Source organism: Opisthocomus hoazin, chromosome 5, assembly GCF_030867145.1.
Source record: "Opisthocomus hoazin isolate bOpiHoa1 chromosome 5, bOpiHoa1.hap1, whole genome shotgun sequence".
Taxonomy (NCBI): domain Eukaryota; kingdom Metazoa; phylum Chordata; class Aves; order Opisthocomiformes; family Opisthocomidae; genus Opisthocomus; species Opisthocomus hoazin.
Window position 1 is genome coordinate 55,769,859 of NC_134418.1, and position 423,554 is coordinate 56,193,412.

The 423,554-nt window shown below is 40.3% G+C and overlaps 2 protein-coding genes and 3 long non-coding RNA genes across 14 annotated transcripts; 2 read left to right on the forward strand and 3 right to left on the reverse strand.

The window, feature by feature from the left end:
* Window positions 1–529: 529 nt before the first annotated feature.
* On the reverse strand, window positions 530–1,146 carry LOC142361481 (uncharacterized). Its single transcript, XR_012764132.1, has 3 exons — window positions 1,066–1,146; window positions 908–961; window positions 530–600 (listed from the first exon to the last, which is right to left on the reverse strand). It is a non-coding gene; the product is annotated as an uncharacterized LOC142361481 (long non-coding RNA).
* A 33,675-nt stretch (window positions 1,147–34,821) lies between these two features.
* On the forward strand, window positions 34,822–370,643 carry COL25A1 (collagen type XXV alpha 1 chain). 9 transcript variants are annotated; one of them, XM_075421352.1, is made up of 37 exons: window positions 34,822–34,848; window positions 35,960–36,029; window positions 204,468–204,512; window positions 236,936–236,953; window positions 260,141–260,167; window positions 260,333–260,359; window positions 272,354–272,425; window positions 273,296–273,403; window positions 277,304–277,339; window positions 288,711–288,737; window positions 291,458–291,502; window positions 300,374–300,427; window positions 301,980–302,006; window positions 304,360–304,404; window positions 309,320–309,352; window positions 309,517–309,552; window positions 313,515–313,559; window positions 326,377–326,439; window positions 327,290–327,358; window positions 328,262–328,306; window positions 330,302–330,346; window positions 330,897–330,974; window positions 334,040–334,063; window positions 335,519–335,563; window positions 338,173–338,217; window positions 338,525–338,605; window positions 339,358–339,420; window positions 341,251–341,301; window positions 341,662–341,688; window positions 343,808–343,888; window positions 346,731–346,784; window positions 351,286–351,339; window positions 352,577–352,603; window positions 353,336–353,389; window positions 361,628–361,705; window positions 364,003–364,041; window positions 364,789–370,643. In XM_075421352.1, the coding sequence occupies exons 2-37, from the start codon at window positions 35,967–35,969 to the stop codon at window positions 364,789–364,791; spliced, it is 1,734 nt and encodes a 577-aa protein (XP_075277467.1). In that variant the 5' UTR covers window positions 34,822–34,848; window positions 35,960–35,966; the 3' UTR covers window positions 364,792–370,643. The 9 variants fall into 9 exon arrangements, with proteins under 9 accessions (XP_075277467.1, XP_075277475.1, XP_075277466.1 ...); XM_075421360.1 differs by lacking the exons at window positions 34,822–34,848; window positions 343,808–343,888 and adding exons at window positions 35,075–35,790; window positions 206,596–206,603; XM_075421351.1 differs by lacking the exon at window positions 34,822–34,848 and adding an exon at window positions 35,705–35,790.
* A 5,964-nt stretch (window positions 370,644–376,607) lies between these two features.
* On the forward strand, window positions 376,608–390,912 carry ETNPPL (ethanolamine-phosphate phospho-lyase). Its single transcript, XM_075421361.1, has 13 exons — window positions 376,608–376,752; window positions 378,608–378,726; window positions 378,888–379,047; window positions 379,734–379,808; window positions 381,544–381,637; window positions 382,623–382,739; window positions 384,493–384,575; window positions 385,089–385,314; window positions 386,178–386,332; window positions 387,086–387,175; window positions 387,381–387,511; window positions 388,383–388,450; window positions 389,313–390,912. The coding sequence occupies exons 1-13, from the start codon at window positions 376,697–376,699 to the stop codon at window positions 389,442–389,444; spliced, it is 1,506 nt and encodes a 501-aa protein (XP_075277476.1). The 5' UTR covers window positions 376,608–376,696; the 3' UTR covers window positions 389,445–390,912.
* A 3,507-nt stretch (window positions 390,913–394,419) lies between these two features.
* LOC142361428 (uncharacterized) lies at window positions 394,420–398,045 on the reverse strand. Of its 2 annotated transcripts, none has more exons than XR_012764040.1 (3): window positions 397,836–398,045; window positions 396,147–396,230; window positions 394,420–394,752 (listed from the first exon to the last, which is right to left on the reverse strand). It is a non-coding gene; the product is annotated as an uncharacterized LOC142361428 (long non-coding RNA). The 2 variants fall into 2 exon arrangements; XR_012764041.1 differs by lacking the exon at window positions 394,420–394,752 and adding an exon at window positions 394,772–394,836.
* Window positions 398,046–400,438: 2,393 nt separating this feature from the next.
* Window positions 400,439–407,919, reverse strand: LOC142361341 (uncharacterized). Its single transcript, XR_012763927.1, has 4 exons — window positions 407,815–407,919; window positions 403,387–403,495; window positions 402,036–402,155; window positions 400,439–400,828 (listed from the first exon to the last, which is right to left on the reverse strand). It is a non-coding gene; the product is annotated as an uncharacterized LOC142361341 (long non-coding RNA).
* Window positions 407,920–423,554: the final 15,635 nt, after the last annotated feature.

Genomic DNA, 423,554 nt, shown 5'->3' on the forward strand with positions numbered 1-423,554 from the left:
CTGCCCTGGCAGCCGGGCAGCAGCCGGGCTGCGCCACAGAGCAAAGGGCCAGGGCAGCCCCCTCCTCCTGCTGCTGCTGCTGCTGCTGCCTCGTGCTGCAAAGGAAAAGGGAGCAAGAGCCCGTCAATGGAGATGGCCAGGCCAGCCCTCCCGCAGCCTGCCCTGCCCTGCCCTGTCCTGCCCTGGCCTGGCCTGGCTGCAGCGCGGTGCTGAGCGGGGCGGCAGGACGGGCAGGGAGCCGGCAGCTGGAAGCACGGCTCTGGCTCAGAGGCTCTGGCTCAGAGGCTCCTGAGAGCGGTCGTGCCAGCGGGACGGCCTGTGCCAGCCCTCTCCCTGCCCTTCACCGAGCTGTGGGCAGCAGCAGAGGCTCCGTGTCCCTGCAGAACCACGTCTGGTGGCCGCTGCTCAGCACGGATCCTTGCTCGTCCAGGTGATGTCCTCCCTGGGGGTGTCACACCTGCATGGTGACACTCAGGGGACAAGTGAGCACGGCTGAAGCAGTTGCAGGAGGTTGCCTTTCTTGCAAAACTCACCTGTGGAGCGGCAGAGTCCCGCTCTGTTTCCAGATGGGGCCGTTGGAGGCCCTTGCTTGGGATCAGCCTGCAAGAACCAGGCTGCGCTTAGAGAGCAGCCCCGCAGCAGAAAGGGCCACCGGCGAGCTGCCAGGCGGCAGCAGCAGCCCGAGCGTGGCAGAGCTGGGACCCTCTGCCCTCCCGGGCTCTCTGCCCCACGCAGCAGGTTTCCTCCCAGCACCACCAGCAAGGATGTGCCGGCGTTCCTAGTGGCTCCGTAACCTCTCTGCTCCCCGAGTGGCACCGCGGGACCCTCCCTCCCTCGCTCCCACCCTTCCGCACAAGCTCACGCCACTCGGCAGAGCCAGAGGCAGGGGAAAGGCAGCCGTTCTCACCTCGGCCTGGCCCTCCAGCAGCCTCTCCACGCTCCTGGCGCTGAGTGTCCTCCACTGGGCAAGAGAGAAGCAGGGCAAGCAGGTGAGCAGCGATGCCTGTGCTGCTCGGCTGCAGGAGCAGTGCTCGGGGACAGAGGTCAGACCACAGAGACACTCACGGCATGGCGGCGGCTCAGCTCCTTCTGCAGGAGCTTGATCGATGGCAGCCGGGTGACTCGAGCTCTGTTTGGTCCTTCTGGTGTCCTGTGGCCCGGGAAGGGAGAGGGAGAGAGCTGTCTGAGCCCCACGCTGCCTCTTCTCTCTTGTGGGGCAGCTGTGCCCAAGAGCTGCCCGCAGGCACGGGCGCACCTCTCCCCATCTGGGGAGCTGTGTTCCCCCGTCCGGCTGCGCCAGGAGCATGGCCCCGTCTTACCCCAGCAGTGTGTGCAGCCAGAGCTCCCTTCAGCGCCCGGGAGCTGCAGAAAGAGAGGAGAAGCAGCGTCAGGCTCTGCTGACTCTCCAGCCCATGGTGAGGAGTGGGCGCCTGCAGAGCCCTGCCCCATGGGGAAGGACACAGGGGCAGGACGAAGCCCCATGGGGCAGGACAGAGGTGCAGCCCAAGGCCTGGCACCCTCCGCTCTGGCAGAGCAGCTGCTTCTGCCCTTCTCTTTCCCTTCTGGGGAGCAAAAGGAGACCAGGGGTGGCAGGAGGTGGCAGTGCCCCCAGCCCTCCCTGCCGCCGTGCTGCCTGCTCCCTGCCCAGGCGCTGCATGCAGGGCAGAGGCCATTGCCAGGATGGCATGGCCATGCTTAGGAACCTCTCCTGCCCCGCCATGGGACATGGCACCATGACAAACTTCCTTACTGAAAGAGTGGTCAAGCATTGGAACAGGCTGGCCGGGGAAGTGGTGGAGTCACCATCCCTGGAGGTGTCCAAAAAAGGTGTAGATGTGGCACTTGGGGTCATGGTTTAGCAGGCATGGTGGTGTTGGGTTGACATTTGGTCTTGATGGTCTTAGAGGTCTCTTCCAACCTTAAGGATTCTAGGACTCACTGGAAAGTGGCAACACAGGAGCCAGAGGGCCAGGCAAGGATGATGGAGGCCCCGTCCTCATCGTTGCCTTCCTCTTTGTCATCGTCCTGGTGTCCCTCGGCCGGCGCCTCCTTCCCGCCGCTCAGCACCCAGAGCTGGTGCAGGGCCAGGCGGAGCTGTGGGCACAGGGTGGTGCCCCACCTGCAGAGAGGAGAGGCAGGCCGGGAGCTGGAGGTGGGCTGGTGGGGGTCCCCGTGGCCAGAGGCGTGTCCCCCGCCTGCCCTTGGGCCGGGCACTGGTGCCTCCAGCAGCAAGGTGTCGGGGCCTGGGGCTGGTGCCCGGCTGTCCCTGGGCTGGTGGTGGGGCCAGGGCTGGGGGAAAGGCAGCCGCGCTCAGAGGCTCTTTCTGCAGCTTGGCGACGGGCAGTTCCTGCGGGAGGAGGAGAAGGCGCCTCTCGCTCCTCCTGCGGCCCCGGCTCAGCCGCACGTCCGTGCTCAGCACGGCCTCGGCGTCACTGAGAGCCTCCCTGCAGAGCAGAGCAGAGCAGAGAGCGGCGGGCATGAGCAAGGCGGGTGCTGGTGCGGGTGGCGGCCGTGGCCGCGTGTCCCCGAGCCCCAGGGAGAGCCCACCTGGAGCTGCAGCAGCAGCTGGCCTGGCCCATCCTGCCCGGGCCAGGAAGGCCCTCGGCGGGCAGCGAGGACGTGAGGCAGGCGGCGAGAGCGAGGACGGGCAGCGGGGTGCTGGTGCCGGTGCCGGGGCAGCGCTGCTGGGCCAGAGGCTGCCTCCTGCGCGCTGCTGCGTGGCCGCAGAGCTGGGTGCTGCTGGCTCGGGGGGCTGCTGGCTGCAACTGCCAGCAGTGGGACCCCAATGGACAGTGGGCGGGGCCCGGCGGAGGGGCGGGGCCAAGAGCCGTCCCGAGGTGGGGCCGTGGGGGGAGGCCTGGTGGCCCTGGGCTTTTTGGCCGGCGCTTTTGTGGGGAAGCAGTGGTGTCCGGGGTTTGCGATCGGCACAGTTGGCAGGGTTGCCATCTGCCTGGGCAGGCGGTCCCTGAGCCACTGTGCCGGGGTCGGGGGCTGAGTGGCTTTCGCCGTGCGTGGGGCATCCCCGGTCAGTCCCCCCCTCCGTGTGCAGCTCTCTCTGGGCCGCTGCGATGAGGAGGCCAAGTGCATCTCTGCTCTTTCCAAAATGGGAAGGCTGCCTCTTGTTAGGGGAGAGGGAGAAACAGGACGAACCTTGATGGCAGAGTCCAGAGATGGAGTTTCCCCAGAAGTCCATCTTTATTTTCTCAGTGCCACTGTTCTGTGTGGCCATTTCAGCAAAGCCACCGAGGCGAAGGGCTCCGGAGTGGACAACCGCGCCGGTGAACCCTTTCCCAAAGCGGCAGTATCATGAAGGCAAAAGCGCAGGGAGAGAGAAGGCACCCCAGCCCCCCCCCCTTCAGAGCAGGCAGGAGTCAGCTGCTAAGGAGCGGGCAGCTCTGACTCGGCGGGGCAGAGTCAGCAGTGACGGAGGCATGACCCTCCTGTGTACAAGAGCAGACCCTAGGCAGTGTGTTTGCTGTCACCTTTAGCATGGCCTGAAGTGGGAGCAGGTCCTCAGTGGCTGGGCTCACCAGAACTACCACCAGGACTGCAAAGCCACCATCAACTGGAAGAGCTTCCTGGAGGTCTGCACGTCGTACCTGTACCTCAGTGTGTCATACTATTTTGTACGGGATGATGTGGCTCTGAAAAACTTTTCCAACTAATTCCTGCATCAGTCCCATGCGGAATGCGAGCATGCTGATAAACTGATGAATCTATGTTGATGGCACAGTTCCGGGGCAGCCTTGTTAATAAGTGAACTGTAATTCTGTGGGGCTTTGCAGAGAGAAGACAAGGAGATAAATGTACATTGAAAGCATAAAGGCACTTTTAAAATTTAATTGGGTGAGCTGAAAAACTTGTTCATGATCATAAAGCCTGTATTGATAAGCCCTAAGATCCAGGAAGAGTATGTCTTGCAGAACACGGAGCATAATGAGAAATAGTTTAAGTTTTGCTATTTCTATTCTACAAGGCTTGCAAATATTTCTTGTGTGAGAAGTGTACTTGTGAGGGTTCCAAGAACTCTTGTGTTCAATAGAAATATTTCCTTTTTTTCTTTCTGTAGAAACTAGTTGGAATATTTCGCTGTTGTCTTCAGCCTTTCCACTAGCAGGATCCAGCCAGAGGATCTGCCATGAAAACATGATCCTGGGTTATATTAGTTTCTGGTTGCTTTTTGGTTCCTTGTAAGGAAGGAAGGGGACATTCTTAAGATACATATAAGCTTTGCAAACAGATGGAAGGCTAGGCCCAGCTACAGGCAGCACAAAGTCTACTTTAGGCACAAGTCACTGATATTACTTTACCATAAAGTGGGTGCAGATGTTATCGGTGAGCCGAGGAACATTGGAAGCCTTTCAAAGGAAGAACATTTAAGGAGGGATTTGAAGGAGGAAGTAGCGGGAGCTTTGCACGTGAGAGGTTATGATGAAATGTTTAGACTTGATCCGTAAATGACAAGACAACATTCAGAACAGTCTCACCAAGGAAATCATAGGATATTTGATCTGGAAGTGTCAAGCCTGAAAAGTCCCTTGGCTGCTTGTGAGCATTTCACAGTAAATTCTTACAAAAGTTAATCTTAAATGTGTGCTCTCCTTTGGAAGTAGGATTAACAGTGCTCCTAGGAGTATCAAAATGAGAGACATACTCAGTTGGACAAGAATCTTGATTAACCAGTCTAGAGTCACAGAGGGTGAGAAAGAAACTAAAGATAGTGGTTGATGCCAATGCTGCTCTTCATGAAGACAGGCCCATTATTACATGAAGCTTTTTGTATGAAATAAATTTCAAAGCTAGCACTGGGGAAATGGAAACCCCTTTAATGTGCAGATTATGGTGTTTTCAGTGCTCATAAGAGCAATCGGGAGCATCTTGGAGCTTAGTTTGAATACTTTGCCTGCTAGGAGAATGCCAGCACTACTTTAACCTTTGTAAAAAGTATGTTTTTCCCGAGTGATTAACTTGCAGAAGAAAAATGCACAGACTGATTGAAGGAATGAAATAAAATGTAAGAGGAAGGAAGGAATTAGAACAGTTCACTGGAGGCTCCGGTCAAATGCATTCTTCCCATCTCTCCCATTCTCCACTGTTTACTTTAACTGCACCCCCACCACAAAGTTCAGCTCAGTGTGTATGAATTTACAGGGGTTCTCTTCTCCATTTTTGATACACATTCTTACAGGAAAAGGGGGAATCTGGTTTTACAAATACTTTTACATTAATGGAAGTCCTCCTTCTCTGTCCTGTAATTGCCTCGAGACTCTCCAGACAGGGGTCAGATCCTCATCTCCTATCAGTTTTCTACTGACCACTCACCCAAGTAAGTTAGTGCAGGCTCATGCAAACAGGACAGCTGCAGAACTGGACCTTTTGGTTTCCTACATCTACCCTGCAGTGTTGATTATTAGTCTTTTTAAAATCAAGCACGATGAGATAAAAGCAGTAAGCACTGTTAACATGGCCAAACTGCGTATGGACTTTCGGTGATCCACTCTTAAATCACTGTCTGACTCCTTTTATTACTCAAAAGCCAAACCCAGAAACTAATCTATCTATGGCTAAGTATTTCTGTTCCTAAAAAAGCCAGACCATGAGCTCCATATGCAGATTTGGGGCACTTTTTGCTGTTATTTTAAGGTGATGTCTTCTGAGCAGCTGCCATTTCTCATTGCTGTCAAAGCAGACTAGTAGTTCAGACTGTTGCTGCTGGTACTGTGCCTTGTTGCAGAAATAGTTTATTTGTATAGGTTTCTGATTCTTCATATGTAGGAGACCTACTGCATTTTATTCATTCTTCTTCTGGCTGAAGGTGGCTGGTTCTCACTCTCCATTTATACTCTGCATGTAGTTAAGAGCTACCAACTGCTCAAGTGGAACGAGAATGAGGGTTTGTAGTAATTCTCTCCTCTATTACTGCAAACAGCTCGTTGGGTCTATGCCAGCTTCTTCAGTGCCACCCCACTGTGATCCCGCCACTTGTGTTTCGGATACCTCGCTCTCTCCTTCGCTATCTAATTCCATGAACTTGCTTCCTGGCAAGGTCCCTCCAGGCTAGGGTTTTTTAGGAAGAGTTGAAAAAGGCACTTGCATCTTGACAGGCCTGCATCGAAAAAGTGGGAATGTTGGCAGCTTGCTCTTGGATTGGCCATTCTGGTGAAACTCACTTCACCTCACTCTTCATTTTTATGTCTTTTACAGTCTCATGTGTACAGAATTCTACTTCTTTTCTTGGTGGAATAGATTAAGAACTGTTGATTAGACAGAGACTTCATTGCAGCTGGTTGAAAATCACAGGTTAAGATTTTCAAAATATTTACGAAGATGAATAAGCAGCATGCTTCCTTCATAATTAAACCAGTGGCTGAGCTGCTGGAGCACAGAGGGTATGTAATTTGGGCCATTCATCCACATTCGCAAGTATGGCCTTTTAAGCTAACTTTAGGTACTTCTGAAAAAAATCTTGGCCAACCATCAACAACATAATCAACAAGCAGAGAAGTTAGTTTTAAGTAGACCACTCTGAAATAGTTCTGCTTTTGCTGGCAATTCATACCATTCCCCCCTGGATCTCTAGTTTGAGCGGAATACCCTGTTGATTTATTGTGGCTTCACCACAAATATGGTAGCAAAGTCCCCTCTAAATTTTCTCATGAGGAAGGATTCCAGCTCAAACAAGGAATTAAGGTGTTGCTGGTAGCATACAGCTTGTTTATAACCTTTTTCTTGAAAGTAAATATCTTCCACCATCTTTGAGCCCTGCTTCTTGGATTCTTTATCCTGCAGAACAGGCAAAGCTCTGCTAGGCAAAACTATTAATTATAAATCAATAACATATATTTTGGACCTGTACAGAGAAGTGGGAAGGCAGAATCCCAGTTGCAGTGGAAAGAAAAATATGCTTTTAGTGGATATGTAGACTTCTGTGTTCCAGCTGAGAGCTACTCACCTTCTCTTGTGGAAGACAGAGGAGCCCTGAGTTCACCTAGAAAACCCACAAGGTGACTTTTAGTACAGATGTTTCTGATGCTTTAGAGCAGGGGTACTCAGATGGGGCACTCTGGCATGGGTAAGAATTTTAAGGACAGTTTGACCAGACCTCACCAAGGTCTCAGGCCGACATGTGGGAGATGTGTATTTATTGCCAGACCCTGCAGGTCTCCCAGGGGGCAGCTGTAGTTTGCTGCCTCAGTCCCCAGCTGTGGGGGTGACGTGTGCTACTTTTCCAGGAACCAAACCCCAGTAAAACCAACTAGCTGGCCTTGACCTTCTATGTTTTGGTACTCTTCTTGTCGATCAGTGTTGGGAATATACCGATACTAGTTTCCCAGGGGCCATGAAGAGTTTTACCATTTTGTTAAATGGTGCTAGGTTTAGTAGATTATATCTTGATTTGCAAATGTAAACTTGGCCTTCCACCAGGTTTAAAACAGCAGTGGACTACTTGCTTTTTTGTGAGTACCATGCAGAAGCATTAGCATTAAGTGTTGGTGGGATTACGTGGCCTTTCCTTTATTGCTGGATGGGAAATCTGCGTTAAAGGAGTCCTGTGATGGAAAGGTCTGAGAGTCAGACAACTGGCATATGGTGCTGACACTAAAGTCATAGCTAAAGAGAACAAGCAGGTATACAAAGAAACCTATAGTAAGTCCCGTAATAATGGAGTTTAGCACTAGTATGGTGCATATTTATACTTTAGACCCCATGAGGCTCTAGTGCTGACACAACCACTCACAGTCAGAAAAAAATTCACTAGTGTGATGTGAGGAATTAGTTTCACTACTGATAGAAATAGCACCTCAAGTGCAAAACGCTTAAAAAGTAGATGTATGTGGGAAAGCAGTGTTATTTGCACTAAATATTTTTACAGTGATGCATGTGAAAAAATAATAACTTTGTGCTGTAAAGACAGATGAATTTAACAGGAAAATCACAGAAGACATTTTCTTCAAATAAATTAGTCTTCCAGACCCATGTACAACTTCTTTTGTTACTTGCTTTTTTACCTTTCTTCTAACCTCTGATCAAGTAAGAATCCATTTTGGTGTCTTTTGCATCCACAAAATATTTAACCTAAATTTACTTCACCATTTTCATCTTTGTTTTTCTACTGATTTACACCTTAGTTGTAAGTATCAAACCCATTTTTGTCACTGTGTATCTCAGTTCAGACATTGTGCTGCATGTTGCAGGTTCCCACCACTCTTGATGCTCCAAACAGACAATGCAGCAGGGCACATCCCAGTGTCAAATATTTCTGCTAATGTGACTCAGGTGCATACGTCCATAAGACATCAGTGTAAAAGGAAGTGAAGGCATTCTGCTGGGTAATAGTTTTTGCTGGCTTGGTCAGTCTGTGGTGGTCTCCTACTTTGTCAAATTGTTAGATGATGTCTGAGCAGAATGCAAACTCCTCATTCCAGAAGTTACGTGAGAATAAGAGGAAGCTGTATTGGCTCGTAATGAAGAGTGGTGCAAACAGCAGGGTGAACTATCAAGGCACAAAGACTTGTCAAGACAGCAGTCATGCTGGGCTGAGGCAGTATCTTAAATTAACAGTTGGCTACAGCTTGTTGGAGAGCCTTGCTCCAAAGACTGAAAATACCAAAAGTCCCTTGAATAACGTGCATCCGGAAAAGAAGCAGCATTCAGAGTACCAGTCACTGTTGGATTCAAGGACACATTATTAGTAGGTTATTGCTTCATTTTCTGATGTAGGCAGTTGCTCTTTTCAAGGCATTTCTATTCATATTCCCTTTAGGACCACAATTTCCCCTTAAAGAACAGTTACTGTCTTCCCAGTTTTCAATTTAAGCAAGAGCAAAATTAATTGAAATTGTAGGACTGTTAGAAGTAGTTACCTATTTCTTATTTTCAGGGAGTTGGGCTCACTTAGGGCATGTCTACGTTTGTTTTGTGAAGCTAGGAAGGACATGGGGTTAGAGATACTGTGTTTTGCTTCATTTCTTTCTAAGAGATGACTTTTACCATCTTTATATACAAATTTGGATGGAATAAATTTAATTCCTATAAAAATTAGTTTAGGTTTCAATTTGTTAGCTCATTCTTGCCTTGAGAGTAAATCAGGGAAAATCAGTGTTAATTTTCTGTTTCCTGACACTGTAGGTAGCTGTAACACCATAGTGGGACAATGACTGGTTATTTCCCTGAAGTTTCTTGAAATCACAGGGCTGCACTGTAATCTTCTCAAGGTTTAACATGCATTTACTAACAGCATAAGTTCTAGCCACAAAGCATATGATTAAAAAGTGCTGAAAGAAATGTTGATATTTAATTTCCTGTACATTAGCAGTGGCATTCCAAAAAGAAATAAAACTTAAGAGTTCAGAAACTGAACAAGTGAAAGGGAGACTTGGGGGGAAGCTTTAGTTTTCTACTGTGCATTTGAGTTTACTTAAGGAAATGTGATTTACTTACGCATGTGGAGCAGGGAGGCAGCAGTACTTCTCTCTGCAGCATCCTGGACTACTTGGGCCGTGTTCCTGGGTATGTCATTACCAGACGAGTTAGTGACAAACTCCTTGCGTTACTTTTCTCCGAATTCTCTTCAGTTGCGGTCTGAAGCAGGCTTGGCTAAGCAATAGGCAACATGATATCCACATATGTTAGCCAAAGCAGTAAAAAGCGAGAGGAATGAGTTAATACAGTGTGAGTGAATAATGCAGGTGAAATTGAGGGCTCTGGTTTGTGATCCCTTTTCAGATTTGGTAGTGGCTGCTAAATCCTAGCTGCCCCAGATGGCTGCTCTGCCCATTTTTTAAGGTTACTGCTTCTGTAGGAGAAGTGACAGAGCGGGAGATGTACCTGCTCCTCAGCAGCAGTGCCCTGTTCAGTATTTTAACATAAACTAGAAACAGTGGTGCTTTAAGTTGATATATTGGATTGTGTGCTGTGGCATCAGTGGAGCTGACATGTTGCCTGCCATGCTGTCTCTGCCATCAGGGTAGAAACTTTTGACAAAGGGACAGAGAAGATCCAAAGGGCAACAAACTTTTTGGATGGCATTGCTACACATTCTGGGAATGGTGCACTGTATTACTAAACTGGAAAGCTGCAAACTGGTGAGAAGAGGAGCAATATGATTGGACAGACTCCCTATTAGTGAAATATTGTAGCAGCCTTAGGTTTCCCTAGGTTTCCTACTGTCTTCATCAGCTTTGAAAGTAGTGTAACAGGTTACAATCCAATAGCAGAATTCTACTTGAATTACCTTGAATTTTGGTTTCCAGAGGCAATTGACTAGGCTATTATTTCTTGCCTTTTGCCTGACTTCATCACAAGTGTTCACAGCATTTTGTAAGGAAACCAAAAGCAGGTCCTAGCTCCAATGGGTTTGTAATCCAACAGTGAGACCATGACACAGAATTAAATCAAGGGAAAGATGCAACTCTTTTTCATCAGCATGGTAGATGGCTTGCCACAACCACATTATCAGAAAGAGAATTTCTACGTCTGCAGAGGAGCCCAGGAGCGCTCAGGAGGGAATGAGTTGCTCCTTCCACATTACAGACGTTCAGCAATGCATTAAGCATTTTGAGATATCCATCTGAAGACATGTTGTCTGAGAGCTGCAGGAAAAAGAGAGAGCCTCAGAGCCATAGCAGAGACAAAATACATCAAAAAGTGTTGCTCACACTTCTTGTACCCAGCCTGGAAGCTGAAGACATTCTTCCACAAGAGAATGAGCACTGTTCTGCCTTCAGCCTCAGTAACTAGGACAGAAAGTACATCCTCCTTGCAATCCTTCCCTTGAGAGTGAGTCTCCACTTATGTCTGGTGGAGACACAGATGGACAAGCAAATATAGTTACGTAGCAGAGGGAGGGTGAAACTCACAACTGTAAATAATCATAATGTTCTGAACAGCCATCTTAGTGCGGAATTTCTTTCACATTCCTTGGAGGTGTACAGAGCTTTTAGCAGTGCTCTTTTCTGCCTTGGAAATTGAGCAAAACTAAACTAAATGAAGAATCTGCGAGATCAATCTGCGAGATCAAGTCCGACGTGCAGACTGAATGGGGTTAGTGTGGGAAAGCTAAATATAGACAGTGTCTTGAGTTGGAAGGCCAGGAATGGAGAAGCATGGCACACAAGATGCAGCAAGATATTCAATTAACTTTAATTCAAGTTCCATGTTTCAGTCTATGCTGCTCTGTTTGCTGAGCGTGTGCATCAAAGTACCCATGATATTTTGGTGAGGGCATTGCGATCTGCTGAGATTTTCACATCCCACATCTAAAAACTATTTTTAGACTTCAGCTCTTAAAGAAAAAAAAAAAAGAAAAAAAGGCAAACTAAGGCAATTTTCTAACAAAGTCTTAGAATAATATTCATTGCTGGGCTGACAACCTAATGGCCAGTTACGGATGAGCTACAAACTCCGGAAAATGAGGCTTATGATGGAAACTGCACTTCAACCTTGGAACGATATCATTGCAGATGGGATATGGTAACACAGAAACATTCCCTGCCTGAGTCAGCTGGCTGCCTTGGAGTTCTGAGGAATTCTCCCTCTCCGTACCCATCTTCTCTGAGCTGGAAAGGAAGCAGCAGACATCTCCTTAGATGCTAAGCATCAGAAATATCAGCATATCGAGTAGTATCATGGCTAATTTCAGGCCGGGAAATAAGAGAAAGACATTTAGAGTAGACTGTAAATGGTTGGCAAACTGTAGAATAGGCCACTAGGCGAGAGGGAAAAGGAAAGAGTAAAGAATCAGCATTTCAGCAGCTTAAACCATGCCCATAAATAAGGGACAGATGTTTCCTATTGGAGCATACACTTATAAAACAGCTCCATCCCTGTAAAGCAGCACACTGCAGCTTCTTTATGTAACTGCAGTGTAACACAACACAGTTGAGTGTTTATGGAAACTTGTTTGTTTGTAAAACATTAAGGGTAAAATCAGAGTTAAGAGCAGGTGGGATGTGTCTTGACAAGTACACAATATTTCCATGTTGAGCAGCACGCTTTTTTATTTGTCTTCACAGAAGATGCTGCTGCATTCCTGTAACCAGTGCTGGCTGTCCGTTCTGAATGCTGCTTTTTGCATTTGTACAAGAGATGAAAGCATCCAGAAGGTTGAGATTTAGGCCATTCAAGGCCAGATAATTGAGGGCTAATGTACTCTCCGTATCTTTAAGTCTGTTTCCACGCACAAGTGCATTATGGTGTTTCATTACCAGATCATATAACAGTGTGCTGTGACAATGTGACATACTATTCAGCGAAACAGGAAATGTTCTGTGTTATTCACATCAGCAGCTTTCAATAATAAAAGTGACTTGCCCTCCGTGACGGAATGAGTGTGGATGCGCCAGTATTCTTCATAGAGCATCTCTCCTGCCATTATGGTAATGACAGACTGCATGCTTAACCTATCACTTATAAAAAGAGTATATTTGTTTCTATAGAACCAGATTGTTCTCCCCCCACAAGTACTCAAGTAAGCGAGACAATTCCAGGATTAAGGGTCTCAGCAACACCAGTAGGATTAAAGCGAACATTTTTTCAGAAATGACTAGGATTTGTTCAAAGCCTCTTTCTTTAAAGCGTTATTTTTGATGCATTCCAGCAAGCACGTTTTTCACTAGGTTCATCATATAGTACAGTGCCTCAGCTACAAAATCTGGATCCAGATTCATAGCTGGGCCAAAGTCTTGGCTCTTTCTTCCCTTCACAGAGACAATAAAATGTGATTTATGACAGCCAGACTCCTTAAGAGCAGGGCTTAGTATCAGGAGATTAGGGGTCCCTTTCCAGATGTGATCTTAGGTACATCACTTCACTTGCATTTCAGTTTCACCATTTCCAACAAAGAGGTAAATAAACTGTATCTGGTGAAAGGCTGTCATACCTATAGGTCACATAGAGCATATTAGCATGCATATATTCAAAGGGTTATTTAATAATATAAAATGGTTCTGGGACACCTCAGAGAAAAAGCTTTTCCTTGGGGAAACCCTCCCAACCTTATAAAAAATCCAGACCTATTTGTTTCACAAGAATCCCTGCTCAATCCTTGTTAACGATTTCTGTCCATGGGGTTACACTGAACATTTCCATTTGGAAATGCTTTCCCTGACTGCATGTTGCTTGAAGTGCCCCTTGCTGAAAAAGCGCTCCTGTGTAATCAGCAGGGCAGGCAGGGTGGTGTTTGCTGGGGTGTGAATTTGCAGCGCATTAGCTGCTCTACATTAACTTCTGCAGTAAAAGTGTCATTATGCTCACAAAAGCATTCTTAGTACAGATTAAGGCTATCCACACAGGAAGCTAGTGCAGAGTAGCTAGGGCTATATAAATTCACACCTTAGCTTAGTCAGGACTGAATTTCCCCTGTAGACAAGCCCACCGTCTATCCACCTACTTAGCTTGTGTGTCTTGTAATGCTGCTTTTCCTCAAGTGCCTAATTTCTGAATACGCTTGCCAATGCATCTTCTTTTTTGCCTTTGAGAGTCATTCGTTACACACTACCTGTCGGGCAAACCTTTAGCTCCTGCAGCTGCTCTTATGTGCAATACCAACAGCCTCTGAGCTCTCAGCACTAGATTCTACTGCTGGAAAACATGGATGCCGTAGGCTGACACCTCAGCTTACATCCACTGCCATATTTTCAGCTGCTGCTGGTATTCCCTCTATGGCCATCCTCCTCAGTACTCCACAACATACTTTATCTTCCCTGCCTCCTCTGCAGCTCTTTGTAGCTGGCTTGGATTAAGGTTGTGCGAGAAAAGCAAAGTCTTCACGCTACCTGAGTGTGAACTTCCTGACTTACCCCATATTCAGAGATCAGCATGCTGAGGGGAACGTGTGGAACTGTGCCTGAGCAGAGCTGTTATCATTTAATTACTCATTTTTACAATGAGCTCAACACTTCTAAATTGTTTAGACACTTTTGGCTGGGTATAAAGCTATCCATTGTAACCCAGAAATGCTATAAACTTCCCTTTAGCATCTCCTCCACCTCACTGCTTGCTTTTATGTTGCTCAGGCTTGTTGCCTGTTGGTTTGATGGTAAGCTGTTTGGGACGGGATCGATGTCTTTTATACTTCATCAAGGTCTAGCAGAATGGGGGACCCCTATCCTGTTACACGGGGGCATAGCCACGGCACGAGTGATGGTGATTGTGATCACAGCTGACAAGTGAAATAAATAGTGCTTTGCAAACCTCTGCCACTTCAGCTACATTAATGTGAAGGGCAGAGAACAACCATGATCCCGATGTTGAAAGCTAGGATCAAACTGGTAGTATTACAGTTGTGTTTTCCCTCCCCTTTTCACGACTGGATTACACTCTTTATCAAGAATATTTTCCTGCATGCTTTGTGTTATTCCTTTGCCCTCGACAGTGAAGGAATGCAAAAGCAAGCCTAGCTTTTCTAAGCTTTCTCTCTTTTTCCCTTGCTAAAGTATGTGAGACTTGATGTCTAATCCATACGGTTTGTAGGGCAGGCTACTCAAAGAGAATACACCATTATAAATAGAGGACATCACCAAGATGCTTGAACAATGCCCCATTGTGAGAATGGAGAAAGATTGTTGGTGGTTCAGCTACAAGCCTTGAATTCCCGCTGCTAACCCCACAGCTGACCCACGGGAACCTCTTCTCCTTGCCTGCTACCCCTCTCTTTTCCTGAAGAATGTTTGTTGCCTTTCTGTTAATAAGGGTCCTCGATGTACTCATTTGCACCGCGATTTGCACTTCCAACTTAGAGATAATCCATAGCCAGGATGTCGCTTGAGTTCTAGAAATAAACAGAAAGGCTCCAGCGACCTTACTTACTGTATTCAAGGGTGTGCTTTGCAGAGGAGAAAACAGACTGTTCCCTCTCTGCTCGCAGCTTATGCACTGTACCTCTTTCAAACACAGGGCTATTAATGCAGTAAGTGGGATATTCTTTTCAAAGTCCTCCCTGAAAGCTTGATGAGGTGTATGCCCACTTCTCTGTAACTCCAACAGGAGACTAACTTTTTATCACAAGGCCATCATAAATAACAGATTTTAGGGGAAGTTGGAACCATTGCTGGGAAGTCTTACTGCTCCATAACCACAGATGGAAAGCTCTTTAGGATGGACACCTTGTACTTATTTCCCTGCTGAAAATCTACACAAATGCAGATTTTGGCTTCCTACCCAGAGCTCTGAAGAAATTGCTCTAATAAAATCTATCCTCCTCACCGAAAGAGTTTTTTTTTCCCCTCAGAGCTACCAGTGTCTCAATGCAAGTGAGTGTAGCCAGGGTATTTAGCAGAGCAGGTATTTGGAAGACAGTGAACCTAATTCTCACTTTTGAGCCTGCAGGCCTGCACTTAGGCACTAAAATTACAAGCTGCCTTAGACAAACACAGCTTTTAAACAGCCAAGTGAAAAGTGTGTGTGTGACGATGATTCCTAGTTTCTGGTCAGGTCAAAGTAAGTAAGATTTATGATGATCTTAACTTTTAATTCCCACGTCCAAATAAACAGTTGATACTAGTTTTGTAAATTATGTGATAAATATGTTTCTGACCTTCAGAAACGTTAACTTCTTTGATAATCTTGGGTTTTTTTTTTTTTTTTTAATAAGTATAAGCAGATTAACTACTGCCAATGCGAATGTTTGGATTTACTGATTTGACAGGTTAATATTGACCTCTTGTCTTGGCCAATATTTGCCTAGGAAGATAGTAAATCTTAAAGTCTGTTACAAAAGTCAGTACATAGATTGTAAATGGAACAGAAGAAAATTGTAACGCTGGAAGGTTTATTAACCAATAACAAAAGTTTGGTAGAACTCATTATTTTCAGGTTAAAATCAAATTAATCAAACCATTGGACTTTTTAAGAGTGGTCAAGCACCTTGACCTGCAATTTGAAGATGCTTATTTTCAATTTACTCATGTTTAATAAAGGAAAGGGGGTAGGGAACAGCCCAGATATTTGATTTATAGTTAAATAAAGCATTTTATTTAACCAGAGATTAGTATGGAATAACATATTTATTTTCATGTGGGAAAAAAGCCCACCGACAGACAAACAGAAAACCAGAATCCTTTTCCTCTCAATTCAGCTAACAAATAGAAGAAGTGATGCTTTGAGCAGTTCTTGTTATTGCATTTGTTATACGTGCTTTCACTGGAAGTATCAGGAAGTTTCTCCACACTATGGCAGTCTAATTTAGATTTTAAGGGAACGGGGGAAAAAAAGACAGACAAACATTTATCTCCAGGGAGGAAACAACTGATTCAGCTGCAGCTGGCTGTTTCCATACATTTACCAGAGTACATTCCTCCAGGGCTCCCACACTGCTGACCTATAAAAGGTGAGCACTAGGAACTTCTCCAAGTGTTATCTTTCCAGGCTAGACACAAGACTGCTAACAACAGGAAAATAGTTTCCCCTGTTGTCATTGCTGGAGGAGCCATTTTGCTCCTTCTAACGGGTTTCTCACAGATCCTCCACTTCATAAAAGAAGGAGATGACACTGATCCCCATCACACATTCTTCCCATTTCTCTGGGCATAGGTATTTAACAAAAAGGTATGTTCCTCTAAACTTTTGCCTAACTCTTCTCTGAATTACTGTGGAATAGCTCATGCCATTCCACAGCTGTTGTCTTGTTTACATAGCACGGTTTAAAAGGACATTCCCATCATGGGACATATGGAGCATGGATGTTACATATTGCATTCTAGAATAAGTCTAGTTAAATCCCACTTTTATGGCTTGAGTTTTTATGTCCCTGTGAGACTTTGCTGCAGGAGACTGACAGGAGGGACAGGTGTATCGTGGCTTCAGCCTGGTGACAGGTTTTCACATTCAGCTGCATTCTTCCAGCAGCAAAGGGCTGAGCAGCTGGCAGCCCCCAAGCCTCCCTGCCTTTGCGGGAATGCCTGTGGCAGGGAGAAGAATGTGCTGTGTCCCTCGCCTCGCTGTGCAGCCACATTGCCACCCCGGCACGGCTGCTGCTCCCGCTCATCAGGTGAGGCCTCCCTCTGACGAAGCCTCAGCCACCCATATTTACGCTGAACGTGGTCCTGAGCTCCTCACCCCGAGAGATGCTAAGCGCTATTGGGCGGTGAGCAGATCTCATAGACAAGCATATGCAAAGAATAAGGCTTGCTGAATTCAGATCTCTTTGTGAACAGAAAAATTATCCAGTTTTGAAATTGAGTGGAAACTAGACACAGCTCTTTATACCCCCTTGCTTGCTTAAACATAAATTTTAACAGGAAAAAATCACATCAGTTTTTGCAGGACACAGTTTTAAAAGGGTCCTTCTGAAGCTCATTCAGGATGCGAGCAAGGTAACTCCATTAAGTGAGCACTCCTAGATGCAGACTCCCTTTGTGTGCCTAGTTAGGAAACTCTTTTGAGGAATAGGTATGTAACGTAACTGAGAAATCTGAAAAGCAAATAAAGACTAGGCTTCTTTTGGCTGCATCGCAGCTAAGGGAAACTAGGTATGAAGCAAAAGACTAAATTACGCTTTGCCCTACATGGATGTGTTAGGGAGAAGAGTACATCCTCCCCGCTCCCTCTCTTTCCCCTTGTGTCGCATCCCTCACAGTCTGCAGGTCTGCAGAAATGTTTCTTCATAGCTCAAGGGGAGGAGCTGGCACTGCTGGCCGGGGCTAGGCATTTCTATGTAAGAGTAAAGCAGGGATCAGCAGGCTGGGTATAAATATTGGCTATACCAACAGAGTGGGCATAGCGAGCACTCCCTGCCCTGCCTTTCCACCAGCTTTCACCTGGGCAGTCCCTCTTCCTTCTCGTGTGCATAATTGCAGTGCTATAGCAGTGAGCAGGATGAAGTGCTGCACCAAATTCCTATCCTAACTGTTCAGGCTACAAATCCAGCCGGAGGAAAAACAGCTAAGGAAAAGCAGAAACCAGTCACCTTCTTTGGTTGTAAAAGAGGAATGGTGTGAGAATCCAGGGTGAAGTCCCAGCCCCCATTCCCTCACAAGCAGCATAGCCAGCAGGCAAGCGCTCTTCAGAGTTTTTTCTTGCAAGATGTGTTATAGGTATTTCTGCACACAAGCTATTTCCTCTTTTTTATTTTTTTTCTCCTTTGAAGGTCACTAAGGGTGAGCTGCATCATTACACAACTCTGCAAAGGCAGGTGCTGCAATTACCTAGTCTAAAAAATCATGCAAGAGCATTTGCTCTTTTGCAAGGAGACCAAGCATCTGGAATTTTTCCTCTTCCACAGTAATCTCATTTGCTGTGAAATGAATGAATTCAGATCCCCGAATTTTCCTCGAAGACTATCTCTAAGTACCAGCCAGCCGATCTGCAGCAATCTAGAGGGTGGGTGATATATAGATCTCCTTCGTTTACAGCCACCTTCCCCCACCCTCCCTCAAAATCATATTCTCTCCCTCCTGATAGCAGCAGCTGTGACTGATGCATCGATCCGGTGGCAGAGAGGACAACGTGGGTCTGAAGCTGCAATGTTGCTTGGTAACCACCTGCCGAGAGCACCGAGGAGCCAGGCACTGGAGCCCTCGGTGTCGCATCTCTCAGACAAACGGGTGCCTCACAGTTGGCCTGAGGATCAGCAGTGCTCAATGTGGACCCCTCCTGCGCGGCAGCCGCGGCGTTATGCGCCGGGCCACCTGGTTGTAGCATTTGAGAAGTTTGGCTCTTTTTCTTATCTGTGCAATTGATGTTGTGCTCTTCACATGTGGCTTCAGAGCCCTCCATGTCCATAAACACGATGGAAACCCGTAACGCACAAATGAACAAGGAACTGACGCTGCATCCTCAACACCACGGCAGAAGGACTCAATGGCACAAGAATTTATTTAAGAAAGCATTCCTATTCAGATATATTTATCATATAATTTTTTATGATGTTCTGGGACTCTGTCATGTGGTAAACTTAAAATATATTTTGGGATTCTGACTTATTTGGAGCTGGGTCGGATGTGGAGCTTGGCTCCAGATCAGAATGTCACTTACATGAAGTCTAGCTGTGGTGTGAAACCCTAGACTAGGGTTTATATTCAAATTAAACAACCCTAGAATCCTGCAAGCTGTGCTTCAAGAGCTCAGCTAAATTTGGTGGCTACCTGAGCAGCTGAGGCTTTAGATAAAGTCCGTAACACTTGCTTGAATTTTTACCAGCATGATCAGGAGTCTTGTTAAAAAGAGAAAAAATCAGTTTTTTTTTTAAATATAACTGGAATATACGCTTCCCCCCCAAAAAAAAAACCAATTTAGCCACAGGTTTGGGTTCATATCAGGAAATTAAATGAATTTTTCTTTCTAAGATTTTCTTTTCTCTATATTTTTCTTAGCAACGAATGAGCCAACAACTTAATGAGGGGAAAAAGACAGATAACCAAATCAACACAGCCATGAAGTATCATGTATCTGATGGTGTTGAACACTGATATCAAATTTGTCATTGTGCACATTACTGGCTTGAAACTCAGAAGCAAAATCCAAACCAGAATCAGAATGTAGCAGAACATTTATTTTGGCACATTAAACGTGGAGGCACATATTTAGAACAGCTTGCGGAGGAAGAGTCACACCTTTGAAAACAAAATGAAGCCTGTGTTCACACCTCACGTGTGAAAACTGGACCTAAAAATAATGTAATGATTTCGCTACATTAAGCACACTACAGCACATGGAACCATCAAGAACTTCCTTAGTTCCTGGGTCCTCCCACCCATTTAATACCTGTTCCTTGCCATGATCTCTGCCGTGTCATTTTCCCCTTGCATAAATACACATCGTCCCATCTTAGTCTTACCAGGAGGTGCACAGAGGCTGTGGCATCCTGGCAAGCAGTGCAGGCAAGAGGAAGAAAGCTGAAGAGCAGAACCATGGGTGCTCCTGACACAGCACCGATGCTGCGCAGGCTTCAGGGGCTTTGTCCCCAACCACATCATCCCATTTTGTTCCAGCAGGGAGGCCTCCAGCCTCATGTGCCCAGACTGCCAACCTGAACATGGCAATGGGGGGTAACCTGGCAATTCACTTGAAAAGCACGCTCCTGGTCTGAGCTACAGCATTAATGTATGCCCAGCCCGATGCGGCAGCAGCTGCTAAGCACCTCTTGCTGTTGCTGTAGGCAGGGGCATTGCCCAGAGGTGCCCCTCTCCCTTTCTGTCTCTCTGTGGGTGATCTGGTAAGACAGAAAAACCTTAATTTATTCATGTCTTCCCTCCATATACCATGCTGTCAGTGCCACCATACATACTGATGGCGTGTTAGTGAAGCTCTGCGTGTGCTTATGAAGCACAGCGGGCAGTACAGAAATGCTCCGTGCTTTTTTTGACAATTATGCCATTTCATCTAATAGTGCACTAACTAAAGGTTCTCCTGGATGCTGTAGATAATCCCTCCATATCGCAGCCTGGTAAATGATGAGGAGTCATCTTGTTTCTTCCCGGCGCTGCTCCCATGGAAGTGTGCTGCCTGTGCAGATGCACAGAAGAAATGGTCCACGTGCTCTCCCCTCGGAGCTGCTGTGAGGGGCCCTGCGCCTGCTGGGCCAGGGGGGATTCTCCTCCCGGCACCGAGCTCCTCACGCCAGTCAACAGGTCAGCCGTGACACAGCTCTGCATAACTTTCAGACAAACCCAGCCCCTCTGCCTCCTGACGTGCAAGAGGAGTCTGCCTGTGCTGTTAGGAAATGTGCTTGACATACCAGCAGTGGTGAGAATGAACCAAAAGGTAAATCACCCGTTCCACCAAAGGGAAGGACTCAAGAAGCGTGAATCTGGCAGGTCTTCATAAAAAAGTCATGAGACTGGCTGGGAATCCTCAAAGTACACAAAAGCAATTTCTTTTCAAGTTCACTTATGGTCTGAGCCTTTAGTATTCACATTTTCAAACTCTTCTAAGGTCTGGAGAGCAAGAACTTATCTCTCTTTCTTTTCGCTGCTTAAACAGGTTCTCATGTCATCCTGACCCTGGGCACGGGGCTGCAAAGGAGTGGTTGCCCCCTGCCACCCCGCCGCAGGCAGCTTCACCAACACCAGAGCTGCCACCTGCGGCGCTGCCTTGCAGAGAAGAACTGAGGGAACCTGTTTCATTCTGAGACGTTCCCAGATGGCTGGCTACACAGCCCTGCTCAACAGCTAAAGAAGACACCAGTGACCCAGAAAGAAAGTAAAGACACGAACGAAGCCCAGAGAGGAAGACCGTGGCATCGATGACTGGGTTATCTTTGACTGCTGGAGGAATAGCAGAGGCCAGGGACAAGCCAGCATGCTGGCACGCCGGTGATGGCTCAGAAAGTTACTTCCACCATCACCTGTCTGTGGCCTGCAGCGCTGCGGGTGCGAGCGGCTGAGGTGCAAGGGTGCTGCTGTGCCCCCTTTGCTGCGGAGGAGCCGCCTCCGGCAGAGCAACCAGCCAGCGGCCGTCCTGCAGCAAACAGCTGTGGTGGCTTCAAAGCCAATGCAAGCCAAAGCTCTTGCTTTGTGGTGATCACAAGGCCACTGTCAACAGGAGGTGGCGGGGAGAGTAAAAAGCAAACAGCAATGTGGTAACTTTCCCCTTAACACAGGAGCTATTACTGGAGTCCCAGTGTACGGCTCACACAGCCCCTTTATTACGCCCACTTTTTAAGAGCTACCTTGCATGATAGGGTCCTTGTTCTCTCTCACCCTTTCCTGCTGTAAGTTTTCCAGATGAAATGATACTTTCTTTAAGAGCTCCTTCATTACACTCTCAGGTACCTTGCTCACCTGGAAAATACAGGTTGATCGGCCCTGTGTGATTACAGATTCAGATCACAGAAGTTTGAGATAGGCACGGTTAACTAACAATCATTGCAAAAATGGTAATAATAAAATCAGAGACACTTTGAAATTGTCACCCAAAGCTAAAAATTGTGACCAACATACTACCCAGGTAACTGTAAACTATGAAGCTGTACAGACATTTCTGGAGGTTATTTACAGGCAATTAAAACAGAATTCTTCTGTGATAATTTGCAACATCCTCAAAAATCTTCAGGTGTTAGGTGCGTTTATTCTAAGATTTCTAAGCCATGGCTAATATATCCCAAGATCATTTTTTTTTTAAACTAGATTGCATGCAAGTGACCTTCTGTCCTCCTCCATCTCAATATTCTGTTTCACGTTGTTAGCAATTAGTACTACAGAAAAGACATCTTTAGCTCAGAACAGATTTTCAACTCATTTAGCAGTTCATTGTTGGATGATGGAAAAACAATTGAAGAAGAGACTGAAGCTAAATGGTTCATCTGAGTTACAGAAATGTTGTTTACTCTATAAAAAGTACACTTAAGTGTAGAAATGGCACATTCTATCTCAGGCCATCATTTTGAGAAGGAAATAACATATGAAGCTGTGTATTAACTCGCAGTTCTGTCCACTGTAATGGTTGCCACAAGTCAGTAGTACTGTCTATGTGCAGAGACTCAACCTTATGTGAAAGCATCTCCTTTCTAAAACGGACCCATATGAAGCCATCTACTCCAGCAGGACTGCCCAACTCCTCCGGCAGTGCTGGGATGGTAACTTGTGAAGTACTTAAGGACGAAAGACACTATCGAAAAAAGGTTTTGTATTTTTAAAGAGCTCAAAGAAGGCTAGTGGCTCAATGAGTCTTTATGTTGGTTTTGGCTTCAGGCAAGTAGTACATGTTTCTTCTCAGGGCAAAACAGAGGAAAGGTAGTTTTGGCCACTGAATGGAAATGGTCTTAGCGAGGAAGCAAACTGTGTCTCTTAAATGGAAGTGAAAAAGAAAACAGTGCAAAGAGACGTGTGCCTGACTTTCTTGAGAATCTTCAACAGGGGAAGAGAGGGAGTCTTGTCAGAAGGGCGAGATGTGGTCTATGCTTGTATAGACAGGGAAGTAAGAAAATAGCTTCAAAAGGTGAGAAACGCCAAAGAAATAAAACAGGTATGGTTAAAGAGGTGTTTAAGAGGCTTATTCTTCCTCAACATATTCCCTTAAATCCTATTTAATATTAATGGCACTTGAATACACAGCTCATGGGGAAAGAACAGTGACCTTTGTGGACTTAAGTAGGATTCTACAAAATTAGGAGCAGCACAAGAGGTAGCCAGAACTAGTTGCTTAAGTTCTAAAAAATGCAGAGTACAGATGCACAGAGTGAGCCATTGGGAAAACAAAATACGACCAATAAAACAGAGGACATAAAGAGACAGTTGATTTGAGAGCTGTACTCTAAACCCAGGTAGCTTCCTTGCCACCAGTAGATCTCATTGACTTGTAGTGATGGCATTAGATATGTAGACCATAATAAAGAGCTACTGCTCACTCCAGCCAGCAGATAACTGCAAAGATATACACATTTCTGGCAGCACATCACTGTAGTGTTCCTTCCCCTTTTCGCTATGCCATGTGATAAATCCTATGATGAAATAAAACTCCTTGCATGATTTTTCATACAGCGACAAACAAAGTAAGTGAAGAGGCAGCATTGCAAATATTTGTATGGAGTTTTGATTCTGCTGGAAGCGTTCAGGGAGATGTAGCAGGTCTGTCCCCCGTGCATGTTTGGGCAGTAGAGCTCCGCGGAGACCTACAGAGCTAGGGTGGTGTGGCAATGCAGCTGCAGTCAGAAAGGGGACAAACTCTGCTGGAAAGAAGGATGCTGTCTCTGAACTAAGGGGAAGATGAGACAGGCCTTTACCCGGGGCGGGGGGGAGTGGGGCGGACCACAGGAGCACAGGAAGAAACAACAAAGGTGCAATGTAAACACAGAGGGTGATTAATCTTGATGGGTCCCATCTCCTGACTGCAATAAATCAATACATGTTAGCCTCAAATCTGGATGAAGCGACATTCTGGCAGATGCCTCTGAAAAGCTGATTGCTCCAGCCCGCCCTGATTCGCAAGGGTATGAACAGCAGCAATGGGAGGCTGGCAGCAGTAAAACTGCCCACAGCTTATCTGCGTCTCTTTGTCAATCTATCTTTTCAAATCAGCATCTAGAGAAAAAAACCAGAACCCAAACAAACCAGCCTCCAGATGAAATTGGTAAGGCAACATGCAGCTCTGCCAAGAAACAGAGCAGGAGTTTGGTCGTGGCGAGTGCTGAGGAGCGACTAGCCTGCAGTGCAGCTACCTAACCAAGAGGCTGCAAAGACCCTCAGACTCTCACATCGGTCCAGGAAGCTTTACATCACAGCTGTAGTTCATGAAGTTTTACAGCTGATTTATGGTATTGGTTTCAGAACTCTCTACTCTTTTATAAGTGTACGGGACTTTTCCTATAAACACGGATTGAGGAGAAGGCTTTGGAGTATTTTTTACACATTGTAATCATATACAGGCATGCTATCACTTGCAAAAAAAAAATATATTCCCTCTCTCTAGATATGTATATATATATATCTCTTATTTTATTTTAAGCATATGGGCTGGTGTTCCTGTGGGTAAACCACCTAAAAATGAGTTCCAGAACAGACACGTTAATGGAGACTCAAATAACTAAAACATATAGTACAGCTGATGAAACCTTGGCAGCAAAATATTTGAGCATTGCCAGAAAAAAGTAGATTCCCATCCTATGGCCAAATTTTGTTACTCTTTTGATAACCAATGCTACCATTTTGCTTTGCTCTTGGTAACTTTTAAGTATTCCTTATGTTCTTGAGATTAACATATTGTTGCCTGCAGTCACAACACCCAGGACTGCAACGCTGTCGGATATCCTTGGTGAAGCTGGAGTCAGCCGAGCCCAGTGCCCGAATGGGGCATTTCTTGGGCACCCATGGGAGGTTGGGATGAGCCCCTTCCCAAGCAGCACAGCACACCAGCCTGGCAGCAACATTTCTGAGTGCCCCGCCGGTACTGCCTTTTCCCATGTGGCAGAAAGCTGACAGGCACTTGCTAACACCCATTAAAGATTCCAGGAGGCATTTTATAGATGAGTGAGTTATAGATGGCTATTTACTGGCTTCCTGAGAGGAGCTGCTCTGATGACGGATTTTATATTCATCGCAAAGTTCATTGGAAAAGGGATCTTCACTTCCTTTTGGATCTGTTTTGTGAAGCATCTGCTATGTTTCATACAGGCTACAGTTGATTTCTGTGGAAGGGAGCGATTCCTATGTAGGATTTACACACGACAGCAGCAGGCAGAGCGTTGAGGGGCAGGCTTAATCCTCAGCTGTGCTCCAGCTGATATCAAAGAGCTTTTATATTTAATAAGTCTCAAACACTTACAGTCAGAGAGGACAGAAAAGTACAGAGAAGTACAGCAGAACCAAACTATCCTCCAGGGCAAGATGAAACAGAAAATTAAGAGCACAATATTTCTTAAATGAGTAAGAACTCCACATTCAATAATAGTGAAGAATTATAACAAATCATCCTGCTGTTTCACGAGGATAGTTTATCTAAAATGATGTCAGGCAAAACCCACTGGAGCGCTGAAGTTGAGTAGGTATGTGTCAGACAGCAGACGTACGAGTATGTACCTTGGGAGAGGACTTCTTCCCAAACCTTTTTTCCTCTCTGATTCATTCAGGAGAGCAAACTCCACATCTCTGCTCACCCACCTGGCCTTCCACGTCAAGCAGAAAATACTTTAGCTGCAGCGATCAAACACATTCCCTTTCCTGCCCCACTGGGGGAATGCTGCTCCCAAAGCCCGCTGGGGTCTGTTTCTGTCCCTCTAATGTGGGGACTCTCATAATTTTAGAGCCAAGCTGTCCTTAACTGGAATCATCAGAAAGACATGTTTTTAGAGGTTTTAACTAAGCCAGAACAAAACTCTCAGCTGTAAAACAGCCTTCCGTAAGTCCGTTGCACACTTCCTTGCTACAAGATGTTCCAAGTGCCGTGCACAGGGCAGGCTCTCCACATGCAAGAGGCCACCTTCGTGATCTTGAGATCTGTCAAGCCCAGATAATATGGCTTCATCCTGTCCCTCAGCTAGCTGGTAAAACACAGGCTTGAAAGTTACTGTATCTTCTCCCAGTCCCCGTATATATAAATAAAAAGTGATTTGTGTCCTCAGCACAAGAAGGACATGGAACTGTTGGAGCGGGTCCAAAGGAGGGCTACAAAAATGATCTGAGGGCTGGAGCACCTCTCCTTTGAGGACAGGCTGAGAGAGTTGGGCTTGTTCAGCCTGGAGAAGAGAAGACTGTGGGGAGACCTGATTGCAGCCTTTCAGTACTTAAAGGGAGCCTATAGGAAAGATGGGGACAATCTTTTTAGTAGAGACAGCAGTGACAGGACGAGGGGTAATGGTTTTAAACTAAAACAGGGTAGGTTTAGGCTGGATAGAAGGAAGAAATTCTTTACAATGAGGGTGGTGAAACACTGGAACGGGTTGCCCAGAGAGGTAGTGGAGGCCCCATCCCTGGAAACATTCAAGACCAGGTTGGACAGAGCTCTGAGCAACCTGATCTAGTTAGCGGTGTCCCTGCTCGCTGCGGGGGGGTTGGACTAGATGACCTCTAGGGGTCCCTTCCAACCCAAAACCTTCTATGATTCTATGATTCTATGATAGAGCTTATCTGCCCTTCTGCTTTTTCATCCATAGCGCTATTATCCCTCACCATCCAAGCCTGTCCGTTGTCTTCTCTCAGTCCTACTTCTGCTCTGTCAAGAAAGAGCCTTTAGGAGCATCACCCTCAACTATAAAAGGCCATAACAAATTCCCTTTCCCTCCAAGCATTACTGCTTTCTGCAGTCTTAACACAGGGGTACCCTTCTGCCCCAGCTTCCTCCTCCATCAATCAGCCCCCACCATTCCCGACACTTGCTGTCGATCCTGTGTGACTGGTTGCTGATACATTCCTGTTCACCTATAAAGACAGCATCTCTCCCAACTCCCTGAGAGAGCGAGACAGGGAGAGCACTTAACACACATGTAACTTTCAGCTGACTGTTTTTGACAATATAATCTTGGAAATATAAAGGAACAGGAAAGCTTGTGTTGACGTCTAAGCAGACATCTATAACGCAGCAGTGCAATTTTCTGGAAAGTGAACATGCGGAGGGCTCTGGGTGAGGAAGAGGCATAGCAGGGCTGTGGAAGATGGAAGCCCTGCAAAAGAGATCCAGGACGAAGCAGCATGACTGATACCAAGGATGGTAAATTTAGAGGTTACCTAGTGGTCCCCTTCTACCGTAAGTCAGTACTCACTGGGTTGGACCTCCACAGCCAGAATTATCCTCAAAGACTTAAATTTTCTTACAGGCATGGCAAATAGGGAAAACAAAATCCCTTGACTTTACCTTTAGCATAAAAATCACACAATTAGTGTAAAGAATATGACAGCTACAAGAAGTCTATGACAGTAATTTGAAGAATCTGTGCCCCTGAAAGGTGCAGTAAAGTCTCTGGCAGCTGGAGGCCTGATGGAGTTGAGATGATGCAGACACAAGGCTGTGACCTGTAATCCCAAGCAGCCGCACTATTTTATTATGCTTATTCACGTGAATACTTGTGAAATCTACAGGACATCTATGGATTCTTTAGCTGATAATATCTTGTGACTGGTCTCCTTTATCTCACTCCTCGTGGCAAGAAAAAATGTCCTAAATGTTCATGACTGGGTTTCAGATACTTTTCTGACTGCTAGCTTACTTTTTTAGCTCTATGAGTCTCCAGAGGCTGTGCTCAGTGACACTAGAGTTCCATAATTTTTATGGTAACCACTTAATTTTTGCCCAGATATCACAGGTATCTTACCCCAATCTCCTTCCCTGAGAATTTCACACAGAAGAGGTTACAGTGCTGTTCATAGTTGGAGAGATGTGAAAGAGACCTTTAACATTGATTTTTGGCTTTTGGAATCAGGCTCAATGGCTGACCATCCCATACCCTATAAACCACCCTTTCAAAGCTTTTACAATTGTGCAGCCTTCAAGGAGGTGGGCTTTTTTCCTCCCTTCCATCTACAGAGAGAGAAAGAGAAGCCTAGAGAGTGATGAGGCCAGGAGCTCTGGAAAGCCCACTGGCCGTCTTCATGCGCTCCCTCTCTGCAGCGCATGCAGCAGATCCAAGCCCCTTGCAAGCAGAAGGAAAGTGGGTGATCTGACAGCTGCCAGTTTGGTGAGGATAAAAGCTCTGAGAAAACCAGCGTGTCTTCTCAAAACTTCTGAGAAAAAGAAAAATGCATAGTACACATTTCTTTCACACCTGATAGTAACCCTGTTTGGTAGGTTCTTTCGTGTACTTACAGGCAGCTTACAGGCAGCTTAAAACTTACTTTGTTCTGATCCAGAGAAGCTAAGCCGTTATTCTGCAGATTCAGATAAGCCTTCTAGAGTAGGGTTTTCTGTTTTTTTTTTTTTTTTTTTTTTCTTCCTGCCTGGGGTGTGATGTAGTTGGGCATTTTTCATCTTCCCAGTAAAGGAATTGCTATACATACCTGATCTGAGCATGATCAGGAAGAAAAGATTTTTCTTTGGAAAATTTGTATGAGCAAGCAACGATTCCCAGAAAACTTTATTCATGTACTTCAAAAATAGGTAAAAGTCTTCAGCTGCTAACAGCATAGCATTTTGAAAGTGTACTTGAATAATTGGGGAAGCGACTGACACTGATAGACGTAGTCAAATTAGGGATTAGCACAGAAAAAATACAAGAAGTAGTAACATTGGGATTTCTGTTGAATCCAAGTTTGATCTGTTCAAGTTTTTGTATTTTATCCTGAATCTATCTTCAGCAGTGGCTCAATTCTGGTTGTGTCCAGAAGAGTAGGATAAATTTGCCTGAGATCTATTCTCCTTTATTAAAAAAAGAGACACTTTTAATTTATATCAACATCTCATTTAATTCTCTAACATAGGAAACCAAATCTGAAATTAAATTAGGTCTCAGATTTTCCTTTCAAGTTACAACAGCTTGGAGAGTTATGACAGAGCACTCGTGCTTGGAGTAATGACTTTTTCATAATTTGTTGAATGATGTGACACTATTTTCCTGTGATGTGGCTGGCTGGGGCGGTAGTAGTGAGCACATAGACATCTGTGCCTAGTCCTCACTGAATTAATGAGAGATTCAACAACTGATTGGAAAAGACAAATCTTCAGAGCCCACCACTGCCTTCTTCAGACCTAGCAACATCAAATAGAAACCTTGAGAGGACTGAGGAATCACTAATAGCATCAAGAAGGTAATCTGAAGATAACTGAGGGTATTGGACATTCTGATAAGGATTTTCACTTGATATCATCACAGTAATTTGGTTAAACAGAGACAAGAACATGGCCTTGAGCAGAGTTGTGGGAGTCAGTTTGAAATGAAGCACTGACACTCAAATATGCAGTGAGTGTAAGAAGATATTTTATTCCAGATAAATTACTTGGAATATACTCATTCTAAATTGGGGGAAAAAAAAATCACCAGACTTTATCTCTCTTTAAGTCACTTGGAGGACACCATCTACTGAGCCAAGGGAAGAATTCCTGCTGCAACTAACTCCCTCACCCTCTTAAAATCCATACAGTGATTTTTCTTCTGCTTGCTTCCCAGATCCTTCCTTTTAATTTGGTAATCAAATCATCTTCCTTCCATCTTCTGCCTTTTCTGATTCCTAATTGTTTGACCCACGATAATCTTTTCCACCTTTGAACTACCATGTCTGTAGGTTTCAGAACGTTCAGTCCGTTTTAAGGATGTAAATCACTGACAGTGCTTATAGAAAGGTTAGTTTATCTGCACTATAATGATTCTATGATTCTACGATTGGCAACGTCTCATGCTCTTCACCTTTATATGCCTGGTAAATTTTGTCTTGATGTTGGGGCATAAAAATATCCTCGGAGTTACTGTTGCCTTTTTCAGAGGTGGTTTCTTTCTCTCAGGAGTATACTCTTTATTGTAATAATTTCTCTGAGAAATAAAATCACCTCTTAAAAGTAACTGCTTCTGCATACAGAAATTAGTTAGTAATGACCTCACATGAAAAAGACAGGAAAAAGCAACCAGGAATTTGGAATTAGGAAGATGTAGAAAAATTCCCTGCTATGTAATTAGCTTGCTGTGCTGGATCCTACATCTTGACTCTCATCTTGGCATTTTTATATCCTCCAAATACTCCAGCACACGTGAAGGTTTACTTCCATGACTAATCCTATTGATTTGGATCAGACTACTCACGTGAGTGAAGTTACTTGTTAATACAGGACTTTGCAGGCTCAGAAACTCTTCATCCAAACCTTGTCCTCCCAGCCTTTCACCACGACCCATGAATTCCAGTGGTGTTCATTCATATACAAATAAACAAACTAGGGAACCAAGGATATTAATTGGCCTGGAGCCAGGGCAAGGATGCATTTTTTTCAGTCTGAGGTTCTCAATTCCGTCTCCCATTTCTGATTACGGTTCTCCATTCAGTAAAATCCTTGCCAGGGCTTCCCAAGCGTCAACTGCTTTTTAAAGCAAACATTTGTAGCTACAATGAAACTAAAATAGTTGGTTTATCTGTTATGAAGTGTTTTGTAATACATTCATATGAAAAATGCTCATGAATTTTAGTAAAGAATGACATACAGGGTCTGAATTTTGTCTTGAATCAGTCAGTTTGTAGGTTTAGGAAAGCTCGCTTCATCATGTTGAAAACGGAAATCCTGTGAAATATATTAAAATCCAGATGCAAGGGGGGGGGTATTTTTTTTTTTATTATCAGGTTTGCCAAAATACCAGTAAGGTTATGGAACTAATAAACTAAATCCTGTGCTCATGTGACTCAATTGCCTCTAGTCTGAAGATAAGTCTGACTTAAAGATTCAAATATATGAAGTGTTTGTACAGTAGAAGTGAAATGAGTATATCTAAGTATTAAATCATGAGCAAGGGTTATCCATCTGTTAAGTATATTAATGTACTGCATCATGTATACTGTACTTTAATGTGCTTATATTAAATTTAAAGTGACAGAAGGCAATCAATTTGGATATTTGAAAGTGAAAGGCTTTTCCAGCTTTTTTTCCCCAAACAGTGAAGTAGGCAATTTACTGGGGAGCATGCATGACCATTATTAACCATTCAAGCTTTTACCCTTGGTGTGTGTCACCTCAGTTCCAACACAGAGTCCCAGACTCCAATTTCTACTTATATTTATTCTCTGCCTTTTGCGTTTCTCGGCCGTGTATGCAAAATATTTTCCAAACTGAACGCAGCTTGTTGTTTCAGCAGATGAGTGCTTATTTTTCACTGATCTGTTTTTGCGTAATTCTAATCACAAGTTTATGTTGTATCTGGTAAAGAAATCCAGTAGTGGATTGTGGATTGGTCAGCCAGAATGCAGCACGCTGTAGACATAAAAATATGGAAAGAACTCCAGACACTAGTCCTGTCTGGTGGAAAATTGTTATCTGCAAACACCATCCACATCTTCAAACACAGACCCATGAAATGCAAACAGCAGCATCTTGTGTCAATACCCTTGGCCTGGTCATGCACGAGATCTGCTGAAACGTGGCGTTTAGAGATTCGGATCTTCAAAGTGAGAGCACTCCCCTCCTGGGCAGGAAGCGTGGCCGCCTCGGGTCTGCGAGCACGAGCACCTCAGCAGGCCTCATTAAAAATTCTCCTCCTTTTTCGCTACTGTTTGAGTCGGAGTGCTGCAGATCTGCCATTTCTTGTACTCCACCTGCACATGTTAATGGCCAGCTCAATATATCTGGGCTACAGTTCTCATAGCAAGCTGCTTTATTCTAGCTTCTAGATACAAAACAGGCTTTTTAAGCATTCTGAGTGTTTTGTAACCTGAACTTGCATGGTGTATCACCTTAAGTGTGACCAGCAACGTCTGAAAGACTGTTCCTGACCATAAGCAGTAAAATTACTGCTTACCCATGTGAACAGCCACCTGGTTTACTCCTGGAGTAGGAGTTTGACTCCTTAGACCAAATTATGCTCTCTAATTCAAAACCTATAAATCTTCACCAATAAAAAAAGTAAATAACAATGCCTTTTTTTTAAGAGAGAGAAAAAAAAAGAAAACCAGTTCTTCCATTGCATGGATAGCATTCTCAAAAGTGCTACAGCAATCTGGTTTCAATCTTAGCTACGATCCTAAGTAGATGCCTTCTTGACTCTGGCATCATCATGGCTGCAAAATAAGAAGCAGGCTCACTGGCATCGAACATACGCATATCCTGGGTTCGCTCTGCTTCCCGCTTGTGGAAAGCCAGAAAAAGCAGCAAGGCTGAGTCTTACGTGGTTATTCTCCAGTTTATTGTGTTTAGATGGGGTAAGCGTACTGCAAAGCTGCCGGTTGTCCACTTGATGGTATCAAGTAACTGAACACGGGAGGGTACAGCTGCTTCACGCTCTCTATTTGGGCAGATGTGACCAGATCATTTTCACAGGATCATAGAATGCTTCGGGTCGGGGGGGACCTTTAGAGGGCATCTAGCCCAACCCGCCTGCTGTGAGCAGGGACATTTATAACAGGTAAACCAGCTGCATTATGTTCTTCACCTACACGAACAACACCCATGCTAGATCCAATCAGGCTGTGCTTAACTTAGCTCGCTGCTCAGTTTCTGTAGTCCAGTCTAGTCTATTCCGGACGAGCCTTGCCGTGAGGTGGATAAATGTGCCTCCACCAGGAAAATCACCATGGTTTTTCTGTCAGAAGTGTGCACTGCTGATTTGCATCTTCAAAGACTCTCTGGTATCTATTTCTATGTGAAAACACATTAGGGAAAAAAAGCTATTGGAAATAATTTATTCTCAAATTTTGTCATTATTGAATAATTTCTAAGCATTTTAACAATCTTTTAGATGGCATTTTTCCCAGAAGCAAGCTTTGGCAAAAAGAAGAATGTAACTTTAAGCTGGAGCGAGGAGGAAGGTTTGGCACTGGTCTTTCTCCTCTCGCTCTTCTTCATCACGTTTCCCTTTGTCTGAGGATAGGTGTGAGCAGACACACACACCAGGAATGGATGAGCCTCGTCTCTTTTCAGAGGTGAGACCAGGCAGGGCTGACACTTCTCCCAGGTGTGTGGTGGTACAGCTACCCATTGCAAAAAAAAAGCACTAAAGCAATTTCTTGGATATTTTGAGGTTGTTCTTGCCTGATTTGGAATGTGATTCTAGTATGGCAGAGTTTTCTATTTGCCCCAGAAAAATAAAGGTTTCTCATCACACCTCTTCAGAATAAGAGGCATCCAGCACGAGAGTTGTTATCCAGCAGGAAAGTGGCTTTGCATCGTGTCCCACAGACACACGGTGATCTGGCTCATTTTGTGAGCTTTACCACAGCAAGTATGTGTAAATCTAGCGCAACAAGAGACTTTCTGTCTCAGGCTATTTAATTTGTAATGTGGAATATGCCGTGTCCAAAACAAACGTACGGCATGACGCTGGGACAGAAAGATGCTTGGACAGACAGACTGCATCTTTCGGCCAAGCAAAACACTGAGCCAGGTCACACTGATGTGTGGGCCCGTGGTTGTCTGCGCACCGCGTGGGGCACTGAAGCAGCGGGAGGATGCCCACATCTGCACTGAAATAAGAAGCGCTGACCTCGGGAGGACATTGCACCCTGGCCTGGACGAGGCAGCACCCCCTCGAGCGTGGCGCAGCAGCAGCGGGGTGCGGGCGGTCGTCCTCCCCCAGCAGCACCTCCACAACCCCCGGCACCGACCGGAGGGGGTAACTGCATCGTGGGGGTTGGCGGCTTTGCTTTGCTGGATGTCATCGCGAGCCGGGGTGAGTGATGGCGCTGGCACCTAGCAGCAGGGGGTAACATTCAGCGATGGAGCTGGCGCCTGTGGCTCCCAGCGTCTCGCAGACCCGCCAGCAGCCCGGGTGCTGCTCATACCACGCTTGAGGAGCCCATGCTGTGCACCAAATAAGAGCATGTGGGTATTGCTCGTTTCCTTCTGTCAGATTATTCATTCCAAATACCATTTTGTCTGCTTATTGCCAACAGATAGGCCACGAGCAAGTCCTCGTTTTGAAAAGAGCAGTTGGTATTCACGAGCCCTGATCGTAAGGTATGCACCGCTTGGGAGAATTTGTTTGCAAACTGTCCGTTGCAACTATCAACTGTTTACCGTGAAGAAATTATCACCTCGGGCTCTGCCATCGTGGCTTCTTCTCCCTGACTAGAGTCCACGAAACTGTTTTTTTAGAAAGGAGAAAGGCAAATGACGAAGAATAAATGCCTAGCTGTGGACTTCTGGTACGCTTTATTCAAAGTCTAAGCAATTACACTGAAACCCACAAAGCTTTTTGGACCCCCATCTTCATGGTGGTTGTGGTTGCTCGAACACTTGGGAAACAACAGGCAACAAAACTGCAGAAATATGACTCCGTGAGGAAACTTGTAGGACAAACCAGCACTCTTAGTCTTATCTGAGAAGTGCAACAGCCGGACAAGTCTCCTCCTCAGCCCGCGAGCCTTTATAGCTGATGAGCAGCCGGTGTCCACGTTGAGTGAACGCCAGCCAGGGCGACCTGTGTGCTCCTGCAGAGTCTCCTGGTCCTGCTCTGCGAAGTTCCTCTGGTTTGAGCAGTTCGAGGACCAGGCGAGGACCGAGCTGCCAGAGGTAAACGCAGCCGCATTCGGAAGGCGAGAGGCAGAGGGGAAAGGTGCGGACAGGAGCCAGCCGCTGAGTTACACGCGTTTGCCCCCCCCCCGCGCTATAAAAGGACCGGGACCCCGCAGAGCTCCCCGGGTTTTGTGCCCGCACCGCGGGCTCGGCAGCGCGGCCCTAACCCACGGACCTCTCCGCATCAGCACCGCGGTGCTCAGAGCTCCCCCGGCCGGGCCCGGGGCGGGGCGGGGGGGGGACGCACGCCAGGCCGCCCCCCGCAGCCCCCTCCCCGCCCCTCATTTGTTAGTCTAATGTCCCGCGCGCCGCGCCGGCGTTACGCGGAGAGAGCCCCGCGCCGAGGTGAACGCGTTATGCTAATGAGCGCGGGGAGGGGGGGCGGCCGGTGCGCGGGCGGGGGCGGTGGCACCGCAGCGCGGGCGTGGGGGGTTTCCCCGCCTGGCGCGGCGCGCGCGGCTGCTGGGCGCCGGCGGGCAGGTGCGGGGGGAGCAACAAGTCCGGGGGGGGGCGGGGGAGGGGGGCGCTTCCCGCCCCGCTCCTGAAAAGCGCTCTGACAAGTGGCGAACGCTGGCAGAGCGCGCTGCTCCCTGCGAAGGGCGGGTGGAAGCCGCGGGGGCTCGCCCCGCACCCGGCCCCGCCGCCGCTGACGGATTTTGGCTCCTCGCTTCCCTCTCCCACCCCCCCCCGGTGCGGGGCTGAGCGGCGACCCGCTCTCGGGCGGCGTGTGGTGCGCGCCGCCGCTTCGCCTTGAAAGTCCGTGAGCCGGGTGAGGGCTCGTCCTCCGCTCAGCGCACCTCTTTTTTATTTTCTCTCTTTTTTTTTTTTTTTTAAATACTATCATTTCGCCTTTTCGTGATTAATCTTCCCGTACTTGACGGCTGTTCTTCTTTGTTGCCGCTGTTCTGCAAACTGCTGGCCTCCATGGGGGGCGGCGGGAAGGAAACGAAGGCGGCCGCGGCCGGAGGGTGCAGGAGCGCGCTGGGGACGAGCCGCGGAGCCGCAGGGCGGGAGGGCAGCGCGGAGCCCGGCTGCGGCGGGGCCGGCTGCCGGCGGCGGGCCGGGCCGTGGGGCTCGGCGCTGCCCGCGCTCCTCTCAGCGCTGGCGGCCGCCTCCTGCCTCTACCTGGGGGTGCGGACCAGCGACCTCCAGGCCAGGGTCGCGGCCATCGAGGGCGCCCGAGGGGGCTTCTCCTCCGCTGCCGCCCCGCTCCCGCCGCTGCCCGGCTACTCCCTGGAGCAGCTGAACGCGATGATGCAGGAGAAAGTGGAGCGGCTTCTCGCCCAGGTGTGCGGGGCGGTGGGGGAGGGGGGGGCAGCACGGCGGCGGGAGGTGCGGGAGCGGCGGGGAGAGCCAGCCCGCATCCCCCGTCCCCGGGGGGCGGCGGGGACCCCCGGTTTGCGGGCGGCGGAGCGGGGTCGCCCGGTGCCCTGACGCCGCTCGCTCTCGCCCGCAGAGATCCTATGAGCACTTGGCGAGAATACGAGTGGCGAGAGAAGCGACCCCGGAGTGCAGCTGCCCGCCAGGTAACGGCCGCGGCGCGGAAGCCGCCTCTCTGAGGCTCGGAACTCGGGGGGAGCAGGGGGCTGGGTCTGGGGCCCCGTGCTTTTCAGAGACACCCAGGTGGGAGCCGGGGGATGGCCTCCAATCGACAGCCGTACCTTGGGTGGGAGAGGTGTAAAGCTCAGAATCAGCTGTTCCCACCGTGGTGCTGGGTCGGAATTAACGCTGGTTAAAAACCCCCGTTAGGCTGGGTGGTGGGTGCCAAACGATAACACTGAGGAATAGGTTAATGATCTCCACTCGCAAGAAGAAATGTGTTCTGTCTTAAGCGGGGTGGTACTGAATCGAGGCACTGTGTGCTCAGCTTGGGAAGCAGAACAGAAGTTCCTGGCAAAAATATTGAACAATCTATAACAAGGATTGAAATAGGTGGAAAGTCCATTGCAAGTTACCGGTAATATATACGAAGGCTTTTCAGTCTTATTTTTCTGTAGTCGTGGGTGAAAGCAGTTCTGCTAGGAAGGGTCTGCAGTTTTCATACCGAGGGTTCAGAACTGCCTGTTTCAGCATGCAGCGATATTGCTGGACTTTGGAATTGGGGCCCCTTAATACTGGGGTCGGTTGTTTGTACACACAGACTGCAATGTTTCCTGTGTTTTTCATGCTGCTTTTTGACAGCCCGATAACTGTCAATATTGTTTTAGCTTTATAAACTTCTGCTAACAAGTACCCAAGATCAAACGGCGTCTTAAAAAGTTAAGAAAATAGTGCTAGTGTTTCACGGGGTGATGTAGGAGTTCTGGCATCCTCTGTGTGATGAAGCCCACCAGATGCACAGTGTGCGTTAGTGTCCTGCCACTCTCAATGAAAAAGCATCTCCTTTACCGGTGGAATACCTACTGTCAACAAGACTTAAAGCTGATGATGTTTGCCAGTAGGATGTGTGGTGGTACTGTGTATGTAAGGAAGGAGCTCTTGTAGTTCAGGATTTAATGCCTGCCAACCTCATCAGTCTCAAAGGACTACCGAATCTCGGTCTTAAAACTGACTACGGTGGTTGGTGCGGTATTTTGCTGATGATACAACTGAGAGCAGAGTATCTACCGGTTGGCATAGGGGCTACCACGGCTGGCATGAAAAGGACAATGTATGTGACTAGGACTGTTTTAAAAGAGTACGTAGAATTACTCAACTCCCACCTAGTTTTGGTGAGAAACATTGGTTTTCTGCTGTACCGCAACTAATTTTTTTCCTTTTTTTCAGTTGCTTAACTGCAATAAATTACAAGCTTCAAGTTTGTGCACTAAAAATGAGGGTTGTTTGTCATGTTGTATGAAAATATGTATTCTCTGAATCTGAAACATTGTTGGATTTGATGCCAAGCTCTCTCCCTTTTTTCCCTTGTTTAAACGAATCTGTTTCAATATTTTTGCTTACTCTTGCCACATTAAAGGTCAGTATCTACTTTTTCACAGCTGGTGCTAAGCGCTGCTTTACTTCCCCACTACCACTAGAGCTCCACATTATACCAATTTTTATCTGACCTTTTTTCTTAAGAAGTATGTTTTATCGAACAGGTAATGAGCAACAGAGTATTTCTCAAATGCGTTGTAAAAATCCTTGCTAGATGACAGTCAAAATAAAGTGATCTGGGAAACATTTTCAAGGGAACAAGATTCATAAGATCAGGGAAACTTACACGAATCATTATAAAATTAAAAAAAAAAGACTTGCAGAGAGGATGAGCTGGTACGGGGATTAGAAATGCGATACGGAGATTTTCACCCCTGGGTAGCTATTTCAGTTTGGAAGCAAGTTTTGTAGTGGCTGAAAGATGTTGCCATGTGATAGCCTCATTGTGGACAGCTTAAAATGAGTTGATGCTCTCATGCTCGTTGCCAGTGGACAGGTGTCTACCTCAAAATGGCATCGTCTTGGGAGCCTTGTCTGAGAGAGCAAGGGCTGAGTGGCACCGGCACCAGAGCGCTGCGTCTTCCTAACAGCGGGTGTTAGGCAGAGCGGAAGGGGACAGAGCGAATAAATTGCCATTTCTTCATTTGGTTCACTTTGTTTGTTAGCATTCCTTTTCGGCTGAACAGGATGGGCTTTTATTTTCGTCCCTAATGCTGCTGTTACAAATTTGGACTACTGTGTTCAGAAAGGCAGTTGGTTTAATAGGAAGAGTATCGTGGAAAAGCAGTGTTTTTTCTGTCGCCCGCTATTTGTGAAGCCAAAGAGCAAATTGCCTCTTTGCTTCTCCACATGGTTCCCTTTTGCTGCTTGGTTCTGCTCGGCTCCTGCATTTCTTCCCTAGGATTCTGTAGTAATGAAATACGTCTCTGTTAGAGATGACTTTGGAAAGCCTTCATGGTACAGAGGTGATTTTTTTTGAAAGATCCCTATGCTGTAAGAAAAGGCTGCTGCCAAATGGCCACCAAGGCAGTTTCCATCATCCTGCTCTGTAAAGAGAAATAAAGATTATTTAAAAATAGGTTACATTGTTCTCCACCAAAAGAAGAGAGGGAAATTCATTCTGCAGACAGGAGGGTGAGAATGTGGCCTCTGATTTAGGATTAAAGTTATGCAACTGGTGTAAGATCTGATTAGCTGGAGATATTCATCCCCTCGTGGCTCTCCATGGTAGGAACTTGCACGTTCAAAGGAAACTGGGTTCAAATGGCTTGGATACCAAAGGCAGCCAGACTGACAACTGCTCATAGCTTGCAGAGCTGTCCACATGTGGCTCCTTTCAATTCAACAGTGGCCTGGATCTTTGTCTAGAGTGCAGAGCAGTCATGTTTCACTTCAAAAACTTTATTTTCACTAAATGTGGTTTTTCTCATTAATATTTTCTCGTTTCTTAAAAAAGAAATGCAGAGTGAGGAGACATTGGTGTTTTGATTTTAATTTTGCAGGACTAAAACCAGATACCAAAGATTCTGTAAATATTTTTAAAATTACAATAGCAGGCATTCTTTCTCTTCTTAAAGCAGAGTAATAAAGTTTGAAAAGTAAATGCATGCTGACATTCCTGTTAAATTACCTCAGTTCTAACAAGAGTGCCAGCTTAAATCCCATACTTGCGACTAGTGCTGCAGTCGGGACTGGCAGTTAGCCTTCTGCACGTAGGACTGGTGGGCAAGCTGAGTGGCAAGAATTATTTTAAGTGTAATAAATTAATTCTCCTTTGTCAGATTTATTATTTATTGTAAATTAATGTTTCTCTGCTGTAAAAGATGAACAAAAAAACCAGTAGGTGCACAGGTAATTATTTTGTATGTTTCAGTCTTCCTTTAAATGGCTGCGGGAGCACAATCGGCTTTTATGAGGAACAGTCAAGCACAGTGCTGGATACTTCCTACCAAGTGCCAAGAATTATACTGTTGTGGAAAGAGTAACACGTACTGAAAGCACCGGGCCACTCCCAGTTCAGTAGAGTTTAAGAAATTCTTAGGGTTTTTGTAGAATCTTCAGGCTCTCCTCTTCCAGAAAGCATTCATGCTTATGCCTAGGACCTGTAGGCTCCACCAGAAATTAAGATATGCTTGCATGTTTTAGTGAATTGATCCGTTACGTGTTATAAGTGTCAAGTTCTGACACTTGTGGTCATGTGCCGTGATGTCTCATTCTGCAAGTGGTCCTCAGAGCCCGCTCCTGGAGCCAGGTGATGTTGGCAGGAGTACGAATCAAGTCTGTTAGTACAGAAGTTTCAAACTTGGTGAGCAGGAAGGCGAGCAGGTGGTTACGTATGGTTCTGCATGTCCCTTTTGGCTAGCTCTGGAAAGCAATTACTTCTGCATTTTTCTTCCTCTTGTGTTCAGATACCCGTGGCTTCAAACCCTTTCCAGGCATGGACACTGTCATCGTTATGCTCTCTTAGCCCGCTATTTTGTGCTGGTTTTGTAATCGTGTTGTCTTGATTCTCTGTTCCAGTCTTAGAGCTTTATGGTTTGGCATTTGAAGTATATTTTATTTCACTGTGCAATTTGCTGCAATCAGGTTATGTGTATGTGTGTATATAAACCTGTTCATTCAGGAGATAAAAATGCCATAAGCCAAGGATTTTTGGGGGGGATAGAGAATACCAGTTGGTCTTATTCTGGTTATAGTAATGCCAGTGGGAAGACTGTTCTACAGGTACAGTTCTTCAGTAAGATGATGAGTCTGCTATATGTGTTTTGGTAGCAGCATGGATGGCAAAAATCAATGTATTTTCTTACCATCCCAATACTGGTTTTGTCGTCTTAAACACCCAATGTTTGTTTTGACATGCAGTGGAAGTAAAATTTAGGCACTCTTTCTGACTTCCACATGTTCCATAAGGACTGTTTCCTGGAGCATTTCGATTAGTGAGGCTGAAAGAATGGAGGCAAAATCAGTTTTGGGATTAAAAGAATCCTGAAATAGGTATCAGCAGGGTGCTACTTTTTTTAAGAAAATTATGATTACAGTGAAGCAGTTCTATAAAGACTGAAGAGGTAAAGAAAAGAGGAGCTGACTTAAGTGTTTACCGGTAGAGAGACCCAAAAGAAAATACAGATAGATACAGACAGTATCCAAAGTGTTTTTCCCTGTTACATAGAATTCCAGAGCGTGCCATCTGAACCTAGCTCCCAGCACTACTTACTTCTGTCATGTCTGTATCATCTATTTGCTGAATGCAGTGCTCAGCTCTAATTTTGTAATTTTTCTGACAGGGCTTGGAGTTCCCTTTTCATACCTTCACTGGTTTGATATTTTTCATCTCAGTTCCTAGATAAAGATGTTTATTGATGCGCAGCAGCATACAACCTTCTGGGTAGCCAGTTGTCTTGTTTGGATGACTGATTAGAGATACTGTTTTCTTCCCTCAGAATAGCTAAATATATTTTTACTGGCTAAGATGTGACCTTTTAATTCCCTTCCCTCTGGATAAGGAGGTAGGGGTGCAGCATGATGAAAGAAACATGATGTGGCTCAAAGGAGAACTGATTGACAGCAGACTGCCGCAGATTTCTGTCTTTTGTAATACTACTGATGTCAGCGGTGTTGTAACAAAGGTTGATTTGACCACAAAAGTGTTATTAACAAGAGGTTTTACTATGGCTTGAATTAAAATTTATTGAAGTTGCACAGTTTTGTCAAACAAGGCATAGTAAAAAAAAGGTTTGACTATCTGCATTAACTGTTCTTATATTACATGAGATTAATACTAATATAAAAACATATGTTGTATGTTCTTATATGCGTTCTTAGATTTCCTTCCATGTGGCAGCTGTCCATCTTGAACTGCTGAAGTGTCAAGCCAGCTCAAGTACAGTGAATCTTGCAGTGTGAGAAGTGGCCATTAAGCCCACCTCTGGAGCTATAGTTTTAGTGTGTGTGTGTGTAGTTTTTTTTTTTCTTTTTTATTTCTTTCTTAAATCGTTAAATATGTATGCTTATTTCCTTAAAAGCTTGGATAACTGAGTTCTGTTCGGCAATACTGCCCCTTTGCTTGAAGGTTAGTGGGTTCTTGGGAATGTATTGCCAGACGAACAGCACCGCTGCACCTGCATTACAGCACTCCTCCTCCTCCTCCTCCTCCTCCTCCTCCTCCTCCTCACCGCCTACTGAATTTACTGGCTGCAGCTTACCTGTCTATTTTTTGTATACTTAGCGCAGTAAAAATCAACTAGCTTTGAAAACAGCATGACTGACAGAAGCTGTCTTTATAGGGCCTTTTAGGTTACCAGATAAAATCGTAGAATTAACATGGTGAAGTTACCAGCCCTGTGAGACCATCCGTCTTTAATGCACATGGACCTTGAGTCACATTGCTAACTACAGCCTCTTCAGGAAGGCTCGTCTACACAGAACGCTTTTCCCCTTTATTGTTTCAGTTGATTTCCTAAGTCAGCCACAAAAACGAGATTTGACTGCTTACTTAGGACTATTAAGAAGGTGTAAGAAGGCATAGAATCGTAGAGGCTGGAAGAAACAGTTTTCACCCAGTACGATTAAAGCTGCAGCTTGTAATTAGATAATACACACAGTAGTGAACACGATGCTGCAGGCTTGCTTTTTGCAAGCTTGTAGACTGTCAGGTTTTTACTAGTTAGACTTACAGTAGAGTAGTGCCTGCTTAAATTCATCTGCTTGGGTCTTTTCATGAGATGAAGTTAAGCAGAAGCAGCTGTTTGAGAGCTTAATAAATGTCAGGACAGATTTGAAGAACTGAGTGCCAAATTTGAAAGTTCAAGGTTCATATGTACCTTTAATGCAAATACAGCTATTTTTTCTCTATATAGACTCGAACAACTTTAGAAATACATGTCGGGTTGATACCCCAGGAGACCATCTTATTCATGCTTCTGTTCTCTGAAGCAACTGTATCTAGGCCATTGTTGTCAGGTATTTTCTTCCATGTGGTTCTCAACTGCAGTGTCTAGTCAGTCACGGCTCAACAAGTTGCTGAATCTGTCTGAATTCTGTGGTTAAGTGCAGCAGCCTCATGTAAATGGTCTCCCCAGTTAAAAATGTGCTGCACTGTAAATAGGTAAATATGTAGTGCAAGAAATTGCAGATGCATAGATGTGCCTCAGCTAAAATAATCTACTATTTACGTATTTCCATAAGTTGCCTAGCTTATAGCAGGCAAGCTATGATTTCCTTATTTGTGAAATAAACCACTTGTCCCATCCTTCATGTTCATGAAGAAAACCTGGTCGTTGTGCTTTTCTTAAAACAGCTTTTCAAGCATGTTGGAAGACAGTCTTGTCTGTGATGCACACTAGAAATCTTATCCTTCCTGCTCCTCCCCTGCTCTTCTGTCTCTTTTTTCTTTTTTTTGGGGGTGGGGTGGGGATTAAAATGTATTCTTGTTTATATATGCAGGTGTATGTTTATAGGACCAGGCATTTACGTGCAGTAGTAAATCACAGAATCACAGAATGATAGGGGTTGGAAGGGACCTCTGTGGGTCATCTAGTCCAAACCCCGCTGCCGAAGCAGGGCCACCTACAGCAGGCTGCACAGGACCTTGTCCAGGCGGGTCTGGAATACCTCCAGAGAAGGAGACTCCACAACCTCCCTGGGCAGCCTGTTCCAGTGCTCCGTCACCCTCAGAGGGAAGAAATTCTTCCTCATGTTCAGACGGAACTTCCTGTGCTTCAGTTTGTGCCCGTTGCCCCTTGTCCTGTCGCTGGGCACTACTGAAAAGAGCTTGGCCCCATCCTCCTGACACCCACCCTTCAGATATTTGTAAGCATATATTAGGTCCCCTTGCAGCCATCTCTTCTTCAGGCTGAACAACCCCAGCTCCCTCAGCCTCTCCTCGTAGGAGAGATGCTCCAGTCCCCTCACCATCCTCATAGCCCTCTGCTGGACTCTCTCCAGTAGCTCCTCATCTTTCTTGAAGTGGGGAGCCCAGAACTGGACAGAGTACTCCAGATGAGGCCTCACCAGGGCAGTGTAGAGGGGAAGGAGAACCTCCCTCGACCTACTGGCCACACTCCTCCTAATGCACCCCAGGATGCCATTGGCCTTCTTGGCAGCCAGGGCACACTGCTGGCTCATGGTTAACCTGTCGTCCACCAGCACTCCCAGGTCTCTCTCCACAGAGCTGCTCTCCAGCAGGTCCTCCGTATTGGGGGACAATTCTTTCTTCTTCTGTTTGGAAAGCTTTGAAACAGATGAAGGTGCCTAGCAACCTTTTTGAAGAAATATGAAGTTGTTATACAGCCATGTAAATCTTTTTACTAGAAATATGTGTTCTTATAATTATTAAAGATATGATGACAGCCCTTTGTAGGGCAAAGAAACAATAAATGGAATGAAGAAAGAGTGTAATAACAGAGGTGATAAAACTGGCATGTTTCTCTTTCTTTTAGAATGTTCTGAAAATTAATCCAATGATTTCAGAGACTGCTGCTTAGACTCACTCAACCAAGTAGTAGTGTGGCTTTTAAGCAAGCATGGTTTGTCCTACACTGTCTTAAATTGAGTAGGAAGTTGTCTTGTGAATAGTTTTCTTTAGAATATGTACAGATGAATTACACGAGGAGATGGATGAAGGCCTATTAGACTCAGTACTTTTCATTTAGCCTGTGTTAGGCATTAAAATTATTATCTTAGTTTTGGTTGTGCAAGGAACTTACTTAGCAACTATTGTGTGTTGGGCAAGTATATTAGAAAATTTCTTTAATGATTTGTGTATTTTTTTAAGTGCTTAGGAATTTAATTTGGGGTCTTTAGGAACATGACTTACAGATTTTTTGTTTTCATAGATGCTTACCTTTGCTAGTATGTCTTGTTTGGGCTCACAGTGGAGAGTGGATCACAAATTCACAAATTCTTGGGGAGGCTGTACAGGAAATAATGATGGATGTGAGTTCCTTTAAGGAGCTTCCCCTACCCTTCTGTGGCTCTTCTGCAAGTTCAGCTGAAGAGAGGAAGAAGGGTATCAAATGATCTTTCTCTTTGATCTTTTATCCTCTTTGTAATGCAATACACTGTACTGTATAACAGCAGTGTGATGTTTTTGGTAGTCTCTCACACTGTGCCGTAACTTGGACACACAGTAGGCTGCCTGCCGAGTCACAGTGACATAGTGTAGAAGATAGCTCACTATAGCAGGAAAGCCTGCATAAAGCCGTGTGGCTGATCCACTGCTTTCTGCTGACTGAAATAGCTGGCTTGTGCTGTTTCCCGGTGTTACTTCAGTCTGTCGGTGCCCGGGAGGTGCCTTCTCTAAGCAGCAAAGAGTTGTGGGAGGGAAATTTCTATTCTTTTTTAAGAAAAGAAGCAGAATCAATTAGCTCATGAACTTGGCTCTTCCTACCCTTGAGTTTTAGTACTTTTAGGAATATGGGGCTATAGTGTAAGAGCTGTAAATATCACGGGAGAAAGGCTGTAGAAAATAAATAGTATTAAGGCCTTTGCTGTTCTGCCATTTGCAATTTATGCTGTCTTAAGAAAAATCCAGTTATTTTACCTTCCATATGAGTATTTTCAATATCCCCTTCTCTGAATACAATAGCACAGAAAAAAATCGTACCACAAATCTACGTTAAAGGTTTAGCTTATGAATGAGGTTCCTTCCATAAGTATAAACTCAGCACACTGTGCTTAAGATTATCTTTTAAATAGCAGTATTTCAGCATATTTTCTAAAATTGTGTTTCTGTGTGGGGGATGGGTTACACAGAACGTGTTTTGAAACTAGGAAAATGTATTGAAAATCACAGACCAAAATCTTTTCTCAGATGTGTGGCTGCCATTGCAGTGACAGATTTGTGCATGCATATCTGAAAGCAGAACAGCACCCTGTAGTTTGAAGGACACTAAATAAACTCTCTACAAAGATATTTATGCGATTAAGATCATGTACAGTCTATAAGAGCAGGAGTATAGCTGGCTACAGACTAAGGCCTAGCTTGTGCTGGTAGTACTAGTTGTGTTGTAGGAAATGATGTAAGGTTTCTTATATATCAATGCTTCAGCTGGATGATAGTGGGGTTTTCATGGAGGACTGCAGTGCTGAAAGTCAAAGTGTATGCATCTTAAGTTGAGGAGGTATTTCCTTTAGCTGGCGCCTCTGATAATCTCTTAAGAATATGAGAACCAGCTGCTTGAAGGCACCCCTCCTCTTCCTCCCCACCCTGTCTCCATACCTCTGAGTAAGCTCCTGTTCTGATTCCCGTGATGTTCTTGGGGTAAGTCTTCATACCTGAGCATAGGGGTATGGCTGCAGGGGCTTAAAGGGATAAACTCCACAGTCTGTCTATTAATATCCTCTTCTCCAGTCACAGAGTTTATATCTAGATAATGCCTAGTGGCATCACTGTGAAAAATACTGTTAATTTGGCTGGAGAGTCTCTGTACTGTCTGCTCTTCTGCTGCTTTGTATCAAATGTTCCTTTAATGTTTGCACCTCCACTCCTGTCCTGCTGGGTACTGCCAGTTGAAGGATGACAAATGTTGAGAACTGTCACTTCAGCTTGGCATAGAGGTGATTAATATACTATGGATTTCACACCCCTCACCTCTCAGACAAGATAGTTGTCTCAAACTTCAGTAAAAATACTTGCTGACTCGTAATTTGCTCCTTGTACCAGGAGATGTGCTCTGTGCAGACATGCTCAAGTGTAGACCAAAGTGGGGTCGTTGTTAAGGCAGTCCTAACAGTAGTGCTGAGCTTGAGCTCTGCTTTTCTTTGCTCTCTGTCCTGGTGGATGCTTGATAGTTGTTTGTGTCTGTTAATAATATGCGGCTTGGGGAATGGCTTTACTTAGCACTACAAACGCAGTGGTATCACAGAAATGGGCCGTGGCGTTTGCTGTAGCTATCTGTGCTTGTTGATGAAGAAGAAACAGCTCAGTAAGGATCATCTTGCATATGTTTCCCGAGAGGTTCCTGGGAGCAGGCGCACGGAATACTGATGAACCACAGAGGCTGAAAGATGCAGTGGCACGGCATCAGTTCAAAATGAACCAGTGCTTAGACAGCCATTGTCAATACTTACTTAGAGTTGGTGTCTTTGTAATGATGACAGCCATGTTTGTAGAAGGCTGGAAATGTTTCTGTATGTGAAGATGAAGTGTTTTTCCAATGCAGCAAGCATGTAAAGGCACTGTATTTCTTTAGTGTAGGGAGACTAATCTCAGTGAAGAGAGATTAGTATTTAAGTCTGAAGGTTGTGGATCTCACTTTAGGGCAGCTTTGCATAATTCCTTAGTTTGAATTCCAGGCTGAGCCACATCCTAATGTGTGGTAGAAGGACTTTCTTTTAGCACATTCAATTAAGAGGCAGCACATAAGCCGTTGGAGTGGCCACTAAAAAGAAGCATGAGCCTTGAAAACTGAACCACCAGCAATGAGAGAGAAATACAGCAAGATTGAAAGCCTCACTTTTTTTTTTACTTTCCTCTCTTAAAATTGATTTGCTGCTACAAGGTGGTCTTTTGATGTATTCCAAACAATTCCACTCTGGAAACACTCTGGAAAAAGCTCTCTCATAGCAAGTTTAAAGGAATGCACATTACAGGAAGCATTGTGCTTAATGAATTACAGCAAGAGACAACTAAGTAGCAGTTCTGTATTATGATTGTATTCTTTTACAGGACTGTAAAGGTGGGGTAGAATGTCTTCATATTTGAGTTCTTCCATTTGTAAAACAGATTAACCAAAGCGCGCCGAAGACTTACAAGTACAAAGTATCCATCATTTTGAAGAAAGTTACTGTCTTGAGGAGCAGAAGTTTTTTTCTCTCCAATGCATTCCTCTCCTTTTTAATTTTGGTAATCACCTCTCTGTGCTCCAGTTTGATCATTGCTGGTGGTTGCGTGTTCATTTTCTGAGAACACCGAAATGGGATCTCGTATAGTGCTCTTTCTTCTTCCCTTAGGTTGCTGAATCATTACACGTGAAAGTGGTTCCTAATACATCAATTTGCAATTGAGGTAACCTTTCAGGAACTTTTTTTGAGCATGTTTTTTTTTTTAAAAAAAAACCCCAATCCTGAAGAACCTTCTTAATTGAACAGGTGGACAATGCCAGCTCAGATCATTTGTGCAGAGATAGAGGTAGCTTCTTGTACTACCACAATTTCTGATATGCAAACGTTATTTTACTTTTAACTGATGGTAGGTGAAAGTAGCCTTTAACTGGAATTCTGACTGACAGTAATCAGACCTGATGTATGCAAATACATTACTTTAGGTACATTAATAGTCCCACAGATTTTAGCTGAAATCTGTAGTTACCCTGGAATCTGAGAGCTGAATGTGGCCTTGTGATTTTTTTTGGGTTTTTTTTGTTTTTTTTCCCCCTATGGATCCCTGTGCATACCTGTTTATATGTGCAGCCACTATCATCTATTTTAGCTTTGATATATAATTATTTTCCATCATACAATACTATTTTTTGTTTATTTTCTATTCATTTTATTGTTTGTTCTTGCCAATCCCTGAACAAGAACATTATGTCTATATCTACTTCTAGGAATACAGAATTAGTTTGGCAATATTGTAGGAGTTCTAGCTGCTCTTGGGGACAGTAAAAACTATTAAATGTTATAATAAATAAATAAATGGGAAAGTTACATATTCTCACATCTCAAGTTCACAGACCCAAGGAGTATTGTTCTGAGGATTGTTGATGGCTTAGAAGTCATTAGATAAAGCTACTAAAAATCTTACAGAAGTGTTCAAAACATCAGTTCTGAGGGACAGAAAAAAGGTAGACCCATATATACAGGTGGACCTTGATCTTAATTTCCTTACCAATATAACTGAATTCTGTGTTTGATGTGTTTTTCTACTCAGCTAGGTTTTCATACTGGTGCAGGAGGTGATCCTTCTGTTCAGCTCAGACTGTTGTTTTAAGTCTATGAGCTAGCTCTCCCATTTCCCACTTTCTTGACACTATGCTTGAAAAGTCAGGATTTGCTGGACCCAAATGTTCCCTTCCTTTCTTTATGGAAGCACTAATTAACATTTTTCATACCACTGCACTTTGTAAGTTTTGTTGCGTGCAGTGGTACGAGAAGGTTGAAGATCCTGGTTTGGGCTGTCAAAATCTGGAGTAACCATAGAACTACAGCCTATCTCAACTTGGAAGGGACCCATAAGGATCATCGAGTCCAACTCCACGCTCCTTGCAGGACTACCTAAACCTAAGCCATACGACTAAGACCATCGTCCAGACTCTCCTTGAACTCTGACAGGCTTGGTGTCATGACCACTTCCCTGGGGAGCCTGTTCCAGTGACCAACTAACCTCTCAGTGAAGAATTTCTTCCTAATGTCCAGTCTGAACTTCCCCTGATGCAGCTTCATTGCAGTTCCTCATGTTCTGTTGCTGGTCACCAGAGAGAGGAGACAGCTGCCCCGGTGGCCTCCTTGAGGAAGTTGCAGACTGCAATGGGGCCAACACTCAGCCTTCTGTTCTCCAAGCTGAACAAACCAAGTGACCTCAGCTGTTCCTCTTAAGTCTTCCCCTTGAGACCTTTCACCATCTTGGTCGCCTTCCTCTGGGCACTCTCTAGTAGTCTGATGTCATTCTTACATTGAGGTGCCCAAAACCACGCACAGTAATCGAGGTGGGGCTGCACCAGTGCAGTGTAGAGTGGGACAATCACCTACCTCCCTTGACTGGCTAGCTGTACTGTGCTTGATGCACCCCAGGACATGGTTGGCCCTTTTGGCTTCCAGGGCACACTGTAGACTCATACTCAACTTGCTGTCAACCCAAACCCCCAGATCTTTCTGCAGGGTTGCTTTCCAGCCTCTTGTCCCCCAGTTTGTACGTATAACCAGGATTACCCCATCCCAGGTGGAGAATCTGGGACTTGCTCCTGTTAAATTTCATACCGCAAGTGATTGCCCAGCTTTCTCATCTATCCAGATCTCTCTGTAAGGCCTCCCTACCCTTGAGGGAGTCTACATCTCCTAGGTTAGTATCATTGACAAACTTACTTGATGTACATTGGATTCCTGCATCCAGGTAATTTGTAAAAACATTAAGGAGTACTGGCCCTAAAATTGAGCCTGTTGGTGACTAGCTGCCAGCCTGAGGTAACCACATTTACTATATCTCTTGAAGCCTGACCCGTCAACTAATTGCTCGCCCAACATATTATGGACTTGCCTAGCTAGTATGCTGGACGTTTTGTCCAGAAGGGTACTATGAGAGTCAAAAGCTTTGCTAAAATCCAAAACCACCACATCTACTGGTTTTCCTTGGTCAACTAGATGGGTGACCTTGTCATATAGGGAAATTAAATCAGTTAAGCAAGACTTTCCCCTCATGAACCCATGTTGGCTATGACCAAAGACTGCATTTTCTTTTATGTGTTTTTCAATAACTCATAGAATAATCTTCTCCATAATTTTACCACGCACTGAAGTGAGACTAACAGGCCTGTAATAATCGGGGTCTTCCTTCTTACCCTTCTTGAAAACTGGGACAACATTTGCCAGTTTTCAGTCAACTAGGACCTCTCCAGATTTCCAAGACCATTGAAAAATAATGGAGAGAGGTCCTGTGATAACATTGGCTAGCTCTTTTGGTATCCTGGGACAAGTCACTTTGGGCCCCATAGACTTATGCACGTCCAGCTAGAACAGCAAGTTTCAAACAAGTTCAGAGTTGGCTGCGAGTTTATCATCCGCCCGCTCATGGTCTTCCAACATGGGGCTCCGGGGTCCCAGGGCCCATCATTGGTGTTAAAGGTAGAGGCGAAGAAGGCATTAAATGTTTCTGCTTTGTCTACGTCTTTATTTGTGAGGTGACCGACTTCAAGTAATGGACCAATGTTATCTCTGATCCTGGTTTTGCTGTTAGAATATTTAAAAATGCTCTTTTTGTTGTTCTTCAACAGTGCTAGACAGCCTGAACCCTAATTGAGCTTTGGCCTCATAGATTTTCTCCTTACAGTGGTGAGCAGCATCTGTGTAGTCCTCCTGTGTTGCCTGTCCATGCTTCCAATGCCCATACACTTTCCTTCTAGAATAAGATCCCTGCTCATCCAAGCCAGCCTGCTGCCCTGCTTGTTTGACTTCCAGTGCTTTGAAATTGCCTCCTATTGCTCTCTTAAGAGGTGGCCCTTAAAAAGTGACCAGTGTTCATGGACCCAATACCTTCAAAAACAGATTCCCAGGGGACCTTACTGATGAGTTCCTTCAGTAGCCTGAAGTCCACTCTCCCCATGTCCAGGGTTGAGGTTTTGCTGGCAGGTTTTCTCCTATCGCCAACATTTTGCAACTCAATTACTTTGTGGTCACTGCGACCCACACAGCCACCAATCACCACTTTGCCTACAAGTCCCACTCTGTTTACAAACAACAGATCTAGGAGGGCACCTTTCCTAGTCAGCTTCTATACTACCTGCACCAAGAAGTTGTCTTCAGCGTGCCTCAGGAGTGTGCTAGCAGAGGGGAGAATATCTCAGTCCATGTTGTTAAAAGAAACATCCATACTCAGAAGAAAATCCAGTTGTCAAAGACTGAGATAAGTGAGGAAGAATATTCCGTAGTAAAGACAAGGTGCCTGGTTTGTTCCCAGAGTCTCCCAAGATAGCCTAATGAAGAATTAAGGGTTGACACAGTCTTAAGAGGAAAAATACTAAAATAGTATTTTTAACATTTTTCCTTACAGCTTTTCTCTACAGCATCTGGGAAAGTTTAGCTCAGAGTGGATTTTGATATTCTAGAGGTTATCTCAGATTGTGTTTATTGCTCACTCAGTCTGAGCAGTGGATGACAGCAGGCTATGCTGAAGTGCAAACTGCTAAAAGGGCTTCTTGAAGCTTAGCAAACTCAGTGATTTAAAAAGGACGAAAAGGTGATGTGTCTGTGGGATGCCTTATATTGAAGCACACTTTGTAGACATTGTGTACTCACCTAAGATGTCCAGATTTAGTGTCTTAAGAGATAGGTTGGCTGTGGACTTGAGAAGCATCCCTTATATTTCTGGTCTGTCTCCTAGATGATGTGTATAGGCAAGTAGTCATTGCACACCCTCAGCTTCTCGTGTGAAATGGTGGGCAGGGAGAATGCACAGCCTGAATGTTGCCCTTCTGACAGAGGGTGTTATCCTGCTGTGTGGACATGACAAGGAAGGAGTTTGTAGGAAGATGGAGGCTAGTGTGAACGAGTAGTAAGTTACTTCCTAAGGGAGCGATCATAACTCTTTCTAATTCTACCTCACTCTCACACTACGCACCAGAAGCATGAGAACAGTGCACATGCTGGCTTCCCCTGTGCTGTAGCAGTGTTCTTCAAAGCCCGTAGGAGCTATCACACTCTGCAGGTTATTTATCTCCATTGAAATGTATTAAAATGTCAATACCAGTGGTCTGTGGTAGAAGTTGGTGTTGAAGCCCTAAAGCACAGGCATGGACTTGATTTATTCCAAAAGCTGTTATCACCCCTCCTCGCTTGATCATGTTGCCGTCAATCTGCTATCTCTCTTATTTTCTACTTTGTTTAGAGCAGGAAGGACAACAGCTTGGGCCTGAACTCTGATCGCTCCTATGTTTTGCTAGAACTGGACTTCAGTTATGGTCCCAGATTTCTTTTTTTCCTGAAGCCCATCATTTTCATGTTTGGCTTAGAAGCCTAGGGACAACATATGCCAATCACATGTGTGCTTGTCTTGTAAAGTGTGGGACTTTACAGAAAAAGACTGATGGGGCACAATATTGTTACGTTGCCATTAATCATACTTTGAGATGAACTGTATTTGTTTAACCTAGTTGCTAATAATAGTGCTTGGATAGGGACTAATGCAGCCAAAATTTTTCTGACTCTGGGAAAATTCCTGCTGGTTCTAAAGAACACTTGTTTTCAAATGAAGACGGGTATCTCCACAAATTGTCGTCTTTCTTTCAGATGCCCAAACATTCTCTTTCTTTGACTGCCTTCAGTGTTCTTTAAACTGTGTTGCTGGAGACAGCAAAGAGGGTTACTCGCACCTCTCTGCATTGCATTGTGTTCAGACACACTAATCTTTTTGTTAGGCCGTGACTGGTCACCTCAGTCTAAACCCTGTGAAGCAGCTGAGTAAAAGTGGCTTGAGGAAGTCTTTTTGTGACAGATAGCCATCAGTTTAAAGTCTGGGCGGAAACTATAGTAATCCTTGAGGGGAGGTTCATGGGGGTTCTTTTCATGGCAAATGGACAGATGATTTTCTCCCCTTGAGATCATGCAGAATATACAATGGCACCAGCACTTGCATCCCCACCAAGTGAGGTTGCATGGCTGCTTTATGATGGGATCATACACTTTTCATAGACACAGCAGGGGGACATCTGCTTGTTGCTACTTTCCTTTCAGCTGTTTTGTTGAGAGAGTAAGGCTGCCCTTTTGAGAAGTGAAATAGGGTTCTTAGTAAAACAACAGCTCCATAAAGGATGTCATTATATACATATTTACCTTCTATATAACTGGCTCCCGTTTTCTTTCTGAAATGCAATCAAAAGGAAGGCTACAACCAGTAGCTCCAAATCTGTTGTTTGCGTTTTGGTAAAATATAATTATGTTTTTAAATTGTGCTGTCAAATGATTAAACTGAATAAAATGACAATTTTTTTTCCATAGAGAAAGTTAATTACATGCTATTTGATTAGCAAAGAAGGTACATAACAAATTAATTTTCCTAAACATGCTGCAAATAATGTAACTACTGATGTATTGATCAGCAGCAGGCAGCCCATGTTCATTTGCATTCATTAAATATACTGCATTTTACCATTCAATTAATTTTCTATTTCAGTTGTGTACAAAATATGATATTACATCATTAGCCTTTTTGGAGTCTAAAGATGCCTCTTGGTTTAACTAGGGGGAGAAATAATTGATTTCTTACTCTGCTGTCAGCTAAGAACTGTTATAAAATAATGAGATGGAAGTCGAAAGTCTTATTATCTCTAGATGACATACTTAAAGTTAGTAGGATTTTTTTTTTCTTTTTCTGTTTCCCAAGTGGAACATCTCTTATTGTGGTCAATGATGATATCTTTTAGTGATACTATGTTAATATCACTTTTATTTGCCCGTTCATTGTATGGATTGGGAGTAAAAGTAAATATAAATCTTACTGGTTTACTTGGTTGCCAACACCTGAATATGTTTGATGGAAACAGTGGTTAAAAAATTTTGCCCCAAAAGATGAACTGTAGAGTCAAAGCGGTCTTAGTAGTGTTACAGAATCACAAAATGGTAGGGGTTGGAAGGGACCTCTGGGGATGATCTAGTCCAAACCCCCTGCTGAAGCAGGGTCGCCTACAGCAGGCTGCACAGGACCTTGTCCAGGCGGGTCTGGAATATCTCCAGAGAAGGAGACTCCACAACCCCTCTGGGCAGCCTGTTCCAGTGCTCCGTCACCCTCAGAGGGAAGAAGTTCCTCCTCATGTTCAGACGGAACTTCCTGTGCCTCAGTTTGTGCCCATTGCCCCTTGTCCTGTTGCTGGGCACCACTGAAAAGAGTCTGGGCCCATTCTCTTCACTCCCACCCTTCAGATATTTGTAGGCATTTATTAGGTCCCCTCTCAGTCTTCTCTTCTTCAGGCTGAACAAGCCCAGCTCCCTCAGCCTTTCCTCATAGGAGGAGTGCTCCAGTCCCCTCACCATCCTCATAGCCCTCTGCTGGACTCTCTCCAGCAGCTCCTCATCTTTCTTGAAGCGGGGAGCCCAGAACTGGACGCAGTACTCCAGATGGGGCCTCACTAGGGCAGAGTGGAGGGTGAGGAGAACCTCCCTCGTCCTGCTGGCCACGCTCTTCTTATGAGTCTTCTTGTTGTTAGCAATAAGTTCTCCTTCTAACCTGTTCTCACATTTTGTGTGTTTTTCAGTAATTACTGTTTGAAAACTTGGAATTTCAGCTAGGATATGTGCTTGTGTAGGACAGATAAACCAAATTTTTGCTTAAAAGAAGTGTCACCCAACAGACTATCCGTGGAAATTTTGTTAAACAAAAGGAGTACTAGCAAAAATCTTCTACCCTTGGAATTTATAGTATTCTTACAAAAATTTGGAACTTGAAAAATTTTGGAGCCTTATTTGCTAAGAAATGTGATGGCAAACCACAGAAAATTTGTCTGCAAACAAATACCTCTCTTGATTTTTATAAAGTGAAACTTTTAAAAAAAGCCCAAAGAAATCAAAACCAAAAAAGCCCCCATTTTTATAAGAAAGCTTTTCATTGAAAGTTTGATAAATGACTGAGCAAAACAGGAGATTGGCTGTAGGCAAAGAAGCGTCCCTCAGTGCTGTACAGTGTTGCGAGATGCTTGTGGCCTTACACGATATCAAGGAAATGCAGGAACAGAATTCGCAGTTTACCAGTGTTTTCTTCTAACCTTTTTACAGAAATCCCATTTTCATAGAATCAGAGGTTGGAAAAGATCATCAAGTCCAACCATCCACCCAACACCACCATTCCTACCAAACCATATCCTGAAGTGCCACATCTACATGTTTTTAAAATCCTCTAGGGATGGTGACTCAACCACCTCCCTGGGCAGCCTGTTCCAATGTCTGACCACTCTTTCTGTGAAGAAATTTTTCCTAATATCCAATCTAAACCTTCCCTGACGCAACTTGAGGCCATTGCCTCTCGTTCTGTCGCTGGTTACCTAGGAGAAGAGACCAACACCTGCCTCAATACAGACTTCTCTAGAACTTGGATTTTATTCAAGTGTGTCCCTTTACGGTGAGAGGAGAAACAGCCCCTTGCAGCCAACTTTGTGAAAATTTGTCTTATTTTCATTAATATGGAATCAAAAGTCATTTGCCTCTGGACACTTGATCTCATACAACTTAATTTCATAGAAATATTTTCAATTGACTTCAGTGAGAACTAGATAAAGTTGAAGTGCTTCATATGATGAACGTTTGCAGGATTCTTGAAATACACTACAGTTATTGAAAAATATTGGCCTTTATTCATTGGTGTAATTTGCTTCTTGTTGTTGAATGGACACCTACTAGGTATACAGGAAGTATCCAGCTGATGAACCCAGCCTTTAGGTTTTATGTATTTAATGGCTGGTGGTGGAGTGCCACTCATACTGAAATACATTATTTTCAAGCATCATGAATGTGTTTTGCACAATATACAAGATCTGGGTTGTTACTGGTCTGGATTTCCAATGCATTGCACTTATTCTACACTGAACAGCTTAAAATAGCTCAGTGTGTTCTTCCTGATGGACCTGTGGTACTCCACCACTATGACACTTGTTAGACTACCTTGATTTTGAATTAGAAATTGTATTTGTTTTAGCCAATTATAGTTAAGATATATGAAAAAAAGTGATTGCTGTGTCTTCCATACATGTGTTTTGTTTGCAGATTAGAGAGGTTTTCGCTTTCTATTTGGAAGCATTACAACTAATGGTAATAAGTGAAAAACAAAGCTGTATTCAGTGCAAAGTTCCCTTTTCCCTGCCTCCCACAGGGAATCGCTGTCAATAATAAAGCTTTTGAGGTAGTGCTTCTGATGAATCAGGAGACAGAACATGCCTTTTGCACTTCTGTTGTTTATTTGGTTTCTGGGGACATTTTTCTTTGCATGTAGAGATGGCTGTTGAGATGTAAGGGTATATAGGCCAGAAAGAAAGCCTTGGTTAATAAGGTGAGACATTTCTAAGTTACTTTCTTCTTGCCCATTTAAATAACATTTGGACTGCATTTTCTAGACAGAAGGTGCAAGTTCCCCAAACAGATGTATATTGGTGTTGGCTGGATGTGTTAATAGGGTAGGTATTACATATATATGAGGTGTTAGGTCCTTAGCTACTTATTTGCGTGTGCAGCTATACAGATAGACTGCTGCATTCCTGTCCATGCATATGTGTTTATAGCTCTTCTTTTTCTGAATTTTTGCTTTAAAAATTTAGATTAGCATTTAAATCTCCAGTTGTCACATCCAAATTTACAGATAGTCCCTGCCTTCCATTAGTCTTGAAGCATTTAAAAAAAAAAACATCTTACGTACCAAATGTACCTGGATCATATCTCATTAATTGCTGATTTGTGTCAAAGTTGGCTTTTTCCTTTCTCTGCTTAAGTAAATAAAAATTTGGCAATTTGGATTTGCATGATCCTTTATTGTCCTACTGAATTTCTTAACATCTTCCAAATATCAAGGCTTGTAACTTTATGTTGTATCAAAGTTTATAATGTACTTTTTCTGGAGGTCTGATGGGTTCTCATAGGCAAATAGATGACAAGTGAATAACTTTTTATTTTATGGTGACATTTTAGGTATTTACAGTTGCTCAGAAGTTAATAAAAGAAGTTACTTTAGGATAAAATTTATTCTCTTTAAGTCCATAGTACTTTTAAAACTGCATTTTCCCCACTTGTTTCTTGTTTTCATGAATTCTTGTCTGCCCATGGTATAGTACCAAAAATAAAAGAGCACACCCTGTTCTTAGAGCAAACTCTACTCCCCTGGCTTTACATACCATATTCGCACCAGAATAATTTATGCCATGATTTGCATATTTTGACTGATCTACGCATTCTTTTTAGCTGTCTTGCACTGCTTTGATCGTTGCTTTAGCAGGTGAGCTAGTGAGAAGTGTTTTAATTACATACTTAAGGATTGAAATTGGAAGGTGTTTTGTCTTTTGGTCTTCCTTCCACGGTTGCCTTCTGTGTGTCTTAGTTTCTGGAACAGCAACCTGGGAGGATCTGGAAGCATATTTGAGGAGAGAACTAGGATTCAGGTGTCTCACAATCGAAAGGTTTACAAGAATACTTCAGTGGAGAAATAATCTGAAAAGATATGGTGCAGCTGAGAGGCTGCGTGCAGAACACTTTGGATGTAAATAAGCTTGCTGTACAGACATTGATAAAGTCGCTGTTCTGAAGAAATTTCTGGGGTTTATAGTCAGTCACAAGCAGAGCACAAGTGAAGTGTTATGCTCTTATGAGAAATGTCAAACAGCCTGCAGGTGTATCAAAACAGGCTATCTGTCAGAAATACCTTACCAATTCAGAGTGGAAGAGCGATCCCATGCAGAATTTTGTCCAGTTCTGGGCAGCATTTAAATACAAACATGGCTCAAATGAGGAGAGTCCGGAGCACAGATACAACAGCTATCAGAAGAAAGTCTGTAAATACAAAGCAGGTTGAGAATTGGAGTGGTTTACCTTAGAACAGATACAACTGAGGGGAGGAGTAAGTTTTTGAATAACTAGGAGTCAACTGTGAAAAAACAAAAGGACAAGTAAGCTGTGTGGTTTTTATTTCTTGTCCTGTCTACGGAAGACAAAGTAAGCAGTAGAACAGATCCCACCTGATGGTTATAGCATCTCCATCACAAGATGTTTTTAAGAATAGACTTGTAAATATCTGTCAGGTGTGATATCAATAACTTTTGCCCTTTATGGAAGTAGTCTAGATGATATTTGGAAATTCCTTCCAGTGTTGCTTCTCAGTTGCTCAAATTTTGAATGCCCTGCAAGTTAAATATTGATTCATTGCTTGTGGCAGATATTGCTTCATCAATCCCTTTCATAGATACCACTTTTTAGAATCCCAGGATTTGTTCGCTGCCACCTTTACACTTGAATTCAATTTAAAAGATAGACTGCCTGTAGGTATAACAGGAAGTGTGACATTGGTATCGAAATGTGTATTTTTTTTCGCCCAAGATCAGAAAGGAGATACATAGCTTAAAATCTGAGGCTAAGTAGCAGTGCTCGTGTGTGCATGAGAGAAGGGTCCTGAGGAGGTAAGACACTGGTAGTACTCCCTTTTGCAGTTTACTGTTGTTGCGTGGAATGGTGGTACTGAAATATTGCAGTCAGATTATTTTATTTCAACAAATTCATAGCTTTTAAAGTTGAAGGGTACCTTTCTTAATTGCCAAGATAAAACTTGAAAAATAAGCTCTGTTGCTAACTTGATTTGGAGGAGAGGGGAGTGCTTTTCAGCTGTATATTTGCTTTAGCAGCATAGTGACTGAATTTTTGTAGGTCTGCTTGCCAGTGTTCGATGTCTTTCTATTTGGCGTGTATATGGGGGTTTTTTGGTAAGAATTTTTAACTTTGGTTTCAGTGAGGCTGTGTGAATCTTTGGTGATATTTTTATGTGCAAGTCAAGCAAGTATGGCTCTGGTAAACACTTGGTCAGTAGACTGTCAAGTATAAAAAGTAAACATGCCACAGGAGATGTGGGAGTGAGTTAAGTTTCACAGTGGGTTTTTTTTTCTCTTGTGTGCTGTTGCTGACTGTAGGTTACGGTAGTGTTTGGAGAAGCTGTGAAGTTAGTCTTTTTTCTTTTTTGGGCATGGTGTATACTGAAGTTGTGACCACTGATATGGTAGATGCACTTCTGTTTCTAAAATAAACCATAAATCTTATTAATAAGAGTTAGGATAGAACATACCTCTCTAAATCTCAGTACTTCTGAAATTGTTAGGAAATCTGTTAGGGCAACGCTTGGAACAGCTATCTTTTTAGGTACGTATAGAACCTGGAGTGGATCTGCTTGCTGTATTTCTTTATTCCTCTTTCCCCACAAACCTTCTTTACCTGTCTTGTTCTTCACAGATGAATTTACTTCAGTGAGAAGCCTCCTGCAAGATTTAACAGAATTGGAGTCTGATGTGTTTTTCCTCACTTTTCTCCATGTCTTCCTTAAACCTTTAAGAAGTTGGCATGGCTAGCTAAATGCTGGAATGGTGGATGAATGCTCCTTAGGTTCAGAAAAACGAAGGGCCTCACAGTAGAGGGGTGCTGGTATTTAGTTTGAGTCATAGTTTGATCAAGCTTGGTGCTTTCTGTGCCTTTTATGAAAAAATGTTGCAGTCACAAACATAGTACTGGTGGCATCGTTTATGTATATATGAGGTGGCAGCAGGGGTTAAACAAACATGACTTTAAAGCGTCGTTGAATTCTAAAAATTGACTTGTAAAATTAACACCTTCACTGACTGACTGCTCGTTATGTGTATGAAGACACAAGGTATAATTGACTTAAGTGACAAAAAATATGATTATTCCCAGTCCTGTCAACAGCAGGGTAAGCTGGCTACTATTTCTCCTTAGGCATCATCAGAATTGTTGCATGAGTTACAAGGCTAATCATTCTCACCCATGCTAACACTCATAAGCTCATGTTGCAGAGGTCTTTGCCAGTGAAATGACTGATATGTTTTGACTTGCACAAGCTTTATGGCAACAGCGTGCATGAAAATAAGAATGATTTTGTTTGGTGTTGTGGGTTTTTTAAATAGGTTATAGGCTTATTTTTTTCTTTTGTTTTTTTTTTCTTTCTTAAGAACATCTCTACATTTACTGATATATTTTTTGGCCAGTAGCAGATTTGCAGAAAAACATAGACTGGATACAAATATATCTATGTGTAAATTAGCAACATAAAACTGAAAGTATTGCTGTCAGCTGTGAACACACAGTAATTTTTCACCAAAATGCACTCGCAGCCTCCAGTAACTGCCTTTTTGGAGTGGTGTTCAGGTAGAGATGATGTCTTTTGTGGTGGGCACTTACAGCTTACCAACTAAACTGGTATCAAAATTGTGCTGTAAAATTACTTTTACCTGCAATAAGCAGTTCAGAGGCAGTGGCTGACTGCTGAAACTTGCTGTTTGTCAATCAGCCAGCACATAGGACAATATTTTTGAGAAACTGTACTTACATTGCTGCTGCAAACTCCAGGGATCAGGATATCCCTATAAAGCAAATAAGCACTGTTATGTGCACATATAAAATGAAGCACTAAGACCAGCATCTTAATGACAGTCACGTTTCAAACCTGAGAAATATATTTAGGGATTTCATTGACAATCCGCAATTTGAAAGCTAGATGCCAGTATGTAGATTAGCCTTTCTATTTTGAGAGTCATTATCAGAATGATAGCAAGTTCTTGATGAAGTTTGAGCTTTGTTGCTGCTAATGATTATGCCATTGTTAGGTATGCCTGTAAATGAAGGTTTTCAACATGAAAAGAAATGAAGCTTCAGAGGCAGCTTCTGGGACTCAGAGGAGTAAATCCAAGATGGTGGGTGGGTCCTTCCAGGACCCTGCTGTTTGTCTCATGGGTTTGCTTTGCTTTTCAAAGGAGACAACTGTTTATATTACACTAATTAATATATTTTAATAAGAGGAACTGTATTCCCACTAGTTCCTCTGAATTAAAGCCCTTCATGATATTCTTGGACAAAAGAAATGCTGCAAACATTTTTATTACAAGGGATTTTGTGCAGAGTTTATGGGGTTCTCTTTACCTGTCTCTTTCTCTTAAGAGTGAGATTAACATTTCTGCAAGAGAAGGCCTTCGTTTGGCCTCATTAAGCTTACTTTTTGGCCTTTGCACCCCTGTGGTGATGGGAAACTTGTCTTAGTCTTTGGGGGATTTGTTAGTGTGAAGAGGGAAGAGAGGAAATGTCTTTGTGATCAGGATTCATTCAAATGGGGGTGATGACTATTTCTCTTTTATGAAAGTGCAAAGGTGCATAAAAATTGTGTGAATATGTCATTTAGGGGGCTGTTTCTTATAACCAGTGGATTATAGTCTATCCTTAAGATTTAAGCAATTTAACTTTTTAAATCGCTGATACAAAGGCATATCTTAGAACAGCACTTGTTATTTTATATGACCCTAGAAATGCGAGTGTGAAATAAAAAACATCTTAATTATGTTGTAACAGTGTTGAAAAGGTAAATAATGATTTTCATTATATTAGTTTGAAAGGGTTTTGTCAGCAGTTTTGGTATGGAGTTCTTTTTTTTTTAATTGATTTTGTTCTTGTACAGAGCAGAATACTGATGATATTTAGTGAATTCTAAAGAATACAGCAGCTACATGATCACTGAAAAGTGAAGCAGTTTCCCACATTGTACCTGTACACTGCCAAGGAAACTTTCACGTGTCATCAGTAACTTTTTGGGTTAGGTAATCTTGGTTACTTTAGAAAACATCTTTACCATTTCCCAAGACCTGGACAATTCTATATTTTTGAAAGACCCCTAAAAATGCTATAGTGGTATTGTGTAGCAATTGACAGATGTTAACTGGAAAGTTTGCTCATTTCGATGTATATTCTATCAAAAAACCCCAAAACTCACACAAAAAAACCTACTCCATGCGAAAGCACCATTACAAAACTGAAGACTTGCTTCATTTGTGAGTGTATCATTATGACACTAAATAGTCTTCCAGTCCTGCTGAGTATAATTGACAAGAAGCTGCTAAGAGGACGAGTTTTGAAAGAACAGTGCTAATGTTGCCTGAAATCAAAAATAACTCCTGAAACACATGAAGTGTGCTTAAACAGGAGACATTATTTTATTCTGCGCAGGGTGTAAGGTGGAAGATATCCACAAATCAAGCACACCTCTGAGATTCTTTACCGGACATTTATACACAGAAGTTATGAAGCCCCACCTAACTAACACAATTATTCCACCTATCTAATACATATTCATTGCTGAGCAAGCAAAGGCTTCTACACCTGTGTGGGGGTGTTGGAGGGTCTCTGGTGGTCGTTTGGCTTTTTCATGAGTTAGTAACTATGCTTAAATTATAACCTTATTCTTAACTGTTTGTTCGCCTTATTAAAATGTACATAAATGTTAGCCACCAAGGTAACACTAAGTGCTTGCCAAGGTGGGAATACGGTCTTAGTAGAGAGATGGTGTTTTTCCACATACAGTACTGAATTGTGTTACCATTCCAAATTCAGTTTACGTTGCTAGGAAGTTCTTAAGGTGCTATCTCCTATATAGAACAGATTATAATAGTGATCAACAAGTGATATATAGGTATAGTCTTATATATAATGTCTTTATTTCTTTCAGTATTACCATAGTGCTTGGGAACTCTGCTGCGACCAAGATTTTGTTGCCCCAAGTATTGTGTAAAGACAATGGGGAGGTAGGGGAAGGGGGAGGCAGTCTCTACTCCTGACGGTTTACAATTTAAGTGTGAGGTGTAACAGGAAAAGCTAAGCTTGATACAGGCTCAAGAGGAGGATATATAAACAGTGTGGTAATATTGGTTAGTATAGTAGGCAATCATTTGATCAAATTAGCTATGAAGTTGTTTTATTTGGTTACATTGTCTTGTAGCAGGAGAGGGTTTGTTTTTTTAAGTGGGTCATCAGGGGAGATAATGAGGAAGCTTTTCAGATCTTTGAAGATATCCTACAAAATGAGGAGGGCAGGATGGGGAAAGCTATTTTGAAAGGTACTGCTTTGAAAACTAGAAAAAACAATATTAGAGTATCTGAGCGTTGAGTGGAGAAATAAGAGATAGACAGGCAGATGATAGATGTTATCACTGAACTCTGAAGTGACTTCAGCATGGACTTCTCCATCTTGGTTATACTATTAAGCTGGAAAAGTTGGAGAATACGTAGAGAAGATGCATGGAAGTTGAAATAGTAAGGACCAAAGAAAGAAAACAGAGGCTCCCTCAGCCAGCCTCACTTAAGGTGATACAAATATTTAGGTGTCCTTTGAATTGAACCTTGGTCTTTAGCATTGTCTGCCTGTCACAGATGGGTGCTTTATCCAATTTCATGGCTTTGGATTGTACAAGTTTCATGTTTTCATAACGCTCATGTATTTTAACTGGATACGATAAAGTTACTACTTTCTGTATAGTTCCTAATTCTTCTGAAGTGTTATATGGCCAATAATTTTAATGCAACTAGGTGACCTGGAGTTTTAAATAGTAAGAGAAGGTTGGATTTCTGAAGCTGTTCTGGAATCTGCCTCTCACTGACTTGATTGAAAAGGGCAGTAGGTGCTGAAATCGGTCTAAGTGCACGTCCTTACTATGATGATGTGTGTCACACATCTTGCCTTACGAACACATACAAACATGCACACTTAAATGTTTTGTTAAACTAGTGCCAAGATATAATATGCTAAGAGCCAAGTATCTGTTTTTTCATCAAATATATGATGACTACACACCCAGTTACCCTCAGCAGTCTCATGCACGATTGAAAATTGCTATTCCTTTGGCAAGGATGCTGTGCCTGTAGTGCAGCCCAGTTGTACCAGACTTAAATGATAGAAGCATCAAGCCAAGAGCATTTAGTCTAGACTCCAAGCACTTTGGACTTTTTCACTTCCAAAATATTAGAATTGGTCAATGATCTGTGAAGACAAACAAAAAATAGCTGCACAGATAGAGCATGTTAGGCCTTAAAAAATCTGATAAAGTAGGTACTGGCATGTAACAGGGCTCTACTGAAATGAGTAAATCTCAGACCTCTCCATCTTAGTGACGTTGCTCAAATTGAAAATGTCAGGAATGTCACCATCTGAGCATGATGCATGAACACGAAACTTTAATTATATTTCTAAAAAACTGATTTTACAAACGATCAGATTTGCTTGGAATTTTGATGAAGTCCTGTTGCTGTTCAAAACCATAATGAGTCATCAGTTTGTTTGCTGAATATTCACACATCTTTCATGCAACACAGACAGCGTGATTTGCCCTGAAACAATGAAAGACATTTATTATTTGAAGACAGAATGCACTTCAGGGCCTGAGACACAGTGATGCATAGACACATGACCTCAAACTAGTATTTCAAGGCCTGATTCTGTAGAGGAGTTGCAGAAGAAGAAAGATTTGGTGATTTTTTTTTTTTTTTAGGAGGTTGCAAATGTAGCTGAGCTTAGCAGTGAAACTGCAGTATGCTTACTCATTAAACCTGAGCTGTAGAGTTCTCAGAGTGGGTGGAATAAGAGGATTTGAGAAAAGTATAAAGAGTTATCCACCCCCTGCAGACCTCGTATGCTGCATTGATTGCAAGCAGTATTAAGAGCCCGTGAAAAGCACCTTTTTTGTAGGATGATGAAGCTGCTATAGGACCTTTTGTGAACATGCATGTCAGCATGTTGGTTTTTTCCTGGCTAAGAAACAGTCTGGCAGTTTAAACTCCCAGTCACAGTCTAAATCTGAGTTTAACAAACCTTTTTTGATGAAGAACGTGATTTGATTTCTGAGGTGAGTTTTGCGAGAATCTGAGCAAACTTGTATTTTCGGCAAAATATGGTAGTTGCAGCTGAGATTTTTTTGTTCGTTTGTTTAACCAGAAATTTGAATCCAGACTCTGGGATTGGACCCTGGAAAATTAACTCACCTTAATGTGAAACAAACTGGCACAATTGTAAGAAACCAACATGATTATTAAAAAAATAAAAAAAATCCCCAAACCAACACAGAATTTATAGGGTGGGCTACTAGCATTTCATTACACCTGATGTGTGCAGTAGCTCCTGATTCTATGTTGGTAGAGTTTTTCTGAAGTTGCTTTACAGGAGTATTTCCATCTGCCTGAGCAAAATGTCTCTAAGTTATTTTCATCCAATGAGATGACAAGTTGAGCTTAGCAGTAGGACTGGTAGGAGAGACTGTTGTGAAAACAGTAACAAATGAAGAGAAGCTAAAGGGGAAAGATTGTGACGAAGACTTCTTGCCTTGTGATCTGTGAATGTGCAACTTCATCTGCTTCTTAGTGAAACTTGTGGGTTTGCTTGAAAGCAACTAAATGTACTGTAGGCAAACGGGTTGCCTTTTTAGTTTGCTCTCAAGAAACCGATGAAAGGTACTGTAAAAGTACCTGACTGCAAACAAACAAAACCTCCCTCAGCCAATACAGTTACCTTAAAACAGAAGGATGTACTTGGGGTATTGCTGCACTGAGCCAGACATGTTCTGTGTAGAACTGTTTCATTGATCCCAGTTCTGGAACCATATCTTTAACACATCATACTCTGAAAAAGATTATAAGTCCCCAGATTTTTTTGTTTGTCTGATATGGTTACTAGATTTGATGTTGTTTATAGATAAAAGTGCTTGTTGTGAAGATAAAAAGGAAAACTTGTATTACTGGCTGCAGTTCCACATAAATCTCACAGGTTGTAAAACATATCGACATGCAAGTGTTCTGCACACTTAATCTGGCATCATCACTGCCTGATGCACTAGTTTGTATTCCTCCTAGAATATTAATTACAATAATGACTCAGGTGAATGGAATTTACAGGCATATATTGCTTTTTCAAGTCTCAGGGTTGTTTTTCTGAGAGATGATAAAAAGCAGGTAAGCATGCCTCTGTTCAGCAGAGTTTATTTGTAGTAGTCTTTTGGCTGGAAAAGAAAAATAGTTAAAATTGAACCTTGTACATAACTGTGGGTATGATTGGGTGTAAAATGAGGATGCTAAAAGTTAAGAAGGGGGAGGATACAATCACTGCACCTGCTCAGAAGTAAAAAGAAAATAAAAAGCCAAACTAAATGAAACTTTTTTTTTTTTTTCCCCTTCTGCGTAACAGCTCCTGAGCATTTGGCATAGAACTGCTGCTGACTGATGTGATTGCAGGTCACTAAGTGATCTGATTTTGGAGAAATGCCCAATAATCAAGAGGTGTTATACCTTTCTGTCTGTTTATGTTTCTGTATTGCTTGTTGGTGAAGAATAGTTCTGTTGTTCCTCAGAAGTTATGTGAACTTTAGAGGGGAAAAAAAAGTCCATTACTGGCAGTATTTTTTTGGAACAGCATGTCTGTCCTGTAAGTGGATTTGCTGTGATTCTTACTGCCCAGACTAATACTGTAGCTTTTCTACTGGTTCCAGATGTGTAAAATACCATATGGAGTGGGAGGAGGGAAAAGTATAATGAAAAACTTCTGGATTTCCATATCATAGAGAATTACTGTAATTTTGCAAAGAAACTTTACAGAAGTGCATATGATATTTAATGGGAATCTAGTTGTTTGATTAGATCCCTTCAAGGAATATAGAGTAAAAAAACCTAATTCTGGACCTTCCATATGGACCATACGAGTACTGCTGGACAGTTTGCCCATAAAAGCACTTGCTTCATATATGAAAAGAAAGAGATAGACTGTGGGTCAGAAATTGTTGTACTGTAGCTGGAAATGCACCTGAAAGGATTCCTGAACTATGAAAACATAGAGAAAGCTGATGACAGTTATTCTCCTTCCCTCCACCCCCAGTTCTCTTTGTGAAACTGGAGTTCTCTGGTTGTGCTATCTGTTTGTATCCAAAGGCTTTGATCTTGGATGTTTGTTGGACATGTCTTTAAGTTCAGTAGACGTTGGTAGAATCAGTGGAACCTTTTGGCCTGCCACTAATGAATTTAAACTTCCAAACAATTTGAAAGATGCCTTGATGTCCTCGTATCAGATGCTGAACAACACCTAATCTGTTTAAATGTGCGTGTTCTTGTTTGAGAACTTGTTTCCAGCTTATTGCATTGTATTCAACCTCAGTGAAAGCTGGGTCCTCAAGCTACAAACAAAGCAACTCATCACCCACCCTCCCCCCCCCGAAAAAAAACCAAGCAGAAAAGCAACCTGCAACACCCAACAATAAATCACCACATCACCAAACAGCCCTCGTTCACATGCAGCCTCAAATGCGGAGGGGTACTTACTGAATGGAGGTTATCTTCAGAGCAGCAGACGCAAGGCAGAACATGTTGGTTGTACTGGCAGAGCAAACTGCTCAGGCTCTTGTACTGAGGGCATGTTTGATACATAGCGTTCAGTTTATTTTCTTGCTTTTATGCTTATTTTTGAAGGACAGAGATTGTTCCTTTATGCTAAAGTAAATTGAGAATAACCCCCTGCTAATACAGAGATGATTAGCTTAGTTCTTATCTGTTTGCAGGTAACTGCTGAATGTCCCTGATGCACAGAAAGGTGCAACCATTTCTGCTGTCACTTTGACATCTGTAATTTTGGAATATTGCCATTTGTGTCGACAGCATTAGTCTATTAATTTACCAGAGACTAGAATCGAGCCAAATATACATACTTCAGGAGCACTGCTGATCAGTAGTTTAAATATTTAGACTAACCTGGGCCTGCCTGTAAAACAAGACAAACTCATCAGTTTCCTGACCAGTCAGGCTCAGCATTAAGCAAACTCAAATGTACATTTCACTAAAGAAAAGCTAAATTGAACTGTAGAAGCAGTTATAGTACCCCATCAAACATATAGAGAGCTGGGATAAAACGGCTTTTTAATCTTATGATCCCCGAGAACCATGTGCTTTCTTGTGTAGTCTTTGAAGATAGATCTACGTGGGTTTTGGATTAAGTTTTAATAATAGATGTAGATACACACAGTATCTTGTATGAACTCCCTCAGCTTGTTTATTCATGTAAAACCATAATTGTATAATCCAGTTAGCCACCGCATGCGTGTTTTAAATTGTGAATTAACATTTCATATTATTGCTTGGCAGAGGGCAGAAAGTGTCTTGCTTTTCCTTGTTTAACTGCAGTGCAAGTTAATAGCTTTAAATTGCGAAAATAGAACTTGAAAGTGTTTTAATGGTTAACTGATGTACTTTTTAATTGCATTGCACACAGAGGGCAAAACTTTGTCTATGAATTGAACTGTCAGACAGCTTTCAAGTTAAGTTTGAAAAAAAAGGGGGGTCACTTTTGAAATGACAGGCTACAGGACTGTAATATTTAAGCAGATGAAGCTGGCTTAGGTTACACAACTCTTTATATTGGATTTAAAGGGGATAGTGCAAAAAAACAAGTGATGCTATGAAAAAAATTTTATTAAAGGGTATAAAACTGCAAAAATTGCTTGCTTAGATAAAGATTTGCGTGCAAAGGGGATACTTTTTTCTTGAAATATCTCTGTCCTGAGATGTTTCAACGATCAAACAGACTTTCAAAATACTTTATCCTAGTAGATGAAGGAGCTGGATATAGGGTGCCTTTCAGATCTGTTTGGGTGAGATGTTTCCTACCTTTACTTTGACAAAAGAGGGGCCAGTAGGAGGTAGTGCTTTCATCACTTCAAACACAGATTATTATTCTAAGGATCTCAAGTGGTCCATGTGCTCTTAAAGATGAGTCTTTAGAGATAATACATGGTTTTAATACTCTTTTTAATGATGTGGCATACAGTAAAGTAACCATAGTTTGTCTTCATTAGCATTCTGTGTGTTAAGCATGAATTTCACTGTATTGACTAATGTGACTCCAGGGAATTTCCTTTTATACTTGTTGGTTTTACACTTCAAAAGTGACTCGAGTCCCAAAACTATTTCAGAAAGCAAATTAACTGTCAGCATTCTCCCTGGAGAGGAGAAATGGAGCTCCTTGTTGTAAGAGGTGGTGTAGGGTACAGAGGATAGAGGAGTCAAAAATAAAAAAAATATTAAAAAAATCTCCTAGTATCATGGGTTGAACACTGTATTTGAATGCTTTAGGTACTGCCAAGCAGTCACATTTTTGATGATGACATGCATTATAATAGATTCTGAATTTTCTCTTTGAAAATGTGTGCAAAAATATCATCTGAGTAGAGGGCACATGAAACGCGGTGCTTGTGCTTTGGGAGGAGGCTGTGGCTAGCGGTCAGCTTTGCAAGGGAGCCAGCGGAGCAGGCAGGGTGTTCATTCTGCTGCCGCAGAGCTAAACTGGCAGTGATCAGTTGCTGTTCTGGCGTCTGGCCCAGGTGGGAGAGTAACTGTTTGTTAAGCTGCAAGCAGTTGTGACCTACCAAAGGCCAGTGGGAATGCTCTTATGAAACCACTGGAATTCTGTCATGTCAGGTTTTGTAGGAAGTAGCTTTAGGGATGCGGTTGAACAATATTGAGTTATGTTGGTATGGTCAGGTCCTTCACTGTGACTTTAATTGTAAAATTTCAACCCTGATAATGAAAAGAATATCCATCTACAGAAAAGACATACAATACAGGAATTAACAAACATATGCTTAATTTTTAACATTTTAAGTCCATTTTCTTAACTGTCACTTGTTTTCTTTCGATCTGCTTTGTGGGAGTTTGGGAAGAAGGGTGAATTCTGTAGCTTGTTGCGTAACCTTTTCATGAAAAAGAATTTTCCCAGCAAATTCCTTGCCCTTATAGAAAAATGTACTAGAGAGAAAAACAGAGGCTTCAACTCTTGAAAGGAATGGGGCAGTCTGAACTATGAAGGAATGAAAGTGTTCAAGTCATCAAAGGGTACTTAAAGACAGTCTCCAGATCACTAGCAAAACAAAGTCATTCTTTGGATCTTGGGGGTTGTGGGAGTCTGAATTTCATGTGCCACTGTTCAGGGTCTCACGTGGAAATGTTGTGTGCTTTTAAGAAAGCAGGAAAAAAAAATATATATATATTAAAGTTTATACTGTAGTTAGGCATCAAGGATGGCACTGAATTCCTTTACTAAAAGATCATGTTGTTTCCATGAAAAATCAGTGGCTAAAATGAGTTGTGTGTATTAGGTGATTGCAGAAGCTCAAATATATTTTATATTTTATCATGACCAAATTAATTTGCATTAGTTAAGTGCAGTGATTAGAGCAGTCTAGACACCACTAAATCATATTTATTCTGATATTGGTTAAGAGCACTGAACTGTAATTTTTTTCATAGGAAGGAGGATTGAGGAGAAAATAATTAAGAAGGACAATCATTCTCCAGGCTATCATCTGATAAATGATGCTGAATTATCAGGTGTGTTAATATTTGAGGTCACATCTCCACTTTAAAAAGTAAAAGCATCCAAAAACCGAGCAAGTCAGTAGAATGAATGAGGACAAACTGTTCATCTTGGTTGTTTACTTGGAAATTTTTAGTGGGGGTAATTGCTTAGCAGAATATCAGAAAAAGCTTGAATACTGACTTAGAAAAGCTGGACTGAAAGCTAAATAATTTTCCATTCAAATGTATGTGGAGAAGCAGTTTGTTGCTGAGCACTTCAAGAGTGTTGTTGGGTTGAAGAGACTGAAGAACTCCCGAGGGTATTTGGTATGTTTGCAAGTTTGTGTGTTTATTTCCATGCTCCAGAAGTGCCAGAGATTTACTGTATGCTTGGTGTGGTTGGGTGTAGTCTTTCCCTGACTTCTGTAGCAGGAAGGAATTTGAGATTCTTTGGAACTATGTATGTATGTGTTCTCATAGCAGTCTCTCACCTTGCTTTCTCTTTGCTTGGGCTTTTTCCCTTTCACATTTTGCTGTCTAATCTTCTGCTTACACACCTGGTTTTATGTAATGGAGTTGTAGAAACAGTTGCTACAGAGGCATATTACTTCATGTACTTTTTTTTAGTGATGCCAGAAGAAAATACTGGTAAAGCAGAGTTTAGTTTCAGACTGGCTGATGGACCTTCCTTCTTTGGCTAAGGTAGAATTACACAGCAGGGAAACAAGTTAGGAGAAGAAAGTTTAAGGGAGGGAGTGACAACACATATACAGATTTGTGTGTGAACATGGTATTTTCCCTTCAAGACCTGCTTGATGGGGTTTTTCTTTTGCTCTTTCCAAGTATCCAGGAAAACCAGCTGTTTTACCATTGGTATTTAGGATCGTTTATTAAACCAAGCAAGCTGGTTCCCTTCGGTATACATACTCAGACATCTGCCACGTCTCCCTCGAGAGTGTATTATGGAAAGCATTTTCAAAAGGCAGCTAGATCCTTGGGCCTCCTGAAGCCACTTAATAGTTTCCCTAGCAATGATGAGCAAACCTGTGGCCATCTTCGGCAGGTATGTGAGGGTTTCCCTTGGGATGTATGCAAAGCTGCACTTCATGTTAATTTATGTCATCTTAATGTTAATTAGAGCAATCTGCATACAAGCATTGGGGAAACCTCTGTTGTTAGCTTCAGGATTTGCGATAATGCATTGCATCAGGCAAGGCCTGGATCATAGTGTATTAGATGTGTAAACCCAAAAGAAGGCATAGTCCGTTTTCTAAAGAATTATGTCCTAGTAAAGGGTGTAAATAGAAAATGGGGTGGGAAACAGGACTACTGAAACTTGTAAAGGAAGAGTGATCCTTGGGGGGCGTCGTGTTGCCTTGCTCTCATATAAAATACCTCAAATCAAAAGGTATGAGAGAAAAGTTGCTGGGGGCTGAGCAAATGAGAGTGAGTAGCAGTAAGAGACACTGATAGGCACTAGAGAATGGGAAAATGGAGGAAGTCTAGAAGTAGAAATGTGGGAAGAAGGTAGGACAGTGGCGCAGAGGGGACAATTAGAAGAGACTGGCTGAGGAGGAGGGAAGATAATAAACAGCAGAGAAGGGAAAATCAGATTAATATACAAAAAGAAGATATGTTAATGGTAGTTTTACACACAGTTTTTCACATGTGATCCTTAACTGTGAGAAGCCATTAGGAACAGCTTGTAGTCACTCATTTTCATAAATCGGTCACCTTACTGGAATGAGGATGTGCACAATTGGTTAAACCGCATTGGATTAACCCATGTTTACAGTTTTATCACTCAAATAATGCGCAGCTAAGGGAACTTACTCTTCTGAAACATACTTTTTCTTGATGTGATTCTGTCAAAGAGCAACATCTGGAGATTGAGGCTGAACTGTTAGTGCCAGTCAATTCAACTTGAAACTAAAATTTTTATTTCATGAAGTTTAAAAAGAAATTGGGCGCAATATGTGTTCATTGCCAAGGATTTAGAATTAATTCTGCAAGGATAAAAAAAGAGTTTCTTGGGGAAAATTCTCCATTCAAGAACATATATTGAGCTTTTTCCAAAATTTCTGGTGTGTTAAACAACTGATTTCTCCTTCTTACTGTGCAATATACTTTGTGTATGTTTATGCAGCATGTTAATGAAATATTGTTGATCTGGTGTTCTTCTAGGTAAGTATGTATAATTTTGGTGTAAGGGGGAAATATCATCCAGTCCCACCAGATTTCTTTTATGGCATGTGTGATATTCCATGTCCAATTCATACATAATCTTATGAAACTTTTCCTGTTGCTTTTAGTTTTGGTTGTAAGCTATTAACAAACTTGTGCCCGTGTTTTTGTAACAGTGAAGCACTGCCTTTTGTATAAACCTAGCTAGAAATGAGACTGAAGATCTGCTTTCAGTCCTAGAGAGGTTATTGATTGATTATGCTTTGAATTACTGAGCTGTACACATGGCAGTCTGCTTTGGCTCTTTGTTTACAAGAAAGGCAAACTGATGGGATGCATGAGAATTGTGTTGCAAACATGTATGGTACCCCACTTACGTGCTTTGGAGCAGTGATGTCACTTTTACAAAATGTGATGTGCTTGAGAGAAAAAACATGACTTCTAGTGGTGTTGCAGTTTGCTGTCTTTATACCTTAGTCTCTGTTTGCAGAGCTGAAACAGCTCAAAGGAGGGGGTTGCAAGAATGGAAAGGAATAAATACTTCTTCTTATGTGACGACACATATTTTATGTGAAACTTCTTATTTATTTTTGAGGGGTTAAGGTACAATGGAAGCACAGTACAATTGTTACAGTAAAGAAGACTTATGAGCACAACAGGAATTTAAAGTAGATAAATTAAAGATACTGAAGTACCTGTCTGGGGGTGAGATCTGGGTTATTTGGATTTCACTAACACTACTTCAACAACGGTTTCAAAATGTCTCCTGTGCTGTAAATTAGGAACTACTCTATTTTAATTAAGGCCATCTGGGAGCTCAACAGGGACTGAAAGTTGGGGAAAATACCAAGGTGCAGGCAGTATTTGTAACTGCTTGTTTTCGAGGAAAGAACTTTTCTCTGCAAAGCAGTGTGCTGAATAGAATGAAATCATTAAATGTTACTTTGCAGTTACTATTTTGTTACATTGTATAGTATTAGGCAATTTGAGTTGACTGTATTTGGGGACAATATTGCATATATGTACATATTCCCTTTAGATGATGAGTAATTGACATTTAGATTTCATCCTAAGCAGCACTAAATAAAGTGTACAGGACAGTGCAAAAGGCTGTAGGTATTTTCAACACCTACACTTAAAAAACCATAAAATTACAAAATAAAGTTGGTTCAGATTGAACCAAAGGTAGTGTTTCATTTTTGTGTGTTTCGGGACAGTAAGGTGAAAGTGATACTTCATTTGACGTGAAATGTTTTTTCTGACTAGAGACAGAATACTTAATTTTGGACACTCTGTGGAGAAATGAATGAGAAGGGAGATTTAAACTGCTGAGAAGGTGTCTCCTTTCATCTGATAGCTTGAGTTTTGGTTAGCTGCCCTGGATGTGCCAGGTGGAGCCCCGATTTCCCACATATCCACAGTGCTCTGACTGAGCTACTGGGTAAAGAGGGAACAATTCCAGCCTCCGAGGGAGGTCTTGTGACACTAGCTCTCAGCTTGTTTATCCCCAGATGAAATTAGACAGTGAATTTGACCTGGATTTATTAATCCTTTCAAGTTGGCTGAAACTGCATGTTTATTGAAGAAAACCCTGCCTGTTTGAGCCAAATGCCCTTGTCTTGGTAGCAAATGGAGAAAAAGAGAGAAGAGCTCTATGAAATAGTCACAGCTTTATAAGATCAGGTCCACCACTACTGTGATCCTGTTAGGAGGGGGAATTGGATTGAAGAGCCTCTTATCTAAATTTCTCACACAAATTCTCTAGTGTACCACATAGTAGTGTGTCTGATGCTGAAAGCACTGTACTGTTGAGAGCTAATTTTCTTTATTTAGGTTCAGTAGTTTGCTTATCCTGTTGTATCCTGCTACAGCTGATAACTTCACACAGAAACTTGAGCCTTGATAAGTAGAACAGGAAGTATTTTAAATCCTGTGGATATGAAGGATGGTAGTGTTGCTCTGTTTAATGTTAGTTTAATAATGCAGAATTTGTTTTTAAAGTAAACACTAATAACATGCTGAGTTTGCAGTTGTATTCCATTGAGTTGTGCCTGTGTGTTCATGTGCACATATGCGTGACTTAAATATCATTCCCCCCTTTTTTACAGATTGTATGCTAGGACAGATTCTCAGCTATGAGAAACTGAGATACATCCAACTTTAATGGCGCTATTCTGATTTAAATCAGCTGAACTTTTGCCTCAAATCACTGTCTATTTAGCTCATGTTCCCATAATATGTAGTCTAAATGATTAATCTTATGATTAATGCTCCCACAAAATTTGCCGGTGCACCTGGGTGTTTGCATGTGTCAGTTTGATGGGTAGGTACAAGGTTACAAGAACTGATGTGCAGATGTATGGTCTTTATGAATGCATACAGCATGTATGTGCGTGTCCCTGGAGCCATATAGAAACTATGAGTCCTTCTCTGATAGGAAAAAAAAAGGTAGAGGCTGACCTCTTCATTGCATCACGTAACCAGACACGTTCTTGATGTAATGCCTTGTTCCTTCTAGCACTGTGAAGATTATACATATTTCTGCTCTTCTCCCTTCATCTGCAATTAATTTATGGGCTTTCGAAGCCTTTATATGTAGTCTAGTGCATATTTTTCTCTGCTAGATCAATGAGAGTCCAGGCTAATTCCATGGAAGTCTGTGGCACAACTAGGAGCAGAGAACAAATCTTAATGAACTGTTTTTCTCTGGAGCTGCGATATGCCATCACCCCCTCTAAGAATGGGGGCAGGTACAGATCTTGCAATTTTCAAGAGAACCCTAGAGGAAGAGAAGGGTGGAGCACGAGAAGAATCCTGTAACTGTCACTAGACAGAAGACAGAATTCCCACTGCCTTTCAGTAAGAACAGAATAGGTTTGCTCTTGTGGCAATGCCTGGCTGTATTTTTAGGTGGAAAATTCTGTACTGTTTATGCCTTGTCACAGAGCACTGCTGCCAGTAGTGGTGTGTGCAGGTTCCATTACAACAGTAAGGATGTAGATAAACTTTTCACCTTGAGTACCTAACATGAGGCACGCCACTCTGTAGCTGGACACTTACGTAAGCAGTTGATTTCAAAGCGTTCCTAAAACTTAAAAGGGAAATGTATCTTTTGATGTACGCTTAGATGCCGAACATTTGGCATCCCAAGTTTTTAATGAACTACATTGTCAGTGACATCTATAGCATATATATTTATACATATGTAGGAACAAAGGTCTCTCTTACCTTCCAGAACCTGCTTAAGTAGATGCAAGATGGAAGTCAGAGTAGTTGTGTGTGTAAAGATAAAGGTCCAGATTCTTTTACCAGCAGTGTAATCTTTTATACAGACATGAGTTTTTTAGAAAGTTCTTTTTCAGGGGAGAAGTCAAAAGAGAAGGCATGCATTCTTGATGTTGAAAGCCTGCTTGTGCTTTTTATGTTGACCTTTTTCAGGAGCAGTCTATCAATACATAAAAGTATGCAACGGTGACAAGTTTAATAAAGTTTGTCTGAACTGCTTTAAAAGAGGTGATTGGGGGAAAAAAAACCAGATGCAGGAACTACTTTTTCCTCACAAATAATTTAGAAAATTTTTCTCACATTTTGTTTTCTACCTAACACTGGATGTAACTCAAGGTGATCTTTTTCTTCCCCTCTCCCTCTGTTTTATTTCATTTTACTGTATAACACTCATGCAATAAATTCTGTTGCAGTGAATTCTATTTGACCCAGCCCTGCAAATGCTTGTATGATGCATGCTCCGGAAGGTAGCCCAATTAAATTTAATAAAGCAGTTCATCTGCTATAGCTAAGGTATACAGAAACTGAGACATATGTGGAGCATACTGGCTGAAAGGTCCTTTTGTTTTTCAGTCCTGTTTGATATGGCAGTACAATGTTATTGCAGCTTTTCTCATCTGTTATACTGAGTGTATTTTTATCTGATATATCTTATCTGGTCAGAAAACTGAATGGAAAATGTAAGTGTTGAAGAAAAAAGTGCAGTTGCATTATAGAAGTCTACCACAAAATGCATGTTCTGTAAAACTTAGGTGTAATCACATATTTCATGGAGATACAGTTGAACTCATTTAAAACTTCTTGAACTACTTTTAATGTTTAATTATGGTGAAAGTATTCAGTACTACTAATAATTCAAGATTACTAGTACACTTTACAATTTGGAATGGATTGAAACTACTTTGGAAACATATTCTGATACATTACATATGTATGTGTTTGTGCACTTGTCTTCATTCCTGACATGAAATGGGAAAATTGAGTTGAAGTCACACATAATAAATAACAAAATTAGATATAGTAATGTGTCCACAGAATATTTTGATATTGAATAGAATAGTTCAGTTGGAAGGGAACTATAATGATCATCTAGTCCAACTCCATGACCAATTCAGGACTGACTAAACATTAAAGCGTGTTATTAAGGGCATTGTCCAAATGCCTCTTAAACACTGACGGGCTTGGGGCATTGACCACCTTTCTAGGAAGCCTGTTCCGTGTCTGACCAACCTCTTGGGAAAGAAATGCTTCCTAATGTCAAGTCTAAACCTCCCCTGAGGCTCCTTTGAGCCATTCCCACGTGTCCTGTCACTGGATCCCAGAGAGAAGACCTCAGCACCGCCCTCTCCACGTCCCCTCCTCAGGAAGCTGTAGAGAGCAATGAGGTCACCCCTCAGCCTCCTTTTCTCCACACCAGACAAACCCAAAGCTCCTTGTGGGACATGCCTTCCAGCTCTTCCACCAGCTTTGTTGCCCTTCTCTGGACACATTCAAGGACCTTCACACTCTGGTTAATATGTGGGGCCCAGAACTGCCCGCAATATTCAAGGTGAGACTGCACCAACGCTGAATACAGTGAGATAATCACTGCTTTTGACCCCGAGGTTATGCTGTGTCTGATGCACCCAGGATGAGGTTTGTCCTCTTGGCTGCCAGGGCATGCTGCTGGCTCACGTTGAGCCTGCTGCCAACAGCACCTCCAGATCCCTTTCTGCAGACTGCTCTCCAGCCACTCCTTGCCTATTTTCTACTTGTGCCTGGTGTTACTCCATCCTAGGTGCAGAATCTGACATTTGGTCATGTTAAATTTCATCCCATTGATCATAGCCCAGTGCTCCAATCTATCTAGATGCCTCTGCAAGGCCTGCTGTCTCTTACAAGAGTCAACAGCACCTCCCAGTTTGGTATTGTCAACAAAAATCCTAATGGTGCATTCAACTCCTGCATCCAGATCATTGATAAAAATATTGAACAGAACTGGCCCTGGAATTGAACCCTGAGGAGCACTGCTGGTCACTGGTCACCACCCAGATGTAGCTCCAAATATCAGATACTGACATAACCACACATGTTTAATGAGAAACTGTGTCAAAATAATTTTGATCCATGCAGCTAAATACTTACTCATCTGTCCAGTCAGATATACTCTGTTGTTTGCTAGGAAAGTTTTATAATCTTTTTAGTGGACCTGTTCTAATTTGCACTAATTTACAAGGGCCAGCATTGGTCAAAAGCACAACTAAAAAGCAGCGCTGCACAAAGGTTGTCTGTCAAGTCCTTTTCCTGTTGCTCTTGTGTTTTGTTTCCTGTGCCAGAAGCAGTTATATTCTGATGGAGGCTAGCTGTTACAATGAGGTGATCCTCCTGGGATTGATAGAAACGGCACTTCCCTTATATTGTTGTTAACGGAGCATAGGAAAAATGGCAGGAAAGATGAGGGGGAGCAACGGACTTGAGTACTTTCAAAGAAGGGAGGGAAATATTTTCCTTATTTTTAATGAAAATTGAATTTATTTAGTATGTATAGCCACTTTGGCAGCAGTAATAGTGATGATAATGATAGTAGTAAATATCTGAAGTCTGAATCACAGTATGTTCCAGAATGCTTTATAAATATACATGTATTTCTTCACCTAAATGAATAAGCCAACTTTTTTTCTGTGCTCTTACTGATGTATATAGATAGATGAGCTCACACATACCAGAACTAATTCGAGGCTTCTCAGAGGTAAGTGTGAGGATCGTCTCATCGTAGTGCAGACTGGGCTGTGGGTGAGATGCAGTGGCTGGCTGGAGGAGTTGGGTGAATCCGTGGCAGGTGAGACGGCCTGGAAAAGGCAGAGGGATTTTTGAGTGGGAAAGTGTACGGGACCAGGCTTTACGGAGTTATGGGTATGAGCGTGGGGGCCTTGCACAGTGTATCTGCCTCTCCTCTTGCACTCACTGGGGTATGGACCTCCTTTGCACCATTCCAGGCCCAGAACTACAGGTTCCCTGCTCTGCTCCTAGGCACTGGCCTGCCTCCACCCTGTCCACCTCGACGAAAGCAGCACCCACATCACATGCCTCTTGGGCTGCTGGGGAGGAAAAGAGGAGGGAGGAGAAGGGACTAGAGTCATAGCTGACTTCTTTCCCAGGAATGGGAGGGCATCAGGTGGAACGGGAGGGTCTGAGGCAGGGAGCCATTAAGTCCCGTGGCCAGAGGGGGGGGTTCTGTTCCTGGGGGTGCTGGGAGGAGAGCAAGGAAGAAGACTGCTGCAGCAGTTTTTGCCCCCTTGCACATTGGTTTCAGCCTGGTAGTCTGTCAGTAGGTACAGTGTGACAGTCAATCTTTGTCCCCTCAAGCACAGGCAGAGGAGGCAAAGTGCTGCCTCTTCAGGCTGTTCCCACAGACAGCTGTCTTGCTGTGCTCATGCCTGAAGTCAGCTCTGATATTTGCTGTGGGGGGAAAAAAAAAAGAAAGAAAATAACCTTGAAGCTTTAAAAAAATGTTTTTAAATCTGTAGCTGTGCAGAGTTGAAATGGCACCTAAATTCCTACCTGACAAATGGCAACCTTACTTATCTGCCAGTTTGACTGCAGGCAATGCTGCAGAATGGCTTTAGTATGAACAGCAGATCATCAGTGTTAGCAGTTGTGGCTCTCTGGATACTCTGAAGAAGTAATAACCTAGAGGAACTGTTTGTGAGGTCTGAGGAAATCGCAGCATCTCAATCTACAGCATAGCTCATTCATATAAGGAAAGATTTTTTTCACTGCTACACTGTTAAGAATGATGCGTTCTCTTTCCTAAGATGATGGACTATAATAATCAAGGGACTACCTGAAACCTTGAAATAAAGAACCCAAGAAAAATTTTTCAACGCCTTGTTTTCATAATGTACTGTCAGAAGTTATTTGATCTACTGTTCATCCTTAATTCATAAATGATTTATGACAATGTGTCCTTCCAATTTTTATGCTGTAGTGATGTTGATCTGAATGCTCACCTCCAGCAAAGCAGAGGTCTTATTCTTTCTAAGAAATATATCACATTTAAAGTATTTTTGTGTGCAACTATCTGGTTACCAATTCAAGAAACAGAGGTATTGTTGTTACACTTCCAGGACTGCGATATGAGTTGTAACTAAAACAGAACACAATGTAATTTGTTCTCTTTTCATGACTGGTTTGGATCATACTGATTCAAGTTTGTCAAGGCAGATGTGTTTTCCAGAATGACAAGGGTAGGTCATATGGTAGAACTTCACACAATTTCGTTTATCTGGACCTCAATTTACAAGGATCTGAAACAATGTCAAGTTACTTTTCTGTCTAGTGAAAATGCACATTTATAACAGCATGCAATGGTCTTAGCATTTGTTCACGTCATTGCTGTCTGATAGTCGAATTGGAAAGACAGAAACAAACTATGTGTTTTTAATTCTTTCCTGGAGCTGGGGATGTTAAACAGGAAGGATATTAAATGTCATGAGTCAGATTATCATTAGCACAAATTGGAGTAATGTCACTGAAGTCAAAGCGCTGATTTACAGCTGCTGTATGTGTTTCCATAGCCTCAGTACTGTGCATAAGGGCACCAGTTCCTCCAGCGCTTTGCTTCTAGTTCTTGTAATATTTGATTTGCAGATATTAGCAAGGGGACTTTCTACTTGACAATAAACTAATTTGCATGAGCAGTAACGTATTTTGAACAATGTTTTCCATTCTCAAGACAATTGTGATAGTTTAGGACTAACAGCCTCTAGAGGCTTTCCATATTCGGGTTTTGATGTAAAGTGGTTCATTTGGTGAAAAGTTTTGTAGGATGTCTACAACTTATCAGTGTGCTCTAACTTTCTGAATTTATGAAATGTATAGGTACAGTGGGCAGGGATGAATTTTGGCAGAGGCTTTTAAAAACATCTGGGAAGTTACAGCTGTACTGGGAGTTTTAAATCTCAGTTGAAAGTGCCCTGCCAGCCTCAGTTTTTTTGGCAGTCAGGGGACTACAGATCTCTTTTTGAAAGAAAATCGATTTTAGATGTCTCTTATGTAATTTATTCAAGCATTGCACTAAACCATTTTTTGTCAACAACAAAAGCCGTAGCTGGTTATATATAGGCATCAAGTAGTGCTCTGACAAGACGAAAAGCGGATACCATGCCAACAGTTCGGATTCTTTGAAAAGACTAATCCCATTTTGAGTGAGCATTCAAAGCAGTTACAGGCAATTTTTAACATATTATTCTACAATGACACCGTTTCTTTTGAAATGTGAACTGTTCAAGAACTTACATGGAGAGTAGAGTAATAGTTCTTAGATGACTGAAAAATACCAGGTTGGTAGTTTTACTAACTTGTGTCAAATGGAATACCTTGACGTTTTATTTAGACTTCAAACTCTGGCTGTGGGCTAGAATGTGCTTTTCGCTGTGTGCCTGGGTTGAGGACACAGTGCACAGAGCAAGGTCCAGACACACAATGATATCCCAGAAGCATAATCTGTCTTTGTTGCCCCTTAAAAAGGTGCAGAGTAGTTCTGTAAGTTCAGCTTGATGTGGGTGCCCGTGCTGCAGCTACGCAAGGTAGTACGCTCTTTCTCCATGTACACACACGCACAGCATTTTGCAGCAGCAAGATCTGGAGGGAGGCCCTGCTACAAAATCCTAGTGTTCAGGTAAGTCAGGAAGGTTGACAAGGCACAAAAAGTAGGGGTGAATCAATATTCTACTTTGATGGAATAGCCAAAAGACCAGCTTGGTTTCATAGCAGGAATGCGCCATGCTTTCTCAGAGGCACCAAACACAAGGCTAATTCAGGTTCTAGTGTGTTGTCTAGGTTCTGCTATACACTGCGTATGAGATCCTGCGTCTCCTGAACGAGCCCAGTGTTTCAGTTTGTGCTTATGTAGTACATAGGCTCAATCCTGCGCTCTCACACTGGTGTAGTGAAGGATGGATATTCAGTGTACTTTGAAATAGCGATGGCAGTTGTGTGAAATACCCAGCCTGTCTGGGAGATAATAGTAAAGTGCAGAACAACGCTAGATGATTTCTGTGGACCTTGGGAAGATTTTGCTGCTGATGGCTGTGGTTTCTTTTATTGTCAGTCTAGCCAGTTTCAAAATAGGTTAGGTATATCTACACGTGCTGTAGCTATATTGTGAGAGTGGAATTACACTTGAGTCATTAGTTGTCATATAACTACTGCAGAGTTGGATGAATGTCCAAGTGAAGAATGTAAGATTCTACTTGAGAGGTATTTATTACCCAATCTGGCAGATAATGTGTACTGCAGAGTTTCCATTAGTAACTCCTCTTTTCCCATTCCATGCAAAGTCATAAACTTATTTTTAATCACTATAAAAAAACCCCAAAACTTGCTTTCTATGTTGATGCTGAACAGTCTATCGTACATAACTGATGCATGCATGTGTTCTGTTCAGACTTCATGCAATTCCAGGCATAGCGCATGTTGGATACCTTCCTGCTCTGCTGTGGGGCAAGCAGTATGTTAAGCCCTGAAAAAACAGTTCACAAAGGCTACTGCAGATTTGGAAAGAGCTGAAAAAGAAGTAGGGGGTGTGTTGAGAGAGAAAAGAGTGCTTATTTGGAGAGACTGAAACAACTGATCCCTGCTTCAGCACATCATCTTCATTACTTACCTGAAGCTAGAAGCCTACACCCAAAGATTTGAATGTCTCCCTGTTGTGTATACTATTTTCCCCTCTTTTATCTTGGTACTGACCTTTTCAATCCAAGAACGTATTCTGGAGAACACCCAAGAGAGCTGAGGGTAGGGAATTGTGTCTCGGGAGGCCACAGGACTGAACACTAGCTCTGCACCTGGAGGTTCTATTAAAGCCTGTAGAGCTGCGAGCCTTCAGGTCCATTCTTCCTCTGGACCTCTGTTAGCTGTTAGCGAACCCAAGACATTGGCAGTGCCCGGGAAGCAGAAGGCGTGGCTGGCTCCATTTGGATGGCCCCACATCCTCTCTCATTCCAGCAGTCTGTTACTTCCTCTGTCTCACTTCAGACTGCAATTAGCACTTTTTTATGGCTTTGAAATATTAGAAGAGGGAACCATGATGGGTAGTAATGTAGACGCTTGAACTGTTGGGAAACATTCTTTTCACAGAGTGGTGGTACCAGCTGCTTCTTTGGCTCTGTCTGGTTAATAATCTTTCTCTTGGTGGTTTTTAAAAATGGATGCACACTGAAACCAAGACATCAAGGTTATTTTAAGTGTAACCAGCAGTAGCATATGTGGCTCAATTAAAGTATGTGTGAAGTTAAAGTATGTGTGTTCTTCAGTAAGGGGCAGAAGTTTTAAGGCTTGCCTTTCAGTAGTCATTACCCAACAGGATAACTAAATACCTTATCAAATATATGTTACAATATTTCGTATTTTGTTTCTATTACCTCTTGCATCTAAAATCATTCTAAATGTGAGCAAGTAAGAGGGAGTCCCATATGGTGTTTTCACAAGGGATGCAATTCCCCCAGCTCTGACTTTCAGAGCATTTCTTGACGATCTCTTTAATTGGATTCCTGCCACCTTGGTTCACAATACATAATATACCATCTATACATGTTCTAAGAAAAGCATCAGACTTACTAAAATTATATTTTTCTCCCAGTTAAAATTACCAGTTTAATTCCAATATGTTAAATAAAACTGAACTTTCTGTAAGATAAATTCTTTTTTAACAAATTGGATTTTAAAGTCAGGTTTGCATGTAACAAAAACTAGCTCAAGATACTGGCAATGTAATCAGCTGTAGACTTCTAACTTCAGCTACCTAAGACTTTGATTACATAGTTTTTTACAGTTGAAAATTATACTGTAGGTGCTTGTAGCGCAGAGGTGCTTCTGGCGTTTGAGGAACAGAACTTGGATAATGAGAAGCTGGTATAGAAATAATACAAAATTTTATTTTTCATGAGAAGCAGGGCAGAGAGACATTACAGAGGCTCATGGTGAGGGTGGTGATGAAAAAACTAGCTAGCAGTGTCTTTAGCAGGTTCTTCTGGATGCTGATAATATTGAAAGACACAAAGATATCTGATTAATTGTATTGTACGTTAAAAATAACTGAATATGTTACATTCATCTTTTATTGATTTTTTTGTGAATGTCATGTCTAATTTTTGTTGTATTACCTCAAACAAACCATTTTGAAGTGAATTATAATGTGAGAATGTTGTTTTGGCAAGGGAGATGTGAAAATAAATTTTTGTGGTGAAACAACACTCGCTAAAGTTAGTGCAACATCGTGTCAAGTGCAATGACATTGCAGTATAATAATGCAGGATGTCACATAAAGGTTGGGTCAGGTTCATTCTACTGGTCTGTGGAAATAATAGCCATAGTGATAGAAAAATGCAGTCCTTCAGTCCAATTCCATTAACTATGTGGAAATATTCCTATAGAGTAATAAAGCTTAGATTGACACTGGACTACATCATATGTAGAAAAAGGAGCTGCTGTAAATTTTACTGGGCTTGGGTATCCATGAGACCTGATTACTGTCCTTATAGTGATGCTTGTTGCTGTAATGGTTGAAGAAAGAGGATCTGAAGAGTAGATCTTCATAGCTTAATATTGGTGACATCAGTTATTAAGACCCAAGTTCAGGAAAAAACCAAATCCTTGGCCCAGCCTTCTTTGTGGAACTGAATCATTTTAGTCTCTAAGTCATTGCTCTTGGCAGATCTAAATTTGAACAGTGCCTGAAGGGCAAATAGTAATAATAATAAAAAAAGATAAATGCATTGTTTGAAGGGTATAGGTGTGTTTTTTCCTTTGGTGAAAGCTGTGTTGATAATGAATCCATTTAATTATTGTGGGTTTTTTAAAGCATAGTAAGAGTAGCTGTTAGGCAAGGTAAATATTTTATTAATATAGCCTCTGCTGTATATGTTCTGTAAAATACAGGGTGGTTTCTGTTACTAGCTCTTTCTAATTCTGACTAATAATATGCAACGCTTCTTTTTTTAGAAAAAGAAGAAAATGTCCACGCTGTATCTTAGCACAAAAATAAAAGTATGGTCACGTTCCAGGATGCTTCAGAAAAGATACCAAATTTTAATTCTTAAAGCCCAGTCTGTCTGGTTTGTGGCTGGTTTTTTTGTTGTAGGTCATTTTTTTTGGTTTTTTTTGGCTCCTGTGGGGCACAGTGTTTTGCCCACTGGTTTTGTGTCCCTAGAGGGTATAAATGAACCTTTCATTAGTAGGCCATTACTTTACATGTTGAAAAAAATATCTATATTTATCAACTTCCGTGTTGTTGTTGTAACATTGAGGAATTGTGTGGAAAAGAACAGAGAAAAGAACCTCACAGTATTATGGCATAATTCGTTAGTGCATATGTAGTGCTGGTCCCCATCTCAGAAAGGATGAGGTATAACTAGAAAAGTCATACAAAGGGGTGAAAAGCTGACTGAAGCTATGGAGCTGGTTCTGTGTAAGGAATGATGAAGACCCTTGGTATTGAAAGAGGTGCATATATTGCTGTGTGTAAAATCTCAGTTGCCTCAGAGAAGGTGAGTAGATAACAACAATTCACTTGTCTCTTTAATTCAAGGTCCAGGTGATGATCACACAAAACTGGCTTGCTCACAGTAAGCAGAGTTAAATGACTTCTGTGCAAATATACATGGAGTCTGTGGAAGTCCTTGCCATAGCAGATGGATGCTGATGCTGTACATGGCTTCGGAAAAGATCTATATGAATTTATGAAAGAAATGTTTACGTCTGTTAGGCATAAACCCTTGCTTCACAAAATGCCTGAGCTGCAGTGTTGGTGGGACAGTTTTCTGAGAAAATGTCATCATGTGCTATTGCCCTGTAATGACTATCCCCAAACGTCCACCTTCAGTCTGATAAACAAATACTTGTAATGGCAGGAAACTGGTTAAGTAATTTCAGAATTGTGTGGCACATTTAAATTTGCTCCAGAATTTTAGAAAAGGCATCTATACCACTGAAAAACTTCACAGTCAAATTTGAAAAGCTGTATTCTACAAATAAGTTGATTAATTGTCCTGTGCAGCCTGCTGTAGGTGACCCTGCTTCGGCAGGGGGATTGGACTGGATGACCCACAGAGGTCCCTTCCAACCCCGACCATTCTGTGATTCTGTGATAATTTACACATTATGTGGTGCTTTTTTACTTAGTGTTTAAAGAACATTACAGAAATGGGTAAGAAATGTTACCACAGGTTGCAGGTAGTTCCAAAAGAACAAAGGATCAAACTTTCAGTTTCTGCCCTCCCGTGTATTGACACAAATACAGAAGATTTACACTATAAATACAGCAGTTAAAAATTATGCCCTAGTTTTAGCTGTGTAGGTGTCTTTCTCTGCTAGGGGCTGCTTTGGTCAGAAACAATGCATTAGTGCTATGAGCTGCTGAAGAAAAACAAAATGCATCATTCCTGTTTATGCCTCAAATTTTTTATTTATAAAAGTGGTTGTCACTGAAGAGTAGGACGGGAGTCCTATTTCTCTCCGCTGCAGAGAAGCTATCTAGGTGCCTGTTTTATGCAGATTGGCTACACTTAAAGTGTAAGAGTTGTGTATCTGGAGATGAGTGTCTTAACAGGAGTGAAACCCATGAATCAGTAGTGAATTAGAGAAGCGCTGGATTTGCAAGCTTCACGTGTGAACTTAATCTTGGAAATGGTGTGAACCTGTGTTAAGCAGAAAATTTGTCTGAACACTTACAGTGGTTCCAAATTTGAGCATGTGAATTGGTCTCCATAAACTAAATTCAATGTAACTGACTTCTATTTTATGTATATAAAGGTTTTTTGTACTTGGTGAGCTGCACGGCTTAAAAGATTATAACTTCAGTACAGGTCAATTCTGCTTTAACCAATACAAGTTGCTAGGTTATCTCTCTGGACTATAGGCTTGGGGTGCATACTATAAAACTCAGTGTTTGTTCTCTCTCTCTGTGAGTAAACTAAATATTTGAATTCTGCTTTCAGAAGCAGTGTCTTAAAGGGCTGTAAAAAAGCAAGGATTTTTTTTTTTTAATTTTATTTTTTTTTAAATAGTGTCATTTGCAACATACAGAACTTTTTCCGGGGGGGGGGGGCACTATGTAAAAAAAAAAAACCCCAGAAAGCTAAAACCGCCCCCTTCTTCCCCAACATCTCCTGTACTTCTATGCTTTTGCAAATGACAGTACTAGCTAGTTACTCCCCAGTTAATTTAAAGAAACATCAGTAGTATATTTTAATAGATCAAAAGCAAGTCTATCCTTAAGTATCCCCAAAATATTTTGAAAAATCTTTATCATTGAGGTCTTAAAATGCAATGGAAAGTGAGATAGGATTTTTTTTTAATGAAGGAAGAATTATTGATCATAAAAAGCTAAAAAGCAGTAAATCAAAAAATGTTTCTCTTATTCCTGCACAGCAACATGTACTGTTGAGGAGTTGCATGACTCAAGTTACTAATGTTTAATTTAGGTATCTGTTAGCTGTTAAGTGTGAAAACGACATGGGGCATAAATGTTTCTGCTGGTTACTACTATCAGAATGTCATTGAGCAAAATTACTAACTTTCTCCCCCCCCCCCCCCCCCCCCGATTAATGAATTTTAAAATCTTGGTTAGGTGTTTTAGTTTTGACATGGAAAAAACAATTTGAGCTGTTCTATCACTTTGACTAAGTCTTTTCTTCCTTAGAAATGACACGATATGTTGAGAATTTTTGCTAGTCTTCATTTCTAAATGTTTCTAAATCATTTGGTTTTCTCCTATAGAATGAAAGATTTAAAAGAAAATAATAGTAATTAAGCACCAGAACTTATCTTTTAATTCAGTGGATTTGCCAGCACTTGAAGCACTTCAATCAAGATCAGATGACTTTCTGAAAGATATGCTCTATCTCCAGTAGAAATTGTGGGGCTGTTGAAAGCATCAGTTAGTGAAATTCAAGAGGTCTGATGAGATGGATAATCATAACGCTTTCTTCCAGGCTTCAGTATCTGAATTTATTGAAATTACTGAGTTGTTTGTCAGCCAGTTCAGTCAGATTTCTCGAAAAAAGTTCATGGAATAGACAATAAGCCATCATAACAACCATAGAAACATAGTCCTGGGACAGAACTCCCACTGATGCCCCGATTACAGCCTGAATAAGGATTTGCTTTCTGGAATAAGACCTAACAAAGTGTGAATTGTGTTGCATAAATGCATTTCCAGTGTGGGGTTAGGCAGGAGGTCAAAGGATGAGTGCCATTCACATAAATGAGTGTGAAGTAAAAGAACTAATTTCTATTAACAATGCACAAAGGAATCAATGGAATTATTAATCCCAGTAAGCCATTCATTGCTATTTGCTCTTGTAATAGCTATAATTTTTGTTTTAAAGAAGAAATAATTCCAAGTGATGAAACTCTTGAAATTATGTGTACCTCCTGAATATTTTTTCCAGTACATTTTGGGATCATATTTTCAGAAGTGTTCAACTTTGATTTGGTAACAAACTGAATCTTCTAGTGTTCTGTGGTCAGAAGCTAAGTAGAGGAGATCTTGAAAATAGAATTTGTTTACTTGAATAGGTGAACAGGTGCTGTTAGACATGAGGGAGTTCTGGGAACCTGCTTCACTCTCAACACCATCTATAAAGTTGATGTGTGATTTGAACACATACTGGTGATTCTTTTCGTAACAGCCTAGTGTAAACTAAATGAGTCTTAAAGGACAGCTATATGACATACATATATGGCATACCTCTACTTCTCTGTCACATTTTAGTCGATAGCCAGATCTTTGATTACAGCTGACCTATGTGCGTTCTCTGAAGCACAGGTCTTCCCTGAAGTAGGCTGTTAACAGTGAATTTAAAGTTTAGGGGTTTTGTCTTTTGAATGCTGCCTGGACTTAGGAAGGGATCACTTTAATTAACCCAAGTATGCTAAGGCACCTGAATGAGAGAGTGTGTTAACATTGTGTATTGATGGGTACACACACATCTTGTCTAACAGTAACAGACTGCATAAACAGTTTGGTATTTCAGCTGACCTACAGCTGAAAAAAATAAGCTGGAAATGCGTAGCAACTTGCTGTATTAGCTGAGGAAGCTCAGTCCACAAGGAACTGAACTGTAGGTGTATAATTTTACCTGGAAGGTACCATTATTTCATTATGTGTAGCTTGCTGGAGTTCATTGTTTTGCAGATCATGATGATGCATCATTGGAACTGGACATACTGAAACCTGATGCAATCAGGCCAATAAAGTGTTGAAACAACTCAGGGTTAAAGAATGCTGTGTGCTTGCCCTGCAACAGGGAAAATTGGTTCCATCTGCTCAGATTAAATGTTGATTTAGACTTCATTTTCTGAACTGTAAACCACGCTTTTGAAAACACTGCTTGGTAAATACTTTTGGTTTTATTATATGGATTTAGGAATAAATTGGAGAGAACTTCAGGCCTGTCTTGTCTTCCTTCCTCGGGAAAAGGTTTCATTCAACTGAGCAATGTATTTCAGTGTAAGTGTATACAATACAGCCCCTTTTGCCACACTCAGCACTTTGTATACCTGATTGAGGGCTATTAAACTCAAATTTGATGCACTGGCAGAGTTAGCTGAGTCTTGTTTAACATAATTAAAATTCTGTGGTCAACTTTCTCCCCCCCCTGCATTCTGCAGCCAAAAAAGCCAATGCGTGCTTCGTGAATGGCCTTTGTAGACAATCTGTTTGTCTCTACTGAACTGCTTTTGTTTTTAATAGATGTCTTCTGTATGGTCATTTCTGAATGTCTCTTCAGTGTGAGCTAAACTGCTAATACAAGTACCTAGAGTGATCTGGAGTTCTGTTCAATCTCAAGGAGCCTTAAGGTTCAAACAAGGGTCTACTGAAGAGCAAATCAGTTAATAGTTAAGACAAAATGTAATGAGCCAAATAAAGAAACCACAGTTCACATAGCTGACATCATCCTATAATATCTCCCAGACAACACTGTGCTTTATAATGTGTTTGATGCAATTTTTTTCTTCTGTAGACACAAAGATTTCAATGGACTTGAGTGCTCCAGAGGGCAAATTCTCAAAGGTATTTGGGTACTTAAAGGTACACGTAGAAATTTCTTGGGATTAAAAAATAATGCTGAGGCAATTCTATCCTGTTTGTGATTTTAGGGACGACTGTTTGCATTCCTAGATACTGAAATACTTTAGAAGTCCAATAGGCAAGAAGGTTTTTCATTTTCTGTGAGTTCTGTCAGGCACCCTTTTGCCTGCTACACAGAACATCAGTGTGTAAAGAGGTAAGAAAAGAGTAGAAGCTGAAGAGCTGCTGTTACTGAGCTTGTTTACCACAGTGTGCAATGCATTTGACACGTTTGGTGCCTGTTTATGGTGGTATGATGTACAGGATGAAAAACTGTGACTGTCTGATGTTTAAAACATGACTGAATGCTTGATCTCTGACATTCTTAGTGTTTATGTTGACAGCCAGTGTATAGAGAGAGGTCTCAGACGTTCCCTTCTAGCACAGCCTCCTCTCAGAAACCAGAATCACTTAGGAGGCTTTTACCAGCTCTTTTCTTGGAAGGCAGAGATGACAATTGGCTGCCATCTTTGGAGAAGTACCCTATTCCCTCAAATGCTGGTGAGGTAATTTTCTGTCAGTGTGCTCCCTGCTTTTTATTGTAGGCTGAATTGCACCCTTTGAAGAGAAAATGTTCTGAAAAGGCTATAGGAAGGAAAAAATGTGGGAGGGTTTCTTTCACAGTAGCCTGAATATTTAAAAAAAAAAAAAAAAAAGAGGCAACATCTGTGTTAAAGTCTAAAAAACGCACACGCTTGTCTAGCTATTTCCTCTGTGTTTCCCAGGCTGGATGTTAGTGGTTGCACTTGCGATGGCTGGTTTTCAAACAGCCACTGAAGAAGTTCTTCACAGAAATATGTCAGCCTAGGAGAAACCCATGGTTTGAGAACAGTCCTGCCTGTGTGCCTGAAGAATGCTTACGCGGACACAGATCACCTTAGTTTATATAAGGCAATAATCCTGTTAACTGTAGTGCTATAGGTAGTCAAAACTTTGATTGGCTTTTACATTAGTTTTATTGAGATTTATCATGATGTAGCCTCTCATTTTCCTCCCATCATCATTAGAAGTGGAATGTGATTTTTATGCTGATTACGTAGGCTAATACTGCATCATTGTGATGGTAATGATTAACTCTGTGTCTGGGGAATGCAAAATAAAGTCTTACAGCAGTGATATTACATAGAGCTATCTGGAAAATAGTTTAGCTATCTGCCCTAAATGTTGTAACGGTATTAATATATTTAGAACTGAATCAATATTATTTAGCAATCCATTTTGTTACAATTCTTTCTGACATGGGTCAGATTTTGTAGCTTTAGAGCATTTCTAGAGCCCTGTAAACTTTTTTCCTTGCTTAAGTAATTAATAGCCATGATGGTAATCAACATGTAAGATTTCCGGGTGTAATGGAACCCCTGTCAGAAAGTACAGAGTCTTAAGGAGACAGGAAAAAACATTCAGTGGGAGCCTGTCTCCAGAATTGTCTTGCTTCTCTAGAAATGAGTTGAAATTGTGGTGTTGAAGAGAAAGTGCATTTAGAGAAATACGGCTTTTATTACAAAGGGCTTTGCATATAGGAAATTGGAAGGTGTTTTTTTCAGTGATTTCTCATAGTAAATCTAAATGCTGTGGGGAAAAAAGCAGATGACTGGTCAGTTTGGTATTCCTGTAGCAAATCTGAAGGGAAAGCTCAAGTCACCAACGCAACTGTGGAACTCACCAAAGCCCAGAGGGTGATTAAAGCATTTCAGCAGTATTTTACTCTTAGTCCCACCATGCCTAGGTACGTCTTTCAGCTAGCTATACCAATCACACTCTTGGGGGGGTGGGGGACAGAATCTAGGGAGAAGCAGAAGGATATATCAGGATATTTAATCAACTTAGGTGACTTATTTAGGACTGCTTTGATAATAATAATAATAGTAATAGTAATAAAGTTAATAAATTGATTGGTTTTATCCTCCTAATGAGTGATATAATAATAAATTTCAAGGACCAGCTGCTGCTTTGGTCAATGCAGAGAATTTATGGTTTTGCTTTTAGATCTATCAATCAGATTGAGATTCTGTAGTAACCACTAAGTCTTGTCCAGCAAGAGGCAAGTTGCTCCTTCTTTGAAAATGCAACTCGCTTTCTGTGAATATATATACTGTACATTGCTGCTTTTCTGTTGCCTTGCTGGCTGTGCCCAGATTGCTAAACTTGGTCTGTTTCTTACCTTGTAATAATTACAGACAGTCAAGTATCTCTTCATCTGTCGGTGAAGGTAAAAAGTGCAAGGTATAGATGGACATATAAACAGTCTCCTCAGAATTTATTATCTCATGTCCACAGCCATTACTAGCTCAGATAAAATGCTGTTGTGGAAGCATCATATCAACAGGACTCTACTAGGTATGATGGAGCTTAGTCATAGGGATGTGTATATCTCATTCTTAAAATGGAAATTCTGGCAAGTACAGTTTAGACTCAACAGTAGATGTGATGGTGTGTGGACATCAGCATATATATTGAGAGTTCCCACCCAGTGAATGTGTTGATGTGTTTAATATGTTGGATGAAAATGCTCTTGGATGTAGTTTTAAATAATTATAAGTAGTATTCTGTTTACTTAAGCAGCATAGCATGGGCAATTCCAAATTTAGGATAGAGCCAGACAGTGAGAGTCTCGAGCTTTGTGAAGCCTAGCTTTTGCCTGTTCCCTATGTGGCTGCAGAGTATTGCAGGGGAAGCTATATGGAGAGGTCTGGTCTTTCCTTCATTTACTATTTTCAAACTATAGCAGCTGTGAAATGAGAAGGGTAGGTAGAATTCTGGTTGGTTGAACGACACTTGATTACTTCCTTTAGTAGTGCTGAAAGCTGTATAATTCCAGGTCCAGCTCTGAAATTAGGGAAATGCAAAGGTAACATCTGATGATCAGGTCCCTGTTTTTGGCATCAGCTTCATATGGAAAGCAGTAACATCAAACCTGCAGGCCTCCTGAGGAGAACGTATTAAATAAAGGAACTTACCCCATGGTACACTTTGGAAGGCCTTCATTAGCTAGAAAACCCCAGCATGTCCGAAACATGACAAGAAGAAACATGAGACTACTGTACAGCCTGTGCATACAGAACTGAATTCCTGAATAAGTGGTTCTGTGTATACCTTCACCTAAGTTATGCCAGCATGCTGCTTTTCGAATTTTCTTCCCTTTTGGAACTTTTCCTGATGTTTTCCTAACTATTCAGCAGTCAGAAGCAATAACAATAATGGTGACTAATCATGGAAAAAGGCACAATGGTGCTACAACTCCAATTATTGGTAACATCTCAGTCTTTGAAAGGATGCATATGGCAATTTTGTGGTAAAATGGGATGGAATGGACGGGATATACAGTCTAATTGGGAAAATGAGAGGGAGACACTGTACGTTGGTTGACGGAGTCTTAGAAGCTGTTCACAGGTACTATAGTAGAGCTCAAACATGAGCATGTGTAAGAAAGGGAGTGGCAACTGTTTAATAGTAAGACCTTGAATGTCCCTTTTGCTATTCATGCAGGCACTGATATTATTTACATCTCCATAGCCATACTTTAGGGCTGTGCCAAGATTTTTAAGTCTCTCCCCTCCAGGTAATTGATTATCTGATGTGGGCAGCTTTGACTTGGCAGTATCATGTGTACACAGAATGAGGTACAGGGGCAGCTGGTATGCTCATTTCTAATTTCAATGTTTGGCAGCTTCCGAAATCAGCACGGGGCATACTGAAACACTTGGCACTTTACCCAAAAGTAATGAAGTCTTTCACTTAACCCAGTGTGAGGGTAAACAGGATGTTAGCCAGAGTGGCTTTGGTGTCAGATAAGGATAAAACACACAATAATTTATGAACTGAACTAAAAGTTCCTCTTTTACTGATCCTTTTTTTTGTTTGTATTATTAATAATACATATGTATGTTTTCTTTGTAATGAAGTGGTAAATCGTTTTCTGTATATGACTATAAAACAATAATTGGAATATTTCTTTAATATAAAGCTAATTTCTTCCACTTGACGGATCGAGGAGATGATAAACGGTTTCCCTGGTAGTACACATGCTATGGCTTCAGCATTCTTGCTTAACCTTGTGTTTCTCAACTTTTGCTTATGTGGGCCCTTGCTAAATTTATTTTACATGAAAGGCAAATATGAGACTAAATTCTGAGAGAAAGAATTATGAATCGTATGGGTGCACATAATAGTACAGACCAGAATATGGTTTTATCAACTAATGCAGTATTTACCAGTACTAATAAAGTGATTAATAAAGTACTGGGAGAGATGATACTGAAAATTGCTGTGTAATGTAATTGTCGTGTTAAAAACAGAAGGTATAATTGGTCTAATGCGGACTTCTAAGCATTTGGTAAGGACCTGAGATATTATTATTTTGGTTAGTTCTGGAAAAGTGCCCAGGAAGACAACAAAATTTTACAGGGTTGTGTGGTGTAAACAGGATTCCACAGTTCTGCCCTCAGCACAATTATGTTTGATGTTTTCATGAATAAACTTAGTACAGAAATGCGTAATCCTGCCTATAAGGAGAAAAAAAAGAAATGATCATCAATCCAAAAACAATCAGAAAACCGTGTATATAGAAGAACTGATTGACCTTAATGACTAGAATAATAAAGTAGAGAGAAAACAGTCTAGTTCAAAGTAAAAAGTCATGCATTTGAGGAGTAACAGTCCTCATAATTTCCACTGTAAAATGGGGGGCTGGAGGGGCCAGCAGGTAGAATCCCTGGAAAAGAAGAAATACTTGAGTTTTATTCAGTCAGTGAAGGACTGAGCCTTCAGTGTGGCATATCTGCATTTAAAAAAACCAAACACACACCCCTCTTCCCCCTCCAAGAAATAATAAAAAATATCAGGAGAGAATGCTAATGCTATTGTTCAGGGTGTTGCTAAAGCCCGATCTAAAGTGCTGCATCGCTGTGTTCAAAAAGGTGAGTTCATGCTGGAGCGGGGACATACAAATCCTTGTAGGGAAGAGAGCTTGTCTTATGAGAGTCTGAAGAAGCTGGCTTCTTTGGCCTTGCAGAGTGAAGATGAAGAAAAATGCTTCCTGCCTATAAATGAATTGAATGGAGTTAATCATCAGGGAAGAAAAAGATATTTAAGCTCAGGGATAATGCTGGCACAGGAACAAAGAGGTGTAAACTGTCTGCAAATGAAATGAAGCAGGAAACCAGGAATCTGTCTGTTCAAACTATGAGTTTATGCATGTTCCTTCAGTAGAAATACGAATAGGAACAATAGACTAGCTGGATTTAGGTAGTTAGATCAGCGTATGACAAGGTTCCTTGGAGTCTTGAGAAGTTGCATTTGTTTGTCAAAAAAGCATACTGAGCCAGAGCAGTTCTTTTGAGTCCCATATTTTTACTGTGAAAATTCAAGTCTCTGTGACCAAGCATAGCTTGATTTCTATGATAAATGTAGACAGATAAATCCCAGTCCTTCTGTGTCTAGGATAATCTCTGATAAACAAAGCAAACAAACAAAGACCTCTTAGGTTTCCATCTGTTTCCAATGTCAAATGCTTTCTGCGGCTCTGGCCTTTGTACAGTGTCTACTTTTATGTGGCCTGCAGCCAGATCTCCTTAATCTGTGATTTCGTGATCTTGCAAAGTTAGCTGGGTCATTATGTAGCTGGGAGGTTTCCAGGAAAAAACTAGTTTTCGGTAGGGTATGTTGGCACTTCAGTAGGTGGCACTCTTCACTGCAGGTCTTGCCCGAAAACCTGTTTTTGCTTAGGAATGAGGAGGTTGCAATTTTGCCTGTGGCCTTAGCTAACTTCTGTTTTGGCAAATGTTTGGTCTCCTTGATTTCCCCTCGCTGTGTTGTTTCCATGCTGTAAATTTTACTTCACTGAAATATTTGGAGTAAAATCACCCTAACACTGGAGTTAGATCAGAAATGGACCCAGTAAGTGGGATATAATCTGCTTCCTCTTCCATAAATGTTGATCTTGTAATAACTCAATGGTTCCCATTAAATTGTTCCAGATGGATTTGGGCAGAGCTGAAGTGCAGTCGTTGTTACTCCTTGATACTATTCTGTATACTGTCCAGGCTACTGTGCTTGGTGCCACAGTGTTCAGCCCATGGTACGCCAAAATCTTCATGTTGGTGGTCTGTAAAGGAGGCAGCCCTGTTTATCTGACATTCCCCTTAGGCATAAGGTCTTGGTCTTAATGTAACTTCACAGGAAGGTGAGTTTGCAATTAAGCTGCCTTTAGAGCTCCCAAAACACAATGGCTCAACTACACCACTTCCTAAAGCTCTAATGTTCTGGCCCATGGTTTTTCGGTTCACCTTTTCAGGAAATGTAGTAGCTGAAAAATATGACTTTCAGAAAAACCCAGAGAAATCCAGCAGACTTTTGCTTAAATCTGTTCAAATCTTGTCCTACCAAAAGAAAATTGACATGTACCTCTGTTTCCTCACTGTGTCTTTCTCGGGATTTGGTCTTAAAAGAAGTTCATGATCCCTTTGCTTGATTCTCACCTGAATAATTATATTTATCCATCTTAATCACTGGTGGTCTTCCTCTGTAGTTGGTCCTCTATTAAAAGATCTCTTCTCTAGAAAAGGGGGGGGGGAAATGCTGCTTCTTCTGACTCTTTTGTTGCCTTTGACTTTAAATAACCATTAGTGTCTTAACTGTGTTACCTTCTTTTATGTTTTGATGATATTCTAAATCTCGCTGTCTGACAATATATATAATGAAGTAAGATTTCAGTTTGGGGGCACTTAGTCCCTTTTCTGCCTGTTTTCAGTACAGTGGATAAGGTAAAATCTTTCTTCTGTTTGTCTGATCTGTTCTTCTGGTTACAGTCAATGGCATAGGATCTCCTCAAGCCTTGCATTGCATATTCAGCCGTGAGGCATATAGTTACTAATGTAATAAGCTGGTGCTGATGAAATAGCCATGTTTGCCAAAATGATCGATCCTTATTTTCTCCTCTGTGCTGCTGTTTGGTGGGTTTTTTTTGTGTGTTGCCAAGTAGTTTTCAGAAAGGTGATAGCATGAACTGAGCTGCATTCTGTGAAAGAGAAGACACTATTCTGATGACAGCTGCTGTTACAGTAATATTTCCATTACTTTGTAACTTCTCAAAAGCAGTGTTTAGCTTGTTTAGAAGTTCTTACCTCTGTCCACTATAGGAGGAGAGTAGAACAAGAATATATGGCTTGAAATAGTTGTGCCTGCTGACATGGTTCTAACTGAAGATTTTTGGAGGTCTTTGCCTTGAAAAGCATCTGTCATTGTGTGAGACTTTGTTTGTAAAGCCTTGATGTTCTTTCTTAATGGCTTTGTTTACATCTAACCAGTTATGCTGTCACTTTTTTCATCTCCTTATCGTTCATTGTGTGATAGAGACTGATGGCATGAGAGGTCAAGATTCCACCCTTCCCCTAAGCTTTGACTTTATTTTTAGAAAAGTTTCTCTGATATCTCAGCACTCTTACTATTGACAAAAGCAACACAAAATGTGTTGCTTGGCTGGGGCAATATGGGTACAGATTTTGCTGTGGCAATGGAAGCTTCTCCTTGGTGTGCCTTTTACTGCAAGGCAGTGACAGTGGAGTTTGCAACTGTGTGCTTGCAGTGGTCAACTTCTGTACGGAGATTTTGTATTGCAGCTCTCTTGTGACTGACAGCTTTTGTAGTGTACACTGAAAACACTCTGACCTTTAGCAACTCCCCCTCTGTCAGAACAAAGATGTCTGTTAATTCCAGCCTGCGTAAATTCTGCGTTTGCTTTTAAACTGTTTCTGTATACAAGTGTAGATTTAAAACCTTTAGAACACATTTTTAAGAACTGACAAAAAAAGAATTGAGTTCCTAGGACAAGAATATCTGCAGAACAGTAGAAAAAGTAACCAAGTTGTCTTTCATCTGCGCTTTTTAACCCTTCTGTGGTAGTGTTCATGTAACAATGTGATTACGTGAGCAAGTCCTTTACTGCTGTCAAAACATTTTGACTCTAGGCTTGTGTATTGGAAAGATGTGCTTGCTGAAAAAGTGTGCTTATGCAGTTCCCCTTGCAAATATTTGGCCAGATACTTTTGCAGTAAGCAGACGACTCCCCAGAAGTACAGTGTCAGCTCTGTGGCCATCTTAATTTCATCTTTAGATGACAATTTTATAACTCTTGCATTTCAAAATCCCTCTTGGACCTTATAGAAGTTGCTTCTGTCTTTACTGGATCAAGCAGATCTGGATGGGACACTAGTCTGGTTTGCTTTAATATGACAGATAAGTGAACGATTGGATGAAGTAAATACTTTTTGAATGGAGTGTTTTTGGGTGTTTTTTATGCTGCTTAAAATAGTGAGGCCTGCTGGCAGGGGAAAAAAAGCCAGCGATTTTGCATCTTCTCTCTGTGGTGTAACCTTCTTGGAACACTGTATTATAGCTTGTGTTTCCTTCAAATCCTGCAGAGTCTCGCAGGAATATCTTTTGATGGACTGTGCTTTTCAGTAGATTGACATGTAATCAGGTAGGTTTTGAGGGTTTTAAAACCTATTTTCTTGCAGAACTAAAAGTCTCTTCATAATTGCAATTCACTTGGAAGAGAAGTTAAAATTAAGTCATATTTTTTTCTCACTTGTTTTCTAGATTGACATTTATATGGATACAGTCTAAATTTTCAGCTTGAATTTTGCTTTCATTTAGGGTTATAGATGTCTGAAGTAGCTTGAGTTGCTTCCAAATTGGTTTTAACTGGACATGAGTAAGATTTGGCTGCAAATTAGAAGAAGATCCCTCATCATTAAATCAAAGGTCTGGAACAGTCTTCTGATTAGAGAGTGATTGGGTCAAAAATCCCAAAGTATTTTGAAATTGAGTTTGTTAGGTGCTGTATGATAACAGTACAGCACTGAACTTGATGACCCAGGAGGGCTCTCAAGTTCTTGTGTTCCTAAATGTATCCTGTTGTAGCTGAAAGCACAACTTGACCTAGTTATGGAAGTAAACTATTAAGTGGAAAGGATGGAGTAATTCTATTTCCCAAGATCTAATTGCATTTCTGAGGTGTGGGGAGCTATGCTGGCTTGTTTACTCAACACCCATGCTGGGTGGCTTGTAAGTGATAAGGAGGTTGTGCATACCTTCACAGCTGGAGTAAAATAACTGCAAGCAAACCTAGAAAGGAAGTAGAACTCAACATATGAAACTATGGAATATTCTTTTGAGAATCCTGAATACTTCCAAGCAGCAGAATGTTCTTGCATTAGTCTCATATGGAACCAAAATGTTATTGGAGATAATAACTAAATATTATTGAATGTAGTTACATTTGTAGCACTAATAAACATGCTGTTCCTTGGAGGATTTTAAACATTCAAGGAAGAAGTCTGACAGTAGTGCTTTACAGTTTCTCAGGTCCAGAGACGGGAAACAGTAGAAGTTTCCTTTGCCAAGGGCTAAATGTCTGCATTGTAGCCATACAGGCTTGTTGGTTCACTGGAGGTAAAGTGGCTCTTTGAGCACCTTCTATGTAGTGTGATTTCGGTAGAAATTGTGCTTTCCCAAAATTTCATCACACGACTGGCTGGGTCTCCTTATCTGATTTAGCTGCCTCAAAATTATGTCCCGGAATATTGGCCAGAAACGTGTTTTCAGTAGGTATCAAGTTGCATGCATCTATTGCAACTATCTGTTTTCAAATGTGAATCTGTTCCTGCAAAACGGAAGATTTTTTAGCTGGACTGTAAATATTTTCTACAAGTAACTCGCATGTGCAGATGCATACACAGTTATGTTGACATACTCATTTAGTCTACTTTCAGAGTCACGAGAACTTCACAGTTAATACGCTTGATCTTTAAATTGTGTGTGAATAATGAATATAAATGTGCTAGGCAATAACTGCATGTCAGTGATTGTCAGCTATTAGATTTGTAGCACAAAGCACAAATGTTTGCTAAATAGGGGTGTGAATAATCAGGTGGTATTTAGTGAAGGAATTAGATGAATGATTTATTCTAGCAACACAAAAATAGCCTTGCAATTTTTATGTTTTATTAACTTATTGATATTTTGAGTAGCAGCTCATATACTAGACAGAGAAATCAAATCTAGTAACAAAATCTGTCTTCAAACTTTGGCGGTGAAGTGTAGGCTTTGAAAGGTGATACAGATTAATTAGATTTGTGCATTCGTTTAGTACTAAAAATAAAAAAAATCACAGGTTTATTAATCTTTAGTGTTTATACTCTTATTTTGAGTACACTTCGGTATACAGTGAAGTGGAAGGAATGTACTGTACAGAATAGATTGTTTCACCTGTAGGTTCCCCTCTGTTCTTTAACCTGTTTCTGGGCTTTGTATGCGAGAGCTGTCTAATAGCTCTGGTTTATGCAGACGCTTTACAAAACAAGGTAGGTGCGGCGAGTTGTATACAGGGGTCCGCTATAACGCACTGAAGGAAGCTGAACTTGCTGGAGTTATCTGTTGCGTTTTCCTAGCTGGTACTTCAGCCAGTTGCATATAATACATAAATGTGGGTGTGTATATGTCCTTCCAGATGATACATACTTACCGTACATATGGTATCTATCCAGCACATAATTTTGGGTAAATCAAATTTCTTTCTTCAGAGTAAACTTTTGGGTGACAGCCAAGCTGTACAGTCATCTTTATGTTGCCATTTTAACCTCATTAAGGGGAAAGTGAAAGCTGCCTGGCTCTACTTGCTGTCAGTTTTCCTCTACTACCGCATATGCATACCAGCATCTCGATAAGACCAGCTTCCTGTCTTGTGGATCCAGCTTAATATTTCTACAATATATGTACAACATGTGTTCTGTTTACAGCATACATGAATGTATCTCCTTGTGTGTACTTCACTGCCCAGAACAGTGCCCTCATCTAGCTTTGAATTGGGTGACTCTTGTGTGCCATCTGCTTCCAGTGGGAGTGAGTATACACCAAGAATGAAGGGGAGTCAGGGCTGCAAAGAGGGGCACCAGCCCCCCTGCCCCCCAAGCTTAATAATAAAAAGAATATGAACAGAAGCCAAGTATATTATGTACCAAATTCACTTCCTCTGCAGAATACAGTTAAATGAAAACCACATGGAGTAGCTTGTTGAGTTGATTTTGGTCTGTGCTCTGTCCTGGTAATGGATTTGTTTTCAGAATTGAACGTTCTGCATGTTTCTTGGTGGATGCTAGTAGGCTTGGAAATATCACAGCATGTGGGACCCAGTAAAACATGAATTTCATTTGTTTTCCTTGGCTTCTGTGTGTCATGATGTGTTCAAGATTATAGGGTCTGGAAAACTGTAAATTTTCGTTAGGTCTCAAGTATGAATCCTGAGCCTTGTCTTCATGTTGCAGAGGAAGTCGGCTAGGAGGAAGGCTGTTGTTCAGCTGTGTTCCTGAGGGTGTACTGTGCAGCCTATGTTTTGTTTACATTAAAGGTATGCTGACAAAGCTGCTGGCTCTAATATTTGACTTAATAGTTTTGTTTGGGTTTCCAGCTGTGTCTCACTGTCCTTTCACTCTGCCTGCCTGCAGTTCTTCACAGAATTATATACTGCAGCAGTAATTCCCACTCCAGTAACACTGCTGAGGCCAGGATTCTGGTATATTTCTATATTGTCCTCAGAGTTTGCCAGGCAGGATGGATATAAGTGGATGGGCATCTGTGTGCTCTCTTTGTTTCGTGACCATTTAAGGAGCTGTGAGCTGAAATGAGCCATATGACTATTTGTTCTTCCTTCAGCCTTGTTCTTGAAAAAGCAGGGCTGGGGAGAGTGAAAATAGGGTTCCCCTACCTTATCTGGCTAAGATACGTGGTTCAGAAAAGAAAAAGAAAAAAAATAATTATAAGACCTTGGAAGGTGAGCTTTTCATAAGAATGTAAAAAAAAAAAAACCCCTGAAATACTGTGACTTGACTTCTTAAAAGGTACACTAAAGATTAAAACTCTAGTTGCTTAATATGAATATTTTAAATGCAATTGTAAGGGATCGTGGTCCTGTTGTACTAGCTGCTGTGGAACCAAAGCTGGACCCTGCCCAGTGCAGAGTGCTCCTCTTTAGGACCTTGATTGTGCAAGGCATGGTGCCTGTGGGGAATTCTTTTAAGACCTTGCCTTACAAAAGATAGACTGAGGACAGAGAGGTGACAAAAATTGCTAGAGAGAAGGGAGCTCTGGCTTTCTAGTTACTGAAATGTATATTGAATTCCCCAAAATTTTATTTGGACAAAGGACAGTTCATGGGAGAATTCTATTCACTTTTCACTTTTAATTCACATTTAATTCACTTTTCTATTTAGTGGCATTTCATTTAGCAAAATGAGTACTTACATTTAAATGGTGTGAAAATGTTGGTCCATCAGCCTCTCATGTGACACATTTGATCCTAATCAAATATGAATACTTTGTGGTCTAGTCAGCAGGTCAGATTAAATAATGGATTTTCCGATCTACCTGTGTGGACCTCAGTGCAAAGCTGACTAAGGTCACAAGTGAAAGCCAGTTTGCAAGTCCATGTCCTTAACTGATGGCTGCAAGTCACAACGTCTGTTGAAATACAGTTCTCTGTTCTGGAGTGTGTAGGATTACCTAACACCTGAAATAGATAGGGGTTTGATACTACAGGGAAAGGCGGTGGTGCTGCCAGAGAAATTACACTATGAGTAGCTTTCACTTGATCTGCTCCTAGCTTCTAGCTATTGCTACAATTCCTGGAACTTTGAGTAAAGTATTTTGTTGAGCTCATACTGATAGACTGGCTGTCGTCTGTCTGGGATAGTGTTCTTATGTTGGATAGCAAGGAAAAGCAGATTCAGAGTTTGGGCACTGGAGGAACATCAGAGTCTGCTTACTAGGTTGTGAGTATTTGGCCTCTTCAGAACAGCTGCTGAAGTTCATTTTACTTCTCTCAGTTTCTTGTGGTGATGAGTAAAATCTCTTTGCGGGAGAGAGACAGAGAGAGAATGAAGAGACATTGGGGTTCATAGCCTCAGCTGTTAAAGTTCACCACCCAGATAACTAGGATTCTCTTCAGAGTTTCCCACAGGGTGTTCTTCCTGCCAGCCTACAAGGTCATATGTATAATTGGGTATTTCAGTGAACTGCAGTCTAAATGTGCTCTGGTCATGTGAATAGTAATCTGAAAAGTGACTTCTGTTCAGCCTAGCAAGTCTGTCAACTTCCTGATATTGACTGAGCTCTTCAACGCTTCTCCCATTTTCGTTGCCAGGAGTTGTTACACATATATGCAAGGTAGTTGACAATTGGGTTTCCTGTGTGATGGCTGCTGTCTCTGCAGATAGTTAAAAAAGGCCAATACCACAGATTTGCAGCTGTATGTTGGAGACAGAAGGGTTTGACTGGCTGATCATAATGCTAGATGGCAGGGCAATGACACAGGTCCTTCTTGTTCCTTGGTACAAGTGACAAAGGTTCTGGCCTTGTGTACCACAAGGAGTCTACCTGCCCTCAACATCGTCACCTTCTCCTACACAGCTGTATGGGCGCAACCTGCATTCTTCATTGCCTAGCTTCACAGGTTTTACTGAATCGTACTGAAGATGGGCTATACAAAAATCCTAAATGGCACAGGGTCTGCAGTCCTGTAATACCTTCTAGATTTAGTTTTCTGTCCTGCTATAATGGCTTATCTGCAGTTCCTACTTAGAGATTACTGTGATGCAAAGATGTCACTACATTTTAATGGCTCTTCAACTGGCATTAGTTGGAAAAACTCCAGGGGGAAGTGGGATGACACTAATATGTATGAAGTGTGGGTTTGGCCACTGTGCTCATTCTGGCTTTGAGCTGGAAGCTGTATGAAGTACATTCTTTCCAGGTTGCAAAGTGTGGCATTTCTCCATATCATTAAGTCTAATGGGTAGAGCTCTGTTTACGATAGCTGGGAATTTATATAGAGACTATAGGTTCAAAAGGTCTGCAGACAGCAGAGCAGAACTTGAGTAATGGCCCCTTGTGGTTTTCCTGTGTAATGGCACTATGTTTTTACAGGCGTTTAAACTATGGGAAAAAATTGAAGTCAGGCTTGTATTTAGGTAACTTTTAAAAATTTATTTCAAGCAATAAGTTTGAGTTTGTTCAGCAAAAATCAGTTACTTTTTAGAAGCTTATTTTTTGGAGATGTGAATAAGATACACTGTAGAAGTCTAGAAAAAGGCAATTTCAAAATTTAGTAGCAATAGAGTATGCCTTATTTCTTAAACTTACATAAGCATTTATCTAATTGTTCTAGAATTTGCTATGAGCTTTTTGTTCTACAAGGAGCCCCTCTTAAAGTGACTGGGGGTTAATACAATACTGTGTTATCGAACTTCAGTAGCTCCCTGTTTTGACACCTAATTCAGCAGCTTGCTCCAGTTTGGGTGGGTGCTTAATCACACTTCTAAATGTAAGCCCATAGTAAATCCCACTGCTGTTCCTGGTGTTTATACCACTTAGTGAGCATTACCTTGGATTATTTGGAGTTACGAAGTTCTCGTACTTTTTGGATAGGTTTTGCAGAGATCAAGTATTGCCTCTCAGACTGCAACATTACTGTTTTGGCATGGGGAATCTTGTAAAGGCACAAGATAATGGGGACAAGATCAATATTCTGAAGGATGATTTTTTTTTTTTTTTTTTTTTACTTATAGTACTGTAGTGTTTCCTGTAATGAATCCGCTTACCCGGCTGCTAAACAAATGAAATGTGCTATGCCTTTTTTTTTGGCATAGGCACAGTGTGGTTAGGGGCACTAGGCACACTGTGACACGAGTTGGCATTCTGGCACCTTTTGACTGTTTTTGCAGCTGCATGGAGAGCCAAACTTGATCCCAGAATGGGTGATTATACCCACCGGATTTTCAAGGGAGCCCTGTAGCGTGTGCACAGGTAGATTGCAGTTTCCCTCCTCCATGTAGTTTCAAGGTAGAAGTAACAGACAGGAGGGCAAGCCATTACAGCAACAGCAGCATGTGTTGTGGCTGTTTAAGGTTTGTAACAGCATGCTGTCCTGTGCTAACTCTGGCTTTAGTACCATGGGGGAGCTGACACAACATAGCTCTTCCAAAAGTTCAGAGCCCTAAATGGCTGTTGAACTCCCCCTGTTGCTACCTAGATACAGGTAGTCAACCTTCAGCTCTCACAGTACTTTCTCCCAACAGTATACAGATATCAGTATTATAGGGTGGCAGAAATTTGCCTTTTAGCTTGGGACTTAGGGGTGACTAACATCTTATTCTGGTTTAAAAAAAAAAAAAAAGCCCACATCCAGCACTGACTGTGCAATTCAGCTACTATTTGTATAGTATGCTTGCTTGTAAAAGGACCAGTCAGTGTAGAAATCTGTCTCTCTTACTTGGAGATAACACTTGTAAATATATGCCTAGTTGAAGCCTGTGGTGAAAGAGGTCTCTTTATCCAGCAATCATACACAGAAGTATTCCTGTTGTCTTTTCCTATTGCTTTGGGAAGTCATTTTTTACTGAATGTGGAATCTGCATTTGACATGGTGAAGTATGGCCCTGAAGGTGCTATATCCTGATCCTGCTGAGCTTTCCAAGTAACTTCAGGTTATTCCCAAAGCTATGACGTTGAAGCCTGTTCAGCTTGTGCTTTAAGTGGTTATGACTGGTTCTAGCTATAAAAATACCAGTATTACACTTTTATGCTAGACACCCAGGGCCTGTGCAGGAGAATTATTTTCTGCTCAGCCCTGTAACACCTCATTAGAACGGGGATGTGGTCCTCAGACTACATGCCAGTACATCCATTTTTTCCAGTGCCAACAAAGAAGAGAAAGAGACTAGTCTGTCATATTGAGAAACTCCTGGAAGCACCACCTGACTTATGTAGAAGAAATACGTCAAGAGGCATTCTGGACCTGTTAGTGCAATTTCCAAATAAAACCAGACATTCCTAAACTAATAAAATGCATTATCTGCTTAATATTTTGTTCACTATGATCCTACAAGCAATATTTTGTGAAGTCTTACATCTGGAACTGAGCCATTTGCTTGGTCACAGTACCCCAAAAGCCAAGAAAACCACAGCCTGCCCTTTCTGGGGTGTGTTTGAAAAGGGTGGGACAGTGGAAACATTGTCTTGTGGCTGCTGCAGAGATGACATGATTAATCCTTCAAGTTTTGCCATGGTTTGGTTATAGTCTGTCTGGAAGAGGTCATTGCAGGTCACCTTTAGAACAGTTTGATTATTTTGCCCGTTTTAGTCTTAGAAAGCTAATTTCCTATACCCATAAACACCTGAAGAACCAGCTTCAGCAGTGTCTTCACTTGGTGGAAAAAGCATGTGGAACCACTATCTCACATAGTTCGTACCCTGTATCATTTTAAAAGAAGGTATCATCATTGGAGCAAAATCCAGACAGCAAACTCAGCTGCTGATGTTGATGCAGAGTTTGTTAGGGTCAAAATCTTCATTTCTCTCTTCTTGTTCCTCTGATGACATGATGGTGAGGGCACAGCAAGGTTGGCAACTGAGAAAATAGAGGTCTTGTGTAGGGCTTCCCATGTATATGTTAGCGATGAGGTCACTAGGCAGGTGAACTCTGAAGTGGGAATGTGACGCAAGGAAGAAAATGGAAAGATAAGAAAACGTGGCCTCACTGATAAGTTAGGAAATAAGAACTCGGACCTTGGGGGAAGGGCCCACAAATTCCTTGCCCGACGTTTTACAGGAGTGTAAGAATGCTGGTGGTGTTGGGCTTTCATGACATCTTGTTATCAGCAGTCTTCATCTGTTGTCCTTTAGTACAACAAAAAACTGGCTCGGTATTTAGCCTAAAATGCTTAATTTATGAGCACTCGCTAATTAGCTAGAAAGTGTGACAGCTTTTTTATTTGCTTTTAAATAGATCATGCATTTTGTAATCTCTGCAATAGAACCGTCATGCTGAAATAGCCAGACACACAAGTTGAGTCAGAAAATGAAGTGGAGCCCACTTTTGCCCTTCTTTCATAAAAAGGATGTGCTTTTAATATAGAACATGGCCAACCCCATGTAAGTATAGGAAGGGCAAGGAGGGGTACAGCCTCTGCAATTAACTCAGAACTGCTGGTAGACTCCCCAAAGATGGTGGATGGAGCAGAGGCTACTGTGTAACATGCAAGGTGAGAGTCTGAATTCTTGAAGTACCAGTAAGAGTAACAATCCAACATTTTGTCTAACTCCGCCCTCTGCTCCTGACTTACACCTTATCTAAGAACATGCAAGAGATGGAAGAAGAGGAGGAGAAATATATCAAATCATTAGGATTTATTTTTGAAGTTATTTTTAGGTTTTAAGAAGATGTGACACCTAAATATACTGCAATTCAAGTCTTACATAAAAGAGTATCAGAGAGTGATATTAAAAGGGGAAAAAGGTTCTAGTATGAAGGTGTTATATGGAAGTTTGAATCAGGATTCAGTTTCTGAAGTCCAAAGGAGGTGTAGCAAATGTTTGGGATCGTGACAACATATCAGAGGTCTCAGATGGCCATGGTATAACCAGGATGAGACCAGCATGCATAGTTTAACCGTACAGGGCTTTGAAATCGGTAGCACCGTCTGGAGCTGCCCAAATAGTTGTTGTGTCAGGTGCAGCTGGGGCCAGTAATGGCAGGTTGCGTGGAAAGCAGTCTGTGACGTGGTGGAGGATGTGTTTTTGCCAGTTTGGAGGAATTCCAAAATCAGCTGCCTAGCCCATGAGGCTTCTAGGATACAGATGGTGACTGTTGCCTTTGGTGGTCATAGCACAGCGAATGCTAAGTTGCAGTGAATGGAAAGTGCTACCAAGGTATGAGGAAATGACAAGAACATGCTTGTACGAGGGTGGCAGAACATGTTCTTGGGTTGTCAAATGCAAAATTTTCTCTTGTAAATGGAATAAATCTGTAAAGGAAGCAAATAAGTTAATCATGCTGCAACATTTTAAAAAAAAAAAAAACGTCCAAAAGCTTGTCAAAATTAAGATGGGAAGATTCCTGGAACAAAGGCCAGTTCATGACTTCTTGAGCTCTGAACTCACAGCCAATTGTCAAAGCATAGCATATAGTGGAAGAGAGAAACGAAAAAAAAAACCCTAAACCTTTATGGGTGATGCGTGTGTGTTTTCTCTTAACAGAATGTTAATTCAGTGACCATTCTTGCTATTCCAGCTGGGCTTTTATTACACTACCTAGTTCTAGCATTGTGCTAATCTTCTATGGCATGTGGAAAGATTGGAGTAGTTACAAAACTTCTAACAGTTGCCTGTCCATGTCTATTAAACTATCTAATAAAATTGCAAAGCTTGCTATGCCTGAGTTATGGTAATTCAAGGAAATATGTCAGAGTGATTCTATTCCAACAAGTAGTATTGAGATGCTTAGAGTGTGCCTACATCCTCAACTGAATGCTGAACCAAGGATTTACATGAACTGCAAAGCATCTAAATAAGCGTCCTGCTCTTCAGAGTTGCTGAGTATTGACACTGTTTTTGAATTTAGCAGTTCTTCTGTTGGTTCTGAAGAATCAGGCTGGTTTTATTCAAGTCTGGCAAGGTTTCTTTAATTAAAAATTGCTATAAGTTCAGTTTATTAAATATTTAAAAACAAAAATCCCCAAATGCACCCTTGGGATAAAAGCTCATTTTAAACTGGAACAAATATGCTTTAATGACTGGCTTTTCAACAGTATTTGGGATCACCAGACTTCAACTCCTGCAGTTAAGGATGGATTTATCAAAAATACTGCTGTGTAGGAAGGCAGTCACTGGCAGGATTTTCCAAGTTAGATGAGTATACCTAGTTGACGGGCTTGCAGTAGTGACATAGGGTGGCATGATGTGACCTATAACAAACGTCAGTGTCCTAGATACTTGTTTTCTTTGCTTGTTTTGAAGCACCTCTTTGATTCACTTCTGCCTTCCTGGGTGGGTGATGTTGGTGATACACTTCCACAAGCAAGCTAAAAGGGGAAAAAGGATATGTATTGCATTTGAAAAATTTCAGTACATAAAACTTGGTTTTGTCTGCATCAGCAAAACTGATGACACTACCTATAATGTTTTAAGTACATTTCATATATTTTTGATTTCGAGGCTTCTGTGAATGCTTAGCTTTCCTTCAAAATTAAAGGGCGCTGCTGACTAAGTTTAAGTTGGCTTTATGGAATCTTGCTTCCTTTTCCTTTTACGTTATTTATAAAATTAGGTCTGATGATGATTTTGCAGTCGACAGTGTTTGTAGTATGTGCATGTAGATTCTTCTGGCGCCATAATTAAACAATGAATTGTATTTTCTGGTACATAAAGCTCTGAAGTTTTAAATTATTCAAAAATGTTGTTGTTGTGAGCTGGCACATTCTCATTAGCATGGATCTGGCCATCTAGGCTGAATCAATCATGCAGAGAAAATTTGCAAACTGCCAGGCTTGTCACCTCCTGTTAACTCAGAAGAGAAACTTGGTCTGAAATAAGTCTCAACCGGGGAGTCTGTGGACAGTATTGATAGCAGATGGTACCTACTCCATTAGCCCTGAAGGAACTCAGCTACACATTGATGGGTTAGGCTGAAGAGCGAGGATGTGGTTAGAAAAAGGTTTTGTTTCTTGTTTGAATATCAAGAGATAAAAAGGAGAACCTGCTGCCTTGTATTGCTGAAGAATAACAGTCCGAACTATAACGATGTAGGCACCTGTCACTGATTGAATACAGTGCTGCAGTGGAGATAAGTCTTGAGCACAGCTGTGCTCTATGTGCCTAATTCCTCCTTAAAATAATTTTCTAGACTTGAAGAGACTATTTAAACTTTTTTTTAGGAGAAGGAGAATGCTTAGTGTTTTTATTGCTTGAAAATTGAAAGAAGTCCCTTCTATTCTCATAACTTCTATCTAAAGCAAGAATTTTCTTGGGTTTTTTGTTGGGTTTTTTTTGGCAAGGAAACAAGAGCTCAGTAGCCAAGCCTAACTTTCATTTGCACGAGAATTAGAGGCATCACAACTACAAAACTAACACCAAATCTCCTTTGCTTTGGTGCTGGCTTTCATGATGCATAGGGATATTGATACATTTGGTATATAGGATGAAATTTTGGTCATCTTGAAATCAAGAGGGTTTTGACAATGATTTAGGGTAGGGGGGGAAATCAGAATTTCCTCCCAGAGGTTACTGTCCCTAAGACCTCCAGTATTTTCAATTAAAATGAATTGTAAAGATGACAAGAGAATGGTGTATGTGTAATACCATAGCATAGAATTATGCTTTTGCATGGTATTTTGATCTGCTTTGAAGGAAATGATGGTCAAGACCAGAAATTCTTTTTGTACCCCATTGTTTTTTTCTGCTTCAGATTTCATTTGGTAAAGCTACACCTGCAAATAGCTCTGAGACTTAATGTAAGTTTGATGGCTGACTCTGACAGAGTTTGATGTTTTATCAGCAAATTCAAGCATGAAATTTAATCTTTGTTTTCCGTCAGCAAATAATATTTTTGTCTTGCAGAGTTGTGGCAGCTGCCCACAAATGAATCTTTGGTCTATCATCTAGACTTTGCTTAAGATTTCTTTCATGTTACGCAGGGAGCAATTAAATGCATTTTTTTCTACAGAAATATCAGCGACTATAGAAATATTTTTCAGGGCCCTGATCAGGATCACAGGAGACAGTGGAAGCTGTGTCAAATATGTCAAGAAGTTTTTCAGGGGTGGTCGAAATAGGTAGGAGCCAGGTCACTGGTTCAAAGGTGATAGAAAGCCCACTGAAAGCAAAATGAAAGGACTAAAGTAAGGCAGCGGCTTGGCTGTATATCCATGAAATGGACTGGCTTTGCAATTTGCAAAGGATGGAAACTAGACTTGAATATCTCACCCGTGATACTGGCCTCTGTTGCTTACATTTCATTGATTATAATAGGGTAACCAAACACAACAGTACCAAAGAAACAGCCAACTTTGTAGTCACATACTTCTCTTTACATTTGGCGTAGCCCAGCAATAGTATAGTCTTTGAATAGTTTCTTGGGCCAATGAGCAACTGTATACATATTACTATTTAAAAAAAAAAAGTTAGTATTCAGATTATTTTGCTGATCAGTAATACCTTAAATGCTTCTTTCAGTGTACCCAGAATAGAGAATAGTCATCACTTCCTAGACACTCCAAGTGGTTGCTAGAGAGTATTTCAAATGGCAATCTCCCTCAGTTGAAAAAAAAGAATAAAATTCCATAATGGTGATAGGGCAGTCTGAAGTAACCTCAAATCTGAGCTGCCAAGCCAAAGTGGGTTTTTAATAGGAAGAGAAAAATCCAAAGCGAAAATTCAGCAGAAAGCTTATACAGGTGTCTGCACCAGAAAATATGGTATTGCTGATCATAACCGAATTTAAAAGTAGTAACCTACTGTTATCCTGAAAGACAGTACTCATAAATAGGGTAGCATCAATATTGGTTCAGTCAGTCCAGCTTAATATAGTTGTGGACGTATTTAAAACCATAGATTTGTTACATGGCACTGTTAAATATCTGACTTATGTGGTCTGTCTGTCTCGGTGATTTTTACACAGAACCTCTGAGCAACTGATCACCTATTACAGCTCCATTGCCATGAAATTAAATTAATGCTGCCAGATGAACAAGCAAACAACTTCAGAAAAAATCTCATATAGCCTTGGGTTTTTTATCATTCCACTTTTTGTCCTAAGGTCTAGGAGGAGAATCACTAGGTCAGGGCAGCGAAGAACTGTTCATCTGGTGGGTGGAGTGAATAGTGTTCTTGCTGTGTTTCAGGGGAGCATTTTTTAGTGTTTTTCCAGAACGTTTTGGTAACTTCATGTGCAGTAAACACTGGCAGCTGTCCTGTAACATGGTAAAATGCTTCTATAGCAGAAGAGCATAACTACTGAACACTACATGAATTGTAATGCCCTTTAGAAGACTTTTTTTTGCTTTTTTCCACATATGGATTTTGAAGAGACCTTATAGCATGCACTTATGATGAGTGACCAGTTCTTTGGTTTCCGAGGGCTAAAAAAGCCGTGTTCAGGATTGATTCCAAGGGTTTGAAATCGGATCCTGTAAGACGTTATGCATTCAATGGTTGCTTTTGTCTTATTGTGCATATGGTTACTGGTAATATTTAGTGCTGCTTCATTCAGAGAAGCATGGAATTTATAAAATAGGTGTGTGAGTACTCATACACAATAAAGATTAGGCTAAAAATCAATATTGTTGTTGAAACTACAAGTACTTAGCAAAGGACACATGTTACCATTATGAAAATGTCATGGAAGGCTAAATCTTTATTGTGTATGTCAGTACATAATTCAGAAGGTTCCTGTGACCTTTAGTTTGGTTGTAGACCCTTTTGTTATATTAAGCATAAATATATTAGAGATACGGAGAGAATAAAGAAGAGGGAACTCTTTTTGCTACATAAAATAACATGACTTTTTCATTTAAGCATCAGTCATTCTCAGTGCATTAACTACGTTTTATCAGATTGTTTGAACTTTGCTGTCAAGGGAGTAAGTGTAATTTTACTTCTCCATAATGAAAATAACATCAGGAAATATATGCAAGAATGCTTGTTTAATTTCCTCCTCCCTGCCTTCTTTCTCTGGAAAATTATGAACTGTTGTCTCAGTCCTGTGAAACATATTTTGCTTGTCTTGACTTTAATATATGAACACATTTGTTTTTACCTCAGGATAAAACAAATTAAATTGGTATTAAATGAGGTAATCAAATTTGTATCTTTCACTATTCAGTAAGTGGAGTTAAACTACTGCCTAGTCTTACATATTTAGTATTTATAGATTTATCTAAATGTGTATGTATATGCATTTTATCTTTAAAGCATTAATGTAAACAAGATAAACTAATAATAAGTAATGGTAAGTTAAATTAAGTGATGATTCTGTGTTCTAGCACTAAGTTTCTGTTCCTGCATAGGAATGTAACTGAGAGAATCAGAGAGCAGCCTGAGGGAATATGAGCTCATCTTTCTTGACTTGGGGGAACTGAGAGAATTCTAAAATAAAGATATAATTAAAATGAAAGGGGAGAATCCTAAAACATAGGAGTTTCAGGCTGTGCAGAGAAGTGAGGTGGGAAATCTGGAAGAGAAGATACTTTTGGAAGAGACATGCGTAAAATACTAAAAATAGCTAGTGATAGTGAGAACCAAATGTGTTTTGAAGTCCTGATATTGTATGGTCCATCAAGAGTGGAAACAATTAAAATGATTCATCCTACCCCTTCTCCCAAAATACGCTCTTGGAGAGTGGCTCTTGCAGTACCAGGCAATTACCAGGGAAGGCAAAATACCTGTTCACTAAACATGTTGCTGATGTTTGCTGGGCAATTTCTGGTGCCAGCAGGTAAATGAGAAGTGGAAGAAGAAAAATTGAGATGTTGAGAGAAAGTTTTACTCTGAAGCAAAAAATAACATGTTGTAAATACGACATGTTTTACATGGTGATTTGGTATTAGTTGGCAAATATATGATGTAGAGAAGACTAACAGCTGCTTAATGGACAAACGCAAGATATCCAACAGAGCATATAACTATGAACAACCTAATAAAATGGAAAATGTAGGATGAACAGTTAATATTCTGTCAAATGCATCAAGTGATTGAATAATCTCAAGGAAAATCATAGAAGTTGTGTTACTAATGGTGATGGGTTAGCCTTAGCTAGCAGTGAAATGCCCACCTAACCACTCTCACTCCTCAGTGGGACAGGGGAAAAATAGGAAAAAACAGAAATGAGAAAAGAAAGGTAAGGATAAAGGCAGTAAGATTGATTATAAATTACTGTTGTGGGCAAAACAGGTCTTGACTCAGGGAAAATTAACTTGCTGCCAAATAAAATTGATTTGGGGACTAAGAGACAAATAGACATTAATCTTCCCTTCCTGCCCCTCGATTCAACTTCGTTCTTTTACTCCACACTCCTCTACCTGCCCCAGGTGGCACAGGTGGGATTTGGGAGGGAGCATAGTCAGTACATAGCAGTTCCTCTCTCCTGCTCCTTCCCTCATGCTTTTCCCCTGCCCCAATATGGGTTCTCTCTATGGGCCACCATTCTTTATGGTTTGGGTCAGAAAGGACCTTAAAGATCATCTAGTTCCAACCCCCCTGCCACGGGCAGTGACGCTTTCCACTAGACCAGGTTGCTCAAAGCCCCATCCAACCTGGGACCAATTCCAACCATATCCACCAGTTCTGGCATAGTGTTCTCCACGGGCTGCAGTGTGGATGTGTTCTCCGATGCCTGGAGCACCTGCTCCTCCTTTTACTTTGGCCTTGGTGTTGCCCCTGCTGTATGGATGTTTTATTTGTTTGTTTTTGGGGTTTTTTTTTGTCCTCCTCTGCCTGTGTGGCATTTTCTGCCCTGATGTGCCCTGTGGAGGGTCCAGTGGTGTCGGCTAGACCCAGCTGTGTCTGGCGTGGGGCAGCCCCTGGCCTCTTCTCACAGACGCCACCCCTGCAGCCTCCCACTGCCAACCCCATGGGCACCTGCGCTCAATTCTGCATAATTCACTTAGAAATTATCTTCTGAAAAACTGGAAGGAAATACGCAGTAGGGAATAAAGTGGTTTGTCTTTGGTACTTTTTTTGATATTGTTAGTGTACACCTATTTTGTGGATAAGTTGTAGAGGGGGAAGGAAGAGTGTTTTGTGTCAGGGTGAAGAGAGTTTTTGTTATGGTAGATATACTATAAAGTAAATGGTTTTGGCATTGTACTACTCTTAGCTTTACTGTTTTACAAATGACAGAAGGATTCATAACTTGAAGTGTCTCACCTTAAGCAAGTTACGTGGTCTGACAGTCTCTCATGCATGAACTGACAAGAGTGGAAACACTGACTTGCAGGCACCATTTTATTCTGCTTGTTTATTTTGTGGTACTTCTTCAAGACTGTTTCTAGCATGCCAGATGCTCTGCACAAAACTTTAAGAAATATTAATGTCATTTTGAGGATCACTGAGCTTCTGTTTAAGCTACACTTTCTAGACAGGTCTTCAGTGCAAAATGATTGCTCAGGTGGCAGCAGGTTTCTGGAAAAACTCTGTTTTATGGACTTGATTTTTGCTTTTCTATAGATACTAAGCAAGAGGCAACATGTAGGTGGTCTGGTTTTGGAAGATATGGGAAGTGTTTATTTTTGTCCCAGTCTCCTCTTACTCCAGTAGGATAAACAACCTTTATAGATGAGGAACCTGCCGGGTAGGAACATCCCTGGGCATGGTGGTGAATTTTCTGCTACTCATTCTTCCTTCTTCGAATAAACTAAAAGTTTACAACATAGTATGATCTCAGCCAGCTTTCCTGAGCTACATCACACCGCACGTCCTCTGTCTACATCTGTACGTTGTATGTCTCCATGGAAAAAGAGAATGAGAAGAATTACACAGTGGTAGAGAGATAAAAAGCTTTATTAACAAGAGCTTCAGAGATTATTTAATGGTATATAATTTGTTGTGGTTTAATTCACAGAGTGAATCACATTTGTTGTTCTAGATGAGTGCACGTTAAGCCTTTATATGACATCATGGCATTTTATGTATGTTGTAAGTGTTAGAAAAGCTCCTGGCATTTCATGGATATTTTGTGGAGACTGTAAACACTGTAATGGGACTATTTTTTCTTGTATCTGGCTATAATTTCTAAATGAATTCAAGAAAATGGCAAAGAAGTGTAGACTGACTTCTCCAGATTAAAGATCCCTCAGGTCTCAAGAGTCTTGGTCTTTCTATACAGGTTCAAATTCTGAACAGTCTGATCTGCGAGCAGTGGTCCACATCTTAAGAAGCTACAGTTTGTAACCATTGATACAAGGGATAAAAAGAAACGTGAGACTTTAACAAAGTAGCTTTAATGATATTTTCTAGTTGTTAATAGTTTTTATTATTGCAGTTTGTATTCTTGTGTGCATAATAATCCAATGCTGTAAGAAGCCCTCAAAAGAAAAGGAGGGATTGAATACCTGGAAATGTAGTGTAACATCAGTGTAACATCCATGTAACAGATGGAGCAGATGTAGATAGAAGTTATAGCTTTAGGTCGTCAGAATTATTGTGCACAGATTAATTAAGACCAAAGCAAGGCTTGGTTCTTTGGGAATAATTGGGAAGGTTGTAAGGTAAGAGACTCCTGAATAGTCCCACGTAGATAGCTCGGCCTTGGGAGAGCAAATGCACAGAACCGTGAAGATAAGAAGGCACCAAGATGACAAGAAGAGCAGGACAAAACAACCTTGAAGGACATGGTATACATGATCTCAGAACTGAGTTTGCGCAGAAACGAAGGTCAACCAGCGGACACCATGATGATGAGTACGAGTCTTCACGTGAAGACCCCCAATGACCACCTGGAAGCGCCAACAGACATACGCAAAGGATAATGAGTTCTTGGAAAAACCATGAATATGATAAGTATTTCTCAGAAATATAATGAATATGTATGTCAACACAGCATAAATACCTAGTAATCGTGTCTTTTCAGCGCGCACTTTTGGAGGAGAGATCCCCCGTGTGCCTGGCGCCATAATAAAAAATACCTGCTTAACAGTATACATTGTACTACTAGGTTATTACCGGATCTATGAATCGCCATCCTCCTGTTCCAATGTGGTGGCAGATATGTCAGGCAGAGAAAACATTGCTTTTTTTGTAATCCTGCAGTAGTAGTTACAGTGGACTCTATCTGTGAAATGCGGATGTAGCTGAGGGCGGCGTTCTACCGGGAGAGATCTGTGAATGCCTGGGGCTGTATGCTTGCTGTTTTCAGGATTCGTTTACACCTAAAGGTTTTTCCCACGGAGGGAGAAGAGGGTTCATTAAATTGAGGATTTGATGTTTGTGTCTGCCAGATGGGCTTTCTAGTAGATGGTATAGAGTATGTACTCCTTAGTCAACATAAGGTTGGTAACTCCAAGGGCCAATTGGTGAGCTAATAATAAATCTGCGCAGTCTGTTGTCAGATGTACCTTGAAAAGGGATTACTGGATGGGAAAGATGACTGTACCAATTTCCCCTCCCTTTTCCCCTACAATTTCTGCTGTGATTAAATAGCCATTTCTATCCCTGCTGTGGTACACACAACCCAGATGAATTCTAGAGAGCAAACATGTTGTTAAAATAGAGCTAAATAATTTGAGAGCCAGACACAGAAAGGATAATAGTTACACTGACCATACTTGTGACTCTGATTTTACTGTTTTTAAGGTCAAAACCAAGGCATGAAAAAGGTGCTATCATTCGGTGAGAAAGGGGGGGGGGGGCGGTGTTGGGGAGAAGGAACTGAAGAAGTGCATTGTAACTAGATTGGCAAAAAGAAGCTAATGAGTTACAGCTGTATTTAAAAGAAAATCTTTCAGGTTTTGAAAATTAGCTGGTGATGGATGGATGGAGGCTGTGACAATTGATATAGCAGTGGTGCCAAGTGAAACACATTTGTTACCAACAGGGAATAAAATATATGCTACTGAAACCTTTTAGCACAGCTTGGAACTTAATATAAATAAAGTGTATTTTAAACTTATGCCAACAGTCATTCCCAAGAAACAATTTCACTGTCTTTGATTCTTTTTTTTTTCCCCCTCACTTCTGAATCAATTTGTGCATACATACATGTCTCTGTATTACATTTTACTAAAGGATTATGGTTAAATTTAATAACTCTTACGTCCAGGTTGAGGAGGCATTGCATTCAGGGATATGTGTTAGATATTCATTGAGCATTCAGACACACAGGCTCTCTCAAAGTGTTAAAAAGTCACCGTCCAGATGGTTGTGGATTATCAATAATAGTCCTAATAATGTTTTTGTACTGTAGAAGTGCCTAGAAACTCTAGTCATAGGCTAGCAGCACTCTGTCAGGTGTGGTATGAACATAGCACGAGAAGATGGTAGTTGTCCTAAAGAGCTCCCAATATAAGCTTCAACCCTGTTGTGTTCTTTTTGTTAGACTTTGCTTTTTTAACAACAGGACATCTTTTTGTTGTATTTTGCAGAAGTTTTCTGCCTCCCTCCACCTCCCCCAGTCAGAACAGGATTAAAAGAAAGTAACTAATCTAGAGCTGTCAGACCTTGTATTTCATCACTGTTGCACCTAAATTTCAATTTAACTCCTGGTTGATGCGCTGTGATTTGAAAAGATGGATATAGCAGGCTGAAACCAATTAAGGAACATGCTCAATTTCAAGAGCTTTAGAGAGGGAAGAATCGGAGACGGGAAGGAAGAGAAAGTCTTATTTTCTCCTATACTGCTTGCTTGTTCTTTTCATAGAAAAAATATATACATCATGGAACTAGTAAAATAACTTCAATCTGATTTCGACTCTTTAATAATAGATTGAATTTTTAAAGTGCTATGAGACATGCAGTTTATGTCCAGTATTTCTGTTGAAAATGTAAACATCAGGACCAAAACAATAGCAATAATTATGGCAGTTTCAGAAGCTTTTAAAACCTTATTCCACCGTTGGATTCTGTGTGCCCAGCAGCTGTGAATCTTGTCTGTTCATAAGCATATGTTGAATCCGAATGGATCAATAAAGTTCATGATTAAGTGCTGCACATCTCCATCATCCAGCAAGTAAAGTTTCATGTGGAATGCTGTCAACAATATCTGTCTACTGAAGGCCATTAAAATTGTACCAACATATTTTATCAGACAAATCCCTATAGCAATACAAATGGGTCTTATGTTCAGCAGATATTTAAAACAAATCAGTAATACATAGAATGAAACCTTTCAAGGGATCTGCATTAAAGCTTTATATTTACTTAGGCCTTATTTTTTACTTTGAAGAGCTTATCTTCTGATTAGGGCTTTGGATTGCTCGTTTATGTCTGTGAAAGGAGTACATGAGATACGAATTGCTGTAATAAAAAAAAAGATCTCATTTTTTCTGGAATTTACTTAGCAAGGAAATATAAGGTAATCTCATTTTTTAAACAAAAGGAACACGTCAAATGACCATGTGAACAAAGAGCTGGATATTTTGTTGGCTCCAGGTCATGGGAACGCTGCAGACCTAACACATTCAGCGTTATTCAAGCTGTCTAATGGAAGTGAGTTTGGAACAATTACATGAAAAATTAAAAAACAGTATCTCGGTTTTTGGAGGGGATACAGAGAACGATGGTGAGTGCCACTAGTGTGATTAAACAAATGTCTCTTTCTTAAGGTTTATATGAACTTATGGAGCTGTAAGAATTTGGATGGACATGACTGAGAACACTCTTGGGAGGACAGAACTATCTGAGAATTTGGAAGAGTTCCATTTGAGATGTTATTTCTATTACTCTAAAAGTGAAAATGTAAAGGGTGGGAGGGTGGTTTCAGCCAGATGCCAGCTTAGGTGCTTGCAAGCTCTTAGCAGTGTCTGCATGTCAGCAGTTCTTTGAACACTTTATACCTAGAACTTAGTGGGGGGATGCGATGGAAGGATGTGACACAGGGAAGTACAGATTTATAGCCCTATTCTGCCAGCGTTCATCCTTCATGGTAATAGTTAAATGTATCTGTTGCCATATTGATATAGCTGAGCCGACTCACAATATGGACAATAGATGCCTCACCTGGAAAAGTTAAAGGGGAAGGAGGAATAAAACATCATATAATTCAAATTTTTAAGAAAAACGAAGTCTAGCTTAGGGTGCTAGGGAAAGCAGAGTAAGATGTTTTTTCTGCTACCTGCTAGTCCTTTTGCTGTGGTCTTTTTTGGAAGGAGAGCACTTTTTCAGCACTTTGGAACAGGGAGTAGGAATTCAATTCACCAAAACTAAGAAACCAGGTAATTGAAAGAATAGTACTGAGTAATGACTCATAGCAGTTGAAACCAATTCTAGCATTCTTTTTCAGTCTGAAGCCAGTTTTTATAGAGCAGTTTTCATGCAGTATATGAGTCAATTCTTATAGACAGGTTTGGAAATACAGATGCAGAAAAGAAGCAGAAAATGTCAGGAGTTTAAACTTTTATAAAGTTTGACAAGACAGAGAAGAGAGAGCAGTTGATAAGGGCAGCAATCTTGAAAGGGAAATTTTTAAGCAAAAATTTCCTGAAGATAGTCCAGACATAAAAAGCTGATTTTTAGAAAAAAAAAATCATATAATGAATAAATCTTTCAAAAAGAAAGAAATGGCTATTTTTATCTGCATGTAAGAGCAAGTAAACATTTGCACTTTAATATTTTCATGTTCAGTTTGAGTGATTATGCATAAAGACACTACAATTGCGTTAGCGTTTCAAGGGTTCAGATTTCTGAATGTCATTTTCCTCTCCAAAGCAAGGAAGTACATGCAAGGACTTGTTTTGTTATTTACTGCTTTTAGTTAGAAGACTGTAAGATATATCTCCTTACATTACGTGTAAGTACTGTTCAAGATTAAATAAAGCTACAGAAGAAATGGATAAACTACTTTATGTAATATGTATCATTGTCAGCCTTTGTCACAACCAGGTCTGAGTGGTCAGTTAACCGTCACTTTTGTAGACTGCTTGGCATTTTTCAGTGAAAATGTAATCACTGACGTCATAGGAAATGAAATGCTAAACTCTTGGACTGAATGCAGTGTTTTCGTGATTCCATGTTCTCAGTTTTGCAGTGTATGAATTCTCCATTAAACTCTCCAGGTAACCTTTTTTAAATTAATCGTAAGTTGTGGAAATCCAAACTCGGAGTTGTTTTCTGCATGGATATATGCAGAAGGGTATTGCTAGTGGCTTCTGTGACCTTGAAAAACAGTAAAGTAAAATAAAATAAAAATATTTGTGTGTGTTAGGTAAGCGAATAGCAGGTGCCCAATCATAGTAATTTCTCCAGCAGTTCTGGAGATTTTCTGCTCAGTACTTCTGGAATTCTAACAGATTTTGACTCTTTTCTTGGTTCTCCAGGGATATATTCCTTCTGATGAGCTGCTAACAATGGAAAGGTATTTTGGAGACATTTGCATATGATCGCTGGGTTGGCTTCGGGACTCTTGTCAGAATATGTTTCTGACAGCAGTTGTAGTGTTCTATAAGTGGCAGAGACCCTGACCTTGTCCTAGGCCATGAAAACTTTTGGTGTGCAGTCATCCTGTGACAAAGAGCTCCCTTAAGGCTAACAGGTGCTCTGCTCACCCTGTGCACTGAAAAAGGTGCTTAAGAAGTAATCGTGAACAAAAATTTATCAGACCTGATTCTGAAGTTGGTTGCAGTGAAATGCAGCCGATGTGAAATAAAGCCCACCATGCGAGTTTAGTGCCCAGTGATTTCAGATCTCAGAACTGAGTGTCCTCCTGTTCATCAACACATGACATGAATTCTACAGTTAATTGCACAATTATCTGTCGTTTATACGTTAACTTTTGGTGGCTAGGAAAAGTAAGCACTTTACTAGGGTATTCAGGGCTTTATCTCGGAAGTTTGCCATCCTCTTGCAGATTAGAGAGGTTATGAAAGCGAGTAGGGTGGTCTTGCCAGAAACATTTCACTTAATGGTAAATATTAGTGATGCTCTATCAAGATGTTACTGACAGCTCTCTTGTGTTATGAACTTGCGAGCAACAGTATATGTATATATAACTTTGCCTGTGTTGTGTTAAAATACAGGTTAGTAATTTATAATGCTGAATTGTTTAGTTTTTGGCATGGCAATTGTTTTTGGGCTGACAGAGCACATTGCTGATGCGCTCAAAACAGTAAGAGGCAATTGTCTCACTCAAGAAGAACTCAAAAAAGTATACTCAATTTTCTAACAATTTCATCCTAATTATCTCTTCTTCTGAAGCGTCTTCCTTGGAAATCAAGTTTTTGCAAGTGATACTGGGATGCTACAAGCAAAGCTCACTAGCTGGGACCCAAAGTTCAGTGTAATAGGGAGTTATGAGACATCTTTGCTTTGCAGGTAAAATGTATTTTAATTACGTACACTTTTATTCTGAGAAGCTTGATTTTAATTCCTACAGTACAACTCAAAAAAAGGTTCCATGTAATTCCCAGTTACAGTAAAGAGGATTAGAAGTTGGAAAAATATCTGGTATCTGGAGGTAATAAAGCTAACTATTTGGGGCCTGAGGGTTTTTTGCTTGAGCAATTACTCATTTGGCCTAGCCTGGGAAAACCATTAATCATAATGACCATTTTGAAGTGCTTCCTTTCCTTTACAGACTGGACCACAGAGGTCATCACCTAGTCATTCAGGTCAACGGAAGGGTCGCATGTCTCCTTTTGCTTGACTACTGGCCCACTGTGTAAGCTGATGTTGGGTTAACAAATGGCCACTCTTCTCCTAAATATAGGAAATGTGGCAAGCTTGTAAGGATGGACAAGGTTCAGACTTAAAGGAACATACAGGTGGTGACTGGGCCTGAGGTTAAAAACTGAAACAACAATGTAAGCCAAAGGAGTTTCACTCTAACCTGAACGAGCTTAGAGTTTTCTAAATTACATATTGTTTGGCGGTTGCTTTGTCTTTGGTATAAATATGGTACAGAGAGAAGATTCCCGTAACAATTTAGATGGCATATAGTTCTGTTTTTTGTTTTAAGACTCTGACCCCTTGAAGATTTAAATATAATAATTTAAAAACTTTGCTGAATCATGCCATTAACAATACTTGGTTTTACACGTAGATGCATGCTATCTGTGTGATGAAATGTGGGGTGTTCATCTTAGTATCTTTATAGCAATGTTTGATTTTACTAATAGGCCTTAAAAGAGGATATTAGTCATACAGTAGTGATGAATATGCAAAGAGTAAATAATATATTATAAGCATAATTTTAAAGAAAAAAATTAAATATCCCTTGTTTGTGAAGTTGTGTTTGAGATTCATGACTTCATGCAGTTTTGTTTAAGCTCCTGACTGATGGAAACGTATGGTGGGAGGAAGAAGAAGCTCAAGATTATGAGTCATCTTCCCGAGGTTGATTAGATAATCTTTAATTCCCTGTATCATATGCGTGCCTATCGTCATGTTAGAGGAATGTAGCTTTCCAACAAATACTCATAGTTTGTAGGGTCAAACCCTGAGCAAAGTCATGCAGAAGCTTGAAACAGCAGTATTAGAAATGTGTTCTAAACCATCTCTTACTGCCTTGTGTACTGCCTTACTGTGGTGGCCATGTAGATGAGGAGGGGGTTGATTAACACGCAAGTAGAAGCACTGTCAGTGTCTGGGTGGACAGCACAAATTGTGCCACTAATTGCCCGTCTCACAGTCACATCATCAGTCCCAGACATGACTCGCTTAGGACCTGAAGTGGGAGCTGGCTGCATGCTCTCAGTGCTAGTGCGCAATATGCTGCTAATACTGATCCTGCAACTCCACTGTTGCGTGCAGTTTCAGTTTTACTTGCCTTGTCCTTTGTTATTCCCTTTTAAGCCTGTTGGCTGATAGTTAAGACTGAATTGCAGTTTAATGTATTACACTCGTTGGGGAGCTAATACAGTATCTTGTCACCTGCAAATTTCCTCAGCTTGATGCAAGTTGTCATTTCAAATGTGAATTTTCCTATCAGAAAAGAGCTGCGTGGATTAAGCTTTCTTTCATTACTTTGAAAAACTTGTAAAGCCTTTTTTCCTATAGTCTACTTTGCCACCCTCTGCAAGGCGGAAATATATTTTGCAGGAAAATAGGCTGCAGATGACGTGTGATATTGGGTGCTTTGAACCATAAAAATAGATTGCGGAGATGTATGTATGCATATGTATATTTGAGTGTATCTGTACATTTATGTGCTTTTGAATCAGTCAGTGTATTTTCATCTTTTAATAATCGTGTAAGCTTGCTTTTGAATTATAGTCTACCTCTTCTTTCTGATATAACCATTTAAAGATACTCATATAATTCAGTGAGTTTGCTAGCTGACCTGACTGGCTTTCAGTTCACATCTGTTTGTGGCTCTGACAAGAACAAATTAGTACTATTTTTACTCTAGTGAAACCAGCACAAGTCAGAAGCACAGTGTAATGAGTGTGTGAAAGTGATTTCTGCGTAGCCTTGTGATGCGAGTTTTATGCAGATAGGTTAGAACCAGGCTCCTGTCCAGTATCTAGCAATTTTTAATCTGTATTTTAAAGAAAAGCTAATGATTTTCCATAATGAATACAAGTTTCTCCCACTACAGAAGAAATTTATTCTGGAAGGGATGGAGGTTATCCGAAGGAGGCAGTGATCTGACTCAAGATATAGAGCAGGCTTTGGAGTTATGTTCAAATGGGACAGAATACACATCAGTACTGGGATTTTTTTCAATCCAGGTATAAATCTTCTAATTTAGGGGAATCATTAGCATTCACAGGATGGTGTAAATATAAAGGGTGTGTAAAGAATCAAGGGGGAGGGGCCTTGATTTTTTTCACATGCTAATTCATTGCTTTGTGGTTAATGGTTAACTGAAAACTTACCCTCTGAGCAATCCCATAACTTCCTTTTGCAGGTGTGTATCTCAGTCAAAATTCCAAAACTACTTAGATCTGAATTGCTGCTATTTTTGGTGTTTTCCTTGAGAAGTCATGAAGTAGTTCTGGTAGTACTTCTCCATCTCCAAAATTCCCAAATTCAGTGACTACTACTTTTTTTCTGTGCGTAATATATTGTGCATTGTATAGCATATAAAAGAAATTTTTATAACAAGATATTCCTTAGGCACTGTGGTGAGTTGCTCTCTGCATGCAGAAGGTTTGTGGTTATTTTTTTTCTGTGGGCTTTATTTTGTGATCTTTAGTTGTATAGCTTTACCTCCTAACAGTCTGCTGGTTATGGCTTCTCTTCTCTTCTTTCTCGGAGATTGTTCTCAGGCCTGCCTGACCACATTCACCGTCAGTCCGCTTCTGTAGTTCTTTAATGTCAGTTCAGAAATTTCCCACTTGTAACCCTTGCACCTATTCAGAAACATTTTACTTGCAAAGACCCTAAGTTCAGTAAACCTATAACTCTACAGTCTAAGATTCTGGTTGTAGTTTTCTTACTCCTGAATAGGTTCTGTGTTTACAAAAGTGTTCTCACTTCTACATTCTTAGGACCTCAAAATCAGGCTTGAAGTCTCCTGTCTTTGCCTTTCTTCTGGCAGTGGAACTATCTAAGTCAGAGTGCGATCGGAACACTTTACATAAAGGTTAGATGATATCTAGGCTGCACAAAACATGGCCAAGCTAATTTAAAATTTAGCAAGCTGAGTACAGTGATCTGTGCTGGGCCTCTGTGCCACTTCAGTCATAAATAAATAAATAAACCCTCGATATTTAGTTCTTCACCACTAGTACAAATCTGTTTGTTTTTCCTTTTCTTCCCTCTATTCTTTTCTCGTTTTCCTCTCCTCCCTCTGTCCTCAGTAAGCAGAGGCATCCTGCACGGTGCAGCTGCTGTGTTTCTTTTACTGCAGAAACAGTGAGAACAGGACCCCTGCTCCAGGACTTGGTACATGTTGCCATCTCTTCCAGTCGCTGTTGTGTCTCTCAAGCTGTATCTCTGCTCTACCAGTCCACTTGTTCCTAGCTCGGAAGAGTAGTAGTCTTTTTTGGTTCTGCATGTTTAATGATAACCATCTGCTAATACTTATTATCAGATCCCATGTCCTCCAACTGCTTGGACCTGCTGAACATAACTCAACTGTGCTTAAATACCTGCTTCTGTAGTGTAACTCATATGCTGCAAAGAAATTGTAAACCCCAGTCTGTTTTAGGCATAGACTTTTTAAGACTTACACATTCTTATTACATGTACAGTGAGACAACTAGGAAGTCAAGATAACAGCTATTTACCAATACACTGTTAGAATATGCAGTCAAGTGTGTATGCAGTTAAATCCACAATTGAACAAAGTTCCCAACTATGCCTGCGTTTCATTGAAATGAGGGCCATTTGTTAAAATGGGGATCTTTCAGATTAGAATGCAGTTAAAAAGTGCAAGTGAAGTTTTTTTAAATGGGGATTCGTAATTGGATATACAGTCTTCCACTCCTGGGTCACCAGTTCAAATCTATCCCAGGTCAGTAGTCACTGAATCCTGGTACCATCTAACAGCTGGTGGTTTATGTGAAATGAGTAGCCTGTCTTACTTCAGTTTGTAGTGAACAGGTGTCCCCACTCCAAAAAAGCTACTACTACAATTGTTAGTTTAGCTGGCCGTCTTTGTACAGGAGCAAAAATCTGGGTTGCTGTAGAATTGAATTGCTCTGCACCACTTAAAAAAGATTTCTCCAAGCTGGCACTGAAGTTTATTTGTGGGCAGAAGGTAAAGTGTGAAATTCTTATATTCTCTTCTTAAACTCCAGATAAGGGGAACTGGAGCTCTTAATATGGTGGCCAGGATGGCTATGTCAGAAACTCTAAATTACCTTTGTAAAAAAGAAACAGTAAGACGACAGCCTAATCTAAGAATCTAAAGATTAAAATGTCCCTATTATCAATGTGTGGATTTTGTTATGCTCTACAACATTGCTGTTAAAACTTTAAAAAGCCAATGAATTAAAAAAAAAAAAAAAAAACAAAAACAAAAACCAACAAGGAAGTTCCTTGAAATTGTCTCCTGCTCTGTCTTGTAGTTCTCATCTGGTGTTGTCTCCCAGATCACTTTTTACAATCCTGATCTTCCACGAGAGCAATGCTACAGTGGTATTTGAGCATAGTGAAAGCAAGTACAGAACATTAAAGTGATACTTTCAACAGATATACACCCTGCCTATAGGTGGGGGAGTCTTTGACAGATGAGAATCTGAAAAATTGAGAACAAAAATCCTTAGTCATAGAGATGGATAATGGTTATGTCTTAGCTGTCCCTGTACCCCCCAACTCAGTAATGTGATACATGGTCTGTGAATTTTTTGGGAAGCTTCTTTTCCCATAGAGCTCCCGTTACAGTAAGGAGCCTCTTCTGCCCCTACCATTTTGTCCCACTGCAACAAATGTGAGGTTCGGCGCTTGTGGGAGGGCACGCGGTGCTCCTCGAAGGGATGCGGGGACTGGTGCGTTCCCAGAGAGCATGGCCCAGCTGAGCAGGACAACGTGCCTCTCGAGCCAGGGCTCTTCCAGGCTTCCAGCAGGCATCGCCTGACTCTGCCCTGCCCCGAACGCACGGCCATGGTGATCTATGCACCAGGGTTGGTGTGCTGGGGAAAGGGAAAAATGTCATGAGGACATGCAGTAAAAGGTGGCCTCACAAGGGCACAATGTTACACGGTTTTTCTTCAGCCTAACAGGTGGCTTGTCAACATAACTGTAATTTTATATAGAGGTATTCAGAAGCTTTAGAGACATAGACTATGGCATTTCAATTATGTCCATGCCTTTGATACTGGCGCTACAGTATTGGGAATGGTATGGCACTATTTAAACTCGGTGTATGTCAGTGTTGGCTACATGGTTGTGTGCCTGGTGCCAGCTTGATACTTTCTTGTGTCAATGACTGCTCATGCTGTGCATGTGAAAGGCAGCTGGAGTAGTAAAGCTTGGGTTTCGCAGATTTGTTGATAATATGGATGAACACTGTGTTACAAACATCATATTAATAAAGCTTCTTGCTAATGCATGGCGATCTGTCGGCTGAACATAGGAGTTTAATAGGTAGAGAGATAATCACACATGGTTTAAAGTGTTTTTTTGTTAATGGTTCTGATCCATGCAGACTATATGCATGTGTGTACTTTTTTTGCTGTCTCTCAAGAGGAGCTATATTACATTCTCCACAACCCTTGGGAAGAAACAAGGACATGTATTTGATTTGAAGAGTGGCTTAAGGAGTATTTTAAGCCCCTGGATTAAAACCAAGTAACTTGAAATCATTAAGATTTCTTCAGATTCACAAAGAATATTCTCTTTTTTTTTTAGTTTTGTATTCTGACAGATGGTTTCCTTCTCATCTCATTTGGATTCAGTAGCTCTACTGACTTTCTTGATTTGTATCAGCGGTATATGTGACGTAAGAGCATTATCACAGATACGTACTTCTGCCACATTTTCATTCCTATGATAACACCAAGGGTCCTTGATGTGTTTAAAGTCTGCTTGCCTCTTCATAAAAGGAATTGATTAGTAATGAGCGTGATGTTTCTTCGCTTAAGCTGAATACAGTTTTTTGATGGTGATGTCAGAGGCACTTGATACAGGCTATGGTGCTGTGTCCTTTTTATGAAGAAGAAACTGAGATTTATATTCATTACACTCTCTACCCATCAACCTGAAATAAAAATCATGTTAATTTATGATTTCTGCCAGTAGGTGAAAATGGAAGAAAAACAAGCTCTGACTCATCAAGATTTCTACGGCAAAAGTAGTTACTTGTCTCTTTTAGGCTGATAATTTTAATTTAAATCTGGACTGTGAATTTCCTTGTTTAGGTAAAGTTCCCCCAATGACATTAATTTCCCTTAAATTTTTGTCCACTCTCTAAGAGATCTTGTACCCTTAAAATCACATTGCAGAGAAGATGACCTTCTATAGTAACATCTAACTAATAACATTAGACTGTTAATTTATAGTCACTGAAATAATAATCAATTCTAATGCTTAGTCTTTATTTCATTTGCTCTCTAAATTTTGCTTAATGGGTTGCTGATGGTCTACTGCATACTCTGTAGTTGCTTCTCCCCTTTTCACTTGCAGCTGCTTCTTTTGATGCCTTGGCAGCAGTAAGAAAAAGAGAGGAGTGATTGCTTAGATCTTCCCTAGTGGTGTTTGCAGCCCTGAGAGCAGGGATGTGGCGTGAGAAGCACCACCACTTTGAAATTGAATAAACCCCAAACACCTACACGTTATCAAGTCTGGAGTTTCAGAGAGGAGGAATAGACTAGACTTTCTTTGGATATACTAAAAGCAGAGCAGACGCAGGAAAAAGAGCTGTGTGAGGGTACATGAATATAGTCAGAAAAGTCAATCATCCTCACTGATTAGGACACCAGAACAACATGGTGTTTCTTCCTGTCTGTTTAAAGCACCCTATTAAGGAGCAGGAACGCCAAATGGGAAGATAAATGAGCACTTTAAGCCTGTGCAGTGGAGCAGAGCTCAGTGCTGTCTTCTTCCCTTCTTTGTTATGCAGCTGCTCAGCAGGGCAAAGAGGAGGATGCTGAAGTTGCACCACTGACAGCAGATGTTTCTTCCCGCTGTGTGGAGTGGCCTGAATGCCCAAAGACAAGAACCAGAACTGCTGAGCAGGAGAACTGAGACACACAGGCTAAAAGACAGATACTTATGTTGACCCTTATGTTATATGCCAGGGTGATGATAAGTGCTAGGTAACCCATTTCCTTTCACATGGGGATGTTGGAGACCTTGTCTAGTGTTTGCAGTACAATGAGTAGGATTGCTCATTGCTATACCAGCTGGACATTTTTTCACCAACAGTCTAGGGCTACCCTTTCCCACCACAGCCACTAGATTCTGTGCCTTTTAAGTCAGCAGACATCAATAATATAATAGGTTAAACAGTATGTCAGTTGACTAATTTGGGTGCCACAGGAGCAGAATTGTAATTTCATAACTTGATGCATATATTAGCAGCCCTTTAAGTGGAATAGATATGATTGTGATAGATGGTCACATCTGGAATTACTGATAATGTTCAAGAATAAAAAGCTAGAGAAATACCAGGTTTCACGTAAATGTGTGGAATGTATGGTCTATTGTAGCTTATGTTCGCTGAGTGATCAAACTGATACTTTCCTCCATAAAAGAAAAAATTGTGTCTGGATGTTCATCTTGTTCTAGCTAGAGATGTAATATTTGAAGGCTGCTTCAACTTTAGTGAAAATACCTCTTCACTGCCATAGTGAAGCGCAGTGAACTTTGGAATAAAACCCCCCAAACTGTTGATATTCCAGTAGAGCAGCTTCTGGAGAAAAAGACACTGGTCAACACCTAAGAACAGACTGAGGGTTACAGATTCACGGTTTATCTGGGAATTGACAGAAGGTTTACTTCTTTGAATACTACTGCAGTGTGTGCCACTCCTTTAGGAAATTAATTACTGTTACTAGAGCAACTAGGAAAGGTTGAAGAAGGAGAAATGCAATCTGTAAGATTCATCAGAGTTCATCAGAATTTCAATGGTTGCCTAAGATTGTGATATAATAGAAGGTTTGTTTGCAGATCTGACCTTTTCACTACACTGTTTAAGAACATTTAAATTATTTATTCACCTAACAAGGCAAATATGCCTTAAAGGAGGCATTTTTTGTATTTTATTGACAGTTTGTATCTTTTTGTTATAAACACAAAAAAAGATATGGGCAGAGCTTTATTGTTTCATTGGTGTTCCTAAATAATGGCTAATGATGCAGTTACCTATCTAATTTCAGACCCTTTAGAAAAATCTGCAGAGACTGTTTTTCTCATGATAGATTTCTGAAGATGCCTTCTGAAATAATGGCTCAGTGTGCTTACGGTAGTTAGCAATGCCTTTTATTCCATCCAAAGTGGCTCCCTTTTGTGCATCAAATCTAACATGCTAAGGATTATCACAAAAGAGCTTGATTCTTAAGTTACCACTGCAGAATAATAAACAGCAAGCTACGAAGTAACTCTGTATTTCCACTGGTTCTCTGCTCAACAGATACCGAGGAGGACCTGCGTAACAATTCTGCAATGGTTAAAAAGATAGTGACATTGAATATAGATGTGTGCTATTCAGCTCCCCCCACTTGCAGCAGTCCTTTAACCTTGTGCATTGTCTTAGTGAAGGCAGGAGAAGGAGTTTACTCTTATTTGTCTATTTGATATGTTGGGTTCAGTATATGTGCCTCAAAAATTAATAAAAAACCCCAAATAGTATTGGGCATGTGCTCTCCTTTTCTGTGAAAATTATGTATTCGGCATTTCATATAGACTGTCTTACTTAATACCATACCTCAGGCTATATTAATCCTGTAGACTGTTCTCAGTTGGGATCATGATTCTATTATCATTAGTGAATCACATTGCCGTAAAACTACTGTAGAAAGTGTTTAATGTATAATCACTGGAAGCAAGTACATCCTATACAACTACTGAAGAGGAAATGTGTCTTACTGCCGTAATCAATATAGCAGAAAAGGATACTGTTAAGATTTTTTAGTTTTAGTATTTTTAAAATACTCCTTAAAATGTGGGTTTTGTAATTTTTTTAGTGTAAACTTTTGACTTTAAAGATCACTGTGTTAATTGGGTAGAAGCATTTTAATATTCTTAGAATATTCCTTGTTGAACTCTATCATTTCATGCTATTTTAAAGGTAAAGAAAATACTAGGGAAGTGACAGCTTTTTTTTCTTTACCTGGCTGAAAAATGTGACTCGCAATTGCTTGTGCAATTGGTTAATACAAACTACAATATATTGAATATTATATGGGTGAAAAATTACAGTGTGGGGGGACAGAACAGAGTATGGTTGTCATCACAACTCATAGCATCTGATGGATTTGGCTTTTAATGCATTGTCCACAGATCCATGTGTTTAAGGATTCACTGAGAATGGCAAGAATCTGAGTGGGTCATTAACTCCCACTCCAGCCCAGGAGGCCATTGAAATTGAATTTGTTTTGTGATATTGGTGGCCTAGCTACTAAAATTTTCAGGCTACGTGACTATATAATTTTCACAGGGTTCTTGGTCTTGCTCATATCTGAAAAGCCAGGAAGTTTTGATGCTGGATTTATCAGTGTTAGCCTTTAACAAAGACGATTTTGTAAACAAAGCTGTGCTTAAATCCCTGTGGCAAACATGAATGCATGCTTGAAGTGGGGATTTGACTGGATTTGAACATGAAGATGTTTTTTGACTGCTGAACTGCATCAAGTAATCCATGTAGGTTTTTGAAAGATGTCATCTGTGCAGTGTTTTCATCTGATAGTCATGTTAATAGTAGTAAGAATATTATTGTAAATAATTCAAAAAAGTGAACTAAAAATACTCTGAAAAAAAATTATACTAACTTCTTAAACATGCTTCTCACTGTGTGTCTGCAGTGTAATATGCATTAGCTCTTGATTCAAGAGCTGTGCCCATATTATATTGTGGCAATGTCATATCAAACGTCTCTCATTGCGACAGTTTTTCCTTGTCTGTCAGGACTCAGATATAAGGGTGCATAACTGAAATTTTATTCACTTTTTTGTGTTCTACTTGTTTACAATATTGAGTATACAGTTATATGGATACTGTGCAACATTCTGTCTTGTCTTCTGTAGGCCAGCTTCATGCATCTGTATGATTTTGGTTATTGGTGTGGCATTGCTGGCAAAGATGCTGTTTCAGGAAATTAAGTTGAACTGATGCATATGTCTAAAGCTATCTGTGAAGCTGTGAGACTTCACCTTAGAATTGAAAGTGATAAAGTACAACTTCAGGGTGCTTGGAGATGGATCACAGATGCGTTAAGATGCCTTACTGAGTTGTTCACTTCATTGCTCTTTAAATACTTACAGGTCCTGTCTCTGCTTCCTAGAGTTTTTTGTGTTCCCTTGGGGGAAAGGGGGTGGAAGGAGTAGGGTGGGAGGTGAGGAGTCAGTGGAAATGAAGATATGTTTTACTCTTGTCCATGTTTTAGTCCTGGGAAGCCCACTTCAAAAGCTGGGTCTTTGAAGGTCGTTGCTTTTATCTGGAACACATAAGCCCCTTTAGAAAAGTTTCTTTATCTTTTTGTTTCACTTGACACCTACACACTAGGTTAGCCAGTGTGCTAAACAGCAATATCTAAATGCTCCTTTTATGCGTTTCTAATTGCATTTTTTTTTTCCAGAAGGGTCAAATTAGAGCTTGCACGCTCTGAGCTGTGGCAGTGACAGCTGACAGGACCACCTCAGTTCTGCCTCTTCAGGCAGACGGTTGGAAATGTAACCCCTGTAAAACTTCTTACTCTGAAAGTGCGTCTGCTAGACATGTTTGTCTTTACTTTCCCATGGTCTGTTTCCTTACCTTAAATACAAGGGGGGGTTTTGTCCATTTGGTGAGACTGTGTAAAATATGTTTGGGTTTTTAATAAAATAGGGGGGGCTGAGAATGGGTGAATGTGTGTGAGGGAGAAGGCAATAGAGAATGGAAGAGGTGGCAAGTGGATAGTTCCCTGAAATTTTTAAATGCTTTCATTTGGTCTCATACGGAAGAAGAATACTTGCGCTTTTTTCCTGTTTTACCTATATTGCTGTTGTACTACCATTCTAAGCAGAATTTCTTCAGGGTATTATGAATGCATTTTGTGAACAAAACTAATACTATGCTATAAAACATTAGACTAATGTAGCTTGGTTGAACACATCCAGAATTAGCACTCTAATTATTATTCAGTTCCAGGATCACTTAGAGGAAAACCAGTGGAGTTACTCTGGGTATGGAAAGGACAGCTAAGAGTAGAGTTTAAATCTGGAGTTTATATATACAGTCTTTTTGTACTTCAGCATGTGTTTGAAAATATGTCAATAAAGCTACAATAACCGCATGAAATAGCTGAGTTCAGAAGAGCAGGCAGGGTCAATGGAATGATTTGTTTAGATATAGTCTGTTAGTCTTTATGATATTACTCATGTAGGATCAAGCTTTACTACCAAATTCTGCTTTGCTTTTCTCTGCACCAAGGGCACCTCACTTGTGAATTACAGCTGTTGAAACCAGCTCTTAGAATAAGCAAATTTGGTGGGGTGGTAGGCTGTTAAAATTGATACGTAAGCCTGAATAAATTTTCTGGAGTTCTAATATTTTACTGCATTATAACCTGTTGTTTTATAGCACTGAAAGTAATTTATGACAGTTAACAGAAGTGATAAATGGGGGTTTGGAATATGCTTTTTCCCAGTAGGTTAAGGGTTAGATGGGGAGGTCAGACATGCTGTACAGGCAAACTTACCTTTTCTTTAGAATGCCTCGGTACTTCTAGTCTGAAAAAACAGAAAACCAAACAGGCCAGTTGTCTCAGAACAACTTAACAAATTACTTGGGGGTCTTTTATCTTTTCTTAGTGCAAATTCTAATTATTTTTGCCTGTCGTCCCCCCCCCCCCCTTTGTTTAATTTAACTTTGAGTAAAAATTTTTGCTGCTGAACTTCTCAGGGAAATTTTCAATTTTACAAGTATTACCGCCTTTTGTTGTGACTTGCCCAGCCTGTTGCCTCTGATAGCATCATCAAAACTGCAAAATGTGGTCTTAGGTTTTTATTAAATGTCATCATAGTATATTCATTTCTGTTTGGGGATCATAGGAATAAAAGACCAGAAAAGCCTCAGAAGTTTATCCTGTGTGTTGTCTTTCTCAGGCAGGATGGTTCTCTAAGTACATACTGTCCAATCTTGTTTAAATTGTTCTAGTGCTAGTTTTTTTTTTCCATTTTCATTGGTAATGAAAATCCATTCTGTGAGCTTTTCCTTGTTTAGCTGTATCCAGTAGTCTTTGTGGATTCACTACTTAGTGATGGGTGTTTAGATAAGAGTCACAGACAAGACAAGCAACAACAGCAGTTCCTCGTGTTGATGGAGGACGACTGCGTTAGCCTGCTGTGGAGGATGGGTAGACAGCCTTGTATCCTGACCTGCCATGCTGGAACTACTTATCAGGTAGCTGGGGCAGGCTATGTGCTTGTGCAATTGAAGGTCTGTACGTTGCAGAGTTTCAGATTCAGTGGTACCATCACCAAACTGCTGAAGGGTTATTTCAAGATTATTGTCATCTTGCTCTAGATGTAGTGGTAGAGTAAATTTTCAGACCCTAATGAGGCATGTTGGATATTCCTTCAAATGCAAACATTTCTGCTTCTTGATGGATGCTGCATTTTTCTGGGTGACCTTTCATTTTTTGTAGACCAATTGAGCATAAATACTGAGGCACCGTCATTCTCAGTCCATAGATTCTGCAGAGAAGCCATTGATAAATACCTGCATAAATACATCTGTATGTATGAGGGCTTTAAAAATAGTATTTCAGGTGAAGTAGCAGTTGCAAATGACTCAGTTTTTAGTGTTGAGTTCTGAAGCAGTCATGTAATTTAGTTTCTTCACTGTGATTAAATGTTTCAAATTCTGACAACTGTATTATTCAACGTACTGATGTACAGCAGGAGATGGAAATACTTCATTGAGAATTAAATGATTTACTAAATTGCAGCATTTAAAACTAGTTGCTTAAATATTTTAATGGTAATATTGGTGGGTTATAAATTATATCAAAATTATATTTGATCTTGTCTCCTATGTATTTGCTACAATTATTAATTCCTGTATTACTGAAGCTAGTGGGGTTCTTTGTTCTGCTCTTAAGTGTATAATGTGAAGTCAGTGAAGTTCGAGGAGTACCAACTGATTTAACTGTTAACCCAGTGGAACATCGTGTCTAGGATATTACCAAAACAAACAGTGAGACTAATGAATTTTCCCCCAAGTTCTTTATTAAAATTATTTCTTAATTACAAATAAGTATTATGCAACCAGTGTTACATATGTGATAATTATGCTTTATAGTGAACATGTTATATATTATAAAACAAATGTGGTTCAAAGCATGGACCACTATAAATACTAAATGGAGAGAAGCATCATATGTGGAAGAAAATAGCTTACCTTATAAAATATTTCCTAATTAGATGCTGAATACCTAATTGCTTTAAAAATGTTGGCTGAATATGACTTAGTACAGTACTAAGTTAAGACTGTTCTCCAAATACAGTGTTAACCACCAGCAGAATCTGGTCTTGAGTCATAGATGCTCCAATATTGTACCTGGCAATATTTATATTGGAATGTTTGTGGTAACATTAAAACATCTTCTGCTTTCCACGGCTCCTAAAAGAAATATCCTGAAGATCCCATCTCATCAGCTTGTCACTGTCTTTGTATTAAACAAAGTGAATTGATGAAGATGTGGGAGCTGCAAGCAGCATCAGGAGTCAGTGACAGTTCTAGTTTTACTGTGCAAAATGGCACAGATGGTGGGACTTAACAGGCAGATGTGAATATGACTAAGAACATCTGGGAACATCTGCCCCTATCTGTTCAAATAGTATGTCTTTGGCTTTACTGAAATTGAAGAAAAAAGAGATACTATAGGACCTGAACCCGTGCTGAAGTTTACTGAAGTCAGTAGCCATTTACCTTGTGCTTGTGTGATTCCTTGAGCAGAGCTATGTTTAAGTATTTGCTTAATCACTTTTACTGAGCAGGGACGTTTATTGGCAGCACAGGTTTAATGCAGACAGCTTCTTCCAATCTGCCTGAGCCAGGTTGCAGAACAACACTTTTCAGGGCTCTGAGGGCAATTCACTCCTCATGCCAGCCACCGGTCTCCTGCTCAGGCTGCCAGCACACTGCCTGTTATGATGGTAGTTTTTGTGAGGCTAACAGGTGTTCTTGAGGAACTGGACCGCCAAATAATCTGACACAGTAAGGGGCAGCAAAGAGTGAGTATCACTGTATGTATAAATGTATTGCTATGCATTTTTAATATTTATACACCGTATTACGAGTTTTCCAGAGAATGTTTTTAATTGATACAATAAAATATTACAGTTGGCTGTATATTCTGTGTAAAAACTAAAAGGCTGAACTAGTGTGACAGAGACTGCCTGTTTGTGAGCAGTTTTCCCTGTTCACACACTGCAGGTATAGCTTCGATACCAGCAATGAACAGTAGTCACGAAAAGCCATTTTGTAGCAACCTTCTTCCTCCCGTTTCCTCTCACGAGCTTTCCTGGTATGCACCATCCGCAGAAATGAAGATCAGTGCATATGGGCCACCCAGAGAGATGTTTCTGTGAGGCTTCAGCAAAGGGAGGCAGTGCATTGGTGGCCACATTCTGCTTCAGATTCCTCCATTTTGTCCAAATGTGGGAGGAGGGACAGACTGGCTCATGGTTTAGGACAAGCTTTGAGAAAACATGGCCTCGCCCCTTGGCGGTGTAAACCAGTTCAGATGGGATAGCATGGTGTCCTAATGTTTGTTTAATTTTATAACTTCATTGCTACGGTATTTTGAATGTGCTCTTAACTGGTCTCCCAGCCCTTTTCTGGACCCGGATTATCACTATGTATTTACACCAGCCAAAGATTAAAATGTGTTTGGTTTTTAAAAACTTCCCTGTGTTTCTGTAGGTAAGAAAGATTTCACAGCCTGACAGAATTCCATTCAAAAACTGAATTAGTTGATGACTAAGTTGCTATGAACAGCTTTGGGTGCTGTCTCACTAATCCGTAGCTGTCTGATAGGAAAATGACAAAGTATTTTGAATGATGCTGGATTATGTGGCAGTGAAGTCATTTGAAAGGGAGACTAATGATATCTGTTAAGAAGTTGAACAGCATGTGGCTTATTAAATAGCTGTTACTGAAGTAATATAGTAATCTGCTTCAAGGGACTTTGACCACTGCTGCCCTTCATATGCCTCTCGGCAAACTTTTTTTGGAACATGAAGCCGTAGTGAATTGCTTTTCTTTAGGAAGGAAACAGAAGAATCAGTGTTGTCTTAATTTTGCCTACGCTGAAAATCGGTGTAGTAATGCCTGGGTCACATGGAACTGGGCTATTGCCATGGTTGGTAATGTGCTTTGAGATCTCTGGGTGTAATATGTACTGTATAATAGTATACTGTTTCTAGTGAATATTAATATAAACATTTATATATTTGCTCATGAGTTCAGCGTACTGCGAAGGTCGCACTATTGAGGTTTAATGTAGACATACAAAAGTTATTTCTTTTTTAAGCTTTCAATTCAATTTCCCCCGCTCATTCTCTTTTTTAACTAAATTATTTCTGATGCATGCTGTTAAGATAAATCGGAAAGTTGCAAAGATGTTTCTTCAAGTACATATATTTATCTTTTTGCCAAACAAAGTACTGTTTCATGGATTCACTCCTGGGTCTTACCCCATGCATAAAGACTGGGTCATAATTCCTTAACTACTATCAAAATGGGATTTTTAGTTGTCTCAGAAGAACCCTTAGGAGGTATTACTTGATTAACTGAGTTGAAGAGAACTGCCAAAGAATTTCGAAATTCAAGAAGCCTATAAATTTTTTTTAGTTTTAGAACTGTACTGGAATAAGCCAATTTTCAGCGTATCCGCAGCAAGATTGATCTTGAAGTATATACTTATATTATCTTGATAGTTTATGAATGAATCTTTGTTTTTCACAGCTTTTCTTCTTAGTCTCTAGTTTGAGATGACCAGAGGCCATATTTCATCTTTCCCACCAGAATTCATAAAGAAATGAGACTGCAATTTATATTCTGATGTATATAAAATATAATTAAATGGATGTGATTTCATGATATTTTATCATTTAGTAGACTACTTAAATGCTGTTGTTCAAGCATTACTTTTTTTTTGTTTCTTTTTCTTCCTTTTCTGGTTTTGCCTCTTGCCAGCAGAGTGACTGTAGAATTTGACTAACCAAGATGCAATTATTTTGAACTGTTGTAGTGCTTTATTACAAAGCTTTTATCTAGTGGCTCACAGTACCTCTATTTCAGATTTTATTATAAATAGCAAATACTTGTATGTTAGATATAATTGCTTGGCAGTAGTATATTATCCACGTTCCTGCTGTACTCTGTGAGGGTAATGAAGGAAGGAATGTTTTGACTGGACTGTGCCGCAGAAGTGCTGAACTTCATGCTCAGTGTTAAAAACTGGAAAATCTGCTTGGTCAGACAAGCTGCATGTGCCTACAGAACAGCAGGTTTCCAGGCTGGAGCGGGCTTCAGTGGTGAAATGATCAAGGCCTAGGGCTATTAAGGCACCTTCTTTGCCTTTAAGTCCATTCTTGCTTAGTGATGTTGGGTTAAACAGTATATGGAGGTGTTTGTTCTCTCTCACGTCTTCCATTTTTTCTTTTGCAATTTGGGCAGACTAGGAAAGCTTCTCAAATAGCAGTCTGCTGGTACTTCAGCGTAAGTAGGATATACTTTGTTCAGGTGTGTAACTGAGTCAAATTTGAAGTCTTTGACTCGACAACAGTCAGGCACATACTTGCCGTGGAGATTTTTTGCCCAGGTTGAGCAATCATTACCTCAGTGCTGTCTGATTAAAACCTGGCTTAGATGTATCGATTTTAGACACAATTCCTGCTGTGCACTCAGTTTCATGAGTCCCTTAGGTTTGCATTTTTGTTATTACTCCTTATGGACCTTTTTAACCAGGAAACATACCATCTACGTGTATGTCCTACTGTGTTTTTTCTGCATCATTTATAACAAGAAATATTATCTGCTACTATCTCTCTCAAACCCAGTCCAGCTACTCAAGCTGTATGGTATAAATTAGATTAGATTTGATTGATTTCTGTTTGTTGCAGTCTTCTTCAAATCTTGCCTTCCACTTAAGCCACAAAATAGCTGCACAGACAGCATCAGAAAGGCCAGAAAGAGACTCGTTCTGAACAGTCTGTCCCATGTTATTCGCACAGAGTGTATGAGCAAGCATATCCTTGCATTTTTAGATTTTGAAAATTTTCAGCTTAATAAGGCAGAGTTTAGCCAGAAACAGCTGAGCAAGAGAAATGTTTAAATAGTCAATGTAATGGACCTGGAAATTGTGGAAGTGCCTTAAGAGCTTACAGTTAAAAAATCACAAATTTAAAAGTTAGAAATTTTTTTATTGCTTTCAAAATAGCGCACTTTTTTTCTCCTGGGATCTATTGTGGTAATGTGATGTTCTGATCTCAGAGCCCTGATTCCTCAAAAGACAGTTTAATCTGAACACTGTCAGATCCTTTGTTTTGTTCTTCTCATATAGAAGACTGTTGCAGGAAATACTGAACTCTGTTTAGATCAAGCTGCTGATCTAAAAGGTGAACAGAAAACCTTCTATAAAAAAATAAAAGAAAAAGACTAAATACCTTCCTTTGAACAAATAATCACACTGATTTTTATTGAAGGCTAAAGTATAGAGACACAAGTACTCCAAGAATCATTTTTTTTTTTTTAGTATCTAGCATTTATGTTACCCTGAGCATATAAAACCTGGAGATATCCATGTTCTAGATTGACTGTTCTTTTTTAATATTTCTGTACTTCTTAAAAAGTAGATTTACAAATTAGCAAACATTCATGTTGGCAGACTTTCCGAGCAATACAGTATTTTCAGTTACCTAAGAAAATGCCTTTTTTAATTGTCTCAAATTGCTTTACAACCAGTCCATGAATTTATGCTCACTTTAATTTGAATGCAGTTTCAGGGCATCGAAAATCATCGTGCTTTGTTATGATCTTCTAGTATGATCTGGTGTGTATGAACACATCTGTGGAATTCGCCAAGCTAGTTCTTCCTTTAGGAAAACACTCAGTTGGATTTTTATGTCATCAGTGATATGCTGTCTATCACAACCCTGGGCAAATTTGAGTGGTTAATGTCACGTCACATACATTATCATACCTGTGAATTTTGCCCAGCTTTTGATTCCCTGCCAGTGACTGGAAGTTGAAATGGTGGTAGATGTGGATTAAAATGGAACTAACGTGATTTCCCAATTGTGAAGCATCTCCAGCCTAATATACTTATTGACCTCAAAAGTAATTGTTGCTGTTAAATATTTTCCAAGGTTTAGACTTTTTCTGCATGGCATAATGCGGTATAACACAAAGAGGTGGCAGTGAACTATCAAAGAGCTTGCTTACCTACTGAAAGGACTGTAGTTATGTTAGCATGGTGCTTAATTAATTAGTTCCTCTCCCTGACCTGCCATCATGACAGGACTGCTGTGATACCTGAGCTAGCACTATGGTGGTAGAGTTTCTAGCTTAGGTCTGTTAAAGCATTTTCCATTTACACTCATCTCCTGCTGCCTCCTTTGAAATTAAGGCACATGAGCTCACTGACCACTTTTGTCAGGAAAAAGAAAAGCAAACAAAAAAAAAGGCTTGCAGGACAGCTGAAACCCTATGTGGCAGGAAGCTAGTGTACCCTAAGTCCTAGTCTGAGGGTGCACTTGGCCTTGCATGTAGGCATTTCAAATGAACTTCTGAAAATTAAACCAATCATTATTTTTGATCAGGACTTGAATTCCCAGGATGGCATATAACAGAATTCATACATGGTCTTATTCTTGAAGCTGTAAATCTCTCTGGAATGATCTGGGCTCTGTGGCTTTCATTGGCTGAATGGAACCTTGTTTCTTCTGAGCGCTCTTTTGTGTTGGTTTTATCATTAAGTGCCTCTTACTTTCTAAAAGCTTCTCAAACACAAAAGACAGTTTTTGTTTGTGGGACATTTCCAGATGTCAGAAATCATTGATGAGAAGTCTTAAAGTTTGGAAAAGTGTGTGTGTATATTTTAAGGGCAGCAAGATGAAGGAAATGAGTAAAAGAAACCCTGGCAGAGCAAGGACATGGAGAACTCTGTATTTAAGGGCAACTGTTATGTTGGGACATGGTATGCATCACTGCTGCCTCTTGACAGGTTCACTGTGGAGAGACACAAATTAAATTCTTTCACTTGCAGTTTTGAAGCTAAAAGTGTTTGACTGGTTCAGCCCCTGAATGGTGTTTAAGGAATAAAGGGAAAAAGAGCAGGAAGTTCTAATTGGCAAATTACTTCTTGTTATTTAGTTTGGCTTCCAAATTGGAAATTACGATAATGAGGAGCTTTGTGGGACTTGCCCTTGAAGAGGGCCAGGCAGCTTTTTGTTCAATTACCATTTAATGTGAAGATATTCAAGGAACATATTGTAGCATTTAAGCCATCACTTTCTATTAAACAAGTATTCTAAGGTAATGATTTTTAAATCTCTGTGTGGATGGCTTTTGTGATTTTAAGATGTCTGAGTGAAGTATAGATTGCAAACAAGGGCTAAAAGGATTTTCTTGTTATGTAATGTTTAGCACAGTGACTGTAAATATGCTTACCAAAGTGTAATAGAGAATACAGTGATAGTGTCGTATGCAATGATATGAAGTCTTCACATTGACATTACTCTCGGAATAACTGTCCAGTGGTATTGTTATATACTATTTGTATGTAACTTTCATTAATTCTGTTGAGTGTTGCTGTTACAATTTCTTAACAACAAGTGCTGTTGTTGACTGAAAGCAAGATCAATAAGAAGGATCTGCTCCTGGAAATACCTATGTAAAATTGCTGTTAACTGGTGAATTTTATCTTGCAGATCAAGACCTGAAACCTGAAACTTGGACTGTTTAGTGTTACATGTACTCATAAATACAAAGAAAAAGGTCTGAAAATAATAAAGAGGAGATGACAAAACCTCAGTCCTCTGAGATGAATACAGTCTGAATTCTTAATTTTTTAAACATGCTACTAGTAATAGGTTTGTGGATATGGAGAGTGCAAAGAGAAAAAAAATCAGTTTAAGGTTCCACAAACAATGTACTGGGATTGTATACTGTGACCTGTTTTCATCCTCCCTGTTTTGTACTTTGTTAGTGCAAATGACTCATTTCTTTTCTTTGTCTTTGAAAGAGCCATCTTAACTGTCTTGTCTACTTTTTATTCTGTAGAGCAGGCTTCACACAAGCTTGGTAAAAATATAGATATTTTTACCTCCTGAGCAAGGAAACCATGTATACAAATCAGTTACCAAGTTATTCAAAATCTAATGGCAAGAAGTATTCAGTGATGATGCTTTGAAAGGACCACTTAAAAATAATAGTTTTAAGATATTAAGAACCATTTCATACATGCACATATTTTCTTGCTTACGGTTCTGTAATTGACCCTTCCCTTTAAGTTGCAAGCTCAGAATAAACAAACCTCGCTAGCTGACTTTTCAATTTTCAATGTTCACATTAAATAAAATGGTTAAGTAGAATACTGGAAGAGAGTTAATTTGTTCAGTATGTTGCCTTCTGAATTGGTTCCTTTCAACCCCAAATTTGGCCTAGAGCAAGTGCACTTAATGCCATTTTTTAAAACCTCTTAAAACAGGGGCCTGTAATAGGAACACAGTTCCTGAACTCTAGCGATGGTGCTGGACGCTGTTCTCAGACTGTCTATTATTGTTTCGGTATGAGTGGATGACCAGTGAATGATTCATGGTCTCACCCTCCTGTCCAGCACAGAGAGCTGTTTGAGAGCAAACCCACAGGCAATTTACTTCATGTTTGTCCTTTGGGTTAAGGTGGTCCAGGAACAAGAAAACGAATACATTAAAAAAAAAGATTGTTGTGTTTGCTGTTTAGTTACATTTGTATGTTAATGCGTGTGAGCAAACAACTGTATATCAATGTATATACAGATCCATATGTACATACATGTATAGGTACACATACGTGGTACTAATAAGGTAAACATCAGGAGATTATTGTAGTGAAGTGCTTCATTTTCTGCAATGTTTGAATTAGTCCCTTCAAAAAAATGGTAGTTCATATCAAAGTTTCATAGAAAGGCCAGGAAGGGACCTCTAGATAGCCTATGCTGACCTCCTCCTGTATACCTCAGGCAATACATTTTACCCAGAGACTGTAATGAAAACATTTTACTCCTCAGGAGACTGCATGCCATAAGCAGTAAGCAAGAGAGACAAATGTGTTGGTAAATATCTGAGCCTTTCGTATTGTCCAGGTTGTATAAAATATATCCCAGTGGCCCCAGGGAAAGCCTGCGATCTGTACTGGAGAGGGGAATAAGGAAACAAACCAAAGGCCCTTGCTCATCTAACACAGGGGAATTCTTTTTTGTATTTGAATGAGCTGGTGGATCTGTGATGCCTTCAGCGTGTGAACTGGTCACATATCAGTCAGGTATCTCAAAGATGGATTCCTGTTGCAGTTTTTGAACAGTGGGTTGCTTCATCGTGTATCTGCTTTGAACCTGTGGCTGGTCTCTGATGGTCCATGGGAAGGTCTCCCTGGATACAGTGAACTGCAGAACAGCATCTGTTCCTGACCTCTCCAACATCTGACTGAAGCCCTGAAGCATGAGATTCAGTCACGATGAGCGTTGCAAAGTGTTACGAGCATTTGGAGGTCAATACAGGCAATCTTATTGTCCCCTTTTGGCCCTTGCTAGACAGAGATAAGCAAGGGGTCATAGATCATCAAGTATCAAAGCTAAAAAGGACAGCAGTATCCCCGCAGTAGGGCCCTTTACAAATAGGCTGTTGTTTTGGTTTTTTATTTCTTCCAGGAAGTAGAGAATAAAAATGTCTTAGATATTGTATCTTTCTTTGAAGATTCCTGGTAAGATCTTAAAAAGTTTAAGATGTATGCAGATAAAAGTAAAGACAAGTTCAAGTAGACCTTGCTTTAGCATTCATAAGAGACCTAAATAGGCAGCGTGAGAGTAGTTGACAATTCAGTTTATTTTGGCAGTTCTCTCCACCAAATCTTAGTGCAGTCTGGAGTATGAATATGCTCTGCTAGTGGAGCGCAGTCATGGTTAACCTGAAAGTATTTAAAGACAGAATATCAAAGTACTGCTCAATTCTTCCATCAGAGATGTTATTGGATCAACTTTCCAGTGGTATGGCATTTCTAAATATTTTTTTTTGGTTAGTACATTAGTTTCTGATTCAGTGGAAGGCAGCCTATATAACAGGGGGGTGTGTGTGGTTCTGAGTGATACTTTACTATGCTTTCTAAGCATAACTGGTTTAGACATCTTAGTTTGATGGAGTATTGAACATCATACAATCAATAAACACATTGAAACATCTTTCCTGTGTTCTCACATATGCATATGACTTTTGCTAAATGAAAAAGATTTACCCTATCAAAAAAAGATAAGTTTATAACTTAATAATTCTAAGTATCTTTTCTGAAAGAAAGATGTTGTGTACTTGGTGCTGTTTTTGTAGACATGAAAGGAAGAAGAGCTAGTGACAGTTAAAGTCAGGGGGAAAACTAAAAGCATAAAAAAAGATGGTTAAATGTTGGAGCTTATCACTTTTAAGGGAAATGGTACCTCTCTATTTCAAGTGTCATATTTTTATGACTGGATGCCTGTCAGGAAAACGTGTTGCAGTGGAACATAGTGCCCAATGCAGAGGTAGATCATGCAAACGGAGTTATCCAAAGATGAGTAATATGAAATAACTCTCTTGCTTTAGCATTCTAGAAACAGGGTATGCGTAACTATTTTTATTACTAATTATGCTCTTTGTTTTCCACTGTAACTACCTTTCAACCCAAGGCACAATTTTAATATGTCTTCACAGTAAAATAGAAAGTAAGAAAGGATAGAAAATTGAGATTTTTATTCTTCTATTAAATAGTCACTTATATGACATGTAACTTCAGTTCTCACTTTCTGTACAGAACTAATGCATGAGAAAGATGGAATATTTTATGTCTCTGCTAAAACAAAGGTGAAGCAGTTAGATCATTGTCAACCTGATAGATTTCATGTCTCTTTCACACAAATCTGAGATCTGAATGCAAAATGCAGTAAGCAAATCATCACCTGTCATCATGATGCTATCTTTGAGAGGTTCTTAAAAAAATTAGTACACTTCATTAATTTATATATCTTTCTTCTGTGACTGTTATAAATGAAGATGCTTAATCATACTATCAGTAATCCTACTGCAACTCCAAAAGCAGCAACAACACAAACATTGTGAAGTTAAACTCAGATTCATAGGGGCACTGTCTCACATGGCAGGCCTGTTAGTAAAGTGAAAGACCTGTCATTTTTAATTTATTGAGCGAGGCACATCACAGTTTTGGAGACGAGAAGATATTTTTTCATACACCGTTAATGATGGTGTATAATTCTCCATAAAATCCTACTGTCTGAGCTGCAATGTGCTACATCACCTTCTGGCAGGCAGAGAAGGTGCAAAGGAAAGAGCGTCACAGAGCCGTGCACATTTTGTGACTCCTGAGTAGTGCACATGTAGTCACAAGCTGGTAAACAGCTAGATGAGAACAGCAGGGGAACTGAAATCATGTAATAAAGGGAATGCAGTGAAGCAAATACTTCTTTAGGGTGAATGAGGTCAGAGGGGCAAGCATATGCTATGAACTTTGTTGCTGTAGCAAGAACTGTGCTTCAGACATCCTTGAAAGTACTTACTGTACACTCAAATCTCAGTCTTTTTTTTTTTTTAAATCTTGCACAGCTGATAGTAAAAGAACAGTAATTTAAGGTATTTTAGACCCACTTTTAATTATTGTTGTGAAGTTAATGCTACATTTTACTTAAAATTATGATGCAACTTCTGTCTCAATTGTGCTTTTGTAGGGATGATGCTCCCTTGGATGATAACAAGGGATGTCTCTGGCATGTGTGGAGACAATAATTAAAACTACCTTTCAAGCTGCCTAATTTCTTGGAGGTTACTGTTCCCACCATAGGATCAGTAGGAGGGGAGTGTACGAGTCTACTCCCACTACTCAATCATCTGCCTTAAACTGCTGAAGATGGGCTTGTGCAAAGATTGTGTCCACGTCATTACTTCATGCTGGGTGGTTATTTTTTTGTTTTTGTATTTATTATTTTTATTTTGTTATGCATGTTATATTATTATATAATTATATTGATATTTTCTTTGTTTTAATTAATTTTGTTTTATTTATTTTGTTACTATATTTTATTGTCTGTCTTTTTTCAATTTGCTGCGTCACTGAGAGTAAATTCCCTATACTTTTTGTCATACCTCTTCAGTGAGCTTATATGTCTAGTAATAACAACCGAATACAGCCATACATTATGGAAAAATCAGTTTTCTTGGTAATGAAATGGCTAAAGTTTAGTCTGTCTTTCTGCCTATGGTTATGTATAGATTATATGGAAAGATATACTATCCCCATTCCAACAAATCAGTATCAGAAATAAAGTTTAAAAAATACCCAAGTTTTCTACTGTAAGTCCTAAAAAGGTTTTGTGGCTTGGTCAGATAACTTGGTAGATGGAAAGAGGAAAAAGGATTTTAATCTTGTGAAACAGGAAAATCCCAGTGAACCACCTTCTCTATACCTTTTTGGGAGATTATTGTATGTCTGTGGAAAAGAGGAGAACAGCAGAGAGAACTTCTGCAACAACCATGGATCATATTGGGAACATACTGTCACTGGCTTACCCCAATTTCCTGGAGGCATGGGGCAACTGAGACAGTCATGAAGCTGAATCAGAGCTATAGTTTCAGGAGATGCAAGAGCCAAGAACAAACCAAAATCCAAAACCAACATGGTGTAGCCTGTGGAAGGGTTTAATTACAGGCACATTCCACCTGTGTAGAAAAAAAAAGATGTCATAGATGTAGAATGCTTCCCTATGTTTTTACCATGTAAGTTCTCATCAGCTTCTGCTGACCTCTGTGTCACCAACATTATCTAGTGCTTCACGAACACCAAATTCCTCCTGCTTCTTGGATTTTTCTCATGAACCGTAATTAGCTAAGGAGTAAATAGCATAAAATATTATAGTCCTTTGATTGTTCTCTCTAAAGGTCCCAACTCTGTACTGTATATATCTGTAAGTATAAAGACACAATAAGATGTTAGGTCTCATGCTTTCCTACCATCTTTTAAAATTTCTTACCCTTGAAGAGATGTACATTGTGTCATGGTTATTCTCTGGATTGAATGATTGTATCCTTGAAGATCACAGCATTTTTATTCCATTATTTTGTTGCCTCTTAAGACTGCCAGCTGATTTGCTTCCTCACTTGCAGGTTTTAAACTGACTTCTCAACTCAATTTTGACTTTTCGGTTGCAATCTAATGCTCTCTTGAATTTTCATTGTTTTGCGAAAGAAAAAAAAATAAAGGAAATACTGAATGCTGTACAGAGATATATAAATCATGTTTTACCAAATGTGATTTAAAATGTTAGTTCTATGCATCATTTTTACAGTGTCCAAGCATAAAAAACCCCACTGTATTCTAAAGAGCCAAACAGGGCCAAGCAGGATCTCACGTTTCAGAACATGTTGACAGCATTTCTTTAGACTCCCCTGTGTGTTTTTAGCATAAGAATCAGCTCAAAAGTAATTACATTGGCTGTATTTTTTTAATGCATTATGCTATTTGTTGCCTTCTGGTATTCTCCTTGGCAGTTGTTCTGGGTGGGGAATGGGAGTTCACTGGAAGATTGAGCTATTTTGTCAAAGCAGATCGTAGTGATGCAGAAGAGTTCCAAAGCGAATTAGTTTTTCTTGCTGCTACTCTAATGAAAGCAATTCTCTAATACAGAGAAACTGTAATGTGCAGCGTCCTGAAATGTCACACTGGTTTGTGTTACCTTGTGATCATTGTGTTAGATTGATACTGCCGATAGAAAGGAAAGGTGACAGGGCCTTTAAATGTTAGGGATCTTGCTGTTCACATTTCATATCTCTCTTTAATTGTTCTTTAGGCCAGGGAGTTTCATAGCGAGCAGAGTTTATTGTAAAAAATGTTTCCAGACTGGAAACAAAAATCTTCGTTTTTGTTGGAGCTTTTGTGTGAGTGTGTGCATGTGTGTGTAGGTGCACAGGCAGGTTTGCGTATCCCCATCTGTGTGTCAGTGCTTCAAAGTGGAATTGATTTTAGAGAGAATTTAACTGAGGTAATGTAGTTGCATTCTTTCTTTGACGGCTCCTTACTGCTGTGTAATTGCCGACTAGCTTGTGTTGATCGATTTGCAGCCTGAAGTGAAAAGGCCACCATAATGTGAAGGCTGTGTATGTCCTTAGGTGGTAAGGATGGTTCTTTGCTTCTGATAAAAGCCCATATAGTTTCATCTGGTAAATAAGTATTGAGACAATGCTTTATGACTAAATGTACCACAAAATAAAGAAAAATCTTTGTCTTACCTTTTCAGAGGTTGTCATAAAGGTTAATTTATTTAACTTAAAAATTTATACCTTCACCTTGTTTCCAGCTCTTGGACCTAGCCATGCATTTCTCTGCTAAGGTAAATGGTTGTCTAATCTGAGGAGTCTGTTCATGTGTAGCTACTAATAAACCATAATCAGGTCACATCTTAACCTTCTCTTTGATAAAATAAATAGATTAAGTGCTTAAGTTTTTCACTCTAAGGCAGATTTCCAAGTCCTGAATAATACTACTTAGCTGTTCTCTGAACCCTTTCCAAATTGTCAGATTCACATTTTAAAATTGATACTAGCACTAACCACTTAATTTTCAGTAATGATCTAACTCATGTTATATGAAGTACAAGCATTACCTCACTATATCTGTAAGCTACAGTTGCTTCAGCTGCAGCATCTGCAGATCCTCCTCTGCTTGGTTAGTAACCACAACCATGGAGGCCTCTTCAAACTCATAGCTGTATATGATAAGGTTCCCCAGTCACAACACTGACCCTCAGGCTTTGTTCTTGAAGACGTGACTTTGCATTTGGCATGGGTCCAGATTTTTCTCAGGAAAAATTTGTCCATATGCAGTTGTTGATTCAATACATTTTTATTCAGTAACCGAGAGCTAAAAACGTGTCATAACAGTAGAGGTATTCTCCCTGCTCAGTGATACTAACAAAGTGATTCAGTTAACTCCAGAGTCTGGAAAGAAGGCGAGTTCCATACATGATAAGCAAGTAGGGTCTGAGAAGAACCCTGCTAATGATCAGGCTTGGAAGATAGCTGAAGCCTGTGTTATATTTAAAGCAAACTGAAATGTAAGGCTAATCCCCACAATCATAAGTTCTCGTTCCTGATTGAATGGGCTTTGTAGTTGCTAAGTAGCAATTCTGCATGAAGTTCAGCAACAGCAAAAGATGTTTCCAGATGCCTGATACTGGATATTCAGAAGCTTTAGCATTGATCTGATTCTGTTTGCACTGAGTTTTTGCTCAGCTTGAGAGAAGCTCATTGTAGTCAAACACAAAGGCAGTTCAGCAGCTTCAGTATGGAGCTCTATGCGTGATAATTTACCCTGCTGAGAAGTGCAGAGCTCCATGCCAACGGGGCTATATTGAGTCTTACACCTGCTATGGGTTCACTTAGAGCTAGCTCCTGTATCTCGACCATGTACATTAGACCCTTAGGCTCTTTTGAAGATCCAACCTGTGCTGTAATTTGAGAATAAGAAGTATCTCCTGGCATTTATGCAATGTTAAGTCCTTTAAAATCTATTTTAAAATGTTCAATGATGATTAAAATTTATCTCTTTGAAGACTTCATATTGATGCAGGATGGCCAAATACACGTCTATACACATGTACACATTCAGACAATTACATGTGCAAATACACACATGCACACAGAGCATACTTCTGAAAAACCCACTACTTCTTGTAGCCAGTAGCATACTAGGTTTCACGGAGGCATTACAATACTAGTAGGTCTCACAGAAAGCCTTCTGTGGAACTGTTATTGTCATAGCACTGTGATTATACAGTATTTGATATTCAGTGTAGGCAGAGGTGGTAAAGACATTGAAGAAAACACTTATGATGTTTAGTCAGCTGTGTCTTACATGTTAAGTATCTGCATACCTTATTGTTTGAAGATTTACATTCTTGCTGGTACTGACATGCGGTGGCCTGGCTTTAAAAGGAGATACATGTAAGCAAAGCTTACACATAGACCAAAAGTGGAATATGGGTGTGAAATATTTGTGTGCTTTTAATTTGTTGGAGGAGGAGAAAGTTCAACAATTACAATAGATTCACATTATTAGGTTACAACAGTGTCCAACATGAAGCTGTTGGAATGGGAAACTGAAAAAGATAAATTTATTGATTTGTTCAAACTTGGTCATTATGGAGGTCTGAGGTGTGGATTCTGTCTCCCTGTTTACAGGGCCAAAACCAGAGCCAGCAGCGTATGTCTCATCATCTTTATTGAAGGAATTCTTTGTGTTGTAATGGAATTTCCCTTGTTTTCCCTGAACAAACTGGAGTGAAGGATATGTTTTCCATAATGTACCTAGTGGCAGGGAAATACCAGCATTAAGAGCATGAACAAATTTTGGATATAGATGCAGCGATCTATGCATCAACTTAATTTGGATGGAAGCCATGATTTTTATTTATTTTCTTCATTATTATTTGTGATTTTAGTAAATCTCTTGTGTTTAAAACTGAGTCTCTGAACTATAAGATGACTGCCTTTTCTAGTGTCTCTCTACTGAAAACCTTAATTCTCTCCCAGGGAATCAAGTGAGGTATGGCTAAGTGAAACACTGACATTTTGATGAAGCAGAACTGTTTTCTGTGTTGATTACCTGAAAGCATAAAATTTTAGTAGTTTACACCGTTTACCCCTAAAAAGAGTTGAAGTGATTGTGCATTGCGTTCTGCGGTTTCCTTCCCTCAGAGTGAGCTGGGGAAATGGGTGCCACAGGTGCTGTGCATGGCTGATTACGAAGAGGGAGGTGGAGGTGCCCAGATGCTGCTGGGGGTGTTGGAGGACCAGCTGTAAGCAGTGCAGGGAGCAGCATCACTGCACCTGGGACTAGGCTGTGACCTTCCTCCTGGCTTTCAAAAGCGGGGGATGGCTGCTTTTAGCAGCATGTTTTGGACCAGACCAAATTGTGTATGCATAGGGAAGGGCTAGATGAATCTGAAAGTAATATTTCCTACGGTCTTTTGGAAGAGCATGTGTATGTGTTCTGTATGCATTTTTGGAGCTATAATGACTTAGAGGTTAATTTTACTATGTCAGGAAGGATTTGGATTTAATAATATGTGCCTTGCATCTGGAGGAGTTGATCTGTCTCAGCACAAGAGCATGACTGTTTCATTTTATTATGATGATAGCTTCTATCATTTGAGGCTTGTTCCCTTGAAGTGATACTAGTGAGGGGGGGACTGCTCAGGAGTTCAGAGAAGTGGGTAGTGGCTGAAGCTGTTGGCTTGGCTTTCTTTGCGCTTTGAATTTTGGCTGATGAACTGAGTTTTTCCTCAAGAAGATTTGGCATCTTGCACTTCTGAGGTGTGCCAACTTAGTCTTTTTGGAGTAAAAGACTAAGATGGTCAAAGACTGTCTGTCCCCATCCCCCACCCGCCCCTAATTAGGTTGTATGTGAGTGAGAGACACAATACTACCTTTCAAAATTTGCAGAAACAGGAAAACAAAAAATTAAATGCTTCTACTTGGGAAACTAAGCTAATTGTTATAATGAAACTGCATATAGTCAGTGAACAGCTTCTGAATAATGTGTCTGAGTAAAACATGATTTTGAAATGATTTTAAGAGTCCTGCAAACTACCTTTTCCCTAAAAATATTAAGTCTTATGTGGCAGCATAGGTATACGTTCAGTAAAATACGTACTGGATATGAATACTTTTTTCTGATCCTCAGTTATGTACCACATTTCTTTTGACAGAGGTTTCCATTATAGTGTTACATCCTGAAGGACTGCTCCCTTCCATTGAGGATAAGGTACGTGTTACATAGATTATAAAGTTTACAGGAACAGATTTTTATCGGTGTGATCATTAGTCATGCAGACACGTCAAAGTCTTTCCACTAATGGATAGCTGTCTGGTTTCTTTTCCTTCTCACCACCTAGGAGTAAGCAAGTAAAACTTAAATTTACAAACCTCTTGGATGTATCTTATGGAAAAGAAAAGCTATTTCCATCAACCACTATACTTAACTCTTCTTGGAAAGTATGGTCATCTTTTTTTCCGATACTTTCGTGTTCTCAACAGGATGCCTTTTGCTTACTTTATCCTAAATATAGTCTGAACTGTAATAATTGAACTATTTGTTCTCAGCAGTAGTAGTGGAGACAATAATACGGCTGATTTGCACAAGGATTTCTTACTCTTTTTCTGTATTTCTGATGATTTGCTACAGGAGCTGTATTTGAAATGTAAGGTTTTATAGGAATCCTTTATGAATCACCTGAACCTCTGGATTTGCACTAAATCTTGAAAGCTACTCCTTTTCCATGGAAAATTATTTTCTTCCTCTGCTAAATGGTAAACAAGAGTATATGAAACACTTCAAAAATGACCTATTGTGCAAATGCAAATGGTCAACAATAATCCCTTACATAAATATCTTTTCTGGAAGAAAAGGGGTATTTTGAAATGGAAAATGAGGGAAGTGTAAGAATAATTCACTAACTCTTCTAGCTTTTGGCTGGCTTGGTTGATGAAGGTTTTTCTACTAAGAGCCTTTCCCTTTTGGCAGTCCTGCCCATCATATTAATAGCTTTTGATTTTATGAGTAAAAGGAATGGAACTCTTTTTTTTTTAATGTGGAACACCAGCTGATGTTCTTGGGCTACTACATGCCATAACAGTAGTAGTAGCAGCAGTTTAAGTGGCAATCCTTACACTAAAGGTTAGGTACTTTGGCAGTACAGAGAAGAAATAGTGAACCATCTCTTTTCCTTTGTGCTTTGATATGTTACTGCCAACTTTTAACACACTGTTCCTGAATATTGTTTTCATTGTTATTTTTAAATAGTAAGATCTGTAGAGCCAAATAAGTGTAGTAACATTGAGTAGGAATATTTCGAAAATCTTCTTCAGATTTTAATTGGCAGTTGGCACAAGGCAAATTCTTCATGCTTCAGTATGAAAATTGTTCTCATGTGTTCTTAATAAATATTAAATACTTTGCATCACTCAGGAGACATCAGAGCACACAGTGTACAATCATATGGGTCTTACTCCAGAACTTCATTCTCTGTAGAATTACTTATGGCTTTTCCACAAGCCCTCTCCAAGAAATCAGGGAGTTAGGTGGTATACTGTCATGGGATTAACCCCTTATCCAAACCACAAATGCTGTTCTGGTCCTATCACCAAAGGGGGACAAGGTACTGGACCTGTTGTAGAGAGCTGCAGTTGAGGCTTCCTGTCATGTCTGCTTAATGATGTTGGATGTTCATGTAGACAAATGGAGATGCAGTGGTTGGCTTGGTCTGACTGGCTGTACCTACTGGCCTGCAGGGCAGGTGGGGCCGCATCATGCTCACCAGCTTGCCTCTTGTGCTGCAAGTAGCCAAGTCAGAACCATTGCTTAGCACCTTGAGTTACCGCTGTCATCTTGCTCATCCCTTTTCCCTTCTCTTCTCCTCTATCCTTCTGAGATAATTTTGCTTATTCTTAAGTAAGCCTAACATCAAAGCTGAAGAGTGAAGTACCACTGATTTTATTGGTGTTATGCCAGCATATCTTCATTAGAGTTGAGAGTTAGGTTTTCATACTCTGTGCTGTCCATAGACATATGGTGGGAGAAGTGGTGAACAACCTCTTCCCAGGTACATAGTAGTGTTAGTGAGAGAAAGGTGCTTTTATGATGTAGTGAGAGTTGAGAAAGGCTGAGAAATCATTGCTTCCTGAAAGACAAATAAAGTATCTCTTCATAAATTGACAGCAATGGGTTGATAGCCATCCATCTGTTTATTAATCAGAAGATCAGCAGTTAGATGAACCCTCTCAGAGCAGGCATAGAAGAGTCTAGGTTTGAATTTGTCAATGTCTGGGGCTCTGCAGTGAGGCTCAATATAATTTATATTTTCATTATAATGTGCTAGAGCCAAACGCTACTGAAGTATGAAAACCACTATCAAAATCTGTTTTACTGCAGTGCTTGAATGAAACGTGGAAATCCACGCAACCCAAGAGTATCCTTCCAAGGATAGAATATGCTCCTAAGACTATATATGCTTCTTGGGTTTAGATATGATGAATTATTTGAGTTTCTAGTTACACTGAGTGTAATCAGCCCCTCTTGGTGTGTGTGCATGTGGACATATCGTTTACATTTACTGGTGAAGAGGTTATGCTCTCCTTGCTGCAGGCATTTGGTTGTTGATGTGCTAATGAAAGCCTTTGTATAAACTGAGTGGAAAATGTGAGTCATAGTTTCCTTTCTTTCTGTCTATATACCCTGTACAATACCAAGGAAGGCATATTAATATTTAATATAGAGTGCTCTTTAGAATGGAGATTCCTTAGCATATAGCTTCTTCCTGTGCTTGCAGAGGTGTGAATTATTTTGTCAGATTATCAGAGGGAGGATGAAGGAAGTAAATTAGTAATGAAACAGTTAAGTGATGATTTCTGAAGTATGTTATTCTCTTACTGTGTTTGTATAATGCAGGAAATTATTCCTCATTCTGTAATACCATATCCAATGACACTTGTTGGAACTCTAATTTTGCCTACAAAAGGGTGAAGAAAAGCTCTATGGCCTTCAGACTTGTGAATTGCTTCATTATTTAGTCTCAGCTGACTTTTATTCTGCAGTGGTGATATTGTAGATGTCAAGGTATGTTTCAGGCACATACAGATATTGGCGCTTGTACTGGTGACCTAGAGACTCTCCCTTCTTTATCAATGATGACCGTTTTCTACCCCATCCCCCCTGCATCATGTGGATTCTCATCCTACTTGACGACCTCCTCAAAAATCATCTTAGTTAGTCTGGTGCTCTATCAGAGGACAGACAAGATTCACACACTGTTTTTTTTCTTATGCTCACTTGTCTGTCATAATTTTGTGTCAAATTTCTTCATTTTTGGACCTGTAAGAAGAGACAATTATTATTCACATTTCAGAATCAACTCAGAGGTGTTACTACATCATATAAAAATCACCATACTTAAAATACTGTGGTGCCAAATGAATATATGCAAGAGCAAGAACAAAAAGTATCCCTGTAAAAAAATTACTCAAATTACTCCTGTTAGGACTAACTTAAGTTCTTATTCCAGCTCTGTGCATCACGGTGAATTGCAATCTGTGTGGAAAAGCCGTATGCGGGAGCTGAGAAGAGCCTGAAGACAGCTGTGGCTCAGACTAATTTTCTCTGATACACAATTTCTGGCAAAATGAATCAGTAAAAAATACTGCTTTGTATGGTAATGGAGAATATTTTACAATGCATCTGAAGATACATCCGTCAGAGGCTTTTTAATATATCCTCAGCTTGTTACTTAGCAAAAATCATCATTAACATTTTAAGAAGCATATTTTATTTTTCCCGAGGAGGGTGTAACCTGAGGTACCACAAATATGGGTATTTAGAGAGTCTCACGTATCCAGGTGGGTTTCACATGTAAGAAAGGTAAAGACAGGGCCAAAGCCAAAGTAATTTCCACTACAAACTTTCCATGAAGGAAGAGGTTTCCTGTGTTTCCATGCTTTCATTCTGTATTTTCATGTAGAAAAATAACATGAATCAAATCACAAAAGAATGTGACTGATACCTTGATACTTTCATATTTCTGTGTGAATCAATCAGCTGGCTTAAGGCCAGTATCTACTGGACAAAGATCTCTGTGATGGAGTTTGCTGTCACAGATAGAATCTTTTTTTTGGTTATATCAAGAGAAAGGCCGAAGCCAGAGGAAAAAAACATGACAAATATCTTTCCACTTTCTGTGCTCTGCTGGTTGCTGGGATGAGTGCAGCTTTCAGGGCATTCTTGTGAACACTAAAGTTGTTCTAATTCTCCCTCTCGCTTCCGTCTTGAAACGTGCTTATTGAAGGGGAAATAAGAACTGAAACCAAAAAAGGCTATACGCATGCATACAGAACACAGACATAATAAATACATAATGTAAGTAAATGTAAGATGTGATTTGTGGGGTGTTTGATGATAAAGCTTATGTATGTGTAATAGTAAAAACCTAGTTGTAGCTGTAACTGTTGCAGCTGGAAATGCTTTTTAGACTTCAGTAATTTAAAACCAGATTATAGGCTCTTTATTCCTAATGTTGAGTAGGAAATCATTCAATTGAGTGATTTCACTGAGTGTATTTTTGAGAAGTAGAGATTTGGAAACAGACTTGAGAAAATAGTAACAGCCATAAAATAAATAATGATCTTCATTGTGTAGTATTGATGGTTTCCAAAATAGTTTGTTTACGGTCAGAACTAATTTTAAAAAAAGTGGATGGGGTTTTTGTTTTGGTATGGCTAAAGAATTAAACTGAGAAACAGACAGATAATGTTTAGAGGTTGAGAGGGTTTTTTTCCAACAGAAAAGGACAGTTCAGTAATTAGATACTTTTTATGAAGTAAAAAACCTCCATATCATCAAGGAGCATGCCAAGGAGAGTAATAGTTGTGATCACTGAAACTGCAGTGCTGAAGCTCTGTGTAACATCAAGTGGGAGAGATCTGTTTTGCACATTCATGGCAGATCTCTCCCCATAGCTCCAAAACAATTTGCTTCTGTCATCAGGGGGTTAAAGAAGCAGTTGTCTTCCTGTTCTGTTAAGAGAACTGTTATCCACCCTTAGTTGTTCAGGGAAACACATCATAGGCAAGAGATTATTCACAGTTGTCCAATACTGGTATTACATTTCTTTTTTAAACAAATTTGTCTTTTTCTTTACTCTGTTCATCCAGTGTTAAGAAAATACAGAACTTGAGATGTCATCTTGTCAACTCATTTATTTCTCCTGTCTTGCTGAGTAGCTTTTTATTCATAGGTAAACTTGTGAAATCATTTGACTGAGAGAAGTGGGGCATTTTGTAGACTAATGTGATCATCAACCTAGAGACAAAGTTCTTGTCTTGTGTGTCTCGACTAAATGCTGTAGCCTCCGGAGTTTTCACTCATTTTAGATGAGTGTGGTTATCTTAATGCAGGGCCTGACTAAAGTATATTTGTGGAGAGTGCCATCTGGCATTTTGGATATGCCTTCAGCTCCAGTAATTGAGATATTATGATTCAACATACAGAAGACAAACAGTGTTTGGCACTTGATATCATTGCAGAACTTTAGGAGAAGAAATTTTTAGCAATTTACGGATGTCTTTTGCCACACTGGTTGCTATTTCCATTTAGGGGAAAAAAAAAAAAAGTGAATAAGATTCCTTTTTTCCAGTTAATAGGGCTCCAGACTTTCAAGAGAAATTTCTTCCAGGAAGTAGGAGTAATTTCTTACAAGAAGATAAGGTTCAAGGTCAATTATACCTACCTAATAAGTTAGAGAAACTGATTACAATGTTGTAATGAGCTGATAAATGAGCTAGTTTTAAGTATTTAATTTTTTTTTAAACGTGCTGTTATTAGTTTGATACTAGAACCAGCAGAGACAAGGGATGTGGGAAAGGTGAGAGAGTGGATACTGGTAGCTGAATGGGGCCATCAGCTATAGGACTTGCTCAAACAGAGATATGAAGGAGTTTTATTGCCGCCAATATTTTATTTTAGAAAAATGTTTCTGGCCTAGCTGTTACCATGAGGACTGTACAACTTTGTGTATACATAGCCTTTGATGGAATTCAGAAAGTGAGCATTTATACATCAGGAGAGGTTTTGTAATCATAATTTAAAAGATTCTTTGTTATAAGAATGTTTATTACTGTCTGTTTCTTCTCATAAGACCTGAATTGAACTAAAGTATATTTTATTCTAATGTACTTTGTGAATTTTAGTAGATAAAATTGGATTTCACCACCCTTTTATTTTTAGTTAGAGACATTAAACATACAACTGTATAGCAACCAGAAAAATAATTGAATTAAAAGCTTGAAGTGAAGGTCGATTTGAGACCATACATATTACTTCTTCTTTGTTTTGTTTCTTGCATTGACTGAACTGGCCTGAGAAGTGGATTCAAGTTAACTTTTCTTGTTTTGATAGCTTGAATATGGTTTTATTAATGCAAGGCAATAGTGATGCTGCTCCCATCCCCCAGAAAAACCCAACCAACCAAACCAACAACCACTAGAAGAAAAAAACTTCAGTAGCCCTCTCTGTAACACTTCGTCTTTCCTAGTGAAAGAGATGGGATAGCGATGAACAGGGTGGCTTGAGTGCTGGAAGAGTAACAGGGAAATCTTCCCAGGCTGTGGCTAGGTGCTAAGCTGAGCTCCCTGCCATGGGACAGGTCTGCTGGGACCAAGCAGGACGGCTGCGTTTCCGCAGGCTGCTAGGCTGGCATGGCAGTGGCAGCAGAGCATTCCATCCTGGGGCTACCTTCCCAGGTGGTTGGAGGGGTTGTCTCTGAAGTCCCTCCCGTGTACTGGGAGTTTTTGCTGTCCACAAGAGGAAGAAACAGCAGGACAAGCTGTGCTTTGCTGAAGACGTGTCTTACTTTTCTTGCTTCTCTCTTTTTGCCCACTGCTTGCCAAGCTGTCTAGACACAATCCAGCGTGTAATGAGCTGTAATGGGAAGGAGCTTCTTAGTGTGGCTTTTTCCCTTCCCCAGCCCTAAAGTCCTAAGATCAGCAGGTGTTAACAGGTAACTGTTGAGGCCAGCGTGTCCTGGAGCCCCATGGGGATCCGCTCTAGCTGATTTGCTTCTCTTCAGCTTGACCGTGGAAGACTTCTGAGAAATTTACACCTTGTTTAAAAAAAAATGTTGTCAGCACATCACTACTCAATGGCAAATGTATCTGAAGGTCTATGCTTTGTTGCAGTCATTCAGACTTGCACAGTGTCAAATAATTTGTAAAATGTAACTTCTGGCTTTTGAGGCAACAGGTTGATTATTTGCAGAACCCAGATGACAGATGATCTCAGCTGTACACTCTTTTTCACTACATTCACTTTGCAGTGGAGAAACTACAAAAAAAATTACAGTAATCACTAAACCACACTTTCTCTCTGAAGAGTAGGGTTAGAAGAATTCTATTTGGCAAAAGTACAGGGAAGTAAAAGGTGATGGGAAATTAAGACCAAGAAATGGGGAACAAAGTTCTGTTAATGCATGCTTTTCAGGGCTTTTTGGTGTGGGTGGGAGGCAATGAGCATAAAGTTACTTCCCTGCAATTTAACTTGTGACAAAGCTGGTGGAAAATAATTGGGAACCTGCAGTTTGTTGCTTATATTAGTTTTGAAGGTATAGTTAACAGTCATGCTCAGTGCTATGACAACTTCAGATACCGAAGTAGCACATCCAACAAAAGATTGGTGTAGAATGACAGTCCTGAATGATGAGGTTTGAATGTAATTAAGGATTGGAATAAAAGATATCTGTGGTTTGAGAGATCCATTCTTGCCAGAGAAATATTCTATGCATCTTTTAATATTGCATTCATAGCATATTCACTACATTTGCTTAATCTATGTCAATTTAGCTTCCTTAAAATCTCATTTTTAAATTAATCCCTTAAACCTGGAATTTGGTGTTCCAGTTAATCTTTAACGGGATACATGAACCTTTCAGTGCTTAGTCACTATAATATACAGGAAAACGTAAAAATAAACTGAAATCTTAAAGACAATACTCACCTGGAAAACAGCAGAAAACTGTCATGTACTGCATCTGGAACAATCTGTTCCCTCAAATTTGTATGTGGAATGGAGTATAGACGAAAGCTATACAGAATTTTCCACCACAACCAAACTGAACAACCCATAACAGAAAAGCTATCTGAATTCATTACGAGGTATTAAAATGAAAGAAAGGGGTTATGGAACAATACTGTGGGAAAACAAGAGTTAAGTATAAGTTAAAAGTTGCAAAAGTTAAGTTGCAAAAACTTAAATGTTTGCTCAGCTTACTTTTGCTTGCAGTTTCAGTGACTGAGCTGTCATTTCTTGGTTAATGACATAAGAAAGGAAGAGGATTATGAATACAAGTTGAAAATCTCTTTTCATTAAAGATATTGCCTCATGAAACAGTAGCAGTGTATTTACCGTGCTTTCTCCTTAGAAATATTATGTGGGTGCTGAAAGGTACCGACAAAATTTTGCAGAAACAGACCTGACTAACATTCAAATTAGAAAGGCTGTGTTGTGGCTGGTTTTGTGAATAGGGAAAATTGCTAAAAACACATTTCCAATTGGCAATTTGTTTTTTGAAACGTATCAGTGTTTCTTTGGTGGTTGTCTTTAATTTGTAGAAAAGCAACTTGTTGATATAATCAACATTTGCTGTTTCTTTTTGTTTGCTTAAGCTGTCAACAACTATACCATGTGAGTGTGGCAAGGTATTCCTGTTTATTCTTTATTTATGTTCTTCAAAAACTAAGCAAGGAAAGACATGCAGATAAGTTTTGCTTTTTCTGCTCTGTGTCACAGGAGCAAATTTTCGTTGGCTAATGAAAACATTATGAGCATTTTCTTTTTTTTATGGTAATTTAGTCAGCATTTAGTGTCTTCGTCTCATTAGAAACTAAAAGACAATAATGAAATGCAATGTGACAGCTTAATGAGGCAGTATCTACTTAAATTCACCTGCTAATCATTCCTTTCCCCATAAAAACATCCGTAATTCTCAGACTTAATTTGTTTTTTTGACAGCAAGCTTTATCCATGTGTTCATTTAGTTGGTAGCAATTGTCTCAAAATATCAGAGAACGGAAAGAATTACCTTTTATTTTATGCTCTGTGCTAACAAAGTTTTTTAGGAAAACTGCTTGGCAGAAGGCTTTGCTTATTTTTTCTTTTTTAAGCTCTTCATTAACAGAGTTTGAGCATCAGAAAGAGAAGCTTTTTTGTTTGTGTGGCCGGTTGGCACGGGCTGGATGCCAGGTGCCCACCAAATCCGCTCTGTCACTGCCCCTCCTCAGCTGGGCAGGGGAGAGAAAATGCAAGGAAAGGCTCCTGCGTGGAGATAAGGACAGGGAGAGATCACTTGCCAGTTACGGTCACACGAAAAACAGGCTCAACTCAGGATGATTAATTGAATTTATTACCAATCAAATAAGAGTAGGATAATGAGAAATAAAACCTAAATCTTAAAACACCTTTCTCCTACCCCTCCCTTATTCCCGGGCTCAACTTCACTCCTGATTTTCTCTAGCTCCTCCCTCCGAGTGGCGCAGAGGGACAGGAAATGGGGGTTGCGGTCACCCCATGGGGTCACAAGCCCGACCAGCAAACCTGCTCCAGCATGGGCTCCTCTCTCCACGGTCCGCAGGTCCTGGCAGGAGCCTGCTCCAATGTGGGCTTTCCATGGTGTCACAGCCTCCTTTGGACATCCACCTGCTCCGGCATGGGGACCTCCCAGGCTGCAGGTGGATCTCTGCCCCACTGTGGATCTCCATGGACTGCAGGGGGACAGCCTGGCTCTCCATGGTCTGCTCCATGGCCTGCAGGGGAATCTCTGCTCCAGCTCCTGGAGCACCTCCTCCCCCTCCTTCTGCACTGACCTTGGTGTCTGCAGAGTTGTTTCTATCACATAGTCTTGCTCTGGCTGCAATTTTTTTCACTTAAATACGTTATCCCAGAGGCACTACCACCGTCACTGATGGGCTTGGCCTTGGCCAGCAGCGGGTCCTTCTTGGAGCTGGGTGTCACTGACTATATTGGACATGGGGAAAGCTTCTCGCACCTTCTCACAGAAGCCACCCCTGTAGTACCCCACTACCAAAACCTTGCCACACATACCCAATACAGTGTGTTTCATGTGAAGATTGTAACAGGAATTAATTCCTGAGTTTTATTGCCTTTGAGGTGGACTTCTGTTGATGTTGATCCAGGATTCAGTTTTGGGGTGTTTTTTTTCAAGTGAGTAATATAGTCAAAAATCTGTAAAATACAAGTTGTGGTTTCTAAATTACATAATTAATTTCTTCACTCTGCAGAAGAAAAATAATTAATTCTCAAGTGTGTCCAGTACTGTTATTAGTTTTGGGTCTCTAACTATTGATAAAGCATGAGGTTTGTGTTTTGTTCCCAAACAGATCCTTAATCCTTGGAATGTAACACATGCTGTAGGCAGCAAACAAAGCATATATTACTATACCTTTCTTGCACAATAGGACTTCTGCAATGTCTGGAGGCGATTAGGTATATAGAAAACAAGCTTTCATGAATATGGCCACATCTGTCTTTCTAACCAAATTCTCCGATGGGGTTTGAAATTCCAGTGCTCTGAGCTGCTTAGAAACCCTTTCAGTAACTGAAGGACTTTTCAGAACAATATTTAATGGGATGCATTTAAAGAAAATGTCATATACTGTGACAAAATAGAGGGGAAATTGTTTCTCATTCATCAGCTACAGGAGCATTTCAGGCCTTCTCGCTCCACAAAACCACCAGTTTTCCTTCATGCACTTTTCCTTTAAGCAGATGTACCCAACTGATTTTCTTTTTTAATTTTCTTTTCATTTTCTTTCCCTAAGGCCTAAGATTGAATAATATCTTAAGTCCAATTTCTCTTCGTTTGTCCAGTGTAATTTAATCTTTGACAGTTAGGTCAAGTGGAAGGTTAACTTCTACCATGGAGTGAACTATGCTGTGAGACACTGTTACAGTGATTAAATAATATGGGTTTATTAAATAATAAACATTAAACTTTAAATTTAATATACTTTTTATTTAATCTTTATTTTTTAATTTAATATTTATTATTTAAATATAATGTGGGTTCCTTCTATTTCTGCTCTGAAGTGTGTGTCAAAATAATGAAGTCAAGCTCTGGTTGAATTTAGGATTTCTGTTTCCTTGTAGTCATACGAGCTCCTGTATGGATGGATGTGCTGCAAATATAAGGAATTTATATTACATCTGTTCTGAGTGGCCAGATACTCCTTTGGTATGATAGGTGTTCACAGAGTTAGCCCTTGTTGTTCGTGAGTCTATGCGCACTGATGACTCCACCACGGAAGTCCAATGTTCTGCAGCATCACAAAATTGGCAGCCAGGTTCCAACATGGAATGCTAAGGATCTGCATCAGTTTTCTGCTATTAATACTTAGATTTATTCTGAGGTTTCAGTGAAAACAAGCTAGTCAAATTAGCTTGTATCAGAAAATGCAGTGAAAGAGTGGCCCTTTGCGATACTGTGTATCCGGCTCTACCATTTCTCTGAGTGGAAGAGCACATTGTCCCTCATAGAACACCTTATAGGCAGAGTGGGCAGGAGATTACTGTACAAGATCTATGATCCTTCTGAGTGCCAAGGTAGTGGGATAAATTCAAGACTGAACTAATTTTCTTGGGGCAGAGTTTAATACTATTAACATTAAACGGATTATTTTGTATTAATGTCCTTGCACTGATGAAGAAGAGTCATGTGAAACTACATTTCTGGCAAACTTTATTACAAGGGCCAGAATATGCCGTGTTTATACTCTTCTTCAGTGTAAGTGAGACTTGAGCTTCTGGGATTGTATTATTGGTCTTTGTTGGTCTTGTATATCAGCGCTTCTAAAACATTTAATTGTTGAAGGAAATAATACGTATTTTAATGGTGTAAAAGGGATAGGCTTCATGTCATTTATTTGTAAAAATTTCTTTCAACTTCAGCATAGTTATTTTTAATGAAGTGAGACAGAGAGCGCTGCTGGTTATGAATTTCTCCCTGGGGAGAGAAAAGAGAACTCCATCAGTAGCTCAGTCAGCTCAGTAGGGAAGGCACAGGAGAAGCAGAAAGAGACAGCTAGATGTAGGCTTGATGGGGAAACTTTTGTCCAATTCTATTCAGGCTATGGAGTGTTTCATGAGAGGATGATAAACATGTGGAATAAACTATGGGGAAGCTATTTTGGAGCTAAAATCATAAATGAATTCAAGAGACACGTAGATTTCTTTCTAGAGAAAGGCAGTATTGAGGGATATTGTGAGAAAACAGGGTGGCTGCATTAACGCCATCCTAAAGTAAGGAGATATTCAAGGCCAGGTGGCGTTTTGTTCCTAATGTTTCTGTGTTTTTTACTTTTTCTTGAATATTTGTGTTCTGAAATATCAATCTCCAGCCTGGTGCTAGAGGAATGAAGTTAAAATACGGGTATTGTGTTTTTGGTTTGGTAACGACAGTATTGCTAAGGAAAATAGCATAGAGAGTATTTCACTACTAGCTGACGTTTTCAAGGTCTGTTGGGATGTCATGAGCTGTGATATTAGGCCGATTCCCAGTTGAAACATGAGTTTCAAAACTGGCAAGTGAATTGATGCTATGATTATTGCCCCTAGGCAACTAAAAGGAATTGCCCTTCACAAATAGAGTACCTTTCCACATTGGTGAGAGTAGTGTGGGGAGGATTGTGCTGTGTGGATGGCTAACAGGAACACTGAATATGGCGATTAATTTATTTACTCAAGGAGACAGTAAGGGAAAGTTTTAAAAAGCTGTACATCTGGACTCTGTGTAATTTTGGTCCATTTCAAAGGTTACTCGTTCACATATTCCATATCTTTCTTTGACATCTTTGTGTATAAAGCTATTTTGGTCTATCCCTACTCTGTTGAATATAATTAAAAATAAATTGTTCTATAGAAGTAATTTACTCATGTCTGAGATATTCAAAGGCTTATGTCATTTTTGTACATAATATGCACATAATTATAATTGTATATTTACGTGCCTAATTGTATGTAGACAAGTATATATAACAGATAATATCTATAATATATAATAATATATACTATATATGTACATAATTACATATTATTATGTACATGATTATGTACATAATAATATACAGAATTGTACATTCTTATGAATATGATGTGGTACAAGTGGGACAAAACAAATATTCTCCTTTCCTGCTTAGGGACCATCTTTCCATGGTGCTGTATGTTTCCTGCCTTAACTTCCAATAAAATGTAGAAGGTTTAGTTTGGATTTGGGCCCTCACAGTCCTGTGCTCTCTGCAGAAACAAAGAATTGATTTAGTAGTAGCTTAGAGAAAAAGCTTCTTCACATCAAATGCTATAACTATACAGCAGGTGAAATTTAAACATTTTGTACTGTGGTTCTCAAATAAAAATTGTGGAAAAACAATGCTTCTTTGAACTATTGCAAGGGCAATTAAAATCTGAACAGTTCATTATTATTCAGATGTCTCCAGTTTTATTTTGTTTTCTATCAGAAAGTCCTCTTCAATGGCAGTATTTGTAGTCAGAGCTCACAAATGATGTCACCCCATAGTAGGTGATCATATACTTGTCTGTGCTTTCACAGTGAAAAGTGTGAAAGAAGAGCCTTAGTACAAATAAATACACTTAGTATGCATTGTAATATCGGGAAAATTATCTTTGTGCTTACGCCTAAGCATCTACTAAAAGATCTCACTGTATAATTGTTTTAAAACAGAGTGAAGAAAACTTTATGTTCATGTGGACTACTGTATCTGGCCTCTTCTGTCTGTTCCTCCCTTCTATCTCATGCCCTCCAAGGGCTTCCCACAGTTGCTTTCCTTGCATGTAATCTGGCCCTTGAGCTTTGTTATTTTAAATTGTTCTTCACTTACACAAGTCAAAATCTGGAATTCCACTTCCATCTGTTTTAGATCAAGAATGAGAGATAGAAATAACTTCCTCCAGTTCAAGGGTGATTGTGTGAGATCTGAAAATAGAGCTTGGTGGTAGTGGAAAAAAAGCCAGCATCTCTGCTTTGTGAGCTGAAGCATCTAATTGTAACTAGAGGGAGAAAGTAAGTTAGGTATCAGAATGTGATTAATATACTTTTGTTGGTGCTAAGGCAGCAATAAAAGATGTAGTCTCACACAATGAGAGAAGCATCAGGAATAGTGTTTGGTGTTTGCTGACAAAAGTAAAGAGGAGATGGGCCAAAAAATGTCCCTAGGAGGAGACACTAATTATGTGGCTGCTTGGAAAAGGAGTTCAGAAAAGCTTTGTTAGTTGTTTTTGAACTGTTCGTGACGGATTTGAATGTATCAGCCTTGTTGCCATTAAAGAACTCCAAACCTCCCGGTTAAATAACTCATTTACCGCGGGTGCTTACAGACTGCCTGTAGCCTGCTGAGATCATTTATCCAGCCCATGGTGGCACCGTCTTTGGGGATGCTGAAAGGTACATGGCCTGACAATGGACAGTGAGAGGGCCAGACACCCCTTCTTTCCCCCGGAGGAGGTGGCAGCTGGGAGAAGGTTGCCACAGGTCCAGTGCAAAGGCCTTGTGAGCTCCTGTTCTGGTAAGCACCTGAGCAAGTAACAGTCCCAACTTATCCTTAATCAATTAATCCATTTTATTTGTTTTTTTTCTGTAAAATAAGCAAGGTGGCTTGATTCCCAGTCCTTAGGCTTTGATCATTAAACTGTATGCCTTTTCTGGCATGCAAGTCTTGAGTACCCTGTGATAGGCAAGCCAAGTGGATCAGTGGAGCGGTGTGTTTTCTTGAAACCTCTGTTAAGTTGTGCAATAAAACACAGCTTATTTTGAATTAAGGAAAAAAATGTCTTTCTGCCTCACAGAGATGAATGGAATTGGTTGAGCACTGGTTTTGTTTCCAAAACACTCCTGCTGTAGTTCATACTTTTGCCAGTTTTATATGGAACTTCCTGAATTTCTCTCTCTCTAGACATACAGCATAATATATAGCATGGTATTGAAATGCGGGTAGAGTGTTATCTTTACTGGAGATTAGCATGACTGCCATCATGAAATGAGTGTAACGCACTAGCTTTGCGTGAAAAGTTCTTGTTCAATTATTTAATGGGTATATATACAGCACTAAAATGTTGCATCCCTCTGTCTAGACATCAAAATACTGGATTTGGACACCTCATGCGAACACTGAAGTGTTAGAATGAGCTCAACATTTTCTACCCAATGAGTTGCTAATCTCTTTTTCTGTTAGGTTTACCTTTCCCAACCAAGGAAGGAGATTCTTTGAGCTAAAAGTGAAACTGCTTCCTGCTGCCTGCCTGCCTCCCCCCAGAAAGGGAAAGTGCTGTCAGCAGAGCAGCTGTTACGCAATACCCCGCAGGCACAACGCCGGGGGCGGCGCGTTGCTCCCTAATGTGACTTGTTCGTCTGCCAAATCGTGATTTCCAGGAAAAAAAATGTTGGCGTAAGGAGCTTGATGCGTCATGTCACTTTGTCTCTCCCTCCCTGTACGTATTAAGTTTCTTACAAAGAGGTGAAGCGATCTGACTGAGATTAGCCTGTGTTCCAAGTTTGTCAGACAAAGAAGTGGCAATGACAGGGGTGCTTTCAAGTGATGGTGATGACGGCTGGTGTAAATTTGGGATCAAAGCTAGTCTCATACAAAAAAATGCTTAATTATTATTCTGAAAGAAAGAGAAATGGCGAAAGATACCTCTTCTGGCATGCCCAAGGTAATTAAATTAGATTCAAGCATACTTTCTTGCACATTAGAAAACATTTCACTAGCTTAGAGCACAGCAGGTGGTCACCCCTGTCTTCTAAGTTATTACCTTGGGACATCTGGGCTTTGACAATATATTTAGAAAGAACAGCACTGGCAAAAACTAATACATTTCAGCTGCTAGGTCTCTTAAAATTATGGGCGTCCAAATGCCCCTTTTATTTCCTGTGGTCTTCCTCTGGGTTAAACCATCACGTTCCACTGCAGCTACCAAGTACCCCTTTCTCTGTGAACAGACAGACGTACTCGATTGCTTGTGTCTTGCAAAGGAAGCGTCAGCTTTGAGCAGTGTAGCAGCAGCGCATCTGCTTGAGTAAAAGCATCATGCTTTAAGTCTGGGAAGCTTTTCAGGAAGCACGTGATTTTGATGAAGGACTATAAATTACTGTCCGAAGCAATGGAGGCCTTTGTGTATGCTCTGCCGTAGAGTGATGTAGTAGGACTGCATAGAGGAGGTCTCTGGAAAATCGATAGACCATCTGTCCCTCTGCGGATGTTGTTTCCTCATTGTTTCGAATGAACTTCATTTACTGCTTTAAGAATGGCGTTTCTTATTTACTTAAGATAACACAATATTGATTTAGGAAGTTCACATGCCAGCAGCAGCCCTGTGATCAGAAATAGCTCAGTGCTGTGAAATACTGCTGCTGTTCTGGTGAATTCTTGCTCAGAACTGTCAATGATATGAATAGTAATGAATATCTTATATAAAGCCTAAGAACACCTAGAAAGGAGGTGACACCAAAACTCATCAATAAGCTATTTTTCCTACATATGGTTTAAAGTAAGTTGACAGAATTTCTGATTGAAGTCATTAGATCTGGAAGACAAGTGCTTGTCCTCGGGAGACAAACCAGCTGAGAGACTTCTGAAGGGAAATGTAAACCTTGTTTGTACCTTGGCCTCTTCCCTTACCACACAACCACCCCTACGTCCATCATATTCACCCATCAACCACTCTAACCTTTTTGTCATCAAAATCTGACACAATTTTCTAAGTTTTCCTTCCAGGTATTGAACTCTTATTGGGCATGAGTTTATTTCCTCTGCTTAGACAATACTTTGGCTTCCTTCAGCAGAGAATCATCCTCCAGCAGGGTGCTGGATGCTCTTTCTCAGGCTTTAGCTGTGTGAACAGTGCTGAGTCCCATATTTCCACCTTGGTTTGCTCAGTGCTTTGTCATGCTCAAAAACCTCTGTTCCACGTGGTGTTTACCTTGAGCCCAGGCTCTGTTCTTAACCAGGTCAAAGGATTTTAGAATTATTAACTTTAAAGAAAGTAATACTTATAAGATTTTTCTTTCTAGAGATTATTTTGTGGGAGTAGCTTTGTTATTTTTGCATACTTGATGCAAACCTGGTTTTCATATGAGCCTTTACCTAAAATAAAATTGCTTTAGAACTTCTCTGCAAGTTATGAACAGACAAAATCTGCAGAGCCTAGAATTAAAATATTATCAGATGTTTTACCATTTTACCTGGTTCTCTACATATGGCTGATATAGACCAAAATGAGTAGCATACATTTTTTTATCCCTTCCCCTAAAGGGCTTGAATTGTAAAAGGTCTCTCAACAGTTTTACATTAGTTCTTGGTTTTGTCTAGTTTGTTCACCTGACCCTATAGATGATTCACAAAATTACATTTTGTTTATTTTTTTTGTGAAGTGAATTAATACTTCAAAGCTTGCTTTTCATTGTGGCTTACTGGTAAATGAAGTATCACAATATGCATTCCAAGTAAGAATTAATATTTCTGTCTGACTAATCTCTGAGCTTTCAAAACTTTTCAAACAGATGGCGTGAGATGTATTGCCAAAGCCTATGAACTAATGCTGTGTGATGTAAATTATTTAATTGAACTCTGACAACCTGCTAACCAAACTGTGAATCTTACATCATGCACTAGGTACGTATATGGATTAAGATAAACTCTCCTGCAAGTAGTAAGAAATGAAAAAGAATTCCCATACATGTAGAAGGAAAATTTTAAAAACATGCGGTTAAAATAGTTTAGAAACCAGGCAATCAATTGCTATTAGCATGCCATGTAAAGATCATGGAAATGCGGCGTATTGAACAGAAATGGTCCAACCTCAGGTGACCTGCATAATGGATGAGGGAGAGGCTGTGAATGTTGTTTACCTGGACTTTAGTAAAGCCTTTGACACTGTTTCCAATACTGTTCTCTTGGAGAAACTGGATGTTCATGGCTTGCGCGGATGTACTCTTCAAGGGGTAAAAAAAATGGCTGGATGGCTGGGCCCAAAGAGTTGTGGTGAATGGAGTTAAATCCAGTTGGTGACCAATCACGAGTCGTGTTCTCTGGGGCTCAGTATCAGGGCCAGTTCTGTTTTCTGTCTTTATCAATGACCTGGACAAGGAGATAGAGTGCACCCTCAGCAAGTTTGCAGATGACACCAAGTTGGGTGGGCGTGTCGATCTGCTTGAGGGTTGGAAGGCACTGCATGGGGGTCTGGACAGGCTGGATTGATGCGCTGATGTTAACTGCATGGAATTCAACAAGGGTCAGTGCCAGGTCCTGCACATGGGTCACAAAAACCCCATGCAATGTTACAGGCTTGGGGAGGAGTGGCAGGAAAGCTGCCTGGCGGAAAAGGACCTGGGGGTGTTGGTTGACAGCCGGCTGAACATGAGCCAGCAGTGTGCCCAGGTGGCCAAGAAGGCCGTCGGCATCCTAGCTTGTATCAGGAATAGTGTGGACAGCAGGAGTAGGGCAGCGATCATCGCCCTATACTCAGCACTGATGAGGCCACACCTTGAGTACTGTCTTCATTTTTGGGTCCCTCGCTACAAGAAAGACATTGAGGTGCTGGAGTGTGTCCAGAGAAGAGCAATGAGGCTGGTGAAGGGGCTAGAGATCAAGTAGTAGAGATCAAGGGGAGCAGCTGAGATAACTGGGGTTGTTTAGTCTGGAGAAAAGGAGGCTGAGGGGGGACGTTATTGCTCTCTACAACTACCTGAAAGGAGGCTGTAGCGAGGTGGGTGTTGGTCTCTTCCCCCAAGTAACAAGCGATAGGACAAGAAGAAATGGCCTCAAGTTGCACCAGGGGAGGTTCAGATTGGATATCAGGAAAAAATTCTTCACAGAAAGGGTTATTATGCACTGGAACAGGGTGCCTGAGGAACTGGTGGAGTCACCACCCCTGGAGGTATCTAGACGACCTGTAGATGTGGCACTTAGGGACGTGGTTTAGTGGTGGACTGGGTGGTGTATACATTAATGGTTGCACTCGATGATCTTAGGGGTGTTTTCCAACCTAAATGATTGTATGATTCTAAGGTAGCACGATCTCAATAGGGACCTCTTTTTTCTAAAGATCTTTAAATTATATGGTATTGTCTGTCACATATATTAAACAGTTATTAGTACAATAGAAGTACAGTAGAATATGCTCCTCCAAGGTGAGAATAGCTGTGTTGGCTTGTTACATAACTGAACCTGCAGTAACTACAATGAACTATTCAGAGAAAGTTGTGAATATAACTTACAGGGTGCCTCTGTGTATGGCAAACTTCAGTTTTCATACATTGAGAGAAAGTTGCCGAGCATACAGACTCGAGTTTGTTAACTGAACAGTTTGGTTGAAATAGCTGTTTCTTTACTTCTTGGCAGGTAAGGTAATAAAATCTGAGAACATGATACATGAATCCTGCTATGAAGTATAAATAAAAGGAGAATTGGAGTTGGACTTTTTATAACCTTTGGGTAATTGCTTGCAAAACCAGAAAAGCTTTTAATTCATGTTACTCAGTGAAGTCTAATGTCGCAAACATCTATTCTTTATTGGAGTATGGTATTGAATGCTGCAGACTGCCTTTACACTGAGCTGTAATTTGTTCTGAAAATTTTTCTTTTTCTGTAGCTACAGTGCTTTGACTGTAGACAAGCTGTCATGCCTTCTTTTCTTCCAGCAATGCAACCTAATAATGTTTTCAGCTCAATACGCGGCTTCAGCTATGCTAGCAGATAACTGGAAGCCTGCAGTTGATAAAGGTGGAGAAAAGTAATAGCAATCACAGTGTTGACACAAAATAAATGAAGGGCACAGTTTTCTAGAAAATGGAGTCAAGTAACAGCAAGAGGATTAGAAAACAGTGGGAGATCCAGCCTGCAGAGCTACCCTGAGAGATTTTCTCCTAAAACTACTTGGAGAGATGAGGACTTGCTTCCAGCTACACTCATGAGGTTTTTTTATGAACATCTAAAACACCATTATGGAGGAAATTAAGCTGTAAATATAAGTATCCTATGAAATAAAAATAAAAGAATAAAATGCAGATTCAAAAAGGAACTTGCCAGAATCACTCAGATATGAGTCAGACTATATCCAAAAGTATCTGAATTTTTCCTTAAAGTGAGAAATAACTTATCTTTTTTTTTGTTGTCTTTGAATGAAGGATATTTATATCTCACAAAGTATTTAAAAGATAAAAAAATTATGAACAAATGCAAGAAATCATTTTAATTATTCTGTAATGTATTCCTATACTGTAGGATGAAAGAGGATAAAATTTAGTTTCTGCCAGACTTTTTGACTGTGGATCTTTGTTCTATCAGAATAGTGTTAGATACAGCTGTTTCAAAGCATAAGATGTGTATATGTTCCTTAGCCTTTTTACTGAAACTTATCTTTAGCTAGTGGTCAACAAGCGTGTTACAGAGGTTCTAAGAACTGAGTATTAAATTTTTTTAAAATTATTTTTAATTACTCAGTGTTTATCTGTAATGTCAGTTCCAAGAAATGGTGAATCCATTTCCAGCATCAGAATTGGCACCTTGAAACATCTGATATCTACAGCACTGAAGTTAAACTGGATTTTATGGAGAAATGAGTCTGATGCCTTAGTAAGTCTCCAAGTTAAGAATATATGCATGGCTACAAGTGGATGTTGTGACAGAACAGCTAGTAAGGTCTCTTGTCCTTGAACCGAGAAGCGATCTGAAATACAGAATGCGTTTTGTTCCTTAGCATGCATGGCCTTCTTTCCAGATTTTTTTTTTTGTGATTTTTCTTTAGCTTAGCCTTTGCTGTTGTATTACTATAGGTAAATCATTCCTTACAGGGGAAGAAAAGAGAGAAAGGATGTTGAGTGAGGCCAGAATCAGTTCCTGTTAAATGCAATATAAAGTAGTGTCTCTGGAGAAATTTCTTATGTTGTGAAGCTTTTAGAACTCATTGTGGTTCCCAGAATAGCTCTACTGTGAGACTGCAAGGTATCTGTTTGTTTTGTGGGCTAGGTGCCAGGTTGTTTCCACATGGAAACACATTCAAAGAATAACTTCACAGGCTTGCTTAGCCCTCACAGGACATTCTGTGTAAGAGTGCAGTCTGCTCGCTCGTTCATTAAAAATACTTTTAATTGACAGTGAATTTGTTTGCAGAATTTAGTGAAAATAATTTCCTTTTCAGAAAAAGAAATGATCATGTTATTCATAAAGCACAAACCCATACAAATACAGACTGAGCCATCACTTTCCGCAACTTGGGTTGCCATTTTTTTCCCAATAACAACACTTGAGTAGTTCAGCTCACTCCGTGCTGGGAAGACGTGTTAATATGGTGTTGTACAGATGCTTCACTGCACCTCATCAAAGCTTTGGTTTGACTGTTTAGCTGGGAGGTTGTAGGTAGCCTGTCTGCTGAGTCATCTACAAGTTGCAGAAAAACAAAAACATTTGCTAGTTGGGTTGATTGGCAGTGATCAGTGGGAGTGTCTGAGCATCAGGAAGGATGGATGTCACTCACCAGCAAAGAGCTGGATGACGCTTAGGTTTTATTTAGTTAAAGAAAGGCTAATCTAGCCTTGGTCATAGTTTTGAGGAGATACTTCCGAGTAACAAATGGAAAGTTGTGTGTTACGCAGTTTTTGAATTAGGCTGTAACGCAATGCTGATTTCAATTATTTTGCATTTTTCAGTACTATTCATCTCTGACATGTCTTTAGAGACTGACTCTTTTTTAATACAAATTATCTCTGTAATGACTACAGTGCACTCAGGAAAGAGTGAAATTGCCTATTCGAAGCACCTTTTGTCTGAATTAATGATGCCCTGTTCTGGTAAAGGTGCACTTTGTCAGCTTTTTTTTTATCAGATGAGGACATCTTGTTAGTACTAAAGAAATGTTTGTACTAAATAGAAAATCTGAAAAGACTGTGGAAATTTGTTTCTCAGGAGGGCATAGCCTGTATCACCAAGGAACCGCTATTTGGTGGATCCCTTGCTTACTGTGGAACCATTTCTGAAAGCTTCCCTCCTTCTGGGAACTGACTGTCAGCTGTAGCAAAGCGTTGAAAAGGAAACTTTTCACAGTGAGGAGGCCACAAAGGTGATGGAGTAAGTTCTGTTTAATTGCCCCAAAGCAAATAAGGAGAACATTAGGCACTTTATGAGGTCTCTACACATTCACATTTGCAACAGAAGTAACTTCTGTGCCGTGGCCTCTGTCCGTGCTGTGCATACGATAGTGACTGGCATTGGGTGCAGACATAGAAAGATTCCTACAGTTATGGTTGTCAAAGCTCAAAAAGTTCCATCTGGGGTTTGTAGACCCTGCTTCAGCTGTGACACAGCCACTGAATAAAGTCGCAGGAGTTGTCAAGGATATATCTCCCATGTGAATGGGGAGATTTTTATCATAAATCTACCATGTGCTATTTTCTTGTGCTTCATGTGAAGACTGTTTTGCACTAGTGCCTCAGTATCTTGAGGCTTTGCTTTTGTTCGCTAAGCAGACTGTTGCTTTTTGCATATATCATATAATTAGTTTCTAGGAAATGTGCCAGCTGTGTCTCTAACAAGTTTTCTGTAATGATATAGTGAAAGAAGAAATTAGCCAAGTAGTGGGATGACATCAAAATAGATTTTTTTAAGTAGTGAAATGAACAGTTAGCTGTGATGATATGATGAAGGGAATGCAGCGGCAGTTTACCACCTAAATTGGGAAGGCCCAATCCTGGTTTTAAAAATTCAGCTAGTTCTCCTAGATAACCAAGTTCACCTCTCCACAGGTGTGTGTATGGAACTATAATGATGTATAATTAATCTTATTCCGTGCAGTCATCAAATCCTTTCATTCCAGCAAAGTCCTTGAATCCTCTGCCCTCAGGAAAAATCAGAACACAGATACCATTAGTATTAAGAGACTATAATCACCACATTTGCCTTTTGTTTGGAATGGGAAGAGAACTGAGGCCCAGACTATAGGACTCTGCACTGAAAATTTCCTAATGGAATGTTATTCGTAACATGACAATCTCTGAAAACAGTTTGGATAGCTGGATTGTCTTATCACTAAAAAAAAAAATCTTTACAGCTCAGGATATAGTAATATCTAAGAGGAGATTTGCATCATAAAATGAAAAAATCTGTTCTCCTAAAATGTAGTACTTTGTTCTGCGTTTTTTTTCAATCTCTAGGTATGGCAGTTTTGGGTTTTGTGTTTTTATCCTAGAATAAGCCACCTGCTTATCAACTAGGTTGCCAAATATACTTAAGTCTTTATAATATTCCAGATGTGGGCCTAATCTCTTCTTCACATTTGACTCCTGATTTTTACACTGACTGACAAACAAGAGGTGTTTTTGAAGTACAGGAATGTAACTGATACCCAGATTTCCTCTTTATATGTGCTGTTGACATCCAGGTGAAGGGTCTATTTCAATAAGTAATAATCCGAGACATTGGGTTCTTCAGCCTATATTTGGGCACCGAAGTAATTACCATGGCTTTCAATACCATTGGGGGTTCATTAACTTTCAATGATTCTGTTAGTGAGTGTTAAGGTTTAGGGCTCATTTCTGATCTAAGATATTCAACAGCAGAGCGTTGTCCTTGGAAGATCTTTTACTTCACTTGTACATGCAAACCCAGCAGCAGACTATTCAAGATAAGTGCTGAAATGCGTCAGCCCGTTTCAGATTGGAACTAGTTCAACTGCATCAATTTCTAAAGAAATAAATTAGTTAAATGACTGTTTTAGCTAAAGAATTGCCATTTGTTACATAAGGTGAATGGAGTACTCTGCTACACATTATACTTAAGCTGTGAAAAGTCGACAGTTGACCCTAAAATAATTTGTTGACCTCAGAAGTGACAGTAACTGCTTCTGAAAACTCTTCATGTCTTTTTAAACCTCTTATAAACGTACACTGCAATTTACTGATTTTTTTTTTTCTTTCCCTTTTTGACAATATTAAGAAATCAGGAAATGAGTCTACACGCTGGTCAGTGCAGTTATAGAAGGTATTTATTCTCCATTTTTTTGGCTCGTGTTTGTTGATCCTTATAAACGATTCTTCAAGAAACACTGCCACAAACACAAGCTCAGGAAGTCGTGTTCTCTGTCTGTCTGTGTCCTTCTGCCTTCGTCGCTCAGTATCTAACACTCAACCTAAAATAATTACTTCACTCATTAGAGTGCTGTTGTTTTTATAAGCTCAGATTATGTTAGTTGAGAAAATAAACTTTCAAGTGTAATTTCAATCTAGTATGTTCTTCTGGACATTCGAACTGAAGTGTTAGTATTCAAAATGAAAGTGACAAGGAAAGTATTTCTTCATAACACTTACGAATAAATTACCGTTACAGTAACACTTGCAGCAAACTGGAGATGAAGGCAAGTGTTCATTTACATTTCAGTACTTGAAAGGCCTATATTTTAGTGGTTGCCTCATATGCCAGAAATGTACCTTTTAATTTAGTCTAAATAAACAGTATGAGTGGGGTTTTTTCACCACTAGTTTTCACTAATTTGTGATAAGCATAGTTAAGTTTGGCTGATGGATGTGTTCCTTGCTGGGCTAATCGATTCAGAAAATCACTTGCAAAACTAAAAAGTAATTATGTGGGGACAGAATATGGAAGGGAAATAAAGCAAATGTGTTAGTTAGGAATCTGTTTGAAGATTAAAGCCCCCGATTAAACATTCATGAATAAATTATCAAAGGCTTTATCAAATGGCTAAACCTTGGAAAAAGCTTGACAACACTCCTATGTCTCTTTCCTTGTCTGTCTAGAATGCTTGCTTTATACAAATGCAAAAAGACTTCCTTGTTTAAGAGAAATCATTTAGTTTAAAAACATCCTGACTTTCTCCACAAGTGATTTCTGTCGTTTCGAGGTAATTTTTCTTTCTAAGAGCAAATGCCTGGCATGTTTTCAGAAGTGCGGCATGGGGTTTTGGATTTTCTTTTAAGTTTTTTTGTTATTAGCCTTTGTAAAAGAGAATGTGACATTTGTGCATTACGTTGCAAACTTTGTCTGCTTGGGTTTTTTATGAGGTCATTGTAATGCTATTTTCTTTTTTTTTCCATCCTTTTTTTCTCCTGGTATCTTAATTCTTCTAAGAACTTTTCCGAAGCAGTTATGAGTCTTCATATTACTACAGTTAGTAATGCACTGAGTTGATACTAACACTCAGAAGTAGTCATGGGAGACTGGGTAAGGTGGCTACTGGAAGAGAACCACACCCCATGTTGACATACTGTCTAAAACATACTTATTTGGCAAGACAGATACAGTGGGTCAATAGCGATTCCTGTTCTACAAACACGCGCATATCACACACAAATCAGAGCTTCAGTCCTGCAGTTCAGACCTGTCCGGTGCAGGGGGAATGGGATACTCGCTCAATCAGGCAACATGCGAGGTGTGTGAATGACAGCTTGACTACAACATGTAGCAGTTTTTCTCATCAGGCTGCAGCTTCTACAAGGCATCCAACATCCATGTATTGCATTTCTCCCCCCTGGCCCCTCTGCCTGCCCTGGGACTATTGTCTTCACTATTTATTGCTCTCTACATTAGATCATTGGCATAGTCATATAGCCCCAGGCCAATTTCTCTGACTTCCTCCTTCCTTGTGGCTGATTAGTGGTTGCTGCTGTGGTTTCTGTCGCCCTCTGGCCTCCCGCCTGTGTGTGTTATAAGAAAAGTTACCTTTGTTATCTGGCAGATACTGGATTAATCTAGTCAGTTTGAGCCGGGCAGGTTTAGTCAAGTCTCGTTTATCTAGGCAGTGTCTTGGGTAGGTTACACTTGGTTTTGTGTATTATGAAAATGAGAATTCCGGGCAGAATATTAACCAGACAGGCTAACGGCAGCCTCACAGTACAGTGTTGTTTGTGCCCACCTATTTGGTGATACAGAAGCCCTATACTTACAAATATGATAATAGATGAAGTACTCTGCCCATCTGTGGTTCTGATCTCCCCATCCCCTCCATGCCAGCCTCTCTGTCCTCAGGTGGAAGGGAGCCACACAAGTAATTGAGTGATTAGAAATCAGATTTTCAGAGACATTTTATAGAAGCTTTTTCTTCTCAAATGTCTTTGCCTGAAATATAGTACTTCCCCAGTGATTGAGTTCTGGCAAGGTGAAAAGCTGCCTAAAAAAGATATTCTTTTACTTTGAGTCCAATGCTGAAAGCTGGTTTTGTGTTTTCCAGTGGCTTGGATAAATTTGGAGGGTTTTTTAATGATTTTAAGTTTGTTCATTTAGGTAGGCAGCAACTCTAAATTGGCTGAAGAACCTACAGAACATCAGAGAAGAGCAGTAGCTATTGATCCAGTGCCACTTGTCTGAAATCCTTTCTAGAAGGCAGAATATCATCTTTCAGAGCTCACTGCCACTGTACTACCAGCTTATAAAGTCAATTCCTCAGGGAAGTTCTTGCTCATAGTCAGAGACTTTATTAGTTCTAGATGTATAATAATGATCTGAACACCATGATATGCATACCCTTTTCCTAAACTTAAAAAACAGAATTCCAGTATAAATATGGAACTATATGATTATATGATAAAGAAGCATTTGTACATATTTCTACTTAGTCTCATGTTTTTGAGACGTATGATGATTTAGGAAACAGGTGTAGAGTTGTTTGACCTTTTGACAGCATGTACCACTGCAGTAGGTACCAGAAATCCTGCCGATCACACACGAGAAAACATATCTTTAAAATTTTTGGAAGCTTTCCTAGAATAAAAATGACTTTAGAAAGAGCCACAATTGCTGATTCAGATTCAGAGGGAAACTCTGAGAGACATGACTAGAATTTTTTTTCTTCTGTACAGTGATGTAGTCGGGGAAGAGTGAAAATTCAGCCCCATGGATTTTAGTGGGCCTCAGGATCCAGCTCCTATAATCCTTGTTTGTAGGCATGTATGTCCCTTTACTTCCTTTGAGACATTGAGGAGGCAAAGTAGAGAAGATGGCCTCTAGGTCTTAACCACACATCCTGTGTGATTAAGGAATTGGCTGGATGGTCAGAGTTGTGGTCAATGGCTCGATGTCCAAGTGGAGGCCAGTGATGAGTGGCTCCCTCAGGGGTCAGTACTGGAACCTGTGCTGTTTAAGATCTTTGCTGGTGACGTGGACAGTGGGATTGAGTGCACCCTCGGCAAGTTTGCCAATGACACCAAGATGTGTGATGCGGTCGACATGCTGGAGGGAAAGGGATAACATCCAGTGGGACCTTGAAAGGCTTGAGAGGTGGGCCTGTGTGAACCTCATGAAGTTTGACAAGGCCAAGTGCAAGGTCCTGCATGTGGGTCAGGGCAATCCCAAGCACAAATACAGGCTGGACAGAGAATGGATTGAGAACAGCCCTGAGGAGAAGGACTTTGGGCTGTTGGTTGATGAGAAGCTCAACATGACCTGGCAGTGTACACTCGCAACCCAGAAGTCCAAGCGTACCCTGGGCTGCATCAAAAGAAGCGTGTCCAGCAGGGCGAGGGAGGTGATTCTGCCCCTTTACTCCGCTCTTGTGAGACCCCACCTGGGGTTCTGCATCCAGCTCTGGAGCCCTCAGCACGGAAAAGACAAGGACCTGTTAGAGCAGATCCAAAGGAGGGCCACAAAAATGATCAGAGGACTGGAGCACATCTCCTACGAGGAAAGGCTGAGAGAGGTGGGGTGTTCAGCCTGGAGAAGAGAAGGCTCCAGGGAGACCTTATAGCAGCTTTCCAGTACCTGAAGGGAATCTGCAAGACAGCTGAAGAGGGACTTTTTACAAGGGCATGTAATGATAGGATAAGGGGTAATGGCTTTAAACAGAAAGAGGGTGGGTTTAGATTAGATAGAAGGAAGAAGTTCTTTACCATGAGGGTGGTGAGGCACTGGAACAGGTTGCCCAGAGAAGTTGTGGATGCCCCCTCCCTGGAAGTGTTCAAGCCCAGGGTGGATGAGGCTTTGTGCAACCTGGTCTAGTGGAAGGTGTCCCTGCCCGTGGCACGGGGCTTGGAACTGCATGATCTTTAAGGTTGCTTCCAAGCCAAACCGTTCTATGATTCTATGATTCTGTGCATGACAAATGAGCAGCTCTTATGTTGTTTCCATTTAAGTCTGGAGTCCTGTCCTGCACCTGTGCAGGCGATAGTTTGGGAGTTAGATCCAGAGCAGTGCAGTGGGTCAGTGCGTGGCAGTGGATCAGGCTGGCATTAGTGAGACAGCATGTCTGGATACTTCACAGCACTCTTGACTGCCCTCATGCTTCAATTTAGAGGTATCAGTTCAAATTCTTTTCAGTGCTGAAAAACTTTAAAAGCAAGGAAGGTTTTGCATAGTTCTGAGGGGCTATATTGACTCCGTATATGTGACTCTCATACAATGAAAGCTTTCATAGAATTTAAGAATAATACCCACAGCATGAATCACTAATGCCATTGCTGAGTGGCTGGGATCCAGCCATGATTCCTGCATTTCCTGAATGTCACTACTACATCAGCTTCTCAGGACATTTTGTCCAAACACCGGGAGGTTGACAGGCAGGTCCATGTTTGACGTGCAGCATTACTCATACTCTGGTGCTGTCAGTGATGAAACTGTATAGCGTGGATTCAAAGCGGACTATAGGTGACAGCAGGTGTTCCATTACTCACTGTCTGATAACCCTTTTCTTGCCTCGACTCCCGCTGCCCAACACAATGCAACATACTGTGCCACTGGACCTGCTATTGAATCTGTTTGTGGCGCTCAGATAATGATCTGTAGGTGCCTGAGAAATTCTGGTGAGACTTTTAACTAGCTCCTTAAAAGGTCTGTGAAGATACTGTGATTTTCTGTACAATCTGCTTTATTGAAACTGTATTCCCAAGTGTAGAGTAGCAGATGATGAAGAACAAGTAATAGTTTGCTCTTTTACAGTATATTGATCAATGATCTAAAGCTGCTTTGCACGTATCACATTTATTATCATCATCCAGAGTTTGGGGTGGTTGTACCTGTTTCATTCAGAGAAACACAGGCCTGGAGAGGTTTTATGACCTGCCCAGAATGCCATAGCACAAATGAATGATGAATCTGGAAGTGTCTCCTTCCAGGATGTTCTGGCCTCAGTGTGTACTAACAGCACATTTCAGGGATGGTCCGCAATGCAGACTTTGTGAAGGTAGCCCACTCACCAATTTGTAGGGCTTGTTGGTGCTGCACTCTGCAGGCCTTTGCAAAGGTGGAGGAAGTAGCCTCTTGTCTCATCATGAACCTCTTTCAGTTGAGTTTAATGCCCGACAGCGCAGCCCTGTGAGCAGTCTGTGGTGGGAAGTTGTCCCGTTATGGCTTTTCAGAATACTGACAGCTTCTTACAAGCTTACCTTTGGAATAACTGCTTTAAAGATGTTTGAAGTTAGTTATATTTGTGGAAACCTGTATATTTATTTCTAAAAAGTTATTTATATAAAGTAATTTCTGTTGATTTTTTAAAATATGACTGCACCTATTTTTTTTTCTACAAGAGCTGGTGTTTCTGCCTTCATCAGGGCAAATTTGCATGTACAGTAGCTAATTTATAATGTACATCTGGTACAGTATCAATATTTATGAAATGTCCAATAGTGAATCATATTTAAGCAGTAGATTATTGGTTGCAGTGAGTGCAGAGGGGAGGCGCAGAGTGGATTCTTTTTTGCCTTGGTCCAGCACTGATTTCTAGAGAACTCTGTATTGGTTGTTTTTCCCATTTTGTGAACCAGACAAGATGCTGTACATATTCACAGGTGGTTTGTTTTTTTTTTCTGTTGCACAGAATATTACAAACCTTTATTCAAAGACTGTAGGTTAAAATACATAAATAGGCAGTTGTGTTTTATTCATGGTACAAAGGTACTGTATTTTTATTAGTGTTGAATTAGCAAGAGTAAGTCTTGGGAAAACATTTTGGATCACACTGTATTCTTTGATGGCTGAGTAACAAGAAGATATTTGAAAGCCAAAAGGCTTCTCTTCAGTTGTGAATACAACTGGAAACTATTGCTGGGAATGAATTCTGCCCATTATTTCAAAGTTTAAGGCTCTTTTGCCTTGTGAATGTAACATGATCCTTGATCTAATAAATGGGGTGAAGTGCTATTGAGGGGCCTGTTAATGTGCCCGTCTATTTGCATGCTACTGTCGCTGTTTTGTTGAGAGGGTTGGCTTTTCATATATTGATTTTCTCAAATACGTTGCACTGCAATAGTCTGAAAGTTAGCTGAGCACCTGTTCAGGATAAGGAGGTGGCATGGTACACAACAGCAATTGCTATATAATGTTACCTATGAAAAAGGCTGTAGAAACACATTACAGTGCTTTGAAATTGGCACAGCTCAATGCCATTCCAGCTTGCTTCCAAGAAAAAAATACCAATGACTCCAGCAAGATAACGTGCCCAGATATGAAATCCATCACCTTAAACAATGAGAAGCTGACATAGCATTGTAATTGTACCAGCATGGGCATTATGCCCAGCTGCAGATGTCTTTAGAGTTCATTGCTTTAGACAGGAATAAAATCTCGGTCTGCAAGTTTGCACGTGGCTATTGCAGAATTGGCATGAACTCCTGAAGAAGATAGTTTACTATTAAGAAAATATTCAGGCCTCCTATAGTGATAAGATTAAGTCACTGATGTGAAAACATGCCATAGCTATCTGGACTGATACAAACTATTGCTCTGGAGTATGTGATGTTTATACATGACCTTTTAAAGATCTTGCAGTGCTTGGTAAATGTTTCATCTTATTAGCAGCAGTGAGTTTTGAGAAGTAAGTCTTGACCTTGAAGTAACTGAAAAATGTCTTTAAAGAGATTGTCATTTTGAACAAATAAAACCAATGATCCTACACAGACTGCTTTTTCGTTTTGTTTGCTTTGAGGTTTTTGTTTAGATCCATGAAATACCAGTGTATGAATATATTTCTTAATCTCGTCATTGCGAGGTTGGACTTAAAAACCATGCTAGAGACTGCTGTATTGGCTGCTGTGGTAGAGTAGAAATTGTACATTTTAATTTGCAGAAGTACTCACACTACCGGGAGGAGAGAAGTGTTTTCAAGTTTGAAACCCAGAGTAATGCATTAATAGTATGAATATTATAGACGCATATGTGTTGACCTTGCAATGCCAGAAACAGTAATAAACATAGTAATGTAAAATTATTCTTATGCACAATAATCCTATTAAATAAACATTTCAGAGTTGGTGTATTATGATTTGTGAATGCAGAACATTTCTTCTCTTCCCTAATGCAATAGTTTGGATATTAGAGGAAATAGTCAGTCCACACTGGAAAGCAGAAAGTGTATTAGATCTTTTTAATGTTACTTGACCAAGATTTTATGGTAGGTGACCACTCTTAAGAACCGATAGTAATAAATTATCTTCATGTGCAGGCTATAGCAACTGTAAGTACTGAGTGATTCTAGTTTTAATTTTTAGTTTTTGTGTTTTTATAGCTCCTATGTTGATAATGTCATCCTGACAGCCTGAGTGCTCAAGAGAAACCTAAATGAGTGACTCCTGATAGGAGGAAAATAGCAAATTAGGGCAATGATATTAGAGATACTGAAAAGTTTCGGAATATTCACATGTACTGCAGGATTCTGAATGAAGTACCATTTTTATTCATGTTCTCCTTAGGGTTTGAAACATAGTTTGTGTGTTGTCTGAGAAAGCAGTTTAAACTCCTTTAAGAGTTTTGGTGTAGCCTTTAGAATGGTTTCTCATTGTGTTGATGCAAAGATGACAAAATAATAGTTGTGTGCTTGTCAGATTTTCATTATTCAAAAAATTAATAAAAACTACTAATTCCTAACACTACATATTATGTCCTTTCATCAGAAATTCCCATTCTTCAGGCAGGTATTAACTGAAGGAAGTTTTCAACATATCATATTGCAATTAAGAAGGCAAACTGACAGTTACTTGTGATGTTCTACAGAATATGAACGTGGGTTGAGAAGATTGCACCTCTCAATCTGATTTTTTCAGTATTTTTAAAATGTGACAGCATCCTGAGGTTCGAAGGTTAATTATGAAAAAAGAAGTGATGCCTATGCACTTTACTGCTGTGGTAGGTGCGGAGAATCTCATGACAAAGTATTGAGATACTGTGGAAGATCAGCTAGCATTTTCGTTCTTTGTGAAGCTGCACTCTGAAAACTACTAGTATTATACTTCTAAATACACACAAATACCCTTAGATCTTATGGAAAGCAAAGAAATAGCAGGAAGATGCTTCTGCACTGGGTAGCAGGCAAGAATGAGGTAGTTCAGAAAACTGAGACTGATCCTGAGTATCAGGAGTTGCTGCTGGATGCAGGAGGCTGTGAGGACTATTTAGATTTCCGGAAGAGGGGGGAACAGAAAAATACTTAAACCTTTACTGTAGTGGATGAGCACTTTGGACTCCAGTCTAGTATTTTCTACCCTCTTTGGTCCATAAGGTGCAAAATTCCTTAGTGGGGCAAAGATGCTTTCCTAGTCATGACTGAAATTGTCACCCCTCTAAGATGTATGAAAAACTCAGTGATCAAAATTTTACATTGCATGCTGGGAAAATGACTTGGGTGCCGTTGATAATTCAGTCCTTCTCTATTTTCCATATGCTAAATTCACTGTCTGGGAGAACTGCAAGACAGCATTGAACAAAATCTTAGAATTGTTTATGCAATTTAGAAGACTTTGGAAAGTAATTTCATTAATCCCCTGCTGGTCTTGCTGTGAAATATCTGTATTAACCAGACATTATAAATACATGAAGATTTCCAAAAGCTCCATGGTAGTAGGCACCTGCAATTTTACTAATGCTAGCAAACTGTTTTCCATATTCAATCTGCTTCTTCAAGCAGAAGTAATAACCTGATTTCAAATAGCTTCACCACTGTGAGCTCTTCTTCCTCGAGTATTTACATATATTGCATGCACTTGTGTACTTTAACGTAAAACTTTTGGATGCACACTTCCTGATCAAGCTTATGAAGAAGAAATAAAGGACTTAATAGCCATAACTTCTATATTGAAATTCTTCAGAGAAATTCAGAAGTTTTTGCTATGCATGACGGTCTTACAAATGAGGCAAGTATTTATTATGAATTTATTGTGGCGGGATTTCTTTTGTATATCCAAGCGATATATTTTAGCTTACATTACTTTGTGTGTTGAATGGTGAAAGTTACATTATTGTACGCTGGAACATTAACTCAGTATTATTTAAAATGGACAGTGTACCAGTGTCACTGATAGTAATGGCACTGCTAACAGTAATTGGCTCTTACTTAGGCATTTTCTTCCATAGATCTCAAGTGCTTTACAGAGGAATTTGTAATAGTCTGCGTATAAATGTATAAATTTTTGTAATGTGGTGTTAGAAAGTTTGTGGCTAGGGAGGAGGAGGGAAGAGGGGCTTATACTTTGTGAATATCATGAAAAAAGGCCTTTATTGAATAGACTGGAAGGGAGTAGATGTTACATTAAAGGTCTTAACCAACCCCATGTATGCTTTACCATATCTATATTTCAAAACTGGGGAAGCTGAGGCTCAGTGTAGAACATGCTTTGTCTGTAAGTCATTTTAGACAGGCTTTAGGCAAGGCCAAAGAGAGTGTCAGTCTTATGAATCATAAAGAAATATGGTTCAGACAACTTCTGAACCAGCCACCAACACCTTTATTTTCTGGCTTCTGTCTTTGTTGTATTTTGTTTTTAGAGGAAAGGTTACTCATATCTTGTTACATCTTAGAAGAAGGAAAAGTGTACTATCTTTGTGAAAGCTTGAATAATCAAAATCAGGATTTAATCATAAGGTGTGTTGTGGTTTAACCCAGCAGCTGTCAACTAAGAACTAGACAACCATTCACTCACCCCTCCCCTTACCCCCCAGCGGGATGGGGAGGAAAATGGACTAAAGAGAAAACTCGTGGTTTGAGATAAAGACAGTTTAATAAGGCAATAAAGGAAATACTAGTACTAGTAATAATACTAGGAACAGTAATGATAATAAAAATACTAATGAATATGCAAAACAAACTATATACAATACAGTTTTTCTCAGCACCCCGAGCAGCTATCGCAGAACCCCGAAATCCCAAATTTCCCGAAAGAGTTTCAACTCCCAGGCAAGAGGGGATTCGAACTCACGGAAACGAGAAGAGCAGAGATCTTCCTGCTCCCCGGCCAAGCCCTGTTCATAAACTAAGCATGATGTCCAAGATATGGAATATTTCCCTTGGCCAGCTTGGCTATCTGCCTGGCTGTGCTCCCTCCCAGCTCCTGCACACCTGCTCATCAGCTGGATACGAGAAACTGGAAAAAGTCCTTGATTTTGTAGCAACAACTGAGAACACTGGTGTTATGAACTAAAACCAAAACACAGCAGCTACTGAGAGGAAAATTAACTCATATCTCAGCCAAAACCAGGATAGGGTGCTAGTTGCATTTACTGGTTGTTCCGTAAGTAAAGGAACTGTCTTTTTCTTTGAGTATTGTGATAATGAGAAGAAGGAAATCTGCTGAACATATTAATAGTAATGACATTAAAGACCATGAAGAGGAAGCAGCTGAGTTCTGGACTTTTTCTGGTAGTGGTGACATTTCTGCAGGAATCAAGAGCCAAAAGGCAGAAAGCTTGTCTCTCTCCTCCCGTTTTCCACCAAATGTTTCTTTTGATAGGTAATAGCTACATGACTCAGAATCTGGCTGTCAAAGTACTCCTTTCATGGTGAATGGAGCAAGAGTTGCAAGAGCATAAAAGTGAATGGGCCGCCCCTGTTGAACTCCTGTTGAGCCTCTGAGTGACCCTGTTGCAGATTTTTGTCTTCCCATCTATCCTCATCCAAAGGTGCTTGATCCTAGTGCTGCTTTCAACACAATGCTTTTAAATCCTGAAGGTGTTCTTCCCTTGTGTCTGATTCTGCTATAAAGCAATTTTAATGGTACGTCTGACCGCACCAGTATGTCGGTGCATGCTCTTTTGCATAGGAATTAATCCAATCTTTCAAAAAGGTAGATTGATAATTAAAGGCCTGCCTTTATTTTGGTATGTGAGTGTTGCCCTAATTTTGAATTGTTTATACACCTGTTGTCTTTCAGTTTTCTCATGACATAATCTGAAACTGTCTGTCGTCTTAATTCAGTTAAACTTGTTTGGGCCACTTGACTACGGCAGAGACTAGAGACTCACATTCATTAATAATGAAATTTGTAGGTTTTTTCCTGATTACTTTTAAATGTTAACTTGGGCAACTTGAATTGTTTGCTCTCACCAACAGGTTGTGTAAGTACCTAGGTGAGGAGTTGCAAAGAACAAGAGTAAAAATCCTTTTCTTCTCTGAAATTCTTACTGAATTCTCTCTGAATTCTTTTCTCTTAGTGAAATTGCTAAACTTTATAATAATATGGATAGTATCTGCTCTGTGCTCTGTTATTTGTGTGTGATTTATCTGAGGACTTAGCAGACTTTCAGATTTGGCATTGTGTGGCACATAGAAAGGGGCTGTCTCTCCTAGGTCTGCGCAAGCTTGCTTCCTTCTCTATGCGTATTTGTATGTACGTGTGCATGTGTGCTCTAGCACTCTCTGGTTTGTGGCTGCATTTGAAAGGCCACAGTAAACAGGTGGTTTTGCAGTGTCTTTTCAGTTTGGATAGGCTTTCGCTGACTGCATTCGCTATCCCTTTAATTAGGGTTGATATTGTAGTCTTAATTCACAAGTGATGTTTGGGCTTTGATGTTCAGCAGGTGATCATGACCCTGTATTAACATCTGAGAAATATTGCCAGACCCTAGCATGCTTGTTCATGACAGACATTGAGGAGTTAGTCTATGCCTTTATCCAAGAGGAATTATTCCAATACCCTGCTGTCTGGCCTGCCAAGTAGGTTTATATGTAAACTGTAACTTGTTCCAAACATTGTTGCCAAGTTAGTATTTTGTTCAGGAACATGTGAGTTCATATCACTGATTTTGGGATCTAAATAAAGGTGTAGACTTTTTTTTTTTTTTCCTTCTTCTTCCCTGAAAGCTCTGCACACATGTTGATTTTACAAGAAGAATGCTGGACACTTTGGGCAGGTCGTGGCCCGTGCTAGGACAATGTTATTACTGTAAGGGGGTAGGAGCACGTCTCACTTCCTGACGTAGACAGCCCTTGAACTTTAGATTAAACTTTATAAGAACATTCTTTTATTAATGCTTAACCTTGATGGGGGTTGTGAATATAACTTCCCATTATATTATGAATATGGCTTTTCCCTGCCTCTAGTAAAATGCAACACAGTCATAGCAAAGTGCTAATGTTTAACTTCCTGTAAATTCTGCTTTCAGGATATTTAAGTACAGCACCATATAAATTTATTAACTCTGGACAGCATTTTAGGTGTAATACAGAGCCTAGTGCTTTTCAAGATCTCATTCTTTTGAGGCAAAGTTGAGTCATACTGTCTGGTTTCACAAAGAACAATATTTGTAGAAAGTGGTTTATTCAATTTGTGACACCTTGACTATGTCACATCTGGGCAGGTTAAGAATGTATGTCTTGCTCAAACATCTGTACAAGGAATAGCCTTCCATAGTGGTCAGCTCCCTGAAGGTTACATTGTGATGCTCAGAGCCAGATTTTCAATAGCTCATCACACAGAACATGCCAGGCTCCTTGCAGATTGACTTGTAGGGTAAAAAGCCAAGAGCTTGCTGTTTCCAAGCTTGTTCTCCATTGTTGTAATTTCACTCTAAATGTTATTGCTACTTACTGTGGAAAGCTACAGCTGGGTTTTGCAGATGGAAGGCCAAAGCAGATTGCTCTGTTGACAGTGAGGTGTGTTTTTGCAACTGGCTTACACACACACCCACTCATGCATGATCACAGTTAGAAAAGTATGCTCCTATCTACGAATTTGATGAACTTGATTGACTTAAGTACCCGTCTAATTAGCTTTGACGCTGTCCTTGTGGTAGGTATGTAGAAAGCATTGTTAATGGCTTTACTGCACTCTCTGAGCATACTGTGAGTAAAGTTCACAGCTAATCTTCAAGCATAAACAACAGCAGGTTGTAAGTAACCGGTGTGAAATTTTGGTGTATAAGGGTCTTTAACTATTATTTATACAGTAGCATGTGTAAGCTATTGTATATTAGAGGACAGGTAGCTTTGTAAGATATTATGAAGAATATCCATTACTTTGTTTTTCCTTTGAGACTGAGCCAAATTTCAAGATGCTTTTTTTTGATTCAGCACTTGCCCAGGTAAAAGCCCCATAGCTTCAGGGGAACGTTTGCTTCTATCAAAGCTGATAAGGCCTTCTGGAGTTGCCTTAAAGTAGAAAGCTCTTTTGTGTGCGTACTTGACTCTGAATGTATATTTATGTGTCTGGCAGTCTAAAATGATAGATCAATTCCATGTGCTTTGGTGGATTTTTTTACTTAGTTGTACTGCTAGTCCATTTTCTTTTTAGGGGTAAAGGATGTTCTATATAAATTAATGTGAACAGTCGTTAGATTTTTGTAGTCTCTATTATGTCACAAGAAAGACCTTGATAAAAGAAAATGGCACAGGTTCCACCTGTGAAAAGGCAATAATAGAGTGGATTAAGTTCTTTAAGTTCGACGTGGGGTTACAGTTGGCTGACAAAATTACAGCATTGGATGATTTCCAAGCTACCGAAGATACAGCTGGTCACAAGGAAGCAGCCATGAGCATCCGTTCTCTTGTGCTGCTTTCTGCAATTTTTGAACACTTTAAAAATAATTGGAAACATATAGTGAAAAAAGTCACTATAGTAGTATAATAAATGTTCGTCCATTAGTTCTTTAATCTTTCTCGGAGCCTGACTTAGTACAACTTTCCTTGGTTGTCCGCTTAAACTATGAAAGAGATTTGTATAGCAAGAACAATCCAAGTCCTGGTTGTTTTGGCATCTGCTGAAGTTCTGGGGTTTTTTTTTATTGTCATTATCCCATGCACTCGCATCTCAACCTAAAGTAATGTCCAGTGGATCAAAGACACACTGCTATATTTCATGAGCATAGTCTCACGAGAGTGTTTAATGCATGGGAGATCATACATTCTTTGAAGACTTTTTTTCAGGCAAGTATGCTGTTTGGAATAATCGAGACTAAGGAGCAGGATGTAGCCCAGGATAATAAAAATATTTTACTACTGTCTGTCAGGTTGAATATGTGTCTCCTTAGGAACCAGAGCCAGTGTCACTGTGAAAGTTCACAGACAGCTCTGAGATATAAACCAAAGTGAACAAGTTATTTCCTTTTTATTATTTTTAGTCTTTTGCAGGTGTGCACCTCCTGTGTTAATTCAGACAAAATATTCTGAAGAGTTTGTGTTCAGTTTGTTGTTTTCCTTTTCTGTAGGTGAATGGTGCATCTACAGAGGGGATGCTTTTATAGATTATCCAGAAGAAACTGACATTTGTGGTTTGGCAATAAGGCAGTCCTGGCACTTTTAAAATTTATTTACTTTTGCTTGTAAGCAATAATTGTGCTGCTTTGGTGCTGTTATGCAATAGAGACTTATTGAACCTTTTAAAGCCACTTATTATTTTTTGTAATGAGAACTAACTTGTGCAGCTGTCACTAAGCTCCTCGTCAGACGATATATTTATTGTGTTAGAAATGAGAGCAGGCACGTGAGTAAGACTTTGAAAGGAATATGCTCTGCTCAGGGTAGGGTTTTATGTTTAAATGGGTGATCAGCATGTGTGGGTTAGACCAAGATGATTGAGGTACCAGTGCCTGACTAGTTACGTGCTGCCTTTAATCCTGTGGTATTGTATTTCATTGTCTCCCAGTACACTACTGTCACAACTGAAATAAAACACCCCTAAATTCAATGAACACTTTAATCTGTCGTCATAATCACGAAAGTCTTGTCAATCATGGCTTAAAAGTTAAGCATGCGGATTAAATCTGTAGTAAGAGGAGACACCTGGACTCCACAATGTAAGTGGAGATAATCTAGGATATTATATATTTGTTTCATTTGTATTGTACAGTTTTAATGGAATATGGTGTTCATGTTGCTGTTCCACATCTTCAAGAATCTGGGAAGACTATTCAGTGACTTTGCAGGGGAAAATTTTTAGAATAAAATGAAACTGATGTGACATACTACGTGATGAAAATTTTACTTGCTTGTGTCAATACTTTGGATTTTAGGCTTGCTCTTCAGCTGAGAAAAAAATCCAGAAAATGTGGAAAAGTTGATTAGCTTATAAATAGCTGAATGTAAATCACTGAGGGTTTACAAGAGGCAGCAAAACTGGAAGAGACTGTAGTCACTTAAATGTGTATTTGGTTCAGCTACAGCTTGTAAACAGATAAATTTTCTAAGCCATTTGCTTTTACAGGTTCATTTCAAATGCAGATTAAAAAATGCCTTGCTTTTTAGTCATATAGCAGCTACCTCAGTATCATATCCATAGTACATAAAATGATAAATTTTATACCCTCTCAGTAAAATCTAAGGCAATATTGCTAGTATTGTCAGGTTAAAAAAGTTGTTAAATCTATTTTTTTTTTAAAGCAGGTAGTCTTTTCAAGAAATGACTAGTTTTATAGGTGCTGTAGCAGAACAGTGTAACAATTGAAACTGGAGTGTCATACTTTGTCTTCAGAGTGTTTTGTGGTGTTTAAAGTGAAAAACCTATTTGAAAGCTCCTTAAGTGAGATTTTTCAAAAGTATTTGTATTGATCTAAATTGATACTCATTGAAAGTGGTAACAAAACTCCCAAGCTATGATAAGCGTTCAGATTAATCCAACTCATTGATCCTTAGGTACTTTTACTTTCACTACTGCCAGTGAAAATAACATGACTGGCGGCGATAGGGCGTGTGAGTAGCTGACATAGCATTAGCATTGCCTCTCCCTTGCCATTGTGAGACTCAGTTTTCAGTGGCTTATGTTTTTGCCAAAAGTTAACCACAGTCTGTTGGTGTTTCTTTTTAAACAGGGCCAACTGTTTAAGAATGAAAGTTAAAGGAAATATATTCTGGCTTTGCCTGTTCTTTGCTAATAAAATCTCTAGCCGTAATTTGGAGTGAAAGATTGAGATTTAACCTTGGCTGGTGTTTTTATCAGGTTTATATGACCTTCGGCTATTGTCATATGGGGGGAAAAGGTGACACTCTAATTTCACAAAGTTGCAAGCCTTGGAAAAATCATAATTTTCATATGCTTGACACAGCCTATGTTTGCACTAAAGTGAGCTATCCCAACCGCTCCAAAGCAAAACCAACAGCCTGTGTTATGTCTCCCAAGAGTACTGAGGGGGGTGTGTAATTGGCACGTGGGTGCTTGAGCAGGACTTTTTTCCAGCTGTTTCACCTAGCTGCTGTTGTGTACCGGGCCTGGCAGCCGAGAGCCATATGGCCAGCAAGGAGAAAGAATGCATTTAAAAAAAAAAAAAAAACAGGAAAAAATTCAGATCGATGAAATGCAAAAGGAAAAAAATGCGAGGAACTTGATGGGGAGTTATAGGAGAAGGAATAAATTGATGTAGGACTTTGGAGGAAATAGAAAAGGCCATTTTGATTCTAACATGCTGCAAGGGTTTCAGCCCTGGTGTGGCACGTACATCTAAGCTTGTGTTCATCCCACTGTGACATGGGAGAGGTGTCCTCTTTTCCTCAGGAGAGAAGAGTTGGGCACCTTTGGTTGCTTGAGGAAGCTTTGAGGTCATGGGTTTCCTCAGGTCAGAGTGAACCCTCAGAGAAAGTAATGACCGAAGTCTCCCATGCACATGCAAGACCACATGTTTAAGTGAAAAATGTCTCAGGTATAGTGTAGCTTGACACAAGTAACATGAAAGCCACAGCCAAGGTGGATATCTGCATAGAGCTTAGTAGGTGCAAGGGTACCTGCCGTTTACTGGGGTGCGGGAGTGCATTGACTGACATGGAAAAGTCCCTATTTCTCAACAGCAGTACCTGAAATCCTGCCGTCATCCTCTGTCCTGACCTAGAACCTGTGTTGTTGTGTAGATACTAGAGAAAGGTTGACTCGTGACAGACTCTGTACTTCAGAGTTAGTGTGTCCAAAGCATTGCATTTGAGAAAGATGATGTGCTTTCCACTGTTATGTTGTTTGCCATTTTCCTGATGGCAGAACTTTGGCACGGAGATATGACGTGACTTTGTAAAGATGGATGCAGGAATAGGTTTTAAGGACTTTTAATTCTGAAGCTTTTGCTTTTATACAACTACAGTTGTACTGTGTAGTTACTTAACCATCCCATATGGATGCATGTCCTCGAAAAGTGTCTAAATCTGTTTCTAAAGGTAATTTAAATTCTGTTGAGGCCAAAGAAGAATTTAATTCTGATACGTTATTTGTTATTTCATCTACGTTAGTACCTGAAAAATTTAAATGAAGCTTAAATAGTTTTTCGCACTATGACATATGCTTTTTGCATCATAGGGCCAACTATTGATGTGGCATGATAATAATACAATGGAATGACGAGTTGAAATGATGAGAAGACTTTCATGCCTTGCTAGTATGGAATAGCTATCCCTACATACTTCAGCTGTCCCTCAGAATAGTTGTCAGCCAGGTGATAGTAGCTATATCTGTGTTCGCAAATATGACCATGTGTGCTTGGAGTGTTATATGTTCATTAAAATAGTTTAATGGCCTCACCACTAAAATTTAGTCTGTAAGAACCAGTGAACTGTTCCAGCCCAGGCTACTGGGATCTATTTCAGCCTGCTTTAGCAAGATAGATTGTAATTCTAGCTTGTAGCTTGACACAAAAGCTGTGATCTGAGGTGAATCATTTAATTGATTGCCTTATAAATGTGAATCTTCACTTCTGACAGTGTTTTAAGTATCATCAGTTACATGTGTTCTGCCACAGCAGTTTGGTGATGCAATAACCTTTGAAAAATGCAAAGTTCAAGAACCTGTTTGTTCCATGTTGTTAAGTCTTCCTAAACAGAGGTCACGTAAGCAGCAGTGTTTCCTATCCCAGTCCTCCTCCTACTGAACAGAAAAGAAAGAGAGAAAATGTCAGTATCATTAACTTTGGCACTGTAATGCATCACAAGACTCTTGTAATTCGGTAAAGGTTTGCAATATATGTACAAATAGGCCAGTGAAGGCACTCCTAAAACTACGGCTGTGGCACAGGACATGGCCAAAGTGTTAGCGTACATAAGGCTGCAGAATAATACAAAAGATGCTATAGATCTGTGTCTTGGTTCTGACTGGGATAGAGTTAATTTTCTTCCCAGTAGCTGCTGTGTGTGGATTTAGTATGAGAAGAATGTTGATAATACACTGATATTTGTAGTTATTTCTAAGAAATCAAGGACCTTTTCCAGTTTCCGGTGTTCAGCTGATGAGCAGGTGCGCAGGAGCTGGGAGGGAGCACAGCCAGGCAGCCAGCCCTAGCTGGCCAAGGGAAATATTCCATACCATAGACATCATGCTCAGTTTATGAATGGGAGTTGGCTGGGGGGGGCAGGAACTCTCTTCTTCCATGAGTTCAGTCTTCTCTGTGAATTCGGTCTTTTTTCCATGAGTTCAGCAAAATCCATGAGTTCCACAAGATCCATGAGTTCTGTGATTGCTGCTCAGGGACTGGCTGCGCAGTCGGTCCTCAGGTGGTGGCAAAAAGTTTTGTTGTGTGTTGCTTATTTTGCATGTGCCATTACTATTATAATTTTTATTATTATTTCCTTTGTTTTCTTATTAAGCTGTCTTTATCTCAAAAGTTTTGCTTTTTCCTGTTCTCCTCCCCATCCCACGGGGGGGGAGGGAGGAATGAGTGAGTGGCTGTGTGATCCTAGTTGCCGGCGAGCAGCTGCGTGGTCCTAGTTGCCAGCTGTCGGGTTAAACCACGACAGTTGGTTAGGTTAACTAGTGGTGCCATTTTTGCTAGGACACTGGTGACTCATATAGAACATGAAAACAACAATAATGAAACAAACACAGAAAGAAGAATGCAAACTGGTGGAAGGAGGGTTTGCAGACAGAACAACTTGCTCTCGCACCTATTACCTGTGTTAATAAGGTCACAGGTGGTATCTGTCGAAATTAGGTAACCCATCTTACATTGTGGCATTAAGACAAGATACATGTACCTGAAGTTTTACTTAGTATTTAATGAGCCCAGTCTTCAGATTGAGCTGGGAGCTTGTAGCCAGCAGAGCAACTAAAAGGGGGATGTCCCTTAAGCACTCGAGCATCTAGCCCCAGGGAGCAGCACCAGCAGCATTCACAAAGCTCGCAGGCAGCTTCAACCTGCTGAACTCTGTGTGGGCTGGGCAGGGAAAATCAGACTTCAGTCATTCCCAGTGGCTGGGTCTGCATAGGACCAAACAGGTGAAGTACGTTCTTGCCAGAAAACGGTATCTGTGAGGGGGCGAAGGAAGTGGAAGTTAGGCAGTGTTTAGGGAATGCTCAAAACCCAGGGCTGCTGTAAACCCTCTACTGCAGCTGTTACAGAAGGAAAGTATCTTTGGACTTCTAGGTTGGATGGAAAACAAGAAAGGGTGTCCAGTGGTTACCCATAGCCAAGAGCTGAATTTTATGTACACTTTGCTTGTCAAGGTTTATCTTCTACTTCATAGTTGAAGACATTAAGTCTGGCTCAAGAAACTTTTGCCTTTGATTTTGTTTTGAGCCAGTGTATTGTTAGGGGGAGAGATGAAGCAGAGTGAAATTTGCAGATTTAAAGTGAGCTGTCTTTAGAGAGATTATGAAACTAAGGTTTGAGTACAGATAGTGCTTGGGAGGAGGACCTGCTCTTGGGAAATTGCTTGTTAATGCGAGGGCTGGGAGATGCTTCTTGGCAGGCTCTGCAGGAAAGGCTGTGTTGGGCTGTTTGTCACCAGCTGCCAACTCCTGGTGTTGAGCAGCTCTGCTGGACGTGCATCTGGGCTCCTCCTGTAGGAGTCATGTCGGAGAGAAAGCACAGGACTGTGGACAAAGCATGAGATGCTTCAGTCTTATCATGCTGAAAGACTCCTTGCAGAGTCAGAGAAAGCTTAGGAAAAGGTAATAATAATTATGAGTTATGATATAGAGAAAATTGAGATGGAGAGATTGAAAAAATAGGGTATGTTCACCTTACAAAGGAGACAAGCAAGAGAAATCTTAAAAATATGTGTACTATCTAGCATGGTGGTATTAAGAAGCTGAGTAAGGAATGTAAGTTTCATAACAAGGTAGGAGACATCTGTGATTTTACGAGACAGTGAACTTACTGTTGACATAAAGAAACAAATACTTCTTCAAGTATGTTTTACACAGTGAATTATTGTCACCCAGGGTTTCTTAGGCCAATAATTTTGCAAGGTTAAGGGGAAAAAAGGAGTAGACATTGATAGAGTTACAGAATTTATTCAGAATGAGAATACTGAATGATGTTAGAATTTTTGGAAGGGATGTTACCTTTCATACTTCAAGCATGTTTAACTACCAGAGAACAAAAAGAGAGAATATATATGTGTATACGCAGTTCTGGCAATCTTGCAAGTGATGATCATCGGATTCTTTGAGCTCCTTCAGTAGTATCTGGTACTAGTGAAATGATGTTTGGCTAGATGCCTCTGGTCAGATGGCATTTAACATGCACAGAAGTGGTACAAATAATCTCACGTAGGGAGGTCAGATTTCTTTGCCGTGGATCAGATAGACTGATTTTGGTGTTTCCTCAGCCAAGTTGCATAATAGGCTCTGACATAGATCCAAGCCCTGCAATGCAATGATGTTTCATGGTGAGCCAAAAAGATGATGTACTGTGTGTGAAACAGTGAATGTTATTTATCCAGCTGAGGCTCGAAATAAGGTGGATAATTTTATGAGGTAGGAAATTCAGGCAGACTGTCCCAGACGGGCTGAGGTACAAAGCAGAAGACTGACATGACAGGTGGGATGATTATGCAGAGTGGGAGGAAGAAAGAGTCCAAGTGTTATGTGAGATAAAAAAGCTGAGAAAAGAGGGGTGAGCAAAAAGGCTGATGGAGTAGGCTGTAATAGATCCGTGCAGTGTTTGTAAGAACATGCTCAGCTTCAGAGATAGAAATCTTTCCATTCTTCCCTACTCCACTGCCTGCCTGCATCGCTGGCCTGCACTGTCGCTTGGTGCTCCTCCTCCAGCTGTAAAACCCCAGCGTGTCAGTTTGCTGGGGACGTGGTCCTCGCCCTGTGGGCAGTGAGGGGCTGGCTCTGCTCAGCGCGGTACTGCAAGTCCTTTCTGTGTTTGTTTCACAGGGAGGAATGTGGAATGGGATTAAATGGTGGCAGCTGGGTTGTACTCTGGAAGTGGAAAGAAGAGAGTTGCATCCATTGCCAAATTAGGGTGATGGAGCTTGAAATGCAACAATAGCAGTTATTTTGCCAGCGTTAACAGTCGAATCGGAGAGGATAGTTTGGGTGGCTTGGATGGTTTGGTTAAGCTGACTTCTAGATATTTTAATCACATGATTTTAGCAAGGTTGGCATTTTTATGTCTAATGATACTGAAGTATTTCTACTAACTTCTGCAAAGTTGCTCAGGATTTACTCTGAGAATGTAGTTGGGCCATTTCATTTTTCTGACTTGACAGGCAAAATCTTATGTTGCTGTAAACTGTGTGTGAAGTTGATGTCCTTTGAGACGGCCAGGAAAATATTCTTCTCTTCATGTACACACGGAATACTCATTATCATGAAGAGTATCTACGTGTGTGTGTCAAGCGACATGTGGGCAAGGTCCTGCGTGTCAGTAAAACAAGGAACAGGATTCTGAACTCTTCCGTTATCCTGAGGTTCGTGCACCAGTTTAGTGTAGGAGCTTATACTTACAGAGACAGTGAGTACCTGTTAGAGTTTGCTACAACTCAAAATGGATAAATCCTTTTCCTTTGACTTGAGAATGCCACTGTACTTCTTTGCAGAATTAGGACAAACTTGACTTTCTAGATCAGCTGGTGACCAACTGGCAAAGCATTTTGACATTCCTGGCAGGTGCTGATAGAGGGACTCCAGGTCTCATCCACCAAATGTTTGGGTTTTTTATTAGTTTGGAGTTTTCTTTTCAGTCTGCTGCTTTGAAAAGTGGAATTTGTTTGCTGTAAATGTATCAATAAATGAAATAATACAGGTGGTGCCAGTGTAACAATGTGCTAGTACTGCCCTTAGTTCTGAAGATGAATATATGAGGGTTTTTTGAAAGACCTGACTGTTACAGCATAAATTCCTCTCCCAGTTTGGGCCACTTAGTTATTGAATCTGTCTACTTAGCAGCATAGGATTAGTCTTGAGAAGATTAAGGGAAAGTTATGGAGCCAAAGCTTGATGTAGGCAAACTGCACATTGTCTGTCCCTCTGTTTTCGAAGTTCTTAGCTGGTATGAAGCAATGTAACTTAGTCATCATCCCTGGTTCATACCAATTAAAAACCTAAACCCAGTTTTTCCTAATAAATATGCATTATAACAGTGTAAATTATTTCTTCTATAGCTAAAAATATATCTTGGAGAAGGAAAACTTTATTCTTGTTTTAGGCTTTTGGTAGGTCTGTCCTTTTTCTCTTTGAGCAAGGACAACATGTTCATGCTTTTAAATGCTCTTTTTTAGAAAGTAGATGGAGAACTGAAATGAAGAAAACTCTGCTTTTGCTGTCTAATGTGTGAACAATATACACCATCTTTACATTTCTGTGTCTTTAATAAATTAATGAAGTCATAGTTTAACTCATGATTCAAGCCCAAAGCACTGGAAAAATGCAGTAATAAATATGTTTTAAAAGAGTGTATTTTCTATCTATTGTATCTGATTTTAAAAAAACTGCATAGATCTAAAATTATGATTGATGGTGTTCTGAACTATCACATTAAGATAGATTCTCTTGTCTATTAAAGCTTAAGTGCATAGCTGAGTCTTTCTACAGTGTGAAGATGGCCTGTTGACTCCCACCCCTAAAGGTGTGTGACTGATTTATCTGACCTTTTTGGTATATGCTAAGGCATATAGTGGAGTACATACAACTTAAATCTGCTTTCCTCTGGTAATATCTCTCTCCCCTATAGCAGTATAAAAATAGTGGATCCACTGCAGACATCTGGCACTGCTGTGCACATAAAGCACAAACTATTAAATTGTTAAAAAGAGATAAGGCTTATTGCGGCAACCTCTCCAAGACCACAGCAATGATCTGACCATAGTTCTATCTTTACTAATTATTTATTATTTGGATCACTATAATATTTGATTTCTGATTGGATAGATTAGAATACCCATTACTAGAAGGTGAATGTCACCAAAGTTGTGCTTAATATTTTTGAAAATGTCTTGGAAAACCTGTTAATAGTTCCATTCTTGTTCCTACATGGTCTCTGCAATGGTACTACATTGGTAGTTATTTTGGCAGCTACTTCTACTGAATATTGAGAAGAATTTTGAGGTTTAATTGGAGGAGTTTGGAGGAGGGATGAGAAATTGTTTGTTACAGCCTGACTTGTTACTTTTTATTGCTTGTATCTCAGTTAAAACATCAAGTGTCAAAGTCTAAAGAAGTTATCTGGCTGAACTCTGTTGTATGAGGTATGGGATTTTGTTTGTTTGTTTGTGGGGTTTTTTTGTTTGTTTGGCAGTTCCTTATTGGTAGGTGAGAAAGGCAAAACTTTTTGAGCAGCTGACATCTAGTGCTTCAGAAGATAAATTCAGATATGTAATTGGCTCTTAGCTTTTGGAAATATACCCCACAGCCCATCCACTTTAAAAATTCCCTTGATAGATACAGAGTAGCAGTGGCATTAATTCTTTTGATATGTGAAAGAAAAAAAATCCTTTCTAAACTTTCTTTTCATAAAAATTTGGTTCATAAATTTTTTTTGGAAGAATAAAATTGTTTCAAATATTTTGAAGCTAAGCTAAGTTAACAATAAAAACCAGCTTATCTTCTGGCATTTTACCCTTACTCCCTACCTATAGGCAGATCAAGTGAGCTCAAGAAAACAATGTATTGGCAAACTTGGCTACTATAAATTAGCTTTTGCTTATTGCTCAGTATCATTAATCTTGATTAACCCAGCTTACTCCAGTGAGATTCAAGCTTTTGTTTTTCTTTCTAAGTTTTATATTTTTAATATAAAAAGATGTTCAAAACAAACAACTTTTTAAATACTATAGATTAAATTCAATTCACCATAGATGTTTCTGATACTATTCTAAAGAGATTTTTACCCTGGGCAAAAAAGTTCAGAATAGTTGTCATATGTTGCGTATGTTGTGCAAAGTGTAAAAATCTGTGGACTTTTTGTATGGTGACATTGTGCCTAGTATACCTTTATTCACTGCTCCTTTTGCTGCAATGAGTCTCCCCCCAATCCTCCAAAAAAGTTAGAAAACCATAGACAGATGGGAAATTAATATTTATAGCAAAATGCCCAGAGTTTTGATAACTGGAAACTCTTGTAGCAACGGATGATGTTAGCAGTTAAGATTTAAAGCAAGCAGCCTGTTCAGGAAAATATGAAAGCTTGTGTAGTTTCTGAGTTAGGAAGTCATCTAGTGATGGCCTTAAATGTGAGCATTAATGTTTTTGTGAACTAGAACCATCTGTGATTAACTGCTTAAAATGTTTTGATTTGGGTTGGGTTTTTTTAATTGGTAATAAAAATAAATAAATATACAGAAATTATTTCCTCAAATGGGCCCCAAAACGCTGTAGAAGTTTGCAAGATCCACCTCTCATCTCACAATTTCTAAGAGGTTTCAAATGCCACGATCTTGATAGAGACCTGAGTAGTGCAGAAATTATAAAGCTTTTAATGAGAGGGAGAAGGGATTCACATTACTTAGTAGCCCCTAAAGGAGTAGCCCCTGAGGAGCCAAAGGTCAGGGATGGTGGTATGATTTCATTAATGCTGGTGTAAGTCCAGAGTATTCTTCCTAACTTCAGTGGTGTGGTTACTTTGGAAATATAATAATAATAAGCATTTTTCTGGTGATTGACATGTACATCTGAACCTAGTAATCTCAGAAGAACAGCTTAGAAGTGATTGTCATTTGACGTGAGAAGAAAAAAGTGAAGTGGAGCACCTTCTTTGCTGTCACTGGACACAGCTACGAAACTGGCAGTTTAATGCTCCATGGAAAGGCCTGTAACTAGTGGTGTCCCCCAGGGGTCAGTACTGGGCCCAGTCTTCTTCATCAACTTCTTCATCAATGACCTGGATGAAGAGTTGGAGTGTACACTCAGCAAGTTTGCTGATGACACAAAGCTGGGAGGAGTGGTGGATACACTAGAAAGCTGTGCTGCCATTAAGCATGACCCGGACAGGCTGGAAAATTGGGCAGAGAGGAACCTGATGAGGTTCAACAAGGGCAAGTGCAGGGTCCTGCACCTGGGGAGGAACAACCCCATGCACCAGTACAGGCTTGGGGCGGACCTGCTGGAGAGCAGCTCTGTGGAGAGGGACCTGGGAGTGCTGGTGGACGACAGGTTGACCATGAGCCAGCAGTGTGCCCTGGCTGCCAAGAAGGCCAATGGCATTCTGGGGTGCATTAGGAGGAGTGTGGCCAGCAGGTCAAGGGAGGTTCTCCTTCCCCTCTACGCTGCCCTGGTGAGGCCCCATCTGGAGTGCTGTGTCCAGTTCTGGGCTCCCCACTTCAAGAAAGATGAGGAGCTACTGGAGAGAGTCCAGCGGAGGGCTACGAGGATGGTGAAGGGACTGGAGCATCTCTCCTATGAGGACAGGCTGAGGGAGCTGGGCTTGTTCAGCCTGAAGAGGAGAAGGTTGCAAGGGGACCTTATAAATGCTTACAAATATCTGAAGGGTAGGTGTCAGGAGGATGGGGCCAAGCTCTTTTCAGTGGTGCCCAGTGACAGGACAAGGGGCAATGGGCACAAACTGAGGCACAGGAAGTTCCGTCTGAACATGAGGAAGAACTTCTTCCCTCTGAGGGTGATGGAGCACTGGAACAGGCTGCCCAGAGGGGTTGTGGAGTCTCCTTCTCTGGAGATATTCCAGACCCACCTGGACAAGGTCCTGTGCAGCCTGCTGTAGGCAGCCCTGCTTCTGCAGGAGGGTTGGACTAGATGACCCACAGAGGTCCCTTACAACCCCGAACATTCTGTGATTCTGTGAAAATATTGATTGTGGGACAAAATTAATTCCTTCCTAAAATTAGTAGCTTGAAGAAATGAAGTTACCTTCAGGGTTTCTGTTAGTGGCTTTTATGCATTTTGCTGGTCTGTAGCTAAAGTTTTTTAGTTTCAAAATTCTGTTGTTTTCTCAAAAGGAAACTTGGTAGTAGATGTGTTTGTGTGTGTGCACGTGCACACCTATAGTGCAGTTAAAGTAAAATATAATAAAATAATATATAATAAAATAAAAATATAATAAAATAAAAAAATAATCTGCAAAACAGAATGAGAATATTTTGTTGTTATATGCTGGTGAAGAACCTTGTAAGTTCCTCCTACACATCCCTGTTTGTGATCATCCCAAAATCCTGCACAGCTGTGTTGCGAGCTTGGGGATAGCCCAGGGAACATCCACTGAGGGCTACTGCAGAGGTAGGTGCGTGCACAGGGACTTTAATAAAGTTTCAGTGTTAGTTGGTGTTATGGTTTAACCCCAACCAGCAGCTAAGCACGACACAGCCGCTCACTCACTCCCTCACTCTACAGAGAGGTGGAGGGAAGACAATTGGAAGGGTAAAAGTGAGAAAACTCATGGGTTGAGATAAGAACAGGATGACCATTGAAATAACAATAAATTCTAATGAAAAGGAAAATAACAGAGAGAGAGAGAAATAACACACAAGAAAGACAAGTGGTGCAAATGAAAACAATTGCTCACCACCAACCAAGTGATGCTCAGCTAGTCCCTGAGCAGCAGCACCTTGGCCAGCCTTCCCTCTAGTTTTGTTGCTGAGCATGATGTCACATGGCATGGAATATCCCTCTGGTCCGCTGGGGTGAGCTGTCCCAGCTGTCTCCCCTCCCAACTTCTTGTGCACCCCCAGCCTGCTCGTTGGTGGGGTGGTGTGAGAAGCAGAAAAGGCCTTGACTCTGTGTAAGCACTGCTCAGCAGTGACTAAAACATCCCTGTTTTATCAACACTGTCTCCAGCACAAATCCACATCATAGCCCCATACTAGCTACTATGAAGAAAATTAACTCTACCCCAGCCAAAACCAGCACAGTCTGGGGAGTGGGGGGGAAGTATGTGTGTATAGAAACTTATGCGTTCTAACACGCATTTGCCTGTGTAAGAAGTTTCCATAGATACCCCTTGCAGAGACTGGAGTGTTTCAGGAGGAACTTGCAAAGTTCGCTACACTGGAGTGACACTTTTGCTACTTTTCAGCATATAATAGCAAAATATTCTTGTCTTGTTAAGTATTCTGTTGATAATTAATATCCTATGCCTTTCTTGCTTTGTATAATATTGTTGTCTTAAACTTGTATTGCATTATGCCACTGCTGTAATTATTGAAATGTTTTGATGGGAATAAACCTCTCTACCTTCAAGGCAAGAGCTATTCCTCTTTTTTTCTTTTTCTTTTTTTAAAGTCAATTTTCTTTCATTTCCCTGGAAAACTAATGCTATTTCACATATATCTATAAATTTTATCACTAATTTTTCTCTTCAGCATCTTAGTCTCGTAAGCCAGATTGACACAAATATATAATGCAAAGTGAAATTTGGCATTCATATGCATTTAAAAGCTATGGGATGATAGTTCAGATTATTTGTAAAATTTTGTAAATGTTGAAAGTAGCAGACAGTTGCTTAACTATTTGCACAAAAACACCTGTACTCGTAATATCTGTTATAAGCAGTGAGATACAGCCACAGCAGAGGTATTTGTGTTCCTGCGTGCATCGCTGCTTTTGGAAATTCCACCCATGTGTTTGCCTCTCTTCAGCAGCTTTGAGGGTCCCACCTGTGGTTCTCCCTTCAGAGCAGCAGCATTTCAGTACTCGGTGCCATCACCACAGCTGCTGCCTCTTTTTGTAGCAGTACAAGAAGTGCAAGTGCACTTTCCTTGCATTTTCAGGAAGAATATGTCAACGTCACCGAGAGGAGGGGAAGAATGTTGTACTGATGTCTGCACTTGGAAAGGATGTTGAAAGTTGGAGTGCAGAAGTGAGGAACAAAAATGATTTTATTTTTTCTTTAGAGGTGGCAGCAGGCACTGACTATACTATGTAAATATTTGAGGAGAAAGGACAATGAGTAGTAAAGGATTCCTTAGCAAAAAGTATGCAGGGAGCAAGCCATTGTGTTACGTCTAACAGATATAAACTGGAAGCAAAGCACCTTAGACAGTGTCTAACACCAGATGCACTGTTGTTAGTGTTTGGGGGATGGCAAGCCAAGCGATGGTTTCTTCGTCTCTTGGGTGTTTTCAGATGGAGGCTGGATGCTTATTCCAGAGGACATGCTCTTATAAATAAATGCTAATCTTTGGGCTTCATACAGGAATATGATGAAATGTGATGCCCCATGATAAGTTTGGTTTAAGAAAATTAAAGGAATGGTGTAGAAATTCTGAGGAATACAAAGACTTGTTTTGAAGGAAGGGAAGGTAAAGGAACAATTCCTTCTCTGAGTTTGTGGTGGAAAGCACAAGAATTGATGGGCTTCAGTGCAGCAATCTAGACATAAAGAAAAATGTTCCACTTGTCAGAACAGTGAAATACTGGGGAAAAATGCCAGTGGAAGTTGCAGTAATAATTTAGATGCGGTTAACTTTTTCTTTGAGAAAGAGAAATGAACTGGATGACCTCTAAAGTTTCTCCCAGCCTTTTGTTCTAAGAGCCTGTTGCGGGTAATGTGGTTGTCAGTTTTATCTTCAACTTCCTGAATCTTGCTCTGGTTATCTTTTACCCCTGCTCAGTCAAAGTCTCCGGACCTCGTGTAATGCATGTGTTTAATGCCCTTACATCCAAACACAAATGATATTCTACATATAATTTAGAGAAAAAAGTTACAATAGACCATCTTCTTTTTAGGTCCTCCAGGGAAAAGAGGTAAGCGGGGCAGAAGAGGAGAGACTGGTAAGTTTTCAATTTTGTAAGATAAATTGTTAATTTGATGTCTGTATTTTTGTGTGGATGCGTACCCAGCATGTCTTCATTTTTATTTTTATTGCTCGTGTGCTCTGAAAGAGAGCTCTTAAACTTCTCTGGTAAAAATTTGTGACCCTTGGCATATACCTGGTGACCTTCCTGATAGTTTTCTAGTCTTAGGTGTCATTAATTTGTAGTCACACTTCGTAATGCTTGACATGGTACCATTGGTAACACATTGGTAACTGTCAAACCATTTTGGTGTGTTATCACCCTTGCACAAATTAGAATAATTCCACGTAAGTTAAGAGTTGGAGTACTATAAATCAGTGTTGCATCAAGCCCCCTTGGTTTGAGGCAAACAGTTTTATAAGGAAATAAAGAAGAAAATAAAATTCCTTATGTTAAGAGTGTCGGTACTCAAGGAAATAACGTGATAAGTAGACTACTCTGTATGAGAGAAAATGTTGTTTACTAGAAATGAGTGGCAATTAAGTTCTTATGGAAATAAGAAAAACATTTGTTGGTTCATTACCCTGTACCAGGGAGGTTGCTGTTGAGAGGATCGCGCTGTTGGTGTGGAGCTTGGAATTTCATTTGAGGCAATGTTGTGAGATGCTAAGCACCTCTTCCTGCTGACATTCGCAGGAATTGGAATTGTTGATTGCCTTGCGGGACTGAGTTTTTCATAAAGGTGAACTTGCTGGAGGTGATGCAGGAGGAAATGAGCATTTCTAATCTCCTTGGCTATCTCATCTAATCTGCCAGTTAGGAAAATCTACCAATCAACTTGATCTTTGTAAATCTTCTGTAGCCTTTCTTATCTCTGTAAATGATCATTTGTTTGGCTCTTAAAAACTTTTTCTGTATTTTCCTGCATCACAAAACCAAAGCCAAGCGCTGCTAAAGGTTAATACAAATCACCTTGGTGTTTCCATTCAATGTTGGCTTAGTATTGACTACAGAGAAAAATGCTGTAGTACCGAAGGAAATTCTATGGTTACAAATGATCCTGGCAATTACTTTGCAGGATGTTGCTGATTCATTTTACATCTCAAATAAACACATATTAAAGTATTAATAAAGGAAATTGATCTCATTTAAAAGCAGACCTACACCTTAAATTGCTATTCAAGAATATTTACCAGGATAAAGAAATTACCTTAGTTACTGGACAATAAAATAGCATTGTTAAAACCAAAAAGGCTGTCAATATTAAAAGCAATCTCAAAGTACAGCTGCTGCTGTTTTATACTCTTTTTGCACTTCACTTTATTCAGAAATTAGAGAGAGGCATAAAAGCTTAATAAAATGCCATTGATTGGGGAGCTGCAGCTGCTCAGCTTAATAAGACTGAAATAGTAGATTTGATTTGTGGCCCTTTGATAATGTTTCCAAGAACTGCTATACAAAAGTCTCTGAGTCTAAATAATTGAAAAAATGTGCAAATATCACTTCACAAAGTGTGACTTTTTAATAGGGAGCATTTTATATGTGTGCCTTGAGAAACGAAGGTGATGAAAAGAAAGTTCAGCACTGTCAGGTGGCCACTGAAACTTCCCCTCATAGGCAAAGTTGGAAGGCAGGAAGATGCTGGTGCACGTATGTCTTGACGAGATGCCAAGGTTAAATGCCAAGGGTACTTTGTGCAATTTTGCAGCCAAGCTGTGATCAAAGGTCAAGGCAATGGGTAACTGAAACCGGTGATGTGGTTACATATGCTTGACAAAATGAATTGTAGTCCATGGCTGGTATTTTTGGACTGGCATGAAATTGCATGGAAATGGATGGAGAAGCTACTTGCGTAAGATTGCATGACTGTAGTTGAAGAGTTGGTAAGGTGAGCGCATGCGTTTAGGCGTTAGTCGTATTTACAAGTTGCAAAGCACAACCAAATCTAAAAAGTACTTGAATGGGAAAATGTGTACAGTGTATTAGCAGTGTTGCTCACTTACAATCCTGAGGCCTTGTGCTTGGCTTTGTACGTATGTGTCTTTCTTTAATAACTTCATAAGCTTACATATTCTTTTTTTCTCTTTTTTACCCTCTTTCCCTCTCCCCTGCCCCACAGGACCTCCTGTAAGTACAGTGATACATTGTTGGTTCTTCCAGAATCAGGGAGAAATCTGTTAGATTCTGTTGTCAGCGTGATAAAATTATCATGTATCAGCAAGAGGGAATTTTGATATTTATCCTTATACAGTGTAAACACTAATTATCTTGGAGCTGAATAATTTAATCAGAAATTTGCTTAAGAAAAAAGTCTCTAAAACAACAAAGCACTATATTCAGTGCTCCAGATAGCAGTTTGGATCACAATTCCACGTAAGTATGTTATGTTCATTTTGCTTGTGACTTCATAACGGATGATAATATACTGCAGTATAAAAATGTCCGAGTATGCTATCTTAAGTCCACACTCAATCACTCTGCCTTTTGCTGGGTAGTAACTTCCTCTGCAGTTGTTACCACCTGGGGGTACAGGCTCCTTGGTCTTCAGAGGTATACAGGCTGTCCAGCTCATTGGAGTGTAATTGTTACTGAAGCCAGTAAGTGCTTGTATAAAACAAGTATTAAATAATACTGTTCAGTTTAGTAAATTGATTGAATCTTGTGCCAGTCCTGTTTGTAAGGAAACAGTTTCTCTCTTCTGGGGTTTTTTGGTTGTTTTGGGTTTTCATTGGGTTTTGTTTGGGGTTTTTTTTTGCTTTGCTGTATATTCCCAGGGTAGGTCAGAAGTCTGACTTGAAGAACAGGACTAAACACGTGTATCTCAAACGTTTTTATTTGTCATGCCATCCATATGCACCGTATGGTGTAAAAGCATGACCATTAAAACCATATTTCTTTTACAGTGTTTGCAGACTTCAAACTACTTTTTTTCTTTGCTAGACATAGTTTTTCCACAATATTTTCAGGACCAGATTATCTGTCTGTTTTATGCTACGTGCATATTTGAGAATAGTGAATTAGTAGGTTGTATTTCTGCTGTGATGTAATAATTTTTCTGTAAACTGCATATACTGAGCAGTGATAGTACTTATCCTTGAAAGATTTTGACCATGTGCTCTGCAGTTCATAGTGGCAAATTCATTTAAGAAGCCATCAGTTAAAAGCCAGGCTTAATGCATACGGCACTGTTTATTTGAAAGAAACACTGACTTCCCCAATTTCTTTTGCAGTCTTCCCATGAAACACAAAGAACAACCGTAAATTATAATACAAGCGATTTTCCTGTAGCAAGACAACGTGGCAAGAGTTCACTGTGTGCCTCATTATAAACGTCTTTAACTTCAGCTCCCTACTGTTTTAGTATAGGTCCATTTAAAAAAAAAAAAAGTCTACATCATGGCAGTATTAACACAAACTTGAAATAGCTCCCAAGACTGAATAATTTTAAGAAGTATCTGACTTTAAATTCCAAGTTTTGTATTCAAAGCTTACAAGATTTAATTTTGCTGACAGGCGGTAAAGGTTTAAATTGCTACAAGGCATTTAAACATGTAATTTCTGTCCCTTACTCACTTTTTTATTTTCATAGACACTTACAGTCTGAATAGGGGCAACAGTTGTGAGCTCAGTTATTGTTTTCACCTGTGCTAATTATTTTCATTTAAAATAGAAGATATTTATATATCCCACAGAGCACTGCATTGTGTTAGCTGTATGTTGTATTTTCAAAGGCTACTGCAGTGTTCTGTTTATTTTCCTCATGACTACTGAGTGTCACATGTCATAACAGTCAAAGGTTGGGGCTTTCAATTTTTTTTTTGTGAACTGTTATAGCATTCTCAAATTTCGTCTTTGGCACCTACGTTCAAGTGGCAGTCTATGTATCTAATACTTTACTACCCAGGCACTGAACCATTTTTCTTTCAACCACATATTGCCCTTGTCTACAAGGCATTTTTCTTTCAACCACATATTGCCCTATATGTCTACACAGATAATGCTCTTCATAACAAAAAGAATTTCGGGAAGCATCAGAAGTAGCCAGTAGCCTTTTAATTAGAGTGTTTATTTAGGTTAAAACATACCATTTCCATTGCCAAAGCCTTATTTCTTCACTGTGTAGTACCTGTTTCATATTTGTTGCTTTGTAATATCATCACATATAAAAAATTAATAGGTATGCAAATTATAATTTGCCAGTAATGTACTCTGCATGTTTGTTATATGTCATGACTGTGTTGTTAATGTGTGTCATACCATTTCATCTCATTCAACCAGGGTCTACCAGGGCGAAATGGCTATCCGGTAACTAATTGTATATTTATGATAGCATATATTACTCTAAAGTCATGTTGTTGTATTTTGGTTTTCCTTTGTTACTGTCAAAAAGACCTTTTTTCTGTTTCTCAGATGCTTAGAAAATGTAGGGGTTTCCTTTAAAAACAAAGCAAAACACCCTTGAGAAGTTCTTGAAAAGAACCTGAGTGTTTACAATGCATAAATGCAATACGCTGATTGTCTGACATTGTACATATTTTGTGTTGAGTTTCTGCATTCTTGCATATGAGCTTAATCTTTTACTTTAATTAAAAAAAATTATTTAGCCAAGATACTGCATCTCAATTTTCCATATTAGAAAAATGTACAGTTACCATATGGAACCTCTAAGTCCTTTCTTTTAGTTGTGTCCTGTTTCTTTTGACTGCTTCACTCAGTGCATTTTGAGTAGAGTAAAATGCTATTACAGAAGTCCTAGCAGTTGGCTACATTGTCTATCAGGGAGTAGTTTTCTTATAATGGCTGTAATTCATTTTTCTGTCAGTTTCATTCATATCTTTGGGATTTATTGCCTGAAAAAAAATATATATGAAATAATGCATCTTTCCAAAATGTGTTAATAATATATTTTTTTCAAGTAGTCAGGCAAGCTGACTGCAGTGTCCCACTCAAGGGAGGAAGTATAAGCCTACTGCCATGTGTGTATGAGAAACCAAGCAACAAAATGTGTTGGTGTGTGCATTTTAGAGACAATACATACGCACAACATAATGACTGTTCAAGTATGATAATGGTCTTACTTTAAGCACTCGATAGTATAGCTTGGAGGGCCCTCCCGTACTGATTTGCCTATGTATTTCTGGGAAGCCTGTTCCAGTGTCTGACAGCCCTCTCAGTAAGGAAATTCTTCCTAATGTGCTGTCAAAACTTTCCCTGGTGCACCTTCGAACTATTACCACACGTCCTGTCACTGGATCCCAGCGAGAAGACCTCAGCACCTACCTCTTCACGTCCCATCCTCAGGAAGCTGTAGAGAGCAATGAGGTTGCCCCTCAGTCTCCTTTTCTCCAAACTAGACAAACCCAAAGTCCTCAGCCGCTCCTCACAGGACATGCCTTCCAGCGTTTCCACCAACTTTGTTGCCTTCCTCTGGACGCATTCAAGGACCTTCACATCTTTCTTAAATTGTGGGGCCCAGAACTGCCCACAGCACTCAAGGTGAGGCCACACCAATGCTGAATACAGTGGGATAACCACCTCTTTTGACCCCCTGGTTATACTGTGTTGGATGCACCAGGATGAGGTTTGCCCTCTTGGCTGCCAGGGCACGCTGCTGGCTCGTGTTGATCCTGCTGCCAACCATCACTCCCAAATCCCTTTCTGCAGGGCTACTCTCCAGCCACTCCTTGCCCAATTTCTGCTTGTGCCTGATGTTACTCTGTCCTGGGTGCAGAATCTGGCATTTGGTCATGTTAAATTTCATCCCACTGATCATAGCCCAATGCTCCAATCTATCTAGATGCCTTTGCAAGGCCTGCTGTCTCTTACAAGAGTCAACAGCACCTCCCAGTTTGGTATTGTCAACAAAAATCCTAATGATGCATTCAACTCCTGCATCCAGATCATTGATAAAAATATTGAACAGAACTGGCCCTAGAACTGAAGCCCCCGGAACACTGCCAGTGACCTGTTTCCAGCCAGATGTAGACCCATTCACTATACCCTATGAGCTCCGTCCTTCAGCCAGTTCTTCACCCAGCACACCATGAACCCATTCATCCTACAGTTGGACAGCTTGTCCAAAAGGATGCTGTGAGGGGCAGTATCAAAAGCCTTACTAAAATCCAGAAAAACCATATCCACCACCTTCCTTTCATCTACTAGGCAGGTAATCTTATCATAGAAGGATATCAAATTACTTAAACAGGACTTTCCTTTTGTGAACCCACATTGACTGTGCCTGATGATTGCATTATTCTTTAAACGCCTTTCAACAGTACCCAGTATAATCTTCTCCATAGTTTTTCCAGGAGCTGAGGTTAGACTAACAGGTCTGTAGTTCCCTGAGTCTTCCTTCTTGCCCTTTTTGTAGACTGCAGTAACATTGGCTAGCTTGCAGTCAGCAGGGACCTCCATGGACTCCCAAGACCTTTGGTAGATGATTGAGAGGGGTCTTGCCATGACATCCACTAGGTTCTTCACTACTCTGGGTTGAATCCCATCAGGCCCCGTGGACTTGTGAACATTCAGCTGATACAGCTGGGCCCTTACAATTTCAGTGTCCACAAATGGAAAGTCACTGTCCTCAAACTCAGGGGACCAGGCACCCAAGGTCTATCAGTATTATTAAAGACTGAGGAAAAAAAATACATTGAATGCCTCTGCTTTTTCTTCATCCCTATTAGTCAGATGACCACCTTCAACAAGTATCAGTCCCATGTTTTCTTTAGGCTGCTTCTTGCTATTAATATACTTTAAAAAGCTCTTTTTGTTATCTGATACAACAGTGTCCAGTTTCAGCTCTAATTGAGCTTTGGTCTTTCATGTCTTCTACTTGCATAAACAAACCACAGCTCTGTGTTCTTCCTGCGAAGTCTGGCCTCACTTCCAGAGATCATATAATTTCTTTTTCCTCTTGAGCTCCATGAGGAGTTCCCTTTTCAGCCAAGCTGGTCTTATGACCCACTTGCTGGACTTATGACAGTTCTTTTTATGCAGCCCATTCCAGTGATATTTCTCAGGGCACCTTCTGTAGTTGCAGAGTTTTCTGAGAAATATTATCAATGAAACATCATCCAGTGCCTGTCTTTACTATTATGTGTAGTTCAAAGTCAGCTGGTGAGGAATCAATCATCAGCATCAAGAAACTTGCTTGGATATACTGAAACCATTACCAGGTTTCAGAGTACACACTCCCATTTGACTTACACTGTGTAATTTGTGTAGGTGAGTGCACAAGTGTGTGGAGAAGATAGAGTGAAAAGCTTGCTAAAAAACCTTTTTTGCTTGTCGTCCTGTTGTGAGCTTTGTACGCAAAGATTGAAACTTAGGAGAAAAAAAAGACCCACAGGGACAACAAACCAGCCTTTATGCCTTCAGGTCACGACTTCTGTGGAAATTAATTATCTTTGGTGTTCCTCATTCCAGTTCATGACATTAACACACAAGATAAAGTTTAGTTTATGCAAAGCACAAAAGCCTCATAATTTTAACTTCTTAGCCTAATGTGTAAGTAGAGAAAAAGCGTGAATGTATTAGTGATGGACTCATACGTGTTTTGAAGGCTCCACCAGGGTAGTTTGAAAACATAATTTTGTTTAGACCCTGAAGGCCCAGTCCTTTGTCCTGGTCCAGCTGTTTTCTTGAAGAGATTTGTAGTGGGATCTGAAGACAATTAAGGTTCTTGGAAGCCATGTTATTGAAATTGCTGGGTCTAATAGTGTCACTGTTATGGGCAAACAGTAGTTTGAATGCATGTCTGTGCATGTGTGCAGCCATCCATGCATGCACAGGCAGATGTGTGCCTTCAGTAGTGCTTAGCACTGGTTGAACACTTATTCCTCCTGCTTAAAAATGACTGGGAATAGAATTTGGCTTTGGTTCTTGACAGTCATCACTTGGCTGGCTGTTTTGACCTTTTCAGTTACAACCATATCCTCCTGCTTTGAATGGGAAATATGTAACAGCAAGTGCAATGCACTTCAAAAGTACTTATACAGTCCTGTAGAGCTCTATGAAAAGGCTATTAATGTTTAAAGTTATTTCTCAAGAGTCCTATTTAACTCCTGCAGAAACCTTATTGCTTTAATCTTTATTGGATTTTATAGGCTATTCTGTAAGGATAGTGAGGTGTGTCTGCTGCATATAATTTAAAAAAGCTCTCTGCTCAGTAGGCCAATACATAATGTTGCAATCTCACAAAACCTAGTGGCTGTTTTCTCCCAGACTGAAGTTTTCATTGTTGTGCATTCGTTCTAATTTTAAAAGTACCTTAAGAAATAATAATAACAACAGTAAAAGGAATTGCAGTGAGAAATCTAAGTTGCTGGGAAGGTATGGTATCAAAAGTCAAGAAAATAAACTAGACTTACTGCTGATGAGTAACACAGCTATTAAGGGGTTTATAAGACCATGATTAATTGGCTATTGTGTAAGGCACCATGAATACTATGAAAAGTGTACACTTGTACAGCTCTCTTTTTTTTCCCCTAATTTAGAGCTTGGTGTAACAGAGTGACCAATTTCAGAGTTGTAATTCTTCCAGCTGGAGTTTAAAATTGAAATAGGCAATCATATCTTCTTAAATGAAAGAGAACAAAAGAGTGTGCAAGCATTAGAGAATGAGAACCTAAGCATTTGTTGCAGGGGTTTTGTATGACAATGCCACTTCATGAATAACACTAGAACTTGGACAAAACCACCAACAACAAAACACCTACCAAAAAAAGTCCAACAGCTTGTGAATGCAGTGAAGAGGCCAGATACACAAAACCTGTAGTGCTCTGCAGGGAAAAAAGAATCTTACAAGCTGGTTAAATGAGTAAAAGTTGTTTACTGTTTTCCATTGGAAAACTGAAGCAGACTGAGAAAATTTTTCCTACCTCTTCTTCCAAGATGGGGTACAGATCAAGCTCAACATCCAACTAAATCATCCTGGAAGTTATTGCACATATGGTGGTAAAGGTGCACTATCTTCAGAATAAAGTGTCAGAATACAAAGATGCCCATATAGTATTGCTTCATAAAAGAGGAGATCGGGGAAATTCCTTGTACAACTTTCCCTGATGTCAGTCTGCAGAGCACCTGGTACATTTACAAGACTTTAGGAGCTGTGGAGGTGCTCCAGGTGACCACGTGCCTTGTATTAAATCCCATTTCTCCTAACATCCTCGTTTTATCTTCAATAAATGTAGACAGATTCCTCTCCTGCAGAAAAGAATTTGTCTAAATTGGAGATTGTTCTGCTGTAATTGTAAAATATCATCACTTGCTCAAACCTGAAATGTAGATCTTTGAAATTTCACCTGTCATTTCATTTAAAATTTTCATAGCTCTTTAAAGTCTTACCTCTGAATGGTGAACATAACAAACTGGCAAAGCTTAGGATTACAGGTAGAGAATTTCAGTTATTCTTGAGCCTGTTATAATATCTTCTAGCTGAGAAAATATCTTTATCATCACACTTCTGATTCTTGCACCTGTAGAAATGTGTCCCAATATAGCATATGACATGCTGTTCTCCCACTATGTAAAGAAATTCAGGTTGCTGTTAGAAGGCTCTGATTCCCCCTCAGCCCCCCTTCCTGTATTACTAAAAGCAAAGAGGATTCCAGGTAGAACAGAGAAGGGCTGTGATGGGTTTCTAGAAATAGGCCTGATGTGGAAGAACATGAAAACTACTTTTGTGAGAAACTGGAAAAAGGGATTTTATTGTCCTGTTGTGTTGCTTTGCCTTTGACAGTCATTTGTATTTCATTGTGTCTACTGGGTCTCCAGTTACCCCTGGGGATGTGTAGGCAGATGTATAGTAAGTAGCAGTGTAGCACAGTCCCTTCCCTCTTCCTTCCTCTGTCCTTCCTTTCATATCATGAAACTCAGGTGTAATTATGTGGGGCAAATCTCCTGTGCAGTTTGGAAAGAACAGCTTTGTGTAAGGCAAAGCACTGAGCTTTCATTCTTTCTGTTCCACACAGCAGCCAGGCAAGGCTATGTTTGAGGCCTCCTTTGTATTTGCCTGCATTAAGCAACAATGAAATCTGGCTCTTCTTCCACCTGTTCATTTTTAAGAAGCATAAAGCAGTTGCAAAACCAAACAGAAATAGTGACATGGGTACCTGGGGCAAGTATTCAGTATCAGCAAGAACTTCTCAAAAGGCACTGTATGTTTCCAGGTATATTATGTATGTGTTGCCTGTTTAAATATGAGAAAACCAAATGCCATTGTGAGTCAGCAGCAGGAGGCTTACCTGCATGGGAAAGTTACCCTCAAGATTTTCTTCCTCTTGTCTCTGCTTCCAGTTCTGTGCACAACATTGGAGAGCAAAAGCCTTGGAGAACAGTTCTCATGTGTGCATGAAGTATCAGGACCAGTATCTTACAGGAGCTGCCAGTGGTTGGAAATACAATCTGTAGGTGTGACATTTCAGTGGTTTGGCTATGACTGAGGTTTGGAACTGACCTTGTTTCTGGGAGAGTGTTCACAGGAGACTCCAGGTCATCTACAGAGTTAGGGGAGTACCAGTTTGATTTTGGAGGTATTTTTTGTATTCTTTGAAACTAAGTGACATAAATTGATTTCTAGCATAAGAAACGAAATAAGATTGATGCATGAAGTTTTCTCATTAGGGTGTCCTGTGAGATGTCTGCTTTTCTAGTTTATTTCTTCTCTGTTAGTGTTGCTGAAAAAAAATAATTAAAGAATTGCTTATCAAGACTTATTTTCTCCCATGTAACCAATTTGATGTGCAAGTCTACCAAAAAAAGGAGTAGGTGTTGGCTGGGTTTTTTGTGTCAGTTCAGATGTATCTAGTACGTCTAGTCTTTATTCTGTTGTTATTTTGGAGTGTAAAGAAAGCACATAGTGTGTAAGATTAATCCCAACCAGAAGCAAGTTTTTCAACGTCAGATGCTATGAAAGCTCATTTGCTCTAAAATTAATATAACTAGAATAATCAAAAGAAAAAAAATGAGCAAAGATTGAGAGTTTTTCATCTGTGATTAAGCACAGCCTATGGCAGCATTAAGCATTTCTGCAAAAGCTGTGGTATTTCCAGTAGCTGGTCAGGTCTCTTTTTCACAGTTGTCATAAAATATAAGTATCTAAGCTCAAGGACTGGCTATGTGAGTTCCTGACCTTACCTTGAGGATTTGGCTTGGTGATCCTATAGAAGTTTCCCACTCTATGGTGTTTCTTTTTTCACTTTTAAATACACAGAAAATTCAGAACATCTGGGATCTCAGAAGCTTCGTTATACTGTGATTTTAGTATGCATTTTCTCAGTTCTGTATGCTTTATTTTTAGACTTGGCAGAGGTGATTGGCTTGGGAGACATGAGGTTTTCCGTTGATTTATCTGCCTCAAACTTCTTGCTGGTTCTCAGGGAGCAGAGAGAATCATCTGCTTTCTTTAGAGAGGTTCTGTTGGTCAGCTATCCATCTCAAAATCTTACTGGGTTTACAGATTTTTTTACTTGTAACCACGTACTTCTTGTATATTGTTCAAAAAAGTTGCTAGCTGATGCCAATGCTTTAGATTCAGCAGAAAATGAGTGACTACTCAGCATGAGTATAAATTAAGTCCTTAGACCTTTTTTCTCATTTCACATATCACTTTCCATTGATACATTCACCACAAGAAATCGGAACTCCAAATAGTCTTTTGGTTCACCAAAAATCTGCATACGAGCCATTTTTTAGTATGTCTTCCAAGAACGTACTTCAGCTCACGTGGAGTGTAGTACTAATCTGTCACAGCCAGTCCCTATACTTCTTTGTGTGCTGTAGACATGTGCTACAGTCCTGTCACAGAAGCTTATAACCAGGCCTAGACTCCTCTGTTATAGTCAGGCCAGCAACTGCAGGAGTAAGAGTTGGGGAGATATGGCACTCAGTTCCACTCTCACAGATGAAGTTAAGCCAGCTTTCTACAGCTGTAGGAAAAGGATCCTTTCAGTCTTTTCCATGGATACATCTGTCAAGTCCAGCACTCAATGACAGCTGTAGCTACTGGAATTGATCGTTCTAAGTGATGGATACTAGTATGAACTTTTTCAGGCCATACCTGTGTTATGTGATATGAGCCTTCGACAAAGGTCAACCAGAGGTGGGTCGCTTGCTTAAGTACAAATTTTATCTTGATATCAAGCCATAGATCTGGTCCTAATTGCAGTTTTTAACTGCAATATCAAAAAATTGCATTCTGACAGTTAGTGAAAAGGAGAGTTACACCTTTCTTGCTTGCAGTTGTCATCATCATGTAGTATTGATTAACAGGCCTATAATGGCAAATTGTGTTGAATTGTTTGTTCCTAGAAAACTCACTGGCACCTCAAAAATCTTCCTAACAGCCACAATGTGCTGCTAAGCAGGTTAACTATGTAGTATTTCTGTGCTGTGAGAATCAGAGGAAGGCTGTAAGAATGTGGTAGTTTTTTAGAAAAATACTGTAGCTGAGGACATATTAATAATACTCAGCAAATAAACTTCCAGTTTTTCTTGTAAATTGTGGGATAGTCTCTAAATTCACATGGCTGGCTGAGTAATAACTGTGGCCTTTGTAATGATGTCAGTCACATTAATGCAATAATGTTTTTTATGACCTTCAGATCTATAAATAATATGTAATATAATTCATCAGTTGAATTTCTTTGTATGCCGATTTCTTTACAGTTATTGAACATAATCATAAAAGTTGACTTGAACAGAAAAGTCTGAGACCTCTTAAGCTTACAGTTGCTATTAATTTTGTGTCACAGATGATAATTGAAGCTACACATCAGAACTTGTTTATTAGCTTTTTATAAGCCAGTTGCCATTTTGAATGAACCATAGGCTGAATCCTTTCATCTGTTACATTCACATAATGATGATTGCATAAATAAGGGAAAGCAGCGTTTATTCCTGGAACTCCCTGGAGGATGCTCAGAGTGCCCAAAGCTATTCCATATCTGTGACTGTGACAGTGAAGTAAGAACTGCCTCATCTGCAAAAGCAAGCAATATAAAAAAATATTTCTACCCTTCTCCTTACTTGCAATTATAAAAAGAAATTGCCATAGATAAGCTAAAGTAGGGACTTCACATGGTGACTTAAGAAAATGACTTGCGTTGCAATAAATACCTGCCTACATAGTATGTTCTGGTTTAAACTCATTAAACTTTCTAGATTATTTTAGTCCATTTTCTACACAACATTACAAAAAAGGATGTAAAGATTTAGTAGAATAATAAAAGAAAATTGTAATAGATAACCTCAATGCATCAGTAGTAATACAGACAATTGTTACCGTATGCTGTATTCTCCAAGACCCTGCTTTGAACTAGCATTTCCATCTGAGATACATGGACAGTTAACTCCTATACTGCAAAATCCATATCTCTGCATGGCAGTTTGTAGATGTCAGCGCGTGATGAGAACAGAGCACATAATGCTAGGATACCATGTGCTAGTGTAAATAGCTGTAGTTTAGAGTCACAGCTGGTATCAGTTTACAATGAGACAACCCCATATATCTATCAGATAAATACAGAATTATAGCTCATGTCAAACAGATACAATAGGGGTAATTTAACAATTAAATGTCATTTTTCAGTATTTTCCTCTGCAGCTCTAAAAATTACCCTCTTCTTTTTCATAATAAAGCATGTATAGGTAAAGAAAGGAATTAAGTTGGTTTGTCATTTATTGAGAGCTTATATGATTTTCTGGTCTTTAGGCTAGTCCACTGAGTTCAGCTTGTCAGCTAAGCAGGTGGTATGCAGAAGGCTGTAGTTATGATTTTCACATTTGTGCTTTGGCAGACATAATTGATGCTTGAACTGTACCTAAGATCATCCGTACTTGCCTTTCTTTGGGCACGCCACTTAAAATTTCCCAGTCATTTCCTCACACTAAATGATGTAACTCTCCAGTGTAACAGAAATAGCTTTATTTGTGAAGCAAACTACCATAGAGCAAAATTTTGTGTTCCAAATGTTTTCCCAATACATGCATAAAAATTGTAATTCTAGACCTCGTTTCTCAATTTGTGTTTGATGATTGCATGTGGATGTAGAGTAACCAGTGATAGTTAAAAATACCTCTTACAATTTGCCCGAAATGGCACTTTCTCACAAGAAGTTTTGAGATCCAAAGAAAATGTTAAATCACTTACAGTAGAAATCCTGTATTTAACTGGGATTTATATCTGTCAAAGTGGGAAGGTAAGTCCCAAACTGTCCTATAAGAATTCTTAAGTCATTGATTCCTTATCTTGAAGGAGGGTTGCAAATGTGATGCATCATTTTCTTTCATGCTGGATTTTTCTTTCGGACTTACAGTATAGCTGAAAGATATGTAAAACTCTACTACCCATACAGCTCCCAGGTGAATATTCCTGTGTGGGAGTTTAAATGCATTGTTAATCCTAGCTGAGGTCAAGGGGTGTAAAACTTCATTGAGGTAAGTTATTCCTAAATCATTAGACTAGGTGGTTGGGTTCTGTGGTATCCAGAATGTGCAGAGCAGAGGTATTTTCTCGAAGGCCGTTTGGACACTCGCTTCCACCTGCTGTCAGAGTTCAGTTCCCATTTCTGAGAGAGGCGATACGAGGAGGGGAACATCTGGAGCAGATGGGCACCTGAACTAGTTCTTCGTAGGAAGCGGAATAAGGAACTTTTTGCCTACTTGGAATCAAAAAGTTCTTTCATATGTCTGTAGTGGGCCCCACACTGCTTAGCATCATCCAGTAATTACACCAGAGATGATTTGGCTAGCGACTGTCAAGGTGATGAGGTTCTCAGCTCTGTGTTTTTGGGTTTCATTTTTAATGCCAGAAGTCAGCTGGTAGAACAAAGCCTTAAACTACTTTTTCTCCATTCCTGGGGATCTTTGAAATGGGCACATTTACTGTGCATCCTGCCTCTTGCATCACAAGGAAAATACTAGGGCGTTGTTTGGACTGCCCTTATTTTCATTTTCTCAGCTACATGTGTGCATATCAAAATGAAGATTAGTTAAAGCAGTTTCTGAAAGCAAACATACTTGTCTGGTAGGAAAGATTTATCCAAGCAGTGTGGAATGTCAATTGGAAGTTTTTTCCGTGACTGTGTAGGATACAGATCATAAATCATCCGTACAAAGTTGTTCCCCCCCACCCTGCTTAAGGTAAAGCAATTAACATTTATTATTTTTGCTAATGTTGAGATCTGCACAGTACTGATAATCTAACAGAGGACCATTGAGTTAAGAATTCTTGTTGGATTATTTTTTACACATTCACTGTACCTATTCCCAGTTTAAATGAGAGTAATTTAACCCTTTGCTGCTTTGTGTCACAAAAGGAGCATGATGAAAAACAGTCATGCATGTGAGCACTCATCAGTTGAAAATAATATGAAGTTTTTAATACAGAATTTGGTATCTTGCTGATATTCTTACCAAAATAAACTGCTGTTTGCTCTTGCTTGGAAGGCTGGAATTCTTAGCAAGTGAACGAAGACCAGGAAAAATTTGGAAATTGTAAAAAGTCACACTATTCTTTCTGTAATGTTTCCTCATGTTACCAGATCAATTGCAACTAAGATTAGCAAAGATAAAGGCAGATTATTTTAGTTTTGTTCAATCCCCAAAATAAGTACTACTTACTATGAGAGGGCAAAGTGGAATTGGGACCTATGTGGAGAAAAAGTTAGGAGACAAATTGTGGGTGCTAAGGAAGTTCTTTATTTTTCAGTGCACAGATTTTTGTGAAACAGAAGTTGTATTACTAATACTGGAGTTTAAGGTTTACGTTCAAATTCGTATTTTAATTCAGTAGTATTAGATTTGTACACTGGTTTTTTTGGCCTCCAGGAGTTAGAATGCTCTTAGTTTACCACTTGCAGCTAGTTTCAGAGGGTGATGTTAACGATGGTACAGTTTTCTATACGTGAGAGTGAAGGCTGAAAGTGCTCCAAAAGCACCAAGAGTAACATACAGCAATTCAGTAACTTGTGTCATGCATAACATCGTATTTACATTCCTAGTCATTGTGAAAGTGCAAGTGTAGGTTCATTTTTTAAATATTTGTACTCCTCCTGAGTGAGGCCTGTGGTTTTCACTCAGGTAGTCTGACTGATTAGCCAGTCTCCAGAGAAAATAACCTCAATGTTTCCACCTCCAGCTGTATGGATCAGTTATCCTGATTTTTCTTAATCCACTCTGCATACAATAGGAGATCTCTCACTTTAGATCTCTGCCCTTAGGGTACATAAAGTGTAATCTGGTATTGCCATCACATACAAATTGTTTCTCCCTAGATGGGAAAGCAAAGAAACGTATTTTTGTTCTTCATGCTGTCACTAGCTTCCTCAAAAATTCTTTATAATAATCTTGAAACCCAGTTATGTCAGAAAAAAGTCATGTAAATGTTTCATTTGAATGTATTCACGTGTGGATCCACAAAACTTAAAAGAATAGTCTAGAGATCTTGGGATTAAATTGACTAATGAGATTGGTAAATGCTTCAGGATTTTAAAAGCCGTTTTGCTGAACTATGTGCTGTCTTTCGATTCACCTGTTCAGCTCTGGTGAACTGCAATTTAACTTGCATAATGTGACTGAAATTAGAAAACAGGTGAGAGGAGTGTGTAGTTTGCTGGAGTGTGGCTTAGAAAGGCAAAGGTATGAAACACTTGGATTCGCAGGTTTTCTTGGCTGGAGGGGTAGCCCATGTGCTTCTGTAGGTCCGTCTCATTTCGGTAACTTTTTTTTCCCATGCGAAGTGATTTGTTTTTTGAGTTTGCTTGTTTCTGTTTGTGCAGCAGTTGTCAGGGAAGAAGGAAAGACTTCTTTCTGACTGTGCAGTGAGACACTTGCTCTACTTGGAGTTAAAAAGGGATTTCAGAATCAAAGTAGAAAAATCTCTGAATTTGTTTCTAGATAGGCAAGCTTCAAAGAGCAGATGTATGAGTATGGAGAAACTCAGTAGCTTTTCCTAAATAACTTGAGGGGGAAAACAGGTACCAACTCAATATGAAGATTTGGTAGAGATAAGCATTTGTTCTTCAATATTAAAAAAAAAAAAAAGAAGACACAAAAACCCCTCTCCTCTTTTCACAGAAATTTCAATAATACATAAACGGAATTTGCTGTAATAGGAAAAGAATTGTTAGGAGAAATTGTTTGGAAGTTGGGCTTGTATATCCTTTCACCTACAAAAGCAGAAAGGACTGTGTAAGTAATTTGACACATGGCATTGCTGCTGAGGCTCTGAATTAAAATGACAAGATTCTTCCAGCATCCTCTCAGTAGCTTCTGTTCAGCCAGTTACGAGCAAACCAAAATTCCCTTTAGATGCTCCATCAAGCTGGTGAGTATGCGGCTCGAGACTTTCACTTCATGGCTGCTTTATTGTATTGACTCAGGCTTGACTGAGTTTCTTTTCTTCCTTCTCTGTCTCTGTCTTTTGCTCCATTTCATTACCCAGCAATATGGTTTCTAGGTCCCTCAAATCTTTTGGCAGCCAATATTGTGTTGCACTTACACCCTTTCAAGCATCTGCTTCCTTCTGATAACACTTTTTTTTTTTTAATGTAAGGCTCAGCATTTTCCCCCTCTTTAACCCCTTTGATATTTGCTCTAGAGTGAAATATTGAGAAGCAGAAAGTTCTGAAGTTTTCCCAAAAATATCTTATAAAAATACTGGCACCAATAGAAGGGTTATTCTACCTGAAACACTGTCTCCTATTGAGACACTATTCATTGTCATCTTCCAGGCACGAGTTCCGCTTGGGCTTCTAATAAAGAATATGCAACTTCTCTCATTCCTCTTCCTCATTGTCCACACTCTTGTGAATGGGTCAACCTGCTACTTTCAACCTTGTAATGAACTTCCAAATGTTGCATTTTGGGTTTAAATGTAGTGTCCAGTGTTTTGCTTGAAAGGCCATTAGGACGGAGGTCTGAAGTCAAGTGGGACAGGATATTAAGGCAGTAAATGAGGTAGCATTCAACTCCCCAGTTAATTTAACTACTAAAAGCACAGACTTGCAAATAAATATGCTGTATGCCTGTCTGAGAACTTTATGTGATTTATAATCTATGATTATTACATGCTTCATGATTTTGTTTTCATAGTCACAGTAATAGATGTTCCTTCTGGAAACCAAGTTTTGGTACTGATCGTGGCAAGACTTATGTGAAAAATTTTCTTCAAAGACTATAAATAATCCTGCTTAAAATACAAATTCTTTCATTGCTACATCCCGCTTTTATCTAAAATTGGGAAAATAGAACAGGTGGTGCATCATTAAAAACTGTGTGGGGAAACATTTAAGGAAGAAAGAATGAAGACATTTGTAGTACATCCCTGAATTCTGCTTATTTCCTGGAATGAAATAATCTTTTTTTAAGTGTACTTCATATAGTTTTTCCATAATGATTTATGCTTTTTGAGATTTTGCTGGTTCCAAGTTATTTTGGAGTGGACAGAGTTGTATGCAGCACCATCAATTTTAACAAACAATTTAGATTCTAGTGTGTTGAAGACAAGTGTCTTTAAACTAACTGCCTGTATATTTTTGCCTTTTAAATCTGGTAAGTACATGACGGAAAGATCTGAGTGAACTTGCAGGCGCAGAATTTCAAATTCCAGTATTTGAGCACATCTGGCAGTGCATAGCTAAAAGCACCTGCTCTGGAGTTTAAGACTTAACGGAGTGCATCTGCACAAGCTTTTTTTCATATGTTGTAACCCAGATGGAAATACTGCATTTATGGACTAGGGCTAGGTATGAAAGTTGGCGTTTTGGTTATCCTGGAGTTATTCGAACAATTTCTTTGTCGTCAGGATAGTTGAAAGAATTTTGGGGTTTTATCTATGTGCTTATTTATAAACACTTTAGTACCTTGCCTTTTTGTTTTGTTCTCTTTTAAACCCTTTGTAACTGTTCTCTTCTTCTCTTTTATGGGCATGTATTCACTCCGATTAGTCTCCTTTGTCATAAGTCAAAAGGGAAGTACCTCTATGGAAACAGTATCTTTTTCTTAGTTCCCTGGGAGCCCCATTCAATATATGCACCTCTGTAGATGGATAAAAGGAGCGTGATGTTCAGATTCTTCTATCTTAATGGAGCAAAAATCAATTTTCCTACCTTCTCTTGAGTTTTGCTAATCTTCTGAAGCTGATGGTTCCACTAAGGGAAGGTAAAAAATTGGCCTCTGAAGGTTATTTCTCTATGATAGTGTGTTATTTACCAAAAGCCTCTATTTTGTTTTTCCTTAATGGACCTCATTCCTGATGAAAAGAGAAGATTTGCAGAAACTAAAAAAGGGATTGGCCAAAAGAAGTGAAATGGATTTTTTTCATATTCTGTAAAGCCATCAAAACACAGACAACAAGAAAGATTGTTCTAGTAGGGCTTCATTGAGCAAATGGATTCACTTCCATGGTGGTGTGAGGACACAGATTCTTCAGAATTATTCCAGGAGAACAAAAACCTAATCCATCAGCAGTCATCATGCCACAGCTGTTACAAGAATCTATCTCCCACTGAATGCTAGCCAACTAATTTTTGAGAAGTGGCATTTTTCAGAGTTTATTGTTTTCTCATCAACATAGCACCAACCACATCAACTATATTCACACAATGATGTTGTCTTTGATGAATTAGCCATGTGCTTTGTATTTATGGATACAGGACTTTCAATTTCTTGAGAAGAAATAAGAACTTTTAGGTAGAATGTAGGAGATTTCTCTCTGGTCCTGTGTGCAAGTATCTGTTAAGCTATGCTGGAATTCAGCAGCACAATGAAGAATCTTTATGGAAACATGTAGTTCTGCAAGCCTTCACAAGATGCTTTTATTAATTGGTGAAGCATTTGGGGGTAAGCACTTCAAGACCAAAATTTTAATACAGTTCTTTTTTTTAACAGTAGGTAGTTACAGTGTACTCTTTCTCAACTCAGTGTACCATATATGATTTTTCAAGATTAGGCAGGTTCATATTACAATTTTCTTTTTATTTTTCCTACTGAAGAAGTATCTGAGTCTCACTTAGGTGTTTCATACTTGAGTTTTAGTCTACAGTAAGCAATGTTAGTCAGTGGTAAAAGACTAGTTTAAAATGAACCAAAACAAAATAGAGTCCACATGGCGCCATTCTTTACTATAACTTGGATGGGGAAATACTATGTTGCTCTTACTCTTTCTGGGGTCAACAGTAGTTTCCCTTTGCAGTAATTTGTCATACAGATATGACCATACAGATGTTGCAGATGCTGATGAGATGTATAGGCTACGAGGAGAAAAACAGTGTCTGTCTGGAAATAAATCTTCTTGCTAGCCTGATGTATGAAGACAATAAATGTGCTTTGCAGTTTGGGGTTCACAGTCATATTTGGCCCTTTTTCCTTATATACTTGCGATGTGTGCAGTGTTGGCCATGATAAATAGAAGGATCTCTGCCTACAGTCTTTCAGAAGAGTTTGTTCCAACTTAGATCTGCCCAGTTCTTTCTCATGGATTTTTACATACATATTTCAGCAGAAAGAGCAGTCACAGTACTCAGATACTCAAAAATGCATCTGCACCACAAGAAACTGCCTGTCAGATTTCCTGCATAAACTATAAAAATAAAAAGTATCTCAGCAATTATTTTTCAGCTGTGAAATATGGTTTTGAAAAGCTGTGGCTGTAATTTTTCTTGCATAGAACTCTTTGTACTCCCTTATTGTTACCATATGTGACGCTTTTTTTTCTAGTTCAGCCACTCTCTGAATAGCCAAACTCTGCACAATTTTTCTTTCTCCAAACTGCTTACTTCTAGACATAACCAGTACATCTTATAATTGCAAAGGAGCTATGAGAGTATTCAGACTGCATGTAGGGCTCCCGGCTAGGAGCCTTGTAATCTGAAGTGATATTTCTCGAAAGAAAGGTTTTGGAGACTGGACCTGGCATTTCTGGTTTATTTTGGAATCTTTAAAACTGTCCCTAGTCTTCCATCTTGTCTCATTATTGATGATTTCCATTGTCTGACTTAAGCTAATATGGACACTAGAGCCACTTCATGAAATTCATAGCTTCAGGTCACATGTCCCTTTTTTCTTTGAAATTCAAAGAATCTAAAAAGTATGAAAAAGTGCAAACATTTTCTTTTCTGTAACAAGAACAGCAAAATATGTGTAAGATTCTTGCCAGTTCTGCTTGGCAGCTTACTATTAACATTGGCTTATTGCTTTACATGTGCATGCTGCATATTTCTCTGTATTGAAGGCACTACACTTGACAGGTGGTTTAAAATATAAAGTGGAATAACCTCTGATTACTTTTATGCTCATGAACTGAAATCTCAAGTCTGAGACCTACTAGTCTACACATGGTGTAGCTTTTCTGGCTGGTGGAGGTGTAGTCTGGAGCCTTTATCATGGTGCTGCTCTTCATTCTCCAGGTTTTGTCAGGACCTTGCTTCTGAGTCTTTTCCATGCTTCCAGAGTATGCTTTGAGATCCTTGTTGACTTGATAAAGGCATTTTTGTAGGAGTTTTTGATGAGAGAGGTAGTACGTGGCTTTCAGCCAAATGAGAGATTCCTGCAATTACAGGATGAGGCTATTAAGGACTTAAGAATGTACATTTTTCTTTCTTCTTTTTTTTTTCTTCTTTTTTTTTCTTTTTTTTTAAGGAAAGTAGTTTTTCCATTGAAATAAAAAGTGTGGTGTCTTGAGGAGGGGTTGTAGTTCAAATCATGAGTGATTAATTTTGCATCAGTGTTTTGAATGAGTCTAGGAGAAACATGATGTTTCTGAAGGCTGAATGAGGTAAAGGCTCTAGAAGTTCAGATGGGACCCATAAGTTTCTGGTCAAGAAGATCAAGCAGCCTAACAGTGCTGTGAATGTTGTTGGGGGTTTTTTTGAATTTTTTTTTTTTTTTTTTTTAAAAACCCTTAATTTATAACTCTAAATCCCTACCTTTGAAAACATTTATACTTTATTTGCAATTGCCAGGTGATGATCCATCTAGCTGAGTTTTATGTCTCAAGTAGTAGGTAATATGAACTGCTTGAGGGAAGAATTCAGGAAATTCTGAAATGGACTTCTCTGAAAGAGGCTTGTAGTGCTTCATTAGTCTTTGTCAGTAATTTTGCTTTTTGTGGTAAAGGGCTTACAGACAGCTGGCTCATCTTTCTTGTAGTCTTGTAGTTCATTGTTTTCACAGTAAAGCTTTATCCAGCCCAAATGATCTGGATTATTTGGTTTTTGTTCAGTAATGTCCTAACTGCTGGCCTGAGAGACTTGTTGCAGGTTGATTTAGTGCATTTTTTTTGCCCCAGGCTTGGAGCAAATGACTTCTGTACCTGGGCTGTTCACTCACATTGCTTTTAACAGCGGTCACTTCCAGTCATTGAAAAAAACCCAATAACGTTTCATTAGTAGGAGAAATTTAGCTAGCTGACAAGTTTGTTATACTTACTGCCCACATAAGCTCTAAACCAAAACTTCATTAAAAAGAAATATCATCAGACTTGCTAGGTATACTATATTACATCTAATTAAAGTCAGCCTTGATAAACCTGTAATTAACCAAAGGAGAGAAAAAGCCAGACATGGAGATCCATCATTTTAGCGGTATCACGATGATGACACCTGACAGTTGTGGACTTTTTAAATTCTATTAATCTTGAACTAACATAGGTGATTTGAAAAAACAATGTGTCATCTTTCACCTTACCTAAACTTGGTGGAGATGATCAGCAAACCTGCAGTTTGAGACAGGTTTTCTTTTTTTTTTTTTCCCACGTAGGTATTTTTAAACTCAGTCTGACTGAGTATAATCAGCATGCAGGTTGTACAGCTGCTGTAAAGCTGGATTCCTGCTTTCTTCTGAATCTGCTGTTGTATATGTATTGACACAAGAGATTTCAGGCAGCTGCAAGTAACAATTTAAGAATCGAACTAACTGTAGACTGTTTAGAAATGTGGAATAATTTAGTCACATGATTTAATTAGATAAGAGTTTCTGAATTCTGAAATGCTGCTCTGATAGTCTAAATTAGTATATCTTAAAACTGCCAAATGTGTAATCTAAAAGATGTTTTAAAATGACAGGGATACCTTAAAATGTGATTGTTTTGTTGTTGTTTGGATTTGGTTTGGGGTTTTTTGGACGACTGAGTGCCAAATCACACTCTTATTAAAGTCAGTGTGAAAACTCACTTTTAATTCAGTGCACTACAAAATGAGTCCAGAAAATGCTTGTATGCTGCCAACTTCAGCTATGGCATTGTTACGTCTCACTAGCTTTATCTGTTGGGCCGACACTGGCCGTCAGAAATGTTGAAATAACCTCGACCACTTACTTGTGCCATGAAATAAATTCCAGTAAATTGAAACACAATCTAGCATGGTGTTACTTGGGGCTCTGTTCAGTCTTCTGTATTTGTGGTGCTCTCTCAGAGATGCAGATGTTTCTGTGGCATTTTGTGTATGCAGAGCATTTCAGACACCTATGGTCTGCATTGGGGCAGAGAATTTTTTCTACAATGCTTGATTTCACACCAAATAATCAGGAAAACCAATGAGTCATCAAAGTTTGAGAAATCATTATGCATTTGGAGATGAGAATTCGCCTGCTTGTAATTTATTTATACACAAAACTAGAATTGGAGTAATTTGCAATGTCAAAATTTTTGCTCATTCTTTCCACAGAGGATGTGTTTGCAACAAATACATTTCTTGCATACTTTCAATGAATACAAACCTACCAAAATTATGCACTATTAAAATATGCCAATCCATTTTATTTAAAAATAAAAACCCAAAAAACTTCCTTTAGATAGAGGGTTGTCTGCAGTTTATAAAGAAGAAATGATGTCTGTTTTCTGTTTATTATGTATCTCCTGGTCCACAACTTGGTCTTCTGATGAGTATTCCTTAAATGAAAAAGATCACTAAAGAATGAGTGGACAAGCCAAGAGTAAGAAGATAATCTGTATCTTCCTGTTTTCTTTCCCTTGAAAGGTTCTTTTATCAAATAGTAGTGGTATCTTTTCTTATCTTGACTTTTCACTCGGAATTTTTTTACAAAACAAATATTGCCTTAAAGCTGGCTAAAACGATACTGCGTATCTTTTTGATAGGAACGCTAAAGGTGTCTGATGTATTTGCTTACGTACTCAATTACTAATAATAACCCCTAAAATCCTTAAAATATTTGTTGGGCCAACACTGGCCATCAGAAGTGTTGAAATAACCTCAACTTCTCCAGAGTAACCCATATTTAATAAGATACTGCTTAAGTGGAAAATAACCAGTTGCGGGAACATTCAAAATCTGACTAAAAATATCTTTCTTTGAGAAAACTTATATTTACAGTATTCTTGAGGAGTGGAAGCTACTTTTCACAAAACCAGACCTAATTGGCACTCATATTCTGCTTCCTCCCATGTGTTATCTCTGTCCATATTAGGGTAATTAGATAGGTAGGTTGTCCTAAGTAAATGGTTGGGTATTGTTTGGGAAAAAAATCTACTGTACAAATGTCTGCTTTTGAGGATCTTGGAAAAAAGTCTGTGTAATACCGTAAGTAAATATCCAGTAATAGCATACATTTAAAAATGGTAGTGGAAACCTAGAAAGGAAATGCAGAGTCCAGAAGAAACATTTTCAATACCATCTGTAGTATGTTCAGTAAGCAAACAAACAGTTAGTGTACATGTCTGTTGTATAAACCTACTCATCCCCTTCTCTTTCATGATGCATTGTCTTTAGTTTTCCAGAATGTTTTACGGGGATTGTGTTATAGAAGACCATGTATTTGGTACTTGTCAAAAATTACATGCTAATCTGTGGCAGCAGTTATTTAGACAAAAAAGCAGAACGTAGCTGGAACTATATAGCAGGCAGCTCTGGAGACAGTCAAGTTTAAGTCAAAGACAGGCTATAGTTTGAAGTCTCTCTTTCAAAACAAATGAAGATGTCTTTGAGTATTTCATGAGACTTCCAGTGCAATCATGTAATGATTTTCAGTAAGTATTGTCATATATAGGATTTTTCTCAGTGCATCCTGAAGTAGCCTTATGTACTATTTCAGCTCATCTTTCCTCACCCAGCCTATGTCAGTTGTGGAAATTCTGATTCATTCCATTTTTGAAAAGTCTGTTCTCTCTCTTCCCAAGACTAAAAAGAAGTACTTGAGGAAAGAAGTAAATTACCGTATTTTGCTGTTAAATATTTGGTATTTTTATAATGAAAGAATACTATTCATTTCCACAGTAATGACTTATCTTCAGATATTTTTTTTTTCCTCCTGTAGGGTAGTATGTGTCAAGCAAATTTCTCTTTCTTCTCCTATTCTATAAAGCAAATCCCAGCAGACTTTCCCAGACTTCAGACCAAATAGTCCTGATACAAATGGAATCATGAGGGAAATTGCTATTATTTTCAGTTGTGAGCAGGTGCTTCTCTTCAGCCTTCTGGGAATTTCTGATTCATCTTTGCTTAGACTCTTCAAGATGCTACACATAGTCCTTTAATTCAAGTGCAGTAGATATGTAGCATGGATAAACAGTAGGCAAAAATTTAGCAGTAGTTAAAATGCCTATCATGTAAGGGAAAACAAATAGGTTTGGGTTTTTTTTCTATGATAAAGAAACATACACTGTTTGTGCTTAGATGCAAAATATGCGCACTGCTACAGCTGCAAGAGCTGTTGGCTGGTCCCTCTAAGCCAACAGTTTGACTTTGTAATGAATTTTCTTTCTCCAAGTACTTTTATAATTCTTTTCTGTATTCATTCATCAAAAGAATTAAATCTTTTGGACTAAGCTTGCAGCAGACCAAACAGTTAAATTTAGCCATTGGCTCACACAGCCCTCTGGAGAAATTTACATACTTAGCATGACCTTGCTGTGGAGTGTTTTAACTGGTAGTATATGTAGTTTGCTTTCTGGAATGCACCTGCAACAGACTGTGTGTAAGTATTACTAGATAAATATCCTGTAGTGCAGTGCTAGATAAATATGTGAAAGCTACTAATTTGCAGACTTGCCTTGATTTTTGGGGTGTACAGTACCATATTTAGAAATTTGCCAAATAAATATGGGAAAAATAGTAAGTGCTGAATGTGTGCTGCATGTGGAGGATCAAGAGGCACTGAGGAAGCACAGTAGTAAAAGCTGTCCTGTTAATGCACTGGGAAGTGTTGCTTTCTTTATTGGATACCAGGGAAGAACTGTTCAAAGATAACATTTGAAAGATATTGTAGGTCATCCCACCAGTCACAAACTTTCTGAGGCCATCAGTGCATGAAAAAGGTAGTGGTCATGCAGATAAGCAAGATGCTGGTGACCCGCTTTACACTCTCAACTTGTCATCTGCTGCTGATGTGACAGGGAACCACAGTAAGAGCTGCAGTGAAGGAGAGGTAAGGGGTTTTATTCCTCTAGGGCTGCCCAGACACAGTAACTTGTTATTGGATCTGACAAGTAGGTTAGTGCCCAGTCTTCTTAGAAAGCCAATAATGTGCCATAAATCATGAGTTTCACAATATGTACATTCAACTGACATCCTCTTTCGTACTATGTCTGGAGTTTTTGGCAGAGTCCATGATCTAGGCTGGGAGAGGACAGATAGCTAAGGAACTCAATAGAATGGTATGGCATCACTTTTTCATAGTGTTTGTTACTTTCTTGTTAGCTGATTGAACTGGCACATTCACATGACTGTGGTACCTATTAGTGATAGTGCAGAAGGTAGGAATACGCACTCCCAGAAGAAACCCTGCAGACCTGATTTAGGCTAACCTTACACTTCGAGTTTTGCTTACAAACTCAAGTAGTGCTCAGAAAGGGGACAAAAAGCAACAAAGATAAACTGGATCAACATAAACCCAGCAAATATGTTATGTGCTGTCTTCTCAGCAACAGTGATTCAAATAAAGCAGTGGGAGCAATCAGTCCCAAGGGGCAGTATGCCTAGGGAAAGCAGTCTTGAGAGAGTGCCGGTGAAGCTCCAGGGGGAATGTCTGGCTGCAGTGCCAGCATTTAAGAGAAAACTTCTCTGCAGCAGATGTAAATTAGTGTCCTCTTCCCGTGGGGCAAAGACCCGAGAGCTCGCAATTTCGGCCTAAAATAGGAATTTAATGGCAGAACCAACTTCTCTGCCTGCTCTTATTCCACTGACAGTGAAAGGTGACTTGACTGTTCATTTGTCAGAACACATAGCAATTAAACATCAAATTTAAAATTAATCCAACTTTCTCTAGCCTTCTTCTCTCTCCTGTGATCACCTAAACATGCGTTTGATACAGAACCAGTTACTGAGTCACAACAGCGTACATCCGTGTTAAATTCTTTCTAGAATTTGCATCCATATAACAGGAATCAACCTCTGGACTCTGGAAAAAAGTAACCTGTACAGTATCAGCAAGGATAATTCCATGTTTCCCAAGGTGAAAAAAAGAAAACAGAATAAGGCACAGGACTTCCTGACCAAAGTATAGATGGAAATCTTTAGTACCTCAGTGAACTACATGAGCTGAAGTTTCTTATTAACGATCATTATTTACTGTGAATTTAAATACAGATTATGAGATTTTAAATGTTTGCTCTTTTCATCTTGCAACCTGTGATAAAATCATTCAGTAAATAGGTTACTTGTTCTGTTTTCTCAGTTATTTAAAGAAAAATACACAAGCCAGATGCATTATTTCATATATTTGGTTATGTTGTGCCACGTGATTTGCCAAACTAACAATTCCTTCATTGCCTGTTGAACCTGTCTTTTGTTAAACACCAGCTATTGCCTGGCTACTTCCCACCATGCTGTTTTTATTAATTCTGTCTTAGGTCTGCTGCTTTTCTTGTTTCTTTTCTGTGCCTTCATTCTCAAAATATCTTTAAAGTATTGCATTTAACTGCTGACATAAAGTTACTCATCTTCTAAAGCCCGCAGTATTCCCCAAGTCTGTATATTTTTCCTCATCTTCAGTGTTCCTCTGATTTAACTGTTCCATTTTGTTTTGACTTTTGATTATACCAGGGTCCGATTGGTATGGATGGAAAGCTGGTAGGTGATTTGTTCAAAACCAGTGTAATTTAGGTCTTGCACATATTCCCTCTTTGCTTTTTTAATTGCTCATGCTGAAATTAATCACATATCGGCTTCCTTCAGCATAACCTATTTCAACCTCAGTAGCATAGATATGAACGGAGTGCTGAAAAGCCGCTTCAGTCTTTTGTGTCTGTCCAAGGAAAAGGAGGTCAGCCGTGCTACTCCTGTTTCTGTATCACTTTCTGCCTGGGTTAGATTGGAAGACAGATGTTCCTACTTGGGTGCTCTGACCAAGAGAATGCTTCACTAAGATAGTTTGGTGATGCCTTTCAAACAGCAGGATATTCTTTCTGGCCTCATATCTGTGGCTCTTGCTGGTTTCCTTTTTCCACAGGTTCTTCGTTTTTGTGTTTTAATTTCTCTGCCTGCATTTTGTTGGCTGATTGGATCTGAGCAGTCCCATGTCTCATTTTAAATGCATTTGTATGCTATCCCAGATATTCTTTAGGGAGGTGCTACTTGAATTAGCTTAGAAATAACCTTCAATTTCATACAATGCATTTGTAAATATATTTGTATTTATGTATATATTTGCCTATCCATATGACCCTGGAAGTTTATGTTCCCAGCTCTTTAAAGATTAAAATCATGCAAAAGCTGTGAAAATCCTGTTTCTGCACTTTCTCATGCTATTGTTTTTGCTCTCTCTCTCTTTCTTCTCTTCCAGGACAGCCCTTTTCTTTGATACCCTGAATACATCTTTTCTTTTCTGTCCTTTCTTTTCCTACAAGCTTGTTTCCTCTGCAAGTTCAATTGCTAACTTACAGTGTCAACTTCCTTTTTCTTCACTTAAGGCTCTTTCCTGTGCTCCTTGATGTCTCTTTCTACTGTTAAGTAACTTTTCTGCAGTGTTTGCAGCCTCCGATCGATAGGCTTTTTCTTTAACCTCCTCTTTTAGCAGGTTGATAGCTTGCCTATTGGCTTCAGCTAGTTCTGGTTACACCATATGTCTTTTTCTTTTAGCATCATTTACATATTAGCAGCTAATATTAGGTTAAATTGCTAAGAAGGGATTAACTATCAACTGTAGAAGACCTTCCATCATAGTAATTAGAATAAGCTGCCAAACTTAACCCCTTTCTTTCCTGCAAAATAGTGTATTAAGTCAGTAGATAGCAATGTAGAAGGCAAAAATGTTTGGAAGATTTTGCTGAAACCATGATATGTTATACAGCTATACCCACTGTAGTAATGCACATTAAAAAAAAATAAAATAAAAAGCAGCAGTCAGTAGTGAATAGTCAAGTACATGAGCAATGATCCTGAGGTTCGAAGTGGCAGCCACTAAAATACACCTGATCGGTTATTGGTGTTGGGACTGATCTGTAAGTGTGTGTGAAGAAAGGCACTCAGTTGGTAGCTACAATCAATGAATCAATGTTAGAGTTAGTAACACATTTGAATAAAGAGGTTTTTATTAGAAAAAAATCAGAGTAATGCTGACTTTTCAGTCCTGAAGAGTGTTTTCACCCTGTTTGTAATCTAAAATTCGGATAAATACTCCCAGCTAAAACATTTTAATCCATGGGTAACATGCATTGGGAACAATTTACACAGCCGTGAGCCAGAGTGATTTCAGCAATCTGGAGCCCTTTTGGGAACACGAGCATATTAATTGAGATTGAGCTCGCTCACATGAGTTGTAATATTAGATTGTATTCATGTTAGAGGGTTTTTTGATGAACACAAAAGTAACTCACAGAGCTTTATTCCTGACCCTTTCACAATATACAAAAATGAGAGATGGCAAAATGAACAACCCTTTTTTCTCCCACACTTCGAATTGTTGTTGTGTGACAATGACCCTTTACAATCAAAAAGGTCAGTATTGAAATGCCTCCTTCCACCTGTACCTTTGTAAGCAGAGCTGATGAGTTCCATCATATAGTGCTTGCTACGTCCTCTGGTTATGTCACTTACTCGATCATTAGTGAGAAGGGAAAATTATACTGTATCTGCAGTAGCTAGTGTCTATAAAAAAAGATACAAAAATATTGAATGATTGGGAACAACTTAAAAAAACCCAGAAAATAATTACTTTCACTAATGCAAAGTTCCTTTCATGTTCCAGGAGCTCATAGCTAACAGGATGAAAAAGTCCTGCTAAGAGTACTTTTGTATTCAGCATCTGTATTTACAGTTAAAAGCAGGATAATTGCAATACTGACAGCATATATAAACTAAGAGTAATGCAGCTATTACATTCCCCATATTACATTCCCCAAAGTGTCAGTTTTCAAAACTTTTGTTTAAAAATATATATTTTTTTAATTTGCTTTCTACTACTTTAAATCAACATTTTTTTGAAACATTTTGGTAATTTCAGATTTTCGTTTAAGTTTTTTTTTGCTATATATATCTTGGATACAGTCTTTAATGATGCGGTCAAAATGTATTGCAACTTTAAATATACTCGTGAGACAAACGTGAGCTTGTATATAAGAGTTTGCATGCATAAGTCTCAGTTTAGTTAATTTATACAAATTCATTGTACAGGCTGCCCAATACTGCATCACTAAGCAATTCCTGATGATTTTAGGATCAGATATAGCATATAATATATGAAAACCTGCTGTGATGGGAAGATTGAGGTGAAGGCTGAGTCGCAATTGTTTCCATTAACCCAGTGTGATGTGTAACTTCACAGAACTGACCAATTCAGAAAATTGTACTTCACATTAGAACTGGCAAACCTCAGCCAGTATTTTTTTTTTTTGCCTGAAAACCTCTGTAGTGCAGTGTTGTTGTAAGGAACTAATACAAAACCGCAGCATCTACAAGGAATGCTTTAGGCTGCCTTCAGTGTAAGGATTCAATAGCCACAGGAATTCTGTATTTTATCATGATTATCGTGATTCCTCTGTAATTTTGTTTCTAATATTTCTTATGTTTAGATTTTTTTCTTGTATTTAGATTTTTAAAAGAATCTTTAAAAACTTGCATGTGAATTAAAATATGGTTTTCTGGGTTTTAATTTAGCACAAAAAAGTCTTATTAGTTACTAAAAAAAGCATTTTTCTTCAGCTGCTTTTCTTGTAGATAATAGTTTCCAGTTGAAATGCTCCCTCCCCACCTTTAAATCACACAGAATCACAGAATGGTTGAAGTTGGAAGAGACCTCTGAAGGTCATCTGGCTCAAGCAGAGCCATCAAGAGCAGGTTGCCCAGGATCATGTCCAGAAGACTTTTGAATATCTCCAAGGATGGAGATTGCACATTCTCCCTGAGCATCCTATGCCAGTGCTTGGTTACCCTCACAGTAAAATAGTGTTCCCTGATGTTCAGATGGAAAAGTTTCAACTCTGTGTAGCAGTACCTTCTAGCTAAAGTGAAGAGGTTTTATAAGACTTATAAGAAGTCTCCAGGATCAGTTTCTTTTAGCAAATGGGAATGTAGTTTCAATTCAACTGAAATATTACTGAAATGTCATAAAACACTAGAAGCTAAGCTAGCTCTAGAAGTTGAAGAAATTCTCTCTTTATAGGGAGAAATACATAAGTATTTGTCTGTCCTATAAGATGAGCTGATTGTCTGGGCAATTGTAGTTCATAGTCACAACTACTATACTGTTTTGTAATATATCTCTGCTTCATGCAAATAATTTGTAATGAGTGGACTAGAATAACTGGTGACTTGCACTGGCTTTCCTAGGCTAGGGGCCTTAGTGGTAGGAAGTCTGCTCTGTGAGGGCTTGCAGCAACTAGAGATACATACACCTCCTCAGTGTGCGAAGGGTGCCTCTCCGTTTGACCAGGGGTGGTCCAAAGGTGTTGATGATAAATAAGGGAGAGGAAATGTATCAGTTACCTCTTGGGCTGACTGACAAGGGTTCATCTACTGCTGACTTACTGGTTTAAATATCGGTTATACTTGCTTAAAACTGCGGTGCTTGCGGTAGTGGCAAAAAGCCTTTTGTTTGCCCAGCAGTGCGTTCCTACAGTTTTTAGACTTTGTTCATTCAATAGGCAGTAATTAGCACCTCCTTGAAACATGGGGGTGAGCCATAATAGAGAAAAAGTGCACAATACTTACTTCTGAATCAGCTCAACATCTGTGCATTCTTTCTCACTCAAGAATGACTGAATTAGGTCTTTCTTTCATATCTAAATTGTATTGTTCTGACTATCTAAATTATAAAGTTTCTCAAAGGCATGTTCCATGATGGGTTATTGTAATTTATTTCTGGAATCAGTTAATTGCAAGAAAGCTCATCAGTTTGAATTAAAACATTCAAATTTACTATAGACTTAAGAGTCCAGAATCTGACTTCAGTACAGTTACTGGATTTTTTTGTTACCTCCTTATTAGAGAGTACTGTAACTATTTGCTACTATTTAAGGACTTAATCCTTGTCATAACTTTCCGTAACCTTATCTTTTTCTTTTTTTTCAGGGTCAGCCTGGTCCTCAAGTAAGTGCCATCTTATTTTTCTACATAAATTAAGGCTAATTACAGGTCACACCAAACTCAGGTTATCTACAAAGTATTTTGATGTGTTTTTTAATCCTACTGTAAAGAGCTAGAAACTGGTAACCGTTGCATAGTTCAGAAAGGCCAATATTTGCCAAGAGAGAAAGATGGGCCCCCTCATATGGTTGTCTGAGTTCTCTCAGCTGTTTGACCAGATGGTGGGGGTAACAACATAATACTGAATAAAGCAAATCCCCTAACTATGGCTTGAAACTTTGCCACCTAACTTTAAAGCAAGATGAAATAACTTAGCAAGTGTGTAGCAAATGTAATACTTCAACTGCTTATTAATCGCATGTTAATAATGTTTCTATAATCCAGGCAGCCCTCAGTTATTTTAAATATTGCACTGCTAGCTATTTTGATTAATTATACACACTGCTTTGAATTAGTTCTGCTTTATTTAAGAATAGTAGAACTTTGTCTTGTGATCTGTAATTGAAGATGTGGAAACCTAGGGATCTCACTTCACTTCTAAGGTAGAAATTGACCAGCAGAAAGGAAACATTAGGTACAGCAAAAATGAAATGTAAAGTATTTGAGTTAGAGTGGTATAGAAATGTGGAAGAGCAAGGAAATAGAGGGGGAAAAATCCAATACTAAAGCCAAACTTAGTGAAATCCGTTGAAAACCTCTACCTTTTTGCCTACTGAAGATACATTATGGGAAGTAAACTCTGGTCTGTGGACCATCTTATTAGCGCAAGTGAATTGCCTGAACCAGGATTTCTGTGAGGGCCTTTTATATTTCAGAATCATAATTGAAAGTCAAAGCTTTACAGCCAGGTAATTTGTTGAAGTTAGGCTTTCCTTTACTGGAAGCAAGCGTTTTCCTCAGATTTTTTTTGTTTCTAACCATCGTTTTCTCTCGAAATACAGTTTGTGTTACAAGCCCTCATCCCACTCAGTTTGAATGCCTAATATCCTTGAGGTGCCAGGCTCCATTTAATAGTATTATATAAGTAGTCTGTATGATATGGGAAATGACCACCTCCCACAGCACTTATATTTCACAGTAGGCTCTTGATTTGTGGCCTACACAGAGAGGTACCTTCAGCCTCTGTGTTGCTAGGGGTCAATGAAGAGAGAGATTGTAATTCTGTGTGGCACTCCTCCTCTGAACAAGCTCTGTTGAGGACCTGAGGCTGTGACTCGAACCTGTGGGTTGCCCTCTAGTTGATGTTGACTTGTGCTGCCACCCATGTGTTTTCCCTCTGGGTTTGGACCCCCACCTCCCATATTTCAGTTGCTTGGAGAGCGTCTCTTGCTTGATGCTTGTAAGCAGCTTCTCAGTCTTTGCAGCTCATATCTCTACATGAAATGCCCTGAGGTAGCTGTAGGCAAAAAAACACAATGGAGATGGCAGCATTCAGTGTGTTTCAAGGGCAGAAAGGCAGAGAGATCTTGTCACAATTATAAGAGAAGTGGGTGCAAACCATAGGAAAAACCCTCTAAAAATACCTCCCCCCCAACTGTATCAATTTCTCTGTGCTTTGAATGATTATACAAAAAACAGGTACAAGGTACGAGGCCCAACAAGATTTAGGATGAGAATTCTTACATCCTAACTTCAGTAGTTCCAGTGGAAATGCTCATCTCTGTGCCATTGCCATTATTCTGAGTAACACTCTTCCGTTCTTAATGTTGCCTTTTCCACTGTTTCAGCTGATATGGTCGTATTATAGCAGGAGGATGTGTACGTACTTTGTCATTTTAACTGGCTCATGGAGTCCAGGGATAATTCTTGTAAGGGCACTGGTGATGAAGTTTTAACGGCATGAGACAGAGCAGGATTGAGCTCTAGATCAAGAGGCCTAAACCCAGAAGCTTGTGTGTGGGTGTTGACATGTGAAGTGTGTAAACACTCTTTGTAGCCAGTGAAGGTTGAGTAAACATTCAGTGTACCTAGAGACCTCGTCAGCTCATTGTAAACTCCTAGGGCTCAGTGACATTCCCTGCATACAGGCATTTGTTCCTATGTGAGATGATCCAGGGTCTCCAGCCTAGCCGCTGACTGTTGAATGTACAAGGGCTGGAGTCTGTGCTGGACCATTGTTGTATCTGTCAGTCATGGGCAGCTGTCTTGGATACCCAGGGAACCTCTCACGTGACACTAGTTGCATGCATTCATGCCTCTTAATTATAGATCACTAGGGATGAGCCTAGGCTTGGAATGCCAAGGCCAGGGGTGAGATTGACAGCCCAGCTCAAGTGTGTCTACACCAATGCACGTAGCATGGGCAATAAACAGGAGGAGCTGGAAGCCATTATACAGCAGGACGGCTATGACTTGGTCGCCATCACAGAAACGTGGTGGGACAACTCGCATGACTGGCATGCTGTCATAGATGGCTACAGACTCTTTAGGAGAGACAGACCAACAAGGAGAGGAGGGGGAGTTGCTCTATATGTGAGGGAGCAACTGGAATGCATTGAGCTTGGCCTGGGGGCAAATGAGGAACGAGTTGAAAGCTTGTGGGTTAGAATTAAGGGACAGGCTCACAAGGGTGACATTACGGTGGGTGTATACTACAGGCCCCCTGACCACGAGGAGGAGGTTGATGGGGCCTTCTACAGGCAGCTGCAAGCAGCCTCACAGTCACAGGCCCTGGTTCTCATGGGGGACTTCAACCACCCTGACATCAGCTGGGAAGACCATACAGCTAGGCAGGCGCAATCCAGGAGGTTCCTACAGAGCATCGATGATAACTTTCTGATGCAAGTGGTGGAGGAACCAACAAGGAAAGGTGTGCTGCTGGACCTCGTGTTAACAAACAAGGAGGGACTGGTGGAGGATGTGAAGGTTGGAGGTGGACTCGGCTGCAGTGACCATGAAATGGTCGAGTTCAGGATCCTGCGTGGAGGAAGCAGGGCGATAAGCAGGGTCAAAACCCTGGACCTCAGGAGGGCTGACTTTGCCCTCTTCAAGGAGCTACTGGGAGGAATCCCGTGGGCCAGGGCTCTCGAAGGCAGGGGGGTCCATGAGTGCTGGTCGCTCTTTAAACAACACTTCTTCCATGCACAGGAGCAATGCATCCCCCTGAGAAAGAAATCGAGCAAAGGAGGCAGGAGACCTGCATGGTTAAATAAGGAGCTTCTAGCAGAGATCAGGCAGAAGAGAAAGGTCCATGGAATGTGGAAAGAGGGACAGGCCACTTGGGAAGAGTACAGAAATGTGGTGAGAGCATGCAGGGATGCGACAAGGAAGGCCAAGGCTCACCTGGAATTGAAGCTGGCAAGGGATGTCAAAAACAACAAGAAGGGCTTCTTCAACTACATCAGCAGCAAAAGGAAGGCTAGGGACAACGTGGGGCCGCTGCTGAATGAGGCGGGTGTCCTGGTGACGGAGGATGCGGAGAAGGCAGAGCTACTGAATGCCTTCTTTGCTTCAGTCTTCAGTGCTAAGACTGGCCCTCAGGAATCCCAAGCCCCGGAGGTAAAAGAAGAAGCCTACAAAGAGGACGACTTTCCCTTGGTTGAGGAGGACTGTGTGAGGGATCGCTTAAGCAATCTGGACGTCCACAAATCCATGGGCCCCGATGGAATGCACCCACGAGTGCTGGGGGAGCTGGCGGATGTCATTGCTGAGCCACTCTCCATCATCTTTGAGAGGTCCTGGAGGACAGGAGAGGTGCCCGAGGACTGGAGAAAGGCCAATGTCACTCCAATCTTCAAAAAGGGCAAGAAGGAGGACCCAGGGAACTACAGGCCGGTCAGCCTCCCCTCCATCCTGGGAAAGGTGATGGAGCAGCTTATCCTGGAGGCCATCATGAAGCAAGTGGAAGAAAAGAAGGTTATCAGGAGTAGTCAGCATGGATTCACCAAAGGGAAATCATGCCTGACCAATCTGATAGCTTTCTACGATGACATGACTGGCTGGGTAGACGAAGGGAGAGCCGTGGATGTTGTCTACCTTGACTTCAGCAAGGCTTTCGACACAGTCTCCCATGATATCCTCCTAGGGAAGCTGAGGAAGTGTGGGCTGGATGAGGGGTCGGTGAAGTGGATAGAGAACTGGCTGAATGGCAGAACTCAGAGGGTTGTCATCAGCGGCGCTGAGTCTAGTTGGAGGCTGGTGACAAGTGGTGTCCCCCAGGGGTCAGTACTGGGCCCAGTCTTGTTTAACTTCTTCATCAACGACCTGGATGAAGAGTTAGAATGTACCCTCAGCAAGTTTGCTGATGACACCAAACTGGGAGGTGTGGTAGATACACCAGAAGGCTGTGCTGCCATTCAGCGTGACCTGGATAGGCTGGAAAGCTGGGCAGAGAGGAACCTGATGAGGTTCAACAAGGGCAAGTGCAGGGTCCTGCACCTGGGGAGGAACAACCTCATGCACCAGTACAGGCTTGGGGTGGACCTGCTGGAGAGCAGCTCTGCGGAGAGGGACCTGGGTGTCCTGGTGGACGACAGGTTAACCATGAGCCAGCAGTGTGCCCTGGCTGCCAAGAAAGCCAATGGGATCCTGGGGTGCATCAAGAAGAGTGTGGCTAGCAGGAGGAGGGAGGTTCTCCTTCCCCTCTACACTGCCCTGGTGAGGCCTCATCTGGAGTACTGTGTCCAGTTCTGGGCTCCCCAGTTCAAGAAAGATGAAGAGCTACTGGAGAGAGTCCAGCGGAGGGCTGCGAGGATGGTGAGGGGACTGGAGCATCTCCCCTACGAGGAGAGGCTGAGGGAACTGGGCTTGTTCAGCCTGAAGAAGAGAAGGCTGCGAGGGGACCTTATAAATGCCTACAAATATCTGAAGGGTGGGTGTCAGGAGGATGGGGACAAGCTCTTTTCAGTGGTGCCCAGTGACAGGACAAGGGGCAATGGGCACAAACTGAGGCACAGGAAGTTCCGTCTGAACATGAGGAAGAACTTCTTCCCTCTGAGGGTGACGGAGCACTGGAACAGGCTGCCCAGGGAGGTTGTGGAGTCTCCTTCTCTGGAGATATTCAAGACCCGCCTGGACGGGGTCCTGTGCAGCCTGCTGTAGGTGACCCTGCTTCAGCAGGGGGGTTGGACTAGATGACCCACAGAGGTCCCTTCCAACCCCTACTATTCTGTGATTCTGTGATTCTGTGATTCTGTGATTATAGGCAGCTACTGAATCTAATAACCATTCTGCTGAATTGCTCTTTAGCCTATGTTGACATCTATATGTCTTAGGCAACTACTTGTGGGCTGTACATTTAGATGTCTTTCCTCATAAACTGAAACCCAGATCCAGATAACTTCATGAGACAGCATTTTAAAAATGTTGAAAGCTGTGGCTGAAAATCTCAAGACTTTTGAAAATTATTTTTAAAGTATCAGTATAAAACAGAACCTGTTAACATACGGATAAAAGAAGTAAAACCCCCTCAATTTCTCATTAAAAAACTATTTGCAGAAATTCTAGCCACCCGTGATTGTCAGTAATTTTCCCAGTCTTAACTGTGTCCATGAGAAATCTGAAATGAAACGTGTTGGTCGATTTGGTTATAAGTAAAGGCTTCCTGGCTTCAAAGATTAGGATTGCTATTCTGACTAAAGAAGCACTTAGAAAGTTCTTGGTGTCATAGCCGTGTAAGTCTACACTAAAATCAAAGATAAATTCTAATCCTTTTACACTCAGTGTTTTATTAACACCTATTCTTTTTTGCTATGATATTAAAAAAGTGCACACTAAGTTCACCCAAAAAGTACATAACTACTAGGTACAAATACAAATTCATAAAAGATCAGTAACATCTCCTACCTTTTTATCTTTGAATTCTTACTGCTTCTTTTCTTCAAAAAGACACCACAAAATATAATTTTGTTTCATATTTTCCTGTTTTAAGTAAAACAAAGCTTTATTATAACTGACAAGCGTTTCTTCAGAGAAAATCTTGTGGTTCTGTTGCATCACTGAAAGGTAGAGACCATGATGAATAGCTAAACGATTTCTAGCATAACTTTAAAAAAGTAAAGTACCTTATTATTTTGGTTTTCTGTTGAAGAAAAAAAAAAAGCTGTTTCTAATACTATGTAAACTGAGCTTCTTTGTAGAAGAGCAAATAATAAAATTTTTAATATTTTTGCTGAAACCTAAATTCTGGCTTTTGAGTCACCCCAAAGAACAGCTGCTTTTTCTTGTTTATAATGTAAATACATATTTAGATTAGCTTGTACCAGAAAGGTTTATTTTCCCAATAAACCTATACAACCGAATTCTGCACATACATCTCCTATTTAATGTAATGGAAGTATTCATGTTTGGCAAAGAGCAGAGTTAACTTCTAGTCTAAAGTTAATTCCACAAGGAATGTACTATCTGAGTAACGAGAAAAGGCTTGTTATTTTTAATATATTTTGCTGTTTAGAAGTGAAGTTCATACAAATATTAGAAAACAGTGCAGTTAGTATTACGGTGAAGGAAGACAAAATGATCCTTTACAAAACCCTGTGAAGTAAAACTATTAACAAGTATAAATGTGGGGCAGGGTGGTGTTTTGGTGTGACTGTCTCAGTCAATTGTTTTCTTCCTCGTGGCAATATCCTCACACTGGCCTATCTCTAATGCAACATACTTTCTCTGTCATGTCAGCGTACATGATCACTCTCTGTGTGGGGCTCTGAGATATAGCAGCCCCACAGATGCTTCGCCCTTCTCTTTGGCAGCCATTCAAATCTGCGTTAGAAAAGGACAAAATACTAATGATAGATACTTGTTTTCATGACATTCCTGTTTTCCTGTATGTGAAATGTCTATGGAAGTGATGTTATGTTGTGTGCATGATAAAGGGTTACCATAGCAATTCTGGTGACAAATATATGCATGTGTCTTTTTCACCGTCAAGCTCCAGGGTATGTGACTAGACTATTTTTAATTTCTGATGGCAGAGATTCTGATTCATGGTTAGACAGGCTATTACTGGCTTGTGCTGTCAACAGAGCTGATGGGAACCATTTTAACTTTTTTGTTTTCTGTGTTTTGTCAAGGCCTGCGAAAAATATCCAGCAGGACATATGCTATAGCTTTGAGCTGTTTTGGATGGCAGCAGTGTGTGTAAGAGATTTGTTTATCACTGCCTAGAGAACACTGTGATGGTAGAGAGAATCCTACACATTAGGAAAGAGTTGAGTATCTGACAGCAGCAAGGATGGGAAGGGGGTTGTGTAAAGAAAGTGTATTTGAAGTCCTGCTGCATTTCCCTTTCAATTTTGGTGATTTGGATATCCATCTGCACTCCAAGATTTGTTAAATGATGTCTCAGTTAGCACATGCCATTCAGTACTGGGACAGTTGAGTGTCACTCAACTCTCACCCTCGCACACAAGGTCAGATGATCATGTGTGTGTTTTGACGGCTTTTTAAGCTATGGGCAAGGTACATATCATGTCCAGTTAACTAATGCTGTAGAAGTGGGCTCTACCTGTCAGACCCTTAGAGTTGGACATGCTTCTGTTGTTCTGATCACTATAAATTGAGGTTTAAGCTCCATGTTCCTTGTTCCCAGCAGTCTGCTTTTAGGAATGCCTAGAGTCTCTCTGCTTGTGTGGAGAATGGAGGAAGGTGGCAAGAAATACCCTTATGAAGGACAGAATCACCATAAGGCTGGCGAAATAGTTTATGATAGCCATCAGCTGTTCATACTCTAGAGAATGATCTTGTGGAGTGTTTCGTCTTCTAGCAGCTGATACTCTAAGCTGCTTTGTAAGCTTCTGATCCTGCTGAAAGATTGTATGACTCAGTTTGAATATGCAAATGCTAGTCTGCTTTTGAGTTACAAGTTGCAGGTCAGATTTTGCTGTCAGTTTTGAACTATTGGTTTGTTAACAAAGAACAGGTACAGTCACTCAAATTTTTGTTTTCTAGGCAAATATGGAGTGATGTTAGCTTTGTTTTATAGATTTATGTGTGTATGTACGTGCTTTGTCATATGCCATCAGGCCATTATTTCAGTGTAGGCTATGAAATTCCCTCAATAAACTTTTTGTGTCTTAGTTCCTTCTTAATTCCTTATGTAAAACTGTACTTACTTATATAGAAATCAGAATATGAGTTAGAATTTGGTTTAAATTCATGGGGGGATGCACTTGGTTACTGTGATTTTTCATTTAAAGGGAGCCAAATACCATTTTGCATCTAAAGATTTGGGTTTAGTTTTTTATTTCTTCTGAAGTGTCTTCACTAGCATGTAAACAGTGCAAAGAGCTACTGCATTGTCCCTGTCCTGCCCTAGGTATTACGGATGTCAATGGGTGTTCAATACAGCCAAATAGAACCTTGACGTCATGTCAAGGCAGGTACTGTAAGTTAAGGAGGAAGTGTATTTTCAAGTAGGAATGAATAGTTAGGCTTTGGTAAAGAAGGACAAGTGCCGAAAGAGAATAAATAACAGGTTTATTTGTCTTTCGAAGACATTCTTCTGAAGTGATTTTAAAACTTCTGTAGTGTTTAAGTTTTCATATGCACACGACACCTTTGCTACCAACTACTGCTATCAAGTCCAAACTAATTACCTGTGTAAATCAAAATAAGCTTAAGCTTAACCTGAGAGCTTGAGTTCATACACAACCTTAGAAATAGAATATTGTAGTGTCTTCTAAAAAATAATTAGTCTCATCTAATGGCCAGGTAGAAATAGGAAGACAGCCAAACACAGTATGTAGAAGTGTTTCTTACTTACATCTGTACCAATAACAAGGCCAAATACTTGATCCCAGTGCTGCTAACAACATTTTGCTATCAGTTTTGAGATCAGAAATTAATCTTAACTGATGGTATCACGTAAATAAACAAGCTTGTACTGTCTCATATGTATTTAGCAGGCAGACATTTACCACTTGTTTACCATTTTCCTTCCTTTCTCAAGCTGTAGTAGAATTCCTGAACACTATCAAAATTGTGCGATCTTTTTAGGAAACACTCTTCCCATATTGACTTGTGAACCCAAAGAAACAAATGCCATCATAATGGCTTTTCATTTTATGTTAGTTGACAAATAAGAAGCAAGGATCTAGCTCTTGTCTGCCATCAGGTTTATAACCATTTATCTCAGTCATTTTGAATCACATCAGAGAATGTAGGAGGAGAAATCATGCTCAAAACTTCATTTACTGTCTGCTGTGTACATAATTGTTTGTGATACAAAAGATATAAAAAATATATCTTTCCCAAAGGAGTTAATGTATTCAATTGTTTTGAAGTATGTTGCTTTCTCAGTTTTGTATGTAATAAAGCAGAAGTTAATTTTGTTGAAAGAAATTGACGACAACAATAAGCACTTTTAAAATACATAACACTACAGTTTACCCTGGTAGACTTAGGTACATGTGTAAACCAGGATAGCTGCGGATGTGCCTCTTCAGCTAAGCAGATGGCATTAGTGCAAATGAGAGGACTCCTTGCTTTGTGAAGAAGAGAGCACAGAATTAGAGATTTAGGGGCAAGTTATGCTGGACTGTCAGCTGTACCGAGACTATGGAAGCACCGCACAAAATTTAAAAATCCTGAGGGGAAGAAGTTCCAGGCATCAACAAGGAAAATTCTTGTAGCATTGGATATTGTGCTCCACTTTGAACATGTTTTTGCACTTGTCTTTTCCCACCCTTTTGCCAGTATTTGTGAAGGAGTCTCTAATGATAGATTAATGACTTCCCTACAGTACCCTGTTAAGTGAACTTAGTTGGGGAAAATCAGACTTGTTAGACCTCTGTGCATCTAACGTCAGATGGTCAAAGCAGAGGCCAGACTCCTACCCCAGCTGTGCAACTGTGTTCTTTTACCTCCTCTGATAGGCATGCTTTTGGGTTGTGATCTCAGTAACTGTCTCTGGAAATCTTGTGCTGAGATAGCAAGATGTTCCAATGTCCCACAGCATTTCCTGGAACTGTTAATTTTTTTCTGATTTGTTTACCTAATTCAGAAAAAAAATCAGATTTGAAATCTATTAATTTAACAGTTCCCATTCAGACTAGGTTTTGAATTTCTATGAACACAAAAATAAGAATATTCATTGTACAGAATTCTGTGGAAAGGGCTCTTCATGTAAGGTAGTGTCAGCTCTGGATGCCCTGGTAAAAAAGGTTCTGTTGTTGTGGAGGCAGCTTGTTTTACTAAACCTGAGGATCTCCCTCCAGAGTAGCTGTATGCAATAGATGAAGAAAGCTTGGAAGATGGATTCTTGGAGCAGTTTAAGTTGTTTGGCCCAAAACTTTTAGAAGTTGATCCCCTTATTTCATAGTTAACATAGTGACCATTTATGGTACTGTTGCTCTGAAAAACCAAGTCCTAGAATAAAAAAAAAAAAAAAAAAAAAAAACCAAAACAAAAAAAAACCACCTCTAAAAGAAAATATAAAAGAGAGCCCTCTATTTGTAGAAACTTTTCTTTATGGTGGCATCATTAATTTCTGAAAATAATTTTGTTTGTTTTAATAAACATGAAGGTCTGATTCACTCGTTACCTATGCTATGTGATTCCCCATAGCATAATTGTTATGGGGAGTCACACATTAGGATTCCACCTATTCGTCTAGAAGTTGCAGTTGTCACCAGGGCATGCTAGATCTTCTAACAGCAAGTGAAGGACTGTGAAGCAAAAATGACTTGTAAGCCTTAATGTGGTATAGCATTGCTTAGCTTATCAGAGTACATATGAGTACAAAAAAGCAATTGCAAGCCTAGTACTGTGGTTCCATTATGAGATATACAAAGAGCTGTCAAAATGTAATGAAGAAATATTTCTTGTATTTCTAAATCATTCCTTTATCAAATGACGTTTGTATTTTCTTCATCCTATTCTACAGATGGCAGAAATACACTAGTGTGTTCTGTATTTTATTAGGGATTATGTCAAAGCAAAGTATTGCACTGTGTTCAAGAATATTATATAGTATTTTACTATCCTGCTGCACATGTTTTTAATTCAATATTAAACTCCTGCTGGCTTATTGTTTTTACTGATCCTCATGCTGTATTTCAGCTTTGAATTCCAGTTCAATTTGTTGCAGATCCCAGCAGTTTCACTAGCTTTAATTAAAAAAAAAAAAAAAAAAAGAAGAGTTATAAAAATGTGTATTTCATCCAGCTTATGGTGACTTAAAGGTAACACTGTGATGTCTAAGACCTTAGCTTTTCCAAGGTTTTCAAAATATCAGAGTTTTCTTGATCACATATTATCAGTCCAGAGCCATGATTGACTTTTTGTGCTGGAAGCTTAAAGTCCTGCAAACTAGAACAGACCTAGGAGATTTGGATCTCAGGCTGCCAGACGGAAGCTTCAAAATTTGTGTTTTTCCATTATAAAATGACACTTTTGTCAACTGAAATTTGACTTTAAGCAGCCTTCAATGTTAGTAGAAGTGCTTCAGGTTCTTTATATTGAATTGGTGCTGGCATGAAGAGCTATGATGATGTGCTGTTCTTTCCTGTAAGTATGAGTCAAGTTTGGAGGACAGAAAGAATTAAAAATAGAAAATGCAGCAATTCCTCTCATTGGACTATTTTGTGTACTGCCAGCAATGTCATTTAACAGGCATGGTGTGGAAGTGTCCATTCTGTTTGTGAGCTTTAATCCAGAATTCTACATTTGAAAAATGGTTTGCCTCTTCCTGCAATGGCATAGGAGTTCCTAATAACCTTTTTTGCTGAGATCCATCAGTAACATTCAAGAGTTTTGAGCTGCTGAGAAACATGTAAAAGAATCACATATTTTCAGAAATACAATCCAGTTATATTGCACACTATGTCTGTTAGTGATCATTTGCCAAAAAGAATGAATATCCATTTAAGTGTACATATACATATGTGTGTAATTTCCCCTGAAGATGTTCTGAATTTTGTAGACCAAACTATTAGTCTTGAGGATAAAACTGTTTTGTTTTTAATAAACTTTATGTTTTCTAATATTGCTTCCTGTAGAAAGATGTTGGCAGCCTTAAAGGTCACAAAAATATCTTCAGTCATCTCACTTTTATGTATGTCTATGTATAAAAGTGTGTGTATGTTTGTAGTTGATATAAAAATTCCTATGCATTTATCCAGTGTTTCAACTCAAACTTTACATATCTGAACAGTTCTCGAAATAGCTTGAACTATTCGTACAATGAAGTACGTCATTGTTGTTTTCCTCTGTTGTAGATGAGGAAATTGAGGAAGATAAATTAAAGGTTTAGTTATTCTTCTAGCATTTGTTTGTCTTGTTGTAGCACGTATTTTATATGCTATTTTTATGTGCTTTTATTTCTATAGACTCACTGGCTTCGAATAAATTAATCTATGATTAAGGATTGACACATCCCTATAAAGACTACTGTTATGAATTAGAGTGTCAGGTCTTTGCCTCTTTTAGCAATGACTTGTAGCTACAATAGTTTGGAGACATTTGCAGTGACCTAGTACTTACAAGTTGCCTCAGATGGATTTGTGCAGTGTAGCTTTTATCATTACATTTGTCAGGCAGTTCTTGTAAAAAGCCTTGTTTGGGTACCGATGGAGCCTGGCATGCACAGAAATGGTTTAAGGGACTATGGGATGTGCAAGGGGGGAACAGGAAGGAAAGAAGGATAAGATCCTTGGAGAAATATGTGTTGGTATTGCACTAAAATCTGTTTTTCTCAAGCATTAGCATAGCCTCAAATTTAAAAAGTTACTTAGGCTGTGAAATAATTTCATTGCTTTTAGTCTGTGGAGGTTATACTGCAGTCTCAGAAGCTTTTCTGTCCCTTGGTATATATTTTACACAGCTATGGCTTTATACTAATCTTTAACTGCCATTTTCTTTTGACCATTTATGATTTAAGTAATCTAACACACCACTTCTTTTACAGTAGCATTTTAGTGTTTGCAGACAACACTAAAAGAATGTCTAGATCTTTCTTTGGCATTCTACTACCTTGAATGAGCAAATGTATCCTGTACTGAGAGTACAGTTTGGAAAAGAAAAAACAATGCATGAAAGTTGCACTGGCTGCCAAGAAAGCTAATGGAATCCTGGGATGCCTTAGGACGAGTGTGGCCAGGAGGTCGTGGGAGGTTCTCCTTCCCCTCTACACTGCCCTAGTGAGGCCCCATCTGGAGTGCTGTGTCCAGTTCTGGGCTCCCCACTTCAAGAAAGATGAAGAGTTACTGGAGAGAGTCCAGCAGAGGGCTACAAGGATGGTGAGGGGACTGGAACATCTCTCCTACGAGGAGAGGCTGAGGGAGCTGGGCTTGTTCAGCCTGAAGAAGAGAAGGCTACGAGGCGACCTAATAAATGCTTATAAATATCTCAAGGGTGGGTGTCAAGAGGATGGGGCCAGACTCTTTTCAGTGGTGCCCAGCGACAGGACAAGGGGCAATGGGCACAAACTGAAGCACAGGAAGTTCCGTCTGAAAAGGAGGAAGAACTTCTTCCCTCTGAGGGTGACGGAGCACTGGCACAGGCTGCCCAGGGAGGTTGTGGAGTCCCAGGGATGTTGTGGAGTCTCCTTCTCTGGATATATTCCAGACCCGCCTGGACTAGATCCTATGCAGCCTGCTGTAGGTGGCCCTTCTTCGGCAGGAGGGTTGGACTAGATGACCCACAGAGGTCCCTTCCAACCCCTACCATTCTGTGATTCTGTGAATGCATGTACAGGAGGACATGCCTTTGAAATACTGAATGAAACTCAGGGCATTGCTGCTGAAACAAGTGTGGATTCACCACAGTAAATGGAAGAATGGAATTCACCTCCCCTATTTAAAACTCAGTGTTAAAATCCATTTGCTGAAATTAAGTTTAGCGTTGAAATACAGCAAATGTATGTTAGCTGCAAAAACTTGTTTGTATGCGAGCTATCCAGTTTTGCTCATTTACACAAGTTCAGTGTTTATTACTTTTAATGTAAGTATGCCTTGTTATGATAGCAGGTATGGGCCAAAATTCTTCAGAAAGGGTACTGGGGTTTTAGTAGCAGATTCGTTGATATTAATCTTAGTGCTTTCAATAATGAATTTTGGGTTGTTTTTAATTTCTTCCTAAGAGAGAGATGGGGAACTGGGAGAATCTATGAAAACAGAATGAAATGGGTATGGGTCACAACAAACAAGTTGGGTTTTTTTCCTTGAATTGGCTTACTTTTATTTCGCTAGCTGCCCTGTTTTGAAACTAGTCCATATTTCAAGTAGATGAACAAAGAGTTCTTCAGACATTTCAGTCATTTGTTTCTGTGTGGTTATGGTTTTTCTGTAGAACTGTAACCTATGCAGCATCTGTTAATGAAGTACATAAATCTTCTCCTTGACCCAATATCCAGTCAAAGAAGGATCTGTCTGGTAGGTACTTGTATGCTGTTTCTCTACACAGTAGTAATGGAGACAGTAAAGCTGAAAGATTCAGAAGTCTGGGGAGCTTGGAAGACATGTTTCAATGACCACAGGTATTTCTCTCATAGGTAGTGACTGGCCGTGGTGAATCTCCATTGCTCTGAAACCCCTTCCTTTCCTTTTTTTTCCTTTGTCTGTTTTCTTCCTATGGCTTGAAGTTCAGCCTGTCATTCTCATCAAAATGGTTCTTTGAAGTCAAACAAAAAAGGCCATATGAGCAAAGTCTACTGTCATTTCAGCTAAATTATCTACCAGGCCACTAAGCAACAGGGGAAGCACCAGAGGTGTTTGAATTACAGAAGCGATTGTTCAAGTTTTAGGTAAAAAATTACTGAAACTTTAGAATGCAAACTACTGTTTTGAAAAATAACAGGAACCTGTTAACTCCCAGTGAAGAGCTGTTTTCTTACTAAGCTTCTAGCAATAAATGAGAACGCTGGCCTATGGATAAAAATCTAGCAAAGAAAGTATAAAAAATATTTAAAGGTGTCTTTTTATCTCAAAAATCTGCAAAAAGGATTTCATAAGTTTGATTGGCAGGAGGTGTAATTTTTTCTTTTCAATTTCTGTTGTGTTGGGAAAAAAAGCCAGAATGTGCTTCCATGATTCCTGCAGTTTTAGAAGTCCTAAATTCCACTGGACTATGTTGGTCTTCCTTTTAAGTCTTACTTTTTATTATTATTATTATTATTGTTTTTCCAAGTTCTCATTTGATTTTGGAGCATATTAATTGCTTCCACAAAGTAGAATGTTTTGATTGATACCAGGCTTTTTTGAGCAAAATAGCTCTACAGTCTGCTTGTTGGTTGCTTACTGGTACAGCCGTCGCTGGCGAGTGCAGAAAACTCTTCTGGAGTGGTACTTTGCCATTGTTATTTTAATAAATGGGGATAATTGGGAGGTTAAGCAGTGCTAGTTATTTTTTCTGCTTTGTTTCATATCCCTTTTAATGTTAAATGCAAAATAATAGGCGTGAAGTCTGTGGCAATAAAAACTGTTTAGAGCTGTAACTTCCTTCCTGCTTCAGTAGTTAGACACAACAATAAATGCAATTCTTCTGAGGAAAAGGTGAAGCAATATACCTTGAAAACTCTTTGCACTCTAGTTCTTTTTATTGTAAAATTTGAAAGCAACCTTTCATTCTTCTTTGTCTTCTTGTCCCCTAAACATACTCTTTTATAGTTGTTTAATTCATCGTTCCTTGGAATTTCTGTGGCATCATTTCTGTTGACTGCAGTGAATATTTAGTATCCAAAATACAAGACTCTAGTCAACTGTGCTTTCTCTTGTTATTGAATCTTACAAACTATTGAATCTTATTAAGAAGCCCATGACTTATAATAGGTATTTTCATCTATTGATAGCAGACTCATTTTTGCCTGTTCCATAGCTACTATGCTATATATTAATTTTTCTGTCACTTGTGGCATAAGCACTCAACTACTGAGTGAATGCTGATACAGAAATTCGGTCTTGTTTTTAAATTCCATCACCAGCATGGTCATACATACAGACACATGTGAAGACACACACACACATCTATATTCCTATTGGAAAGAATATAACAGGCATACAAAATAATCTACTGCATAGTAGTCTAGTATAGGGTGGAGTGGGAATCCAAGTGTCAGTCCTAAATGCAAGGAAAGGAAGAGTACGAAGTATGGAGGCTATGTGAAAGTAAAGGAGTGCAGAACAGCCTACCTGAAATACTAGAGAATGAGGAGTTAATCTCGGTCATACTATACTTTTTAGCAGGGCCTGTAGCGATGGGACAAGGGATAATGGTTTTAATCTAAAAGAGGGTAGGTTTAGACTAGATGTAAGAAAGAAATTTTTTACGATGAGGTTGGTGAAACACTGGAACAGGTTGCCCAGAGAGGTGGTAGATGCCCCATCCCTGAAAACATTCAAGGTCAGGTTGGATGGAGCTCCGAGCAACCTGATTTAGTTTAAGATGTCCCTGCTTGTTGCAGAGGGGGTTGGACTAGATGATCTTTAAAGGTCCCTGCCAACCCAAACTATTCTATGATTCTATGATAGCATGTGATCCTTTTTCAAGGCTCAGATGGAAGTGTAATGAGACCGGGATCTGCTGGAGGACTGGTGGGAGAGTAGGAAGCCTGAACCAGTCTGTATCAGAAACATGTCTTATTTTTGGATTGTTTTGTAAACCAAGTATTGAACACTGAAACCATTTTTTTGATGTACTGTCATGAAAAAATATTTTAAAAATCGTAGACTGAACTCCAAAAAGTCCTGAGACCGGTTTGGAAATAGCAAATGTAACAGTAATAGTAGAAAGATCTCACTTTCAGTCTGTTTTATGAATTTCGGTTCTGTAGGGCACGAGTTGTATTCTCAAATGTCTTCCTGCAGTTCTGAGCACCAGCAAAAATTTGTGTGTTTGTGACTTTTTGATGTAACCAAGATTATGTGTTTGTATCTTCCCTGCACCTATGGTGTTAATGAAAACAGAAACTCTAGATATTTTCTTACAAAATGAGACTTAGCAGTATTACATTTTCTCATCTGTGTTTTTATGTGCTGTTTTACATGTTTAGTAGAGTGGGATTTCCTTTGTGGTCTTTTTCTTACAGTATTGCATCAGAAGTCTAACACTTGGACAAGGCAACGAGGGCTTAGATTCAGGAAGTACGTGTATTAACGTGCATTGAGCTGTAAGTGGTAATCAGGAGGGTTATGACTTTACCAGAAGCCAATTTCTTATCTTTAATAATGTGACACGTTTTTGTGTCACCATATCTTTGGTCTTTCTGGCATGTACGGCAGCTACTCAATTCACAAGAAACTTAGCAGTTGGTTCAGATTATAATGCTTGCTGAAATTCATTTATGGCAATAGTAAAAGCAGTCCTTGATTTTTGATGCTTACGCAATGGGTCATATACTCTCTGTACCACAGAATCTTCATAGGACTATTTGTGTTGAGTTTTGTAGGTTTTCAAAGGAAAACATCATGTTTGTCTGTAGAAGGGGAGAAAAAGGGAGGGAAGAGGACAGCCTTGTTAATTGATCAAAAAAAGCAAGTATTTCAGAGAAGGGCAGAGAAGACCTCCCATAGCAGGTCCTTGCTTGGGACACCAGGCCTTATGCATCTTCCTGGGTACTGAACTAGTCAGTTAGCAGTGATCCCTTTGCAGCTTGTGATGCAATCTGATGATTTTTTGCGAGCAACATTATAAAATACAAGAAAGCCCCCTATCCTGATCTCAGCAAGAGCATTGCATGAGAAATGAATGTCTAAATTACAGTCTAAATGCTTTCTTGATGCATTTTGGGTAGATCGTGTTCTCCTGCCTGCAGTTTATGAACTTGTCTGATTTACATGTTGACATAAATCACGGACTTCTGAATACAGTTGTATGAATTTATGGCAGGGTTCACTTACAATTTACTTGTTGATGTGAATGTTAACTGAGCTGATATAGATTGTTATATATATCAATTTTGCATTTACATAATGTTTATGAAGTCGGGCACTGTTATTGTGTCAAATATTCAGGTTTCCTTTTCTCTGCCTTGGAATGTTGTAACAAAAACTTGAGAATATAAGAGGAGCAAAGGAAAGATTGGTTAAGTGTCTTTTGGGTGGTGGGTTGTTTTTTTTCTTTAAAGTTTTGACCATAAATCAGTCATATCCCAGGGGAAGAACAAAATACGTAGAAGAAAAGAGAATATAATTTCAGTGGTAGAACATGTTCAGATTCACTGGAAATTCTTGTGAGCACTTGTAAAACTGATGCAAGGTGAGATACTGGCATTGTAAACTAGCATAAATAAACACTGGCTGCAAACATGGCCAAGTTCAGCAAATGCCAAAACCACATTGCTCAGTAGTTCAGGGCTTGCATAGTGGACACAAGAATAAAATTACTGTAGGAACTTTGATATAGTATTGCATTTCATAATACTCCATGTAACCTCTTATCTTATGGTTCAGTATATCTGATCCTAATATGTTGCAGCAACTATAGGTTAGACTGGGGATTGTTGTCCCAGTCTGGAACTTGTAATTTGTGAAAGCTAAATTTCAAAGGAAGAAAGAGTTTTTCTTTTGTAACTGAATATTTTGTTGTTGTGTACTGAAACCACCTTTTACCCTCAAAATAAACTGCAGGAGTTGAATTAACTTAGGCAGTGTGTTCCATATCATTTAGGTGTGAAGACATGATTAACTAAGTTGGAAAATTGGTTTCCTTTTTGAATTTGTCTAGATGATTTTGGACTGTCTGCTTCGCTTTTCTGCTCATCTCCACAAGGCCACTATTCCCTTAGATGGCCAGTTGCACTCTTACTGTGGATGCTGTAGCTGCTAGTAGGGATGAATGCATTATATGCTGGTTTATCCCAAATGAAAATGAAGGCTGAATATGGCAAGCTACGTGCAGTCCTCTAGCTGCCAAATTGCCTTAGCCTATGGCTATTGTGGTTGAAATGCGTAAAAGCAGTGACTGTATCTAAAAGGTTATTATTTTCTGTGTCTTCTGTGGTAGCTCTGTCTGATGGAAGCTGCTGAGTCTGACATCTCAGGTTCCTTAGGAGCCTTGAAGGCAGATGATCCCACTTGGCCTGGGACTGTCACAGTCCAACTGATTTTGCTTGCTTGGTTGTTGCCAGCTTGTGCTGGACATGGCAGGTCCTTTTTGCAGTAGCATCATGTGGGTTATCTAACAGTCACTAAAAATCTGGATTCCTCTGTCCTGACTTCGGACCTTTCTACAGAACCTAGAAACTTTGCTGTTTCTTTGAACCCCTTCCTGAGAATCCCTTACTATTTTCGGTTCTGCTTTCCTCTCAATGCTTGGAGCCTTTTTGATGAAGTCATGGTAGAACTGCCTGTAATACGTTTAAAGGCAGATCTATAGCAATAGGAATATGGGGAGAGTATGTCTATAAAGAGAATTCAAATAATTTTGAATGTTTATGAAACCAATATAAATCAACGACTGACTTTTTAAGAGGTCCTCTGAATGTAACTGTTACAAAACTATAAAGGTGGCAGTGGCCCAAAGAGTGGAATACAAAATTAGCGTCTTTCAGGGAATTAATTATAAAATGCCAGCTGTGTGAAAAATGATGCTGATCACACTTGGTTACGTTAAGGGGAATGTTGTCTGAATGAAGACTGCAAGGATTAGTCTTGTGTTTTCTAGTACTGCATTCTCTTGCCCTTCTATTTCTTGTACACATCTTTATAATGGTGTAAAGATTTTATCAGAGAGTGGAAATCGGATTTTGAGAGCAAAAAAAAAAAAAAGTCACCTGCCAGTAATCCTGAACATGGCTGTTGAATGGATTTGACCCTGATTTCAGCTTTGTTCTTGGCAGGTGCCTGGAGGCCTTTCAGTCTGCTTTAGAAGACCTTGTTTTAAAAACAGTAGTATTTGTCGCCTAATTATGAATGCAGATTCTGCATGTGTTTGTGATTTACAAGGCCTTGCTTATGTGAAACAGGCTGTAAACTCTCCTTGGAAATGTATAGTAGTCTGGAGTAGATAATTACACTTTGAGAAAAGAGCCTCTGTTTCCAGTGAAAACACTGTAAAGTTATTTCAGAAATGCTCTGACCTCAGACGTTTCATATAACTTACACAAAATGCTTTCACATTTGTGCAGCAGCTAGCGGCTTGATCTCTGCCATCTCATAAACGAAAGCACAGAAGTCTCCCTGGGAAAAAAGCAGGATGTCTATGCTGTGGCCAACAAAGCTAGTGTTATTTTACTCACTCTGTTCTTTGTGTCTATACCCTTAAACAGAAGAAACCTTGCCTCCTTTAAGCAAATCTGTCTCCTAATCACACCCCACCCCCGCAAACCCAACTTTCCCTCAGATTTTGCTTCTTCCCTGCCTACACTCTGTGTACATACACTAATAAATTCTGCAGTAAAAACCTTGGGAGAATTTCTCGGCACAAATGGAAAGAAGATGTCAAAGCCTGAGGACAGGAATTTTCTTTTTAAAGTTGCAAAAACAATAGCAAACAATTGAAACAATAGGGGAAGAGCCAGAGATGAGTAAACAAGCCATAAAAGAATTGCATTAATTTTCTTTCAGTGAAACCCCATTGGTTCTCTTCGCCAGCATCCAAAAGAGCTATTTTAGTTTGCAATCGTTTGTTTGTTTTTCTAGACTCTTGGTGGAAGGCAAAAGCGTTGCAAATACAACTGCAGGGACTTGTGAGAATGTTCACACCAGAAATGCTCTTTTGGCCTTTTGAAAAGCTGTTTTTAACTGCTGGTACAATAAAGTTGTCAGATATTGATGAAGACTTTGTATGAAAAATTTGTGTGCTGGAAGGATGACTTAATAGAAACAATGGTGTGTGGCACTCAGGCAGAGCAGACAGCAAGCAGTCATAATTGTTGGCTTTGCCCAACAAAGAACAATGAAAAAAACCCCTGGATTTCTGAATATGATGCGGACAGGTAATTTCCAGAAAACCCTGCACAGAAAAAGAGCAACACTTAATTGAGATATGTGATTCAGTCTTATTGAAAAACATGACTGGGTATGGTGTGTGCTTTCAGAGAACTCTTACCAGAGGAAAACAGGCAGGAGAGAGGCAGGGCCGCTTCTGCAGGTGAAGGCAGCTGAGCATGTTGCCAGCAGTTGCACCAGGGAGACAGTCTAGCAGCCCCACAGCTCTGTGGGCTGAACCTCTTGTGTGAGCACGCTCTGACTTGTTTCTGTTCCAGTGAGCCAGCTTAGCTCAGGGGGCTGACGCCATCTCTCCTGTCTCAGCTTGTACCAACTGGCAGAGCTGTGGCAGACACACCTCGGAAAAGTTGTGAGCCAAAACCCATCAGAAACAGGACTGCCCTTGGGCATAAGAATGGTGTTGAGCATCTGGATAAAGGCAGTAACTCCCACGATCGCGGCACAATCCAAAACCCAACATCTGCCTGCAGTCTTGGTCATGTCATGTTATCTATAATTTCATGCCTAAGGCCCAAGAAATAGGATTCTGACTGTAGCAGATAGGGGTTGTGTTATTTGCAGTTTGCAGCCAGTAAGATATTCAGAGCCAGTAATGGTTTGATATTTTAAGGAGACAGAACACATGAGCACAGCCCTTCGCTTGTGCTCAGTGTTCACTGTAAAAGAGGCAATAACAGCCAGCGTTGACTGATTTTAGTTCTTCCCATTCTGTAATTACTGTGTTACTGATGATACAAGTCTCCAAATTCACAAGCTTAATGGCATGTATGTGCAAGTTTTAAAGGGGGCATGCTGAAAATGTGCTCCACTGTAATGTCACCTCCAGCTAAGTGTATCTGGAGTCTGTAGCTAACAGTAGACAGTGATGCATGTAGTTTCCAGTGTGTATATATATGAACATGTGCATTGGAAAGGGTCAGTAAGGGTTGAAGTATAAAAAAAAATAGGTGGAGAGACTTTAAAGGTGCAGCAGGGTTGTAGCCACTCATTAAATTATTTTGTGTTTAAAGCGGACAAGTTCTTTCAGGGCAACACGAAGTGCACGGGGGACATGGTTAACTGAGCAGATGGTTTCCACGCAGCTAGCAGTGAGCACTGTCCTTCCTAAAGCAGATGTGGGGATGTCAGGTAGGAGGCTTGTTTCTATGTCCTCTGCAGCAGACAGAAGAGATGGCAGGCTATGTTAGGACAGGCATATGCTTTAATTCCTTGAAAGATACAGCAGCAGATGCTCTTCTCTGGCATGCATCAGAAGCCCTTAAAAATAAGCAGAAAATTGGCTACAATAGCGATTCTCGAAGAGTTGCATGTGGTTGATCACATCTTTAATACACAGCAGACTGACCTTCCTTCCATTTGCATTTATATGAACCATATGAATTTTTACTGGTGTAAATTCTGAAATGGTTCAAATGTGCTCAGCTCAACTAGGTTGCACTAGGTTATTTCTAGTTATGTTGCTGGTAGCGCACACACACACACACACACACTCTCTTTTTCTGTTATAACAGTGGACCCTCCTAGCTTGGATGGCTCTTTCTCTGTTTCCAGCTGTTTGTATATGTATCTCAGGTCCTTCTTTGTGATGAAACACCTGCAAATCTTTCAGAAAGCTGGAGGTAGAGTCTGCACTGTGTAAGCAGCCAGTTCTCTGCAGACTGATAGCAGTTTTGTTCACAAGATACTAACCTGAAAACTAGTGCTTTAGAAACCTGCTGGTAGCTTTCTGGAAGGTGCTCAATAAAAATGGCATAGGAAAGGACCTGTTTTGTGATTCCGTCACCTTACTGTTTGTCTGGTGGTAAGTAACAATACTAATTCTGCAAAATCATGTTATACAAAGAATTCATTTTGCCTAAAACAGTGTTCTTGAGACTAAACATGAACTTCAGCATTGCCAAAAATAGGAATGAAATCACTACTTTTAGATTCCCTAATCCATTTTTATTTGGCAATCTAAGCCAAGGAGGGTTCCAAAATCCATGGCAGATTTGTATGTCTCTGAATTTATTAGCTGCACTTGCAAAGAAGTTTTACAGCCTTAGAAAACATTTATTATCTGATAGGAGATAAACTGTTGTCCCTAACCAGAATCAATAGAACTTTTGCCATTTCAGGCATAAATCTACTTGTCTAAGTAGTCTGATTCAACGCATGGGGTGAGGAAACTATTGAAGATACAACTGCACAGTGCCTATTATTAATAAAGCGAAGAAGCCGTCTCTGGAATAGCTCTGGCATGTGGAGTGAAAAATTACAAGGAAATACATTGTTAGGAAGAAATCACAGGCTGGCGCAGCCCTGTGTCTTGCCGTGTCTCAGAACTTCATCAGTATCAGTAATTCATCTTTGCTTCTGTTTCTTTCAGGGCCCTCCTGGTCCAAAAGGCGAGAAGGTGAGTTGATGTACAGGTGACACTTACCAGGTGAATGGAAAGCCCTCCCAGCATGAACAAAAGAGACCGTTTGTATTGACGCAGTGTAATGTTAGATTATGTAAGAGAGCTGGGTAGCACACAGATGCTGTGTTAAACCTATCATCTCATCTTTCCACTTTGCAGGGAGATCAAGGTGATCAGGGCCCTCGGGTAAGCATCTTAAAAAAAATGTTACACTTCCCCTTCGCTGAGTAGGCAATTAGTCTGTAGTGCAAAACTAAATTAAATACACTGTCTGAGCTAATTATGCTTATTAGCTGCATTTACCCTGCATGTTGAAGTAAGTGTCTGCAGGACAGTAATACTGAACATGACCAGATAGTGTCTGGGAAGATCTGAGTAACAGTAGGAAGTAATGCATTACAATACACAATTTCCATTATGGGTGGAAGCAGGTTTCACAGTGATTTTGCTCTGCTGTATAAAAGCTGGCTTTCCTAACCAAACCTTTCAGTTTCCCCAGCAATGTTTTCACACCTTGCATGGGCTCCCACAATGCAGAGGGCCGGTGGGTTTCTAATAAATGTACTTCTAGATTTCATGTAAAAATGTATCTAGTATTTAGTGAATTATAAACAAATACCGTATATGCATGCATTAGCTCTTTTTCCTGACATGTATGTATTTAATATTTTTAATAATAACAATAATATCACCTCATAAATACATCCAGATGATTAGACAGAACATGTTTTAGTTGTGAAAATGTAAAGGTTCTTTTAATTTTCAAACATCATGTTTATTTTAACTGAGAACTAGAGGAATACAGGGGTGAAAGTTCAGGCAGATTGGCTGTGCCAGTTCATTCTTCTTTACATCTGTGCTTCATTAGAAAACATTTGGTTACACTGTTCTGATGATATAGTGGCTCTCTTCGGTTACATATTTATAAGTTTTTCCATAACAGCATGTTCCATAGATTTTTTTTTTATGTCTACTATGTTAAATATTTTGAATTTGCAATTTTATTTTATTCTATTTTTTCATAGTATTTGATTTAATTTTAATTTTTGCAGTCAATAAGATTATCTAAAGTCGCAACATGCTTTTACAGCTGAATTTGGTGTTGGTGCTACTAGTGTTAATTACCTACGGTGTCCTGTTATGCTCAGAGATATGACTGCACGCTGTAAAGACAGGGGCCTGTTAGTGAACAGCTTTAAATATTATTTCAGTTGAAACTCAGAAAGAAGAATTGGAAAACTATTTAAAGAAATAAAAAGGAAGTAGAGAGTAACAATGTGAGGAACATGTTTTTTCTAGGCTAACTAATGCACAGACTGAAGGTACTGAGGAATGTAAGAATTTCCTTTTAACTTCTAAGAAAGTTTAGCATCTCTCAGAAGCCATGCTGGGCTGTATATTTTGGCTGGTTCTGTGCTACAGAATCTCATGGAGAATGTGAGGAGAGGGCAGAGGAGGAGAGTGGATTAGTGCCTGTGGTTTAGGAGAGGGTGCTCCATTCAGAAAGCATGTGTAGGTGCTTGCAGTCAGTGACCTTACATTCAGAACTGGTGTTCAGTCCAGAACAGGAGAGCAAATTTGACAGAGGTATCGGAGGAGGATACATTAACAAATAAATATGGAAGAGCAGTGTTGTAAAGGGTATTACATAGCTGAGGATAAGAATCTGGAATTATGAGTATTGAAGAAATTTCCAGGGAAAGGCCCCGAGATCTGAACACAGAAAAACAAATGAAGTGGTATCAACACAAGGGAACAATGATGCCTTTTTTTTCCCATGGCAGCATAAAATGGATGAGCAGAGAACAGTTTTCTGGGGAAAGCAAAGATGCCAGAGCCTCCACTGATCCAGAAATTTTGGCAAATTGTTGGAGAGATGTAAGAACTGGAAAGTGGTTAACCGTGCGTGACTTTCAGTCCCTGGGCTGAAAGTGTTGGCAATGCCCAATAAGAAGGTGCGGGTTTGTTCAGTGTTACCTTGTAGGCAGAAGACCTGCAATGACTGCAGTGGAATGCTTGCTGCACAGAGCCTGCCGTGTCCCGCTTTGCCAAGACACACCCCCTGTACTGGAGGGCAATAGAGTGTGCATTGGACCATACACATCACGGTTGTGGCTACTTTGTAGCTTTGGTAAATCAAGTGCAGCTAAAAAGCAAAAAATATCTAACCTAAGGAATTCATATTTAAGGACATTGCAAAGTTATGTCTGCAGCAGCAGCTGGCAGTTGAGACTGAATTCTGTATATGAATATAGAAAAGGAACTGAATAAGGTCAGCAGTAGAGAGGAAGAGGTGGTGAATAGCACCTTGTGGGCTAGCTGAACCTTCACTGATTGTTTATTCAATGCATATTGTAGTAACGTACCTGTTTTTTAAGTATATGGATATAACTTAGATAATTTGCCCAGTCTTGCTCGTTTTCCCTTTATCTTTTTTGAAATGCATTGAAATGTGTTCCACAGCAGCGTCACCTTTTTTTCCTAGTGTATCTCACAAGTAATAAGTACTACAAAGCCTCTGACCATTTTATGTTTCATCGTACAGCAGTTATCTCTTCTGATGACTGTCTTCAGGGTGAATTGCTCAGCTTGCTGTGCCAGGGGATTTACAATATAATTAATGGAATTTATATGTGTAAGCCAGTCATGCACCAAATGAAACTAAACCAATTTAAACCTGGTTGGTTACCTTTGTATATAGTTTTCCATCCCCGCCTATGTAAAATAAATGGTTTTGGAGATAATACTATACCATATTATTTTAGAGAAATATTGTACCTGAAAGTGACAGTGGAGTGACATCAACAGGACAAGTTTGCAGAAATACTGGTTATAATATCTAAATACTGGTTATAATATCTAAAAGTGATGGACATTTTAGAGCTAATTCATCTTTTACAGATAAGAGGCCAGAAGTTTCTTTGTTTTTATGTTTCTACATATTGCTTTGAAACTAGCATTTAGGTTATCAAAGATTTTTGTAGTTCCAGGTTATTTTTATGACTGAAATTTCAAAATGACCCTTATTCTTTATCAAAGCTGCTTGCTTTCCTCCAGACATTTTCATTAGTTAAAAGAAACCAAAATAAAATGTGGAGACTGTACAAGTCAAGATGAGACCTTAAACTTTTAAAATCCTCCTGAAAAGGAAAGAAAAATATTTGTGAAAAAAGACATTGTTGCTTTCTGTCCCCATCCAACTCTTCACCTTGGGCCTTGAGATTTTTGAGAGATCCTTCTCTCCAAAATAATTTCAAAACTGTAACAACAGTAATCAGTTATCTCAAAACTTCTTATTCACAGTCACTGGACATGCTTGAATATATACTGGACTGCTTTGAAGTTCAGGTTTTCTTGAAAATATCTTCAATAAATTAATACACTAGTAGGAGCCCAACCCTGCAAGTACTGCCAAGAGGTCAGGTGTTTGTATTTTTAGAATAATAGGTCTGATGGTTTTGTCTTTTTTTAAATAATCAGAGGGGTTTTCTCAACGTTGATCAGTCTCCTTCACCACACAGAGATGGCATAAGGGCTCTAGTTTATAATCTACTTATGCTCATACTGCCTGTAGAAACTGTGAGCCAAAACAACATTACAGTAGTGTGAGCAATGTCAAAATTCACGCCTTGAGTGTGAGTTTGAGCAGCGGGTTAGTATGGCTTTTGATCACATGAGACCACAGACAAGTAGTGGTGGATGCATTCAAAAGTCCTGATCCTGTCTGAAAAAATGCTTTTTTGATCTCTTTATATATTTTTTTGTCTGAGATCTCTGCTCATTACTGTAAAGTTCTGGTAGACTAAACATTTAGGTCAAATGCAGAACTAGCTTTCCTCAATAGCAGTGCAAGAAACAGTAATGTTACTAAATCTTTTGGATGCTTTTCCTTTTGCAGAGGACATGGCTTCATGGCATGTCTGTGGAGATTTGCATTACTGTACTGAGCCATGACAAAATTAAAAATGATGAGTTTTACCCTGGGGACTATTAGAATAAATGCTGATGTCAGTCTACTGCTTTGTTCCCGTTGCTCAGCTCTATCCCAATTTTAAAAAAGCCTTTGAAGATTTCACAATGGTAGGATTGCAAATGATATATTGTCGAAGTAGAGATTGTACCCTGATTAATGGAAATAGATTTTCAGAGGTGAATGTTTGGGTATGGAACAGCTAGAACTCAGTGTCTTAATCAGTCTGTTCTCATCCTTCTGTAAATCACATAATAAATGTCTTCTGTTCTTTAGTTCAGATAGATGAGAGATTCCTTGCTTATCAGCTCTAGAAATCATCAGCTAGCAGCTGCCTTTAGGTTGGTTTTGGTCTAAGTACAATGAGAAACCACCCAGAAGCCACACTCAAGTATTTCCATAAACTTGTTTTCTCCTTTTGGTATGTTTAAGTAAATTTTCCTAGCAGCTGGATCTGCACAGAACTGATAATATCTCTAAAATATCTTCAGCAGAAGACATGAAGTTCTAGAAAAGAAAGGTACGCAGAAGTTTATAGCATTGTGTTAACCTTTATTGACTTGAAGATGAAAAAGATTCCTTGTGTACTGTTAAAACAGGTTCAGGTAGTGATATAATGTTCTTTTCTATTTAACACTTTCCTATTACCTGTTTTCTTTTAATACATTTGCTACTTACTTGCTGCCTACTAGAGAGAAATCATTGTTTTGTGATAGAAATTTTGCAGTTTCTGCTCTTCTGTGCTGGCAAACTATTTAAAAATTATCTAGTGTTGACAAAAATGGTCCTGGAAGCAGTCTGTTTAGTGAAATAACTAAACACAAATGTATGTGTATATATAGATATAAGCTATCTTTTTAAACTGAAGTATTGCTTTACTTGTTACATTATAGACATAATTTTTATAAACAGTCGTATATTAAAGGAAAATTAAATATATCCAAGCAATACGTTTTGAGCTGATTTTGTTTTAAGGAAAATTTTTAAAAGTCTGGTTTTAATATGTGTGTATTATTTTTAGTTAATATGTTTCTAAGGAAGTTATAATAAATATTTTTAGCCTTTTCCTGCTCCTGCTGACAATAAATGGAAAACCTATATTCATGTCATTAGAATCAGTACCTCATTCATAAATCAGAAAGTACTAGTTACTGAATGATGAATAAACCATGATCATTAACTTTTCACCCTCTTTTAAAGCCATCTTATTTTGTATTATCTTGCATTCAAAGGTTGGCACTTTTTTTTTTAAAGGAACAGGTTTGCCTCAGAAAATAGATAGTAGTATATAGCTGAAACTGATTTCTTGCCTGCACCAAAAGCAAGACTCAATTTTTTGGAGGCATTGCTGACTGTAGCTAATGTAGATAAATCAGTGACATAATAGGAATCTTTGTTCCCAAACAGTGCATGCTGCTAATTTTTATCCTCACTTACCATCTTGTCAAAGAAAAAATGTATAGTGGTATAGTCAGAGTATGATATTAATTCAATATTATTTTATATAATTTAAACATATTCTGTGAATTTCTTCCAGGACTGTCCTTGACGGTGTTTGGTTATATCCTACTAAAGTTTCTCTTATTTTCTTCTATAAAGACTGCTCATGAATTTTATCTGCCTTAATAAAAGGACTGTGTAGCTTTCATTAGCATAAATTAGCATTGTCCCCAGCTTTTTCTTTTCTGATTAAACACTCTTTGGTTTCTTTTATATGAACATACTGTCAAAAGCTGCAGCAGAGGTGGTGATATAGTGATGCTGTTCCCTTAAGCGATAGTCTTATGTGTGTATAAAAGCAAATTTTCTGGTTTACTATGTGTTAGGTCAAACATATAGTACAAACACAGTACTGCTTTAAATTCATACTTTACCAACATGACTACCCGCATAGTTGTTTCTTCTGTTATTAATTGTCCTGTGTAAAGCAAATTATAGTTCAAGTTATAAACTTTAACCACTGCTTCAAACTATACTCTGCTTGTGCCACAACAAGAAGGCTAAATAAATGTTCCTGATTTCTTCTGTTAATATAACTTTCACCAAAGCAGTATCATTGAGAAAACTGCCAGACATCTGGTTTAATGCCAGTTTGTCTGTGAGCAGTTAATTTAACTTCCGAGACTTTGTTTCCTTATGTGCCAAAAGGCAACAGGGGTATTTACCAACTGCATTCCTGGGACTAATTATCTGTTCTACTTCACTAGTATTAGGCTGTTGTGGCTCCCCTGTCTTCCATTAAGCTGAAACTAGGGTAACAAATTGGAGCAAGGTAACTTGGAACTCTGTAGCTAGAAGGGGTTAGGAAAGAGCTTGGATTGTACTGACTGCCAGCTTTGTCTGAAGCATTGGGAGACTCAGACTTGAGATGTGCCTCCTTTCGGAGCTCACAGGAGCATTCTTTTGGCTTTGGATGACTTTCCACGGTCAAGATATGCCTTTGATGTTTGGCTCTTGAGGTTCCCCTGGGGAATGCAGAACAGCTGTGACACACTAGAGAAAGTGCCACATACCTGCTCCCAAGACGAGGATGTTGTCATTCCTGTCTTAAGAGCTAGGCAGTGTGTGTCTTCACTCACCACCAGTTGCTTTGCATCTTGCCCCTTTTTAGTAATGCCAGAGGAATGGTGTGGAAGGAAGTCTTCGTACATCCTGTTCCTTTCTCTACAGCCCTGTCCTGTGACAGAAAACATCATGTAGTCGTTTTATCTCAAACTGCAGCTGTCACTCAAAAGTACTGCTATACTGAACACTGGAGTTAGACCAATTCGATGAAAAACAGCTCTCTAAGAGTATTTCATTTAGTCCTAATAAATACCATAGGAGTGACTTGAACCACTTACCTGCGTTGCATAGCTAGAGTGGGTATAAAATCTGAAGAGAAACATAAGCCAGGACAGAAGATTTTTGCTATGAGAACCAACTTGGTTTTGGGGAGGACCAACCTATCTTGAAGTTAACTGGATGCCTGCACCACTTTCAGTGAGAGTAATAGGTTTGCCTTTAGGAGGGATATTTTGTGTAGGTCAGATGGTGATCACTCATCAGAACTTGTAACTGAGTTGTGTGGAAAAGATATTTGCCTCACTAGAAATTCATCCAATATTAGGACCAAAACAGAGCAGTGCTTGCTTTTTCCAGTTTTTGTTCATTTTGAGTATGGTGTCAGTTAGAGTTCACTGTGAAAATACAGAGGTCATTATACAAAATAACACGTTTACAGTGAGCCATTTGTGCTTGTTCTTAAACATTGCATTTTTATTATTTTAATGCAAAGTCAGAATCATTACATAATGTGTTAAAATTAAAACTCTTTGCTGAATGATTGCCTAAGTGAAAAGAAATTCCTGGATCCTTGTTGTGGTGCACCGTTTTAGTTAGCAGATTTGCTGATGGAGAAAGCAGCAGTTATGATAAAAGGGATTTTATAAAAGAGCTCCTGCTGAGAGTCCGTGGCACCATAGAGGGTGATACCGAACACTGTATTCCCCAGGGCAGGCACAATAATTAGCTTCAGGACTGGCACTCAGTCTGAGAGATTAATTAGAACAGGAGGTGGTGTTGCAGGGAGGTAAAGCAGCCATAAAGAGTGTCAGGATCACTCTGGCCTGAAGCCTGTGTGATTTGATGTGAAATAGCAGCAGCTGGCTGTAACTTTAGGAAGTGCAAGTGAACAGCAGGTGGTAATTCCTGTCTCGTTTACCATGTCTTCGCAGGAACCTGTAAGCTTGTGCGGCTTGGGTTTATTGGCAGGTCAGAAGGAAAATCCTGAGGAGGACTGTGACACTTACTATACTAAGCAAATGCAATAGTCAAAATGGAGTGTACACAGCATAGTGTAAAACCAGTAATGAATGCTGTTGCTTAATGTTGTTATGCTTGCCACACAACGAAGTTATGATGACCTTATAATATTGACCTCATGTAGACCAATGCACAAAGCTGAATGTACTGTGAAGAATTTAGGACTGTTAGTGGGAATTATATCTCTGAAGGCTGTGATGGATGTAACAGGAGAACTATTTCATCTAAGTAAAAAATCAGAGAGGGAATGATACAGTGTTCTGACATCCATCAGTTTTCTCATTAGCTGTTGTATGGGGATGAGTAGGCTTTATCCAAGTTTCCAGGTAGGTAAGCAGGACACTGCACTATGTGGTCACATGCCTCTTAGCCTCCACCAAGCACCATGTTTTGCTTGGCATTGGGGCAAAAATTGCAGGGAGGCATGCAATAACTGTGCTAATTTAGAAATTGTAACCAGCTAACATTTCAGGGTGAGCTTGAGTTGCTGTCAGCAGAGGAATTTAGTGGGCCAGTGGTCGCTGTTGATCACTGTAGTGTTTTGTATTCTGCGAGGGCCTCCCAGGGTGTAGAACAAGAGCCCTTCCTATGTGCAGTTCAAGAATCAAACCAAATAAAGAGAAAATTGAGTAACTTTGACTCCATCGTTGAGAACAGTTTTAGATAGAGAAAAAATAAAACAGATCTAGGGGATATGTGCGGTTATATTTATAGCAGAGTGACAGGAAAGGAAGAGAACTCGTTTTGTGGGAAGGATAGCTCTTTTTATGCCTTTTTAGAAGCTCATTGTGTGCCAACATTATCTTTCATGGATGCCAGAAGATGCAATGCCTTCTGCAGCTGCCCACGCATGCAAAAACTATGCACCCATTATAGTTTCTTTGCTGGGTTCCATTTAATATTCGCATGTCTCTGGCTCTCTCCAAATGTGCGTGTTACATATGGGGAGATGATCCAGGTCCACGCTGGTATTGCATGTCTCTGAGCATTAGGTCTGAGATTATGCCCGCTTTGGGCAAAGGGAAAAAAGCTTTGTCCTACTTGGGAAAAAGCTGAAAGAAGTTACGAAGCTGCTGATGGAAGAATGGGGTTGTCCCCTTTTCTTATGTGTTGTTTATGTAGGCAGGAAACTGCAGTATGGATAGATACTCCTCAACTTGTCTATGTGGTGTTGGGAAGCATTGAGAGTGCTGGGGTTGGACTGTGAAGTGCTCTATGTATATGTTTTTGTGTGGAGCTACACAAAATTTTCAAAGTTCTTGCACTTCTCAAGAAAAAAAAAAATCTTTCATGAAAAAGCAGTATATTTTCCCATTAAAGTTCTTTCTTAATTAGTTCTTAGCTCTCCTTCATGTTCAAGATGAAATTAATCAAACTTAATACGAGTTTTGAGTTTCCACTTTTTAAAATGTCAGATTGCAAATATACTACTTTTAGAAGTAACTGAAAATAAGTGTGCCATAATCCTAAAGGCTGATGAGTAAAAATGAAGTTCTTACAAGATTTTCTGTTTAGCCCTTTCTTTAATAAATGAAATTTTAAGTTCATTGCTTGCTACTCAGATTTTAGTTCTCTTCTAGGTTTCTTGTTTGTACTCGTTTCCATTACGTGGGTATTGGAGTTTTATCTAGAGGAGGAATGGACCTTGTGCACAGCAGGGCTAATGAGTCACAGATGTAAAGATTCTGGCATGTTACCATCTAATAACTCCTTTAATTTATATTCCATAATAAGATAAATGCAAATTCGATACATCTGTTTTCCAACTGATGTATCATTCCAGTCTTAGCAATGTCTCAGGAGTGAGTTTCTTTAAATGTTTGAGTTTTACCCTTTTTTGGTTTTGTTTTCTTTTTATTTGTTTCTAAAGAGGAGATTTCAGGTCACCGTGCAATGCAGTTAGCCACACCACAGTTCATCAGAACTAAGTGGGAAGGCTTGTGAAACTGCCACTGGCTTTGTGGGATCCACTTACAGGGTCTCGGCCTTCTCATCTTATGGGTGTGTATCAGGAATAAAGCTGCTGAATTCAACTCAAAGGTGTTAGCGAAGGACATGTAGGCATCAGAAAGTCACTCTGCCTTTTTTTGTAAAGACCGGTACAGTCTTTGTGATCCAGAGGATCTCTGATGTGATTGCACGTGGAGATGAACTGAGCAAATATTTGCCAAGTTAAAAGAATCTGATGCAACTGAGAGCCCTGGCAGGCTGCCATTGCCTGTTGGTGCTTTTCACCGGGCCAGCTGGGCTGCAGAGGGCTTGTGCACCGTGGCACTGTGGGTTGCCCCAGCAGAGCCTTCATACAGGACTTCTTGGAAGCCACCTTGTCTGGCAGCCAGAGCCAGGCACAGCCTTCCCTTTTGGAGATGCCAAGCTGCAACCCTGCAGCCATACACTCCAGGCCTCACAGAGGGGCTATGCCACCAGCTCCACCTCACAGAGGTGGCATGTGTGTGTGCATGCATCTAGGGAGCTTAGAGCTACCAGACTGTATTATATTCTATGTTCCTCAGCCTGTATTGTATTCTGTGGTCTCCAGCCTAATGTCTCTCAGCCATTGAACAAACCACTGCTTCAGACAATGTGCTATGCTAAAGGCAAGGAGAGAACTTGGGGATTTATTTCTTTAGGTATTCGCTGCTCAACTGTATAAGGTTTCAGGTTTATCAGAAGGTCTAATTCACACCTGACAAGACAGCACAAGAAAGGTGGTGAACTGAAAGCAAAATTCACCCCTTATATTGTCACAGCAGGCCATGATTACCACACTCTTTTGTACCACTACAGTACAAGTTCTGCATGTGTTGGTAGAGTAGGATATGAGAAACCTGATGCAGCATACAGCACTTGCGGGGAAAAAATTTGCCCTGGATATGAAAATGCTTCTATGTATGTCTTGAAAACGTTGACTTTGGCCATTCCAGACTACCCAAGAGCTAGCAGTAGATTGTTGTTCAGTGTTTATAATTGTGTATGTACTACCAGTTTATGTGCTGAATGTCATATGTTAAACAGAACATGAGGAGCAGGATGTTGATTATACAAACTGCTTCAAAATCCACCGTCATTGCTGTCAAGTTCTGTAGCAACCCAGAATCAAAGCTTTCTGTATACCTCTCTTGAAGTGCTGTGGCACGTTTTAGCTGAAAACAGCTCAGTCATACACTGGCTGACAGTCTTAACAACTGTCAAATGATCAAAACAATTTATTGTAATGTTAAGGAAAGTCACCTCTGTGGGACTGTTCCTTCTAAAATCTCTTGATATTCTTGTTTGTAAAGAAACAAGCTTCATCTGCAGTGTAGTGCAAACCTGAATCTGTTTCCCATATGACAGAGAGGCTGTTTTCTGTCACTAGGCAATGTGGGGTATACCAAGCATAGTGTTCGTTCTGTTTGTCTGTTAGTAAATTGTCTCTGTGATGTTTTGTGTTGTGCTGTTTTGGTACGATGTTGTGCTGTGTCCCTAGGGTCTGCCAGGCTTCCCCACAGTCGCTGCTCTGCACAGTAATCAGATCCTCACCGTCAAGGTTTGTGGCTGACACGTACCTGTTCAGTCAGGTCTCTCTGTATCAGCATAAAAGTGCACATGAAAAATAGTTTTTACCATGGAATACCAATGAATCCTTATGGTGGACCTAAGTCAACCCTCACTGCCTTTGCACTGGTATAAGTATTCCTGATGCAGAGCATGGGATCAGATCTAGAACTGTGTGTAGTGTTAGCCCTGGAAACACCCACGTTCCCCATGATCTTGGTCAGTATTTTATTTTCAGATGAGATTTTTCTGTAGTTCTGCTTCCCTGAGGCATGCAGGAGTGTGGAAAATGTCAGTGAATTCTATACTGGTTACATATAGTGTCAGCTTTCTGTGTTGGATATCAAAGGTTTCATCTGTACATACAGATTTTTTTCAAAGTGCATTTGCAAATTAAGCAGGAAGAATTGAAGCAATCTGGTCAAGCTGAAACTCCAGTCCTAATTAAAATTACACCATTCTTCATGGCACAATATGCTGGTTAGAAAATCTGACTGAAAGTTGAACTGGTGCTTTGTCTCTAGAAGCTTTGCTGAAAGAAAAGCATATAAAAATACTGATTTTTAGACGCCGGGTAATGAAAAATTAATGCAGGTGAAGAATTCTCACAGGAAATCTGGGGAGAAAAAAGTTATGCAGTTAACTCATTGTATGTGATTAATTCATAAAACAGTATATCCTGTATACTAGAGGTAAATTTCTTCAAAAGAAAATGCACGGTTTCTGTGTGGCAGAAGCACCGGTTTATATTATTTTAGCTATTACAAATCTAATGAATATGTCTTTATTTCTTTCTCGGGCCTTCTGATGTCTATTCTTCAATTCTCTCATCTCTGATCTTCAACCTTTGACCTCACCTGCCTGATCAGATGGTGTTTCCTAAAATCAATCATGGGTTTCTCTCTGCTGATCAGCAGCTCATTAAACGCCGCCTCATTAAGGTAGTGCTTCATCTCACTGGAGCCTCGTTCTTCTTTACATTCAATTTACTCTTTGCTGTACCTTTTTGTCAGATGCCTTGTTATAGCAGGTTGTTCATTTGCAAACGTTTTGGAATGAAGCAACTGTTAATGATATTAACAATTAAAAGGCTGTGGGTAGCTTTGCTAAATGTTCCACATTTAAGATGCAGTCAGCTGTTTTCAGCAATTTGCAGTGGTGTGCTGGAAATTAAATAACTTGAACACCACTTCTTAGAGTCTTTTTATTAAAGGGGAAGGTGATATGTTTTGGCAACTCTCTTGAATATTGACTTTTACAAATTAATAGGTATAAATCATTAAGGGAGTTACCCGATTGTCACTACAAAACAGCTCCCCAAAAGAGATGAAAAATTATGTACAACTTTGTGGAAAAGCTGTTATTCTTGAAATCTATCCATGCATTATTGACATGCTTGGAAAATTGCTGTGCAAACTGTATATTCTGACATGTGACTTTTCTTTCTTCAGCTTTGTTATGCTTATGCCAGTTGTGAAGCAAACAGCTGCTTATTGAAAATGGTTACTTGCTCTGGAGAGCTAGATAAGTAAAATATTGCAAGGCTACCCCAAATTTTGGCATATGTTCTGTGGTAGGACAAGCAGTTTCGAATTTGAACCTTTTGCTCTGTGGCTGATTGCACTGGACGGGTACAACCCCCCAGTCTTCAAGGCAAAGTGCAGTCTCTGCCATAAGCAGTGAAGAAGCCACTGTCCAGCTCATGGCAGCTTCTTCTGGCCTGTCTTGTGCTCTTTCTGAGTAAATCAATGTCTTTTTTGTGTGTTTGATGCCTCTAAAGCAAACTTGTGATGAGTTTTTTGTTGGTTTAGGGGGACCAAGGACAAGCTGGACCCCCTGGGCCTCCAGGGCCACCAGGACCAAGAGGTCCCCCAGGAGATACTGGCAAAGATGGTCCTCGTGGGATGCCCGGCGTACCGGTGAGTTAGTCTGTTGCTATCACGGTGTCCAAATTCCTCTCAAGTGTATGCCAGCTCAGTTTCAAAGAGAGTTTTTGAGGTAAGATTGGCAAGTGAGACTTGTGGAAGCTGAACCACAGGCAGATTTCATGGTGTACCTGAAGTCACACATACACAGAGCAAGTTCATAGCAGGGCCAAAAGTAACACCTAGGTTCCTTGCCTCCCACCCCTGACAGTTCCCCCACACATTCTAAGGTTTCTCAGTTGCTCACTGATGTTTAATAGCTGCGTGAGGAGGGTCTGCCCCCTCCACGAGTAGTAGATATTTATACTCAGGCTTCAAGATAAAGCTGAATTTGAGACGTCGTAGCATGGATGGCCTTGACTTCTTGCTTCCTAATGATTTAGCTTCAAAAATCATGGAATTAAAGTAATAAAATGCTAAGTGCTGGCCAAAGTATGATTAAATTTGGAGTCAGACGAACTCTAAAAAAGTCTGCACAAGTGGAACAGTACCATTTTCTTTGGCTCATCCCCCCATATTTCATGAGAACCAGCAGAATCCAGTATTTTGCTTATTGTAGACACAGGACCGGACCCACGGTCTTTGGCACTTCATGACCTGACGATTAAACACTTTTAGACAGATGCATAAACACATAACTCTTCTTTTCTGTTTTTTAGCAAAATATGAGTATGGGTTTTGTTTTATATTGTGTAGCCTCCTTAATTTTCATTCTTTTAAAAGTACCTCTCTTTTCATCATGAATGCCACTGTCTTATCAGTGTGTAAATGGAATCACAGACAGGAAGGAGAGGTGACAACTGAAATGCCACATGTACACATGCACACACACCCTCACACCCATGATGAGTAAAGATCATGGCCGAGAGGATACACAGGGAACTAGCAAGGTGAGGACCAGCACTGGAAACAGAGACAAGTTTTTTGAAGAAAAAGCGCAGCTCATTATATGGGGCCAGCACAGGAAGGCATAAAATTTCCCTGCAGGGCCTTTTTAGGTAAAACCAGGAATGAAAATATCTACACTCCTGTTCTGGTCCTGTTCAGGTTGCCTCATCTGAAATCGTATGAACTACACAAATATAATATAACATGATGATAATAGTAAGAGTCTGCTAAAATCCCCTGTGAAAATCCAGCAAGGATTGCCAGTTAAGACCCGTAGTAGTCAAGGATTGCTGCTGCTGCTGTTGTTACTGTTTTGTTTTGTTCTTTACCACCATTACCCTTATAAGTTGTAGCTCAAGGTTATGAAATTACATTAAAAGTCTGTTGCTTCCACTGCGATGCTTTACTTTGACCACCTACTCATTTCTCGTTAGTCCAGCAGCACATCAGGCTTTGGGCCTCATCCGGGCCTCCCTCATGTTCTTTTAATGTGGTAAAGTTGACTGTAGTCAGCAGAGTTGCCTATGGTTTGATGTAGTGAGGGTGACGCTGAAACCAGAACCCATTTCTGACTGCAGTGATACCATTTTTATAATTCACATATAAGAGGCCAGCAGAATCAGCTGGTGTTGCTGAATACAGAGTGACTGTGTGTTGCTTGGAGTTTTGTGCTTTTTAGCAAAGGGAACATTAGTGTTTCTCATAACAGGAAAGCAATGCATTTTATGCAATGAGGTCATTCCATTTTATAATAGTTCTGTAGTGATTTTGACTTTAGATGGCAAGAGTGAGTTTCTTTTTATAGTTTTTTAAGCTGTGGCTATCTTAAGCCCTATAGCATTATGGAAAATCAGTTCATAATACTGCTTTAGAATCAGATACAAATAAGTGCTCGGATAGAAACCATCCAGATTGCTGACTGTTGTTACCATCCTGCTCCTTGCTACTGTCCTGTACCCTCAGGTTACTGTTGCTGATCCTCAAAATGCTTGTTCCTCCTTGGCTATGTGATATACAGTCAAGCAGGAGAGCTGTAAAGGGAAAACTTAGCTGAGAAGTAGTGACAGCTTTGTATTTTTAAAAGGCTTGCATAGGCGTTTGAGCTAAAAGGCTGAACAACGAAACAGTAGCGTCACTGTATTATGAGTAGGGACGCTGCAGCAGCATACGACTGTAGGAGGATGTCCTTACAGTGGCCAGCCACCATTAGAAGGAAGTCATTTACTCTTTGCTAGTGCTAGGCAAAGCAGAGACTTCTCTGCCAGCCTGTCCTCAAGCAAGGAGCTTTACAATCACCAGAGCTACCAGATGATGATTTGGCCCTTGCTTTCCCCTGTGCCCACACACTTGCTGTGTATCCTGAGAAAGTCAGGCAGCCAAGGTAGAAAGGCACAGGGAGCAACTCCAGCAGCCGCCATTACTTTTCTTCCACAGTGTAGCAGGGTTGAGCAGCAGCCTGTGTGCCCACACATCTCCCTCTGTGTCCACACGTCTCCATCTGTGTCATCACCACCTTGCACCTCAGAAGTGTGCATCCTGTTACAGATAACTTAAAGCTTCTCAATATGAGAATGTGTTGGTTTCTCAGGCAGGAAACCTTTAGAGCTGAGGAGTAACAAATGTTAGGGAAATGCTGTTGGGCCTATTGCCAGCAGAGAGAGCACCAAGGAACAGTAGGGGTGTAAGAAAGGGTTGTGCAGCCTTCTGCTAAGCCTGTCTTTGAATGTCAACAGAAGAACCTGTTGGAACCAGAACATGCTTGCCTTCCTACAGACTGATACCTAGAATAGGTGCCTTCCCTTTGCGTCACACAGACATCAGCACAAAGACTTTGAAACTTTAACACCTCCAAAAAGGAATAAAAGGAGAGTGAGTTTTTTTGCTGGTAAGAAAACAATAGAATACGATACAAACTTATGAAATTATTTCACCATTATTTCCAGACACTTATGGGGATATCTTGCTGCTCACTTCAGGCTGTGTGATTGCTGTATACATAAGTTAGCAAGGCTTCAGAGTGAGCTGAAAATTCCAACAAGCTTGGGTAATTACTTGTCAGAAACCTGTGCCTGTGTGGTTTCTCTCTCCTGGGTATCTCATTGTGTTTGCAGATGCTATGTGTTTGCTTCTGAATGCAATGTACACATACCCAGAGAAGCGGTTCTGATTCTTTTCAGTTGCCAAGAACAACAACATCAGAACAGTTCTCATCAGTTTTTTGACAGGTTTTCTTTTATGACAAAGCTGCTAAATATCCTGCAGTTGTGCTGATACAACAGCACATGGACTGCCCTATGCTCTGTTGGGTTTACAAGGGAGTGATCTATAAACCAGATCACTGAAATGATAGGAAATCTGGTTTTTTGGATGGGTATTTTTAGCCTGTATTTTACGATTGATATGTTTTACTGTCTCTGCAGACAGTTGTATCCATTCATATGGGAAGAAAGGGGAGAACACAGTTTCTGACTTTATGCAGAGCTGTGCCCGCAGAAAGAGAATACATTGGAAAAATGATAGGTTACTGTTTTGAAAGCCAATCCAGGTATTTAACAGCTGAGTAATTATTGCATGGCTTCAAAATAGCAATATTCATGGGTTTTTAGAACATGATAATTTGCAATGGTAAGTTATGCCTGCTGACTGAGGAGATGACACAGAGCAGTAATTTTGGAATATGTAAACAGTGGGATTTAGCACATATGTGAAAATGACCTTTCTCTGTTTCCTTTAGCACCACTGACTGGAATGGAATATTGTTTGGAACCAAGGAACAGAGTCAGGACACAAATACTTAACTGTTGCCTTAAGAACTATACCATTACATGATTGTGAAAGAGTACTTTGCCTCTTAAAATGTCTGAGATTTAGCCTACTAGTTTAAAAAGCAAAAAAGTAATATATTTAATGTGCAGTCAGCTGCCATACCTGTTTGAGAATGGGATTTTTGAGATATGTTATTGTTAGGTAGAAAACTGAATTCAGAAAACTCCTTTTTATTTTCAGGGTGAGCCAGGAAAACCTGGAGAACAAGGATTAATAGTAAGTACTCTTCCAGTTTGCCAAGAAACTGTAACAGATACATGACATATACTCTTTTTAAAATGTGAAATTCCTGAAACCTTTATACTGTGTATCTCCTAACTTTCCTTTGTCACAGACTATTTGAAGCCTCGTTGGTGAAGAAAACATGAGAAAGACAACATCCACTTTTTACATAGAGTTGCCTGTCATATAAGGCCAACTTCTTCTTTAAGCTTGCAGAAGTAGAGGGAAACAAAACAGCTAAGGGAACAGCAAAGCAAAAGAGCCAAGCCAGGTGTTCCCAGTTCCTGGCCCCCAGTTATCGCTCTCTCTGAACTTGAGCTGTTTCCACCTTGACACTGTTGAACAGCACAAGAACCATCTACTTGTTTTAAGGGCCAAAATCCCAGCTGTCTCTGTGGCAATAGCTCTGGCCCTTTCCCTGGTGGAACAGTGAAGACACAGTACAGGGTACTGAAACTCTCAGAATGTTCTCCTCTCCTGAGGTTATGGGGTTTTTTTCTCTCTGTGTGTGAGAATGTAACAGCCAAATGAATACATTTTTTACAAATATTCAGATATGGGAGTAGATGTTTTCTGTTGCATCAGGAACTAATTAACCCAATTCACTTGGAAGCAAACTGAAGCTCCACTCGTTGAAAATCAGCTTCAGCCACAGGGTAAAGGCATCAGAAATTTCTGCCTGTCACATATTCCCAGAACTGTGAAACATGCGGTGTTTTTTTTCCCTTCAGATCTACCTAAACACTCATGTTCATTCTTATTTTTATGAGAGATGACAGAATTGTAGCCCGTGGCATATGGTTTTGATTCCTGAATGCTTCTGAGGGGGAAGATTATAAGCTCAGCAATCAGTTCAGATATCATTGCTATCTGCTTGAATTTACAAAGTTTTAAACAGGTGTGATGATATTTTACCTTGACAAATTGCAAAACATTTTGAATTGACAAAATCCAATATCTTTTGGAAGAAAAACTAAGATTGTGAGACTCAGAAAAACCTGATGTGATCAGGCAGTTAAAATCCTGTACTTTTTCATTTTGAGATAATGGCTTAACAAAACCAAAATCAAAGCCTCCTAAAGGTACCACCTAGTGTTTTAGCATGTTTCCAGGCTCTTTTTTGTTCTGTCCTTTTGGTTTCTGAGGGCCTGTTAATAATAGGTGCAATAGCTGGGAAAGGAGGAGTTTTTGTTTGTTTTCTTTTATCTGGAATATTCTCGTATTTGACTTCTGGACAAAGCTCACTCAGATTCTGCAACAGTGTCTTCCTTCTATTGAAGACCAGATCTTCAGGGTCACAGAATTCCAGAGGGCTTTTAAAGCAAAACAGTCCATCACCTTTTAGTCTCTATGTCCAGAAGATTCTCACTGCTCAAAAGTAGCCATCTAAAGAACTGCTTCTGATCTGTTTCTCTAAATGCAGGTGTGTTTAAGCAGGGAGGAAAGGTGTTTTAAAAATCAAATCAGCAAGCTTGAGTTAGAGAAAGATCCCAGATTACATGAATTTTCAGCTCTAAGTGCCTGCTCTGAAAGTCTGATGGCTTTCAAATGTTAGGTTGTGTATAGATCAAGTCAAGAGCATCATAGTATCAGGGAGGTAATTAATTTATTTTTATTCTTCTTGGTGCTTCTGACATACTTTTTATGCCAGTACAGGTTTCCAGACTCTCCTCCTTGTGGAAAGTGCTACAATTATCCAGGTGCTGTCTAGCTGCTTCTGACGTCTTCCTTCATGCATTTCTGCACTCAGATATCTATTTCCATATTGGAAATTGCGACACTACTGCAGAAATGGCTGATTTCTCTATAAATATTCTTTAAAATTGTGTTGCTAGAGAAAATAGGTGTAGTTTGCTGTGGAGAGCACAGGCCTTTGCTTACCTGAGATTCTTTTCCTGCATATCTACGTATTATTTTTTCAAAGTAAATGAAAATGGATATCTCTGCCCAGAGAAGCTTCTAGGTTAATATTGCAGGAATTCTTTTGTAAGGACTTGCTTTTGTTTCACACCAGGAGTCTGAAGTCCGAATTAGTTTGCCATCTTTCCTTCCTGATGAAATTGAAACTGTGAAGTCTGTGGGTCCCATAAAGTACTACCAGTCCTGGTCTCCCAGAGGTCCGCTTGTTGGGGTGTGTTGGTGGCTTCCTACTTGCCCACATGTCCAAGACCCTTTCCAATAAGAAGCAAGTATTGTGGTGTGTACTCTGGTTCTTTGTCCAGGATGCAGGCAGGATACAGCCAAGGAGAGCACCAGATGCTATGAAACAATCCCTACAGTTTGGATGTACTTGATGAAGGTTGTGGAACCTGAAGGTTCTTTGTAGCCTATAGAAGCACACTCTTAGCAGCTTCAAATCCCATGGTTCTGTTCAAGTGAAGAAGAGCTGCAACCCTGACCTCTAGATTATTGTAATGGGGATAGAAGCTTTTCTCTTTCAAAAGCATTTTTAACACCTGTATTTGGTAAAGTGCATTGGTATTTCTAGATGAATGTACAGGTTATTGATAGAACTGGTAAACTCAGTTTTAACCTGTGAACTAACAATGGCACAGCTTGAAATTATGTAGTTTTCTATTTTCTCTTCCTACAAGAAGTGGAATAAATTTCTTGAAGAGCACAAGATAGTAGATAATGAGATAAAGGTGTTTTCCAGCTTGTGTCTCAGAACGTACCACAAGTCTATTACACACGTTGAGTAACTTGTGACCTACTCAGACAATGTATGCCTTGATTCACAAAAAGTTCAAAGAATTCTCATGCATTTGGATTTCTGGGAATGTTCATGTTCTCCTTTCAGTGAATAGGAAATCCAGTGTCTCTGGTGAAGACATGGCTATTTTCTCAAATTGAGAATCTGCTGCCAGGTTCTCCTTCATTTTTAATGAAGTTCTATGTCAATAAAGAGAAAGAAAATCATGTTGCAGATGGTGTGGTGAGAGAGGGCAGTAATAACCTTTCTCCTTCTCAGGCAGGGGAGGTTTGCTTGGACCATTTACAGAGAATGGCAGTGTTTGAGTTCTCTGGAGTGAGTTCTGCTTTGACACGAGAGAGCTCAACCTGTGTTAGGGGCGCAAGGGAAATTTGCCTTGAAGACAGGGAATGGCTTCTCTTTATCCCCATTTTCAATGTAAGTATGTGTGGGTTGGGGCAGGGTGGTGGGAGGAGAGGTTTAGGAAAGCTAGTTGTTGCTTACAGGAGTGTCTCATTCCCCATTGAAAATATCTCCAGATTGTCGGAGTGCCAGTGTGCTATTGCTCTTCTGTCCTTGCGGTTGAGATGTTTGGGAGAGCTGTATGCAAGGTTTTTTTTTGTATGTGTTGCTGTGTCAGGAAGAATCTGTTTTCTCTTTGAGCCAAGAGAGTTCAATTTCTTTTTAGGTGAGATGGAGGCTTACATTTAAGTTAGAAAGGTGTGACTGTACGCTTCTTTAATGTTAGAAGGGAATGTAAGAATGACTGGTTAGTTGCAATTTGCAGCTGGTTTCCATGGCACTTGAAAGCCTTGCAGTTCTACTTCCTACAAGAGTTGAAGGTATCATTCCTCTGTGCAGAAAGGATGAAGAGAATTCAGAGGGAGGCCAAGCAGTGGGGTAACCAAAGAATGAAGTTTTGAAATGTTACGTGGAACTAACAAAATGTATGCTGTGCAAGAGCAAAGGCCAGTAGTTTGCTTAGCTTTTCAACCTTTTCAGTTGAAGTTGTGTTCTGCCTCTCATAATTCATCCTTCTTCCCATGTCATTTGTCTGCTCTTCCTGGTGATAAGGACTCTTAAATACTACACAAAAGTTTTTCTGTTTTATCATCTCATTTTCAGAATGAATCATACATGAATTTGTGATTCTTTTCTACCTAAGCGGTAGGATTTCTGGTTGCACGCTATTCGTGAGAACTTAGAGTGAGTCAATGATGGGAAATCTCAAAGGCTGACACTGATAGGTTGACATTTTCGGATTCATAAACTGCAATAGGTGTGCATGGGGTGGTTTTGTTTCTAATTTCCATCTGGGAGAGGTTTTGGTGCTTTTATGTTAAAAGTATTTTAAACTAATGCATAGTAATAAAAATTTGGAAGATCAAAATTTGCAATGTTTTCAGCTCCTTGGAAAAGAAGTAAATTTAAACATATTCAGTGTATGAATCAACCACATATTGTCACTGAAAAAGCCCTGTCTATTATTTTATCCCCCCAAACTGGCTTTAAAGACAGAAAAGTGGTATTACAGATGTTTTTCATGAGCAGAACACTCCGGAATAACCAGAGAATTCAGATAAAGGTGTCTCTTTGCAAAAGAAATCGATACTATAACAATTAACCCAAATGCAAAATCCCTCTGCTTGAAGATATATTGTTTTCCAAACTAGTAGTTTTGTGCTTATACAGTCTTGCTGGGCATCTGTTCAAGAAAATAAGACCTAATGATACTGCTTTTACTAGTTATTCAGAAGAAGGAGGATGCTCTTCCAAAGGAGATTGCCATTTCTGTGAAAGACAGTGGAAAAATGTAGCCTTGCAGTTAAGTTTGCAAAATGTCACATCTTTAAAATGAATTAATATTAATTTTTCATCTTAGGTTAAAATGAACTCACAGGGACCAGGCAGAACTGACTGGGAAGTGCTGCTGGTTTCAATTCAGCCTTTCAGGCCAATGGTCAAGGCCAGATCCTCAGCTGGTGTGAATCTTCATAGCTCTTCTGGGAAGATACTAATTGTGATTTTCTTATCAATGGCCAGAGTGCTGCAGCAGACTTCTTTGTTTCATTCTGGTAGCATGTTGATAATAAATTTTATACGGTGTTGTTCTTAAGCTGCTTAGCTGCAAAAGTTTAGTAAGAACTAGCAGATGAAATTAAATTATCATTCTCATCCTGTGCCTCTCACAGCAACTGTTCTTTTTTTCCCCAGTATAATTGCATTTGCCTTAACTTGCAGGAAGTCTCAGGAAAAATAATCTTTGGCATTTTATAACCTCAGTATTTCAGTAACGGCTGCCACAACAATGACTGAGAGAATGATGATGAGAAGCTCTGCCAGAGCACTAATTAATAGTTATTTGCTGCTCTTTTCAGCAATGGAGGTAGATAGTGTGGGAGAGGGTCACGGCTTAATCAGAAGTTATATGAGGTTTCACATCATAGTTAATTTGTTTTCTTAGCTGGTGTATTTTTTGTCTAAGTGATTTATCAATACTAAAGCATTGCACATTTCAATACTAGTACTCTGGAATTTGCAATCTTTATGAAACACTCCCCAACCATACAGGAACACGTTTTCAGAATTACATTGCGTGCCTGTTACACAGAAAAATAAGATCAGTGGGTAGAACACAGGCTCCACTGAAATACAGATGAATACTTTGTATGAAACCCATGCTTTCCTCTTCATGTACACCTGCTAGTTCAGGCTTCCTTTTTAAGTTCTTTATGCCATTAGACTGACAAAAAGTTGGTTTGATGGAGTAAGGAAGTGATTGTCCCCTGTGTTCAGCACTGTTGAGGCCACTTCTCAAATACTGTGTTTGTTTTTGGGCCCCTCAGTACAAGAAAGACGTTGAGGTGCTGGCACATGTCCAGTGAAGGGCAATAAGGTTGGTGAAGGATATAGAGAGCAAGTCCTGTGAGGAGCGGCTGAGGGAACTGAGGTTGTTTAGCCTGGGAAAAAAGGAGGCTGAGGGCAGACCTTATCGCTCTCTACAACTACCTGAAAGGAGATTGTAGTGAGGCGGGTGTTGGTCTCTGCTCCCAAGTAACAAGTGATAGGACAAGAGGAGACGGCCTCAGGTGGCATCAGGGGAGGTTTAGATTGAATATAAGGTAAAATTTCTTTACTGAAAGAGTTGTGAAGCACTGGAACAGGCTTCGCAGGAAAGTGGTTGAGTCACCATCCCTGGAGGTGTTTAAAAGACATGTAGATGTGGCATTTAGGGACATGGTTTAGTGGTGGACTTGACAGTGTTAAGTTAATGGTTGGACTTCGTGATCTTACAGGTCTTTTCCAACCTAAATTATTTTTTGATTCTATTCTAAGTTTTTAGTAGTTCGTATGGGCAACAAAGGGGAAATATCTAATCTCAGGGACAGTCTTGGAACTTCTTTTGTCTCATAGAAATATAGAGGCAGTACCATCTAGAGGCCTTCTAGTTACAAAGAGCTTTTACTTTACGTAGAAAGTATGGAAGTTTAGAAAAAAACAGGACTTTTTTTTGGTTTTTGCAAAGGTTTAGAATAAGAGAGTTTTTGTATAGCACTGTATTTCACCATTTTGACATATTTTGCTGTATAACTTTTTCAGTATACAAAAACATTCACTTTTTCATTATATTTTTGTTAGACATTTTCATTTGGTGTTTGTGCTCACTGTCCATGAACTCTGATACCTTGTAAAACAAGTCATTACTGTTGCCCCAGACCTGCAAATTGAAAATGCCCAAACTTTCTATTTCATGCATGTCTTTAAATGTGAAGCAACTGAGTCACTAGAAGTTGAATACAAAAACACCTTGAGAGGCTGTTGCTAATGTATCACACCCTGAATTACTGTGCTTTGAAACTGCAGCTTTAACCTTTACAGGGCAGAATTATTTCTTGTTTTGCAGCTTGCTAAAGCACAAGGAACAGACTAAGCTTAAAAGGAAAATATAATTGTAAAATTAGAATGGAGGTCCAGGAAGAATTCTGTACTCAGAACATTTGTTCTAACTACATTTAGGTCAGTCTTTTCAAATGCTTTTTTTTAGTTTATTCCAGATAGTTATTTGTCAAGGCCCAGCTGAACTATCCAACTACATTCGATCACTTCTATGATGCCAAGAGTTGATATGATACAAGCTCCAGAGGTCTGTTGATGACTGAAGAATGGCATTCATAGTGGAGTGTTTAAAAACACAATCGCATAGAAGAGTTTTATAAACATTTGTTTATCCTTGGTTCCCCAGTTTCCCAAGTGCTTAAGTAACTACCAAGTAATTCTCCAACTCCAGGGAAACACAGACAGCAGTTGAATTTCTTCAGAGCAACACACCTTGTTTTTCCATCCTCCTACTGAGGAGCCATTTGCATGAGAAACTAATTCAGTGAAGGCCTGTCATAGCTTGTCATAGCTGCCTAGCTAGTTTACTCAATTGTGCATGATGACAAAAGGTTCTTCTGAAGTGTTCATGATACCTGAAACACTGAGAACCATTTTAAGCCTTTATTATATTTAGTTATCTTCCTATTCTGGGCAACTCTCACAACTAAAATTTTCAGCCCTCTCCGTTAAAGTTTCTCAGTAAATGTGTGTCGATTTAAAAAACATTAGCGTAATTTTCAAAAATACAAAGCAGGCACTTCATCCAAACTGTTTTCATGAACTTTGATGGGAATTTTTGAAGCCTAGATGCACTTTATAAAATCAGCTTTTTAACATGTCACCAATGGTTTAGGAGTTGATTCTGAACATCCCTACATGGAAACTCTGGCAGCTTCCAATGATATCTGCATAGACAGTTACAGAGTGATTTGTTGATCAATTATAGATAACATGTGTATATATATATATATATATATATATATATATATGGGCGCAGGAGGTGAAAGAATTCTATAACTCTTGTCTTAAAGGCTTTTGTTTTACTTCCTTCATATTCCCAAGGATGATAGTGACAGAGGCTGAATGACAGCCTCTGCGGTAGTAGATCGGGCCTCCAACTAGGCAAGACTACTGCATGTTTCACATGTGCCTGCTCACTGTAGAGCAGAGGCTTTGGGGGGAATGAGGTGAGGAGTGGTGGTAGCAGCTGTCTGCACTGGGATACCTGGACCCAGTGGCTGAAGAGCTACGCAAAGTGACGATCAGCTGAGTCTGCATTTGCAGAAACGTCCGTTTGGCTGTACTGGAGCAACCAGCAGGGCCAGTGTACCACTGCAGCCGTTATGGAACACAGAACAGTTGAAGAAAAAGAAAGAAAAAACAAATGAAAACAATCTAAGGAGCTGGTTGGAAACCTTCATGTGTTTCTTGACTTCTGCTCCTGTCTCAAGACCTACATAGAGATTTTAATTGTTGGTCCTACTGTCGGTTCATTAAGTGGGCAACACAGCCCTCTCCCCAGTTCAGCAGAACAATCAGGGAGATAAAATCCATGTGGTCATATGGAGTTTCCTATATAGATCCTTCTAGAAGCTATCAATTATATCTCTGGAAATGAACTTCAGTCTTGGGGTTTTTTTTGTTTTATCCCTTCATGTTCCTTTCTTTCTCCAAGATTGCATTTACTTGCTTATTTCTCTCTCTCCCATGTGATTCTATGCCTTGCTCAGAGAATGTAGATAACTCCTACAAAATAGGCACTTTACCGCAATTCCGAAGTGTTTTACAGTTTTTTTGTAGTAATTTCCTGTTAGTAATTTAATTTGAGGTTTTCTGTTAAAGTGGCTGCTGGCAGGCTTACATGGGAGAGGGATGGGAGCTGTCAGTGGGTGAGCTGCTAAGTTTCCAGTGGCTTTGAGCTTCTTTCCCAATGGTAGGGAGCAGTGTTTTAAAGGAAAATTGTTCCTGTTCAGCTGTGTTGTGCAGTCTGAACATTCAAAGTGTAAGAAGCACTTGTTGTTATCATGTGTAAATTGTGAAATGTGCCACTTTAGATAAGCTTTTAATTGCAATTGGTTTTCCAAACATAGTGCTGAAGGCAGCCACATTGTTGAGGACTGTTCTTGTCATCAACCGGCACAGTGGCTCAATGCGCATGAGACACCAGAGCCATTTCCAGTCTGAGTAAAGGCTTAAGTACCAGAAATGGAAAACTGCTAATTTTAGAAAATATTCATTGATAGATATCTGCTGCTTCTTTTCTCTGAAGGATTAATTTTAAAGGCACAATAAGATCAAAACTGTGCTACTATGTAAAAATTTTCTTATTCAATAACTCCTCTGGAGGAGCCAGGATGATGGCAGTGGTAAGGGGGAAGTTCTGGGGAAAGATCTTTTGCTGGAGACATCTTCAGTGTCTTGAATTATATCCATCCCACAGGCTGATAGCTGCAAGCACCAGGCACAAAGTGCTCAACAGAGCAGCACATTTAACAGTTTACTTTAGGGGATAGTATTAATAAATGAACAATCATTTTACCTTCAAATAGTAACTTTGTATTGAGGGCTGCCAAATGGTAATTTAATGTAGCTGAATGTCTTTTGAAGGTTTTATTAGCTTCTTAAGTAGTTAGAAACTGAAGAGGCAATAACCATTCCTTGGACATAAAAGTAGCAGGTATGAGTTATGAAGGTATTCTTTGGTTATTCTGTGTTGAGTCTGGCCTACTGATGGAGGGATTTTTCTTAAGACCTAAAATAAACCCAAAATGCACTGGTTAATATGCGAAAGGTCAACAGATGACCGATGCCCAAGGATCTAGACATCTGGAGCCTAATTTGACAATGGTGATGTAGGAGAGCTCTAGTTAGACCATTAATTTCTTGGAGTTTTTAAGATGTTAGTCAAGCTTGCATCTTTCTCACCGAAGAAGGGGACCATTCCTGGTTCATCACCTGCTGTGGTGTCAGGCAGTGGAAGAAACTTACTTCCTTTCCGGAAGAAAGTGAAAGAAACTGTTTGTGGAGTATGTTGCTATATCCATGGTTCCTTACCCAGCAGGCCACTCTCACCTACCAACATCCTCTTGATTTATCTAATTTGTTTCCCCATCTTCAGTTTTCTTGGACACTGTTTGCAAGCAATGCTTAAGAAACAAGCTGTTCTTCATTGACCACATTCAGTATTACTGGTGTCCTCAGCCTCTAGCAAATCTTAGGGTTAGAATTCAGGCACTTACTGAAAAGAAGACCTGATTTAAACAGCAGTTCTTTTGAAATGCAGTGGGCTGGGGGGATTTTTCTCCTGTCTGAAAAAGAAGATGAGCACTCTACTCACTGCTCTGGTCACCAGTGCTGAGTGCTTGGGTACTTTTGCTTCCTTTTGAGGACAAGGGAGTGAACTTGTCACACTGCACATCACAGGTGGCTCTCCACTAACAAAATCTGTCCTCACAATCAAAAGGAGGTACTTAAAAGATCCTAGTTCTGCTGAGACAATCAGGCAAAAGTTTCAAGAAGCAACACTGATCTACGGTTTTGCGAGGTTTGATGCCCAACCTTAGACATATGAATCCACATTTAAAACTGCAAATGTTTCATACACATCAGTGGATTCAGGACCCGGAATTACCACCAGTGTAGCTTTTCCATGTTGGCAGTTTAAAGCTGCATCAGAGCAATAGTCCAACAAGCCCTGAATCTAGCAACAGTGGAAGATTCTGCCTAACTCCATACTACTGTAAGAATAAAATTGGCCCCACATTTCAAAGCAGCAGTCCTTTTGTTTTTCTGAATAATTGCAGTTCTGATATCAATCAATTCTTTTATTCTATTACACATCAGAAGGATTTGAATTCTCCAGCTTTGGCTTTCTGTTTTGAACTCTCACGGACCCAGAATCCACTTTGCTTGATATAGCACCAGCACCCACAGATTGCACCCAGAGTAGGAACATGAGCAAAAGAGTATGTGAGAACTGTAGTGGACGTGGTCTGGCTCTTCCCAAAACAGACTGCCAAAATGTCAAAGAGGTGGTTGGCTGATCTATTTCCCTGCTGCCTCTTCTGTCCACTGTAGCCACAAACCACTTGGGTACTTCAGAGACGCCAGATGAGAAACGGGTCCTATTAGTATCAATGAGACTTTGACTCCTGTATGACATTAAGCAGTTAAGCTTTCCTGAATTGAGATATCTCTTCCTGCCTTCTCAGGTCATGGGGACAAAATGGTGATTCTTTACTTCCCAAGAGCATTCTTAGTGATTTCTGAAGTTAATTCTTAATGATTTTTCTCCTAACTTGCAAATTATGGCACAGATCACATGTTGGGTAAAATATAGTCATGTCTGCCAATACCTAGAAGGTGAGGAGATTTTGAGGCTTAGACTTCTATCTTCAAATACTTGTTTGCCTAAACCTTGTTTTTATGCTGCCAAGCAGATATATTACTGTGGACACACAACTGACTGTTAGCTGGTATCAGAAAGAGGAAAACCAGTCGTCTTAATGCTGACAGATTTGTCAGTATTAGCAGAAACAGATGGGTTGGAAGAGAAGAGATTAGAAGGGGGGAAAATTTGAGTCTTGCAGTTAGTAGTTAGAACAGTTCCAAGAGAGAAAAGAAAAGATCTAATGTGCATTTTTAGCATGAAATTTTACTTTTCCTTGATGTATAAAACATCAGCTGGTTTCAGTCCAGTATCAGAATGCTTACACAATAAGACAGTTTTAATTGGTCATTTCAGTTTAAATTGGCTAGAGTTATGATGTTAATTGAATTGTTTTCCCTTTGCAGGGACCTCAGGGGCCTCCAGGACAAAAGGTATAGTATAAACAACAATAATGTGAAAGTAGTTATACCTCCTGGTGCCAAATTGCTAGCAGAAAAGGTAAATGGAATTAGCTACTGTACGCTGCATTGAATCAGTTAGTTTAGGCTCTGAATTTTGTTTTTGCAAAATGCAGCCGTATAATGTGAGACATCAGATTTCTCATTTCCCCCATTAGGAAGTTCAAGCAATGTAGAGCAAACTGTTTTCAATCTGTCTTCTTAACTTTCAGGTGAAAAGGTCACTATAATTTTCGTATGCATGCACTGGTACAACTAGGAAACCAAAGTTAAAACATTGTGAAAGGTGAGGAGATGGAGTTTCTGATTAAATGCATCTCCTTACTCAAGTAGATCAGTGCCATATGACTAAAAAATGGACCAGCAGAAACAAAGGCCATAGGTGTTGCTGATAAATGGTGCTCGATTGGCAGTGTTCAGGTGGTCTGCTGGTGTCTTCCTGTTCCTTCGGTAACTCGAGACCTGACTTCCTGGGAATGCTTTCAACATTATTTACGCTCATTAAAGCTGACTGCCCCAGTTTGATGGAGTGAGCTTAGGATTTATGAAATTGCACCATTAAAACAGTCCTAGATATATCAGCAAGGAAAGCTAGTAAGTGGCACTTTTCCAGCATCTCACCCATGCACCGCCGAGGCAAGCCATTTTGTAGTTGATTTCAAAAGATTTAAAATTTGTATGGAAGACATTTAATAAAACAGGCTAATTTGTATGAAGAAAAATAGAAAGAGGAAAGGAATAAGTGTTATTAACATATGTGAGAAGGGTGCCACCTCTGTTTTTCTTCTTCGGAGATAATATTCTTTAAGGTGAAGGTTTGCTTGCATCTGTTCAAATGGAACTTTTTGAACAAAAGAAAGAAAAGCCTGCTAATGTGTAAAAAAAGTAATCCCAAAGCATATAAATTGATGGGATTTTGTCAGCTGTGAGCTGTACAGAGTTTGCAGGCAGAGGGAGAGGACTAGCCTTTATGTTTGGCAATGCAGGAATGCGACATTGTAAAGCTGTACTGCTGTCTAAGTTGCCATTATAAAATTATACCCAAAGACTTGGAAAAGAGGGTGTTTTACATGTACAGCATCAGCAAAACCCATGTGCTGATGAGCTTTTGGATATCTGGTAAACTTAGCATGGTAGAATCAGCTTTATTTACACTTTCTAACATCCTATGTCTCGTAAGAAAAATCAACAGCTGTAGAAGACTGTCACTGAGAGGAAGAACTGTTATAAACAGGATAGTTTTTTGAGGCTGATGATTTAATGCCCTCCTGAGCTTTGTCTTCTAGTTTTCTGGAAAAACTACACAAAGATGTTAAAATGTTTGCTAGGGCCCCTTTGCAGTGGCTACCAGTCATGACCATACATCCAGCAAAAAGAGGCCGCAGGAATGTCGAAGTGGATGCTTTGGAAGTAAGGAGAGAGCATTCTGGGTCAGGGAGATACACTGTGATGCCAGGGTATTATTTTTTTCTGATTTTCAGCTCTGTTATGAGCTGGAGCCTCCTGGGCATTCAAATAATGGAGGCTTTCTGAGACCCTCATGAATTGCTTCCTTTCCTTGTTTCACAGGATTTCTTAACTCTATTCGTTGACAATCATGTGCATCCATTTGGATGTATTCCCTTTGGGTGTTGGTGTCCTTTGACTAAACCATTTCTAGTGAAACCTCTAACCAAGATGAACAGAGGGGGAAATGTCATGCACTGGTTCTTGGGATAGAGAGAAAGCAGGGCATGAAGGGATTCACAGGGTGACAAAGCCTCTGCCTTTCCCAGTCCTATAGCCTCTTTTTAGGGTGCCAGCCTTTCAAATAACAGGATACAAAAATGTGATAGCTAAGGTGTTTATAAATGAAAGATAAATATAATGCTTTCAGTTTCCTTGCTGAGCAACACCATTATTATATAAAAAGATGAGAATGCTGTGTAAGCACATGCAGTTTTCCTGCTTTCCTCATTCCTCAGGTTTTCATTAAACATCCAAACCAATAGTTACACAAGTTCCTTCAAAAAAATTGTCCATCACACAACACAAGTTCCTTCAAAAAAACTGTCCATCACACAGAAACTTAAACTGTGAGAGCTTTGTAAAAAGATCCCTCTGATGTTACAAGTCAATGCTAATACTTTGCTTTCCTTCTTTGTCTGCTCCTTGTGTTTGGCCTGTGTCAGCTTTTAAATTTTGATTGCGGTAATACTGATGCAATTTAAAAGGATGTCTGTAATTTGCACTGTCAGGCCGAGTTGTTGCAGATTATCTCTTAAAAGTCTTAAGATAGATTGGCGCTACCAGTTTTTGAGCTTGAAGCATGAATAGTTTTGTGCAGGTGCTATGTTTGATTGTGTAGGATCCGTCTCAAAATGTATGGAGAGCATTAAATAGAACTGCATTTTAATTCTTACATTTCTTGTGAAGCATCCAAAACATCACAAAGTAACCATCAGTTTGAAGCTTGTTTCTGGAAGAGGCCATACAGTGGGACAGTCATTAAAATTTACAACATGAGAACATGTCTAATTAGTATCAAATCTCAACTGAAAAGAGTACTCAACTTAGATAAAAATTAGTTTTTGAAGAATTTATTGCAGTTTACAATAAGCAAGCATTCACCATCATTTCCAAGTACTGTATTAAGAGATGAAAGGTTTCATGACCTGTTTAATTTACTAAACATGGCATCTGTTTCCCACCAGGGTTCTGTCGGAGTGCCTGGTGTTCCAGGGAGAGACGGACAAGTGGTGAGTTCACTGACTTTTTTAGCACTGCCATTATTTATGTGGTTGATTAAAGCTGCTGAGGGCTTGTTCACCTGAGCAATATGCAACCTTACATCCAGAGCTGTGGTTTCAAATTGGCTTCATGGAAAAGACTGTACAATCTCGTTTGTGCTCTGGAGCAATTTTTTCCAGTTTTACTTGAACAGGCAGCAAATGTAATTAAGCTGAAAGTCTGATGTTCAGATTTGATGATAACTGGCAGGTTCCAGAAAGAAATATGTCTTACTGGTGTGTAACCTTAGACATTATATTTACAAACTAAGTTTGTCCTCAGATTTTTTTTCACTTTTTGTTAGCTCAGTCCCATGATGCAAACGTTTATGTTGATACTGGGTGTTTATAGAGGTCCAATACATTGTTAATACCATCTATAATTCGAGACTAAAAAGAGACTGGAAACACAGGTGGAGAATAAGGTAAAATTGAAGCTGGGGATGAAAATGCAGAGAACTAAATCCAACAGAAGTATTCTTGAACACAACCAGGAGGAAATGCTAACTCAAGCTTCAGTGCCATCACCAAGTTAACTCATAGTTCAGAACAGCCTTCCATAAGGAGGGGTTGCGGTAAAGCAGCAGGCCTGTTTCACAGCATTGCTGAGGTTTGTTGGCAAATCTGTGTGATGAAGTTTGAATAATATCCCTCCCTGTCTGTGAACAGTATTATCCATCTGTTGTTCTCACAAGCACTAACATTCCTAGTGAACTTCAAAAGCGCTGGCAGGGAATACCAAAAGGAAAATGTGTGACATAGGTTGTTCACCATGTTTAAGCAGCAATGGAAGACCAGTGTATAAGGATCCTATTACACAATCCCTTCTTCTGCCTCCCTCCTCAAGAGCCCTAGGAAGAAAAGCACTAAGATGTTTCAAATAATTTAATTTTAGTCCCTCTTTCCTAACAAAAAGGATATATTGTTTCTAATAGCATAATATACAGTATCAGACCTGTGTTTTGACAGTAGTTATGAGAAATGATGTAATAATCAGTTATTTCACTTTGGCGATTGTGACAACGCTAGGAACCTATTTTTAAAATATTCACAGTATTACAACTACTGTGGAACAACAAAAACAAAAATATTTAGAATTTCTTCTATAGCATAAAGAAATTATAAGAAAATATTATGAATCAAATTTGCATTAAGACCTGACATTTCTTCCTTCAAATTTTACAGCTGCATTCAGTTGCAACATGAATGGTAGGCTGTATTTCCCAACACAGATGCTGTTGCTCTACATAATTACAGTAATTTTTGTGACCAAAATATGAGTGAAAATCCAGTGTAAACACACTTGGTAGCATGATTTTCTCTGCATGTGCACGAAGATGTAAGAAGGACACCTGGACAGGGTGAAGTTACAAACCACATTGAATAGAATAGAACTAGTGATTCACATTTTATCCAAGAGCTTTACTTTTAATAGTATCATCACATAAACTCTAGCCAGAAATCTTCACTCGGATGAGCACAAAAAGTAGATGTTGATGAAATAAGTCAAAAGTGTCAAATATGCAAAAATAATCTGATTGTTACAGTGTCATTTTGGGAGATGTGGAACTTTTTTTAAGCTGTATTGGCAAGGTTGTTATATGTCTATTTTTAGGACACCACATAGACTTACCTGCAGTCTTGTTTCATGGGGGAGAAAAGAAATATGCAATTGCCTTTGATTAAGGGAAAATGTAAACTTTAGATTGTGCTTTAAAACAATCTCCTAATATTTTTAGATTATGGTTTTGTGTTTATTTGATTCATTTCATCTAAAACTTTGAAGACATTCTTAAATTATTATCACTTAATAAAGATGTCAGCGTATTTTTAGTGTATCTGGACTATTTTAGTTTTGACCTTTCAGAAAAAAATAAATTAGTTACTAAACTGGAGTCTAGGTACCAGGACAGAAGCCATACAGCTAAAAATGAAATGTGGTCATGTTCTTTTTTTTTGTTTTCACAATTATTGGTTGGTATTGACTAGCAAGCACTTCCTTCTGTGCACACAATGCATTATTTTCATATAATGATAAGCAGATGAAAGCTGAATGTTGATATCATCTTTAATAAATAGATAACAAATTCTGCTAGCTTGGAAATAGTGGTAGAAATAAAGTTAAACTGAAGCAGTATTTATCTAATGAAATTAATAATTATAGTGCAGCCTAGGACTCCCATGCTAATATTTTGCTGCCAAAAGGTCCATTCTTCCCATTTCTGTGAAAATACAGATTCTCAGTGCAGTGTGACACAGAAGATATTGTTGAATGAAGACCAGAGCAGTAATTTTAAGAGTTGGACTCTACTATGAGCTGACTGCTGGCACTCCTGGCTTTACTCATACAGATTCATGTTGATTTGCAAAACAGTTGAACTAGACTTGAACGTGTGATGCAAGTCATCCCCTTTTAAAAAGTTATGTAGTTAAAAGGCTTTACAAAAGCCTAACTGTCTTGGTAGCCTTTTAATCAGAGAGCTCTCTCTGTCAAACAGCAGCATGTGCAGTGCACTAAGTTCCAAGTTAATATTTTTTCTTAGTTTGAAATGCAGTGAGTGTTAAGTACATGCTTAAAACTAAGTGTGTGTGTGAATGCTTTCCTCATCTGGAAAATGAAATATTTTTCAGCTGATGAATGTCAGCAGTGAATTAGCTTTGCTCTGTCCTTAAGCAGTTGAATAATACAGAGTAAGGTCATCTCCATCTTATGTGTCTCTGTAATTTTCCTTTTCCTTTCCTTTCACTTCTTCTGTAATTGAAGTAGTGGATTGTGGGAGACGATTGACAAGTCTGACCAATAGGTCTGGGAATGAGATCATAAATTCTGAGTGCGCTTAGAATTCTAATCCCTTAACATATGAACGACTTCTCTTTGACAATCTCTAGATGTTAGAGTAAGTGTAATTTTACATGACCCACATGTTTTTGCAGGACTGTTAACTAGTAGATTTTTGTTGTATTAAGAGTGGTAGCAAAATCATTGCCATAAAAGCTTCACACATTTTTTTCTTTTAGGCCAAATCCAATGAAACATTACGGGTAGTCTTGCAAGGGCATTTACATTCTTTGTTTGTCCCTACATTTGGGAAACTCTAGCTACACTGTGCTTATCTTGTTGAGATTCTGTGATTCTGTGAGAACAGTATCTGGAAAGGAGTTGCCTAATAATACTTGCAGCTAGAGAGTATTGTCCCTGGGATGGACAGAATATTAGAATCATAAAATCATAGAATGTTTGGGATTGGAAGGGACCTCTGTAGATCATCTAGTCCAACCCCCCTGCCAAAGCAGGGTCACCTACAGCAGGCTGCACAGGACCTTGTCCAGGCGGGTCTTGAATATCTCCAGAGAAGGAGACTCCACAACCTCCCTGGGCAGCCTGTGCCAGTGCTCCGTCACCCTCAGAGGGAAGAAGTTCTTCCTCATGTTCAGACGGAACTTCCTCTGCTTCAGTTTGTGCCCATTGCCCCTTGTCCTGTCACTGGGCACCACTGAAAAGAGTCTGGCCCCATCCTCCTGACACCCACCCTTGAGATATTTGTAAGCATTTATAAGGTCCCCTCGCAGCCTTCTCTTCTTCAGGCTGAACAATCCCAGCTCCCTCAGCCTCTCCTCACAGGAGAGATGCTCCAGTCCCCTCACCATCCTCGTAGCCCTCTGCTGGACTCTCTCCAGTAACTCTTCATCTTTCTTGAGCTGGGGAGCCCTGGGGAGACAGAAACCTTCTGAGATAGCAAGGAGAGTCTTTCTGAGTGCTTCCTTTCCTTTGCAGACTGCTGTGCAATCCACCTGTAGCAGGTTGCTTCCCAGCAAGATGCTACAGGACAGAACCTTCCCTTTCTCAGTCCCTGGCAAGAAGTCCTCAGGCACTTGTATAGTACGAAAAAGGATTATACCTGCATGGTGATGTGAGGTTGCAGTGATCTAGGGATGTCAGATCTCTACGTTAATCATGTTGAAATGGCCACAGAGGGGTCCTTGGGAGAGTTCAACTGTGCAAGTATAGAATACATATTCTGGTATTTGTTAAGTGGTACCGATTTTATAACTGTGACAACAACATAAGGAGAAAAGGAGATGTTCCCTAAGTAAGGATTGCATTTGGCCTGAAGGAACACAGTTTCTGGAGTCTGTGCAACTCACTCTCTTTTAAATAGGAGTTTGTCTGGAGTGCATAAACCCTTCACACTATACTTCCATGGAATGCTTTTTCTTATGTAGTAATTGGTATTTGGGGGTTTTTTTAAGGGTGTATTGAGACAAGAATGTGTGCACAGGACAGATCCCTTCATTTCAGGTTGTTTCAGTAGTCTGATAATAGCAATTTGATAAACCTCTGAAGAATTTCCCTTCTTGTGAGTAGACTTAGAGTCTGGCTGTACACATTTCTTGTTGCTTTCTTCGTGCTTCTTATTGTTCTAATTTACATGCATTTCCCCATCACTGTATACTGTACTATGTAGGGGACACATTTTGAAAGTAGTATTATCACATTTCTTAAAAGAAATGAGGAAGGGTATGAGTGTACTAACATTTTTTCAAATAAAGAAGTATAAAGGAAGGAAACTTCATTAAATGTAGTTCACAAATTCTCAGACAGGTTTGCAGGCCAGCTGAGTCTTGTGGAAGAGTCTTTCCACTTAATTTCATCTGGTGAGTGGGCCAGGAGAGATTTCCAGTTCTTAGACAAACAATTTTAAGTTACTTTTGAGTGGAGTGAAAAGCAAGTTGAAAGGAGGTAATTCAACCCTGGTTTGAAATGGAAATCACGGTAACATGTCTAAGAAACCACTTTTTTCCCCTCTGTCCTTGTTTATGTATTTTAGAGTAAAATTAGATGGGATTAGGCTTGGGGGCCTCTTGTATTTCCTCATCCTTAAAATTGATTACATTCTAGTAACTGAAAAATACAGCAATACTGACAGCCTTTCTTTTCAGGGCGAGGTGGATATCAACCAGCTGGTATAGGAAGAGTTACGCATCTCACCAAAACCAAACCTATTTCAGAACAGCAGCCTCCAGGCTGTTCTTCTGTTACAAACAAGAAAAGCTGGGGCCTCCAGCTGCGTTATTTTTGACTGATTAATTCAGCATATGAAGGTATATTCCTCCAGGGCACAAAACACTCCAGTAAGGAGAGTCATACTTTCAACTGCCTTGATTCCTTTGACATGGACTCCAGTGGGTGATACATTTTCAGCCCTGTTCTGAAGTCAGTTTTATGAGTTCGTACTGACAGATTTTTCTTATGTTAGCAGCAGAGCCCAAGCAGTGCTCTACACATTTGAGTGCTCATCAAATTCAGATTCACTTCAGTGTAAGCATTAAGGCTTCCCCTACCAAGAGAGTATCTGAGGAAATCACTACATCTGTTTATTGGGCAGGGTGCTGAAGGATGTTCTTTGCCCAAATAGAGGAAAGCCAGAGACAGTTCATCAATGTTAATACAGTTATACAGTTAACATTGGCTTGAGAGTGCCAGGACTTGAACCAAGGTGTTCTGGTGTGTTGTCCGAAGGAACATCTGTCTGGTTATTCTTTGGATTATCTGAAACCCCTGAATTGAATAGCTGGGTTGGGTGTATTCTTGACATGTTAGCATTTTGTTTGCCCTGGTAATTGATATTAATTGGAAGAAAAATCCAAACAGATCTTGAGTCTCAAAGCATTTTGTTGAAGCCAGTTCTGGAAATTATCAGGAGTTTTTAAATATCTAATGGTTATCTTCTACATAATTCGTTCAGTCTGAATATGGTCCTGGGCCTGCAGCTCTAGGTGACCCTGCTCATGCAGGGAGAGTTGAACCAGGTGATCTCCAGAAGTGCCTTCCAACCACAATCATTCTGTGGTTCTGTGAAAGAAAACAAAAAGAATATGTTGTCTCGATTTGAAAGCTAGATGATATGCAGAAGAGAATTGTTTCTGCAGCCTAACACCTTTGCTGTCAGTGCTATTAAGGAGAGACTGCAATAGGAGTCAGGAAAGCCATTAGCCATGGCCTAGTGAATGTAAAAAATATGTGAGATTAAGGATCTAGTTTTATAGCTTCTTTCTACTAAGTTGAAAAGCAGTCTGATTGAAATTACTACATCAGATCACATTATTGAATGTCTAGTTTTCCATTGCATGCATCACTCCTTGAAGAGCAGTGTAACAGTCTTCAGCCTTTTAAAGGGCAACTATACATTTTGTTCATCTCCAAAACACTAACCTGTGGGGCTGAAGCATACTCATGCAGCATTTTGCACTCCAGCTTTAATATGTGCTTTGATTAATAAATAAATAGAGTGATTAAATGGAAGGAAAATAAAGTACTATACCTCCTAACAGAAATATTTTAAATTATTTTCATGCCAAGAATCAAAATTGAGTTTTGGGACCAATATTCCCAAAATAACACAGTAATTTACCATATAGCAAGGGAAGCACTATCAATCTACTCGCCTTCAAAATGTTAGCTGCTGTTTTACTGCATGAGTACTTTTGGAATTTCCTAACCAATGGAAGGTTCGTCAAGACTTTCCTCTGGTTTTGGATTTGGTTTGGGAGGGGGTGAGGTATTGGTTTTTTGTGGTTTGGGGTTTTTGTTTGGTTGTTTTTTTGTGTTAGTCTTTAATGGAATTATTAAACTATCTACACATAAAGCCAGACTGCCATGCCTACAAGACCTGCAGTGTGAAAAAGGGAGGCTCCCTGGCACAAAGCTTGTTTTGCTGTGCACTGGGATTGTTCACCAGGGGTATGATATAGAGTGGCTTATGTGCTGTACACTTTTACTTCATCTTATTACTCCCTGATTCCTTGTATGAACAAGAAAATGGGTTTCTAGAATAGGGAAAGGAACATTGTAGGTATGACAGAAAATTATTTTAGCCCCGGTTCTTCTCACCATTACAAAAAGAAGGATGATCACTTCAAAAGCATAAAGCCACAAGGCCATTTCTGTGCTGTCCTTCTAGGTTTGCATTCAATCTTGCCCATTCCTAGAGCTGATTTCTGCTGTGCTAATGCCTCTGACTAGTATTTTCAGTGCCAGAAGTATAGTGTTGGCCACAGGAAAGTCATATATAGGTCAGAAATGAGACTCTTGGTATGAGTAGGGATTTGCTACGACTAGGTAACAGCCTGAGGTTTTCACTTTTTTCCAAAGAATAGAAGAGAATTCTTTTGTCCCATTTTTGCAACTTCCTTTTTGTCACAGTAGTAGCTCTGTGCATTCATAGGACTGATATGTAAACCTGGGAGGAAAGTGCAAGCTTGCGACTTCAACCCTTTGATTAGGATTTAAGCCGCTGAAAGCGTCAGCCAACAGCAGCTGTTTTAAAATGAAGGGGACAGAAACAAACTTGTTTGGGGTGTGGGGATGAGGAGAAACAAGCACATATTCATTGATCCCTTGTGCTTCATTTTGTCAACTGGCAGTTTTCTTCAAGTGCCTTTTAGGTCAGTCCTTTAGGACGCTGACTCCTAATCTCCAACAGCTTCAAATCCTGACTGCTCATGTATCAAATGCCTGTGCTACTACATCAGAGCTACTGTAGTACAAAGGAGCCTTGAAAAAGGGCTGACCCAAATGGCTGTTTAATTCCCTGTGAGTTTAATGGTACCTAACACTTTTCCTCTGGCTTGGAAAATACCTCACTAGAGTTTAGCTAGAACTTCGATGTTTTCGTTTTATATTTTGAAATAGTCCAACTCTTGATGAAATTAAAATGTAATGATAATCCTGTTACCTAATTTAGAAATAGAATGGAACCTTTTGCACATTTTTATACGTTTACGTAGCAAAGGGCATCTTTTTTTGAATGTTATTTTAACAGGCTTTGTCACCCTAAAAGTGCAATTCAGTTAGGTATATGAGGGTTACAAAAGAAGATAGCTATTTCTTGTGAAACTGAAACGTACTTCTGCAGAAGTTTTTACGTAATTAGCCATCTCCCCTAGTTGTTTTATAATAAAGGCTAGCAAATATTTTATCATTTTACCTGAAAGAAATAATATCTGTGTTTTTTTCCATAAATCTGGGAAACAAATGCTAGGAAGTGTCTTTAAGGGTCTGTTCTGCGGGTTGGTTGGTTTGTTTGTTGTTTGTTTCATTGGGAGTTTTGTTTTTAAATCATGACAGGAAAAAAAAGCTTGTAAATAATAGTTATTTGTCGATTGACTTATGAAAATTATTTATGACTCCTTGAACTGTGGAAGAATATATATACCATCCATCAAACAAACCCAAAATTTTGAACATTGACGCAGTGCTGAAAATTTTTAGATCTTTTAAATCTACTTTTCAGCCAGTGATAGAAGAGTATGAAAAATGGACAAGTAAAGCATATTTAAAAAATTAAAAAGCTGTCTGTTCTTCCAAACTCTTCCATTTCTGGAATGGGCCCTTCTCATTTTTCTTCATTATCTGCCTTCCGTATGAGAACAGAAGCACAAATGTCAAAATCATTTAAGATAAGCCTTTCTTGAAGTATTTCTAACTTGTAGAGAAGACAAAAACATTGTCAGTCTTGCCGGGAAGACTATACTCTTAAGGTTTATTGGCCAGCTTTTCAGAATAAGAAGTTACAGTTCTGTTTTCTGTTTAGTTTGACATCTGTGTATTTCCACCACCTTCAGTAGAATTATTTCTTGTCTATACAGGATTTAATTAGAGTTAATCCACCCTAACTGAGGCATCAGGCATTTTAGTGCCCAACTGTGGAGTACATCTTCACAGAGTCTTTTTAAATTTTGTTAATCATTACTTACCCAATATGAGACAATAGGGGAAATGCTGTTAATGTACTTCATCATGTCTTTCTTAACTGCATCTTTGGTTTTCTTTGCCTTTAGGGTGAACCTGGTTTGCCTGGCGTAGCGGGAGAGAAGGGAGCAGCAGGTCTTAAGGTTGGTATTGAAAATGGATTGAAAAGCACACAGTATGTGAGTGCATGTATAGATGACAGACATGCTTTCCAACTTGGGTTTAAATTTTGGCTGGCTTTTAATGATCTGCTCCCTCCAGTGATCAGGGCTGTAAGAGGCTTTACAAATTTCACCATAAAGAAGCATATTCTTCTGCTGTGCATGTACGATTCCAGTCAGTGGCACTGACGTGTATGCATCCACTGCCAAGTGAATGCAATATGCCCGCAAGCGTTTGGGAATTTGGGGACCTTTTTAGAAAGGCTTTGTGCTCCCTACAATGTGTTTCAGGCTTCTTTTCAAGAACTGCTGTGGTCAATTCTTTGACAAGTGTCGGGGTTAAGTCTTGAGAGCTGATCCTGCTGTTATGGAAGTTAGCAACAAGCCTCACTAGGAGCATGTCTCAGCCAGTATTGGTTACATCAGAATGTCTCTTTTCACTTATTTTATTGTTAAATAATTTATTTTACTGTTTTAATATTGAACAAGTGAAATAGAACATAAAGATTACGATAACTTCATTTAAAGAAAAGCTTGACACATCTGAGATGATGGGATCCATGGGCCTCTTGGAACGGGTGAAGCTAAATTCTGATCCCATCTGCTGCGAGCGTGCGTCTTTGGTGCACATGTGCTCCTCAGCTGATTCTGTGCGTCATGCTGCTGCTGACAGACACACAGGGCAGGCTTTTTACATTTACTGACTGGCTGCTTGTCCATCAGGCATGAAAACAAACCATTTGGGAGCATGACCTTTTCTTACTTTGTATACAGAAGAAGCCAAATTGTGGCAGTTGATACTTAATTCGTATTCACAGCTGTAGTCTTCACGTTGCCTAGCGACTGCCAGCCATCAGAAGGGGCAAAGATGAGCCAGAGTGCAGTTCTGAGCCAGATATACAGAGATGAGTTGTCAAGGTCAGGCTGGTGTACAAAAGTGCATTGGCCATTTAATCAGTTTCTCGAACAAGTTATAATTCTGAAAATCAATGGCTATAAACCATCTTTTTGTTACAGAGAATGCAAAAAGCACCAAACGCTCTTTGCTCTGAATCAGTTATGAATTAGTTCAAGACACTGAAGGCATTTTGTCTCTCCCGACGAGCCTGCTAAGCCATTAACAGAATCATAAGTCTTTCCCCTCACATTCGGCCTTTGGATTTTTCCTTTGTTCATTCCCAAAATAAGGAGAACCAAATATAGGAGTTACCTAGGTATTGGCAGGCCACTTCACAAAGACATATGGCTGTTTGTCAGGGTTTAATGTAGGACAAAATGGGGGGGGGGGAAAGTACTTACATGAAAATCATTAAGCTTTTAATATTATGTTGAAGATAGATTGCCAGTTGAGTTCTATTAAATGTACATATTTTATTGTTTATTTAAAATTTTCTTGTATTTTATCATCTGAGACAATGTCATCAGCAGTGATATAATTGGTAGTAATTGACATACAAATGATATTAATACTAACACTTTGATTTTTGCTTGCATTAGTAACTTATGACTTCTTTTCTTCAATTATTTTCAACAGGGTGACCCTGGAGAAAGAGGAGAAAAGGTGAGATGTGTTTCGCTTCCTTTGTGGTGGTTCTGTTTTGGAGAACTGCTTGAAGAATTGCCAGTGCACTGTTTCCGAGTTTAAGAAGGAATCAATACAGCTACTACCTAGAGCTTGAGCAGCATTGTGCAGCCTTTACGAGTGTCAAATAATACCTGCTAATGGAAGTTACTGATCTGCGATTACCGCAGTGGGATTAGTCGCAGAGAGCAGTGGTCATGTGTTAAGGGCTGCACAGCTGAGCAACAGTGCAACTAATCCTAACTGTCATTAGTCTCAGAAAAAGATGAGCCTGAATAAATGAGAGATCCACACATTTCTCATAGCTTGTGCGGAGTAAAACAATTAGGTAACAGAGTGATAACTAGATGGACTCTAAATAATGTATGGGTAACCAGTCTTCTGCATAGTAAATGTGGATTCCTCCATTCTTGCTTGGATCAATTTAGTAAGAACAAGGGAATCTGCCCCAATCATCTTAGGCTGTAGGCTGTCTGGAGAGGTACCAGCAGCACGGATGGTACACTAACGGTGCTCTGACTTGCAGTGAGTTAGTGAGAAGTTACTTCTCTGATTCCCACAGCCACTCCAAGGCAGGGGTCGAGGGAGCAGAACAAGCTCCACATGGCAAAATGTGGGTGCAATTCACCTCTCCCAGGGAGAGTGGCCAGTAGGAGCACCCGTCTGAGAGTACACGCCGAGTGAGAGCCAAGCTTCTGCATCGGTACAAGGGCAGTCTGAGAAATGGCATAAGCCTTTTCTTGAGTAGGAATCTGTACACAGCCTCATCTTCTGCAAGTACACTGAGACATGTTTTCTAAAAGCAAGTTGCTTGTATTCAGGTACAATTTGCTCTTCAGAAGTGTTTACCCATGTTTTTGCAGCTGCGGTCAAATTTTGCTTCCAGATCTGTGTAAATCTGTGTAATAGCAGCTGGAAGCATGCTTTGCAAAGGCAATTGATGTCACATTTTGAAAAGCACATCATAAAAGTAATCCAGGGGAATCTTGAAAGTGTATAGCCCACATGTAGAAGTACATACCTGGGAATCTCTTTTCATGAAATCATTGCTTTGATTAAAATTATATTTGTTGAAAAACTTCAGTAATCCTTTGTTTGTTTTCAGGCTCAAGAGGAATAACTACAGATTTTAACATATACTGAATTTCTGTTACTTAAAATAATTATCTTTTTCCCTAATCATCCTTTGTCTTTTCCTAAAAAATGTAATTATAAATACCCTCAATATGCTTTATCATGTCAAATGAACTTGGGATGTCATTCCTAACAGTTACTGTTTCGTGTTTCCAGGTCTCATCAAGCCCTTTATTGAAGTGGTGCTAGATTGTTAGCTAGTTCCCATTGTGTCAGCGACTGTGATATACAAAATGGTCTCTAAGTCCTCTGAATGGAATTTTACATTAGGATTTTCAGAGCAATGTGACAGATACTGAATAAATACTGTTATTTGAATACTACTACTGGTTATTGGACCAAGACCTACCAGAATGTTTTTTAGCCTACTTAGACTCAACATTTATCAATATTTTGGGAATTTAAAATATTTCTCACACTTTACATGAACCTCAAGTCCCAGAGAAATTTTTGACCTGTAGAATCGTATATAACGTAGACTTTTTGGTGTAGTCTGGACTTATTATAGGGCTAGATGACTATAAATGGAAATTGGGTCTTTTTATAGATAAATCTTTTGAAATGTTTCATAACAAAACTGCAGAAAATATCTACCCAGCTGTGAAAAAGTGTTATCTGAACATCACTTCTTTAACAATAAACTATGCATAGAATTCATGTAGAGATAACAAAAATTTTGGTGGCTCCTTGGAGGAGTGGCAGTCAGTGAAGTTTTTCTAATTTGTGAATCATTCATGAAGGACTTCAGAGTCAGAGAGTATATGCCATCAATTACTTGAGAAACCTACTAAGAAGTATTGGAATTGTGTAACTGTCAGCTGAATTTGATTGGATGCATTTTAGGTGAATGTCTCTGTGTTGGAAAAAAACATATGGTAATTTAAAATGCTAAATCATAATGAAATCACTCCTTCATTGCTGAACCACAGTGATCTGGGGAAGTCTGTAGGCTATACTGACCGGTAGTTATTTGATAGTTTGTGGGTTTTTTTGAGGACCTGTGAAAGGGATTACAGTTGTGGTGAAGACTGCATAAAACATAGCAGCTAAATAAACCATGCTTCCTGACTGTGTCATAGAGAGATTGAGTACCTGATTAACAAAATTAGCTTGCTAATCATGTTGGCATACTGACTTTTCTCTGCATGGTGTGTGCTTACATAAAATCATTAAAATGTAATATGTATTTTAATTATAGGGTGATGCTGGAGAAAATGGACCGAAGGGTGACACAGGAGAAAAGGTACACTAGGTAGTAGTAGAAAAGAAAATGCATGCTTTAGGTGTGCTTGCAGTATAACCACCTAATGAAAATAATAATTTGATCAAAAGAAAAATGCATTTTAAACTGGTTTTTGTTGGGTTTTTTTTAAAGATGCTGAGTGATTTGACTGAGTTCCTTTTTATGGACAGCAGAACAAATGTCACTGTTCTGTACAATTAAGCATAAAATTCCTGACTCTGTACAGCAGCAGCTTTAGTACAGGCTACATCAGCATGTCTCTAATTAGCGCTCCTCTTCGCTGAAATTTGCATCATCTAGAAACTTTGGTCACAGCTTGCCAGACTGTTGGAATGAGGTCTGCTGAGTTATAGCCATTTCTGATATATCCTTTTATGTTTCCGCTTCTGTATTCCCCTCAAAGAGACGAACCAAACCAGTACAGGAGAAAAAATATGGTATTGTGATAGGTAACTTCCTGCTGGACAATTGAGAGTTGAAGATAAAAGCTGCATTTTAAGTCTTTTTGCCAGATGACATCAGCAATAACCTCACTTCATACCTTGTTAGTTAGTTGTTGCAAAGTACTAACATGTTGTAGAAGTCACTAAAAAGCAGACGTCAAAATTTCATTTTTTTTATTTATTTTAGGTGAGACTCATGCTGTATCACTGCAAAAAAAAAAAAAAAAGAACTTGAGTTTTTTAAAGTGCTTTACTTACACAAGTCATGGTCTTTAGCAATCAGAGCAAAGCCTGTGTTGCACGGGAAGAAGGGTCAGTCATAATGATCTCTTCTGGCCATCACTTTTGAACACATATGTTTCTAAAAACAGTCATTTTAGGGACTACGCTTGGGCAGAAGCATAAAAATTTCTACTTGTATATGTGTAATTGCTTAACCAACTCACACTGCACAGTCAGTTTAGTGCAAGGAGAAATTTGTCACAGATTTATCAAGCTGGTAAAGAATGCATGGAAATCTCTCATGTCCTATCATTTGGATACGAATGTAAAGCTATGCTTTCAAGAACGCAAGGATTTTATGGGGCATATTCTAAAATCAGCAATTAAAAATAGACATTAGATTTAAGAATAGTCAAGTTATTTGATTCACAGAGTTCTTTTAAATAATACTTTATCTACAGTCATGCTTATTAACCCAGATGAAAGTCTTAAGAACCTTCTCTAGTTACTTACACAATGTATGCTGGTAACATCATCTTGATCCACTTTTATGTGATTCAGGAATATAATCTCTTAGCAAGTATGAGATTGTTGTTCAGACAGATAGTCCTACAACAGGTAAACAGGAAGTTTGTAATCTCTCGGGGAAGCCTAGTGCAGCTTCACTTGTTGCTTTTCTACTTTATCAACTGTGAGACTGAGGTTGCATCCACTAGAATGCCCATACTGCACTGTGGTCCGCAGTGCTCACATCTGCCTGCTTGAGGTCTTGTTTAAGGAAAGAAAAAGTTCTCTCCTTCTTTCGGTGGGAAATCTTTTCTCCCCAAATATAATGTTTTAAACATTTCTGTGTGAGCTTTCAACACTTTGGCAGTCTAGTTGGGATCAGCTTGTGGAAAGTACAGGTCATCAGGAGTTTCTTATATTGCTGTATCTGAAGAAATTTCAATAAACTTCATAATACAGAAGTCTCCCGTCTCTTCCAGGTTTCATATAAGTTTCAGAGGAGGGGTGATGACATGGGGGTACATACTGTTTGTGTGGAGTGCACTGATTTTGCCAGAACAGTCTAGAATACACTGCATGAACTTTCACAACAGAGCGAGCAGAACTGTGACTTAGTTGACTTTCATTATTTGTCCTCTGATTTCCCTGCCTGCAAGACAATTTGCCACCCAGAAAAAAGATCCAGATCTTATAGGAGAGCTGCAGCTTAAAGTTTCTGATAGCTAGCTCTGCAGTCAGCACTTTGTAGGGAGTTTAGGAGGGTAGTTTTTGACAGATAATTTCGGAGTAAGCATTAGACATGGTGTCATTACATTACATTTGTACTACTTAACAAGGATTGTATTCTTTCCTGCTCTTCAGCACAGGGGGAAGTTTTTGCTGTATGATCGTTACGGACAATTCCAGCGTGAATTTGCCCAGCAATTGCTAATCATATAAGTGTTAGAGGCAATCAGAATGACTATTACAGCCATATTTAATTAACATGTTCACAAAGTAACCGTGACTTTTCTCCTGTATTTTTTATTTGTATTTTTTTTCTGTATTGTGTCTGCACTTTCTCTACCAGTGTCATGATCATCTTGAGGAGGCACTTAAACTTACCTTGACTAAAAATCCTGCTGTAATGCAGGGTTTCAAAGTAGCTCGAGAGGATTCCTTCTATGGTTTCCACTGGGTAGTTTCTGTTGGGCAGGAAATTAACATAAAAAACTACATCTGTAGTCTTAATAGAAGCAGATGAATTCGAGTTCCAGCAAATTTCACTACCAGCCTTATTGATGCATTATGCTTATGTAAATCTTCTGTTACAGCTTTTCCCTGCTACACAACCTGTGCTTCATATTTGGGTAGCTCTGAAAAGTTTCGGGCATGTGTTACATTACGGAACTTCACTACCAGCCAAGTACTGAAAATTTTTGCCAGCTGAACACTTGTGGGGAGGAGTGTAAGACTTATAAAGACTCAGTTTTTAAAGATTGTTTTCAAGAGAGCTGCTGGATGTATTCAGAGATGAGATACGGCTAGTATCCATTCTGATCTCAGGTCTTTAGCCACATACATGTACAAACCCTTCCTGCTCAGTAAACAAGCCATTAATTTTATGTAAATAAATGCAGAGACCATTACACTACGTCATAATGCTACACATATGCTTAGGAGATTTAATTCATAGTTCTCAAAACTTAAATACATTTCTTTAAAAGCTTAAGTCATGTTTCTGTGAGATAAATACCAAATTTTTATATATATGGTGTGAGAGAGAGAGTTCAGATGAACAGTTTCAGACTTGGTTTAGGAATGGGTTCCTGTCTGTGCAATGAATGTAACTTTGTTTTCTGAACTGCTATACCTAGTGGCTCTCAGAAATGTGGACTTGGGTGCCTACTTCTTGATCTGTGACTTAAGAAAGAAAGAGTCTTTGTTGAATTGTCCTACTTTGAAGACAGTGTAAATACCAGACTTGAGTTCTTGCTGCTACTCTTCTACTGTAGCCTTGGTCCCTAGAAACTGCCAAGCATCTTCCTTCTGTGTGCATGTTCCCCTGCTAAAGTTTCTTCATCTCCAGACTGACTCATCAGAGAACTAAGAACATGCTGTACCATAATTTTTTCTTTAATCCCGTATTAATTTTCATTCCTGCATGAAGGTAGATTATAAATATTTCATGTCTTATCTTCCTTGTACCCATCATTATCACTTAAAATGTTTAACTGGTGAATGTCTCTTACCAGTTGCTTTGACACCCTTATAGCTATAAAAAGTCCTTGAGGCTTTGCAGTTGTACATGTTTGTAAGGGACATCAGCAGTATCACTCATGCATGTCTGTCAAAATGAGGCAGCTCAGGTTTCCAGACATGAATCAACCCTTCATGTTACTGATTTTTGTGTTTTCTTCACACAAGACCAAGCGGCAGTAACTGTGTAGAGGAAATCTATTCCTGTTCTTCAAAGAGCAGTGAGCATGTTATCTGGTACTGTTTAGTTTTATGAGACTATTACCAAAAAGACCCTATACCCAAACCAACTTTAAAATTATGGCATTCACGTAAGGCTTCCTGCAGCTTCGCTGAACCATCAGGAATGGGTATCCCCTATTTATATTTTAATACAAAAAATATTAAGCATTTATAGTCTGCTTGTACATGTTCAAAGTGGATTACAGTACTGGTGGCTATGATACCTATGTAATTCACTAGTAGGCTGTTGAGGAGCTTGAAGTTGCCACTGTGTAGCAACCTGTTACTTTCAATGAACAATCCAAATTTATTTTTAATAATGAATGAGACAGTTCTTCAAATATAAGCACTCTAGCCGTCTTCAACAGCGTATAGCTTGACCAGCAAATTTTTCATTAATTTAGGTTTTTTCTTTTTTGTTTGGCGTGTCATTTAAGAAGAAAAATGCAGTGAAGTGAATATACAAGAATTTTAAGAATCCTGTGACAATTGTACAAAACTGGGAGCTAAAAGCTTCCTTGGCCAGGTCACTCACTGATCCTCTGCCCTTCTGCATATCTCTGCCTATCAAATCCGGTCAACCCAGCAAAACACAGATGAATCTTTTTGAATGCTAATGCCTCCTCAGAACAGAGACCTTTCCTGAATACATACATTATTGTAGAGCTCTCATCCTGTAAAGTGTAACACTTAACTGCACTAAACTATCAGTTTAAATATGCTGAAGAGCTGTGGAAATAGAGCTATGACCTGTCCTGATGGGGATAAACACATAGGTCACAGGGGTTTCTTTCAAGGCGAACCTTCATTAGCACAACAAGCTTTGTCAGTTGAGACCTGACACTTTCCATCTGTAGAATTAGGTCAAAAAGATTGCTATTATTCTTTGTAAATGACAGTAAATTATTTTTAATGTATATCAGCAATTTAGAGGTGTCAAAGTATGTCCCATTTTCTGGCTTTATGAAGTACGTTTATACAAAATCTGCAATTATTGCATCTACATTATTAGTTGTGAAATTTGAGGTTAACTATTACGCTGTTTGGATGAGTGAAACTAAATCTCTCTGCATGTTCTTGAAAACAATGCTGTTCATTTTCTGAATCACACTGATTTATTTCATTGGGAAAATTCCTGTGTAGCACCACAAAAAACAGGTAATCTTGCTATATAGCTATTTTGCTATATAATCTTGCTATACTCTTGCATATTTTGTTACATCAATTTCCTGAAAAACTGTGTATGTAATAAGTGTGATTATTTCTTGTGGATTTTGTATCAGGGTGACCCTGGTTCTTCTGCTGCAGGAATTAAGGTAATTTAATTTTAAAGCAGTTGTACAGGGAGAAGAGGGGTGGTTGGCGTGTGTTATTTTGCAGTGTCACAAACATTTTGGGTACTGTTAATGTTATAGTTTTCCCCAGCACTATTTTTAACTCATTTTGTCACATCTCATGTCTTTCATCTGTTTTCTTTTAGGGTGAACCTGGTGAATCTGGACGGCCTGGACAAAAGGTATTAGCTGGAAATGTTCAGTTTTCGTTTTCTTCTCTGTTGGATTTGTGATAAATGATGTTACACAGATGTTAACAGTGGCACTTACCTGTAGTAGGATGAGCCCAAGGCAGTGAAATTTAACAGCCCAAGGCCTGTACACATTTGGTGTATGATCATTTTGTATTTTAAAAAAGCACAGGAATGATGATATTAATCAGCATGAAAAGTAATATTAGACTAACCCACCTCACTTTCTAGTCACAACACGCTCCTTGCATTGAAAGCTTACCCAGCTGCAGCTGGTGAGACTAACAAAGAATGGCTCTGCTCCTGGAGTGATCACAAGTTAACCCTGAATGTTTGAATATTAACCTTCAGACTATGGTACGCTATTACATCTCATTAGGAAGAAAATAAATATTGACTAGAATCTATTTCACATATACCTGTAAGGGGAATCAAGCTGTCAGAAACACGTGATGTGTTTGGAAGGACATAGACCAGGTAATGCCGTTCTGTTCTTCCTTCCAGTTAAAGAAATTCCCTTGGGTGCTGTGTAGCTGAGGCTGCTTTTGCAAGTAGAGGTCGAGCAGGAGCTGTAATGACTCTGTGTTGCATGAGCGCCTCTGAAGCTGCGGAATTTCCTCTTTGAATCCATAGTACATCAAACACAGTGAATGCTGTGCCTTCAGTTGCCTTTCATGAGAGTAGGAGGAAGGTCCTGCTGGGAGAGCTGGTGAAGGGACAAAGAGAAGAGACAATGAGGGAACCAGATTTTCGTATTGCAGTACTTGGTTTCCATCGGGAGCCTTCAGCACCGTTCTTGCCTCTTGTAACATTGAAAATTAGCCACTGCTGCCAGAGTGGAGCAGAGTCCAGCTGCCAGTTGAGCTAGCAGGTATTCCAGACAGACTGCCAAGAGCTAAAATTCTATATAGCAAATGGCAGTACAACCATTTTCTAATACTCAGGGTCTTTTGGTGACTAAGCAAAACCCCAAAACACTTGTAAATACAAAATAAAGTAAGAAGTTACATCTTTTTGTTTGAGAAATTATAACTGTCATCGACTATAACAGACTAAACAAAGACTGTCATGGTTGTAAATGCAGTTCTTCAGTAAAATGAAGTTTTAATTAGGAAAGGTAATCCAAGTAGTTTAAAGCTATCTAATCCACAGAATCATTCAGTGTGTGCATTCTGCAGTGTATGCTCCGCTTGGGTAACAGACTAGAAAATGCACTTAAGAGCCTGTTGAGATTCATACACTCATTAGCAGGCTGCCACGGAGGCAAAACTAGCAGTGATTTATCAGCAGGCTCCTGGATCTCAGTCCCCAGGTACTCACATTTGATCTTGTTTAGGTAACATAGATAAGCGAGAGGCACACAGTTCAGACTTTCTATAGTCTCAGCTTGTTCACACGAAAGAAGGCTTAGCGTGTTCTTTCCAGTTCATCTCACAGTCTCCCAGTATGCCACATTTGTGTCCCCAGCCGAAACTAGCAGCTCGCGTAATGCTCTCATTCAGAGTGCCTCCTCCAGCCACATGCCCTGTGTTTGGTGTTCTGCCCTTTGCTTAGCAGGAACTCGCTCACCCTGTCAAAGGCTGTGGGGGACTGTTTTTTCAACTGAAGGCACATCTCTGGCCTCTGCATCATCTCAATAGCTTTCCCCCTACTGTGCCCCGTTCCTATTTCATTCTTGTAGCTTCCTCCTTCCTTATATTTTACTCCATCCTCTTCCTCCAGTTCTTCCTTATCCATCTTCTAAGGACAGATAAATATTGAGCTTCCCACCTGAAAATTTTTTACATGAAATGAAATGTGATGGTGTTTCAATGGCCTGACAAGGCTGTCGTGTGCCGTGTGTATTGCAGAGGTGATAGAACGACCTGCCCTGCCAACTTGAGCATTGTGAGATGGAGTTTGTATGTAGCATTGGTTTCTTTAAAAGTCATTCTTCTCATAAATCATACTTGGATCTTTTCTATCAGGAAAGGTCCAGAAAAGAAAATATTATGCAAATTTCATCTGCAATACTAATTCTAATGAAGCTTTAGTGATTTCATAGTTCAGTGTATCTTTCACATTGTTTAATGTATCTTCAAGGGATGTTTTAATTGTTTTAGGTTATTCTGACCCTGAACTGGTTTTGCTGGATCCGTTAGGCTTGTTATGTGTGGGCCTATGGAGGTTAGCTCTGTCCCAGGACTAAACAGTGATTTACTGCAGCAATACTAATAGATTATCAGTTATAATTATTCAAATGCTGTGCTTAGAGGTGAAATCTAGTGCTTCCACAATTAGATGAGAAAAGGTCACAGTAGCAGTGTGGTATGTATGGCTACTCAGGTAAGAAATTGTAGGAGAGAGGAGCAGGGTTTTGGAGCTAGCATTTTGTCAGGAATGAGTGCAGTGGAGGCCTTTTAAAGGATTATTCTTTTGCAAGACCCATTTTCTGCTTTAGAAAGTGTTAGACAGCATACCAAGAAATAATAGTGTCTATTGAAAATGGTATCCTAGCCTCTACCCTTTCATTTCATTTTATAGGTAATATTTTGCGACTGGAATATTTCCTGTGCTTTTAGGCAATGTGGACAGTTAAAATTTTGTAGTAACTGGAATGGACAAAGAAGCTGTTATCAGGTCCTCCTATAATGTTTAAAAATCACTCCATTTGGTAAAGCAATTTGCAGACTCTCTATTGTGTTTTTCAGTTTTGTGGCAGAATGTAACTTTGCTATTAGCGCTTCAAGTCTATTTAATACTACTGCCTCAGAGAAGTGTATTTGGTTACTGTAGTCTGATGAACATCTGTATTATGTGTACACATGTTTGTGTATCTATACATGTGTGTGAGTGTATGAATGTATGTAAGTGTGTGTGTATAGACACACATATAAAATATTTTAATAGCACGACCTGTATGAATCAGCCCAAACCACAGAGCTGAAATCTGGATTTCTGTAAAGCTCAGGAGTGTATAAAATCTGCAATACAGTTCAGTTCATTATAAAGGTAAAAGTTGGCTTCAGAGTTCAGACCTGAGCTTCCAGAAAGTTCAGGGAATATTCAGATCCAAGGTGGTGGTTAGAATATATCTCTGTATTAAAATAAAATCTCCAGCCTTTAAAATAATGTTTTCTTCACATGTTATTGCTCTTTTTTTTTCTGTTCATCATCTTTATTTCCCTAGACAACATCTTTCTATTTAGCTGATGTCTCAAAATGACCGTTTGCGCAAATGTTGTCATTCTTGTCTTAGACTGATATCAACTTCATTTCAAAATTAATACATTCTGTTTTCAGCTCCTGTTACAAAATTACCCTTGCAAATACAGTACTACAGGTCTTTTCATTGCAATTTTAAATAAGCAAGGCGTTTCTGGGTAAAGCAATAGGAGGTTACATTCCCACTATCCTTCATGACACCAGGTATATTCACAGATAAATAGCAAGCACTGAAACGATACTAGAGATAGCTCTGTAAAAATGGTGGGCCAGTTATAATTAGGCAGTCCTGCTTGAATTGCACAATTTAAACCAAGCTCTTCTAAATTGCTTTGTAGCTAAATCAGACAGTTACACAGAACAATATCTAGCTCAGAGTTGAAAATGCAATAGAATTAAACATTTGTTGTAAGTACGGAACTGAATGGCAGCGTGTAAAATGAACCAGTGCTGCTTGTTTTCTTCCCTTTGGGTGAAGGCTAATATGAATTCATTTTTGGCTTTCCTGACATGGATTTTTAGCCTGGGTGTCATCTTCACATCCAAGGTTCCCAGAAGGTATTTAAGTTCTTAACATGACTCTTACTAATTGTACATTTAAGTCACTCATTTTGATAATATCAGTCCTGTTTGAACTGACTAGCAGTCATCTATACTCTTTTATCTTGCTGCAGAATATACAGCGGTGTTCACTGGATAGTGACCATAACTGAATAATGTCTGTAATATTATGTAATTTTCCTGTATAGGGTGAACCAGGTCTTCCTGGGCTTCCTGGACTCCCTGGGATAAAGGTAAATAAACTGTGATCTCTGTTATACCGGGGGGATGCCACAAATAGGGGGAGACTGCAAGAATGTGGCTAAAATGGACTTACTGTACTTGTGCTATATTTTCTTCTGAGTCTCTGGTATTGAACTGGGGATTGTCACAGAGAGGTTTCACATGGAAAACTGGTGAAGTGTCTATGGTTAAGTGTCCAAGAGTAAGCAAACAGCATATCTTAAAACGTAAAGTAGAACTTGCATTCTAGTGCTTTAAAAAATAGTCTAATATAGTAGGGTTTTGTATTTTTATTTAATGGAAGAGGCTTGTTATCAAAGTTTTACCTGGTTTCCACTTTTATGGATGCTTTCCAGTAGCAATAGTGTAGTGAATTTACCAAGCCTCCAGCCAGAGAACTGCATTAGTTATACACAGACTGTGGAGAACTGGCTCTGTCAACAAAAATACTCTGTGCTCCATTACACAGCAGTGATTTCCTCTGACAAGTCAAAAGTTTTAATAAGATTCTATTCAGTATTAGCTACAGCCCCTGACCTAATACCTGGTTTAGTCCCTGGCTGCCGGTTTGTCTGGGATCTCTAGGTAAGTTGATACAAAAGACATGTGGTTGGTTTAGGTCTAGCATAAGTGGTTGCATTGGGAGTTGCAGGCGCTTGCACAGATTGAGCCGTAGCTGTATAATGCTGCACAAAGTGAGTGGATTCACATATCCTGAGCGAGTGCAGATTAGAGTGGCTGCTTCTTCTTCGTGGCAAAGACTCTTCTTTCAGAAAACAAAATGTCTTTGAAACTTTTTCTTTGCATTCCAGCATCAGCCTGTGTATACCTCAGGAGGCAGTTTATAGAATTTCTCCAGTAACAAGGGGGATAAGCCAGAGGCCAAACTCATGTCCATTTTGGTAGGATTCAGGATTTATCTCACAGAATGTAACATTTGCAGTGATTTTCTCAAGGGTCCTATGAATTGCCACAGCAGTGAAGCATAATGTCCCTTCTGTTTTACTAGTGAATTGTGGGAAGAATTGAACATGCATGTTAAAGTTTGTACGGTGTAATATCTGAAAATACAGTTCCCAGGGAGACAGTTCGTTTTCTGCAAGAATTAGCCCTATATTGACTAATGAAGATCATGTAGGAGCAGAGCCCTTCATGTGATGGAACTGTATTTTTATAAGGAACTTTGACAGCATTCCCTATTCTGTTTACTGTAATAGTGAGCAGAGAGGTAGCTCTGTTGGAGGTCAGTTCCCAGTGCATCCTGGGGGCACTTGCCAAATCCAGCTGGGGGCTACGGCTGGTCTTTGGGGATTCCATGTTCATGCAGGCCATGCATGTCCATGCATATCATCAGCAAGTAAATAAAGAAGTCTGAGTCTCTGCTCAGGGAAAATTATGGCTTTTAAACTTTGTTTGTTTGTTCTAAGCATGGCTCAGAAAGGCAGCTTTCAGATTCATCTGAAAGGCAAAATGTGAAGTGAAAAATGAATGAAGGTGGGAGTTTTGCCCAGTGAATATCTGTTTCAGAATTCAGTGGATACAGTGAAGAAACAGTATAGATGCCTGCAGAATAAAATGCAATAATTTGGTGCGATATTAATCCTTTAGGAGAATGCTAGCTTCTATTAAAAGTCTAGGCCAGAGGGAGACTAGTGGTGGTTCAGTGCAGAAATTCCATCTAGTGCAATTCTGCACCGAGGTGGCTGGATGCACCCTTGATGATGACAAGCAAGCTAGCAGCGCGTGCACAGGAGGGAGCAAAGCAGATCTGATCACATCAGACTTGCAGGATGGGTGCTGTTTGATTCAAGGCATTTGTAAACTCTTTTAGTTAAGGAGTCTATAGAAAAAAGCCTAGGTTTTTCTGTCCCAGAGACTATGTGTGTGGCATGAGATGTAGTAGCAGAAACTAGAGAGCGGCTGGAGTTAGGGAATATGGGCACTTATCAGTAAAGAAAAAGCATTAGTTTAGCACCTTTTCTCACCCTCTGTTTTAGGAAAGGTTTATGTATCACCATGGTAAAATAATCTCATCAATTTCCAGGAACAACCTCGGTGATATCTTATGGAGAAACAAATTTCCAGTGAACAGATGCTGATTGAAAACTGTTTTGAAATATCAGTGACTGGATGAGAAACTTGAGCATGGAGGAAATCCAGTTGTCTGGACTTGAAGCCTGTTGGTGCTATCATGTTGTTACTGCCCAAAGTTGAAAAGAATGTTATTTGGAGCAATGAGGATTGTTGTTTTTTTTTTTTTTTTCTGATTGTTCCTTGTTGTTTGTTACATTTTTTCAGGGATTCTGGGGTCTGTTCCAATCAGGACTGTATAAAACTCCCTAAGATACCTCTTTGCTATTCTGTCTCAATAGTGATATGCAGTGGTGGCATAATGCAACAGACATAGCACAAACTTCACACCGTATCATGACATCTAGGAACTTGTTACAGTATGTAAGAAGTTTCCATAAGGGAAGTTTTCCCTAACACTTAAATGAATTACAGAGTTCTTGCACATTTGCATGCCAGCACAGTAGCTGTCAGAAGGGATTTTGCAGGCTATTCCCAAACTGTGAGGTGGATGTCTGACAACTCAAGCAAAGCACTAGCAGGGGCATGTAGGAGAAAGTTACCAGGTTCAAAACAAGGCAGTGGCCATTTAATCTCTTTCCCAGTAGGAAAAACTAATTATTCTTGTATTGCTGATATTATTTTGATACTATTCTTGGTTTTTGCAGTATTGCTCTCTTCAGTTTCTGTTACATTATGCAGGCATGCACATGTGCACAGGCACACTCAAAAGTCTTCTACAAAATTTTCTGTTGAGGCCCCTTGTAGCTCAAATGCTTTAGGGTTCTCACCACACTTTTTGATCTTTCTTCAGTGTTACATAATTGGAATGGAGAATGTTCTCCAAATTTGTGTCTTCCTATGATATTCTAGATATTAACATAGTCTATTTGTTTTCTGTCTTTTGCCCTGAGTTATTGGTGAAAGACATTTCTCAAGCAGGTTTGAAAGGTTAGCCCTAGGCAGCAAGTGCATCTGAAATGCGTTAATTCCTGTAGATGGTTGCATATAGCTTAAACCTGTGTTCAGCTGGCCAAGTAGTCAACGAATGGGGTTAATATATTTTCTGGAAATTAGATAAATAAATAGCAAAAGTTCATATCTATTTGATACACAGTAACTCAAATCACACAGGTGACTTCAGATGAACAAACTAGTTGTCTGAGGATCATTTTTACAGAACTTTTATGTTCTGAACAGCATTGGAATGGTTGGATGTTGGTGGACTGATACGTACAGGCATCTTCGAGAGACATGAGAGGAAAGAGGCAAGAGAAGACTCCATGGTGCCTAATTTTGAAAGAATTTCTTTAGTATCTTCTAGTACTTCCCTGTAAAGAAAAGAAGATCAAGATACATTCTATGCATGGGAAACTCTTGGATGTAGTTCTCCTGGTCTTAAATATTTGCCCTTTGACTACTGTGTAAGGAATTGAAGTCTCCCTTTCTCTACATCTGTTAGTTGAACTACAAATTTGCTTTCTTCTGAATGAATCTCTCCACAGTGGCAGGCTGTATTACGAAATGTTTTAGGTAACTGCACACATACATAGCACTCTTTACAAATGCTAAACCAGCTTGTGAAAACATAAATGCCATGCCAGGCAGTAGACTGTATCTTTCCAGCTACATCTCATCTTTCTTCTCATGGTTGAAGGAGCTTCCCAAGGCATCCAGTCCACTATGCTTGAACATGTAGCCAAACTACTTAAAGGATTAATAAATACTAATCAGTGGGAAAGTTTCAGCTACTTATAATGCCATTTCAATTAATTAATCAATTCTCCTAGGAACCTGTTAGAGCTTGGTTGAAGGTGATACTGGAGTCTGAATGAACAGCAACATTGGATGGACATACAAGTATCATATCTGAATTCAGAGTATGCAGCAGGGTATTTTATTACTTATTTTTCTAGACCCATTCCCTATGCACGTGCAGATGTTTTGGGAGTTCTTCCTGTTCTTTTTCATTCTCTCCTCACTGTCAGTTGGTGCCATGGAGGAAACACAAGCGCAGTCAGTTATTTCCAAGACAGTGATGAAGCTGTCTGTAACACGCTGGAGAAACTTTTCTCAGGCACCTGTTGCTGTTTAGGAATGACTGGAAACTTAATGAGCCCCTGAATGTGTTCCACCATGTCACTCAGGAAGCAAATAAAGGCACCTAAACACAGAGTATTAACTCATCGCTCTGATATCCCCTAACTGACACCAAGCAGACGTGGAATACTTTCTATGAAACACAAACTTCGTATATCTGTTTTATCTCATAACTTTCACAGGATGATAAGTACAAAGCAGCACTCACTGTAATGGAAATCACAGATATTCACTGTAATGTCAGACATCTCTCAAATCCATTGTGTTGCATGTTCTGGCATTTGGGCAGTGCAGTCCTCAACTCCATCACTGCAGTGGGAGGCCTTCACAGAACACAAGCCTCTTCTCAGTAGCAGCACTTTATGCAGGATCTGACTTTTCTTTAGCATTTCTCCCTCTGTTTTCAAAGCAAATACTGAAACAAAGCTTGTGAGTGCGAATAAGTTTTTATTCTATCGTGTTCAAGAAAACTGCTGTGAATGATTTGGCACAAGAAAGGCTGCTTAGCCCTCATGCTTTTTGGAGGTAGGGAAAGTTTTCTGCATTTTCAAATCCAGTGGAATTGGATGATTCAATAGACTTGCCAGGATGCAGCATCTTGTATCTTTATGTACAATTACTTTGGATTGACTTCCCTGGGACTTGACTGAGCAGGGTTTCAGAAGAACCTGGATTAGGATATGGGAAATTAAATACTGGTTTTTTCTTTTCTTTTTATGAAAGCAAAAGCAGTTCTAATTTTCATCTGTTCTGTACTTATTTTTTTTTCTGTTGATACTCAAAGATCTTATCCTGTGACTTTCCTGATTCCAAGTAACAACCAAAAAACTCACTGCTACATGGAACTTATTTTTTTAACTCTCGAAGAGTTAATGCTCCTTTCATCCAGTAAGTTCTGTTACAATAGAAAACCTTCAGAGAAAACGAGAGGCAGAATTTTCAAGCTGGATGTGTGGAAGTTAGTCTCCTATGTAAACTCTTTCAGAAAAGAGAGTGACTGTTGGTGAAGCTCATGTGTTTAGATGTTGCTCTTGTCATCCAGTAGCGAAATGAAAAGAAATCTGAAGTACATGGTAGTTCCAAGCATTTCATTTTGGGGTCAACACCATTCACCACCTACGGGAAAGTTCTTCAAATTCCCCTCTTCCCCCAGGGATTCTTAGGAAGGCTAAGCACATTTTTCTGATGCATTTTTCCTTTTCCATAATTCCATTATTCTTCCTGTTTTACTTCCTCGTTAGTGACTGTTAGTAGGAAACTTGCAGGGCCTTTATCTCTCTCTTTGCATTTTTTACAGGACTTAGATATTCTTTCATGGGCTTCTGTTCATCTTTATCCTATAGGTCACCATACTCAGAACTCTTTCTAGCCTGAACTCCGAAGCTGGAAGGGACTAGCTGACCTTGTGACGGGCATCTCCGAATCCCAGATACAGAGATGTGCTGAACATGTTAATTGCAGCATAACTGCTTTTGGAGGGCTAGTTTTCAGAAGTAGCTGTATGCATGTGTAGGTAAAATATAAAATAAAAAAAATTACACAGCTGTGCAATTAATTTTCAGTATTCAGTTTCCAGAGTGGACGTATACAAACATACATCTGTAAGTATGTAGTTATATATCTAGCTTTGTTCATTCATTCCTAGCTGTCTGGTTTCTGTATGTTATGGCAGTAATCACTTGCATAGGGTAGACATGTAATTTCCCAGAACTAATTTTGAGAATCAAGGCCAGAAGATGAAATCATCATTAACATTGGATGGTGTGCATGTGTCAGGAGTGTTTACTGGGGTGTTCTTCAAGATATATGCAGTTCTTGTGAATCTGTTAGAAACTATATCCTCCAAATCATGAAAGCTCTCATTTTCTTTCCTGGATAAGGCGTAAATATAAGTAACTGAAACACAGAATGTAATTTCCTCCAAAGTTATTACTAGTTGGAAGACTGAGCTTATAAGGATCTGTTTCACAGCATGTGTTTTATGGCATAGTTTAATTTTAATTTATTAAAAAAAAAAAAATCAATCCAAATCCAACATTTTGAAAACAGCTGAATAATCTGAGAGTCAAATATTATTCTGTATTCAGAAATCAAGTATTTTGTCATTCACAAAGAAGACTTGACATCAGTAATCTGAAACTATTTCCGTGCCTCAAATACACAATTTCAGATAGTCAGAAATGAGTGCATGCAATTAAGTTCTTTATCTTTCAGAGTAGCAACAAAGATACCTTAGATTTGTCATCTAATTGTTTTCTAAAGGAAACAATTTGAGGCCAGATTCTTCGTAATTTAGCAGTTCAGTCATCACAAAGAATTAAAAACAAGGTGATCATTACAATAAGTGTTTTTATTCTGATCCTCAAAAGTAGATACCATGATGACTTGAATTATAATTAGCTTTTAAGTAGGAAGTCCTTGATATGACTAATGCATGCAGAATTAATCAGAATGATTACTGGTTCTGGTAGCATCCTTCAAAGCAGCATACCTTCTAAGCAGGCAGAACTTAAAAGCAGTGAGAAAATTAGGCTTACTAAAAAGCAAGAGATGTCATACAAAGTAGGGCTCGTTGTGAAGCTCCAGGGTTTTAGCCAGGTTGTAAGGTCTTACTTGTCTAACTCCAAATGAATCATAAAGGCTAAACATGCATTTGGAAATTCTAAACCAGAATTGTTTTTCTAAGTTTAGAGACTGATTAGGGACTAAAGATATTGTTTCAAATGCAATGAGTGAGCCAGACAACCTGTTTTAACTGGCCATTTCTGGAGCCAGTTCAGAATGGGTATGAAAAGCCTTAACAAAGACCTTATAAAATCGGGTTAGATTTTTTTATTTTTATCAGATTTTCTTTTACCTTGCTCATTTCCTTCTTATGAGCTGAATACTGTAGTCCTCCTGAGAGCAAAATTTCCATGGACATCAGGGGAAGAAAAAAGTCCCTTTAACGCCCTTCACAGTGAGAAAGTATAAGGTGCCATTCTGTCTGACTTCTGTACTCTAAGACCGGCTGAGTTTCTGAGAAATCGCTTCACTGGAACTGAGTGCTGCAGACATAGGCAGGGCACATGCAAGCACAGCTTCATCCCAGATTGCTCTGTTCTAGGCTCCTGAGAATTTGGCCCTCGCTTCTCTCCAGGGTGGAAAAGCTGCAGTATTTTGGTTAGATAGCAATCTCAGAAATGAAGTGTGAGGGCAGCAGACGGCAATTTCTGGAAAATCAGCACAGGCACCAGTGAACCAAATCCAATTTATTATAACTTCGTAACTGTTCTCCAAATTGCCTTGCATCTGGGTTTGGGGGGTTTTTGCTAGCTCTTGTTCTATATATCTTCACCTTTGCATGATTCCTTCAGTAGTGTTAGGCAAGGAAAGGGCATTGTACTGTTTTTGGTTTAAATATGCCTATGAGTGAGTCACGGTAACATTTAAGACAAGCATACCTTGGTCTCTTGATGTCAATAAAATGAGGACCATTCCGTGTCAGTGCTTGTTCAGAAAGGACACTTTGGGCTCTCTCACAGTCTGTGACTCTTGAGGAGTTTGCAGGCTGCCCCATACCAGACGCAGGAATTTTTGGAGAACCGCTAGACCTACAGGCAGGAGCTTGGAAGCTTCAAGCCCTACCCCCAGGTTGTGTGTTAGAGCATGTCGGGGTTCTCCTCCAGCCCACACAGCTAGGTTTTCCATGTATGGAAACTGTGGGGTGGACCCACATTGCCGGAATCCTCCACAGAAATTCTGGATACTTTGGCGTGGTTTGCCAACCCAGAGGCGTGCAAGCAAGAGTTGTGGCCGTGGCACATTTGGACTTGCAAGTGAACGCCAGGTTCATGTGTCCTGGCTCCATGGCAGACCTGCCAGTCAACCCTGGAGGCACAGAACTGCCATGGTCCCAGCACTGGGGCAGATACTGAATAAAATATTTCAGCACCAATGAACTGTGTAATAAAGGTGAGAGTCTGACATTTAAACTTCTCTGGCTAATTCTAGTGCATAGCACTAGGTAGGATAAGGATTCAAATGACATTGTTCCTTGCAAATTCATGGTCTAAAGGTTGGTTTAGTCACATTTCTATAGCACAGAGAAAATAATGCAGTAATCTGATGTAGAAGGAAAATTGTAAGGTGGCCATGAGACCTTAAAAAAAATTTTAAGAGCTCTTGCACAGCTTATATCCATAAAGGGAATAACTGGTGCATGTGTTTTATGGCTTTAGCAACAATGAAATATTTTATCATTGACTTCAAGTATTTTTATTTAACAAAGTAGGATAGCTTCTGTCATTTCAGAAATGTAAGTGAATTTATTTCATTGTTATAGGAAAGTTGATGGTTTGGGTGCTTTTCTGCAGCACAGGTTTCTTTTCAGGCAAACATTGATCTGGATGGGAAAATGTGTGTTATATTCATTAGAAGAATAATTATCGAAGGAACAGCCTTCTGTGGGAAATCAGTGTATCCAACAGTGTCTGTTCTTTATTGATTGCTCGTATCAGCACAGGACTGTGTATTTCAGGCACTGGAACTGGACTACGCCTGTCTTTGAGAACAAAGTTTCAAATAATTGTGTTGCTATTTGTCTCAGATATGCAGTAAAGGCTAATTCTAACTGAGTACACTATTAGAACTACGTTGTTAATAAATGTTTGCCAAATTAGTGGTGTTTAAAACAGCAATTAACATTGCAAGTGGGATTTCAATTGTTGCACCTTTTTTAAGTGAAAGTCCAAGTTTTAGCCAATTACAGGTTCTATAAAAGTTAAAAGACAGCAATAGTGAATTGACTGTCTTAGGGCTAACATCTATTATCAAAGCTATCCTCTGCCTCAGCCCAGAAAAGCTTTGATCATCATGAAAACCAGTTATGAATATGTCTAGATAATAATCCTCATAATTTATCTATCAGCTGAAGTAAATTACAAAGTGGCTTTTTTGTATTAAATTCTGATGGAGCTCAAATTATGCTAGGTGTACAGCATGCCATTATAGGGCCCTTTTCTGTTTCAAGCATGTTATGATGAGGTGTAAATGAACATTAACAAGGTTCGTGAATAGTATATCATTTGCTGTCTGACCCGCTGGTTTCTACAGTTGACAAATATTTGAGGGTGAAAATGAGCAAGCACAGAGCTAGTCTCTTAGTCTCTTAAAATAAAACATATCAAGCCATTAAAAATTATTCTTAAAAAGATAACAAATTACTCCTGTAAAAGGGAAACAATTCACAAGCTTGTGGATTTTTTTTTAATATCAAGTTGTCTGTGTTGTATGATTGATACAAATTGCTCCAAGACCTAACAGCAGACGAAGTTTGAATGCTGAATTTCTTCTTGTTGACTTCTTGCGCAGTGTGGTGATTTCTAAGCAGTGATTCCATAACCATGCTAAAGGGTTAAACTAAAATGCACAGTTATCACTTGCCGATGGCTTTCTATACAGATGCCAAACAGTATTTCAAATAGGCAAGTTCCTTACTCTTCTTTTAAAACCTACCTTGCTAATTTCTGTTTCTAGATTTTGTGTTCCTTGCCCCTGCTTTAGCAGGCAAAGAAGCTTGTGGTAGATTCTTACTAGCTAAAACTTGGCTTTTACTCTAAGAAGTTGTAGTGAGATGTTTAGAAAAGTATTCTAAGTCTTGATTACTCTGATTCCTTGCATTCCTCTCAGCATTTCATGGCAGTTTGGAACAAATTCTGAGCTCATTGAAGCAAGAGACTTCAAATCAGGAGATGCTTCAATGGATCCCAGAGCTACAATGTTGTCAAATCAAAGTGCAGTCCCGTGCAAACCTTTACTCTTGCTTTCCTGCAGCTATGTGCCACCTAAATCATAGATGTCATATGCTTAAAAGAAGAACTAAAGCCCCTTAGTCCTTGATTTCCTAACCACATTCCTCTATGGCTCTGGCATCGTGTTTGTGTGATGGACTGATCAGAATGGTCTCTTCCTTGCCTTGGTGCAACAGGGACATCAGCATGCCTTACTGAGAGGAAACTGTTTTCATAATGTTTCATACATCATTGGCAGAGCTAATTTTGATAGATTCTCATTTCTTTTTTTTTGCTGTCTGAGTAACATAAAGTATAAGATAAAGCAGGAAGCCAGCAGTATTTGCAGAATATAATTGCAGGATACAGTAGGTACAAGGAATGGGCAATGCTTCTCATGTGAACGTTTCTCTTCTGAGTAAATGAGACAGAAATGCCAGAGACAAACCTGATACAGTTGTTACCTCCACTAACTTTGAATGCTGCAGAAAAATACCCGGTAAGCATTTTAGTTAGTGCCTTATGCTGTGGTTACACTCAAGAAATTTTAAATATTAGGGAGGACACAGCTTAGCTTCAACTCATCCAAACATGTTGTCTTTTTACTTAGAAGATTAGTTCAGATGGCAAAACAGATCTGTCTTTTAATCTGCTTAGTCTCACTAACACTAGATAGAGGAAGAGTTGCATGTTTTTGTTAATGTAGCCAGATCTTAACTACGACAGTTTGTTTCATATGTGATAAGAATACACTGTTGGATCATCTTCTACTTGGCATCCACCATAACTGCCATGTCTTTCTCGGCAGACCTGCTACTCAGACAGTCACTTCCTCAGACAGTGTCAGCCCAGTGACTGACACACCACTTCCTCTACTTCACATTTACTAATGTTTTACAGCTCTATGTCATAAAAGATCTGTATTCTACTTATGCTAATTAAGCCACCAGCTTCTTCCATTATCAATTCCACTAGCTATTGCAAAGCACCTTTTTCTTGTCTCTTTAGAGGTTTTGGGGGAAGGTGGGACTTCTTTTTGGACTTTGACCAGAATTTTTCTTGTGGTATGCAACTGATAAAGTCCCGAGCAGAGTGCGAGAATTTGACTCAAAAGCTGTGCCTCAACCTCTGAATGACACTTCTAAGCCTTATCCCTGAAAAGTTTGAATCGTGTAGTCACTGCATGTTGCTTCTGCCTTGAAGTCATAATTAGCTGGCCAAGAAACTAGCCCTGGTAAAGTCAGTAGTAAAACAATCTGGGGCTATCAGGTACATTCACATTCTAAAATAAATGATTGAAGGTGCATTGTTTTTCGTTTACCAACAGCAGAGTGCTTCCATCTGCAATGACAACTTCCTGTTACTCTTGTTGGTGTGCACAGATACAAAGACTTATATAAACTGTAGGGTTATTTTCATATGATAGAAAAAAGAACATGCTTCTCTGTGACATAGTTGTCTTAGTTTATTCCTTTGTTATCATATTCTGAACCATGGCCAGCTGGAACTTCATGCGAAAAACCTCATTATTTGGTTGTATTTTTTGACAATCTAAATGGAGGTCACTGAGAGCTTGCCACAGCCCTCAGTATAGCCACGGATAAGATTTCTCTGGTTGTAGGTTTGCTAGAGACCTTCTTTGCTTTGAACTGTTAATGATGGATTGCTGATGAGAGTGCAGATGAATATGCAAGAATACCTCCTAATGTGCTCACCCTGTGCATCATACCTGTATTTCTATGGAGGCAAAGAGGTGAAGAGAAATATTATCCAACAGCTTCTATTCACTGTCTCTATACGTTGTTAGTAATTATATAAATACAGGATTATGACATATCTGTCTTTTAGCTATTTAAAGAGGCATTTGATGGGTAATTTTTAGTCATTGAGTTCAGGGATATTGTTAAAAGGCTAATAAATATTTATTTATTTATTTGGTTATACTACTGATTTTAAAATTTACAGCAGCTTGTGGGTACATCTTCTTGATTCAAATTTATGTGAAAAAATGCAAGATTAAATAGCAGGAAACCTTGTTCACGAGAGTTTGTGAAGGAAAACATATAGCTTATTAGTCTTCCATTATCCCCCTTCAGGCATGGACATGGGTAATAAAATATGTCCTTACTCCTCCGCTTAATGCTGCTTCTGCTGCAGCTTGGCTTGATTCCTGCTATTTGTCTGTTATGTTTGTACAAGTGAATGGTCAGGAAGGGGGCAGAACAGAGAGAGAACGAGGAGAACTGTGGCTCTTCCCAGTTGTCTGGACGCAGCAAACTGAGGTATTTCACTGTGAGAATTAGGAGGGAGAGTGGCAGTGGTGCTGGGAGTCTCTGGTTTGAAAGGAGATTGCATTCAATTTCCTTTTTGGTGATAATGCAGCTACCTACCTCCCTTGAAAACCCATTGCAACAGTACCATCTGGCCTCTCCACTTGCCATTACTTCATCATACCCTCACCCTCTGTGTCCATCCATTCCCATGCTGCAATAGAAAACTACCTCATAACACATGACTGAAACAAACTGTACCTTTTTAAATTTAGGTATCACTCAGAACTCTCCTCCTGCCTTCAGACTTGCTTTGGTATTAGTTTGGTATATTAAGTTATAGTCCAGGTTGCATATTAACAGTCCTTAACCTCATAAAAACTATGTTTGACATCATCTGCTTCATTTGCATTTCATATGTTGTGTGATGGCTTGCACAAGAATTTATGCTGATGAAAGTTAGCCATGGTTAAAAGTGTGTCTGTGTAACTGTTGCATCACAGCTGGAGAGATGTAAGAAATACAGGGAAAATACTATCTAAAAGGAATTTGTGTTACTGTAATTACATACTGCTAAATAAATAATCTAACATTCCTCTCATATTATGTTTTTAAAGGGTGAACCAGGTTTCATTGGTCCACAGGGAGAGCCTGGGTTGCCAGGGCTGCCAGGAACAAAGGTAAGGGTAATCGGCCAGCACTCTGGTACGAAGCCCTTAGAGCCAATATCAAATTCAATTTCCTCAGTGTGTAGCAGAGACTAAGACTGTACTAATAGAGTAAGAGTCTTTTATCCAGAAATTATTCAAATAAAGTACTTGGTCAAACCTGGTTTTGTAAATGGCCAGGAATTTTAAAGTTCAGGTTAAAATACAGTATTTCCAGTGCCTGGAACTGTGGTAAGTCATAGTTCACAGACCAGCGCTATGAAATATATGTCTTTGGACTGATGCCCTTAAACAAGGGCATCTGAAGACAGATATTATATCCATTCGTAACTTAAGTTCATCCATTGCCTTTGTTGTTTTAGCATCTCAGAGGTCAGTGGTTTTAGAGACAGAATATGCCTGCCTGAAGAAACTGTGTTTTCATAAATGTTTTTTAGAAAAAAACGTGCAGTTATTAGAACTTTGATACTACACACCAGACTCTGAATATACAGATCCATTAAACAAGGACATTTTTTTCTTGCTTCCTATGGGGAATATTTTAGCCTCTGTGTGGCAAAGTTAGAATATTGTGAGTGTAAAAATATTGTGTGTTGGGTCTCAGAATTTGGGAATCTTTATTCCAGTCCTTTCAGAATAGGGAAAAAAATACCTTACTAATCTCATTTCCATATTGAAGCACTCTTATTTTGCCTTCAAGAAGACTGTATTTACTCAGGGGAGAACTCCCCAACCTATTACAAGTCATAGATGAACTTGAAAGTGTTTTCTTCTGATGGTTTGGTTTCTTTGGTCATGCTGAGCTGGTGGTGTGCTGAAGACTGCCCAGTATTTTGTGACATACGTGTATCTGTTTCAATAGGGTGACAGAGGAGAGGCAGGCCCTGTTGGGAAGGGTGAGCGAGGTGAACCTGGAGTTCCTGGACCAAAGGTCAGTCTGATTTTACCTTGCAAAAGTTTTGTTAGTTTTGTACCTATGAACACATCTTTTCCTGCTGAAAAACAGAACAAAAACTTTGTGAGTGAGATTCTACATGAAAATACTGTCAAATACTCCAGTTCAGTCCAGAAGACAATGGCAGTTTTGTGTTAACAGCTGTGGAACGGCAGTCTGAATGGACTCTTATTTGGTCTACAAAGTAAAGACACTACCTATGTACATTGTCATGGAGTTGACCTAATTCATTCCAGCTAAAGTCCTGACCTCCAGGTCCCTAACTTTCAACTTTAAAGTTTGAAATCTTTGACGACTGTGGCTATTGAATGCAGAGAAAATCCATTTTGCATGCTGTTTTCTAACTCTACAAGAAAGAGATCATTCTCACTACATTTTAGTATTGTCTTTATATTTTTCACTGTGTCAAGTTTTCCTTTCCTAATACATCTTGAAAACAGTAAGGCAGATTCTGTGCTCCTTGGCCACTTAGTATGTATCCACCTGAACCATTGGGAAAAGAAGTTGTGGTAACACTTTATTTTAATCTCCTTATTTTGGGATAATTAACTATCTTCTCTGTCTCTTAGCTATCGTTTTTCAGGAGCTACGGAATGGCATAAGTCATTCCTGCAAACCAGTGTTAATGATGCCTACTCTTTACTAATGCCAATACTACTTTTCCTTTGGAAGGATGGAATCTGTGGCCTTTACATGCTGGTGTTAAAGAATATATTACTCTGGGTGCTATTAAATTCAGTGCCTTTACAGATTCAGTATCTTGGTCATACAAAGTCAAGTGTTTCTGCTGTTCCATAATGTGTTAGTCATTACTAATTTCTTTTTCTCTACTCTCATTTCTCTGTCATTTTTCTCCTATCTCTGTCTCCCTTCAAACAGGGGAAAACAGGTGAACCTGGATCTAGAGGCCCAAAAGGGTCAAAGGTTAGTAGTAAAGAAACTGTCTTAAGTGGAGTCATTAACACAATCATTTTTAGGATAAATTATTTGTAACATTTCACAGAATCTTCACTTATCTCTTTAAAAGAACCTGTAACAGTCTGCAGTATTCTTTATAAGTGAAACCTTATGACTTTCAGCTTTTGCTATTAGAGTCGAATCTTGCGTGTTATAAACACTGTGATTCTACTTCTTTTTCTCTTATAACATCTGTTCCACTCTGCTCTGTTTTTTCCCGTGCAACTTGGTTTCTCTCTGTGTAACTGATGTGGGTTTGTCCTCCCACGTGCCAGGAATCAACTCCTGACTATGCCAGTGGAGATTAAATTGGTTTTCGCAGTAACTTTGTGGATTTGCACTTTGAGTTAGGAATCAGCAGTATTCCACATGCTGCAGGCTGAGATATGCTGGCTAAAAGTCCTACAAAGGCAAGACTTATAGGTTACATTACTGTTTTACATGCTTTAAAAAACTACTTTAATTATATCTATCTATCCATCCATCCATCCATCCACCTCTATATAGATATAGTTGGTTCACATAGATGTAGAGAGAGATAAAATATGTTTTTTCTATTACTTTATCTGCTGTGCAAATACTGTGCTCACTGGACTCCATATTATATTATGGAGTCAAATCAAAATGAAAGTAGTTTTGTTTAGGTGGTTATTGAGTCTACTGTCAGAATAAAGATGATGAGAAAATGTAGGCTGGTAGGATAATGTTTGCAGTACTTGTAAGGACCCTGAAGAGCGGCCCATTCACAGCACTTAAGGATATGGTTAAATAAGTGCCACAACCTCATTCATGCTCACCAGAAAGAAACACTGGAAAGTGAGGGAGCTGGTGAGAGGATTAAAGCATCAGAGTGAGAGTAAAGAGTAAATCAGTCTCTCATTTGCCTGTAGTACAAGGGCACTTCCCAAATGCACCAAATCCCTTTAATTCCCTTTTTATGAAAAAAGGATATACGATTTTCATTTTACCTGCATACATGTAAAATTTGGCCCACAGAAGTAAATCTAGTGGGTAGGAACTTCATTTCTGAGCAGCTCCAATGACGTGTTCACTAGCTGCTGTCAAGGCAACGCTGAAAGGAAAGGCAGATGGCACGACCTCGATTAAGTCCTGCCACCAGCCTGCTCTCCATATTCCTTCATTAGCCCCACGAAAGTTTTCTGTTACCACTGGTGAATTAATCACTCTGCCCTGACTTGTACCAAAGTTTTATAGATCTCAACAGGAGCAAAAGTTGCAGTTCTTACCCAAATTCAGTTTGAGTAATGTAAAAATAAAAGAGCTTGCTATGAAAGTGACTGTGAAATGAAATGAATCATAGTCATTAGATGTTGGGTTATGAGTGCGTATGCGTTTGAAATTCTCTTAGTCGCTTGAAACGTATAACTAATAGCCAGGAAGAAAAAATTGCGTGCAAGATGGTAAAGATCTTAAGAGTGTCACAGTGAAGGAGTAAATGAACTCTAATGCTGACAGTAATGTTGTGTTTTTTAGGGGAGGCAACAACTCAGAGCAGGGCAGTTCAGAAAGTGGAGTCACGACTACAGAAAGAAAAGTTTATACACTTTGAAACACATCTTTGAAGAAGTTGTTGAGAGTTTTCAGACTGAGTGATTTAATTTCTCTAGCTTTCTGTTAAATCTTTTAATAATAGCACCATTAAGAATAGGGAAGTTATACAAATTACTTAATTGGTGATTTGTCTTTTGTTCGTTCTTTGGGATTTCTAATTCCAAACCAGTGCATCACTCTGTAACAATTCATGCAGAACCAAATGCATCATTGTCAACCCTTCCACTACACAGATTTTGAAGGAATTTTTTCTTTAGTGAAGATACACATTCTGTTTATGAGGAGAGGCCTTTTAAACTGGTTTATTCAAAGTAAACATATTTGAAAGGGAAGAACTACGTGATATATTGTCAAATGACATATCTGTTTTCAAATATCATTTTTACATAGGGTGATACAGGTGACAGAGGTGACACAGGATCTGCAGGTCCACGGGTAAGTCTACTTCTCATTTCAACTCTTTATTTTGTACTCTTAGATTCAGTCCACACTATGAATTGAAATTGTAGCAGCAGCTCGAGTTAAACTAGTGAAACTGGGCATCTGACTCTGGTGGAACATGTGTTGCTAACTGGCCTTTGATATGAATAACAGCCCTTTCTACTATTTGAAACCACCTTTTATTCACAGTTCATGGCCAGGATGTTACATGCCAGATGTTCTGACATTGTTCACGGCCAATACAGAACTACGGTATAGGAGCTGCTTAAATGTTTAACCACAGAGGTTTCGTGTATTTGCTTTCCCACTGCAGCACAAGTCACTGTGTACTGACTTTATTGTTTATATTTATCTTTTTAAAAAAATTATTTTCCTTTAGAAACAATCTTTAGTTTAATGTTAACTTTTGTGGTTTGCCATAACATATTATAAATACAACAAGATTCCAACACAGCGTAATCAAGTCAAAGCATGTGTCAGTAGTTAAGTGTCTAGAGTGGTCTTTGGCTGGTGTCTCATAACTTTTATGGAAAATACATTACAGGGACCACCTGGACAGAAGGGTGATCAAGGTGCAACAGAGATAATTGATTATAATGGCAATATCCATGAAGCTCTGCAGGTATGCAAACATAACAAGACTGGAATGGCTTTGTCTGGTCTGGGGAAAAGCAGCTTGACATCATTGTATTTCTCTATTGTGGAGGCCTTGAAAACGTTTTGTGTGCAAAGATTTTCTGACCTTATTAATCAGGAATCTCTTTCTATATTTGGAAACCAGGTTTGCTACTTGGTGTTAGACAAACTCTTTCCTTGATACAATTTAGCTGAGTGAATTAGTTTCATTTCCCCTGGAAAGTACTGACATCATCTAATGAAGATAAAGCTGATTCATTGCTGGCTGTGGTGCTTAGTGCTGAATTCACGTGATAAACCACATACATAGGTTCAACAGAAGTGTCTGCTTTTCAGTTTATGTAGTGTAATATTGACATTTCTTTTTTTCCTTCTTTTCTTCCTCCTCTTCCTATAAAATGCAAAAAGCAGAATATTTGAGATTTGGAAATCGTGTCACGTGGATCCATTAGCAAGCTGTGGATTCAATCAGCAACTTGAGTCGTGTTAAATAGACCAGCACCAGTCTTCCCACTTATTCATTTCCAGAAAACTTATTTTGACTGGTGTGCAGAAAAGTGTGCAGGATTAAAGTCGGGTTACAAAAAGAATGAATGAGTGTTTGCATAAAAGCAAAGTACCAAGGTGACACATGTCATTGCAGTCAAGGTGATTTACATTGCAGTATACTCAAATGCAAATTCTGTGCAGTGTAACTCCACCAAAGTGAATGCTTTGCTTATGTGCAACTGAAGACTGAATTTGGCTCATTGTCCATCTGATCATTTTCTCACTGAGGCCGCTTAACTTTTTTTCTTGCATTTACTCAGTGGGAGTGGATAGATGTCTGGCCAGTCACTTGGTTTTCAAGACGCTTTTGAAAAATAAAAAAATCTCACTGCTTTTACCAAAATCTAAAAGCCTGTATGTCGTTAAGGCTAAGTCCACTCTTCTATTGTGAGTGGTGTCTATGGGGAAGTCTACATAGGCATGTTGTGAGGCTCTGCATTTTATCTATCTCACTTGGTTTACTTTTAAGGGAATTCAAACACAGAACTTTCAGTCATTTAAATCACTCTCTGAGTTAGATGCCTAAAGTAGCCCAAAATTAATGTAGCATAGTACCAGACACAGGTTTACCAGAGGCTTTTGCCCCTGTGTCTCCTGTATTCTGTCTTTGTATCTTAACTCTGGCATCAGTGTTACTTTCAAACTTCCTCAAAAAAGCTGCAGCACATAAAGAAGTCTTAAAAAGGGACTAAAGCCTATTGCAGCGGTTGAAACAGATTAGGAGGCGCTTATCCCATTGTAAATCATTTCAAATGTCATCACCTTCTGATCCAGGGCAACCAATAATTGATATTAATGGGAATGGCTGTGCAAGGATGGTGTAAGTAAGATTATATAGGATCAGTCAAAACTGTCCTTGCCAAATCCAGCTCAGTCCTTTCAGATGGCAAGCACCCATTCCTAAATCTCCTGGTGCCAAATTCTTAGGGGCTCTGAGATTTGCAGCTTTCCCACAGCAGCAAATGAGAGCTTTCAGTGCTCAGCGCTGAGCTGTGAACTTGCACAGAATTTGGCCTGCTGATTTAAGAAGTTGACAAGAGTTTGCAATATCTGGGCTGCCTGTCTGCTTTTTTAGAATTTAGTGATAAATCATCAAGCAGCCTAGAAGCTTCAGAACTATTTAGTTACTTTGCCTTGTGCCTCCTACTCAATCTCGTGTGTCAGTGGAGCATAAGACATCTTAGTCCATCAGCACTGAAAATTGTGATCTTAAAATTATCATCATAGTTCGAGCAAGACCCAAGCTGAGCGCATGTGGCTTTCACTTGGAGGACCAGATACAAAATTTATGTCTCTGTCAAAACTGCTCTTCAGACCTATTCTGCAGAATTGTGTAAGGCAAAAGGCAGAAGCTGCAAAAGTTTAACTTTTGTAGGAACTACAGGAACAGATATTAAAATCTGAATATGCTGCTGAAAAGAACCTATTAATGTGAATGTGCAAACATTAATTTGCAGTGGTTATTTTAGGCTTTCATATCTAGATAAACTCTTTTGCAGTATTTTTGAAGTTCTTGATATATTTCCATTAATATGTTAAAACGCAAAGGATATCAATATATTAATGCCGTGTGTTAGAGCACTTTTTTTTTTTGCAAGCAGTTTGTGTTGAGCAGGTTTCAGATTCTTGACAGCAGTATATATAGTTGCACTGACAAATGTAGATTCTTTTAATGCTTAAAAGAGAAGATTTGCAAAATATTAGTTTGCACATAGGAAAACAATTTGAAATGCTAAATATTTCTTGTTCTGTGTAGGCCATTATGTTCTTCACAGTCAATAGTAAAGCATGTGCAAGGAGCAGTATTTGAGGGATTTACATTGTTTAAAAATATAGATAAGCACTTTAATAACTTTTAAGCACTTTTTCACTTGCTTTTAGATTCTTCTTTGGCAAAAATATAGTGGCAGGTCAAGATCTTTTGCCTCCTTCCATGATGAAAATGTCTGTTGTCTTTCCAAACATTTAAAGCAGAATTGTAGTATATACATCTGGGTTTGTGCAGCAGCAGTTTTGTATTTAGAACTTAATTTTTTTGTACATCTGCATTTCTGTATGAAAATCAATGTTATATCTCCACTCTAGGAATTGTATTTATTAACTAAACATTGGTGCAAAACCTGCAGAAATTGCAAAACATATGGCAAGCCCTTTGTTCAACTTAAGACACTAAGTTATCATGTTTTCTTAAAATGTTTAAAAACCCTTTTGGAATACTTTTGCTGTGATTTTGCTATTTAGTTATCATTTATTTGACATCTTAAATCATACAGAAACCTGCAGTCTTCACCTATGTAAAATCCTGATACCCACAGAAGCCAAGCAGCTAGTACAACACTGGGCGTTAAAAATAACATGTTTTTTACTCTTATTTTTTGGAGGCATGATGTCTCCTTGATGCAGCTTAGGTTTTGTGCAGATGATAATTGTAGCAAGCAGAATAATGTATGTCCTTGTTCAATTCTCGTACTAATGTTCCTTGTTAATACATTTTGCCAACAGAGGATTGCCACTCTAACAGTCACGGTAATTCCTATTGCATGACTTACTGTGTGTTGTAGAAATTCTCCTTTGTGTCGTAGCATGTTCATAATTCTGACAGTTGAGGTCATGTCTTCATTGGATGTCAACGCTGGTCATCATCACATTTATTTATTTATTTATTTTCTCAGCATGCCCATAACAGAGAATCCATTGTTGAAACCATTCAACAAAGGAACCAGTTCTGCTCCTGCTGAATTAATGGCAAAACTTCAGTTCACTTAAGTAAGAGACCAGAAAAATACAGAACTCAGCATTTCTGTAGGTACACATCCGCTCAGATAGCTGCTTTCGACTTCTTGGTGTGTGTTCGCATCTGTGTATGTCTGTGCAGGAGTAAAGAGAAAATATGAAGCAGGATTTGAGTACCAAAAATTTTCTATTACCTACCTTATTTTCAGGGCTGAAATTCAGTTCTTTCAAACTGACTTGTAAAGAAACATCATTTGGGAGTTTTCAGACCAGATACAAATTATTTTCTGAAAAAGGCCTGTCTCAGTTAACTATAAAGAAGTAAAGTAAAGCAGAAATCCCAACTATGAGGCATTCTCTTGTTTCATCAGGTGTCAGAAATAAAGATAAATTGTTCAGCACCTGTTCCCAGAATGCGCGGATGACTGAATGCTCCAGTGCTCTTACACCAGCCAATTTCTGTGGGAGATTTAGCCACATCAGGCCAGACAGTTTCTGAGAATACTGACACCAGCTAGGAGATGCTTATAGTATTGCAGGTTCACCCTTCCCTTAAGGTTGCAGACGTGGTATAAGCAAATTATTTTATTCTTCTTTTTGTTTCAAGTTCTTCTCTGCAAGATTGCTTTTAGTCCTGTTTTCCCATATGTACAAATGTTCTCCCTGTATTAATGGAGGGAATTTTTGAATGTTGGGGTTTTTTAAAAAAAAAGTGTCGCCACTGTGCGCCATCCAGACCAATATTTGATACGTGACGCTGTGTCCACAACCTGAGGTAGAAGTGAAAGAAATAGTTACAACTTATTCCATGGCAATTTCACAAAGCACTGGGTATCTTCAAATGCACTTAGCATCTTTTAGCAGAATCCTCTCTGCAATCAGTTGGAGATTTCTCCTGACCTTGGACTGTTTTGAATCAGGATGTGAGGGCTGGAGAATGTGGCTGAGGTGAGTTTTGGTCCCCCTGCGAATTATGAGGAGCTTTGCCATTTCATCAATAGGAGCAGCAGGACTTCATGAAAAAATAGGAACTGCACTGTTATTTTAACATTGGTTTTTGTGGTACCCTTCTGTTTGTTGAGAGTTGTCATAGCTTAAAAACTTGTCCATAACTGGTCTTGGTTCCACCTGTGTTAAACATCTAACCCATTTTGTCACGGTAGCTATATTAATATTCAGCCTGTGTTTCCATGGCAAGTCCTGCAGGAATTTATTTAAAAGCTGAGAGGTTTTTGTGTTTCTGTTCAGGGGCCACCGGGACCACCAGGACCCCAAGGGCTGCAAGGGCCAAAGGTGATCTTCCTTATTTTACCCATTGTATCTTAAGAGTGGAGGTATTTTCTGCTTTTTTACACAATGTGTGCACACATGTACACAGAGCTCTCCTGTACAGCATATTTAACTACAATTTTACTGAATATGGCATGTTTCAAACTTTGCTTCCTAGCCTTTTGAAATGTAGCTTTCTAGAATAGGTACTTTGTTTAATTGCCACACACAGATGCTCAACTGAGAACCAGCAAAATCAATTAGTACTGAAACAGGGCAGAAGCATCTACCCCACGGATCGGCACTGAGTCTAGTTGGAGGCCGGTAACTAGTGGCGTCCCCCAGGGTTCAGTACTCAGCCCAGTCTTGTTCAACTTCTTCATCAGTGACCTGGATGAAGAGTTAGAATATACCCTCAGCAAGTTTGCTGATGACACAAAACTGGGAGGAGTGGTAGATACACCAGAAGGCTGTGCTGCCATTCAGCGAGACCTGGACAGACTGGAGAGTTGGGCAGAGAGGAAGCTCATGAGGTTCAACAAGGGCAAGTGTAGGGTCCTGCACCTGGGGAGGAACAACCCCATGCACCAGTACAGGCTTGGGGTGGACCTGCTGGAGAGCAGCCCTGTGGAGAGGGACCTGGGAGTGCTGGTGGACGACAGGTTGACCATGAGCCAGCAGTGTGCCCTGGCTGCCAAGAAAGCTAATGGGATCCTGGGGTGCATTAGGAGGAGTGTGGCCAGCAGGTCGAGGGAGGTTCTCCTTCCCCTCTACACTGCCCTAGTGAGGCCCCATCTGGAGTCCTGTGTCCAGTTCTGGGCTCCCCACTTCAAGAAAGATGAGGAGCTACTGGAGAGAGTCCAGTGGAGGGCTACAAGGATGGTGAGGGGACTGGAACATCTCTCCTACAAGGAGAGGCTGAGGAAGCTGGGCTTGTTCAGCCTGAAGAAAAGGCTGCGAGGGGACCTAATAAATGCTTATAAATATCTCAAGGGTGGGTGTCAGGAGGATGGGGCCAGACTCTTTTCAGTGGTGCCCAGTGACAGGACAAGGGGCAATGGGCACAAACTGAGGCACAGGAAGTTCCGTCTGAACATGAGGAAGAACTTCTTCCCTCTGAGGGTGATGGAGCACTGGAACAGGCTGCCCAGGGAGGTTGTGGAGTCTCCTTCTCTGGAGATATTCAAGACCCACCTGGACAAGGTCCTGTGCAGCCTGCTGTAGGTGACCCTGCTTCGGCAGGGGGGTTGGACTAGATGACCCACAGAGGTCCCTTACAACCCCGAACATTGTGTGATTCTGTGATTCCCTAGGACTTTGCAAAGTAGCTGCACAGCCAGGCAGTGGCTCCTGTGCATCACTTCTGGCGGGCTGGGAATGAGGTGGACAAAGCGGTGTGCAAGGCACCACTGGCCACAGTGTGAGCGCATGTGAATGCAGCTTTATATTACAGTGGTGCCCACCCAAATGAACACAGTATTTTCTAACATCAGTAAAAATTAAAATGTGCACATGTAGGCAGGAGCCTGGCTGCAAACCCAGGCCTGCTAATCCCACCTGGCTGGCGCTGCACGTAGTACCAGAACTGTTAGTGAGCAGCCCACACAGAGACAATGAATACCATATGCTGCACTGTACTATAAAATTTAAATAATAAATTTTCCTATACTTTAAATTTTAAAAAGTGTTGTAGTTAATGGACCCTCCTTAAATTGATTTTAAATTAGCTGAGGTAATTTTCCTGTTTCTTAAATACTGGATACATTGTATCTTCTATCAGTGACTCTGTGCTTTTCCAAAAGTAAATATGTGTTTCTTCAATAGCAATACTAGACATTTCAATTTTAGGCTTCATCCAAGGTATTGTATCGAAATATCTCACTTTATTCATGTTAATTGTTTTGAGAAGTTGTGAGAAACCCGGTTCATTCTCCTACATGAACACTGATAATGGAACACAAAGTGTGCAGAAATGGCTTTTTGCATTAGGATCTACCCAGCATTTCTGCAGCCTGGAATATGTTGTAAAACACAGAGGAGCTGGAGAATGGAAGAGACTGTGTTCCTTCATATGGGTGAGCATTCCCATTCAAAATTAATGACGTAAAGCAGAATTCAAACTTACAGGAGTTTGTTTCCAGAAACTTGCTCCCTTGGAGAATGCTATTCAGGTACCTATGCATAGGGCAATCTTGTGAATGTGAACTCTTTCACTGGGTGATTTATATTAGCCAGGGAAAGAAAACGTGAAGTCTGTCTACTCTACATATGTCGAGAGCCCTGATTGCATATTTATTACAGTAATTTACAAAGTTTGCATTGGATTGGGGTCTTTTCACCACGCTTCTTGGGTTTTTGCTTTTTTGCTTTCTTCTTATGCACTTATCTGGCCTTTATACAACTCAAAGTTTGTGTACTGGCCTAATCAGCAAGGCTATTTATTCAACATGTTGCATAAAGGTAGCGTATGTATGCTGTTCTTTTTGATGGAATATTCTCTGGTTTTGTTGTTTTTAATTATGGCAATTTACTAATCTCGGACATTCCTAATCAGTTTGGTTCATTTAGCACTGCCTCTTTTGTCTAGTGTCTGGGACAGTTGGGATAATCCAATTCCATCTTATCTTTTGCAGGGTGAAGCAGGATCCCCAGGAACTCCAGGAGCTGACGGGGAGCAGGTACATTACGCATAAATCATGTAGTGCAGATCATGTGAGCAAAAATAGGTTATTTCAGGAGATTATTTCTGTGATCCCAAGTTGTAGTTTCGATTTCATAATCTAAATAATAATATAATGATAGTAATTGACAAAGATTATTGTTGTGTTGCTGCGTACTCTGTGGTCTAATAATGGCTGCATTTCTACGTATCAATAACAAAGGTCAATCCATAGAATGACTTATTCTACTTATTAGGATCAAAGCTAGAATTCTGTTGGTGTCTGGTTTTTTACACATGACTTACTGAATAAGTACATATTTTAGGGTCCTAAAGGCTCAAAAGGAGATACAGGTGATCCTGGAATGCCTGGAGAAAAGGGAGGAATCGGACTGCCTGGCCTGCCAGTGAGTATGAAAAGTGAATTAATTTTAGCTAAAATACTTGTAATTTTTCTCTCTTCCACTATCAGGAATTTCCAGTAGTGCTGATAAATTGCAAATGGGACAGAAAGCACTGAGGAGGAAAATTCTGAGATTGTTCTGCAGCTAATCTAGGAGGAGGTGTAAGATTGTCAGAACTTTTCATTCCACTTACAGTCAAACATAATATTGCTTTGGGAAGAGAGAGATTAGCTGGCATACTGATCAGATTTTTTACCTCTCTTGTAATGTATAGCACAACTTGGGCAAGTGCAGCTTATAGGAGAAAGGAGCTGTGTTTTGAACACTTGTCAGGAATTTCAGATGATTGAGGAGGGAGAGAAAATGTATCAATATTTATGGGATGCATTCATCCTATTCCTGTATACATACATATGCACAAATGAAATTTCTTAGTAAAAATAGATTCATTCCAAAAATGTAGCCATAGTACAATATATGATGAATGTAGTGCCAACTTAGAATCATCATAAATCACAGAATCTCAGAATGGTAGGGGTTGGCCACAATTGATAGCTGACAATATAAAAGCATATGTTTATGTTTGTTAATAGTTATTAATAAAGTAACACCAAAATATAAAAAAAGGAATTACATTGTTTGTGCTGTATTATTCTTTAAAAAAAAAATATTTTCAAACAAGTATTATCATTTCTAGATTGATTGCTAAGAAGATTAAAGCTGTTTGTAAATGCTGTTTTGTAATTATTTTATAGGGAGCCAATGGTATCAAAGGCGAAAAAGGAGATGTTGGTTTGCCTGGTGCCCAAGGTCCTTCAGTAAGTCTGAACTTCAGTGTGCTGTTGCAGTGAACATAGTAGTGCAGCAGTAGTTCTCCAGTTTTTGATTCTGAACAGTACTTCATATTCATGACTGATCTTTCCTGACGTCCTTGATGGTTCCTACATGAGAACTTTCAAAATATTTTGCTTCTTTGAATAAGTATTTGCCCTTTTGAGTATGAATGGACTTCTGGTCATAGAGCTAAATACTGTTTAAGAAATTCTAAAGATATAATCCTGTTCTGTTCAGTTCTCTCACTGTGATCAACAGGCCTGCTCACTTCAGTGGAAGCCGCCTGGCTCTGCAATGAATTCAAAGACAAATGCTTTGCAAGATAAAATAGAGAGATAAAACTGATGGGAAAAAAAAAGCCCCACCCAAATCTCTCTCAGCACCTTGTGTTCTGGGGATCTCAGAAAGTCCAGTGAGAGCCAGACCGGACTGACTTCAGCAATGTCAGGAATACTGACATGTGACCCAGGATAGACAGTAGTTTTACAGGACCAGACATTCTCCTGATTTTTCAAAACATTGTAAAGGCATTTAAAAAAAAATAAAAAAACAACCCCAAAACAAACAAAAAAACCTCCCCACTCAATACCTTTATGATATGGGTGATTATCAGAGCACAGTAAATTAGGAAACCTCAGAGCAGGTTAACTACCACTACCTTGTCAGTGGCGACATGCCCTGGGTATTTGGAGCCATAGCTCTGAGGAGTCAAAGAGGTTACCCTCTGCCATCGCAGGACACGTGAGGCACACTGTATCTCCAGGTCTCTCTGAAATGAAAATTGTTTTGTTACCAATTAATTCACCCATTCATCTTGTTCTGCTTGTTTTCGCTCAAAACAAGGGTTTCAGTTTTCAGGAGATTTCACAGATGGTGGAATCTGTGTCTTACATTTCAAAGCTCACTGTTGCCACTATTGCCATCACTAACAGCTAGTGCAGCAGAGGGGTCAAGCGTAAATCTGGAGACCTGATTTAGCACTCCTGCCGCCACCTTGCAGGTTAAGATAACAGCCCTTTGGGATTAAACCCAGGAAGAGAGGTTATATTAAACTGTAAATATCATAATGAAATTCTCTTCCATGGATTTGTTAGGAACACAGAAAACCAGCACAGAATATGCATGCACTAAACGCTGAGCAACCTGATTGCATATTTTAATGACTTTAGGGAATGCTTGGTACAACTGGGCTAAATGAAATAAAAGGAGAGATAAAGGGCAATTCTGAAAATATGCCAAACCCTAGCTTGAATTTAGTATCTTTTCCATTTGTCAGTATTGGGAAGGAATAACATCACACATCTTCTGTTTCTGTAGATTCTGTAATACAGAGACAACTAAGGAGCACAGGTTGGACAGGGGTCTGAGCAACCTGGTCTAGTTGAAGATGTCCCTGCTCATTGCAGGGGGTTTGGACTAGGTGACCTTTAAAGGTCCCTTCCAACCCAAACTATTTTATGATTCTTTTCCATAAAATATGGAAGTTCAAGCATCGCTGCTCAGCACTGTGTGTTTTAGAGAGATTTGTTTCTTCCCCATAGTGTCTTAAAGTGTATCTTAGACCCTAGGAGTAAGAATCAAGAGAAAGGCATGCTGCCATATGGCACAGGCAAATCTAGACTTCAGGTACCCTGTCTGTCCCATCAAAATAATTCCCATTCCTAAATCCTGTTCTAGATGTGCTGTCGATGTGTATTGTTCTATTGCTATGTTTGTAAGTGCTTGCCAGCAGAAGAAGGGTCAGTCTGACTTTTGGTATTTGTGAGGGAGTTCTTTACTCTGCATGATTTAATGCCATTGTTTTTTATCTGTAGATGATAGGACCACCTGGACCACCAGGCCCACATGGTCCTCCAGGCCCTATGGTAAGCTTGGGAGGAAGAGCGGGGCTAGAAAGGGCTTAAGCCCTCTTATCATTTTAAGGCCTGCTTAATAGAAGTGCTATGAGGGTATGTGATCATTAGAGAGGGACCTCTTTTAGGACCTTTTCTCCATGTTGTAAAATTCGTAGGAAGTAGGAAACAAATTGCACCTGCCTATGTTAGTGTTAACACACTAGTGGTCTGGTTCATTCTCTGAATCAGGTGTTTACAGTGGCTTTATTGGCAGCTGCATTTCATTTGTGAGAATGAAAATACAGGTGCAACTTGCACCCCGGTAAAGTGTCAAACTCTTAAAAATTTGTGGCATATTTTGATAATGAAAAATGGTATCTTTATTTTCAGGGACCTCATGGACTGCCTGGCCCAAAGGTAAATTAATGGCTGTCTTCAATAGTTGTACTCTTGATGTCTGCAAAGTGTCCTGCTTTGTTCTTTAGTGCATGCAACTGTGTTTTTTCTTATGTCTCATTCAATAAATATTTCTGATATTCTTAAACCTTAAAGCAGATTTTAATATTAACAGATAGCCTAAAAGCCTTTTAAATTTGCTGTGATTATTTCTGAGTAGTATTTTTCCTAAGCATTGGCTCAATCCATTTTTCATATTAATATTTGTGATGCGGCACTAAGTTCTTTAGTTTCCTGTTTATGGGCAAGTTACCCACCATTGCACTTGCAATTGGAATTACTCTTAAACGTAGAAGCATGTTATACGCTCAGGAAATGGCATCAAATAAACTCTTCTTCATTTGTGCTCTCTTGCATCTCCTACTTCTTCCAGTATGAATGGCCGTTCACCTTCTTAGGTGCCATGTACTTTGCTGACCAGTTCTTCATACATTATGCAAGTTCCCCAGCATAAGCTCATGTGTGTAATTTCATGTTTTCCGATCTGGAATTCCTGATCAGTCAGGTCTGCAATACAGTTTGAACATTTTCCACAGCATAGTGCGTGAAGATATGCTGTAGGGACTCCCTAAGTCCATGAAAACAGCTCATGAGGACAGAAGCGGGTTTTGGCAGGGTTGGAATATTTTAATTTGTGCTTTAATTCAGTAATCACCGGTAAACTAAAATTCAGTGTGACACTGTAGCATAGCATTCATTAGGGCCAGTGGGTTGTCAGGCATGATCATTTTAATCACTATGGCTCCCTAATCACATGGCCCTTTCTCAAAAAACAAGTGAGAGGAGGAGGGTTTTTTTGGTTTAGTTTTGGAGTTTTGGTTTGGTTTTTATGGTGTGAGACAGAGAATCGCAGATCTGAATTGTTATGAGACTGTTTGTGCTACCTTGGCGCAAGAAGCCCAAGTCATAAATCATTTTTTGAAGTCGTCTGTTCCATCTTAGCACCAGCCCTGCCTTACCTCAGGCTTTTGGCCTGAGACTCAGGTTTTTGTGAGATTTCTCAGGTCTGTTTCCAAAACTTCAGGGTTTTCAGTGCTACTGCTCTGAAAGTCACATCGAGTCAAATAGCAGAAGAATGAAGAAATGGCCACTTAGGCAGGGTGCAAAGCAGGCAGATGATGTCTGGAGTTACTTAAAGCAGCGGACTACATTCAATTCAGATTTAAAAAAAAAAAAATATGAATATGGTATAGGGTAACGGAATACATCAAAGGGAAACCTAGGAACAAGGCCATGGGGAGCAGCCGGGATGAAACACCCAAGTATTTCTGTTTCCCAAAAGAGGCAGGCGTGGTCAGTACTCTTTTTGACTGGGCAGGCCTCATGCTGGGGTAGTTTTTCGTGATGCAAGGATGATTTATTGGCAACTTCAAGCCCCCCATTATCCTCTTAGTAATGTTTAATGTAATAGCCTCTCCATAATTTAACAATCACAACAAGAGAAGTGCCATTTCTTACTTTGTTTAAACTTCTCTGTATGAACACAGAAACTATGGACCTCCCAAATAGCTTGGCATTGTATAACCTATACTGCTTCTTTTAATTTGTTACTCTTTAATTATGTATGCTTAAAGGTTTAAAATATCTTTATGTAAGATTTTGCTGCAAGTTCCAGTTTGCTATGAGAAAAAAAAATATTCCTTCTGTATAAAACGTACTTTTCAGGTGATCCTACTGTAGAAACCTTCAGCTTTGAGGTTTATTTTTCTGAATGTTTTCTTTCGGTTTGACTTGTCTGTATAGGGTGGTTTATGGGATTTGAGGAAATTCCAAAACCCCCTGAAACTCTTCAAACCTTCTAACTATAGTGATAATTATTAGAAAAAGATTCAAAAGAATCTGTTACTCATAAGTTTCCTGTAGTTTTTTTCACACATATTTTAAATCTCCAGCAGATGTTTCCCAAGTGCTTTTGCCCAGTACTCTATCAGTATGTAAATTGCCCACAGGCTCAGAAGGTTGAATTTGTGCCCTTGTTTCAGACTGGAATTTGCAGCTATTTCTGAGACTTGGTTCTGCTATCCCAGCTTAAACAAGCATTACAGCACCAAAAATTTGGCATTTGTACTTTTACGTTTAGGGTGAACCAGGGTTAAATGGTCTTAAAGGATTGAAGGGTGAACCTGGTCAAAAGGGTGACAGAGGGCCCCTTGGTCTTCCAGTAAGTAAAAAAACTGAACCGTTCAATCTCAGTGCAAATCACAAACTTCTCTTTCTACTCCTGATGAACAACTCTGGTTTACTCAACAGCATACATAGAATATACCATGTCAGAGCAGAGCATCAGTCTTGTTTTGTTTTACCCCAGACCTGTGCTATCGTCCAAAGTAACGTCCTGTAAAACCCAGTGCTGTCAGATGTTTTTTTTGTTACGTGTCAGTTGAAAGTGTTCAGTGTCACAAGGATGCCATCACCCCCATTACGTTAGTCATACTGTTATTTAAGTGTTGTATGGTGTTTGCGTTAAAAAAGGAATCTTCCCTTTTCCCCCATCTCTTCAGTTATTCTTCCTCTGTTTGCACTTTGGCAGCTAAAATGGAGAGGTCTAACTGAGGAAAGTTAAAAATTGGTTTAGGGGAATTTTTTCTTGTTCTCATTCATTGGGGATGGTGGATTGTTACTTTTGCCTTGTTCTTTAGAAAATTTCCAATCCGAGTGAGGCAAAAATTTTGTCTTAGAAAGAAATTAAGGACCTCAAAAGTAAATTTTCGTGTGGAAACATTATGGTTCTTAAAATTTAGGTTGACAAAAGAGAAAGTAATTTGTATGCTTGCTTTGTGTGTTTGAAAGCACTCTGAAAAGTTAGTTGTATTTTTTCCTCACAAAAAGAGTTCATTTTCCCTTTTTTTTTTTTTTTATGTGAGGATTACTCCATGTGATTAGATTATTAATAGTAAAATGGAGGAAAAAGACTTAGGTGACCCAAACCCCTCTGATTAGAATTTTCAAGAATTATGTGCAGGGTCTCTGGACAACCTCAGCTTCATGGAGAATTTTAATTTGTTTGGAAAAAACCCATCATTTTCAAGTTGACAGAGCTATCTAGAGAGGGAGATTTGAAGATCTGAGCCAACCCCCTGAAAATGGTGAAAAAAAAGAAGAAAGTTTTGGTTCTGCCAGAAATGTTTGTTCTAACCCGGATCAAAATAGGCCATTAGTTTTTCAAATTTATCTAGATCTTACCTTGCTCCTGCTTAAAACTTTTTCTAAATGTCATTTTAAGGAGCAAAGTCCCAAGTGTTTGACTTCCTAAAAATGGATCATTTTCAGCCGAGAGGTTTTTCATTATTGTAGGTTTCTTTTTTTGTTGGCTGGTTGGGTTTTGGCGCAGGCTATTCCCGTTATCCCGAACAGATTTGGTCCCCCTCGCCCCAGCGTTACTTGCCCCCAGTGCTGGGACAGCCGAGCAGCCCTTCGGCGGCTGCCCTGTTATTCGCACAAACTCCACCAGAGGTCACGCCGTCCCCAAGGATGCTGGAGCCGATCCCCACCACCCCCCCACAGCCCCCCCCAGTGCTGGGGCTGCCCGCTCCCGGCCCTCCGCTCTGCTCCGAGCTGGGAGCACACCGGGAAAACAGGAAATGTCATTGTCTCCCGGGCTCTTGGAAATGAATGAGGCCATTGTAGTCAGGATCCAGATTTTGCTGGCTGCATAATGCAGTATTTTTGCACTTAAATACCTTCTACCACTGTTAACACGTGTTTTTCTTTGTATAGTATAGTATTCAGTATTGTTTCCAAATTAGAACGCATGCAAGTAAATTACAAAGTAAATATTTCCATGTTAAGGCTCAAAAACACCCTAACATCTGGTGTTTGTAGCACTCCCATAGCTTGACATTATTCTGGTCTAATATACCATGACGTGAAGGCAGGGGTGGGTCAGTGATGTTACGCTAATGTGAGAACAGAATCAGGCTCTTGATGTTTCATGTGAATTTTTAACTAACATGCTGCAGTAATGTGATACCCGTTCCAGAGCCCTGTCACAACTTGTACTGTATGTTTGAATTATGTTTATTCATCAGCACCGCTTACTAATCTCACGTTCTTGTCATTCGTGTTGTACCCATCATCCATGCTTCCACCTAACCACACAGGGAGCATCTGGCTTAGACGGAAAGCCAGGACCCCGGGTGAGTCCCTTGTCTTTCTGTGTCCCTCTTGGTTACCGACTCCATGTGCTTCCCAGCGGCTCCGCCAGCCACATTCACACACGGCATGAAGGAAGGAAGGTCAAACGCCGCAGGTGTTTTCCACGCTGTATAAGAGAGGGCTTCGAGCAGACTCTTAGGGCAGTGTCTGTGGGAAGGAGAGTGACATTCTCTGTAGAAGGAGCTCTGAATATTAAAAAGCAGTTTGGTTTTGATTTTTGGTTGGACAACTGCCTTGGATGGGGGGCTTATTTTCCTAAATTTAGGGATTTAGTTTACACAGGAAAACATACTTGTTGAGCGCTAGTATGGAATCAGTGAAATGAATGCAGACGTGCTGGGGTTCTGCCACAGGCATTCTCTCTCATATATATGTTAAATGGTTTGCTTTTTGTAATGATAAAGAAATTTATAAAGTGAGAGAGCAGGGGAGTCACATATTTGAAGGCTTCTGTAAGATTCCCATTGATCAGTGCAACAGGAAAGTCCACCTTACAGGTGGGCATTTCAATTTAAAAAGATAATCAATGTTAAAAAAAAAAAGATTTTTTTGACTCTTCCATTTTTCCTGGCAAAATTTCTTTCAATAAATGTAAAATCTTTGTAAATCTGATGACTTGCATGAATAAAGTAAAATCCAGCTAGAGGATGGATTACCTTCTAGCAGGACAGCCTATAGGTGGAGATTTGAAAGCTAAATGGGTTTGGTCAGGTCCCATCACAATGAAGTCTGAGTTTCCAATCGGTGAAGACTGATTCCATGTTAGTTCTTGACTAGAAGACAGCTATTAAAAGTAAAGACTTGTAAGAGCAAGACCTCTCTCTCACCCTCTTTGTTTCCTTTTGTAGGGTGTAGACGGCCCAGCTGGTCCCCATGGCCCTGCAGGTCCTAAAGGAGACAGAGTAAGTATACACTCTGCGTGCTTCTCTTTACATAATGACTGCCACAATGGCAAAATGTCATATGGCTAATTACAGTGTGCCTAGATGTTACTAAACACAACAGTATCTCATCTGTTTAAGGAGCAGCCCAGAACTGTACGTGCATTCTAGTTACACACACAGTTATCTGTTTAAGGGTTGATTCTGCAACTCATTAACTTCAGAGGAGCTGGTATTTTGTAATGACTAATCAGTACATTACAGGACTTTCGAGTTCACGGCACTACACAGAACATAATTTTGGTTGGTTTCATTATTTTGTGTGAATGGATTGAGAGAACAAACTGAGACAAAAGATAGTGTGATCTGATTATATACATATGCAAGGGCAAAAAATGCATATTTCTTACCTCTTTGCACTTCAGTGTTTTTATCTTGGAAAAAAATTCTTTAACTTCTATAGAATTTAAACTCTTCTTCCTTTTTTTAAGCTTAGAAGATAGGAGCCCTCCTATTTCACTTGAAATATTCACAATACATTTTCTCCAGTGGGAATAGGGTACAGACCTTAATATTTAACTATGAGCCTCTCATCTTTAGCAATGCAACCATCAATTTGTACAACAAAACAAAAGATTATACCTTTTACTAACTAAAACCTCCAAGGAGTCGCCAGCCCAGAATTTTCTCTCTTTGAATTTCTCATTTTAACAAAACAACTGTGCTAAAATGACTTCAGACTTGCTGTATTAAGGACGCAGCCATATGGCACAGGTCCAGTGAGCTTTAACAGCAGTACCTCTGAGAAAGGTATGCGTGGCTTGATTCATTTATACAGAGCTGTGTGCTGGGAAATAAATACAAGACATGCAGCGTTGCTACAACAGGTGCCTGGCATTGATGTATGTCTCGTTATCTAAATAACAAGTCATATATTTTTAATGCAGTTTTAAAACTTGCATTTGCAACTGTTGAACTTGTTTATGCGAAAGCAGGAGGAAAACATTTTTGCCTGCAGATTTCAGATTTTGCATTTTAATTAAAAACGGTGCATAGTGCCACTGCTTGCTATCACTGGACAAGATCACATTTTGTCCATGTTGATAAGAGAAAGCTTGGGCCAGTGTTAACCTAGAAAGGCACTAGGGATTCCTGAGATGAAACATAACCACATTCTTAAATCCACATTATTTAAAATTTGGAAAGAAAATCTCACTTTAAGAGAATATATATAAAATGCTGGTCACTGTATATTTAGGTCTCTATAAAAGTTAAAGGAAGCAAGTATAATCAAACTGAAGCCTAATGATTTCTTCTATAGAAATCATGGATTCATTGTTGCGTAGGCTGCACTTGTGGCAATGCTGAATTACTCTTTCTGGGTAGAATGGACTGTTGTGCAAATTAGGGTTGGTTGGTTTGGTTCCAATATAACTATTTAATTAAAATAGAAAACATCAGACAGTCTTTATACAAAACTTATTTAGATGGTGAGGAAGTAGATTACGAAAATCATACGTCACTAGAAAACAGGAAAACGTTAATTTTAGAACAAATGCACTATTAACTCACTGTGTGAGCTTAACTGTGTATTTTTGTCTCTAAACTTTTTTTCATTGATTATTAAAAGCTAACACAGGATTTAACGCTTCCTGAAGTATGATACTGGTGAACATGTCTATACTGTGGTTTTGTGCATTTCTTTTGGTAGAAACAGAAATGGTAAAAGTGTGAATTAATATCATTTATGCGGCTAGTGTCTTACAGTCCTTAATAAATTCTTTGGTTATTGAAAATACCATTTTGCTAGGTTCTTAGAAAGCTTTTACTGAGACCATCTTCATTAAATGGAAGAGTTGATTCTAACAGGCCTGCGAATCTGACTGTGTACCTGCTAATCTCACTTAACTCTTCAGAGAAAATAGAGAACACTGGTAAACAGATAAACATCTTAAAATATTGCTAATGAAAGAGGACAGGTAAACCTGAAGGGTAATAACAGGCATGATGTATATCCAACTTCTTGTTCATCTAAAAGAAGCTGAAAGAGGCAAAAATTAATGAAATTATAATTTCCTGAAACTCTTGTTTTGATGACAAAGACCTGGTTTTGAGCTTGGTTTTGGCTCTCAGATGTGTAGCCTGCACAACACTCTCATCACTACACACGTTCTGTACTGGGAGGGAAAGTGCAATCTCTTTAATTTGGTTAAAATGTTTGCCACCATGACTGTGTTATGAAATCACCGTATCAATCTTAATGGAGACACCAGTTTTGCAGTTTTATTCATGCAAATGGTAGTGCGTATACACCCGTGATTCAGGAGACTGAACTAGGAGGCAAAACCAAAGGCTACAGTTTCTGTTCTTGGGGCACTGATGAAATGTCTTACAAAAAGGTATTAAGAACCTTCTTGAAGTCTGCGAATGTCTGCTTCCCTGTAGGAAATGCTTTATCGTGATGGCTGAGGGCCCAGTGCCCATGACAGTCCATCAGTCTTACATAATCCATGAACATTCAGACCTCATCTGATATTGCAAACACATTTCAGCATGTGCTTTTTATTGGAGGCAAAAAATTGTGAGATATATTTCTCTAAATATATTCTTGCAGAACAGATGAGATTATTTCCTAGACTGATACATTCCGTATCTTTATGTCTACCATATGTTTAGCAATGTTATAGGTCTAGCTTGAGAAGACTTTGTACAGTCATCTTTGCTGTTGAAGATTTAAAAAAAAAGATACTTAACTCGTCTTGACATATTTCAAGTATTGATCGAACAGGTTTGTAGCTGGTATATACGTAGGTCAGCACATTAGTTTCTTCTCAGCAGGAGGTTTTAGAGCTGCAATGGATTTACTGTTTTGAAAATCAGCTGTAATTTCCTATCGTTCTGCAAGGGCATCCAGCCTCAGTGCTGCTCAGAAATGGCTGGAGATTAACAGAATCCAGAAAGATCAGACTTTTCACATCTCATCTCCACTACACTAGAGTGAGTATAGACAGTGTCCATCTACCCAAAAATGTGAAGTATCTAAAATAGATCAAATGTCAGTTACTCTGACAACTCCTTACTGCCGTGATTATTTAACAACAGATTCAGACTCAGTTTATTCTGGTGCCTATGTTTTTATATTATCCAGTCAATGAAATTGAGATTTAGCAGCCCATTTTCAGAGCTGTGCTGAAGGGACGGGGCTGTGCAGATGAACACCACTGTTAATTAGGCACAAATCTACATCTCAGTCTGGTTCTTGTGTCTTGCTTTTAGTAATAAAGAACAGAGTAATGAATTAGTAACAAGTAGTAAATAACCCAGAGTTTAGAGGGTCTTGTATACAGACTTATCTCAAGACATTAAGTGGTGCAATTGCTAGGATGAAACACAGCACTTCCGTATGCCAGAAGCCTTGCACGAAGCCTTGCTTTAGGTCATGTTAAGGAAAGGAGGCGAAGAAGGCATCTAAATAACCCTACATAACAAATACAGAGTAGGAGCCTTGAAAACTGAAGGTGGTCAGGAAAGTCTCATCAACACTTTAAGCAGTTTAGTTCTCTCAAGAGCATATGGCTTTTCTGGATTTTATTCAGAAGAAAGAGCTCCCCAGTCTGGAACAAGACTGCTGCCCGCACCTGCTTCCAGCCCAGCCTGCCTGCCTGCCTCCCTAAAAAGCTCACAGAGGGCTGTGCTTGCGGCTACGTGGGCTGACGTTGGCGGATTCGGGAAGTTTAACTCCATGTCAGTCTTGATGAAGAACAAGTGGCGAGCAAAGATCATTACTACTCTCAGCCTGAATTTTGTCGCCTTGAAATTGTATTTAATTTGGAAATGTTTGCTCTGTATTTAGCTTGCAAAATGATTTTGGTAGCATCCCTCTGGAAACTGTTAACTCTTCCATGAATTTTAGTGCAGAATGTGATCAAACTTCTGGAGTAACCTCTGTACTTGTTTGTCTCGCACCTTGATACAGTTTTTATTGAATAAACAGGATATTTACATTACTAATCTAGAATCCAATAGAGCAGTTAGCAATGCAGTACAGTGCATGGGATAATCTTCACAATGTCACTGTAAATAGCATTGCCTGCTTAAAGACAAGCTTTGATTGACACATTATTTTTGCTTGTCACTGTGTCGCATCTCAGCTGCTGTGCTGGAGCTTGATGATGTACATCCTCAGTTTTCATTGCAACACTGGATTTTTCTGAGCATGATATTGCAGCTGTTACAAGCTTCAAATTGAAATTGGTGGAAGTTCAGTTTGAAAAATATTTTCAGTTACTAATGGATCTAAAACCAAATGTAATATCATATGCCGGAAAAGTCATTTTGCCTAGAAAGTAATACACACCTTCTCTTTGCTGCCTTAATTGTTTAATAAAAACAAATGAGGTTGGATATTTTTCACTCAAACGATTTAGGAATGCATAAACTTTAACCTGAAGTACTTTGTAGAGATCATTTTGATCTCAGCTAGACAACGTTTTTGTTTGCTTGTTCTGCAATCTTTTCTTAGGGTGAAAAGGGAACTGTAGGTGACCCTGGACCTAGAGGACCGTACGGCTTGCCTGTAAGTTGCATGTAGTTTGTACACACTGCGCTTTTCATCACTCCTTGATTAAACTTTGTGTGCTTTACGACTGCTTTTCACCTAGCAATACAATTAGTTGGAAAAGGCAAGGACAGGTAATAATCACTGACAGTGCAAGGTCACTGCTCTGTATTGCAGACTTAGATTCCTACCCATGCATGCGGTCATGCAAAAGTAATGAAACAGACCTGACATGAACCAGCAAGAGAGAGGAAATCCAGAATGCAAGTGCTCCCGTTTCTGCAGCCTCAGGCCATCAGCTGTCTGGGGACCGTGCGAGAGTGGCAGGAGTTCAGGATGAACTGTGGAAAGCTGTGATTCTCTTAATGTCAATAAGCTGTTTGGATTTCCGTGCTGCAAGGCTACTTTGCCATTATATTTTTGTTTTATTTGACACTTCAGTTTTGTCTTTGTTTCTGTGCTGTGTGTTCAGAAGCGATTTAAGAAGTTGTTCATCATTCATAGGTGGGGATCGTATGCTTTAAATCAATCACTTAAATTACATTAGCCATTTCTAAAATGTGAGTGAGAACCTCCTTTGGCATGACGAAGATAGCCCCACTAAAACCAGTTGACTTACTCAGTTTACTTTGCTGATGACTGGGTCAGGTGTGTACATATACGCATCTCTGTTCTGTACTTTGACACAAGAAAAGCCATGTAAATGTGCTTGGCCAGACACAACCAGCCTCTGCAAAAGACTTGCAATGCTTCCATACACTCTTCAGTCTAATCTGTTTGAGCCAAAATTAATTTAAGATGGAATATGGACTCGTGGTTTAATTGGATCCATTTAATTGGCTCAGGAGTCAATGACTAGAGACAGTTTTCAGGCTCTGTGGAGTGCTGCATTACCATGCAGTGCATGTTTATCTCAGGGTCACGTTTGTGAGTTAAATAAAAAAAATCCAATTTCTGTTTTCCCTTCCTGTGACCTAAAAACAAAAAATGGTAGGCTTTTCTGTATTTTTAGCCTGCTCCTGAAATCTGTGTACAATCAAAATTACACAGTCAAGCAAAATTTTACAGTCAAGTTATCAGTTCCTGGAAATGTTAAACACTGACAGAAACGTCCTTCACTAACAGCAATGCCAGATGTACAGCCGTAGCAACGTGGGGTACCGCTGTATAGAGGGAGCGCAGAAGTCGGGCATCAAGGCAGCTGTTGGTGTCACAGCTTAGGGACACTAATGTAGTTTATATGGTTCTTTGGCAGGGCAAAGATGGCGAGCCTGGCCTTGATGTAAGTAATATGTATGACCAATACACTCTCAGTGGTAGGTAAGCATCTTCTAGGAAACAGCTTACTGAGCGTAACACCTTTGTTTCCATTTAGTGTGCATGCAGTACATACAGAGAGTGTGCTAAATGCTGCATTTGCTGTTTCTCTGTGATAGAGGAGAAAGACTGTGCAATATACAGTCCTTATCTGCAGACCCCGGCAGATATAGGGCTTAGTAATACACATATTCGGAAGTCAGTAGGCTGAAAAACAGCACTAGGTAAGAAAATATTCAGACCTGTGGTTCAGTTGTAGAACAACAGTCACTGTCATTTGGTTAAGGAAATTTATCTTCATGAAAGAGAATAATTCCATAACCTGTAAATGATACATTCCAAAATATAGGCTCGCTCTTTGGCATGCTAAAAAGACACTGAAAGCCTTTTCCTATAGCCTTCCACTGAGATCTCTAACTTGGAGGAGTCTTTTTCAGAAATTGCATACACTACGTAGCATGGACTATTTCCATTTTGAGTAATGTGATTTATTTCCATTGCTGGCAGAATTACTCTACCAAACACTATGACTTACTTGCCTCATGCTCTTGTGTGCATGCCTGTGTCCACACATAACGCACATATACATACAAAGCATGTAGTAAATCATCTTTTTGTATATTTTCCAAGAGTATTTGAAACCTTAATATGCATGTGAAGAAAAGTCGACCTATATATGTCCATTTTGTTTTTATAGGGTTTCCCCGGTCCTCGAGGAGAAAAGGGTGATACAGGAGAAAAGGGAGAAAAGGTGACCACAGTGTTATTAACTGTTGTTTGATTCCTCAGCCTAGTCAGTTCTGCCATCTTTATGCTATAAATTGTCCCATTAAATCTTATGTTTGTTTTTACTGTGTGCCAAAAGGCAGGTCACAGATACATGCTAAAGAAAATCATGAAGGACCATGAAAATTTATGCACAGAACTAGTAATACTGACATATCCGAAAGCACAGCTTGTTTTCGGGCCCGTTTTCTTCAATCCATCCTATGCTTGTTGAAAGTCCTTGTCAGCAGACATCACCAAAATGAGTCATTGCAGTAGCAATTTTATACTGAAGCCCTGAGCTGTGATCCTTGGCAGTATTTGCAGAATAACTGTTGATCTGAGTGCACCATGCCTGTACACACTACCTGCCCCTACCAAATGCGTAAGGACAGGAACTGTTTAAATTTTTATTTTTGGCAATGCCGTATTTACAATTAAGTACTTGGTGATATTTATGGATTGAAATTAAATTAATGTTGTGGTAAACCAACTAGACAGTCTAGTTAACAGGAACAGCCTAACTTCATTTTCACTGTCCAGACACAGTGACTTGAATATATGTTCAGTAAAAAGCAATTTAGGACTAACTGCATGCAGAGAAGCCTAATGAGCAAATCTTCCCTATTTCTAACCAACACTAAGCTCCCTTCCAGTTGCTAAAACTGCTGAATTTGCGCTCACACCAAGCCACTTAATATAAAATTCCATGCACACAGCAGGTGATTTTTCCAGTTCAGACAACTATTTTCGCTTAGCTAACATATAGACGGCTATACTAGGTCCACTTCCCATCAAGGTATCTTAAACAAGAAGCAGGGTTAAAAAGATCACTGCGGCTGACTGAGTTCATCTCCTTTTCTTAATACTATCAGGCAAAACAGTTTCCAAGAATGCATTGATAAGGGTACTATGTAGTGTATCTTTCCCTCCTGTCGCTTGTTATATCGCCTACTTTGAGCTCAGAGATCACTGGTAAGGCAATGATTTTGCAGAACAACTGTTGCTTAAGCAGGTGCTCTCTGAATTTTATAAAGGCAATGTCTGACCTGGCAGAGTAATCACAACAAATCATGAGCTCTTGCCTGCTGTCAAAGACTATGTGTCTGTCTGTCACAAGTGAACAGTTTTTCCTTTTCTTTTTGAGAGCAGTTATCAGTAGAAAGGTGTAACTGATAACTGCCAGGTCTGATAGATGACTGGCAAAATGGCCAGCCTGTGCTAAGTGGGAGTTACAGTAGGTGCCAAATTGAATGAGCTTAACAGTATGTTCTCATACTGGGATGCATTAGAACGGTTGTGTCCAGAAAATTAAAATAAGTTATTACGCCCCCTCTAATCATTCCTGGTGAGGTTGCTTGAATATTGCAGATGGTATTTTGAACCTCCCAGTTCAAAAAAACTTGAGAAACTGGAGAGGAAGAAGGCTACCAAGCTGGCAGGAGCCTGGGACACACGCAAGCTATAGAAAAGGTTGAAGGAGGGGGACTGGCTTGGTCTGCCAAAGGGGAGGCCAAAGGGGAGGCCAAACTACTTGAAGGGGAGATAGAAAGATGATGGAGAAAACCTCTTCTGGGTAGTGGCAAATGGGAAAACACAGGACCACAAGCTGCTCCTGGGACATTCAGAGTGGCTATTAGTAAAACCTTTTTCACTAGGAGGGCAGCACGTCACTGTGACAGTTTACCCAGAGAGGTGGCTGAACCACTGCCCATGGACGACTGCATGACCTGGTCTAGTCTGACCTGATCTAGGGCGAGGAATCATCCTGCTCAGGATGGGAGGTTAGATTAGGTGACCTCCAGAAGTCCCTTCCAACCAGAACTTCTGAGTCTGTGTTTCCATGTACAGCTAGAGATAGGTAGAAAACTTACAGCCATCAGAGCTCCGGAAGGTCTCTGTAAGAAAAGCTGGAAAGCTAGTAAAGTTGGCTTATAGAAATTTGATATCATGTGAAAATGGAACAACGGAGGTTAGGCCCTTTTTGGAGTTCAGCTGCGATTCAGGCTGCCCATGTAGCCTTGTTCTCTGGGGCTGCAGGACACATCTAGGAAGTCTAGTCCTCTATCCTCCTAAAAATTCAGGAAAAGGCAAAACCTGTTTCTTGAGGAGAATGCATAGGATGAAGTACTTAGCAAGTCTGACAGATATTTCAGAATCCATTGTTATCTTATGGGCTTTCAGATCAAGAGGATTGCCAGGAAGTCTGTAGAGTGAAAATGGAGATGGTATCTCTACCTTAAAAATTCTCAGAATATTCAAAGACAATTAGAAGGCAAAGGAAAGTCTTTCTCAGTGAAAAATCAAGGAAGATATAGCCGAGACCTCTGTGAACGAGACTTCTATTGCACATTTTTGACACATTTTTTCAAGAAATGAGGGAATACTTGTGTCTTGCAAGTAAACTGTTTTCACCAAAACCACTTTAGCTTAGCATCAATAGTTGCCTTTCCAAATGGAACGCTGGCTCTCAACACACAAAATAATGCAATTAATAGCAACTTCCATTGTAACAAATTTTCTTAGTTCTGATGTTTTTCCTTATGTAAATTGCTAATTATCGATGACCAAACTGGTGTAATAGCACCCATTTCAATAGAGATAAGTCAGTTTACAAGTTGAGGGTCTAGCTCATAATTGCTTGGTTTTTGAATATTCCCTACAGTATTGGCTGTTAGACTGACATCGTACAAGCTGAGGTTAGTGAGTTTCTAGTTAAGAAACTTAATTCAAATTGCATTGCAAAAATATATATCATTACTGACATTCTATTGAGAACCAGTGACACTTTTATTTTTTTTCATAGAAATGCTGTGATAGGCAGGGATTAAATCTTTACTTCTTCAGTTTGAGATGAGTCCTAGACTGACGATTTTTATTTTAGCCTGTCAGTAGTTCCACTACAGTGAAAGCAAGTCAGTGTTTGCATTATAATGTCTGCTTAACTTGGCTGTAAAAATAATTTTTAAAAAGTGTTCTAGATGTAAATACTCATATGAAATTATAGTCCTGGAGCAGTCAGCAAGAAAAAGGTTTCTACAATTGATTTTGTATTTTCAAGTTGTACTAATACAAAAAAAAAATTCCTTTTAAAAAGGAATAACCTTTAACATAAGGTAGAGATTGTGTTGTGGGGAGAGGGAGGGAGAGAGGGAGGGAAGGAGGCCCTAATCCCAAATGTGCGGTTGTGTCTTTTAGAATCATAGAATCATAGAAAGTTTTGGGTTGGAAGGGACCCCTAGAGGTCATCTAGTCCAACCCCCCCGCAGCGAGCAGGGACACCGCTAACTAGATCAGGTTGCTCAGAGCTCTGTCCAACCTGGTCTTGAATGTTTCCAGGGATGGGGCCTCCACTACCTCTCTGGGCAACCCATTCCAGTGTTTCACCACCCTCATTGTAAAGAATTTCTTCCTTATATCTAGCCTAAACCTACCCTGTTTTAGTTAAAAACCATTACCCCTCGTCCTGTCACTGCTGTCTCTGCTAAAAAGATTGTCCCCATCTTTCCTATAGGCTCCCTTTAAGTACTGAAAGGCTGCAATCAGGTCTCCCCGCAGCCTTCTCTTCTCCAGGCTGAAGAAGCCCAACTCTCTCAGCCTGTCCTCAAAGGAGAGGTGCTCCAGCCCTCGGATGATTTTTGTAGCCCTCCTTTGGACCCGCTCCAACAGTTCCATGTCCTTCTTGTGCTGAGGGCTCCAGAGCTGAATGCAGTACTCCAGGTGAGGTCTCACCAGAGCAGAGTAGAGGGGCAGAATCACCTCTCTCGACCTGCTGGCCACGCTTCTCCTGATGCAGCCCAGGACACGGTTGGCCCTCTGGGCTGCCAGCGCACATTGCCAGCTCATGTCCAGCCTTTCGTCTATCAGTACCCCCAAGTCCCTCTCAGCAGAGCTACTCTCGATTCTTTCATCCCCCAGCCTGTATTGTTAGGGGGGATTACCCCGACCCAGGTGGAGGACCTTGCACTTGGCCTTGTTGAACCTCATGAGGTTCACACAGGCCCACCTCTCCAGCTTGTCCAGGTCCCTCTGGATGGCATCCCGTCCTTCTGGTGTATCAACCGTACCACTCAGCTTGGTGTCATCTGCAAACTTGCTGAGGGTACACTCGATGTCGCTGTCCATGTCATTGATGAATATATTGAACAGCACTGGTCCCAGTACGGACCCCTGAGGGACTCCACTCGTCACTGGTCTCCATCTGGACATTGAGCCGTTGACCACTACCCTTTGGCTGCGACCATCCAACCAATTCCTTATCCACCAAACAGTCCACTCATCAAATCCATGTCTCTCCAATTTAGAGAGAAGGATGTTGTGGGGGACCGTGTCAAAGGCTTTACAAAAATCCAGATAGATGACGTCCATTGGTTTTCCCTTGTCCACCCTTGTTGTTACACCATCATAGAAAGCCACTAGGTTGGTGAGGCAGGACTTGCCCTTGGTGAAGCCATGCTGGCTGTCTCGAATCACCTCCCTGGCCTCCATGTGCCTTAGCATATCTTCTAGGAGGATCTGTTCCATGATCTTCCCAGGCACAGAGGTGAGGCTGACAGGTCGGTAGTTCCCAGGGTCTTCCTTTCTACCCTTTTTGAAAAGGGGCACAATGTTTCCCTTTTTCCAGTCACTGGGAACTTCCCCTGACTGCCATGACTTTTCAAATATCATGGAGAGTGGCTTGGCAACTACGTCAGCCAGTTCCCTCAGGACTCTGGGATGCATCTCATCAGGTCCCATGGACTTCTGTACATTTAGGTTCTGCAGGAGGTCCTGAACCTGGTCTTCACTTACAGCTGGAGGGATTTTACCCTCCTGGTCTCCTTCATGCCATTCATCGACTCGGGAGGGGTGAGGAGAGAGGCTGCCAGTGAAGACTGAGGCAAAAAAGTTGTTGAGTACCTCAGCTTTCTCCTCATCTGCTGTTGCCAGTTCGCCGGTCTCGCTCATGAGCGGGGGTACGCTTTCTTTGACCATCTTTTTCCGGCTGACATACCTGTAGAAGCCTTTCTTGTTATTTTTCACATCCCTTGCCAAGTTCAGCTCCAGCTGTGCCTTGGCCTTCCTGACCCCATCCATACACAACCAGGCAGCTTCCCTATACTCTTCCCAGGAAGCCAGTCGCTGCTTCCACTGCCTGTGCAGTTCCCTCTTCTTCCTTAGTTTGACCAGCATCTCTTGCCTCAGCCATGCCGGTCTCTTCCCTTCTCTGCCCGACTTCTTACACTTGGGGATCGAGAGCTCTTGCACTCTGTGGAATACATCCTTAAAGACCTGCCAGCTCTGTTCTGTTCCCCTGTCTATATATATATTTTGTTATATATATAGGCAGATGAGTAGGATGATCACAACAGTGGCTGGAAAGGCATAATCCTTTTACCCCTACACTCTGCATTGATGAAAATCCGCGCCTGTGAGGACTGGAGATTGTTCCAACCATAATGGTGTTACAGAAGTGCCACAAATTTTTATTTCTTTAGGCACTGAGGAAGGAATTTTTTTTAATCTTCTTCAGATGGAGATTCTTCATATCTCCTGTGGATCTGTATAGATCAGGGAAAGGAGGTGAAGATTAAGAGATAAGAATTCCGTCCGTGGAAAAAGTAGTAAAGTACTCAAGAAATGCAGACTACACAGAGATGACTGCTGCATTGGCTTGAGTAAGATCATAGGTTTGCCCTGCAAAACTGGAATTTTAAATAGTTATCTGGTGACTTGTAACACAAGTTGAAGAAATACAAGTCCTAAAGATATAAAAAAAGTCAGAAACCAAACTGTACTGTCCTTTTTCAGAATCATTTCTGGAGTATGTCCATGCTCTGTACTTGCATACATTCACAGCAAATATATTGATGTTACATTGAGTACAAATAACATCAGATTTGACCCTGAGACTGTTGGGCTTCTGTGCTACACTGTCAAGTTTGTAGGCTTAAGATGAAAACTTATTCAACTTGCAGTTTCTGACTCGTGGGGATTTTTTTACATCACAGTCTTATAATTTGGTAAAGAAGGGTAATGTTTGGGTTGCTGTTTTCCTAAATATTGTCCTGCAACTTTTTGGCACACAAAAGAGATACACAAGAAACTTTGCTTGTATCGTGTCATGAATGCAGTATGTTTTGTTCATTGAGAAGATTTTTCATTTGAATGTGTCAAGTATGATATGATATTAAATTAATAATGTGTTTTCCTTCCTTGTCTAAATATGATGTACTTAATTATTTTTCAATTGTGTAAAAATGTTTTTTCTCTCTTGTTGATTGATTAAGTCTTTCTGTACTGGTGTAGAACTAGTTAAATGGGTATTTATTATGCTTCACCAAAATCCATCTGTCTTTCCAAAGGGGCATTCCTTCCTTCTCCTTTTACCTTCATTCCTTACAATTCCTCTGTCTTTTTTACCCTTTTCCTCACAAATTAAATCCTCCCAATAGCCTACAACCTCGCTTGCTGGTTCTCCAATGTCATACTAATTTTCCTATGACTATTTTTCCCATTTCTTTGTGATATTCCTGATTTATTCATCCTTCCTATCCCATTTTTTAAAATCCTAGTCCAATTTGTTTCATTTTTTTAACAGACCTTTTTTTTATTTTTGTGAAATTGAGAGCAAACCTGAAACTCATTTACCATTGTGATCAACTGGTGTGAAATCAATTATTAAATGAGCTCTCCAAACATCTTACACTGCTTGCAGGTGAGGTCATCTTTGCAGTTAGCTTTGAGGGGAGTCAACTCATTTCCGTGAGTAATTAAAGCATCAGAAGTTTTACATTTAAAAAGAAAACACAGTATGAAATCAATGGACTGAATTTTGGTAAAATAAGTAGATGGAATGTCGCCTGCAGTAGAGAGAACATCTAAATGCTGGAATATTTAAATAAAGAATCGAATTATCACTTCTGATTACTTTATGATACCAAGACATTATGAAATCATTGAAAGTGTCATAGCACCTCTCCCTCAAGCAGTTTGAATGTGTTGATTCCTGTAACAGGGTTCGAAATGGTCATGTTGTATTTGGAGTGACAGGATTGCACCCTCCATGATGATGTCTGTGGATTTCTGTGGACACAGCTGAGAACAGGACTTGTCCCACACTCTTACCAGAGTGCAAGGGGTCAGGTCAGCAAAGGATGCTCTGGGCCAAGTTGACCCTTGACATGACACCATGCAACTTGATAGAATTTAGCCAGAGACCAGCCGTCCTTGCAACGCATCCATGCCACAGGTCTTTTTTAGAGGAACTATGCTGGTGTACTCTGCTCTCGCAAAGTTACATCCAACTAGTGACAAATCTTCTAGGGAAGCTGACAAATTCATCTTAGTGTGCGTGAGCACTTCAGTGCTATCACTTAGAGCAAATAGGAGACCTCTTGTTTCGGACTGTGGATTGGTTGGATTTGCAGATTTGCCTGTATCTCAACAAATCAATGATTTCAAGCCCTGTTCTAGGATTCAAAACTTTCATAACACTGATATGAAATACCAACACAAACTAATACCGACTGATTGCAGTTCTTGCTTGTGATCATATAATTTATTTTTCCACACAATGCACCATCCATACCAGAACACAGTGGTAAGTGTCCTTTCAGCTCTCCATTGGCTTAAAAAGAAAAACCCAAACTTTTAAACCAAACTTTCTTTAATTTTTTTCCAAAAGAATGAAACTTGTTTTATCCAAACCATTGTATCCACAGGGGGAAAAGGGAAAGAAAGGCAAAAAGGGGCCTAAAGGGGAGAAAGGAGAACAGGGTGCTCCTGGATTAGATGCACCTTGCCCATTGGTACGTCTCATTTGTGTATTGGACAATCAATCGTCCTGCTGTAGACTGATGGAATAAGAAATGAGGGGAGAGGAACAAGCACCAGCTACTGTGTCATCTGTTGCCCTTTGTAGACACGGCCTTATCTCAAGTTTTGGCAAATTCTGGAGCAGGCTTGCTTTGTCACGCTCCTAATTTGGTTTAAAGCATCAGACTTAAGACCTTCAGGCTAAAAATGTGGGGTTTGGTGGTGGTTTTTTCATTATTTTCTGCCAAACATGTTGGAAGGGAACCAAATTTGGGATGTGCCAGAGTCAGTGCCCCACAGGTTGAGATCACACCACGATGGTCAGCTTGCTCCTCTTGCCTCTGTATTGTCATTTGTTCACTCCAGCTAAGTCGATACTGAAGGTATTTCCTTGACAGTAACATTGCAAGTTAATCTTTACAAACAGGGATTCCGTGGAATTAAGGGGGAAAAAGGGGAGCCAGGCCAGCCTGGCCTGGATGGGCTGGATGCCCCTTGCCAATTGGTACAGTATTTCTCTTTCCTACCAACCCTGCATGCGGTTCCTTTGTTTGTAGTCAGCCATTCTCAATGTAAAGTAATGTTCTTCTCAGCTGACTTTACGTTATTCGTGTAACACATGCATGTGCATGAACAAACCAGCTGCTTCAGTGATCATAACGGCAATGAGAGAACACACGTTTTTGTTGACAGCTCAAACCTAACTCTCAACAGTTTGCTCCCACATCACATGGCAATTTATAAGTTTGTGTCCTTCCTATATTTTCCCTGAGAATCATCAGTTTGTTATTTTCCTCACAAAATACCTATTGCCTTATTCACTCTGAACACAAGTCTTTGTAGAAATCCAGCACAATTTCCACTTCTAATCAAGTCTGATGACTTCTGTCTGCACTGGCTCAGTTCTTCACCCTAGCCTGTCCCAGAGATACTCCGCACCCTGGACTTCCTTTCAGATCCACGCAGTCTTAGGTGCACATTTTCAGGATTTGGCCAAAATAAGAGTCACGTACAGAGAGGTGTAAATATTATTTCTAAAAATCAAGTCATAGGTTTCCAGTAAGCCAAGCTGGAGCCTAATCTCCCAGACCTTACACAAGTAATAGTTTTGGTATCTGGCGTGTTCATCAAATAGTATGCAAACAGATCTGGAAATGAAAAGCTTACCTGAGGTTTTTAAGAAGATAACGGTCTGCAGCCCAAACCCTCACTGTCTTTGTTATTTAACGTCTTCAATTTAATGTTCTTACCCTTGGAACTTACCTTCCTGGAATACACACGACACTCCCCCACCCTATGTTAGCATGAATTCAAGTTCCCACCTATACTAAAATGCTACTTGTTGACCCTCTCCCTTGTACCAATATGGCAACAGTGATTTTTATTTAATGACAGAGTAAGTTTAAATTATTTTCCGTTTAAAAAGAGGAAAAAAGAACAGTACATACACATTTCCTAAAGATACAGGGAATATTTTCTTTTTAATTGATTGCAGTAAAATTTGATCTGCATGTTCTGATATTGTTTGGTGGTTAAGCACGGTTCTCTAAGGTGAATGTTAAATTAAGTAGATTTTATTTCAACTAGAGCACTTCTGATTTGAAGTCAGTGGATTTTAATCTTAAATACATAGTCCATTAAGATTATTCCGTAGTCCATTTTGATTGCTTCCAGTTAATGGTAACCATATCTCATATTTTCTTGGGGATAATCAAGCATGCTTTTGTAATTTAAAATGTTTCTCTGTCTCTGTATTATCATTTATATCTGGAGATTCACTAACAGTCATTGATGGATGAAAAATATTCTGTTCACAGGTAAACAAACAGCACTGTCTCTTGCTTTAGGCAGCAAGCCATTCCCATCAGATTACTTGCAAGCACATTAAAAAATTTTCATTAACCACTGTCTTCACATGTGAATTCACATAATAAGTATTATTATTCTATATTCTAAAAAATGTCAAGGCACAATCTTTTTTCCTGCTCTTGTATAGTCTAGTAAATGATACGTGCTCCTAATTCTGAGCATATAACTCTCTGGATGAGCCCTCTATAGCCACGTAAGTTGGAATTAGTTCCGTGAAAACCAGTATGAATGCAGTCAAAAGTTGGCTCTGATCTTACCGGACACATGGAGATCTGTGAAAGCAGGGTGGTGACAGGAAAGAAACAGAGTGACTTTCATGAACATAAGAAGAAATTAGATTACCATATTGTACTGCCCTGCTCCCACCACTGATGTTTTCTTCCACTGTGTCACTTGGGGTTTGTTCAGACCTTAAGATTTTGCTGCTTCATTCAAAAGACAAGAATGAAAGTGAACAGAAAATATCCTACTCAAATTTGAGTCTTGCTATCTTATCATTGGGTTAACTTTATACTAGGGGCCCATAAAACACAGTATTCTCCAGATAAAAGTGATAATATTTCTTTGCTCATTGATCTTGTACATTCAGCTACAGATTGTTGTGAATAACAGGTTATATTTAAAATAATATGCAGCCTGAGCTCTTAACAGCAGTAAGAAACTGATGAAGACGTTCTAATGATTTAGGGAAAACAAATCTTTATGGCAGAGAGGCGCATGTGTGTATTTACAGTGTAAACCTCTCCTTTGACTTTTCCTTCACCTTGAGAACAAGAGAGGAAATAAGTTAGGAACTGGTAGCTACTTATTAGATAAATAGTCAGAGCTGCTTCAGCTGTTCTAGCAGATATTGATGGACTATCTATCCTAGCAAACTTAACTATGCTCTTTTTTTTTTTTTTTTTTATCCTTCCCTCCCTCCCCTTGAAACAGGGTCCCGATGGATTACCAATGCCTGGCTGCTGGCAAAAGGTAGGATGGGCAGAGCTTTTTCTTTTCAGGGGCAGTATGTCTTTGGTACAGAGAAAAGCCTGTCACATGCTGAACAGTATCAGGATATACTTCAGAGCCTCTTAGACAGATGTATGCAGCAGCGCAAAATAAGACCTCTCCATGACAGCAGTTGGTGCGATGAGATTGTACATTATGTAGAAGTAATAATTCATTGAGGCAGTATTGGAGAAACAGCAGGCATTAGATCTCTGGAAAGTCCAAGACTTTCTTCTTTCATGTGAACACTCACACATCCTTTGGTATCTGTACATGACCACTGCTTCCCATTCTTTATAAAAGCTCACAGATATGCCATTTTTATCAAATATTTATATTGATATATTATTTTTATGGGATACCTAGAAGAACAGACATCCTACCCTTCTCTTTGCCTTACCTTTCTATTCTTCAATACATTCTCCTGGTTTTGCTAATGTTGTATGCTAAAGTTAAGCAACATTATTGTAGTAAAGATTTAACCTAGACAGTGCTAAATTTAAAAACATAGCATTCAGAATAATGTAGGTGGAGGGATACTGGTGTACAATACATTAGAAAACATAAAGCATAAGTGAAATTCTGGGTGCATTTATCTCTGAAGAATAGCTGGTGCTAAGGAAATAACTAAACGTATTTGCAACACTGCCATATCTATGCATTTGGAACAGAAATTGGAAATACCAATTTACTAATTTTATTAATCTGTATCTCTTTTTGTCTCTGCAGTGATGAATCTAACCTTACAAGCATGAAGTTGTGTATATAGTGCTCTACTTTTTGTATTTATAGTTGAAAACTGAAAATTTGATTTTACAAGTCTGAGATATGTTTACATGTAGCTGCTTCTACTTGTTTGCAATAGTCCATGTGTACATCTTTTTTTTCACTTACATCTGCAGTTAGATGATACATAACTGCAGGGTAAACCTGCAAAGATTCCCTCTCCAATGAGAGAGAGATCTTGATACAATGATCAATAATGGAAATCTGATTGTTTCTGTAAATTCTTATGTTTTGGCTTGTGGACCTGCATGGACATTGAGTGCCATGACCTAGTTTACAAGAAATTGTGACCAAATAGAGCAAAATGCTATGAAATGTACTGTACCAGCTGCCGTTGGAGTTTACTGACCTGGCTTCCATGTCCATCTTAAGCACTTCACTGATTCATGCCACCATATCTGCTTGTACAGACTAAAAGCATGAGTTTGTGTGCCAAACCTGCTTGTTGTCTAATCACGTCACGTGCTAAATGGCTGCTCACGGTGACCTTTGATTCCAGCTTCTGAATCGTTTCCTTTTGTCATCTCAAGGGAGTCACACCTTGGCTTATTGCTAAAAAGAGATAAACCAGAGGAGGATAGAAAGAGGCCTTGAATTTTTGGGGAACACAGTTCCAGATGCAGGTGGATGGCTTCCAGTCTTGCGGGTCACCTGGCCCCTTTGATTAAAGAGGGTCCCGCCTGTTAATCAGCATCGGTTTGCCTTGCACTGCTCATGGTCGTCAAGACATTCACGATAGGCCCTGTCGAGTCCTTAATCAAGAAGGAAAGAAGTTTGAAGAAGAAACCAGACTTCTCTGTGGGTTGTTTGAAAAGGTTGCAGAGGTGCTGCAGGGATCATTTGATGGCAGGCACCGCCTGAGACCAGAACCTTCTCAGCCTGACTCAAGGATGGACAGAGTATGTGCTCTGCGTATTGTATTTTGGGACTGCAGGAGGAAAAAGCATTCTTCAGGCAGGGATGAATCGCAGCATCCTCCGGAGGAGGAGAACGGACCTGACCAGAGACGTATGTACCATGGTGTGGTTTTCAGGTGATTCAGTTTAAATTACACAAAACTAGCTGAACTTCTGTGGAGAATTTTGGTAGCTGTGGTTAATTTTGTTTCCTTTTCCTGTAACTGTTGCCATAAAGGATGCATTTCAATAATCTAGTCAACATTTGTGATCGTGGCATTGAAGAAAATGCTTCAAGCCACACGTTGATCTTGTTTCAGTATTAACAGTTTCTATTTCAGGGTCTTTGAAGCCTTTAAGTCTAAAAAAGACAAGAGTTTATTTTTGCGTTTCACAGATTGATTTATTTATCCAGTTCTTTTTCTGCTGTTAGAGTGACCTTAGTGGACATTATTGCTCAAAAAACATTGGAGAGAAGCAAGTCTGTGTGATTACCACTGCACGCTTGTCATCGCACTACACTGTTAAAGGTGTCGATATTTCTCCGTGTCTGTTCAGATGACTAGCCTTCTGGAGAGGCATTGGCAACGTTTTGCTTCTCCACGTTTTTTATTACTAGAAATACTTAATTTGTGTACATTTGTAGTTTTTGCCACGAGGTATTTTTTCCAGTTTTGAGTCTTCATATGGTGCACTGTAGTTAGCTGGAGAGACTAGTTTGTGAGAAATGGTGCCATATTTGGCAGATGGATATTCTTTTTATATCACTTCCGTTCCTAGTGTATAGCAGAATGATCACAAACTCTTTTAGTTCCTTTTCTGAGGGTTGTCTTTCATATGTAGACCAAAAATAAGTTGAGGAAGACAGCCTGTCTCCATCCATGTGCAGGCACCTTGCCCTTCTTGGAATGCACATTTTTCCTTGCTCCATCATTTCTAAATCATGTGAAGATGGGGAACTGCTGTGGTTGCACTTTTTATATTGCTTCACAATCTCAGATCAATGGAAATGCCACTATAATGTGATCTCTCACTTTGCTAAATCTTTATTATCATTCTGGTGTATCAGAGACAAAAAGAGCTTTTCATCGGGGAAAATCTTCCACAGATTTTTAAAGCTAAAGATTAATTTAGTGGCCTCCATCTAGTAGTACTTTACTAATAAAAACAAAATTCCAATGCGATATAGATAGATATACTGAATTTATATTTTTACTGCTCAGTTGCATCTTTCTAATATTAAGCAATAAAGAAATGTTCGCAGATATGAAGAAAAATGTTTTTCTTTGCTTAAATTTTCAGAGATATCAAATATCAACCTGTTTGATGATTGCAATAATAAAAGCCTTTATATGGCATAGAGTGAATATAATGTGTTAATAATCAGAGTGCTGCAGCAGTAATGTGAATGAGAGACTTTCCAGAAAGGGGACAAGAGGAGCACCAGGTAAGCCCTCTGACTTGACAGTTTTAGTCTGCTTGTTTAAGAAGCACTTTCTCAAAGAAGGACAGGCTGAGGAGCAAGCTGCCTGCCTAACAGAAAAGAGTCTCTTATGCTTATGTGCTGACTTGGCACATTTGGCTAGGTATATTACAGAAGTGAAGACTAGAAGTTGAACATTTTTATAAAATATTAAATACTGGCAATCATACAGTAAGATTAAATATTTTTTAAATGTCTCTCAGAGTACTCAAATGAAAAATCAAGTGGGATGTTTATTATATGGCTAGATGTTTTGGCAATTCCATATCGAGAGTGTCCACAAACACAACTTATTTAAGAAATCGCAACAAGATAAAGAGCTATTACATGCATGCTGTCATTAGCACTTTCGTATTTTTAAAATCTGTATATCTATATTTTTAAACTGTCCTCACAGCATCCATTTCTATATGCATCAATAAAGGTAGTAGAACCTTTGTTCATGATTTCTTCGTTCAGGAAATAGTTATAGGCACTACTGTTAAGCGTTAGTCAAAACTCGATTCTCCTTTAACTCCCTGGCACTGAGGCCCTGCTGAAGAAACACTTAAGCACCTTCATTCACTTTTTTTCCTGACTTGTGAAGTAATTTCTTTCTTTAGCTCCCGAGAGGTAGGAATACTTTTTTTTTTCCTGCAAATAATCTAACGTAAGCTTCTGTATTGTTCAATAGCATGAAAGGTCCATTCCATTTAAATGACCATTGCTGAACAGCAGATAAACAATTTAATTTGACAGGCTAAAATACTTACATAGATTTGATATTAATATTTGCATCTCAAAGATTGACTTGAAATGAAATCTAAAAGTATCTAGAAAAGTTGCATGTTCAGTATGAGAAAAAAAAGAATTGGGTTTAATATTTCATCAAGAAAAGCACCCTGTGAAGACTTTGCAACATGTTTATTTTGTTTTAAAAGCAACTATTTTTAGTGCTAGTATATCTTCTTTCTTTTGATGGCAAAGCTACAATTTGAACCACCTGTGTGTTGTTGTATCTTTTAGTAGCATTCCTCAAAATAGATATGATTTGTTTTGTTTAGTTTCTGACAGGAGCAGTAGTTCCTCTACCAGTCTTTTCAGTTGTGGAAAAGTGTAGTGGTATTAGCCTACGCAGTTTCTACATCCCTGACTTTTTCAGGTATGATTAATTCTTGTTTCTTTGAGAGTTTTCAGTTTTTGTTTCGTACCAAGTTTTGTAATCATCTGTTACTCCAGTGTATCATAACCACATTGTGCAGAAGTCCTCCTACAGAAGCAGCAAGTCTGTGAAGCACTGTATGGAATATGTCTGACATATATGGTCCTTGTCTTCATATTCATAGATTAGCTACGGGGAATCTTTCTTTCAGGATGCTTTGGACACTTTTAATTTTTTCCTGAGGTAAAGCATGAAAAGTTAATTCATGGAACAATGATACAATATATTTTTTTGATTTGTATTTTTATTTATTGCTGATTTTGATGTCACGTTCTGGTAGTGTAGCAAGGCAGAATGACACTCTTCATCCAGCTGTTTATATATTCTTTTAGTCTACCGTGTAAGTAGTATGAATAAGTTTCAGAATGATCAAACCCATATGCCTGCACATGTGTAAAGTATAGAATTTAAAAAGGGAACGTTCTTAAGGTTGATGTACAGTGTGGAAAGTTAGCATTGGCTCCACTGAGCGTTAACACTCGCGGAAGAGTGTGCATGAGCATCAGTTACTCAGCAGAAGAGACGATGCAACCCCCGATGAGGCGAGCGGGCCTTTGGTCCGTGCAGGAAGGTGGTGTGGTGTAAGGCTGCCAGCCGCCTCGGGATCTGAGGTTTGGATCCTGGGTCCTGTCAGGGCTTAGAGAGAGTTGTCCCACTGGCGGCCGCAGAACTGGGATTGTAAACTCGGGTGCAGCTGGGCAAGGCTCTTGGCTTGGCTGTGCCTCCCTTTCCGCAGCAATGACACGGAGAGAGCGATGCGTCCTTCCCTTGCAAAGCGCCTTGAGCCATGCGGAAGGACGGCGCCAGGTACTGCGCTTAGTAACAGGGGGAATATTACCAGCTTCAGCAGTGGGGTTTGGCCTAAATCTGGACCACTGCAGTGAGCAAAAACCGCAGAGATGCTCCAGGTCGGTTGAATGTCAGGGGGATGTTCAAGGCATGCAGAATCTGACCGTTCCGTTCAAATTTCCTGATCTCTGCTGCTTGACCCTCTTAAATTACATTTTAAAATCTCTGTATTTTATCTAATGAGAGACCTAAATTTTCATACGTGAGTCATGCAAAACACTAATATCTGCGAAGGTAGTGGGCAAAAGAAAGTCTGATTTTAGTCATTGGAAAAAATGATTCAATTTCAGTGACCAGAATTAAAGCTAACAACTGATTGTTTTTTTTCTTTTCCCTTTCTGCAACTTGCTTTTATGGATCTGAATGTTGCTGTAATGTACAAATGAAGGTTTCTTGCACCCTCTGTTATTGAAGTATTTTACATGGTGGTTGGAGTCATTAAATGCTGTTAGAAACAAGTGCCTGCCACCATCATTTCTGACAGAATTTGAAAGAGATACTCCACAAAACAAGTGGAGTTTGATTTTGAATAAGCATTTGGAGTGTTGTTTTTGTTTCATTTTGTTTTTAAATGCATCCACTTACCAATGCTGCTTGGAAATTGAATTTTCTTTGGAAAACAGGGGGCCTTAACTTAACCTGGGACCGTTAGTGTTTTACTTGTTTCTATTTAAAAAAGAAATTGTATGAATTTCCCAGATACCATTGGTACTTGCACACTTCTCTGAAGTATTATGAAGAGTTGGGTTGGTGGAACGATGTTTTACATGTTGTTAACATATATGTGGATATTCTTATATTATTGTACATGTTTGGGAAAATATCACACAACTTTAAAAATGTTACTAAGATGTATGTATCTGACTTTTTCCTTTGGAAAATATTATATATTTTTATTTGTATTTTTTACTTTTTTAAGTTCCTCTATATGTGCCGTTATTTTTGTATTGCAAATGGTCTCATAAATGCAGTAGAAGAGATAAAAATACAAAGAAAAGTAATTTGGCAAGGATTACAATGCTTGGGGGGAAAAACACATGGGTCATTATCATATTATCAATACTAGAAATATTTTGAGTGTCTTAGCACTGTAAATACGTCACAAGACTTCTTTTGACGAGTAGCGTAAAGAATTGCAAGGTTTTAATCACCCATTTTAATTTGTTATTAATTACCAATTTCTTGTGGCCTCTGGTCCTGACTTAACTGAAACCAATCAAACAGCATGCTTTTGGGTTTATTATTAAAATTTCTCCTTGTTTTTCAGTTGAATACTGTTTTGTTTTCTTTCAGTTTTGTACTTCGGGTTTTATTTCTTGCTTGTGAGAAGTTGATCTTCAGAATTATTTTTACACTATTTATGATTTATTTTCATAATGTAAAAAGTGTGAAATTATTAAAATATTAATCCAACCATTGGTGCTGATTTTGCATAGTTACAAAGTTCTCAGTGTTGGTCCAAAAATTTTCCTGGTCTGTCTGGATCGGGAAAAGTGTGTGCTGCGCTGTGCCAATCTGTAGGCTGAAATCTAGTGCAGGTCGTGCCAGTCAGTTGTCACAACCACACAAAAATCGGGGCCTTTGCAACACGTTCCATTTTCCTACAGTGTGCAATAAAAAAAACCCACCTCGGTCTTCCTATGCTCAGTACGTCTCTTCGTTTTGACGTCAAGTCTGTTCAGTCATCTTTTCTAAACAGGCAGCACCGGCTATGGGCAGCCTCAAAAGTAAGTAACGAAGAAGCTTTGCTGCAAACCTTAGAGCCCTTCCTCGCTCCGCAAAAGCTGCAGGGATCCGTATATTAGCTAGAAGTCGAAACTATTGCTTAGGCAAGTCCACAAGCATCCTAGGATCCGAAGAAATAAAGCTGACAATCGCCAATCTCCCCTTTTTTAATACTGAAGGTACAAAATAAACCTGAACTGCTGAGAAATAAAGATGCACGCAGACACAGTGTCTCGAGCAACAGTGCAAGCTCGAAAATGTCAAGGTCTGTTTTACCACAAATCCAGTCTGTTCAGAAAAGATGGAGCATAATAATTATTGCAAAGTTATGTGTTTTGAAGCCCCCTGGTCTAAGAAGGCACATTTTTCCAGGAGTATCCTTGAACAAAGGACTTCTTTTGAAAAATAAAACATTGGGCAGCAGCTGTAATCTCTTCAAAGCATTATTTAAATATTTGGGTTTTCTAAATCCCAAAATATTTCAGACAAACAAAACACTCCCCCTTGTTTCCCCTTCCTTCACCTCAAAAATGAACTCGCTCTAGGCTAAGAGAGAGAATGAGCACCGTGGGGGTTTGACCTCTACTCTTAACTCTTGGTAATCTCCATAAAATGTCCATTAATCTTAGCTAGTTCTGTTTTAGACTTGGGGGGGGGAGCAAAAATAGCTGCACTGCCTTTCTTGGACTGTGCCCAGCATCCCCGAGGATGAAGCCTCCTGATCGCTGTGGTCACTCTCGGCCTTGTCTTCGTTCCAGCTTTCTCCTTCTCCTGTCGTAGAGGAGGGAAGGTGGTTCTAGATGCTGCTGCAGTTGTCCTGCCAAGAAACACCAAGCGTGTTCTGGACAATTCCTGCTGTTTTCCCTCTCAGTGCCATGGCTGCTCTGTTGTTAGCCGAGTCACCACAAGCATTCTGCCTACGGTGTACGTGGTTCTGGTAGCCGTATGGTAACAACCCATGCACTCTGGCAGCTGCTAGAGCGAACTGTGCGTGGGTTTCCCACTCAGTCCTTGCACTGCCTCCCTGTCACTGTTCAGTATCAGGCTCCCTCTGAAGTCAAACCGCAGCTAACCAATGTCCTACAGCCTTCACGTCCTGCTGCGCTCATGGGACATGGCTTTCCTCTGGCCTTCCCTCCTATCCAGATACCTCCTTCATAGCTTTGTGACATGCCAGAGCGCACGCAGGGCTGCATGTGAAACGCCCGCTGCTTCTCCCTCTTTTTTTTAAATGAAGCTTTTAATTAAATACTTAAAGGCCATTACTCACATCCAACTCTGCTTTATGGACTTTACTAAACCTGCTAATCCTTACCCGTTTGCAACCAGGATTCTACAGAAGTCAAAAAATGCAACAGAATTGGCCTTTTATGTCCTCATCTCACCCAGCTTCACCTAGTGGTTCAATTATAATAACCACACACAAACATTTAAAAACAAAAAGAACAAAACAAGGAGCTGACAAAGCATTCATGTTCCAGCAAATAGTAACAACTGCAACCAAATAAATATTAAAAGAAAACAAACAAAGGAATGACAAAACATATGGCATGTTCCGGCAAGCAGAGTCTTTCTGTCTTCCCAGGGTTACTCATTTGTCTTCTCTTCTGTTGGCTTCTGCTAATTTCCAGGCGGGAGTACTCGCAGGGCACTCTCCTCTCCCTTCTTCTGGCTGCAGTAGAAAAATACAGTGCTTTTGGATTCAGCCTCAAAACTTGGAGCTTGGATGCTCCATACATATGTACATATATATGTGTCTATATGCATATATATAAAAATATAGGCATAGAGATACATATATGCATGCATACAAATAGATATATGTTCCCTGTAGTGCTGAGGAAAATAAGATACACAAACCTCCTTGGGGAGATCACAATCTGCTGGCGCAGTTGTACTCAAGCTGCTTTAGTTTGAGATCAAAGGTGGACACAGCTCCTGTCACAGGAACCACAATGCAGGTTTTTCGTGTGCTTACGCCAAGACAGAATGGTCAATGGCTAATAAATATCCTGATTATTTTTCTATGTGCAAGTTACAGTTGACTGTGTTTTCCAAGTGCCCACACCTACATTGAGCACTCACGAGCTCTTACTGGCATCACTTTTGGCTGGCTGCTCCCTCCTGGAGCTAACGTATACCTGGCAACTTTTTGTAAGCTTTTAGGAGCTCTTTTCTCTTTGGCATATTAAGATTGTTGTAAGGTAATTGATTCTGGCTGAGATAAAACTGATAAAAACAAATATGGCCAAAAGAAAAAAAAATCTAAAATATGAACTCTCACTATTATATCAATCAGCTTGTGTCAGAAAGATGTGTATAGAATAAATTTGCCATTTAAAAATCTGAAACTGCAAACACTACTGGTACATTCAGCACTGAAACAATTCTTGACAAAAATTATTCAGGACGCAGCAAGCATGCAAATGGCTCTGAAAAGCAATGCTGCCATGAAGCTCAGTAAGTAACATAATCTTACTCTTTTCTGCCTTCCCCGTGGCCTATTTGGACCCAATTAATAAACCCTGCACTTGAGTGACTCGGGGGGCTGCTGGACCGATCACCCCATCATCTCGCAGGCGAGTCCCTTCCCCTTCTTCCCCTTTGAGAGTGAATGCAAGCAGCTGGCTATCCCCGAGAAGGTGCCAGCAGGTGCGGTTTGTCCATCTTTACCTTCCTGTACTGAAACAGATCTTGAGAACAGATGATTTTCCACTGACCATCTGTAACGGGTTTGCTTCTTAAGATGTACTGACAATACATTGTTTTTCAGAGGGACAGTAACGCCTTGGACAGTTAAACAGGGAGGCGAAGGCACCTTACTTGGACAGTTTGAATAGCTCTTAGAAATGTTTACTCCTTTTCATCATTCATACAGGGAGCCAGGCTGCTGGTGGCTCGTACCCTGCCAGGACAAAGCCCTTATATAAGTGTGGGGAAAAAATTAATTTAAATGTTCAGAAAGCAAACAGAACAGGATGGAGAAAATAGTATTGTGTTTAAAAATAAATAAATAAATTAATTAATTAATTTTAAAAATTAATAATCTGTATATTATGGAGAAATAGCTGCTAGTATTTACTCCACAGTGTTGTGAGGGCAAGTGGAAGGAATCGGAGAGGTCTAAAGCAGCCAAGTGACAGGTGCAGGGTGTCTCTGCTAATCGGGGAGGGGACACACACACACACCTCCTCTGCTCTACACCCGAGACTTGGCAGGCTTGTTCCTGCTGATGACATCAAAAGAGCGTGCAAGAAGTGTGAACCAAGAGGAAGGGGTATTTTCGTGATTGTTAAGCCTCTTTCCATGGCTGTGAAGGACAGAGAGGCAACTCCCCCCCTTCTAACAAGCTGCTTCAACTACCGCTCTGAGCTGTCCTGATGAAGTTCAGTATCGCTTCAAGCAGTTACTAATCTAGCTGTGAACAAGCTTCTTTTTGCTAAATCTGGGAGAAAAAGCCCTGATACAAGCAAGGCTGGCTGCCAATGCGTGCTCGTAAAGGAGCAGAAGCACAGTAGCTTGTGTATCCTTTAAATCTCTTTGTGGTCCAGGGCTCCTGTGCGAGCAAGACCGGGCAGGTCAGCATGCACAGCTGAAATTTGTCAGCACTGGCGTTGCCAGAAGCCCACGAGCAGGGACAAGGCTGGGCTCGGCTCCAGCCAGGTGCAGGAAAAACATCGCTCCTGAAATGCCTTTGGACTCCCAACTCACATGGCTGCTGTTCACTGCCTGGGCTCTAGCCTTTCCTTACATTACTGTTGCAAAGGGATTGCAATTAGGTCCGGTACATAACGCATACAACTTGAACTGCAGCTACCCTATGCTAAATATCATTCCCCAGCTTTCAGAGGCACGGGCAAAACGCAAAAGCGTCACAGACAATATTCCTGACAGGCTCTAGCCTGGGCTTGGTTTGGATGTTAGCAGATCTAAATGCCTGTTCTCGAGACCCATCAGTGAGTCTCACCTCTGCTTGTGCGATACTGCCTTAGCTTTGACAAGTCCCTCATGTTTTTTTAAGTCCATGCCTCCTCCTGCCTGGACGAGGCACTGAAGGCACTGAGGCAGCTGCTGTCTCTGCTAGGGTATGGAGGTGCAGCTGCTGGTGCTGCACGGCTGTTTTGTTGGTTGGTGAGGCAAAGCGTCTGATGGAGCAGGAATGCGGGAATGTAAAAGCTACGGAGCTTCAAAATGAACACTGTCTGAAGAAGCTCAAGAAAACGCCTGTAGGAAAAGAAATTATTAGAGAAGCAGAAAGGTGGCTTACTGGCAGAGATATAAAAAAAGAGTAAAAACCAAGAGGTGCGTTTCTTCCATCTGCAAAATTTGGGATGACTTACTGGATACTGAGCTAGAAAAGACAAGTATCATCATCACTGGAAGTTGTGTGGACTTACACATGCTCTCTGAAAAATCTTCCGAATACAGTGCTGCAGGTGGCACAGACGAGCTACAGATGGGGTAGCAGGGACGTGGGCGCCGGTTTTGCTGCTGTCTGCCCATGCAGCTCACAGAGCAGCCTGCAGACTAGGAGAGGATATATCCGTAGCAGGGAGGAGGTAAAGCTGAGGTGCTCCACCAGCAGCTTCACTTGCTGTTTTCAACCAGACGTTTTTCAGTGGTGCCCAGCGACAGGACAAGGGGCAATGGGCACAAACTGAAGCATAGGAAGTTCCGTCTGAACATGAGGAAGAACTTCTTCCCTCTGAGGGTGACGGAGCACTGGAACAGGCTGCCCAGGGAGGTTGTGGAGTCTCCTTCTCTGGAGATATTCAAGACCCGCCTGGAAGAGGTCCTGTGCAGCCTGCTGTAGGTGGCCCTGCTTCGGCAGGGGGGTTGGACTAGATGACCCACAGAGGTCCTTTCCAACCCCAAACATTCTGTGATTCTGTGATTCTGTGAAATGCGATGCCTCTTGACATGAATTCTGCCCTTCTTCCCCATGCAATTGTTCTCTCCTTTTCTCATGAGCTTTGATGTCCAGTGAGATGGTTATCAAGGGTAACCATGATGGAAGGCCACATTTCAGCAAATCCTTCTGTATTGGGCGCTGTGGTTAGAAAGACATCATGCAACTAATCACATGTAGGTCCTGCCTCCACTGAAAAAGGGTGTACCAATGGATCAGAGCACCAGGGCTAGAGCCCTATGCTACTTAGATTCATAAAAACACAGCAAAACCATAGCTCTTACTAATTCGCTCCGCTTTACAAGAAACGTGGACACTGGCTTTGATGGATGCGTGCATCTCGGTGTGCACTGACGAGCAGAGTCTGGGAGATAAGGAGCTGCGAAGGTCCGTGAATTACGACCCTAGTTTTGATGAAATCAACGGCTCGGTGCCCCCCACCCCACGAGGGTGCCCGTGGCAGCAGCGCTCCGACCACCGGCGGGACGGGGGCAAGGCGAGCAAGCCCCGGCCCGCCCCGGCTTCGCAGGCGTCTGCCGGTCCGCGTCGCCAGCAAACCCCGGCTCAGCCCCCGCCGGGCGGCAAACACGGCTGGGGGGGCGGGGGGGCCGAGCCGTCCCGGCGGGGACGGAGGGAGGGAGGGAGTGAGGCAGGCGGGGAGGAGGGGTTTGGCGGGGGCCGGCGCCGGCATAAGAGGCGGGGAGCCCGTGCCGTGCCGTGCCGTGCCGTGCCGTGCCGTGCCGTGCCGTGCCGTGCCGTGCCGTGCCGTGCCGTGCCGTGCCGGCGGGATGGCGGAGCGCTACAGCAAGGCGGAGACCCTCGCCCTGCGGAGGAAGCACATCGGGTAGGGGCGGCGGCGGGGCCGGGATCGGGGCGGAGGAGGAAGAGGAGGAGGAAGGTCTCGGGCGGCTGCACCGGCCGCCCCCCCCCCCGCCCTCCCCGGGGTGACCGGGGGCTCACGGCGCTGGGCAGCCCCCCCGACCCTTCAGCGGACCCCGCTGGACGGACACACAGACAGACACACAGACACACGACTTGTCAGCCCTTCAGCTGGCCAAACCTCGGGGCCACTTCTGATTCCCCGGAATCCTTGGGCGGGGGGATGCGGGCCTGCAAACACCGCGCTGTCAAACGCGGCTTCGCGTTCGTAACGGCTCAAAGCAAGCCACCAGAAGGCGGTACCCAGGTGGATGCCTAAAACGGGGCTGTGCAGGGGTTTTTTGTGATAAACTGCGCGCTCCTGAAAAATAGACGTCTCTGTGAAGTGAAGCTGAGGAGGCTTCTGAAGCGGAGTCTGACTGGGGGGAACGTGGGAAGGCTGCTGGCAGCCGTGACCTGGGCAATAGTCCTGGCTGGGCGCGTGTCTGATCTGTGTTGTAATATTATTTCCTCCAGAAAGTGCAGCTTTTCATTCTTTCTTCAGTGGGTGTCGCCAAGTGAAAAATAAGTCCAGACTGTTAAAACCAGTGCTGGCCATTTGCTGATTGTGTCCTGAATGTGTGGCATATACAGAGAGCTCCCGAAAGATTCACAAAAGTCACAGCCTCGTAAAGTGTGCGCATCAAGCTCTCTTTAGGGGCCAGCTCAAGGTTAAGGGACTTTTTCCTGTGCAGGAGTTACGGGATTGCGATGTGCTGGGTGAACAAAAAGAAACTTTCACAGAATGAACTGACGTGTTATAGAAGGAAAAAATGTAGTCAAGGAATGGCCAGTGATGGTGATGATGTGCACTGTTAAAGCGTACCAGAAGAATAGCTGAAGATGTCAGAAAAGATCTATGCAACGGGGCTAGAAACTGTGAGAAAGAAAGCAGACGACTTCACTTTCTAGGAGTCACATTTAGGATTCACAAGTTCGTAATGTGCTAATACCTGACAATAACTCTCTGAGTTACCTGGAATCGACTGTGCTTATCCAAGGCCATATAAACCTTACTAAAAGTTCAGAAGACTTTCCTTCTGCTTGGTAGTGTCATTCAACATAACAACATAGCTGGCATGTTCTCCAAGGGGGGGGAGAGGGGGAAGTGTTTAAAGAGTACTTTGGCTAATTTTATAAGGAGCCTGCGTTTTGCTGGAAGCCAGTGCAATTTAGGTGCTTATAAAAAGCTGCCTTTAAAGATTTTATCCAAAGCAATCAAGATGAGGTCGTGAGATTTTTTTAGGATCTGCTCAGGACCTCTGAAAATAAAGCCTGCAAGGCGTTAGTATTTTCTTCTTGAATGTGACCTCTATACGGTACAGTCATCCATTGCGCAATGAATTTTTGGCTGTACTATAAAACAATGCTTAACAACTTAGTTTTATTCCCAGTGAGTTAATTGGCCATACATGTTCTTAAGGCATGTAAACAAATAGAGCTATAGCCTGGAGACACAGCAGGACATATAAGGACCTGGAATGACTTGCAGTCACTGAGCTGCTGTGCAACTATTTGCAGACAGAGTCATGCTTTGAAAACGCCCTTATTAAAGACCTACTTCTGTTCCCACTGTGCCTGGGGAGGTGTGCGGGGGCTGTTTTGAATTTCAGCAAGAGCCCCGCTTGACCACCATGTGAACCAGTCACAAGCTCTTTGGAGATGGAGGCAGTTGTCTCCAGATCTGCGAAAGACCAGCCCCCTCAACACTCAAAGGAGGGGCAACAACTGAAAAAACTAAAATGGTGTTATTTTGTAATACTTTTTTTTTTTTTTTTCAGGCCTTCCTGCAAAGTTTTCTTTGCCAAGGACCCTCTGAAGATAGTGCGTGCTCAGGGCCAATACATGTTTGATGAGAAAGGAGAAAAATACTTGGACTGTATCAACAACGTTGCACATGGTAAGCAGTTTAACTTGTAAGACTGCTTCTATTCCTTCATTTCTAACAGGGATCAGAACACACTTCTCCAAGTGATGATGTTCACAGTGCTTCTCTGAAGCTGCTGGTGTGGTTCAGTAACTGACTGCTTGCTAGTAATAACTAATTATTTTCTTCTTTAGTTGGCCACAGTCATCCATACGTGATAAAGGCTGCAACAAAACAGATGGAACTGCTCAATACAAATTCCCGGTTCCTGCACGACAACCTTGTTCAGTATGCGCAGCGTCTCACAGCCACCCTGCCCGAGAAGCTCGCTGTTTGCTATTTTGTTAACTCTGGGTATGTCTGAATATTTTTTTTCCCGTTATCACTATTTGCCCCTGTTTGAGATGGACACTTAGAATAGCTTGGTCCAAATCTTAATTTTATTAAAGCAGGATATGTGCAGACTGGCAAATGCTATATGTAAATTGACATACGACCTTGGAAATGAGTAGTCTTCTTTACCTGGGCCGTTTAGTCTATGATCACTTGCGTTGCCAGAACAGGCAGCCTGCAGGGACTTGTGAGCAGAGTAGCTGCTACGGGTCAGGCTGGAACTTCAGGTCTTCATGCCGGGAGCAGATTTGCTGCTGCCTGATGGTGCAAGCACTGGGGAGGACAGAGCCATCAGGGAGGGTGGGAAATGGGGCCAGCACGCTGTTGCTTTTCAAGAGTTTGCGGCTGCATTGCACTTTCAGCTGCAAAGCAGTCTCATTTGTACCAAGAGGAGGTAAATATCTGCAAGCAAACTGGGTGAGGGAAAGAAAGCATCTCTTTGTTTTCTCTTTATACAAAGAGCTGTTTTTATTTGCCCTCTTACATGGCATTTACAGTCTCAACCTTAGCATTGTAGTCTGTATAGTAACAGAGACTGCTGTGTTGATTTATTACATGCATTACTCCCGTGCCTCCTCTTCTGTGTCAGAATACCATTTTAATTGGAAGTGCTTCCTCACTATTTTGCTGCTGTATCTGTTATGCAGGTCTGAAGCAAATGATCTTGCTTTACGACTGGCTCGGCAGTACCATGGGCATCAAGACGTGATCACCCTTGAAAAGTAAGTACACAGAGTAGCTATGTGAATGCAGCCAGCAGCTCCTGCCATTTCTTCAGAAGCAGCTTTGCAGCAACCCCTGGCTGCTTGTATTCCACTGCCTGCTGAAAGAAAAGCTTTGTTGCTTGCATACTAGGACAGGTCAGGAAATCCTTTTTCCACATTCAGATAAACACAGGTTTTGAAGATCTCTCAAATAAGATTGTCAGTCACCCCAGAAGGTCAATCACCTGTTACAGGGCATTTCCCACAGAGACTCCAAAGCAATTTGGGCCAGAGAATTAAAAGTTGGTTTGAAACATTAATGGGTGATCTGGCCACTGGGCTGCTCTGGAAAAGGACTTTCTGTTTGCCATGCCCTGCTGGACACATTTCTTTTTATACCAATAAATATTCAGTGGTCAAGAAGAAAGATCCTGTAGCTCTGCAGTGGTGCTGCACCGATGCTCAGCTCTCCTCCAGTGAATGCAAGTACACACACAAAACCAAGCAGCTCCAAAATCAGGAGGCACTGGGAGGGCCATCAGCCATGGAGAATGTGGACAACCGTGTCTCTGGGTTTCCCTGTCCTAGCTACAGCTGTAGGGCTGGTTATGCTGCTGTAGGGCTGGATCTTCTTCTCACGTGATTAGAAAGTCCAGCCAGAGCAGCTGCAAGAGCACATGTCTCTATCTGAACAGCACAAAGCTTGTTTGACTCAGCTGTGCTCAGATCCATGTTAGCCCTCTGTGACTCACGTGGCCAAGACTTCAAGCCACTGACGTTAGCTTCTGTCAGGAGAGGCTGAGGATGCACCTGGGTCTGTCACTGTTTCACTGCAACATCTTCTCTTCCTGACCACCACAGGGTATTTCTTTGCCCAGGTCCCAAGGCTCCATAGGCTTTTGCCATAGCTGCCATCCCAGTCAGGGTGGGCTTTCTGTCCTTTATTTGTGTCCATCGGCAGATTTTGTTGACTGTCTAGTAGGAACGTGTAAAGAAGACAAAGGAGTGCAAAAACATCCTCTCTACCCTGTGTGCATGCTGAGATTGTGACAGGTCTTTGATGTGGTTTGAGGTTCCCTTTGCTTGAAGTTTGTGGCTGAATGAAAGTGTTTGTTCCCTGAACGAAACTGCTACATTCTTTAGGTTCAAAAGGCTGTGTTTCCTAATTTCTAAATTAAATTGGCCTCAGTAGTAACCATCTTCAGCATATTTTGCAATATAAAGCTTTTACATTCAAACAGTATTCATCCCTATCCTGAAAGTGGCTTCTGCCACAGTCTAGCACGTCGGGCCTTCAGGGCAGGTAGCAGTGGGCTGCTGCTGCGTAAGATCCCACCTTCCTGTGCAATGCACACTCCGAGTCCTTGCAATGGCGTTGGGGTCTCGTCTGCAAAGCCGTGGCCAGAGTGGGGCCCGCAGGTTGGAAATGAGGGAGCTGGGCCCACCCTTCAACTCCTAGGTAGGGCTGCTCGGGCAGTGTGTGGTCCAGGGGACATCATCTTGGTCTGTCCCCATACTGGCACTTGACATAAAACGTCCTCCTGGTTCCAGTCTTGCTAGTGAATGAAAGTCAACAGCAATTTCATATTGCCTTGGAGAGAAAGACTGGGTAAATTAAATCAAGATCCCTTCACAAACAGTGCTACTGTGTTGCAGATACAGTTGCTTGTTCTGGATTATTTATGGACACAATTGTAAATTTAGCTCTTCAATACATTTGACGAGAAGTGACTTTGATATTTAACCCATGCAGTGCTTACCATGGCCACGTTACATCTGTGATTGACATCAGTCCCTATAAGTTTAATCAGCTGGGAAAGGACAGCAAGAAGGAGTTTGTGCATGTGGTAAGTGTGGTTTTTTATCTTTTTGTCATTTTTATGCCTGTTGTACAGCATATTGAATTACCTACTTCTGGTGTAAATATACTTCTGTTTTGCTGATGCTGGAGTACACACAGTTGACTGTTAGTCTGTGGCTTAAATACAGCAAAATTGTTTGCTTTTGGATATCTAAGAGGGTATTCAGCTCTGAGGCTGATTTCCTTCATAGTGCTGCAAGTTTCCGAAGTCACTGCACTGTATAATTATAACATTTGAAGAAATTGGCCAATACCCATTGTGCTGATTTGGCCAAAGACAGGCAGGACTCTTGAGTCTACTTACAAAAACTGGAAAGGCAGACCCCATGAGTTCACACAGATCTGGGTATGGAGCTTATGGGTGTCCAGCTGAGTGGGATGCTGTTTGCTTTTCAGCCTGAACTTGTATATCTTAAAAAGACAAAAATCATTCTCAGCCCAGAGATGTACACAACCAGGTCTTTCCTATCTAGACCTCCTTGCATTAACCACACTGCTGAAGTAGTATCCACCTTTTTATACCACTTCCTTTCCCTTTTTACTGGACTTCTCCCAGCACTGTTTGTAGAGACTTGAAGGTCATACAGGTTCGTACCATGAGTAGGATGCTAGAAGGAAAGTGACAAGGCTGGAAAACCCCATTCTTCAGTTGCAGAAATTGATCTTTCTGTAAGAATCTGAAATAAAATGATGGATGATGACTCAGTATTGTGTCTCGGGGGAGAGGAGGGTGGATGAGGTAGATAATGGCTCTTTCAACAGTTGGGTCCAGTAATGTTGAACACATCACAGCGCTGGATTGAGTTTAAGCTCCTGTAAGTATTTTTGCAATTCCATGCAGAAATTCAGGCTGTGCTAACTCCTGTTGTCTATCTGTGTGCGTAGACAAAAATGCAGAGCAATAGAAAAGAAAGTATAAGTTTCATAGAAGGATGGGCTTTAAAAAAGATTTAAAATATTGGTCTTTTCAGGCTCCTTCTCCAGATATCTACAGAGGGAAATATAGGGAAGACCACCCAGATCCAGCAAGTGCTTATGCTGAAGAGGTGAAAAAGATTATTGAAGAAACACAGAAGAATGGACGCAAGGTGTGTGTTTTGTGCTCTAGAAATGCTGAGGCTTCATCTATTAAGTGTGGCATGGGGGCACAAAACAGGAAACTGAGGACATGTTTCTTTACTCAGTTTCTCTTTCTTCCCCTGGCCCTTCATTTTTCTGTGGTGGGTTCAGTATTCAAAATGGGCCATTTTTCTACCTCATGTTCTTATCATAATTCTTCTAAGCATCACTGAAAGTATCAATAATGCAGTTGTAAATAAGCAGATACAACCAAAGCAGTTTAGTTTCCTATTTTATGCATTGAATCAGTAGATTGTAAATATCTTAGGGCAGGCTTTGAAGTCAGCTCTGAAACTACATTATGAATTCTAGCAAGGATATATGAAAGTCTCCATGAGACAGAGAAAATATGCTAGATAAAAATCTTGATACTACATGTCTGAGTCTTGCAGCTTAAGATAACTTTGGAGTCATCTAAAAAGATGAACCTTTCAATCATATACAATATGACCTTGATAAAAACAGAGAATTTCTGAACAGGTTTACCTAAAATGTCTGTTAATGTTTTGTATGATGACGTTAGTGTTTTGAGAGATACAGGGCTTGATCCAAAGCCCACTGAAGTCACAGAAGACTTCAGTGGAGATTGGAACATGTTCCCTTCTAGTCCAATGGACTTACATCACTCTTCTTTTAGTTTCTTCATCAGCTTTTTTTTATTCTCTACTAACGGATAGTTTTGTTTTTTCTTCCCTTGTTTCCTTTCTTTTGCATATTTCTTAGGTTTTGGTGACATAGACCTGTGGCAGGACAAGTTGTGCTAAAGGCTAAGCCTCACATGCTACGGGAAGCTTCGTACTCTTTGGCCGTAGCATGCCGCTTCAAATATAGTGTACGGTTCTTTACACGTTACTGCTCGGCCTTGTTTCCAGGAAGACTGCACCAGCCCAGAGAGACCTCTCGATGCTCGGGGAGGGGTTCACAAGTGGTGTGGGGATGCAATCCCTTAAGTAGCAGACTTATGCTGAGACTTTGGGGTAATATCGTATCTCTGCTGCATAGACCTCTGCTGTTGACAAGAAACGAATTTTGATGTTCCAGTGTATCTGACCCACTGCTCTTACCCCTCCTGACTTGAAATAACTTTCTTTTTCATTCCTAGCCACTGGAATTATTTCACCTGTAGAATTTTTCTCCTCTTTTGTCAAGTGCCTCATGCTGACATTTTACTTGTGTAGTTATCTGCATTAGACAGGGGTGCCCAAAGCGTAGCCTCAGGTCATCTCACAGTTCAGCTTCTACCCACCTCTACCTGGTGTTCAGGATTGAACAAAAAAGCTGATCACCTCATACACCTGTTACTGGAGAGCCTTGGCATTAAACAAGCTTCATTAACTTCTTGGTGAAAATGGCAAACGCTGTTGTGTCTCCTGTGAACTGGAATGTGCAGATAAATTTCCAGAGCTCCCAGGAGCCTCATCCAAAGTCCGCTGACACCAGTAAGTGTCTTCCACTTTAACAGTTGTAGGACTAGGGCTTAACGGAGATCCTTGTTTTCCCATCAGATTGCAAAGGTGGCCCTGGCTACTGCAATTTTGGGCACCCCAGATTACAAAATGAATGAATTCTTTAGCCATAGCTGTTCTCAAGAGCCCTCGGTTGTCCAACCCATTGTGTGATCAAATTAAGGCACAAATGTAAACATTTATTTCTAGACTGTTAGATGCTTGTGCAAAGGCCAAGCAGATGAACACGGCTCTCACCAGAGTTTGTTTCTTGTAGATTGCTGCCTTCATAGCCGAATCCATGCAGAGCTGTGGAGGCCAAGTAATTCCACCTGTGGGCTATTTCCAGAAAGTGGCAGAGTACGTACATCACTTCAAAGGGGCATAACTGGGAAAATTAACCAAAGAAACAGGTTTTTCACTATAGCCTTATCCAGTCAATTCAGCTGTCACACTCTCTTGGTCTTGGCTGTGTCTGGTTCCTTTCTTGTTTTTGAAGAGTATGACTCCACTTCTATTTTTTATGGAACATCAGCTGATTAATTGTTTTTAGCTGGATAATTGTCTTTCCTTTTCTATCTTTAATTCTCAGGCCATAAGTTTGATGGAAGATGAAGTTGAACCATCATAGATGTAGCCTTGCAGTACCATTAGAGTACCCCTAATTTGCATCAACATATCAGAATTCTTTCGTTAAAGTTTAGCAGACTAAAAATTAAATCAATTGAAATAGCTATAGCTGTGTTTCAACTTTTTTTCGTAACCTGGTCTCACACTGGAGAATTCCTGTAATACAGACTCCTTTGTCCCAGACTGCCTACCTGAGACACGCACTACAGCACTAGTCATTCAAGCTATTGCATTTATTTTCAGGTACGTGCGTGCAGCGGGTGGAGTGTTCATAGCTGATGAGGTCCAGGTTGGCTTTGGCAGAGTTGGGAAGCATTTTTGGGCATTCCAGCTGCAAGGTGAAGACTTTGTGCCTGACATTGTCACCATGGGAAAGCCCATTGGCAATGGCCACCCTATGTCTTGTGTGGTCACAACAAGGGAAATCGCTGAAAGTTTTGGTGCCTCCGGACTAGAGTATTTCAATACAGTAAGTTCATAGGTGAAGGTCTGCCGTGTTTTCTTTTGGTGTGCATTTAGCAATTAGAAGTTGTTTGGATGATTCAGCTAACACCTGCAGCTATCGCTGCATCACATTACTAAGAGTTCAAGTCAACCACAGTCTAATATCTAAAAGAAAGTAGAGAGGCTTTGAAATATGCTCTGTGCCAAGTAATGTATCTTAATGTGGACCAGCACTAGCTCTCTAGCAAGTCATGCATCTCAGCTTACATCCATACAGATAAATTCTTCCTTACTTCTCTCTCTCCCCGCTCTGAAATTGCTGACCATGTAAAATGTAATTTTCTAGGATAGGCTTTGTACTGCTGAGGCTCATGCCCTGGCAAATTTTGCTCTGCAGTTGTCACCTAACAAAATCAGTGAACATTTGAGCTGCATGAATGCCACAGAGGAGCAGCTTTCTTCTTGTTTACTGAGCCCTTTTTCCACTCCTGTGACTGAGCCTTCTTCCCAGCTACCACAAATCCCCCTGCTTTCAGTGGAGTTTATACCCTCCAGTTCAAGAAATACCAGATCACCCAGTGCTCTTCACAGGAGCATTTTGCCTACACATGCAATCAGCAAACCATGAAAGTAGGTTGAACGCTTCAGCTGTGAAATCTTCAAATTACTGAAACCCGAAGCAGAGGAAGAGCAAGCCCCTCCCTTGAGCCTCTCACACTGCCCAAAGTGTGGGGGACGGTGCTTCACAGCCTGCACGGCACAAAATCCCCATCTCTTCAAGCCTTCCTCACAACATGCCAAGCAAGAGAGGGCAAGTGGAAACTACATGGATAGACACAGATGAATGTTTCTGACAGGTTTTGTTTTCCTGTTTGTCTTTACTATCAGTTTGGAGGCAATCCAGTGTCTTGTGCTATTGGTTTGGCTGTGCTGGAGGTAATAGAAAAAGAAGATCTCCGAGGAAATGCTACACGTGTAGGAAACTATCTCCTGGAGTTGCTGGCTGAGCAAAAGGAGAAACATCCCTTAGTGGGAGACATCAGGTGGGTACCTTACAGCAATGTTGGAGAAGAAAAATAACTCTTGCTAGAAAAATCAACAAGTTTGGGGTGAGGGTAACACAGAAACATAGCGTCATGATTACACTACACCTCCTTTTTGACATGGACTACCCAAAACTGAAACTGTAAGGCAATGTATTTTTCAAAAAAGTAGTCCATCCATCTGCTTAGTTAGGTATAAGTGTAGCCACTAGAAAAGCTCTGGGAAAGAGTAGGAGAAAGAGCCATCCACATGCAGTAGCCCGGTTGTCAGCAAGCTGTTGGGATGGTGGAGCCCTTGTTCAAATCTCTGGTGCATTTCATTTGGAGATATTAGTGTGGGTCTTCCTTATCTCATGTTACTACCATGATAGCTGCCTTCAGGTTTTTGGGGGGAGGTTGGGTTATGGGGGTTTTGTAGTTCTTGTTTTTGGTTATTTGTCTTTCACAGCTCCCTGGCTTGAAGTTGGCAGGGTAAGAGAAAAAGAAAGTTATTCTATCATTTGTAACTGGCCACATAGCCTTAATGAGCCAGCTACATTTATTTATCCAGAAATATCTGTTATCCCACCTGATCATCTGAAGTAGCCAGTGCCAAAAGACTACCAAAGAGTCTCCTCTTTTTCCGGCTCCTTCCCCACTTGCACTCCAGGGAAGGGAGTTAAAGTTGTTAGAAACAGGTTTTGCATTAGCAGCAGAAGGCTTGGATTACTGACGCTCGATTTTACTTGTCTGTATTTTTTTTCTCTATTCCAGGGGTGTTGGATTGTTTATTGGAGTGGATCTGGTGAAAGATCAACAAAAGCGAACACCAGCCACAGCTGAAGCCCTTCACCTGATTTACAAGTAAATGATTTCTAAAGATTTTGTGCAGTGATCAAACCCTCCTGATATTCCTCAGCAGTTAGTCATTAATTTGAGTTTAAATTTATGTAGCTTTTGATAACATAGTACCAGAAAAAGAAAAGTTTCATAATCTAACTTGTCCTGAAAGGTCTAACATGGTTTTATACCCGTGTCTAACAAACAGAGATGTTTCCTCTTTCCACAGGCTGAAAGAGCATCAAATCCTTCTTAGTGTAGATGGACCCCACAGAAATGTATTAAAATTCAAACCACCAATGTGTTTCACAATGGAAGATGCAAAACATGTAGTGGAGACAATCGATGCACTTCTCACAGGTATGTATGCTTTAGTGCTCAAAGGAATACTCTTTGTTCATTTCCAGATGACCCATTGGAAACACCAGCCACCATAATCTAGGCCATTACATGCAAGGGAAAGTAATCAATTACATTTCTTACCACTTTTCCAAACTGCTGTTCTTAAAGCAAATTATTATAAATAAATAAAAAGCCCCATAGGTACTTCATCCAGACTTTTAGGCAATATCCTGCTCTTGGTCCTTTCTCTCAGAGTCTGTGTTACTACTCATTTCTGGTCACATATGCTATATGTTAAGGAGCAAATATATTAATTCAGCTCAGGCCTGAAATCACTGCTGAAACACTGGTGAAACTTTCCATAATGTGCTCTACCTTTTTCTCCCCCCCCAACTGGTGTACTGGAATATGATTGTCTAGCTCAAATTTAGCCTGAAGGTTTTCAGGCTCTATTTATCTTTCTACCTGGAGACCAATCAAGGGGAAAACAATGTCAGGTATACTGTTAGTGAAGGACTCTCCAAGCCTGTTCTACATTGAATGCTCCCATCTCCTGAGATTATAACAACTGGAGTTAGACTAGCACAAACCTGCTGGACAAAGGCAGAATTCAGCTCTGAAAAGTCTTTCTAAACCCCCATGCTACAGTGAAGCTGATAATTTCATTCCTTTTTTCTAAACACCCCCAAGCTACCCAGTCCTGATACATTAATCACACTGCCTCAAAAAAATGTTTTAGGAAGTATTCATCATTCTTCGGTTATTCTTCTGTGTGGTAAATGCCCAGAGGAATAGCTGATTAGGTATTTTTTACTTCAGCCAGCTGTTAAATTGACTGTATGCTTATGTACTCCTGGTTCTTTTAAATTTTTATTTTTTTTTTTTTTAGAAATGGAAGAGGCAACTGGAATGAAGACAGAAAATGATGCATCTACAAATGCACAGTATAAAAGACAAGTATGTTTTGAATTATTTTTAACTCTTACTTAGATAGGTGTTTGGCAAAGCAAGTTTAAATGACTTTGGTAGGGCATACCTTGATTTTTGGTGATGTGGGTGGTTCTGTGCCTTGAAACTGAGCTCAGAACGTAACCTTCTACTAGAAACCTGAAAGGATTATGTTACTGGGGCAAATCTAGAAAGACCTGAGTAATACAGACATACAACGAGAAATGTGTTATAGACAAGCCCCTTGCCTTGTGTGGCTTATGCAAACAAGACCAACCAGGCTTTGTGCTGCACAAAATCATGAGCTCAGAAGTCAATAATTTTACTAGTTCTAGGTATTGCACGCTACCAATGGATACCAATGCTTTTTAAGCAAGCCTTCAGCCTGGAAGGTGTCCAAGTTTTCAGAGCATTCCAAGGATTTCATTTCCACCATAGCTCTTTGAGTATGGCTGACGTGCATCCAAATTAGGACTTCTTAGGTTGCAGCCCCAGCTTTGGATAAATCATATATAATTTCTCACACCCTTAAAAACACATATTGCCCACTGTGTTACAGGAAAGCTCACCAAGTTGTCCCTTGTTGAGTTTTCCAGTGACTCTGCAAGAAGGCAATAGCTCAGCTATCTGGGAATGTAGTAATTAAGGCAGAGACCCTATGGATTATTTGCTATCTGGATAATACTAGATTTGGGGCACAAGCCTCCTCTTACAGACATTTGTACACATTCAGTTCAATTTTTTTCAAATGTAAGTTGTTGTGCTACTAAAAAGAGGGGAGTCAAGCAGAGCTCTGTAATGGGAACCAAGTCCAGTGGCTGCCTGTTGGAAGACACGCACTGCCTTCATTGACATTTTATTTCTGTTTCAGACGACTGATGGGAGTTCTCAGACAGAAGGTGCAAATGAAAGCATTAGCCATATGAATGGAGCTGCCTGCAGACAAGAAAGTGGGCTTTATTCTAACAAATGCTCAGTGCCAAGTGAAAGAATAAGAACATGAAGAGAGAAAGTTTCCTCCTTCTGTTTGAATTTGTGTCCAGCTTGCTTTTGAGATGAATAGTGCAATAGTCCTAGGATCTGTCTGAAGCCTAGTCCTACCTTCCCTAAACTGGCTAGATTCCTATTAACTGAAGCCAGTAGGAGTTTAAAATACCTTTTCAGATACATGAGAACTGCACCATGTGGCGTGAAATCTAGATGTGACAGAACGAACAAGTGATATACAAATACCTTGGTGCTGATGGCAGTCTTGACATAGGTGCACAAATTCAGTGAAATCTGTGGATTTAACTGTGTTACACAGAATCTGAATTGCTTAACTACCATACAAGGAAATGCCAATCCTATTAATTTTAAATGTATAGCTTAACATACTATTTTTACAAAATTTTAAATTTCAATATGTAATATTGAGATGTTAATTACTTTCCATGTTTTAATGGCTGAATTCACAAAATAATGCTTGAGAGAGTAATCATTATTATCTTCCAGTGTAACTTAGGTCCTGTGGACCATATACCCAGCTGATGCAAATTGGTGTAGCTTTGTTAATGTCAATTATGCTCTACCAAGAGTCTACCACTGTGTGTGTAGAGACACAATACAGGGCATTCTCGCTTTATGTTCAAAGAAAATGAAGAAACTGCATCCTAATTTTCTATGGATAACACAACTTTTATAGGTAACTATTTATATGGAGTAAAATTTTATGATTTTTTTTTTCCCCTAAAGTTTATATATTGAACCTTCTCAGGCAAAAAAAATATGCAAATAGAGTATATATTATTTCAGACACTGATTGATTGAATTTAACATGAGGGCGTCTCAAAATGAGGTTCCCAGGGGCAGCCCAGCTTGCATTCCCATGCATTTTAGTTGTTTTGACAGTCATGGGAACTACTGCCTGGTCCTGTTGTAGCAGTGCTGTTACGTCTTGTCAGTGGTGATGAAGAGTTACACACTAGTTGCATGGGATCCTGACACATAAATGGCTATGCTAACATTTGATAGATTGCTAAAATGAGAGGACCACTGCATAAAACATGCATGCAATCACTTTGCAGCCACTGCCTGTCTGTGCTGCAGGTACTTTAGACTGACCTGCCTCCCTGTCAGTGTTAAATTCAACGAGAGCACACAAGCCCTGCTTCTCTTTTTAAATACACATGCAACTCCATGCTATGGAACAAACCGAGGGCTTTACAAATGGTTTGTACTGCACAAGAAAAGACAAAATGTATTTCCTCTTCAATTTCAATACCGTAAGTTCTACTGTTTTGAATTGCTGCTAATGACCCTACCCCTACCACTGAAAATTGAGCACCTTGTCTAATTTTGTGTTTTCCACAATTTCCGTTATTAATATTGATGTTTCCTGTGTAATGTCTTCCAACATCTTCAAGCTGGCTTATTTTCTGTTCCATACTCCTTGAATAATTCATCCATAGAAATAAATCTCTTATTTGTAATTATGATGTCCTCCATAAAAAGGTTTTCTTTGTTTTAATTTTGTTATTCAGTAACACCTATTTGATGAGGGAAGCAACTTCAGTTTTGGCTGGGAGTTGTCTCCATGCTGAAGCAGAACTGGCTCAGCTGTATTACCCTGAGGCCCCACATGGCCCTCAGCTGTCGGCAGCTCTTACCGTCCAAGCCAGATGTTACCTCAGCTGCCACAGTTCAGCCCCTGCTAATCCTGCACCAGGAAGGACACCACAGGTCTTTTCTGACGTGAAACTACACAAAGACCTAAGTCAACCTAATTTGTTGTGTGGCTGAAGGCATGGTTTAGGTCACTCTCAGTATGGAGTGGGGCTACTGACATCATACCTCATCCACCAGGTGCAGCACCAGCAGCACGCGCTTCACAGCAAGCGAATGCTTGTGCGATTTATTGGAAGAGCTAAACTCAAAGGCATATGGCCCACCAGTCTGTACTACGGCACTGACTGTTGTGGTAGGTCATTAATATTTAATTTTCAAAAGCATGTCAAGGAACTGGAAAAAAAATTCAGTCTAAGTCTGGGGGAAGGTGAAGATTACAACTTCATAAACGTAAGGGACCTGTGCCTCTGCCTCTACCCTACTTGTGTCTGGCTTCTGCACATGCTTGAAATACATGGAACAACTATTGCTCCAATTTACTAGTGTTTTTCACCCAGTTTCTGCTTCACAAGTCAGGAAGCTCTCTACCTATTGGCTCCGCTCATTATGCAAGGTGCAATTTACCTAGAACAACTAAGTCTCCTATTTTCTTTAAACAAGAGAGGCTGTCACTACTATGATACACACTGAAAAAAAAGCACCGTCATTTAAATGGGGAAACCAATCCAACAGTTACCAGGAGTTGAGCTGGACCTACTAGAATTACTGTTACTATATTATTGTTAATGTTCCCACAGTATCTCAAGAGTCCACCCGCAAGATTATGCACAATCCCTACTGTGAAGGGCTTACTAATTAGAAGAGACTGACTAAAGGATGGGAGAATGGAAGCAGAAATAATTAAGGCTAAACACAAAGAGAGCAGTTCCAGTCAGATGAACTGATCAAATATATTCCCTCCACTGAACAGGCAAGGTTTTTTTCCCCTTTCCAACTCTCTGTTTCCCTTCTTCTTCTTTCTGCTTCTCCTGTCCTGGCTGTGCGATTCCTGGTTTTAGCCATATGATTCAAGCTGTACCCTAGCCCTTACACCCAGCCGACACCACCATGAGCCAGTTGAACTCACTAACCCTGCAGAAAAAAACAAGACCACTTTTTTTCCCCCATTGGTTTTCTGCAAGGCTGATGAGCAGGCTCATGGAGGAGGCCTGAGCCTGCACAGGACATGCAGCAGGAGGAAGAGGCAGCGGGGTGAGGGAAAGGCAGGACTCCATCCCAAGTGGCATCACATGCTGGAATTAGTTACTTTTATCTTCATTCTAGCTCAGCATCCTACTGGAAGCTGAATAAAGGTAATTTCATTGCATTCTCATAGTTTACTATGGTTTCAATCACATTTATGTTGCACGTTTAAGACTTTTAGGCAAACAGATTGGGTGGAATAAGGGCAAAGAAAGGTCAGTGCTTGCTGCAAGTACTGATGAAAGTGTGACACTGTGAGAGTCTGAACCCACCGCCAGTTAATTCCCCTACAGAAAAGCAAGCAGGGCTGAACCTTTGTGGAGTCGGAAAGCTGTGCCTTGGACAGCACTGTTCTGGGGAGGAGAATCAGGATGAAAAATTGCCATGCCAACACACCACCACTGAACTACCAGGGATGCGGCATGTCCACATCTGGGGAAAAAAGCCTCAGCCTTAGATCCATTAAGCATTGCAATGGGAACACACTGCATAGAAGACTTATGCAGGAGTATTCTATTTCATCTGTTGCTTTTTAGATGTATGGTTTCTTAGACATGCAACAGAGTCTTATCAGACAATACATTTATCATGTTCACAGCTGTTAAGCTTAGTGGCTGCGAAGTAACAGACAGCCCCAGTACACCAAAGGCCACAGGACAATAGTCCCCACACACCCCAGAAGAATATTACCAGATGGTATCTGGTAAAAAAAAAGGGTGGCAAATGAAGGGGACCAAGGGACAGGCCTGAAACACTTACTTCACATGTCATTGCAATGTGCAAGGGATTTCTGTTAAAAAAAAAAAAAAAAAAAAGCATCATAAAGCAGAGACAAAATTTCATTTGTAATGGGGTAAAAGCCCGGGTCAAATGTCTAACTGGGCCAGGGACACCTTCATCTAAAACCACAGCTTTCAGCACCAACATGCAAAAAAGAGCCTAGAAAAAGAAGTCAAACACACCCATCAGAAAAATATTTCTAAGTGGAGATGGCTGTTTAAAAGTCTCACACAAGAGAGACACAAGAAATTTTACAGTCGTCTCTTGGATAGTAAGTTCCCAGCACTGCAGATACTCTAAGCTAAGAGCCAAAAACCCAGAAAGTATTAAAGAAGCTGCATTTGGTAACACACTAGAGAAGACAAAGTAAGTAACTGGGTTGTCATTGAAAGAGTATTCATTACACTGTACGGTTAGGTACTGTGTATACGCATATAAGAATACTGTATATAAGCATGTTTGATCTACCTTGTTGGTTGTTTCCTCCATTTAATACAATAATATAGAAAAAACAAGTGACTAATGCTTGCAAGCAGACCAAATTAGCTCATAGCAGCAGAAAGGTTATTTCAATTTTCCGGATTTCTCAGTGGTGAGTTGAGCAGGTGTTCTAGTAGTGTTCCTTTTCAGACTGGACCTGGCCTGTGCTGCTGCCAGCCAAGCTCTGGAAGAAGGATTATGCAAGGCCAAATGACTGTGACAGGATTTCCCTATCTCTGCTACCCATACTCATTCGTATTTTCCCACCTGGAACATTTGATTTTGTTGGCATCTGTTGTTCAGCAGAAAAGCTGAATTAGAAAAGAGGTGTTATTTTTTTGCATTTCCCACTGACTCGTGGTGTGACTGGACTGTGTCATGTCGTCTCTGTAGGTGTCAGCTTGCAGATGTTCAGGGTATCTATCTCACAAAGGCCATGAGAGAGAAGTCTACACAGGAGGACTCTTCATGTTGCTGTTTCATAAGGAAACATATTTGGCCCTAAATGAAGACCCTAGATACAAAGCGCTGAAAGTTTAAAGCCTTCACTGAGCTTCACATCTCATGACCAATCTGCACTAAGCAAAACAACCTCCAGTTTCCCATCTCTGCTCACAGCCATTCTTGTGTGCTAGGGTAAACACTGCTCAAATATCACAATAACACGCATTTACAAAACTATGGAATAAAACAAAATTCAAGGAAGTGGAAGGGGAAGAACATGAAGAAATGTGTTTTGGCGTGGGTCACTGAAGCTTGCTGAAAGTCTTTAATAATTGACAAGGCAGAAAGTCTTGTGGTTGCATGAAAGCCTGGAAAAGGATTCCTGGCTTCAGCCTAGCTATTGATTCATTACACGGCTCAGCGAGTGACTTAACATCTTTATGTCTTTATTTACTTCTATGTATACAAGCAGCTGTAGTAACCTTTGTTATGGTTTATAAAGGTTAATCACCTTATCAGGCACAATCCTGATCATATAGGACTGCAAGTCACAAAGTACAATTAGCTCAATTTCCTTATTTTCAGTTACCTCATTTTATTTCCTACTTGCATGTGGTTTTGTCAGGAAATAAAGCCCTACGATGTACAATACAAAGTCAGAGACGGATTATGCGAAGTATCATGAAGCAATGAAGAGACACAACCACAGAACAAGGAAGCAAGTAGTCTGGCTAGCATCTCCCAGGAAGCCCAAAGATCTGTAAATAGATTTTCAGCTGTCAGAGGGCACTTCTTTTAAGTAGAAAGCAAACTTCTGGTCCCCATTCCTTAGTTTCTTCATTCTAATCACAAAATAAGGCAGGAAAGGAGTTCATCTGGAAAATGTGCTGCTAACACGCTCCAGTGGCTTGCTCTTGAGAACAAAGATTTCTGTTCACAATACTTACAATCAGCTCTCAATTAAGTTAGCTTTACTCTACTCTCTATTAGGCAAGACACAGATCATACAAATAATAAATAAATTAGTCTATAAAAACAGAGTATATTTTGCACATTCACCTTTGAATAATAGCAGCATAGTACAGATGAGACTGACAAGTCTCTGTGGGACAGGATCAGATTCCGTCCAACTTATGCATCTACGCAAAAATAATCGCAGCATTTAATGCTGCTTTCTTAACTTCTAGCTAAATGAGGACACTGTTACAGGTGGTGAAACTCCAGTGAAAAAATAGTGAGTTCCAGTGTAAGCTAGATTTCATATAAGAAAGTTTTTTTCTGACATAGACGTGTGAATATAACAAATATCTACAAGTAAGGACTGCATCTTCACTCTTTCGTCCAAAGTGTGTTAAGCTGCTCCCTGATTCACAAGAGAGGTTGGAGAGTTACCTGCAAGCCCTGTATGAAAATATTTGCCCACAAATGTGTACGGCTTCATGCGAAGTTCAGAAGACTTTTCCTTCATGCCCCCGTTTACTTATTCCCTGCATCCCCACGAGAGTCCTGTTCTCTTTTTACTACACCTAACCTACACTATAAATCTTTCTCCAGTTTGGATTTGAGATCGGGGGATAGGGTATGCTGGAAAGCATGCTAAGAGAGCACTTTGTACTGCAAGCATTCCTTCCTCCCATAGCACAGCGAAAGCAGCATAAACCTTCAGGAGCTGCTGGGTACCCACCTCCAGAGATATTTTCTGTTCACTTTATTTTGCCTTCTAGCATTCATAAAGTTTTACCAAACATCTTGTCCCTCAAAGGTTTGCTAGCTACTGCCAATACTGCCTTCTGTATAAACTTGCTATTTCACATTCCAGAACAGTCTAGAAGAACAAATATCAGCTGTTTATACAGCCATTTCTTCTATAAATAATATGTGTGCATGTACATTATGCATATAGGGGTGAGTGTGTGTATATGTATATAGCTATATATATCTTTTTGTATATGCACAAACACATACAGAAACATGTACACAGATGCATTCCAAAGCAATTTATCTGTGAGGCAATATCTTTATGTTCAATAAATGCAATGTGAAACAGAGGGAATCACCATTTGACATATTTTTGAGATAAACAAAATGAATTTTATGAAGTGGGGGGTCTTAGGTAGAGACTAGCGATTGCAGGTGAACCCTTTAAGAATACCTCAGCGTAATGCTGTCATGGGCAAAGATCTTTCCACAGGCAGCAAGGAAAAGGAAGAGGCAGTAAGATATCTGTAGGTCATTGCTGGAAAAGAAAAGAAATACTATCTAAGTACAAATCCTGAAAAACGCAGAGCTTTAAAATTGTGGTTGACAAATTAGACTACATTAACAAAGAAAGAAAACCTCACGTATGAGTCCAGGTCTTCACTGCATGCTGTTCTTCAAATTGAGTAAATCTTTGCACCAAAACATGTTACATGGATTAACCTGGTTTACCTATAGTTGTAATACTCTCAGAAATGAGCTCTTGTGGAAAACCTTGCAACCAAAAACGCCTTAGAGTCCCTTGAAACATTAAATGCCTACAGAATGCCTATAAACAAAAATAGCCAAGCCTCTTTAACTGTACACACAGGAAAATTATCAAAAGCTACAACCACTTTGTGATCTTACATGCCATCCCCACAACAGGGCTTGCTACCCTGCTGAAATATGGCAGCACGATACCTTAGGTGTCACCCTTCATGGCCTTGAGCTTGCCTGTGGTGGAGCTGCTCTGCTGGGGGACTGAGCATGGGGCCATAAGTGTCTCTACCAGCACTGACATTACAGATTGCACAGAGTTCAGGCACCCAAAGTCCTGCTGCTCAGATGTCTGAGACCGGTGGCGCACACACATTACCTAGCTTTCAGAAAACAAAACGTCTCTTTTTCAGCATTTAGAAGCAAAACTACAGCGCCTACAGGAATACGGACCAGTATCTTCAAAATTCCCTAGATGAAAATCATCCCTTTGCTCGTTTTCCCTCTCACAACCCCCAAAAGAGTAACTGGGGAGAAACGGGCACAACTGCCTTCCCCCGTCCACTTTCTTTCAGGATGCCCTCCCGCCTTGTTTCAAGGCAGGCTTCTAGGTCGATTGCTAAGGGGCTGAAAGTCAAAGGTGGCAGCTCTGGCATGTCCGGTAACCATCCCCCTGTGCTCACTGAATGGTGAATTACCTCAAGACAGTCTGTTCTTTCTTTCCTGTTTTTCCAGACTGGTTTCTATTGAACTAAGTGCTTTATACTTACACAATAACAACCCAACAGCTTGCCCAAATACAGTGCCCACTTTTGCAGAGTGGTCCACCAGTCACACCTGCATTTTCTGTTGCTGTGTTTTTTGCCTTCTCTAAATGAATGCTGCTACATTTGCTATGTCTCCTTGCAAAGCAAACATTGCTTTTGGCTCCTGCTGAACACAGCTTGCAGCAGGCTGCTTAAGTGGGAAGGTTCATGGCAACAGAACCATAGGCATGAAGTGCAGATAGCATGGGGAGAAAGTGATGACGCTTTCCAGCTCATGGACACCAGGCTGTCTTAAGCAAGGGGCAAATGGGAAATAAAAACAAGGAAGCAGAAGAATCACACAACTTTAAGCACCTTCTAAGTGCACAACACAAGGACAGGCAGGAGAAATCTCTGCCAGCCAACAGAGCACATTTCAGTGCCAGTGTATTTCCATATGCCTCTCCTCCTAATGCCTATTTAGAGCGTATTGAAATCCAGCCCCTAATATGTACTTGTGATGATGGCTGTCTTGAACTGGTAGAAATTTTTTGGCAGCACACAAGCATTTCCTCTTGGTTAGTCTCCATGAAAGCCTAAGCAGCTTCTAACAGCGCATTGCACCTGCCTCGCCCTACCTGTTACTGAAGCAAACAACATGCATCAATCCTTCAGGATCTGGGTTATCCAAAAGATGATCTGTTTCACATGGGAAGAGATGCACTGTTGACTTGAGGAGAACTAATTCCACTGATTGGAAAAAAGTTCTTGTTTCTCACAGCACCAGCAAATTTAATTTTGCACTGCCTTGCTTTCAAAAATTTTTTCAAGTCTCACCATTTGTATAATGCTAGTGGAAAAAAGAGTCTCATGACTCTGTTGTCAGTCCATTTTATGTAACATGTTTGTAGTGAATGATTAAACAAAAAGATTATTGCTTAGTAAGTTTTGAGCAGTTGCCCAGAAATCATGCATGCAAAGCCAAATACTACCATTGATGTCTAAGCACTTTTAAAATGATTAATTAAAGAAGACAGTGCCAAAATTCATCCTTTGAAAAGGGAGGTGTGCTTGCCATTGAAATGTCAATGACAAACTCAACATTGATTTGAAACTTGACAGAAAATGCACAGAGAACTTCATTCTCCTGTTGCTTTAGGTATCAGCGCTAATGTACGCTGAAGGATGAAGCCACAGTTATGAAGCTAGTGCTGGCCACTGTCCGGGCAAATAGGGATGTGCAGGCTTATGTCTTTGACACTTCTCATTGTGCTCCCTTTATGAAAATTGTAAACATTTGTGTGACCCAGTAGGCTGTTCAGAAACCATTTACATCTGTAATGCTACGAGTGCTATTCACAGAGATTTCATTATTTAAATTTCAAGTGCTCCTTGGGTTGCTGACTCCTTAGCAATTTTCAGATCAGGCACATCAAAAGTTATAAAAACTTGGGCAAATACTGTCACAGAAGAATTGACAAGGTTTCCTATTGCTTGGAAAACACAGAGGGTTTAGTGCCAGCTCACCAAATATTTGCGAAAAGTAGAACCAACATGAACTATGAATGCCAGTGCAGATTTTATAACTAATTACCTTTATTAAATTTTTTCACAATTTACTCAAGTCTAACGGAAGGACTTGTCTGTACATGAAAGTTAATTCTGACCAGGATAGAGTACATGTACATTGCAATAACTATTGCAGAATAACTCACGTGTGAAAACCTGTTCTGGAATCAGTCTGCCTTGTTCCACTTTACATTAATCCACTCTGAAAGCAAGAATTTGGGTTCTGATACATAACACAGTTGAGAACTCTTTTTTTAGAAGTACTTCCATTTGATACTGTCTTTCACTGTTCTCTCCTCCCCTTTTCAGTAGGCTTTTTGGCATACATTTAATTCAGCTCTGCAGTAAGGATAAAGGGAACAGTAAAAAAGGAGGGAGTCTTTCTGGAGAGCCCTTTTGTTGATTACTTCCTGCCAATGTCCTTGAATGCCACAGCAAATGTAACTAATGATCTCCAGGTATCTGAGGCCTCTGCTTGCACCTTTAGGTTCAGAACTTCAGGACCACAGCACCGAAGACCCCTGTGCAGCTCGCATAGCAGGCTCTGTCTCAATAACTCTGCAAGGGGTAGGGAGAGGATCAGCTTGGATACTACAGCTGCACAATGAATCACCATGGCAGCAGATAACATTACTTTCAGAGAGATCTATAGCATTGCACAAGATTTTGGTTGCCGTACTCTTTTAGAGCCTCCAAACAGAGCAATGATGACACAAGCAATTGGTGGCTCTTTAGACAGCTTTTTACTCCTTTTGCCTGAAAGAGGGACAACCAGCATGCTCATTTCCAGTACCACATAGCAGGCAAGAACTGCTTACACAATAATGTTTAACCCTCATAGAATGGGATGATCAACCTCCTCCACAGAGGCTCATAAAGTTGAAAAGGTAATACTCACTCCGTGTACGCTGCCACTCTTTCTATTGAGAGTGCCTGGCACAACAGTTGAACAAAAAATATACATCAAAAATAGACATAATCAAAAATCAAAGCAATGGCATAGGTGACTCCAGATCATTCAAGGCACTCTGTATTTCTTTTCCTTGGCTGTGGTTCTGACTGTCCTAAAAGCTGGTGCTCTGAACAAAACTGGTGTTTGTGTCCTTGCCTTCAGCTAGCTAGGCAGGAAGCCCAGTTTTTCAGTCCTGTGCTCTTGACCACAAAGCATACACCTGGGGCCAGGATTTGATGTGACAGTTTTAGGCTGGCTACTACCAGACCAAAACCACTGCAGCCACAAGCAGCACAGAGCTGATTCAGTACAGTTCAGCTTATTAAATTTTGGAGGCAGAGAGAAGGGAAGTTTATTTTGACAGATGTTATCCCAGATGAGGCATAGGCCGTCCTGCTGCAGATAGCATAGAGTCTATAAACTCTATATAATGTGCTTTGGCAAATTTGATGGAAATTCAGTCATCAAGTGTATTCATGTCATTCCTGTCAAATCATGGCTCTAGGATGCCCCACAGGTGAACTGAGCCAGTATCTGGTACCAGGCGGTGTACTCTGAGGCTGGGGAGTTAGACACCAGTCTCACACAGAAATCTACCAGAGGCACTCCTTGCTCTGGCAAAACTGCAACTATAAATCACCACACCAGGACTTAGGCAATCCTCAGATTCTGCTGATGAAGCTGGAGGTGATAGCCAAAGCGCCGCTGAACACACCGACGATGAGATTTTCAGTTTACGAAAACAAAAAGAGAAAAAGAAGAGACGCAGAGTCTCTAGAGCGAGTGTCTCTAGGCTTCAGCAACAGCATGAACAGAGCATAAAAAGGCTGGCAGCAAACTGCATTTTAAGATACATAAAATCTCAGTGTGTGGCAATAGTTACAATACTTAACTAGGCACATTAACACTTGACACCCTCTGTGGCTTGAGTAGGGAGCCACTGGAATAAATTTGAAGTAACCTATATGTGCTGTCTTTTATTTCACATGAAGGTATCTAGCCACAGCATGATACAGACTGAGCTCAGGGACATGGATCAGCAGCTCCATGACAACAGCAGCAGGTCTTCCACTGGTCTTCCACTAATTTTTAATGTACAGCAGGATCAATCTAAAAGAGAGAAGGTGTTTCAGATTAGGAGAGACTATCTACATTGCTTATGACTGCTGCAGGGAAATGTCTTGCTGCCTATGCTGCATGAATTCCTTGCCTCCATGGACTGTTCTTTTTTAAAATGCCTTGGAAGAACATTTCACCAAGAATTTGAGCATTTCAAAGGTCTAGAGCAATCTCACAGAGTAAGTGAGACAGAGAGAAGAGTGGACACGTCCATCCTGAAGCATGTATGTAAATACTTCAGACGTACAGAGCTTTTCACAGGAAAGGATGCGTCAAGCTTCTGCTTGCTCATCAGATTTATTAAGCAAGACAGCTCTGAAATTTGTTAGAATGGACCATTTTCCCATCTGGTATAAATTAGCATGGCACTTCTAGCTTCAGTGAAGTTATGCAAGTCACAACAGCCTTGGATCAGTACCTTTATTCATGCCCCTGCATCCCCAGTCTTATGCATTCAAACTACTGCATGAAACACAAAGTGTGAATTTACGGAGTGCTTTTACCCACAAAATGCATAGATAGCCTGAAGTACAAACCTACACTCCATCGTTTTCCACCAGCTCACATACTCTCAGGTAATGCTATCTTGCACTAATATACCATTAAATGGAAGTATCAACACAAATTAAACAATCTGGTCAAAAAGTTAGCAGGTTGGCTTGTAAACAAGCATCATGCTAGCTCCACTTCATTCCTAGCCTGAATTTCGAGCTAAATAAAGAAATGTGTCTGAGAAATGATATTTACTGTTCATCTGGAAAAAGGAACCCTCGTTTGCATCCCATATCCTATCAGAGACTTCCACTGCATACACACCGTCCTACTAAACCATCACAACTCCTCCTCTCTTGGCAGCAGTGACGCAGGGATATATATGGTAGCTTGTTCACTGGATTAAATCAAGTGTAACTTTCTTCATACAGAGACAGAAAGGGAGAGAAAATCCTCACTGCTGTGACCCCCCCCCCCCCCTCCTGGCTGTCTCCTCATACCTTCTGAGCCCCTACCACTTCTACTTCACCTCTGCCTGCCATGTGGGCTCCCTCCTCCTCCCCATCCTCTGTTTCCCACAACTAGTTCCAGCACTCACAAGCCCACAGGATTATGCTTTGCTATACTTCATGCTTCAACTTTGCGTTGGTACACAGAAGAGTGAAAGAGGCAGCACTGATGGATAAGCACAAAACACTTTCCTGACCTGAAGGGAAGAAGCCATCCACAAGGCTTTCGGCAATGAAGCTCCAGCAATGATGATCTCCAGAGTCCTCCTCCTACCCACAACAGAATTTTGTTTCATCCACTGTGGCCTGTCACATTCCTGAAGGGAAGAAATCACAGTGGCACTGAAGGAGATACCTGGTTTGGGTGTCAATTTTTAGGGTCTTCGTATTTATTAAGAAAAGAAAAGCAAATACCAGCTGTACTATCACGTGAAAAATCATTCTATTTTTAATAGTCACTTTGAAACACTCTCTGTTCAGATGGCTCACAGCACACAAAACTGGCTTTAGCACAGATTAATGTAACAGCTACACTTCTTCCAGGGTAGGTGCTCAGAACCTTACACGCACTCATTTTTTTCCCTTGGTTTCCTAGCACTTACTATAATACACAGCAAGCAACCTCTACTTTTTCCAGAAATGTGTATTTTTGGTATCAAAGCTTAAGAACCTCTACTTCCCTTTTCACCTTCAAACACCTATATGCCGATTTTGAGCATGCTTAAATACCTGGGTACAAGGCAGCCAATCTGAACTGAAAACTGAGGGTTAGCAGATTGTTTAAATTGTATGAAATCCCTGTGTTAGATGCTGTACAAACATTGGGCTCTAGTGTAGTTCAAACTAATCCCCTCTCCAAATTCATCATGAGTAAAATGAGAAAAAGTAAGATTATAGCTAATCCTGAAAAGGTGCCATGTTCTTTGGCTGGGGAAAGCTTCACTGTAAAGTTAGTTGGTTTTTAAGTATTATTTGTATCACACATGGCCATTCTGTAAAATCTACTTGGTTCTTTCTTTGCCAACCACAAATGATTAAAAATTATGAATTAAGATCTCCAATAATCAGCAGCTTTTCTAAAAAATGAGTAACATATTGGAATATTTATTTGTCTTTTACTTTCAGGGTATGTTCAGTGGCTTAGAGTGAAGCCACTTCAGAAAACATCTTTCAGAAGAAATTGTCCTGCTTCACTGGCGTGGTCAAAGTAACATTTTCTGGTGAAACACACTTTCAAGGAATGCATCTAAAACCACAAAGTTTAAAATAAACTGCTGGGTGAAAAACTTCTCCGATATGCATTGTTTCATCTGTTAAACTCAGAACAGTTATTGCACAGACCTACTTTAAGCTTGGCAGAGGAAAAATACCCTTAGTGGGCCGTAGCATTAGGATAAGCCTCACTTCCTAAACCCAACACACCTCTTGCCAAATCCACACAGAAGCTGCTGTAGAGTTAAACATCTTCTGCATCGCACAGCATTACCACCTCCCAGCTCTGTTCAACATCAGCAAATGTTACTCTCCCCTCACAGGTACCCCACTCACCTTGCGTCACCCTGCTGACAAACTGTCACAACACCTCACATGCTGTGGAGCACATGGCTTGTCAGGCAAACTCATCTCTGCTTACTGCTGAAAGCTCTTCACAGACATGCTCAAGGAGACAAAAAAAGCCAACAGGTGAGACCATTATCTCCCTATGAAGCCCTCAGCCAGAGAGGCAGTCAGAGGAACAGGGGCTACCCGTAAAAATATGATTGATTCTGCTCTACAAAAAACCAGAAGCTGCTCCACCAAAGCAATAGTTCTCTCCAAAACACCACAGCTTTGTAGAGAGCTGTGGGGTCACCGGGCTTGGCAGCGCCTAGGACGTGCGTCCTTCCCCTCATCCCAGGGCACGGGATGCTGTTTAGGAGCCTCTGCTCTTTGCTTTGGTGTTCCCCAGTCACATCCCTCCTGGCAAGCTGTTTCATTCTTGGGAGGCTGACAGGGAAAAGAATCTTTTTCAACAGGAACAACCACATTTGCTAGCACAGAGCAGAAATAACCTGTCTCTTTTTCAACTGAAAGTAAAGGTCAGATGACTTTAGGCTCCATCTATGGCTAGCAGTGCCTGCAAACATTTCTGGGTATAGCAGCTCAGTTGTCTACGCTATTAAGTGGTTCTCACAGCGTTTTGCATGATGTTGGCCTATAGCTTTTTTCCAGACTTTTCTGGATATGGTTAGGGAGTGGTGCAGATAAGAGACCATTCCCAAGAGTTAGGTTGGATGCAGGCATCCTGCTCTGGAGGCTAACACCGATGTGAGGCATTCTGGGTCACAGGAGTAAGTGACAAATGATTAGGACTTTTTACATTTTAGTACAAAAGGGTTAGGTTCTCTGCCTCCTTACATCTTTTATTACTTTTATTTCTACTTCTTCTAAGATTGAAAAGACAAGCCTGAAGTCCTTCTGCAATTGTCAGTGGAACTTTGCATGGGAATTTACAATTTAGTACAGGAATAATTTTTTAAATTACTTAAGTGAATCCAAGTCTCAGAAAAATGTGGATCTCAATGCAAGCTTTGTTGGTTGAGTCCATGTCTAATTTTATTATAGCAAGTTATGCAATGGGATAACCTGCTTACTGTGTTAGTTGTGTCACCTTCATCAAAGGCTTTCATAGGAAGTGATACAACATCCTAGTAGGCTCATAGAATTAATGACTGTGCATTGACTGCGTGACAGGAACAATGTCAGACTGGAAGACAGAGAAGATATTTTCTAAGCTCTGGGTAAGTATGTGACTTCTATGCTTTCATATCGCAAAGGCCTGAGGCATAGGGAAAACAAGCATAAAAGGATGTGCAAGAAACACTACACATCATTGAATTCCCCAAAATAATGCAGGAATCATTTTTTTCGAGCACATATTACACAGCTAGTAACATCTGAAACAAGCTGCCTAAAATGACTGTCATTGCTCTTTGTTTTTCCCCTCCCTGATTCAGATTTTCTTGAAACATCTTGGGATTGCAACAGTTCAGTGACTTGCCTGTGCCCTGCAGGAGCAACAAGGTTTGATACCACTCATCCATTTGCATGGAATCTGTAATCGCAAAAGCTGGGTCTTTTTCTGGGTTATGTAGGATTCAGGCTAACCAGAGGGCAGAGGGAGCACTGGCCAGTAGAAATACCCGGTAGAGGTGGTGAGAGCATGACTTAGTCTTTGTGAGCAACAGAATCCCCATAAACTGTCATTTAGATGGTTTGCTGCATTTAGCTATTGCAGGTTTTTTGTTTGATGTTTAATTTCGTACTGAACCTTGAGCGACCTGGTAGAACATATGACATTAACCACGAGTAATGATTTGTTCGTAGTTACTATTAACACTACAAGGTAGCTTAGTCAATAATAGCAAAAAAGGCAAAAGCACTCAATAAATACTCTTTATCTGTATCTAAAGGGTCTCCCTTTTTGTGTCTCTGATGACTGAGGAAATTAATAAGCAGTGTGGAAAAGGCTGACATTACTGTGGAGCAGAGCTACAAATACATAAATAAATTACTATATATGGGTTTCTATCATGACATGTTTTGTATTGACTACTCATCTTGCTACTAAAATGCCCCTGTTTCATCAGACTTACTCCAGAATGGCCCTGCTGCAATTTTATACTCTGATCTCTCCTTCTTTCTCTTTCCTTCTCCTTCTTTTTTTAAAACACATATCTGAATGCCCCCTTTGTTATGGTGGGTCCTGAGGTACAGAATTACCTTCTGCCAACATCCAGCTCGTCTTTCCAATCCCAGTTTCCAAACCACGCTGACATCATCTATCTACCTACTCAAACCTATAGTTACTGTGACTAATGTTAACTCCAATTCCTTTCTCAGTTGTGTCTCCAGCTTACCTCCCTTTATTCTCCAGCTCTTTCAAATAAGTACCCTACTTTAGCTAGAGGTTACGGGCATACTGTAGGCCTGAATGTATTAATAAACCCAAACAGGTAATCCTAACTGTCTTTTCTGGTCCTTTGCTCTTGTGAATTTCTTCAGGGTTTGTCAGTACAATATAAAGTATCTGCATGTCACTATTGAATTGCTTTATCTATTTTCACGGAAAGTTTTTGTGAAACCATCATTTTGGTGTTTAGTTGTATAGCACCTGGAACATTGAAAGCCTGCTCCAGGCTTATGGCTCCCACGACAGCTAACTGTTACTAAAATGCAAAGTGTAATCATTGGTAAATGGCAATCTCTGTACTACACCGGCAAAGCGCAGTCAATGCTTTGGTCATGGACACCAAAATAAAAAGAAGAGGTAACTGTGGTTTTAGAGGGTGGCATGGCATACATATACAAATATCATGGTTTACTAGATTATATCACTTGTGCAGCATGTCTGCACATCCCCTGGAAGCCAAATTCAGTACTGTTGCCAGTACTAGCTGCCTTATTCTGAATTACTAGGCTGGAACTACACTGGGTCTGTTTAATGAATAGATTTTGCTCCAGAAATTGTTTTGTCAAACCAGACACATTTGTTTGAACTATCAGTTTCAATGTTTTTGACTAGATTTTGCAAGTCCAGTGTACGTAAGAGAGAAAAACTTAAATACAGAGACTGACCTTTTCACTCTGCAAGCAGAGGTTTCGACAAAGTCATGTCTGATTAGAGATTTCATCAGATTTCAAAAGTTTTGAAAGCCTTGGAGGTATTTGTGAACAGAACCTGTTTTTTTACGGCTTGTTCCAATGTTGACATGCACTGAGAGGCGGAGCAGGACCTGGCACTCCAGCTAATCCAGCATGTTGTGCTGACTCAGAAGCATAGCTGAAGACTAATAGGACCTCTGGCTTACACAGACCAACGGTTGGCAGAGTCTTCTGGCCAACCTCCTTACTTGGTCATCTTCTATTTTCTTGACAAACGTGAAGTGAGACTTCCTAGCTAACCTTATTACTGCTGTGTTACTATCTATGCCTGCATTACTTATTTCCAATACAATTTGCAATAGCAGTGTAAATCTCATGGCTAGAATCTTTCCCCTATGCTTATATCAGAGAACAGTACATAAGCTGTTGTCTTCTACAGAATTTTGCAGATGATGCAGTACAGGAGATATGCATGAATCAAAGATGGCACCAAGGGGGTCTCACTTGCAATGAACTATGTTCCACTTAGAGGTTTCCTAAGAAGCAAACAAAATAGATTGAAGCTAGTCCCTCAAAGACCTGCTTTCTGGCATACAGCAAATAAGAAGGAAACATGCAATAGTTTAACCAAAAGGATGTTCCAATGGATTAAGACTGTATCAGGAAGCGAGCTTTATCATTTCTATACTCAGTTTTACCTGAGTGTAAACTGCTGGAACAACACTGATTCAGCCCGAGAGACCACGAAATAGTTATTCAAAGTGAAGCATTTCCAAAATGTTCATGCAGGTTCCAGAGCCTCTCCTGCTGCCAGAGCAATTTAAATTTAATGCATTAACTTTATTTAAAAATATCTCTGTGCTTTGGTTTGGAGTTTGGAGCCAGCTGCCTCCTTCTCAGCATATGTAAGTGATAACGGCAGGTGAATATGTGCTATAGAGTAGCTTCATATTTCTCCCATTAGGATCCATGTCACTTTCTATTTTTGAGAGCTGACTGAGGGTTTACTAGGCTACGCTTCATCTCCCTCCTTCCCCTGTACCATAACCTTGTAACCCAAGATGCTGGTAGCAGTATCGGGTTTGCAGTGCTCTGACCTTTTGCCCCTCTACTTGAAATCGACTGGTTTTATCCCGCGATGGCTGCCAGTTGGGTTACACCGATAACCTTTCATGATACGCCTGGTGAACTTCCCAACAGAAACAGGAAAGGACCATGGCTTAGCTCAATTCAAAAAGCAGAAATCCAAAGCTGGGTCCCCGTTAGGCTGGCATGGTGTTAGATCTTTCAGAAAATTGCCCTGAATGCACATGGGGGCATGAAGGGACTTACCATTTGAGCCTTCAGGTGACTCATCCACAGGTGACCCAGGGACTGAATTCACATTTTCGGCCCCTTTCTCCAGTCCTTATCCAGGCAAAATACTTTGTGAACTTCTTAGGTGTTTTGCCTAGCAAAGACAGAAGAATCAAGCTACTTGTAGAATCCGTCGCATACATTTAACAAGAAAAAGCAATTCCTCACCCACTGTACAGCACCCCATACACGCTTCACCCCAAAAAGATACCCAGAGAAGCAATTACATGACAAATGGGAAGATATTTTAGTTACTTTGTCTTTCCCATCTGAAGGGTTTCCACCTAAATGCCCTAGGAGTTTTATCTGTGTGCCAACTGTGAGATCAAACTGGAACCAAAGCACTAACTTCCAGTGTTTGGTGGCCTGGTTCAGAGAATAAAAAGACCTGGTGGAAGCTGGACAACTGCTGCCATTTGTTAATAAGGCTCTGGGCTTTTGTATTTATTTATTTGAAATCTTTCAGCTTATCTGAAAATAAAACAATAGATTTGCGCCCTTTCTTCTGATTTCTGATGTGTGGCTGAATTCATGTTTGCATATCCCACTCCTTCCACTTCCTAAAGGTTTTATTTTCTATTTCAATTTTTTGTGACTATCCCAATGTGGAATATTAACCTTTGTGTTCTTTTTTATATGCAACAGCGCATGGGGGTGAACAGAGTTCTCAGCAAAAGATCAAGAAAGTTCCTAACATCTAGCTAAAAAAAAGCATTATTTTGAATCTCCTCTTTGCATAGGGTTTGAGTTAATTTCGGCTTTAACATACTGTAAAACTGTGCCTTATTGAATAGCTAGTTGCTGCTCAGACGGATGGTCCCACCTCCTCTGACCCCTGGCTGTGTCTTCCCACTCTTCCCCTTAGCCAGCACGGACAATCATCTGATGCTGTGGAGAACCAGGTGAGGGAGCCTAGCCTACAGAAAATTAGTTCATGGTTTAGCTTTTTGCTATTTTGGTTTGAACAAACTCACTGAGGGTTCACAAAAATGCAGTTAAACTAGAATAAGCAGCACATTGTCAGATTCGCTCAAACATTTTTTGAAACTTTACTTTTGCCGGTTGCCAGAAATAGAGTTTTGTCTGGTATGACTAGAAATTCTTCCATCTTGCCGCTTTTTCAGATTCTGGTGTCTTACGTTACCCCCAGATTTTGACAGTTCTGGAAAGCTCCATGGACAAGACTTGGATTCTGTCTAGAACGCATGTCTATGCTTTGCTTTCCCTCCACCTCCAAAACACGTTCAATTATACTCAAGGCAACACAAATTTTGAAAGCTTTTACACGTAATTTACTAAGAAGCAAAACAGACTTATTTTGCCTTTCAGGTGTTTTAGTGAGTTGCTAATACTCTTCCCAAGCAACACTCCTTACTTTTAACCATTATAGCCTTCTTTTTTATTCAGCCCTTCTTTGAGGAATTAAAGTCCTTTTTCATAAAGCCATAGCCTATCACAGAATCACAGAATCACAGAATCACAGAATGGTAGGGCTTGGAAGGGACCTCTGTGGGTCATCTAGTCCAACCCTCCTGCCGAAGCAGGGTCACCTACAGTAGGTTGTAGAGGACCTTGGACACTTGAAAGCCAACCAACTGCTATTTTGCCTACATGTTGTAGTCATATTTCGTAGCACCTAACTTTTTTAATGTGGATGCACAGACAGGGAGTTTACACCTGTTCATAGAGAATACTCATTTGCTTTGATTAAGTATTCATAAGAGTAACTGCTCACCATTCTAGAATCTCCAGAGACCAAAATACAGTCTTTCACAAACCACTAGAAAAGAGACAGTAGCAGGGGATGCACACTGACAAGACCTTGCTGATTTATGCTAGCTTCCCAGTTGAGCTGTCATACCTAGGGTTGCTGTAAGAGGTAACAGACCTTTACATTGAATCCTTGGTTTGTCTTCCTGACCTGCCAGTTAACTGGTGGTTAACAGTTAATGCATTTCCCAACAGTGTCCTGTGATAAAGGAACATGCTCGTGGTTTCATAACGCACATTTCATTGCAGGTCTGTGTCCATCAGTTAAACGACTGTCTTTCCCTATTTACAACCAGGTTATAAAGCTCCACTGATTTTGATGCTTTGGAAAACAATAGCTAATATATTGTACAAATTGCAAGCCTTCTACCCACATATGTGACTTCTTTAGAGCTCAAAGTATCATCCTTGATAACGATGAGAAATGCTGGCCTGGCTCTTACGTGTCTGATAAGTGTGCACAAAACAGCTGAGTGAATTAACAAACCAAGGGCAAAAGGCAAAGATCATGCATGGGATTAAGGTAGACAGTGATCCTCCCTGAAACATGCTATTTGATCATTTCATTTTGAAAAGGCAATGTGACTTTGAATCCCTAACAGTATTTTCCATAGAGCTGAAAAGTAAGGATGACAGATGTCCCACTAGCTCACTAACTACTGTCACAGCAAATACAGTTTTCTTGTCACCACCTACAAATCCCAGGATACGACTGCCTTTTCTCCCTCTCTCTCTCCCTCCCTCCCTCCATGTCTAACTCCACATTTCCTCACCCCACCTGCTCTGCCAGAGCTCGCATCAGCTTCCATCACAATCACTGCCGCTGAGTCCCCTATGAGCAGCAAGTTTCCTGAGCTCATCTGCAAAGTCCCTAATCCTTCTGTTAATGGCTTATTACTGTCATGCTACCAACTGCAAGCAACTAAATGTGTCTCATCTTATTTATAAAATACAAGAAGGAAAGAATGAGTATCTTGGGTAAATCCCGAGCTGAATGATGTTGCAGGGAAAACTCAAATTTGGTCAGGATTTTGCTGACATGCACTGCTGATTTTCATTGGTATCAACGGGAATCTGCATAAGGATATAACTTGTCTGGAAAAGCTTACAACAGGGCAAGGAGATAACAACAACAAAATGAAGCTCATAAAAAATTAGAAGAAAATTATTACAACACTGACAGAGGTCATTCTGTGAACAGTCAGCATATTTTGGTATTGGACCTCAATTTTGCTTCCTGCTGCTCCAGCCGGGAGAACTTCTCATACAGGGGCCCTACATCTGTCCTGAAAACTTTCTCCAGACTCCAGAAATGATGTTCTCTCTTTCCTGTTGTCAAGATCCTCAAGACATTAAGGCACAACTTTCCAAGACTCCCGACAGTCCATACACGCTCTTGCCAGGACTCCACCTTCCTATTTCCTTACACTCAATTTGTCAAAAGAAAATTGTCAACCTTAGTAGCTTTACTCACAAATGAAATGAAAGACGCAGGCTATGTCTACACAGCACAATGAAGATCTAGGTATTACCAAGTGACTTATTTTCAGGCCTTGAAGCAGCACAGTACAGTGGACATTAGCACCTAAACTAATACCAAACGAATTTTTGTATCTCTATGGCACCAAGCTACTGCAGCTGTGCTGCTTCCAGTACTCCAGCTAGCATCTCTGCATGGTCCTGTCCTGTGGTCTAATTCATGTCAGCATCCACCTGGTAGCTCTGCACCATGTGAGACATACCTACCATTGCCACTCCATGCATCTGAAACACGAGCGCAGGACTCCATCTCAGTTGCTCTTGAGAGACTTCTGCGATTTCCACAACATATAGGGTGCACCTCTCTTCATGCATTGTCTCTAGTTATTGACTCTCCTTGCTGAAAAGAACTTTCTTTTTAAGAAGCAGAAGGTAAATATCTTTGTCTCCTCCTGCCCTTCCCCTGGGGTTTTATCATTCTTCTGTTTTCTCTGTTAGTTACAGCAGATGAGACTGATTCAGCCAGTCAGCAGACTTCTTTGCACGTGAAGCTATAGTTCTGCTTCTGCCCTATATTGGATGTTCTCTTTTGGACTCAGGAGAAAAATATGTTTTAGTGCCTGAACTGGCTGACTAAATATTTCAGTAACTAGGTTAAGTATCGTCTGCCTTCCTACAGATGTGTAATCCTTTTAGGACTAGATTAACCCTTTGCACCTACAATATCAACAGTCACAGAGACAAATGGCATATACAGAAGCTATTCAAAATAACCCACATCTCTGCTATCCTGGTGGTTACTCTTGGGTTTCACTAAGGGTGAATTGTAATCACATGAAAGACGTTGGACCAAGTCAGTACGCTTCCCATGTCTTTCCTTTCATCAGCAAATAAAGTACTGCATGAATAAGAAAAGTCAAAACCATGTATCCTTATAGTCATCAAATAAGCGTAATGCAATTACATTTCTCAGACTGCCTGGCTTTAAAAGAAGTCTGTGTTCACAGGGCACAAATCATCCAACTTTCACAGACATAAATACAAACAGTCCACCCAGAAGCAATTCCCAAAAGGGAATTTTTCCACAGGTCCTTAGAGGGCAATGCATATAAGTAAAATGTGGAGCAATGAGGCTCCAGGAGAAAATTAGAAAGGGACAGATCCTCCCAAACTGCAAAAACAGGTAAGAAATAAACTTGGCATGTATATCTCAAGGTGGTAAGAAAATACACCAAATGTACACGGCAAGCAACGCCCTGAAATGCGTCAGAAACAACCTTCTGGCAGCAACCAGCAAGTTTCAATCCCACTGTGTGTGCCAGCCCACCTGAGACTTCAGGTTGGGTGGTGGAGGGGGCAGTACCTCCAGGGGAAGGGTGTTCTCATCACCAGACTCCTCTTCCCTCCCTGCCCAACCTACTGCGAGCTTTTCCAGCCGAGCAATGCCATCCATGGGTTTGCATCACCAGCGCAGTGAAACCCAGTGTGAGTTTGCTGCTCTAAGCATTACCACAGAATGAGCAATGACCATATATTTTTAATAACAGTAACTTCAAAAAGTACACTCTTTAGTTAACAAGAAAATACAAATCTGAAACGGGAATCATCAAAGCCCAGAGTCATGTGTCAGAGGTCATGGGGAGGGCAATTAGCATGGAGCTGCCTTAAAGATCGTATGTGAACCCACAGCGTGCTCCTTAGGACCAAAGGATGTTTCCTTCAGTGCAGACATAGCACAAAGCTCCCTATAATCAGTCTCTTCCAAGCCCCCAGTACGAGACACATAAACATGTATATGGCAAGGGAATCTCAGCCTTTAATACAATGTTTTACAACCGTGTTCATTATGGCTAAGCAGTCATGAGTTACAGAAACCTCCTTTCGTCTATTAATACTTAATGTGCAATTCAATTTCTTAAAGGAACACAAGAGAATGCAGGAAACTTTTCAGGCAGATATAATTTGTTCTGAATTTATTCAGGCAGCACAGCAACTCATAGATCACCACCTGAATTTCAGAGCGGTTCCTGTAGGTGCACCAGGAAAGTCTATAAACACTCCCCACACAACAGGAAAACCTTAACTGCCATCTCCAAAGCTTGGGCAAATGTGCTGTATTTCTGGATGCCACTCACAGCTGGGCCATGGTTGTCTGTACAGCGGGCAGGACCAAAACGCTGTACACAAGTGCGTTCACACCATAAAGAAGTTTGTAGCTCGGTCAGGAACAAAGCTTTGGACTGTGCTCCAAACGAATGCTTAATGAACGACTGGTCTTTCTAACTCTGTGGGGCATTTTTTCTTTAGGGATATTTTCCTCAGAGCAGGAAGTTAAAGAATCGTCAACAATAACTGAACATCCTGCCTCCCCTGCAGTTAGGTAATAAATCATTAAATTCCTGCAATTTTTCCTTGTCCTCACCATTTCTGATGGGACAGGGCCTCAGAAAGGATGAGCGTATGTGTCCGACTGCACTGGAGATGCTGTAACTTTATCACCATGTGGCCGTTTGCTTTGCTCTCTGCAGAACTTGCCTCTGCCTGTGGTGTCAGCACAAAGTGCAATGAAAAGTAACATGCTTTGTCTCCCAGATTATCTGCCCATGGTCTGTGTGTTATTACAGCAGTCTGCCCAGCCAAGACCGTCCAGCTGAGGAGAAAACTCTCTTCCAGAGGGAGATGATGTGACCGTGCAGGGACAGTGAGTGAGGTTATCTCAGGACAAGCAGCAGACCGAAAAACAGATTGCGTCAGCATGGGAAAGGATTGGGCAGGAGCAGAGGGTGTGTCAGGACACGCTCCCAGGCAGAGAAAAGCTCTGAATAAACAGGGAGAAAGTCTCTGGCTGGGGGTTTGAATAAAGGCCTCAGAAATGCAAAGAACTGGGCCACGCTAATGAGGGCACCAGCACTTCCCTGCCAGCAGCAAGCTGGGGAGGAGGGTGGAGGGAAAGGAACGGAAAGACGGACGTGGAAAACTGTGGAAGAGTTGCAAAGAGAGCTTTAGAACAAAAGTAATCTGAAACTTCAATCTGATGGAGATAAACAGTACAGTTGGTCAGGAATTTGGTGATAGGGTTTCTCGTGATAAAAGTTAATTAATGCAAAATCTACTATGGGTGTAACCGAAGCTCCGAGGAGTCCTTTATGTGGATGAGGTGTGGCAGAAACAGAGGCTGCCCTTGCCCCAAGGAGCTCACAGATTACGCTTGGGCAAGACGCAGCAAATGGCTGCAAGGAGATGGGCAGCAGGAGGAGATGGAGACACACCGTCTGGCGGGTCTTCGTGCCAGAGCTGAACTCAGGTCCTCTAACTTTGGAGGCACCACGGTATCAGAGGCAGTTTTAAAGGAGTGTGTGCTTGGAAAAGAATAATGTGATATTTCAGCATAAGTTTATGGGGCACAAGCAAAAGGGCTAACAGAAGTGGAAATATGACAGGGCTTCTTTGAAAATTCATCAAGGGAGAAAGTTTAGCACAATGAACTAATTGGAGAGAGCTGGAAGTAACCATTTCAATAATATATGAGATGTAAAGGAGGGTGAAGGAGACACCAGAAATGGTCTTACAGTGAAACAGTCTGCATCTCAGGAAATGGAAGAGACAGAGCTTGCCAAGGAACTAGTAAGCAGGAGGGGAAGTACTGTGCTTGAAGTTTCAATAAAATGCTGCTGCAATTTTTTTTTTCCTATAGAAAGTGCCTTTTGACAAAAGCATTTAAAAAGTCGTTGTTCCCCTGAAAATATCTAGAATAAAAAAAAAGTAAAAACTCTAGTGAGTGCTTGCTGCTGAACTGACAGTGCCTAACGCTGCTGGTGGGGTGCAGAACTGACAATTAGATCTGAATTTTATTCCTAGCTCTGCTATTAAGCTGCTACATAACTTTAAGGTAGCCACTCTACTGTTTCAACATCCCATCTGTAAACGGGGCATAAAAACAGCCATCTGTGTGACAGACATTAATGCTTTGAAATGCTCAGATGCAGGCATCTGAAAAGTGTGTTGAAAGGGGTCTTTTCTACAGGCACTGATGCACACATTCTTCCTCTTGTTTTCATTTATCTCCCTTTCACTGTTGAAGAGACATCTACAGGACTTATTTGTAATAAGCTGTCATTTAAATTTCTGTCCAAGTGAAACATGAGACTCTCATTGCCTTAAAATACACTAGGGTGAAATCCCTGCTAACTTAAGTAAATGCATCTTAGAGAAGGCAGTGTTTTATTGGGGGTGGGGTGGGGTGGGGAGTTGCATCAACACTTTTTCACATTATCCCTCAATGCAAATGCCAGCAGGGAGAGCTCCAGGTTTTGGTGGGAACTTTTCTAAAACCTTGTGGTAGTAAACTCACCCTACTTTAGAACCACACACAGAGAAATCCTGGTGAAGTCCATATGGCTTTCTCTACCTCTGCAGTCTATGTTCCAAGTTTTAATTCTCATCTATGGACATCAGTCATAATTTCAACACTCAATAGTTCTTATCCCTGCACTTACAGCATTTTAACCATTTAAATAGCCTGTTCCTTTTAGCCATTTAATTCCTTCCCCACCATCAGACATATAGCAGGTGTTCAATCAAAAGACTGAGGCTTTATTTTTTTACCTCTCTACATAAACACTGCAATTTTCAGTAATTCATACAACTTCGTAATACTCCAGATTTTTTTCCCTTTTACGAGCTGTATATAAAGTCAGCATATATTTTATACACACACACACTTCTTAATTGACCTAGCCTGTGTAAAGTGCTTGAAAACTTTTGGCTGGGTGGTGCCACAGAAGTTCATGTTGTTCTCCTCTTGTATGCTTTTAAGCCCTGGAGTTTCAACTGGAAAATGAATGTAAGCAGAAGAAATCTACAGAAAAGCCTTTCACATACTTTAGCAACAAGAAAAATGGATCCAAATATACTCACCACTGTAATATTTCATGTACGAAGCAGGATGTGGTTTCAGTACTCTTAAAGCCAGTCTGTCCTTCCCGGAGTGAATAGCGTTGCAGGGGCTGCCATCCAGTGGTGAACCAAGGGCTTAACAGATGACTCAGACTGCAGATACGTGAAACTAAAAGGTGTCAAGGCTGAAAAAGATCAAGAGTGGTAGCTAATAACGATGCTGGAACTACTACTGGTAGAAAGAATTTCTTTAGTCAGCTTCAGCTATTATTCACAATGTTTAAGTAAGAGACATTCATTTTCCAAACACAGATGCACGCAGGCAATACTTCGTACTGACCATCCAAAGCAGGTAAAAGGAGGCTTGCTCAGTCACGGACTAGCAAACAAGCTGCAGTTAAACACAACGCTTAGACACAACCGAAATATTACAAGCCTGATTTCCCTCTTTGCACCGGTCTGTCTCCATTGGTGTCAGTGAAATATAGCCTGGGTTTATCCAGGTGTTACATGAGACACGAAAGTATTTAAGGTCGCTATGTGTTTCTACTGCCTTTTAAAACATTAGGGGTAAAAAACTTCCTCAGACATCTGAAATTATTCCTGCTTAGGCTATGAAATTCAATTATGATTTAAATCTATAGTTTGTTAATCACTTTGTTAAGTAGCAGTGGTTTTAAGCATTGTGTGCCTTGTGTAACTTTTAAAAAGACTCTGACAGAACATTCCGTTTCCCTGGTTGTATGAGCTTTCATATTTACTGCGTTGTCTACTGTGTATATGAATCCTGGTATTTGTGACAGCTTTTTCTTAGTTTGTTCCATTGTGTACGGACCATATGTTGTCTATGCTCATAAAACACTCAGTAATTGCATGTGCAGAAAACAAATAGTTACTTGTGAGGAAACTTAAGAACTTTCAGGTTATCCCTGCAGAGGTGTTTTTAAATCCAGCCCCAGGAAACAATTGCCTCCTTTTCTTAGAGCTGTGATGAAACTTTGGCAGGATTCTGAGATGTATTTGGCAGTTTAACTTCTATTGATTTAAACAAAAATTATGTACCTGAATTCCATAAGGATCTTGGCTTGACTGCTGTGGATGTACCTTTTGGATAGAGGACAGCCTTCGTTGGCTCCCTAGTGTATTGGCTGAGGATGAAGTAGGATTTTTATTTTTTCAGGATTAATCATTCAGGCAGCAGCACAACAGATGGTGTGGAGTGTAGAACAATAAAGACAAAGATATGAGACAGCTAAGAGAAAACTGGAACAGTCAAAGGAACAACCAGAGGATGAGAGAGGCTGAAAGGATGAGAGAAGCCAGGAGGTTGAGCTTTGCCATGGATAGCAAGAGCTTATGAAGTGTGGAGTCAGTGCAGGGTGAAGTATCTCAGACAGTGGTCAGCAGGGAAAATTAGAGGACTTGCAGTCAGAGTAGAAGGAACAGATGTAGGAAAGCCAAGAGGAGCAAGGCTGATGGATCGCCAAGTGGCTGGTAGGGTTAAGTGATGGATTTTGGTGAGATAAAAGAGAAGGTACCAGAGGAGGAGGAGTAAGGAAGTGCAAGCACTGAGGAGACTGATAAAGAATACTCTTTGAAGGCAGAAATACCACAGCAGCTAGAAAGAGAGCAATCAAAACCAGCAGCAGTGTCCTGAAACTCTGAACTCTAGAATGACAGCAAAGAAACAAGAGATGGCAGCTGCTGAAAGACAATAGTATAAATCCCCCCAAAAGAGCTCAGGACAGCAGCAGGCCAGCAAAAGGAGATGAAACACAGTAGTTCAGAGCTGGTGTAACAACCAACTGCAGCAGAGACAAGCAGACACACTTGGGTAAAACACAGAAGTTGTTAAATTCCCAAGGTCAGTGAAGCACAGTTTCTGAAAGCAGGCATCTGGAGAAGCCTATGTAATGAAAAGCGTATTAGTGTCTTGCTGCTGCTCCAGCTCACAGAAGGCAGAAACGGAGAGAAAGCTCCATCAGCAAAATACTTCCTAGATACATCACAGGCTCCCTCCACCCACTCATCATCCTGTTCTAACACAGCAGCCATACTGACAGCCACCTAATTGTAACACATTTTAGGTGAAAGACTAATATAAAAATTAGGAAAGAAAAAGGCCTTAAACATTCATCGATACATTTTTATTTTCCTTACTCCAACAGCTAATTCATTTTCTGTTCTGGCACTAGGCAGTTAATGGAGCTACTTTCTGCTGTCTTGTCTAGGTCATATAACTACTTAGCTTTTTCAGACTGAACTGAGGCCAGCAGGATTTTGTCCTACAACGGCACCACGGGGATATTTTTAAAGGACAGATTTAGTTATTTACAAAGACCTTTCCATAACTGTTTTTAAAGGCAGAGAGCGTCACTGTTTGGAAGGTCAAAAGTTCTATACTCATCCATGCAATGATAAAGATGGGCAGCTGCTGGAAGGCACCTCAAGCCGATTATTCACCCCAAAACAAGGCCAGATGTATCTTCAGATTTTAACAGGCATTTGCCTAGCCTGTTCTTAAAGCTACGCACAGCAGAAATTCCATCACCGCCACAGACTGTCTAGTCCAGTCGTCAACTATTTTACCTGCAAGAATATTTTTCTGGTATTATCCCAACTCTTTCTTGCTGCTATTTAAGCTCTGTCTACTACTGACACAGAAACAAAATTACTCTTTTCCTTTTCAAACTTCCTTCTATGTCTCGTATACTTTTAAAACTTTTGCAAATATCTCAGTGTGATGTTGTTTTCCTGCACAAAAGGCCAACGCTCTTCTTCAGCTTGTGGTCCAGCAGAACCCAAGGACTTCGCCTGAGGAATCCTGCATTTCATGAGCTATTTTGCTTGAGCAGTATTGGTATTTTGCATTTGATCCTACAAAGAATAAACCAACCTACTTTTTTTAGGACACTCTTTTTGATTTATTAAGATCACTATGCATCCTAATTCTGCCCTCCCAGCAGTCTTTGAGTTTTTTAATTTCTGCTAGTCTAGCAAGTACTTCCTACTCTATCCAGGTCACTGGCTGTTGAACAAAACTAGCCACGGGACAGACCTCAAAAATAAAACATCTTTCTGCTTAGATAAAGGGACATCAACTTATCAGTAAACACTCTCTGAAAAAAAAGTACTTTGGCATCCAGCTTATAGTTGTTTCAGCTAAGCCAAGTTTCCATAACATGCAAGACAGTATCAAAAGCTACAGCCTCAACATCTGCTTTTCTTCTATCCACGGGGCCCATAACTCTCATGTATGGCTTTTTCTTCACATGACTTATTCTTTAAAAATCCAGGTTGGCTACTCATCCTTTTGCCATTTTTTTCCAGGTGCTTAAAATGCTTCCCTCACCCCCCAAAAACGTTTTCTTCAGACTGAAGTTAAGCTTATTTTTTTATTATTCCCCATCCCTCACAGTCTCCATCCACATTTAAAGACAGATGAGGTACTGGAAGGCTGAATATAGTGAACGTATTACCTATCATCCAGGAGCTGTCAGGAATAGCTAAAAGTTGTGAAATTGTTTCAGCCTGTCTACTAAGTAACACAGAAAAAGTTCAACTTTCACGGTTTACTCTAGAATAACCCAACCAGCCTGAGATCTTTCAAAATTTTTCTTTCCCTGTTTCCAGCTAAGACCATACAATTACCGCCGACAACAAAGGGATGCTAGTCCCCACCTCAACATTGACCTTTGTAGCAAAAACTGATACAAAAAAAGGAAGGAAATAATTACAAATGTCAGTCTTTTGCAAGCATAAGGCAGCAGATGATACCATATTGATCTGATTTGCTCACAGCTAAATACTATTTCTTGCAGCCTGCAGGTAGAACACTCTAACAACTTTGACATTTACAGAACCCATATGGGATAGTTACAGGGTGAAGTGAAATTCCGTCTTATACCCAAAAAACATTAGCAACTAAACTGATATCATTAAACAGGAGCTCGGCAAGTGGCCTTATAGATTGAAGATACTCGATATCGGAATGCAGTGCCTCGCATCTCTATCGCCAGTTAAAACGTGGTGCAAGTCAGACATGCTTGACTCCCATTATAGTGCCACAGCTGTCGCTCTAAAACAAGCTCATGGTCTCAGTCCAGTTCTTAGCTGGCGCGTATCCATGTCAAACAAAAAGGACACCAGCATAATTAGTTCTTACCAAAGAAACCTAGAAATTCTCATATTCCTAGTAGCCACTTCCCATGAAACACTACCCTTGAAAAAGAGTTCGATGCATTAGTTGTATTTTTTCCTGTTACTGAAATCCAGATTTCTCCAATCATCAGTATAGCTGAAAGGCCTCAGTGTGACTGCAGAGTGTTACAAAATGTTCTCCTTCTGAGATTCTTACAATTGTTCCAATTCCTTTCTTGTAATGGTTTGAACCCTCTTTAACCATATTCTGGAAGAAAAACATGCTAAAGTAACTGCAAAGCTGAGAAGTGGCAATTAGAAATTCTAAAAATAGGCCAGAGCTATTGCTGCAGCCCTTTTTGTGAGGAAAACTGTAACACCAAAGGAAAAATACAATCATCACATTCACAAACGTGCAATACCAATGACATTGTCACAGACATTGCTATGCTGTAGGAAAATAGTTTCCACTGTATGCAGCATTTCCATGCGTGTCAGGAAAATAAATGAGAATTTCTGGCTTCCCCATACCCATGTTGGCTCCCTGTATTGGGAGCAGCAGAAGAAATTGAGGATTGTCTCAGGTCCTAAGACTGTAACTCTTTAAGAAGTCTAATATCTAGTGCTTCCTACTCTATATATTAAGAACATATATTTATGCATGTAAAATACACAGCTGGAACTGGAAATAGGTAGATTACAGCAACCATATCAAGCAGTACTTTGTGAACAAATATCCAGCTTTGCAAGTAGTTAACTGAAGCACTTTCAGCCTCCTAAGAAAAATTCCATTAAGCACAATATATTTAGAATTAGAATGCTGTAAATTAATAAGAAAGTGTAATGGCAGTGCTTAAAAATATTCTGCATCGGTCTAAGAAGGATATCAATTTTATTTCAGGCACCAGTGTGGACTACTTCATACCAGTAAATAAACTTATCTGTAAAAAATATTATGGGTTTTAGTTAACAATTACACCTATTTTAAAAGTTGATATTTGGACCTACAAAAAATACTATGCTTATCTTTACTAGCAAGAGTATTTGTAAGTAGCTCCTCAAAACAGCTGAAATGTCCTCCTCCCTCCAAACATTGTTCCAGTGGCACGGATCTTACAAACATGTCTCGAGTCTCAGAGAAGCGAGAGGGGTTAGCAGAACCGCCATCTTGGGCTTCTGGAGGGCAGACGTTGGCCTCTTTAGGGGCCTGGTTGACAGAGTCCCTTGGGAGGCAGTCCTGAAGGGTGAAGGAGTCCAGGAATGTATTCTTCAAAAAAGAAGTATTAAAGGTGCAGCAGCAGGCCGTCCGCACATGCTGAAAGACGAGCTGGCGGGGGAGAAGACCAGCCTGCTGAACAGGGAGCTTTGGCTAGAACTTGGGGAAAAAAAAACCAAGAGTTTATGACCTTTGGAAGAAGGAGCAGGCCACTCAGGAAGACTACAAGGATGCCGTGAGGTTATGCAGGGAGAAAATTAGGAGGGTCAAAGCCTAACTATAGCTTAATCTGGCTGCTGCTGTGAAAGATAATAAAAAATGTTTCTATAAATACATTATCAACAAAAGGACAGCTAAGGAGAATCTCCATCCTTTATTGGATGGCAGTGGAAACATAGTGACAAAGGCTGAGGTACTTAATGCCTTCTTTGCCTTGGTCTTTAATAGCAAGACCAGTTGTTCTCTGGACACCCAGCCCCCTGATCTGGAAGACAGGGAACAGAATGAAGCCCTCATTATCCAAGGGGAAATGGCTAGCAACCTGCTACACCACTTAGACACACACAAACCTATGGGAACGCATGGGATCCACCCAAGGGTACTGAGGGAGCTGGCGGAGGTGCTCACCAAGCCACTTTCCATCATTTATCAGCAGTCCTGGCTAACTGGGGAGATCGCAGTTGACCGGAGGTTAGCAAACGTGACGCCCATCTACAAGAAGGGCTGTAAGGAGGATCCCAGGAACTACAGGCCTGTCAGTTCCTTGGTGCCAGGGAAGGTTATGGAGCAGATCGTCTTGAATGCCATCACACGGCACATACAGGACAAGCAGGTGCTCAGGTCCAGTCAACACGGGCTCATGAAAGCCAGGTCCTGCTTGACTAAGCTGATCTTCTATGACAAGGTGACCTGCTTGGTGGATGAGGGAAAGGCTGTGGATGTTGCTTACCTGGACTGTAGTAAAGCCTTGGACACTGTTTCCCACACCATTCTCTTGGAGAAACTGGCTGCTCGTAGCTTAGACAGGCATACTGTTCGCTGGATAAAAAAAACTGGCTGGATGGCTGGGCCCAAAGAGTTGTGGTGAACGGAGTTAAATCCAGTTGGTGGCCGGTCATGAGTCGTGTTCCCCAGGGCTCAGCACTGGGGTCAGTTCTGTTTAATACCTTTATCAATGACCTGGACAAGAGGATTGAGTGCACCCTCAGCAAGTTTGCAGATGACACCACGTTGGGCAGGAGTGTCTATCTGCTTGAGGGTAGGAAGGCTTTGCAGAGGGATCTGGACAGGCTGGATCAATGGGCCGAGGCCAACTGTATGAAGTACAACAAGACCAAGTGCTGGGTCCTGCACTTGCGTCACAACAACCCCATGCAATGCTACAGGCTTGGAGAGGAGTGGCTGGAAAGCTGCCCGGTGGAAAAGGATCTTGGGGTGTTGGTCGACAGCCGGCTGAACATGAGCCAGCAGTGTGCCCAGGTGGCCAAGAAGGCCGTCAGCATCCTGGCTTATATCAGGAATAGTGTGGACAGCAGTAGGGCAGCGATCATCCCCCTGTTCTTGGCACTGGTGAGGCCGCACCTCGAGTACTGTGTTCAGTTTTGAGCCTCTCACTACAAGAAAGACATTGCGGTGCTGGAGCGTGTCCAGAGAAGGGCAACTAGGCTGATGAGGGGTCTAGAGAACAAGTGTTATGAGGAGCAGCTGAGGGAGCTGGGGCTGTTTAGTCTGGAAAAGAGGAGGCTGAGGGAGAACCTTATCGCTCTCTACAACTACCTGAAAGGAGGTTGTAGCGAGGTGGGTGTTGGTCTCTTCTTCCAAGTAACTAGCAATACAAGGAGAGGAAATGGCCTCACGTTGCACCAAGGCAGGATAAGGTTGGATTTTAGGAAAAATTTCTTCACCGAAAGGGTTATCAAGCACTGGAACAGGCTGCCCAGGGAAGTGGTGGAGTCACCACCCCTGAAGGTATTTACAAGACATGTAGATGTCTTGGGGACATGGGGGACATGGTTTAGTGCTGGACAGGGTAGTGTTAGGTTAACGGTTGGACTTGATGATCTTAAGGGTCTTTTCCCATTTAAATGATTCTATGATTCTATGTTACTGTTCCACAATTTGCAGAAGTCTGGAAAAAGTATTAGGGGGAAAAAAGGAAACCAGAATGTCTGGTCTTTTTTATCTGCAGGTATTTTTCAGCTTAACTCAATTAAGT

Coding starts and splice junctions, on each gene's coding strand:
- COL25A1 (XM_075421360.1), top strand. CDS start 35,428: ATGGGGGGCGGCGGGAAGGAAACGAAGGCGGCCGCGGCCGGAGGGTGC. Junction 352,604..353,335: donor ATGGCGAGCCTGGCCTTGAT/GTAAGTAATATG, acceptor TTGTTTTTATAG/GGTTTCCCCGGTCCTCGAGG. Junction 353,390..361,627: donor CAGGAGAAAAGGGAGAAAAG/GTGACCACAGTG, acceptor CTTTACAAACAG/GGATTCCGTGGAATTAAGGG.
- ETNPPL (XM_075421361.1), top strand. CDS start 376,697: ATGGCGGAGCGCTACAGCAAGGCGGAGACCCTCGCCCTGCGGAGGAAG. Junction 376,753..378,607: donor CTGCGGAGGAAGCACATCGG/GTAGGGGCGGCG, acceptor TTTTTTTTTCAG/GCCTTCCTGCAAAGTTTTCT. Junction 384,576..385,088: donor TATTTCCAGAAAGTGGCAGA/GTACGTACATCA, acceptor ATTTATTTTCAG/GTACGTGCGTGCAGCGGGTG.